The 501,615-nt window shown below is 35.4% G+C and overlaps 2 protein-coding genes and 1 long non-coding RNA gene across 10 annotated transcripts; 1 reads left to right on the top strand and 2 right to left on the bottom strand.

Moving 5' to 3' along the window:
• The first annotated feature begins 193,590 nt into the window (after positions 1-193,590).
• Positions 193,591-472,317, top strand: LOC110372419 (latrophilin Cirl). 8 transcript variants are annotated; one of them, XM_049849399.2, is made up of 26 exons: positions 267,065-267,097; positions 327,655-327,705; positions 341,893-341,944; positions 362,603-362,959; positions 453,708-453,897; positions 456,171-456,277; positions 457,007-457,218; positions 457,627-457,777; positions 458,986-459,114; positions 459,938-460,079; positions 460,517-460,677; positions 461,049-461,153; positions 461,550-461,680; positions 462,079-462,238; positions 462,812-462,979; positions 463,272-463,394; positions 463,764-463,954; positions 464,324-464,451; positions 464,807-465,032; positions 465,496-465,664; positions 466,085-466,299; positions 466,649-466,746; positions 467,062-467,230; positions 467,683-467,898; positions 469,549-469,842; positions 471,006-472,317. In XM_049849399.2, the coding sequence occupies exons 4-26, from the start codon at positions 362,680-362,682 to the stop codon at positions 471,834-471,836; spliced, it is 4,596 nt and encodes a 1,531-aa protein (XP_049705356.2). In that variant the 5' UTR covers positions 267,065-267,097; positions 327,655-327,705; positions 341,893-341,944; positions 362,603-362,679; the 3' UTR covers positions 471,837-472,317. The 8 variants fall into 8 exon arrangements, with proteins under 8 accessions (XP_049705361.2, XP_049705362.2, XP_049705359.2 ...); XM_049849404.2 differs by lacking the exons at positions 267,065-267,097; positions 327,655-327,705; positions 341,893-341,944; positions 469,549-469,842 and adding exons at positions 193,591-194,008; positions 468,642-469,020 and having other exon boundaries at positions 471,006-471,159; XM_049849405.2 differs by lacking the exons at positions 267,065-267,097; positions 327,655-327,705; positions 341,893-341,944; positions 469,549-469,842 and adding exons at positions 193,592-194,008; positions 468,642-469,020 and having other exon boundaries at positions 457,630-457,777; positions 465,499-465,664; positions 471,006-471,159.
• On the bottom strand, positions 287,375-288,651 carry LOC135118837 (uncharacterized). Its single transcript, XR_010277820.1, has 2 exons — positions 288,230-288,651; positions 287,375-288,145 (listed from the first exon to the last, which is right to left on the bottom strand). It is a non-coding gene; the product is annotated as an uncharacterized LOC135118837 (long non-coding RNA).
• Positions 472,318-486,198: 13,881 nt separating the features above from the next.
• On the bottom strand, positions 486,199-497,507 carry LOC110372395 (growth/differentiation factor 8). Its single transcript, XM_021329070.3, has 3 exons — positions 497,337-497,507; positions 489,844-490,914; positions 486,199-488,563 (listed from the first exon to the last, which is right to left on the bottom strand). Exons 2-3 carry the CDS (start codon positions 490,018-490,020, stop codon positions 488,180-488,182), a joined length of 561 nt encoding a protein of 186 aa, XP_021184745.3. The 5' UTR covers positions 490,021-490,914; positions 497,337-497,507; the 3' UTR covers positions 486,199-488,179.
• Between the last annotated feature and the right edge of the window lie 4,108 nt (positions 497,508-501,615).

Below are 501,615 nucleotides of genomic sequence, written 5' to 3'. Positions count from 1 at the left end.
ATGGAGTGCGAACGTTAGACAAACAAGACAAGACGGTGCCAAAACACTTCGTGCGTCTTCGTGACACTACTGACGACAAGAAATTTTGGAACTATTTAAGCCAAAGTTCACCGACAAAATAAACGTCAGTTTTCTTAAAACAACGGCTTACTACGACTTTTGACGTTCAATTTTTAAAGCAGATAGTTGTTTTAAGGAAAAATAACGTTTATGTTGTTGGTGAAAATACGTACTAAGTAACAGCATATAGATGAGCGTAGCATCCTAAGGACTTATTTTGCGGTGCGGACTCTACGCTTTTTATTTATCACTTCTTTTTTTTGATACACACTTCTTGATTTAGTTGCACGTTGTAAATCTAGATAAGATAGATCTAATATAGACAATTAGCGGCAACAAAACTGTTTAATGCGAAACAATAATTTTTCAGAAGTTCACGGTGAGATGTAAGTAGGTACAAGTAAAGAAATAACATATATGCAAAAGCTGCTGTGAAATCCACACTCGCAAATACTGTAAATCAACGCCAAAGTAGACACTCCATGAGCTAATACTCCATGGTATTCACATCGGACGCGCAACCAGAGACAAACCCTTCAAGTTTTATTGTGACGCGAGATGAGCTATAAAATGTAATGCCCTTATTCATGAAGTATAAGTCCTAGAAATAAAAACTGTGCTACAGTTCTCTCGTTTTATTGAAGGGACCACAAACATAAAGTTTATTTGAATTAAGATTTTTTTGAGTACATTATATAATATTTTTTTGCACAGTAAATAAGTTTGCACATAAATACACCTTTTTTATAAGTGCCTAGGTACCTATGTTGCCTCTGCCAAGATACTTACCTAATTGTAAAAGAAAAGTAAATAATCTTAGCTGAAAATATTTAGTATAATATAAGTTGTCCCTTGACTTCTTGCATTTATTATACATAGCTAATTATTTAATATCTGAAGCTAGCTGATGTAACTTTAAATTCATATAAGAGTAATTAGTCTTAACGATAAATACGGCTGAAAAATATGGCATTCTGTTTCGGTATCAATATTGTAGCTGTTCACAGTCAGGTTACCATAAGAAATGTCTTCCTACCCCTGCAAGCAAAAATATCCAAAAACTAAAAAAAACATTCAAGATAAACAACGTGAAAACTTTTAAAAAATTAAACCAAACTTTTCGAGCACCAAAGAATCTTCTTAGCACAAAATCTGTTGTTATTGACAGGTGTTTATGCACATAGCACGTTGTAGCAGGTTGTGAGCAGGCGGAGTCGGGGCGCGGTACACAGCGAGCGAGTCGGCGGTTGCAAATCGACCATTGCGCGGAGTAACTGCTTCGACAACCGCCGTGCTGGGGTGACTAGGCTTGGAGAGTTTGTAAGAAAGTGTCCTAACTATTGGTTATGCATAATATGTAAAACATATTATTTAGATTTTATAATATGGTTAGCGACAATAACGTACACATAAAAAAACTATTTTTTTATGATTCGTGATGGCACAAGTTTTAACCTTTGTGGTTTTTTTGTTGCTTAATATTGTTTAAGTACATGTAGTATATGGTACATATAATTGATATTCCTGTATTCTTTTGTAAATTAAAAAGTTATGATTCTCTCTATTACGCTTCTAATTGTTTTTTATTATAAACAATATGTACCATTCTGATGTTTTGAATATTAGAGATGCATACATAGCTTTCATACGACGTTGTGTGTTCTCAGAATATTAAAAATGAAATTGGTTGTATTACAGTGTATACAGGAAAATTTACTACAAATGACTTATATTTTTGAGCTTTGAGAGCCAATCAGGGCTAAGCACAACCTTGATAATAAGCAGTTTTTGCATAGGTATGTAGGCCGTATTATGAAATAGGTAACTAAAGTTATTTTCTTTATATTTCGTAACAGGAAAGTCTCAAAACCCCCAAAAAGTGTAGCCTCCTATGGCGAGTAGTAACAAAAGCTATTACCTGTCCGGGGCGCGAGTCGCTAACTTGTGCGGAACGACGCCTTACCCGGGATTATCCCGCGTCGCGCCCCGAGTATGCTCGCACGAGTTTGTGAATGGCTGCCATTTTGTTGTGTAAACTTCGCTTATAAAGGCTGGTATTTTTTTTTTGTTAAGAAAAATGTTCAAGTTTTGCTGTTTTCCAGTGTTTTTTGAGAAAAAAGAATTAGAAGAAGAAAATTCAGAAATAATACGTACCTACCTACCTAAACTTACCTTATAAATTAATTCTACATATTAAAATAAACGATAGGTATATCTCCATTATTTTTTGCATAGGTACTACACTCAAAGCAATTGTTTAATTTAAAATTTTCCATAAGTATTATAAATAAATTAAAGCAATCATATATCAAATAAACAATTGTTTATATCAATGATTAATTGAACTGACACAAAATAATTTTATGGCTTCCTTTTAAACCTTTTCAGCACAGATTACTTACTAATTAGTTTTAAGTCTGTATAAAAAAATATTCAATACAAAAATGATTGTTGAATTTGGCATAAAACAATACTTAGCTTTACCGTAATCCGTAATGATGGATGGATTTGCGCACGATATAATACGTGCCCTATTAACGACGTCACTCGATATTTTACACTAGGTTAATATACGGTATTAGCGGTTTTTTTTATCATTGAGAATATTGAAATATGAAATAGGCATTTTTTGTAGTGTTGAACCCACATTTAGTACTCACCTACGTGTAAGTCCCTTTTTGATTGAAAAGGTAATAAGCAATAAAAAAACTGTGTTACTGATAGGCATCATTCCAAAAAGACATCCTAACAAACTCGTAGATTTTAAACCCTTTACTATTTTATACCGTTTTAGTGCATTTTCCCTTGAAAACTGACAGCAGTCAACTATACAAAATATTCAGTACCACTATAAATAGGTAAACTCTATGTAGTTTGTAGTCATAGGTAGAATAACCTTAGACCTATTTTACACATTATCATAATTTGTTCGGCAAACAGTTTCAAAACATAATACAATAAATTCTAACATGCTAGTTATTTATTACATCTATTAGTTACTACTGGATTTAAAGGTTACAGCAATTATTTACTAAAAGGGAGACAAACTCAAAATAATGAGCTTTATTCCGAGTGACCTTATGGAAAATGTTAGTCTAGCCTAAGTTTGTTGCTATCGTGCTATTCTAATAAACTATGCTTTTTCTTCGACTATTAGAATTAGTTACTATAATAATTAACCATACGTTTTTTTTTGCAAGGAAGAGGGTTGAAAATAGAACACCAAACATTTTACTCTTTATCGTTTAGTAATCTTACATTTAACTCTCCTATCAAAATCTGCATGAATCATCCCCAAAATTCAAATCATCAAAATTGTTCTATAACTGACCTTAACATGTTTTATTACTGTTTATTCTAAATAAAAATCACTACAGACACCATTTTATTTTTACAAGTAACCGAAATTGTACGTATGTGATATACACCAGCCATTGTAGAGAATAGCCACCACCCGTTGGATTAATGTCGCGAAAGATTACCGCGGTCGCACGCATGATTTATACAATTTAACAAACCGGCCGCGGATTACCGAATTTACCGTTGTATAGATAATGGACGACACTCATTTAATACTGACAATGCGCGTATTGACCGGCCCAAGGCAAAGTGGGGGATATTGTTCGGGAAATATAGGTAGGTATGTTATGTTATTGTACTTCTATGAGTTGTTTTAATGCAAATGTTTAAATAGCTGTAGCTGTACTAGGCTAGGCTTACAGTATTTTTTTTTAGTTAAACATTACCTTGTCGATATTATTTACTTAGGAGTGCAGTCATATTTGAAGAGCAACTAAATACATTTTTAAGTTCTAAATGATTTAGGTTGTGGTATACTTAAAAAAAACGAAACTTTTCGATTGCAGCTTTAAAAGCTGCCTTCTTGCCAATATCAATAAGGTATACAAACAAAACAAAAAATATAACCTCAATCTCTCTTCGATTATTTATTGCCTTAATTTCTTTTAAGACCGCCAATTAACCTTTCCCTTGCAACTCTAAACACAAATCGACATAAACGTCACAACTGTCAGTGTCAAAGCACTGACAATAGTATAATAGTGAGGCGCACAATGCCGCCAACTCTGTCGGTGACACGACCCGACTAGCGTGATGGTTGCACAGACAATAGACAACTTTGTTAGGAACCAATGAACGTTTTATATTTAGGTGGTGATTTACCAAAAGTCTATAAAGTTTGCGTGTGTTTTTAATTTTTACTAGCTTCTGCCCGTTAAGTTAGGATTTTATGCCTATCGAATTCCTATAAAATCAATGTCATAATTATAAAAAATACGAAACTAACCCTGATTAGGGTTAACCACAAACGCTGAATTGAAGAAGTCAGAATCACACTTACTACATGTAAAAGGAGAAAAGGCTGTGTGTTTGTATTTAACACTACTAAACTTAGGTAGGTCTTTGTGTTTAAAAGGATATTTTTTGATGCAACAAGATTTTGAGGTTTGCTGAAGACCGAACAAAGTCGTGAACCTTGGGGAGGCCTTTGTCCAGCAGACAAAGAAGAATGATGAAGCATGTGTGGAGGTTGCTGATATAGCCTCTTGCAGTAGGTAAAGCTCCCTTGAAAAGTGGAATAAATATTTCTTAAAAAATAACTGAGCAAGTAATAAAAAACCTTGACATACTTATGTACGTATGATACATAACATTTGCCAAACATACCGTCTTGACACCACATCGTGACCATAAGGTCTACCTATTTCCCACAGGTTGCGTCGTCAGAATTGGGTGAAGGAACCCATTGCAGTCGTGGTGTGTCTGTCGAGCCATAGGTCACGACTGCGCATGAGTAATAAGCTGAACAGGTTTCTAGGCGAAAATGCTGTCAAATTTCTAGATTAGGAACAAAAATTTTGGGTTTCTTTTGGATATGTACTAAGTTTGTGGTGATCATTTAAATTCAGTTTAAATAAAGGTACTTATTGCGAAAGTATTTAAGTACTTTGTTTGCTTGTTAAGGCTTGTCGCTATATCGACTATTAATATTCGCAGTATCGATACTACACATACATAAAACAGATTACAGAAATCATTTTAGTACCTTAATAATGTAGGTATATTGTGTACCTTTAAAGTAAACATATCGTAATATAATCTCAAAACTAAAACCAACTCATTATTTTACATAAACTGGCTTAAATAAAATTGAACCAATAAATCCAGGTAAATAAACAATCTAAATAACACTAACCTCAAATATATTATACACCTATTAACAATTAATAAAACTAAACGACTACCGGACACATCAATTTGTTACGATTTCTTACAAGTAAATATTTCAAGAAAATTAAATAACTTTCGATAAATGACTGGCAGTCAGCCAGTAAGTAGTTAAAACTAATAAGTATAAATCGAGGTTGGGGCCTATTATGCTGTCAATTCGTCGGTAGCGACAATTTCTTAATGAGGAGTTAATTCCGAAGATAGAGGAATCCGGCCACCGCTGCCCTTTTCGAGTGATTACTTGCAATGCTCAGGTATGGTAGAGAAATTATAGAATGGTTTGCGAAATAGGGTACCTGCGTAATTTAGAAATAATGTTCGAATTGTTCGATCGTTTGAGTGTCATTACTTGAAATACCTAAATAATTAGGCTATGGATGACTTAATTTGGCATTAAGAACTTTTCTATTTATTTGTTGTCAATATATTTTCTGAGAAAAATCCGTCAAATCCTTTATGGTCTGACCGTTTTTTGATGAACTTCACAATTCCAGCCAGGACAAAAATGAAATTGACAGCTGTCAACTGCTTGAAAAAATCGTCAATACGATCACAATTAAGCCCTTTTTCTAGGGTTTGAATTTTGAAATTATCCGCTGTATATCTTGGGCAAAATTTCCAATATCTTGTACATAATCTATAGCCGTTTGTTTAGTGTTCCAACTAATAAACCGCGGTGATGATTGACCGGAGATGACCGGCGCCATGTTGTGACGTCACGGCGATTCAATTCGCCCTAGTTTACATGGGTTTGGTTGTGTGTGTGTGTGTCAACGTTGCAATTACAGATGACGCGGTGGAAATGACCTGTAGGAGGGGATAACATTGTCATCTTAATGTGATTAGCACGTTAGGAATATAGGTGATACCTAAGTTTCTAGTTTGAGGTATCTTTTTAGTCATTAATCTGTTATACATACCGAAGGATATCGGGTGGCCTACGTAACTGGGTTTGGGAGGTACGCAGTCGCTCCATGTAAAACACTGGTACTCGACTGCACCTGGTGAGACTGTAAGCCAACCCCAGCAAAGCTGAGAAAAGACTACGCAAATGAATTGTTTATATTTATTTCATTTCAAACATGAGAAAAATGGATTCATTTATATCCGCCGTTAATTAGGGTCTTATTAGAGTCTGGAGGTGGCATTTTATACTCACTTCATACTTACTGGTATTTTTTTTTTTAGAACACCAATTCAGACATAATCGCTCGCAATTTGTTACAATTTGAGCGAGTAGACCAGAAGAAACATTTGTGTACGTCACACTACCGCACACCGATGGGTTTACCTTCACATGCCTTATGTACCCCGTCAAAATCACAACAATGATCACTAAAACATGCCATGGCTACTAGTCCTGATAAAAGCTACAGCATATACTCTTAATGTTAACTTAAGTGTAACATCGGTAGCTTATCATCTGCCCACGCGGAGGTAGGTAATAACTGTCTTCAGGTAACTTGGTAATAGATTATTTTGTTAGAGATCTGATAGACATAAACTTGAATATCTGTTGTTAAATATTAGTGTTTTGCCTGTAACTTTGTGTGAATTTTTTAGTCGAGGATTGATTCTGTAGTAGGTCAACTCATTTTCCTTATCACTGTGTTTCTAATGGAGTTTTATTGCCATATGTGGCAAAACACTTAAGTAATCTTAAGTTGGCTAAGTTTACCTACAAGCGTTTCCGTAATCAGTGAATATGGCCCAGCGTAGACCGAGAGGAGATCAGCGGAGAGGATTTTTATAAGACCCTAGAAAATCGGTATTAATGTTATTAGTAGCTCCTAAAATCCTTTCAGCCGTTGATACGTGCCGAAGTAACAAAAAAACATACTCTTACGAATTTTTTCCTTACAATATTAGTTTATGTAATTCCTTCTCTCAGGCAAGATAGATTCCCTAAGTACTTACATACCTACTTTTTTACAAGAAATACCATCAAATTAAATGAAAACAATCTAACTGTCCAACAGTTCAGAAAGTGTGCAACACCGCACCTGCAATGAAGAGATAAATAAAATTAACTACGCCATGCATTCGATACGAACGCGCTCAAGAAATGCACATTAATTGCAATATCTAATTTCAAAAGTCAATCTAAATGTCAACGATCTCCTTATTGGTGTAACAGCTACACACATATTTTCTGCAGTTTCACTTACTTTCCAAGGTAAACTATTTCACTCAGACGGCTAAAAGCATCTAAAAGTATAGGATCTTTAACATCATCCTCCGAGCCTTTTCCCAACTATGTTGGGGTCGGCTTCCAGTCTAACCGGATTCGGCTGAGTACCAGTGCTTTACAAGAAGCGACTGCCTATCTGACCTCCTCAACCCAGTTACCCGGGCAACCCGATACCCCTTGGTTAGACTGGCGTCAGACTTACTGGCTTCTGACTACCCGTAACGACTGCCAAGGATGTTTAATGACAACCAATCTTTAAGGTTTAATTAACAATTATACAGATAAGTGCCGAGTTTGGAGAGGTCTTATAGGTGTCACTAGAACCGGGTTTGGTTCCTGGGTCGTGTCAAAATATGTAACTTTGTGAGTTAACACAAAAGGAGAGTTCTTTAATAATGAAATATTGTGGTAAAAGAGCACTATATAGCATAATAAATAATATCGAATGGTAATCTTTAATAGGATTCAGAAGTGACTGTACCTAGTTTACGTAATCTTAGGGCCCACTTTATTTACCAATACTTGTAAATCGGCGATATATTGCTGTTAATTTATTGTTAATCTCCTTCACAATAATATGCGTGAGTAGGTATTTACTTGTGTGTGTTTGGGCATAGGTTTCCGTTTAGGTAATCTATAAGAAGGCAAGGACCTAATGGTTCTTACTTTTGAGACTTACAGCCAGTTTCTTCAACAAAAGTTAAAGCCAAAGTAAAAGTCAAAGTAATGTCTAAAGTTAAAGTAACGGTCAAATTCAATTTTTCTATTAGTTTTGCTGTCACTTTAGCCTTGAAAAAACGAATTTGACCGTTACTTTTACTTTAGACATTACTTTAACTTTAACTTTTGATGAAGAAACTGGCCGTTAATGGATCTTAGCAGTGCTTTTGTATGTTTTTTTGGAAAAGCTTCAATCTGTGTTTTTATATGATTTTCCATTCCTTCAATGGCGCACCTATCTCTGTACGAATTTTGATTTTTGAACAAAATGTTATTTGCTGAAAAGTGTAGAAATGAAAAGTTGAAACTATGGTAAGATTGTGTCAAAATATTATTAAATTCTAGGCATATAATTTCAATGTAATAAATAATTCTAGCTAATTGTCTTAACAATAATTTTTGGTGAACGTTAACACCCAATGCTCTGTATATTGTAATAGTAATTATTTAGTTCGAATCCCTTCCAATGTAGGTATACCTACTTAGATTTTGTTTGAGGCTATGAGATTCGCGAGTGCCGACGAGATAGTCCCGGCTGTCATTTGATCATCTTTGGCAGTCGTTACTAGTAGTCAGAAGCCAGTAAGTCTGTTAACCTGTCTTACCTATGGGCTTGCCCGGGTACCTGGGTTGAGGAGATCAGATAGGCAGTCGTTCATTGTAAAGCACTGGTACTCAGCTGCATCCGATTAGACTGGAAGCCGACCGCAATAGCTCGAAAAAGGCTAAACATATGATGACTTACCTACATAAAAAAGCCTCGTTACATTACATTAAAATCGCCTATTTTACAGCCCCAAAAATTAAATTCGCAAAAGCCTATCGACCTTTTGTCTGGGTCCGCCTACTTATTGAAATTATTGCCAAAGTTTTGTCCAACTAAACTGTACTAAAGTAATGTATAGTAGGTGCAACGGTCACGGAGACTAGCGTTTGATTTGTGTCTGCGCTTGCGCACTATATGATAATTTTGCACATGAATCCGCTAAATCCATTTGTACACTATAATTTTTGGTCGTTAAATGTTTAATTTTGTTATTTAGTGCTGTTATTTAGTTATGTTAAACTGTTGTGTAAATTGGTGAGGAATGTCTGCCTAGGCGATCTTGCTACAGAATTGGCTTTCAATTTCTTCATAAGCTTGAATCATGAGAATACGAGCATTCGATGTGGTGGAATGAACGTTTAAAAAATTCTTAGTTATCTAGTTTTGAAGTTCCTAAAAGCCATTGTAATCGTGAATTATTTGGCGTAATGAGGTACCTCAAAATATCTCTAAGTTCTAAGGAACAAGGCTGCGGGATTGTTCGAAAGAGTTACAGCGACCCTAGAACATAAGGGCTTAAGAAGGAACATGGTGGGTTTTAATCAGTAAGAGTCTGACACGCCCTCACGCCGCACGCAGCAGTAGGGGTCATTAAATGATTTTCCATAAAAAACACTCTAAAGAACAAATTAATCCAAAAACCCAGTAATTTTGAACATATACAGTTGAGAACCTGCTACATATGGCTCTAAACAATAACTCAACCACAGTGACACCAGAACAATCATGCTACAATGTAAGAAATAATACACGACTTCACTTCACAATACCACATCCCTCAACAACGATTACCCTCACTTAAATTGTTTAAACGCACCATATCTTGCCATATCTTTAGCCGTAATGTTATGAAAGAAAATCCTTACTAATAATTTAAATGTGAAAGTAACTCTGTCTGTGTGTGAATAGTGCTTTCACGCTCAAACTAAGAACTTAAAACTGCTCCCAATACTTGATCTAAAGTTTTGATTAAAAGAATTTGACATTACTTGTGTGGGGGTAATTTCTAAATTCTAACTCTAGTAATCAAACCAAGGGATCATCATCATCAGCCTATAGCAGTCCACTGCTGGACATAGGCCTCTCCAAGTGCACGCCACTGAGATCGATTTTCGGCTGCTCGCATCCAGCTCCTACCAGCCGTCTTGCGCGCAACCAAGGGATATAAGTAAAATATTGGGAACGACCTTTAAGGATTTATTTGAAATTCTGTGAGAACTGAGAAAGGATATAGGTAAGGCTACTTTTTAATCGCATGCGGGAAAATAGTTCCCTTGGGACCCGAGTGTAACTGCAGCAAACACCTAGTATTACATATTCTGTACTTAATGTTCCATCATTAGTCTAAAAGATGTAAAGATTACTTTAATTCGTTCTTCCAAGCGAGAGCCTACTATTAAGGGTTTACGGGCGGCAAGCCGACAGATGTCAATCAGGAATATTTTAGCCACATTTAGCTAACGACTGGTTTTGCATTACAATTGCACCGGTGTCGTACGTATCGCAAATGCGCATCGACTCCTGCTCAGGTTGCATTGCGGCAATGAGAAAAGTTTATCTGCCGTCGCATTCTAACGTGGAGGGATTGGATATGCGTGAGCGAGATAGTGATGTTATTATTTTGCAATGTGCGGATAGACATCAAAATGTCAACACACGATACAGGGCGGGGTACGCATACACTTGAAGACAAAATAACATACCCACATCGAAATTCTAAATTTTACTTAATTTGTTTTAAAAATATTGTATAATACACCTACCTCTTAAATTATATTAATAAGTAGATTGTAATCGACAACTCTATGAAGTTTGTTCTTCACCGCTTCTTCTTTCCAGCCATAACACTAGGAAGTGGCGAAAAAGGGGCGTTTTCGGGGTGCTGTCCTTTTGTAATATTTAGCCTTCGTTAATCAACGATTTTGGCTTTGACTTTATTCGCAACGCAGATTGTTACTTAAATTTTTATTTGTGTATATTTACACAATATACAAAAATGTGCATAGAAAAGGTTCCCTTGAATAGTGATTTCATACTAACTGTATTCCCCGCAAAGTTCCTACGCTCAGGTAACAGAATTTTCTATTATATTAACTAGCACTGAAATACAATTAGGTTAAAAGCATTTTACTTAGAATGCAGTGTTTTTCTCTCAAGTTTAATCTTAGCTTAGTATTTGCAGTGTATGTCACTGGCTTGGAGTATTTCCAGTTGGTTTCGAAGACTTCTCGCGTTAATTTAGACTTTCGACATTGCCAAATGTTCAACACTACTTAGAACGTAATTTCTTAAATAGATCTCTTTTTAAACTAAAATAAATTGCATTATAAATGCGACATTTCATTTCCTCGATACCTCTACTAATTATTTACGAGTACTACAACAAAATGGCGATCTTCGCATAGAATACAATTGACTGTTCCCTTTATTTTACCAGGAAGTGTACAGTTTGATCGGAATTAGATTGCAGCGGGATTATTTCTATATTTGGCACGAAAAGGATTGTTAGGCAACACAAATCGTGGACAGAAATGTTATAATTAAGATATTGTTTTACATAATTAACTGTGGCACCGTTGATTTAGTGTTTCTCGGTTATGGAGAGCGGTGTTCGCTTTCAAGTTAAGTAATTACCTTAGGTTAGTACTAAAGTTTATCTGTTAAAGTATTTGTAAGACATAGTACCGAGTGTTGAGTGCAATACCAATGTGATAAGAAACGAGTATTGAATGCGTTTTGACATTTTCTAATTCCTTAACTAGATAGGTAAATTGGTTTATAGATGTAACGGTTTTGAATATGGCTTTTGTGCCAGCTGTGTGGTCTGTTGTATTTCACAACTTGTTGAACAAAGGGAACTTTGACCATTAGTACCATAAAGTAAATACATAGTCTTTTATTAGTACATACTAGCTGTTCGCGGGGTTTCACCCATGTCCCGAGGGTAAAAAGTAGAATAGTATGTGCTTTCTCAGGCTCTAGGTTATCTGTGTACAGAAAATCAATTAAGTTATAGTTTAAGCAAGGATTGGCTTGTAGTTTACAGTTTAAAAAGTGCATGTTCTTGGGATAAGGCTAAAGAGAAGAGATATAAAGATATAAGTCTGGTATACTTGCAGATAAAAAGCTACATTGTGTTTTATTCGCCAATATAACACGTTACGCCCGTGGCGAAGCTACTTATGATAAATTCAAAAACAGTTCAATAAATCATATTACATTTTGTACATAACACGCTTTTATATAACCAGCACCTTACTAGTGATGTAAATTCACAAAATTAATAGGTAGTACAAATTCCAATAGATCCAACAGCAGTTCTCAGATAATATATTAGTTAAATATATTATAATGGTGACCGTTATTAATAGACGCGTCCAGTTAAAGTTTAATTACTTGTAGGTACTGAGCTCCTCGGAGTTAGGTAACCGGTACAGTGCTGCAGTTAAAGGAGAATGGGCAAAATGTTTGGATGTTGGTCTTCTTTCCCTCTATTAGGGCTGCCATCCGTCCGGGTTTCCCCGGATTTGTCCTCGTTTGGAGGGCGTCCGGGGGCCGTCCGGGCGGCGTTTCAAGAACTGTCCGGGGAAAACCCGGACCATTTTTATGTAAGGAAGCACCTCATCGAATTTAAGTATATGTTAATAGTAAATGGATTACAAATTTAGTATTATTTTGTTTAAAAAAATCGTACTCGTTCCTGGAAAAAATGCGATTTACGCCGGATAAATGTCCGGGTTTTTTTAATGTTTGTCCGGGTTTGGCGAAATTCGAGATGGCAGCCCTACCCTCTATTAATGAGTCGTATATCATTTAAAAGGTCTTTTTAAGCGCTACATTTTATCTTAATACCGTTTACCAATTCTTAGTAGCTTTTAGAAGCTAGAGCTTAATTAAGATTATATTATCGATAGGTGTATTCAAGTGAATAAATCCTTTCTGTTGTAATGAGTCTCATTCGAAAGGATATTCCAAATGCAACATTTCGTAGTAATATAACACCCACTGATTGTCAATACTTTATATAACTTAGAGCAGATTTTAGACGTATTTATTATTTCATTATAACTCCCTCAATACTAACAAATGACAATCGCAGCCATACAAGAAAATACTCTACATAACACAAGCTTTCTATTGATGTATCACTTAATGTTAGAGGAGAGGTAGACCAAAACGCTCATTGTCCTTTAAACCCTATGTATAAGTGAAAGTTGATGGTTATAGGATTGGCTTTCAATTGCACCGGCTTGGTAATGTCTTGGATATAAATCTTAGGTTATTTGAATGGATAAGTATGGTTTAAATGAGGAATTGTGTAGTTCCTTCCTGGTTTGTTATTAATTGAGTTTAAAGTTTCGCAAATTATGTTATAGGTAGATGTTTTATTTCATGTTGGTAGGTGAACCGCATTCTTGTAGGTGATAGGTATTTCAGTGCCTTGATTACTCAGCCACTACTGACCGCTACCATACATACGCGTACAAAGACAATATGCTTGTTCATTGATACAAAAATCGTGCATCAAGCGTGGGCCACCCGCATTTCTGAAATAAAACATTATGTGATAAATAAAAACGAGAAACTATTCAGATTACCTATGAATACATATTTATTATCTCGGCAAATAACTTGATGACTGACACATTCATTTTGACTATGATTTATCTAAGCTAATTTTGGAAGCTCACAACTATTTGACGACAACTGTAAATCTGACCGTCAGATAGGGCAGTTGCTCCTTGTTAAACACTAGAGTTCAGCTGCATCCGCTTAGACTGGAAGCCGACCCCAAAATTGTTGGGAAAAAGCTCGGGAGATGATAGAGATGATGAACTACATACATATACATATACATAGAATTTATTGAATATGGTTAAGGGGGTGGCCTATGTTCGTCCAGTGTGCCTATGTGTGAGCAGTGTCCTATGGCTGAGATGTTGACGATGATGATGAAGGTGTACTAAATATATTAATAATGTACTCAGTATTAGATATGTATTTAGGGAGCAATCAATATTGACATAGAACTAAATAGACAGGTCAGAAGATTCATCGAAACCTGAACACTTGTTACCCCAACAGTACAATACAAGAATGTGCTAACATTTACACGAAGAGGTCAGGATGTCACAACAATATCATTAGAGCGCTCTGCAGATCGGCCGCCGATATTATGTTGGCCAATCCGATCGGATGGGTGTCGCAATCGGAGGTAAAGTGTTCGTGATAACGGGAATTTGCATGTATGTATGTCACTTGTGGAATGTGGCGATTTTATATCTACATACAAACCTACTTACTTATACTCAGTAAAAGCTCTTTATTTTGTGAACCTACATAGGTAGGTTACAAGGTGTTAGTCTATAATGTTGTGTTTCACTATGCCCTGCTCGTAGAGCGTACCGATATAATTAGTTCCTAATACTAGGTAAAATCTATATACTTACTACTAATTTTATAAAGCTTAAGATTTTGTTTGGTTGAATGCGCTGATCTCTGGAATTAGGTACTGGTTCTTTTTGAAAAATTAAATAATAAATAATGTAGCGACACCTTCACACACGATCGGTTATATAGCCCCATGGTAAGGTATTTATTAGCTTGTGTTATGGATGCTAAGACAACTGATATACTAATACATATACTTGAAATATGTACGTATGTGTACTATAAAGACATATTACACAGCCTGCTCGGCACACAAGAAGTAGAATTATGAAATGGCGTTTAAATCTCAAACCTTTATGTTATAGTTTACATAACCTATTCACAGGGTGTTGTAGTAATTAGTACCTAAACACAGGATGTTGTTTCATTCATTTGGTGAAGCGTGACGCGGGCGAAAGGGTTCAATGAAAGTTTTTTGTTTGCTTGTTTAAGGATATCATTAGTTAGGTTTGAAAAAGTGGTTCAAATGTTCAATGGTGTTGATGACCGATTTTTAAAAAATGTAATAAGTTCTTGGTGAGATACCAAGTTAGTAGGTATACATACCTACATAGTTATATAGCGACATTGTGAAGTCAATAGTGATTTAAAGGTTTATTATGAGAAGATCTCTTAGAATTTTATTTTAGAATTTGTCTACTTCATTTTGATACGCATGTAAGTTAGTCTTAAACTATTTAAAGTTTAGCAGTAGTTCAAACATGTTTTATTTTTATGGAACACGTACAAAGTACCTAAAGGTTTTTGTCAAATAAGCTCAAATCAGTACAAATGTCAGACCGCACCTAACATCTGACGCTGACTCTACCAAAGCTATTTCCAGTCAGAAATAATCATACACTTTAAAACCAACCAACAATAGTTTATTATATTGAATACTATCTCATGATTATTCATCTAACATTCTTAGAATGTCTGGTATGCAAAGGTTGCGAGATTTCACAAATGATTGTTTTAACTTCGCAATTCTGTAAAGATAATGAAATTAAAGCGATTCCGTAAACTGATTATTTATTTAGGCCTACACTGTCTAGTCGCATAATGCGACGGCTGAGAACGGGTAGAAATAGCTTTGTGAGTTTTTAAGAAACTTTCACGAAGTATCCCGTAATCTGGAAATTGGTGGTGATTCTGATGATACGGTGTGTCGCACGTTAATATCAGTCTAGCGCCTGATTTTTTTCCGGCAGTAAGTATTCCGATACTGCAATCCGCAAACCATCGATTGAGCTTTGAGACTGAATAGTAGGTACACCTGTATCCTCACAAATCCGTCCTGCGCTTAGCTGATCTCCTATGAAAAGATAGCGACCGTTGCCGAAAATATTAATTAATGAAATAACTAGAGGACAGTTTTTTGTGAAAATGTAATTATTACATAGTTAGGTATTACTAACTATAGGTTTTACTAAAACATAGTAATTTTACTAAAACAAACAAGAGACAAAGTTTAAGATTCGCCCCTGTTAACTAGTGTTACCTAGCAGTAGTTACTTAGTGCTACCAGAATTCTGTAACACAAACTCCCTTAAACATAATCATATATTTTTAACCAACATTATTTAAAAACTTTCATTGACTAATAAGCTTTCCTAATAAACGTTAAGCGTACGGAAGTTGGTACAAGAGAGAACGCGATGCGAGGCTCTTCACAGACGAGGTTCAAAGTTCACGCTCGCAGGTCTAGCCTATTCATAACACAGACTTAGTTTATCGCTAAATTATAGGAAATTAATGCCTACTCGATTATTTATTTTGTAGCGATAAGATTAGGGTTGTTAATGATCTGTATAAGAGTGAAATTGAAACTCAGTGTCTAATGTTTTCTGATTTGAGATCAATTGTGAAATAATACATCATCTGCCTATCCTTATCCCAAATACGATGGGTTCGGCTTTCAGTCTTACCTATGCCGCTGAGTAGGTGCCAATTTTTTACAAGGAGCGACTGCCCAACTGACCACATTAACAAAATCGAAGTCAATCCGATTATTGGTTGTGAAAAAGTAGAATCGTGTTAAATCGACAATGTTCATTATATGTATTTGTACCATTTACTTACTTATGGTAAGTTAAAGTAGTTTATAGGCAGGTAATATATATTTTTTTTAATTTTGACTTTAAAATCAAATTAAATTTTCAAAAAAATCCACTACACGACAACAAAAACTTACACGACTATACTATCCTTATCCTTATTGAAACGCACAGAGCAACAATTTACACAACATTATTAACTACTATTTAAATATTTCAATATGGCGACCAGCTACTGTTGTCTAAATATGGCCGCCGCTAAGGGAACCTAATCCTACTCTTACCATAAACGCAGTTTTATATGGAGAAGTACGCACACGATTGCAGATGCCACGTCAGATACTGCTGAGCCGATTTTGATGTTGTTTTAAGTGCCTGATAGGCGAAGTTCCTGCTATGGGTAACAATGAGATAGTTATCTGGTTGCTGATAAAAGTTGTGCTGTGTTTGTTTGAGTTTGAGGGTTGAAATAATGTGTATTCTGTCTTCCTTGGCTTTATGGTCAGTAAGTGTAAAGTTCTGACCTCTAAAATTCCAAACTTGTGTGCTTTCTTTTGGATATGTCCTACTAACATGAACAATTCAGATCACTCACTGATGATTATACAAATTCTCATCATTTGCCTAGCCTTTTCCCAAAGATGCAGTCGGTTTCCAGGCTAACCGGGTGAGGCTGAGTCCTAATCTTTCATATGGAGTGATGGCCTATCTGACCTCCTCAACCTGGTCAATCCGATAGCTCTTAACGACTGCCAAATATGTTCAAATGACATCCGAGACCCACCTATTTAACCTGACTTCCAATAATTGAGGAACTCAGTCAGCGGAACCAGTCATATTAACATGATTTCCCATCCACCGATCACGCCAATCGTAGCTTAAACTTATAATCAATCGACTCGCGAGGCAGTTACTTAGCCACTAACTTCTAGATACCAGAATCTATTACCAATAAATCTCAAAGCCGCCGTAATTACATAACACGGCAAAATAATTTCACAGCTTATCCGACCCCGGCTTTCTCAAAGGCCTATTTAAACAACAAACATAGCCTGAACTGCAGTTAACCATAACAGTTAATCTTTATATCGTAAAAGTACTAGCATTGATAGAAGTGATCACTGCGCGGGTAAAGGCGGTACGGTTGCCAACTTAGGGGTTTTTCCCAGATTTAGGGGTAAATAAGATGGGATTTTATAATATTATTAACATGTTTATTTAGTTTAACTTGTAACTAACTATGTATGTAAGAAAATCTTGGATCTTAATTTGACCCACTTCTCGGTCTTCAATTTTGCACTCGCTCCAAGTTCTGATAACAATACATCATTAACTAATTAGCGGTATTTTCAAGGCTTTTGATTTCTTGATCTAGCGATTTCTATATATGTTATGGACCAAGTGATAAATTGGGCAGTATACATAATGCCCGGTCATTATGAAAAATGCCCAATATGAGAGTGCAATTTGATAATAATTATTCAAATAATCAAATTGACCGGGCACTATACATATTGCCCGTGACCTTTTGGGCAAAGTAATACAAACATATTTAATTTCACTTTTTTAACATAACACATCCCATATTAATTGATCTAGCATGGAAGTAAGCATGCAACATGCAGCAAGCATCGCTTCTGTCACGGCTCCGGCGCTGCGGGGCTCCGGCGGTCCCATGCGAGCTTATCGTCGCAGATGGTTTTCACGCTCACCACCGCAGCTGCGGCTTGCTGGCCGGCTCTGCCGGCCAGCCTCAGCCGCGGCGGCGAGCGTTTCAACTACCTGCGCCTCACCTCGCAGGCCGCCTCGCCCCTCCGCGCCTACGCGGTTTTGAATTGCACTCTAGGGGTAGGGCAGACAAGACTACGTGGAGTCGGTATTGCAGCCATTCGTTTTCGTCACTAAGTTCAATTTTTAATACAATGTTTTGAATCCAAATTAAATTCGACCATAAAAAAAACGAGCCAAGAAAAATGAGATCAAAAAAAACGAGGCCGAGTAAGTAAATCAGATGTCAATTGCCCAATTAATAATTTTGTGGCTAGACTTGTAATTTTCCATTAAAATAGAACATATAATTTAAAACAATAATCATAAAATATGTAGCAAGTAACAGGATTTATTTATTAGAACAACTGCCACCCTCGCACCGCATAAAATATAGCTTTATTATCAAATTGCCCAACTATCATGTAGCAATATAATAATGCCCGTGCCAAGTGATAAATAATGAAGTTAAGATAGTTATTAATCACTTGGCCCAATAAAGCTAGACATTATGCATAATGCTCGGGCATTATAAATAATGCCCGAATTAATCACATGGTCCATAACATATACATCTAGTACGTTTATAAACTCTCCGTGGTGACTGGCGCCAATAGGTACTAGCGCCACTGGCGGTCACTTTATTATTTGTGAAAAGAAAAAATCGAGTTCTAAAAACAGTCAAAAGCAAAAAAAAATACTCGATAATTAAGGTTTTTAACACAAACTTTAGGGGTATTTTTTTTGAGAGTTGGCAACATTGAAACGCGGTGATAAATTACGTGGCCAGGTCAGCGCAGGCGCATGTACTATGGCTTCTAGTGAATGTTCGAACTGTATGGTAAGTCGTTCTGAAGAGCTAAATTGTTGTATGGAGATAAGTAATGGAGGTTGCATGTGATTTAGTTTTATTTATACGATTTTTATGGTCGATAAAGTGTGAAAGTAAAATTAAATATTTTAAGTATTCGTTGCCTTTTACATTCAGGGATAGTGCATAGAATAGAGTCAGATTGTTTTAGTTGTGATATTAAGTCACACTACACTTACTATTTATAGGTCTCTAAAGAGTTTGAGAATCAACAAGATTGTTTGAAAGCGCTAATCTCAGAAACAACTTGATTGTAAAAATTCTTTCAATGCTCGCTTAACTTTGGAAGCTATTGACTACTTTTAATCCTAGTACGTGAAATAGTTTCCTCGCGATACGGGTGAAGCCGAGGAGTTTTAAATATTTTTTGGCCAACATTTAGGTATTAAAGTCGAAATAACTCCGGAGGAAGTGTCAGAGTCTTGTTGATTAAATCCTATCTGTATTCTTGCACTTGCCCTTTGCGTTACAGCTTCGGACATAAGCGGCGCTTCTTGTATGAATTTAGATAGCGAGATAGCTTGTTTATGTGAACGGACTTTTATTTTAGTATCGTGCGATTGCAGATAGACTTTGTTAGAGATGGTAATGATGCCTGGAATTTGATAGATATGGTGAGGGTATTATGATACATTCTTTTTTTAATCAGTCATTAGTGATCTTGTTTTGCTTGAATAGTAGGCTTTTTTTTTCGTGCTCATATAAATATGAAAAATAGTATATAATCTGCAGATAGGTTTAGCTTTTTAGTGAACTGATGATTTTTTTTTGCGCGCAGATACCTTCTATAAAGATTATTGTGTGTTTTGAGCTTCGTGTCTAAGATGGCTTCGCACTTGCTGTTTTAGATGGATGCAATAAAATATGACGTTATTTTAAGCGCAACTTGTGGCTTGTATGTCTACATTAGTATAAACAAAGTTTATGTAAAAGGCAACTATTACCTACTACCTAGCTTGGAATCTCAGTTTCGTAAGGCGACTGCGGAAAACTTATTATGAAAGTGCCCAGTAGCCGGAGCGATCGATAGTTGCGTATTATGCGATCTTTAGCCTAAGGTACGATGTATCCGTTATCGATAACCACTAGTGTTGGGCTTAAAGATCAATTGCTAACTCAGCTGTTTAGAACGTAAAGTATGCAATATTTCAACGGCTGCAAGAATTATTCTTCGGTGCCTATTGATCTGTCCTGAGGATAGATTTGCAGATATTTGATTGGTTAAATTACAGGCCACGAAAAAAACTTGCTATTTGTGAATGGTTATTTGAAGTCTCAAGCATGCTACGTTGTGTTTTGTCCAAAATTTTGGGTATTGTGTCAGGTAAGTCGGCCAGTGTAAGAAGTCATAATGGCTAACACCGTACTTGCAAAGTTAAGTGGCGCGTGGCGTAAGTAGCTTTGGTTTGGGATGGTGAGAACTATTAAACTAAGTATTGTGTTAATTGAATATATTATAGCTAACTAAAATATTTTTGCTGTCTTTCGAGTATCATAAAAGTGACACAAAACAATTGCTGTTCTTCGTTTCCCTGTCAGATTGTCGTCTTCCCGTCTATGATAAAAGATGGCGTAGACTACACTTACATATGTTTAAGCATGCGGTACATTGATGCAATATAATTAAATTGTCTCCACAATAGAAATTCTATCAAGACAAGTGTGGGATTACGGGAAGTGCGAAACACATTTAAATAAACGTAAAATCCAAAGTGAATTACAGGCAGATTTCCGGCCATTTTCCATTAAATTCCTTAAACGGTTCCTTGTAATCATTATTTTAAATGTTAAATGCCTATCGTTTGCATGGGTCCCTTCCTAGTCGATTGGAAGTAGGCGTAGGTCCCGTGGTGACCCTACCCGTGACGTCAGGTTGTCCCATGTCCCTGATAAGAAGGTACATTCAGTCGAAGCTGCGTGCGCGCAGTCGCGGGGTGTTGTTAGTAAAATGTGGGCGTATAGGATTATTTATTGGTTTTGTGTTTCGTTGTTTTAGTGTGTTGCGTAACGGTTTTGTTGTTATCTGTTGTTGCTCCTACTATGTTTGCCTTTTAGATTCCTGAATAAATGATTCAGTTTTTATCTAACTTAATAATTACTTCTGAGTGCTAAAGATTTGATTTAATGACCAAAAAATTATAGGTATACTTTATAAGGAACAGAGTTTTTTTTTTGTTACAGTATTTTCAAGTACTTTCTTTTCGAGACATGAGGTGCTGAAAAAACTTCAAACAACATGATGACATGAGGATCTATGTATGAATATCCATAGGTCACGTGCCAGTAAACACTTAGAGGTCTCTGCTGCCACTAGCACGTGCCAACAGTAAACAGTTGATAAGAGGCTCCTGTCTATGCGTCTCGTTAACGCTATCGGTCGTCACGTGGTCGTATTAGTGACGCAATCAATTGTATCTAAGACCTTGTAAACCGCCCTTATACACACCTGAAAAAACTGCCTATATCACACGACACACATCAATGTATTTCCGAACATATAGAGTCATTTTGCTCTTTAAAAAAAAAAACTGTTATATTTAAGGTACACGGTCCGTGTGTGAATTCGACAATTGCATGACCCCTCAATATTTCAGTCAAGGGTCTCTACTACAACCGGCACGTGCTCACAGTTGATAAGAGGCTCCTGTCTATGTGTCTCGTTAACGCTATCGGTCGTCACGTGGTCGTCTCGTTGACGTGAGCGATATTGTCTAACTGTTCGCACCCTTAGAATGAAAGTGACCGAATCCAAAAAATGCAATTTGTGGGAAATGAGCAAAATCGTCATCAAAAAATTATATTACTGAATACATCTTAATATATCTCTTCCGTTTTTAATGGCTTACTATTGATTTTTACCAGATTTGTGGATTAGCCTTTTGAGATCACAATGACAATGCAAATTTATGTTTATAGTATTTTTTTATATATATTTTAACATAAAATATAAAGTAGTTTCAAACTAAGTCACTTTATTTCAAAATTATGTTTGCCATTCTATGTTTTTTTAAGAATTAAGTCTGTTTATGACACATATTGGAAATAATTCCGTAGACACATTAAATAATAGGACACTGTCATACTGAAAGTTATTTGGACATAGGGTATTAAATTAAAATGCAATGTTATAAAAATCTGAATGTATTTATTTATTTCAGTCTTAATAACATTTATTCAAGTAACTGATTCGTTATCAGTAATTGAGAAAACAAAATCTACGGGACCTTTGCTTATGTTTGTGAATAAAATAACAGAATGTATCCAAATGAGCAGGCAATGCCTATTAACCTCCTGCTTCTATTGTGGAGCCTTAATGTGGCTATAAGTAGAACAGAGGATCACTTCTGCAATGAAACCTTTAGTGGCAGAAAAGTGATAAATATATCTTTTAAACAGTTCCGTTAAAAAGTCTACAATTAGAGTCTTTATGCAGTTCTAACGCGTACATCAGCGGCAATAGAAACTTTTTAGCAGCTTTAACCCTTAAACATAATTGTTTGAACTCTCTTTTAAAGATGTAGGCTGCAAATGGGTTGTAGAATGATCTCTTGTAAAACCCAGAGTGACATTTGGTTCAGTTACTGCTGCCTTTAGTGATATTTACAGCTATGAGCAGCTACAGAAGCAATAGTAGAACTTAAAGATACTTTCGGAACCCCTAAAGCACTACTGTACAACTAACAGTTGCCAAATAGGCTGCTATTTCCACTAGTGTGCTAGTTGGGATGGTTCTACTAGTTGGTTAGACCACTGCGTAGTGACAGACGCGGCGTGGAACACTGTTAGAGACGCTAGTGTGCTCTATGGCGTGTCTTGGTCGAACCATTTACCTCTAATTATAAAGTGTGATCTTAAGTTATTAAGGCCAAAATTTGCACCTGCGCTTCCTAAATGTAACAAAGTAACATGGGGTGACAGAGCTTTGCAGCAGACTGAGATATATAGCAATTATTGTAATGATCTCTTGAAAAATGTAGACTTTCCCTTAGAATTTACTGAATGTAGTAAAACCAGATGTAGAATTAAGAAACATGAAACTATTTTAGACAATATTTATGCGGAAATTGTGCGTATACTCTGTGAAGATCGCAAGTAACTGTAGGAACGGATTACAGTGCAAAAAGAGTTACATAACGGGCTGGAATAAGCATGTGAAGGACGCACACAGACAGGCTCGGATTTTCAAACCTGGACGTTGTTTGGTAGACCGAAAAATGGTGATTTATATGAAAAAATGGTGGAAAGTAGAAAGGTTTTTAAAAGTAAATTGAAATGGTGCCAAAATAATAAGGACCAAATAAAAATGGACATCATTGCAAGTCATCATGACGCAAAGAATTTTGGAAAGCCACGAACAGGTTGAATCAAAGGTCGGGTCTGCCTGTGAGTATTGATGGCCTTAGTGATCCTGGTGATATCGCCAACCTATTTAGTAGAACCTTTAGGGTTGGGTCTCCCCTGGGTACGTCGTCTGGTGGGCTGGAGGTGGTGAGGGGGTCTGAAGACATGCCTATTAGGTTTACGGCCAGGGAGGTAGCTACTGTCATACGCAACTTAAAGAGAGGCAAGTCGCCGGGTCATGACAGCCTAAGTATAGAGCATTTGCTGCATGCTGGTAAGCACTCACCGCGAGTGCTAGCAATGTTTTTTAGCTTGTGGCTGAGTCACTCGTATCTGCCAGCGGATTTACTTAAAACTATTTTTGTGCCTATTGTTAAGAATAAAACTGGAGATGCGAGTGAAAAGAGCAACTACAGGCCTATATCCCTGGCTACCATCATTGCAAAGGTGTTGGACAGTCTGATTGACCAGGGGCCCGATTCTCCTAATTTTACTTAAGCGCCATTCGATTGACGTTCGACTCGATTCGACTGAGATCCAATCCCGACTCGATTACGATTGAAGCGTATGTGGCATTCCGCTATTTTTTCTTTGAAATAAACATTTTTATCCTTTTCTGTCATTCAATAATGAATCATTTTGTCTGCAAATGATTTACGATTGCAAAATGATTGTAGGTACAGCAAACTACCGTATAGACCAAAATCATCAAAATAGCAGACCAATCGCACACCAATCAAATGTCAATCGAATACGATTGGTCTTTTATTAGTAGCAGAATGCCCGATATGGTTAAAACTGCTATTACGATCATATTGCGATTCGATTTCTATTCGATTTTGACATTATTAACTTAGGAGAATCGGGGCCCAGCAGCTGGATAAGTACTTAATACTTAACGATGCCCAGTTTGGTTTTAAGCCAATCTTATCCACGGAAACAGCTATACTATGCCTCAAACAGACTGTTCAATACTATACAAGTAGGAAAACACCTGTATATGCATGTTTTCTGGACCTCTCCAAGGCTTTCGACCTCGTATCTTACGACTGCCTATGGAGAAAATTATGGTGAAAATGGAGAAAATATCAAGAACTTCCAAAGCGATATCATTAGGATGCTAAAGTATTGGTATAAAAACCAATACAATTATGTTAAGTGGGCGGGTGTCCTGTCGGATGCATACGGGTTGGAGTGCGGTAAAACGGTGTAGGAAAAAAGCCACATCAGGTTAATAAAATCTTATCATAACGTGTTGGAAATTAAGGTGAGAATCGATCAATAAATTGTAGAAATTCACAGATCTGAATACACTGATGTGTGGCTCTGTGTACCTAAATATCTTAACATACCACACAACTTTAATATTATAGGGGCATATTCCAAAAAATTTACAACTTAAATTTTTTAATTTTAGTAATAAACAGGTTCAATATTAAGAATAACAAAAATAATGAATATGCCTTTAGTCATAGACAGGCCTATCATTATAAGTGTCGTTTGTCTTTTATAATTATTTTTTACTAAATAGACCTAATCCTTAAAAGGTCACTGAATACTACCTACATATTTTGTTCTATAAAGACGTATTAATCAAAATGTCACTTTATGACAAAAAATATTGTGTAACTTACCGTGGCAGTATTCGCAATAAACGGACACTTTTTGAGATTCGCCGATATTTTACATGTTCACTCGCAAGCGCATCTGACGTAATACTAGTTCTGGCTCTTTCACACAATATGCGTAAACGAATAGCGGAACGAGTGAAAGAGACCGAAATAAGCGTAGTCTCTGTTATAGTTAGAAATAGGTCTCTTTTTATTTACAGGGTTATAGATTATGCTTTTTAAGGTCAGTTTATTGTAAAAACGAGAATTACAGGAATTTTGAATTAAGTCACTTTCATTCTAAGGGTGCGTGTTGGAAGATGTTTCCTATGCGCACACGCAACTTACTTGTAGATGGTTCTTCATTTTTGTTTGATGTTTATTGACATAAGAAACTGTGACTTTTGAGTTTGTGACGGAGTTTCTTCTCCAAGTAGTCATACAGGAAAAAGTGAAAACTGACTTCTCTGATCTCCCTTTGAAAATTTGACGTATAAAAGTGGTGGTTTTCCACCTATGTACTTGCAAAATATGTATCATTTAATGGTCCTGAAGATTAGTAACTATTAAGTTGTCTGTGTGGCCAAAGCCTCATAGCAGCAAGATGACATTAGGATCTGTTTGTGAATAACCACAGTTCCATCGCATGGCACCTTAATATTTCAGTCTCTACAGCCGCGGGCACGTGCCAACAGTAAACAGTTGATAAGAGTCTCCTGTCTATGCGTCTCGTTAACGCTATCGGTCGTCACGTGGTCGTCTCGTTGACGCGAGCGATACTGTCTAACTGTTGGAGGATGTTTCCTAACTATGCGGACACGCAACTTACTGGTAGATGGGGCGTCGTTTATGCTTTTGAAGATTTAAAAGGAGTTTGACGCTAAGTAAGTAATGGCCGGGTTGCTCGATTAAACATAAGGCAATGTTTAGCTATGTGACAATCTTATAACATCTTTGGTAGTGTACAATTGAGTAGAAGCTAGAAAGTCTGACAAACAGTCTCATGATGACAGGCGGTTGTCTCGTCTGCATCTGTTTAAAATGGGGTTGCCCTACTTTTACCGACTTCCAACTTTCTTTAAGTCTCAAATTAAAAAGACGGTGAGACAACTCATCATCATCATCATATTAGCCTATTGTCATCCACTGCAGAATGTAGTTTTCTCCCAGTGTCCGCCAACCACTCCAGTCTTTGATATTATTTTACACATAGATATTTGTACTTATGTATTCGCGCTTACGATACATGGGTCAAATTCCTAACAGGCATAAGTAGGCATGTCTCACAGCCTGGGAATCAAACTTCACATGCCTCATTACCAAAGGTGCCACATAAAACAAAATGGCGGACGACATCAGAACGGTATGGTCGACCTACAGCACAATCCTACGACCTTTTAGTCCTGAGCACTAGCATTTACGACGCTTAACCCTAAAACGACCATATTTAGAAGATAATGTGGTCTTTACAACAAAGTTAGTGTAACTTTAAGGTTGTGGGCTACAGTTTTGTCGATATTTATTACATTTTAAATAATTCGAGCCTTGTTTTGGTTTTGTTTGAAAAATGCCGTTACATTTTTGCATAGTTTGACTGTTACAAAGTTTAGGTACCTATAGTATTTAAAGTAAGATTGCTTTGTTTTTAGCATGGATCATAGACATGTGACTAATTTATCTATGGTATGGATTCGTGTAGCGTGATGGAAAATAGCCTGATGGTTGCTTATGATGCCATGTAGTCCAATTTTTGTGGGTGAATGACGGGTTTGTCGCACACACATACTTTGTTGTGTCTAATATACTGTTTAGAGAAACATACTTTATAGAGAAAAATAAATTCCTAAAAATCATGCAAACGCAGGAAAAAACGGTAACAGTTTTATCAAAAGCCTTACATATGTGTATACCTACATTTAATTTACTTTTTTCCTAAACATTGGTGGCAACATGTTGGATATTAAAATACGCCACAGAGTAGAAATATGTAGATACACGTACAATGTCGACAGTAGCTTTTTCTGGGAACTCGTAAATACCTACTAGCTTCCCAGTTTAGCTTTCATCGTATTTATTGGAAAACCGTTTTCTATGTTGCCGATGATAAAATGTCAATAACATTAGATTTTCTTTACATTGTATATTTATGTTTTATTGGTTGAATGGTTATTTAATGTTGCGTGATGGTACCTATATTTTTATGGTCTGATAGGTTTTGTTGCTAAGTTTACAGACAAGTTTTCTTCAAACTAGTGGAAATTGTTTTTATAATAACAAGTCTAAGTAAAAATCGTTAATTTAAATGATTAAATTATCATGTTTAGATACACGTCAAAAAAACAAACATCCGAAATGAGAATCTTCTCCTTTACAAAAGGACAGCGCTTTGAAAAAAGCGTTTTGAAAAAAATTCTTATAGACATTATAGCTCTGCTTGTTAGGAGAAAACAATCTGCCGATCAGTCGATGAGCATAACACCAAGAGCAAACTTTAACGATTTTATTAGGTTTCGTTATACTTTCGTAACTAGCTGAGAAAAGTCACGGTGATTATAATGAGAAGGGATTATTTTTTTTGTGTTGTAAACAGCTGTCAATTTTCAAGGCAAAATAGCGGTGTTTGTACTGACTGAGAGCATTTGTCAGCTGCACCACAAATAGCTATCTTTCGACCCCTGTAGGAATGAAATGATTGTAAATTCTTCTAGAAAATCAAACTCAACTCAAAATTTTTATTTCAAATATAGGAATGAAATGATTGTAAATTCTTCTAGAAATACACTTATAGAAAAATATTAATTAAGTTTATATATGTTATTTACTTAGCATTTTACTATGACTTAAACTGCAATAAATAAAAATTATACGCTAACTGAAATATTAAGCTCTCAATCCCTTTTATTACGATTTCACAACGGTTCCAAGTGGATCCGATCTATATTAACATAAACTATAAAATAATATTATTTATTGCTCAATCTTATTAAATAATTAAGATCTTGCATTCCTGTATTATTTGTTTTAGTTTATACTGAGTCTAGTTGTATTAGCGGCTGCACCTGTGCAATAGGGTTTTTTAGACAAATATGATAATGATGCAACAGTGTAACCCGCCCTGGTTGCACCATTTACCATTTATTTATTTACCTTATTTTATTTTATTTTTATTTGTGAAACAAACAGATGATAGACCTTGTTTCAATCATGCGATTTGACAACTGAAAATAGTTCGATTTGACCAATAGGCGACAAGATCACGGCTGGTTGTGGTTTGGTTATCGTTATAGTTAAATGGTACAATTCATTCAATCTAAGTCACAGGGGGTTATAATAGAAGTTAGTCAAACACTTTATTTTACTTTCGATTACTCGGTATTTTTATAGTTTTCGAGTATAACAAACACACACAGACCTTTCTATAAATAAAACTGAAATAGATTAAACATAGACATTTGTGATTTTATTTTCATTAATAAATGAATTGGCAATATTAGCTCTAAATCACCTGTTTATGTGTTATTGCAAATTGAAGTAAAGTAAATGAGATAGGTACTTTACCTAGTTTATTTGTCAATGTGCTTTTGATAAGTTTACTTTAATATGTAGTAAATAATATCTCAATTGATATCGAGATGTCGCTTTTTGGATTAGAAATGTTATCTAATCATAATTTAATGTTATGGATTTATAATTTACTAGCCGTTTTCCCACGGTTTAATATTTTCTGTTATATCAAAATATTTGCACCCAAATTGTTACAGTTTTTTATTTCAGTTTCGGTTTAAAGAATTTAATTCTCCTAAGAACACTACAAAGGTCACTTACAATGAGATACAAAGTATTCTTATATCTAAATTGATTCATTTTGCCTTCTTGTTGGTGAAGTCAAAACAAATAATATAAATGAAAGTTTGTAATTGCTAACATTTAGGTAATAATTATGTGGTATGATTACATTTCATGAACGTAGTTTCTCAGTTCTATTTTGAATTCGTTAATATTATCACAATATATCTTTTACGTCATTTGGTAAGCCGTTAAACATCTGTGCAACTTCAAATAGTATGGTTTTTTTACCGTAGTTTGTCCGAGCTTGTTGTCATTTCTGTTGTAATGTATTTCATTTAGGTATTTTTAAAGATGTTCTTCTAAAAACAGGTGTCAAGTATAACATTTTTTTCATATAACACGTCGAAAGCTAGGTTACTAACTATTTAGTAATCTGTGGCTATGTGCACCAGTTATATTATTTTTAACAATAATAATTCCACCCACCTAATCTTTTCTCAATTAACTATTGACATGGCAGTTACGTTACAAACCGGTTACGTCGGTAAGTTCAAAGCGAATTTAACCAACACTCATAAACTACAATAAACGTTTGTTGAGTACATTATTTATATTCATTACTTACTTTTATTTTAGCCTCGGGGATGAACTAATAAACTTTTGCAAGGCTTGACAACCGTTTTCTAATTAAAAGGACTAGTTTCTTAGCTCTGGTTTTGGTGAGACCCTAAGGGATTTTTTGTATACAGATACCAATAATTGTCCATTAGATTTTAACCTTACTTCATATAGAATTCAAAATTATATCGGTTAAGATGTTTTTTTATTGTTTTAAGACACAACATTCTTTTCTTTTCATCTTTATGATAATTTAGTTTTGATCGCTTTTCACCCGGAAATACCAAGGAAACAACTTCCCGCATTCGGATACTAAAATGCTTATGTCCTTTAATAAACTCTTAATTATCCCGACTGTGGGTGCACCATATGATGGTGTCAGACTTTTACTGATTAAAACCCACCATGTTCCTTTTTAAGCCCTTTATGTACCAGGGCCGCGGTAACTCTTTAAACAATCACGCAGCCCCGGCAGGCATATCTAAAGACCTGTCAGGTTAGTGGGACTTCATTCAATGAGGGTTTTCAAAAATGGCAGCACCGAGTCGTCAGGTCCAGGTAACTGTCAAAGTGCTTATCTTTACTATGAATAGTGAACGATTTTAGTGTTTTTTTTATTTTATAATTAAAGCACTGCATTATTGTTTTACTATTGCGGTTGAGTAAATAAAAAAAACTAAATCATATTGTGTTAACAAATTTTTCAACAAGCTTTTCCTTAGTACCAGTGACTTTTGCACCCTCTCTCTTAGCTCAATTTTTAGTTCGGAAACCTTATTCTGACCGTAGTCCATAATAAAATCAATAACACTTCCAATATAACAGAATTTCAATAAAGAATAAGTTCGGCACCTACAATTCCATACTATTTGACAGCTGTTTGGACCTGACGCATACGAAGCGCCGCCTGGCGGCAGAAAAAATATCGAAAACCCTCATTAGACAATCATTTGACAAGATTCTATCTTACCTCAAATTTTAATACCTTCTCAAAAATGTCAACTATTTCATCAACCACAACTTTCTGAAGCCATAAATAGTTTCCAATAGTTTACGCAATTCCATCTAAACCCTGTAAATGCGTAGATAAGTATCTGCTATCTACCATCTAGTACATTTAGGTGGGTAACGGTTCGTACTCGTTTCTCGCGAATTATACCCCATGTAGCGGGTTCGATGCCGTGTAGGACATTCTTTACTGTTAATTTATAGCACGAGGACTGGAAATAGGGTTAAACTTGTTGGTGATTGCTAATAATTGGTTTAGTGTGGTGATTAGTAGATTATTGTGTTTAATCTCATGCGTTTCGCTTTCAAGATGGTAATTTCTTACCTCTTACGATGCTCTTAGGAGTCTATTTTAGATGGAATGTAGATTATTTAATGCTCAACGTTTATGTAAACGTTTTGAGCTTTAAATGATTTTTTTTACTTTAAAGTAAGTGAAAATTATGGCAAAAATAATTAAATCTGATTATAGTAGGTTCAATTCCCAAAGATTATTTTTTTTTGTCAAACACGGAAAACTGCGCACCCAATCCCAATAAGTAATAAAGCGATTTTTTTGGAATTTTCGGGCACTTGTTTCTTTATTTTTCGTAACTTATTTGTTTCCTTCTTTTAATATCCGCGTATATATATTAAAGAACTAGTATTATAAATCAGATACGCACAAATACCAATGCACTTAACACTTTACCAATACAAAAATGACTGCAAAAATCTTCCTCCCACTTTATATATTCGTTCACAAGCACTCAACACTTATCTCGATACAAAAGTCATGTGCGAAACGCAGTAATAATTCTACGATCCCTTTTAGCGTTAACTACGACCACTAACTAACAGTTAAACTTAGTATATAGCATGTTTAGAAAACAGATTCTACCTAAACGGCTAACGTACTTTTGCAAAAAGCCCTATCTTGAAACATTGTATGTATTTACAACACCCTGTGAAGAAGAGCTATTAGAATCTGCAATTTTGAACCTTAGTTTGTAAAACATAGAATTGAATTTCGATTGTGATGTACAAAAAGTTATAAGACCTTTCAGAGTAAATTCTGCCATTGTAAAAACGACTTTGTTGTAAAAACTTTAAGGTATATTTTTGCCTGTTTTGTATAAGTTTAAAGTTTAGTATACAACAGTGATCTTCTATAAAGAGGTGTTTAGTCTTAAACCAGTCTTATCGGAACAATAAGGTTTGCTGCAATCAGGAGTCAAAGAGCACGTAAGTCGGCCTTTGTAGGCCTTTCTTAAATTAATGTTGTTGCTATTAATTAGAATGAAGTATCTTATTGGTGGACATTAAATTTGGTGGGGAGTCATTTGTCGATTGGTAGTGGATTGGTGCGATGCGTGAAAGGAAATTTCTGTCGGATGGTTACTGTAAAGTAAATAATCGAAACTAAACGGCATATATAAATTACCCATATGGTGACTGTAATTCGCCTTGATATTTGGGCAATGTTTATTTCTTTGATGAATATGCTCAAGCAAATTTTTCAATGAACATCATACTTAATATCAAACAAAATAAGTAATTATCCTTTTTGATATTGAGTGGTTACAATAAAATTAGCTATTTTATATAATTTTTGTACTTTAATAAGCGTTGTAATTACTTCATAATTTGTATCGTTCACATTTTCAATTTAATATAAAAAAATCTGTGTTAATAACTTTCAGTCTTACTTTTCCAATTTAATAAAATACAATAAGCATTTTTGCGCGTTAAACTAAGTAACTAATATGTACAAATAAGTAAGACATATGTTACCACTTATTGCCATTATTCGGCGTCAAGAACACAGGTAATTAGAATGTCTGTGCTATAAGTTATTTCGCAATAAACAGCATTAGATTTAGCTAATGTTGCCTACAACAAATCAAACGCGCCGCACTGTGTTATCTACCGGACAATATTGCTTTACGATAAGGATGGCTATTCAACAAGGGAATATTGTCCATAGATTTTGATATGGTCGGGTAGCTGTGATGAATTAGATTATTCTGACATATATTTATTTATTTATTTAGTATCATAAACACATACATTAAAAAGAGATACGAAACATATAGCAAGTGTTAACACAACAACAATTACAGACGTAATATCCAAACTAATATTATAAATGCGAAAGTAACTCTGTCTGTCTTTCTGTCTGTCTGTCTGTCTTTTCTTCACGCCTAAACTACTGAACCGATTTGTGTGAAATTTGGTACAGACATAGTTTGGAACTTGAGAAAGGACATAAGATAGTTTTTATTTAAAAAAAAATGTAAAAATAAAAAATATTCCGGACATATAGCGCCATCTATTGGTCAAACCAAAAATATGCCGGAAGTCACTATTTCATGCGAACGAAGTCGCGGGCAAAAGCTAGTATAATAATATGGACGTTAAACTAATGAATTCTATGCAAAATACTTCGATTCTTGATGAAAAGCTTGTGCTTTTTTGTCAATCTTCAAAAATTGAAATTGAAAATATTCGGTAAAATGTACAACTTTCACCAAGTTTCTTGAACACATTTTGATGCGATTGTGATACCTGCTAACTTCTTCTAAGCTTGGGTACGCTCCCAGTTGACAGCGATGGGGATGAATTTTTTGACGCCTTTTAGATATAGTGTATAAAATAAATTGATTAGAGAATGAAATATTAAAAAAAAGATATACATATTTGCGTGATAGTGTAAGTAGTGTTAGCTCCTGAAAAAACGGTTTGCACATTTGTGAAAGTATCAATATTATGTATAAACTATATTCCTTTTATTTAAACTATTTTGCACAATTAAATTCATTTTCTTTCTTTTACTTTCCTCCGCCCGCGATTTTACCCGCTTTCCAATGTTGTGTTGTGTTCAACTGTTGTGCTTAGCCGGAGGGTGACAAAAACTACCCTATGCCTTTTCGCGGGTCTAAGCTCTCCATGGATCTCCCCATTAATTTTCAGCTTAAACGGTTGAGTCATTCTTGAGTTTTAAAAATGTGTAACTTTCTTTGAGCACGACTTTATTTTATATGGTAAATAGATAATAGGTATACAGGAAAAATAATTAGAATAACTTCGGCTACTCATCGGTCTTGCTGCTAGGATATCGGTATAGCAAGCAACCACAAATCCATTCAAACTAATAACCTCAGCAGAAAAAAGTGGGAACCTACTAATTCGCTTTAAGTTGGTCGATAAATTGCCGGTCTATGATTCATACAGGGTACCTAATTTATCGAGAAACCAAACCTTACCGACCCGAGTTCAGAGCATGAAATTAGAAATATTGCAAACTAGGTAAATTCTATTAAATAAAGACCTATATCTTTGGCGAAACCTTAATTTATACCTAGGGAAATCTCAGGGTATTTATGCGGTTGTTAGAAGTCTAAAATTCAAAGGGCAAATTAAAGAACATTGATTCAGTAGACGTTTAATACTCTTTTTTTCTCCTGCCAAAGTTGGAGAGCTCAAAATTCTATCCAAAATAGTTCAGTGTTGTCATGAATGGGAATTACATAATAAGCATATAAACACATACTCATACTTATGACCAACTTAGAATAAACATAACATTAATGATTTTAGTAACGCAAGGTAATAAATTAATTTCTTAATTACACACACAATAGAGAAGAAAATTATACATTTTCTCCATTAAATATGAGTTCATTACAATAGCAAAATTCAAATAATCATAATAATATGAATTCTCAACGAAGTTTTATTAAACATATAGTTACAATTACACGAAAGAACGCAATTTCGTTTTCAAACAATAAATTATAATACTTTCTTTGTAATATAAGATGAAATTGCTGCCATTGTTATTTGAATAAAGTATTAAAATGGTTATCAAAATGTTCATTTGTTCTAGACAGATTTACATGTAAAATGAGCACGGAGAAAGAAAGATAGCGGAGATGCCATAACGAAGGTAGGGCCTTCTTGTAGGTCAAGCAATGTACAGTAGGCGTGATCAGTCACTAGAACTAACTAAACGTTTGGATTCCTTGTCAAATCACGACCTGTCAAAGATTTGTCTGCATTGATTGGTGATTTTATTTTGCAAATAACGGGTGGGTTCCATAGAAGGCATGCAAGGGCGGCGCTAGTACGTTAATCGGCCTCCGAACACCCGCATTTTGCGCAACTTTCTTAGGCGATTTTGCACTGTGACATCTCTGCTAGTAATTTTGGTATCCGTGAAAATGAGCGTGGTTTTAAAGAAATAGTCGATATGTGTCGTAGTGTTGTGTCGCGTTGTGAATGGGCATGGTGAACTCCGCGGAAGGAGCGATGTATTCCCGTACGTTGGAATAGGAGCCATGGAGACGCTTCTATTCTTGTAGTAGATTTTAGAATTAAAATAATTGAGTAGGTTCTTAGTTATGGTTTTTGATGGACACATAAACTTGTGGATTTGGAGACGTTAATTTTAATGACAATTAATTATATTCGATTATTGAGGGGACTTATTAGCTACCTAAATTAATTTATAGTCTAAGATTTTTTAAATCATCATTTTTTTATGTGAAATAAAAAAATGCTGTTGGCTATGATAAAAGTGTATGATGTAACTTTTTGTATGTAATTTTTTTTTAAGTATTCACAATCTGCTTTAGCTTATTATATCCCAGAAGAATGAGGTCACTAAGTCACTATGTATGAAAGTCTAACTTAAAGAAAATGTAAAAAACTAAATCAGTATTACTCTTTTCTTGGCTGTTTTGCCAACAGCACACTTTCTAGGTCATGAATCTTTGTCAATCTCAAGATTTCAGTAAACTGAGAATTTTCCCAGCTATTTCATGATATCACTCAAGTTTAGCATTTTACTAGAATATTCTAATTTTATTCATCGTTGTTTCGAAAATATACATAGTTGGTTTGACCGGGAGTTTATGTGCTTGGATGATATGATATAAGAACATACTTATTATGTAATTTCAGTTGTTATTTGAAGATCTTAAACATTTTATCTGTTCAGATAGGCATATACAAAAGCCAAACATAACTTAGAGTAGACCAAAGTTAAAATTATATCATCATCATCCTCCGAGCCTTTTTCCCAAACTATGTTGGGGTCGGCTTCCAGTCTAACCGGATGTAGCTGAGTACCAGTGCTTTACAAGGAAGTTAAAATTATATACCTACGTAAAAAAAACAGAGCCCTATCTGCCTTTTTCTAAAATAACTACTAACTAATCATCTGCAATTTGTAACGCCAAAATGAAATATCCAATAACATTTTTCAACGCAAACTGCAAAATGTTGTTACAAACAATATTATAAAAATATTGCTTATCCTTATTTATTTTCATAGACAAGACAATTAGCTAAGCAAGATGCATATATAAATGATGTACTTAATATCATATTCGCGTATTCTAATAATGACTTCATATCTTATTTTTATTTTTTTTAGGGAACTCTAACTACATGTATAGTAATTTTTGTTTCCCGGGATTTCACCCACGACCTGGAAAACCATTTCTCATAAAAAGTAGCCTATGTCCTCAGGCTCTAAACTATCTGTGTACCAAACATTTTACTCGGTTCAGTAGTTTTGTGAAAGCCTAACAAACGGACCGATTTTTACTGATTAGGTACGAATTACAGAAGTATTGTTTCAGACTTGATTCTTGAAGTTACTCAGCATCCATCATATATTCTATCACTCATCATGTAATAGTCAAGTCCATATTAAAAGAAGATGGAATTTCAGACCTTCGCCATACTTAAAGCCAGCTTTAACGAGCTTCTATAAAGTAAATGTTTCAGCCTGAATTTTAAGACCCGCTTAAATTTTAGTTATCTAGATTTTTTACGATATCTTCGTTCGCGTAATTAAGCTACTTTCTTAAGAGACGCTGTTTAAACTTTATATCCGGTTGTTTTACATTTCACCCGGGTTTTTTCCTTTTGGAAATTGTGCATTTTTCAGCTTCGGAGTTTTTGGTCAAACGATATGTTAGGTTACTTTTAGGAAAATAAACACTCGTGTCTACATCAGGTTTCAATGGAAGCCAACTTCTTCTTCTTCTTAACATTTATCCCGTCTTGTGACGGGGTCTGCTTTCCGTGTCTTCTTCTTCCACTTCGCTCTATCCTGGACATCTTCCTCTTTGAGTTCGCAGATTTCCATGTCTTTCTTTACGACGCTCAACCACCGCAGTTTTGGCCTGCCTCTGCGCCTTGACCGGGTATATCGTGATTGAGTGTCGCATTGCCGATGTACTCAGGTGGAATACTTCAATGGAAGCCAACATAATTCTGAAAACGCTAAGCAGATAATACGAGATAGGCAAACGTCTAATTTTTATTTATTCCAGACTTTAATACCTATTAATTGAATGAATTGTGATAATGAACATAATCCTTTGTTTTCATTATCTCTAACAAGTTTATTAAACATAAATATATCGTCAACATGTAACTGTAGATTCCCAAAGAAATTAAATTTACCATTTATGAGAACCGAATTGCACCGTAGAAATTGTTACCCAATGTCCCAATGTGCATTCGAATATACAATAAGCTACCATCTCGCATAAAAGACCTACCAATGAGTAAATTTAAGAGGTCCCTCAGAAATTGGCTTATTGATAAATGTTTTCATACAGTCAAAGAGTACCTAGAGGAGAAATAGTTTTGTTCCCTCAGAAATTGTAAAATGATTGTAGGTACTTTTTTAGCTATAAGATTATAGAACTTGAAATATTTGCATGACTAATTATAAGTCGAATATAGTGAAACCATATTTTTTTTTATTGTATCGACCATCATATTGTACCTCTGGCAAATAAATAAATGTCATTTCATTTCAAACGGCTCCTCACTTTCCTGTGAGCATCTACAAAACTTATTTATATAATATTCATTACTATAACTCTAAATCGACGCGCGGTAAACCATGGAACGTGACTAGGTTATCTCCCTCGCACACTGTTGCCATCTCACTCATGCATTCTGATCCTGTGATAGATGCGATTGCGCACATTTCGGATCTGTTTCGAGAATGAAATTTGATATTTTTCGATTTCGGATTATTGATTTATTTTGATAGGATTGTTCTTATTTATATGGAATTCTGTTTTTAATATATAATATTGTGTAACATATGTAACGAATATTTGGTCCATTACAGCCTTCGCACACTGTTGACTTTTCGGTCAATAAGTGGCCCAATGGTTAGTTCATACATAGTTTTTCTACAGTATCGTAAGTCGTGAAACCAATTAAGCTTTTAGATGGTCTGAATCCTTGAGGACACCTGATCATTGCAATGTGCGCAATATTCACCTTTGGTTGACCTGCTTAAGTCCCTAACAGTGACCTTAGAAGGTTCAATGGCAACCTGTACCTGTAACAGGGATTGGAGTTCAATCAATGTTCGTCACCGCCCATGGCGTGTAGTTCTCACTGAAACTCATAATATAGGATCCATGGGACGGGCGGACCATACGATCTCTTTATGTTACTTCCTTGTGGAATAATGGATTGTATTTAGGTGTAAAATTTTTGGAAATCATGGTGATGCTTTTGAGTTTAAAAATTGGCATTTTCTTCTAGCCCTATCCTATGGATGTTTCAGGCGAATATTCATTTAATCAAGAATCGATCCACATTCACATTTTATATGAATTACCTAGATAACCGATATAGTTGAGAGTATGTAGGAGTCAATAATCGTATTTATTTTATTCTTTGTGAAAATAAACAGCAAACTGCCGACCTATTAGAAACTAAATATAGCTACGTTGTAGGCTCGCGTCCCATCCTCTATAAATCCGGAAGTACGTAGGACCCCAAACTCCCACTCAAACAAAATCTATAAATACACGTGCGGAAGCCTTCAAAACATAACGAAGAACAACAATAAAACTTTATTATAAATACACACGCCTCCGCCATATTTTATCAACTGTCACCATTTCAAAATAACTGTTCTTCGACGTCAAAGTGACGTCATCGTTCCCGCCAATAAAATGCGTTCGGATACATACCATAAATTGGCGTATAGAGGAGCCTCGAAAGAGTCCGAACGTCGCTTTTAAACCGAGACGAAGAGATATAAGATATATGAAATTAATATCTGAACCCTCCAGATCTGAGATATATCTTTTATGTGTTGAAAGGAGGATTTATCGGAGTTTATTTAAATATTACTTTGTGATCGTAAACGTTCGGTATTCCGTACTGAATGAATTATGGCTGGTGCATTTAGGGTTGCCAGATGAATGTCTTATGTACTCCGCTTATGTACTCTCTTATGTATTCTCTTATGTACTCTCTTATGTACTACTCTTATATATTGAATGTTCCATGGTTTTTGTTGAATCTTTCCGCAATTTTGGAGACTTTTTTGTGTCGGATTTAAGCTTTTATTGAACTTACAACGTACTCATGTATGTCAAATTTCCTGGTGAAATTAGCAAGTCAATTTTGAAAACGATCAAGACATTGGTTCCTTCTATAGTTCTTCATGACTCTTTGTGGTTGACACAAATGGGGGTCAAGATTCAGGAAGTTAGGCATTTACTTACACTTTTAGAGGAAGAAGAAAACAATTCTTCGGGGTTCTGAAGTAGCTAATAACGGATACTTCTATAATTATTCCGGGGTAATGACAAATTCACAAAAACAAGAACAATTTTGGTAATTTTTTCGGGTTCCGTACCCAAAGGGTAAAATGGGACCCTATTGTTTTCGCTCCTCTGTCCGTCCGACCGCCTGTCACCGATTCTGAAAACTAGAATAAAATAGATATTTTTGGGGGGCTCTTCGTGCCCTTCGTGCGCGAGTCCGACTCGCACTTGGCCGGTTCTTAGTAGTTCATTGAGTAGTTCCCTCGGGACGCTTGTAATTGCTAAGTAGTTCTAAATATAGCTCGTCAATTTGTCGGTCATTAGTAATGTTTTACGATGACATTTAATCAAAGAGTCCTTATGATTAATTTTACATTTGATACGGTCGGCTGATGGTATCGGCGTTTTAGTGATTATGGTCGAAGATCTTACTTACCTATCTTTAGATATAGATTCAAAAAAATTGGAAATTTGATAAAAGTATAAGGTTTTATGGTATGGGTATGGTAAAACTTTTTGTGACTTAGAAAGACTTAAATAAACAAATAAACTTAGTTATTCGTAGGCATTTCAACAAAACAAAAAAAAATGGCAGGTCATTATTATTCGTTGTCTATATTTTCTTTATTTGCTTAGCTCTCGATATAATTACATCGATACTAAGTCATTCACAATCCGACATTCGATTGATAAAAGCTTTATTAAATACAGTTATTTAAAAATGTTCAAGTAACACGCTTTACTTTCATTCTTATCAGGCACATCACTAAAGTCTGCATATCGACTATCGATGTTTTACATCGACTGGACCCCCGGGTAGCACCTTTAAATAATTAATTTTAATCGTTGTCTTACTTTTATAGCAACAACAGTTATTACTTTTGTAATGTTAAGTTTTTAATACATAATTGAGACATTATAAGAAAGTGTATGATGATTATAAAAAAAAAAAACATTAATTTGGTAATACATGTTTATTTATTTATTTATTTATTTATTTATTTAATAGTTCATGTACACATTACATTACTTGTTTATTACATTGACTAATAAAAAAATCATGTTTGTTTGTTAAATATAATTGTAATATTGTATAAATAAGCCTTAACTTATAGGTACCTAATACTGTAGCGTAAAATTAAAAAATCGTTGATTGTTTTTAAAATTAATTAATTCAAATAGCGTTATTTCCATTTCGGAGGCACACAAATAAAATCATGAAAAATTTGAACATTGCCTTTTCTTATGACATTTCAAACCACGTCAAAAAAAATATGGTTAATCCTAGAACACTACATTATAGTACTTCTAATACAGTTTCATTACATTTACGATAAACTTGAGAAGTTAATTAGCTAGACCTAAAAGGAAACTTACTAGATAGACGGGAAACTAGCCGTTCTTATGACAGCATGACATGTGACGTCACTATAGTAATTGCCTTCAAACTCGTATACAGGGTGGGCACTTCGCGGTTTTAAAGTAAAATGTGGGGGATAAATGGTGTTACATATTTTTGCTGTCTTTGAAAGGTATTGGTAATATTTAATTCTGTTAATTATAATGACTGTACATCCAGTGTGACTATAAGTTTTTGCAAAGTAAAGTATTATGTCTGTATTGCCATTTTTAATTTATTCTTCTTTTGAAGTTGGTTTTTTCATAAAAATTACGATGATGGGTTCCGACTCCGAATTTGGTCACCTTTTCGTGAAATTCTTATTGAAAAGTTCTACAAGAAGGCAGTGCACTTAATTACTCATTTACAAAAAAGACTGACAAAAGTTTTTTTTTCTATAAATAATATGATTTCGCTAGGCCTGAATTCCGATACAGACATAAGCTATAAGCATCAGTATTATGATTTCGTTTTCACCCAAAGAGATTTCTATTGAGCAAGGCCATACAATTCTATAAATCAGGCTTAGGCCTTTTTTTGTGGACATAAATCAACATGGACGCTGATCGCAGTACATTTTAATCAAATTTTAATATTTATACGTTTAGTAGCGGCCGCCCGAGTGCTTATGTGGATTTATTATTTTTTAATCTGTGCTAGATCTGCGATTTGGGAGAATTTGATCATCGGATCGCTTTTTAGGGAATTAATTTTAAATGTAGTAATGTTATAGATTTAGGTATATTTACTTATATCATATTTGTTCTAATGAAAAGCGGTACTTTAATGTAAATACTGGTTCTAACCTACTCAGCTTTAAATTATCATATCACTAAGGACTAAGAAACCTTTTTGCTAAGACCACTTAAATAACAAACCCAAGAAATCGAACAGCAAAACAAAGAAAATACCATTTTACTAAACGGCTAACTACAGACAGATTTACGAACGATATAACCACTCAATCACTAAAGTAACCTAAATAACACAACCCTAGTTTAGTCGATATCGATAAATAAACTAAAAACACTCGATAAACATCACTAATACATTTTATTGTCTCTGCCAGATGTCGCCAATTATGTCGATCGATATGTATTGCTATACGATTAATACAATATATCGATTTAGTGATGTTTTTGCTTGTAAAGTCCAATTAGGCGATTTCTCAGTCTCTCCTGATATGAATATGAATAAAAGATGGCGTCTGATGAGACAATAAATCTTTGACGAGTGACAGTCAAGTAGAGCTCGTTACTAATGCGTGTGATGGGACATCTATCTTTATCGATAGTTTTATTATTTAAATTGTCATGTCATAGATGTGGCGATTGGTTTAAATAAAAGCCTCATGGATATCTTTATCCAGACATGAAGAGAAATTGCAGTAATAGGTTTTTCTATGAATGTTAGTTTTAGATTTTTTTTTTAATTCTTTGATTTAAGTGGTATTTGTTGACATTATACTTTATATATTACATACAGCCGCCGCTATAAAGTAGGTTAAAAGAAGTGAAGATACTCTTGAAAATGAGCATGGGAATATCGTAAATGAGGTCGGTCCTTTGAGCTTTCTGTTCTCGGATCATAACTTGACTGTATATGAGTAGTGATGGGCCGTTTTTCTTTAGCTAAAGATAATATCATCCAGATATAGTCTCAAGTAATATGAATTGTATCATATGGAGACCTACATAATTTTAAGACCATGTAAATGTAGATTTTTCATTGTTACAGGAAGTGACAGCCATTCCAGCCAGTTCGATGTAATTATCAAGGTAAATCTATGCTTGCGGATTTTTATATGGTTATCCATTTTCAACTTCAAAAAAGTCATTTATTTCTTACAGAAAACAGCCAGTTTTCAAAGTTAGTTGGCTCGTTTGCATCAAGATTATTTCATATTAGCTTACTTTATCGATATGAAAATAATGTATGTGTGTCCCACCACTAGCTACTGCAGGTCCTGTCTAGTGTTCATATTATGTAGATGAATCTGTACAGACGTGGGGAGGATTAATATCCAACTACCCGTTTTATTGCGTTACGATACAAGTTAATTAGGCACTATATGTATATCTATGAGTACATTAATTTTAATATGTTTTACCTAATGAATATTCAATAAACCTAGTGCATATAGAAAATTAATTGAAATCTCTTTTGATCCTAGAAAACTTCATAGTTTAGAGAGTTTAATAGTTTTGGCGCTGAATAATCGGTTTATTTGGTAATTTTTTATATATGTGTGCAATAGGATTGCCTAGGGTGCATGATAAAGCATGTAAAAAGTTAGTATTTATTAACATTAAAAATCCTCTTCCTAAAGGCACGTAGATATTTTTATGAAAAAAATTACAACATTGTGTAAAAATTAATTAAAAACGTACAGTCCATGAATTTTTAGGGTTCGGCTGCAAAGTTGATTACGTTAGTCTAATTTTTGTTACAAAAGTAAAGTTTTGTTCACGCTTGTCCCTAGCGGGGTAAGTATGAATGGTATAAAATGTCAATTATCTCCATCTTTATGCTAATCGTGATAATTGAATTGAGATTTGTTTTGGGAATGAATAATTTTAAGCGCAATGACTGTGGTGTGATGATGTCTTGTCTTGTCATTTTATTGATTTTTTTTTTTTTTTTTTTTTTTTCCAAAGGTCTTTATTTATTTACAAATAACTTTTTACAATAACTTAATAATAAATATATATACAACATACAACTAACTTATTACCTAATATATACACTTACTATAAATAAAAATATTTAAAAAATTGCATCAAAAAACTCCTCATCGCTGCCCACCGGGAGTGTACCCAAGAGGCTGGCAGCATTGCCACGTTGTATGGCAATGCTTACTTTTTGGCCAAAATAAAAACCAGCCCTTGGGTCACCTGAAGTGTCAGCAAGTCGCTTAGCGATATCCTTATATAGGAGATGAGCACTTGGACCCCACGGCCCGAGGGTTTCAACCCCAAACGGCTCAAAGGTATAGTTACCCACCAGGGTACTATATTTGCGCCGTTTGAGGTCCTCTGCAGCCGCAGCAGCGGAACCAGCACATCGCGCCGAGCTAGGAAGGTGAGATGGTGCAAGAGTATCGACACAGGTCGCGTCCCATACTAAAGACCTACCCATCTTCCACGGGAACAACGACATACCGTCTGGTCTCTTGCCATCGTCGCGTACCAGACCACTGGGTTCTAATATGGCTGGAACGCCGACGGCAACAAGAGCGCGACGGATTATGTCATTAATATTCGCATGCCGTGCAAAACGGCCGGCGCTGCGGCTACATGACAAGCCGTGGTGTCCAAGGCTGCTGACAGCTTCACCACATGGGCAGCGGTGAGGAGAGCAGCACGGAGCACCCAAACGCAAGCAAATAGCTAGCCGGAAAGTGGTGTCATCAAACAAGGTGCCTATGTTTGACGACGGAAGTGCCAGAAGCCATAAACCCGACTCCCATTCGCCCACAGCCAGAAGGCGCGCTCGCTCTGCAGAAGAAATTGACGTATTAATCAGATTATTCCGTGTAGCTCTGCAGAGCGGCTCATCCCACTGTCTCTGAGAGGATGGGTTGACGGGTAGATCAATATTCGGGCAGGTGATTTTCCAAGCCTCTACAGCCTCAGCCAGGCATGGTACCTCGCAATTGACCAGTGTGGAAGGGAGAATTTTCCTGGTCAATTTCTCAGTACCACGGACGGAGGATATAAAGGCCGGTAAACTTATACTAGAAATTTTGCGGACGCCAAGCCCTCCCATGCGAATGGGAAGAGTAGCCTGAACCCAGGCTCGGTCGTCTAGGGCCACATTTAAAATTGATGATAATGTGTGTCTGATAATTTTGTCAAGTTGTTCCAAAAGGTTTGTGTGCTTCCATAGAGTGGAAGCGCGCAAATAGTATGTTAATTTTGGGCCAAAACAACAATATCTAATGATTGTAATGGCTGAGTGCATGTTAATTTGGAGCAGCCTTTCCGAAATATGATTGAAATTTTGTATTTTGTCCTGTATAAAATTCGAAAATGAATTTTCATATATTGGGGAACCAAGGAGACAAAGAGAGTCCTTATCAATTAATTTAATATCCGGGGCTATTGCATTGAATTTTGAAAGTGTGTCTTGTCTGTCAGTATTGTCCGGTACAAAAAGTTCGCATTTGGAGTAATTTAGATTTAGACCTATTTCTTGAAATTTGTTTTGGAGAAAAGAAAAATCACCAAGTACTGTATCTACTTTGCCCCCCAAGGTTCCGTCATCAAGGTACCAAACGTTGAATTCGAATTTAGCTGCCGAATTATTGGGTTTATGGCTAAACTGAAAATCACGGGCCCGAGTGGGTCACCCTGCTGACAGCCAACAGAAGATTCCAGAAGGTTGTCCTGATATAGTAATTTAGATGGATGTCTGTAGCATTGCCAAATAAAGCTGTAAATTTGGGGTAACTCTTTTTTCGTTTCTGCCAGCAAGGTGTCCCTATTGACTGAATTAAAGGCATTCTTTATGTCAACCTTCATTATGACCTCTCCTTTGCCACAATTTAAATAGGTCGATAACGCGTGCACGGCAGCCTCGCAGCCCCCTCTTGAGCCGTAACCCAGCTGAAGGGGCTGAAATTTTTCCGAAACACCCTCACTACAAAATTTACAGCAAATCTTGGCTACCGTGCGACGGTAAGTAGTCCCTACGGCAATTGGACGAATGCCGCCATCCCTCTTGCGTAGGGCGCAGAGGTTCGCTCCATACAAGACGTCGATGACGGCCTCGTCCACCTTGCCGGCGAGCATAAGGTTGACCAGGGCTGTAAGCTCCTTCAAGAGCGACTCACCAGCTTCCCCGGCGCTTGGGCAGGTAAGGTCCTTAAGGTGTTGCGGACTCAAGCCGTCGAGGCCGCCTGCGGAACCGCTCCTGAAGGAGCCTATTGCCGTGCTCAATTGTCGACCTGTAATAATGAGGGTATGGGTATCCGGATCAGGGGGGTCGGGAAAAGAAAGGTCATCGGATGGGGCAGGGTGTTTGCTCTCCAAAGCGGAAAGTGTTTCTGGGGAACAAGGTGCCACCACATCACTGCTGAAAAGAATCCTCGCTGCACCACTTATGTCACCTTCACTTAACTTGGATTCTACCAGGTGGGGGATGCTCCTCGAATAGGTAGATCCTGTTGTCGGTGATTTAGTGTCGAAATCTCTGGCCGAAACATTACAGTTATCTTTAATTTGTGTCGTTAAGGACTTTTTGGATGCCAAATTTTTTTGAATATGTAAGATTCTATAAGGGAAGGTGAGTAAGTTCTCCCAAGCACGTTGCGAGTTCTCCCGTGCAGCCAGGCGGACACAACCTGCCAAATGTTGAGCTACTAAAGCCCTGGCGCCTCGGGGAACCCGCTTTAGGATTGGAATTGTGTTTTTGAATTTTGAAAGTCTTTTCCAAAACGGTTCCAAAGGTGTGTCGGTATCTGGGTTTGTCGGGGTTAGTGTGGGAGGAACTGCACTTTGGGATTTATGTGTCTTCCCAATGTGCACGTTCAAACCCCGCTTACCTTTAAAAAAACGTGCTTGGGGGCACAGCGGGCATCTCAGGGCATCCAGAGATGTTGAAGATTGACAAGCACTTACACTCCCATCACCATTACTGTACATCTGGGTGCCTACGCTACTTATTTGTATACACTTACAACTATTAATTTTCCACAAAAGAATATTTACAATAATAAAAGTAACAAATCAAAATAGCACTCAAAAACACAAATAATCAAAATGTCAATTTGACGCAGTCGCGCTGGTTTCGGCATATTTCGGCGCGGGACTCACTGGCCTTTTATTTCATTAATTGCTCTTCTAGGTTAGTTAAACGCGTTGAGAACTAAGTACTCCACGTTACATTGTCATCACCGTCATAATTTCGAACTTCTGCTGAACAAAGAACTGTTTTTATGCAAAAAGTTCTATTGAACTTAGAACTCAGACAGCTATTTCACACACCTTGATAAAGATATCTCTGGTTTCCATTCATGGAATCCTTTCACCATTTTAATTCTGGCCACCTAGACCAAAAACGTAAGTATGTATGTAGGTATTTAATTATTCAAAAAGTACTATATAACAATAGGATATAATTTTTACCATTTATTTTTAAGTCATCATAGCCCTAATACCCAAAGAAATCCATAGTTTCACACCCAAAAATATTCGTTTTAATACGCAAAAATTTTTTACAAATGGCGTCGTCGGTATCTTCCCGCCATTTCATAAGTGTACGTGGGTGGACAAATTTATTGCACGTGGATAAGCATCGCTAACAAAATGCTTGTAATTTTAGTAATTTTTCTTTTTAAGAGGCCCTTGTTTGTTTTGTGAATTGGCCTCGTATTGTTGAATAAATAAACACTTATATCACCTAGTACGGCGAGGATTTGAAGCATTTTCTTTTATTACGTTGCTATGTGCGATTATTTGTGTAATTGTGGTTGTTTTCGTATTTTATTATTGCGGATTAAATGTTTTTAGTTTTTGTTGTGTTTTGTGATAATCTCTTGTGATAAAATACAATAACCCTTACTTGTATTATAGATGCGAAAGTCATTCTATCTGTTCTGTGCACCAAAACTTCTTACTAGGTACATAGATAACCAAGAAGAGTGAGAAAGGACATTAAGTAAATTTTTGTCCACGTACGGGAAGTAGTTACCGCATCGGTTTTTGCAACGGAAAACAACCACTTCAATATATCAAAAAGCCATCACCAAACACATTTTCCGAACGCAAAATAATAACTACAGTCACAAGAAAATCCTTCACTAGTAGGTAATACTTACATACATAATATAATTTATAGTATTTACCGACATTTCCTAACACAACTACATACAAAGTTGAACTTTAGCAACAATCCGAAGCACTAATTGGTTCAAATGAGACGTTGCCGCCATTTTGATTCGAACGCAACCATAGAGGATTAGTAACAGACTCGCATTCTTGAACGCAGCCATAATTGTGATTGCTATCAATGAGTAAGTACTCCTTTGTTTCAATGTGTGCTGTTATTGCAGTTTCTAAGGTGTTATGCTACTGGGCTAAATGGGACAACAGGATTTAAGTTGTAGTTAAGGTTTAGGGTTTGCACTTTCAGCACATAGGTTCTTATTACTATGAAGATAACTTGGCCATAGTGGTAGTCGTTCGTGACGGGTTAAATAGACGATTGTTAAAAGGGTTAAATAGAGAAGAATATTTATTGATTCATTGAAAGAAAAACCAAATCCAAAGTATAAAGGTAGGTATCTATACTAATATTATAAAGAGGAAAACTTTGTTTGTTTGTTTGTTTGGTTGTAATGGGCTATATTTTATCCCGGTGCGGACAGTAGCTCCCACGGGAAGCGGGTGAAACTGCGGGAAAACGGCTAGTCATTCATAAAGTCACGAAAAGCAAACTTTGACATTAATGTGACCTATTCTACTCATTTTAAATATGTATTCTAGATTTAAAAGAAACAATGTTTGTGCCATAAACGAAAAGAATCATATCATCGACGAGCATTCGACATTCAAACGCAATAACTTCAAACGAATGATTCAAAAACAGAACTCCCGAACGCTCCCGATCCGCAACCGAACGCAAATAAAAATTCTGAAGTCGTAACAAATGTCGTCCAATCAAAATTTCACGACTCACATCGTTGGAAACCATAATTAAATTATACATTCATGCATAAAATAGCCGTTACTGTGTTATGGAGGGCCGTATGTGCGATTAACAGATTACACGATCCCATCCCGCCTAAATCTGAGTAGTATTCTGCAATTTAAATGTATTCTTTGCATTAAAACGATGGCAACTTACATCTGTTAAAATCTTTGCAATCATTTCTTATTTTAAATGGTCGCGAAGTTACATTTGTTATAAAGAAGATGGCTACTAATGGCCGTTATTATTTTTGGTTGATTTTGTGTGTATGCACTTTATTTCTTTCAATATTTTAAGCATTTTTGGACATCGTAACCTTTGCTTTCCTTGAGAAAATATCAGATAAGTCGGACACAGAATAAGGCGATGGTCTGATAAACATAATGTGTAATCGCTTTGCAAGACAATAATGTAACTACAATGTTATGTAAATGTTCAACAGAGAAGATGATTAATCAATAATTATGTGCAAAGCCTCATAAAGAGAACATTATGATGCTCCATAAACTATAACAAAGATGTTCCGAGTGTGTCGAATATTTTGTTTTTGATCCAATCTATTAATAATCAGTTCGATGTTCAAAAGGCGGTGCTTGACCTATGGCCGAATCTGCCACAGATAACGCAAGATTAATGACCGACACATGAACGAATTGAACGAATGTTTTATAAGTACAAAACTTTATTGCATTTCCTTTCTCGGGCGGGGCGTGTAACAAAATTACAATTAACATGATTTACAAACTGCATAAATAACACTTCAAATTATAAAATACGACGCCCCGAGACATAACACCAGTTTTACCGTTCGTCTCAGTGTTGCCAGCTCGCGATGCGAGGATTCCCAGATTTTTTGTTTTGATATCTTGTCGTTGGCGATTTTACACATCGATGGGTTTGATCGATATGGATGTTTTATGTATCGTATTAATTACTTGGGTTTTTGCTCTTCGTTTTTTGGGTCAGAACAGGCATTCGTGATTGATTCTTGCAAATAAAATGTCTCCGGACCGTCTTCAGTTCTCCCATACTCGGAGGAAAACGTCGTATTAACTTGGGTCTCCATTAAGCTGTCGCTAAACAGTGTAATTTATATTTTTGCAATATCACACGGCGTGAGTGGGAGTAGGACGTTTTGCGTTGTCTCTCTCTCAAAGTTATTGGTTTGTTAAAGATTATCTCAACAGTGAAGAGTGCATTCGATATTGCTTGTTTTACATCGAATATTAATTCTCTGGGAGTGTAAGAAACCTTGTAAAGCACTACACTACATTATGGTAAAAGAGAAAAAACAGTCACTTAATGATCACGAAGCCGACTACTTTAGACTGTAGTGAGGAATCGGTTTATAGCACAACTTATAAAAAGCACACGTTTTCAAAATTGAGTATCGGTACTCATGAATTTTATCGTTTGTTGTGCTTTTATTTATTGAACACTCATTTAGGATAAGCCTTTAACATGAACGTAAATAAATAAACTATTACAACACATTAACTTTGTGTTCATGTTACATTTTTTTTTGTCTCCGTAGCCAGGTGAAATAACAACTTTATTAGACTTCACATCACAAGCAGTTTACTTGTAACAATCTGTACATTCTCGATTAATTTTGCATTTTAAAACATAATCGGTATCGCGTACGTTGAATCATTAATCGCCCACAGTTTATCGACGGCGCGAAAATGTACACAAATCACACCTCTCGAACGTTGTTTTTTTTTTACTTTTTTATGTGAACCCGACGCACTGAGAACGCGTTCTTCCAGCCTGAGTTTTTTACTTTTTCGCGGCTTTTAATGCTTTTTTTTTCGTGTAGACGAAGTTAATGCCGTTTAGGATGAGGCTGAAGGTAAAATGTCTTAAGTGCAGTGTTATGTTTTCAGGTATTTTGCTTTATCTGTGATTACATATCTATATGTATCAAATATTAATCATATTTTAGACATGTTTTATACATAATTTTAAAGCTAACTTAACATAATACAATTTTAAAGGTGACAAGTATTATTATCTCCCCCAGATTCACTAAATCAATGTCCGATACACTCTTAAAGTTGTTTCAATTTTCAGTCTGCATACATTGAAAGTTTTTGAACTTAGCACAAAAATTACAAGTGTCCCCTAGGCGCAAGGTTTTAAAGAAACAAAAGATGTTACGTTCAGGGGCTGAAAGTCGGCAAACTAGTTTGCATTTTCAATTTTAAGACGGCTTAAGTTTTAAGTTCAGTTTAAGTCGTTGAAGATTCCATTCGGAAAGGATTTATCTTTAAATGGTTCTTTTGTGGGACATTTTCGGGAAGAAATGGTACTTTTTTAAGTTGGTGTTTAATTGATTTTATTATCAAAACTGTTCTTAGGATCGATTGCCACGTTCAGGTAAACTCTCTTGTTTTTAGCTGATTTCTCTTTATCAGAAACCTGGCTCAGAAACTTGCATAAAATGTAATAAAAAAACTACAAACTCAACAGAAAAATTCTAGTATAAGCCCGCTGGTTGATCTGATACTGACATTATGATTCCGCCTGAATATTTGTTTTTGGGTAAGTACAAAAGCTTCGAGACCGTATGATGTCTCTTAATCTATTAATTTAAACATACATTTATTACTTATTTAAGTTTCTCAAAACAAGGTACAAAATACATTAGTAGTACACAAAAACAAATAAACATCACAACCCACCCAATCAGTGTAGGTGTAATCATAAATCTTTAATACTTTAGCGAACCCTATCGAGGGTAGTTTAACACAAAACTGCAGTGTGACATGCAAGATGCGAGTGTCGAGGTGTCAGGAATGTCGTACACTTGCCAATTAGGTGTCTGAATGGACCGGTTGCCGGCTCATGTACTCGAACCACGGAGTAAGGAAAAAGCAGAGATGCAATATTGCTGGTAGGTCAGGCCTTTTTCTAGATCAAATTCGTACGGTGGCATGATTAAAACAGTTACGAGTGAACTAACAAAGCGTTCGGGTTCTTTGAGACATGTGTCAATGATTTTTTGGTATTACAGAAAATGGTCGGGTCCAAAGAAGGCGTATAAGGGCGGAAAGAGTAACGTTCCTCGTCCCCTGCACACTCTCCATTTGGCGCGCTACTTTCTTAGGAGATTTTACCTTATGGCACCTCCACTAGTCATTTTGTTCTCCATAGCCCGAATACTCTGTGATGGACCGAAGATCGAGAGATAAGGCCTTTTAAAGATTTTGAAGTCTGTATGGGAATTCTTGGGGGACTAACTTAGCATGTATCGATACCTAGTATAAAGTTGAAGATTTTGGCTGTAGGTTTGTTTGTTTGAATGCGCTAATCTCAGAAACTACTGGATCGATTCAAACTTACAGTCATGACTCAAATTATTGTTTTTTTCTAATAAGTAGGCTTATTAAACTTTTTTGAAATATCAAGCCAGTTGCAGAAATGCTTTCAGTGTTAAATGAGACCATTCATCGAGCAAAGCTATTGACTACCTTTTATCCTGGTTCTTCTGGGATGCGGGTGAACCCTATGGCAGAAGCCGGTGATGTAATAATTGCAAATGACACTGTAGAGCTACTCTATATTTGAAACTGGCGATCCGATTAAGGAAAATAAAATAAAAAACTTCATTAGTTTTATGTATGCGAACACGCAGAAGCTGCTAAAACCTTAACCATTTTGTGTTCTGTAAGAATAGAACTTTTGACTTGCAATAAACCAGCCAACTGAGCCACTGCACCAACCAACCCATCCCATAAAATATGTTAAAAAGAACACAAAAAGCCATTTTAATTTTAATTACAATCGAATTTATTCCTCAACACTTTTAATAAATAAAATTGCCATCCATAGTTTAATAACAAAAAAGATTAAAAACTCCTTTGAGCCGATGCACCATAGAGTTTTTATGTCAACTAGAAACAGGTTACATTTCCAGTACAACAAGGTTCGGACTTGTCCTTTAATTTCATGTTTAAATAATGAGCGCCTTTTTACTTCATTAGGTAAGTAAATTACAACAATTAGGTACCTTTACAGTGATTCGAAAACGCTAAATAAGTAAAAATACGATTTAAACTAGGCTTTTAGACGTTCTAAGTTGGAAAAAGAACGAATGCTTTCACATTAGGACTAATGATTTTAAGTTGATGTAGAAAATGTGGTTTTTTTTTAGTTTTTCTACCATGCGATCTAAGTATAGACATCGTGTTTACGTCAAAAAAGTCAGAAAGAATTTTTGAGGCTAGATCCGAACATGGAAGAATGAAATTCTATCTTCTCTGACTACCAGTCTTTCATTAGCACGCTCCCAATATTATATCAATCTGTTTATTTGGTTAGAATCGTTCGGTTCCTCGGATCAATTTCAGGCCTTAGGTAATATCTAAATATAGGTAGGTACGCTTTCGCCAAAACATGACATGTATTCTGCTTTTATTCCGAGCAACAAAGTCTGTCTATCAAACTTATTTAATTCTAAACAATCAAAGAATTTGCGGCTTCACGACATTTTAATTTCCCGCGCATTCGACAGCTGTCAAATCCTGATTGACGTTCAAGAAATAACTTTTGCAGGCAAAGGAAAATAATTATAATGCCTAGGCTAGCTTTGATGGAATGTTACATCAAAGAGTATGATGTAAATCGGTACAATGGAATCATCTTTAGAATGAGTAATCATTGCATGATGTAGAACTTTCTATTTCATTTGTCTAATATTTTATTGTTGGCACGAAGTTTCTGCTGGTCAATTTTGTAGCTCAATCATTGTGAATCTTATCACTGCGTGTTTAAGGTTCAAAATGTGAATGTATCTTTAAAGTAAGTGTTGATTAAAAAAGTTTACATGACATTAAGTACTCTCTTGTCAAAATTGTTCTTTCCGTTGTAACAAGTGGTGTTGCGAAACATGCTTTATTAAAAAATGGTTGCAACGACTTTATTAAATTTGTTTTCTCCTGTATCAGTGGATACATTTTTTGTGCTGGCAACAATGTTTAATAATTGCTGGTAATGTTTTAGTTTCACTTTTTAAAACAATTAGAATATTAGTGTTGTTATTATTTCGTTTTACAAAGATGTTTGGAGATGATTATCTTCATTTAATACAACTTTAGACTTATTATTTAATTTCGTTTAGAGAAAGGAGTTCAATTGCGAGTAAACGTTTCTGTTTAAAATTAATAGCTAGTATTATTAAAGCTTCGTGGAAAAGCTTGTCCGAGGAAGTTTTACCACCCATGACGGTTTTAGATATAGTTGGAAATCTGCAAATAACGTAGTATCGAGAAATATAGTTTGTAGAGTATATTGGTGCTGATGTAATACAGGAACATGAGATATTTCACCGTTGTCAATTGGCTAACTTACCTATCTACGTGCTCTTTGTTTTTGCAAATGTTAATGGACTGCCTCGGTGGTCTAGGTGTCGCACGCGTGATTGCTGTGCACTAGTTCTCGGGTTCGATTCCCGGGTCGGGCTGAAATCGCGTTGTGGGTTTTAGAAACTTTCACAAAGCAGCCCGGAGTCTGGAAGTTGGTGATTGATACACCCGCGCATCGGAGAGCACATAAATGTCGGTCCTGCGCCTAACCACGTTCCGGTCGTGTCGGATTGCCGTCCCATCGGGCTATGAGAGTGAAGGAATAGTGAGTGCACCTGTGTCTGCGCAAATGCTTGTGCACTAGAATATAACACAGGCTGATATCATATCTAGGTATATCTGGGTTATTTAATACAACAAGCTTCTCTTTGACTCTTGCTTGTTTACCCAAGCAATTGTTTTTCAGTGGTTTAATTACAATATTTAAATTAATATGATACAGGTAAATGATGTAATGAATACGTACCGTGATATTCAATTGTAATGAAAGTAAACAGTTGCGGCGTAGAACCGATTTAACTTTTAATTAATATCAATACGTTCAATATGCGGTTTTAAATTATTATCGTTATCTGAATTATTTTAGGCTCAGGTTGTACCGTTCATGTAACTTTATTTATCTTCAAAAATATAAAAATTAAACGGTTTCAGCTGCGACTTGACTCATGACATATTTACTTCTATGTAATTTATATTTAAAAAATCTTAATCGAAGACCCGGATGTGGATCAAATTAAGATTCCAAGATTTTCTTACTCAGTACATATATAGTTAGTTACATGTGAAGCTAATACAAGCGTGTTAAAAATATTTCTTTCTAAGAAAAGCCAAACTACTCCACCAAATACTTCGAAAATCGTTTAATTTATTACACTTCTCAAGTTTACAAAAACATTTAAGTTAATGCCAAAATGACCACCCATCCTAATCCCGACCTGAATTGCCGCCTCTTTTGTCAACCGCATTTAAAAGTAATAAATATTACAACGTATTTGATTACAGAACGCGGTGTCATCAATTTTAAATTTCGAATGCAACAAAACGAATTTAAATTTCGATTCGTTGAATAAAGTGCTGGCTTGAATGAGTGTTGCTGTGGGTGAATTAGTTCCGCGATTTAGGGGTAATATTGTAAACTCCCGTGTATATCGAAGATACAAATACTAATACTTAATCAGTATATGGGTATTAAGACCATCTACTTCAAAAATATGCATGTAAAAAGATTTTACGAAATAAAATCTATTTTCATATTAATACGTAAACCTAATTTAAGCAAAGGTACGTTACAAGCATAATACAAGTTACTATAAAACCAAGTTAAACTATTAAAGTTATTTTACTACCTTATGTATGAAACCGTTCCAGAAAGTATATAATTTGCGGAAGTTCCCTTAAAGTGGAATTGATAATTGAATCCTGGCAACACAAAACAAAATGGATGGCCAAGATGACAGCGAATAAAGTGTCGCCAACATCGTTTGTTTAGTATTTGCATATTTTTGCACGGTCCCCTGTTATACGATACTCAAAATATTCCTTGTAAAACATTATTCTCGTTTTCATGTCGATAAATTTTATATTTCGAAAGTGATTTTGATTTGTGGTTATTTTGTATGAAAGTTAGGTCGCGGGACTTTTTAAAATTGTTATTGAATGTAGTAGTAGTCTTTTAAACCTTTTATTAGTTGGGCAATTTTTTTTTCTGGGCTTAATTTGTTTTGCTACCTTGGTTGAGCAGATAATTGATTCGGAGAAAAAAGGTTTTGATATTGTGACCCTTTTGTGTGGGTGCTTATCATAATAGCTCCTGTTTTTCAATCATTGCTTCATTTTGTTACTCGAAGTTTGAAAAAGGCCATGTTAAAAGTTTTGAAGTAAGTTTCTATTTTTACGAACGAGTTTTTTGAACTACGTACTCTATGACACAACTAAGCCATATATAGTTAAATAACTGTTATTCTAGTGCTGTGACAGCGTAAAAACTGTACATACAACCAAAAGTCAGAAGGCTTAAAAAAGGGTAGTCAGAAGCCAGTAAGTCTGATACCAGTCTAACCAAGGGGTATTGGGTTGCTGCGGGTTGTTCGAAAGAGATACCGCGGCCCTGGTACATAAAAGGCCTATGACGGAACACGACGGTTTTTAGTCAGTAAGAGTCTGACACTCCCTCACCGCTGCTAACCCACAGCGGGAGGGATCATTTGATGATTTTTGACGTCGTTAAAAAAAAAAGGGTATTGGGTTGCCCTGGTAACTGGGTTGAGGGGGTCAGATAGGGCAGTCGTTCCTTGTAAAGCACTGGTACTCAGCTACATCCGGTTAGACTGGAAGCTGACCCCAATATAGATGGGAAAAAGGCTCGGAGGATGAGGATGGGATGACAACCAGTAATTATACTATAGGTACTAAGTTATACTCCTATGACAGCTCGAATCGTTATTGAAATACGCACATAATATATGCAAATCATGAAATGGAACACCGTGAACTTTTAAACTAGTCATAAAAACCCGCGATATTTTTCATACTCCAATAAGCGATGAATTTTATACAATTTGTATGTTTGTAATCGCTGTTGCATTCTCGAAAACATGATCAGAGACCAAGTATAAGTTACATTTTAATGTATTCCGTTCAGATAATGTAAATCAATTATAAATCGTTCTTCAATGCAAATGATCGAGTGAAAGAGTGAACTTATCTTGGTAACGTTGGTTTTTTTGGGTTGCTTCGGAATGGGATAAAACCACTTTCAAAATTATTAATGTTTTCATAAATTAAAATTTAATGTAATGCCAATTCCAAAAACAGAAGTAGTTTTACGTGGAAAACAACACGTTATTAAATATGTTTAAATAGTTTTTATTAACAAAAGTACAAGCTAAAAAGTGTTGACTGAACAATGTATAGTTATCGGCACGGATATTGAGCCCTGACCTTCACCTGCGCAGAAGCGATTTATTGGTTTATTGCCTTATGTGTACAGTGCGCAAAGCGATCCCCACCCTTTCGCCGAGAGCTCAATATCCGTGCCGGTAACTTTAGTGTGTTCGGTTTTGTATTTAGTACCTACCTTAAAATGACTTTAGTAATTTAATTAAAATCCTTAGTACTTATATGTATGTGTACTATGAAGATAAAATACGAGTCGGTACTCACTACAGATTTATAGAATGAGTTTAACTTAACGACAAAAGAGAATCGTGTAAAAAGGCTCTATAGGGCTAAGATGACTGGCTACAAGAAAACACATAGCCTTTCACCCACATTCGTTTGTTCCTATAAAAAACCAAAGGACAACACAATTATTAGTACAGTTTTCGCAAAGTTAAAATTGTATACGGAACCCCTTCAAAAAGGCTCAAATCACACCATCCCACGTTGGATAACTTACCATATCTGGTCCCGAATTCTTATCTAAGTCACTTTATTCAACCATCTGTAGAAGTTCCATGTCGAACTCATGTTATATACGCCAATAGTGATTATTTTGGTACTTTAGTGATGTTATAGACTGTAAATTAAAGTTAATAAGGTTCTTTACCTTTTCTTGAGAAGCGAGAAAATTTGAAGTAGCTTATTTTGTATCTGAATCGTTTTTTTTTTAATCTTCTTTGTCTAAGGGATTTTTGTCATTGAACACACTTGGCAGTCGTTACTGGTAGTCAGAAGCCAGTAATTTTACACACGTCAGTCTAACCAAGGAGTATTGGGCATACTCGGAGTACTTATTGGTGTAACATAGTTGGGAAAAAGGCTCGGAGGATAATGATGATAACGATTAAATAATTTGAGGGATTTTTTTGAGTTCACAATAAGTAACGTGTGTGTAAATAAATAAATAAATAAAGGTTACGCTATTTTTTATAAAGGTGCGTTAAGTATTTTCTGTAGGTCGAAATCGCGGGCGGTTGCTAATTGGTAAGTATTGTATAAATTACTTAATTCGTGAAATGCTGTTATAAACTTACACTAATTGATGGCGGAACACGTGTTTTTAGAATTTTATTGGTAAATAATTAATTAATAGACAGCTACCAAATAATCCTTAACGGCTTATAAATATGCATGTTTGTTATTTATTGTATTTATATCGGGTGTGTCGTTCACAATCACATTAAATCATATCGCATACACTTTATTATATTCTATGGCGAATTGTAAAAAAAATAACCTAATCCATTCAGTGGTTTAACCACAGGAGTCGTTTTTCGTTTTTATAATTTACAACATCATGTGTAAAGCAGAGATAAAGTTAGGAGTATCGTATGTTTTGATCAGTTGACAGCCGTCAGTTTTCAAGGGAGAATTTCAGTTGTTTGTAATGACTGACTTCTATATGGTGTTTTAATTTTTGCACATTTTAATTCCATCTACTTTGTTTGAAAAAATCATTTTTTTTATTTTTACGTGTTTTTCTTTTATCTTTGTGTTAATCGACATATATTAACCAGTATATTAACGCATTTAATTTAATGTGATTATGAACGACACACCCGATATACTAAAAAAAAGTTAGGTATATTTGATGAACATAAGGTACAGTTGATACAGAAATCTGTACCTATTTTCAAATAAGGGATGCAATCAAAATATTATTAACCTGAATGAAAAAAAGGTATTCTATTATTTCGGGATTTCTGATCAATTTTAAACTAAAATTAAATAAGAAAGTTAAGTATTTAGTTTGTTTTTAATCAATCTAAAGAAGTTAAGAAATATTAAGAAAATAGCAGATAAGATAAAATATAGCCTACGAAGTTTCCAAATCGGTTTAATAGTTCTCTTAAGAGTACCTACAAACGAACAAAAAATCCTCTTTATTATACACACTAGGAATAAATATCCTACGTAAAAGAACCGCCTAATGTATAATATCTAAAATATGAGGTGCAAATTTATGTACCTACCACAATAAAATAGATACCATAGATAAAATATTTTTCAAATTCGACACCAAACATCCTTTTTTATGACAAATTAATGTACAAAATGTATTAACTGACTTTTTTATACATAATTAATTCCACTTTTATACATAAAAAGTTCGCTAAAAAGGCCCGTAGGCCATAAAATTTTATGTATTCTAGATTTGCAAAAACAATCGTAAAACATATGTTTCCATTAGTGAAATAGATAAAAATACAATTTGGTGCTGGGATTACACGCCATTAAAATATTATCGTGTTATGCGTACGTTTATTGTCTAATTGAAAAACTTGTTTTATGACTGAGAAATAAACTATTTTTGGATATTAAGTAATGGTCATAGGTCTAGCACAAAATAATAAATCATACTATAGTTTCTGTCACGCAAAAAGTAATGAAAGAATATTGATGTAACTTTACAGTAATACAGCGTATCAAGCATAGAGATGGATTATTTTTTAACCAGGTGCAGGGAAGTAGTTATCTAAGAACCCGGATAAACCTTAGGTAAAATCTGAGGAGCTGGTTAATTTGCTTGAACCCGCTAATCCGGAACCACTGGACCAATTTAAACATTCTGTGTGAGTCTCATTTATCGAGGGGTGCGGGATTGTTCGAAAGAGTTACCGCGGCCCTGGTACATAAAAGGCCTACGACGGAACACGACGGTTCTTAGTCAGTAAGAGTCTGACACTCCCTCACCGCTACTTACCTACAGCGGGAGGGGTCATTTGATGATTTTTGACGTCGTTAAAAAAAACGTCTCATTTATCGAGGTAGGCCGGGATCTTCCTACAGGACACGGGTGAAACCGCTGGTGGAAGCTAGTTTACTACAAAGTATTGTAGCATAAACTATGTAAATTGCCACAGTCTAACCTTTGCCTAAGGGAAATATTAAGCGGTCTATATTCTCGTAAACAAAGCAACAGGTCGAATTGTTATTCTATATTCTTTGCTTAGTTTTCTCTTTGGAGAATCATATTTTATCTTATTTCGTAGTTTTGTTTACTAGTTTTATTGTATACCTTACCTAGAGTTCTAAGGAATCCAGGAATTCAGAATAGTAGAAAATATGTATTTTTCTTAATACAATTTCAAATGATTCACACCATATAGTAATGGACTTTTTGCTTCGTAAAAGCACGATATGTTTTAAGTTCCTAAATCTTTGACAGTCGTCATAATATACCTACATAGTCTGGCCAGGTGCAAAAGACTCTAATTCCCTATCATACTTGTATTAGTTTATGTATAAATATTGTATAACCCAAATAATAGGAGTGAACATAAAAATACTCATTAATTATTTTAAAAATATGGCAGGTTATAGAGGCGCCAAACTGGACACAAGTATGTACTTAGATCTTTACAGTATTAAAGAGTATTGTTTTCCAAAGCAACTAAGTCCGTAATAACTGGAAGATTCCAGTCCAAGTTATATCTACAACTAAGTAGGTAAGTATTAGGTAATAATTACCGATTCTTGCTCTTTCAATGGGTATCACATTGAGACATGACACGGCTTTAACTTTCACTAGAAGAGGGCCATTGTTCAGGAACATTGATATGACTCTTATCATAAGAACTGTTTTACGAGGTTTTTTTTCAAATAGTGAGAAATAATATGGGCTTGTGTTTAAACACCACCCAAAAAAGTACCTATTTTACTACCAAAAAAATTCTAAACGGTTACCAAAATGGATAAATAAATAATAAATGGTCACCAAATAACGTTTCCAAAAATATTATTAAATAAAACCATTTTTTCGCATTATTGACTACTAAAAAAATATATGGACGCCTTTAAAATACACTTTAGACCAAATCCAAACTAATATTATAAATGCGAAAGTAACTCTGTCTGTCTGTCTGTCTGTCTTTCTGTCTGTCTGTCTGTCTTTTCTTCACGCCTAAACTACTGAACCGATTTGTGTGAAATTTGGTACAGACATAGTTTGAAACTTGAGAAAGGACATAGGATAGTTTTTATTACAAAAAAAAATTAAAAAAAAAATTATTCCGGACATATAGCGCCATCTATTGGTCAAATCAAAAATCTGCTGGTGGTCACTATTCCACGCGAACGAAGTTGCGGGCAAAAGCTAGTATTATATATTGTCACTACTTAGATGTTACCAATTATGTAATACCATGGACTCCTAATTTGGTCATTTTTGTTAGACTAAAAAAGCTAACGATCGCTAGAATATTTACCAAATACCAATTAATATACTGGGGTTCCCAAACGTTCGTCGCTTATTTATTGTTATATGAATTTGTGTGTAACTCAGTATGTTTAACATGTAAGCACGCAACATGCAGCAAGCATGGCTTCTGTCACGGCTCCGGCGCTGCGGGGCTCCGGCGGTCTCATGCGAGCTTATCGTCGCAGATGGTTTTCACGCTCACCACCGCAGCTTCGGCTTGCGCCTCAGCCGCGGCGGCGAGCCTTAAAACTACCTGCGCCTCAGCTCGCAGGCCGCCTCGCCCCTCCGCGCCTACGCGGTTTTGAATTGCACTCTAGGGGTAGGGCAGACTAGACTACGTGGAGTCGGTTTTGTAGCGATTCGTTTTCGTCACTAACTTTGATTTTTGGTAGTAATATTAATCTTTTAGTCGGATAGAATTTGGTGACCATTAATCCATTTTGGAAACCAAAAATAATATTTGTGCAAGATTTGCGATTTTTCTGATGTTATTTTATTTTTTTTGGATCATAATATTATATACTTTGGTGCCCTTTTAATAAAGTAAATTTATTTTTTTTGGAGTTGTTTATTTTATTTGGTGCTTCAGCTTAGAGTTTTAAAAATATTTTTGGTGACCGCCTAAATTATACCCAATAATATGTACCTACATCTTTCCGGCATCTACTTAAAAAATGCTCCTAAAAGGTATTTAAATAGGTATTGAATAATCAATTTGTTTTAGCTAGACTAATGACGACATTTTGTTAAAAAAACTTTTTTCCTTAAAAGTGTTTTCTTGTCAGTGAAACGTGGGTGTTTAGTGAACTTGAATAAATAATAGTTGGGACATTTCAGCATAAGAACAGTTTTACAGGCGCCCTATAAACTTTTTAAGACTAGGAAAACCTCAACATTCAAAATTCGAATTTACATCGCATGTCTTACAAGCCGACTTTACAATGCCACATCCAGTCTAACCTAGAGGTATTGTATTGCCCGGTTAAAGTTGAGGAGGTCAGATAGGCTGTCACTCCTTGTAAAACACTGGTACTCAGCTGCATCCGGTTAGACTGGAAGCCGACCCCAACATAGTTGGGAAAAAGGCTCGGCAGATTATCCAGTAAAGCTTTATATCGATGTAGACAAAATACTTTTAATGTTAAGACTATGTTACTCTATGGGGGTTCAAATAAATGGTCGATTCACTAAGACGAGTGGGTTCCGACATACACACGTTAAGGCTGATTTACATTGAGTCAGTAACTGACGTCAGTCCACTGACAAGTCAGTGCTGACCCGGCACTGCCATCGTGTAAATTGATTTGAAGTCAGTACAGTACTACTGACGAAACACTGACACTACACTGACTTCGTGTAAATAGCACGCGTCAGTTTTCGGCGCCTACACTGACGTCAGTTACTGACTCAATGTAAATCAGCCTTTAGTGCAGTTAAACTTATCAAATTACGTAAGAAACAGTTAAATTAATATTATTTTCCGATATAGAGTGTAGATTTAAATGATAATGGGCCATTTAAATTGCACGGCACTGTAAATATGATTGTTTATTTGACTTGTAGTACTTACGGTATTTAAAAAAACAAAGTGTGTGTAATTGTTAAGAGTGACATGGAGATACGGGTTTCATTTACGTATCGTACGTATTATATGCTACTTAGGTACGACAATGTAAAAAATATGCATCATAACTTAATTTTTCTTCTTCGGAAAGTACGATGAACTGTAGATCCCGACTGTCATTGAACATCTTTGTCAGAAGTCAAAAAGTCTAATAAACAGTTTTATCAAGTGGTTGCCCGAGTAACTGGATTGAGGAGTTCAGAGAGGCAACTGCTGCATGTAAAATCCTGGAAGTCAAAATGCAGTAAGTCACACTGGAAGCCGACCTCAATATAGTTAGGAAAAAGCTAGGCAGATACGTGAAAATTGTATGTAACGGTTAAAAGTGTGACTGTTACGCACGATGTTATGGTGAGCCTATGTAAAAGATTCTAAACGATTTTGTCTAACTTAAAAAAAAAACCATCATGATTTAATCAAATTACATGTTTCTACAACATATCATACATCTTTATAAGAATGTCTCAAAACTGACAACCATCAAAGAACCCATGATCTTAATACGAATCTTTCTGAGTCACCCTTTTAACAAAAACTTAAAATATTCACCTAACATTACGCATGGCGTGTCCAGCAACACTTTAGCGGCCCAGGAGCGCTAATCTGCTGCATGTGGTATATCGTATTAACTGGTTTCCCTCATTTACTTCAACAATTTGTAACTTGATAAGCTGCTGATATTTTTAGAACTTAGATTTAACTTTATAGGTAAGGTTAAACTATTGAGTGAAGTTTTGAGTTCATGAACTAGGGGATATTTTTGTGTTTCAGTTTACAATATGAATGTGGCTTCGAAGGTCTGAAGATTATTTATTACACTATTCATTATTCAGTTCTCTGCCGTTCCCGACAATACAAATCCCCGCAACCGGTTAAAAGTAGAATACGTCGTTTCTCAGGCTCGCGAACTATCGACTGATTTTCGTGAAAAGCAGACAGATAGAAAGGGTTACTTTCGCAAAATAATATAAGTGCCCATCTAAGGAGAAACATACCTTTTTTTTGGTTTTGAAATGTGCTGAGTTTAAATCAAAATTCCTAAACCAAACCATTAAAAGGAATTTCAATCAGCTTACATTGGTGATCCTAGTTTCTTTCCAATCGCCCTAAAACCTTTGGACCTAACCTTAGGTTCCAGTAATTAGACTTGTAAGGCCTGTAATAGGTTCGAAGGTCAGGAGACGAGGTCATGGATCAGACCCCAGGATGTGCCTGAACGGAATTAGAAACTACATCAATTTAAATCGTTAGACTGTCCTCCGATTTTACTTCAGTTCTCAGAAAACTAGTTGTCGTTTGTAGTTAAAAATTGACCTAAGTTCAAGGGTTCAAGTTGTGTCTTTAAACGGCCGAATACTGAAACACTATTTAATTGTAAAGGACGCGAAGGCAAATTGCTGGAAAAGAAAGAATTTTAAGTAAAGTGACCTTTGATTCTTTTGAGGTAAGTTTCATCTAAATCCTTAGAGCGATTACGATTTGACTCAATTGCATTTAAAAAAAGATTAATTTGGAATATTTTGGTCTGTGTTCGATTCCTATAAACATCAATTGATTCGTTTTGTTAACGTTTTTGAAATTTTCTCCAGTAATAAAATGATTTTGTGTTAGCGTTGAAGAGGCTCCGAAAGAGCCGAACTTTTAACAATTAATTTTAACATATTGTAAAGAGTTACCGCGATTGACAGCTAACAAGTATTTTATACCTAATCCTTATGTAAAAAAAGCATTTAAACCAAAAAACAATCACTTCTTGTTTACACTAACCAGCCTTTACTTAGTAAACAACCGAAAATTCCGCCATCAACTAGACACAAATTTAGATTCCCGTTTCAGGAAAGTTCCAGAGGAAAAACGCTATATATCCGTCCTCAAGGTTAACTCGTATTAACTGGAAGTAGCACGTGTGTGAAAATATCCATTCATTGGAATTACTGGAGTGGTTGAAACCGATCGCATTGCCTCGCTTTCACGGCTGGGAGAGGAAATAAGTTTTATGACACAGCTGGGCCGTGTTCTATATTGTGGAGACTTTGTTTTTATATGTTTAAATTCAATATTTTCTTACTTGATTTTTTTGCTTGAAAAATAGGCGTAGTAAACTGAGGTAATTTGGTAATTCATGCTTAAAGCAAAATGCTAAAAAAGGGGGTTCAACTTTCGGATAGGTTAATTTTATGTATTTATTTATTTAGGATACACAATTACATTTTCATAACTTTACAATAAGAACATTACTGTGTGCTTTTCCAATTATTAATTTACGCACTAGTTAAACTATCTGCTAGTTATATTACCATACTATCTTATTAGAGTAAATCTGTCCACGTGTAAAAGATAACACAAAAAAACAAGGAAACAATATAAAAATCAATTTACACAAACATTCGCGCTAGATCTACGAGATGAACAGATAACATAGGTTTAATTGTGGCCATAAAACAAGCGGGCTCTTGGGCAACGTCTTAAACGCTCATTAAGGGCCATTACGCGAGACTATGGCCCACGGAGCGATAAACTGCGGAGAAGTGGAGAAGACTGGGCAAGAATGGAGAAACTCGAGCGAACAATGGCGGAATGGCCATCGATTCGATTTTCGATTGCGTGATAAAGCGATCGTGTCTGCGCTGTGATTGGGTGAGACAGTTGTGAATGGTGGGCGAGGGAGGGAGGGAGGGGAGGGGGGGTAAGTGGTCAACTTATGGCTGTTTTTATTGATATTATTATTGATTTATGGTTTCAGAACGTCTCGCTTTTGTCTCTGGCGCGGGATGTTTCAATTAATTTCAATTTAGATAAATCTCTTTATTTGGTTCTATGATAGTGAATTGTTTGTTTGACTCTTGATGAATTTCTTACATTATTTGATCTGAAGGAAAACTGAAGTATAGATAATTACTAACCATGCATAAGTTACTTTTTACAATAAATTTATTTTACAGTATTTTAGAATTAGGTAATCCTGATGTACTTGTTTTTTTTATAATTAAGGGAAAAATATTTTTGTTTCCAACATAGTTGGGAAAAGGCTCGTGAGATGAATTTTGATCCCAACGATTAGAAATCGTTTAAAACTTGTAAGATAATCAGGAATGTAGGTACATATTTTGATATAAATAAAAAACATGCAGTAAATATGCAATAACAACAAAATTTATCATTTCTCTCTTAAAACAAGTAAATAACATTTTACCATTCACCGAATCTGATCTCCGAGCCCAACTTTATGATAATTTGTCGCGGGATCTTTTTGATAATTAATTCCTGTCAGAATGGAAAGTTTATACGCCATTTTAAACGGTATATTTTGAAGCAAGAAATAAGTTTGACTGTCGCATTTTTGCTGAATATACAAATGTACTGTCGGGTGGTAAACAGATTGATTTATTTGTTGAAGCGACTTTTCCTTTTAACAAATACGAATGGCTCTGTCACTTTAACATGTTTAATTGATAATACCTAGTTACATATTACTATCGTATTGTGTGAAAATAGGTAAACCACATAGAAAATGGCGTTGTACATAAATGAAGTGCTACTAACATAGATTTAAGTTTTATCTACTAACAAAGAGTAGGTATATAACATATGTGTGTTAGTTAAGCTACATATCAATGGGCCAAAGTTACTTGGTAATAAAAATTTAAGTAAAAATAAGAGGCCTAGCCTGTTGAATTATCTTGGATACATTCACTTTTACTAATTAGAAACGTACCTACCTACTCGACGACCAACCTCGACAACTACAAAAACTGATCTTAATAAAAAATATTCTGATAACAATAAACCAATATTTTTATCAAGAGCCCTTTAAAAACCACAACACTACCTATAAAATCCGACACCAACCGAGCGTCGAACTTAACAATAATTTGTCAGGTCCGTGTAAAATATTTGTGTAAAAATTAATCCCTGTCAGAACAATATTTATAAAGCCAACATAAAAACAGTAGTAAGCAACCCTTACAAAATATCAATTGGGGCCGTCTGTCGTTTTTTATAGCAAAGTCTGTAAAACATTGGTATAGCGTGTGTTAGGGCCTTATGCTCGCTTAGCACGCGATCTACACTTGTAACAAAAAGTGATTTAGGTAATTTTTTCTGGCAGTTACCTATTAACTCGTAATATGTGCCATTTGCCACTAGCCCCAGTTTTATGTTTCCCTTTACATTTAATGTTATGTACTTAAATGGCGAAATGCTTGTTGTATTTTAGGCGACCCCGATATTGTTTTTTTCTTTTTTTTTGTATTTTTTATGAAAATGTTTCCAGTGGTGCTTATATTTCGAGTATAACCATAAAATTTTATATTTTTTCTTTCTGTTGGTACCCAGAAAATTGTGATAATGGTCTATGTTATGGACTAAAATGTTGAGGTCATGTGGCAACCTAATACTTGACATTGGAAGGTCAATGGATTTATTTGCGGTACTTATAATAAAAATGAGTTCCCATACGTTTCTGTCTCAAAACTTCCATTAAAGCCTAGAGCTGTATTCAGAAAATATGACTGTATAAAATATTGTAGGTAGTGGAATCATTAGTTTAGCATTAGTCGAAGGCATTATTTATGGGTAACGTGTTCTAAAGTGGATCATACGCAAGTGTTCACCGCTAATAATGAGAGCTTATTTCTTCAATACACACTTAAGTATAATCCCAAAAAATAATAGAATTTCAACATTATTTCCCATTTTAAAACACTTAATTAACACGAACACTTGTCACCCCGACAGTACTCGTCTTTTATATTTTTTTAAAAGGCAACATTGAGCTCAACCGCAAATGATGGAACGGTCGACTGTTATACATTTAAATTTATCCTGATCAAAAGTGTAGTAATTTGTAAACTAGCATTTGTATGTTGAGTCGAATTAAAGAAGTAATTTTGTAATGTTTTCATGGTTTGTAGGTCAAATATGGGGTTAGTTTTTTTTAAGTTTTCGAGGCCGGTTGTTGCGTGACTGTGGTGCAGTGGAAAAGTTGCTGAAAATAGACTTTTCTGTCTTTTTATGGGTGTTGTATAAAATAGTGTCATTAGGCTAGTGATGACAGTATTAAGAAATAAGAGTATATGCATAATATAGTATCGAAGAATTCTGTAAACATAACTGAGAAATAACTTTTTTCATTTGCTGAACAACCGCTGAAATATTGACGGCTTTATAAAAACTGTGTTGAAAGTAAAAAGGATATGTGGTTGTGTATATAAAACAATGTGTTTGTAGTCAAAAACAGATCGTAGAAAGGGTACACTGTAGTTTTCATTTAGTACCATGGGAAAAGTAAGTTTATGTCTGTTTGAAAAAAAAAAAAAAGTAAAACTTCCATAAATAAAAAGACAGTGTATTATGTACTATAGTTTAACTCCTTAAGAGTGCCAATAAAGCACTTTTATACAAAAACAACGCAAGTACGATCAAGCGTATAATTTCCTTCGTTAATTACTTACAAATTTCTCTGAACCTCACATGCCAATGAGATATAAAAGTTAAAAAGTGCAATTTAACACCGAACCAGTACCTATGTCGTGTTGTGCCAACATAACACGCATTGCAGCCTTTAGAACTAATTATTTTTATTTAATTTTATTTATTGAGAGATCCGACACGCGAGAATCGAACCCGCACGGCGGGAGTCGCTAAACCTGTTACGCGCAAAAGGCAAAAATTTTAATTTATGCACAGTGTACCCCTTCAACCAATCCAAGCAATTTCACACCTTATTTACATTGCCCTAAGTTCTAAAATCCTGTGAACTTTATATGTGTAAGGTAACACATGTGTGCACGACCGTACCTCTATATGAATACACGTATCTAAGAAATGTATTCAGTTTTAATTACTATAGGTTTTTATTGTGAATAAATTTAGTCTTTATGTGTTCGTAGGGAAGTTAGTTATTTTTAGTATGAAATACTGTATTGAAATGGTAGAATTGTCGATATGGTTTATCCTTAGTACTAAGGTTCAAATTCGTGGTATTTTATTGTATTTATGAAGCCAGTCTTGGGATAACAAAATCACGTTATAAGTAGACTAGCTGTACTGTGACTCTACCCGTGTGTCGAAGGAAATACCTACTTTTCGCAGCCGGATAAAACGGAACCTATGTCTTCTCTCAGACTAGTCTGTTGCTGTTTCAAAGTTTATTTGAATCGGCTCTGTAGTTTTATTGTGAAAGCGCGTAAGACAGAGTAAGAACTATAATATTATAGTAAAATTTTGTTTCACCATTCATTGGACAGTGTGATAAATAAGCGTGCTTATTCATAGTCACCTAATAATTTAATTTTATAGGTAAAAAGCTCTGAGTTATCTGTGCAGAAGAAGCCAAGTCAGGGCCTAAGCTTTTATAAGCAGCCTAATAGAGATTAAGAAAGAACCGAAGATGCAGGTCAATAAACTGCATATTAGCAGTCCTTCAGAAACCGGTTTCTTAACACAATGCAATATGCCTTGATAATATTTCGATCAAAAAGTTCTTGAGATCAATTTTCGTGTTCGGGATTTCAAATTCTGCCTTGTTACCTAGTAAGCCACTTATTTTAGATTTTACAGGCAGCGGAAAAATCCTAGGGAGCTGTATTTTTTGTATAAGTACCTATATATATTTTATAGCGACGTGTTGTGAGGATGGCAACAATTGACATTGATATCGGGCCAGCTAAAAAAGTTACAAAGGTCAAAGTTCACGAAAATCAGTTTTCCGCAAATATCTCGAGGTTATTAGAGGTCAACATAAATTGTTTGTTGTGAATTTATCATAACCTTTTTCGGAGTGGAACGCTGAGAAACTGTCTATAATATTTGTGGCCACCTACTTGAAGTTTCAAACTATCTGAATTAGTTCAGCTGTCTTACTGTACAATACTAGCAAAAAAAAAAATATATTGAATATTAGTTACTATTCAAGACTTTAGGAACAGCGGTTCTTCAGATTGTCACACACTAACATACACACACACACATACAAACAACTTTACATTGGACATAAAAGTAAGAAATTCTGATACATTTATCTCCCCACGATCTATATTAGCGTTGTTCTTGGAACCTGGTGAGCGATACCCTCTTTATACATAGGTATATACTAGCTTCCAACCGCGGCTTCGCCCGCGTCGAGTTCGGTTATATCGCGTTTTCTTCAAAAGTCCGGGATAAAAACCGGCCAAGTGCGAGTCGGAATCGCGCACGATGGGTTCCGTACCATTATCACAAAAAAACAACGTTTGTTGTATGGGAGCCCCAAAAATATTTATTTTATTCTAGTTTTCAGTATTTGTTTTTATAGCAGCAACCGAAATACATCATCTGTGAAAATTTCAACTCCCAAACTATCATGGTTCATGAGATACAGCCTGGTGTCAGACGGACGGACGGACAGAGGTGCGAAAACAATAGGGTCACTTTTTACCCTTTTGGGTACGGAACCCTAAAAACTATCTTATATTCTTTCACAAGGTCAACTCTATCTCTGTACCAAATATTATTGAAATCAGTTCACTGGTTTAGACGTGAAAGCGTAACATACAGACAGACAGAGTTACTTTCGCATTTATAATATAAGTAAGGATGTATATAATATGTGGTTGTATGTATGTTTGTGTGTATGTAACGAATCGGAGCCGGCGGCGAGCGCAGTTGAAAAGCGGCTTCCTACAGACCGGGCACCAGTTGCGGAGACCGGTAGAGTTAGGAAGGAATTGAGGAGGCATTTGTGTATTGAACTTTTGGAAGATAATTAAAAAGGCACGTGTTTTGCATTCAATTTCTAGTAATTTTATGATCCAATTGTGTACCTACCCCACGACATTCTCAGTAATCCAGAAAAAACTGTTTTTTTTAATAATTTTAACTAACTTCTATTTCTTCAATATAAGAACTTTATTTTTAAGATCTTAAGGGGATACCAACTTCACACAGACTTTCATAGAATTTTATCTGCGCAACAAATCGGTGCATACAAAGTGCCTTTGATAAGTCTGCACAAATATCTCGTGATTATGTTTCTACTGAGATTTTAGATTTTTACTCAGGCTGAGTTCGTACAGATATTTGTACTAACTTAAAAGTCTGTATCGTGTGGACCCACCATAATAGATGTAGCTACCGTTAATAACACGGTATTCGTAGCTTAATTTGAATCACTTTTCAGAGTTCTCAAGCCTGAATACCATATGCCTTCAACATACCACATCCACTCTTCTCACTCCTTGAACCAGCCACACATTACCAATCGGCTACGCGCGACGCACCGCCAATAATAGCATTAAGCTAATTACGACAATGTCCTGCGAGTGTGCGCTCTATCCCTGTGGGTAGCACACCTTCAGGCGAGAGAGGCTCTTAGAAAATAGTGCAAGTTTAGCGGGTGAAATATTTAAAGTATGCTATTTTTTGTTGCAGGTAAAATGCGGTTCGAAGCATCAATTTCAAATTCAAGGTAATTAAAATGTACCTTTTTATGTAATTCCACTCATTACCGTTCAGGATTTTTACTGTATACTTAAATGCATCATATGACTTTTAGAAAAGCGCATTTTGTCAGACGTTATGAAAGCTTCGGGAAGGTTCAGTTGTTAAAAGGAGGCTCAAGAGTTTTAGTACTTTAAAAGAATTTTAGTAATACTGCGTTGACCTCAATGAATATTGGTACAGTGGCTGCTTCAAAGATGATTTCAAAGTAGATATAGCTGTAATTTTGAATAGAGATCTATCAGACCATTGAGATACCTAGTTATAAATTGTCTTCTATTTGATGTAGTATTACTCACTCAAAGATCCTCACAAACTGCATATTATCATCAGCTTGGGGAAGTATGTAATAGCCGATTAAAAAGTTAATACAATTCACGATAACCTTCAAACTAAACCGTCGGCCTACCTAAGTCAGACAGGTGGCCCATAGTTCAGTCTACGTCAGCTAAGGACGCGGGTGAAACCACAGGAAACACCTAGTACAGTCAACTGCAGGTCTGTGGTAATACTTTTATAGGAAAATCGTACTTATTACTATTGAGTTTAGGTACATGACAGTTACCACTGATGTGCAGTTTACTGTACTTACATATATGTACTTGTCTTAGAAATTTCTATATTATCAATTCTCCGTCCGTCTGTCTGTAGCCGGACGCAGTCCATCAATATGGAGTGCATTATCTATCATTCACATAACGCATATTTACATAGATATAGAGAGGCTGGGAGCCTCTTAGTTTTATGCATAATATCCTGAATAAATAGCTGGTGTTAAGATGTATTGGAGTCTAAATGATGTGACGATATATCTGCTTTTTCTTTATAAAGCTAGCAACTGTTTTACTGCGGTTTATTTATTTTATTAATATGTAGCTTTCCAAAAGTGAAAGGAATTTTCAAATCGGTACAGTAAGTTGTTAAATAAGTGGTACTCTTTAGAATCGATAAGTGGAACGAAAACTATTTCATCATTAGCCTTATTATTAAAAATAAAGAGAAGGAATGAATGTTACTGTGTAACACGTTTGCTCAATATAGGTTTGATGATTTCAGACTTTTAATTCCAGGTCTCGTCACGACATTTTCCATAAGCCGATCCTTCAACATCAATCTAATATTTCATTGCTCGGAAAAAGGCTATTTTTTATTCGGATGCGGGGTGTAATTCTGTAGGTAGATAGATAAATATAGGTATAGACGAAGACACAGGTGATATCTAGTTACATACGCCCTTGCCTGACTGGGGCACTGAACTTCGACAACATTTTAGGCTAACAACAAAACAATTTATTAAGATAAGTGTCTCTCTAGTGCTATCAGTGTTAGAACTACGGTTGTTCACCATAAAACTCATGGTTTACACAATGGCTAGGCCACGGGTCAAGACGGAATGCCTAATTAATTGCTACCACGAACTAAACAATGGGACCCAAAGAAACGAAACGATAGGGTTGCCTTTTTAAAATTAAGAATTAGTATTGGGAGAGTAGGAATAAACCTCATCTATTTATTTAGAGCTAACTATGTACCTATCTTCTGATAGAGATTTCACATGTAGCGGGAGAATCACTTCCCGAAACCGGACAAAAAATAGGCGATTTCCTTCCTTAGGCTCAAGACTATCAGAGTAGGTACCATTCATTTAAATAGGTTGAGTAATTTTGAAGAGAAACCGCCGCAAACAGACAGACATATTAGTAAGAATTCATTCAAAAACTCTCATGTCGACGTGATACACAATCCCTCCAGCTAGGCTGTGTCGAATGTGAGTGGATTTAGAGCCACGGTACCTTAATAATCGGTAATCCTTACGGTAGTCCTTACTGCCTAGAAACGGACTCCCCAAAAAAAACTCTCATGGTGCTAAAGGAACCCTCATTTTGAATATAGATTTTATTATTGGTTCAAAAATATCAAAATTTAACGAGGCTGGCATAACGCAGCAGCGTTAAAGCCTCATACAAATAAATAATTAAAAAAAGAAGTCATGATCTACATCCTCCTGCCCTTATCCCTATGTTTTATTTGGGGTCGGCGCAGCCTGTTTTCTGCTCCCGTAAAGATCTAAGTTTCATAAAAAATCAAAAGAAAAAGAAAAGAAAGGCAAGTGTCAACCCTACAATAATTCACGAAGGGTGTATTGTAATGGGAATTCTAACAAAACTGTGGGTATTAAGTAAATATTTGTAAACATTTCTGACTGGCTGGTGGAAGAATGCGAGACGCTACTCATTAGAATCGAAATGTTTTTGCGAACTAATTCGTTTTGATGTGTTCTGCATGATAATTTTGTTCAAGTTGATGAGATTTTTAAAAGGCTTTTTAATGTTTTGTCGGCTGGTAGGTAGATAGTTTTGAGAATATTTTTAACCCCCGACGCAAAAACGACGGGGTGTTATAAGTTTGACGTGTCTGTGTGTGTGTGTGTGTGTGTGTGTGTGTGTGTGTGTGTGTGTGTGTGTGTGTGTGTGTGTGTGTGTATGTGGCATCGTAGCTCCCAAACGGATGATCCGATTGTAATGCGGTTTTTTTTGTTTAAAAGGTATGTCAGTCGGGAGTGTTCTTAGCTATGTTTGGTGGAAATCGGTTCAGGTCTTCAAGGTCATCAGCTCGTTTGCTAGATGTAATAGGAATGTTACACGCTCAGTTGCAAGTATATGTGGGATCTGAAATTTGAAACACTAATGTCTTTTGGAACCACTGAGCTGGTCTGCCGTTAGGGCACGAAGGTAGGAGACGTAACCCTGAACTGCCTTTTAGTAAACCCATCGAGTTTGGGCTCGTTGAATTTGGCTTGACGAGTTCTCTTCATGTTTCTGATTGACGAGAACCTGATGCTGGAAATGGGATGTGGCGGATGAAACCCTGGAATGCCGGAATGAAACGGATAAACCGATTTATATTTTTGATGAAAATCTAGAATGTCCAAAGGTTAATCTTTATTGTTTCTCAATCTGTGCAATTCTCCCAGAGCCAGTTTGTCATGAGGATTGTTAAACAGGTTCCTTTGGCCGAGATCGCATATAGCGACCCCATCTTAAATTAAATGAAAGAAGGGAAAATTAAGGAGCTCCTTTAAAAAGCATGAAATAAAATTAAATTATAAATTAAAAAAAACCCCCGACCCAAAAAAGTACGCAATAATTATGACAAAAGGTTAAAAACGCTAAACCCTATAAAAAGCAAAAAATAACTTTTAACACTACGTAAACTAAATTTTGACGTGTCGGGGGACCGCTTTTTACCTTCATAAATACTTACATCAATCAAATGATACCTACCTAATTACAACATTTGTTTAAAAAAAAACACGTATCTAGAGTAATGAATTAGAGCGGTCCCCCGACACGACAAAATTTAGTTTACGTAGTGTTAAAAGTTATTTTTTGCTTTTTATAGGGTTTAGCGTTTTTAACCTTTTGTCATAATTATTGCGTACTTTTTTGGGTCGGGGGTTTTTACATTTGTGAGGAAAGGTTTTTTGTTGCTCAGTGTTCAGATTTGACTATACACAAAGTACATACACTGAGCTGCATTTATCATCATCTTCCGAGCCTTTTTCCAACTATGTTGGGGTCGGCTTCCAGTCTAACCGGATGCAGCTGAGTTGCTGAGTTGAGCAGTGTTTTACAAGGAGCGCCTGCCCTATCTGACTGAGCTGCATTTTCTTACTGTATATTATTTCCACTAATATTGTACCCTAAAGGCTCCGTATCTACTGATTTGATTTGAAAAATTCTTTCACTTTTGGGGAGCTAGACTATTCCCGGTAACGTAGGCTATATTTTGTCCGGGTACGGAAAGAAGTTTCCCTGGGACGAGAGTAAAACTGCGGGGAAACAGCTAGAATTTTAATTTTATAAATGTAGTAATTCAAAAAAAAAGTCGTGGTGGCCTAGTGGGCAAAGAACCAACCTCTCGAGTATGAGGGCGCGGGTTCGAATCCAGGTCAGGCAAGTACCAATGCAACTTTTCTAAGTTTGTATGTACTTTCTAAGTATATCTTAGACACCAATGGCTGATAAAAAGGTGAAGGAAAACATCTTGAGGAAACCTGGACTATATAGTCTGAAATCACCAACCCGCATTGAGCAAGCGTGGTGATTAATGCTCAATCCTTCTCCGTGTGAGAGGAGGCCTGTGCCCAGCAGTGGGACGATAAATAGGCTGTAACTAACTAACTAAATGTAGTAATTCAAAGTAGATATTTCCTAAACTGACTGGATTATTTTACTTCTCTATAATAATAATCTAGTTTCAAACAACCAATTAGTTACTAATACTAGTTTAGTTCAAACAACCAATTAAACACGTAATGCAGACAGTTACATCTATAGCCAAAATTACACTCGGTTGCAAACATATCGACCAGTTCCCAGTATTATCTGATTTTGGACATTTGTTGCCTAGGCTCAAGAGCCTGACTGTGGTGAATCCATGGAGAATGAAATGACTAGCGGAGGTGCCATAACGGAAAATCGCCTGAGAAAGTAGCGCGCCAAAATGCGGGTGAGCGGGGACGAGGAACGTTACTGTTTTCACCTTTATACGCCTTCTCTGTACCCGATAACTTTTTATAATGGCAAGAATCGTTGACATATGTCTCAAAGAACCCGAAGCCTCGTGAATTCACTCGTAACTGATCGTTTTGGTCATGTCCACCGTACGTATTTGACCTAGAAGAAAGCGCCTGACCTACCTGCATTATGGCATCTCTGCTCATCTTTGCTTACTCCGTGAGTGTATCCAACTGGAATGCAATCGAAGGTTCAAAGCAAACAGTAATGGACAAAGACTTTGGTGTAGCTTTGATTTGGGAATCTAAGTCTAAGTGCTGTAGTTAATAACTTATTGACATTTGTTAACACATATATCTGTTACGAATAGGGTGTAGCTATCGAAATTGATTCACATGGCCTAATTGAAATGACCGACAGCTTGAATGTCATTATGATGTCAAGATTCCCATCAAAATTATTCACTAACATTTGTTGGCAATCAAAAAATGTGTAAGTACTCGTCAATGCGAGCACGAAGGTTCACGGTCATTTTTTAAATGTTTGCGAGCAAGAGATATACCAGAAGAATTTGTACTGCCGTAACATAGTATCAATTCAATTCAACCCATACTTAACTTCCTCACGAATAAAAATCATTTACACCTGCACATCATCATATCATATTTATTTACAATCCATTGCTACTTTTATATAGAAAACACTCCCCAAAATCGATACGGAGCAGTCAATGAATGATGTATTTTAATTTTGCTATAGAATGCAGAACTTTGAGTTCGCCTTAAGGCGCCATTTGTGCTGTCAAAACTGTCAATTGTCCAGTTTATAGTGCAGTCCCATATTTTATCGACTACTAAGATGAACTGGGTAGCTCTAAGTGAGTTAAATAAAGTGTCGATACATATTTTTATCGATATTACTGTGATAATATTTGTTATCGATTTACAATTGAGAGGTAGTCGTTTTTTTTGTTAATTTTCGTGTGGTAACGTAAATTATTTCGGCTCTTGGATTGATATCAATTATTACTTCTATTATCAACTAGTAATCTGAGACATCTAAAGCTATTATTAAGAATCAATTCTATGCATTGGGACTATTCTATCGGCTATGACATAACAATGTATTTTCACAAATCAGCATGTTGGCAGCGGCTTGGTTTAAAATATCCAAAAATCAATTACTTACTTATTCTTTACTATATATTACTTATTCCATACAACCAGCACATCACTCGCTAACCCTTCAAGGACAGCAACAGGTGGTAAAATACACGTTTTAAGTTCTGCCATCCGAATGATGGATCTGCTAGCCCATCGATCGTTCATAGTGAGCGATCTACGAGTGGTTTGTATGTTTTACTTATCTGTAGTCCTATACTAATAATATAAAAGGGAAACATTTGTTTATTTGTCTGTTTCCTAAGGAATCCGTAACTATGCCACTACCGAAACGATGGGATAAAATATTTATTTATTGGAAAGTTACATTAACCTTAAATAAAAACGTGGGGCCCCTCTGAATCCTACCTATGGCAAAGCATATCTTTATACTTTGGTAGATCGTGAGCTCGGCGTTCGCTGGTGATTTCAGTGGGCCCACGTTTTTATTTTAGTCTAATATAACCGGGACCACCTACGTAGGTTTATAGGTGAGTAACAGTTTTTTTTATTTTCTAGTTTTCAGTGCACATAAGATAAAACCGTTTAACTTAAAAGTTTTTTTACCGATTTTTTTTTCGTAAAAATTTTGGTTATTTAATAAATATCCACATATCTGAAAGAAAACAAAACGAAAATAGGTATAGTCTGCTAAAGAAAAAACCTGTAAAAAAGCTATCGGCCAGCTACATTATCCTGAGAAAATGAAAGTTTTTAATTTAAATAAAAAACTGTCCCAGTTAAGATATAAAGTCATTGAGAAAAATGGATCACTGACCAATCTGATGTGCATTTATTAAATGACCTGACATTTTATGCATAAAAATGTAGGTCCGATATAAAATTCTTATTTATTAATGTTACAAGGCCAGCTGATGAGTATTTTCTGAAGTAATTTCTGACCGAACGACCGAGATAACTCTTGTTATTAATGCTCATTCTAAATACGGAAGTAACTCTGTATGTGACAACTTAACCGATTACATTTTTTTATCCGACTGTGTTGAGTGGTTTTATCCCTCTAAGGTTTACTGTTAGAAAACCTAACTTTGAGTTAGCCTTTGTATTGTGTACCTCTCTGTATTGTGTTTGTATTAAGTATATTAGTGTAAAATAAATAATAATAATTGCTTATTCGTGTATTATGGTCACCATAATGATTATGATTTTTTTTTCAACAATATATTATCGAAAATATGTCAACAGCCTGAAACTTCCGTCATTTACCAGTTATCATTGTGTGGCACTTTTTTTGCACTCAAGTGCAATTCACGCATAGCTGTTCCCTGCCAAATGCACGGCAGTGTACATAAGAGAGAACGGTCAACGCCTAATTAGTACTAAAAATAACTTTGGGATAACTTTGTCTTGTTTGACCGGCTATGGCATTTTGCGCGGTATTAATGGTGTATTTTTTAAATGATGGCTGGTTTTAATGGGTTTTTAAATTGTTGTTAAGGAGTGTGGTAATTTGGTGATGTGTGATTTTTGAGTTAAATAGAAGCGGATATTGTTATCTGTATTTTTATGTCAGCCCGCTATATGTATGAATAAAAGGTGTGTCCTTCTGTATATGTATATAAAACCATTATTTAAGATCAGACATTTAAAAACAATGTACGTACTTACATATTTCTTGTTATTAATTACTGTGGGCAAACGTCATTTTATAAAAAAAGTTCTGGGTGACATAAAATCCATTGAAATATTTATTTGAGAATTCAATTCAAAAACAAATATTTTAACTTTTTCTTCTAATATCGATTTAAAAAATAACAATATAAAACTAAAAAAATATGTAGAGATGGTACAAATTTTGTTCGTTACACTCATAATAAACGCAGCGACGATCTTATGTCTGATTTGAATCTAATTTGGTTCCCTCGCTGCGTCTGTGTAGCTTGATTTCAAGTTAAAGGGGTTTCATACGACAAATTAATATTAAAAGTACATTGCTCTCTATGAATTATAATTAAATCACTACATATATAGGTACAACTAGGCTGATTAGTTTGTTTGAACGCGTAAATCTCAGGAACTGTTGAACCGATTTGAAAAATCCTATACCTAAGTGTTACATAGCCCATTTATCGAGGTGAGATGAGGAAAGGAGGACCTACCCAATCCTGGGTCCAAAATGAATGTGTGTGCAATAAAGATTAAATAAATAAAGAAGGCTATAAGCTACCTACTTCCACTCAGTAACATGTAGGTACAGTCAACTTCAGGTCAGTGGTAACAGTTTTATAGGATAATCGTACTTAATACTATTGAGTTAAAGTGCATGACAGTTACCAGTTACCACTCATGTGCAGTCTACCGTACCTATTTCGGTAATAAATATAGAAAAATCTATTTTTATGGACTGTGTGAACAAAGCTCTTATACCCAAAACCTTTTAGAATACAAAAATGTTAGCAAGCATAGAAGCATTCAGTGAAAATAGTTCAAAAAAGCTTGTATAGTGCATGTTATTCATAGCCACACATTCCCTATAGTCTATAACATATTTACAACTAAATTTTTAAAAATAATCCCAAAAAAAAAAATATACACTTTTAGGAAACTCAATACGAACAAAGGGTAGGAAAAAAGTCAACAGTATTTTATTCCATTTAATACTGAAAAAAAAGTGCCTGTATCCTGTTCGATAGTGAAATATATATATATTTTTACACTGAAACATTTTACCTGGTTGAAAAGGAAAATAATGGTTTTATGGTATACACTCATACATACGATAATTAATCAGTAGAACAGTCGAATTTAATTAAAAACTGCTCCGAATTTGCGGTTTGCCTCATCCGAACTGCGGAAAAATTCCACAATGAACAACTTTTATATGGCTCACTTTATATATTTTATGTACAGTCGTGTCAAACATGGAACAACTACATCCATTGTGTTTTATTATTTAAAGTACACTCGCGTGCAATGGAAGTGGGGTACCAAAAACATAATCTATTTTACACTATGAAGCTGCATTCAAACCAAACTCACACATTTTCACTTTTTTGGGTTCGATTCTAGGTCGGGCAAGTACCAATGCAACTTTTCTAAGTTTGTATGTACTTACTTTCTAAGTATATTTTAGACAACAACGACTTTGTTTCGGATGGCACGTTAAACGGTAGGTCTCGGCTGTCATTGAATATCCTTGGCAGTCGTTACGGGTAGTCAGAAGCCAGTAAGTCTGACACCAGTCTAACCAAAGGGGTATCGGGTTGCCCGGATAGACTGGAAGCCGACCCCAACATAGTTGGGAAAAGGCTAGTCAGATGATGAATTTTATTATTTTCTACTATAGATTACTATTAGCATTTGAAATACTGCATGAACCATATCAAAATTGCCACAATTCTTTAAACCTACAAAAACGCAACTAACAAATCAGTCTGGAAGTGGCTTAAGCACAGACGAAGCTGGGATCGATCAAATTGCACTCTGTAACGTGAGCGTAGTCTCATATCAACTATAGTTATCATACAGCGCTCTGTACATAGCTTGATCTATGCAGACTCGCAATTGTATTACGATCTTATCTAGATATTTTTATATTTGTGTTTTTTTTTGTTCTTGGTGTAAATTAAAATTGTGTCCCAGACAGACATTTATCAGAAATGCATCGTATATAATAAGTTTGGGCTAAGAAATTGCATTGTTCAGTAGTGGGAACTATTGTAGTATCAAGTACCTAGTAGATAAAATTAGCTCGCATTTTTTTTCTTTTAATGCCTATTTCTTTCATAAGTAGGTAGATATTCAGTGTGTGTACATACAAGTAGGTAAGAAATAAAATGAATAATTAAAACTCTGAATCACTTCAAAGTAATATATTCCCTAATTATAGCTTTACAATTAGGTACAAAAATACTTATTTAGGTCCTTCAAAAACTTTAATTCAGATCTACCAAAAGAATTATCCCAAAAAAAAAATCTTGAAATTATTTAAAGCGAAGCCTACATTGTGAAGATTTCTAATTTAACCAAAAGTCCAATAATAATATGATCCATTAGTAATAACGTCATATTCTTAACTAAAAGCTGAGAGACTATTGTCTGGTCGCGTTCACCCCAAAATGGCACTTTTTTGTAATCGTGAAAAGTAAAAAGAAGACTTCCAAGTAAATGCTGAAAAAAATTTTGGTTCCGTAGGTAGTAAAATAGTAATATACTTGAATCCTTCTCCTACGTCTGATACTATGCTGAAAACCGCCTTAAAATCCTTTTTTAAATAGGTCAATCCTTTAAAACAGAGCTTTATGCCATTTTTTTTTAAAGAAAGAAAAACAAAATATAAAAGTATTTTGTTAAAGCAAACACCAAAATCGTAATGTTTCAGACGCACAGATGAAAAAATATTTTATTGAGGTTTTCGGAGGTACCTCATTCATCAATATTTTTAAACGAAAAGTTATAAAATATATAGGTATTTCAAAGAATTACGCATACTGTGTGCATGTGATGTGTTTGATACAATGTTACTTTTTACCACTGAAATATCACGGGTATGCCTTTACCTAGTTTTTTTTAATACTAATTTAACATATATGTCGGAGGCGTCATCAGGATGGCACTATCGTCCAACATCAGTTAGGGTAGTCAAGCAAAGAGATAACTCAAAGAAACTCAAAACTCAAACAAACTAAAAACTCAAACGTTTATTCAAATTAGTCAGAACAAAAGACAGCCCCCAAAACGCCCGCCCTTCGCCACTTCCTATGTGTTTTGGCTGGGAGAAGAAGTGGCGGAACAAACTCCCCAGCAACACATGTCTGTCTGTTAAGTTAGAAGAACCTTTACATTTTAATTTCAAAAGACACTTTACACACTTTACAATATGGATCTACAACGGTACTAGAACACTAGGCAATAACACTAAGTACACTAGACGTGACGTAGGGCAGTTTAGAGATGTGTGCAACACGACGACTCAACGAAGACTGAGCTCCGCGGACACCACGCCGACCACCACGACTCTGCCAAGCGCGCCAAAATGTTGTTTCACCGGAAACGCCACCAGAGGGCGCGCTTGCGTGACGTTTAGTGTCCGTACTAATGACGGTCTCTGACATATATATATTTTATAACTATGTACAAGCTATAACTAAACTAAATAATTGGAATAAATTAATACAAATAAGTATTTCAATGAAAAAACTATAAAGCTTACTTCTTTCCCTTAAGGATCTCTAAAAAGGGAACTTTTCTTTCTTTTACTTTTAAAAGGAATCCTATCTCGCACTTTCTCTTCATTCATTTTGTCAAAGCCAGCAATTTTGTCCAGGAGACAACGTTTTGACCCACTGTGCAATTACAGTTTGAATGGGGCGACGTAAATCAGCGTATGTGCAACCCTTCGAAGTTTATGAAGCTTTCTTGCTTTTGCCCACTGTGCAATGTAGATTCGTTGAATCGGTCTGATGCGACTAAAGTCATTTGTTTGACAAAGTAAAATGTTTTTGTGAAATGCTGTGATTTTTTTGTTTTAAAGGAACTTTTATCTCTATTGAAAATCAGCGAGAATCAATATTCTGTAGCTGATATTGGTCACATATAAACTTTTACTATCGTAGGTACCACAGAAGCTTTTAAACGTCTGTTAAATACTTGTCTAAAAAATCAGATTATGACTTTGAAATAAGGTCCATTTAACAGCCACACCTATATTTAGACAACTACAAGTGTTCAAGTTTTTGTAGTAAGGCTTTATGTCTTTCGACGGTTTGGTGGGGCTCATAAATCAGTAGAGGATCAATTATAGTGCACATATAAAAACGATCAAGGTATTACAGTATCAGACCGAATAAAAGCTCCTACACAAAGGACCAACTATTGGCCGACAGTTTAGTCTGAAATTATTATAGACCCAAAATTATGCCGTGCTTGTGTGAGAGGAGGCCTATACCCAGGATTGGGACGATAAAAAGGCACATATCAATTAAACAAGAAATTCCTACCCAGAAAAACACACCCAACACACAGTAAGAATAAATAAAATAAAATCCTGAAACCCAAAACAATTGAGCTAATGAATTCACTTAAGGATTCATGACACTCATTACCGTACATCTGTAGCCGTCGAAGTGTGAAGTGACCCTTAGGGCCACAGAGTAAGGAAAGATCAGCAGAGATGATATAAGACAGGTAGGTCGGGCGTGTTGTTGTAGGTCAAATACGTACAAAAAGGATCAGTTACGAGTGAACTACTGAGGTGTTCGGGTTCTATGAGACATTTGACAAGGATTTTTGGTACCTATTATAAAAAACCGGCCAAGTGCGAGTCGGACTCGTGCACGAAGGGTTCCGTAAATTACAGTTAAATCAACCTATCTCAAAAACTATAAGAGATACTTTGATCAAACCAAAAATCGTTGAAAGAGTTAATTAGCATGCATCACCTCTATTTTTTTTAGAATTTTATACCCCGTAGTTATAAAAATAGAGGGGGGGGACATACTTTTTACGACTTTGAGAGCTGATATCTCAAAAACCGTTCACTTTAAGAAAAATGTTTTTTAGAAAACTTTATATCATTTTAAAAGACCTTTCCATTGATACCCCACACGGGTATGTACATCGAAAAAAAAAATTTCATCCCTCAGTTACATGTATGGGGGGCCCCACCCCCAATTCTTTTTTTTACTATTTAGTGTCATATTTTTGTAGCGGTTCATACAACACATATTCCCATCAAATTTCATCACTGTAGTACTTATAGTTTCCGAGTAAATCGGCTGTGACAGACGGACAGACGGACAGACGGACAGACGGACATGACGAAACTATAAGGGTTCCGTTTTTGCCATTTTGGCTACGGAACCCTAAAAATGGGAGGGGCCAAAGAAAGCGTATAAGGGCGCATAGATTAACGTTTCTTGTAAGGTGAGCAAGACGATCAGTTACGACTGGACTACCGAAGCGTTCGGGTTTTCAACAGCTGTCTTTGTCTGATTTTTGGTATTACACAAAATGGGCCACTCCCAAAGAAGGCATATAAGACTGGAGTCAGTAAAATTTTCGTCCTTTCTTTCTTAAAAGATTTTCCGTTATGACATCTCTGCTTATTATGTTCTCCATGGCAGTGACCCTTACTATCGAACGTCTAAACACGTTCTTAAGCCATTTAGGCCGATTGATGACGTCACTATGTCCCTTTCGTCGCCACATTTGGCCTACGTGGGATATCGGACTTGTGTACTCGGGGTAGATACATAAATAGAGTACATATGTACACAACTGTGTATGTTTGGGAGAGGAATCTTTTGGGTTATGGAGGCTGTTATATGGGTAAAATATAGGGACTTAAGGGTAAAATAGTATTGTTTTAATTTTGTTTAAAATGGCTGCCCCAGTACAATTGAAATTAGGTAAAGAATGCAAGAAAAGTCGTTTCTTTTCCAGGCTTTATTTTTGTCTCACATTGCGAAAAATAGCTTTCTCAGAAAATATATTTAGATATCTAAGCCCAGCCCAAAAAAACCTATTTTATCACCAACAATTTACTATTATAAATTGTGATTTGAGCAAAATAGGCTACGCAAGCATTTTGCAGCTGAAATTACATCCATTCGTCTTACTCCTAGAAAAGACGAGATGGAAAAAAATGTGTCTGAATTTAAACAGAGCACTATATAGCCAATATAAAGGTTTTTCTCAGAATTGCAGACTCCGAGACATACTCTATTAGATTACTGAAGAATTTATAGTATTATGTCATCCTATTTCAAAATAAAACGTGGTTATATTTTACCATCTGCAGTGACTGGAGTGGTAGGAATTAGGTAGCTTACCTAGGTACGCTGTGTATGTTTTGATTGATTGAATAGTGTTTTCAAACACTTAATTAAATATTAGCTTTTGCGGGATCATTCCAAGAGTTATCGCGGTCCTAGTATATAACGGGCTCCAAGAGATACAAAGGTACCTACATTGAAATCATAGAAGGATTTAATAATTCATCATCCTCCGAGCCTTTTTCCCAATCATGTTGGGGTCGGCTTCCAGTCTAACCGGATTCAGCTGAGTACCAGTGCTTTACAAGAAGCGACTGCCTATCTGACCGCCTCAACCCAGTTTCCCGGGCAACCCGATACCCCTTGGTTAGACTGGTGTCAGACTTACTGGCTTCTGACTACCCGTAACGACTGCCAAGGATGTTCAATGACAGCCGGGACCTACAGTTTAACGTGCCATCCGAAACTTAAAAAGACATCAGCTTTTTTTGCCTTCCGACAGTTTACATCTTCTCCAATATAAAAATAATTCTTGCACATCAAAATAGAAGCGCCTAAAGGCAAACATAATTCTTTTGGAATACAAACCCAAAATAAATATTAAAATAACTTCTGAAAATGAACATACAGTCCAGTTTTAAGATTTTAATATGCAGGTCCTTAACCTTACAGCAACTAATTTAACTCAAAAGCACCATCTAGATGTGGCTAACAAATCGGATGATGACACCGACATAACACTAGAGTATTGTCTGTATAAACACGAACATTTGTGTTTCCACCACAGTGCAGTAATGTGCAGAAGTTTCATTCTGAATGGTATTTTCTGACTTCGTAAGGCTACCTACTATGTTATGGCGGTAGGGCTGCCATCTCGAATTTCGCCAAACCCGGACAAACATTAAAAAAACCCGGCTATTTGGCGTAAATCTCATTTTTTCCCCGAACGAGTACGATTTTTTTTTAAACAAAATAATACCTTATTTGTAATCCATTTACTATTAACATATACTTAAATTCAATAAGGTGCTTCCTTACATGAAAAGTGTCCGGGTTTTCACCGGAAACTTCTCGAAACCCCGCGAGGACGGCCCCCGGATGGCCTCCAAACAAAATGTGCACAGATATTATAATCATACGACTAACTATACGACTTACAGAGCACAGAGATGAAAAATAGTAATTATTTATTTATGATACATGCCTAAACTAAAGCATTGTTTTATTCTTGTTTTCCCGAGAAGGAGCAACCTTCTCGAAGGTTTATGACTGGCAATGCGCCTTCTGCGTTATCCTTCTATATGGCAATTTCTCACGGGGACAAAACGTTCTGTCGTCCAAAACAAACATCTTGCGACGCGTCTATCTTCTCAAAACGAGAAGGAGACACTTTCCCGATGGAATAGCTAAGCTTACGGAGAGACAAGACTGTCAAATTTATCCAGGAAGATATCCGCGTTGCTGTGGAATTATTCTGGAATATTCTTTACGGTAATATGGCTAAATGTATTCTTAATGTTGTAATTAAACATATATGAGTTCGTTTTATTAAGAAAACCTTATGCTGACGAACTTACCTACAAAACTTGTAAAAGTGACAATGGATCTCAGATTTTTTTTTTCATTACGTAAAGTTGCCTTTAGAAAACACCTCAAATAAATGAATATTGATTAACAGTCGAAAAAAAAAATTCACATCTATAATTATCCTGTAAATTGCGTTACGACAGTTAAAAACAAACCTGTAAATTAAATTATCCTCAATATTTTTTCAACCCTCAAATCACTTACTCACTTTTCCAAACCTAAATAAGACATAAGCCCAACTGCCCACCTCCAAAATGGCCGCCACTCATTTCAAACGCGATTTTTCATCGATAGACTGACGGACACAGGCAGTTCCACAGTGACCACTGACGTCATGGGTCTCGGTAATCAAGATAGACGTTATTCCCGTATGGATAGAGAATGGTCACTGAGTAAGGAAAGATGAGAGGAGATGCCATAAGCACAGGTATAGTTATCGGCACGAATCTTGAGCGCTGACCTTCATCTGCGCAGAAGTGATTTATTAGCAAAGAACCAATCCCGAGTGACGGCTATGACGCGATGCGCTGCACCAATCACCGCTTTAGCCTGCCCCCACGCCTCACTTCATACCACAAAAGGGAACCAATAAATTACTTCTGCGCAAGTGAAGGTCAGCGCTCAAGATTCGTGCCGCTGATTATAGGTCAGCGACCTTCTTCTAGGTCAAATTCGTACGGTGGACATGACTAAAACGATCTGTTACGGGTGCGCTAATGAGGCTTTCGGGTTCTTTGAGATATCTGCGGTAATACAAAAAATGGTCGGGTTCAAAGGAGGCGTATAAGGGCGAAAACAGTAACGTTCCTCGTGCCTCGCTGACTCGCATTTTGGCGCGCTACTTTCTTAGGCGATTTTCTGTTATGGCACCTCCGCTAGTCATTTTGTTCTCCATGAGAGTGGTGCACCGAGAGGCACTTTGATTTCGGAATGACAGGCTACCTTTAAATCGCATTTATGATGGCAACGTATATTTTGATGGTTATTTTGGAAAGTGTGGGGGTTAAGAGTATAAGGGTAAGCTATTTTGTAAATGATTTCTATTGTAGCTGCTACTATTATTATAACGATTATCAAATCTAGAAAGCAAAGCAGAAATATATATGAAAAAATCAATACATCGTAAAAATCCAAGCAAATTGATGGTTAGTCAATGACCATCAATTTGCTGACAAACTGCAATACCAGAAGAGTTGCAAGAGCGGTAAAGCAGATAATAATTTTTAAACGGGAAATGAATCGCGATCTAATCAAAGAGCTAATCCTGATGAAAACTGTCCAGTAACCACAGCTGAAAAACCAGCAAGGGACTAACAAAGCCGCATCAAAATCGGTTTGTTCTTTTAAGAGCTACACAGACTCACGTAGCAGTCAAACTTAAAACTCCACTTTTTTGCGTCAAAGGTCAAAAACAAAAAGCTTTTGTTTACTAAAAACCTTTTATTTATTCAAAGTTTACAATACAGTTTTTCTATAAGTTTTATTTAACATTGTTTGCTTTCCCCGGGTATCAAATTGACTGCGTTATAGTTTAAAAGCTAGCAAATAAAATTGTTCCCACTAAGTGCTCTCATTTCCCTATCTCGGGGACTTTTAACATTGAATTTTCTACGGAACCCGCTTGTCTAGTTTATTTTATTTATTTTCCCTTTAAAAATTTAAACGTCATTTGTTCTGGTTTTAGTCTGTTTTTATTCCTTTAAATTATTTTATTTTCATTATCGTTTCACTGAATTAAATTACATTGTTTGTATGTTACATAATATAAAATTCATGGGTTTTCCGACACTAGATGAAAAAAATATTTTCACGTATGAATAAAAATAGGTATTTATCTGAAAAACGTAAGAATACATCTATCTCTCTGAGTTCGAAAATGTCTATCGTTATGTGAATCCAAAAATTATCAAGTTACGTAAAGGTAATAGATAAAACTTACTGGTTAGTTACTTGGTAGATATCATTTAGCCCTTCACTTGACTAAAAAATCTTTCAAAATTATAAATAATTTCAATTCATATTCCACCAGAATTTACATTGTATTTCACAATATGAGACACACGACAAGTTTACCCCTTTCATACCCACTCATATGCAATCTGCAGCATACACAACATTGCTGGAAAAACAACACACCATTTATATGATAAATTCTCCTTCATATATTCTGGAAAACCAAGCTAAAGTTATGAAATACTTGCTGTTTCCCCACGGTTTCACTCGCGTCCCGGGAGAAGGTCTTTCCATCATTATCATCTCCCGAGCCTTTTCCCAACTATGTTGGGGTCGGCTTCCAGTATAACCTGGTGAAGCTGAGTAACAGTGTATTACAAGAAGCGACTGCCTATCTGACATCGTCAACCCAGTAACCCGGGCAACCCAATATCACTTGGTAAGACTTGTGCCTGACTGACTGGCTGTGTAAGTAGGTATCTGGACAATAAATATAGCCTATGCTACTCGAAAAGAGTGTAGCTTTCCGACAGTGAAATAATTTTTCAAATCGGTACCGTAGTTTTGCAGCCTTTTAGGCTACAAACAAAATGTTACCTCTTTGTTACATTAGTATATAGCTAGACATATAAAGTCAAGATTTCAAAGTAAAAGTAAACAAAATTACTTTAAAAAGTGGCCTTCAACAGTAGTTTCATTGTTTGATAGACCCGAGTCGGAAGTCGGTAATTCGTCAGTAAATTGTCAATATTTCTTCATGTAATTGAAGTGAAATTACCTTATTCGGTATTAATAATAGGGAGAGAAGTCCGTCTTTTTATTGTAATGGTCGGTTAATAATGTGCGTTGTTTGTCGTCGTAATAATAATAATTTGGAAGTGAAGTTTTGAAATTATGGACGTTCGAATGTCCCAATGCAGGTGCATCAAAACGTGAAGTGATGATCCACGGAACTTCAATACATTAAAACAAGTCTATATTTACTTATAGTGCAACACGAATTATCAACATCTGTAAATACCTTAATGAGTTAACAAATATTTTGATTTTGAGCTTGCTGGTGATTATGTTAAAAAATATATTCACATAAACTAAAACAAAACAGACTGACATTTGATGTAACTAGCTTGATAAGAAGCAAGTATGCCCATAGAAAAGTCCCCCTATTGCGATTGTACTTATTTCTGCCTTCTCAGTTAATAAGTTAAGTTATTCGTAATTTTAAATAATATAAGTAAATCATAAAACCTTGGTTAAAACCAAGTTGTCCGTTTTATAGAGTACAGTTGGCGAGTTCAGGACCGCAGTCCTCAATTCTTCTGTTTTGTCTAACTAAACAAAAGCAAAAGATTCCGTATCTACTGTTTAATTTGTTTTTCGAGTATGAATATAGAAATAGAGCGATGTATTACCGGTATATGGTAAGTTAGTGTGGCTGTAATTTAGATGGGTAGAGTTAAGGGCCAGTAGTTGAGTTATTTTTTGGATGGAAGAGGCGAGAACAGGTGGTGATTGCAATTTAATTGGTGCCAAATAACAACTTATGTGTAAATGCAATTCAAAGGAAACTACTTCTGGCAGTCTGTTAAATAGTAGCCTCTGTCCCTTTTCAGGTTTTAGACTATTTATGCACCAAATTTTAAGTCAATCGGTGCAGTAGTTTTGGCTTGAAAGCGCAAAAAACAGGCAGAGGCACTTTCGCATTTATAATGTTTAGTAAATATCGACTACTTTGTACTTATGTACTAGAGATGGGTAACTCAGGAGTGATAGATAAAAAAGATATATATATTTCCGTTCTGATCACTCACTCTTTGTATCAGTTCAAATCCGAATGTATCAGTGTATCTTTAACAACTCATTCAATCGTCGTCCGTTTGTATCTGTGTTGCACTCGCACACACAGCGTTGAGCGGCTCGCGTCACGGTTTCTCATCGGAAAGTCCAGTTATCTCTTTCGCACTTCCCTACTCAGAATGTTCTGTCTCACTTTCTCGATACCGAGTATAAGTGTTTGACCATTATTTTTATTTATTTATTCGATTTACACGGCTTTAACAGCCAATTACATAAATCGTAAACTTAAATTTGAAATGAAAAATAAAAACATAAAAATAAACTTAAAAATATTATAAACTGATATACGAATCTATCTATCCTAAACGAATCTATCACTCTTAGTTCGTACTGATTTAGTGATACATTGGATTGAATTGAACGAAGCGAGTCACTCTGAGCAACAGTACAATGTCACTCGCGGATACGAAAGGATATAGAGATACAAAAGAGTGATACATATCCCAGTGATCAAAAGATGCATATCAATCTTTTCTTTTCAATGATACGTTTTTCCCATGTCTATTATGTACCTGCATTGATACCTAGTATAATTCATACTCCAAAACCCACATTCCATTGTTTAGAAGACTATAAGTAATTGTTAAAATTTCACACCGTTAGTCCGCACTTAATTCAAAAAGGACTAAGTAACTAATTCTAAGTTACAACTTTATACGTAAATCTTTTGTTTTGTCCCACTCACTTGTTCGTTGACAGGCGAAACTTTGTATTTGTTTTAAAATTTATTCTCGAGAACGGTGGCATTCTGTTTCCTACAGTCGTTGTTTGAATTCTAAATGGGCAGAAGTTTTCTGTACGACTCCATCTTTTTTGGGCGACGAAAAAACTCCGCAGTAATGGTTTCGGAAATTAAATTTCTGGTGAATTGATATACATAATGAGTTTTTATGAAGAACTGTGTAATTTGGGACTGAAATGGTTCTGATTTTTTCGGAATATTTTGGCTGGCGATTTGTGTTTCGGTGGCGATTTGCTTTATTTTGCAGCTAATAATGAAATGTAGGACAGTTACATATTTTTGCTTTAGACTCTTCCATTAAGAGTGAGTGAGTAGGCGTATTTAACATTTTTTAAGTTATTTTTTACTTGTTTACCAACCTACATGTAAAACTTATTCTACAATATTGACATGGAATAATTTTCCCTCATACAATTTTACTTCACGAGGATCACGTCCGGTAAAAGGGCAGCAAGCAAAGTAACATCCTATTCACTTTCTCAGGCTCTGGTCTACCTGTTTAATAAATAAATATAATTTAAAATCAGTTTAGTAAGTTTTTTCCTTGAAAACGGAACAGACAAAGTTACTTTCTGGTACCACCTATGTACTAAGCAAATAAATGTTTCTTCTTCCTTTCATATAAAAGCATATTGTAAAAATTATTATTCTAAATACATCGTCATGAAAATATTTGAAGCTCTTTATAAGTTTAAAGTTGATGTTCTAGGCCGTCAATCTTTCACTAAATACGTAAGCCTATATCAGCTACTATTTCCACTACCAAAAAAACACTAACTAGTCTTACTATTTTCCCCTGCAGAAAATATGAATTTTACTCTTCATATTTATAGAAAATATGAGAACTCATACGATTAGCAAGTTAGTAAGAGCTTAACGTTGTAGCGTGTCACTCACAAACGCGGATGTGTATTTATTTCGGAAAATCGTAAATGTATTGTAAAAATACATATTATTGTTCTTAGGATTTTTATCGTTGTTGTGTTTGAAATTGAATGTTGTGGCTTAAGATAGGAAAACTATCTTATACAGGTGGGGGAAGTACCTACTCTTAGTTCCGTTGGGACGTAGGTAGGATGACTAGCTTCTGCCTCTGGTTTTACATGCTTTCCGATGAAATAACTTCCGACAGTCGAATACGAAGCAGCCTATATGTTTTTTCTGAAATACCTTTAAGCTAATATAAATATGTAGCTTACAGCCAAATTTCATCAGGATCGATCCAGCCGTTTTTCTGTAAAAAAGGATCACATCCTTACATAAGTTACTTACAATCTTACTACAAGTATTTAAAGGATAGGATAAGGCCAGAAATCATACAGAACATCTATAACACGGGTATCTATTTCCCATTTTCATATTTTTAATCTCCCGCCTTACATTTCTTTTGATCAGCATCTGTCCATCTGCATAGACAGTCGCCGCGACTACAGTTTAGCGGTAAGCATTGTCGTGCGGTACAATCAACGGCTGCTTCATCATGAGAGTAGTTCTGTGCTTACGGAGGGGTATTTTGACGAGCAGAAACAGTTGGATTGTTAGGTATAAATTTTTAATATGAGACAATATTCGTGTGAATAGGGGCGGAAATTGGTGAATTTGTGTGTACGTTTGTTACTTGTTCACGAGCACACGGCTGAACTAATATAGGGCAACTTGGGCTAGACCATATTAACGCTTAACGGTCAAATTGTCAATAATATTTTTAACCCATGCAAAAAGAGCTGTTATTTTGAGGTAAACATGTTTCTTCCTGTCTGTCTGAGGCACTGCAGCTTTTAAGCGGAAGAACCAATTGAGACGTGGATTTTTTAAAGAAATCTGATGTTCCCAGCAGTTCTTACACACGTAACATCACCATCAGCTCAGCTGCTTTTAAAGAAAACTGACAAATTATGACTAACCCTGCCTCACAATTAGTTCAATAGTTTCGCTAAATATTTAAAGTCAAGTTAATATATTACCTTGACAAGTAGGCGGGTAAACTAGACATAAGATATAGTGATATTGCACGTTAAACCCAGCCCGTGTGACCGCCGGTTCACTCTCGATTAAATGTTTATCCGAATTAGGTAAATCGTTGCTATTTATTACTTACTTAAATTATAAGGCAAAAAGACACGGTTAGCTACTCAATGTTTAGACTTTGAATCTGTACACGAAGCGGTTTGTTTTGGTTATAATTTCTCAAGACAAAATCGTCTTAAAATAACCTAATAATGAATGGATAGTCAGAAAGCTTGGCTTGTAGTACTGGAATAGGCAGCTTATTAGAATTTTTAAAAATTAATGTAAATATTATGTAAATACTTCAAATAACAATAAATATAAAGAACATGCTTATTAGAAACCAGTGCATTCAATAATTGCTTCTTGAAAAAGGACTATGTAATTGATAAAATATAAGGCTATGAGACTCGTAAGAACGTCTAGCCTCAATAAATTGCGCGAAAAAGCCCTAAGTATACAATTAAGAGTATATGGAGTCTCCATATACGTCTCGTAAGGTGTTCTGTCTGAACTTCTCCTGAATAAATACTTCTAAACTATTCTTGTAATTACGTTTTTTTGTTGTTGTTGTGTATGTTTTTATATTAATTTTCTTCTAATTAGAATTTTCCCAACTTATTCCCCAACAAAACAGTCTAGTTCTACGCAATATTGCTCCGTATTACCCGTCTCTCGAAGCCCTCATAACTTGGTATTGCGAGCGGAGCCGGGGCATACCTGCTAGTGCATTGTTACCGCGATGCCTTTTTTAAAAGCACAACAAAGCCACAAGGCATGCATCGCAGCCTATGCTGATAGACATGCGTTTTGATATGTACAGGGTGATCACAATAAGACAAGAAATAATTGCTGAATTTTTTCACGGTTATGAACTTGATTTCATGCGGTTTCAATCGGGGCTCATAGGAAATACTAGCCTTAATGGGATAAAATATAGCCTATGTTATTCGGTAAGAGTGTAGCCTTCCATAAGTGTACAAAATATTCAAATCGGTAATATAGTTTCGGTACCTTTAGGGTACAACCAAACTAGCAAACAAAATATGTTTCCTCTTTATTATATTAGTATGCATTACTTATTCGTTTAGTGATCAAGCTTTCATATGCTAATTGACTTTAACTAATGAATGAAAATCATTCAATCATCAATTGAAATACTAATACATTTTTTTCCTATTCAAGGACTGACTATGACTGACTGATGATGCTTTGTCGTCCCACATTTTTCTAAGTTCTTAATAAACATTTCGGTAACAAAAATAATATACTTAGTTCCACTTAGATAAAACGTTATTTTCCTTAAAGGAAACGGCGTGAAAACTAGGCATTAGAGTTTCAAATGATAGGCTATATCTCAAAGACCTAAATGAGGCCACAAAACTCACGGACGATGTGCGATCAATTTTGTTTGTAGCCTTTTATAGGAATTGTTTCAGTATTTTATCAAGAAGAAAAGGATTTAGAAAAATATTGACTTTTGTAGCTAATAACTATTTAAATCCTATTATTTTATTAACAACTTTCTCAGTCATAGTCAGCAGATTTAAAAAATATATATATTTAGGTATTTAATAGATATTTTCCTTCGTTCCACCAGTTTTATGACTAAATGGTGTACTCGCCTTTTCCCCGCGGTTTCACTGGCGGGTTAAAATATGCTATATAATGACTATGTGTCCCGGGATAAAATATAGCTTATGTTAATCGAAAAAAATGTAGCTTTCTAACGGTGAAAGAATTTTTAAAATCTATTCTGTAGTTTTTCAATTTATCCGTTATAAATATATTTTTTTTCATTTTTATTATATTTGTACAAATGTCTTCTAATACATTTTTCTCAAATCCTCTAAAAAGAGATAAGATTACATATTTTTTAAGCTCACAATTTACAAATTACAACTTTCCCACTTGTAAACACCCTGTATACAGCAATAAGGCAGAGTGCAGACAGCTTTGTGTCGCCATACCGATGCACGACGGAGTAGGGGGCTGTTTACGTCATTTGAGTTTAATTATGAAGGGAGTGTAATGGCTACAGTCTATCATAATATTTCACTGATACCTTTTCTTGTACAAATTGATAGTTAAAAGAGTCGGTGTGTGTAGTATAAAACGTATTGTGTTTGATTAGCTGTAAGGGTGAAATGTTTTTAGATATAAAATTGTGTGGGGAATAAGATCTGTCGTCAGTTCGCGCCTTGCCTTGGATTTGTAGAGCAACTTCTTATCCGGAACCTAGCCTGGCTTAAATCACAGCAAATAACTTAAAACGTAGTAGGTATTTAGTCCCAGAAGTACCTATGTACTGACTATAACATAATAAATACATCGCTAAAAAAATCATAGAAATAATGATATGGAGCTATACGAAAGACACAGAATAACCCAAGAATATAACTCAAGACTTCAAGTTCTTCAAGCATTCCTTGCTTCAAGGGTATCTCTCAAAATACCCACAGAAAGACCTAGATTTTAAAGACTTATCTTTCTTAAACTGACTAAAACAGAAGATTAAACAAAAATAGACTACATACAACGACAGTATAGAGTGCCATATTTAACAGTGTTTTCAAGGTGACCCCATTAACTATGGAAACATTACAACCCCTTCACACTCACAGTTTACGACGCTCCGGCTGATACGCACCTGGTGCCTTTTATGTAGCTTAGAGCCCAAGTACACTGGCAATGTAAACGGCCGTTTTCTTAAAACAATTGTTTATTAGAATCATCATCTTCATCTCTTGAGCCTTTTCTCAACTATGTTGGGATCGGCTTCCAGTCTAACGGGATGCTAAGTACCAGTGTTTTAGAAGAACCAACTTCCTATCTGACCTCCTCAACCTGAGGACGCAATACCCCTTAGTAAGCCTGGAGACGAACTTACTGGCTTCTGACTACACGTAACGACTGCCAACTTCATTGACAGCCGGGATCTACAGTTTAACGTGCCTCCCGAATCACAAACTGTTTATTAGTATATTCCAAATAAAAGAAGATTACTGAACAACAGATTTCATCCAATCTTGGCTGGAGTTCCACAGATATCATTCCTGGGACCAGTGCTAAATGAATTTTCACTTTCAATTTTGGTAAACAGTTGGTTTAAGGAACGGACGTTTATGTGGTTGGTGAAAATGGCTCTCATTGTGTGGGTGCAGATAAAGTGTTTGTGTACTAGCATACTAGTTGTTTTCAACGGCTTTATCTCATACACGGAATAGAATAGTTCTCGAGGAGCTCATGTTAAGTTACAGCCACAAGGCGGCCACAAGTGTCTATAGATCTTAGAGTTAAGCGACGCTTGGCGCGGTCGGTCTGTAGATGGGTGACCACTTGCGAAGAGTTCCTCCGTGTTTCGGAAGATACGTTAAATGAAAGATCCCGGCAGTCATTTGCAGGTTTTTGGTCGTTACGTAGTTACGGGTAGTTAGAAGTCAAAGTCTGACCATAAGCCCATGGTTAGCAGGATTGAGAAGGTCGCTCTATTCTTTGGTACAATAGCACCTTTACAAACAGATATCTTTATAAACATACCTACTCTTCCAAAGACCGTCTATTCTCAAGACACTTAAAAGTATTCAAATCCCCAAATACCTACACCTCGCTTCGATTAAATCGTTAAACAAACAAAACAGAATCAAATATGCATTTTAAATCCGGGTAAAAGTGGCCCTTACACCTCCCGATGTTTGCGGATTTTACCCGGGTAACAATGGCTGGCCGATACCTGGGCTTTGTTTTCACTTATCCGGAATACCCGGGACGCTCGTTACTCAAATAGCCGGGTGACTGGGTATTGTAAAGTGTTAAACAGAATTGCGGTAAAAGATTATTATTTTTGTGTGTGATTATATTGTATTGTTAATGCTGAATTGTTGGGGTTAGGGATCGTGATTTATTATTTATTTGGTCTGATTATTTTTGATAAATATTAATGAAATTAATTTATAAAATGAATTCTCTAATGTGTTGTATGTGTCTATCTAACATTCTGTATAGGTATTATCTTCATCACTTCCTGTTTTTTTTTTTTCGATTAGGGAAATAATTAACTTTATTTAGCAGCAGCTATTAGCCATATACTAACCTCTGTAATTCCCTACTGCTAGATTTTACATAGTATAAAGCATTCTTATTTCATCTGTGTTATCTTATTCTACTCTCTATACTACTACTCCCAATTTTCTACCTAAGCTCGTGTCTACAAAACAGCAAAACTAAAACAAAAGAACAGCCAAAAACTTGGATCAATCAACTCCACAGGCAAACAATAAACTTTGCATGTAAAATATTATCGAAAAAATTGACAGTGACATTTAACGACCTGTCACCAGTTGATTGGACATGTTCGAACTAGCTGTACCATTGTCATTCGCTGTTATACACGGAGCAAAGAAAGATAGCGGAGTTGCCAGAATGCAGGTCAGACCCATCATTATAGGTCATAATATATACGAACGGTAGGCACGACTAAAACAATAAGTTATAGTTATTGGCACGGATATTGAGCCCTGACCTTCACCTGCGCAGAAGCGATTTATTAGTTTATTGCCTTTATTATATATTGTTTAGTTTAGTGCGCAAAGCGATCCCCACTCTTCCGCCGAGAGCTCAATATCCGTGCTGATAACTATACGTGTGAAAAAACGGCGTTCGGATTCCTTGAGACGTCTGTCAACCATTTTTGGTATTACAATAAATGGTCAGTTTCAATGAAGGCATACAAGGGCAAAGACAGTAACGTTCCTCCTCTCAGGCTGACCCGCATTTTGGCGCGCTAATTTCTTATTAGATTTTCCGTTATGGCACCTCCGCTACTGTTTTTGTTCTCCATGTTCTTACAGCTCGTCGATAAATTTTACACAGCACTTTCACCGCCGTGTTGCCATGGGTGAATATATTAATAATGATTATGTCATTTTGTGTGCTCGCCACATTGTCGAAGTGAATATATTTTAAGGGGAAATGGCGATAGGTGTTGGTAGGAATCTTTGCGTGTGATATTGAATTATGTATTTTATAGTAGGATCCTTTATTTTTCAAAATAATGAATGTCTATAGCAGCTTTTTAGACAGTCTTGCGATTGGATCAGCCTGAGTTATGTAGGTTTGATTCTTACTTTGGACAAAATATGACTCCTCCCGCTGTGGGTTAGCAGCATGAGGGAGTGTCAGACTCTTACTGACTTAAACAAATCAAGTTTTTTTGTAGGCCTTTTTTTTAGCAGGGCCGCGGTAACTATTTCGAGCAATCCCGTAGCCCCAGATGTGCATATACAACTATATTTACATAATCATGACCATTTATTTCTATAAAGTCTGTAGTGTCCGAGTAAAGTTCCTATCAATTACACAGTTATCAGTTTTATCCAAAATTCTGAATTTACAGCCTAAAATGTGCGTTAGTGGCCCAGGCAATAAAGGACGGACTAGCCTATCTTTTTCAATTTTATACTTCAACGTGGAATTCAATGTTATCTTCACAATTCGCCCACGGTTCACATTCCTATCACATATTTAACATAACCCCGTATAGTTTTAACTGTAATACGTCGATAGCTCGTCAATTTGTCGACGTTAGATCAGTTACTCAATTAACGTTTATATCGATTTTATTGTGGTATCTCGATCTTTATGAGTTGTATAGTTTATACTGATGTGCTGATGTTTATAGATAAGAGCATCTGCTAGAAACTTGTTATGTTTAGCAGTAGAAGTAGTAAAATTGGTGTGATCTTGACCTACTTTTAGGGTTAAATTGGAATATCATAATGATTCTCTGGGTAATCTTCTTCACACTTAATCAATGGGATTTAAATTAAGAAATGTGGTTCATGTAATTCTATATGAGCCAATTTTCTCTTCTACCTATACCTGTTTGTAGTTGTTTTGAAAAACTTTTGCCACTTTTAAGCCAAAATTTGTCGCGTTCGTAGGTTTACTACTTTGTTTTCGGATTCATTTTTTAATTTTTGGATTCATCTACCCAATTTTGGAACACCGAAACTATGACGAGTTTTGTACTATTATTTTTTCAAATAAGATGTTTGAGAAAAAAAAATTCGCGATGTCTCACACATAACCATACTATACATTACTAGGACCACACTTGAACCACAATATAGTAAAACCACATATATCCCATGATCCATTATGTATTACAAGGTCCAGGGCGGCACTTACCTCGCATTCTACAAGCCTCATAAAAACAAATGAGCGTGAAGATAAGATAGGTTCACAATAACAAAGATACAAGAAATGTTAGGGTGCGTCTACACGGTGCAAGTAGCTTGCGCATGTTGAGGCACATGCGCAGGTTACATGCATTTTAAAAACGTGCTGATCCAGCGAATCGCGCATGTCATCATCTCCCGAGTCTTTTCCCAACTATGTTGGGGTCGGCTTACAGTCTAACCGGATTCAGCTGAGTACCAGTGCTTTACAGGGAGAGGAGCGACTGCCTCAACCCAGTTACCCGGGCAATCGAATACCCCTTGGTTAGACTAGTATCAGACTTACTGGCTTCTGGCTACCCGACTGCCAAGGATGTTCAATGACAGCCGGGACCTACAGTGTAACGTGCCATCCGAAACACAGTCATTGGTGTCCAATGTATACTTAGAAAGTACATAAAAACTTAAAGGTTTGCATTGGTACTTGCCTGACCTGGAGTCGAACACACACCCTCATACTCGGGAGGTCGACTCTTTACCCACTAGGCTACCACGACTTTTTCTCGCGCATGTACTAAAGCAAAATACCCACCCGTATGCTCTTGTCACTTGCGCATATTAACTTGCTCCACAGTGGCGGATTTACAAACTTGCCGCTAGTAGGCCATTCAATTTTTGCCGCCTCTAATGATTGTGAACTTAATGATATTTCTGTCAGTTACTAGATTATTTTTGCAACCCTCTATGTACCGAAGAGTTTAGCGACTTTGAAGCGTAAAACCTCTGTAACTTTTAAACGGCTCAATCGATTTTCATCAAACACAAAAAAAAACTAAATTGAAATCGGTTCATTCGTTCGGGTGCTATGATGCAGTGGCGACGTAGCATCGGGTGGCACCCGGGGCGGACTACCTATTGTGCAGCCCCTCCAAAAAAAAAACGACAAATGTAAAAACTTTTCTGTTCCAAAACTCAATAATTTTGTACCAAAACGAGTTAAAAAACCGCCGTAAAGTGAAAAAGTCGCGAGCGAAACGAGCGCGTTTTTTTTTAGTTTTGGTACACAAAATATCTACCCAAACAAGAGTGGAAAAAAGCACTGCAAAGAGAAGAAGCCGCGAGCGTAGCGAGCGCGAAATTTTTGATGTTTGGGACGCAATAATACCTAAAGAAATCAGAAAATAGCCACTGTCAAGTGAAAGGCGCGAGCGCAGCGAGCGCGAAATTTTTTGAGTCTTGGAACACAAAAATACTCAAACAAGTTTGAAAAAAACCAGTGTAAAGTGAAAAAGCTGAGAGCGCAGCTAGCGCGAAATTTTTCGAGTTTTGGGACACAAAAGTCCTCCACCTCATAAACAGCTTAGAAATCGTCAGTTTAGAGCGTCAGTTGTTTTTTCTACTTCGGTGCTTTAACTTTTTGTTAGATTGAGGACTCAAAGAGCGCAGAACAAACCAGGAATGATGGAAAAAGCCGCGAAACCGCGAGCGAAGCGAGCGGATTTTTTATTTTATTTTTATTGAAACGCTATTAGAATATTTTAAAATTCATGATCACGTAAGTACCTAAGTGTATATTACAGTTTATTAATTTTGCGTTTATTAATCGTCTATTTATATATGGATTGTGTACTCATATACTCAATTATAAAAAAACCTGTAAAAAAAATTGCTAAATTTGCCGCCCCTCCAAATCTGCCGCTCTAGGCACTGGCCTACTTGGCCTATTGGTAAATCCGCCACTGTTGCTCCAGCTTGTACATGTACCGTGTAGACGCACCTTAACAAAGATACAAGAAATGTTATGTTAGACATACAGATATTGAAATGTTAGTAGTTTATGTTATTTTTGTTTGAAGGTATGCAGGGATGGGTAAACTATTGTTATGGGTATCGGCCCGCCCTGCCTGTGCCTGAGGTATGTGTGCCTTGCCTAGGTCTTCCTCGTGAGTCACTGAATATATTGGTGGAAAAAGCATGAAAAAAATAGTGCAAAATTTTTTAACTTGTCGCGGTGGAGGACTTTGTTGTAAAATGAAGTGACAAATTTATTTTTTTTGATGTGCTAAAACTAACTGGGCTGAGTGGGCCAGATCGGCAATCGCTCCTAGTAAAGCACTGGTACTCAGCTGCATCCAGTCAGACTGGCAGTCAACCCCAACATAATTGGGAAAAGGCTCGGGAGATGGAAAACATAAAACCCTCTGCGTGCAGTTAGCTACAAAACCCTTCAAAAGATTGGATCCGAAGATAATGTAAAACTGTTATTCTTGTGCTCAACATTTAACTATTTTAGTAACAAAACCAGTTATTTCCAGTAAGTGAAGTCGTTATTATTTGACGCTGTAACACTTATAGCTACTGAATCTTCTTTGATATCGGACAGTGTGCCTTCCTCTGGTTGTTAAATATGGAAAAGGATCATTTTTATAAAGTCTTTAACAGTTTCTTCTTTAAAAAATATTTCTTCATATAAGGAAAACAAACTTGTCTTATTTTGTGCTAGAGTCCCGTGAAAACTACTTCTTGCACCTGGATATAAGTACCCTGCAGCGTTCCTCGATAAATAGGCTATCTAACATTGAAAGAATTGTTCAAGTCAGACTAGTGGTTTCTCAGATTTAGATTAGCCGGTTATAGAAAACAAACTCTTCAGCTGTAACTAATTTTAGTTTGTTTTTCTTACTATTATTGTACAAGTATATTACTTGAACTTGAGTTGAAAAACATGGAACTATTGGTACTTTACTTAAAACGTTACTCATAATATGACGGACACCACCGAGTGTAAGAACTAATTATTTACAAAGTTACTTAGTAGTTATTGTACTACTTTCACATAACTACGTAACTAAGTGTTCTATGAAAAACAATCAGCATAATACAATAAACACTAATGATTAATTACTAATCGTATGGTTACTGCAATAATCTGATTGTTTTTAATTAAACAAATTACGGTCATGCAGCGTTTTAATTAAACTGTCGGCTTTAATTTCCATCATTGAGCGATCGCATCGGGTAATGGGGTATCATTTACACATTTCAGTTTCAAAAACATGATTTTATTTTGTAAATACAGATTATTTATTCTCTATTGAAAATCATGATATTTTTTCATCATTGCAGCTATGGATGTGAAATGAAACCTCATAATAATTGACATATTATTTATTTCAAGACATTTCATGCATTCTTTTTCATTCTAATTCTAGTCTAGTCCAAAAAAATTTTCGTAAATCCTTCCCTTTAAAAATATACACCAACATTTTTTTTATATTTTTCATTTAATATTTCAACAATTTTCAAATAAGTTGCCTTACCAAGGGGTATGGGGTTGCCCGAGTAACTGGGTTGAGGGGGTCAGATAGAAAGGCGATCTTTATACGATATAACCCTGGTGCTGCATCCGGTTAGACTGGTAGCGAAAACCAAGATAGTTGGGAAATGACTCGGGAGATGATGATTTAGGATTTCAACAAGTAAGAAATATGTAAATTGCACAACAAATAAATAACAAATTACACCAAAAGAAAGTCCTCTCCTTAACAACCCAGCCCGTCCACGGGCGTAATTGAAATCGTCTGCCCAGGAAACGCAACGGAGCCATAGGTACAATAGATATTTTACAAATGGAAATATAAGACTGACTGCATCTCTAATTCCTACGTCCTCTGCTAATTCTCTGGCTAAATTGGTTTTTAAATAAAACTCGTGGCAAGGAAAAAAGGGTAAAAAAGCCCGGTTTGTGTTTAGGTGGTAAAGTAATAGGTTTGTAGGAATTGTATCTAGTTGGTTTCTGGGTTTAGTTTGTTAAGAGAAGACTGGCGAATGGAAGGGTTGGATGTCAGTTTGAGGTTTTTTAACTAGTTTGAATTGTTTTTATAGGGATGTTTGATACTGTGATTTTTATCTGGAGGAACGAGTACATAATAAGCGTAATAGGTACCTATCTTCTATGTAGACTTTTGGGAGGTAGCACAGGTCATAAATGTAGGTTTGCTGTAGTTAGACTTTGATTTCGGATGATCTCTCAGACTCTAACTTTTACTAACTAAACACCACCTTTGTCACTTCTGCTCTCTTCTGAACTCTTTCGAACAATTTGTTAGCCTCGGTAGACTGGTATATATGTAGGTACAGATATACTTTATTTTATATTTTTGATGGTATCGGTAGGTATAGGTATAAATATACTTCATTGTATATTGTTGATCTTAGAACTAAATTAAAGTAAGTGACATTTCGGAATAGAGCGTTGCCTAAAACGCAAGCCCAAATGTTCCATCACATTCGAAACTGAACAATCTAAAGAATTCCCACTATTTCAGTCCCACTGACCAAGGTCATGCTTTAATTTCCAAATATCTTGAAGATTGAGAGCTGACCATCACTGGGAAGACTGGGGAGGAATGTTCAAAGTCTCGTTTAAGGTCGTAGCACACATAACTCCCGGATCAACGTATCGTACAGACGCCTGCAGGTCAACCTACCGGCATCTGTCAAACGTTGAAAGTCTAATGTAAAAAAAATGTACAGATTCCTCAATCTGTATTTTTTTTCGATTCCGATTTATGTGCGTTGCAGTAAGAAATTTCATACAAATAAAGGCTCGATTGATACGGTGACGATCCTTCTCCGAGTTGATATCTGTGCTAAGTAAGTAAAGTAGTATACGCAACTTTTATAAGTTTGTATGTAGTAGACTATCATGGACACCAAGGGCTGAAAGGCAAAGGTAAGCATCGTGAGGAAATCTAGTCTATAAAAGTCTGAAACCAACCCGCATTGAGCAACCGTGGTGATTAACGCTCTATCCTTCTCCATGAGAGACGAGGCCTGTGCCCAGCAGTGGGTCGATAAAAAGTCAGATGATGATGATGTGTGCTACGACCCTTATCCGCGTAAGATATCTCATTGAAGACATATTTGAAATGCCATCCTGTCACGTTTTGACCATCATTATGAGTTGTGAAAAATGTCATACCTACTACGTGTTTCGTATTGCATATTTTCAACAGGTATTGTAAGGAAATGAATGCGGATGACGTTTAAATGAGATTCGCGAAAGAATATTTGAGATTTTTTTCAGAGTGAATAACTTGTATTTACTGAATATTATGAAGAGGATTTTTTTTGTGCCTTAAAGCCTCCGAAACTACAAGACCGATATGAAAAAATATTTCACTGTAAGAAAGTTTCAAGTTTGGGTCCTTTAATAAGTGTGAGCTTGTACATAGTGCACTAATTGATAAAAAAAGTGGTCCCTGTTATTGCTTATGCATAATTCTATGGTCATTGACATCATTTATTGGCAATTATGTCTGCTTGAAGTAAAAACTCTTTTTATCTCACGATTCTTGCCAAGTTACGTGTCGGGAACTGTACACTATCTCAGCGTGACTAGGACCATATTTTATCCGGCTACGGGAAATAGGTATCCTTTTAAAGGCACCTGTTATAAACGGTGATTGAATTTTCTAATGTACTTGTAATTGGAGGGAGGCGGTACCTATTTAAATATAAAATTAATAATTCCTTTGCATTTATTTACGCTGAAAAACCGTCTACTTAATAAAAATGCGCTAAGTAAAAATATGTACTAAAAAGAAACAACTTGAAAGGCTAGTATTATGTATAATATACGTTAACATGTATATTTTTATTATACAAGTTTTATAAGGCGATGTAAATGTCGTAGTTACTGTAATCCCGCGGCTAAATTGTTGTTATTTATTACGATTTTACAAGGAAATTGCTTTTTACAAAGAAGAGAACCTTAAGGTGTTGGGCTAATAACTCAATTCAGATTCTAGTGATGGGGTGTTATCGATAGTTGTTGAAATAAGTTTTATACATATAAGCTTGGCCCTAGAGGTCCATTCTTTTCTCGAAGTAAAGGACTTCGAAGGTTCTGTGTAAATGATAATAAACATAGACACATTTGTATTAAATTCATAAATAATCTCACAGGTAGTAAGAAAGTCAAGTACAAATAAAAAAAGGCATACACTTCAAGTAAACATAATTACAAGAATTACCTATCTATCAATCATTTCATTAAAAAGTTTAACATATAAAATAACAACTCTTAAAAGCCTTACTAGGAGTAAAACACTCAACCTAAAATTCACACCAGAAACACTAATATCTACCAACACTTACTACCACTACGTCGTCATAAAGTTCTCATAACATCTCAAGCCTAGAAGACAAATACATACTTAATGAACACACACAGCCGTAAATTATATACGAAGCATTTATGTACAAGCTAGCTTCCATATTATGCTAGAACATCTCTGTGACCTATATCTTTAGCGACGTCTAATAACTTTGGGGATGCTGCACTGTTGTAATTTTCAAGTCTTGGATGAGCTCAGACGGTTCTTTTTGAGATGAGGAATGGAAATGTGTGTACTTGGATTTTATTTAACTTTGTAGATACATACTAAGATACATTTTGAACTTAAATTATATTGTGTCAAGAAGTGACACTTTAAAATTGGAATTTATTTATTTTATGTTTTTGTACACAGTTGCTAAGAAAAAAAAAATTGGTAAATCATTTAAAATACAATAGAAATAATTCTATAAAAATATATGTACCTACAAATAGTTCTTATAATACAGCTTTGATATTAATGTATCTTACTAACCATCAGGAAAGTATGGTGATAATCAGCAAAACTTGCCTTATTCCAGTCGAAATACCCATCGATATCGATAACACCCACCCCCTCACTATCCCGTAAAAATAAAGCTGTTAGTTTTAGGGCGGGGGCTATTTCGCAATCGTAAAGTGTCGAGCCGAACGCGTCGAAAGCTTAGCTCGGTCCTAATGAGCGACAACAATGTAGGTAACGAGCCACTGTTGAGAAATAGCTGTTCTCTCAAAAACCTGCAGTTTTTGCTCAACTGCCTTTTTAGGTTGCGCCTTGTACAGTTTTTTTGAGTAAGGCTAATTTTTCTTGAGGATGTATTAGTACCTATTTCCATTTTTAATGTAAAATTTCTAATGTATTCCGTAATTTAGGCATATGAAGAGGCTGTTAGAAGTGTGCCTTTAAGTGTCACTAAATTATTTTATTAGATATGGTGACTCATAATATTGCAAGGAGTGTTACTTGTGAGATGACGTCAGATGAGAAGGTATGGAATGTACATAATTATTTGGTACATATAAAGGTAGAACCTTCATGGTAACTCCCATGAAACAACCTTGAGCTTTTTGCCAACTTAAAGCAACTTAGAACTGCTTCTCGCATATAGCCTTCATAATCTACAATATCAAGGAATTAAACAAAACCTACGGGAATAACTTTCCATGAAATAAAGATTCGTAATCCCGGAAGACTATATAAAGGCGTTATGGAGGTTCTTGTCGGTTCTCCATGGGACCTACTTTTTGGGACTGCAGAACTAATGTGACTTTTCAAGAGAGTATGTTATGGCCTATTTAAAATATAATCACTTGACTTTGACTTCAACTTTGATCAAAGTGGTTTCATTATACTTACATATTGTAGCTTATAAATTATTTGTAGCTTTATATCGCGTGTACAGATGTTACTTAGCCGTACATGAAGTGCAGGCCCTAGTTAGAAGTTAGTATTAAAAATGTAATGTTTCAATCGTTGTTCTCGGAAACAAGTCTATTGGATCGACGGGGTGTCGGGCCCTACTAAGGGTTTGCTTACAAGAAAAGTGTGTTTTTTTCAGCTACATATTTAAAATCCACAACTTATGAAAAACCTAGGTACTTAAATAAACAATCCATGATATTGAAATATAGATTTTACTATTTGTTCCTCGCGGTTCTACCCACGTCTGAACAAAAATGGCCTATGTCCTTTCTTACACATTAGACTGTCTACCAAATCGGTTCAGTACATTTGACGTGAAAGCGCGACAGACATACACATAAAGGTACTTTCATATTTATAATATTATATATATAAATATAATTAAGAGGATATATTTTTTTGTTTGTAAAGGTACCTAAAGGCCATAAAACTACTGGACCGATTTGAAATGTATATTTTATTCTTAAAGGCAGCAGTTCAGACCGGGTGCGGGTGAAACCACGGGAAAATGACTAATCTTTAGTTAGTACTAAATTGTAGGTACCTTTATATACTTAGTATATACTTAAACTATACTTAGTATATACTTAGTACATAGTATATACTTAGTAGTAGGAACTTGTAGGTATATTGGTGGATTCGTTTAGGCCCGAATTAACGTCACACAATCTCGAGGAATAAAATAGTAGCACCCTTCATAGCGTGACTGAAGCTTACCGCTAGATGGCGTGACTGCACTTAATAGTTTGACACCGCCGCCTTACACAATTCTGATTGCATTCCCTAAACATGCACCTAATGCACTAATACTTGCACAGATCCGAATCTCCGCGAATAGCAGGTCGGATCAAATTGCTGGGAATTTCGAGTATGCTAATAAGGTAGGAAATAATTCAGGTGGTATTGCGTTTTGTAACATTTTGAAGTATTGTTAACTAAATAATGACTGTTTACTATTTTTTATGTACTTAGTAGGTTTTATGGGTGTAGAGTTGCTCAGGTAACCGGGTGGAGAAGGTGAGATAGGCAGTCGCTATATGTAAAACTTTAGTACTCAGAGGTATCTGGTTAGACTGGAAGCTGATCCCATAACTAAAGGCAAGGCAGATGATGATGATGATTTTGATTTTTTTAGATTACCTTGTAAGTACTTTTAAGTAAATGACGAGAGTCTTTCCAGTTCTTAGTTTATACATAGATCTTTACTTGGGAACTTTCAAAATTATTGGAAATAGTCTATTGAAATAAGGATCTAGGAATATGTTCAATTCTAGAAATTAAATAAGGCTTGTGTTTAAACGCCACCCAAAAAAGTACCTATTTTACTACCAAAAAAATTCTAAACGGTTACCAAAATGGATAAATGGTCACCAAATAAAGGCTGATTTACATTGAGTCAGTAACTGACGTCAGTGTAGGCGCCGAAAACTGACGCGTGCTATTTACACGAAGTCAGTGTAGTGTCAGTGTCTCGTCAGTAGTACTGTACTGACTTCAAATCAATTTACACGATGGCAGTGCCGGGTCAGCACTGACTTGTCAGTGGACTGACGTCAGTTACTGACTCAATGTAAATCAGCCATTACGTTTCCAAAAATATTATTAGATAAAACCATTTTTTCGTATTATTGACTACTAAAAAAATATATGGACGCCTTTAAAATACACTTTAGACCAAATATTATATATTGTCACTACTTAGATGTTACCAATTATGTAATACCATGACTCCTAATTTGGTCATTTTTGTTAGACTAAAAAAGCTAACGATCGCTAGAATATTTCCTAAATACCAATTAATATACTGGGGTTCCCAAACGTACGTAAGCACGCAACATGCAGCAAGCATGGCTTCTGTCACGGCTCCGGCGCTGCGGGGCTCCGGCGGTCCCATGCGAGCTTATCGTCGCAGATGGTTTTCACGCTCACCGCCGCAGCTTCGGCTTGCTGGCCGGCTCCGCCGACCAGCCTCAGCCGCGGCGGCGAGCGCTGAAACTACCTGCGCCTCAGCTCGCAGGCCGCCTCGCCCCTCCGCGCCTACGCGGTTTTGAATTGCACTCTAGGGGTAGGGCAGACAAGACTACGTGGAGTCGGTTTTGCAGCGATTCGTTTTCGTCACTAACTTTGATTTTTGGTAGTCATCATCATCATCAGCCTATCGCAGTCCACTGCTGGGCATAGGCCTCTCCAAGTGCACGCCACTGAGATCGATCATTTCGATCGATTTTTGGTAGTAATATTAATCTTTTAGTTGGATAGAATTTGGTGACTATTAATCCATTTTGGGAACCAAAAATAATATTTGTGCGAGATTTGCGATTTTTCTGATGTTATTTTATTTTTTTTGGATCATAATATTATATACTTTAGTGCCCTTTTAATAAAGTCAATTTATTTTTTTTGGAGTTGTTTATTTTATTTGGTGCTTCAGCCTAGAGTCTTAAAAATATTTTTGGTGATCATCTAAATTATACCCATTAAATAAAGCCATACCTATTGAATGTCATTCCTTGAATTAGTTCTCACTTTACTAAAATATTCTTTTAAAATACGTAATTAAAATGTACTTAAAAGAACATAAGTTTTAACCTAACAATTCCTTGTAAAAATAAAAGCAAAGTTTCCAGAAAACCCATTTTCTATTTTACCGTCTTAATCCCCTACATAAATTATAACTTCGCTTGAAAAACCTACAACTACAAGTATTTTATTCCTTTACTACGAATCACTGCTATTAATATAAAATTAAATGAGAGCATAGTTCAAGAATTTTCATAACTTTACAACTATAAAAAACTTTATAAAAATTACGCTTGGTCTTTGAAATATAAAACTTTATTTTAAAGGCTTTCACACAAAAGAGATTATATGCATTTAATTAACTGATCAATCATTTTGTTTTTTCCCTTTTAAATATGCATGACCATAAGAAATCCTTAACTCTTCATTCCGACATGCTTCAAATCGGAATCCTCTCAAACCTCCGAGAAATATTTCACAATAAGCACTTGATTATTTTTATTGGCGAAATGTCTCATTGAGTCTCCATCGGACCTGGTGGTGACGCATAGTCTGCCAACATGCTGTGAGGTCGCTGCGGGTGGTCAGACCACCAGCTCAACTTGACCTCCCGTGCCCTCCGCAAAACACCAGACACACGACGCATGAAACGCAAGACAACCATTAACCAGAGACCAACTTACACTGGTCACGCAAAACTTTTGTTCCTGGCCCATCGAGTGCCATCAGCGGTATTTCGGAAGCAAACTACCAGGCTAAATTAAACCTTAACTCTTTGTAATAAAGATGTTTAGTTTCCTTGCAGTTCTTGGAACGAATTTAGTTAATAATTATTGCATTTAGACCTGCTACTGTCTGTTGATGTGATTTACGAGGATAGTTGGTCCATTTGTCATATTTGGTCTCGCAAACAGGATGGCATTTGTTTTAGCAAGTGATCTGATGGAATATATACGAGTATTGTAGTTTTGAAATGTTATTAAGAGATGGTTCTTGGGTTCTGTGATCTAGTAAAGAAGAGATGGTAGAAAAATATGTGTCAATAAAGTAACTTGACCAAATTACAATTGTAAACTTACCTTTAAAGTGATCTGTGGTTAAGGCCTTTGTAGAGCGATTTAAGCGATTATTCCTGATTTTAACCGCCTTTCCTTCTGTCTGACTCTTGTATCAATATTTTAGTCGAGGATCTTTAGGTAATTTGACCAAATTCGATTATATAATTACTTAATTTTGAAGTTACTGTATCACTAGGTTCTTTATGTTGCATATCGACACTTAAAATATCAACGGAAAAATTATATACTTTGAAAAACTAAAATAGTTGTAATTTAGTCTTCAAATTCTTAAATCGACCACAAAGAACGACACAAAACCACCAAGTAGGTTACCCAATCGATATTGGAAGTTTATTCGACTGCATATCAAATTCTATGCCTACCTTACCATTACCAAGAACTAGTATCAAGTATTCCATCAAAATCGACAGGTTTTATAACTTACAAGTGAAATACAATACTTAGGAAACTACTGAGGTGATTGAGACTAACAACTGTGAATTGGTAGATTAGTTAGGTTAAGCTGTCAGTCAAATGATGGGTGACCATTTTTGATATGCCCTCTTCTGATGCTCTAAGATGTTAAACGAATGTTTTTGCAGAAATTAAGAAATATTAAGAAATTTTATTTCGACAATATTACATTTTATGTTATCATTAGCCCAAAACTAGACAAAGCCTTGTTGCTATCCTTGGACTATCATTGCTATCCTTCTATCCTAGCTATCCTTAGGCGATAATTTAGAGACGGTTTATAAACAAAAACCAGCATATTTTTTAAGAAATCTACATTGGTTGGTACACATCTTCATGCCGAATGTCATCTTGCACAGCCATCTAATCAAGATGGACCTATTATACTTAAGCATTTGCCAAATTGTTTGCCAATATTTTTTATACATTTAGACTGTCTTTGGTTTTAGCCCAGTCGTTTATTTTCTAAGAAACTATTTTATTGTCTGCGATACATTTACGTAATAGTGGTCGTTTGAAAACGTCGTTATTTATTCAGAGAGCTACTTTTCAGTGAAACGATGTGTTTAGAAGTGATATATGTAGGTATCTAGTTTTAGTTGGAATTATTTACATGTATTATTTAACGTAATCGATACCTAAGAAAGAAGAATATTTCACCTTTGTTAAAGACATGGATCATGTTTCGGAGGGTTAATATACTGTTGAGGAGTTCAAATAGGCAGTCGCACCTTGTAAGACATTGGTACTCAGCTGCAACCGGTTAGATTCTAAGCTGACCCCAACGCAATTGAGAAAAGGCTAGGCAGATGATTAAGCCAATCTACAAAACAGCACAATTTCCCAAAAACAAAACACAACGAAACTAAAAATAAAACAAGTGAACAACACGCCAAAAGGGGTATTGTAAGTAAGTACTCACGGAGAAAAAAGCGAAACTATTTGGGCAAAAACACTTTCAACAATAGACATTCTTTCTGGACATAACTAAGTCTTTCTGAAAGGTTTTCTCGAAGGCCATTACACAAAATTCCTGTGACCTTGAGCCAGGAGCGAGGCTTCGGACTGTGAATGATTTAGGGGAATTCGGCCGTTTTATTCCCGTATGAGGGGCTCAAGTTATTCGGGCGTATAGTGTTTATGGACTGACGAAAGTGATTGCGTTAGAAATTTCAGATTTCTGGATTAGGGATCTTGGATGTTTTTGCATGGAACTAGTTTGCTGTGGCATCCATTGTGACGTAAATTCAGCTTAAGTAAACTACTTATATCTTTAGAAATGTTTCTAAAATTAAAAAACACAGGTTAAAAAATCCGGCCTAATGAGGACCACTTCTGTTTGTTATGTATCACTTATGTATTTAGTAGCTTTTGAGTGTGGAAAACAAATATGTAACAGAAATTAAAGATTATAACCAATAGGACTGGTTCTCTATACTGTCTCACTACTGTCCCTGGGCATTCATCTTGTTTCATCAGCAGACCAGTTAGCGTGGAAACTGTTCATGTTATCACCTCTCTAGCGCTTCCTTGGTCTTCCTCTATATCGCCTTTCACTGCATGATGATCTTAGCCTGCGAATATAAACTACCTATTTATTTCTTCGTTGTCTGTATGTTAGTCTATAAATTCACATGTAAGCAAAAGTTCTACCCTTTCTGAAGACGATAAATACTTCGAAACTCAATTTCATAAGATTGTCCGACGACATCACAAAGTTTTACCACATTACTGTTACATACATCATCATTGTTACTTAACAGTTCTTTTATGTAAACGACTTTTTCTACTAAAGATATTTTATATTCTGAGCCTTTTCCCAACTATGTTGAGGTCGGCTTCCAGTCTAATCGGATGCATCTGAGTACCAGTGTGATACAAAGAGTGACTGCCTATCTGACATTCTTAACCCAGTTACCCGGACAACCCAATACCCCTAGTTAAGAATGGTGGCAGACTAACTGGCTTCTGACTACCCGTAAAGAGGATGTTAAATGACAACCGGGACCTACAGTTTAACGTGCCCTCCGATATATCTACAGTCATTGCTATCCAAGATATTCCTCGAAAGTACATAAAAACTTACAAAAGTTGCGTAGGTACTTGCCTGACCTGGAATCGAACCCATATACTCATATTAAATTAAGGGGTTGGTTCTATACCCACTAAGCCACTACTCCTTTTTCTACAATCAACTTTTACTACCCAAGATATTTTATCATGACAATTTCAGCAACTATACCAAATACGACCTTAATATGTCTCTTAAACATTAGGCAGGTAAATAAATTCAATTTCATGTAATTCTCGACCCAATACAAGATATCAGTGGAGTGAAAAAAATGCCTACAACGGAGGGGCAAGCAAATAAATATAATAAACGTCCCATTCTTTACTTGGGGGCTGTAAAACTGTCTGGAACATTTGTGCCCTTGGATAGGAGTTGCCGATTGATGTCAGGCCCTGGGGGTAGTTTCACGGTTGATTTTTGAGGGAGATGACCGGGGACAAAGGTGTGTGGAAGTTTCTTTATGTAAGCATATAGAAATTATAGACACTTTTTGCATGATTAAGACTTCAAGTTACGTATGTTTTGAGGTGTTTTTTTCACAATCTGCACAACTAATATCACGATATAATTTTGTGTAAAAGCTAAACTTTGGAAAGATAGTTCTCGTTTTTATTTTGTATTTTTCTTTGCCTTTAGTGTTCATCATCTCCCAAGCCTTTTCCCTGCTTAATAGAAAAGTAGCAAGTGTTCCACATGTATTTTTTTCTAACTTTCAATCAGCAATATAAACTCTTCAAAAAATCTGACAAATCTCAAAAAAAAAAACATCCATCAACATACAAAAAGATTGACACAAAAGCTACACCTCCCTTATAGAAACATCGACATGATCCGTCTTCCCCAGGGATTCGAACTTGGGAACTTTGACGCTGACCTGCATGGTGGGGTGTCGACGCTAAACGACTGACGAAACCAATCACTCAATTTGTTAAGATTAGCGATTTTTGTTGTAAGTTTGATTTGTAAAGGTAATGTTAGTCTAGTAAAAAGTTGCAGACTTAATCGTATGTGTCCTATTGTTATACGGACATAACGGACGGCCTTTTAGGTAAGATTTAGTACATAGACAGCAGTTGAACTTTGAAATTGTTTTTCTCAATGTGGCTTAGAGCGGCTGCCTAACTGATCACCTCAACCTGCCATTCAAGCAACCCTATACCCCTTGGCTTGACTGGTTGTCAGACTTTCTTGCTTCTGACTACTCGTTACGACTGTCAGAGATATTCAAATCACAGAAGGGAAAGGGACCCACTAATTTAACGTGCCTTCCAAAACATGCAAGCAGACTTTGCTACTCATTTCAATAACATACATAGGTATATGTATGTAGATTTGATTACTAGAGATAGAATTGAGACATTAGCTTCTTGTCAATTTTCTATCTAATTAGCAAATTAATAGATAGATAAAATATTAGACCCGTACAACACTGAAGTGTTTGATATTAGAAGTAAACATGAAATTACATGTCAGAAACAACATAGTTTAACATCATGAAGCTTGAATTCATGATATATTTCAGTGTCACAGCCAGATCCATTGTTATAATAGAATTACCAGTGATGCGACAATTGGCTCGCGATCCCAATTTACATATTAATATCATATTATGTCCACCTTTCATTGGTAATTTATCGATGTTAATATCATTATGTTCATATTGTAATGGGATTTCTTTTATTGTAGTAGCTTTTCACTCGGTTTCACTCGCATTATGTGTTAAAAAGAAATGTAGCCTAAAAAGTTTTCGATTTCCACTCATCGTCATGTCAATCTTATGGGTTCAATTTCAGGTCAGGCAATGTAATAGTGGAACTTCTAAAAGTCTACTTTAAGAGTACTTTCAAGCCTATCGTGGAAACCAATGACTGAGAAAAGGTGAAGGAAAATATCTTGACGAAACCTAGCCTCTAAGATATTTGTATCTTCTCAGTATGAGAAGAAGCCTGTGCCCTATAAAAAGGCTGATGATGATGATGTAACATCTTAATTAAAGTCATAGGTACCCCTTCTTGAAAGCCCATTAAAGTAAAACAATTTAAAATTCTCAACACTCCTACTTACAAAAAACGAATTTCAACCAGTCAAAACTCCATAGAAATTGTATTGTTAGTCAATCAAAATGTTTGTGAACTCTCGTATCACGCTCCGCCGACTACTGAAACCTTTTCAGGGTGTCTGTCAGCTGACTGTGACGTCACCGTGTGCGTTTGACAGCTACGTAATTGCCACAAATGTTGCCCGTTGTAAAAATACAAAGGGTTGCAATGTGTGATTATTATGGAAAGTGGGTTAGTGTTGCTAGTGTTTTGTTTTTGGGTCGTTCGCGGATTGTTTTAGTTTTGTGTGTTGTTTGCAGATTTTTAGTTGCGCTGCAGTTTAGTTAAAACACAGTCAAACCACGGATTTTTTGTACATTTCAGTGTTAGTTAGCCCATTTACTATAGACTACTATTTATCCAGGTACGCATAGTAGTTCTTACAGGGCACGGGTGGAACCGCTGGCGGAAGCTACCTAGATATATATATGATTGCCAAGTTTCATCAGTGCTCAGTAGTTTTGTCGCGAAGATGTAACAAACATACTCACAAACTTCTTCCTAATTTAGTGTGAAATGAAGAGCCTTCATCGAATCATTTAAACCCAAAGCTGAAAGTTAAATTAAAGAAAGAAACCAAAAATTTTGGAATCGCACCAATTAGAATTCCGGTAGAAAGCAAGCTATCTACACCAGGTCAGTAGGCCGAGCACCATAAATAGTAATAAATCCCACCACTTGACTTTGACAAATGATGGTGAAACACCACCAGCCATGGCGGAAGCCGAAGCGAGTAACAATGGAAAATATAATGCTAACCCGACTCCGCTTGTGATTATGTTACATAAATAACTAAAAGCCTTGAAATATGGCCAAGTGGGTGAACTGAAGTGGTGCTGGCCGTGGGATGGTGGGTTTGGGTTTTGGTTCAAATATAACCTTCAAAATGTTATAAAAGATACAGTCGAGGATACAACGACTGTCAAGGTTTAAAAACATCCTTTTTTCGGATATAGAATGATGATCAACAGGAGGATCCTATGGGGGTAACAGGAGAGAGTGTCAGACTAGAACCAACCTCTGCTCTGGTCCTGTAGTTTTTGTTAGAGTCCCTTTATCGAGGGAAGCTAAAGGTTCTTTTTTGTCCCCACGTAGATCCCACGGGATGCATGCAAAACTGGGCGGAATCTAGTCTTAAATAAAACGGCATTGCCAGTAACTCTATGGATAGGTATAATTCCTTCAAGCTCCTCTAATATTTAACCAAATCATCGTTGATAAGTAATTCTCGTTCCTCTTACACCACTAGCCTTAATCACAAGAACCTGCACACCTAAACACGGCAACCAAACATCCATCCACAATGTCATTAGTCCCATCAAATAAACTTTTAGCTAATCAGCTTTTGTTTTAATTGCTTTTATGAATACCGCGATTTGGGGGTCCGTGAATAAGGGACCATTAGAGCCCATTTGTTATTCAGCCGTGCCGGTCGAATTTTAATTATTTTACACGTATAATAGCCGTGTTTTGGGGAAAAATGGGCCAATGGCGTTTCTGATGTTTGGAGCTACTGAAAGATAAGTAATTTAGAATGAATAGATTAGGCAATGCCCTTGTGAAATTGATAAGTATACTACTATTTTACATGCAAAATTACAACTTACATATATTATGTACTTAACTACAGACTAACAATATTTTCAAGGAAGTAGACTACAGACTCAGCCCTCAGGAAAACATAGGACTTTCCATCTGAGTACGCGAAGTAAATACCTTATTCACCCAACATACTCTTCTTCTTTTCCTGCTCATATATTTCACATAGTGGTGCGGTCACCTTACTTTATCATTCTTCTCCACTTCACTCTATTCACGACATCTCTCTCAGATACCCAACAATCCATGCTTTTTGTCACTACATCTAGTGATGGGCCAACCTCTTTGACTCCGACTAGGAATAGACAGATGCAGCGCCCAATATACTCTAATTTAAGTTCCATAGAAGGTTACTTTAACCCACTCTATTTCCCGCAAACAAACATAAATATATTCCGAGTAGGTTTCACATACATACGTAGGCGTTCGTCTTTGTTTAGTCTAGACAAAAGGGTCACATGTCTAAGTCGGAGGCATCCATGGAGAACGAAATGACTAGCGGAGGTGCCATAACGGAAAATCTCCTAAGAAATTAGTGCGCCAAAATGAGGGGGACGAGGAACGTTACTGTTTTCGCCCTTAGACGCCTTCTTTGGATCCGTCCATTTTTCGTAATACCAAAAATCGTTGAAAGATGTCTTATAGAAACCGGGATACCTCGTTAGTTTACTCGTAACTGATCATTTTGGTCATGCCCACCGTACGAATTTGACCTTAAAGAAGGCGCATGACCTACCTGCATTACGGCATCTCCGCTCATCGTTCCTCACTCCGTGGTGAGAGGCATCACACAATACCTTACAATTAAGGCGCACTAGATAACTAAAGCTTTGACGCCTAAAGGTTGAAGGTTCAAATGCTGTTTTAGAATCTACCTCTAACTTGATGACTGGATTCCTTGAAAAGGAAGGCAGTGTTATACCTACGTCATAGAAGCATCTGCCTTTCAAATACGAGTGCAGTTTTGATTCTAGGTCAAGCAAGTACAAATGCACCTTTTCTAAGTTATATGTATTTTCTAAATGTCTCTCGGACCTTAATGGTTGAGTATCGGTGAAGAGTGTGAACGGTGTCAATCTACCAAAAAAGCAAGCGTGGGGATAAATGCTCATTCCTTCTTTTATTAAGAAGAGGATTATGCAGTGGGACAATAAAAAGGCGGATTGATGATGAATAGAACATCCAACTACATACCTAATTATAATATTATAGACATTGAAACACGAACTGAAACTACACAAACAATTAAATATCACAGCAACATAAGCTATTCCTCTATATATTTCTTTACCGTAAACGTACGAGTATTTCAGCTTTCATTCCCATAGACTTCCAATTCACATCGACTTCCAACACAAATGGATTCACCTGTGACCCGATTAGTGGAACGTAAAAACAGTTTGTTGATTTTGTCCGCACAAAGCTCCAAAACGAACTTAACTCGAAAACGTGTGTTTTAACTGTTAAATCAGTGAAAACAAAGCTTGATTGGTTAAATAGTTTACTATTTACGAGTTTTAGTTTCATTTGCAAGTGTTAAATGTTTGTTTGTGCATTTTATTTAGTGCATACGGGATTGTTTTTTAACGAAGTAGAGTAGGATTTTAGTTCTTAATGTAAAATAGATAGTTAAAATTGAGTTATAAAATTCCACCCGAACACACATAGTTACATACATACATTACATTGTTGCAAAACGAATGAAGTGTGATTTTTCTTCTTCAAAACTTGAAATTATAACAACTTGTAAAAAATAAATAGGATCTTTGTTTTATTATATACACTACATTTACAATACTTAAACTACTTTACTAAAAATAAAATACAAAAATAAATAAAAACATATATATAAGAATAATTAAGTAACACATGTACACAGTGAAAATTAATATAACCATTAATTAGAAAAAATAAATGATCATAAATTGGACGCATCTGTTAACTATCTTCATAATGAATTTTAATGATTTGTTTACCCAAACAAAATTCATTTCTAACCTCTAAAACAGAGCATTTACGTAAACGTTCCAAAAAATATCTTGAATACATAATAATATTTATTCCATTAAACGTGGCTATAAAACTGTATAGAAATGGCGTTAAAATTTAACTTTTATTGCGTCAATAAAATATTTATTATTACTCACTTGGGTACTATGTTAAGAAAATAGCCTAATCCTTTATTGCTACTTTAGTAATACTTTTTATTCTGGGCTTTTCGTTATTTTTTTAGGGTCTGATTTCGCCTCTCATTGTGGGTTTAGAGGAGTGTCTGACTTCTGAAATCCACGTCTGTTCTTCTGGAGCTAAGAACCATGGTTTGGCTGGCTTTATCAAGAGAATAGAACTTAGTAGCCGCAAGCACGGCTGCGGGGCACGGGGTCCAAGCTCGATACCTGGATCGAGCTGATGTTGTTTTAATCCACATGTGTTGCTGGGGAGTTTGTTGCGCCACTTCTTCTTCCCAGCAAAAACACATAGGAAGTGGTAAAGGGCATGCGTTTTGGGGCCCGTATTTTGTTTTTGACGTTCGAAAAGTGCCTAATTTGAATAAACGTTTTTTTAAAACTGCGGTGGTTGAGTGTGGTAGAGAAAGACATGGAAATCTGCGAACTCGAAGAGGAAGATGTCCAGGATAGAGCGAAGTGGTAGAAGAACATACGGAAAGCGGACCCCGTCACAAGACGGGATAAACGCTAAGAAGAAGAAGAAGTTTTTTGAAATATTCATCAAGCAGCCCGGAGCATGGAAAATGATAGTGGAACATGTGCAGTGTAGCACGTGGCAGACACAGCTGTTAGTAAAAATTTAAAACCATTTTTCCATCAAAACGATCAATTCAAATGTGAAGTGACATTAAGACGCTTTACCAAATGATTAGCTACGATAAAAGATTTTACTTTTAACTAAAATCAACTACCCAATTATAAACAAACTAAAAACAATGTCAACTGGTACTCTTTGAACAAAAGATGACGTTACAAATGACATCCAAGTCTTAAAGTTTGTCAGGCTTGATGCTGATCAAAGGAGACATGTGACGTCTGTCAACATGTCAACCTGTATGAGACTGAATATACTTTACTTTATAATAGAGGAGAGCTATTTTGTTTAAAAATAAAGGGTACTCAACCGATTTGAAGAAAAATCTTTCACTTGGTTGGAAAGCTACACTATCCGAGGATGATATGTAAGTAAAGAACGCAGGTAAAACCGCGAGAAATAGCTTGTGAATGATATCGTTGTCACAAGTAAAAACTCCGGGAAAATCTGCCGGTCTAAAAGTGCTGTAGCCCAAAGGTTTTCTGGGTTCCTTCAAGTACTCATACAAAAGTATGTAATATAAACACAGAGAGAGCAATAAAAAAAATAAAAAGCCAGAAATGGTCCTATACATAACACAATGCCCTTTATAACTTATAACGAGAGAGATCACTGAAAACTATGTTCTGCATTATGCCTTTAAGTTATTAAAATTAAACGCATCCTAACAGCCAAAGCACATGATTTTCGTTAGCTTACACAAGTAAAATCCTTTCCTTACCAAGTCAAAGCACCTGAGTCCCGGTAGTTCAGGTCACTTATTTTAAATATCCGTAAAAGGAGAGTTTGCGTATTTTTCAAAGCATTCTCTAACAATCTTTCTTTGTCTCCACTATCGGGGACGCTCTCTCAGAACTAAAAAGATATTCCAATAAGGATGTGGATTTATTAGAGATCGAAAAGCGTTTATCGACAACTTAAGAGAACGATTTAGTGGTTCCCGGCTGTAGTTTAAACATACTTGTCTGTCATTTTGGGTAATTTAGTCAGACATGAAGAAGAGAATTAGCTTACCTCGGTAAATAGATTAGTGTCTTCAAGCAAACAAAGAACAGAAACAAACTCATCAGTTTTATTATCACTACTAATTGTAAGTTTATCTTAAACCTAAAAAAATATGTAAGAACTTTCATACTTTATTTTACAAAAGGTAAAGAGAGGTACCTATTGGTAACATGTGCGAAACCGGGACTGGTTGCTAGCATTAGTAATCATTAATAATATAACCTGCTTATTTCAAAGGTTGAAGTTGTCAGAGCCAGACCAATGGTTTAACTGTGTGTATTCAATCATTTAACCTTAATTGTATTTACTAAGAAATCGTGTCTAAACGTCTGTAAAGATCAATCAACACAAGCTTTGTATAGTATTTGTGTTATTGAGACCTAAACCCTCAAGTCTATTAGTATATAATATACCTACATGTCACGATCATAAAGGGCGAAACGATCATAAATATTATTATTAGAAATTAAGTTATTGATCTTCGAAATTCAAAATGGCTGCAGCAATATGTCTGCTAGATACGGGTTAATAAAGTCAAGCTGTACTTAAAAAATAACTAAAGCCTATGTGCAAGAGACTCGGAGCCATGTTTGGCAGTTGTTATGAATAGTCTAAAGGCAGAAAGTCTGACAACTAGTCTTATCAATGGATATCGGGTTGCCCAGGTAACTAGGTTGAGTAGGTCACCATGTAAAAAATTCACTCATATTATGCATCTGATTAGACTGAAAGCCGATTTCAACAGTTAGAAAAGGCTACGTAGATGATGATAATAGTTTTCAAGCCAAAATAATATTGAATTTCTATCTTACATAAAACATATAACTTGTATTATAATATGTAAATACCTATCATCATTAATTGAAGAGCCCAGCTCTTGTCGGTGCAGCTCCTTCCATTTACACCTATCTAGCGCCAACTCCTGAACTTCCTTATACGTCACAACATTCACCTTTTCTTTAATTTGCTTGATGTAGCTATATCTTGTACGACCCCTTCCTCTCTTTCCTTCGACCTTCCCTTCCACGATGTTTTTGATAAAATCGTCGTGACGTATAAGGTGTCCTATCATTTTTCCTCTCCTATTCTCTATATTTTGCAATAGTTGCCTCTTAGTTCCTACTCTGTTTAGTACTTCCTCGTTAGTAACTCTTTCTGTCCAGCTAATTCTCTCCATCCTCCTCCAGCACCACATCTCAAAAGCCTCCAGTCTGCTTATATCCTGCTTAGTTAGCGTCCAAGTTTCACAACCGTATAACGCAATGCTCCAGATGTATGTCCTTATGAAATTTTTGCGAATTTTTTTGTTTATATTAGATCTAAATAAATATTTTTTGCTGTAAAAGGCTTGTTTGGCCATTGCTATTCGGCATCTGATATAAATAAATACCTATAAAAAAATATATTAAAAAATACAAGAAATAACCAAAAAAAATATTTTTTATAAAAATCGCTCCGCTCCACTCATTCTTGTACCTTACATGTCAGCCCGGAGATATCGCTGCAGGATATTTTCTTTAGATTAAACTAAAGACATTATCTTTGCCTGAAACACATAATTTATTTCACTAATTGGTATTAATGTATGTAGTGATAATACTTATGAAGAGTATTTCAACACAAAATCAGTATTAACTAAAATCATAATTATCAGAATTTTTTGTTGTCCCATTGCAAGGCCTTATCCCATAGACAAGGAACCATATGCATTAATCAGCACGCTTGCTCAAATTCAAACTGCAGATTTAAAATATCATCTGATTTAAAATTCTTCAAAATTTAAAATACAGGTTTTCTCTAATTGTTTTCTTTGATGCCCAGATGATGACTTAGAAAAGACAATATGATTTAGATTTACATTGGTACTTATCTCAACTTACCTCAACCTACCTATACCTGTATCTCAGTACTCAACTACCTGAGATACAGGTAATATCTATGCAGTTGAAGCATTTCAGCAATGAATAGGATAAGACATTTCAAGATGACCTTGCTTCGATCCTGGAAACTCATATCAAGACACTCAGCCCTAATCGCCATTCATAAATTGGCAGTTATCAAGACGACCAAAAGATCTAAAGTATTATAGGCCCCATATTATCCAGCAAGTGGTCTACACATAAGATACTATAGCACCAATGCAATCAATAATAAAAGTAAGTCAACCCTAAAATAGTTCACCATTTAGGCATATACCAAGCCAGGTACTAAAATTAAGCGCTCAAACTTACCTAGCTTAAAATCGATAAGTATGACCCTTTCACCAATGACCCGCTTACCCATGATTTGGCACCCCTGACATAGGTACCTATAACAATATTTGGCGCCAACCCCTGCGCTAATAAACCGTGTAATTACACCAATAATTGTTCAGCCTACCAAGAAATAGGTCGGCCTCATTAATTTGTGTTTTTTTTTTGGAATTGGTAGCAGTTAATAAACTAAAAGGAGCTCGGATTTTGCTTTGCATCGTCATAATAAAAGCTTGTGCTAAAATTGAATGATTTTTGAGTAGTTCGAACTTGTGTCTTAATTGTGTATTCTTGTTAAGTGTTTTTAGTGTTTGACTGGCAAAACATATTTAAGGTTTATCTCTCTTCTTTATTGATCTTCGAAATCTCTGTTTAGCTATAAGACCGCCGATTGTAGGTACAGTTCTTTGTGTTTTGGCATTTCCTGTGCTGTTAATTTTCTTGATCTTGATGAATAAAGAATGATCTGTCTAGTCAACGCACCCCTATTTTCAAATAGGTACCTAAATAAAAACGTGACATCACCCAAAAACAATCTATTTAAAACTAAATAACCGTTTAAAGGAGCTTCCCCCTCAATCCCAACTAACCTCCTCGCAAAATTAACTGAACGATGATAAAAAGTGACCAAATTGCAAACCCTTTTGCGCAGAATTGCTTTTTCGACCATCTTCATTACGAAAAATGTCGACGTAAAAAGGATAAAATTTCAGTCCAGGAATGTACTGGAACCTTTAAAAATGGTCCCGTGATTGTGTTTTTAGTTTTAAGTACTAATCTCTTAGATTTTTCGGATATTGTTCTTTGGAAAGGTTTAAACGCTTATAAGTGCTATTTAGAAAGTGGTTATAGCTCTTAGTTTTTCTTTTCCAAGTCGTGTACCACAAGTTATTTTTTCACTGGTGTAGTGGATTAGTAACTTCAAGCATTTTTGATTATCATAAGAACTGGATACATGGAATTTTTGCAACTCTAGCGGTTTCCCAAGGGAACTACTTTCAGAACCAAGACACAATGTAGTTCTGGGTCTTTTCTCAAACTCAAGACTACTTATGTACCGAATTTTATTTTAATCGGGTCCGTAGAGTTGGTATTAAAACGCAGCAAAAAGACAGAGTTAATATCACATTTGTATTAAGTGACGATTGATGATAATAGACACCCTTCTAACATATCGTATCTAAGTACGTACAGCTTGAAATATGGCTCTTAAACAACCTTACTCCACAAATAAAACAAACGAAAAGCTACATAATTAATCTCCATGGTGTTTTGAACAGTCAGCGAATCCTGCAACTAATTAACTAGCTAATCAAGTTCATTTGCTAAAGTAGGTAATCAGCGCTCCCATTGTTTTCGCTATCGTATTACTCATAATATTAATCTGTGAAGGAAAAAACTCGCTATCGAATGATGGATGACTTAACGCGAAAAAAGCGTTAATCGTAGCAAAAAATAATATTACTGGCGCTTATGTTTTTAGCTTTATTATATTATATTATATTATAGTTAGAATGATTGTGTTTTGTTTTGCCTGTGTTCTATTTTTGTATAAAATTTCTGTGTTTTGTTAGGTTTTAAGCTCTTTTTTAAACGGTTTTATTTAGCTCACCCTGTTTGTTTTATTATTTATTCTTGGGTCAAATTTAGTAATTCAAATTTAAGTACCTTCCTGTTATCAGATTGATCTCAAATTTGGTACACACCTTCAATTCCGATGACAGTACAATATAGTAATATGAATAACATTGTAAATCCAAGATGGCCGCCGGTACAAAATGGCGGATAACGTAGGTTTTATCAATCCCGTCAATGTGGGTATCAAATGAAAGGTCTCAACAAGTAGAATACAATTTACTATGCAAAATTGAAATCTAAGATGGCCGCCGCTACCAAATGGCTGATAACAATTTTTAATAAACGGTTTTATTTAGCTCATCCCGTTTGTTTTATTCTTGGGTCAAATTTAGTAATTCAAATTTCACCCTCTTCCTGTCAACCGATTAATCTGAAATTTTGTATACACCTTTTATTCCGATGACAATACAATATAGAAATATCAATAACATTGTAAATCTAATATGGCCGCCGGCACAAAATGGCGGATTACATATTTTTCCACAACCCCCTCAATATGGGTATCAAATGAAAGGGCTACACAAGTAGAATACTGTCAGCAACCCCAGCGGGGCCCAACAGGGCCAAGGCCTGCCTGGGCTGCGGGATTGTTCGAAAGAGTTACCGTGGCCCTGGTACATAAAAGGCCTACGACGAAACATAACTATTTTTAGTCAGTAAGAGTCTGGCACTCCCTTACCGCTGCTGACCCAGGGAGGGGTCCCTTGATGATTTTTGGCGTCGTTAAAAAAATGACTTTTTAAAAAATTAGATTGTAATAAATTATCAGGTAAGAGACCGTGTAATAATGATGCACTAAATGAATTAGATAGAATGAGGAATATTCGGTAGGCATTTTCATTAAATACTAAAAACTAGAAAATAAAAAATCGGTAAAAAAACTTTTAAGTCAAACGGTTTTATCTTATGTGCACTGAAAACTAGAAAATAAAAAAATAGTTACTTACCTGTCAACCTACGTAGGTGGTCTTGGTCATATTAGACTAAAATAAAAACGTGGGGCCCCTCTGAAATCCTACCATGGCAAAGTATATCTTTATACTTTGGTAGATCATGAGCTCGGCGTTCGCTGGTGAAGCCGCTACGGCTGATTATTGATTGTCAAAATCTCCAGTTACGATTATAGTAAGTCGATGCAATCCACACCTATTATACCACTAGAAGAAAGTACTACAGCAACAGTTAATGGGCCCCACGTTTTTATTTTAGTCTAATATGACCAAGACCACCTACGTAGGTTGACAGGTAAGTAACTATTTTTTTATTTTCTAGTTTTCAGTGCACATAAGATAAAACCGTTTGACTTAAAAGTTTTTTTACCGATTTTTTTGTTGTAACGTGAAATATTTTGTATGAGCGTTTTGCACCGACACTACGTGGTGCTTTGTTTCTAAAAATATTTAGGATGCTATCATAGTTTATTGACCGTTTGCATTTGTCATATTTGAATATGAGATGGTAACTTACTTATTGTTATCAGTTTTTTTTTAGGATGTCGATGAAAATTGGAAATAATGCTAATGAAGCTTACACACCAAAACAATACATAGGCTATTTTTGCATTAGGACCCAGGAAGTAGTTCCATAAATAAGTGAGTAAAACTGGTTACAGAATTTGGACATTAATAAACATGAAGTGTCAATTCATTTAGGAAACATTTCAAATAATTAACAATAATTACATTCGTACCCGAAATAAAAAAGGCAATAATTGAAATTGGAAAGAAGGGAAAAAACTCTCACTTGAAAACACAAGCAAAATGTAATACGGTTTCTTAATAAAGTATTATACATTTTGTACTTTCATTTCTGGACGATCTTTTTTATTACAATAGCCCTAGAGGGTAGGAGGGTAAAAGAGTGACCCTTCATAATAAAGGTAGGTAAAAGATATTATCTCGTAAGTACCTTAGTAACAATAAAAATCGCGTTTAAGTGTCGTTTTCGAAATTCCGAGGTATTTACGGTGGTAACTGTAGCGGCTTAGTTTGATATATTTTTTGAAAGCTCATGTATTTTTTGAAAGCTTATGTTTTTACGTTGGCTAGTTTAAGCTAAAGCTACATATACCTATAAATATTGTAACACCCAGACCACGGCCAACAAGCATGCTCATCACACAAATGTCAACCGAGCCGGAAATCAAACCCGGGATCTCAGGTTCGGCAGTCCGACCATTGCGCCATCGAGGTCGTCAAATGTTGCTGTTAAAATATAATTTAAATCAACATTTACAATTGCACATGAATTTTGTTTTACACACAACAGTAAACAGAATGCAATTTAAACTACTATTCTGAATACGAATATAAGTACATACATTTGTTTGTTTCGCTTTCGCAGAAAACAGTTCATAAATTACTTATAGGAGATAGCTTAAGAGAAAGGATAACGAAATAAATTGAATCCTGACATAAAACGAAGAAAAGGCAAGATGATGAGAAACCATAGAAACAGCCCTATGGTATTCTCACAGTCACTAGTATTAACTGACGAACTTGATTATAATCTTCATATTAGAGCACACTGCTAACTAAACAGTCGCCCGACAGTAGCACGATGGTTGGCTACAATATTTTTTTTTAAATTATCTTGATAGAATCATCGGCACGAATCTTGAGCGCTGACCTTCACCTGCGCAGAAGTGATTTATTAGCAAAGAACCAATCCCGAGTGACGGCTATGACGCGATGCGCTGCGGGCCAATCACCGCTTTAGCCCGCCCCCGCGCCTCACTTCATACCACACAAGGGACCCAATAAATTACTTCTGCGCAGGTGAAGGTCAGTGCTCAAGATTCGTGCCGATGATTATACAATCAAATTTTCAGTCTGTCTAAATACTGATCCTGATCTTTGTAATGTGCGCACTACCATTCATCTTCACACTGATTTATGAGCCCAAACAAACTATCGGCCGACTAAAAGTCTGCAGTGAGCTATTCTTATAATTCTTATAGTGTTTTTTGTCACACAGCTTATACGTAATCAAGGCTGGCTATGAATCGTAAACAATTCTGCGAAGTAGGATCAAATCGCTAATCGAGCAAAAAGAGTAATTGGATTTTTCTCTTACGAAATTTTATAAGCCGAGGATCAATGTTTGTTGTTGAGATTTAAGTCTATATGTATTTGTATTTTTTAACATTAGGTTAAAAATTATATTATTAATAACAGCATTTTAGTTCTACGCCTTAATAGGGAGATTAATATAAGTATTTTTATTTCATTTCTTAACTTTTTTAGGCAACGTTTGAACCTCTATTTTACCTAATGGCTAGCGACAATTTGATCAAAGATGCAGCATGTTTGCTTACAGGTAACCTATTTACTCTTACCCTGGCTGCCAGGTTGTAGTTACATATCAGGAAATACAAGTTCAAGCAGGAATTCTCTTCTTCTCTGTACGCATAATAGACGGGTTCCTAAAGTGATTATAAGTTATGTCGGTCGTGCGCCTGATCTCTCTCCGGTCGTTTCGGATTGCCGTCCCATCGGACTATGACAGTAAGGGAATAGAGAGTGCACCTGTGTCAAAGCAAATACTTGTGCACTATAATATGTATTGCACAGCTGGCTAATCTTCTTTAAGGGAGCAGCCATTGTGGCTGATAATAATCGGTCTGGACGCCATTACTATAATTATTTCCACCAGGTACCGATGGCGTTTCGCCGCAATTCTAGTGATCCAATGACGAAACAGGCTAGCACTACCCAAAAATAAAATATTTAACGTAGGTAAATATTATTGCAAATTTTCTGTTCGTCAGCGTGAAAATTGAATTGCAAGGGTTGAAGTAGGGGTGGAAAACAGTCGAATCATTTCATACCAATATCTTGGCGGGATTTTGTTTAAATTTTTAATCCAACAAGGGGCTTGCCTACATTCATTTATATCAGTTTGAAAAGAATTACACTTGTAGGAAACTTTTCGCATACCAAATTGCTATTTATTGTGTAAGTAGTAAGATTGAATTTTGAGAATTTATTAGAAGTTTACCTTATTTACATTGTGCTTGGTAGATGTGATTATTTCTTTCGCTTTGTTTTGTCATTGTATGAAACATTCACTACTCCAAAATAGACCGTATTTTTTCACTATGAGAAGAGGTTAACCAAATCTTTAGTTGCCACGCAAAATACGGATATTTGAAATAAATAAAAATATGTATATAATAAATGAAAAAATAAAAATAAAATAAACTTATATATATATACCTACAACTTAAAACTTATTAGTTTTTTTGATGCACTGTATTCAGTGCATCAAAAAATTGCTCCTCATCGCTGTCACTGGGTAATGTACCCAAAAGACTGGCAGCATTGCCACGTTGGATGGCAATGGATATAATGCATATAATGGACTTAAGTACTATGTCTTCATTAGTCTAAGTAAAAAAGAAACTATTTAATGCAACTGCTATGAATGTGAATAGAAAATCTTACAATCATGGCTAACAATGGTCGTCTAATCTCATAAAAACTCTCCCTTACCGTGCATGTGACTTTATTATTGAAATTACAACCAGTTGTTATCGTTATACTATAGAAAAAATGAAATTAACAAAGCATGTAATTTCTAAAACACTAATAGAATACAACACAACGCCAATACTTTTATATCCATGTATATTAATTGACTTTTTGTACTATGGAGATAAAGAAGATTATTTCCTTAGGTATCGTAGAATTGTCTTGACCGTCGGTTATATTGGGACAGTTTTGCAAACTGTGACTACTCAGAACTATCAGTACGTCTGATATAGGGCACACTAAAACATTCACATTAAACAGCACCCACTAAATTCTTAAATACACAAAAACATTACAATTGCAACTGCTCAAAAACCGGTAGCAATCGCAAATTACAACATAAGCCATACAGTAGCACAATGAGTCAACCGTCGAAAATTTAATTCGTTTCAAAGTTGCCAGCCTAATTCGTTTACCCATTCGGGAAATTAAATAGATGGGTAATATGGCAACCCCATTAGGGGCTCGGCTTAAATTGAGGACCTAGGGCGCAAACTACCGTCAGATTTATGAGAGGGATGTGAATTTATTTCGAAGGTTTGGTAGGCTGTGTTGCCAGGTTCGTTATAGGTGTCTAGCATTGGTATTTTATTAATGTTGCTTTTGTAACGGTCTGATGGTTTGGGGGAAAGTGATGCGGTAATGGTAGCTGGTTGCTGTTTATTCGACCGTATAATGGTTGGTCTGGTTGGAAAATAATCATTGTCGTTCTGGATAGGTCTGGTCTCATACATAGTAGGAGTGAGTTTTTGAATACGAGTGCACTGGGTGAAATAAGGTATCGATTTTAAATCTATCTTATGGGACCTGTTTTAAACAATTGACAACTACCGGTTCAAATTATCACAATGATATCAGGTTTGCAGTAGCTCAAAAGTAGCGCGTAACAATAACAACCAGTAAATAAGCTAATGTAAAAGGGCAAATAAAGGAGTCCGTAACACTATTCGAAAATGAGTCAAAAGTGTCGTTGCAAAGTCCTCGCATTTAAAATGAAAATGTAGTCCGCCACAAAATCTGAAACTACCATGACTAAAACATCCACTTGAACACATAAAAAACTCCATTACCACTAGTGAAAGTAAACAATTCCCAAAACAACTAAAACATTAAACAAATTGCGTATTCAATTATGAGTCTGGCAACACTTGTGTATTATTTGGCGTCTAGACACAATTTGATTTAATCGGCCATTTTGCAAAAGTCCATTTTACAGGATGTGAGCGGCACATAAAATTATTTAACAAGCTTTCCCCCCAACAAAAACATAAAAGAAATCAACCCTTACTATTGGTTTAACCTTACAGTACCTAGTGGAGAACTTTATAGATTTGGTATTTTTAGTAACTCACTAGTATCCGCCAGCGACCTCACCCACGTCCCAAGGAAACTAGGTACTTGGAGCTCCCAGATAAAAAGTATAACCTTGGTAGCCTTCCTAAATAAATGGGTTATCTAATACTGAATCATCATCTGCCTAGGGTCCACTTTCAGATGTAGCTGAGAACCAATTTTACATGAATCGACTGCCTATCGTTTTTTTGATGGGAAATCATCAGATGGCCCCTCTCTCTGTGGGTGCAGCGTGTCAGACTTACTGACTGAAACCCATCATGTTCCTTCATAAGACCTTTATGTACCAGGGCCGCGGTAACTCTTTCGAACAATCCCGCAGAGCGACTGCCTACCTGACCTCCTCAACCCAGTTACCCGTTTCAACAAAATACTGTTGCCGAAATTTTTAATTTTCACTTCGAGTACCAAAAGTAGGCGTTAAACCAAATAGCTACTGGCTTCTAGCCAGGTCCTATTCATCTCCATTAACGTTTCAATGAGTGAGAGGGTTACAAAAAAACTTTATTTGCCAGCAATGTATTTAAAACACGGATGAATCGTATTATAGGGGGGATAACTTAATTTGTTAGTACTCCGGTAGATTGCTTCTATGAAACTGATTCTGCTATAAGCTTTTTGTATGATATAAATATTCATAAAATAATGCAATTGTTTTTTTTTTGGCGATATTTCCTTTGTACGTGAAAGAAAATTCTCATTTATCAATGTACTGGAAAGATTTTATTGTCCAAAGCCTTTGTATATATTTTTCACATGAACTTAGGACTTCCGACACAAATTAAAAAAAACCCTTAGATATGAGAAAAGTCTGAATATTTAATAAAGAACCCTTGACCTTTCAATTTGTATCGGTATTTTTTCTCAAGTTTATATGGTAACTCCAGCCTTACCAGGTTACAAAAAAATAATGACATTTCCATTTTTTTCAATATTAGAACAAAAATCAGGTGTTACAGTCGAAGTATATACCTTGAGCACTGAAACTAACTATACTATACTTTAGGTAGTCCAGTTATTTAGCAGCACCAGTTAAATTAACAATGTTCGTTAAACTAAACCCGGAAAGTTTAACATACGACCCTTGCTATATAAATTACTGGCACCGTCCAGCCAACTCGATTTTGTTTTTATTTTGTACCAATTTGTTATAGTGTGATATAACTGTAAAATATATAGGTTTGTTTTGTTTGTAACACTGTAGTACTAATGAAGAGGTACGCGATGAAAAATCTTCGAAGTTAAGCTTTTATTTGAGGATGGGTGACCAAGACAAGTGAGGTATCTAAGTTTTCTTATATGGGTATAATCATCGGCACGAATCTTGAAGAAGTGCAAAAGTGATTTATTAGCAAAGAACCAATCCCGAGTGACGGCTATGTCGCGATGCGCTACATACAACAAAAGGGACCCAATAAATCACTTCTGCGCAGGTGAAGGTCAGCGCTCACGATCCGTGCCGATGATTATATGTAATAGGATAAGGAAAAATTGTTAAGTGCAGCACAAAAATAAAATGCGTATTTTGAAATCATTATTTATGAGGAAACTGTCGCTGAAAACGAAGAAAGCGGTTTCCCAAGAATCTCATTGGGCCTAGGCAAAAATTAGGTTGAATATCCTTTCTCTCAAGAAGATCCGTCAGCCGCACGCACACACTTCTAAGCAGAAACAAGACATTAACGATCTCTCCAATGCCTCCTGTGAAAGCTATATAAAACCCACCTGGACACTCCATATTTACAATACACTAATATATACTTCATACATGCGTGCCTGTTGCTAGTAGATACCCAGTCTGATCCCATTAAACCCACACACATTATTTTCAAACAAAATTCATGACCAATCTGTATTCACAACCGTTTGTATATTTAATAACAACAACAGAACGGATAGACAAAATACTGACAATGCAATAGTCGGCCATCAAATACTATCATCGGTAGAATTTAATAATTTCGTACAATATTCAACATTCAGTCAGCCATAGTTGAACAGGCAATGGCGATTTATCAGAATTAGCGCTGATTGGCCGAGAGACTGATGACGTCATCAATATGCAACCAACCGGCTGCGAGAGTTTATTGAGTCGCTAAACGATTGCAATTTTTGATTTTCGAATTTGTTGCTTTTTAATGTGTGGTTGTTATGAATTTATGAACAATTTATTTATTTAACTATTTTTTAACCGGCTTCGTCCGCGTCCTAAGAATTCAGTCTCGCACCTAGATAAAAAGCTAATTTCTGTCTTCAGTAATACATGAGTGTTAGGCAGTGTGTCATTCACCTTAAAAACTTTATAAGACTGTAAGGAAATACCTGATATTTTTATTTTTTTTTCGAACATTCCCAGAAACTCCCTTTTCTGTGAAATTATACTTGGAAAAGTTGTTGAAAGGTTATCGGAATCAGTTATTTTTACTCTCGAAAATGTAAAATGACATATTTGTTGGCAATTTTTGTCCTTTATTTGGAAATCACTAATGGTTTCCTGGACTTTCCGTATATTGAGGAAATGACTCCATGTTTAAAAAAAAAAACGACTTTAAAAAATCAGAACGCACATTCTTGGCGCGAATTCCAAATTCAAAAACCGACCGTTACTCAAAGCAATACCACAGACAAACACATACAACCTCTTATTAACATCCTAGCTTCCAGTCGTAACGGACACATTACAAATTTGAATTTGGAACTAATCTAAAACTGAAATCAGTTTAGCGGGCGCGAGCGCGGATTGGCGCGTTGAATGATGACGTCATCAATACTCGTCGCTCGACCAACCGCAGGCCGCCGCAGTGGCTGGTCGGCTGTGGAACTATCATGAGTAATTTGGCAATAATTTGGAGGCCTGAAATGAACAAACTTTGGGTAGAGTGTAGTATGATTTCCTACCGTGGAAACTGTACCTACCTAGCACTATGTCATGTGTTTTGTGCGTTTGTACAGTTGATAACTGAAGTGTAGAATTTTTTTATGAACTTCATTTCTTTACGATTGTCTTTTGCTAGTTATTGTATCCATATCACTTGACGGATTCAACGAAATTCAGCTTCAGAACGGTATTAGAATTCCTAAGATAATTTATCAATACTTCAAACCATTTGTCTTACAATATCATAAGTTTTACACACAGTTTTACACGTAAGTTTTATACATCAATTTTAGAGCATGTAACCAACCGGACGCCCCAAATGTCTATGCGAAAAGTCTACCAAAATAGGAAGACGCGGAGAGCGAGGCATCGCAAGAAACATTGACAACTCAGTTATGCAACATCATCACATCGAGACACACGTACAGAACAAAATTGACAAACACATGCTTAAACTTGACATAACTACATATACACTACTTTCTACTCTGTTGGTGGGTGGGGACGTTTTTAGGCATTGTCCTTTCAATAATTAATAATTACAAACTAAAATACAATACATAGAATTGACCCCTACATTATTTTAATTCTAAAAGTAACAGGGTTTTTGCATATTGGTACTTGAACTCATAGATAATTTCTCCTCTCCTTTAAATTCTTCTCTTTTAACGAGTTATATAATGTCGTACTTAGCTCTCTTACCACCAACTGTTAGGTAAAATACACGAAATAGGTCGTGAATTAATCTATAAAGAAAATAAAAACAAGGAAAGCCACATAATAAAAACAATTGTAAACAAGTAAATATATACCTATAAATATAATATAAGAACCAACATACTATAATATATTTTCAACCACACAATAGCCGAATACAGGGTGATGTAATAACGGAAATGCCTAGCGGTTTTAATAGCTATGTCACTACGTACAAAATAACATTTTATCGTTAGATACCTTTATCTATACCTATTTATTTAAAAATACGATCACTATGAAACTAACGAGGCGTTCAGGTTCCTTCACACATCTGTCAAAGATTGGTTTTGTCGTACCCCGAATATCCGCATTTTGGTGATGCTACTTTCTTAAGAGATTTTACCTTAATGACTTCTTCGGTCATTTTGTTATCCATGGCTATCACACACAGCTTGCAATTAGGACTTCCCACGGAGTAAGGAAAGATGAGCAGAGATACCATAACGCAGGTAGGTCAAGCGCCTTCATCTAGGTCAAATATGTCAAAAAAAATATATACAGTCATGGACACATAATTAAAGACACCATTCACACCATTCACATTCATCTGTATTTCTTTTTTCTGATTGCTACTGGAACTTTATTTTCTATTTTAAAATATTTAAGAGGGCATTGTGAAATATTAAAACTAAAGACTATCTTCAGTGATCCTTCGCGACAAGTTTTTTTTTGCTTTATCCGAATCTCGAGCGGTATGAACCATAACGTGGCCTGGCCATATAATTAAAGACACTCCATTTGCTCAGAGGAAGAAATGCAAATTATTAATATTATTGATGGTACTTTTCTATAACAACATTTCCTACACTGTAACTAAGCATACTAATGAGTACTAATATTTGGTTTATTTCCTTTTACCTCAATGACAGCACGACATCCCTAAGCGTGCAAGCGGTCAGTTTTGTTTTAAGTCGCTACGGGAATTTTCTTCCATGCTTCATAAAAATCTGTATAAAATTGATCAATGTTTCATGTAGACTTATCGCCATTGTGTTTTCTGACCGATCACCAGTTTTTTTTCTATTAAATTTGCGAGGGGCAAACCAAAACCGTCATAAGTTGCTCGATCAAAGAGTCCTTTTTACTACTCTTACAGTGTTTTTCAGAACTTTTCTAATTTGGAAAGCGCTAAGGACCGGTAAATTATGCTTAGCATATAACAAAATGCTATTTCTAAAATATTATAGTACTTGAATTCGCCTATTTTTAATAATATCATTCTAAAAGATCACCACACCAAGTAGTGGAGAGAAGCCCCACACTATTACTTTTTCGCCTCCTATGTTTGAGAACTTTCTTAGTGTATTTTGGTTCCATCTCATGTTTTGGAGGCGACTAATTTCGATACATTATTTTAGAATTATTCGTATCCCTTTGTTTAATGAGAAAAAAAAATACATTTTTGAACACTTGTTAACTGCACCTTTCACATTTGATAGAAATAGCCAACTACAGTATGGACACGCGGTGCTTTTCCAAAAGTAACATCTTCCGATACCCATGCCTTACAGCTTTTCCCGACCCGGTTGTAGTCTAAAAGTTCTGCAGACACAATTTTCGTCTTTTTAGCATCAGATGACTCCCAAAAAAACCAGTACCGAATCTATTTGCCTTAAAGTCTGTTTGCGGACAAGTTTTCCTTGGGGTCGGTTTTGAGTTGTTCTCAAACCATGCCTTTTTTTAGTGCCATTGATAAGAAATCTTTAATAATAAATTTATTACCATGTCCTTACTACAGATCAAGTGGTATGAATAAATCCGTATGTCAAAATATAATATTAAAAAGCCTTAACATTTTACTTACCAGAATTTTTGTTCTAGTCTTATAGATAGGACTAAAATGAAAATTTTTAATGAAATAAACCTAAATTATTACCTAATTCGAGTTTTCATAAGTATTTTACTCACTTCTAAAAAAAAGTATGGCAACTATTTGTATCTTTCGTTTTTTTTTTCTTAACTGGGCTTTAACTGTCTTTAATTAGCTGACCAGCCAAGTATCAGCTACAAAAGTTAGTGTTCATTTCCCATAGAGCTTTATATCTAAAGTATTAAAGAAAGAAAATATTTTTTGTCCTTAATTTAAAGAACACAATGTAATGTTTGTTTTAATAATTATTACACTACAGTTTATACCGTGCTTAGGCTCATGTCAGTACCATAACTATTTATTTCACTTCGAGTCGGGGGGTGTCTTTAATTATGTGTCCATGACTGTATATATGAGTATGGCCTTTCGCAGATTGGAAGGTTCGGTAATGGCGTCTCCGGTAGGTTCAATTATCGAAGACATTCAATGAAAGAAAAATAAATAGGTGCGTAAATCATCTGAATTCTATTGAAATCGACCTAGATTTGAAAATAAATCATAGGTGTTTATCACATGAATATTGTCAATGTTTTTGATATTTCTAGAACGATTTTCTGTATCTAGTAATACTAATTCATGTAGCTGGTTTTAGTTCACCGTAAAATATATCATCTGTCAAGCCTCTTCCCAAAATATGTTGGGGTCGGCTTCCAGTCTAAACGGATCCAGCTGTGTACCAGTGTTTTACAAGGAGCGACTGCCTATCTGATCTCCTCAACCCAGTTAACATCGTAAAAATATGGAATATATAAAACAAAACATTGAATTCTAGCTTTGATGTTAAAATAATGTGGAATTTATGCTTGTGAAAATTGATGCTATGATCGTTTTATATTGAAAAATCAGCTTGGTTAGAATTTATTATTTTATTCATGAAATATTGCTTGTATTTTAAATAATTTTATACATATATTTATGATATACAAAGACTGTTTCTCAATGGTTAAAAACCTGCATTGTATATACGAGTATTATGTACAAAAATATATAAAATGTTAATGTTGTGTATAAAATGTATAAATGAGTTCAAAGCTTTTTTTGGACAAGGCTTATTTATCATCGGTAAACAAAAATATCGTAAACCTTTTTCGAAAAACATTTTAAAAAGATAATAAAATAATAATTTTTATAATTATAACATAAATATCGGAGTATATTATAATGCTTAAGAGTTTGTTTATTTGTGTAAACACTAATCTCAGAAGCTACTAGATCGATTTGAAATTCTTTGAGTGATAGTGTACCAAGGAAATAATTAGGCCACTTTGTTTCTTTTCAAAAACCCTGAAACAAGACACATAACTATCCCAGTATTATAATAAACGTAACTATTAGTTAGCTATTTATAATTAAAAAAAAATATGACCTTGGCCCGTCTAGACGCCTAATACATGTTTTTTTCTGTATTGTATTGTCAATAGGTTAATAAGCATCTTATAAGAGCAATCTTAGTGACTTTGTTATGAATAGATGATTATGCCTTATTTTGGTGAAAATAGAGCGATATTTATATTATATGATTTATCTTAAAGAAAGTATAATATAGACATACGAAACGTGCGTTTTCTTTATTTATTTGAATATTTATCTGAAAATGCTTTTTATCTTGAATTTTCTTGCCGTACTTGCTACCTAAACCAAAAGGATTTCCACCAGAAAAAAATCTTTAACTTCACAATGAATCCGAAAATCAGACCAGAAAATAACTTATACAATTCAGTACCCAAAACAACATACGAGTATTATATACTATTAAGATTATAAAACCATAATTAATGAATAAGTAATTATTAGCCAAATTATTCCTCGAAATAAAATTGATGAATTTTTTGTGCTTTACAAAGAAGCGTTAAAGTAATAAAAACCAGTATTCCTAGGGGATGAAGTTTCAATTAATTTTAATTACATGCAGCTTACTCCTATAGGATATTGATAGCTCGATTCATCAAGGGTGGTTTTTCAATGAGAAATATAACTCAATGCTTGTTTAACGTTTTAATATAAGGAAGAAAGATAATCATCTGCCTAGCCTTTTCCTAACTATGTTGTCGGCTTTCAGTCTAACCTGATGCAGCTGAGTACCAGTGCTTTACAAGGAGCGACTGCCTGTCTGATCTCTTCAACCCAGTTAAACGGGCAACCTAGGTAAGACTAGTTGTCAGACTTACTGGCTTCTGACTAACCGTAATGACTGCTAAAGATGTTCCAATGACAGCCGATTACAATTTATCTTACGAGTAAGTACATTCTGTATAATTAGAAGGTAAATTGTATTAACGGAATATATTTTTTAAGAATTACAATATTAATGTACGTGTGCTATTTATTGTTTCTCGCGATACTAGATTATTTTGTCCCCTTCTATTTTCTGTATCAACATGAAAATCGGTGCAAACGTTATTATCATGAAAGAACCTACCATGAACCTATTTTTTTTTTAGTTTATTAATCTTATGGCGATATAATTATAATTATTAAAACCTGTATGTGCTTATGATAATTGATATTGCCAAAGGCAGTCATTATTATTATCAATACCATTACATTATATGTATTGGTGTTTTCGGGTGAAAAGCACAATTTTAGGCAGATTTATACCGTCTGCGCTCGATCCTGGAAAAGCGATGTGATTCTGTTATCAACTCAATTACTACATGAAAGACATTCCACCTAAAACCAATCTACCACAGAGTAAACAAACTAGACAGTACCTCTAAACCGAATTCTACGAAGAACACTCACGTAACTTTGATCCTATACAAAATTACGTTTTCATAGAATCCGATACATCCATCGTTTGGAGTAATAATTAAATTTCTTTGGATCCTGATCTCAGTATAATCAGATGCAAAATTTTAAATGGCTGCCTATCTGACAACCTGAATCCAGTATATCGGTGGGCACCAAAAAACGAGTGTGAAGTGGTCAGAATGTAGGAAATGGCCTCATCCAGGAACGTAGTCACATTATAAACCCGAAAATCATGTTTAAAAAACAAGCATCGATTTTTGAGGTTCATATAGTCGAATCACTTATTAATTTTGCAGTGACTATCTACAGTTAAGAAATTCCATAAGCATTAAATTATGACCTAAAAATTGAAAATTCAGTCAAGCGCACGTCCAAACACAAAACCCCGTGTAAACTCCCAAAAAAAAAACCTCTATAACGCAACCAACTTAATTCTGGCACACCAACCCCCAGCAAAAAAGATTTATGCAACCAACATACTGTGTACACGAATAAAACACACGCACGATACATCGTCCCTTCCGTAACAGGACCATATAATAAGTAGATCAAAACAAATGATTTCATTTACTACTAAATATATTCCACTCATTTTCACAGAAACGGGTAACGGCCCGGAAAAACTTTCACCCGACATTCGAGCGAAACAGCAATAGCATTTAGCTATAGGAAGAAGTGAAACGGGTATATTTTTGTTGTTTCTCATTCGGAACAAAAGGCTAACCTTGTAGAGAGTGGCTTATTGATGCCATTCATTGTTCTTAAATGCGTGGCAGATGTTTGTGCGTCGGTCTTAATGTTGTAAGCTTATATCGGGAAGATGTTGGATTGTTTTCGAATTTCGTCAATTGTTATAGATAAGTTGTTTTTAATAGTAACGTAATACCGTATAATCTACACTCAAAATAATAAACTAATAGACACGTAAAATGGGAACTTTTCCACTAAACCTTTCTCGATAAATGGACTATCTAACACTGAAATATTTTTTCAAATCGGACCATTAGTTCCTGAGATTAGCGTGTTCAAAGAAACAAACTATTCAGCTCCATAATTTATAGATTCAAATTGTCCAATTCTCTAAGTCTTCTTCTCTCTTTAAGTCTAAGTCCAATTGAAAATTAATCACTAAGCCACTTGGTGGTAAGACTCACATACTTAATGTCTGACCAAAATCCCCTAAGTTAGCACATTACAATCTGACCAAGCGAAAACCCTGTCTAGACTCAACCAACACAAAACAATGGGGACAATTAGAATAACGACCCCATCTTTCAAATTCAATAGTGCAGAAAGAAAAATACAAATCATTTTCCAATAAAGCACAAAAACCACTTAGACTTAACTTAACAATATTAAGTGCAAAGTTTGAAGAAATCTGCAAAAGCTGAGACTTATTAAATAGTCTAGCTATGGTTATACACCCGGGTGCACTCGTGTTTGAAGCGACTCGAATTAATGACGAAGCGCCGAAGTGTCATTGAAATAATGGACATGTTTCCTATAGCAGACTCCTTTGAAAATATTATTGATCCGTCCTTGTCTGTGCTTGTACTTGGAAAGTTTGTGTCATGTAACTTTGCATTTCTGAGGTTAACTCTTTAACTCCTTACGCATTTATGTTGTCGAAAAGCTTTGTTCGTCCGAAATTGGCGTCTCTAGATTTCATAATTGTGAAAAAGATATATAGAGCACAAGCATTTGTTCAGACACAGGTACACTCTCTATTCCTTCACTCTCATAGCCCGATGGAACGGCAATCCTACACGACTCCGATATTCACAGGTCTATCAATTACCAACTTCCAGACCCTGACCTTGAAATTCCCCCTAACCTCTGGCTAACCTGCTTCTCATCATTTGCCTAACATTATCATAACTATGTTGGGTTCGACTTCCAGTCTAACCGAATGCAGCTGAGTACCAGTATTTTACATGGAGCGACTGCCAATAGGACCTCCTCAGCCCAGATCCTCAGGCAACCTAATACCTCTAGGTAAGACTGGTTGTCAGGCTTACTTGTATCTGACTAAACGTAACGACTGCCAAAGATGTTCATATGTTCAATGACAGCTAACCTTTCTCTACTACCTAATCTCCCACTTTGCCGATCGTAAAACATAAGTAATCATTTTCGACGTTTTCTCAGAGTATGGACGTGAGGGTAGGTCGAGTTTTTTCTATCTTTCGCGTCGGGTAACACAGCTGCGCCATTGTTAAGGGCTCACTACATCAATAAGCCATTCTGGGAGGCCGTAAGGGATAGGTCACACTGGGGGTAATATTGAAAGGTTTGATAGTGGACAATGAGAAGTAGGTTTTTGAGAATATTTTTATTGCAAGTAACAGAACAATAATTAAGATCGTCTCAATCAATTTCCAGTAAAACAAACTTCTTAAACTTCTCCTGGATTGTATTTACCACTGTGTTTGCAAGTCAGTCTGTGGCAAGACCTGCAAAATAAAAGTAAAAGAAAAGTAAATTCGGTGTTTTCTTTTCAGTACCTATTTATAGGATACAAACCAGCATGTTTTAAATGTCAAGTTTCTAGTACCTAAAAAAATACATAGACACTAATGAATAACTTAATAAGTACTTTAAAATCAAATCTAACTACACATACACTAGACGAAACATAAGAAAAACTACATGGTTCACACAGCAAAGAACACAACAAAAATTTTCCCGCACAAATCACCAGTCGTTGTGTGCGGTCCCTAAATTCGGCAACGTATGTTTATTTATAGGACATTAGAAAAGACGCATTCACGTTGCTCCGGGATCCTTTTTGTAAGACAGTTAAGTTTCTAAGAAAATGTTCAATTTTCGCACAGTATCGTCTTATTTATCTTTACTAATATAACAGATAAAAAGTGCGTTTGATTGTTTGATACATGCTCACACTTAAACGGCTTAACCGATTGATATTAAAGCCTTAAAGATAGATGATACCCTGAACCCGGTTACAAGTAATTTTTACCCGGGTGCAGGATATAGTCCCCTGGGAAAACAGCTAAATGGTTTTCATTTAACTAGGATAATTTATTTTGACGGGTATGTTGACCTTAATTTGTTTATAATGATTGAACGTAATTGACGGTAATTATTATTTTTACATGTGTTATTCGTGTTTTAAAATTTCATTTATAAACGACCACTGTTTTTTACTGTTTTGGAAAGTTACTCAAGTTTCCTATGATAGTTTAGAACTGTGTGATTAGAATATCAGCGTTTTCACAAAAGCGGGTTTTCCACTCGGTTTTTCCGAGTGAAAAGACTTTATTCGTACGGGCTGTGCCGTGCGTATATCAGCGATTGCAAACAATTGACAACTCATCATCTCCCGAGCCTTTTCCCAACTATGTTGGGGTCGGCTTCCAGTCTAACCGGATTCAGCTGAGTACCAGTGTGTTACAAGGAGCGACAATAAACAATTGACAACTACCAGGTACAAAAAATGACGTTTAAAACGAGCGACAGATATTAGCCACTCAAAATACATCACGCGTTCCTAAACGCTCGGTTTTACTACGAGCGTGAAATCCGGCAGTGCATAAGCTTTGTTAGAGGTTTTTTTTTCTTAGTGACAGTAGTTATAACTTACCTAACTATTTAAGTGAAAATCCATATCTAGCCGACTAGCTTCTGCCAGCGGTTTCACCCGCATCCCGTGGGAACCTCTGCACGAACCCGGATAAAAGGTAGCCTATAGCCTTCCTCGATAAATGGGCTATATGGGCATTCAAATCGGACCAGTAGTTCCTGAGATTAGAGCGTTCAAACAAACAAACAAACTCTTCAGCTTTATAATATTAGTATGGATTACTGCCGGTAATTAGGCAGTAGGGTGATCGTTACGCGAACGCGTTGTAGCAGTTAATTTGCATTTACTTAACCGTTTGTAGTTAATGCTGGCTGCGGTACATTTTTGTAGTTATTGTGGAAGAAGTTAATGTTATAGAAGTAACTTTGGTAGTTCTTAAACTCGAGAATAATTCTAGTAATAAAAATATATATATAAAATAGTTATACATATTCTACATAATGATAATGATTAGGTACTGTTTTGCCATCATGATAAAGAACATACGGGTATCTTGTCTTGATAAACATAATTAATTTACAATAATTTTTTTCTTAATCTGATTTGCAATAATGTAATGGAGTCACAGTCAGATAATCCTAAACGATTGTTTTGATTTTACCAACTTTAATATTCTTGATTTTCATTTCTTAGATTGACTGCGATCAACAAATGTTCACAATTGCCACAAATTCAAACTAACTACACCTTCTTTTCCTTTCCACTCAAACAATATTTCCTAAAAAAACAATTTACAGATTCCCCAATCATCCCCCAAAACACAAGCATACACAATAGATATAAACCTACAATGTCGTAGTGAATCTGTGGCAGCGACCGCGACCGGTATGCGACCGCAACTAGTCGCGATGACCGCGCTCTGATGGAATGTCAACTATTTCCCGCAGTCGGCTATATCGGTACAACGTAGGTGTGTGATGTCACGTCTCAGGAAATGGTAGACAGGAGGATACCCTTCTGGGGTACCGCGGTTCTGGTATATAAAGGGATCCAGAAGGAACATGGTGGGTTTAAGTCAGTAAGAGCCTGACACTCCCTCACGATGCACCCATAGACGAAGGGATTATTTAATGACTTTCAAGCAATAAAAAGGAAGCTTCACTTTACGGGTAAAGTAGAGAGAAAAAGGATATTATGGAAATAGAACTCAAACTATTTCAAAAGCACAGAAAATCCTAAAATCAATCATTATCCTGAAGTTGTCTTCAAGCTACTTTTATCCAGGTGCCAGATATAATTCCGATCCCGAGTGTAATTTCAGGTAACGAGTGAAATAGCCAGTTCGATTATATTTAAACAATATACCTCATTTGTTTTTCGATATTTTATTTCGAATTTATTAAGTTAAAAGTACGATCATATAAATAGACTTGTAGTTACTAGAGGTACCTGCTTAGGTATATGCATTTGCAAATGCATTGTGCATATCAAGTGTTTAATGGCAAAATATCTAGACTGTAAAGCAGGCCAGTCTGTCGAAATGCGATAAAGGTCGGTTATGAACACCTGTAGCAGCAAGGTTGTGGGAATACTAAGCGAGAGGTCGCATATTCGAAGCCCGCCCGTTGCATTGTTGCAATGAACTAATTTCTGGAAGAGTTGGAAGAATTATGTGATGTTTGTGTTCTTTTCTAAGAGAATTTCTAAATACGAGATGAGTTAAAGAAAATGAACTTCCTGAGTAATGTAAACTAGCCGTTTTCCCGCGGTTTCACTTCTGTCCTTAACGTAACGGGATAAAATATAGCCTATGTAGAGAGTGTAGCTTTCCAACAGTAAAAGAATTTGAAAATCAGTTCAGTCATTTCGGAGCTTTTAGGGTACAAACAAAGAAAAAATGATTACTCTTTACTATATTAAATTAGAATACATAGATTGACTGGACACCCTTTAAAGTAGGTACTAAATTAATAAAAACAAACTTTTGATACAAAAGAGGCCAGTCCTGCAAAATGGGCAATTAAGTAACCATATTTTTCCATATTCACCACATTCATTTCGATCCCCCCAAAATCTATCACGAACGGAAGATTCCCAGACACTAGACAGTAGCAAATATTTAATTAGTAAAGTGATTAGGGCTCGGAATTAAACAAGGCACGGGTAGGTACGTCGCGTCGTCCGGACTATCTTAAATAACTGATGATCTCGAACTTCCTAACTTGATCCTGCCGAACTTGGAGTGCTGAGGACTTGGTAGGGGGATCTGGCTTTAAATGGTATCGGGGTTGTATATGTAATGCTGTATTTTTACATGCGTTAGTTTTTTTACTACTCTTTGATATTATTATATAGACACAACATTTCTATCTGAAAATGAAATTAAGTACATGTTAGGGATTATTTATAAAAATTTAAGTCGTATTAATTCCTTCTTAGTTTTCAATAAATGAAATTGTTTTTCTTTCTCGTCCTACAAATATTATTATGAAACGTTGACTTAATACTATTATGCTGATGATATGTTCGTTTCTGTTGATGGATTAATCTTTAGGTTTGAAAAAATATTTCAATGTTATATATCCAATTTATCAAAGAAGCATGTATATAATTTCGCACAGTGTTATTTTATATACACATTGAAGTACTTGTATAGTTACAAAAGAAGCCTTGCGTAACTTAGTGCGTGGTAGCCTAAGATCTCCCTTACACTCGATCTCAAAGTTACCAAACTAATATACCTAAACCGTTGAGACGATTCCGCATCTCAGTGTATAAACAAAATGTTCATGATCTGAATAAAACTAATCCTGAAGAGAATTACTAGTGTTTTTATATGCTACAGAAGTAGGCCTTGGTAACTATAGTTTAGTAGTTTCTAGAACAAATATAGCTGAGAGTGTTTTGTTTAGATTTTTTGTTTGTTTGCTAGTTTTTTTTCTTTTGGCGTCTTTTGATGGAAATAAGGAATGTGAGTTCGTTTATTTGCTTCCATTATTTAATTTATTTAATTTTGAATAAGCCTGAACCGATTAAGGTGAGGGTTAGCTTTCTGAAAACTGATAAAATAAACTATCGGATTTCTAGGAGTAGGAAATATGTAATTTACATCTAGTCAGATTTTTTCCTGGTTAAAGGTATTATAAGTTACAAGTCACTATTAAACATACATACATAGGTATAAAATTTATCAAAGGCATAATGGCATATTTCAATAAACACCACGACTATAAGTAATTCTTTTTTATCTCAAAAGCAATTTATTCGGCCGATCTATAAATATTTAAGAAGTTAAAATTAAAATATCATACATATCATATACCTCGATACTGATTTTATATATTTCAGCAATTTCGTTTATCTCAAAAAAATCTTTATTGCATATGAATAAAAGTACAATGTAAATACACAATATAAATATCAGAATTTTCATAATAAAGCAATATAGGCCTAAAGTCAGGCTAAAACTTAGTAAAGGTCTCATATGCTATTCAAGATAGCTTCAAAAATTGCTTTTCATCGCACGTACTTAGATAGTATTTTTTCCTTTTTATTTATAAACGTGTATTTGTGAATCTTCATGGTGACTTTCACATAAGTATTACGGATTTTTGGTGCTTTTGTTGTTAATAGGTCCAAAACAATCATATTGGGCTGGGATAAATAAAAAAATATCTCGTCATTATCCTGCCCTTATTCCAGTTTCACAGGTCATCGCAACACGTCTTCTTCTTTCATATCTTTCTGTCATGTTTTCAATGTTCTCAAATACCTAATTATATGATTCTATAACTCGTATTTAATCTACCAATCATCCACTCATCCAATCCATCCAATCATCTTGCTACATTGCTACATTTGCTACTTTTTCTTATATAAAATGATGAACGAAATAATAAAACATCGATGACTTTATCTTGCTTAAAATCAACTTTCTGCCAAATCCTATCTCGCTAAAAGCCAAAAAACATAGACAAAAACTTTTCTAATCCTTAAATCCCTTAAAATATTCTTTACATCTATTTAAAAACCATTGATCAACTAAAATCCTTAACTAAAAGCAATAACAAAGTTCTAACATTTTAATTCTGAAACTGCAGTAAGTGCAGTTGCACTCATTGCGGATGTTTTAAACTGAGGCAAACAGCATCCTGACTCACTAGCGTAATTTATCACGTGATAATAGTTGTCTAGGTTTTATCTTCTTTTTGTTTTGTGACGCTGGTACGTCTAGGTTTTGCAGAAGGTTCAGCTTAACGCTATATACTTAAACCACTTCAACACAACTGCCGTGGTAACTATTAGGTAACTAATCTGTGCTACTGCAATATATGGATGTAGTTATACGATACCTACTTGCATTGCTAAATATTTCCTTGAAAAAAAAAACAATACAAAACGGGGAAATTAAGTTCTCCTCAATTTCATACTATAGCCATGTTGTATTTTATTCTCAAATAGCTGTTCCCTATGGTTCCACCCGAATCCCAACCAAGAGAGCTACTTCCCATAATTAGATAAAAAGTAGACTATGTTATTTTAGGTATTAGTAGACTATGTATGTACTAGACATTTAAATCGGCTAAGCAGCTTTTTCGTTATAAGCCAGAAAACCAGTTACGTTCGCATGAATAGTATGGACTGGTCTGGTGGATAGTGATAGAGATAGATGGAAGGCTATGGGTGATGCCTTTGCCTAGGACAGTATAATCTAAAAAAGTACATATAAGTATGGATAATTCTTCTAATACTTTTCTGTCTTACTTGTTGTGTCAGTCTGTAGATCCTAATGAACCTTCTACATTTCCCCTCCATCATGGTATTTCTGTGTAACGTCTCCGTGTTTCTAGGAACTGCATCTGCGAAGCTGATTAACTGCATAAAGCTTCGCGTATATATTATATGTTTGTATATACTTACATATTATTTAAAAGCTTTCACCCCTTCTGCTAGGTTTGTCTTCTAAGGCGACCAATCTGTAATTGCTTAGTTCTGTCTTTTAGTTTGATTACTTTGGATTTATATTGGTTTCTCATAACCATGCTGTAAATTCGATAATTTTATGAAATTATTGAATTTCATGAAAGTGTAGGTATAATCACAATATGATAATCATGTGATTTAGTCAGTTTTATAAATACTGGTCAATAGTGTATTTCTTGCAATGTATCAGTGAATTTACCCCACGAACTTTGATGTAGATAGATAGATAAAACATTTATTCAGACAAACAAAAAGACACCACAAAGATACACAATAAGAAAAATAAAACAAAACAAGAAGTGGGTAGAAAGAGAAACATAAAATATGAAATACAATCAGAGATTAACGGCGCGCTGCAGTGTCTTACGTTTGCACCGAATGGGAGTCATACTCGGCATGTGTCAGGTAGAATACCTGACGCTGGTGTTCTGCTGGATCCCTAAAAATGACGGACGTCGAATAGACTATTGGTGTGTGTGCTGTGTGTATTTGAAGTAAGTGTTTTTGGTTCTGTGTGTGTGTTGTGCTTGAATGTGAACTATGATTAATATTGAAGTGTAGAAATGTGTTACTAGGTAAACTACTAGTACTAGTTCTCTCAGACTACGAGTGAACCGGAATACGGCGACGAAACACCATCACGACAGGTACCTGCTATCGCTATATTATGGACGTGTTTGAGATCGTCATACCAAGTTCTTTTTGTGAGTTAATGAGGAACTTTCGAAGGTGTATTCTAAAAGTACCAAGAGTTTTGGCATTTCTTATTGGCGGGGGAATATTGTTCCAGCATTTGGTAGCAGCGTACCTAAAACTGCCTCTGAAGGCCGCAGTGCTGTTCCGTGGAGAGTTGCTGTGAGCATTGTCTTACCGGGCGTTCTCTCTTACTAGCAATGAAGCTAAGTTTGCTAAACAAATAGGACGGTTCTTTGTACTTTATTACCCCAAAGAGTAGGCAACCCAGGTGTAACTTAATACTTACGTAAATTTTGTATTGTCCAATGCCTCAGGAAACTCAATGTGTTCAAATTGGATCCGTATTATCTACGAAATGTAGTAGGTATATCTACTTCTGAATACTGCCTCCCTTCTTTGTTTCTATGTATGAGTTGAGATAAATCCAAACTAATATTATAAATGCGAAAGTAACTCTGTCTGTCTGTCTGTCTTTTCTTCACGCCTAAACTACTGAACCGATTTGTGTGAAATTTGGTACAGACATAGTTTGAAACTTGAGAAAGGACATAGGATAGTTTTTATTGCAAAAAATTAAAATAAAAAATAAAATTTATTACGGACATATAGCGTCATCTATTGGTCAAATCAAAAATCTGCTGGTTGTCACTATTCCACGCGAACGAAAGTTGCGGGCAAAAGCTAGTACTAATAATAATTCTGACTAACTACAAATAATATACTGACTTCTTCATACGCGAATCTAACATCACCAGCAATTATCAGCGAAAGGCAGCAAGCAGGAGCTAGTTTTTATATATTAATCGAACATAACTACTACAGATGATATAATTAAAGGCTATTTCACACCTCAACTGCAGATTCATTAATTATTAGATTGACCGTGTCGAAACTAACAACTTAATAGGATGTAATCTTCATTAGCTACCACATCTAGGAATCTTGACCACAATATAATAATAATGGTGTCCAGACCAATGTCGGCTTTGGCAGCTGTTCTCTTGAAAGCGATCAGCCAGCTGCGCGGGACATACTATAGTGCACAAGCATTCGCGTAGACACAGGTTCACTCCCTATTCCTTCACTCTCATAGCCCGATGGAACGGCAATCCGACACGACCGGAGAGAGGAGCTCCTACTCTTGCTCCTGTTAGTGCCTCAAAAGCCATGGGTGAATCAGTCACCAACTTCTAAACTCAGGGCTGTATTGTGAAAGTTATACTTCGCCCCGACCTGGGAATCCGAGAAGGGAAGTCCCGGGAAGCGTGACTAGTAAGCCACTACAAATTAGAATCTAAGGCACAATTTCTATAATATTGACATCCATGAGTTTCTCTTTTATTAGGTATATCACATTTAAATTAATCATCTAAGTAGCACCTACATCTTCGCGATTCCGCAATCACATAAAAACCAGTTAAGTTCGATTTTTATAGGCTTTTAGCTATGCAGTCGCTACCCACTTAATACCCGTTTTTAATGAAACTATAAAAACAGATTTGCAATGGTGAACCTCCGTAGATATTCGAATCAATCAGGATTGATTGGAATTCTAATTGTTCGGCCGATTTATTGATTATTTTATTGCAAATTATTTAGTTCGATAGGTAGACTACCTATCACATTTGTATTTATACGTAAATGGTTTTTATGTATGTGGGTGTTTTGTGCGAAACCAGAACTACTGAATCTAAAAATAGTTTGCCTAACTTTTCAGTAGCGACTTAATTAATGAGTTACAAAGCAATATATTCACAGTAAGGTTGTTCCAAAGCATTTTTGAAGACTAATCCTTGCTTATGTTTTAAATGCCTGATTATTTGTTTGTTATATTTTTTATCTAGGTTTATGCATTAGTTCCCTTGGCACGGGGGTAAAATCGCGGGAAACATCATCATGTACAAAATACCTATAGCAAGTTAGTTGAAAAATTCTGAAAAATCCACAGGTCTAAAGTCGAAAGAATCATGTAGGTAAATCATAAAATTAGTCTGTTTATATTTTAAAGAATAATTTAATGCCATTCAATCAACGTACAAATAACACTTATCACTACACCATCACAGATTAATCCCCATTCGTCAGATATTCGCACAAACACCTCAGTATACCGAGATAGGGCTCCCTCCCTCGAGGATATCAGATATTGATTGGAGTTTTCCCGCTCTTTTCAATACTTTATTATCCTTTCCCTGTAGGCATTGCTATTGTTTTTGTTGAGATTGAGCCTCTATAGATGATAAACTTTTGTTTCCTCTGCTGTATTTCCCGCAGTACACTACACTACATTTGAAATTGAGATGCGTATGGTACAAGCATTGATGTTTTGCCATCGTAATTTGAACGGTTTTCCTCTATGTTTCCTTATGTTTTATTTTTACTGACTGCATGGCAAATAATAGATTTTTTCTGTTGATATTTGTGTCTGTTTTATTGCTATCAGTCATATCTTTTTGTGTCATAATCTTGAGTCGTCTCGACGCTTGCAACTCTCAGTAGTTTGTATAAGATAAGTAGATGTATCTGCATGTTTGATTGTAGATAATTTGAAGTGCATATCAATTAACTTTTTTTAGGCGAGATTACAGTGATTTATTTGTATTTTTATCACGATTGATTATTTACTGAGATTTTTGTTGACATGATTGTGCCAGAAACTGCAATTTTGCAGTGTCATGTTATTTGTGATTTCACTGTTATTTTGAAAAGAAACTTACATAGCTGTAGTAACAATCCATCGTTTCTAAAGGATCGACTACGTAAGCTTAAACAATGTGTGGCTAACTTGTCATTCTTCCGTATTTCAGAACGCACATTCTCAATGAAAACAACAGCTTTTCATCTTAACGCCAACCAGCCACATAAAACAAAATTCCTCATCTCACATTACTTCCACTAAAACAAAAGCATGAAGACACAAAACTCCCAATTAGCAATTACAATCACACAGACACACACGTGACGTAGACGGGTAAGGGTGATACCACATTTATCGACGTATGGCTAACACTGGTCAAAAAAGTCTTTATGCATAATAAGGGTGTGCTAATACCATTCTTATCGGCTCGGCTCGGACGACGCGTCGCGACGCTAACGCAACGGTGAAACGAGCAGTTTGTATAGCTGATCGGCGATAAGTCGAGTCACTATGGTGATATGCACTCGGCTTTTATTTTTAGATGGGACATCATCAAATGGTCCCATCCCGCTGTGGGTTAGCAGCATGAGGGAGTGTCAGACTCTTACTGACTAAAACCCATCAGGTTCTCTTTATGTACAGTAGACCGCACATCAGTGGTAACTGTCATGCACCTTAACGCAATAGTAATAAGTACGATTTTCCTATAAAACTGTTACCACTGACCTGAAGTTGACTGTACAAGGGCCGCGGTAACTCTTTCGAACAATCCCACAGCGCGTGGTGATACGCACTCGGTTTAAGCCGTTCCGCGTGGATAAATGTGGGTGCACCCTTACTCGAGAGCTGATGACGGAACATTGGTGGGATTCCTGAGGGCCTCCGAGGTAGAATGTGGTGACAATAATAACAATTAGCAGTGTAGGGTTGTACGCTAATTTCGAGGTCTAATGACCGACATACCGGAGTTAGATGTGGGACGGATTTGGGTGTGTGAATTATTGAGAAATTTAGAAAAAAAAAATACTAATTTCAGTTAGAAAGAGGCCAAATAATTAAAAAAAAAATGTGTTCCAAATCGACATGTTTTCGCTGGAATTGGATACATTTAGAAATAAACAAAGTATGTTTTCATGTTTAACAATGTAAAATGTATTTCAAAAGTGAAAATTTGTTAAAAAAATTAATTCCCTTTTTGAGTAGCAGTTATATTTTTTTCTGCTTAATGCTCTATTTGTAATATTTTTTGGTTAGAACATTATCAATAACTATGTCGCCAAGATACTTGTCATTTTTTTACAACAAAACAACAATAGTATCTACATGTATTGTAAAACAAATAAAAACGCTGTAAAAATACTACTTCTGGAATTGACAGAAATAAAAATGGCGTGCGATTACATTAGTGTACTTTTCCGTGGAAATTGAAAGTTTTACTGAGGGCGGCAAAAGTAAGTTATGGGGCATATTTATCACATTTACCGAAACTAATGTTTTGTAGCCAAAAATAGCAAAAAGTAAAAGATTTTTTGTTCCTGAACTTGTTTCGGGAATAAGATGGATGGGAATTCTGTTTTTTGAAGTAAACCTAGACCACTAGTTATTCTTGGCGATTTCACTTGCGTACCGAATGAATTACTCCGCACATCTGGATAAGAAGTACCTAACTCGACAACGACGACCTGGATGGCGCAATAGTCACCATGCCGGACTGCCGAACCTTAGGTCCCGGGTTCGAATCCCGGTTTGGTCGACATTTGTGTGATGAGTATGCTTGTTAGCCGTGGTCTGGGTGTTACAATATGTATTTTTTAAATATGTATATATGTAGCTATACGTAGCAGTTGTGTTAGCTTTGAAATTCTAACTTTAGAACTTATAATATTAGCCAGATTTACACACCGTTAGTAAGGTGGTTTCCGATATCACTTAGGCAATTATTATAACTCCCCATACCGTTAGGATCATAAGCAACTTGATTCCAAAGAGCATTGCATGCGATGTAGCAGTATGATATATCTGAGCATTACTTTAAGTTATAACTGTGGTAACTAAGGTTCGAATATCCTGACTGCTATGATATATGCGAATATAAATGGTTAACAGTTATGCTTTTATGAAATTCCTGAACAGAATAAGATGAAATTCGATATTAAAGCTATAGAATTGTCAAGTGGTGGGTGAAATCACAGAGAACAGTTATGTTAAAATCCATATTTTGCAGTGTATAATATACCTAGGTACATGTTTAAAATTAAAATATGACCATACCATTAAACTTTATAGGCAACAAGCCACTTCACGGCTTAATATCTGTGATAATTTTAGTGTAGGTATACCAAAAACTTAATCAATGAAATTCATCTTCTAGCGAATATTGTAGGTACATGAAAATCCGTAGAAAAGTTTTGACTTTATCGCGAACAGACATACATACAGATTTCACCGAGAACCATGTGCAATCAACCTTTCTCCTACCCACATAAGTTTACATACCTAACCGTAGGGTTAATGACCCTATCAACACATACCTATATACCAAAGATTCATTTAGCAGAATTAACATAAGGACTCAATCACCAGCAGTATCAAATGCGGGCTCGCTGTGACTCGGCTGTTTTGCCAAATCAACACGTTACAGAACATGGAAAATATAATTACTAGCGGAGATATCAAAAAAGCTACGGGATTATTCGAAAGAGATACCGCGGCCCTGGTACATAAAGGGCTTGAAGGAACATGATAGGTTTTAGTGAGTAAGAGTCTGACACCAGTCTAACCAAGGGATATTTGGTTGCCAGGGGCCAGATAGGGCAGTCGCTCCTTGTAAAGCACTGGTACTGGTAGATCCGCTTAGACTGGAAGCCGACCCCAAAATAGTTGGGAAAAAGGAGGATGATGAGTCTGACACTCCCTCACTCTGCTAACCCACAGCAGGAGGGGTTATTTAATGATTTTCCGTTAAAAAAAACATGTCATAAAACAAAATCTCCTAAGAAAGTAGTGCTCCAATATGCGTGTCTTCAAGGGACGAGGAAAGTTACTGTGGCCGCCCTTATACGCCTTCTTTGGAACCGCCCATGTAATACCAAAAATCATTGACAGTTGTCTCAAAGAACCCGAACCACTCCTTAGTGCAATCGAAACTGAACATGTTGGCCATGCCTACCGTACCGTCTTTGACCTACAGCAAGGCGCCTGACCTACCTGCACTATAGCATCTCTGCTCATTTCGCTACTCTGTGCTTCAGTATCATTGACCCACATACATGTTTGCTCTAGTCATTGATTGAATGCATGGTCCGTGTGTAATCGAGCTGCGGTTGCTTATGCCAGATAATTTCGTTGCTATGTTTTGTTATTACAGGTTGTGCAGGTTTCTAGGCTGTCTCAGATTTTCTGGATCTGCTGGCTTCGATATTTTTGTGACATTTGTAAAGTTGCTGTAATGGTGACACTTTGAAAACATTGGTAACGCACCATCGCGAGTCCATTGCTAGCATCTGTTTGCGCACATAGGTTGCATTCTCGCCTATATTTTAGAATTGTACGCAGAAAATTTGTTAGTATTTGTCAGTCTCGCACACCAGTTTAATCTCGGCGTAGAGTTTTATTTCTTTAATATTAGTTTTAGTTATTAGTATATCAGTTAGTTTTAGCGTGTAAATACCCTTATTGAAAATAAATCCAGTTTTTTTTTCACATGGATCTTACATTATTTTCTGACTCACTGAACAGCCCATAAAAAGCCTGATGTAACAAAGGCTAGTTCTAGCTCACAAAAAAAAAAACAAATGTTCAGACTCAGAACATCAAATAGTTTCAGAATTCTTTTTTTTAAGAAAACTTCTCAGTCTATCAAATTAACGTATAAAATCGTGTCACTAAAAAGTGATAAATGATGCGAGACTGATGTCTTTTAGAAAAATAGGTTTATCTTTCGAAGATTTTTTTGGTTAAAAGCCTGAATAATATGCTTAAAAGAAGCCTAGTGATGATGAGAATTAAAATTGAATAAGTAGTAGAAGAAAAGATGTCTATTAGAAAAGGCTTTTAGGTGGGTGGGAGAAATATCAATAGATGAACTTTAGTAATCGGCATTGACAATTTTCTTTCAAGGTGAGGAAAATGTTGGTTTAAAATTAACTTTTTGTTAAAAATTAAATAGGTATTGCTATTTCTAAGTATACTGTATTTGATGGCATCAATCGAGACAGAAGTAGAAAAGTGTGCATGTTTTTCAAAATGATTGGTCCCTATAACACAACAGTTGTGAGTGACCATCGGTTTTTATTATAACTTGAATATCAGTTCAAAACACTACGTTATTTTCTTAGGATATTATTTTAAGGCACGATAAACTAATATCTGCTTCAAAAAAATCTAACAGCTCATTCACCATCATACGCTTAATAAAAAACCTATTCACCATCAATGTAAAGCCCTAGGTACTTTTAAAATTGATCCCCACCCCAAGTCCGTCCCTGCTAATCATCGCACAGGGCTTCCACCTACATACATTTAATTAATTTAAAATTTACATGTGTAGGTAAGGGTTGAAAAAGATACAAAATTCAAGTTTTTACCCCTGGAATTGTTCTGTGTTTAATTACAATATATTTACATTAAGTGCTTCGGCAGATCGGATTTTAATTACAAGAGTAATTTCGAAAGGATTATGTTGAGAGATTTTTGTTTTTTTTTTTGTGGTTTTCATGCAGCTTGAGTGAAAATTTTGGTAGATAATTACCGTCTTACCACAAAAACTTTTAAACGTCAGTTTATGCCTTGTCTAAAAAAATGTCAAATTATGACGTTGACATATGGTTCATTTTGCAGCCAAAATTTTATTAGACAAGTGTAAAACAGGGTTTAAAGTTTTTGTAGTAAGGCCCTTAATATTTACGTGGATGACAAAATAGTCGACACAAAAAAATAATATGACACATTACCTAGCCTCCGGCTAATCCAAATAACACTTTTTTTACATTTTTGAAAACTTAAGATTCAGGAGTGAACGTGACAAAGGAAACTTTATTTTTTTGAACCGTGTAGTGTAAGAAAATGCATTATAATGGACAATTTACGTAAATGCTACGTGTAGGTAGTACAACTGAAAATCATAATGTAGATAGACCATGTATAATGCAAGCGTAAGGCAGAAACGAGTACCTATATTAATAAAACAAAACAAACCTAACTTAATCAAACTTTACTACCTATCTAAACTTCACATTATTTAACAGAAACACGTAAAACAGTATTAAATTGTAATAAGAAGGGCTGGGCGTTATAAATTAGTGTAAACAAGACATAAAGTTAGATCAATTTTATTGTCTGAGGGTGTCGAGTATATTGACCCCTCGTGTGACAACGTTTTGAGTCGACAAACATGTGATGATCGTAAAATAAGGGATCAGCTTGTTTAGGCAAGATTAATTACGAATAATAGAGGATTAGTGTGTCTACGACTTAATTTTGTTTGTCACAAATGAGATATATACTATCCTTAAATGGTTCTTTACATCAACTTGAATTATATAGTTATAAAAATCTTAGTCCAATCGAACATTTGAGTATATTATAGCATTGCAAGGGTTCCGTACCATCATTTAAAAAATGAGCAAAAAAATCACTACATTCAACTTTCTAACTATCACGGTTCATGAGATACAGCCTGGTGACAGACGAACAGACGTACAGAGGAGCGAAAACAATAGGGTCCCGTTTTACTCTTTGGGTACGGAACCCTAAAAACTATTTGCGCTTATGTGCTTTTTTTTATTTTCTATAGTAACGCTAAGGCGTTAGGAAAAACCGAACGAAAACTCTGCTAGTTTGGAAACGCTATAAGAAACTAAAACGTCAATCATTGATGTACCTACAAATTAAAAAAAACACCAACCCGATTATAAAAAAACAAATAAAAGGTCGAAACATTACGAGCGCACTTAATTAGGGGAGAAATAATTAAATTACAAATTTTATAGTTCAATATAATTTTATCGGTTGATGCAGTCGATTCATTTAACGTTATTAAGATTGCAGTTTTACAATACCTACTTGAACAAGGATTGAATTAAATTTGTTAATTAAAATCATTGGGAAATTGAGCGAGCTAATGAGTGGATTGATTTTTTTTTTATGGAACTTTGTTACGGGTAGTCAGAAGCTAGTAAGACTGACACCAGTCTAACCAAGGGGTATTGGGTTGCCCGGGTAACTGGGTTGAGGGGTCAGATAGGGCAGTCGCTCCTTATAAAGCACTGGTACTCAGCTACATCCGGTTAGACTGGAAGCCGACCCCAACATAGTTGGGAAAAAGGCTCGGGGGATGATGATTTTTATGGAAATTTGTGTTAGTCTAGGATGTGGTAAATATTGTTTTGAACTGATAAGATGATATCATGTCTTTTCTTTTAGCTGTTTCTAGTGACAACTAAGAACTTCCGTACTCAACGAGATACGATAATATTAATAGATTTCATGCAGTCGCTATAGGTGCAGTCGGCAGCTCGCTTCTACTTTGCTTCTTTACAGCGCGCTCAAGCATTTGGATTTTTGACATATTTTGAGTTGCAAAAATTTATCGCTTAGTTTTTAGTATCGTTAATTGTTAATTGCTTGCACCGTCCCGTACAAACCGAGCAACGTCGCTCGGAAAAACCTAGCGGAAAATCCACCTAGTATGAAAATGCTGTTAGATAAATACAGAACATAATATGTGCAAGTACAGAAAGGGACATTATATAGATACAGATGTGCAAGTTCAGAAAATGCTGTTAGAGAGATATAGATATCGTAGCAAAATTAACAGCAAAATTGACAAGGCAATTAACTTACTATCACTACCACCAAATACCATTTTAATTCCCAGATTACAACAAAAAAATCTTACTTGAAGTCCTTATTCATTAAGGCCGTTAGTCCTTCAAGTCATAAAGTGCGCACACGACCCAATGAAGTGCTATTTAAAGCTAACAGAAACAGTTTAACGTAATGAGATGGGACCGAGTGTGCGTGACGTGCCCACTTTATTATAGCTTTAGGTTCGTGCACAGTTCAAGATGGGATAGGGAGATATAGAAGATATAGGTGGCTAGGTATATTGTGTTTTTGATTGGGGTGTAATGATATTGATTTTTCTCTTCTGTTTGATTTGGTTTAAATACCTACATAAAAGATGGTTGTAAAGTGATAAGTGGCGTTGATAAAACGTCAAAAACAACTGTCTCTTTGAAATAGCGGATGTAAAGACTCTTTATTCTATAATTTTTAGCTCGTTAAAACTTCATTTTTGGTCTGTAGTCCACTTACTTCTGGATAATAATAATAATAATAACCCCGCAGGGCATCTGAGGCGGATGACGGGGAGTAGCGACCCCGCGGGGCTATATATCCGAGTGCTCCAGGGAGAGTATACTGTCCCCCATCTCCGGCTTGCCGGAGTGAAGCATGACGGGGGATAGGTCTCCCGCCTCTTGGCTTGCCTTCACCGGCCGGTCAGAGTGGAGTCGCTAGAGCAATGCTCGGAGGGTAGGTGCCTCGTGGTAAGTGGCGAGTGGGCCGGTGATGCTGGACCCACAGGGAGCGCGTGATCTGCGTTTAAAGTCCGCCGAGGTATCCTCACCCTTCTCAGCCGCTCATGTACCTGTTGCCCTCTTGTTGCTTTTCAGTGACTGATTCCCGGGGGCCCAGTAAGTGAGTTGGCGAGTCTCCACCTGCCATTTTTACGTGTATTTATTACATTGTTATCGGCAGGTGCCATAGTTCCCGTAGTTTCCCCATTCCTAGTCCATTAGCATCCCATCACAATAGCCCAAGTAGTTTTCATCCATAGTTAGCAATAGTTTAGCACAGAACCGGGGATTGTCCTTGGGTACATTTCTATAGTGTATACAGGGATAATCGTCGGTTTTGTGTCACCATTTCATTAAAGTTGTCTCAAAAGGGCTTCAGCGTGTTGGCTTCGGCCCCACGTTCGCCTCCCAAAAATCCGGGACTCTATAGTCCCGAGGTCTGGAAGAGACATACATTTATAATAATAAATTTATTTATTACATTGTTATCGGCAGGTGCCATAGTTCCCGTAGTTTCCCCATTCCTAGTCCATTAGCATCCCATCACAATAGCCCAAGTAGTTTTCATCCATAGTTAGCAATAGTTTAGCACAGAACCGGGGATTGTCCTTGGGTACATTTCTATAGTGTATACAGGGATAATCGTCGGTTTTGTGTCGCCATTTCATTAAAGTTGTCTCAAAAGGGCTTCAGCGTGTTGGCTTCGGCCCCACGTTCGCCTCCAAAAAATCCGGGACTCTATAGTCCCGAGGTCTGGTAGAGACATACAAGATAATAATAATAATAATAAGCCCCCTGAAACCTAACCACACGTCCCGATCGAACACCAGATCACGTGGGGGGCGGGCAACGCAAAAATAATATTACTGGGCGGCTAACGTGGCAATAGTAACCCATCGACAAAATGGAGACTAGAGCACAAAGAAAATTACGTATAGGATCGCTGCCCGGGGGCGATCGCCGGGGCGCGCCTGGAGCCGATGCTGGGCGCTCCAGCATACGAACCATCGGTGGTAGTGAGTTGAGTCAGCGGGCTCCTACCGGGTCACCCGAACAAGGTTACAGCAGACCATCTTCTTCCGTATCACTATTTCCTTCACTCCCTTCTTCCCCTCTTTCTTGTTTGAACTTTAATACTTATTCTTCTTCTAATTCCCCACCTAGTTCTATAACTTCTGCAGCCGTGGATGTTGTGCAGGAGGCAGTAGCCGACAATCCTGTGCCCACCACTGGCCAAGCTCGCGCGCGATTGAGATGGACAAGAGAGATGAATGAGTTCATCTGGCGCACTTACCTTCAAGTTACCGATTTAGACACTAAAATCCGCGGTTACTTAGACCCATTATATGTTAAATTCACACAAAAATTTCCCGAGATACCAGTATCAAAACAACGTTTAGGAGATCAGAAACGCGCAATCTTACGAAATAAATTACTTCCTGAAACCACGTTAGAGTCTATAAAAAATGAGGTACGAATTAGTCTACAAAATATCAGTGACACTACACTACCACTTACACAACCTTTCGTAGGTGAACCACAACAACCCATAAACACAACTGGTCGTTTAAGATGGACAGACGATATAAATGAGGCAATAATAACAGAATATTTTAAAATAACCCATTTAGAAACCAATAGAACAGCTTACAGAAAACAACTGCACACAGTCATAACACAAAGATTCTCCTGTATCGCACATGTCTCTGAACAGCGTATTGCGGATCAGCGTAGAGTAATTATAAATAATAGGCTTATCTCTGATGATAGATTAGAAGAAATAAAACGACAAGTTAGGGATTTCCTCAACATTCAGCCCACACAAGATACATATCACGACACAATAACGAGCAACCCAACTATAAACACACAACCTAACAACATTAGTATTAGTAATGGCTTAAATCAAACAGATATCCCAATAACAATTGATAGTGCACTCCCACATTTAGATACAGTAGCCGAAGAAACGATAAGTACTATGTTTGTAGACGAATCCCTAGACACCAAAATAGAAAAACTATTTGAAGAAACCTACAACAAATATTTATTATCAGACCCCACAAATAGACCATTTATACCCAAACAGAAAACATCAAAGAAATTTGCACACATAATTACATATTTAAATAACAATGTTTTACCAAAGTACGCATCTAAAGAAGACAACTTTCTGAAAACCCATACACTTATCTATTGCGCTGCCTATACCGCAGCAATTTGTAATGGAACTAAACTTAGAGAGCAAACAACATCTACACAAACGCCTTCACAAACATCTCCACAACAGCGTAACACAGTAGTAGACCGAAGACCAAAATGGCTGAAAAGACTAGATATAAAAATAGAAAAAATACGCAAAGAAATAGGAAGAATGACACAATATATCAACGGAAATAGGCACACGAGACTGATTACACACATTGATAGAATTAAACATAAATACAGAACACACTCTAGCTACGAAGAACCTAACATAACAAACGAACAATTCATGGATAGTTTAAAACAGAGACTCTCCGCCGTAACAAGTAGGCGCCGCAGATATTTCAACTGCACTAAACGAAAAGACCAAAATACACAATTTACAAACAACGAAAGACAGTTTTACAGAACTCTAACCACAGACACGACAAATACACAAAATAGACAACAAACAGAAGATAGACCCAATCCTAATCCCGAACAGCTACACGCCTATTGGTCAAACATCTGGTCAAATACATCAGAACACAATCAAACCGCTTCATGGATACAAGACGATAAAAGTAATTTAGAAAATATAACAGATATGGAATTTACCGCTATTCCATTAGAGGTCTTCGCTAACGTCATTAATAAAGCGCATAACTGGAAAAGTCCTGGTACTGATCACATTCACAACTATTACTATAAGAAATTAACTTCCCTTCACCCTTTCATCTACAATCACATCAACGATTTTATTAAACATCCACAAAACATCCCAGAATTTATAACACAAGGCCTAACCTACATGCTTCCTAAAGACTCCGACTACACAAACCCAGCCAAATACAGACCTATAACTTGCCTCCAAACTATTTATAAATTAACTACTGGTTGTATTGCAGAAATTATATATAAACACACCGTACAGAACAATATTCTAGCGGAAGAACAAAAAGGGTGTCGTAAACATAGCCAGGGGTGTAAAGAGCAATTAACAATAGACGCCATAGCCATGAAGCATAATGTTAATTTAAAAAACGATATCTGCACCATGTATATAGATTATCAAAAAGCTTTTGATTCTGTTCCCCATAGTTGGCTGCTGTACATATTAAAACACTACAAAATTCATCCCGAAATAATTCATTTTTTGACTCAGTCCATGAAACATTGGAATACTAAACTTAAAGTAGGAAAATCAATAGAAACGGATCCGATACCCATAAAGCGAGGAATTTACCAAGGAGACGCTTTAAGCCCCCTTTGGTTTTGCTTAGCTTTAAACCCCCTATCTAACCTTTTGAACTCTGCCGACAGCGGTCTTACAATAAAAAATAATGAAACACAGGATAGCTTTAAACTGACTCACTTAATGTTTATGGACGATATTAAACTGTACAGCAATACTATATCAGGACTTCACTCACTAGCAGATCTCACTCAAACTTTTTCTGACGATATAAACATGTTATTCGGTATTGACAAATGTAAAACATTCACTTTACGAAATGGAAAGGATGTTGATAGAAACCCATACGTATTAGACTCTGGCCAAGCTATAGATCCCCTATCACAAAACGACACCTACAAATACCTAGGCTTTGAGCAATCACACCAAATTAACCAAAAACACACAAAAAATAAAATAATTACTAAATACAAACATAGACTCAACATGCTAATAAAATCTCAACTGACATCGCGTAATTTGATTAAATCCATAAATTCATTTGCTATTCCCCTATTAACCTACTCTTTCGGCATTATAAATTGGTCCAAAACTGATCTCACTAAACTACAGCGATCTATAAATACTTCTCTAACATCGAATAGAAAGCACCATCCACGATCCTGTGTCCAAAGACTCACGCTGCCGCGAGAAGAAGGGGGCCGCGGTCTTATAGACATAGAAAACTTACATAACAAGCAAATAACTAGCCTAAGAAAGTTTTTCATACAGAAAGCCCTTCAATCACCTCTTCATAAAATAATTACACAAACCGACAAGAAAATTACTCCACTTAATTTACACAGCACTGACCCACAAACCAATGAACATATCACCAACAAAGCAGACAAAATAGCAGCTTGGGAGCGTAAGTCCCTTCACGGAAGACATCGCCTCGACTTGCAGCAACCTCATGTCGATATGAAAGCATCGAACGCGTGGCTGCAGCGAGGGGAACTCTTCCCTGAGACGGAGGGATTTATGATCGCCATTCAAGACCAGGTTATTGACACAGCCAACTACCAGAAGTACATAATCCGCCGACCCAACTACAACGACTCCTGCAGGCGATGTCATGGCGCGTCCGAGACTATCCAGCACATCACGGGTGCGTGTAGAGCCATAGCCCAAACTGACTACAAACACCGCCATGACCAAGTAGCTGCAATAATCCATCAATCACTAGCACTCCAAACAAAGCTTATTACAGATAAAGTACCCTACTACAAATACAAACCACAAGCAGTATTAGAAAACGATAAATTCAAATTGTACTGGGATAGGACTATAATCACTGATAAAACCATCTATAACAATAGACCAGACATAACTATGGTAGATAAACAAAATAAATTTGTGTACATAATAGACATAGCTATATGCAACACCCATAATCTCACTAGCACACACACCGAGAAAATAGCTAAGTACACAGATTTATCCATAGAGCTCAAAACACAGTGGAATATCACACACACCAAAACTATCCCCATCATACTATCCAGCACAGGAGTCATCCCAAAAACGTTACACAACAGTCTTAGTTCATTAAAAATCAGCCCATCTACCTATCTTCTACTCCAAAAGGCAGTTATTCTAAATACTTGCAGATTAACACGCAAATTTTTAAATTCTTAATTTTGTTCAAGCCACCTACCTAAATGCACTTGGCTTCGGCCCGTGCAATCTCAAGCCACACTTAGATGTGAGATATTTTAATAATAACTAGAAATAATAATAATGAAATAACACCTCAACACACACAATAACACACTACACGCTGCATTTACTTGGCACCCGCCCGTAAATGCAGTCAAAACTAGCCAAATGGCTAAGAAACAGAAATGTTTACCCCAAAATAATAATAAATTGTTTATTTGCATAAAACATGGTATACAAGGTGTTAATAATAATAAAATAAGCACAAACATGTTTAGCTAAGATGAACATAGCATGCAAAAATTTTAGGTAAAATAAACCATTTAAGGTATTAACATTTATAATCCATAAATTCTTTTAAACTATAAAAATTATATTCATTCAACCATTTATATAATGCAATCTTCAACAGTCTTATATTTAATACTTTAAAATGACTTGGCATCTTATTATATATCCGCACACATGTTGCAAGACAATTTTTATTATATTTGGTCAGTCTTGGTGGATCACTCTGTACTAATCTAAAAGGATCTCGTCTGATCCGTGAACATATTTCATTTGCAGTTTTAAACAGATGTATGTGCTTAACTACGAATACGCATATTTCGTAAATGTAAATGCATGGGAGCGGTAGCAAGCCAAGTTTTTTAAACATTGGTCGACATGACTCTTCGGGTTTTAGTCCACAAATTGACCTTATGCACTTTTTTTGAGCAACGAATGCTCTATTCGTATCAGTGCTATTGCCCCACATTATTACACCATATCGTAATATCGATTCAACATATGCGTGATATGATATAAGAGCAGTTTTTATATTAGTAACATTTTTTACTTGCTTCAGTGCGTATACGAATTTATTAATTCTAGTGCTAACATTATCTACATGTAATTTCCAATTAATATCTTTATCTATTATTATACCTAGGAACTTTGTATGTGTTACTTCATTGAGCTGATTTATATTAAGTTTAATGTTATTTTTATTATTATTTGCATGGTTGAATTGTATATAGACGGATTTGTTTAGGTTTATCTTTAAATGGTTAGTTTCAAGCCAATGTATTAGTTTATTGATAGTATTATTAATTTCACATTCATGATCTCCAATGGTATTTTGTTTTTTATCAGTTGTTACTACAATGGATATATCATCAGCAAATAGGACGCTTTTATGTTTTGTTATTTCTGTAATGTCATTTATATATATAAGGAATAATACTGGACCAAGCACACTTCCTTGCGGTACGCCGTATTTATTATGTCTATACTCTGAATAGTAAGGTGTCATGTCTCTATTTTTGTTAATTCTATTGATTGTAACGCATTGTTTCCTATTGCTCAAATAGGACTTGATCCACTGTAGAGCGGGTCCCCTTATTCCAATAGCTTCCAATTTTTCTAGCAATATGTCATGCGATACCAGGTCGAAGGCTTTTGATAAATCAAAAAATAGCCCAGTAGTTATCTGATTGTTGTTAACATTAGAAAGTATTGCTTTCATAAGAGAGAATGTAGCTAAAGTTGTAGATTTATTTTTTTGGAATCCAAATTGTTCGTCACTTATAATTCTGAATTTATTGCAAAAATCAATCAGTCTTCTATACATACACCTTTCATAAATTTTTGATAAGATAGGTATTAAAGTTATAGGTCGATAATTATTTATATCATTCTTATCTCCTTTTTTGAACAATGGCTTTATTATGGATAATTTCAATTTATCAGGAAAAGTTCCTTGTAAAAATGACATATTGATTAAGTGAGTTAAGATCTTAGTTAGCTCGTTGCAGCAAACTTTTATTATTTTAGTACTAATTTCATCATATCCCTCAGATCTGGTATTGCGCAAAGACATTATTTCTTGTAGCACCTCATTTTCTAGTAATGGCTTCAGAAACATTGAGTTGTAATATTTATTTCTTCTAAAGTTTCGGTCAGCACTTTGTTGAGTTGGTATTGAAGTTAAGTTTGTGTAATGGTTATTGAATGTAGAGGCTATTTCCAATGGGTCTGTGATTACTGTATCCTTTAGCTTTATGCTTTCTATATTATCTTTGGATTGAGTAGCGTTAATTTCGTTTTTAATAACAGTCCATGTTGCTTTACATTTGTTATCATGCGCATTAATATAATTAATATTTTGGTTTTTTTTTGAGCTATATACACATTTATTTAACAGATAGGAATATTTTTTATATTTGGCCTTATTAGTTGAATTTTTATTTTTATAATACTGATAACGAAGTTTTCTCTTAGTTTTACAACTTTGTCTTAGACCTTTGCTTATCCACTTTTGTGCATTTTTGTTATTACTATTAACCTTAACTCTTACTTTTGGAAAACAAAGATTGTAAAATAAACACAACAAATCATGAAATTCATTAAAAGCGGAATTTGAATCAGTATTTAGACAAATATCGGCCCAAGTCAGGCTTTGCAAGCATTCCTTAAATTTTCGGATATTGTCTATGCTGTAGTCTCTTTTAAAAACATAGTATGCTGCTAATTTTAACGATTTATTTTTGGTAGGGAAGCTCAACATTTGTGCTGTATCATGATCTGAAAGATGTAGAGGTAGGACGGTTGAAGTGGCGTTTGAAATGTTGCTTAGGATATGGTCAATACAGGTAAGTTTACGTGTAGGTACCTTAATGTGTACTTTCAAGTTATAATTATTGGCCAGGCTATGCAATTCGTTAGTTATGTTGCTTTTTCTTAGAGTATTTATATTGAAATCACCGGCTACAACTACATTTAATTTAGATCTATATTTCATCAGCAGATCATGTAAAAGACAATCTAATTTTGTTAAAAACTGATTTGGGTCCGATTGAGGTGTTCTGTAAACAGATATAATTACTAATTTATTACCAACTATCTCTACGCCGCAGGCTTCAAACGTGTTTTGTATTGCATAACCTTTAACAAATGTTAACTCCTTATAATTCAAACCCTTTTTTACTAATATACAAGTGCCACCTCTTTGTTTTTCTCTTGAGAAGTTAGAAGCCATAGTATAGTTATATATTTTGACATAATTTTCGTAACCTTTTTTTATAAATGTTTCAGATAGACATATAACATCCGGATCATTATTTACTTCTTTTAATTCTTGAATCGTTATTTCTAATAGTTCTTTTTTGGATAGGATACTAGCAATATTTTGATGGAGTATTCTAAAATTGTGTTCCTTATTTACTTTGGGCTCGAAAAAATGATTTATTCTTGTTTATAATAGTTTACAGTTGAGGGGTTGTACTTTCCCTGTGGCTATTTTTTTGAAGACAATTAAAGTAGTAGGGAATTGTCCCTTTCCTAGGTTCCTTAAAACTAGTGTTTACATTACAACTTGGCTTGCTAGTCGCTAACCATTTTCGAATTTCACAAGGATTCAAATATTTATCACTGTAATCACAACAATCTATAATATAGTTTACTGAATGACAGATATCGTACAATTTCGTACATTTTTTGTTAATAAAGTGGCATTTTTTATATTGTTTACACATGTTTTTTAAGGAGTAATTCAATTTATTTACATTTAAATATGCGTTATTTAAGACATTTAATACAATTATAGTGTTATTTTTGAACGTATCTAATATAATTTGCAATTGGGATAAGGTTAGGTTTGAGTTATGATCATTTTCCCCTATACATATAACAAGTTTGTCATCGATAGATAACTCACTGTTTCTACAGTTGGCCAAGATTTCGCTGGACGGTGCATTCGGCTTCGTTTCGGCGACAACGCTGTATGTTTCGTACTGTGTGTTTGTTCGCGAACGTGAGATGGCTGCTGCTAGTCCGACACAGCGCTGGGATCCGAAGATGAATATCTTCTTCCCGGGACAGGTATTTGGCACATTTAGAGCAGCTGAGTTGCGATATTTTGCAGTATTATTAGTAGGCTGACTCGTTGCGTGCGTTGGTTCCTGAGTATAGTTTTGACATGAGATATGACTACTCCTCATAAGTTCTTCAATGCGCCCAGTGAGGGTTGAGATCTCCCTTTCTGCGACCACTAATTGTTGTTGTAGAGTGACGATCTCCTGTTTCAACAGTGATATTTTACCGTAGTCGTCGGTATTAATGTTGTGACTGTCTGACGATGGGGAGGTTGATGTTGAATACGTGTTCTGTTGTTGTGGCAAGGCACGGGTTTTCTTCTCTTTGAGCTTAGGACTGTCATAAATCGTAGCAGAATGGCATATAGATTTTAAACTTTGGTTTTCTAAAGTTAATTTGTTTATCTGTTTGTGCAAGTCGTTATTTTCGAGCAACAGATTTCCCAGTTCATTTTCGGTGCTTTCAAGTTTAAGGGTGAGCTGAGCTATAGTGTACTTCATTTCTGAGGTTGAAACTAAATTAGATACTGTTCCGTCAACACTTTTTGATAGTTTGGCAGTATTATATGAGTCATCAGATGTTTCGCATTCTGTAAGTATATGGGAGTCAAATAACAATGTGCTATGTTGTACTGGAGATTGGCGTAATGTTTCGTCACTAATATTTTCATTTATTAGATCAGCTCGTTGAACTTCTTGTTGCGATGGAGATAGCGTTTTTACCGAGGTTTGCTTTTTACGCACCGTAATATTAGATGTACTATCTGTTTGGGCATATTTTTTATTTCTGATGCATGCCTTGCACCTCCATTTCTTTTTGGCTTCTTCATCTTTAAGACGATATGTCGCTTCGGGATAGCCATCGCAATTTAATTCATACCTGTTATTACAAGCAGAGCATAGCGCAGTATTTTTTATATTGACCATTTTTTTACATTTGTAACAAGTTACTAGTGGCGCCATCTTACGAGCACTGTTACTATTTCTTGACAAGTTTGAGTTCATTGTGTTGTACTTTTTCAAATTTATTTATTATTTTTAAATTTTTAAATTTAGGGATTTACGAAAAGTGAAAGTTGCAAGTGGGATTTGAACTCGCGGACATTCGTGTAAGACTGGTTGATCGGCAAAAGTAGAGAGCTTGTGCACTGGGCCAGCCGCACATGGAGAAATTAGTTCAATTTATTGACCACTTGTCGTGAATTTTATTTGTTTATCATAAACAATCGGTAATGGCGGTTGCAATTCAAATTACTGTATGCGTCACTTTTGCACTTATTTTTCAATGTTTCACTGTTATTATTGTTTTATCACTATAATTCACTATAATATTAGTAAATTAGGGGTCTTTATAAAAGTTAAATTTTGTTTTGTTTTGAAAATAGTCACTTTATGTATTGTTTTATCTTTGCTCACAAATTTAAAGTTTTTCTTATATTTCCACTGTTTCTGTACAATACCACTAACACAATTATTGTCACTTAATAACTACTTTAAGTTTCGTGTATGTATCAAGTTTTATACACTTTTATGCACTATTTATATTTTTAAAGAGTTTTTTATTACGGAGCACTTTACTTTACGTTACGCCACGCGCAGCGCCCTCTCGCGACCCTATTACACCATTCTAACGATATGAATCATATTACACCATTCTAACAGAACGAAGATTATATGAATTATTTTTGAACATTGAAAACATTTATTTTGAATACAGTACCGTACTCAAACTCTCTACGTTATCATATTAATCGACTTAAGCTATAATTTACAGCATCGCTTTCACTACTCCACAATCCTAACTACCAGGGCACGTGAACACACGTGGTCACAATATTTACTTCAGGAACGCACTCTGCATATTCGGCTCCTTATTACATCGCTTATTATATTACAGTATAGCTTTCAGTGTGTCACAGCTTGCGACAGATTAATACGAGACATTTTATAGAATTTTAAGATTTGTTTTTGCAGTTTTTCAGGGTTTTAGGTGAATGAGGATGTAAAATAGTTCTTCGTTTACTGTTTTAGCTCTCTTTACATTCACGTGTGTAACAAAATTTCATTTATGTAACAAAAAAAAACTAATAACTTGTTTGTATGTGAACATTTTGATTTATTTTATTTAATGCTTCATCCACACTGTGTACGTACGACGGCGGACTTGAGTTTCAGCTTAAAACTTGCAGCTGCTGATCAGCTTTATGTGATTACAATAAAAAGTATACCAAAATATAACCAAAACCTACTAGACAAATACCTACTAGTAAAATTCCATCTTTGTATCTTATTCTAACTTTTTAAATGTTCATGAAAACCAATTAACTTAGAATTTCTTTACAGATCCTCTACTCGATTATAATATTAAATCTTATACTCCTCATCTAATCTTGATAAAACTAAGCTAAAGAAAATATCCCTATAATGTATTCTAGTTCAATACCTGTATTGTAATGATATTGAATACGTACAAATGCAATACGGTTAATCTGAATCTTACAAGCCGATTAGACTTGGATTAATGTCATTATATTGCGACATTTTGTTTGTAGCGGTTTTTCCTATTGTACCTAACGTATGTATTAGAGTTGTAAAACAGAAATTAAAAGAATCTTGAATACACTTTCATCACTTCATTTCACTTCATTGCACTTCCATCATCTCTCCAAAAAGACTTCTTCCCACACCCAAATAAAAAGTCTCTATCTGTGTAAAAAAAATATCTATTGTAAAAATCTATTTGTGAAAACTTGTAAATGGCCTTCAAGTGTCATATTATTTCTATCATATTGTTTCCTCTAGTTGTAAGTTTTCCGAGAATGTCAAAATAAAATTAAAAAAAAAAACATTTTAATCGGTTCAGTAGTTTTAATAATAATAATAATCATTTATTTCGGATTTCATCCATATAGTGTTAGTGTTACAAAAGACTTACAGCTACGTTAGTACAATTAAAACTCTAAAATAAATATATTAAAATAACACTTCATAGAAATTGATTAAAATTGGAATAAATTACATTAAAAATTATAACTTCATTGAACAGTAATATAAATATCATAAAAATAATCAAAATTATATTCAATTCAAATAAATTTAATTTAAATACCTGTCCTCAGCCCCTAGCCCGCGGCAATGTCTACGTGACCAGTGCATTAGAAAAGGGCAGTCCGGCCTCTCAGCAATAGCCCTCAGGATGCTATTGGAGCTACCACGTATCCTACGCATCAGAGATGCCGTTCTTTTGCGCATAATAGCCTCAAAACTATCTACACCAGCCTGAGCAAACATGTTTGACGCGCTACAGAACCGAGGAAGCCCCAGCAGCATCCGAAACGCGTTATTGTATTGAATACGAAGGGAGTTGTCGGCCTTCTGCGTATATCTGACCCACAGGCTACATGTGTAGAATGTTTGGCAATACGCCCTAAATAGCGTAACTTTTACACTTCTTGTACACCTTGCAAACCTGCGAGCCAGCATATTACATCGTTTTGCGCAAAAGCTCGACAGACATGTTACTTTCACATTTATTTGTATCAAAGACAATAACTATATATGTTAATGGTTGCAAGTGTAAAGATTCTAAAGTTGGATGCATTAATCCTATACCATTCTTTCTTTCTCGCTAACACTACTAAACGAATAAAATTTAAACTTAGCACGCTGGTTAGCTAAATACTAAATTAAAGCGTAGAACACTTGCCACCCCAAAATTGACTCTTAAAAAACACATGCAAAAGACCAATACCAGTCTACAAAAAATTGGTCATCACTACTTTACTGTTTGGTCCCCTCCCCTATCCGGGGGCAGTCGTGATAAGCTCAATAACGTTAATGATAACGATAGGCTAGGTAACCCAATACAATAACAATACGAGCCGGGCCCCCTGTGTAAACTGAAACCGTCTGACGTGCTGAGGCCACTGCAATAGCGGGTAAATTGGACTAAAATGTAACTTCCGAAACAAAAAAATAAATACTTGTTAATTAATTGTAAAAAAATAAAACTTTTATATGTGAGGCTTATAATAAGTAATATGAAATACAGGCTTAGGTTAGAACAATAAAACAGGATTTTTTACTGTCCCAATGCTGGACACAGGCCTCTTTTCATACAGAGAAGGAGCTAAATCAGCATGCTTGCTCTAGGCCGAGTTGTAATTTCAGAATTTAAAGATATTTTCCTTCAAGTTAACACAGTCATTGGTGTCAGTTATTGGTATCCTAATCTAGAATCGAACCCGCATTCTCATACCTGTAAAGTAGAGAGAGCGAGTTATTTTTTATTTTTCAATATACAATAAAAAAATTCTCACTTGTTTAATGGCCCCACACCACTATGTAATACAGTAATGACGACTGAAGGGTCAACGGCCGTTTAGCAACATTCACTTCCTGAATTATTGAGACGTAAGATGTCCTTTTAATAGCACAATTTTCCTATTTAAATAGGTATACGATAGTAGCTTACAGCACTTATTCAATCGGGTATTTATATATGTTGATATTGGTGGACTTTTTTCTCGGTACTTTCGCGCAATGATGTCCTCCCAGCCGATTATCGGCTACGGCGGCTGTTCTCACGTAAGGAGATTAGCCAACTGCGCAGGACATATTACAGTGCACAAGCATTTGCGCAGACACAGGTGCACTCTCTATTCCTTCACTCTCATAGCCCGATGGGACGGTAAACCGACACAACCGCGGTTCGTATCGTACGGGCGATGTCTCGCTGTTTTTAATGTCATTTTAATACTGGCACTTGGCAATTGTTTGAAACAGTATTGTACAAATCGGGCAATATTTCGCTCGACAAATCCCCCAGTGTAAAAATCTATGAGTACGTAAAAATCTCTGCTTATTGCCGAGACAAAAAAATATAAACACAGGAATAAACTTCACGATCAGAGTATTATGAGTGACACTCCCATACCTTTGAAAGACAGGTAGGCATAGTAATGGCATGTCCAGTTGTTTAAATTCTCTTAGAATAATGAATATGGATTTCATTGACCTGACTCTATTGACCCTTTATTTATTAATCACGCCTTTAATACACAAAAGGTTAGACAGATTGTTTCATTTTCATAGTAAACTAGCCATTACCCGCGATTCTACTCAAATTTGAAGGAACTTTGCTTTTCCGGATAAGAAGTAGGTATGTATGTCCTTTCTTAGTTTCTAGAAGTAGGTAACATTTAAATACGTTCAGTAGTTTAATGTGGAAGTCGGAGGTATACACATACATGAAGAGTTACTTTCGCATTTATAATATAACTAAAGGTTTTTTAATAATAAAAACTATGTACTTGATGTTCTGATAATGCTATATAAAAACCTCGTTTTAACGCAAATCACTTTTTCCAAGAATCCATGAAGTTTTTTGCACTCGGTACTTTAGCTAATAAACTTCATAATAATATTTTAGAGCTAATTCTAGGAAAAAACCATAGAACTACTATTTTTGTCACAAATTAAAATGTTAATCTTTTGAAATTAATAATTAATTTAATCAGATTATGAATAAGCTCTTTTTGTCCTTCTAGTTTTAATCAGTTTTTTATTCAAAAATTGTTTGTGAAAACATTTTTAATTACTTTCGATAAATTAATAATTAACGGCGCTTTGTGAAAGTGTTGTACAATCATCACGTATTATATTCATATTGTTTATTGCATTTCATAATGTACATTTGGTGGAAAATATAAAATGATTGTCACAATTAGGTATAGACTCTGATGACAGCAAGACAGAAGAAAGGAAGGCGTTTTATGCAAGATCGTATCTGTATTGTTTAGTTAATACGTTTTTACAGTGTATAAAGTATTCAGAATGTAGTTTATACATAAGTATGTACTGCATAATATTGTGTATATACTTACATACTTATGTATATGTGGGAGCATACATAATATTTATTTTAAATTATTTGGATATACTATGGACAATATGGACATACTATATATTTGGACAGTACATAACGTATCTAACGTTATACGCTGTACTTACTTTGATTTGACTAATACCAAGATGTTTTGAACTATGACTTTATCATCTTTCCTTCTAAAATAACATCCTCACCTCTTACATATGTAACTCATTTCACTATCATATTTCATCCGTTACCGGAACTGTTACACAGATAACAAATAAAATGGCGTATACGTCAATATTCCCAGTCATTAGCAGAGAAACGTCGATCTGCTGCGCCCACGCATCGAAACAGGCAAAGTACTTTAGGGTGCGTCTACACGGTGCAAATTGAGGCACATACGCAGGTTATATGCATTTTAAAAACATGTGCGGATGTCCTCCTAGCCGATTACCGGCTACGGCGGCAGTTCTCATATAAGGAAATTAGCCAACTGCGCAGGACATATAGTGGACAAGTATTTGCACAGACACAGGTGAGAGATCAGGCGCAGGACTCTTTGATGCACGGGTGTATCGATTACCAACTTCCAGGTTTCGGGCTGCCTTGTGAAAGTTTCAAAAACTAACAAAGCTATTTCGGCCCGACTCGGAAATCGAAACCAAGACTGTTCGAAAGAGTTACCGCGGCCCTGGTACATAAAAGGCCTACGACGGAACACAACGGTTTTTAGTCAGCAAGAGACACTTCCTCATCGCTGCTAACCCACAGCGGGAGGGGTCATTTGAAGATTATTGACATCGTTAAAAAAAATACCTCGTGCTAAGCAGCCGCGCTTGAGACAACTAGACCAACGAGAAGCAAAGCAGGCTACCCAATACGTGCTCTGTTAAGTATGTGCGGGTCACTTGCGCATGTTAACTTGCTCCAGCTACATGCGCCGTGTAGACGCACCCTAAGTGCCGTGATTTAAGAACTAACTTTAGTATAGTCTTGCTAGAATAATTAATTGAAATGTAAGATATTAGATATTTTATGGGATGCCAGAGGAATTGTAAATTATATCCTTTGAGAAGATTAAGTTCTTGTATATTTTATGTGGTTTGTAAATGCTAAATTACTTAGATGAGTTATTTCACCAATGATCTTTAGTCCGTCGATCTGTAGGTGCAATCTACTCTTCTATACTAATGTTACAAAGCTGAAAGTTTGTTTTTTCTATGCAAGTTTGTATAAAACGCAAATCTTTAGCACTAGTTATCGGATTTGAAAAAATAATTTATAAATAGCCCATTTATTGAAGAAGGCTTCTTTGTACCCGAGTACATTAAGTATCTCATATTATGCATGGCATCTTTATAATACAAAAAGGCTTCCGAAAACCTCAGTAAGTATATGAGTAATTTGAATTCAAAAATTATTTTATCCGCAGCTAACTTATAAAATACCATTCAAAAACAATACCACTATTCAACAATCGTTTAAAAATATAGTCTCACTTAAAAAACAATCAAATGCCAAGCTTCTAAGTTCGTGATCTTCGAACAAATAATTAAATGGTGAAGCCACGGAGTAAGGAATGAGCGGAGGTACCATAATGCAGGTAGGTCGGGCGCCTTCTTGTAGGTCAAATTCGTACGGTGGGTATGACTAAAACGATCACATACGAGTGAACTAACCAGGCGTTTGGGTTCTTTGGGATTTTTGGTATTACAAGAAATGGTCCCCAAATATAAGGGTGACGACAGTCCTCGTCCTCCTCACGCCTGTATTTTTTCAGATGAGGAATCATCAAATAATTCCTCCCGCAGTGGGGAAGTGTCAGACTCTTACTGACTAAAACCCATCATGGTCTGTTGTAGGCTTTTTATGTACCAGGGCCGCGGTAACTCTTTCGAACAATCCCGCATCTCCGCTAGTCATTTTGTTCTCTATGGGTGAAGTTCTTTGTTGGAGCTGGTCTCCCACGTTGCTCGTGACCGGCTCACTTCGGTCCGTTGATCGTCGCGTGCGCAGATAAATCATCTCCGATCGATATTGAGGACTGACCGGAACTTTATACAGATGTAGGCTCTGTAGAAGCGGCAAACAATTTAAATACGTTTGTTAGTAGTGTGATAATAAAATTATGTTTGGGTCATAAAACATGTAATTTTTTTATTATTATTTCCTTGGGAACCAACCCCCAACTCTCAATAAAATCTTCAGATAATATATTGTTTTTAATATTTACGGAATAAAACTGACCTTAATTACTGAACACTTTGGAAGATAACTAAATATAATTTAAATAATTATCTACTAAATCGCCAAATATGCCAATGATACCTCTAATCCTAAATCTCTAGTAAATCAGCAAGTATGTATGTACACATATAGCAATACGAAACAATTATAAAGCCTTTTTTCTTTCTATCCAACATCTCATTATGTAATGTTATCGTATCTAGTATTTCCACATCATAGTTCACAAGAGAATGACATCACGTCTACAAAGGTGGTTCATTACAAGATGTCCCGCAGAAATTAGCCGCCAACCAACTGAATGTAATTTATCATTTCTGCTCGATATACAAACGATTAAATGTATCATCATTTACTGGACAAACCGGTTTTTTAATAGCTAGGATTTATTTATGATATTTTGTGAGTTATCCTTAATCACCACAGATTACTAAATAGTTACTTCTCTTCTCTATATTAATATATAAAGAAGAAAGATTTGATTGTTTAAATCGAATAGGTTTCGGGACTACTGAACAGATTTGAATAATTCTTTCACTGTTAGGAAACTAATCTTTCTGCGCGGTACATACCCCAGGATGCGGGTGAAACCGCGTGGAACAGCGAGGAATGTCACATAGTTACCCTGTAATGCAAATATAACTCTGTCTATAGCGTTTTCATGCCAAAACTGCATAACTGATTTAAAATTTTGGTACACAGATAGAGTCTAAGAAACGACATAGGCTACTTTTGATCCGATTGCGGGAAATAGCTCCCTCGGAACACAGTTGGAGCGGCGGGAAACCACTAGTCCGCGGCTGAGAATAGCTGGTCCTGAACACATATCGGATGAAAAATACAGAAAGTCAAAGACCCCCGCTTGTCTTCTCTATAATATAGACATTTACTTCTACCCACTTAGAATCAACAGCAAACATTGCCACATAATTCTTTCGCTTTTCCACAATTCTATCTAAAGAGGTATTTTCTTCAATTCCTCGCGAGCCTAAAGATAAACACCGGTTCATTTTTATCTAGAAATCTAGGTTGTAAAGCCTGAGAAGCCTAGTTAGAATTGTTACCTAAGTTCATGGAAAAATAGTCTTTATATCTAGGAGCTTAGAGATCAGTTTCTTTTGTGTTGTAGTGTCGTCTATTTTGATGTATTGAAATAAAGTTTTCACGTGTAAGAGATTATTGAAATTAGGTACATTACCCACTTTGGTATATTTGTAATGTAAATACACAGCTTATTTCTTTAACAAGTTTTTACAATATATTTTAGTGGCCAGAACTACCCAGGAAGCATTTAGTAATGTTTGTATTAGGTCATTCCGCTCTTCCTGGGAACAATGCTCAAAGCTTAGATACTTCACTAGATATGACTTAAACTAGCTTCTGCCAGCGGTTTCACCCGCATCCCGTGGGAACTACTTCCCGTACCGGGATAAAAAGTAGCCTATAGCCTTCCTCAATAAATGGGCTATCTAACTGTTGTTGCAATTTTCAAATCGGACCAGTGTTCCTGAGATTAGCGCGTTCAAACAAACAAACTCTTCAGCTTTATAATATTAGTATAAATAAAATTGGAAAAGCTAGGAAAATATTTTTTTTCAGGCTCAAAAAGTTAAATGTGCTAACGCCGTTGTCTACATGTTTTTATGTAAGAAATACATATAAGATAGAAACGTTACATATGTAATAAGGTAATATAGACCAAACTAGTTATTTACATACATAGGTGTGCCCGCTACTGCCGCTTTCATATTCCTAAATGAGGCCTAGACTCTGGGAACTATGTTATCTAGCCTTTATTGTATGCTAAATAAACTAAATAACAATATACAAATTCTGTAATAACATGTCAAACGTTTAAACTACTGTTTAAAACATTGACATAAACCGTCGTACCACAAAAACTTTTAAACGTCAGTTTAAGACTTGTCTAAAAAATGACAAATTATAACGTTGACATAAGGTCCGTTTTGCAGACACATTTTTTTAGACAAGTGTTCAACAGATGTGTATGTTCTTGTAGTAAGGCCGTATGTCAAAATACTATTAAAATAAATTTCCATATAGGTGCTGCATCTAAAAAACCTTTTTTGCTTACACCATAATACAAAAATACATATGTATTTGTAACTTAATTAACACAAAAAAGTGCTAAAACAATTACCTACACATCCCGGAAGGTGTAACTTAATAACTTAAAAACTTAACCTTCGAAGCATAATTTAATAACACCCACGAACACAAAAAAGTCTATAAAAATTATAAATTCGTGTCTTTAAAATAAAATGCTGTTAAAATCATCACAATGTATGAATGATATAAATCATAGACGAAATATAATAATGGCGGACACAATACTTAATGACGTTGGCAAAAAATAAAATGCTGAATAGTTTGTGATGAGACAAAAACTCGTCGATTTGGTACAGAGTAGTTAGATTTATAGATTGGCTTGGCGATTAAGAACTACGATTTTGTTGAGTCTCTATTTTCGTAGGTAGGGGCGATAACCATTTCACCAGCGTAGGATTTGGATTTAAACACAATGTACAGATGTCACGTAGAAACAATTTTAAGCATTGCAATTACCAATTAACAAACCGGTATCATCCACGAAACATTTCATCATCATCCTCCGAGCCTTTTTCCTTTACAAGAAGCGACATCCACGAAACATTCACAGTTTTCAAATCAGACTTTTCATCCTAAAACCAGCCCTAGTTATAAAAAAGTTCACTAACGCACTACAATACTATTGCTATTTTTTAATCTTAGACAAGAAATCCAACAAAAAATATAACATTAAGTATAGCCAATGCAAAAGATGACTCCACGATTTTGTTATGACTCACAGTTAAGTTGTACTTATGAACCGATTAACCATCCTTTAATCTGTACATTAGTTTACTGTCTGTATTCATCATCCGCCTAGCCATTTCCCAAATCTTGAGATCGGCTTCTTGTCTTACCTCAAGAGTATGTACCAGTTTCTTACTTGGAGCCACTCACCACGTAACTTTGCAATTCAAAAACCCACTTCACGCCTTACGCGAAGGCAAAAATGTTTTCATCATTATTTTTTTTTCACTATTGTGAAATCAATAGTACCTAACTTCGGATAAGCAAAGCTTTTAGACAATATCTGTACAAATAACAGCTAACTCAAATGTCTAACTTCAGAAATGCAAAGATACGTGGTGGAAACTAAAGCCTTTTTTTTTAACAGCGTCAAAAATCATCAAATGACTCCTCCCGCTGTGGGTTAGCAGCGGTGAGGGAGTGTCAGACTCTTACTGACTAAAAACCGTCGTGTTCCGTCGTGGGCCTTTTATGTACCAGGACCGAGGTATCTCTTTCGAACAACCCGCAGAAGTCAATAATACCTAACTTCGGATAACCAAAGCTTTTAGACAATATCTGTACGAATAATAGCGTAAGGAGTCAAAAGTCTAACTTCAGAACTGCAAAGATACGTGGTGGAAACTATACCTGGGCTAAAGTACGTACGACTGGTAGCAGATTTTCTGACTTCCAATATGTAGTAAGGTCTGTTTCTATACATTTTAATTGCCATATTAACATATCGGCAATAAATAAATTATTTGTAAGTACTCTGTTATCATTGCAGACGTGTTTGAATTAATATTAATTTCTGTATCTGAAGACATATTGAGTGCTGATGTCTGGTGGTTATCTAGCTACCTTAAATTATGCGTGTCAAATAGAAAACGGGTTGTTGAGATAAAGATGCTCTGTGAGGTTAATATGTAAATGGTTTATACATAGTGTTTGTATGTTGTGATACTGCTTTAAATAATGTTCTGCACTGATTAAATCTATACTTGTATTATAAAGCTGAAGAGTTTGTTGGTTTGATTGAACGCGCTAATCCCAAAGACTACTGGTCTGATTTGAAATAATATTTCAGTGTTAGATAGCCCATTTACTGAAGAAGGTTATAGGCTACTATTTATCTGGGTTCGTGGAGAAGTTCCCACAGGGTGCGGGTGGAACCACTGACAGAAACTAGAATAACATATCGATAGGCTCCATGTCAAAAATGAAAAGTTAGCGTTTTCAGTAAAAAAAAAGTCCTGGGACGTTACTTTGATGTGTACCTGTACTTTATTATTTACTATCCCTATATAGGAAGTAAATATGGAAGCACATAAGGCAGTACATAAGGAAGGACACAGGGAAGTACATAATAGAGTATATAAAGGAGTAGGTATACATAATTATAGTACACGTACACGGTACAACTACACGGCTTTAGCCGCAATATAGTATAAAATGTAACATAGGTACATAACATTTTGTTTCAAAATATAATAATTTAATAGAGCTTAAACTAAACCGCTCTATAATCCTATTATGTAGCCAGTAGAATAAAATGATGTATTGCAATAAAAAATTAAGCCTTTTGTTAATACGCTGTATGATTTATATTATTCTGATGACTAGTTTAGTATTGAAATTAGTCATCATTTTAGGCAGAGAAACAAGTTTTTTGAGGAGACTTCTATATTATAGATACTTATATTAAAAGTATAAGTTTGTTTTTCTTTGAATGCGCTAATCTCAGGTTTTATACATAAGTCCATTTATTTATCGAGGATGGATATGTTGAATGCGCTAATCTCAGGTTAGAGAAGTCCATTTATCAAGGATGGATATGAACTACTTTTACTTTTTAACCGAGTGCGCAGAGTAGTTCCTTGTCGCCTTTTAATGGATCTAAACTACACTGTAATTTATGTAATGTAGTCTCATTTTTTGGACTTAACTTTTTTATTTGAATAAATAAAAAAATCCATTTGAGAACCTTTATTTATCGGGAAGTCGTTAAAAAATAGGTACTTAATAGCTATTTGAACACTATGAGTAAAATATAACTTATCCCAAATTATATTAAAATATCCGTATCAACTGCTACATACATAAACGTACATATTTTAATAATTCTCCATATCACACTATTATCAGTAATTCCCACGCCTCGTCCAAATATGATAAAATTGTCAACAAACGATAAGAATTAGGTCATGTTTCGTTGTGAGCTTCAAATATTATTTTTATCTCTCAATTGGGCCTTTATTTACTGACTGACGAGTTAAAGTGATTGATTATAATATTATCTAATGAGTGGATTTGTTGATTGAAACCTAAACAGAATGACAACTTATCTATAACATACAAGCCGTTGTCCCCCGGTTTCACTAGCGTCCCTTGGGAACTTCTGCCCATACCGGAATAGAATATAGCCTATGTTACTCGGGAAGAATGTAGCTTTGCAACAGTGAAAGATTTTTTCAACTCGGTTCAGTAGTTTCAGAACCTTTAGGATACAAACAAACAAAGCTTATAGAGAGCAAAGATAGCTTTCACAAGCGGTCTACTTCGCGCATCCGGTTAAAAAACCTTCCTGAGATCTTTCTCACAGTTGTTCGCAGAAACAAGCCAATTGGAAAAATTTAAACCGACCGTTATGGGTAAAATCCGGATTGAAGAACTCTCGCTTTCTGGGAAGTCGGTGACAATAGTGAGAAGTGATTTGAATATTCCACTTATATTAACGAAGTAATCAATACCACCTTAAGGTTCAAATTTCAAATGCATTCCACCTGAGTCATTCTATTAAAGTCAGTTTAACAACCTGCGGTAAGTCCAATCAAAATTGGACCGTATCTACTAGCTGACCTAATTCCTTAGTTTTCTCATACATTCTCAGTAGAGTACCAAGCATTACAAGTGACTTATTTAATTAATTAACTCTATGTCTTACAAGAACAGCGGTCTATAAATACTTCTCTTAGTTATGCGAGAACGGGGAATTTACCAACTAACGAAGTTTGTTTGGTAAAATTGTATGTACTACCGCGGACTTTATCGCTTGACCACTGGTGGTGGACACAAATTTTTGCGTTTAGGATCCTAGGGCGCTATTTAAAGAAAACCCTTAAAAGATCAGATTCTAGGAAAGCATAACAAATAATAGCGTCCTAGGCTATTTCAGCCACGGGCGGCGGCTGTTCTCATACAAGGAGATCAGCCAGCTGTGCAGGACATATTATAGTGCACAAGCATTTGCGCAGACACAGGTGCACTCCCTATTCCTTCACTCTCATACTCTCTTATGTACTCCTCTTATGTACTCTCTTATGTACTCTCTTATATACTCTCTGTTATGTATTCTCTTATATACTCTCTTATGTTCTCTCATGTAGGAACTCTCTTATGAACTATCGTATGTACTCTCTTAAGTACTCTCTTATGTACTCTCTGTTATGTATTCTCTTATGTACATTATGTGTTAATTTACTTAACTATTACCTACATAGGTACATATAGGTAGTTTGGGCTGAGTTCTGTTTTGTATCCTTGTGGACCCCCCCGCAGCCCCCCCCCCCCTGTAAAATCTATAAATACGCCCGTGATCACAGAAAGACCGCGAGAAAAACCTAATAAATAAATTAAACAAATATTCACACCTATTTAAATTCCCGTTACCGAACCAAAACTACTTAAAAGTAGTTTATACAAGTAACATTTAACACTTTGCAACAATGGCGATCCACGCCGGTGGAATGTTCGAGATCAAAGCGCAGTCAAATAAAATGTTGTTGCTTTAGAACAAGCTAACGAGGCATTCAGAATGCAGTTTATGTCAAATAAACTAACACGTGGGGAGACAATAAATAGATCTTTGTCGACTGTTAGGTGAGGGTATGGTGATGAGCGGGGCGTCAGCGATTATTGGTAAGCGCTAATCCTTAATAAATCCATCCACCTTACCTTTTCTGCATAAAATACTCAACCGATTTTAATGTTGGTACACACAAAATATATGCTACTTTTAATCCAGGCTGGAGAAGTATTTCCTTTCGAAAAGGGGCTGGAACCTCAAAGTATTCTGGGGTAGTTTCAGCGTACAAGCGCGACAGAAAGAGTATCTTTCGCATTCATTATACCTGAGTAAAAATAGTAATTTTATAAGTACCCACCCACCGGGATATTGTCATTAATAAACCAATTACAACCAGCACAAATTGTAGTTAAGTAAATATAGGTCACGCATGTCGGCAATCCAAAAGCACCACAAGAATTATTACTACTTACATAAGTAACAAATCAGGTACAGCTTAATATCCATAATGTATCTTTTCGCCACATATCAAAAGAATCAAGGCTAAAGTCATATTTTGTGAAACATAATCTCCTGTGTCTAGACAAGTGGGTAGGCGTCTAGGGGAACATAGGTAGCCTTGACATAATTATGTGTAACTAACTGAATAAGCATCAGGTAAGTATGTTAATCGAGGAAAAAACCAACGGTGATTTATTCTGTAATAATGTTACATGGAGATAAATTGACAGGGATAATCTCTGAAACTACTATTTCAATGTTTTGTTCTTGTTTACTTACTTATATCATATTTTCTTGTTACAGGTAATATTATGACCACGGCTGTTCATCCCATGCAGAGAGAATAAACAAAGATTTAAAACAAGTAATACAGTAATGAATACACAACATATTAAATTATTTTTTCTGTTCAACGGATTTTAAAATGTAGGTACAGAATTTTGTGAGTAAGTAATCTTGGTAAATGAACTATTTCGTAAAGATACGTCTCTTTTCTTTCTATCCTAATCATGAAACACATTGTTTTATACTGTATTTAGAAAAATTAAAACTAAAAAAAACTAGAGTGTATTCCGCTACCCGCTCCGCTTATCACTAACCAACCAACTTTAGTAAGTTAGCGAGCGGTCAACAGCTGCCTCCACGAGTGGATTAAAACAATTGATTAATTCAAGAAACCAGCTGAATGGACTGGATGCTTTCAGACGTACAAGCCCATACAAGCTTGCAGCGAAAACACTGTGATTTGATACAGCATAATGTTGATTTTGCAGTGTATCATGGAGTAAGGAAAGATGGGCGTAGATGCCATAACACAAGTAGGTCAGGCGCCCTCGTCTAGGTCAATATAAGTACGATGATCATCGTTGCCTCGTTGCCCCGATACCTTGACATATCTTTTAAACTTTTTGTGGTTTTCACGGGTTCCATAGAAGGTGTATGAGGGCGTAGCGTAACGCATTTTGGCGACGCTACTTTCTTAGGAGATTTTCCGTTATGTCATCTCTGCTCGTCATTTTGATTTGCATGGAGTGTTTCCTGAAATTTTCCATGAAAATACAAAATATTCAGTCAGGTATAACAAGATATCTTATTTTTCAAATAATATTCCTTATTATGTTCATTGGGGAGAAAAACCTCGCCTAAAACAACCAAGTCCTTGTCAAAATTAATTTGACTGGTTTTACAGACATTATTTTTAGAATATATTTGGATGCAAAAGAATTTCTGATAATATTTACCTACATGGATTAAATACTAATATCTACACACACATTTCTAATTCAATTATGTTCACTCCTTGTTTCATATCTACAAAGGGTCTTTTATCAAATGTGTACTCTCAATAGATGTTCTATCGTAAATAGTAAATTTCCACTAAGCATGAGTCAAATGGTTGATAAATTGCTATCAGCTGCATATTGTAGAGTAGCTATTGAGAATTATAATGATCTGTTTTCTTAGAATTAGAATATCATGTGAAGATAATGAAGAGGATTAACTAATAAAGCTATTCATACAAGTAAAATTGATATTGAGATGGTTGGCGCTCATTGGTGGCACATGTTCAGCAGTGGATGGCAATATTCTGATATGATGATGATGAAATTAGTATAATTTAAATAAGGTAGAACTAGTGTTTAAAAAAAATGTGAGGTCGGACAAAGCATTAACATTCGACTTGTATCTTGTAAGATATCTAAGTAGTTGCATTAGTTGGCAATATAATTTGAGCAGGCTTTAAATAGATGAAAATAAAATACACACTTATTTGCGTAAAGAAATACAAATAATCCACATTAAAAGAAACAAAAGGCAAAATAAAGTATCAGTATTTTAAAACCGATCGGACGAAATACAATTACCAATCAACCGACCAATCAGGGGACAGCGACACACTGTTTAAACCAATCAGAGGAAAGCAGAGTCAATGTTTAAATCAATCAGAGAAGCTTACGGCGTAACGACATGAATCGGATTGGCTCCGATACAGTGGCATTATCTGATTAATTAAGTCAATTAACGAAATGGCTGTCACTGTGGTAGCCGGAATCTTAAATGGTTTTGACGTTAAGCTGTAAGTAGAGTGAAATGTGCATTTATGTTACCTACGTAATTTACCCAGGATATACATATTCTAGGTAATTTACGTTTTAAAGTTCGTAATAAGTATAATATCGAGTAGTGCGAGTACACCAACACCTTTGTAAAATTAAACTTTATAGTTAAATCCTTTAGTTGGATAAAATAAAAAAAAAATATGTATGTACAAAAATGTTATTAAATTAATACCTCGAGGACAATTATAAATATGAGAAACACTATACACCTTTAAATATAAAGCGAATAAATACAGAAAAGGTTTATCTAGCTTGATACAATACAGAAAAGTATAAAAGGCCCACTTGAGACAAGACACATAATGTAAACGAAAATAAATGGAACAACGGAATTTGTTAGTTTTAATAACATAGCGCCCTTTTAGGGTTATAACTAGATTCCACCCGCCGGAACTACTTAGCCAATCGTATAAAAGGTAGCCTATAGCCTTCTTTGATTAATGGGTTATCTATTACTGAAATAACTTTTCAAATCAATCTAGTATTCCCTGAAATAAAATCGCGTACTTGTAAACTCTTCAGCTTCATTTATATGGACACATAGGTAATTATTGAAGAATTTCACAATCAAAACATTGTACTTAGGCTTTTTATTACTCATAACCCTACCTTTCGATTAACAGAATTTTTAATAGTGCTTCTTGAAAAGCAAAATTACAATCATCTTTCTTTACCGGACCTTCTGTCACCCTTGTCTGGTCTGTAGCTACCGAGGGTGGCCTGTCTAAAACCTTAACAGGATTAGGGAAGACAGCTGATATTAAGACCTTCTTAGTCCCTTTAGCTGAACTATAAGAAGTCTACCAACTGGCTATTAGCAATCTATAGCTTCTATTTAGTGTAGTCTTTGTTAGGGTTATTGAATCAATTGAAGTTTTTCGGAATAGATCGTAATAATCTTCTTCGTAGACTGTACTTTATAAGAAAACTTACAGCGACACATTGCAATTTTTCATGAGCGATAGTATAAGAATCAAGATGGAAAAATTACTCTCCGTATTTTTAAAGCGAATTTAAACAAAGGTACGACATTCAGTCATCATAGCCTATCTATGTACTAACATTATATGGATTCTTTGCGGTCTGAAATAAAAAGTATTAATTTGAATAACATAACATATTTTTTGTGAGTTTACACCAAAATACTCAAGGGAGTCACTAAAGAGCCGAATTCGTTCCTTCCCTTAACAAACTTTCCCACCTAATCACCAGAATTACAACCACTAATATAAAATGATTCATACCTATTTATACTGCTTAATATACCAAGTAGTAAAAGTGCGTGATTAATCCATATTTATAACTGCGAAACGTGCCAAAACCATGTCGAAACTATTCTTCGCCATAATATTAAGACTTATGGACCGACAAATATAATTTGACACTTGACGATGGCGCCACTGTCTTCGCAAACGTCAGATTACGTTACGTTTGAATTTTATTCTTTGTTTTACCGTAGGCCAAGATAGAATGGTCGGTGATATCCAAGGTCGATGAATGACAAAAATACAGTGTTTGGTGCCAAAATGCCATGGAAAAGTCACTTAGAGGTTCGGATAACAACTCCGTATTGTGTAGAAATTTTTCACATATGAAAAATGTAGCTGCGACAAAATTATTTATGGAAGAAGTTGTCCAGATTATTTTCTGAAGATCTTTTACTAACCAAACCAAAACCAAAGTACCAATTTGTTAATATAAAGTCAAGGTATATACGTTATTAGAGGTGTGTAGGTTCGGTAGAAAACAGTTCCGTAATGAATTTTCATAGTTAAACCAAACTACGTGCGAAATTGCCAGATTTATCAGTACAATGATTTCGTGGAATTCCTGGGGCTGGCTATCAGAAATTTCCAAGCATACTGAGCATTTATGAAACATGTTTGGTTCAACACTGGCTGAAAAGCCGTCACATTTAGAACTTGGCGTGAAAATCATGGGTTTATTGTGAATCATTTAGGTGGGGAACAATATAGCAGATGTCACTCAGGAATATACGCAATAGGTGCAGTATTCAATTAGAGCACGTGGACGGATAAGCTCGTTGTTAAGACAGAGCTCAAAGGTTAGGCGACGCTTGACGCGGCCATTCAATTAATGAGTGAACATCTTCTCATGACCTCCTTCCTGGGTTCAGTTCCTCGCTGGGTTGGTGGTCCCGTCTGCCATTTGGACATCTTTGACAGTCGTCGGGAAGTTAGAAGACAGAAAGTCTGATCAACTTAACGACCTTGATCAAGACTTGATCAAGGTCGTTAAGAAGCTAGAAGCTAAGAAGTTAACAAGAAGCATCAGGTGGCCCGGGTAACTGCGTTGAGAAGTTTAGACCTCCCCCATATAAAAGACTAGACCGGTTAAATTGGAAGCTAACCCAAAAACAGTTGGAAATGTCTTAGCTAGCAGGTGACAATTATTAAATAATTATAAATCAATAATTCTTAAAATAGGTACAGTCTTTAGTGCCATCTTGAATGCCTGTCTATTCATACATTATTTCTCTCCATAATTCCCAGTATAACACTGAAATTGGTCCAATAGCCCAATAAACAATGCTCTACAGTCTACTGACCTTATCTAGACGACCTAGGTGCCCTATAACGTGCTACCGATAAACTTCGCAAGCATTGTCGCGTGGTTAGATAAATTAGAACCGTAGGTTGTCTAAAGGACATAGAGGTACATTTTGGGTATTATGTATGTTAAAATCTTAGTATGCTAAGACTGTATTGAGATGGGATCTATTCAAACGGTTTTATGGTCTAGTCTATTAATATTTAAGTCTGTGGTACTGACAGATATGTAGCTAGTATACCTAGAGTAAAATAGCTTTAGGTACAGGTGACGAGATTTTCTTATTTCTGTTTTAAAGACATTGTAAATGGCAAAATTGCTTATCACATCATCTCCCGAGGTCCCTATGTTGGGGCCGGCTTCCAATCTAACCGGATGCGGCTGAGTACCAGTGTTACAACGAGCGACTGCCTATCTGACCTCCTCAACCCAGTTACACTGGCAACTCAATACCCCTTGGTAAAAACTCGTGTCAGAGTTGTTGGCTTCTGACTACCCGTAACGCACCTTCATATCTCTGGCTAACTTGGTCTGTAAATATGTATAGGTACATACTCTGTTATCTTAAAATTTAACTCATAACCATGCTGAAGAATTGACAGCTAAAACTTGAAGTCTAAACATGAATCGCAAAATTGAATTCTCAAATCATAATTCTGTTCATTCGCGAAGTTTGGAAGTTTGACAAACGTGTATTTAATATCAATTAACTTGGAAAAGTAGGTGTTAGACAATCTGAGGGTGTTTTAGTGAATAATATTTAATTGAGCGTAGGCAGACATGCAATTGAATTAGCTGTTCCCAAAAAAAAAAATCTAGTTTTTTTTTTCAATATTTTTTTTTATCATCTGCATCCGGTAAGACTGGAAACCGATGCTAACATATTTGCAAAACTGGTAGACAGATGATGATGACTGGGTTTAGGGAGTCAGATAGGGCAGTCCTCCTTGTAAAGCACTGGTACTCAGCTACACCCGGTTAGACTGGAAGCCGACCCCAACATAGTTGGGAAAAAGGCTCGGAGGATGATGATGTAGACAGATGATGATGATGCAAAGTAATAACTTAAACTATCTATCTAAATATCCATTAAAAAGAAAAGACAAAAACTTGCAGGTGATTTGTATTCACAACATTCTAACTAGAGGTACATATTCATACTTGATCTATCTCAACCTTGGAAATTAACTACATACTAGAGTAATATTAATTTATTTATCAAAGTAACTATGCTAATAACTAGAAGGTAACCGCAATAAGATTAAATTATATTGAAACTCATTGACAGACATCTGATTGATGGAATTCTACGTTAAATACGGAAACCTCATGATAACGTTATTATGTTAATAATAATATATTTAATGTTCATGATGCAGGTCAATGTTGGTATAAAAAGATGCAGTTATGTTTATACCATACGTTTCCTTGGCTGAATGTCTTAACTTCTAGGCAAAGACTTATTGTACTTCTAGGTATCCACAGGGATAGTCCGGTTAAGCAGCCTCCTAGGCTGAACTGCGAGATGACATATACAAAAAAAAATGTGCGCATAAAAATGTGACAGATCCAAATGTATCTATTTAAAAACAAACATGTATGTACTTAAATATTTTTTATGCTTAGCAATTATAACGTAAAACATAAGTAATGTAAATAGTACTAAGCTTATGAGTATTTATAAGCTTTTGTTTAAATAACCTTGTTTTTTACAATTAAAATATAACTAATATGGCATTTCATATAAGTAGCTTTTTAAGTCACCACTTAAACAACATCAAAGTTAATAAGAAACTAGAGTTCATTTTGAGTAATTGCTGAAAACGACCAACTGTTTAAGTGTAAAATTAAAGTAATAAAAGTGAAATGACTTTAATAAATTATTTTTATTTTATTACGAAAACTTTAGTTTTATTTTCGCTTTAATTTAGTTCACAAACATGTGCGAATACTTAGATTTGATTTGAAGGCTGCGTGCATTTCATTAACTTTAATAAAGCTCAAAGATGGAATGTATCTGGAACCCCTTGTTCTGTCATACAGTTTTTATTACATTATAAGTGAAAAGTTTTTATTCCACAGATAAACCTATTACAGGTTCTTTCAAGAAGTATAAAACTAGGTGTGTGCACGGTAGGAGCGGATCTAACAGAGAAGAACCGGCAGGAAGCTACACAGAAGCTCTTTCAAAAATTAAGCGTCTACAATGTTTTTCTTATATCATAGGTAAAATACGAGAAAATCCTCATTTATGTCACCTGGTTTCAAACACGTCTTCTTGGGGGAACTATTTCCTACACCAATACTATCTACCACTATTTTATCCAAGTGCGGGATAGTTATGTTCTACGTCGTTATATCACGTGCAAGCAGATATTTTTAGATACCTACTTAATCATGTTGTCAATGCATGATAGTCTTATTATAATTATAGGACTAGATAAACGCATGTGCAATTATGAAGACTTATTAGTTTGTTTGTATGAAGGAAATTGCATGTGCAAGTATGTGACCTATTTCATACTAGGACCAGCATCACGGTATAAAAAACCAGCTAAATGACAGTCGCACACGAAAGTTTGTAGTCCTTTATGAAGGAGTAGAAAGTATTGTAAAATATTTCATATATCGTAGTCTTTAGTGATTTATTGTTATAACGGCAACAATAATACATGATCTGTGAAAATTTCAACTGACTAACTATCACGGTTGACTAGCCTGGTGACAGACGGACAGCGAAGTCTTAGTAAATGATAGGGTCTCGTTTTTCCCTTTGGGTACGTAACCCTAGAAATGGGAATACATATTTACGATTTGCAAACAAACATCAACGAAATCCATATCAAAATTATGTTAAATCTATTTATTAAGTGTGGCAACAAATTTCTACAGTGAAAACTTGTGCTATAAATTAAAATCTCGGTTCCTTTAATAGCAGAAGAAATAATTGTTTATCCAAGCCTAAACCAGGAAGAAAATATGACCCATCTAAGTATAGCATAGGTTCAATAGTTCATAAGTTTATCAGGTTTCCATGCCAACGGGGGGTCTACTAGGTCCAAATCCTCCGTATTAAAGTAATATAGACTTTTTACGATTCGCTTTATTGGTTGATATTGAATTTCATTTTGGTGCAAAAAAAGATTTTTTGCTCAAGTACTTTTCTAGGATTACACCTTTTGAAAACCTTGCTTACTTAAATTTTGTATGACTAGACTTTATTTATATGCGTAGGTATAGGTCATGCATAGAACTTAGTAGAGAAGTTATTTGAGCGCTTTTACTAAAACATCTCTGAAATATATATTTTTTATTTTTTTATCCTCGAAAGTGATATACTTGGATACATATTTTATATCAGATCAATCGTACCAATTTAGTGACTATTTGCAATAGATTTAAAATCATTAAACTATAGTTATAGCACTTAACGCTTTTATAGAGAACTAAATCAATAAAAGCGCCTATAAACTTATAAACGCTGAAGTCTACAAGCACCATTCTTTACGGAAGCCATAACGATAGAAAGCTTCAAACATAAAATATATCAAGATTATATTAACATCATCTTCTAAGAACCCGTTCATCCTTTTTACCCTGAAGAAATATGCCAAAATATCAATGTCATATGTACCCATGGAGAACGAAATGACTAGCGGAGGTGCCATGACGGAAAATCGCCTAACAAAGTAGCGCCAAAATGGGTGACCGGGGGACGAGAAACGTCAATGTTGCGAACCTTTATACGCCTTCTTTGGACCCGATCATTTTTTATTATGCCAAAAATCTTTGATTGGTGTCTCAAAAAACCGGAAAGCTTCGTTAGTTCATTCGTGACTGATCGTTTTGGTCACACCCACCGTACGAATATGACCTAGAAGAACGCGCCGGACCTACCTGCGTTATAGCATCTCTGCCCATCTTTCCTTACTCCGTGTATGTACCCTTTGTTGTTACAAAACATTGTATGGTATTTTTTATGACATTTTTCGGGACACACTGAAAGTTTACGACTAACCAAACGTCCCAAAGTTTTAATTCTGAATAAAGACTTGGAATACTAAAATGAAATTGACTTTCCCAAGTGAAATTATATTAAGTCCCTATTTTATGATTACTGGATGAGCTTTGTTCGTGTCCCTAATTTTGGGACGATTTCTTAGAATAAAACTTAAGTAATGATTTAATAAAAAAAAAGTTTCAGTGAAGTAGATATAATCGGGCGTTACGGTTCATTTAAACTTAAAGTCAACTTTGCTATTATGCAAACTTTAATAATGAAAAATTATTATAATGAGGTTAACAATGTAACGTCGCTGGCTGCTATTATTGAAGACTAGCTTTTCAACGCTGTTTCACCCGCGTCCAGTGGGTCCTGTCTGCACCTGGAAAAAGTAGAGACTCCTATTTTATTTAGGTAAAGGACAATGGGCATATTGGTATACCCCACCAATAGCAATGTCATATATATCATTGGATAGGCCTTTTTATGTAGAACAACATTTACTATGACAGCTTTGCTGAAATGTTTGTCCGTTCTGAGATATAGATCAAAAACTGTGCAAAAGTTAGAACTAAGTAATCTATTGATAACTCAAGTTTTTAAAGGAAAATCTAAGTACTACCAAGTGTAAGTCTTGTAAGTGCTACCTGCTGTGCCCGTTAGGGTCCATAATTGTTACTATTATGTAGCATTTCAACCTTTTATTGTATCAACTGGATTTTGGGCGTAATGAGAAACCGCACCAATAGCAAAGTCATATACTTATATCGTTGGATAGGTCTTTTTAATTGGAACAATATTTACTATGACAGCTTTGTTCTATTGTTTGTCCGTTATAAAAGGTTGAAATGCTACATACCTAATAGTAACAATTATGGACCCTAACGGGCACAGCAGGTAGCACTTACAAGACTTACACTTGGTAGTACTTAGATTTTCCTTTAAAAACTTGAGTTATCAATAGATTATTTAGTTCTAACTTTTGCACAGTTTTTGATCTATATCTCAGAACGGACAAACATTTCAACAAAGCTGTCATAGTAAATATTGTTCTACATAAAAAGACCTATCCAATGGTATATATGACATTCCTATTGGTGGGGTATACCAGGTCCCATATATTTGTGCCCATTGTCCTTTAATTGTAGGTTTGTATTATGTATTGCATGATAGACAACGTAGTGAATCCTAAACTGCAGGGGTGCAGCTACGGTATACTACGATATGGAAATTGAATCAACATTGAAATGTAAACTTACGATTCACCTCTAACATCGAGGGAAGAAGTAGCTACCTACATTGTAGCTCGTAACGGACCATAGAGCATGCAATACATAACCATAAACCATAAAACTGCGTATGCAATAACGAACAAAACTAATAACGAACGAACCAATTCGATTTTCGAGTTTTTGACGAGCCACTCGATGTCGTCTCGACGCGACGACGTCACTTCACCACGCCAGTTGTAATTACACGCCAGGCCGAGGGGCGGCGCTAGTAGCGCGACAACAGCAACACCACGCAACCAACGCTACCTGACCTCCTCGACCCTCACTCACACACCCGCACCGCCGACGCACGGGGCTCCAACTAATCCAGCCGAGAAAGTACGCTCAAATTGTTCACAGTAAACATTTACATACAAACACACTCAGTGAACGCGAGGTATCTCCTGTAACGGTGAACCCAAATCCAGGGATTAACTTCAAAGGGCCACACGGCGATTCAGAAAATGCGTTTTTTATAGAAATACCCGCTTTGACTACAAAGATTTTGTCAGCGGATTGCCGGTGGCAGAATTTCAGCGGATCAGCCGATCTTGTTTCAGGAGGTAGGTCATTTCGACAAATTCATGGGATAAATGTCGTAAAGACGCTTGAAAGAAAGTCATTATCGTAAAGAGCTTTAAAAGATTTCGTAAGCAGATGGGCGTGTGTATCCAATCATTTTATTGTTGGAGAATTCTTTCGTTTGCAAATTGCAGAACGACTTGAAATGGATAACTCCATCAAAGACACAATTTGAAAAGTACAAAGTTACTCGTGAGAACCCTTTGTGAAGTTATAATGAATAATGAAACTGTAATTTACAATAAATAACTCACAAAACAAGATATTGAGAGAAGCGAACTCGAATCGAAACAAAAAGCATTCGCAATAATCAGAATTCAAAACCAATATTTTAATTTAACAACGTGTACAGTGCACCTGCCAGCGAGGGTAGTAATAAATAGCATACGTATGTACATTATTTACATACTTTACGTCGATACAGCGAACACCACAAAGGTGGTACATGAAATAAGGCTTATATCCTGAATGTATCGAATATAACGTCGGTAAACGGTTCACGTTTCAATCATGCCCCAACGCTGTGCCATTGTTAATATTTTATACATAAATTACGTATTTTTCACCAATGTCAATAAATGCAGCTTTATTTTCCGATTGCATTAGACTTGGACATGTAAAAACTTATGCATTTATCGTGTGTTCACCACTCGCTGTTATGCATTCGTTTGAAGGATTTGATCCGGTCGGCGGACCCTATTCTTTTTTCTATTTTGAGCGCCGACCTATTGGAGGCAATTTAAAATGTCGACTAAACGCTGGTCCATAATTCAGAATTACCGCCAAGCGCCATCTTGTCTACTAATAGGGGTTTATTAATATCGTAAAACTCCTAGCTAGCCTTAAGCGGACATTTTGCTTTTAAATTAACGTTCAGCGTATACAATGTTAAACCCGGGCTTGCATGTGGCGTCAGCAAAAATCTTCCATGAGTGAGGATAGTGGATCTTGATTAGAGATTGTAATCCGGCTTGATTGCAGAACCAACGAATCAACTGAAACAACAGAATTATATTGCACTTAATAAACGGATTGTAACTGTATACCAAGTTCTCTTTAACTCCAATATCCCAGATATGGTCATTGTAGTCTAATGACTAAACATTTAGCTTATACAAATACAATTCACATTCTAAATCCAGTTGAGAACGTAAACAAAAATTTATTCATAGGTCCGGTAGAAGCCAATGCCTATTATAGGACAATTACGAAGACAAATAGACAATTCTGAAAGGCTGTCGACGTTATTCCAATAAAACAGAATTGTAAATACTCGCTACAAACAAAACCTAGCCCCGACCTGGCCAGCTAGGGCAATGCTCTGATCAACTGAATTATAGATGCAATATGCTTTGAAAGATACAATAATGAAGGTACGATACGAAACCTAATATCGAACGAGTAGCAATCCGTTGTAAATTTGATTGTAGATAGAAATGCAACGTGCACTAAGCCCGGGTAGTTCAGCCTTTATCGAATAGAAAGCGTAGGAAGAGACAAAGACCTCACATCTCGTGTAGCGGGCAAGCGTGTCCACTACGACACGTTGGGATTTTTACTATCTTTATCTATCGCAGCGTACACTGCACTTCAATCAAAGATCCGAGGCCGCTCTAGGCCGACGCACTCGCCGACATAACACGTGCATTACTCACGAAATATTTTCATAAAACCGAACCAAACGCACCCGTCCACTCCTCCCCGCGACCCCGCGTCCCCAGCAAAACCAGTTCAGTTCGTGCCCGGCTGCCGTGTGCGTCGGTTATCTCGCGGAGAGAGTGTATTCGCCGCGCTGTGTTACGAAAAAACATCTTTTGTACCATAACCAAACCAGTGCTGTGGATTCCTATTATTGTAGTGCTCGTGTGAGATTGTGCCATTTCATATTGTGATGTTGCCTGTTGGAGATGTTATAGTGAAGGATTTCTCTTGAAAACTGTGGAACGGGTTCCGCCTGCCGCCGCCGGACGCCTTTTCTCCGATCTCGGGATATCATTAAGGTATTTATTGTTACACCGGCTCATTGTTGTAAGGAATTCTTTCTACGACCCTCGTGTAGTTAAATCGATAGTCTTGATTCAGTGGGTATGCGAGTGAGGAAGCTCAGGCTTGTAATGCGTCGATATTGAATAGCAGATTGTGGATGGTGTTTGTGGATTTGCATTGTAGATGCGCGCGGCGTGCAATGTGCAGTAAACATTGCAGCCCTGCGAACGGGTTCGAGTCCGGCCGAGGCTCGAGTGGGCGAGTATTAATTAGGCGACTTGGTGTAACGGTACAACTTGATGCTACACGCCACCCGGCTCCACTTAACGATCATTTGATAACTTTTGTTGTTGGATTTTCGACGATTCGATTATAATTGTGTTAATAACAATTTTTTTATGGTCGAATGAACATTATGAATAGTTACTCGGCCAGATTAGGATAGATAAGATTAGTTACGGTGACCGAGCTTTTTAGTCGAAGGAACACGAAAGCTTAATGTCAAAATGATCACATTAATAGTATTGAAGTTCAGTCATTTACATTCTTATGTGTTTGCCTCATGATTTCCTTTCAACAATCTAAATGTAAAACAAATGTTATCCACCTCTGCATAGTATTCCTTCGTGGCAACGCAAACCGAAAGCTTTTATGACTTAGTATTAGAATAGCTTTACTATGAAGAACAGTTACACAAAACAATGAAATCACCTCACAAACTAAGTTAGCTAGTTCAACGAAATATTTTATTATGGTGTAAGCTCACCATTTAATTCACCCGCCCGATAGATGGCGTTACTTATGGCAAAACAATGAGCTGTAACCACGGAAGGTATTACGTTTTACTGGTGAATCTTTACTGCTAATTATACGAAACAACATAATAGATAGCTTTGTTAACCTGATTTTATTGAAACGGTAATCACAAACATTTTGCACACTAATGTTATGCTTCGACATTAAAACGGCACGTAATTTACATCACAAACAACCCATTTAACTTTCCGTGAACAATAATTTATTGTTTAAACAATATTATGCACAAATAAGCATTGATTAAGCACTGATTTTAATCATTTCGATTATATTTCAGTCGGTACACTACACGCTCTGAGGCGGGAATTTTATGACATATGTCATTTCTCTAGAGATGTGACGATAACGAATTAGTGAAGTGCTTAAAAGTTACTAAATCGTGCATAGTGATGATCACGAGAACTTTATCGGTTCGTAGAAGTTTAACAAGCAACAGTGGTTTCATATTCTGTTTTATTATCCAAATTTGAATACTTACATCGGATAACATTATTTTATAGACAATTTAAGGGTTACAATTTACAAGATGAAACCGTTGATTTAGTCGTAAAACGAAGTCGTAAAGGCTGTACCGTGGCGGTCGTATGCAAGATAAAGTGGTCAATATCGAATTATAATAAATATCGGTCTGGAAAACAATAAAAATATGGAAATTGGAATGTGTGAAATGTTATAGCAAGATTGTAAAACGGATTCTGAAATGAATAATGTAAAACTACGATGTTTGCTCATTCATATTATCGGAATAAGTTATAACTTTTGTGTGAGTTATATGTAATTTGCAAATCTATCAAATAAAGATCACTCATATTTAAAAAAAAAAACACCTTTAACATCTTTTTATATAGGTTTTAGGTTTTATCCCTTTCTTAAGCTTACATAGTTTTTGTTACAAAACAAAAGAACACAGTTGCTACTCAGCCATATAATGCACCCAAAGCCAAAAACAATGCACATAGATTTATCACCATTTCATTTTAGGGCGTCAGAAACTCGGAACGCACGTGTCGCGTGGTTTTTCGAGTAAATGCCTTCGGGTGTTCATTTACCACATAAAAAATCTAAGTCCGGAAACGTGCGTGTCACACCGGTACTTGTAAAACAGATGTTGACATATGTCGCCTGGCTCTATGGTGCGTTGCCGATGCCGTGAGCTAATTGACTAGGGAAAAAACGTGAGCTGCGTTCCTAGTCTGCGGTGCCATCCTACGTTTGCGCGGGAATTTTACGATTGACGCGACCTGTCATTTTTTGTCTATGTTCTTTTTTTGTTATATTGGTGTTAGTTTCGGATACATGTTGAATTTTGGAAAGATAATATTAATGTAAATTACCTATATTACCAAAATGCTATCGGACTTGACTTTAATACCTATTTCAAATTGAATCTAAACCTAAAAAAACTCTCGTAAAAATTGAATTTTTCACTCACTAAACTACTTCGACCTAATTTATTAGAAAACATCCAATTTATTTTGAAATTTCGACGTCCACAGAAAAATATTTTGCTATAATTCAAAACTAAATCTTTTCCCTTTTAATCTAATAACGAGATGGTTTTAAAATTTACGACTGTTCAATTGGGGTGCGTTTTTGGATTATAAGAATTTTCTTTTGAAAGTAGGCTGACTGTAAATTACTTTGGCGTCTAGCGGTCGAAAAAGGACGAAATATGTTTTCGTTTTCAACTTAAGAAGTCAAGTTTATGACTCATTTTCAACAAGTAAAAAATAAAATTGCTTTATGTAGTTATTGTATTTGGAATTACTCATTTTCTCTAATTGTATTGCTATTGCCTGTTTTGATATCGTGCCAACGGGAAAAGGAAAATAAAATAAAATGGAGATACCGCCTGCAATTTGCAGATGTTTGTGTTCTGATTCTGAATTTTCATTGAGTAAGTGGGTAGGTGGATTGTAAATCAGGAGACTCTTTACTAGATTAGATTTTGTTTTGTTGTTTATTCATACTTGAATGTATTACCTTCTGTGTAATCTTCCGTGTCTCAGGGAAAACCGACTGTCATTAACTGGTTCTGAAAAATGTCATAATCTTTTTACGAGATAGTTTTTTTTATCTGTTTTAATAAGGAAAAAAATATGTTTTGACCGTTATAGAAATAGATAGGTATTGAACTTATTTCATCATTGACATACTTATCGAGCTTCTAAATTGTTTGATAACAGACCTACATCAATATTTGTAATAATTGACTGTCACAAGTATTGTTGATTGTCGATTTATCTTGTATTAGTTTACTCTTATCGGAAGTTCAATACTGATTATAGAGTATGTACCTACTTACGAAAATAATTCGGGTAAGTACCCAGGTAGGTGCATTATTATTGAAAGCCCCTTTTCATTGAAAAAAAACGATGTGACTCACATTATGGGCAATAATATCTAACTATAGGACCTATCAAGTTGTGATTTTTTTTACCTACAGTTCGAAAATCTTAGATAGATTCTTGCTTGAAAAGGCCTCCTCAGGTAAATAAATATGTAATTTTGAGACCCAAATAATATACCTACATATAGGTAATTTTCTTCTCGAAACCTACTTAATTACATTTACCTTCCGAAAACTTCCATAATGTCTCCCCAACAATAAAATCCCAACAAACGCATGGACACTCAAGTTAAATCTAAATAAACCATCAACTTATCATCGACATTTAACAGTAAAAACATTCTGGACCGACAGTTACCGTTACCGGTCAGTTATGGTAAGTGCGACCACAGATAATAAGACTGTATGTCGCCATCTTGCTTCTCAACGGATTAATTAAAATTGACAAGCCATTGTGACTGATGAAAAACAGTGGTTAATGTTTTAATGTGTTAAGCTTGGTTTAGACTGTGACACACCACATAAATACGTCTTATTTATTTATTACTAGGCAATGAAACTTCCTCCTATATAAAATATATTCTGATGAATTGAATATTCCTCTGTGAAACGACAGAATATTTTATTTAATTGAAACAGAAAAAATTACAATAAAATAAATGGCTGACTTTATTATAAGAAAAAACATGAACCTTTGCTAAAGCACACGTGTTAAGGACGCCAACAGACTAGGTACGATCATACCATAGACAATATCTCCCTGACATTTGTACCACAGTGTAAACTAAGCTTTAAGTAACCAATGAGTCGTCATCTCGCGTCATTTAGCGCGTGTGCTGTGTTTTATGGCTATAGATCAATCAGTCGTGTTAGGAGTCAAGTCTGCTGTCAATTTCGCGTGATCGGAATAGATTGATAGTTTTAAAGACCACATGGTTTATGCGTTCGGTGTTTAGACGTTTTGAATGTACGTTATTAGGGAGCTGTACTGCTGAGAAAAATATACTCATAGGAATATTATTTATAAATAAGATTCGTTTGGTAATGATGAACCATACTATAGACTCTTTTATTCGACTGCGGGAATTAGCTTCTCCTGGATGCAGGTGAAACCTTTTGCCAAAGCTAGTACGTAATAGTAAGCCTAGCAATCGCTCATGAAATGAGATAATTACATCAGTTTGAGACATAGATTAAGTCACCAAGATTAACTTGTCAGTCCAGATATGACACATCTGTCAATGTTTAATGCCTACCAGTTCAGACCGTTAATAGTTTCCTGCTATTAAGTTATCTAGTTATTACAAGAATGCTTTTAAACTTGAATGTGAAACAAATGTTAAAAAGAAACATAAAGAGAGGTCAAAAGTATCGTTAAGAATAGAATAGTTGTTGTAATCGACTTCTACTAGGTAAAAACCTATTTTTTTGTTAACATTAAAGGTACAATATTGAAAAGTCATTACTAAGAATCCATTCTGTTAGAAGTAACGGCGATGCATTGAAGTGCCTGTGTGTAGCTGTTTATGCGATTTTAAACCTTATGAACAAGGCTTTAGGTACGTAATGTTTTCAGTGTGTTTCGAGTGGAGAATGTAGCTTTCTTTAAAATCCTGGCTGTGAGTCATTCAGACGAAGTAAAGTGGCTTTTTGCTACGTATTTAGTCATAAAGGATTCTTAAGAACCTAAATTATGTTCTAGCTTTAAATGAATTCTTTTTTATAATACGAAAATAATTCTAAATTCTTAATATTCCTGACCAATTAAAAGTTTTTGAGTAGGTAGTACTTATTACAAAGGATATAGAGTGGAGTAAGTACTTTAACCTACTTAGACCATAGACTAATTGCTTTTTAAAACTTATCCCATCTGAGCTTAATATAACGATACTTCAGATGTCTCGTGGGAATTTTAGGTGTTTCATAGCTCCTTGCAATTTATTTCAAGACTGTTAATAAAAGGCACTAACGGTATTTTGTAAATTACTTTCCTTTTCAATGGTTGAAATAATATGAAAAGTAAGCACATTTTTTTATGCTTGTCATGACTATTATGTTCTTAAGTACTGAGAATTAGCTTGCAATAGAGCTTTTACGTCTCTACACAAACTCAGAATTACTCAAAAGTATAGAATACCCACCCACTGTGGGTGTCAAGTCTACAGAATTTCATCACAAACGTGTGTCTATAAACACCCATTAAGAAGTCAAGAGCTTGTAATTAAGTAAACTGTTCATTCAAAGCTTTTAGTTTCTTTTTACTACAATCTCCTTTTTGATGTTTGCATCAGTCACCCGTTTTTATTTTCAACATTTTTTTTAATCTCTTCAGAAGTCAGTTTAAAAACCACAACATTAAACTTAATATACCGAAATTCTCTTTTCATGTGGTTTTGAGAAATTAAACAGGCTTCATTTTAACTAAGTCTTCTTGGTTTTATAATAGTTTTCAAACACTAATGACATTCAATAGTGATTCAGAAAAGGTAAAATGGCTTCAGGCTTTGCAAATGGCGACTATTTTAAAATGCAATATCTAATAATTTGTATCTCATTTGAGAACAGGCTGCACGTTTCTGGTGTAGTATTAGCAAATCGCTTAGGATATTACCCTTGATTACTCCAACAATCAATATTATAATAGCAGACTCATTAAATCACTTGGGTGTCCCTTGGAGCGACGGGCAAAGTTGCTCTAAGCCCCGTCAACTATACTTAGCTGCATTACCTAGACTTAAGTAAAGTTATAGGAGTCTGAGCAGCTGTTTATTCTTTTTTCTCCACCTTGGGATGGTACGAACAGCAATCCTGGGAATTTTGCAACATTTCATTGTTTTATTGCAGCCAAGTTCCGTAGGAGCGCGTAAGGAAGTTACGCACTTTACTGGATAGCCCCAAGCCAGAATGGTTATAAGAAAGCTATTTTATTGTCTCGAAGCGAGCCTTGGAAATAATTTTAGATCCCGTTACAACCTCAAGTTGAAAGTTTATTGAGGACCAAATTGTTTCTGAATTAGAGACTTTTGGTAGAACAAATATATTGTCAATCAGACTACCTAACACGGTATGTAATATAGCATGTGGTGTTAAAAGAGTTTAGATATAAAAAAGTTTGCGAAATAGCTAGAATTCGATTGTGTAGGTTGTAAGCTGATGAGATTACAGAGCAAAAAGCGAGGTTTTCAATCTAGCAATCAGCTGAACAAACGATCGATTTATGTTACGGCGCGTTACGAGTTCCTCCCCACCAACATTCTGTGGTAACAAGCCAACGATTGCACACCCAGAAACCTGCAACGTACTGAGTTTTCCCTTTATAAATTCGGCGGGATTTGCGTGTAGAAGGAGAAATGTAACGATAACAGCGACAGGATAGTTCATTTATGTTAGATTACAAAACGGTGGTGAGTCAAGTCTCGGGTTTTACGAGTTTCGTATGACTCCCGAATCGGCTCTGAAGCAGTTTTCCAGAACTCATTTGAGAAGTTTGGCGTCATCAAAAGTGGAAATCCGTGCGTCATACGAGTTATTCCTTTGCTTAGTCGTATTAAACCTATAAAAACTCTAGTTACAAGGAGTCTATTCATGTAACTCGTCAAAAGCGTAATCGCTACTTAGGGTTGTAATTCGATCACATATAAAGTCAAAATATTGACGCAACCTTTATTTTATAGAATAGGCTAGATTCCTAAAAAATAATAATTAGTCCGTCTTGTAGATTGTCCAAAATTAAGCGATACGTATTTTTTCTTTTTTAAATTGGATCAGAACTTGTTAAGATATAGCGTGTTAAAGTTGAGTGTGACGTCACAAGTTGCTACAATTTTCAGGACACTGTGACGTAAAAGGCCCCCACTCCTAATTTTTGAAGTGTATTATCTTTGTCATTTTATGTTTAATTAAAAAAAGAAAAAATACGTATCCAATATTTTTTGATTATCTAAAAAGCGGACTAAATATTATTTCATTATTTCGACCATGGAAACTACCCTATTATCGCACCGTGTAAACGTGAGAAAGTATTTTGAGAGTGGTCGTCATTCATAAATCCTATAAAGCGTCATCAGAGCATAATAACATTAAGGATATTTCAAAAGTGTCGCGCACATTTGCGACCCTTGTAATACCACTGTCAACGCTAGTAATAACATCAGGTAAAAATTGGAGCCCAAACTTGTCCCTTCGAAAGGGAACGGGGATATCGGTTCTCTCTCTCATTAATTGGTTCGAGAGGACAGAATAACTCGAAGCCGAGAAAGCCGAATCAGATGGATCACGAAGCATTTGTCATTTAAAAACGTTCGACTGGAATCCAAACGCTCGGCCCAACGATAAAAATTAGGCGCGCCTAAAATAATTGAACTCTTTTATTTGTGTCGTAACTCCGAACATTTGAGATACTTTGAACGCAATCAGGTTCGCCTTCACTGCTTCGGAGTTAAATTGAGACATTGAATGTTTGCCATTTTCTTTTCCCTCCAATTTCACGCCAATAGCAAAAGTAAAAAGACTCGCCGATACCACCAACATGGTAGGCAATATACGGCCTCGCTGGAGAGAACCATTTCCTTTAATGTTTTCATGAGTCTCGAGAACTAAAGAGCGTGTAACAACGTATCTGTTCGTAGCCTTTTAATAGCCAAAGAGCGAACAAACTGCCAAGTATTAAGTTTTATCAACCATCTGCACGAATGTCACGTCTTTATTACTACATACTTATTCTTTGTCCTCATGAATGCAGCGGCCGAGGGAGCGAGACGGACGGTGTGTGCGTCCCGTTTGCGTCTTGTGGTTTTTGCTGCGCATGAAAAGGTAGGGAAACGAGCGTCCCTTTCGGGCATAGGTGTTCAATTCAATAAAAAATGGCGTACCTGAACCGGTCCCCTGACATGTTTATACATTTTTCTTACTGTTGTGTAGAGGATTTTTTTGTTACGTATTTTTCGATTGAGATTGAATCCAGAGCGTTATTAAAAAAGTTCGTGGCGTAATTCTCGCGGTGATTTTTACTGTGCCGCGGATTTTTAGCGAATTTTCATTTTGTTTTAAAGCTTCGAGAGCCGTGACGTTGATTTATGACCTGAACATGTTTTGGCTCACCGTGTGTTTCAAATGTGATTAGTATTTTAATTAAGTATTAATTACTGCTGTAAAAGAAACGGGTCTCGGCATTGTATTGTTTCACGTGAATTCAAAATGTTTTGAATATCAAATGTAACTTGTAAGTCGACCTGCCGGACTGCTTAAATGGCTTCCATAATAAAAGAGTTTTGACGTACATGGCGATCCGACTAATTTAATTTGTATTCACATTCAATATTAATTGTTAGCTAAAGACGCAAGTACAGTCAACTTCAGATCAGTGGTAACAGTTTTATAGGAAAAACGTACTTATTACTATTGAGTTAAGGTGCATGACAGTTACCACTGATGTGCAGTCTACCGTACTAACCTACTAAATCTTTAAATTGGATTACTAATTTAAATAAATATAGGTAGGTGCTTAAGAAATTTTAATTTACAAAACATTAAATACTTATAAAAAGTGAATAAATAACTTCTTCAGTATCCTCAACAGCTATCATAAACATGAACAAATACCCAGCACATTAAACAAATCTAAATAAGCAACAAACAAGCCATTAACCCGAAGAAAATTCCAAACAACTCCCAAATATCCCAATAGCTAATGCAATAAAAACAAATTGTATCCGAACTCAATCGAATCGTTTGTCTATGCTCGCAGTTTAAAAAATAAAAATCCAATATGGCGGGTGCTAGCACTCACAGCTGAGTCAGCGTACCTTACGATGGCGTCCGACGACGCTTTGTCCCGATGCCTTTTGCTAAGTGTTACGATTCTTACTGCCATTTTATCTTTTGGGAAAGCATTGCCACTGAACGTACTCGTATCTGAAATAAAAATACTTGCATCGAACGAAAACTATACGTCTTTCAGATCGAATTGTTCACTCGATGTTCAGCTGCATCAGCAATTGCAACATTTGTAAATGTCACAGATATTTTTATATCGTAAAACAATTCGTAAAATATGTGGGCAGGTAGCTGATACGTAATCGGTTACGGTGGAGGGTCATCGCTCTGAAAGCTTTTAGGAAAACAAGTATGAATACATAATGAGAACAAAATTAGGTGTCTAAAAATAACGAAATGATGTATCGCAACTATTTTTGGTATGTATGGCGTATCATTTCTTGCTTTTGCGAGGGAAAAAAGGTTCAATATGGATGAATAGAGCAAGCTGCTCCCATCGACAATTAGTTTCGATCTATGCTGCGATCTCCGAACAATTGCACAACTGAATGTATTCTTCTATTCACAAGAGATTTTAAGATAAGTAAGACGTTTTGGGATCTTTTATTATTTGGTTTCGTAAGTGTTGGGTAATAGGTACTCGTCTTGAACATCTTCATAGGTGTTTTAACGCCGTGTAAGATGATTACCAGTGGCATAAAATTAAACTGAACCAAGTTGAAAGCATACCTAATTGTACAGAAACTTTGAATATAGAATGTTCATCGCTCTATGGAATCAATATCGAATGTACTTTTTACCCGACTGCCAAAGAAGGAGGGTAATGTTTTTCGAGTGTATGTAATAAGCAAATGCACCTGTCTATACTTGGGGCTGAATAATGCAAATGGATTATAATTAATCATGATGATTAATAAATGATATGCCTCAGTATATAAAAGCTGTAGGTTTTGTACCTACCTATGTATTAACCCTGGTTCAGAATTAAGAAGAGCTATATTGTCCTATATAATTTTATAGACATACAAATGATTAGACAGCGCTAAAGAACAGACAGACTTTTGAAAAGCGAAAATTTTCCACAATTATAAAGCAGCTTCTTACAAACATTTCAAAATCACATAGGTACATATTAACATACCGAGTTTAATATCTAATAATTTGCCTACAATATTCTTGATTACGTTGATCTTTGACATTGATACTTGACTCCAGTTAAGATGGAGTTTATTATTAAATGCCAAGCTTTCAAATGGGATGCTAAATATGTTATAATGTCAATAATGTGTAATATAACACGTTTATGTGGGTAAATGGCACTTGTTTAACTTGCAAAACTGTTTTAATTGTTACTTGGATGACGAATAATATTTTATAATTGCATCTTAGAAAATGGCTAGCTTAAGAGCGTGTACGTCAACCGCGCGCCATTTGGCCTAAAATGGTACTTTTCAAACCACTGTTTCTCAGTAACTACTTATCCTATAACTATGTTATTTTTTAATAACGCAAGGTAATTTCACTGTCTATATAGTTAATTGAACATAAATTTCAATTTGTGTAGTTTAAATACTTAAAACCCCTATAACGTAACAGATGTTTTATAAAATTCCCGTTCAGCGTCTATTTCGAAGCTTAAATTCATGTGAAAACAGTGGCAAATCTAATCATATTTATTTTTTTACTCATAGACGAAATCCCCATGCCTATAGTTAGTTGAAAACATTTTTTGATTTAGGTCTCTATCTTTCAGAAAAAAATATTTTAACAATGTGAAAAATTGTGAATTTCAAATGCTTTTTTTACCTATCTATCTTACTTAATTTAATATAACAATTATTTACTATAGTAATATAACTCTTTCTTTAAAACATAAACTTTATATTATAATTTAATCTCTCGTTTTATTTTTTATAAATTATTTAAAACTACTATAAAACGCTGCACGCGAGTCAACTCAAACCAGACCGCCGCAAGGCTTCACAGAGAGAGGACGTGTCGCTCCGTCACATCGCGTAGGGTGAATAACCTCTGCCGTGGATACCGAGAATAGAGTACATTTCAAGCGCGACCAACAAATCTTGATACATTACTATTTTATTTAAAGCTCAATTTTGAAGCATATTTTTTTTTATCGATTGAGTTGAAATTTTGTTTGAATGTTCAGTTTTAATGACAATGTATGATTCTATATCCAATATGGCGGTATACCCAAGATGGAGAAAAAAATGTTTTTAATGCATTCCTACGATATGGGTATCAAATGAAAGGGCTTGCTATGAATAACTCGAAAAAAAATGTGTCGCGAGTCTAAATCCAATATGGCGGACTCCTTAGGCTAGAAATCACTTATTGCAGATGTCTGTTACCAATCGAGCTATAATTTTTTTTTTTTCATTTTGGATGTACCTACCCAAATTTTGACTTTTGATCTCGAATAACTTTTGAAGCATATAGTATAGATAACTTAGAACTTTATTTGCAATGGTAAACCCAAGCTCTGCACCAATATTTGGCTTTCCGGCAATTGTTGTTATTTGACCACAATTTTTCGGTCTGGATGGACTGGACCATTCATATAAACAATCAATTTTTCAAATCGGTCCAGGCGTCTTTGAGAAATCGAGAACAATCAAATTGAGAACAATCACAAAACAATCTAATTGAAACCTCCTCCTTTCTTTTTTTGAAATCGGTTAAAATACAGAAACTCTTAACATTGTCATTAATCATCAGTCGACTATTTAGTACTGTTGAAAATTGTATGTAATATACAGAAAGTCCTCAAAACCAAGGTTTTCATAGGTGCCCGATTTTTTTGCAAAAGAGTGTAAGTATTAACGACTTATTTTCATGCTTTTATATTTTAGACATCCATAGACTTACACTATTTTCCCGCTATTAACTATTTACTAAATAATATATTTTTTGTTCTACCAATTTCACTCGAAAGGATCAAAATGGTTTGTGTGACTATACGTGAAGTATGATAGGCACGCACACAGCCGCGACGCTAGTCTGCGCGGTTTTTTGCGTTGAATTACCTAAAGTTGACTTCGCGCGCCGAGCGTACACGCTCTTAAGTGCTCTTGTTTCATTTGTAGAGATAATCTGAATTTCTGTTTTTGATTTAAAAGTGCAAAAGTTGTCGTCAAAGTTGATGTCGTTCCTCAACTAAATTCCGAGCACAAGTCCGCGCATGTGTCCTTTCCGTACCCGGATAAAGTATATGGAATCACTACATAGTAGTCGCTTTTTCTGTCCCTATGTCCCTTTGAACGCTTAAATCTTCAAAACTACGCAACGGATTTTGATGCGGTTTTTTCAATAGATAGAGTGATTAAAGAGGAAGGTTTATATGTATAATAACATACATTAAATGGTGGGGAAATACTGTTACACCGTGCGAAGCTAGTAGGTACAATATTCCTACCCAACAGTGAAGGAATTTTTCAAATCAGTCCAGTGATTTCGGAGCCTTTTTGGTAGAAGCAAAAACAAAGGAAAAAATCCTCTTTATTGTTATGAGTATAGAATATTTGTAGTATTATTAATTTATAAGTAGGTATTGCATGAGTGCATTTTTATAATGAGTACAATAGTCAATTGTGAGTCATATTTAGTTGTCACATTGATATGCGTTGTCCTTCATATTGCATACGTAATGTCTGTTTGTTCTTGAAGATAACCTTCAGAAACCAATACAGACGAACTTGTTCTAGTTATTGGACTGCACATCAGTGGTAACTGTCATGCCCCTTAACTCAATAGTAATAAGTACGATTTTCCTATAAAACTGTTACCACTGACCTGAAGTTGACTGTACAATCATATTTGAGGTGCTAAGGTAGTGAGGTACAAAAAATATTTTTCTATACATATTAACTATGTATAGAAAAATATATGTATTATTATTTGTATTATGTTTCATGTACAATAATCCAATCATGACAGTACATACAATACATGTTAATAAATTCGTCGGGATTTGCCCTCAGATGACTCATATAAGATGATGTCACGTTTATCGTGTATATAAATATATGTATACTTTGTGCTTAGACTTTCCTTGTTATTCATATTATTATTGTCTATGAATGTGCTAGAAGTTAATGGTTGAATATTTTTTACATATCACTAGGTATTTATCGAAAACACGTTTTAAAAAAGTTTGAGGTTACTTGCTGATAATATTATTTACTAGCCGTTTTCCCGCGGTTTCACCCGCGTCCCGTAGAAGTTACTGCCCTCACCGGGATAAAATATACCCTATGTTACTCGCAGATAATATAGCTTTCTATGGTGGAAGAATATTTAAAATCGGTTCAGTAGTTTTTGAGTTTATCCATTACAAACAAACAAACAAAGTGTTCCTCTTTATAATATTAGTATCTTTACCTAGATAGGTAATATAGGTTTTCATAAAATGACAACATACATTTTTTTTAAATAAACAACATTTGTGTTTCTGTTCAAGCAAAAATAAAGATAATTTTTAAGTATTTTATCTTTCTAAACGTGTCCATTAAATATTTAATGTTTATGGATCTTACTCAATCAGAGCTAGGGCTGCCATCCGTCCGGGTTTCCCCGGATTTGTCCTCGTTTGGAGGCCGTCCGGGGGCCGTCCGGGCGGGGTTTCAAGAAGTGTCCGGGGAAAACCCGGACATTTTTCATAGGGCCATCTTAACCTATGGTGCCTGGGTATGCGAATTACCCGGGCGCCTAATAATGCAGAAGTCGAAGTGTCCCAAAACTCCAAAATTTTCGCGCTCGCTTCGCTCGCGGCTTCTTTTCTAAACACATTTTTCTTACGTTTAGCTACTTTAATATCCCAATATTCAAAAAATTTTGCGCTCGCTTCGCTTGCGGCATCTTCACTTTGCGGATTTTTTTATTATACAAGTTTAGGTGCTTTAGTGACCCAAAACTCAAAAATTTTCGCGCTCGCTGCGCTCGCGGCGACTTCACTTTACAGTTGTTTGTATTTTTCAACATTTTTTTGGTCTAACCTATCAAGAAGGTAACTCCTAGTTTCCATATGAGCTTTTACTGACCTTCGAAATACATTAAGTCACAATCATTCAATACTAGGTACGACATGAGCTAGAGACGGCCCTGACTTTTCATGTAAGGAAGGACCTCATTGAATTTAAGTAATATGGTAATATTAAAAATTAGGTCTTGTTTTGTTAAACAAAAAAAATCGGACTCATCCGGGGAAAAAATGCTATTTACGCCAAATGTCCGGGTTTTTTTAAATATTTGTCCGGGTTTGGCGAAATTCGAAATGGCAGCCCTAATCAGAGCGGATGAATTTAGATTCAAATAAAATAACGTTCAGAAGCTGCAAATGTGGGTTAATGTGTAATGCTTTTAAAGTACCATTTTATTAAGGTTAACACTGACATAAAAATTAAATACAGGGAGAAACCTGCCGAGCAGTGTAATTTTACACATAATCTTTAAAATAATTGCAAGCCATTTTATCACAAAAGCAATATAAAAGTAAACAAAGCGAACTAAGACTTGAAAATTATTCTGAATAACATGGAAAAGCAAAATTCGCGTCTATTCCCAAAACAGTTTTAAGTTCCATTAAAGAGTTCGAAACACAACCATTACAATGGCTTCTAACACGCATAAATTCGTATTCGCATACCGAAACTTCCTTATCTACAAGCCACTACAATTATAAACGGCTTTAGCTATTTATTGCTACTCTAGCGTAGATTCCATTCCACACCCCGTGAAATTCCTATAACTTTCACAAAGTTCAAACCAAAGTACTACTAAATAGCGGCCGTCTCGTTCACTCTTCGTTTTATTCGTACGTTAGTAAAGGACAGGTATACGAGCATAATTCACGCAGCTTTTAGTGGTGTGGTCGTAAATCTTCGTAGTCAATTCGCATTGATCGTTTGCGTCGGCGCAAAAAGATACGCCGGTGTCCTTTAGATAAGATAGACGGCAATCGACGGAGACTTGTGAATCATTCTGTCAAAGATATTCCTTTCAAAACTCTGCATTTGAATTAAGAATGGGGTTTGAATACTTTTGAATTTTCTGCAGTCAGATGTTAGACTTAGATATTTGAAATTTGAACGGATTATTGTAACTGGTTGGTTAGAGTGTTCAAAATTCAACATTAGAAAAAAGATTTTTGATTCTAAATCGTGGTCCGTAAAATCCAGCCTGTGTTCTCAGCATATTACGTAATATCATTATCATGCAAATGTACACCTGCTTAAAAAAATAACGTATGTTTTTAATTAGCACAATTTGCAACTGGCTGGTTAGCAGGGCGACCACAGTTTAAGTACCCACCCATCCCATAAGCCTTTAATACCATACAAACCGCCCACATCGGCCGACGGAAGAGGGGAACAATTTTTCCCGGAATGGAAGCGAGCTATTACAAATATGTACGGATCAAATTGAAAGGTGTCGTAATCCTAACATTATCGTAGGCAGATTTAGAAATTAGGTCGGCGGTACGTACCTCGATTTCACGAATCTGCCGTGTACAAGCAAATAAATCTGATAACACTAACTCGTATTAAAGATTTTGCTTATTTATTTATTTATTTATTTACTGAGGTTTGTAAGGCATTGCATTTGAATAATTTTATTGATTTATCGGTTTTAAGGTGTGTTTTGATTCTGTACTCACGAAGGAGTATTAGTTAATGTCCTGCTGTGAATTTGGGAAAAACAATAACTTATCGATTTCTGACACAATTTTGTGGAAATTCGCTATGAAATAAGCTTGTTTCTACATTCTATTTATAACCAACTTTTCCTCAAAAACTTCTTATAGACCCACACAACACAGCTTCTACCAAAATAAAGTTTCAAGCATTTAATCTCATTGAAAGACCGTCTATTTAAACTAAACTATACACGATACTAAGGCTTCTATTTCGTCTTCAAATGGGCCATCCAGGAGCCCTGTTCCCATTTAGTTCCAAACTAGGTCACCCGTTACACCAGTCGGACGTCTTAAAATTGCATTGCACACAAATTCCTTTGCAAAGACGTAGATTAATGATCATGAAGTTAATTATGCAAGTGTATAGAAACTATTCGAGTAGAAAGCAAGAAAACCGGTAATATGTATGTATTGTTGTAATAATAGGGATGTGCAAAAGTTCAGATGTTACGATAAGATTTGTGCTCGTTGCGTAACGTGTGGTGTGGAATGGTGGGTTGTGGTACAAGTTATAGGCTGAAGAAATATATTTTAGTGTTATTTGGTATGTACCTATGGTAAAATCCCGCTTGTAAGTTTATAATTAAAATTAAGACGATGGTTTCAAAAACTATGACGGTACATACAACATGCCACATAAATATCGATAGTTGTGTATTAACCGTATTTTTGACCATAATTAATTTAGTTATAAAATAATCTCGCTGTGGCGGCATATTGGGCTGACATAGTGTAGTCTCAATATATGACATGTCATCGACACGAAAGAAGAAGTTATAAAATTAAAATTAAAAACAGTTCACAGTTTATTACTAAGTTTTAAATTAAGTGCAAGATTTTTTTCTTTCTCATTTTGCTATATTTCATCGTAAAACAACACGATACAGGCGTTTCATAAAACCATTCGTTCATCTCTTAAACCAAACAAAAAAGCATCGAGCATCCAACGCTGCAGTCTAGCGCCTCACTGTTTCGAATCATTAATTTGACACTTGAAATAGCTCAGAAGTGTTACAATGGCAGTACCGACCCGCCCACAAAACGTTTACGGGTTAAAGGTTGGCGATCTTTTTAAATGTGGCTCGGAATGGTTGGGCAACCCTGCTTTTGTTAATGGAAACGTAATGAGTAAGAGTGAAGGTTGGTCGAATGGGCCCCGCCAACGATAATTGGTGTGTTGGATCGGGCCGCGGTTCCGGGTTAGAAATTTAAAAGAACGTGGAGATAAAAACGTTAGATGTACAGTCAACTTCAGGTCAGTGGTAACAGTTTTATAGGAAAATCGTACTTATTGCTATTGAGTTAAGGCACACGACAGTTACCACTGATGTGCAGTCTACTGTACGAGGAGATTTGAAAATAGAACGCGATGCGGTTTTGTTTAAGTTATAAGATGGCCCTTGTGAATTTACGTATTGTTTAGAATGTATGTCACAATAAAAGTATTCTAGAAACGTATTCTATAGTCTGACTGTGCAATCCGCTTTTCTTGTCTTGTTTATGTTTATAAGATTTGTATTTATTTTTATTTAAATTCTTTGATCATGCAATCAGATATCTTTATGATATTCCAAGGGACATTTAGATCACAGTTTCATGGAGAATTTTCCATTTATTTGCTCAATAAAAATGGACTTGTCTTACTTAGACCCTTGACACCTAACAGTGAACCTATGTATAGAAATCATTATAGGTATTTCTTTGGCAGTACTAAACACATCTGTTTGATATTTGCACCTGTAGTAGATGCAATATCTACAAAATCATGAATTATTTACCCCCAATAATGTCCCATTACAAACCCACCTCATGAAATACAATAGCCATACTATATTAAACTCTAGTTATATTTTATTACAATCGACATTATTTTACAGCGATATCCAATACATTGGTTTATAGGAGATATGGTGTCTTTTATGGGTCGTTACATCCTATATGGTCCAGTTATCATCGTATCATGTTTGCTGTTAAGTTCTTGGTCGTTCTATTGTGTTTTGTCTTAGGTAGTCATGGTTTCTTGTCTTGTGTTATGGGTCTTTATTGTATTTTGTAATTACTAAAGCTTCTTAGATAGATAGATAGATAAAACATTTATTCGGACAAACGACAAGACACCATAAAGATACACAATAAGAAATAAAACAAAAAAACAAGAAGTGGGTAGAAAGACAAACATAAAATACAAAAATTAACGGCGTGGTGCAGTGTCTTACGCTTGCACCGAAGGGGAGTCCAGCTCAGCATGTGTCAGGTAGAATACCTGACGCTGGTATTTTGCTGGATCCCGAAAATGACGCTTGGTAAAATATTGTTGAGAAGTTAGTAAAACCAATATGACTCTATAGGAGTATTAACAGAAAGAATAAATATATTATCTTTTTATCTACCCATTGGACTATGAGATAATGAGAGTGAGGGAATATAGAGTGCACCTGTGTCTGCATAAATGCTTGTGCACCATTATGTTCTACGCAGTTGGTTGAAATGAGAATAACCACTGTGGCTGATGATAATGGGTTGGATGGTTACTTTTTCTATAATTTTTGGTAATCCTAAGTATACAATTCAGTAATCAGTTACTTATTTAAGTAGTATAAACAGCTAATGACTAAAGTTTGACGTAAAGAATTGTGGTTGTCTCGACTGACTAACATTATTGTTTTGGGGAAAAACAAAGTTGAGTCTACTAGTCATGACTATACCTACTTATCAAAATGCCTTTCATATTAAGGATAACATGCCTATGCCTATAAAACAATTGATAAAACAGTGTTTCTTTGTAACTAGTGACCACAATTATTCTAATTTCTCACGTAGGTATGTTTCTTTTACATATGTTTATTGTCATACATAAAGGCCTTGCCTAAAATGGAACTCCTTTCTTTTTCCGAACCAACTAAAAAGGTTATACATCCGGCCACAAAACCATATTCAGAAACAAATAGAAACCGAAAGCCTGATCAAAGTTCACTAACCATTACTAAATCCTTAATGAAATGCCCTTCAAGTACCCCTAACCCTAGGCTGAAATCTAAGCCTACCCCACAGTGCAGACTAAACAGTCGGCCGACAGTTGGCCATATGGCTGGATAAAGTATTTTTTAAGAAAATCGTGAATTCAATAACAGTCTTTAGCCGGTCTGATACCGCTCAAATATACCTAGTTACCGGCATGAATCTTGAGCTCTGACCTTCACCTGGGCAGAAGTAATTTATTAGGTCTCTTTTGAACCTTTGACGTTTAACCTTTTGATTTTTATGAAGTGAGGCACGGGAGCGGGCTAAAGCGGTGATTGGCCCGCAGTGCATCGCGTCATAGCCATCGCTCGGGATTGGTTCTTTGCTAATAAATCACTACACACCTATCGGCACGAATCTTGAGCTATACTATACCTGATCTATACCTGATCGTTTTTATGTGCGTACTACCATTAATTTCTAAACTTATCAAGCGCCCGATCAAACTATCGGCCGACTAAAAAGTCTGTAGTTTGCGGGTATTCTAAGGCTATCGGCCGAAGGACTTCGAAGTCGATCAAAGTGGGATTTGCGATGAGACCCGAACGGCAGCCGAAGGGTTGCTTCCGAAATTGAAATTTTGTTTTTGTTTATTCAGATCGTCAGGTGAGATTTGAAGGGTTAGGACATTGTTTGAATTAATTAAAAATATATAGAACCGTTCAGATAAACCGGGTAATGTGATTCAGAGGTAAATAAAACGTGTGTATTTGTTTTACCTTGATATCTTATTTGGTGTTGAATGACAGTTTTCCTCATTCACATGTATTAATTGAATCAGCGATGCCAATCCCAGTTAACATATTGCGAAGAGTTATCGTATCCCTGGTATATAAAGAGCTTAAGAAGGAACATGATGGGGTTTAGTCAGTAAGAGTCTGACACTCCCTCACGCTGCACCCACAGCGGGAGGGGTCATTTAATGACTTCCTACTAAAAAAAGTAAAAAAATTGCAAAAATCTATACGACAGTCATTTATTTACCCTTATTACAAAACCAGAATTACACAAGCAAATCCCAAAATAGCGCCCAAATCTCTTCCAACTTGGATCCTTTCAAACCGAACTTAAAATCATAAGCAGTTGAAACTTACAAGCACAATGTTTTGGCAGCCCTGTCAAGTTAATACACCTCATCTTAGAAGTTTAATCCAGGAGTTGCAGCTCTAATCTTTCACGTCAATGGCTGTAGTACGGAATTAAGCAGGGTTCAGATTTTCCTACTTTCGTGGTCGTTTATGAAACGCCTCGTTTTACTTACGGATGGTAGTTCGTCATCTCTGGCGCAGAAAGAGTGCTAGTTTCACCGTTTTGTGTGTCTGTTTTATGAACCGATTTGGATGCGGTTTCTAAGGTAATGGAGGTAAAAATAATTTGAGAAAATCTGCAAATAAAAGCACCATATTAAATGGAGAACCGTAAGCTATGTTCGTTGCTCTTGGGTTATGGTATCACAATGTAAAGTTAAAAAACATTTCTTATGTAAACGAAGACTTAATTCTTCGCAATCTAAAATTAGTCGTCTATTGTGTATGCTGCCTTACTATTTAACCAGCGTCGCCTTATTTGCATAAGTATTATGTCTAGAACTGGGAGTTCTACCACTGTTTAGCTCTCTTGTTTTGTCTATTGCTTTGTGAGTCTATGTTTATTTGCATGCAAACGTCACATTGGAAGACTATGATATCTGAGAACAAAGGGATTGAAAGTCGGATTTCTTTAACATATCTTTTGATTTGGTTACTAAAGATAGATAAATGAACAGATATGATGTATGTTCTATCTCATGAAGGCCATAGACCCAAAGTTGTGAGTGTGATTGTACATGCACGCTGTCTTTGTGTGATACAACTACTCGGCCAATGGTGAGCGCTCCGGACCCTACGCATACACAGACAACGTGCACGTATATTACACACACAAGTGTATCTCACCCGCTGTCGTGACATAGAACATTTGTACGTATGTGATGGAAATTCGCTTTTAGTGCAATACATGGCTGAATAGAACCATCCTAAAATAAATTGCACTGATGTAATGCCGTAACGAAATACATTCCACAGAATCGGTAGTAGGTAAGCGACTGGAAATTGCTTTCAGGTGCCCTAGTTTAGATCTTCAATTTCGGCAGCAGTCCGGTCCTGAAAGTTCGACGGCAATGCCAATAATCCCCTGTGTAGTATGCTGTATTATTTTGTAGGTATTTTAATGGAATATGTTTGGGATTTAGAAAGTAGAGTGGAAAGAAAGAATGCAGTTCTTTGTGCTGTTTTAGTAAATCGTGCAAGGAACACTTTTTGCATTTAAAGTATCTACAATCTATACTAATATTATAAAGCTGAAGAGTTTGTTTGTTTGAACGCGCTAATCTCAGGAACTACTGGTCCAATTTGAAAAAGTATTTCAGTGTTAGATAGCCCATTTATCGAGGAAGGCTATAGGCTACTTTTTATCCGGGTTCGTGCAGAGGTTTCCACGGGATGCGGGTGAAACCGCTGGCAGAAGCTAGTAAAGAATATTTGTATTTGTACTATCTGCAAATGAAAACATAGATTGAATACGTTCGCCACTAAGTTATACAATCACGGAAAAAGATTATCACAGTCTCAAAAAAGGTTTTCGAGATCTACCAATTTAGCGTGTTTCGAAACGCCTAGGAACTCATCGACAAGAAAGTCACCCATTCACAGACCGATTGCAGCAAGGGTTGCATGAAAGATCCATCCCCGTGGCTAATACCTAGCCTTCTTATGTTGTCTTGGTATCCTTATGCACCTACCAAAGAACCGTTGACAGATTGAGGTTCGACTATTAAAGAAAACAAAAAAAGTATTTTAAGTAGCTACCTCATTGTATCAAAACTTTTGTTTCTCGATCCAGTCTTCTGACTAATTAAGAAGTCCTTTTAAACTTTTAACCAAAATCATTTATAAAGCATACCGTTGTCAAGAATTTATCGTCAAATCGTCTCACGCCGTTTCTAATTAAATAATTAAAAAAACCGGCCAAGTGCGAGTCGGACTCGCGCACGAAGGGTTCTGTACCATTATTTGTAAAATGAGCGAAAAAATCACGTTTGTTGTATGGGAGCCCCCTTAATTATTTATTGTATTCTAGTTTTCAGTATTTATTGTTATAGCGGCAACAAAAATACATCATCTGTGAACATTTCAACTCTCTAACTATCACGGTTCATGAGATACAGCCTGGTGACAGAAGGACGGACGGACGAACGGACAGAGGAGCGAAGACAATAGGGTCCCGTTTTAACCTCTGGGTACGGAACCCTAAAAAACAGTATTTGCTTAACCTTTTCTTTTTTCGTTGACAGGAAAAAACAATTCCAAAGTTGGTCCTAATTTGGTATTCTGTTTAGGAAATGTGAAATAAAATTGGTTGAATTAATGGAATGGTCCATATCTTGATTAAGAATGACCGTTAGGTGTAGGTTTTAGTATCGTGCTAATTAGCCTGTGCTTTGGGTAGGAATGAGACAAGGTTTACGTTGATGTTGCTGATTTGTATCTTTGAAACGGTTCGCTGCAGGTTGATAAGCGAAAAGTGATGTCAAAAAAGTTACTTAAAAAAAGTACATAAAATGGCACATTTTACACCGTGGCGAAGTAATGTGATAACTTCAATTACACAATTACTATTGCAGATATACTCATAAGTTTGTCGAGTAAATTGTAATAATGTTCATAAACAAAATTGCATGTAACTATGTCATACTAAGCTTTATTTATTAGTAACTTCGTTCTATATCCTTTTGATTCTCAGAAGTGAACAATACACTGAAAATTACGGCATATTTAGTGCATTGTCACGAATAAGTGACACTTAATAAATTATTAGCTTGTTCGAAATAAGTGTGAACACTTGTATTTAGTTCCAATTAAATTGTTTTCTATAGAATCTTGATAACAATTTCCGAGTATTTTGTATTAAGGCTTTAATTGGCTGTAGATTATCGAGGTTTTGTTTCACAGGTATGTATTTAATTTATTAAGGTCTAAAGTTTTGTCAAATTGATAGTTTCAAGTCATTTGACACTATAAATCTAATTGATATCAACTTGAATGAAATATTATCGAGTTTATTTTAATTGTTTGCTTAATTTGTGTATACGATTAGTAGGCAAATGTTATCGCCAAATAGACATTAAAAGTAGTAGTAGATGTTTACATTGCTATAACTGTAAAAACTTGCGTCATTCTTTTATAAATACCGATCTATCATAGTTCATTGACCTTTGTGAAGTAATGCGACCTTTTTACGCTGTCAAATGATATTTTAAACTAAGAATACGACGTTAGCTGAGATAAAAAATTGCTTTAAATAGCTCTTAGCATGTTCTGCTATCCTGGTACTTATAGTTTTGATACCCTTTCGTCCTCAATTTGTTATACTTAGATCCGATCCCGTTTTGACACAAAACCTTTTAATGTCTATCAACAGGATGCTCCATAAACAATGCTCTTCATATATTTTGTTAACTAGAACTACCATGTGGTCGCCATCTTGAATGTTTACAATCAAAATTGACGTTTACACCCTTCGCATAAAGTTTAGAATTGTTTGTTCCGACTTGTCAAATTGAATTGTGTTGTTTGCAAAGTTTGTGTTTGCTGTTCGAACGTTGGAATTTAGACTTTATTGCTTTGTTTTAAGGATGTAAAAATATTTTTGAGTGTTATTTTGATGTTGGTTCTAGGAGTTTTGTTTGCATACTGACAGACAAGAAACACCCGAACAGAATAGTTTGGTATAAGATTTTTTCTAAACATGTATATTTTTTTTCATTTGTTATTAATCTATCAGCAGTTTTTGGTAACAAGGTACACGACAGTTGTTTCTGAGACGTTTCGAAAATAAACTTAAATGATGATTGACTTATTGAGAATGAGAACAAGATTGAAGCCAGTTATGAACGGATAAAAATGCAGTTCACATTAATAATAGTTATAATTAAAAACTGAACTTTAATAAGCTTACCTGGAAACCTGTTTATCCCGTATTCTTTGCCGACGAGACTCAAAAGACCATTTATTAAAAGTCTTAAAAACCTTCATTTATAACACCCATTCCTTTTGAAAATACGACACCCAAAAAACACATAATATAAACCTACATTTACATCGCATTTTTGGTGAAAAACTGTATTCCACGACAAAAAGGCACTCACACCACAAGAGGCACTTGAAAAAAAAAAAAAACTCGCGGTATCCTACTGGAAGTCGGGCGGCGGAAGTCACTAGGCTTCCCGGAAGTGCTAGAGGGTACTCGGGAGCGGTCCAAATTGTATTTAATCACAGTAGGTATATTCCAGGCTGAACGGCACGTTTCATGTGCTCATCAAATTATTAAAAATTTAAAGGCCACCCTTCATTTTGTTGGTCGATATTTGTGGCCGTTGGTGTAATGTGGGCCTAATTTTTTATTTATTTTTCTGGCCCATTTTTTTTTTTCCTGGTGTAATTGAGCTCTTAACAATTATATAATACTCCGAAACAGCATTTTTATTATTATCAATATTCTTTAGTCCGTCTAAAATTGATATCCAAATTCATACTTTATTTCATGTAGCCTAAAAATTAAAACGATAAAAAATGTCGACACCATCGCTTAGCGTCTCCAGTCCTTTAGGAATACTTCTAAATACTCGTCCAAATAAAGCTGAGTACATAACAGCGAGATATTAAGTCCTGTAAGTACTTGTCAGAACTAAAGTTGTAAATTGCAAACTTCGCGGGACGCGATGCGTTGACTTCGTTCGTAATGTTTTGATGGTAGTGTTTCGTTTTAAAAAGTCATTTTCTTCATGTTTTTCGTATTTAGCTCGTGTTTTAGGAGTTTAGTTGTGGTTTGAGTTAGGTAAGCTGTTTTGATTAACTTTTCGAGGTTACTGCAGCTAAACTTAATTCTAATTCATGTCGCACATGTTTCTGTACGTTTACGTAACTGTAAAACCTCAATACCCAGTTTTACTCTCGCATCCCTAATGCATTAATTAAGCTGTCAATCTCCTGAGAAAACCCAAAAAATCACGCCAGAAATTGGCAATCAACATAAACGTCGAGTTGTTCCATAAAACCTGTCATTTCTAATCTTACGTGAAACCAATAAAACTGAAGCAATATAAAAGCCAAAATGAAATACACGTAATATATCAAAACATGTTGTAGTGCACGTTTTATTTATTATTTTTGTTTACAACATGTCAAACGCAAGGCGACTCGATCTATCACTAGCGCTCCTGGCGGCGAGCCAAGGAAACTATTTCCAACTATTCGGACAGACCCGTTAATAGTTTTACAGTTGTGGTCCGCTTGTGTGCGCTAAGCTTTGTAATTAATACCCAACTAGGATCTCGAGTTCATTTGGTCGTTGAATTGACGGCTCAGATATATGGTTGTTTTGTTTTGTAATCTGGCCTTATAATTTTAGCCGGCAATTAAAATTTTTGACTCCATACCTACTTTAAAAGTCTTTTAGTATTACTAAGGATCAGTCAGTTTTAGTTTGTGTTTTCTACTGCTCTAATACAATATTCTCCCTCAAAAGTTTCATCTCATTTCAAGTCAATATACTTCTCATAACGACATGAAACAAAATATGATTTCAAAATAAACCGTATGTAGAACGATCAACATAAACATTCAAACGATTTTAAATTTCAAACGCCCATTTTAACGTTGCAGTTGATAGTGGCGCCACTTGCTAAGGAAAAACGTCAATGACCTGTCAAATTTAGTACATTTGAATTTAGTTCCTCATTTTCCCGTCTCATGACATAAGTTGGTCGTGCCGAATGTCGTAAGTTTTTTTTTATAGATGACATGTTTCATATGTTTGACTGGTAACGTTGTTTATGATTTACTGATTTTAAAACTGTTATATAATGTTTAGTGTCGGCCGAACACGGGGAGTTAATTTATAATTCGTAGCGATAGTAAAATGTTATTGCTTGTAAAAGCATTAGGTGAAACTGTGTAGTTTCGTAATTTGTAACGTAAAATCATTCAGTTTCTGTGTAGCTTGTACGCACGCTGTTTATAATTTCGACGAACTAGTCGTTTTTTTTTATAATCGTCTATGAATGATGTCATCACATTCTAAGTTTAAACATACAATTATTAATCTGTACTGCATTTGAATATTCCAAATTCAAACCATCAAAATCTTAACAACATTAGTTCTAAATCCAAAACTTACACCCGAGACTTACACCAATAGGAAAATACGTGACATCTATGACGTCACGGCTAACGCCTAATGAGTGGGGTGAGTGACCTTTGAAGCGGGAATTTTGCAACCGCAGCGGGTCCCAAGTCCTCTTGTATTGAGGGTTGGCAAACCTATTTGTTATTTTTTTTTTACATGCAAAGAGGATTTGTTTTGAAATCCTCCATAGAGTATGGTCTTCTTTTTGTTAGTGGCAGTCCTATTAAAAATACGAACATTTTTGTCTAAAATGTAGGTACAGGTAAATAATTGAGGTGCTAGTTTTTTAAAGCTACCGTTTTCTAAGAATGAATGCAGTATTATATCAAAATGTTCTAAGAACTGTGACTCATTTATTTTTATTGATCGTTTGTCCGTACCTTATACTTTAATTAAGTTTGATTGCCTAGTGAGATCATGTTTAGTCTGAATGTTTTGTATACCTACGTCTTTAAGAAGGTACATAGGTAACTTAAAAGTTATTATACGACTTCCAAATATACTGCTTTTACTGACACTTCAAGATTCAATCAAATAAAAAAAAAATGTTCCATAACATTTTTGAAAAGGAAGACCGAGGCAGACAAAGACCGATCCTTAAAATTAGATTGATCTTTATAACGATAAGACCGCCCATTATGTCCTTTTATTTATTAATTTTAAGAAATGTAAAAATTATGTACCTAATAAAGTATATTATCTATCTATTTATTATACTACCTAATAACTTCCAAACCCATATTTAGCGGAATCTTCAATCCAACCCACATTACTATGCATGATATTCCTTCGTCTTCAGCCATCACAAACGTTTGCAAACCCAAATTAATATGGCGGATTGTTTAGCTGAAATTACCTTGACCTGATTCCAAACCTTGCTTGACATGGGATTCCTACCCTGTTGACAAAACTGCTTATAACTCTATAATGGTTAGGCCGATTTTGATGAATCATATCTAAAAATCACCGTTGGAATACCAGCTTTGATGTTATATAATCTCATTCAAAAGTTATGATGCTAAGAGTTTCAGGAATCTGATCTGAGACTGCAAGGTTTGCCGTCTTTTAAGTAAAGCACAGCTGCATTTGGTCAACTCATGTGGTGATAATATATATATTTTTTAGAGATTTATCTTATTTGTGATATAGAGCGAATATCCTTAACATCTTTTTTTGCTGTACAAAAATTGGATAGACATTCTTTTTAAACAGATTTAAGCTGCGATCGTTAAACTACGAATTTCATCCTGCAGATGGCCGGTTATGTCATATTTATATCGTATTCCGAGGATCCAATTTCGCAAATTTTTAACGGTCTGCCGTACCTTACAATTGAATCCGGTAATCGATATTTCATCCACTTCCACGTAATCAAATTTTGTTGTTTTCACATATTACGCACGTATGTGGTGATGACATTTCAATATTGTGTTAAGTAATTCGAAAAATACGGAAATAACTGTAGTACTTTTAATCACCAAGCGATCTCATATATATAGGTACTTACCTAATAACATAGATGAAATAAGCATATAACACAGGAAGTTACTTTTGGAATGGACAACTAGAATAAAAAAAACATTATTTTTGACGATAAGTGCTCGCAAAAAAAATTAAATAACATGCTTTAACTTTGGTTGATAGAACCCGTTTATAACCTCAACCTTAGCGATTTTATTCTACTACCATCAACAAACAGACTCGCAACAATACCACATAAACAACTGTATCCCACAAATCTAATAATCTTTATGCCATGGTCTATCGTCGGCCCCATCCCATGGGCCCCGTGGGACCTACCACGGCTACCACATGGGACCTGAGACCTCGCTCAGCGAATTGAGGGGGTCATACACCTTTGAGCACCCTGTAGTGAAAGATTGTTTGGTTTACCTTTACTATATGTACTTATAAATAAGCTTTTCTGGATTTTGTCTTAGGTCTGCAGAACTGGACTGATAAATACTATATTAATTTCTGATGAACCGTCTAGGAAATATCCATGAAATGGGTATCGCTTTTTATGTTAGTAATTTTCCAAAAAAAGTCGTTTAATCTTTTTAATGTCAGGGATTTTGCATTATTGTTGACACCTAACAAGAAGCGAATATAAGACAAAAATTATCTAAACTTTATCCAAATCCATTTCAAAGATCTGCCAAAAAAGCATAAATTATATCCGTCGTTCGTCGTTCATCTTGCAATTTTCTAAAATAATCCCGATGTTGACGAAACAAAACAAACGTACGAGTATATTCCCATCAGATAGGATCAAGTGTCAATCAACATAGATAGGCTCAATCTCTAGATAATATCCACTCCAAACTAACCGTAAACAGCTAAAAAACATTCTATTTACTTTTCTCACTAAGTAGCTTTTTGTATCACCTTTTTAAGAACCTCATAACTCCTCAGAGGAAACGTTCACTTTAATTACGTTCATATTGGAACTAAAAATAAAATGCCATTAGGAGCGTTGACAACCCTGTCCTCCAATATCTCGAGAGCTTTCATCGTTCTTACAAATCGCTTACGCCCCTCGCCCCTTCGTTCGAACGTTGAGAACCGCTGCCAACGCGGGTCCCTTGTTTTAAGGCAAAAATTATGGCTTGTACTGTCCTCCGTCGGTTTTTATTTGGCATCCTGCGTGCTTCGGGCTTGGCGCGACACATTTGGATTGCTCAATTCACTGGCAACATTCACAACCGTATGCGGAATGTTTATTGTTAATTTTTCGAATTTCGAACAGTGTCTTTATCACCAGTATCAAAGTTTGAGAATTGCTTACTTTTGGCCTTTTTTGTCGCAAAAACGTAAAGGTGTCGACAGTATTTACAGTTTTTCGGCAAACAAAGATGAATTTTCTATAGGTGACATTATTGTTTGATAAAATCGAATCCACGACAAAGCTGGGTATTCTGTAGGGACAAAGTAATTTGCTAAAGTGGTAATGCCTCCCCTTTACACCCCCAACTCCCCCTGTAGGCGTATGTCGTCGATCTACTAAGGCTTAGATACTTACTGGAGTTCTTTCTACCTCTTCATCTTATTTTCTTGTAAAATATTGAGTGTATTACCGGAATATTTTAATTAAACACTGATAAAATTATTCCCAATTTAGAAATTCCTTCCATACTCAATTTAAAGCAAGCAAACAAAACGCCATAACTCAAAAATTTCAAATTTTAAAATAATTTTGACAACATCGCTGGGGAACGTCGCACATGAAATTCCTTTAAAATTCTATCACATATTAACGTCGAAAAACGTCGTAATTCATCTCTTAGCTTTTAGTAGACGACAGTAGCGTTCGGAAATAAGCTGCTTCTGCCTAAGGGTTGGTACACATTTGTTATATTTCATGTACGCGAGTGTGTACCTACTTTATACTGTTGACGCGTACCTAAGTTTAATTAGTAGGGTTTCTACTTGCTAATTGACTGACGAATTGCAAAGGCAACTTGAACTATCTAGTTTTAAACATCATAACAGTTACTGTATTTATTGTGCTCATTGATACCCTCTAAAAACATACAATAAAACAGAAGCAGATACCATACACATAAAAATTCCTAAATCTGTTCCCTTAAATCTTGGGAAAGGTAATTGACCAATAAACGTCAGTTTTTCTTAAAACAACAGTTTGATATGAATTTTCACGTTTAACACAAACAAACAATTGTTTTAAGAGAACTGACGTTTACATTGTGTACTTGGACCAAAAAGGTTTTACTACCTGCGTTTCCATAAACAAACTACTATTTTTTATCGTACCTAATCGTAGAACCGTGTCTTCGTAGCGGCCATGACCGATTTCTCTAGTTTACACTATGGTTTTATTTGTGTCCTGTCATTGTTTTATTCATCAAAGTGTTTATTTTATCGCAATTATTTATAATTACAATTTGTTTTCCGTAACTGGGGAGTTGACATTCGTAATTATGGGTATTATTTGTTTAATATAATATCATGATTAATGATGCAACTTTTTGTTTTGGGGTTATTTAAAGTAAATACGTACTATTGTGTGAGAGCTCTGTGTATAAAAAACTTATTTTCTGTATGAGAAGAGGAACAGTAAAAAGCTAATGATTATAACCTATCATAATCTCTAGTTTTTCATAAAGATATAACAGTATTGTCTTCAAAACGTATCAATGAGGGTTTTTGAAATTTTTTCTGCCACCGGGTGGCGCCACGTATGCGTCTGGTCCAAACAGCTGTCAAATAGTATGGAATTGTAGGTGCCGAACTTATTGTTTATTGAAATTCTGTTATATTGGAAGTGTTATTGATTTTATTATGGACTACAGTCAGAATAAGGTTTCCGAACTAAAAATTGAGCTAAGAGAGAAGATGCAAAAGTCACTGGTACTAAGGAAAAGCTTGTTGAAAAATTTGTTAACACAATATGATTTAGTTTTTTTTATTTACTCAACCGCAATAGTAAAACAATAATGCAGTGCTTTAATTATAAAATAAAAAAAACACTAAAATCGTTCACTATTCATAGTAAAGATAAGCACTTTGACAGTTATTGGACCTGACGACTCGGTGCTGCCACCTCGTGGATTGCCATTTTAGAAAACCCTCATTAAACAATGACACATTTTCTAACATTGACAAAAAAAAAATACATTTTATGCAACATTTCACACAAACACAACGATAAATTCAATGCGATTCCCGTTTATTCTCGTTCGAGTCAAAGCATTGCTGAAGATGGAGTATCACAAAATTAGGTTAAGGCTTTCCACCCAAATTCCAAAATGAATTCTTCGTTTGAGTGCTTCGTTAGCTGACGGAATGGCGAATAATTATGAAAATTTCTTAATACCCCGTAATTACTTTCAAATCGTTGGGCATATCGATACTTAAGTGCTGTCTCGAGTGTTTTTATCGATTCGAGTGTTGTGTTCAATGCATTTGAGAATCGATGCTAAATAAAGTACGTAATGGTTGGTGCTTACTTTATTCGTGTTTAAAAATTATTTATTGCTTGAGTTTGATGTGCTTTAATTTTTTTTTGTTAATAAAAGGCATTCTATTACTGCAACTGTGTATGTGGGGCTCTATGACGATTTGACGACCTCTATGGCGCAATGGTCACCAAGCCGGACTGCCGAATCTGAGGTCCCGGGTTCGATTCCCGGTTCGGTCGACATTTGTGTGATGAGCATGCTTGTTGATCGTGGTCTGGGTGTTACAATATGTATTTATAAATATGTATATGTGTAGCTATATGTAGTTTATCAGTTGTGTTAGCACCCATAACACAAGTTAATTAATAACTTACCATGGGGCTAACCAACCGTGTGTGAAAAGGTGTCCCGACATTATTTATTTATTTATTTATTTATTTATGAATAATTCTACCTCGCTTTCTTTAACCATGGCATTTATTTATTTGCCAAGAAACAGCAACTTAAAAGTTAAGACAAAAAGCTCATAATACCTGATCCTATTAGAAACTAACCACCAATAAAAATAAGGTAAACAACCCAATGATTCCCTCGTATATTACGAAGTTATCGTTAAAAAAATAAAGGCAGGGTTTACACGAGATGGGGTCAGGTAAGCGCTGAGTGGTGGGTAAACAAAAGTGTTTACCTTCACGATTGGGGGATTATGGCGCTCTTGCCACGTGGGAGGAATGGGGGAAACTGGTATCACGCACTGGACGGGGAATCGAGTGAGTGGGCGATGGGCTTTATGTTTTAAAATGTAGAAAAAGCGGTAGGAAATGAATGAGCAAGAAAAAAATAAAAAAATCTTATTATTCATAATTTGCATATTTAACTAAAATACTGCAATAAAAAAAAATCGTCACAATAAATTGATTTGTAGCGTGATGATACGTGGTTTTCTGCTTTGCTTATTATCTATTATCTTATTTCCAGTGTATTAAAACTGCAATTTTACGCACTATTTGATTTTGAAGTGAAAACATAACATAAAACATACCAACAACAAATTCAACAGCATTTCCTATATCCGTACCGAGAACTTTAAAATGAATACCTGACAATATAATATGGAGTTACGATCCACTTATATGCCGTAATACAATATGATACTCGTCCGTTGGATAGCTTTGTAACGACTATACATTACATTGCCTTCTGAGAAAGGCTATGAACAGAGGGCTATAGGAAACGTTTAGTTATTCAATTTTCATAAAAGTGAATGGGGGGCAGTTGTTTTAAAAGAGGCCACCGTTCTGTTACCATACCTTTTTGAAAAGTAATTGTGTTTAAAATATTACGCACCGTTTGTAATTAAATAATACTATACGTACCTATAATTTATCGTCCCACTGCTGGGCACAGGCCCTCTTTCACCCAGAGAAAGATTGAGCGTTAATCACCACGCTTGCTCAATGCGGGATGGTGATTTCAGCCTTTATAGTCCAGTTTTCTTCGAGATTCCTTCACATTTACTCAGTCTTTAGTGTCCACATATGTCAACATTTATTGTCTCTCACATAAACTTTTTCGTCGTAGACTTCTCACTTATACCTAACTATTAATTAATGACAAAATTGACCAACAACTATCAAGAAAATTTTAAACCATAACGAATCCCACATCAGTAAGGCAGCTAATCTTAAAATCCCATAACTCAGTCCCTATTTCTAACGGGTGCTACTTAACACATAGGGTCCTGACCACCATAGCCCAAGAAGGGTATAGATAAGATACCATGACAGTTGAGGATTAAATGTGACCACACACGGTGTTAACTGGGAGAAGTCTTGTGAAGTTGTGACCCGCGTTGACGAGGTTTTTAGAGATGATTTAAGGCTAGTTTTGAAGATAGGAACTAGTTTTTTAAGGGTTTAGGAATAAGTGCTAAGCTTAGAATGTAGTTAATAAGTACACTTGTTTAATTTGCCAAAAAGGTTGAATGTAAATAGTAGTTGATATTAGAATTAGGTGACATCAAACTATGTTTTAAAAAAGGGGTTTTTAGATCTTTTCGTGATAAGTGTGACTTTTAATGTATGAAAGTTAAGTTAGTTTGAAAAACGCAAGGGATTATTTGAGAAATCAAACCCCAAACATATTTATTACACACAAATATCACTTAAATAATAAAGTTTTATCAACATATTCAATAGCTTGTATTAAAAGACAAGGGTGTTAATATCTGACCCTTTTAACGTATCTCCTTAGTTGACGTAGCCATCACCAAGTTTAATAATAGTAAGCTTTTAGTAAGAAAAGAACATGTTTTTATCTCAAGAGTAAGTGAGGATGAGTCATTGTGTGAAAAATGTTTATAAATATATCATAACAGAAAGTCTGTTTCATATTATATATGAAGGGATGGTAAGACCACCTCTAGTAGTATGTACTTCCCCAAATTATCTAGATTAATATTATACATGCAGACACAGCTGTCTTGTATGGATCAGAGTGCTGGCCCACAAAAGCGACGAATGAAAGACATTTGCATGCGACAGAGATGAGAATGTTAAGAGGTATGTGTGGGGTTACGCGAATGGATAGAGTGAGGAATGAGTTTATAAGAGGAAGTTTGAAAGTGGCGCCGGTATCAGAAAAACTGCGTGGAAACCGGCTGTCGTGGTATGGGCATGTGATGCGGAGGAATGAGAGTCATGTTGTGAGGAAGGTGATGAGTATGAACGTGGACGGATATAGTGGAAGAGGAAGACCAAAAAAACGATGGATGGATTGTGTGAAAGTAGATATGGTAAGAAAGAATGTTACTTGTGAGATGACGGCAGATAGAGGAGTATGGAAGAAGAAAACATGCTGCGCCGACCCCAAATGAAATTGGGATAAGGGCAGGAGGATGATGATGATGACACAGCTAAAGCTTAAGACTTTTTGATTGAAAGCGCTAAACTCAGGGACTTCTGATCTGATTTGAAAAGTCTTTCAGAGTAAGATAGTCTAAAAGAAGGCTATATTTTTATCCATACTTCCAAATGCTATCCAGATACCAAAGTATTGGACACACTCAGAGACGTTTAATGGTTACTTAAGCCGTTCCTTAGTGCAGAATTTCTATGAGAATCTGTCACTAAGGTGTGACTTAAGTAATCATTTACCCCCTTACTTACAAAAATCTCTAATCAACATTTTAACTAATCACTACTTAAAGTCTTAAGTAGTCATTAAATGTTAGTTAAGACATGCTTAAGCAACGTTTATAAGTAAGAATTTTCTTAAACAACCCTTAAGTATTACTTAATATTTTATTCAGGTTTATAAGTAAGGCCGTAATAATGTCTCTGAGTGCTGGGGTATATCGATTAGACACTTTACCAAACAGCTTACTCGATACTTCAGTAATCGATTTATCTAGTTGGTGATCGTGTGAAGTAACCCATTTAGTTGCAGCACTCAACTGATTGTCAGAGCATTGTGACTCGAGTCGCTATCAATTGATTGGGCGAATTGAGACTTGTGACATACTGACTAGGAATTTGGCTAGCAAATGCCCTTTGATTGTATGGGAAAATATGTAGTAGGTATCTGTTTTATTCTAAAGCATTGATTACCGAGGATTCGCTCAGTTAAGGCCGATTTTTTTTTCTTTACATCAATTCACAAAAATGGCGTTTGTGCATTATTTGTGTTGGAATTCGAGGAAAGTATTTGTGTTAGGTAAATATTTTTCCTTCACTCTGGCGTAACATGAGAATATTGTACATCTTAAACCAACTTATTTAAATTACATGTTTTGCTAAATTCCGAAATAACAAAATCGCTAATAACGACAATTTTTGTTCTTATACCAGTTCTAAAAGGTAACTTATGGGTGATACATAATTCAGTAGATGCTGATAAAATCACATTACCAAAACGTTAGATAATGATCAGATAAAATCCTCGATGAAAAAAAATAACATTAATTTAATTAATACACTACTGCAATAATTCTCAATCACAGATTGATTAAGCACTTGGAACCCGTTTTTAATTTGAAAAAGAAATGGTTTTTATATTGTAAAAAGTAGGTCAACTGCTAATCACAGTGTTTGAGTAGACGGTGAAAGAATATTTAATCCCCTAAGGGGGAAGGATTTGTATGAAGGTACGAGACGTTATGATGGGAAGTTTTAATAATCAGCCGGTTAGAAAAATGTTTCCTTTGAAGCGTTTAGATATTGAAGTAATCTAGCGTTAAGTGATGTTTTGTTAGGCTACAATTTTATTTATTTTTAGGCCTTTATAAGCTTGAAGCTGTAATTTCTGTGATCAATTACATAGTAAATGAGAAGCCGAGCTTATTTATAGGTACTGTAAATTAATATTCAATGTCCATGTGTTAGTAAATAAATGCAGATAATTAATTTTATCGCTGTGGGTAAGCAGCGGTGAGGGAGTGTCAGATTTTTACTGACTAAAAACCGTCGTGTTCCGTCGTAATTTTGGCTCTATATTTTGTCGCTATTTTTCTTAAGCTTCTTTTTTGTTTGGGAATTTCTTTGACATTCTTTGCAACTGTGTGTCACATAGGCACATCCGTATTGCAACGTTTAGGCACACATTGAAGGAATTATCCTGATAGTTTGAACTGTCCTGTGCTTAGGACTTAGCATCGTTACTTGATTCTATTGTTTTGTATCTATAAGGTCAAATGCCAAGATTTTGGAGGGTTTTATATACTATTAGGAAAGTTAAAGTTTGAGTCAATTTGCTGCTATGAAGTGTTTTGTACTTATTTGTGTTTTTCTTTTGTTTGCAGGTAAATAAACACGTTTTTGAAGATGCAAGGCAGTAAGCGAGTCGTGAACGAAAGCTTCTTATAGGTAACAACTACAACCTAAAGCACGTTTACAAATTATTTTGAGCTTTTATATAAAGTTTGCGTTCCTAATCAATATAGTTTTAGTTACTATAAAAAATACATAAAAAACTTAAATATATATTTTTTTATGGGCCTTAGATGCCTGATGCAAATAAATAAATAAATAAATCATTACCCAACTCGGGAATCGAACTGACACGCTAGTCGCTCTTGTCAGCACCTGAACTGTCACGCATTTTATCGTCATGTAACACAAATGAAACGTCACAACAAGATGACAATTAACAGATGACAACAAAAAACTCCTATTCACAGAACAATCACTGTAATGTGTCTATTAGTGCGCAGGAGTTCACACGAGATCCGAATTAAAAACACATCAGAAACGTATTACTCTAACTCTTTACCACCCGCGCGGTTCCTTTGTATCAAAAACCAAGCAATATTGAACATTATCATCTAAGCAATAGGGATTAAGAACAACCTGGAATAACTTACTACTTACAATAGGTGTAACACAATTGAAATTAGACCTTAATACCTTTCAGCATAGAGCACAAATTCTAATGTGTTTTACTGAAAACTTACAGTATGTGGTACACAATTGAAATTAGACCTAATACCTTCTAGAATAAAGCTCAAATTTCTGATGCGTGGTCTTCCAGGAAATGTAGGGATGTGGAGGCACGGAAACCTGTTCGGAGCATGTTTTTTTTTTCTGGAGTTCAAAAGTAGAATTACCGTTTTAAAGTGACTGAGTTCCACGAAGGTTTTATGTTCTATGTATTCAGTTTAGTAGGTTTAGTATAATTTTATCGTAACTTTTATGTAAGTAAAATACGAGTTTTACAGTTTCAGTATTACTAATGACAACATATTTCATATACAGTTCGTTTCGACCAGCTTTTTCATTAAACAAAAAATACTATATTATATATTCACACGAATATGAGTTCAAAAAATAGATGATGCTGTGTGCAGAATCTTATGTACGAAAATGTATCTAATGAAGCTTACATTATCTTTTATCTACGGAATCTTTGCGTACGAAACACCCATTGTTAAAAAATACTAATGCATCTAACCATTGGGGTTAAATTATCTCTCAGGCCAACAATATGTAATTATAAAAACAATAGTTTAGTAAATGACGAGTTACAGAGCTTAAAATCAAGCACAAACTTTAAGTGCGATTCACACTGCCCATACTAACGGCCTATTTCAATACTCTATCTATATTTATTTTGCTAACTAAAGATAGGAATTTGACGTTCCTTGTATGGAACTAATGTCAACGTTCTATCTCTAGTAAGCAAAATCAATCGATAGTTTGGATATTGGGACCGGCCGTTAATGCAGTAAACGGTTGTAACGTTTCGTGGACAGTCACGTCATCAATACTGTGACGTAACAGTGCTTTGGATAAATTGGTCTAGAGATGGACTGAGCTAGAATTTGGAAAAGGTTTTTTTTCAAAAGTCGCCATTTCCGCAATGTCACCGACAAAATAGGTTTCTTTTATATGCGTTCTTTTACATGCTTTAAGATCAAAACGTGGTAACCGACTTTTATTGTTAAGTTTAATTTTAATTGCGTAGGTGATTATTATATTTGTAAGTACAAGTGTTAAACAGATTATAAACCTATTTCAAGTTTAAAACGTCATAAACTCAGTGTACAGACATAAGGGCCGGTTGACACGATTAATGTCTAGTAAACTGGCGTAGAACTTTGAAAGATGAAGTGTCGACAAATATTTGTTTTTAGCGCACCAACAACTTTGATGGGACGTTGACTCACGGCGAGTTTGCTTATCAGAGCTGCTCTTCTTTAAACTGTGGTACCCATTATTTTGGTTCTACTGAGACATTAAAAAAAAGACATTGTTCCATTGGGGTCGTGCTGGTTTCGGTTTCGAGTAGGGTAGTTTTTTTTGGGTGGGTAGGTAGCTGGTCAAATCTTTTGTTGATTTCATGCCTTTAGGCTGCCGATGTGCAAAAGTAAGATTGTTACTGTAGAATGTATTTTATGCTGTATGTTAGACTTTGAAATAAGGTTTCGTTTTAAGCAGCTAAACAAATATAGGACTGAGAATAAAAAATTGCAATCGTTTTTCTAGATTGAACTATAGCTGACTAGCATAGTTCTGTGTGAATTAGCTAGCTCAACTGCGTTTAGTTTAGATTCGAATAAAATAGAAAAAAGACGCATACAAAGCTCAAGTTTTCGAAAGCCAAATATTTGGGGGTATAGAGAGAATATTCGGGTTTAGAAGTGGGGTAGATTTATTAGAAAGTTCACCGCTTTCAGGGGTTATTGACCGAGTGCATTTTATTTTTGTTTTTTGACTTTTTGATCGAAATTCGGTTATTGCTAGGTGAATGCTCTGCAACAATAGAAAATAATCAAGCTTATGTGTAATATAAAAAGTTTGCTTACAACTCTGTAGAATCCAATTTTCTGATTATAAAAATAGTTGCTAAAAGTGTTTCTTTTTTATTAAACTTGTATTATAATATAACATTGCCCTCCATTTTGTATTCGTCGCAATACTTTATTGCTTATCAAAAATCCGTATTGGTATTATGATATTTTTCCATTAATACAATATAGGCCAAACTGCTTGCAATTGCGATAAATATGTTAACTGATAAAAAATAATAAAAGCGCAATCGAGTGCACTTTAATCTAAGCCCGACGTATTGCTATTCATTTTCGTACCCCTTCAAATTTTGTTTATTTTGCTAATGCAACTTTGTGTTTTATCTTGAACCTTTATTAAAATTTATATTTTTCCTATGTTGGTACATTGATAATATAGATAAAGGACTGTTTAGTTTATTTTTGGAATATTATGAAATTGTTCACAGTTTTAAGTGATAACACGTCTACCAAAGTGCATATAAGTCTGTATGTCCGTCTCGAAATAACCAAAGACAATAACAACACACAAACAAATTCTAACACAAACTTCAGATAGTCAACTTTGATACAGTAACTACAAAACGTATGGTCACCCTTTTTTTTGTTTCTGCTGAGGAAAATGCCTGACGCATACACACACCGTCCGGGGAGACGGTGAGGTTATGTGGGGCTTGCACCCACTAAAAACCTCAGCGTTTGTGCCGTCTTCTGCCTTTTAGAGAGGGGCCACGAGGACCAAAGACGACTTTCGTGACCTCTCGGCAGTGGCTGGTCGCCTCCGTCTACTGGCGATCCATCTCAGCAGCAGCTCGTGCAATGCAGGTAGCAGGAGTTCCCCGGTCTGCTACCCACTGGCTGCTGCTAGGGCGGCATCTGGGCGGCGTAACGCGTCCGACGCCTGCCCACCCTCCGGCGACGAATTGGGTCCGCATGAGCGTCTGCCTCACGGACCCGCTCCGCCGCCTCCTTCTGCGATATTACTTGTTCGCAGAAGGTATCTACGGCTTTCCAGCCGGCCTCGCTGCCGATCATCACTCTCACCAAATTCGGCAGCGAGAAGTCCTGTCCGGTATAAGCCGCCAACACATTGCGCTGCTCGTCCCAGGCGGGACACAGCTCAATGGTGTGCTGCGCTGTATCCGGGCTACTACCGCACTGGTGGCACACGGGGGTAGGTTCCCGTCTAGCCACCTTATGCAGATAGTACCCGAAGCACCCATGGTTGGTCAAAATTTGGGTGGTACGGAAGGACAGCACTCCGTACCTTCTTCCCACCCACTCTTCGAGAATTGGCCCTATTGCCGCCGCAGTCCAATGACCAGCAGTAGGCGCCGCCAGTCTCTCCTTCCACTCGGACAGGACATCCTCCCGCCTGCTCGCGCCATCTTCTCACAAGCTCGGGCGGAGGACAGTCGCCGCTCGAGCGAGCATTAGCTCTCCGGGAATAAATCTCCGCGAGCACTTGTGCCTCTAGATCCCACGGGGGGGTTCCAGCCAGGGCGCATGCGGCCTCCGCAGAAACGGTCTTATATCCGCGGATGACTCTGTTCGCCATGATCCTCTGTGGCTTACGCAGTAAAGCCCTATTTGAGGGACTCCTCAAAGAATCAGCCCACACCGGTGCTCCATAGAGCGCCATCGACCTAACCACCCCCGTGTAAAGCCGCCGACATATCGCGCTTGGTCCGCCCGAGTTCGGCAACAATCGACCAAGGGAGGACGCTGCATTGATTAACTTTGGCTGAAGCTGTAAAAAGTGCTCGCGAAAGTTCCACAATCGGTCTATTACCAGGCCCAAGTATTTCATTTTGGTTTGAACTCTTACCCTTGTAGTCCCAAGGGCAAGGTGGGCCCCGGCAGGTGGACGACGCCGGGGTCCATGAAATACTAGGGCCTCCGTCTTCCAGAGCAACGCGCAGTCCGAGCGCTTCAATACGGCTGACGACCAGGGACACGCACTGGATTGCCGATTGAGCTGCTTCGTCAAAAGTCTCACCCCGAGCGGTAACGAGGGTGTCATCTGCATAGCAATTGCACCCTGCCCGGCGGTAAAGCCGCCACGCAGGGCCCAATCGTATCCGATGTTCCACAGGAGTGGTCCCAGGACTGACCCCTGCGGAACACCGCACGTAACAGAGCACCGTACCATGCGCCCGTCGCGTCCCTGGTAGCAGACGCTCCGTCCTCTCAGGTAGTCTGCCACTAGCTGCCTCAGGTATGTAGGCACTCCGTGGAATTGGAGCGCTTCACCTATGCAGCTGAATGGCAGACTGTTAAATGCATTGGCGATGTCCAGTGACACCGCCAACAGCACGTTCCCTCCGGCGACCGCTTCCCTCGCCTCTGCTTTCAAGCGCAATATGGCATCCACAGTCGATCGTTCGGCTCGAAAGCCATACTGGGCATCCGACAGGTTGGGGCCGGTCGTATTAAGGTGTCGAGTTATGCGGCTGGCCAGAATCCCTCCAGCATCTTACCCACTTCGTCTAACAGGACAATGGGTCTGTAAGCCGAAGGTGAATCTGGCGGCCGACCCGGCTTTTGCAGAAGCACTAAGCGACCTTCCTTCCAGGCTCAGGGAACTGTCTCGACGTTAAACACGCGTCGAACAGTTCCTTCAGCTGATCATTCATCGCATCGCTCAGTGCCATGGCTAGTACCTTGGAGGGTACGCCATCCGGGCCGGGAGCTTTATTCTTGAGCGCGCCTTCAAAATCACAGTATTCATCTCCGCCTCAGTGATTGGCAGGATCTCCTGTTCATCGTGCTGTTCCTCCTCAGGCGGAGCCATAACTGGAGGTACATGTTCTGCCCGATTGGGAAATAGGGCTTCCACTACTTGGCTAAGGAACTGAGGTTCGAGGGCCTCCGTAAGTGGGGGGCCCTGAGCACGAAGTTTGTTCCTTGCTGAGAGATACGGGCGTCCCCAGGGATCGCGGTTAAGGCCATCCAGCATCTCGCTTCTGCTTTGGTCTTTCGCCCGAATTATCGCCACCCGCAGAGTTTCTCGTGCAACCTGATACGTCTCATAAAGCTCAGCCTCTAAGATGTTAAGGCTGTCGCTGCGCTGGCGTCGCCTGCGGACGCTAGAGTAGCACCTCCGCGCATGAATACAGGCCTGCCGGAGGCCCGCCATTTCCTGAGACCACCAATAGACCTCCTTCTTAGAAGGTCGCCGGCGCACACGAGGCATGGCCGCATCACAGATCGTCGTCATGGCGCTCCGGAAACGATGGGCCCCGACGTTGACGTCGGCCGCTTCTGAGCGTATTGGTGGCAATAGCCACGCCTGAACAATGGCGGCCTCTTCCAGTAATTCCCTATCAAGCTGCTTTTGTGCCCATCGTGGAAACTTTTGGGCATTCGAATGTCGAGCAGCAGCGTCATTGTATGAAGACACAGATACATCCAGACGAATGTATCTGTGGTCGGATAAGGTTTCAGTATCCTGCACAACCCGCCAATCTAGTACGCGCGCGGACAGAGCTGGCGTAGCGAAAGTGAGATCCACTATTGAACCCCCGTTCCACCGCACGCACGTGTTAACTGACCCCCTATTCAAAAGAACGAGTCCAGTTACCGCCGCCCATTCTTCGACAACACGTCCTCGTATGTCAGGTCGGGAGGAGCCCCATGCAGTAGACTTCGCATTGAAGTCCCCCATGATCAAGACCTGGCTTGGTGCCATCCGAAGAACAGAGGCCCCAAGTCTGTCAAGGAAGTCTTCAAACTCGGGAAGGGTCCTATTCGGAGAAAAGTATACGCCGAAGATGATGACCTCACCCCACTTAGCTGCAACGTATCCCGAGCCCCTTTCCTTGAGTGTAGGAGGAGTGCAGTTGGGATCCGCTGAGCCGATTATAGCTACAGACGAGTCCACGTCACCCACCCAGTTAGGGCGAGGAGAGACAAAATATGGTTCTGCAGCTACGGCCACGCCTATCGACCACTCTGCCATGGTTTGCAGAAACAAGTCCTGTGCACCGGCACAGTGATTTAGGTTCGCCTGGAGTATTTTGTGATTACGGACTTGGTCCATTAGAGTCCTCGATAATCATTTCTATCTCCTGTTGCCTTTGGTCTGGCAATACTTCGATATGGGGGGTGGCCTGGATGTTGGCGGCCGTCTTCCCCCTCTTTGGCTTGGCTGGGGCCTTACAGCCCTTTCCTCCTACTGCGTGATTTGCGGGCAGCTTTGCTGCCTCGCAACCCAGGCAATGGGGATCGTCAGTGCAGGTATTTGCCTTATGACCTGGTTTTCCACAACGGAAACAAAGTCCGGCGTAGTCCACGGTAGAAGTGCATAGAGGAAAGGTATGTCCTAACCCCATGCACTTATAGCACCGTATAGGTCTTGTCTCCAGAACCTGAACCTTTGCGGAGCTCCAGCCAACGAGAAGTCGATTGGCTTCGCCTAACATCTTGGCAGAGGCTACGGGGCACCGAATTCTGGCAGAACCGGCTCCTCCAGGACCAACACGAATTGCGCTGACGCGCACCGCCTCCTGGGAGCAGCCCGTCCTGCGCGCAACCGCCTCACATATGTCATCTTCGGTGACAGAATCGTCAAGGCCGACAATGCGCAGTTCGGCACACTTTGTTGGCCTTGAAATCCGGATGCCCTCCGGAAAGATCTGGCGCAGTTGTTCAGCTACACGATCCGCTTCTGCAGAGCCATTGGCTCCCGTGAACTCAAAAAGTCGAGCCCCCGTTGCAGCTCGACGGTATCTGATGTCGGTGATACCGTTCTCTTCATGATTGGCCGCTTGTCTGGCCTTTGTCAGGACATCTTTGTAGGTAAGCCCCTTTTCTGCTGCCTCAGGTTGAAGCGTCAGAACCAGGGCAGCTGACTTCGGTTCGCGAAGCTTTCTGCGTCGATTCCGTGACTTTTTATTTTTCTTCCGTCCTTTGGCTTGTGACGACGAGGGCTTAGCACCGCCTAAGATGGTGGCAGCGGCCTCTTTCGACGTAACCGCTTTCTTTTTATTCTTCCTGTCTTTCTTCCTATTAGAGGCAGTTTGCCACTCTTGCTGTGGTTGCGCAGACGACGGTGCCTCTGAGACTGAGGCTTGAGTTGCCGCGATGACAGTTGCGGTTGCGGACGCCTGGCTTGTACCAGCCGCAGAACTCTGCCGCTGTTTCTGGGCTGCCGTCTTTCGATCGGCTGCTAATGGAGGGCGAAGATTCACCTGTGGTAGAAGGCGATCTTCAATCCCCGCCATACGAGCATCCAACATTTTGCCTACGCGGTCAATAACGCCACGCAGCAGCTCGTCGTCTACTGTGGACTTTTCCGGGGTGGAAGGTATCGACGGCTGCGGTTGCTGACGTGGCAAGTTAACTGAGTGGAGACGCAACGAGAGCATCTCCTCTTTGAGAGCTTCAATCTCCTTGTCCTGGGATCCAACCTGCTGCCTCAGGCGCTGGATTTCCAGCTGGAGGCGGCTAGTCTCCTCTGTGGTACTCCTGGCAGCGAGCATCTCGACGCAGCAGCGCACCTGCTCCGCCGCTTCTCTCATGGTACGTTGACTCGTACCTTTAAGGTTCTTTGATTTCCGGATGGACTCCAGAAGAACCTCCACATTCTGGATGCCTGTCCGCTCCAGTCCTGCCACCGAGCTGTCGGTGCCCGTAGGTGGCAGTAAGGAGCATGCGGCTTCCACGTCCATCGCTTCAGAGACTCGTCTGATGCTTGGTTCAATCGAGGCCTGAGACGTGTCCGTATCGCTTTCGTCACTTAAGCGCGACGTACTTGGCCGCCAAAAGCGTCCCCTTCCATGACGGCCAGACTTTTCCTTGGCCTTCGTCGGCACCTTGGGAGGCGGCAGCAACTTATCGTCACTGGACGCCGCCTCATACTGCCGCTTCTCAATTTTCCTCAGCCTGGAGGACCAAGGTTCCAGTGATGCGGATGTGCCGGGCATAGAACCCAGCGACTCTACATCACAAGGAGTATTTCCATCCTTCTTTTTAAAAACATCATCCAATCGGTTAGTATCAATAATCGGTATCCGGTTTTCGCGCGTTTGGTCGTTGGTAGAATTGTGGCAAATGTTGTCCCCCCCAGAATACGCGGGACAGACAGAGCCGTTAGACGGGTCTGTGGAGGATTCTCCCATTTGGGTACCTCCCTGGGGTACGCTATCTGTTACATGTGCCATTTCCATAAGGTTCCTTTTAAGGGTGAGGTCCCTATCTCCCACATTTTCGTCTCAATATATACATACAGATATATACAGTAATATATTTATCATAATTATAATATTAATACTATATGTATACTATAAAATATAATATATACTCGTATAAGTATAACCCTGACCCGCACCATCCGATGACCATAGCTATGGCCTACAAACGGTGCATTCCCTTCCAAAAATTCTAGCCTGCTTACAGGAGCAGGGCAGATCGTATGTATCACCAAAGGTGTAGGCTAAAACCCCTCAACATTCACAGCCTGATTAGATCAAGGAGCAAATCCCATACCACCCGAGCGGCCCGCCAAGGCAGGAGAGACTGGATGGTACAACTTAGTGATTTTTTATAGAGGTTTTCTTCCTCGCGACCCTGTACACAGAGCCCCCGTTCCGCTCAATGAGGCTTACGGGTTGTCCGACAGTAACCGAAGTCGACGTCTAGCCAGCAGAAGTAGCACTGACTGACCGAACCTGCCGCACGCGATCGCTTTCTCTACTGAGGAGCAATCCCATCACCTGGTTTTGGTCCGCGCCGAGTAAACCCGGTACCGCACATATCTGTGCGGTATTCCCCTATCCGCCACCTGGGGACGCGCCCGGTTGGAGACCAGAAACTCCACCGGGAACGTATGGTCACCCTAACTATGTCCACCGTACGTGCTGCAGACACGATGAATGTATACGACCTCCTTACAAGACTTTACTTTGTATTGTAGCCGATGTCTTCTGAATTCCTCAAGAGTTATGCTCGTCATTATTTTCTGTTTTATGCACCTACCACGTTGTTATAGTCAGCAGTCGTGTGAAACTTTGTAGCTTTAGATTTACTGCGCTAACCATAGATGAATCTAGAACGCGGTTTGAATGTGTTAGTGTTTCTAATCATAACTGTTTTCCTATAAATCTTTTGTATATAAATAAACTAGTGACGACACTAATTAAAAACATGGACGCCCTTATGAAATTCTGTTCGCGTGCTCGAATTTTGCCCGGAATATTTATTTAGTTTTCTGATTTGAAATTCATAAGCATCCTTTTTCGTTTCTCTTATAAAAAAGAGGACTGTTTGATGGTCTGGCTTCGTTGCTTTAATGAATTAATGACTTTAATATGACGAGGACGTTTATTTGTGTGAAGCAAAGCGAACTATTTTTGTCGCCAGTCTTTTTGCATGAGATAAGGATGGAGGAATGTTACATATTATTTTTCTTAAATCTGGTTACTTCGTTATTATGTGCAGGAACCATGGCAAGTCAGGCGTCTGAATATAGTATGTATCGAACTCTATTGGCAAACACTTGTTTTCAATTTTTAATGAAGTAAGAGATACTAATTGAACTTTATTAACACTTTAAGATTTCTATCGACCTAGAAACTGTTAACTTGAACGTGCTTACTCGCTTAGAATGATCAATTAACAATATTTCTCAAAACAAGTTTCAAGCTCCAAGAATCCGAATTTATATCTTAAATATACGTACGTTATGAATTACGAAAAGTACATTTTAAAGATACATGTAAGGTACATCAAATTATACTACCCATGTCTGACATCACCACAATTCACAAAATAAATAATTCAACTTAAAACACTAACTTAAGTGCATAAACCAATGTAGATGTCTCTTTAGCTTACATGTCTAACATTTATACACAAATTAGTGAACACAAGAGTCCAATATTAACATATTTTTGTCATTTCTTATTCGCAACCATTGATGCGACTACCATTTGCCTATAAATAAAAGGCAAGTCGGCCTATAAAACGGTTTTTTATGCAAAATCTAAGGAACTAATTCTGGGCACGTTACTTCGTTGTATATTTTAACAATGTCTTATTTTGTGAGGTTAGATGTACGCTGTGTGGTTGTGTTTGCAAACGTTTTCTTTGTGAATATGACTTTACTTCGCTTGTATGTGAAGGGTTAGTCTTATTAGTAGATATAATTATGCGTTCATGTAAGGGTTGATCTTATTCTTATCGAGTGAGCTGCAGTTTTAAACGGTTTACAAGTGTCTTAGTATCAATAGTTTTTTAAAAGTTTAGAGAAGTTCAATAATAATTTGTTTGAAAGGGTTATCGATTTCATTACTATTCGATGTATAAAGCTGTAGTAAAGTATGTGTCGTATATTTTATTTTAAGACGGTTTGTTACGTTAAACATTCGACAGATTAATTGGAGATTGGACGAGAATCTTGATTGTTCTTATGTTTTCTTTACAGTATTTCCATTTTAGGTCAAGACCACACCCCATTTAACATTTGCATAACAAAAGCACTACTTATAGTCGAACTAAAATCCATTATAGCGAACACATAATTTATATATAACTTTATCTAAGTTATTAACATATTATGTAAAGGATTGAGAGGTTATCTTCTAATGGGTGGACTTATTACCATAATTTATCGAATAACTATATATTTCCTACATTCTCTCGCATTCTTAGATAACTACTTTATGCACGTGGGTAATATACCAGTACTATGCCTAAATGGTTTCCAAGTAAATTAATACTATATAAACTTAATATTAACTAATCAATAGAAGTATAAAAATAGGTTTTCGTATCCGGTCGTGTAAGTGTAAGTATGTAATTAAGAGTTCATAAATCTTTTTGAACGTACTTATCTATAGGCTGTGTAAAAAAAACAGGCAGTCAAAAATATTATAAACTCTTGTTTTGGAGACTAAAAAGTAATTAAAGAGTCTTAAGAGTCTTATATCATAGCTGATACATATGCGGCCCCACACATAATATTCATCGAGTAAGTAGATAAAAACAGACCAATGATAAATATACCGACTGTATAAAATACGAATGCTTTTAGGCATATTTCAATTTATTGGTGGCCTTCTTTCTTATCTCGGTTACAAACCGGTTTGTAAACGCATTAGCTTACAAACTCACTTTTGGTGAACAAAAAACTCTTATTGAGAAATAGATTAATTTTGCAACTTTGTCTTAAAGTGCTTGATAAGGTTAATGTTGATTTATTGGGCCGTGACACATCAGAAATATTAAACTAATTGCAATAATAATTTTATGATAAACCCACCGAGTCACAAACATGCTTTTTCATCTAGTTTTTGTTTTGTCTTAAAGTTTTCGAGATATCTTGATATTGTATTTGTATGGGTAACTACTACAACATACTCAAGGCTACTCAGAAAATCAAACCACTAAAGAACTATTTCCTCAAACAAGAAAAAAAAAACAAAAATCGAAATCACAGGTCGAAACAAAAGGTAATCTAAGATGGCGAAACAAAAAAAAAGGGAACAATACAAAAGCAAACGGAGTCACCTCCCTTCGCGATTTAAATTAATTAAGTACCAAAGCTCCTCGGATTTTGTTCACATTCTTTTGAAACAACCTGGAGCCCGATTCTGCTAAGTTAATAATGTCAAAATTGAATAGACATTGAAACGCAATCGCAGTTTTTACTTTGACCTTAGCATTCTGCTACTAATATAAGACCCATCGTATTCCAATGACAGTCGATTGGTCTGCCATTTGGTCTATACGGTAGTTTGCTCTACAATCATATTGCAATCGTCAATCATTTGCAGATAGTACAATTCATAATTGAATAACAGAGAAGGATAAAAACGTTTATTCAAAAGAAAAAAATGCGGAATGCCATATACGCTTCAATCGTAATTGAGTCGTGATTGGGTCTCAGTCGGATGTGAATCGTATGTCGCTTAAGTAAAGTTAGCAGAATCGCGCCCCTGTATAAACAAAAGTTCAAAGTACCTACATTGCTGGATGTAAATGCTACATTGTACGGAAAGGGACAATCTTAGTACAATTTATTTTGCCCTAGATTTTATTCTGAGCTGCATTTTTCACTCCTGTTAAGGTTTTTTGCAGGATTTGTGAAATTGCATCGCTTTTAAAGGTATCATGATGAAAATTGTGTTCTTTAGGATATTGTGCAATCATGAAATACTTGATTACTATCTACACTAATCATTTTTTGTGTATTATTGTTCTAGTTGGTCCCCGAACTATCTCTTGTGCCTTTGTTAAATTACTTGACTTATTATACTCGACTCTCCTCTCATATTTTAGGATAATTTCCTAAAGAATCCATCTGAATCAGTGCACTCAAACTTTAAAGCGTGAGGTTTTGATTTTAATTTAGTATACATAAGCAGATTTTAGCATGGTTAAGTTAAAGAATAGTTTTTAGTGATCATTGTGTTACAGTCATCGTTCAATATTTTCCATTCACCGAAAGAAGTCTTTAACCACCTTAATAGGCCTTTGTAAGAAAAAGAAACAAATAAAAATGCATAGGTAATATTTTCTCTCAAATGCAGTAGCTGCATTATTCATAGGTTAGCGTCACTGCAACAATGCAACGTTTAAAAGTTTGCAGTGCACGTAAAAGTATATATGTTCCACTTCTGCTGTTTTATTGTAGTTTCTTTTGTAAGCGTGATGATAGTAATAAACTATGCTTTTTGCAATAGTAAGACTTAACATTGACCTGAAGAAAAAAAATATAAAAATTAAAAGACAGTTATTTTATATTTCTTAGTAATTCCTAGGTTTATTTTTCATATTAATAAGTTATAGGTGCCACCAGTTCTAGTGGTGGTGGTTAGACTGGAAGCCGACCCCAACAGAGTTGGGAAAAAGGCTTGGAGGATGATGGAGGTTAGAGTGGTTACTATTACCTGTTTTTATCAATCTGTATACTGCCTATATCCTGCGATATATGCTTAAATTGCGTATATAGATACATAGGTATTAACAAATTCTAGTTATATTCTAGACTTCAGCATTTACAGCAAAATTAGCAATATAACTCTAGCGAATTTCTCCCATTTTTACAAGTCAGCTCAAAATAATGCATTGCCAACTAATGCATTTTTCTTAGTATGTGCAACATTCTTATTTACCACATATCCAGTGGCAAGAAAGATTTCTAGAGTGTAAGTAACTCGGAACACCAGTAAGTGGGGTAATAAATTGTAAAAGTAGAAAAACATCAGTTTCAGTGCTGGGTTTAATTTTAGCTTTCTTTCGACTATTTTTGAAGTTATGTTACATGTTTTTTTCTGATTATAGTCTTGTGTTTTTGACTGGGTTGAGGAGGTCAGATAGCAGTCGCTCCTTGTAAAACACTGATACTCAGCTGCATCCGTCAAGACTGGACGACCTCAATATAGTTGGGAAAAGGCTAGGCAGATGATGTGTGTTGAGTTTTTGATTTGCTTAATTCAGTCTAAAATGTGAGAAGATAATGTAAATGACGGAAATAAACGAAGGCGCTGATAAGCTTAACCTATTACCGAGAACAAAAATATAATTTGCAATAAAAATCCCATCAACATAATCTGTTCCCGAAATAAGTACACTTACGCACACAAGTTTTATGCGTAATATATAATTGATATATTAAAACCGATGGGCGGCTCGTCGCTATTAAATGGTCCCCACACTATAAAAATCCGAACATAAAACTCCCCACAACTTTAGTAGTCAATAAGAATTGATATTAAACCCATTTCGGACCCTTAACGTACCTAATTGAATTTCAATTTACGAGTTTTTCTCACATTCAAAATACCTAATATCATGCTCAAAATATAATATTATAAATTAAAAAAAATTATTATAAGCTATGATTTATTGTCCTGTATAATATTGTCTTTCCTAAAAAATATATACATATATGATATGCTAAAAATTATAATTAAAAAAAAACCTCTAGCATGACTATACTATATTTTATCTACTGTCATTGACTAAAATGTTCTATTATTTAAAGCTCAAACAAACACAATTCACTTGTTGGGTTGTAATAGAATTATCAATAAACCTTTTATGACTTGACATGAAGGCCTATTAGAATTTAGTTATTTCAATTTTCATTGGAAACAGCTTATATTCGGATTGGTATCAGAATTCTGTAAATCACTGGAAAAGGCTTTAATATTCAATAAATCTTTGATATAGTCGTAAATTCTGCAATATTACCCTAACATCGTGGTTTTAGCTTAAACAGCAAAGTAATTACTTAGTTCTAAGTTATGTTATTCGGATTGACTTTTAAGTGAATGAATAACTTAAGTTTTGAAACTAATAAATGTCGCGTTGTAATTGTCTATTCTGATGGTAATAAAGTAATAATTATGTCTTAAACCAACTATTCTTAAGTAGGTCTTATATGTATTTTAGACAGTTATAACAAGTATTTAAGTATCAATTATACTCCACGTAACTGTCCATTTATTAATGTATTTTGTACGGACATTACCTCATGCTATATTTTACTAAAATTATTTATTGGTATAAAGCTAAATTATCCCTTTAATTCACAAGTATTTTCCTATGTAACAACTAAGATGTAAAAAAATAGAAAACGCGAGCGAATCCGGAGTATACAGCTAGTACTTTAATAAAAGTTCTTCTGCAATGGCGTGACTATTGCCAGCTGTGGCCGGTCCTGCCTGTTACTCAATCTTCTTTTATTTTCTATTCTTTTTACAAACACTTTTATGTACTGTGTTTTTTCATATTTTTTTTAGTTTTTTTTTCTGTTTATATAGACTTATATGTTCAATAAACGGATAAATAAATAAATCAAAATCTGATGAAAATACCAAAATTACAAAATAATAAAAAAAAAACGAAACCTCGACACGTTTTCATAATCGAGAAAAAAATATAAAAAAATCGCTCGGCAAACAAACCGTACATTAACATTTTTATGAGTTTAATTTATCAAATTCAATATGAATTATGAATCGGATTTGTCGTGTATCGATTAAATTGCTATTTAATATCGATACGACCTCATGGGAAATCATTCGTTATCATAATAAATGGAATATATTACCGGAAAAATATTTTATTGCCGACGATTTTGAACGTGATTGTACTTTTACTGTCTAATTGCTTTTGTTTGCAAATGATTTTTGTTTTATTAAAAAATGTGTTTTATTTATATTTTTTCAATTCTTAATTATTCAAGAACTGTTTTTAGAGTATTCTAAGAACACTATGTTCTTTTGTTTTTTTTTATTGGAAGGGAAAATTTCGCAAAAAAAAACAAAAGATAAAAAACTTATTTGATGTGTGAAAAAATGGAATCTCTTAGCATAAGAATCATAGTTTGAAATATACTCGTGTGAATAAACACAAGAGAAAAACTAAGCTTTTGAAAGAACGATTCGGATTTGCACACAAAAAAGTCGTATATTGGAAAACTTTTTACTAAGGAATAATAGTTGCCAGCTCCAAGTTCGGCCATAAAACCAACGATAATCTTCAAGATCAGTGTGTAAGCGTTTTTGAAAGTAATAGAATAGTCATTACTTGTTCTTTTACCCGTTCAAATATGCACGTTTCCATCAATAGAAATTCTGAAAATGTCGTTCATATAAAAAAAAACCATTTTCTAATAAATACGTTAATACTGTGTAACTATCACACTGCATTTACATTTTTGTCGCCTGGAAGCTGTTCCCTCAGCGTTTGAAACTGCGCACGCTATCAATAAAATGAAATAAAAGAGCTTTAATTCATCACTACAAGGCAACCTAAAACTAGCATCAATTGAAGCTTTAACTAAGCTATATTACAGACCTAAATGCTTCTAGACTTAATTGATTAAACTTTCAACTTGAATTACTTCTTGGAGCAAGAAATATCTGCGCTGACCTACTTTCTCGACCCGCTGTTTCTTATGGGCCGCTGGTTTCGTGGCCACAGAGGGAAAACATTCAAGCGGGGTAAGGCAAGTTTTACGGGTACCATTCCCAGTAGACGTTGGGCCTACAACCCCATATCCGTTTCCGGGCATTTGGCTAATCGTTTATTGTCAACGGAATCTTCGTTTTTTTGTGTGATATATAGGCTGGTTTTTGTATGGTGAAAGTGGTGAATTTTGGTGTTGTATGGGATTTTTTTTTTTGTTAGCGCAGTGTGTAAGAAAGAGACAGTGTGCATTTAATCTGTTACATGTTATAAAGTCATCATCTATCTAGATTTTCCCAACTATGTTAGGTTTGACTCCCAGTCTAAGAGGAAGTAACTGGGTGGCAGTGTTTTACACGTGAGACTGCCTATCTCAGTCTGTGCAACCTTTTGGTATGCCTTAAGACAGGTTGTAAGACTTCAGACATCACTTACTTTTGCAAGAATACTAACATCATACAAGAAACCATAACTCTTATTCCCGATAGCACAAACCTTAAGCTATTCCCGTGAAAACTGTCAGAATCAACAAAGGATTTAGGGCAATGATAGTGACCTACAATTTGACAACCTCTGTGACCCCCGCCTCATCTAATGGTCATAGACACGACATTCTGGCCTCAATTTCCTTTATAGTAGGTGCAATCCTTACTAATATTATAAATTGGATTGTCAATTTGTGTGTTTGTTACTCTTAGATATTTTGTATAGCGAAACACGTGTACCTGCTTAAGTTAGTCAAAGCCAAATTCATTTAATGAAATAAGGCTTAGGTAAGCACTTTTTCATGTCAAATTAAATTGAATAGCACCACCAAAAATGCCCCCTTTCCATCAGTTCCTAGTGTTATGACTAAAAGAAAAATTAAAGTTAAATGAGAGAGAACCTCTAGACATATATTTTCGAAAAGATATAGCTTTTTATTAGACGATTAAAATTGTGTATAACAAACGATGGGTATATAATGCCAGTCTAAATATTTACAAAATAAAACCCACTTTATTGATACATCGTTGATTACACTTGAATGGATGCCAACAACTAAAATACGAGCTAAAAGGATTTACTAAAACATATCGTTTTACTAATACTCAGAACTCCATTAACACTAAGACGAATTAATTCATTATTCAATTTCAAAAAACTCTAACACAAATTCTTCGAACACTACTTTTAAAGTAGGTACCTGAACACTGCATACTAAACCGAATATTTTTTTTTTTTAGATCTTGATTCCAATCAAAGTTTTCAGTCGGTCAAATACTTGATCTTTGTGATGCGCACTATCATTCATCTTCATATTGACTAGCTGTTTACCCGCGAGTTCACCCACGTCCCGTGGGAACTACTGCCCGTACAGGGTTAAAATATGTTACTTGGGAAGAGTGTAGCTTTTCCAACAGTGAAAGAATTTTTCAAATCGGTCTTGTAGTTTTTGAGTTAATCCATCCATAAACAAACGAACGAAAAAAATAATGATTTTCTCTTTATAATGTAAGTATAGATGAGCCCAAACTAACTATCGGCCAACTAAGAGTCTGCATCATACTCTTAGATCGACAATACCACTAAGTACATTCAACCAATCAATACCAACTTAAGCGCGTCAAACGAAAGATTAAGGCAAAAAGTTAGCTCGCGAAATGTTTGCCTGTTAAGCTTGGGCACAGTGAAACAGCAAAAGAAAACGGATGTTTAAACTGTGTTTAACGACTCTTTAATGTTGTACTGAAGTCGGGGTTTGTGAAGTGGAATAGATTAGACCTTTATGAGAGCTAAACTTGTACTGAAAAAGAGTAAGACTGTGTTGTTTCGTTTTGGTGTACAATTCGTTGGTTTGTGGTTAGGGTGATTTTGACTGGTTTAACTGCTCTTATGTCTCTAATTTTCAAACAAAAGAAAATCAATTGTGTCTCAATGGGTTGATTGTTGTTCGTTAAAACCTTTGTTAATTGAGTTTGTCTTGTACCAGCTACTACTATGAACTTTTACCAGCAGTGTCTCGTGAGAACTATTCCGCGCATACGGACAAAAAGTAACCTATAGCTTGTAGCTTTTAGTGGATAACTATCTACCACTGATATAATTTTTCAACTCGGTCCAGTGGTTTCTAAGATTAGCGCGTCCAAACAATCAAACTCTTCAGCTTCAAAACATCCATCAATGACTTTGAGAAGAGATAGCTTATGTTACTGTATGTAAAAAAATATTAACCTTAGCTCAATTTACACGTTAAAACAAGCAAAACCCAACGAGTGCAAAACAAACATGAAGTTTTATATCCCTATCAATATTTTATTACCGTTCCCTTAAAAAGACAAGTGAAAGCATTTTATAGTAGTGTAGAAATTTTATAAGTCCGCTCTATACGCTATGAAAAGGATATCGTAAAAATTATATATGTGTGCAGTCCTACAGTTTAGATTATGTGCAGACTGCAGACTAAAAAGTCGACCGACTATCGGCCCGGTGATTGGGATTTTTTGTTGCTAGAAAATCGTGAATGCAATCAAAGTCTTAAGTCTTTCTGATACAGGCTAAATATGTACCTGATCGTTGTAACGTGTGTACTTCCATTCATCTTCATACTGATTTTTGAGTCCAAACAAACTATCGGCCGACTAAATCTTTGTAGTATGCGCGTATTCTTAGACTGCTTATCTGATCTGCGACAATGTTGGGGTCGAATGAATAGGCTCGTTGTTGAAGATTTAACCTTGAGATTTTATAACATCACGACTGATTCTGCCAAATGTTGAAGCAGAAAAAGTCTTTTAAATAGAATCATGTTTGAGCTTTAAAAGTAGCAAAACTATTAATATTAGACCATCATGACTTTGGTTTACCTATATCTTCCTTTTAAGCATTTAATCCTTACAATGCCTGATTACTTTATTTAACCTGACTTTAATGGTATGCCTGATGATTCAAAGTCTTATTTCGCTTTCTAGAGATAGCAAATTGACATTGGGGCTTATTTCAAAATTGTATCTCTAGTAACCAAATCAACAGTTAGTTACAATATTGGGAACGGCCACTAAACAAAGGTCTACTCAATCTAGTTTAAAAAATGTCTCAGTACATTTACGTAAGTACGTATTCTGCAGTAATCCATTACATGGAAATGCAGGCAGACTTAGACTCGTTTCAGCGAAAGAATCCTGATGTAAGCACAGCATTATATAATAGGATTTACTTAAGCTCATTATATAGACGACAAACATGTTTCTTTGTTCTGACTAACAGAAAAAGTACAAATACATAGTAGGTACAAATCATGACTTTATTTTACGTAAACTTATTTCTTAAAAAAGATTTTAAAAAGTAGGGAGATTTGGAAAATAAATTCAGTCTAATTCTGAATTTTCGTCCCCTTGATACTTATAATTAATTTAGAAATATCATCTTAGTACTCCTAATACGGCGGAATCACATTATATTATTACGACTAAAATTATTTCGAAAAGGTTTGCTTACACTGTATAGTAATCAAAATGTGGCATTTTAGATCGATATTTAGGCTTTTTTTCTGTCCATCTACGTCTAATTAAAAAGCGAAAACAATGAACCAAAGTATTAATACCTTCTTATTATATTAAGTTTAAGTCCAATTTCGTCTCCATCAAAAACTGTAGCCCTCCGTCAAAATCATTACAGAGAGTCTCTTGGAAAAATACTTGGCAAGGAAATTTACAATTCCTGAAGTCTCACCATTAATGTTAATACAGGGACGGCGGAATTTTGAAGTCTACTTGAAGTCCTCGACTTCCAAAGTGGTGTAATTTAATTATTTCTATCCTATTCCGAATAATTACGCAACTGATTTGAGAATGTCAAATGTTATTGCTAGATTTTTTGTCTTTTTAATGATGGTACTCTATTGTGAAGACTAGCGTTTTTTTTTGCTATTTTTGTATATGGAAGAATACGGTGTAGAGATGCTAAAATATATTTTATAAATGTGGTGCTTACCTATAAGTAATTGTGACCCTAAATTAAGTATTTTATAAGCTTTATATTCCTTAATGTATAGTGTCTACAATCGTTGGTGAGCCAATAAAATAAATAAATAAATGTAAAACTTTCTTTAATTTTGCAAAAATGGCTTTGAAATACTAGACCCTTCAATCTTTCAACATGGAACTTTCCAAACCAAAAATACACACCTTCCAGAGAATTTTGATCCCATTACGAGATAAACCATCAATCTTACCAATTTGGTTCGTTCTACTTAAAAACTAAAAACAGCAGACATTTTATACACTTAAGCTGTGCCCTACATGGCAAGATACTGCGGAGATAAACTATCGGTATGGTATAGCATGTCAATTTGTTTCTTTGAATGCAAATCAAGGTCTATTCAAATCTTAATGCTTTAATACTTACGCATCATTTATGGTGTACACCATTATTTATAGCTTGTCGTCGAGAGAAGAAAAAAACTAAAAGAATTTGTATTAGTAGTTGAGTTTTTGTCAATCATTAAAATGGTACACTAATTTTGTTAACCTGAAGAGTGTGTTAGAAGTAATGCGACAAATAAAAAGATACAGAAAGTTTTGGATAAATATTGCTTTTGTTACTCAGCCCAAGTCCTGAAGATTTGATACCACGACTCAAATGACCAAACACTAAATATGTCGTTACACTGTGGTGGACTAGCGACTGACCGACACACATAGGGGTATTTTGCATTTCTAGCCGGGCGAAACTAGAAAAACAAACTTCAACAGAAAAGAAAAAATTAATGCTTGTTAGAAAGCCAGGTAACTACTGCACAAAATCCGACCATTTTCAGGCTCCTACTCCCGCGCCATCCAGCCACAAACCTCTCGGAACTTGATCATTGTGACATGCACTCGCGTCAGTTTCTGGATACATTAAAAACGTACCGTGTTTGAAACCTCAGAACTTTTTTATTGTCAGCTATTTAACCAAAACTACTATGGATTATCATAATACAGGAAAGAACAGTTTTATTTGTTAGGATTTAATAATGTTTACGTGTATTTTTTAAGGTTCAAAATCAATTCATAAAGTTCAAAATGTTTGAACCGTTTTTTAATGAATATTGTACTTTCCACAGTGAATATAGTTATCTTCCGAGTGCTTCCGGCTAATGATTTCTGTTGTAACGTATTACAAACACTGTCAGATGATAGATATTACACACATTAGGTGCTACTTTTTGCTACTTTTGACAGAACTTAGACGTTACTGCTGGTGTAAACTAAAAACAATTAACCATTATTTTCAAGCAAATTATTAAATGTTTTCTTTTTAACACGCTTATTTATTGTTTTAGGCATACCAGGGAGCTCTAACAACAAACATTTAAGTAGAGAAAACCTGTTCAATATGATTTTTATCTAATGAGTTAGTCAATAAAACCTTCTCCAAATCATGAATATTCCTTTATTTTATCATCGTATCAGCCAATAATACTCACTTTTGAGTTAAGGCCTTTTCAATGGTTTTCTGTAAATATTATTAAGTCCTATCTACTTTACAGCAGAAAAACCCGCACTAATAGTTTCGCCCGGCTAAAAATGCAAAATACCCCTATGTGCGACAGTTGCGTTTGGAAAAGGTGACATAAACCGCTCGCGGTACTACCAGTCAAATTATGTACAACGGCTATCCATTTATAAATAGGAATTTGTATTATAGAGATCTATCCTTTCAAATCTAGTATCATAAATAACTTAAAAAGATATGATTTCGATTAAAATGTCGACAATAATTTATTAGGTCGGCGGAAATCGGTTTTTATTCTAAAGTATTATGAAATCGTAATATTTTTTGTTCAGTTTTTTTGCGTGTTAATCTACAATTTGTGGTTTATCGTGAAATTGACATTTTCTATGCTAATTATACTCGCTAAGAATTATGAAAACCAGTGACCTTATTTGTTGTAAGATTTGTTCTATGAATCATTTTGATAACCGTGAATAAGCTGGCCTGTTAAATTGTTTTTTTAGCTCATAACGTGCTTAATCTGAGCAAAACTTATTTCTATTCGTTATACGCTTTGAGACAAAGCCAATAGTGGTCTTCTATCTATGAGTCGACAGTGGCTCCCACAACTAAATATTCTAAAGATTTTATTTGTTTTTTGAACGAGTTAATCTCAGGCTATGTAATGCTAGATAGCCCATTTATTGAGCAAGGCTATAGATTACTTTTTATCCCGGTGTGTTAAGTAGTTCCCTCGGGATGCGAGAGGAGCCAGGAAGCTAGTTATTCATATACACCACTTTAACATCAGAACTCTTACAAAAAATAAGCCCTAATGATGTTACTTTCAGCACAAAAAACTTGAACAGGTGTAAACAAAAATAATATACACGTTTACAGCCAACCTGATTACTACAATAAACCATTATGAATAAGTAAAAACCTTCGGCGTTCATTTTTAGAGATATTTCCTTCGGCTTGTACGTTACTGCATAATAAATATGTTAAATGGATATATGACGAGGTAGTTTAAGGTTATTGTGTCCGGGGCTATTTTTGGAAATTTGTTACTTTATCAAAATGAGGCGGAAAAGGTAAGGTTTGGGTAAAATTTTCGCATATTTGAGGTAGATTTAGGTAGTTCAACTACTTATAGTTATCGGCACGAATCTTGAGCTCTGATCTACATCTGCGCAGAAGTGATTTATTAGCAAAGAACCAATCCCGAGTGACGGCTACGACGCGATGCACTGCGGGCCAATCACCGCTTTAGTCCGCCCCCGCGCCTCACTTCATACCATAAAAGGGACTCAATAAATTACTTCTGCGATGGTGAAGGTCAGAGCTCATGATTCGTGCCGATAACTATACCCATTTTTAACATTTCCTACTAAATCGGATTTTCTTTTATATCGTATTTTCCAAGCTTAGTTTGTATTACAAAGTATATAAATAAATCAGCTATTTATCTCTCTTGGAAATTGTCCTAAGTAAGATTAAAGGTAGGAACGAAGGTAACGTTATTATTACATTATCTTAAGTTTCCTTCTTAATCGCAAAAAGGTGCTTAAGTTAGTAGACACTTACTCTTATATTGATTTGGATTAAGTTACGTAAAAATAGTACAAAAAATTGTAACTTAGGTCCAAGATTGCGGACTATAGGTATAAAACTCCGTCATTATTAACACAAATGTTAACTTTGAAAATTTAACGTGAAAATTCATTAAAAAAACAGTTGTTTTAAGAAAACTGACGTTTATTTTGTCGATGGACTTGGCCGTTGCTTACTACTACGTATGTTACGGCCAAAGCGGCTATTCTCTTGAACACACTAGTCGCGGTTGCGGACAACTAGACCAACAAGACAGTTATATTGTTACTACCTATTATATTTTCATACTGAATTAGCCAAACAAGGGGAGTATTACTGTTACCCTTTTTCAGCCTGGTTCAGCTTTAAATTCCCTCCAAGGTCAAAAACAATGATAGCATACCATGAATCAATATCAGTCCAAAAATACATTTTTATTCACTGATACCTAGCAATCTTTCTCTCCATTCTCCGACTCACAAAAAAGTGCGAACAGAAACAATTTTCAGTAACAAAATAGACATAAACTGAACTCCTTATAAGCAACATTTCCCAAGGCTAAGAGGATCGCAACTTCAGTCTAGACCTTAATGAATGGTCGTAATGGAACTTCGCCAAAACTTTTTAATGAATACTTTTTGGTGTTAAGTTCTAGACTTTCATTCATTGTCCATCTTCTTTTAAGATCTCCTTTGTAGTGTTTTGAATTGTATTCAAGATTGTTATGGTGATTGTAAATTATTTATTGTTTTATGTTTAATTTTAATGGCTTAAAAAACTATAGGATCAGTCTTAATGGAGGTGTACAAAAAAAAATATAGAGTTATCTTGCTATGAACGTCATAAATTGACAACATGATTCATTTTAATTCAAGCAAAATCTGATAAAGCCAAGTCATCACACAAAACAACGTGTCTTCGCGAAGTTCAAAGCACTGCTAACCTCTAATACCTAACTTTATAGCTCATCAAATTTCGCGCGCAATGAGAACGTATCAATGAAACTATTGATATTATTACCAACAATACTGAATGAAGCAATCAGTATCTATAACATAATGTACCCAATAATCTCGTACTGAGCTATTTCAAAAGATTTGCGGTTAACCAACGATTTTCTCTAATTCTGTTTTAATTTCAATAACAACGAAGCGAGGCGTTTTTTTTTTACAAAATGGCCGACACCTGTTACAACCAAATTATATGGTAGGGCAACGAAAACAGATTAAAAAAGTTGGGCTCGGACATAGACTGCGCTAATGGCCAGTCATATGATTCTGTTTTTAAAAATATAAGTTGATGCATATTCTTATTTCGAAATCAATATTCGCTTATGAAATATGGTTTTAATAATAATTTAAAAAATTGATATAATTTTATTCGAAATTAATATTATGCTTACGTGATTTTTTATTAATTAAGGGGAAAATTATATGTTTTATATTCTACTTTAATCAGCCATATTCGATTACACGGAACAAGCATTATGTTAAAAACAGTGTACTCCCAATAACTTGTTTGCACTTTTTATAAGGGGAACCGTGGCCAGTGGTCCAATTTGTTTACATGTTTGCCTCCAAATTTGGTTTGGTCTTTTGGCCGCTTTTTCGCCAGTGTGCAGGATCGCCGGATGCAAGGGTTTTTTGTCCCCGCTTAAGTGCAACCCAAACATTGGGCGACCATGTTTTCACAGCCACACAATTTTTTTTATTCGTTATTTGGGGATAATTCTGCTGTCACATTTTTGGAAGTATGCGTGGGTAAACGGCCGTAATGATGGTCGAATTGGCTGTGGGAATTTTATGCGGAATTAAAAAGTTTAATTTTGGTGCAATTCTTCCTATTTCATGCAATTATTCATTGCGGACTTAACCGACCATATCAAAAAAAGATTCATACTTTTTTAAATAAAAACAACTAGTAGACAGTTCTTTTGTAACAAAATCTCTAAAAACTATCTAAATGTTGATAAAACATTCAGATTAGCTACAGATGATGTAAAAAGCTTATAAAAACTAATCCCCAATGGTCAGAATCGCGGCTATCGTGGACAAAAACTGAAGAAACTTTACCAAAGGCCTCTAATAGCAGAAATCGTGTTGCCATTCCATTTCGCCTCAATAGATGTTCGTTGTTGCGAAATCGAGGGTTTCCACGACCTTGTGACATTAAAAAAATGTTTAAGACTAAAGTAGATTACTTTCCCTTTCAAGTTTTAAGTGTCTGTTTCGTAACTTGAAGCTATTTGGATTTGTAATTAAAATTAGAAACTTTTTTGTAGGTAGTCCGCTTTAACTTTTCTTTTCGGCAAATGTTTTGGTTTTGTGATGAACTGTTAGCAGTCAGGAGAGAATTGATTTGTTTCGCACGTACAGAAAAAACTGCCGCAATTATTAAGCACTACTTGGTATTAATCTAGGTAACCGTGATTTGATTTTTGACAATAATATGACCTAAATTGTCAAGAAAAACTACAAACAAAACTGACAAACACAGTGGTCTAAATCAAGCCACAATCAATACGAAACACGAGCTAAATGCTTCATTATCCCCCGAACTAAATGCCAAGAGAATAACGGAAAATGATGTTAGTCACGTTTTTTTATCTCATTAATGGCTGAGAGCTATTTATCTCTTCATGTCGTCTGTGTAGCCACCATTAATACATGTCAAAATGGACTTTTCTGTCGCCGCTCTCTGGGGACTTTTGTGTTTCGTTTTGTCTAGTGACGTTTCGATTTCGGTCCACTGTGCATTGTCTTTTTGTAAGGGTTGCTCCTCTACGCTTTTGAGAGGATTTCGGGGATTATAACAATGTTTTGTTTTTCGGGGTGAAATGAATGTTCCTAGTTTATAATTGTTTTCGTATAGATGCTTATTTGTTTTGTTTTTGTTTCAGGTATGTGGCGAAGTTTGGATCTTCGTTTTTAGCATGGAGTAAGTAGTAGATATTATATTCAATGGTATCAAATTTCAGAGCAAAAATTGGGTCTAGTAACCCAATTAAAAATAACAGATCAATATAATACCACAAAATAAAACCGATACAATAAATAAAATATCTATAAAACGGACAACAGCGCCTAGGGACAGTAATTAAAGCGAAGTCTTTATAAAGTACGTGGGTACGTGGGTTCGGCTCGTAACGGTCAGTCTTATCTGCTTTTAAGATCAGTAAGCCCACTCTAACAACCGGATTAGGGTACCTACATGTTACCTGAGTTGCATAGAAGTAGCTGGCTCGGTTTTGCTGTAGGTAAACATTTTTGTTTTTGTGCTAAAATTCACATATTGTGTGGAGGTAAGAATTTCTTTGTCCTTTTAAAGGGACAGACGATTGCAAGTTACGATTTCGCGTTGTTGAAATGGTTGTATTACATGCAATATGACACATTAAGTGTGCAATAAATAATATTAATCATTTAACTTCACCTATGTTATGATAAAATCTGCTGTTGGTATGAAACTTCAGGTTTCAACTCGAAACCCTGAAAATATCGGATGCTAAAAAAGTAGGCTCAACTTTCATGAATATTTAATTTATTGTAATTTAATTACTGGAGACTTTTTGTAAACTATATCTTGAATCTATTAGTTAAAGGTTAACCTTAATTTGAATATTAATTTTATCACGGGAGACTTTATTCCATCTAGCTGAACTGTTTTTATTATATTAGTACTCTTCATCACCCTAAGGTTGACTGGAAAGAATGGCTATGGTATTAAGTCCGCCTATATAATGATTTTGTTGCATAAAGTGTAAATAAATAGTACAAGAGTATAGATTAGTAACTAAACAATTTGGCTTGAGTAAAGTAGGTAGGTACATAAGTACATTTTTTTTTACTTTTAATACTCATAAAACCACGTTGGGAGGTCGTCAAAAGCTGAGAAAACAAAAGAAATTGACAAAACAAAGACATACCCATCTCCGCATCTCATTCACCAGACAATAGTTAAACAATAAAACTATAAAAGCTATCATTAAAACATCAGAAAATCGCATTTGTGATGAGTGCATGCAAATTTTTAGATAGGTACGCGAACACACGAACGTTCGTGGTTGGGAATTTAAAATATGTTCATCTGCATGCCTGACCTTAGATATACGTGTTGAAAATACAAGTATAGTTGTTTAAAGATGACTATATTCAATATTTATTTATTTATTCACCAACCTTATCACTAACATTACAGATAACAATTCAATGCGCTTAGTGAGGCACTTACAGAATTACTTACAAAATAAAATAAAAAACACATAACCCTCCTTGGCATTCGGGTAATAAGAAACACAAGATAAAATTAAAAAAAAATAAACAATAAAATAAAACAATAAATAAATATTGGTTAAAGTTAAATTGCACAGTGGTGCATTTGAACCGGTAATGTAGAAACAAAATTATGTTAATAAACATCAAATCTTATCAAAACTATTGAACTCAAATATCCACATAATATATATTGAGAAAAATTTTCTTTGTCATTTGTTAATTTACCAGAAAATATTCGTAGCCACACCTCAGTTTTTATAACTATTGATAAATCTACACACAGAGGGAACATATTATCTATCATCTATGCACTCCGGTGCATCGTAACGTGACGTATCTAGTTATCTGCCTACACGTGGTGGCGACTCGTGGTCAACACGTTTGCCACGCGATAACATTACTTTAACCCCAGATGTGTTATCTATTATCTTTTGTATTCATATCTTACATATAGAGGGGTCATTGACTGTTATGTGAAAAAAAAGTCCATAATCTCCAGAGCCTTTTCCCAACTATCTTGGGGTCGACTTCCAGTCTAACTGAATGCAGCTGAGTACCAGTTCTTTACAAGGAGCGACTGCCTATCTGACCTCCTCAACCCAGTTACCCGAGCAACCCAATACCCCTTGGTAAGACTGGTGTCAGACTTACTGGCTAGTGACTACCCGTAACGACTGCCAAAAATGTTAAATGACAACCGGTAGAGGGTTCATTGACTGTTACGGGTAAAAAGTTCATCTAAATAAAGTGAAAAAGAAAAAGGGAATAAAAAATCAATAAGCTCAGAAAATGCGACATAAATCACGCTAAGTAAAACAGTTTAAGTTTTTCAACCACTGCAAGCTACGACGTCGCTGCGATAAAATATAGCATCATTAAACACAGAAGTCGTCTATCTATGCACAATGGTTCGCCAGGTGTCACCACCACCCTCGCTATATCTATCATAGCGCTATCAAAGTGCTTCCAATGGCTGTGTAAAAAATTAAGTATGTACACCACTGCTTGATCTATGGTTCTGTACATATTTTTATTAATTTTACAGGTAATAAGTAGGTAACAAATTTTGATGGTGAGGTATGTAGACGTATGTGGCGTGTGTACGATTTGAATACAGGAATGTTCTTTATGTATTGTATGTTAATATTTTAACGTGTGGAATACTTGAATAGTTTAGCAGTAAATATTGTTACAACATAATGTATTGTTGAAGTTTTATTCCAAGAAAATTTTGAACTTAAAATAAAGGATCAACAAATTGTTATAACGTTTATGAAGCGATAACAGAATCTTAAAAACTTAGTCAAATTCATTCAACGTATTTTCGGCTTAAAATACCACTTTTTCCATTTAGAATTTACTACCCCATGAATTATGACGACTCGCCGCAGGGCCCCCTCTTTAAACCTCAATAAAAAACCATAAAGTTTTAAGCAGGAAATAAGCTGCACCCTGAGAGGAACTAGGGGTCCTTCTTACACGGTACCCTAAAAAACCCCTCCTGAGCTATTACAGATAAGAAGATGTAAATTTATCCTAGGGGGTGTTAAAACGAATTTACTGGAGCGATCCTCTTGAACAAAATTGATGCTTTAGCAGCATGATCGAAGATCAGGGTACTCAGGTGTAAGAAGGCGATTTGCTTATCAACGTTTAGTCCAATGAGAACCCAATAAACTTGCTAGGATCCTGGAATTGCTTAATTTTTTTGCGCTGACGAAATTGGGTTAAGTGGAGTTGTTAATGCGAAATATACTGGGTTGAGTTTCGTACTTTAAATAGTTAGATTATAAAATCCATGGTGTATTTCAGAAAATTAAACAGTACATTATTAACTAATTCATTTTCACTTTGCGTATTATTGAAAAGTTATGGTGTAAGTAGCGAGATATATTACTATTAATCAATGTACTAAACAGTTACACATGGTGTTTTGAACTTGAATATTATGCAAAAAAAAAACTTTAATTGTGTTTTATGACAGCACTGAGTTATCAGCATAAATAAATTCCATATAAACACCATAAATAAAATAAAGGATAAGAATTTTGAAACACAGTTTTTTGAGATTTTATCTTTAAAACCAACTCAATATAATTGGTCTTTGGCAATATCAGAATAAATCGAGCCACTTTACTGGACAAATATCAGTACTAAACCGATGCAGGCATTAGTGCGAACTAAGCTATCGATATACAAGCCCCACACTTCGATATATTCGATATATCGACAATGGGCTCTTTGTTCCTTTATCGATTCAACACAGTGGGACACATTGCGCTAGGGTGGACAAAATTGCTGTCCGAGAAGGATGAGATCATTTTGTGTCTATAGATGTATTGGGCTTGGTATATGGGAGGTATTTTGTACCATTTTATAGACCTGGGAAATACACAACAACATTTTCACAAAATTATACCTAACTCCTATAAAAACTGTTGATTACGTGATGAAAATAAAACATAAGGAAGTATGAATAATACCAAAAAAACTATTATTATTTTGTATCTATCAATCATCATTGAGCATAACATTAGAGTCAATTATTAAGTTATTATGTATTGAAGTTATTAATTGTACACCGCAGCAGTATATACCTACTAATTTCTACAAATTACATGCTCTCTAATTTGGCTCGAACGTCTGATATCATTATTGACTCAGGTTTCTATAATTCAATTGCACAGTGGTCCGAACCATTAGCTATGTGTAGACAAAATAATTTCGCGTCTGTGGTGTTGGTAATTTGGGGGTCGAAGTTGCCTCAGTACACAGGTTTACCTAAGGCACTCTAACTAAATTACTTTGGCTACTCTGTACGAAATTTATTTGGAAACTTCTACACGTTACACGGTGAATGATTAAACAAGTGAACAACTTGCGTTAATAAAACTGCTTGTTCTGAATTGTTCGAGTTCGCTCAACAAAGTTTCTTAAGAATTTTCAGCTTAGTAGATAAAATAAACGGTATACCCAAACGTTAGCCGTTAATGTACGCCGAGTTTTAATTATATTTGAATAATGTCACTTTGAGAAGAAAATGCAGGCGCCCGATAAAGTAACAAAGGCGGACTTGCAATGGTCTGGGACACCTGATTATATAACAAAGGATCTATAGAAATAATTGGACTCAAGGTGCGATTTTAATGAACGGGAGATTGAATTGATTTCAGAAAAAAACTTATTATTATACTTTATACTTTCAGACACGATATTTTTGCCAAGCCAAGAGCGTTTTCATTCTACCAGCAATATTTTTACCCAAAAATCGAGTCAATAAACGACAAGTGGATCTGGAAACGTCTAAATATATGTCTCCGTGCTACCGGGCGCACTGTGGGTGCAAACAGCCGATAGCGCGGACAAAAAGATTCCTCTGCATTGTGGCCGAGACACAATGGCACGCCGCGAGAAAGGAGAACTTGTAATTACTATTTTCCTACGGGCGCCTTTTCAGGAGGTTTATATTTCAGAAAAATGGAATATACGTGAGGCGCGGGACTTCTTTGTTGAGCCATCTCATATCATCGGCATACATCACAGGCTGACACCAATGAGACTCTCACTAAAGACTAATCTTACTTGCCACATTTATTATATTTAGACCTAAATACCGCTTTGTTTAAATTGCTGCAATATTTAAAGCTGAAATGGCAACAATTTTAAGCGGAAATACGGAATATAGATGTGACATTAACTGCCTAATTAAGTAAACATAACGACCTGCCTGACAAATAAGTTTAATATGTTGTCAACTCATAACATTTTGTTAAACAAATAATTCATGATTTCTAGATATGTTAATCGTAATTTATTAACGGATAAAACTAGATTGTATGATAAAGACATTAAATTATGTAACCCCAGTTCGTATGATGTAAAGCAATCGAAATCTTCTCCGAAGCCGTATTATTACAGAAATTGCTAGGTATAAGCTATTAGCATCGAACATAATGGTCATTGGTTGGTGTAATCTCATAAAAGGATCTACCACAAACGTAGCCGGCGAGCCCCTCAATATTTACTGGAATAAAGTGTTCTTCAAAGAGCAAATGACAGGAATGAGGCGATGTTAGGAGCGAGTGAGAGGCAACTCAGGCTATTTACCTCGATGGCACATCTGTAATTACTGTATAGCGTATACGAGAGTTAAAATATCCCGTCGCTTTACTTGGAATTTTGTCCGCGCCACTCGAGCATAAGTGCCACTGGGCGACGAGCGATTATCAACTGTATTCTCTTTAATGAACCGCGTCCGAGCACACTGGGCTGTTAAGAAACTTTTCATAGTTTCATAGTTACACTAACTAGTCTGAGGAGATAATGAAATACGAAGCATTGAAACGAAACCTTTGAGGTTTCCAACGACCTTTTGTTTCTATGAATGATGGAGGTCAACAGACATTGTGTCGAGCCTACAGGTCGCGTAGAAAAAACTTTGGGCAGGCTACTTATTACCAATAAAATTTTGAGAGAACTCCTAAGTGGCATTTAAGTGTCAGTCAACTGGTGTTTAGGCCGTTTTGCGTTTGGAGGTGTGCGACCGGCCCGAGGCGGACTGGTTTGAACCGAAGCCGGTTGGACAAAGTGTAGCGACTTAGTAAGTCGGTATGGATACTCCTTTGTGGGCGCATTCCGATAGATACGGGCCCCGCCAGACTGAAATGCGGATAATGAAGAGCGCTTATTGTGATTTGTGAGGCATCCGAGTTGGGAACTAGATATCCAGTTGGTCCTGTTTAGTATCATGAGATCGGTAGATTTATGCTTTCATACACGTCTTTAGCATCGCTGATGCGAATAAATACGACTTTGAAACCTTTAAATTGCAGTTGCGTTTAAAAGAAACGTTACAACCTTATTTTGAGGGGAAAACATTGCGAAAGTAAATGCTGGATGTTTTTTGGTGTCTTTTTTAAGATGTTGGTGTGGAATGAATCTCAAGTTATTTCAGCTTTAAAAAGGTCCGAACACGCGAGGTTACGGCCAAATTCGGCAGTTTTACGACCTCGAGATAGGGTTATTTATACCGGGAGTCTTATTTAATAACGTTATCGGAATCGGTGTGTCGTTAAATCCATTAATGCTTGTCTTACTTGTATATTTCGAATGTTTTAAGAGATATATGATTTGGATTTTGTTTTATATTTCTTTTTAAGTTCTTTAATGGTTTAATATACCAATGTTTTAGTGAACATTAAAACAATGTTGTTTCGTTTTTGTTTCTGTATTTTATTACAAAATCCAAGCATAAAAAGCATCATGCAACTTCATAAAATAAAACAAATATCAAATGAAGTAAATCTATCTGATTCTGTACGCTACCCATCCGTTTTTATTATATCGTATAACCAATCGACATGTTTGTAAGTCTGTCAAGTCAGTGCCCACATAACACATCATAATATCTCATATCCTGTTATTCCGACTTCCTCGTATGTCGTAATACAATTTACTGTAATCACATTAGCCTCTAATGACATCAACACACTGATCCATTTAACCATACTTTTGTTTTGTGCATTTGTTTCTACCCTAATATTATTTCTGGACGTGTGTTGATGTGCAGTTATTTTTGCCCTAATAATAGGTAACCTGGTTTCCGATTCCATGTTTAGCTTTCCCAAAACCCAGTTTGACATATTTGCAAAAGAAAATGTAGCCTGTTTTTGCGGAACAATTTGGTTGGAGCTTATTGGCAGTACCGAGAAAAGTTTTGAGTAGGCAGCTCGGAATTGAACACCTAAAATTGGAACATCAAAAACGAACTCGGCGGTCGAACTAATTTTAGGAATTGTGTACTGTTGAAAGTTGCCTCGAAAAACCTCGAAAAGCCTCGAAAGTTAGTAACAACACCTCTTGTTCTGCAGCCAAAATATTTAAATAAGTTGCACACATCGCGAGATCTTACAACAAAATCTTAGAAAAGGAATTCATATGCAAGTTTTCAACATCTTTATCTGCAATCTACGTATAAAATATCCTTACACTTATCTTGTATCTAAATACCCACCATTTATCTCAAAAAAGCAGGCCAAATCTCCGAAACAATGGGTCAATGACCTCCTTAACATACTGAGCGCGTAAGGCAAAAATTTTTCACCCACTATAAAACCATGGCATCTCATTGCACGGTGTTTAAAACCAGTACACGTTGCCACTCATATGCCATTGTGATTTTATTAAAAATTCAAGAGACAATTTTATTTTGTCCATAAAATTTTGTTGAAATGGCCACTGTGTATGGTATAATCGGATTAGTGAAGTACACGCGTACTGTTACTATGGATATACTGCTGTTATTTTTAATATAATATTTTCACCTTAATTTGAACGCCAAAAAATATGTTTTGGACACAATTCTTCCTAATAAATACGGCCATTAGAATAAAATATATACCATGTAAAAAAACATAACACATTTTTATAACGTTACCATTCTGGCATTAGCCCTATCAACACAAATTCGCTTACAACCGTTTAAACTAAGTAGGTAGATATAACTTCACCCAAATAGGACACGAAGCGCATAAATAAAGCCAAGAGTTCTATTTAACTGCATTATTATAGTCGGATATATTTTGTTTAACAGGCTCCAGTTAAAATTATGAGCAACATAAACTATAAATAATCTAGTTAACAGCTAATGCCGAATAATGGGCTGTGACAACTACATGGTAGTTTTAATGTTCGTGTAAATTGTCATACCGTTCAGTTTCTGAACATTTGAGATGTTCTACGTTGACAGAATTGTCTGTTTCGTTACAAAATAATATAGATCTAAAAGTTTTTTTAACCTGTACTTAATGAAATCATGTTGCATCGACCCCAAATAAAATTGATGACGAACTTGCACTGTCTCATGCTGGGCAAAAGCCTCCCCATTTTGTCTCCACACTTGTCGATCTTGCGAGAGTTCCCACCAATCAAGGCTGACGGCCTCCGATCTAAATGAATGCGATTTTCTAAAACATTCCAATATGCGAAATAAAAACATGCAAAGAAGACTGGGAGAGTCTTCATAGTTAATTGCTTCAATCTAAACTAGTTAAAAAAACCTTATCGATTCATTCCCACGTATCTTAACTCCATCAGACAGGCTTCTAATACTTCTGACATTTGTACTAACCACACATTGTTTCAACAACTGTATTTTACAACTCCTTTATTGAACATGTTATAATACAGTTCGACATGGCCATTAAAATTGTAAGAAACCACCACGCTTGTCTCTCTTACTCGCGTGCAACAAAAAGAGATTGCAATACTTTATTGGTTGGTGATCGCGAGACGAGATCGGTGCAGCCAAAAAACATTTATTACACGCCATCAATTTTTTAAAACCCATGTAACGTGACACCGTAGCTACAAATGTATGTACAAGACAACCGAAATGCGTGTCTGACCGCACAGTGGGCCGAATAGCGATGTTACATGGCCATAACATATTTTTTTTCACCGCTAACCACAGATTTATTCATTCGTTATAGTTTTTTTATGTATCAAAACATAAAACGATCGTAAAATAAATTACGAGGTATTAATTGAGAATCATTAATTTTTGTAGTAAAAATGCTAAAATAGAAGCGGGACCGGTTGTGGACGTCGTTTTTTGCAATTTTACCCCTTCTCTGGCTGTTAACGCTAGGAATTTAATGAAAGACTGTAATAAACTGACATTATAATAGTTCTCTTAATAATAATGGCGACAAGAAAATGGTCGTAAGTTTAAGGTATTCCTTCGCAGAGAGAAAATTTTAAGGAGTGAAGAAATTCGAGCACAAACGTTTGAGCACTAAGTCCTTATTTGTTGGTAAGGAAACAGATGTCTTCATGAAGTTAATTTCAAAATTGAATACGCAGTTATTGCCTAACATATTAAGAGGAAAGCTTTAACTTATGCAGCTGCGAATAAACACGTCACAATCGTAAACATTCCGTATAAGTCATTGGAATAGCTAGAGAGCCTAGTAAAAGCTGCGTTTAAGGCAGCTAGCTATTCATTTCCCACAAGTAAGCGCTTATACATCCTTACAATTCGATGCCAGTTCAGTAAAGCCGCGACTTGGTCAGTCATAAAATTTGAGCATAAAAGCGTAATGGTGCAATTACAGGCTTAATTAGTGAAGCTGAGGCGTTTGTCAGACGAAGTTTTACGATATACGTGACTGAATTCGATAGCGACGCGTTGTCAGACTATCTTGGTCACGTGGTGTATTTATTTTTGGGGCGAGGGCACAGAATTAATTACGAAAAGGGATTACGTTAGATATTTTTCCGGAAAACGGATAGAAAAAGTGGAACAGCTGTTGGGGTCAGTGGACTTTGTTCTATTGGTCATTGATTAATGATTTATGATTGTTTCGTGTTATTATTTAGCCTCAATAACGGTATGTAAAAAGTTCGGGGATCAAATGGTTTATTGTCCCAAATCGATTAAACAATATTCACAGTTTTTTATTTGATTGGCTATTGAAAATTGGAAATTATATTGACAGATTAGATGAAAGACTATTTGGATAAAAGCAAAGATAAGGTTGATAGACCTGAAGAAGTACTAAACAATTTCAAGACTAGACTAAAATTAGCCCCAACTTTGTGCACATCAATCATTTGTTGGTGAAACTTAGACACGTTTTCTTAAACACTAATTACCACATAAAGTAGACAGAATGTGTTAAATTGACAAAGTTAACAGCAAAACATTCAAAGTAATCATTAAGTTGTGACAAACTCAACTTAAAACAAACTTAGCATACGCATAAACTTAAACTTTAACCATGTCAAATAACAACTAAATTCAAGAATAATTTTGCAATCAAACTAAATTAGTGTTTGTACAGTTTCTGTGAAATAATTTCTTCAGAACTGGGACTTGGTGAGACTTTTTAATTAACTCAAGTAGGGGAAAGACGTGAGGAGTCATTTCTTGTCATTATGAGAGACGTGGACTTGTGTGAAGGACTAAAAACCTTCGTTTTTCTTCTTAAACTCGTTAACTTGCTAGATTTAGAACCGTAGTCAAAGTGACGTAAGTTTTGTGAAAAAATAATTTTGTCGGGGTGAGTTTTAATTTGTAATACTGTGCGTTTGGTGACTTGTCATTTTCTATTGTATATGAAAAAGTATAAAAGAGCATAATATTTAATAACCTTTTCTGTAGTGGAATGTAATTATTAAAGTAAATAAGTATGCACTATGGAACATTGTATACGACAGAGAAGCTTTTACCTGCTCATTTTATATTTTCCTAGGAAAAGTAACTTTACATTATATTCATTATTTAATAGAATTCCTTTTACGTCTTTATTATATGTTAACAATGCGTTTTTTATTATTTTTGAATGATTCTTTTTTTTGTGATAAAATAGCCAATATTTGCCACCAGTACTTATTATATTACTTGTGTTAATGTAAAACTATATATATACATATATATTTAGTAAAACCATTTTTAGGATGTGGTTTGATTGTAGTTTTTGCGCGTGATTTGATAAGCCTAATAAAACTAGGCCGAAAAAAATAATAAAATTTTGGTATCAGCAATCTTTTAGCAAAATGGTTGACTACAGGATGTAGTGTTCACTGTAGATAATTATTTGGCAAGCTTAGATAGCATATTATCATTTTTTTTTACCAGATTTATTTTTTGGCTGAAAAAGGAGCGATTTTAACCACAGTTGGTTTCCTGACGTCGCTGTGTTAAGTCTTCTTAACTACCAGTTGACAAAGGAGTGTCTAATCCTGAATTGATCAAGTAAGTTTTTTTTTTAAATAATTTAGTTAGACCATATATTTAAAAACCAATTGTTCCTTAACTAGAGCTCAAATTAAATATAATTTGAAATTAAAATAACGTAACTTACAAAAGCATTTTTTTCTTCTATCAATACATAACACCATCATTTATTTTATTCTTACCATTACATATACCATTTAATTTATAAATACGTGGTATATTGTGTGCTTATGTGCTTTACGAATTAACGTAAACCTTATTTTAAGGCAGTAGTTCATGAAAGCGAAGATACTAAGATACCCAGACACTTTTACATGTAACAGCCATCTACGTAACTACAAAATAAAATTTCTTTTATAACTTTTCAAAAAAAAAACTCCCGATTGCACAGTGCGCACATTGATTAGACTCGGGGATAAAACTTAGCACAATTTGCTGCAATCGATTCGCTTCACTTTAGCCACGGTGTGGGGCACAGGCCTTATGTGACGTCACTTGTCGAAGCTACGCTATAAATTGTTCTGAGTAGAGCTCTCAACAAAACGAAATGTCTTCTACATAAGGAAAAATCTAATCAAAGTGAGGGATTTCAATGTAAAATTGTCAATTGTCTGTCTGTCACTTGTTTGCTTCGGTTACCACACTCAAATACCGGCTTTTCTCTCGTCTATGTTCATGGTTTTATGACACAGGAAACCATAAGTTTACGCAAGTCTTACCTTTGTATCGTAAAACATGTTAGCATTAATAGTTTTCGTACAAGACCTAGCGTTTTTTACCTTGAATTGAAATGTTTTTTCAAATTGAATTACGGATGTGAACATTTGGAATCAAGCGCAAACTTATCATTAAGATTAAATCTCAATTTAGTTCTTAATTTAACTTTTAATTAACTTTTCGTATCGTATTGTTATATTTTGCTGTAATAGTACCTATAAAGATACAAAATGTAACAACGTAAGCTGGTTGTGTTAGGCATTTAGTCAATTATTTTTGCGCTTTTTATCAATTTTTGTCCGTCTGTTGGCTCCGGTTCTGACATGTTTGAAGTCCCTTGTGAAATCACAGGGCAGTTTAGCGTTCCTTATGATAACAATAAAGTATCTAATATTAAAAACATCCCTTCTTGGCACTATCCCTTTATAGCAAATCGACATGACTGACGGATTAAGATTGAAGCCTGAACCGAAATTGCAGCATCTTGGGCTAACTGTCCCGTATTGTATGGCATCACCCCGCCTGTCTCTGGCCATCCTATTAATTACTCCTATCTCAGAGGCCGTGCATAGCCAATTGGAGGCAATTATACGTGGAAGGAGCACCGGTTAAGGAGGCCAGGACTGGTCAGGATTATAGACGGATGAAGGAGCTCCTTGATTTGGCCGGGTTATGGATGTGAGGACTTCATTTCGGTGAACAGATTAAATTGATTGAGTGATGAGTGGTGGCTCGTATTTGGAACGATCGCTGCCGTTGATATGGCTTGAGTGTCTTTTATAAATGCACTGTACCTTAATGTGTGTGAGATGTTCCATATTTACCATACTTTGGTCATCAGCATGAGAATTACTTACATATGTTGACGCCATTATCTAGGAAAATAATTATATTTTCGTTAAAACTGTGCTATCGAAAATAGAAATTAAACCTTTCGTATTTTGATTGTTGATCTCAGACCTTTTAGCAATTTACAAAAATAGCAAGTATATCCAATCAACAAAATACATACCACTTATTTAAACTAATTACCAAAATCATATCGCCCCCCATCAAAAATGACCGCACTTGGTTAAAATCGAATCATGTGCTCACCACAAGCGCTCCACTGTTTCGACCACAGTTGGTTCGAAACAATTGAATCCAAAGTGCTAGTTGAGGCTTGAGGCCCTCGGAGATTTATCACAGATAGCTACTGCGACTGAAGTTACGATGACAACCTGCTAACGTGGTCGTCCTGTGACATTAGTTTATGTTACAGGTGGAACAATGCCTTTATTTAGTGTTGAACATCTGCACTGTGGAGTTAACGGCGGAAAAAATGTTGCAGTTTGTAATTAAGTTGTTTTTGTTAAGAAGTGTTTATTTCTGAGAGGTTGTTGCTGCTTTATTTTATGGCCAGTGCTTTTTTCTATGATCTAGTTAATGAAGACTTTACAGTAATTGACTCGATTACCGCACCTAAATTAAGAGGATTGATTTTCCGTTTGTAAAGTAACAAAACAAACTTTCAAAGTTGATTGTTATTTTGATAATCACAAAAACTTCGTGACAAGTATAGAAGCTTCAAATTATGTAACCAAAACACCAACTGAACACTTTGTTTTCCAAATATCGGGTCTCGAACAATGTTCCAGCTTAAATCACTTGCCCAACAATAGCCAATCACAAAATTGATTCTAAACCTTATACCTCCCTAAAAACAATATAATTTATATTCAAAACCTCATCCGGAAACGTTTAGTGTTTTTGTTAAAGCTATTTTTCATTATAATTACTTGTAAAATATTTATGGGCCATTGTAAAACGTTTTTATGCTGCTCCCGAGGCAAGAGGTTTGAAGAAATAATTGTATAATTTATGTGTTGTAATTTTGTCCAGAGCACTTAGAGATTTATACCACAGTGCAGTGAACGTATGATTTGTAACTGTGTGTTTGAAGGCTATTTAAACTAACGGTTGACGGAATCGTGTCTGTTGTTTTGTATACTAAAGTGATTTAGTGTTTAATTGTTTGTAGTTAACTAATAGAATTCCTTCGGAATGTTTGAACGTTTATTTCGAAATGTTGTAAGTTTTAGTTTATATTGCTTGTTTTAGCGGCGACGGCTGAACTTTAGTGTTCTCAAGCTGTAAGAGACAGGCGCAAATAAGTTAGTTCAATTTATTGGCCGTAGTAAGTCATCATAGATATACAAATGGCCAGTCCTGTTCTCTCGAAATCCGAGTATTATAAGTAGAGTAACACAAAACTCTTCCGAGCCTTTTCCCAACTATGATTGAGTCTAATCGGATGCAGCGAAGAGCATAAATTTTACATGAAGCGATTCCCTATCTGACCTCCTCAAACCTGTGCAACCCGATCTTCCGCGATAAGACTAGTAGTCAGACTTTCTGGCTTCTGACCACCTGTAACGACTGCCAAGAATGTTCAAATGACATCAGGGACCAACTTTCAGCTGCCTTCCGAAACACGAGGGACTATACATACTAAACTAATAAATAATTCTAATAAATAATAAGATAAACGACCAACTATCAGTCTAACGGTACACCCTTTAAAAAAGGTTGATCGGTAAAAATTCAGCACCGAACGAATCGGTCAACTAAGCGTGTAAACCATTTTTTAAATATTGAACAAAAAAACTTGGTCATCGAATCGAAAGTATGCAAAATCAATGACCATGACTAGAATTGACAGAGGAAGCTATAAATAGTGAATTAGAGTCAGTTCAATTCAAATTAGGATATAATTTTCCCATAATACAAATTGGTATTCCTTTTATGTGAAGCAAAGTACACTAGCCTAGGATAATTTTGTTTATTGAATAATCTAACGGTGTTATTAAGATATCAAGTAGCAAACTTATCTATGGAAATGCTTTTGTAGTAGTACTTATGCATTTTGCGATTTATATCTTTTTTATATCTTTAGTCTTTTTTACATGAGAGGTACAATATCCACAAATACATATGTTCTCATATCAATGTATGAAAACCAGGTCTTAAATATAGCATATAGAAAATAAAGCAATATTCCATACAGAACCCTTATATTCCTATCGATTACAGAAAATCTTAAGGTAAATATAGAAATGTTTACTACAGAACCTTAATGTTCTCATAACCTATTAAAACAATAAATTGCGTGTCTCATAGAAAATGTTTTTCCTTTTCTTTGTTTCTCGCAATCGCATACACAGGGTGTAAGCTAATTTGTTTAACAAACGTCAAAGAATACTATTAGCAGTTATAAATAAAGGAATTTCCTGTACATTTGTAATGTTAAAATAACCACGCTAGTCGTACACGCAAGTAATATTAATTATTTTCTTACGTTAATCTGTCCAATTATTATCAAGATTCTGAGTAACGTTTGAACGTGAAATGCCAAACACGCTGTACCTATAACATGATTTGTTTTATTAGTATTAAAAGTTTAACTAATAAGCTAGGATTAGGTACACCAGGGAGCAAATAATTGGGGTTGTGTGCGCTTTGTATGTAGGTAAGCGTAAAGCGATTCAATAATTATTTGTAATAGTTTGTACCTTCTGTAATATAGCACCTTGTATACGAGTATCATCCGATATTTAGATGTTTTAAGGTTCTGATTAGATGTTTCAAGATACTTATTACACTTATACTTACCCAAAAATGGCTGCCATGGCTAACATTAGTATAGTATTTAACCATCCACATAATTACAAATGTTAGTAGGTACTAAAATGGCAGTTACTAAAACTTAGTATTATTCGGTTACTAAGTATAGGTAATGTGTTTGTATCAATGATAGTTAAGGTTGGTTCGCACTGTCGAGGCAATCTTTTTGAACTAGCTTTTGTTAGCAGCTGTCCCCTTTTTGTAGCGTTCTATAGAACTTCCTAAAGTGTACCTATTACATGATACTAACATACTTCAGGATAATGGACATGAAAAATAGGTTCTTTCAATGTTACATGTATCATAGATATTAATAAAAAGCTACTGACCTTTTTATTCACATAAAATGCATTGAAATTCTACGAAAAGTTCGAAATGAATCCTGAATTCGTGGAAAGATATATAAAAATACTTTATGTACTTTCGAGAACACTTTTTGCATCAATAACTTTTTATTACACAGACTAAAAATAAAATTCATAAGAGGTCATGCATTTTACATTTTTTTTTTATTAAAATATTATTTTAATATTGTGCACCAACCTTTATAAGGCTAATTTTAGTACTAGGCTAATTACGCACCCTACAGGAAGTCGTGTTCTGTTGTACTTACAAATTATGTACTCTTTAGTATTAATTTTTAAAGGGCTAGCTTATAAGGGGTGACGGTTCATGGGGCACCATTCTATAGTAAAACATGCGAACTATTTGACATAAAAAAATATGTATGACGTATAACTTTTGGATGATTCCTCGAGTCGTCCAATTTCGCAACGGGAATTATAGGGAACTTCCCTTTATCGGATAAAAAGTAGCCTAAAAGCGGTTATTTTGGTATTACAAACAAATACTAGAAATTTATTTATTTGGACTTTCTAAATAAAAAAAAATAAGTAGTTGACATTATGTTTTCTAATTAATTAAATTCTAGAGAAAAATAATTTTGAAAAGTTTTTAATAAAGAGTTAACTTACAATGAGATACTGCCTTAAATAGCTTATTAAAAAAACAGACATCTCTTCGTCATGTAGCATAATCTTTTATTACAAATGCAAGGTTAAATACTCATGAATAATCACATCAATACTTTTGAATATTTAATACGCAACTTTATACCTATAACTTTGCAATTCAAATAGCGTAGCTGTACTTTAAGTCTTATTTTAATATTGTAAAACTAGTCAGGTATTTGGACGTTAAATCTTAGGGTTTAGACTTTTAAGCTTGACTAGATAATTTAAGCTAAGTAAAACATCAATTTTGAAATTGAAAATATTTTTACAGACATTATTAAAATTATCAATGTGAAAGTCTGTCATACAAATGAGTCAAGCAAACTACTGAACATGCTAGATAACCCGTGATATTAACTCATAAAACATAAAATTGTCATGAAAACGATAATTCCTTATGGGTAACAGATAAAACCGCGTGAAAACATTAGCATCACTTATTAAACCATATCCCTTCGTATTGTCTAACGTCTTTTCCTTACCACCGAATAACATTTACATGAACAAAACGGCTTCATAATACAATGTTTGTAAGACTCCGTGCGAAGGAACTAAAAATACATTATTTATAGGAGCAAGACATACATACGTCAACCTGTGATTTCACCCGTGTCTAAATTGGTATTATGAAATTGTGGTACAAAGTAGAAGCGATAGCGGGAACGTTACAAATAACAATTGACAGTTGCTCTTGAATTTTAAAGATGGCCGAATACGTGGTGTTCAAACATCATCATTGTCTTTGTAATGCTTACGTAAATTGAAGAAAAACTTGAAGTTAAGCGTTTGCGTATCTAAGAGTATGTTACAGTGTAGATATTGATACTGTTACATTCTTCTTCTCATCTAGTGAACTGCATGTTTAGTAGTAGTAACAAGCCCTAGTGTCCGAATTATCTCAAATCTGCCTGCCTGACGAACTCTGACATGGAATTGTAACAACGACTGACACTGAGTAGTATTCGGGGACACCACTTGTTTATATTTCAGATGTAGATAGACGATATTTGACATCGTAAGAGGGGTTTTCTATTCCAAAAATTAGGACTAATATTAAGAGAAAGAAGATTCGTAATCTTATAACTTGGACCGTGGTGCAATTGAGTCCGTCATGAGAAAGGAGTCACTAACGTAAATACAACGACATTGGACGGAATGCTAATAATAATGATTACATTACTGATTACACCAGCACAAGTAATTTTATCTTCTGATATAATGCACCTAAATGTATTTCATACATCAGACTAGAAACTAGAAATTGCACTGATTTCATTCATCATTAACACGTTCGCGTGAGCAATCTCATTTTTAAATGTTGGTACTGTGGCGCACCTTTTTCGCACACAAAATTAAACCAAGTCTTAAGACGTCCCGCCGTTATACGTAGTCTTATAATCTGTGTTATGTGGCGCAACGTTATTTCACGTCCGACGTCTATAAACGTTGTCGCCACCACATAGGTCTGACATGGTTCGTCAAAATAAATATGACAATCTAGAGGCCGTCGTACGACGTTGGGCCTTTTCATACTTATATCAATACGACGTTGTAAGACGTTGCTTACGCGAACGTGTTAAATATACGAAACTACTTGATGAAAATGCTTGTGTTAATTTATTATGACTTATTTAGGTTTTCTAAATAAAAAATACGTGCAATACAGAGCTTTTTTTATAAAGCTCTACATATGAATTTACGTAGGTACATACATTTTTATGTTAAAGTGAACAAAGCTAATTTAGTTCACTCAAAGCTCTCAACAACATATTCCTTTTTAACCTACATTTTATACAAAAATACACTAGACTAGACTTTATTTATAGCCAAGCCTGTAACGCGAAAGTAATTTCATAATACGCTTATAACAATGTGCACGAAGCGCAAAGTGCGTGCAACGTTGAACGACATCAAAGTGAATGAACGAATGGACGAGCTGTGAACGAGTGACCGGGTGAATGATTCCGTACGCTTCGCTGGAAGTGACCGGGAATAAGTGCGGTCATTTGAACTTACGATGTTTAAACATACGATTAGTCTCTGAGTTTATACTGGATGATGTAGAATATTTATAACTTTACTGTGTCATCTGCGTTTTATGCTTAGGAAATAAACAATTTGAAAGTGAAAAGCATGATGAAATAACGATGCCAAATTATTTTAATAATTTCCCTGTCCATGCAAGAGTCATAATATAATACACACCTATTGTGTCTGCATCGTGGACAGTGAAGTGGTTATTTTTTTATATGACTCATCATCATCATCATCATCATCATCATCTCAGCTATAGGACGTCCACTGCTGAACATAGGCCTCCCCCTTTGATCTTTATATGACTAACAAAAACTAATTAATTAAAATAACATACCTCCTTTTATATGAAGTGAGTTATTAAGATATAAAGCAACACAAAACTCTTCACTCAACAACAAATTAAAAACAAAATCAGCTTGAACGCTAATTTAAAAATAAACTATGTAACAGGTCAGTGTTCACAGGCCAAGTAATCCGTGAACGAATGAGTGAATGAACGAGTGAACGGCTGATTTATTTGCTAGAGCCGATCCCTGGAATGGCAGCCAATTGAGGGTAGAACAAAGCATTCAATGAGCACTTATTTGGTATGCTTAAATAGATGTTAGAGGTAAAAGTAGGTAGTTTGTTTTTGAAGGTGTGTTTTTTGGTGTTGCTTTAGGAGATAAGTACATTTTAATTGTCTGCAAGTATTGTGTTATTAGGTGGTAAAATAAAATGTGTTTTTTGTACAGAAATATGTCAATTTTTTTTAATATCCTATAACAAATGCCACTGTGTATAAACAGGTATTTTAGCTGATACACCTACGTTTAAAGGTCTATTTAGGCTATTATTATTTAAATAAACATAATATTGAACGCAGAAAAAGCTACAATTTATTTATTTATCCGAATAAAAGTGAATTTAACTAAAAGCACTACCACGTCATTTTTATATAAGTAATAAACGCCCAAAGACCACACAACACGACTCCCTCCAAACAACGAACACTATCTACACATTAACAGCAAAATATTAGACCAATTATTCCGAACCTACCACAAGTACAATACAAAAAAAACTACGTTTACTACCTCTGATCAAAGTAACGGTGTCAATCTTAAAATCACTCGATATAAAAAAAGTCGAGCGCTCGCATTACCGCGGTAAAATTGTACGGTGCACAAAAAAAGGTATATTTACCCTTGGAACTCGCGTCTCAATAGGTATTACACTCGAAATGTTCCTTACAAAAGAATCTTTTTCTCTTCCATGTTAAGTAGACGAGGTTTTTAGATATGTAGCGTCAGCAAGTAAGGTTTTGGATTAGGTATGTCGCTTTTTCTTGGATTCTTTCTAATAATGTTTTCGTTTTTGTTGCAGGTAAGGAGAATTTTTGATACATTGTGACATAAGTTACCTACATATCCGTAAGTACATCAGTCTTAATTTTTTAGGTAAAAAGGCACTATCAATTTAACTCACTTTCTTTAACACTCAATGAAAAATAGCAGTGTTTATAATTAAAATTCAATTAATTCTTAGTTCTAGTCCACATATCCTTTGCTATAACATCTAAAATAAACCCTTCATACCCAAAACACTTCAAAGCCACGCTACAGTTCCCAAAAACTACAAACGCACAAACCACCCAATTTATTCTTCTAACCGTACCACCATTCGTCTCAGGGCTGGCTGCTGAACAAAGGTAGCAGAAACCAATTTGTTACGTGATAATATGCCCCCTCTCCCCTCCCCCCTCTCCCTGAACGGAATGAGCACAGCCTACTCTTTGACAATACCTCTAAAACAAATGTTTACTTGTTTTGGATAAAAATGTTTTTTTTTTCACCCATGTGTTTAATGTTAGGTATTTGAGGATATAAGGACTGTAATTCGTATTATAGAGAACGTGGGTTTTCACATAACAAAAACTGAAATCAAACTAAAAATAAGAATTGACATAAGACCAACATGTAGTGCAATCATGGTTCACATTTTTATATCATATCAATATATAGAGAAAACGCGATATAAAAGTATTCTATTTACATATTTATAACATAGACTATTTTCCATCAGAATATTACATTTCTAAATAATGAAAGAGATGATATAATATATAGGCTAGGGTTTGTTTTTACATTTATTAAGGTCTTTCTTCACCTACATTGGCAGACAGTGAGTCTTCTATTACCAAATTGAAGCCACAATCAATTCACAGAAAAACCATTCTCGCCAAAATTCACAATACCATCAGAATAAACCCCCAAGATTTTCACGAATACCTTTACAGTAACATCAAAATTCAACTCCCACGAATTCCAATAAAACGCTAAACCTTCGATATTACCAATATAAGGTTGGTCCAATATTTGTCAAAGCCAAAATCACCTCACCTAGCATGTAGGGCGGGGCTTCTTTCAAAGGCGTCTTACACTAAGACGCCCAGACGTAATAATTTCAATATAGTACTAGAGACGAGAGATTATGCGTAAACTTAGCATAAATTCTTTGATTTTGGTCTTGTTTTACTTTGTCAAAGAATGGATTAGCATACTGCGCATGATTTGAAATTGGTTTAATTTATAACAGAGTATTTGATATTGGTCGAAATGTGATTGTGATTTTGTGAAAATCAAAAGAGTATTTCGTTATTTGAGATTCTTTATTTAAAACAAGTTTAAAACTACCGAAAAATAAGAAAAAAAAATGGTGTTTCTATTGTACCCATGACATTAATTGTAATGAGATAATAACCTTATGAAACAATACCACTAAAAGAACGAATAAATCTTTTCAAGCAAGGATTTCTAGATTAAATTACACACAGTTGCCATTCAAAAACCCCAATGTATGTAGGTACTGTGGCTAGCCATTCTATAATAAAATTATTAATTAAGCGTACGGTAAAAATATTATTTAAATTGTACGAGGGGCTGTCAATAAATGCCTCTCTATGGAATTTATTTTGAAATATCTGCTCACCCCTATAATCTCTTGTACACGTTGATATTAATATACTAGAAGAGACATTTATCTATACTAATATTATAAAGCTAAAGACTTTGTTTGTTTGAACGCGCTAATCTCGGGAATTACTGGTCCGATTTGAAAAATTCTTTCAGTGTTAGATAGCCCATTTATCGAGGAAGGCTATAGGCTACTTTTTATCCGGGTTCGTGCAGAGGTTTCCACGGGATGCGGGTGAAACCGCTGGCAGAAGCTAGTAACACATAAATAAAATATTTGGTTATCATTTAACATCCTTGGCAGTCGTTACGGGTAGTCAGAAGCCAGTAAGTCTGACATCAGTCCTACCAAGGGGTATTGGCTTGCCCGGGTAGCTGGGTTGAGGAGGTCAGATAGGCATTCGCTTCTTGTAAAGCACTAGTTCTCAGTTGCATCCGGATAGACTGGAAGCCGACCCAACATAGTTTGGAAAAGGCTCGGGAGATGATGATGATTTTTATACAAAGCATACTTCGGAAAAGTAGTGCGTAATTTCTAGTTCGTAATAAATATGATTCTCTCTTCTATGTATTTCTCTTATGTAAAACAAAACAAAGATAAGACTTTTAACAGGAAACATAGACGGTTAAATATTGTAAGATAACTTAATCAACCGTGATGTTTTAAGTATAATTACCGCATCATAATAATAGGATACTAAACTTAATTATATATTTAATGTAATAGATTGAGCTTTAGAGGGCAAACCTACTAATTTTTCCAACTTTTTAAAATAACATTAATTTAGACGCCATTTTGTGACTTAATACACACAGTTGCACTAAAAAATGTATGTTTTCAATAGGCTGACTACAATAGGATTTGAATAATTTACATGAACCAAAACAATTTCTAACTATATATTAATATTTTTTTTACCTAAAACGCTTTACACAATTTTACAAAAATGTCATATCCAGCAAAACTTGAACATCACGTATTTAGTATCGGGATATATATTAAATTCGTCGCGAGTGGCACCCTTCCGTGTTCTAACGATGTCTGTCCGTTCGTCCCCCGGCCGGACTCCGGCCTAAACTTGTTTGGATTACGTGCCCAATTTAGACGTATTTATATCTATTTTTTATATTTCTCTCGGACGGTAATAGGCGATGCCTTTTGTCGGAATTTCAGTGTTTTTTGTATGCTTAATCTGTCTGTTTTAGATACTCTTTGCAAAGAAGTTGAGATTTACATATGTTGCGATTGGGTAAATAGAGTGATTCCTATGTATTTGAGTTGTACGAAGGAATTTCCTAGCTTGCTAAAGGGATCAATTGAAACAACTTTAATCCCATAACAAAAATATATTTTTGCCCTAAGGAGTCTACTTATACACGTAGTACAAATGTCTGATCTTTCTCTATCTTAGTTTTATTTAAATCGGTTGTTTAATTGTAGCGTGAAAGGTTTACATACATACTGACCTATTACAAGTCCAGTTGAAAACGAATCATCCAATAGTACCTATGTCGACTTTTTAGTTTTTTTAAATCCCCTCTGTTTTGAAAACAAACATGAAACCAGTTATTAAAGAAGTGTGTTCACGAATTTTGTGAAGATTTCGTTGACAAAGACCAATTTTCTTCTAATTGAGGGTGTGGAAGCAAGCTTTTTTAGATACTGTGTCATTACAGAGCTTTTTTGTTTTTTTAACCGTCGTAATTTACATGGGTATTCAGATATTTCCGTCAGTAGAAAACAAAGATACATATTTATTTACTTATGTAATATGAAAGACTTACAGCAAAAATAACTAGGAATAACACAAGTTTAGTTAACAGGGAGCCAATGACAAGTCTTCACTTTATGTTTGTATTTAATATGATAGAAGCTGTTTTATTGTTCTGGAATTTTCTTAGTGGAACTTTTTTAAGGTAAACAGTATTTGTATTGAATTTATTCCTTACTCTGTGTAAGCTATAAGGTCACCGAATATTTGCCGTCAGCCACTCGTCTTCGGGCCGATTAAAAATAATATACCTACATATTCACAACGTATTTCTTTTGTAAATAAGATAATACGTGATGTGATCCAATTAAGGTCCCTGCAACATACTAATACTTTTAAACACTAATCTATCCAGGTTTTTTTGCACTCTCGGTGTTAAGTCTAACCAGATGCTACCCACAATATGGGCGGTATTAAAAATTGATGAGCTTTCGTCGAAAAAAATGATACCTACTACATCATTTTTCATGTCAATTTAGCTTTGTATGAAAATATTGATAGTAGGTATATTGTACATCCCCACTAATATTATAAATGCGAAAGTAACTCTGTCTGTCTGTTACGCTTTCACGTCTAAACCACTGAACTAATTTTAATAAAATTTGGTACAAAGATAGAATTGACTTTGGGAAAGAACATAGGATATTTTTTATCCCGGACTTTTGAAGAATTCTCTTGGAAACACGATATAACCGAACTCTACGCGGGCGAAGCTGCGGGCGGAAGCTAGTCGAAAATAATTGTACCTTGTTATTTGGGCCACTTCAGCAAAAGCTAGCGACATTAAAGCTGCTTAAATGTGCATAACTTATCACGGCATTCATGTGCAAATACGACCCATTTTCACAACGATCAAATACATAAGTTATCGATTCAGCCGAGCTTACTTCCAATGATTTAATGTAGCGATCCAAAAATTTACATAAGTCACATTTTTTTATGAATAATTTCTAGTTTAAAAGTCGTTACCACAAAATGACTTTACGGCGCTACTCTTAATGAAAATGAGAGTCCGAACAAGTTTATTTTCGCCTAACCCTCCGATTAGCCGCAGACGAAGCAACGGGGAATCGTAGTTAAGCAAATACTAGCCATGTGTGTGCAAATATTGTGGGCTTTTACCCTCCGGAGGATCGTTCATTGTTTGGGCAAAGAACCTCAGGTCTTTTGGTTAAATACTACGTATTTTTGTACTGTTCGTCCGTTGTTTTAGCTTGCTATCTTTACCCTTCAGTATATTTTACCCTAGAGGGTAAAAGTGCTGTCTAGTTTAGTACTTGTATTTGGCTCTCGGTAAGTTGGGTGTTACGTTAATTAAGTGCTGTTTCGCTGATAATATTCAAATGTTTTTATTCATCTCCGTTTCTGCGGGTTGAGGGTCAAAATCTTACGAAATATAATTGCGATTGTCGTACATGTCTATCTTGCAATTTGAAAGTGTTGTCATAATATGTTTATGTTGGTTTTATATAGAAGCCATAGAAATGTGTTACGACTCTTTTGGGCTTGTTTTAGCCACTAATGTTGATATAACCGACATTACACAATATTATAATATTTATATTTTTAATAACCTCTTGTAGTTAGATTTTCCTAACTTAGACGTGACATTTCTATGAATTACTGTTTAGGGATTACTATTATAATCCAAAATTGTCTTTAGCTAAGTATCTAAACCAACATGGCCTTTAAACCTTAAGTCTTAAGACCTTAGGATCCAGTCTTCAAATCCCAATTCTTGTTTAATCCTCAGATTATAGTAGGTAATCAAGATATATTTTTGGAATAACCTCGTCTTTTCTTTAATTGGAATATTATTAAGAAACCCGGGAAATTGTAAGTCACTAATATTAAATATTGCTCTGCATTTCATTTCGGGAAATGAGTTTTCCTATTGTGATGCCATCTAAGTTCTAAAATTAATCAAGACAATTGAATTTATTCTTTTCTTTAGGTTTATTTATTAGGTATTAATAATGAGATTTTTGTTAGCAATTTCCTGGGGTTGTTTATTCTATATTTGTTGTGAATATCCTTTGTCTTTAATTTCATATTTCTATTTTAATCAGAATTATTGTTGATGATTTAATAAAGCATTTATCTTATTGCTAATTAAGTTTTAAATGTAATCTTAAGTAAAGAAAATGTATATTTAAAAAAGGGTTTAATAAAATAGTTTCAAGCAGGAAAAAAGAATTACTACCTTAATAGTTTTCCTTGAAACCCCGATTTTGGTCCGAATCGAAACTATATCCAATAAATAGTATATTCCTTTCGTAATTTTTTATATTTTGTTCCCCGAAACAGGGATCGGGGGACCGTAAAGCAAACTAGCTACATTTACAGTCAGATAACGTCTTCACACCCGACAAATACATACAAACAGAATGGTTTAGGAATCTGCATGAGTGATTTTGATATTTTTTCTCCTTGTAGACACCTGTAAAATACATATTTCATGTTGAGAAGAAAAGGAATGCTTAAGTTTTTATAAAAAAAAAAAAAACATTGTAGCTCGTACTTATCCTTAAAAACTTTTGCATTTATAATAGAACTAGGATAGTGTTGAAAAAACTAAAATCTGATCCTAAGGTCCACGATATTACTTTTTCTATTCCTACAGAGATGGTACAAAAATCCCTAAATTCCAGTCCTATTTTTGTATCAACGGTATGAATACTTTTTGTCGAAAAAAAAATGGTCCTTTCCCTTAAACATTCGACCTATTTAAAAAATAATATCAATTTAGAACAAGGACAGAGGGACCAAAGGTACGGACCAGCCAATGATTTCGAGATAGGATGCTGTGAAAAGTTAACTTGTTTCGCAACCCAACCGCAAAAAACAGTGTTCACCAAAATAATATACCGAAAATATCTAGCTAAACAACACTGGAAATATCTTTACCTTTTATTAGGTAGCACGAGGTAAAAACCTTGACCTGTTTTGTGGGTACTATTATTAATTTGAATTTAGACTACTTAAGATTTTTAGAAACGGCTTATTTCAATTTAAGAGTCTATACAAGACTTTTAAATGCGGCGTTAGTGTTTATGCTATTACTTAGTAATATTACATACAAAAATAAATACATATGTACCTCTATGTTACCTAGTTCCAAAATTTTCCACTTCTTGAATAAAATCTGTCATGTCAAACAAACGAAAATCGGATTCATTTCAGTATTTGAAAAATACGTCAGAAAATAACTTCTTTTGCTGTTGTTAGAAATATTTTATGATCCACAAACACTAAAAGAATGTAGACCTGAAAAGAATATCAGTCTATTTCAGTCAAAGTCACAGATTTGATACGTTTAAAGAATCTTGTATCTTCTACCTATTTTGCTTCCCTAGAGAAACTTTAGCAACGTCTAAATCAGTAACGCTAATAAAACTCGTCAGATGTCGCAGTAAACATAGAAACCAGACAATTCTGCAAGCCACTAATTCGGTCTTCCCTTTTTACATTATCTCCAATCAGTGTCACACACGTGGCGACCACGTGTTTACATTATTAGCCACAAGTGCGCCCAATTTATAAAGACCCCTGAGTTTTGATAGCTCCGTAGTTTTTTTTCTTTTGTTTATTGTACTTAAGAGGGGTCGGGAGTTAGAGTTATACTGGATTTTGCACCCCAAGCTGTTAGGTGTCATATGCCATACTACGCTTACACAGCAGTTTTGTTAACAATGGCATATTATGTTTCTTATATCGTAATATCTTTCAGGTGTTATCTGTAGATGGTGAAGCTACTCGAATCAATGTATTCGTTGCGTCCATGGAGGACAAAAAAAACTTGATAGTGCATTAACTAACCATGAAATGAGGAGAAACATTCAGTAACGAGTTATCGTGAAGTCGTGAGTTCATGAGTATCAAGTTTTTTTACCAACATTATTCAATACATCACACTCGAAAAGGAATACAAAACATTGTTAAAATACCCTTACAAACAACAACATAAAGAGTTCTTTGTTACATAAACAGGAAAGATTTGTTTGATGGCCTAGAAAGATACCGAAGTTTTTACGAATCCTTCACAAAAGAATTTAGGAGCTTTTCTAAATAACGACTCATTCAATCGTCGAAAAAAAAACACAAATTCGGACTCAAGTTGCAGCACAATGCAAAAATGAGTGAAACATCAAACGTTCTAACAGAATTTTTCGAAGGCTTAATTCCGAAAGTTCGAAAATGCCATTTCACGTGTACTAGGTATATTTTCGTCTTCAAAAACATTCAAAGCTTTGACCTGAAAACTGTAAAAGCCTATCACCAGTTAGGAGTCAGGTTCAGTTGCCCATGGGCGTGTCCTATGTGGAAATTGCATTTCACTACCCTTTGTCGGAGCGTTTTTTGTTTGCCTCAAGTGTTGATTCAGCTCACAACACGACTGTGTGATAGTAATCCCAGTTAATTAAATTACCGTTGATTGTCGTCGCTAATAATTAAGCCACTGATTCGGCTAAACGGGCGGAATCAATATGTTGTTCGTTTAGAGACTTATAGCGATATAAATCAGGCCTCTGTCGATATCGACAATATTTGTTTACTCACGGATATCGTACCTATTCATTACTCTATTTGGAGTTCTGTGGCCTAAATATTGGCTATAGTGAAATCTATTCTTTTATTTGGAACCTGTTGACTGTACTATTGTTTTATCTTGTCCACAAACAGAAAAAACAAGTCTACAGCCAAAGTTATATCGATAAACCGAAAACGGACAAAGCCGATCCGTAGTAGGACAACAGAAAACAAATGCATATCGATATCAAAGAAACGCATCCCTACAAGATAAAACAAAAATAAAATCCTATGTTCTTGTATAGAGTAGAGAGTATGCAATGGAGCGTGGAACGTGGACGCCAATTATTGGCCGCTGGATTTACGTCGCGTCACTTTTCTGGCCGGTGATTGACTGACGGCGGCCATCTTTCTTTTTTCATTTTGTTAAACAACTAGCACTCTACCCGTACAGGAGAACCAGCTATTTTAAATAGACCTAGACATGTCTTTCTGTAATGATTTATACCGTGATTTGTTACTACGATTCCCATTTAATTACAAGTAGTAATTTGGTCCTTTGATCCTCAAACGGTACACATTATTTGTGTCCCTACAAAGACCGTATCATCAAAAGAAAAAGGGATACTATTTTACATAACCAAGTCTTTTCATCTCAATCGATTTATCTGCCCTTGATACCGATTGACAAAAAGGCTTTCTCTAATAGGGTTTCCTTTCGTACCCTAAAATAATACCTATCCTTTCGTCGTTCCCTTTAGTAAAGTGGCGTGAATATATTCCATGGCAGTATTCACCAGACACGTCTCAATCCTCGACGGTAAGACGGAAATCATTTACGCCAATAACCCCCCTCCCCCCTCCTATCTTCTAGGGTGATTTAAAGAGGGGCGAAGTACTTCAGTAAATATCGATTTTCTTAGGTAAATATTTACGCCGTTTATTCCCTTTTTTGTCATCGTTATGAAATTGTTATTGAGGCATAAAAGTTGAGTTAAGACGAGCCGTTTTAATGCCTATATAAAGGTGAAATTGAGAGACCTTTTTGGGCTTCATATTTTATAATAACGTTTTCATCATTTTGTAACGTTGTTTCTTAAAATTTAGATCGCATACACATTACATGTGGTAAATAGGTTAGATTGTCACATTACAATAATGACTTCGACCTTTAAGCAACCTTTACACATTCATTTGCAAAAAAAATCTTATCTTACATTTATACTCCCAGGGCTATATTTTGAGAAAAAAAATCGTTCTCAAAGGGCATGAAACGGAAATAGACGCACAAAGCGGCGATGTAACGAGTGGGCTAGCTCATTACAACTGTTACAAAGATGTACAATTTTATGCGGAAATGACGCGGATGGCTATTGGGACTTTCACCCCTCGAAACTTACAAGGGTCGGCAGAACTCACTTTATTAAAGTGTTCTTGATAGTGTAGGACTCCGTTTTAATAGGAATTCGTCTGCATAGAGTGTATAGCTTTTATTTTGTGCCATGCTTGCTTCTGAGATCAATGTAGCTTTATTTTCTGACGTTAAATCTGCTTATGTAGTCCTTTTGAGAATTAAGAATGTAATCAACTTTAAGTTACTGCTTAGAATTCCTTCTATTACACCAAACGAAAATTGTTCAAGGACTTCTTCTTCTTCTTTCGTGTCGATGATGTCTTATAGTGAGAATACACTTTGTCAGCCCAATATGCCGCCACAGCGAGAGCACGTATATGACTTTATTGTAGTTCATTGTATGAATTTCGGCCCTCAATCCTTACCCGAGCAAAATTTTTCGTAAAATTTTCATTATAGGTACACTAAATTCTTCATTACTCCTCTCAGCCCTTAAACTACATGCAATCTACCACACAAGCATATACTATTGCTTCTACCAAGTAAAGCCGGGTGTTCAAATATCTTATGATCTTAGTGAACGTACCCAAATAGGCACGCCAGACGTGACACAGCACACACCTGTCGCTCCGACCATTCTCCTTTGAATACCGATGTTGTAAGCTTAAAGTTATCAGTTTATAAGTAATGCTGATTATGTTTATGTAGGGTGTTTATTTGCTAATTAGATGCTGAATTTAGTTTTTGGCATTCTTGGTTAAAAGTGATTTTTGGTGACTTCGCATCGAAGGACAAAAATTTGTTTGTCTCTTTTTCGGTGAGAGAAATGTTTGATTAGAAGCTTTTTTAATGGATATGATATGATAATCCCCGTTCAATGTTAAACGTCATTTAGGTACTTATCTGCACCACGTATCCAGTATTTTCGTTTAAATATGGCAACAGAATGTCACCAATAAGACAATTTTTCCAAGAACCGATGCAAATTGGAGCACATTTCTTTTATTTGGCTCTTAGGAATCAAAAACGACTTGACTGTCGTATGTTAATTGATATTGATTCTGATACGAATTATGAAAGATAATATACTTAGAATTACTCACGATAAAAAGTAACATTAAACTTAATACATTCGAAGACGCGTTCGAGACATTTTAGCCCATACATGCGATTGCTTTCGGCCTTCTATAATTCCTACTTTTCACAAGAAACATAACATAAATTCCGGACTAGTCCAGGTAGCCCCTCAGTATCTCGTAAACTTTTTTAATGGAATCTGAGAACGAACCCAAAAGTTTTTCGAAAAAATTTTGACGAACAAAAAGTTGGCATATGTATCATAAAAATTGTATATCTTAATATGGATTCGTATTGCCGAAAGTATGATACGTTTTTCATGTTCGAATTTATTTTTGTTTTTGTTTATAACTATTGAGAAACATGTTTCTGATAATGTTGGCTTGTTTATGTAGTATTTTCTTATTATTTTTGTTACGCGATAGAGTGCTTTAACGTCTCGTTTCTTTTAGAAAAGTTTTATTACGTTTAGTCGATATTAATATTTGGTTTGTATGTTTTTTAAGTGTCAAGTTTACTTGAAGTTTCTACTTTAATAAAACCTATCTTAAAAAGTATTGATTAGTTAACTTTACATACGAATATTACGAGACCTAAGCTATAGATATTTCCGAATAACTTTTTTAAAGACTTAAATAAATCAGGTATGTCGCTGCATACGTAAGCATGTATATTAGGGTGGAGCGAAAATGTATGGAGCAAAAAAAAAATCGTTTTTTCTCAACGGAATAGGGATGAAAAGTTGTCTTATAATATTCAAAACAAGTGTACAAAATTTGACTTACCAGTCGCAATATTTTGAGGTGCCCCAGAGGAGATGAAAATAAAAAATATAAAAAAATCCAATTTTTCTATTTATTGCAAAAATTAAACATTAAAAAAGCAAACTTAAATATCAAACTGTTTTTTCGTATTAAAAATAGGCATTCGTTTACGCGAAAGCAGTCTCGCTCTAATGAAACCGTCTCTTTTATTATCTCCACAAACTGCATTTGATGCTTCTGTCACCAACTTGATGCAGCGCTCTACTGCTTGAGTGTGACATGGAAAATCAATAATCTGACACATGCTGAGACCGTTCTTGACCACATTTTTCAAGGTTTCAATAATGCCAACATCTTTCAAGACAGAAGAAGCTATAATAGCAGCGGCTCTATGCGAAACTCCAGTACGATCGCATGCAAGAGCTAATGAGGTTAAATTCAATCGTTTTTTTTTTTATTAGGTGGCGAAGTTTTATGTTTTACCTGTTCTGGGTTTTTATACTGAGGACTAGTAGATGGCACAAGCAAACTATCGCATGAGCTGCTGCTTTCTGTTACCAAATCATCAGTCAATGAACGAGAACAACAAGGTTTATCAAAATAGTTTACCTCTCTACTGCGATATAAAGCTTTTTCTTTTCTTTCTTGTTTTTTTTTATTTTTGCCGCTGTAGCCACATCGACACCGCCTATCATCATTTTTCTGGTCGTTCTTTGATCCAATAAAAAAACAACTTCCTCCTTGGGAATGCGACATTCTTTAGGACAGTTACAATCCGATATAACTTTGCATTTGCAGCTACAAATATCAAAGAAATTATGAGAGTCTGATATGAATTTATTATTTTTTTCTTGGTATTTAATATCCGTTTGACGGCCTCGATATGGTTTCATTAAGCATCTGTATTTGTCATGATAAACGCGAATCAATTGTAGGATTCTTTTGAAACTTACAGTTGGCAGCGACGATTTTTGCCATATTTATAAAACTTCTTGAGCCAGCCTTTCAGATATTTCATGAACTGTTGGCTCTTTTGTTGCTATATCAGGCTTCAATTCATTTTTGATAAATAAATAATATTTCATAATGTCGTTGTAAGTTGGTAACTGGGAAACAGGCAACTTTTCTGGCAAACCAGAGGCAGGACAGCTTGACATTTGTCGTGTTTTAACTTGCAACATATTTCTGTAATTAAGACAAAGAATACTTTTAATAGTACTACGGTTATAACCGAAACTGCAAGTTTTGAATGTGAAAAATATTACTTACAATATATGTATTTGTTCCCAGCCGTCAGATTCGATGTGTCAAGTACCTAAGTGCACGACAAACAAGTGAGCTCGTGTACGCGCGCGAGTTGGCTAATGCCATTTCTTTGATGAGAGGGAGTGAAATAAAAAATACCCCTTCCCCGCACCCCATTACCTACCGATCAGAACAAACACGTTTCCAGTTCAATCTTGTTTAGTTTACACTAATAAAGCATCGCTAAGAATATAATTCCGAGTTTATACAATGTTTGCGATTTTATTGAATTTGCGCAAATTTTCAAAACTTTACGATGATGGGGGCACCTCTAAACTTGACGTAAACAAACTGAGCTTTCTCGTATTTAGTAATGACCTAAAATAGCAACTTTATACAGGTATGCCGAAGCAAAAATTCCAAAAAAATAAAATCGCTCCACCCTAATGTATATGTCGTTGTAAAAATCCGTGACAAAAGAAGATCTTAAATATATTGGTTTCAGTTTAGCAGTTTGTCAAATAATCCCGTTTCCAATATGATTTTATTTTATAAAATTTGAGCCTAAGCAGATCGCAGTAAATACGAAATTTGAGCACATGTCGAGCATTGGTTGAACACGTCTCAGGATTTGAGTCTCCTAGATTGAAACGTAGGGTTGCCAGAGACGTAAACAAAAAATAAATTAGCATTTTTTTCTTGCAATACTAGCTATAATTGGAAAAAAGTTATGAGTTAAATAAATAAACATAAAATAGCACGATGCATAAATAATTTCTCTCGTAATAATTATATTTTGTTATTTCTTATATACCAACAATTGTGGCCAACAAATAGTAGTCTACGAAACTGTATCAATAGTGCGATTTATTTATTTTCAATTTTTTTTTCAAATTTACAAAGCGACAAAGAGCAAAACACGTTTCATAATTTTAATATTGAATACATTTCTGTTATTCGTGTGGCTACGGCGAATTCGCTATTTATTTTGTGTATGCTTTACCGCACTCGCATATTTTTTATTTGTTAACGTTTGCCATAGAATGATTCAATTTTTACCAGTTTTCATTCTATACATTTCATAGCAGGATTACATGAAATATTTATACTCCTTTTTGTGTGTGAAAAAGTTATGTTTTGCAAAAAAATCGGGGTTCATAAATATAAAACATGTTTGTCTGTTATTTTAACAATTTTGATAGTGACAAATCACCACTACATATTTTTCGACCGAAATAAAAATTTGCTGATTTTTTACAAAAGGCTTAATATTTTTTTTTACATTTATTTTATGTTTTTGGACAGCCCTATCCACGTTATCTTCTAGGCAGTCTACGCTTGACGGGACTCCGTCAATAGGCAAGGGGTCTATAGCTTCTTACTTATGTGTGTGTAAACATATCTATGTGTTAGTGCAAGGACAACGTATACCTACACTTATTGGTACGATTGAATAAACGGCTACTCATCAGATTTGGGAACAATTTGAATTGAACATTTTAATACGAAGGTCAGATATTTTGAAATTGGGTAGGTTGAGTTACGAAACTGGGTTTTCATGTTTACATGAGATTGTGATAAAATCTTTAAAGATGCAGTAAGTAACTCACTTACTTTAATAAATACTTATGTCGTGGATTGATAAACACAATTATCGTTTTTAGGACCTTACAAAAAGAAAATTATTGGTGCTTCATGAAGCCGACATTCAGGGAAGAAAACTACTTTTATAAATGTCGGTATTTGCGAACAAAACTATCAATTAGCTCTAAAAACTATGCATACATCGATGCCTGCTATATTTATTCTATATTCAGCTTTAAAAAACAAGCTAAACAGTATTCCCAAAATATCAAACATATTACGCGTACTATCAGTTTCGCACAACGGTTCCTATACAAAATTACCTACTGAACATCAATTTCCAACCAGACTATTTGACAAAATATACCCAAAAATATATTCTACAAAAATATACTTATAATATATTGATATTTACACTCATTTCATAAGGGTGAGCTCTCACCTTCGTCGGAGAAAATTTCATACGCTCTATGATAGGGAATTTATATCTTCAAGTAAAATCGATCGGGTTCGTCTATAATACATTATTCAGACCAGATTTTCGAAGGCAGTGAACGAGTGAACACCCGCCCTTATTGTGGTTTGCTGTATTTTGTGTAGAACTAGCTTCTGTACGCGGTTTTACCTGCGTTGCGAAATTATTAAAAGAACATGGTTGAAAAGAAGCTAATATATTATCTAATAATAAGCTACATTATGGCTAAGTTTCATCAAAACAATATGTGAATGAGTGACAGACATACATACATACAAGTCGCGTCTATAATATTAGTACGGAGTAAGGTTAGATGGTTATTTTCGTCGTCTTACTTGAAAAATGAAAGTAATTATTTCCCTGGTGACTAGCCGGGAAAATATTCTTATTTTGCTGCGGAAAATTATGAATCTACTAATTAAAATATGTACCGTTGGAATTAATAAACGTGTAACTCATAAAAAAACAAGTTAACTTACCTATTTATCACCATTAAACTACATATATTTTTACATCCCCGAAATGTATCTTGACGCAAACACATACATGTATTCTACAGTACATATATTTTTATTTAACATTCATCAAAACAACCATACTTGAACCCCATATCAATCCTATTAATACTATGCTTAATGCTTATCACATAAAACAATACACATGACACGAACATCGATTTACATAAATACATACGCTAATGTACAATATACATCCGTCTCAGGATACACATGTACATAAACCGGGAATATACATGTATATTGTATATTCCCGGATACCGACAAGCTCAGGTGATTAAGTTCCGTTCTGCCAGCGTTGAGATAAATGACAAATACCTAATCAGTAAGCTGTTATGGTTGATGCTGGGTACATCGTTGTGTATGGTAAGCAGAGATGTAGGGTAAAGATTGGTGAGGTAACCAGTTAACTGGCTGTTCATTGACTGATAATTTTAACTGGGTAATCATAAATTAGTAGGTAAACAGTTAAGGGTACGTATGAAAGGACCAATAAATAGGAAAGTTTTGAGAAAGAAAAACTTCACTATTGTTATAAAGGTGAAAAATGTTTGTTCCTCTTTCAAGCAAAAAATACTAGATGGATTTTTATGAAACTTACAAGTAGTATAGCTTATATAATGTAAGATTAACACATGAGCTATTTTTATCTGGGTGCAGGTTGTAGTTTGACCAGGAAGGTGGTAAAACCGCAGGCGACAGCTATTTTCAAAAATACACAAATGTATCATCAAGCTACACAAAAAGGGGGTAAATTACGACAACAGTAGAAATAGATGCTCACACTGAGACATCCAGTAAAATTGCTCCTAGACTGTCATGAATAAGAATAAAAAAGGCTTTTTCAAAAAACCTACTGAAGCATAGCCCCCACTTCAGATTAAACGTACATTCAGCAATATTTTTCACAAAAGGATACCTTAATCCCTAACAAGTGGGGGTAAGCCTTTATACCCCGATTTTCATAAACGCTCGCTCTTGGAAATTGAAATTGCAGCTTTGGTATAGAGGTGGGATTGGTTTTCGTAAAATAAAAGCTGAATTCAACATTTTAATGCTATGTATCATTTTTTACAAAGATTTATTTATATATTTTTTATCTACTTATATCACTGAATTTTACAAATATATATTTATTTATTTAACAGTTAATGTACCTACACACACAGGATACAGACAAGAAGAAAAATAGAACAGATAGTACAAAAGCACAGCTTATTTCATAAGAAATCTCTTCCAGCTGGCCCGATACCATAAACTGTAGCAGAGTATTTCGTTTTATTTGCAAAATAAAAAATCGTTTCTTAAAACCACAAATCAATAAAAAAAACCTTAGCCATCTCATTTAAATAACATCCAATCTCTAATCAGTAGAACCATCAACACATTTCCGTGTTCCAACTTCAAACTTTAACACAAACGTCAAATATTTACACGAAAAAGGAGTAAAGTAAAAACCACCTGGATTTCGATACCGCTCGCTATATTTCGCGTGCGATAAGTATCCGGTATGTTGACAATAGGCCCCGTAAGCTTTCATTCCGATATTAATATTGCGGACTTTCAACTCGTCGATGGAAGCTATCGTTTTTTTTTTATTATTGAAAACTTTTTCTGGCATCAATGGTGTGTCTGGTCACTGAACTTTGATTACAATGTTATGGTGAAATTGAAATATGTTCTTTTGTTATAGTTTTGCAGGTATTTCAATAGAGATCAGTAAATCTCCCCATCCTACAAAATTATTGGTCCCCAAAAAGGATCAGTAATAATTTGATAGCTAGTTTACATTATAAAATTGTAATAGGTACAAAACATGAATATAAAGTCAGAAATAATAACTTTCAAAATCGTAATATTTTACCAAGAATAATTATGAATTGTTAGAAATATTACAGTGTTACCTAAAAGGACCAAACTCTATTCAAAGAAGGGGAAGTTTTATTTTTAGACTTGAAACAATGGGCAATTAAGTTTGGCTCGCTTTTAGGCGTTTTAAGTGTAAAGTTAATCTATTGTGAATGGTAATTAGTGAGTTTAAAGTAGTAAACGATACTTTTATGGTTCAGTACGCGACTGTAGAATATACTTTTATTTCAGCTAAAATAGAACGCAAGTGGCTTAGTCTGGAAATAGATATGGTAAATAATTTATTGGTTTTCTTTGGAAAAAAATCGCAATTGGCAAAATTTGACGAAAATCTTGGTCGCTTTGCCTAGCAAAGTCTTGTGCCTAAAACATTTCAGCTTTCCGAGTTCAACACACTAACAACCTTGTTTAATAAAAAAACAATTAGCGTTTTTAAAACATTAGCCGACGACACAAAGAGTGAAAAAAAATACACAAAATAATTTGCCCTTTCACTAAGTGTCAGGGGTCGAAAGTGATTACGCCTGAACACCATAATTTAGGATGAAAGTTAGAAAGATTCCGTTCAAAGAATTAAGGACAAAAGACCTTTTTCGGGCGGTTTACATAATAAAACAATGGGAACCAACGGAACCTCGTTCGGGGCTAGGGTTGTCACAACTAAAGAAAGAAAAAGGACCAACTTTACAAAAAAGGATTCGGAATTCAAATTAATTTAAAACTACCGGTAGACATTACTTTTTTTTAAAGCAGAGACAAAAACCGGAATTATGTATTGGTCTTTTGAGCCATTAAGACCCAGGTAGCCGCATTTTTACGAGCGCCGATTCGAATATTTTGCATCGAAAGATGATCTCAGTCTGATGTGGTGAGCATACGTAATTAATACCGGAGATTAAATTAAGGCCATTGACCATGAGTCACAGTGGAAATGAGCATAACTATTAATAATTTTGGGACCTGTTTTTGTTGAAATATCCGGAGATTGTTTGTGGTGATAATAAGATATTTATGTCATCATTTGAGTCTCCTTTTTTAGTTTGTACAAATTAGCTTAGATTTTCCTTGCCTACAAGTAGATATGGCTAATTCCACGGCTTTGCAAAAACTTATTAGCTAGATATATGTTCATACCATATGCATCCGATTAGACTTGGCAGTTGATCCCAACATATTTGGAAAAAGGCTGGGTATGATGATTTTCATTAATGTATTTTACTCTAATTATAACTTAATTATTTTTCAGATAACTCCCAATAGCAGCTTTTAAAAGCGTTGCTAGTGTCAACCCTACCATGTATACCGAATAATAATGCGTTATTTGACGTGAATTATGTGAATTATTCGCGTTAAAGCAACTCCAACCGCGAAATTTTAATAATGAATTAAAACATCCTTTCAAAATGTAAATTTTTAATTAGTATTACAGGGTATCCCTTCGGTGTTTTGCTCAGACGCTTATTGTGTTAGCTTGTTTGTTCGAAATGCTCAGCTTTGTTAAATAGAGGAGCTAATAGGACACTGAAAACTATTTATTTATGAAAATCTGTATCCAGCTTCATGTACGTACCATGTAATTTCTTTCTTCATACAAGTATGAGTGTGTTCTTCAGTCAGAATGTACTCTCTACGATTATTTTTAATCTGTGTTTTAAAGTACCATCTAAAACGGGTCAGTAACTGCCCTTTGAAAAATTAGCGTTTACGAGTAAAGGATTTTAACAGCGCTTTATGTATGACAAAATACACAATTAAAATACTCGTTAAATAGTACAAAAGCCATTAAAAATGGACAGTAATTTACCAGGGTTTAAACAAGGAATTTCATACTAAAGCGTTAATGTTAACCCTCTGTCAACTAGGATACGTTAAAACGACTCAAATACGGGAGTAAAATTGTCGCATAATTCAAATAGAAGCGCAAAATTTAGGTATTTAACTTCTCTTTAATCTGCAACCTACTGTTTTAAACCTGTTATTTTTCTGTCACGAACAGAAACACAGCCCTTTAAAAATTTATTTCTGCCAACTTCATTCACTCAAACAATTATAATTGCAATAAATACCGCGGTGTCACTTCAAAACACCCAGACACTCCGATTAGGGGACTTTCTCCCCCATCAAATAACTCTTTGATCATCTGCAGTCCCGATATTAAGCATTTAATAATCGAAAATCTAAACAACGGTATAATGTGTCAACAAAAACCTTCAAACAAGTTAAAAGCAAAATTTTATTCCCTCTTTCCCCCAATTGGTCCTTTGTCTATTTAGAATCGATCCCCCGTCACTTAATAATATTACTATAAGAAAATCACCCTTCTCCAATATCTATTCACAACACCATTTTGGGCTCATTGTCTTAAAGTACAGTCAGCTCCGAAGTTTTCTTAATTAAATTTTAACATTCAATTAAATATACATTTTTGCACACTTCACAAAATGATAGGCACCAAAGAGCAAGATTATGAATGTTAGTATCCACAAAAATGACTCCAACATCGTAAAAGTCTTATAAAAAAATAAATGAAACATTTATGATAATGTAATTAGTCTATTAAGGTTTTGGAACTGCGGAATAATTTGGCTCGAATCGGTTTTTAATAATATAATATTCACCGTATAAATATATAACTTATTTGTATATAACTTGTAGGAATGCTAATGTGCTGTATAACCTCTTATGTCTTGTAATGTTCATGTTTGAATACATTTTCTGTTCGCGTTTTGTCTTTTATTTTAAGTCTGCATATATTAACTTAAGCTTGTTTTGTTGGTAAAATTATGTGTCTCTTTATGTTGAGCAAAGAAATAAAACATAGTATTTCATTATGAGGATTGAAACAAAACATGAATTTTGCATTTGTCAAAAGCGTGGGCAGAAAATTATTTAAATGACTGTTCTGGGCATGTAAACGATATTGATGGTCTTGAATTTTCATTGTTAAAACATAATTGTTGGTATAAAAGCTTGAAAGCAAAGCCAAACTCATTAGAAAGATATTTATATTTCAATAGACCGGACAAATGAAAAAGAGGAGGCACTCATAAAAAGACTGATAAAATTGCGAATGAAACTTCAAAAAATAAACGGCGACCAATTTTTCTCAACTCAATAAAAATCTTATCAAAATTTCAGCCGTCAATAAAGTCGTCCCCCGCACAATTATTAGTATTATAATGAAACATTATGATGGAGCCAAAGTTCCGAGATAAGGGGGAGAACACACCGAACATAAATATATTATTCGAACACTTTAAACTGTCCTCCCAATGGGCAACTTGCTTAAATATTGCAGATTTATGCTAAACGTTAGCGTGGACTCCGGGTTTTTTATTACCGCATAAAAACTTAATTCGAATTAACTCCCGTTGTAAGACTTGCTTTCCCTTTACCCTTTTGGGGGAACTTGAAAATGTTTTTCGAGTTTTACGTCATTAATGTGAATCTTTAAAACCTAATTAGAATCTTTAAAGTTAAAAAAGATAAGCGAAATCTTAAAGAAGCTATTTATTCCTAAGATTAATGGTTTTCTCAAGATTATCAAGATAGCAATAAAATGTCAGCAATTTCTATGACATTTATCATCGGCCATTTTTCTTTTCATCAAAAATCAGACCAATGAACAGTAATAACAGTTAGGTCATTTCTCAAAAAAATAAATAATTCAGTCTTTTGTACATTTCAACTGTTCAGACATTATTTTCATTCGTTGTTTAATTAATGGGTTTTCTAGAAATCGTATATTAGTAAGAATATTAGTTGAAGCTAAAGAACTTTTTCTTTGAATTTGAGGTGTAAACGAAAAAGTATTGCAATGTAGACAAAAGTAACAAATATTTAATCCAAAATTCTTAGTTTTAAGTAACGAATCACATATAAGCACTTTACCAAGTCTGATAAAAAATACATTTCACAAACGTGGTTATAAAATTCGTATTTAATCTCCTTGATATTTTGTTTGACAATCTAAAAAGCGACCGAAATTACTTCTACTATGGAATCTACGTCATACCACAAGAAGATGACTTATAAGCCCTTACTTTATATTAAAACACTGCATTGAAATGCTTTTATACAGCTTCGATACTTGTCTCACCTAATCCCTGTCGACCTTAAGGCCACACACTGAAAGATCAAAGGACCAAATAATCTGAGTTGACTAAACGCGTCCACAAAAACCAATAGTCGACACTTAAGTCTCTCGTCTCTGTTTAAATGCCTTGATTGAAATCCGAAGACTGAACTCGAACGAAGTTATCAACGCAAATTGGACTTAATTTCCACCGCTATAAAGTTGAAAGTTGCTGTTAAAAGTTAAGATTTTCGTCTACCCTCGTCCTATGAATAATTCAAGTGGTTCCTAATAACTAGTACAGTGGTGGTGAATGTATAGATTTTGTCCTTTTTCGTATTTTTTTTCGATTAGATGGGGGAATGATCGATGTTGTCATCATTCGATCTCGTTTTGACATGTTTGAACATTTATAGGTTAATAAAAATCAATATGATTCAACTTTTTTTAGCAAATGCCATCTATTGTATCTCTTGTCATGCATGTTCACAAATTGTTTAAAAATGAGCTGTTTAGGGATTGATCTTAATGAAAATCGGGTATATTGATCGATTTTACTCGATTTTGAAGCAAATAATCTACATCGTTGGTTTTCAGGCCAAGACCTAAGTCAAGCGGTGGGGTATGATTATCTAGGTAGACCGATTAAGTCGGCGCGAACGCCTTAATTGATACCCTGCTCAACTTACTAATTGAATGGCTGAATACTATCAAAGTATAAGACGAATACTTGTATAGTAACGTGGTTTTGTCTGTAAGATTGTGAACCTTATTCATTTTTTACATACCTACATACATATGTTTATGCGAAAGTCATTCTGGCTATCGCGCAGTCATGACAAAACTACTGAATCTATTTAAATGGCATTTGATATATTATAAAGATATTGTAGAGCCGAAGAAAGGACATAAATAATACGTGTTAGTGGTAGTTCCGTAGTACTTATTTATTTTTAAGAAACATGATTTTAAATCAAATCTTTTTTTCTTCCAGGTATGTACTCATCCAAAGTTTACTCTGAGCGATAATTTAACGGGACCAGCAAAAGAAAACTAGCGCCAACTACAGTAGGTATTTCTTAGTTATTTCAAAATGTTACCACAGAGAATGTACATAAAAAAAATCGGTAAAAAAACTTTTAAGTAAAACGGTTTTATCTTATGTGCACTGAAAACTAGAAAATAAAAAAAACTGTTACTTACCTATAAACCTACATAGGTGGTCCCGGTCATATTAGACTAAAATAAAAACGTGGGCCCATTACCTAACTATTGCTGTAATACTTTCTTCTAGAGGTATAATAGGTGTGGATTTCTACTTACTATAATCGTAACTGGAGATTTTGACAATCAATAATCAGCCGTAGCGGCTTCACCAGCGAACGCCGAGCTCACGATCTACCAAAGTATAAAGATATGCTTTGCCATAGGTAGGATTTCAGAGGGCCCCACGTTTTTATTTTAGTCTAATATGACCGGGACCACCTATGTAGGTTTATAGGTAAGTAACAGTTTTTTTTATTTTCTAGTTTTCAGTGCACATAAGATAAAACCGTTTTACTTAAAAGTTTTTTTACCGATTTTTTATTTTCTAGTTTTTAGTATTTAATGAAAATGCCTACCGAATATTCCTCATTCTATATTTGGGTCAGCAGCGGTGAGGGAGTGCCAGACTCTTTCTGACTAAAAACCGTTGTGTTTCGTCGTAGGCCTTTTATGTACCAGGACAATCTCGCAGCCCAGGCAGGCCTTGGCCCTGTTGGGTCCCGCTGGGGTTGCTGACAGTATTCTACTTGAGTTGCCCTTTCATTTGATACCCATATTGAGGGGGAAAAAATATGTAATCCGCCATTTTGTACCGGCGGCCATCTTGGATTTACAATGTTATTGATATTAGTATATTGTATTGTCATCGGAATTAAAGGTGTGTACCAAATTTCAGATCAATCTGACAACAGCAAGGTACTTAAATTTGAATTACTAAATTTGACCCAAGAAAGAATAAATAATAAAACAAACAGGGTAAGCTAAATAAAACCGTTTAAAAATATATGTATGATTGTCATCATCTCTCGAGCCTTCTCCCAACTATGTTGGGGTCGACTACCAGTACCTATCACCGTATGCAACTGAGTACCAGAGTTCTGCAAGGAGCGACTGCCCTATCTGACCGTCTCACTCAGTTACCCGGGCAACCCAAAACCCATTGGTAAGACTGGCTTCTGACAACCCGTAACGACTGTCAAGGATGTTCATTCAATGACAGCTGGGACCTAATAAAAATTACCTAGAAATTGATTATAATATCCCTAAATTCAATTTCTACTTAGATACCAATTACCAATATTTTTTTACTTTTAAGTATTTACTTTGGTCCCTTCGATCCGAAACCAGGTTTCTAATATGTCAAGATATCTCAGCGTCTGAGTTCGCCGACGACATTAATTTATAGCCAGTTGAATGACGTGATTTGTTGATCTGTGGTTACGAGACATCTGGCTTATATACCTCTAAGTGAAGGGATAACACATATTTTATTAATTGACTTTTAATTAATTTAATGTCGCAAAGACATTTATTTATTTAGTGAAGAAGAATTAGGTGACTTTAAAAATGTAGGTTCCAATCAGATTAATGAATCTTTCTATCTGCTTAGATATCTATGTATTTATCGATAAATATGTAATTTAATTTCAAGTTACAGCGACTCATAGTTGTTAGTACGTGTTAGTATGGCTTAACCATCTTTATAAAAGGATCTGATTAAAAAAAGTAATAGCAATGAAACACTAATTTTAAAATTAAGCTTTGTAAAAAAAGCTTAAAAAATAAACCATAAAGTGCAATTTTACGACAATGCCCTCTAAAATTATTGCCCTATAAACCTAAAGAATAAATATACTTTTTGAATGGCAACACTGAGCTGTCAAATGCATATTCAGTCGTAAATCAATAGTAGTACCAGTTGGAACATTGGCTTTGTTTTATAAACATGGGTCTATGTGTTACGGAGTTAGCCGTAATAATATAAACAGAAATGGGAACGTGACTAATGTATTAGTTTCTGCAATATTGATGGCAAACAATTCTTTGCTTGGATGCCGTAATGAGAGAACGTGCTATTGCTGTATTAGATATATGCTAAAGGTTGTATGTGCGGTTTGTTCTTCATTTGCGCAAAAACTGCTGAATGGATTTTGATGAAACTAACAGTAATATTGCTTATACATCTGAGTAACATATTAACTACTTTTTACCCAAGAGAGGGAAGTAGTTCCCTTAGAAAGCGGAAACCTTGATGAAGCTGGCAGAATTAAGTCTTTATGTATTTAGATTTTTAGGTTTTCTAGTAATATGTTGTGGATAAATTAATGATAGAACATAATTATAGCTCAGCATAAATCATATGAGTGACTAGCAAAACTCAGCATTACGTTTTCTATAAAAGAAGATAAAAAACCTTTGGCTCTTCTTATTCTTTTTTGCAAAATAAAACTTAAAAGCACAAAATACGAAATTCCATGCAACGTTTACTGCAGTAATGGCAGAAGTATGAAATCCTCTATATTATTTCACAACGTACATTTAGTCAGATGGTAATAATACACAATTATTATTTATACCTTTTTAAAATACCCCACACACTGGAGACCAAACAATCGGCCGAGAGTTAGCCCGATTGTTATAAAAAATAGAAGGTAAAAAATATTTTCCACTTATAGCTATTTACATATTTACAATACATATAGAAACAATCTTAGTAACACAAAGAAAATAACACTATAACTAAAACGTGTCAAAAAATTCATCCCCATCGCTGTCAACTGGGAGCGTACCCAAGAGGCTGGCAGCATTACCTCGTTGGATGGCCATGCTGATCCTTTGTCCGAGGTAATAGCCAGCCTTTTGGTCATTACAGCTTAAGTTGATCTGATACGGGCTAAATACCTGATCTTTGTTATGTGCGTACTACCATTCATCTTCATACTGATTTCTGAGCCCAAACAAACTATCGGCCGACTAAAAGTTTGCAGTGTGAGGGTCTAAATTTCATACCTGTACATATAGCGTTACTGTGTTCATAATGCAAATGAAACTTCATATGTCCGTTCCTTAATCTAGGATACTTGAATATACGAGCATGATACTAAAATACTAATTAGTTTTCTAAACTAAAATTGGGTTAAACTATTTGTTTAGTTAGCAAATAGTGGTCTTTTTGGAGTTAGTGCATATGGCTGAACTATATGGTCGGATAAAGCTAAGAGGCTTAAAACTCTTTTATGATACTTAACTCCATTATTTAGCTTTTGATGTTCTTATGCATAAGTAAAGCATCGCGTCCAAGACCGATTTCGGCCACGTCGGCTGTTCTCATGTAAGGAGATTAGCCAACTGCGCAGGACATAGTATAGTGCACAAGCATTTGCGCAGTCACAGGTGCACTCACTATTCCTACACTCTCATAGCCCGATAGGATGGCAATCTGACACGACCAGATGAATTACTAAAAATATAGAAATAATAAAAAAGTCATCTAGGTCTACTTTTAAAGTTATCGTTAATATAAATAGCGTAATATTATGTGAAGAGCCGCATAATTCAACTTACCCTCCCAAAAAACGCGACTGCAAAAGGCAGAGGAAACTATATGAATGTGCAAATAAAAACTATATTTGCACAAACAAGGATTGTTAATAAAAACCTTCCCGGTAATAGGGTTCTATTGTTTTGGTTGGTTCCCTTTCGTTTAACGTTGCAGAATTGGGTCATAGTTGGCGCATAGTGCATAGAATACGCTTGTACGAAATTAATGTTCGTAATTGACTTTAGTTTAGTTAACTATTAGATAAATTACATTATAAAGCTCTAGTTTAGTATTTTAGTTTTGTTTTTGGCCCAGTTTTTGAAGGTATTAGACCACAGGAATTGTTTTTATGCGTTGGTTTTTGGTGCTCTAAAATCGAGATTGTTCCCAAATAATATTAGTAGTGGTTACAAAAAGTATGCAATATGACCTATATGCATTTGGATGCAAAATCTAGCACTAAATAACCTACCCTTAACTCCACTTAACCTATTTAAACAAACCCCCATTTTGAAAAGCTTTAGCATATCTCACATTACACCATGACTTTTTTTAAAAAAGCCCATTGTGCGAAACGTATGCACTGACACAGCCACTCTAGAAAATATGACTTCTCTACTGCCACAATGGCTAGAAACTGGGTCAGGAAGCGAACCTACACCCACCATGAGAAGGTAGCTAACTTTGTTTTTATTCACGATTTTTGCAAACTGCTTTGGCTTACGCCACTTTATTTTTTAGGTTAATTGGATTGTACGGAAAGTGGGATTTATTTTAGAATGTTTTTTGCATTGGTTGAGCTGTTCATTTGATGTGGTTATCTGCTTTTTATTACTAGAAATACTTAGATATCTTTCTGTTGAAAATCGGTGCTTTAATGAAAGGTGCTCCAGCTATTTAGTTTGTTACCTATTTACAAGGAGAAAAATTAGATGTATAGATGTTTGTTATTTTTTGCGTATATAACGGATTGCAATGAAACTTAGCTGGATCAAAATATCACATTGGATACTTTTTCCCTAATATGATTGTTATAGTTTATCGAAGGATAGTTCTCATAAATCAAACAGCGGCTTAAAAGTCAATTTCCCCTTTCCTTTATTTACTAAAATTACTCTATAAAATACAACGTTTACGTCATTACATTTACTCGGAAAGCAGAACAACTCTATTTGTTTCTTCCTCATTATGTTGCTTAGCGGCACAGGCAGGACACAGCTTTGTAACGCCACAATACTTCAGATGTGGCAAAACTTATTTACCTAGTATTTTTCTTTGTGACAAGTATTTCTTTTTGGTTTTGTGTTTTTCTACAATTGCTGGACGTTTATTTTTTTGTTTTAGTGAGTTTTATTTCACTGTATTTTGATATAATATACCTAACATAGTTTTTGTAATGTAAGTCTCATAGGTTTAGTCGAAAAATATGTATTTTGATAAGTAAATGGTTGAAACGACTATTATAATGTTCTATGATTTATTGAACTACTTAAAACTCGCAAAAGTTTTCCCTTTAATAACATAAAACTTAATTGTTAGGGCATTCATAGAATACAAATAATAAACCATACAAAGAATAGTGTTCTTAGCACAAACAAATTCAAATACTAACAAAAATCATACTTTTACTCCATTTATTTCTAAGCCATTACTGTCGCGACTTATAAATGAAAGTCTCGAATCACGAAAAAAGTATATTAATATATGACAGTCTAAGCACATATTCAATAGGTGCCCTAATAACTAAAACAAGGTCACACAGTACAAAAGTACACAAAATAACAAAAGCCCGCTAAAACACGCCAGAACCATATATTAACTAGAAAATAAAATGACAGAAGGTACTTTTATAGCACTCAATACAATACGAGTAGGTATAAAAGAATAAACCGGCCAAGTGTGAGTTGGACTCGCGCACGAAGGGATCCGTACCATTATTTAAAAAACGGACAAAAAAATCACGTCCTTTGGAGTCCCTAATATATTTATTTAATTCTAGTATTCAGTATTTGTTGTTATAGCGGCAACAAAAATACATAATCTGTGAAAATTTCAGCTCTCTAACTATCACGGTTCATGAGATACAGCCTGGTGACAGACTTACGGACGGACGGACGGACAGAGGAGCGAAAACAAGGGTCCCGTTTTACACTTTGGGTACGGAACCCTAATAAAAATAATAATCACAGAAGGCCATTAATCATTGTACTTTTTCTGCAGTTGTGTCATCAAATCCGATAATCTCTGTTTTTTAATATATATTTTTTATGATGCTACAGCCCTTGAGCCACCCACTGGGCTTCTAATGTTGTGATATTAATCCATTTAATCACGTAAGTGGAACTTTTTACCTAATGTCGCGTCTGTGATTTCATTATTTATCGATTCTTTGTTTGTTGTGTGATTTCATTGGCGATATACGCTCTGTGTTTGATACAATATTGATTAGTATAATTTCAATTTAATGTCAATAGTATTAAGTGGTTCTTGACGCAGTTTTCCAAGTTGCATTTAGATAATTGTCTTCTACAATGTCAAATGACGTTATAGAAAATTACGAAGAAAATTGACTTTAATAGTTTAAAATTACTGCAGCCCTGGGACTCGGTAAATTGTTATTGAATGTTGCCAATTAAATCATCGATACAGTTTACTCAATAAGCATTTGTTACAAGGCTGAAGCTTGGTCTAAAAACGCAAATTATTATGGTATCGAGAAACTGAGATATCGAACTTGAAGGCTACATTCAACTATGATTTTCTATTGTTTTTAAGCTCAATTATCATGACGCAAGAATACAGTACCTGATATAAAATAGGTTAAGACATTCAGAAAGTGCATTAAAACAAAAGAACGAACATACAACATTCTTTTATTAAAAACAAAAGTTCAAACTCAAAGTAACATTTAGACTACGCCTCCTGCAAACTAAATAGTCGGCCGACTGTTGCTAAAACGGTTGTTTTTGTTTTCTTCTGAAAATCGTGAATTCAACCAGTTTTCTATCTAATTTTACTATCTAATACCTGATCGCTGTTACGTGTGTACTTCCACACATCTTCACATAGGTTTATAAGCCGAAACTATCGGCCGACTAAAAGTTTGTAGTGAGCGCTAACCCAATTCCCAACGCTGCACCCTTAAAGTGATCCAAAGTTAATATTTGAGCTACCCACGAAAAAAAACGCATGGAAAGTTGGTAGTTTCACCAGCAGTCGTTAATGGCGCTCGTTGTAACTGCACGCACGCGACACGGCTCTGAGGTCCCCTTGGATTTATAATAGAGAGAAATAAAATGTTCTATCGATCCGATAGGGGACATGTGTAGGGTTGTGCTGAAGTGTAAATAAATTGTAATATTTACCTAGCTTTTTTTTATCATATTTGGATTATTCCTTTGTTATTTTCTAAAGCAAAAACCACTTCATCAGCTTTTTTATCGTCTCACTGCTGGGCAAAGGCCTCCTCTCAGAGAGAAGATTTGAGCGATAATCAGATCAGAGCGAAATACCAATTTACAAGCACTTTTTGCTTAATTTTTTGTAATATGTTTACAAAAATATGTACATCAAAGAAAAATAGCAAAATTGAATCTAATTCATATTTTTGGAAGTCTAGTTATAATGTTACTGATCATATTTCTAAAAAGTTGTCATACAGATTTTATAGCTTGTCATAAAAACAAAGCAATATTTGTCATAATAACTCAGAAACCAATAAAATAATCCTAAAATAATAAAGACGGTGCGACATAAAGAAACGGCCGCCATCTTAATATAAATCTAATATGCATAATTAATAACCAATTATTTTAATTCGCCTCATTAGTTTAAAGAAAGACATAACAATAATTTTCGTATAATTGCCGTGGCCATTTTTATGAATTAATTGGGAATCGAACGTCGTTAAGAATAAGTTGGAAAACTTGTATTTTTGGATATAATGTAGATAATTATTGGACAAAGTTTTGTGAATTCTTATGTATTCTTTTCATATAGTTGATGGTTATATCTCGGACATAAAAGTAATAATTGAGACTTTATAACATGCGTTTTTTACTAATTTATTTATATGAGGCTTGAACACCGCGGCGTTACATACATTTTTCAAAAAGAGGCGTTACATATATTATATATAGTATGTTTATAGATATAAAAGTCATACATATTCGATACATATATATTTATAAATCTTCTGAACAATTGCGATAAAAATATTTTTAAATAAAATTCAACAAAATATTTAATTAATTAAAATGAAACTAATTTTTGTTAGTGGCAACCCTGGCACGCGACGCATGATCATATAGTTCTCACAGCCTGTTTATATTACCAACGACAATTGCCATTTTTTCTAAGCGTTAGACCCATTGAATCAGAACTCAATATAATGAGAGTAATCGCCTGGATCCGTTTATTTTTCTATTAGATTATTTTAAGTGATGGGACATTAAATATTATGGTTACGGTTGAGAGTTTGTTTTTAGTATTTATTCCATAGTTTGTAGGTTATTGAAGTACAGACCATTGAAAGCCTAACTGTTTTTTTTGCAAAATGATATAACGGATATAGTAGGTTTATTGCTCTCAGACCACAACCACAACCAAAAGATATTTAAACTAACACAGGTAGTCTTTCATTTAGTTGTTAATTACATTAGTCAGAATCTATTTGCAATTACCGCATTTGCATACATGTAGAAACAACAACAAAATATGTAAGCATAGCATATTTGATGTAACTCACTCGATTCACCCACAAAACTCGAATCATCAATGTAAAACAATAAGTGCGCAGATGCGAATCATATACGCCAAGAAACAATCCCACAGGGGATAGCCTATACCATCCCTTAATAACGGCCCTATTGTCCTCCCCCTGTATTTATTTCAGAGATAGATAATCTTTTATTATACCTAGTCACAATTTATGGTTGGCCGTCGAATTTCATTTGTCATTGACAAGCATTGTGAACGATCTTTTGTGCTCGATTCTAGTAACGTAATCGATAAGACTATATTGATGTGATGCATGGAGTAAGGAAAAATGAGTGGAGATGACATAATGCAGGTAGGTCGGGCCTTCTTCTAGGTCAAATTCGTACGGTGGCATGACCTATAGATTAGGAACGAGTGTTGAGGCGTTTGGGTTCTTTGAGACATCTGTCAACGATTTTTTGTATTACAAAAAATGATCGGGTCCACAGAAGGCGTATAAGAGCGATGACAGTAACGTTCCTCGTCCACCGTACACCCGCATTTTGGCGCGCTACTTTCTTAAGCGATTTTTCGTTATGACACCTCCGCTAGTAATTTCGTTCTCCATGATAGATATAATCGATTTGCTAGTTTCGTAATTTTTCGAGGTTTTTGTTAGAAGCGTGAATAATTGTAATGTCAATGCTTCTTGGGTGTCGCGGTGCTATGAAATTAGTTTACAAGTTGTGTATAATTATTTTAATTTCTTATGATTACTAACGGTAGTTGCTAAAGTTGAGAAAAACTTGAACGTGTTAGGAATTTTATAACTAGTTAGTAGTGTAGTCTGTTAAAAAATAAGTTTTGCCTTCAGCGTACCTTTTACTGATATCATAACATTTTCGCACATAAACATGACATAAACTGACTTTCCTGTTAGCATTTTTTTTACAGATTATATAGAACTTTACCATATTGACAGTTCATTAATTTGACAAGTCGTCAACTACCGTATTGAATACCACACAACATGGTATTTAGGCGCAAAATCACACTTAAAAACCAGCATTTTATAACTGTAGGAAGTGTTTCTCTTAATAGATATTAATTTATTTTCTGAGCTAACTGTCACAGGTAGATTAACTACAAGCAAATCAACGGTTCATTTCTTAAGTGTACGTTTAGTTTACGAGTCGAAAACGTTTTTTATCGATAAACCTGTTGTTATGTTATCGATGTATCGGTAAAGTTTAGTCGGATAGAAAAGTGGTTTGCTTTGATTAATTTAATTGGAATCTAGTAATTGATTTTGCGTAGTCAACGGGATTTACATATGTAGGTAGATTTATTGTGAGAGGTAATATGATTAGTGAGTAAGTGCAATTCATTTGATTAAATGATAATATATACGAGGTATATTATTTTTATAATAATCAGATCTGTTCTCCTGAATAATGCTTGTTCCCACAAAAGTGTGAGTAGAAGAGTCGATCCTATTACGTACTAGACTCAAAAGTTTGATAAGATAGACTGTCAGCTAACAGTTTACGACCATTCCCAATACTCTATCTGCTGTGCTTACTAGAGATAGGAATTTAAAATTACCTTTATGGCGAAAATTATATCTCTTGTAAGCAAATTAACACATAGGCAAAATATTATTAATGGATGTTAGTCTGCAATATGCAGGGATCATATTGTATAAGTAGGTAAGTAGCACAGAATAAGTATCATCATCATCATCTCAGCCATAGGACGTCCACTGTTGAACATAGGCCTCCCCCTTAGATCTCCACAGATACCTGTTGGAGGCGACCTGCATCCAGCGTCTTCCGGCGACCTTTATAAGGTCGTCTGTCCGCCTTGTTGGTGGACGGCCTATGCTGCGCTTAGTATAGATATGTGTAGATATATTAATACTTTTCTATGCGTCTGTACGTATAATTTTACGATTTCAAAGGCTATAATTGATTTCGCAATCATGGTCTCGAGTTAAACCGTTACTGTGCGACATAATCAATTTATTTAACTGATAACCAATAGCCTAGTTTAACTGCTTTCTTTAAAGTACGGAAATGATGACCATAATTAGCAAAATGTAAAAATTTTGTTTTTTTTTTGCAAGAACATTATATTTTTGTTGTTTGGCAACTTCTGTACTTAAATTGAAACTATTTTGGCATCAGTTGCTGTCTGCAAAATGGACATATTTGCTACAATTTCATGTTTTTTATAATTAGTTTATTTGCCTTTATGCTTTTCATAATTATAAGTAGGGATCTTGTCATCAATCTTATTATTCGACTCTTAATAACTGCTTACATATCGCTAATTATAAAACAAAAGAAAATCAATTGTGTCTCGCGTATATCTGCGTCCCGACATACAATGGGCTAAGCACCGAAAAATAGGATGATGATGAAACTTAATAAATATTATTCTTCCTAACTACAGAACCCAAACTAACAAACAAACATACTTCACCTCCAAGTCATTGTAAATTAAAAATCCTAATTCAATGGAAACAACAATAGGTGTTTAATCAACTATTGTTAATAGCTATTTATTGCTCATTAAAGCTTTTCTTATGAAGTATGGACCATTCACGAAGCCCATAAATACATGGTACGATAGCCAATTAGACCGGGACCATAAGCCTGGTCCGAATGTTCCTAAGAAAATTATTTCCCATTTTGTAGTACTAAAATCGCTCATTTTATAGTCTTAGAAGCTGGAAGTTGTTAAGTGTTTAGCAAAAGCCTTTCTTCGTTCTTAATGGCTGGATGCAGGAAATAGGCGTTGATTTAGGTCTCATTTTACAAAACTAGTATTACCTCTAGTATTCAGGTTTTTAAGTAGTAAGTAGTTGAGTGGCTCAGCCACAAGCTACTCAAATATTGCCAAAATAAGGTATTAGAAATCACCTGCCGGGGCTGCGGGATTGTTCGAAAGAGTTACCGCGGCCCTGATACATAAAGGGCTTAAGAAGGAACATGATGGGTTTTAGTCAGTAAGAGTCTCACACTCCCTCACGCTGCTAACCCAAAGCGGGAGGGGTCACTTAATGATTTGAGGAGATCAGATAGGCATTCGCTTCTTGTAAAACATTAGTACTCAGCTGCATCTAGTTAGACTGGAAGCTGACTCCAACATAGTTGGGAAAAGGCTACGCAGATGAAGGCATTAGAAACCGAATCTGAAATGAAACAACTATAACTAAACAACATTGGCTTTGACTATAAAGCCGAGCATACTATTCTAACACAAATGAAGGCTTATATGCGGCTTAAATCGATACTGCTAATACCATCGTAACGACAAATACCATTGAAATAGTTTGAATTTCTCGAACATTCGATATGTACGCCATATTTGTTACGTACCCAATCGATTGTAGCTTGATTGTATTTAATTACGAATATTGAAAAGGATTTCTGTAGCTAATCTAATATGGCGTATAGTTCAAATTGTTTTGGATTGTGGTTTGCCATTTCAATTGTTTTATTGTGTATTCTATGGCTTTGATTTATCGAATTATTACTAATTAATAATGATTCATTACACTTTACTATGAAATTAGTGAATAAAACAATATGCATTGATTTCAAGCTTAATCTACATGCTGATGTTAGAAAAATATATTTAAATAATATAAGTCCCGAGGTAACTATTTTGCCCTTCCGCGGCCTTAACCCGTCCTCAATAAAGGGCTGAGAGCTATATAAAACTGAGAGAATTTCTCACAGCTTAATAGTAGTTCCCGAGATTAGTAAGATAAAGCTAACAAACTTCAGCCTTATAATACTATAATTATACATTTTTACAAGAAATAAAATAAAAAGTCAAAATCAAATAAGTTATTTCATTTAGATCAAAAATATAAATAAGTTTGATTGCAGTTGCCCATTTCAAAGGTAGTTTCCTATGCCTGGCTTCCATAGTATGGTCACATACCAAGTCAAGTTCAAAAGCCAAACGAAAGACAAAAACTGCACACATATACCGTATCATTGTAATAGCAATATTTCATAACATTATCGCTAATGTAAGCCGCGTGGGTTCGTTTGTTCGCCCTCTTTCGCTTCCTAGCATTGTGTAGACGCTACACTCCACTGCCTTTGCTCCTATAAGCTTCTGCGTTTCTTGTAGGGCTACCAACAAACAATTTCTTACAAAAAAAAACTAATTTTTACCTTCGAAAAAAAACAACAGCCTGTATATGAAAAAAAAAAACATTCGTGATATACGAAGATAGAATAACAACACGCTGTATATCAGACAACTTTTTTTCTAGGATAAAGCAAAATGGAAAAAATCTGTTGTATGCGTAACAATGCTAGCTATTTATTCGATGCTGTACTTTTTCTGATATCATTTTCTTATTAATGATTGGAATAAAAATTGTATTTCACAATTATTCTACCTTCTATTGTTTTTTCCACGAGTCATTAGGGATACCGTGTTTAATTATACAGCTACTTGATAGCAATAGACTCACGAATTTACTACCTTTTTATTACCACTTAGACACGCTTCCACAACCAATATACCTTTTAATTACTGCTGTTACTAGATAAACCAGTGCATTACGGTACAAAGAGCCTTATCATCCACGAAGCCAGCTGCCCAAAAAACCGGTATTACTCTCACAATACTAAAAACACATCTAGCGTACACAAAAAAGGAAAGTGACAACCCTAGCTCCGCGTATGTTGTTTCGCACATAAATCCAGGGCTACCACGCGGGTCGGCTAGGTGTTTGATTTAGTACGCCGCGAGAATAATATTGCATTCCCCTGTTTTACCTGTATTCTGCTTACATATGATTTATAAAAACGTTTTTTGGGTGTGAATGGATGCCGTAAATATGATTTTCTGGAGTTTATGCGCCTTTATTTGGGGTAAAATGGTAGGATCGCTAAGTTTGTGAGCTCGTGTTTAACATAATATAGCGATAAGTTTCTGAAGTGTGACTAACGCGATTACACGTACTTTAAATTGATGACTTAATTAGATACTGTTTAATATGTTAAGTTTTGGTAAGATAGGGTAAGGTGGCTTGTCATGTATTTAGTAAGACGTATATTTTAATGAAGGGTCAAAATACATGTAGAGAGAACTTTTCTTTTATCGTAACCGCTTATTACAAGGCTTTATACATTGACAGCATTATCTGTGCTAATGCTCTTCTTTTCTGTTATCGACTATCATTTTGAGAATTAAGATTGGAGAATATTGCCAAATTCGATACACTTGGCAATCAGCTTGTATCTCCTTGTGGCTCCTCAACACATATGTATAGGTATTCAATCATTTCTTGGGACAACATTTACGATACCTTTGTTATTGCTAATGTTCATTACTGCTTATAATCTGTTGTTACACATAACCAGTAATAATTAGCGATAAAAATGCAGAGGTGTATTAAAACAATAAGATATATCACACCCACAAGAAAATCAACACCCAAACCATAACGCCTTCATAATTCCGTGTACCCATTATAAAAGTAATCAGATACCAACTAATACAATGGGTGGTCCATAACAACATTGTTTTAATTACGAAACGGCTAATGATTCTTCATAATACTGAATCAGTCAGATTTCTTTCTAAGAAACGCCAACAAAGTCCAACCTAACTTGATCCGTGGTAAAATTCGGAACTAAATAAAATGGTTGAAGATTTTGACAGCTGTCATCGACAGTGGCGCCATTTTAGTCGGCCATCTTGCAATGGTTGGTTGGTAATTCGGTGTCCCATTTCTCGGCTATGTGGATTATTTCGTGTTAGTAAACAAGTGTTTGGTTGCCTTTCTTGTTCGTATCAGTTTCATTTGCTTATTTATTTTGTACTTGAGCTTGAGAGGCTGGTTGTTAAACTGCGGTTGGTATGCTATCAAGTTTCAAGGTAAAGTTAGATGTGAATTGAAGGATATGCCAAAAGGTATTTTATGCTTTGGTTTGAGTTAATTATGATGATTGTTGTTCACACCAACATGGTTTCGGTAGCGACAACGCTTTCTAAGAATAACACTAAGTATATCTGTCGTCATCATCTGCATAGTCTTTTCCTAACTATGTTGGGGTCGGCTTGCAGTCTAACCAGATGCAGTTGAGTACCAGTGTTTTACGTGAAGCGACTGCCTATCTGACCTCCTCAACCCAGTTACCCGAGCAACCCATTGTCTGTTGGTGAGACTGGTTTTCAGACTTTCTGACTACCTGTACTTGGTGACTATCTGTGAAAGTATTTTTATAGCCAAGCTTTTCATAAATTACACTTTAAACAAGACCCAAAAACAAAAGCAATGACTGCATGAATTATAAAACTTAATTATAATTTTAACATTAACATTTTACTCCACATTTTAATATTAATTCTCGACTTGATTTATGTTGTAAGCTCCCCAACTATAATATACGCTACATGTACCTTTACATAAATTACAGCCGGCTCTTAGACTATTGCGTACTAGCACCTCATTTTATGAAAATTATGGTTTTTATATACGAAGCATTGTCTGGATCTCAATGAATTATTTTTATTTCCAATGAAATCTTTATTATAATTGATCTGTTGAGTACTGAACGGAACTTTTAATTATGACTTAAGTATTATGAATATAGTTATTAATTATGTGATTCTAGTACATACTATAATTAGGCATTGTGTTTCTCAGTTCTTCAATAGGAATTAAGAATTCATCGGTATTACAGGTTATTAAAAACTTGGAAGTTTCGTAGAAGTAAAGCTTTAGAAACTCTTCCATCGAATTTTATTATTTCATATTCCGATTAATCTTCAAAACTTTCATCCGTAGGTAATATTTTTTTACAACGACTTATGTTCTAGAAGCTTAAAAAACTTAATATTTTGTTCCTAACATACTACTAGCTTATATCCGCGGCTTCGCTCACAATCCCGTAGGTGCTGTACTTATTTCCGGGATAAGCTATTCACTCAAGATAGCGTAACTTTCTTAAAGCAAAAGTATTTTCAAAAAATCACTGCACTAGCGTCAAAATTTTCTTACTTCTTTAAAATCTGTAAAACAAGTTATTAAAACACTACTTATATCTTTTAGAAACTTAAGTAAGTAAATTAAGTAGCATACAGTTCGTCAAAGTTTCTTCAACATAAAAAATGCTATAAAAATATTATAAACATTTGTAGTATCTCGTCTAAAATATCAAACTATTCCTCGGCTGTCGATGTGTAATAATTAAATTCCATACATTGTTCTGGAATTGGCGATTTACCTGTGAATTCATTTGGTTACGACACGAACATTCTAGCTTGTCTTTCATAGGGCTGTCGCTTCTGATTTTCGATAATCATTTTGTGATTGGTTTTGAAGCTTATGGGTGCTCTTGTAATTAAATGGGGTGAAACTATGGCTTTGTTTTTAGATGACAATGTGTCTGTGGACACGTGTTATTGTTGTCTATGTTTAGGGGGTTTACAGATTACTCCTAAGCTTCAGCCTTTTTGTATGTAAACTGAAGCCGCTGCCGATGCGTAGTGTGTAAGGCCATATACATATACAGGAAGAAAGCTGGTAGCTAGTCCTATCTACCACAATTTATAAATTCTGGTCTATTCTGGTATACATAAGTACATTGACTTTAAGTAACTTTAACAAAATTAACTGTTATTAATATACCAACACCGATAGGCGCTGATAGATCGGTACCAGCTACCAGCTTTCCTTCTGTATACGGCTGGCTTTATAGAAAGTCCAAAAAACAGCCGATTTGAGGCCCACCCCTCTTTGTTAAGTCGGTTGAAAAAGAGCGGCAATATAATTCCAGAAATCTTCATTACTTACGGTATTTATTAAGATATCTAAAGCACTATAGGTACCTTATTTACTTGAAATTCCGTTATATTCTCTTTCCTAAAAGCTGCTTACAAAACCACGTTCAAATGCGCGTCGTGTTTGTTATCAAAATGGTTATGTTAAACAAATTAGTCGCTTTGTATTCGACTTTTTATTGGACCTACGGGACTTTATATCGTATTAGCAATTTTATTCCATGTAACAATTTAGAATTTATGATTAATTTCTCAGAAAATTAAATAGACCGATACTCATAGAGCGGAGTTATAGATATGGTTTTAAAGGGTGCCTATTTTCTTTGCATTGAATATGTTTTTATCAAATAGTAGACAAAATAATATTTGTATGTCTTTCTACTGTTAGACGGTGTAGACATATAAAATAGGAAATTGGCAAATGTTTAAGAGAATATCTCTGAACTAAGGGACTGTAAAAGTTTTAAGACGTACATAATATAACTACTTAAATACCACAGAAATTATATAGGTAAATAATCGACAAAAATATTTTATAATGGACCTAGTCCATTTTATATTTTTTTTAAGACTTCGCATGTTGCTAAACATTACATTTATTGGAATCAAAATCCAAAAGACGTATCAAATACAAAACAAGTCAAAGCGCATATAAAACCCAAACAAATGACCGCTCTCAACACGAAAAATTCCAACCAATTAGACATCAACTTAATCGAAGCGTACTAATTAATTTTTTAACTGTAGCAACACTGTAACAGTGTGTACGACTCCCCAGGGTTGTCAACTTCCACAATTTAGCGGACAAGTTGTTAGTCTGAACGCATAACATATTTACTGTTCCGAAATATTAATCCCGTCTGTAACGAACCGGCGATAGTTTGGCCGACAGCCGACATAGATTATGTGGTCGGACACGACACTTCTCTGACCCGGTTTAATGTGACCTATTAAGTGTTTAGTTGTGTTGTTCAATTCAATTTTGGGGGCATTATGTTGCAATTTTAAACTAATGATTAGTCAATTCCATTGCGTACTAATATAAAAGGAAAAAAAATTGTTTGTAATAGATAAACTTAAAAACTACTCAACCGATTTGAAAAAATATTCCACTATTGGAAAGCTACACGCTTCCCGAGTAAAATAGGCTTTTTATCCCGGTACGGTCAGTACCTACCTAGTCCCTACAGGACGCGAGTAAACCCGCGGGAAAACAGCAAGTGATCCAAACTAATATTATAAATGCGAAAGTAACTCTGTCTGTCTGTCTGTCTGTCTGTCTGTCTGTCTTTCTGTCTGTCTGTCTGTCTTTTCTTCACGCCTAAACTACTGAACCGATTTGTGTGAAATTTGGTACAGACATAGTTTGAAACTTGAAAAAGGACATAGGATAGTTTTTATTATAAAAAATAAAATAAAAATAAAATTATTCTGGACATATAGCGCCATCTATTGGTCAAAACAAAAATCTGCTGGTAGTCACTATTCCACGCGAACGAAGTTGCGGGCAAAAGCTAGTAAATAAGTATAATACAGTTCCAACAATAAGCTCATTAGATTCTAGAAAAACGCTACGATAAATGAGACCTCACCATATATCAATATAGTAATAAATCTATAAAAATAAGTGGTGAATAGACACTAAACCGAATAGCTATTTAATTAGGCACTTCTAAAAAGGTCGTGTAAAATGCAAAATAAGTCATAAAGTTTTTGTATTCACGTCTCAAATGTGCGAAGAACATTGTTTGATAGATTGGGTATGAATATAAGCTATAGAGCGCACCTGAGGACCTTTTTTTTAATAGTGTTCCGTCATAGGCCTTTTATGTACCAGGGCCGCGGTATCTCTTTCGAACAACCCGCAGCCCCGGCAGGCCTTGGCCCTACTGGGCCCCGCTGGGGGCACCTGAGGACCTAAAGTCAACGGGAACGCATTTTCGAAATATGCATCAATTAATTACACGATGTATAATAATGCAGTGCATAAAAAAACTCTTTACAAATGAAGAGAAATAACCTATCTATGTAGGTACTTACTGCAGTTATTATTTATTTAGACTCATTAGCAACATCATTCTTTTCAAACATGTCAATGTTACTACCACAATAAGCAATATAATTTAACTAAAGATACATCACTGTTAATTTTATCTACCAATAAACAGCTCCAAAACCCTTGTTTCACACCTTATCTAATTCTTTCTCGGTTACAAATAAATATTTCAGTGTTGCCCTTTCGCCTCACTAAATTAGTATTTTATTGACCGAGCTCGTTTTCAATTTTTATTGCTCTTTGCCAAATAGAAACGTATAAATCTTTTTGCTTTGATTTGCAGTTTATTGGTGTGTTGATAATTTAACTGGTTTTTAGTAGTTTTGGTTGCTAATAAGCTTTGAACAATCGGATTTTACCTATTTTGTTTTCAATGGATTATAATGATAACATTCGGCATTAATAGATCGAGTTCACAATAAGCACAGCATCTTATATAATTAACTAGCTTCTACCCGCGGTTACACCCGCGGCCCGGATGGTGTCAAAAACTATAGTGTCTTTCTCTCGGGTCTAAGCTACTTGCTCTCTAATTTCCTTAAGCGCTGATCCATTCTTGAGTTATAAAATGTGTTCCTAACACGACTTTTATATAGATACATGGATTAATTTCAAAATATTACATCGCTAATTTCGAAGTCGCGAAAACTATTCCATACTTAGCCATGCAAGGAAAAGGCCACTTCTGCTCTAAATAACCAAATCTTTGCCTTGAACAGGCTAGTATCACAGCAAAAGTTCATTTTACGCGTTCAAACTTAACCAAAATCACTATCTATTACACAGAGAGAGTAATCAAATTAAAATTTAACGCCACCAGCCTACAATTTGCGTAAAATTTAATTGGATCGACACTAGACATGTCATTCATGAAGTTCGTATTGTCAACTTTGGTTTATAGCATGTTTTGTATTGTTTGAAGTCTCTATTGCAGTTTTAATTATAGGTTTACGGAAAGGACTAATAAATTAGACTTATTTGTTTTTAGCGAGAATCTTGAAGCGCATTTTACAAGAGCTTCGAAAGAGATTGACTATTTGCGGATTACAATATCCTATCCGCTTTCTTCGATTGGTTATTGAAATTTGGCGTTAGCTTCATATAAAAGGGAGTGAAAAAAACACCTAAAGAAAAGTAAGATCAACTCAACTCAGAAGCCAAAAGTCCCATTTGTAATCACGGTAAACGAGCGTAACAGACAGTAAATTAAATGCACATAAAAATTAAATACTCTCACAGTCAAACTACATAATAATAGAGTTTTACCATACCATAACATTTTGGCACAGTACAATGAGAAAAATATTAAACGGTACATCTTTCGCACCTTTAAAAACCATAAAAATTTCCCACAACGTACAATTACGAAACGGGTAATATTTTTGCTTATGGCAACTCTAATTGCTGGTAAGAACTTTGAAAAATTGGCAACACTCGTTATTGGTAACTTATGACTTGGAATTATATGATGAAAGATTTGCTGTAATTGTAACTAATTTTAGTTTAAGACCAGTTTTTTAAATGAAGTGCTTTTGTTTAGCATAAAAATTTATCTCGTTTCTTTTTTGTTTGCAGCAGCTTAAACGTACCTGTTTAAGCTGCTGCTATTTCCACGTATTGAACAAGTAAGAAATACTCTCCCTTAAGTTTTTATTAATATGGATCAGAAATGTATTAGGCATACAAATTAAATACATAGAAGAAAACTGTAAAGATGTATATCAAAAGACATCATCGTCCGAGCCTTTTCCCAACCATGTTGGGGTCGGCTTCCAGTCTAACTGGATTTAGCTGAGTACCAGTGCTACCGTGTATATTAAAAACACAACCGTACTCAAAAATCCCAGTTCCCTTTATACTTATAATTTAAATATTAAAAGGTTATGCAACATTTAATTTCTTACCATAGGTTTTATAACCCATTGAAATCTCGTCTATGAAATATAACCGCGAAACTAAGCCATCACATAATGAACTTCACAAAATAACCCGTAACGGATTCAAATTCAATTACAATTTAACTTGTGACAATTCTACTGCAACTAATTCGATATTCTAAGTTATTGCCAAGTTATTGTTGTAGATGTTTTGCTTCGTCAAGCCAATCTAAGTTGCGTTGACAACAATTATAAGTTTCACCGCTTCCTGTCATTTTGTTTTAATGTCTGTTTAACTTAGACGTAACTTTGTATTCCGAGTTACATTCCGGCATTTTGTTTCTCTCAAGTATGTCACTTAACCCACTGGGGCTTTAAAACGATTCACTTGAAGTCCAACATCGCCTGATCTAGGTCAACAATTGTTTTCTCCGCATCCATCAACTTTTTTCATTACGTCAAAGTGCACAGTGGGCTGAACCACAGGTAACCTCGAAGCAAAAACTTGGTGTAAAATATTTCCATTTAAACGAGAACCAACAACACGTACGCGAAACTGCAAAGTGGTACAAAGGAGTAACGACTCTCGACAAAAGTTCAAACTAAAGAAATCACGTCTCGCGTAGTACTATTGTCACCTGCGTCCACTACCAAAAGTGCATTTCGAAGAAACTACCCTCGAAGCGTCGAGGGACTTAGCTTTAGCTTTATCTCAAACCTAAGGTAACTACGAATAGCCTTTCTTGCAAACAAATACACACCCGACCGTAAAAACTAAATTAAATTACCTTTACTTTGTCAAAAACAGAATATTACGTTGTCCACAAAAGTTGGCGAACAAAAATATCTTTCTGTTTATTGCTGTACCAAAAAATGTTCAAGTAGAACAATGTTTCAACCTGACAAACGTTTTTATGATTCAACAAGAGCATGCAGCTTAGCTTGCAGTCTCAGCGTTTTCTCCGTCGGAAAAACTTCAGCTAGAGATGGAATAGTAAATCTGGGCAGTCAGAGAGAGACAGCAGATGTCTGGAATAGAACAAGTTCGAAAATTTACGGGCTGACCGGACCGTCAGTTTTTTGGCCAACTACTATAGTGCTTTGCCACACTGGGCGTGTAAAATTCATGTAATTTAAAACTTTTGTTGAATTAGTGAGTTTTTGTACACCCGTGTGATTAATGTTACCTTCATACGGAAGGTAGAGGAGGGGGGCGGTGGAGGGAGAAAACTTTTGCTATTACTTTGAATGGATGTTTAAATTTCTCAATAAAAGTTCCTTGGCGGTTGTTTGGACTTGCATTGTGTATTTGATATTTTGACAGAGCATTTGGATCGAACTTTGTGTTTGGGAAGTTTTCGAAACCGCTTAATAAACGTCTGTGGAGCTTCGAATATATATGTAAAGTTCATACGTGAAACTTATTTATTGGTAGGCAACGCTTTATTTTGGGATTTATATTGTCTTTTGTTTGTGTAAGTTTGATTAGATCAGAGGTTTGTAGGCGTAAAGGTCGCGTGAACAATTGTTTATGAAATAAACAAAGGAGGATTTGGTATAATCTAAGTTACCAGTTTTGGAATTTACTTGATTTGGTGCGGAAAAATGTTGTTTAGCCGTTCACAAAAGTTCAAAAAAGCACAGTGGTTAAATATTACAAAATTTTACAAAAAAATTGAGTCACGTTCACGTTTATAATATTATTTAAAGGTTATAAACGACGACGTAAGGTTATTCGTGAATAAAATAAACATAATTTATCATACACTGCTGGCCAAAATTACATACCCACTGAGCCGCGGATTACATACCATTCAAAAAACAAAAGAGCTACCATATTTTGAACAATACATCTTACTTGACATTATTTAGGAGATAAATGGTGCTATCTGATAGCTATAGTCGCATGAGCAACGTTGCGATGTCCAGTTTTATCTCAACGACAAAGATGCAGCATCCCAGGCCATTTGTCAAGCTGACAACCTGGATACGTTGGTACGATCATTATGGATCTCGGCACGTGTATTTTGCACTGTAGTTTTAGAACTGTGACGTTTTTATTGCACTAGTGTGTAATATGTTCGCTTTAAAACGGTTATGCCATATTTTTTTTCGAAAATTTCTTTCATAACGCTTATCTTTTGGAGCGCAGCTGGGTTTTATTGAAACATATTTTCTTTGTTCTAACGGCATAATTTTATATCAAACATTTTTTGGAACAAAAGCTTAGAAAAATTCTTAAGATGACATTCCGAGCGATATTGATAAAAATGCCTATTTAATAAGAAAAAGACAATGCTTTTGTATAAATTTCTGAAAATCTTTAGTTCATTCAATAATTACTTAACTTTGAATTAACTTTGAGGTCAATTTGTAGACTTAAACATTAGCGAAGTATAAATTAGAATTCAGCTAATTGATATTTAACAAGTTTCACCCCCCTGTGTAATGTCACATTATACAGGCTGACTTTAAAAAGAACATGGATTAAATAATAATGAGTTACCTACATAAGACATACCTACTCGGAATTTGATATATGTATAATAAGTAATTCATTAAATTGCTAAAGATGAAGACAATATGTATTTGATTTTTAAGCACCGGTATTAATAAAGGCTTGATACGATATTTTAGTCAGAAATATCCACTTGTCTTCCAAAAAAATATGAGTCAACCTTTTAACAGAACTTAAGCAAACATATAAAAGATATTAGACGATAATACAGGGTGATGTACAGAGGCATATATTAAGTGCGGTTGGGTTTCCACCTGGGACGACTATGCTGGCTTCGAGCTCGTATTATATAATATTATATACCTACATGATAGTCTGTCGCTTAACAGTTTGTTACATACTTTATTATTTTATGTTGGACATGACACGGTATTGATGTTTTTCTTTCCATACTGTATTTTTTTATAAAGTTGTAGTTTTTTTGCAATGAAGTGTAAAGAAAAGTAAAGCGATACTAAAGGCAGTTTGCAATACTCTATCAGTCTGTTAATTTGATTGCTAGAGATAGAGTTTTGACTTTAACCCCATAGAAGTTATGTCAAATTAGTAGATAAATTAGTAGGTACGCAAAAAAAGGTAGAATATTGAGGGCAACCGTAAGTATACTTATCCTTTCATTTGTAATTTCTTAGTGGGATTTGGGGCATACCTTATTTATACAAAAATATTTTTTGTCTTATGTCACTTACTACATTATCCACATATGTATCTGTCTTATCATCTTAAAAATCCCAAACGACAAACACCTACTTACAACACGACATTATACCCTTCTACCCTTATTTTTGACCACTTTTACCGACCATACCAGTGACCAAAAGAGGGTACTCTATTAAATATTCTTATACGTTAGTAACGTTGTCCTGAGAGCTTACATAATTAAGGTCGGCCATTTTGTGTCATTAGTGTGCTTATAATGTTGCTACCTTTATTTTTATGTCTCTGTGTGAGAGGAGAATGGGTGTATGTTGTATGTTTTTGTGAGCAGCGGTTGGTAAATGTATGTGTATATTTTGATGTCTTGTTAGGTATGTTGGTATTTTTATGTAACAAGAATCTTATAAAGCTGAAGAGTTTATTGCTTTATTTGCTTGAACCAAGGAACTACTAGTCTCCATCATCTCTCGAGCCCTTTCCCATCTATGTAGTGTTCAGCTTTCAGTCTAACCGGCTGCAGCTGAGTACCAGTGTTTTACAAGGAGCGACTGCCTATCTGACCTCCTCAATCCAGTTACCCGGGAAACCCAATACCCCTTGGTAAGACTGGTTGTCAGACTCACCGGCTTCTGACTTAACGACTGCGAAAGATGTTCAATGACAGCTGGGACCTACATGGGACGAAACCGCTGGTTGAAGCTAGTACATATTAACACATCATTGTAGATTTTCTATACGTAATAATGCCAATTTAAACCACACCTGCAAAGCTTTTGTACCAAAGAATTTAATCACAAAGGTACTTAACTGAGGAATTTTCTAAAAGAAAATAATATTCTAATTTCCTAGCCATATCATTAGATTGTCAGATTAGTACAGTCATGCACAAAATAGCCGAGTCAGAACTGTGAATAGATGCAAGTTAATAATTGTCAATTATATGTCTATGGATATAATAAGACATAATTATTGTAAAATATCGGCTCTATGGCGAGATGAATCTATCTTTTAATTATGATATTGTATGGGATTGTTTAAGGGTATGGATTTCTTGTCGGATTTTTTTTTCTCGAGGTATGAATATGAGGGATAGGCCAAGGAAGAGATGGCGGGACGACATGGATGCCTACAACCCTGATTGGTGGGAGCACTCCAAAGATTGAGAGGTGTAGAGATAAAATGGAGAGGCTTTTGTCCAGCAGTGGGATAATTCAGGCTAAAAAAAAGTGTATACTTATTGGATTTTGATTGTCATCAATGTTTCTGTGGGTCAGATATATGGCCAGAATACATCCTTTACAAATTTCGAATGACTCGAATTGCATAAAAAAAGCATTAACAAAAGTTTGTAGATTTAAAAAAACATAAGCTTCAAACTTTGCCTTAACAAATAAAATGCAACGTAACGCACCATTGTATAACTAGTAAATTAGTTAACTATTAACTGTACAATATCGTTAGAAAAACAACTATTTGATATTAATTTTATTCTCACAAAAGTGATAGGTTTTAGGTGAATTGAAGAGTGATTGAAAAAACAGTTAACCGACAAGATGTGATTGACTTTTCAAATTGAGAAATAGCATATTAGATTTCGCGTTATTATACCGATAAGTACCTTTATGAGTACCGAAATAATTTATTTCTAAAAAAAAATCATCATCATCTGCCTAGCCTTTTCCCAACTATGTTGGGGTCGATTTCCAGTCTAACCTGATGCAATTGAGTACCAGTGTTTTACAAGGAGTGACATCAAAAGTGATCTTGTTAAAAATATAACTGGTCAACTGTAAAACGGATACCTACAGCATAATCTCCTTTTTTTTCAAAGTCGGCTAATGTCCTGGTCTGCATCACTAAGTAACAAAGACTGTAATCATACGGTAATTAAATGTCGACTGCGGATGCATGCTAGCATAAATCTTCAGGAATTACGTTAGGTGCAAGCGAAATGTAACTTTGAAATATGGCCGCGTTGTTAGTTGTAAAGTGTAGATAGCTCTGTGGAATTAGTTTAGGATTATTTAGCGTATGTTCTGGGGTTCGGGGTTGGGCGTGAACTTCTTTTAGACCATTTGGTGTTGGTTACATAAGTTAGTAAGTATCCTCATGCGTCATTAACTTATATCCTATACACAGTAGGTACAGTACCAAATATTTATTTTTGTATAAAAAACTTATGTAACCAAATATACTCAGTACAGTGTATAGGATATAAGTTAATAACGCATGAGGATACTGAAGTTGATTTTCATGATTGGAAGGAAAACTAAGAGACATTTTACCTATTACAACAAATATTGTCAAAAATTACCTTTTCTTAAGAAAAAAAGAGAAAGCAAAGCTATCCCTAGTACAGTCAGCAACAGCATACAACAAAAATAACCACACAATTCAACTTCAACAATTCAGCACATTACAGTCGTCGATATACATATACACTTTGGAAAACGTACCTTAGCGCATTACCCCCTCCCCTCCCCCCTCCGATTACGTTCAGGAACACTACCAATGATGGATAGCCGGAACTTTCCGGTGCTCCAACATTGCTGTAGCCGACTGTACCTAGGGCTGCCTGTTGAAATCATTAGACCGGAGCGCGGTATTGGAATGCACCTTTAGTATTAAATGAATGGGGCGTTTGTGAATTATATTGGTGAAGTATTTTGATGTGGATGTGTGGGTATGTGTTTATTATGTGTAAGGACAGACAAATGTTAGTATCTTTTGTATAATTGTGACATAGAGATATTTATTAGGCTTAACCTCCAAAAATATTAGGCCAAATCTTAAAAGTCTTCAATAGATAAAATCCTTGTCGATATGTTAGTTCGCCGTATATCACTGATGTAATACATATAGTATGCTGTAGGTATAATATATACGGTCGTGTTTATTGCAAAATATTTTTTGTCAATAAACAAACACATACAACATCAAACATAAAAGAGCGGGATCTAAAAAATGCTATTGAAATTTTAATGGAGAGTGCATGAATAGAATTCAAATATTTTTGTTGTTTGAAGCGTAGCATGTGAAATTATATGAATTCATTGTTTTTATTAACTTACTCGTAGGTATTTTTCAGATAAAAAGTAACCTTAGCCTCCCTAGAGAATTGATCCCTAACTCTGAAATATTTTTTCAAATCTGAACAGAAAGTTCCTGAAATAAGTGCGTTCATGCAAACATACAACTTTTTTTGTCATTAGGAAGGAATACCAAAATTGACCTAATTTATGTTAATAACAACTAACAGAATTAAAATAATTCCTGTAACTTAAAAACAAAAAAAAAGATTATTTTCATGAAAAAATACCCATTAAAAAAATTCTTACAATTCTCAGAAAATACTCTAGCATGGTAACCCTAATAACAGGTAGCTTCTTTGTACTTAAAATACGAGCGTTGTCGCTTATTGACGTTTTTCATATCCGTTTTGTAAATTTGCTGAAGATAATATGTTTTTTTTTCACTCTGTTTGCTCAATGAAAGTAGTTTTTCAGTGTTGCAGCTTTGTTTATGGGGAAATGGTGATTTATGCCTTTTTTGTGATTTACTTATATGTTATAAATAATAATATGGTTATAGTCAAGGTTAGGCGATGTAAGTACCCCTATTTTTTTTAAGTAGTTTTAGATTCAGAAATGTGGTAATGGAAATTAGTCAGTTTTAGAATCGCCAGTCAGTATCGAGTCGAGAGTATTTCCCTATGTTTTCTTGAAAACAATTTACTCAATTTATCACTACTTAAGGCTCAAATCTGTTGATACAATCAGATAGCGTCCTGTCAAGTTTCATCTGAATCCATTCAGCTATTTGCGATAGTCGCACCAAAAATCTTCAAGTACTTGCATAAGCCTGAGAAGGTCATTAATTCAAATTATTTTACCACGATTTAATAAAAAACAAGCCATTATGTAATCCAAAAAGCAAGTATTAAAAATAAACTAAGTGATTGCTTTAACTTAGGTAAAGTTACGCTGTTAACGCCCACGCCTTGTCCAAACTTTTTCACATGAAAAGTGTTTATTATCAAGAAATAAATTTTACCCGTATCCTCAATTATTTATAATTTTATACCTTAACCTTTGGGGTAATTAACTAAACTCGAAACACTCTGAAATCGTGACCTGACTTTAAGCTATATTCAAACGTACCTATTTCTGTGGCAAAAAAGTGTGACAGAAATTGAGTCGCGTTTCAGTCACTACTCGGCTGTTAATTAGTTTCTTCCATATTTTTTTATGTCTTTGTCTATTTACTTAAACATGATATCTTTACATTCCGTTCGCCATTTTGTCTGCGTGAATCTCAAAATTAATTCTAAATATAGGTTGAAAAACTACTCTACAGTACATTATGATAAGATTTTTAACAGCATTGATGCTGAAATATAAATTATACTTGAACAATATAACTTAAAATCGTTTCAAGCTCATCATTCAAACAAAGGAATTAATATAACGTAGATTCCCAAACAATTAAAAGGAATTCACCAGGCTTCATCCTTCAGACTTGCAAGAAATATGTCATAATTAAAATTCACGAGAAATCACTTGGAGCACCTGTAAAGTGCAATTCAAACAATTCGCATTCATCAGATCTACTATCTATATATAAAGGTAAAGAGTATATTTGTTTGTCTGTGTTCTGCAAATAAGCATTTCAATAAAACTACGCTTATTGGAAAATATCTTAAGTCACTATCCTATTAATCATCACCATAAGAACCTTAGTAGGGATGTTTGTTCCTCTTTCATGCAAAAAATACTAGATGGATTTCAATAAAATTCTGCAGTTATATACTGAATAATAGTACTCTCATGATTCAGGTTAAACCGATGGTGGAAGCTAGTATACTGTTACAGTATTTTTATCGTCCCACTGCTTTGCACAGGCCTCCTCTCACACGGAGAAGGATTGAGCATTAATCACCACACTGGCTCAATGTGGGTTGGTGATTTCAGACTATATAGTCCACGTCTCCTCAAGATGTTTTCCTTCACCTTTTTGTCAGCCATTGGTGTCCAAGATATCCCACCCAAAACAAAAATGTGAAAGACTGCCAAGTTCGATAATATGGGAACGCTTCGCCTATAAAAGAAGTGAGATCTGAATAAGTACCAAGTTCCATACACGCACCTCAGTTAAAAATAGTTACTTTTTAGTGATGTTACTTGGCAAGTTTTCACACACCTTGTTTAGACCTACTAAACGCAATGAATCAAGTATTTAATTCTTATAAAACTTGCCAAGTCACATCACTAAAAAGTAACTATTTTTAACTGAGGTGCGTGTATGGAACTTGGTACTTATTCAGATCTCACTTCTTTTATAGGCGAAGCGTTCCCATATTATCGAACTTGGCAGTCTTTCACATTTTTGTTTTGGGTGGGATTTCATTTATTTTTGTAAGGTTGTTTATTTTATTTTTTTTCTTATTATTAAGTTAGTTAAGGAAATGTCTCATTTATACTATCTTTCAGATTTTTGAATATGCACTATGTTTCTTACAAAGAAATGAACTAGATTAACTAAATGGACTAGATTTACCAACTGACTGACACGACATGTTATCATATATTATGTTCGTGGATCAAAGTTACACATTCGTTATTTTCGAAAGTGACTCACATTTGGCCGTTTTCAGATTTTTACTTTACTTTGACTAAATACAAACCTTTGTAATGAATTTTAGATCGGTACGACCATTCGAAGATATATTATATAAAATAAATTTAGTTCGTTTTAGTTCCTTAGGGGTATAAATTTACACCTTCATTATTTTGAAACCGACTCACACTTGGCCATTTTCAGATTTTTCCCTTTACCTTGACATAAAGACCTACCTCCATGCCAAATTTCAAGTCAATACGACCATTGGAAGTGGTCTAGGTTTTTGATGAGTGAGTCAGTCAGTCAGTCAGTCAGTGTATAGTAAAAATAGCGATTTTCTGACGTCAATATCTCAAGACCTACAATAGGTACATTCATGAAATTTTGTATTTTAGATAAGTGAGAGGGTCTCAACAGATATTAGAAATTTGATATGCGTAAATAAAATAGATTTTGAGTTATAGGGGGGTCGAATTTGGCCCGAAATGGTTCGTGTAATATAACCCACGGCCGGTGTGTCGCTTTTTTTGCTCGAACTTGGCGGACACACTGCCGTGTGTCTAGATACTTAGAAAGTACTTGTATAGGCATAACAATTTTCTATAACCGAGCCTAAAGCAAAAAAGTGTCGCTTTAAGTATCGTGAGTAAAGCGGGTAAAACCCGGAGTCGAAGTTAGTAGTTAATTAGTTGCGTAATAACATAATCGTGGCATGATTACAATGCATTAGCTCTCAGATGGCCGATTGGAAAAATTGTAACACATAATGTTTTAATAACGTAATTGTGTGCACGTTGCAACGTGTAGCATGCATTTCCTTGCAGTTTCTATTGTATGAATAACTGACTTATTTAGGTACTTACACACTACTTCCCACACATGGATAAGAAGTAGCTTGTATGGTATTCTGATATGTAAGCTATATGGCTGGCAAGTTTTGTCATCGTGGTTCAGATAAATTGTCAAAAATGCAATATGTACGAGTATGTTCTATCTCCGTGTTTGTGCATAATTTTAGTGGATTCTTCCATTTTTGTTTTATTTATCACTAACAAAGTTGTTTGTCAAATGTTTAATCATAGATTTTTTTTGTCTTTCAGGTAACTGTCAACAATACCTACTTCTATAAACATCGTCTCGGACAAGAAATTGTAAGTCATATGTTTATATGTAAATTAAATACTTGTAACATTAAGCTGAAGATTTTGCTTGAACACGCTAATCTCAAACTACTGGACCCTGGAGCCCATTTACAGAAAGCGGTTATAAGCTCTTGATCTAGTTCTAAGAGTGGTCTTTGTCGTTTTAGTGAAAAATAATTGTAAACATCTTTTCATATAGTATCAGAAAATCAATTTCCCATTGAAAATTGATTGTCACATTCCCATGAAAAGTACGACAGACGAAAAACAAATTTAAAACACGCAATTGACTGAAATGCCCCGGGTTCCGTGAAATGTTATCGGAAATGGTACGACTCCATTGGACGTCCCAAAGTAGACTGACATCTATAATACTCAAGTTTATTATATGAATTTCGTGTTGCCATCAAAAATATAGTCATCATTGTAAGTGTTTTTTCCGAAAATATCTGACAATATTTTTTGTTGCTGCTTTTTAATTTTAAAAGCATTTTTTTTAGTGTACCTATGTGTATTGAACTCCATTTAAAAGGCTTTTGACAATAAATAAATTCATATTTATTTTTATTACTTTTTCATGACAAAAAATAAACACAAAATACGAGGGTGACCTACTTATAGAATTATATCAGGACAAAAAATATTCGCCAACACATATACACCACAATTCCTTGAAAATATAAATAGATGATGGCTCCTATTATAATGGGGCGAGCCCTAAAAAGCCATGGTGCCATTTGTAACAATTACCATTGATTCGTCTCGCCTATGGCTATATTTCTCAATCATGGTGCTATTGAGGCACGGAGGTCGTTTCATACTTTTGTACAATGGACTGTTAATGTAAGTTGGCTGTGATTGAAGATATGTCTTTCTATGTATGTATATGTTATTAGATGCGTAGATAGATTTTAATGTAAGTTATCTTATAAAAATATCTGAGTGATTGTTAACCTAAAAATCGGTGTTCCTTAGTAGCTAATGAATACTAACTTCACTTATTTAGGGTGTACTATTCAATAAAATTTTGACTAAGTTAGAAAAAAAAAAAAATTAAGATTTTTTTTATCCAGAACTATACACAATAAATGTGGCATATACTCACTTCCTACCTTATGGTCTTCAAAATACAACTTTTATTCAAGCTACCCAATTTCACTGCAACGAAGTGTAAAACAGACCAAAATATGAATAGCGAATCAAATTCAAGCGACTTGAAGATCATTGTACTAGACAGGATGACATCTGTCTTCAACATCCTCAGCTTTTAATGAAGAGCTCTCAAATTAGTTCTACTTGTACCGAATTTTGATATAGTCGTGAAGAATCTGTTTCACGCCCTCATGTTAGGATTAATCTTAATTTTGGGTGACTCGGTTTTTTTGGCGTGATGTGTAATGCCCGCATTTTTTACGTCAGTAGTTAATTTAATAATTAATTAAGCATTTTTTATAGTGGTAGTGAGAGGTAACTAGAAATGTTATTGTTTAGAGTGATCCGTTTTTTCGTCAATTTAGTGTTTAGAAATATATTACAATAAATAAAAGATTTATGTTTACGATAAGACAAAAGATTCCCGTAAAGCATGTCTTAATATGCATCAAATAAATTAGCCTTGACGTACTTTCGCCGACCAAAAAGTTAATTATAAACAGAGACCTACAATCCGTCTTTAAATATTTCATTCCCCCTCATTACTTCTGGCAAAATATAGATTGTCAGGAAAATAACCGCAAAAAAAAAACAAAACAGACCCATATGTCAATCTTTTTGAGCGTAACCATCAAGGAAATTAGAACTCTATGCTCTACAAAATAGGGTCGCAATTCCCTTGAGTTGTAAAATCAATGGTGTATGTAAGTTTGTGCCGTTACGAGTCTCGGCCAATTTATTTGACGTATAAAGAAAAAAAGGACTGTAATTGCTAGGACATGCGTCTGTTTCAAACGGTTGTTTTTAAACAAAACGTATGAAAAAACTACAGTTCTGATTATCTTCTTAGTTTGTAATAAGTGGGTGAACAATTTTGATTTTTATGTCTTGTATTTAAGTGTCATATTTCGTTCGTGCTAGAAAGTTACGGGACATTTAATTTTTCATGGGAAATAACGTTTTATCGTTTTAGAACAGTTAGCTACTATTCGTATGACAGATGACAAAAGTACCGTTTTTTCAGACGTAGCTACAATTTGTCTTTTACAATGGAAATTACTGTAAAACTGCAAAACAGAGTGTTGGGTTCTTTCAAATAACACTTTTTGTTATCGTTGCAGCTACCTTGCAACTATTGACACGAAATATCCAATTTGAAATAACCCTAAAAACATCTTGGTCAGCCAATAGCTGTCACATCATTTATTATCCCAAAGTTAACCTAACTTTAGACGAATTCAAATAAAAATTCGCTGCAATGCAACTCAGTAGTTGCCCAATCAATCGAATACGAGCAAATAAACGTATTTGAATAAATAACGCGTAGGGTGGCAACCCTAGCCCGATCAATTGGCGTCAAATTCAGCGCTCGGCGAAACATCAAAGCGCACCGACATGTCGGTAGGGTTGCCACGTTATTGAATTGTGTTTGATACGTGTGTATTGTAAAAAAGCAAAACAAGTTTTCCAGGAAAAAGATACATAAAAGAAAGATTTTGTGAAATTATATGCATCATCTGCCTAGCCTTTTCGGAACTATGTAGATGTCGGAGTCTTGTCTAACCATTTGCAGCTTACTAGCAGTGCTTTACATGGAGCGACTGCCAATCTGACTAGCAGAACGAAGTTACACGGGACCGACTATTGGTAGGAATAGCTATCAACTAAGTATATAATTTTAGGCTTCTGACTACATGTAGCTAATATATACCTACAAGTTGTTTTTAATTAATTAGGTAGTTACAAATTACATTTTTACGCTTCTTTTTATCAGATTTTGGGAAGGAAGTAGTTCCCTTATTATGCGGGTGGCATTGTAGGAAACAGCTAGTTCTTACTAAATTAAGATTTATAGGGCTACATAATAACCACTAGCGTCACAAACGCTCTCAAATAATTCACATTGCAGATTCAAAAAAACTTCATGAACAAGCGGAGCTAACACAAATTCCCAAACACACACATACACACCCAAACACACACACACAGCTATCCAGGCATCCGATACATGTAACAGGGCTGTCACAGAATTCCTCAGCCCGATATGCAATGGCCAATGGAATGTTTACATGCTTTCTGTTCGTAATTTGTGCCTGAATAGCTCGGAAACATTTCTAAACGTCGTGTGGTCTCAATTAGGTAGCAATCATGCTTTTCAGGCTTGTTTTGTGATGAAATACCTTGTTTAACAGATTGAAATGCAATCAAATACCTTGTTCAGTTGTTTAGCCGATTGTGAATGGTAGAATAATGAAAGGACTTTTTAGTTATCTATGCTTCATTTTGGAGCTTTAGGTATATTGCGGAATAAATCAAACCCTTATAATGTAAACCCAGCATTTAGTTTTGATTTATTTTGCCAAGTTAGTAAGTTAAGGTAACAAGTTTGGCCAGCACTGTTATCGAACAAAAACTTATGATGTATCCAAAATCAATCAGTTTCAAACTACCAACGTTAAAAAACAGTTAACTTACTAAAAACAAACGGTAAAAGGAACACCCGTCGGCTTCTCTAAGCCTTCACAAAGGTTACAAACATAACCAAAAACAACATAAAAGCCAATGTTCCCATGCTAGGAAGGCACTAAAATAGCTTATTTCATTTGATTCCCGCGACATGTGAACATTTACAAACATTTACTATCAGTTGTAAGAGATAACGGATTAATTTAAGATCGTAGTACCTAAGTACACTTTAGGTTTGCAAAGTTATGTGGCAAAATACTGCTTAAACTAGTGCTGAAAAGTCGTTTAACTTTTTACAATGATACATCAAGTTTTGTTATGTAAAAAAACAACGATATAAGTATAAGTTATACATTTGTACTCTATAGTAATTTAAAAAAAAATACGATGTAAAGACTTTTTTAATCGGTCCTGTAGTTCCTGAGATTGTCGCGTTGAAAAGTATAAAGCAAACTATACAGTACAGATATATATTTTTGTTAAAAACTAAAAACCAATCTTAAAACAAGAAGCATAAAGTTCAATCAAGAACAAGCAACTTGCTTAGGATATACCAAAGCAAGGGCCCAGACAAACCTAATTTAATATTCAAAACAGTAATACATAACATCGTGAAACTATTCTGTATCCATAAGCGATATTATCATTGACCTCAGTGAGGTCAGTGTGAGAGGAAATTTGCCTCTGATATACGTAATTGCACCCCCGGGCATCGAACCGGCTACCGTACGGTATTACTGCTTAGTGTGCAATGGATATATCAATATTCTGGATTATAGAGGATGTTTGTGCATTGCAGTGTGTTCATTTCAATTATTTTAGACTAGTTGATTTCTCGCGGTTTGACCTGTGTCATATAAGAAATGTATTTTTTTTAGTGGCATAAAAATAAATCATATTATGTTCCGTTGATAGCTGGTGTATTTGTCCCCACGTAAAATTTCATCAAAATAAGTTAAATTAATATAGACACATTAACTTATTACTATGTAATCAATCAGTCATTTTATAAAAGTGAAAGAGTGTGTGTATATTTGTACCTTCAGCACGTGTAAACGGCTGAACTAGTTTTGATGAAACTTAGCAGTAATTCAGAATAACAATGGCGACTTTTGAGCTGAGTGCAGTAATTCTCTAATTCAAGATGTAACTTTTTAAGAATATTTCTTGTAATAAAGGAAACGTTATAACGAAATGGATTGATGTTCTATTCCTATTTTATCTCTTTGAGAGCTAAAAATATTTGCTAAGGAAGTAAGTAATCTTAGAAATTACACGCCCACGTATTCCGTTCTTATAAAATAAATTCTTGTATTGATATAATGCTAAAAATATCATTTCCAAGTGATATGTACACACATACATGTGTAAGTATATTAAAGGTTCAATAACCCCTTTGCTAAGACATATTGACGTACAGAAATGTTTCAGAAATCATTTTTATGTATTAGGTTATTAAGACTGCTACATTCGTAGCTTTTTTCCAAGTCGGTTTCATAGGACTTTTCCCAGAACTGTTCAGTTATGTAATGCAAACATTAGTAGTTACCGAGAAGAGCGGTTATAGAAGACATAAATAAAATATCTATACTCTACAAATAAAATAATGTTCATAAGAAAAAGTAACAATTTGCATGTAATTACTAATCATTGGCTTATTCACAAATCTCCCCTACGACTGATTTCTGAGCTATATATATATTTCTTGTTGCAAAGAATACACGAAAAAGTTTGTCTTGAGAAGCAGAATCACGTATTTTGCGTACACAAGTGGTTTCTGGAGACAAAAATACTGTGTGACTGTTTATTGATCATAATTCCTTCCTGAAAGTCATATTCATCATAATATTAAATATTTTGATCTTCCGAAAGCGGTTGAGCCATAAATGTGTGTCTAAGTGTAAACGCACGTGGTCTTTGTATGCATAAGATCAGGAGCTCTCAGTATTGACCGAATCGCCGTTTCACACAAAGATCATATACATGTACATTGACACACACAAGCATAGCTCACCCATCATCCTCCGAGCCTTTTCCCAAACTATGTTGGGGTTGGCTTCCAGTCTAACCGGATTCAGCTGCGTACCAGTGCTTTACAAGAAGCGACTGCCTATCTGACCTCCTCAACCCAGTTACCCGGGCAACCCGATACCCCTTGGTTAGACTGGTGTCAGACTTACTGGCCTCTGACTACCCGTAACGACTGCCAAGGATGTTCAATGACAGCCGGGACCTACAGTTTAACGTGCCATCCGAAACACAGTCATTGGTGTCAAAGATATACTTAGAAAGTACATACAAACTTAGCATAGCAAGCAACACACAAGCAACAAGCATAGCTCACCCGTCTAAGATAAATCTACAATTGAAACTAAGATATTCTCTTACCAGGAATGCATTCCAGTTATAATAATTACCAGACTAATCAATATGACTATCTACACAATATAATTTTAACACCCGATAGTAAGCCCCGAAACAATAGATTCACACCCTTATACAAGGGAGGGGGTTCAACGACCTACCATTGTTAAAACCACCAGTCAAAATTGCACCTTAAAACAACGTGGTAAAGTTAAATTTTCCTTGAATAGTTTTGTCAATTTTGATTATCATTTTAACCAAAACTCTCATAGGCTTGAGGTGTAACTAATATTTGAAATTTATTGTGTCGATTCTTTAGTATTCATTTGTAAGGGTCGGGAATGAACCTTGGACCTTTGGTTTCGTGATTAATGGTTGTCTTTGTGAAGTGGACTATAGTGTTTATAAAGTTTCGTGTAAATAGAACTAAGTTTACTAGAAGTTTATTAGTGATTGTGATTTCAAATAATATAGTGTGAATTCATTAATTGGCGAGTTTTACCGTATAATCTTAATAACTTTTTATAGTTTTAAATCTCATTATCTTTTTATATAAGGTATGTTTAGTGTACATGGAAATAATAACTTAATAATATCGTTGACTTCTCGGCTTATTTATTACTTTCAATAAAATAATTTTCGTAAATAAACTATCCACATTATAATAGAAATAAAGATTTTGAGAATTTTTCGTCCGTAGTAAAAATAATTATCACATCAACTTGCTTATTCAATGAGCAGCAACGCTTAACACAGACATAAGGATATGCGCAGACAATTCACAAAACGGCGCATCTGTCATTTGTATGCAGAATGTTAAGTCGAGGGTGTGCCCCGGCCCTTAGGGACCAAAAGTTTTCCTAGTTTTGAGTGTTCATGTCGCGTTTGTATGCATGTGATTTTAACCCTTAGCCACTTGGAGCCCCCGCGTGGGGTGGCTAAGGCACACGTGGCTCGTTTTATTAAGTGTTTTAAACGGATTTATATAATTTATAAAGCACTTGAAATTGGTGGGAGCTTTTTTGAATATTTATTTTTTTATCGCAGTCTGTCAAAAACCGATGTCATTATAAAAGCTTTAAAAAATTAACAGATGTAAATGTGTAATGAAGTGGTCCCATATTCACAAATCTCTCTTGTCCTGACTATCTGTTCAAGCAAATAGAGTTCTTTATTTATTTATTACACTATATATTTACATAAATTATGTATTTAAACTAGTTACAAATTAAAAAGGAATCATCAAAACTATGTATCAAAAAATTCATCCGCATCGCTGTCAGCGGGGATCGTGCCCAAAAGGCTGGCTGCATTGCCACGCTGGTTGGATCCTAGCTGACCGAAGTACAGACCAGCCCTTTGATCACGAGTGGATTCTACTAAACATAGTTTTTCCCAGCTCAATTCTTCAAGAAAAATCTCTCAATAAAATTCTTCAAGGAGAAAAATCCTCTAAAAATTACCACTAACATAGCAACCCCCATCAATTCAGCAATCTTATCACAGTAAAACGTGCTTATGCACTTTAGCTGAATAAATCCGTCGTTTCTCCCTCTATTTGTTGCAAGTCTGAATCTACGTGAATGTCTAGAACAATCTAGAAAGATTGATCCACACATTAGCATAGTGTTAGGAGATAGTGTTTTGGTTGCATCGCGAATTTCTAGACTTTCGTCTGTTTTTTTTTGTGATCTGTGATAAGTCGTTGATGCAGTTGTGAATGAATGAGTGTTCCCTTTGAAATACCTATTGGTAAAATATATCCTGACTCATTACTTGTCAAATGTACTATAGACCAAAAAACTAGTAGACTAGGCTATTTAAGCTAGCAATGTAAGCACATTATATTTATAATTTTATTTTAGACGCATTTAATAACTGTAACTCCCTACGTTTATTGCATTGCACATTTAATATTTATAATTTTCACTTACTTACTTTTAAATTATGTAAAAATCTAAACTTTATATTGGACAATCCATACAGGTACATAACATTTTACCTATCAAAGTATCATCAACGCTATATTTTACAAACACAACAACATAACCTGAAAACTGAAAGAAATCTAAAAATGGTTTTCCACGCATCACAAATCAGCAGGTATGTTTGTTCACTGAACATAAAAACAAAACGCTTGACAGCTACCCCGGAGGGATCAAATATAATCCGCGGATCTGAAGACTGAGATGGGCGCCATCTTGGCGATAAAAATGTAAGCTACCCTCATACATAAAACTATTACATCGCCTCGCTTTTGGTGTGACGTATATTTTTTTGGGTCAGCGGTGCCTTAAAATGCAATTTCGAAAATTGTTACCCTCCTTTTGGGACGGTCGGGTAAAAAAGGGACAAGTCTTTATTATGTGTTTTGTAAATCTGTTATGATTTTTCATATGCTCTAAACATTTGGTACCTATCGTTATATAAAATTAAATATTACATACCAATATTACATAGGTATCAAGTACTGATAAGATATGTTTTCTTTAAAAAATATATACGTATAATAAATATATGGGTACATGACAAAAATATGACCACAGATGATGATTTAGAAAACTAGAAGAGTTTCTATTATTCCAAATCCATTTCTGCCCGCTTCAAAATTCAAACTTCGAATCGAACCCACACAAACAACCAAACACCCAATCACAGCTCGTATAATTTCGACGCCATCTTACTTGTCAAATTTTGCTATTCGAATGAGCAATTTATAACGGTTACGTACCGGAAACGGATTCAAGTGAATTCACGTGCGTAGTTTAACTGGTGAAACATGGCTTTCGGAAAGGCCGTAGGATCTACGGATAAACCTACCCTTTGTACTTTGTACCCCTTATTATGCGAAATTCAAAAACGCGGTACTTTAAGGAAATGGATACGTGATATATGAGTTTTGAGGGATTTTAATCGTGTGGTTAAATGTTTTAGGAAAGATAGGAGTTATTTTTGGGTGATAAAAATGTTTGGATGTTTCCGACCTATGGGAAAATAAAAGAGGAAAGTACATTACCATTTGTCAAGACATTGTGACTTGCAGTGATTGGATTAAAAAACAAATGATTTTAAATGATTGACATTTGAATTTCGAACCTACACAGTTTCCAAATTCAAACTTACCACACAAATGGCAAACCTCTTTCATGTCTAGATCAAAATGACTGGAAATTCATCATGTTCTAGGCAGAAAACAATTCTGTGTGACCTTTTCAAATAGTAAAGCGTCATATAATAAAACTTCTACTTTGTTTGATTAGACTTGACCCTTTAATTTAAGAAGAAGTTTTATCTATGCAGTTCATAATCCAATATAATATTCCCACAACACAATTTATTAGATAAAACCCCAACTTAATAAGATTATAACAAATCAAATTAATTACCACTATCTGCGAGCGTGTATAACATAAATATTCGAGCGGAATCTTAAAGGGACTGAACTGTAAACACCCCGAACCCACTGTCACAAGTGACTTCTCTGCTAATATTATCTAATCTATGTCCCTTTACATTGTCACACGAAAATGCACCTTATGCCTATCGCAATAAGGGTTATATGAACTGCAAAAGTGTTTTGCAATAATTAGTATTCCGTAGCTGTATATTTTGTCTGATTGGTCGACGGGAGGAGGGGGGGTTGTCATAAGATTGCCTTTATCTTTCACAAATGAATGGATACAAAACGGGTATTTTCAAAGATTTAAAATATTATTATAATGTAAATTGATTAAATGCAGTAATCGTTTAATGGTTTGGTACATCATTTGAATGTTTTGTTTAAAGGACAATTTCAAAAGGCAATGAAGTTCCTTAGATTAAATGGAATTATGGATAAAGAGAATAACCATTCAAATTATAAGCTTTATTACTGCCAAGTTTCATTGAAATCCATTCGGTTCTTACTTACTATACTGATGTGTTAGTAAGTGTCTACAAACACATCCTACAGAGAGTACCTTAATTGATATGTTCCGGTATTCTCTTGGTAGCGGTAGTACTGAGTTTTAATTGGTTTAGTATATACTACAGAAACTGTACAGTAATCCTTACTAATCTATATAATATAAATCCTTCATGTCTTACCATTACTAAAGTATATTTTAAAACGTTTAATTTTTGGTCTAAAGACGAATATTATTGAACTTCTCTCTCAATCTTTTATTTGAAATTACTATTTCTAATTATTATTAAAATTAATATACTATACATAATTCAAAACAACTTCAAAGAAATCATTTAAAAATATAATAAAGACATTAAATAACTACTCAATCAAATTGACATTGTTAAGCTCATGTGAAACCAAAGTAATATTCAAACGAACTATAAATTCTCAAAATCTATAAACCACTGTGGTCGGCTTCTATCAACTCTAAAGTCAAAGGTTTAAACCATCCATTGATACCCACCAAGTTATTATGATTAATTACTTACCCTTCATTTATATGCGACCAACTTCTAACGATGGATTTCTATAACCTATCCGTGGTTTGCGATTAGAGATTGAATTTCGACAATAGCTCCATATAATTGACGTCGAGTTTCAATCTCAGATAGCAAAAGAAGAGATAGATAGGTTATCGGAATCCTCAGGAAATCGTATGAATAGACAATCGCTTGATTACATTTGTTCATACTTGGAAATAGATTAATGTGCTGAAATAAATAACGATAGCCAAGACAAATCGTTTTTCCTTTGTTTTCATTCAGTCGTAGTTTTAATTACATTTTACAGGTTTATGCGAAATTATTAAATTATTAATCCGGACTTGCTCAGGTATTCGGACGCGTGCGAAATATTTTTTTATTAAATTTTCGGTGCAAAATCATTTTCGTCCCGTGAAAAGATTTTTTGTACATAGTTTATTTTGAAGGATACTTATTTAAGTAAAACTCATCGAATCCTTTTTGTTAAGAGCTTTATTTTTACCTCAATAAATCCGGCCAAAGGTGTATAATTCTTTTTCGGTTTCGTGAATAAAAAATAATAAAAGTTTTAATCTTTTTTAAGTAAAAATCTTTTAAAATATTTCCTTTGGACATTTTTAAAAGCATTTTGCACTCGTTAATTTTTATAGACTACTCGTGTTTTAACGGCAATATTTATTCTAGGAACTACTTTATACATTTAACATATTATTAATAAATAAGTTCGTTTGAGTTTTTATTTTATACTTTAAACTTGCCACGCTATCACAATTATCATATCTCCTGTATTTGTCAAACACAAAATTTTATCGAATCGAAATTTCCTTTGTTACAGTAATATTTATTAGAAATTTTCCTTTCACCTCAAAACAAATTTCTACCACAGTTAAATACTTATTTTTCTCACAAAAAATACAATAAAATATTACCAATTCCATTGTCTTATTATATTATTTTATCGAAGAGTTCTAATGGTGCAGAAACAGAAACATTAGCCGCCATGACACAAAGGTATCTTGGGCTGTCAAACGGTATGTCAAATTAATGAATGCCTGGTCCTGAGGTAATGACATCGGAGGTCACTCGTTTGGAACTGATAGTAGACCTACGGAATTGAGGTAGGGGTCTTGAAACAGCGATTTTGAGTAGGAGCAATTTGGAATATTTTAATCTTGGTATGATTGTCAAAACATTTTTCAGTAACTAATTGCCTCCCAAGAAAGGTTGTCTTTGTATGAAAATAACAACAATATAATTTACAGCAGTCTATACTTAAATCATTCATAGCATTTTTATGTTGTAAAACAATACGCACTGTTTCGTATGGATTCACCTGCATTCTGACTATTTCATTTAAATCGATTCAGTAGATAAATCATAACAGACATAGTTTCGTATTTATAATATGTGCAAGGGTTTGCCAAAAAGGCAATGTGATTCGAACATACCTTCCCGCATTTTTCAAGGCCCCAACGCCAAAAACAAAACACAAATACCAGATCTACTCCATTGTAATAAGGACTAAATTCGCTTACACCACAAGAGTATCCAGTAGCTTTCAATTGATTTGCCCAGAAGCAATCTCTCCTGATTCTTTTAGAACATTTCTTACTAGCCAAGTATTTGCATTAACTCTGTGTAAGTATACAAAAAGGGGGAATTCTCTTACGTTTGTTAGAATTTGAATGAGATCGTAGGAGATAGAAACATATTGATTGTTTTTTTTTTCTAAAGAGGTTGTTTATTGAAGCGGTAGTAATTAAAAATGTTTGCTGTTTTTCTTGTTCCTTTTTAACGTTTTTTTTTTCTTTTTGTATTTGGTATTCTCTTGTTCATTATTCGTAGTGGTCTAGTAGATAAAGCGCTCGCTTTTCAAGTATAAGTATAGGCATTAGATTCCAGTGTATCGGGTTGCCTGGGTAACTGGGATGAGGTGATCAGATAGACAGTCGTTCCATGAAAATAGTACTCAGCTGCATCCAGTTGGATTGGAAAAGGCTTGGTAGATGATCTTTCATTTAAGGTTAATTAATTATCAGAATGACAAATGCCATTATTATTAATACAATAATATGCGTAATTACGCTTAATTAGTTGTCACATAATTCATAGAGGCAGCGAGGCTTTTCATTATATCAATATGTCGTCCATATACTAAGATAGTCGTTGTGTAGACAATGAATTGGCCTTTAGATTTAGTATTATTATATTACTGTGGGAAATTCCAATAAATATATATTTAACTAGGTTCAGTTCGCGGTCTCACCCGTGTCCAAAGGTTTTTCCATCATCCACATAAAAAGGTCTATATACGACACCAGGGTACCTAAATATAACACCAACTTCTAAATAGGTATCTTAACTTTTTGTCATTGAAAATAACTCATCATGTAGCTCAATTGCCTTTCAGCTACGTGAAATGAAAACTTGTTTAATTCAGGTCTGACTTTTCAGGTTATCTAAAAAAATTAGACAACCTTAAATTTATTTCTTGAAATCTGATAAAACATCTAATTTCCTTACCCATCAAACATTTCGAGACGTTTAAAAATAAAATTTTCGTTCGTACCATCAAGAAAATATGACCCAAAAAAATTACAACTCAATTTACCAATAGAAACGTCAGAACTTCGTGTTTACGTTCATCATAAATAGATTGAATTTTATACCAGGGACGGAACAATAAAAATAAATTGCTTTTCTGTCCGTCAATACGCTGCAAATAAAACGGCAATATAGCCACCCCAGCAACAGACACGATACTATTGTCTGATAATCGGTTACAGAAAGCAACAGAATAATTCTGATCCGTCAGAAGTTCCCCCGTAATCGTAATCGGGAATAAATAGTTGGCTTCCCCATCTGTCGCGAAACTAGTAAATATACAAACGTCAGTCACCGATTCAGTGAGAAATCGCGGCTCACTACCAACCCCTAACTTGTACAGTGAACAGCAAAACGATAGCAACTTTAAAATAAAGTGCTAGAGTCGATTTTTATTCGCACGCAACAATGAATAAATTTAAATATTTGTTAACTTAAAATGTAACCCATGTTACCGGAAATACAGTCTAAATTGCACGGGTGAACATTTGTTTCTTCAATTGTGTTTAGGACACGCAAAAGGGAACCTTAATTTTGAAGTTTAGGGTTCAAAATAAGATGTCGTTGTTCGTTATTCTTGTCAACCTTACGCAGGGGTTATTTAACTTTGAAGTCGTTCAAAAGACCCGCGATTTGGGATTCTGGTGGATTTCTTTTTGGATTAAAGACCCCATGAATATAATGATAATGTATTCGAGGGTTATTACAGTACGATTCTGTCACGCGTCAGCATTTGTATAAGGTCTCTTTTTTATTTAAAATAATCTTGTACAGTCAGATCAAATAGGAAGTTGTAATGACGTGATACTTTATAACGAAATAAGGTTTATGAATGAAAAATAATGGTAATAATTTCCATAATTTAAACCGTTCAATAAAATAATGTCCCGTTTTTTTTCAGGTTTACTTTTTGCTCAGTTTTACACATGTATAATTTAGTACAGCATTAGTAATAACAGATAAAACTATACTAATATTATAATGTCAACAGTAGATTCGCAAATAAAGCCCTTTGAAGTGACGAGTAATGGTGTTTATTTTGCAAAAAACAGTTTTAATTACAAATGTGTGTTCAAATGTTTGGTTGGTTGGCGGCCAATATTTGCCTTTATGGTCGATTGGTGTTTGTGTAAGCGTATGTTTATTTTTATTTACATTTTCTCTTTTTTTCTGTTGCAGGTATACAGCTGACTGTTTGACTGATCGACAGCCGGCTTTTTGCATTTTGTTGGTGAGATAGAAATTTTATTTTGTAACTTTTTTACACGTATTTTCAAAATAGCTACATATCACATGAAAACTAGGTTAAATATTCATTTTCAAAATACAAAACGTACAGAATAAAGCATCTAAAGACAGATTACCACAATCTTAATACAACTTCAAGCAACACGTAGGTACTTTTGGTTCAACTATTTTGCGGCGGCGGAGAGAATTTCTGCAGATAATTTAAATGTAAAATTTATGTAAATCACATTCACACCTTGAGTGTTTTGTGAACCACGGTTACTGGCCTGTTACTCTGTGTAGATAGAAGAGTAACTTTCAGCTTTATTGTTACTGACTGATGCAGCTGACTGTACTTTTTAGTTGCTTGAATTTCTGACGTTTTAACATACTTTTGTTTGCATTTTTAATAAGTAAATTAAGTAACCACTGTTTGTTTAAATGTGTGTTTAAATTATGTGTCAAAATGTCGTACGTTTTAGAAGTCCTTACTAATATAATAAATGCGAAAGTAACTCTGTCTATCTGTCGCGCTTTCACGCTAAAACTGCCGACCCGATTTAAATGATTTTTGGATCACAGATAATCTTGAGTTTGAGAAATGACATAAGCCAGTTTTTACGCAAATATAAGAAGTGATTTTTCCGGGACTTACTTAGGTACAAAATAACTTCGGCCTATTACCTTACACTATACAAGCATCTAATATAAATTAGCATACGGAACCGAACCTACACCAGAAATTCAACACCTCTTTAGGCAAAATCGTGGTGAAGATAACACTCCCATGAAAGTCTAGATAAATACCCATTGTACTACGATTATCTTATCTAAATATATTTATGGTACTAAAAGCGCGCACACTAAGAACTTTTAGTCGGCCGATAGTTCATCATCCTCTTACCAATTTTCCCAACTATGTTGGTGGCTTCCAGTATAACCGAATGTAGCTGAGTACCAGTGCTTTACAAGGAGCGACTGCCCTATCTGACCCCAGCTACCCAGACAACCCAATACCCCTTGGTTAGACAGGTGTCAGAGTTACTGGCTTCTGACTACCCGTAACGACTGCCATGGATGTTCTATGACAGTCGGCCGATGGTTGATTTTGGCTCAAAAATCAGTAAAAAGATGAATGGAAGAACACACGTAATAGCGATCAGCTATTCGTTCGGTATTTTACCGACTAAAAACTTTGATTGAATAAATGATTTTCTAAAAAAAAAACCTACCAACGAACCGACAGTCGGCCGACTAAAAGTTTGTACTGTGCGCGCGCTCTAATAGTACTAAATCCTAGGTCTTCTGGGTTACCTAGATTTTAGAACGAAAAGGCTTTCGTTGTAGGTCTCAAAGTTACGATATTGTTCCCTAAAGAGCTTTAGGTTTCAAATGCCTGTATATTTATGTAGATAAATGTATTATATGGGTCTTATATGTTAGGGTGAGATAAGGTTTCTTCGGGTTATCTATTTCTAGATCTATGTATGTGGTTCTTTTCCTGAATTGAAGATCTGGGTCTTGGATTGAGTAAAATTATTCAGTAGAAAAAAGTTTATTTAGGGAAATTGATAATGTGATATGGATGTATAATATAAGCCTAGACTGGTAACTTAAGGTCTGTTTGTGTATTTTTTATTGGGAATCAAAAATATCGAAAGGTCTTATAAACATGAGCTACGCATTCTTGAGAAAAGTTAAGATTATGTACCTTGTGTATATAGTCAAAATGGAAACAAATCATGTCTGCCAAAGATTATGAACGATAAAAAATACCCTTAGCATAAACCTAGTCCTACGTATACTTAAACCATTATTCCATACTTATAATAACTATAACCCAAACTTGAATAACCCACACGCTGCAACTAAGTTGTTTCAGTCAAATAGTCTGTTATATCTGTGATATAACTTTAAGTTACCATCATCGTAGGGCTAAGTAAATCTTATATTATATGCAAATTTGGTATCTTACAGTTTTGGCTCAAGTCTGAGGAGATTAGAGGGTCGAAAGTAGTTTACTTGAATTTATATTAGATTTGGGAAGATATGAGCGGAGATTGGTGAAGGATAAATCATCGTTTAGGATGATTAGTTGTAAGTGCCGGGTCCCCTTGGTTAAGAGGACTTTTGGTGTGCCAGGTTCGAATCCTGATTCGAGATATTTTCTTTGAGTTTAATTTCATAATATTTAAAGCTTTTTAGATGACGTCATTTAGAAAGAGAAGTGTGGATGAAGCAGACATGCTGCGTCGATTCCAAGTAAAATTGGGATTAGGGCAGGAAGATGATGAATTAAGGCTATGAGTATCTAGTAGGAAGATAGGATAATATACTCATTATAAAATTGTGACGCACTTATTCCACCGTACCAGATATTTCTAACTAAAAATCTACTTAAGATATCTAATTTGGAATTAACGATATTTCCTCATTCATTAACAACTTTAAAATTCTACAAAAATCGCCTTACCTTTCTCCCTTACTATCTTATCCATAGACTGATGATATAGCACTTGTCAAAAACGGCTCGCTAGGCAGCCGCATAAGCGTTTTTGGAAGCAAATAGAAAACTATTTGACCAGTGTGCAAACATTAGTACATTTGTGTAGACAAGTGGCTTGATATTAGAATAAACTTTATTAGCATAACCGTGGGAATTTGTATGGGGACATTCAGAATTGGCTTTTTAAGCTGTGTTAATATTTGTTGGGAGAGGGACTCTCGACTGACTCTAGAAGTTTCGTCTTGCTGGCTTGCTTTTTCAGACAGTCTCTGCAAAAATCCTCTTTTTCCGCCATTCTATTTTGCAATAATGTTGAATATGTACATAGAGGAGTGGAAGTAGCTCTTCGTTTAATAAATGTACTGTAAGTGGATTTCTTAGTACAATGGAAAGACTAAATTAATTTATTGTATGTTCATGGAAAGCTCCCTCATAGACACACTCATAAGAAACTTTGCACTTAAATTTTCCGGGATTTGTCAAATACAAATCAAGTAAGTTCTTCCTAAGAATAATCGCTTTCAATCAATCATAATTGCTTAAAATTCAACTTTGGCCCAAATAATGAGAATGATCAAAAGTTCAGACGCGGATCAATCAAAATTTTAAACGAATTAGGTATTAACTCAAGTTCACCTTGGCGTTAACTTTTTCAAATAACAACCCCTAGATAATTAACTGGCAGTTTAAAATTTAACTTTTCACTTAAACTAAGTTTTGGGCGTTAATTGCTTATATCGCGGGTCTCTTCGTGTTTGGCGGTATTTCGATGATTAAACATAAATATTAGCTTTTATTTATGCAGTTTATCTTTCGAAGTTATCTTTTACGATCCTTTCTGAAATGCGATCAAATATTTACTTAGATTGTTTTCTTTTGAAATATTTTTAAGGCTTTGTTGACTGCCTTTAAAAATACAAAAAAAAAAAAATACATAGGTATATGTTTCTTACATAAAATTTTAGAGGTCATCAAATTATATTTGGAGTCGTTGGTACTAAGACCCTGCTTACTTTATATTGTTCTAACAATCCATCAATTTTATAGCTAACCTAAACCTATGCATAAACCCAAAATTTTCTACCACCAATAAAAACCATCAAACTAAAATATAAACCTGAACCAGTAATAACATACTAACTGAACAATTGTTAGCAGTTATTGTGAACCATTTGTTATACAGTCCTAATTTTCTTCTTTGATTCTTTTGTCTGACTTCACCCTTGACCCATCGTTCGTTACTGTTAGCTAAGGGATCTTTAAACTTCAAAAAATATTATGTCACTCACACGCACATTCCAAACTCAACCTTATGTTTTACCCCATAAGTTCTTCTTTAAGAAATCAGTGTCTTGCACATGGGATGTTTCAGTTTAGAAGCCAGTGTTGCCTACCTTATATAAATGCTAACAAAATGTCGGGTTCGCGTGATATACACTACTTATCGTACTTTTACTATTTTGCATATATTAGGTCGGTATGCATATTCTGATGTCGGTGACTGTACCAATTTCATGTTTTCGCTTGCTCCACTAATTTAATCAATTTTAGGCTTCAGATTTTCATCGATGGGAAAATATTACGGTATAATGTTGTTATGTAAGAATTTTGGATGTAATAGAAGAAGGTTGTCTAGGAAAATAGGCTATTGAAAAGGCTTTTATATCGAGCCCAGGAAGGTTGCTAAAACATGGCTTTATAGAGCTTTTGTCCAAGCATGACTAAGGGTATATATTTTCGGTTATTTCTAAAGGGATGTAGGCTGGGGGTGAAAAACTCGGTACCTGCTTGGCAAGTTGTAAAACTTTTGGTGAGGGGAGCCGTTGCTATGGGGCGTATAGGCTTTTACTTGACTACCTGTCAACCATTTTGATTGTATATTGTTTATGGTGTAGTATTGAGTTCATTTCTGTTGGTCCAAAGGTGGAAAGCACACAGTCTTGGATACGATTCTCGGGTGAAGACAAGCCTGAGACTTAGAAGTATATTTCCACTTGTAAATATTTCTTGTCAAAAATAAAACTATATCCTCGCTAAGATGTTAACGTAATTTTATTCGGTAAAACGGTCGATTGCTTGATCATTGATAAGTAACACCGTGTGAAACTTGTGGAACGCAATAAATGATATGAATATGACTAATAAGTTGCCAATTTACGTCCCAAAAATATCATACGCACATGATAAGATATTTGATACTCAACACCCAAAACATTAACAACTTAATCAAGTTACTAAAAACACTTCAAAACTTAAAGTTCCAACTTTACCTGGGTACTGCAAATCCTGGTGCCTGCGTAAGCTGCGAGGAGCTTCCAAGGGTCCATATTATCATAAGTTTGTGAAGGTTTAGCCCTAAATCCTTCGTCTAATCCTTGATCAACGCAGGGTCTCGCTTTAGAGGTTGGGACCTTATATTACTGTGATCGATTGAAGTTGAGGTAAACTGGTTATGTGTAACGCATTTTTTTTTATAAGAGGTTGAATGAAAATTGGAAATGTGATTTTATGGATTTGATAACATGATTTTTGGTGAAGAAACAAAGGTATCTTAACGATTTGTTTATTGGAATATTTAAGGTTCATTGTTATAAGCGACAAGTTTGGTATTTTCCTGAATTCTTCGCCATAACAAAATACCTGACGCTTAGCCTCGCAAAAATTCCCAAAAAAAAATTGCTCTCAAGAAATTTTATTCAAAAATTTTTTGCTGGAAGATCTTCGAATTTTTAAACTTCACGAATCTCAAGTTCTTGACTCAAAATTGTGAATAAAGTCAAGAAAGCTCCATTGTTCAAGCAGCAGTATCCGAATCTACTTACGTACCCGACTTGGAGGCATCCAATGCAATCACTCGAGACCTCCCAGGACCTCCCTGAAACCCCCTGCGAAGGGATGAGACATTAGCATTTTTATCGATAGAGAAAATTGTAAGACGTTATTGACTGATCATTATCGATATTGCGATTATGTTTTACTGTGTAATGTTAGCTTTGAAGTGTGTTTTTTTGGGTTTATGAAAGATGTTGTTTTTTATGGCTTAATAATTCGGGGCAATAAGTGCCATTTGGTTTAATTTCACATCTTTATAAGAAGCCTCTGTTAGATGAACGTTTACATAAATGACATAAAAAAAAAATTCCACATAATTTCAAAGCATTATATAAGTGAAACTGTAACTCACAGTGCCATTGCAGCTGTAATTAAAACAGCTATACTTACATCGATTCATTCTCGATTGATGGCTAGGGTTGGCATCGACTATCGATGTCCGTCCCGGGATACGTCTAAACGCACCCGGTGCGCCGAATTTCCATACGTACACAGAGCCAAATCCAACTGAAGTTATTGGCCATCCCGCGGGACTTCAATATATTCGACTATTTTTATTTACTTGAAAGGAAAAGCTTTCGCGCGTTCACTACGATGGGTGTACCGTCTCGCGGACGCAAAACGGCCGTGGAATACGTTATTTTTCGTCACATCTCTATTACTTATGTTCTTATTTTAAAAATATATTATCATCAGATAAATGCTGGTCTTATTTAAAAATGGAATGCAACTTCAAGTATTCGAATTACGGTTCAAAAATCGAACTTGAGCCATTCAAATTTCGAACGTAAAAAATAAATTCTATTTCTGACATAAAACTGTTTTGTGCCAGATATAGTACAGTTAATACAGCCTATAAATCTTTAACATTACTTTGACAAAGAAACTAATTTCGTAGTTTTAAACGTTTGCCATTAGAAGTTTACTTAATAGTGTAATAACCAACATAATGCGATATAGACCACCCACGAGTATTATGTTCCCACAAGATGGCGACATGACTAGGCTATAAAAAAAACTTTAAACTTTAGAGAAGATTATAATAATAGGCAATTTATTAATAGGTATGTTTCGTCAGCGTTGTTGTCAAAAGTAATCGTGCTTAGAGTGGAGGTTACCATAGTTTCAATGCTATTCTGCCACAAGCTAGGTATTTGTACTGCTACAAAGATCTTAAATATATATTTCTTCATGATAGTCCATTTAGAGAAGAGACACAACTATTTAATTTTCTCACTGAGCGTCCAATATAAAGAACGTGAATTGAGCGACACCTAAAAAAAACCCAAAAATTAAAAACATTATAAACAAAAAAAGTTGTCAGCCAGTAAAATCTACGGCGCACACATTAAGATAACTCCACGAACAATAATTGTGGCAAAAGTGAAAAAGCGCGGGAGTTTTTAATTAATAAAATGGCGGCTGGAATTTCTGCAATTCAAACATGGCGGGGACAGCCAATGAGCGACTCTTTATGTACATATGCTAATGAGTGACAACCCTGGGCGAATGGAATTGTCATGTTAGGGCTGTCATTACGGTATTCTATGAAGTTACAGGGATGAAACGCGAATGTTATTTTTGTATTTCAATGTTTCTTGTCAGCTTTGTTTGACGCCATTTTTCGTTATGTTTTTGTTTTATGCTTGAAAGTGGCTAAAGTTTAGCATAGAAAATAATTCAGTGGAAATAATAATGATACCTAATCGTGGGTATTTGTGATTATATGAACCGTAAAATATATCAACATTTTATCTACCACCAATCTAAATATTTTCACCTATTTATAACACACCTAGCCCTATTAAAAAGGGATCTTTATGAGTTCATAAATATAAGCATAGAATGTATGTATATTTGACAAGGGGTGTGTAACCCTTTCAGTCTTAACAAAATGGCGAATAAGGATTAATGTCACCTGCACACTCTTCATAACTTTTCATTGTTTCGACTTTAACACACATTTTGTATAACTTTAGTGATGTGACAGGTACGTTGATTTATAATCGATAGTATCGATAAAAATCGAAACTCTGTTTCATTAATATAAGGTGAAAATTCAAAGAATAATTTCCTGCCCTTAAAATGTACTTGCTTTGAATAAAATCAAAGTAATTGCTCTGCTAATATAGTGCGATTTAATAGTATCTGACATGATGCGACTATCGTCTCCTAAAATCTACGAAATGTAGCAATATTAAATAGTTATGTATAAAAATGTTTCTAAATAGAATTAGTAACTTTACCAAGATCGATCAAACCGTGCCATTCGAACTCAAAAATTGCCTAACAGACTTCGAAGAAAGATTTTTATAATAATAATTGCAAAGTTTATTTTGTAAGTAAACTTTGTAGCGATAAAAACTGCACGTTACGTTATTAAACGACTTGTGTAAGTAAAAGTTTGCCATCAGGGGATCGCTTTATGAAACATTTCAAAGAATTAATGAATTTTGCAAATTTTTAAGTAGGTGAGGTATGGTAGAACTTGTTACCGATTATAATAGAAAATAAATGAAAGTTTTGTTGCGAAATAATCTTTGTTAGCTGAAGTGTGAGTTTATCCTTACTGAGACTAAAACAATGATTCATGATCGATCATTCTTTTGTCGATTCGATAATCCGATAATCGACTAACGACCAAAGAGCACATCACTAATTTATCGACTGATCACAACTACTGAAGTGCTACTCAAAGAGCGAATTCATGCTTTTTAAACGCCATATTCTGAACACAAAACGTTATTCGCGAAGTACCGAATGAACTTTTATATTCGCGTAAAAATTTTCGAACACTGTCGAGGGTGTTACAAATCGTTTATTTTACCTTTTTTTTCTTCTATAAAGCAACCGTTGCTTACGTTGAACGTGAGACGTTAACGCAGAATTTATTACCCTACGTTGGCTCTTAAAGGTGAGTTTTGCTTGAAAACTAAATCGGTTTTGTTGGTACTTACCTTTCTAATTTACGCGGCGCTGCGAGGTACTTTGTTCCTTATTTGACTTGAGACAGTCGTGAACACAAGTGCTTGATCGTGACGTGTGAAGATTGCCTATTACTTATTGAGTTTGTTAATGTTGTATTAGCTTTATACCGCTCTAAATCGTGTTAATTTAGCTGCGAGTTTATTTTAATAATTCTTGCGAGTAACAGATGTCTGTTGATATTGTATTCTGAGAACTGGGGCGGCTGTACTCGTGTTAAGTTTTAAACAGCACTTGTGCACGAATGTACACGCAATCTCCTGATAAATATAGGTTCCTATATATAAAGTTGTTTCGTAATATGAACCTAAGTTGACTTGGAATCAACGACTAAAGCGCCTATCTTAGGAACCGTATCAAAAAATGACTCAAAAACTAAATTGGTCTATCCCAAATTGAAAACAAACTGCAAACCGATTGAAACAAAGCGGCATAATTTGCGCACCCAACAAAATCGTACAAAGATCGTAATGAATACTGAACGTAAATTACTTGCTCGGAAATACCAGTTTTAGGAGCCTTACCTGCAAACGATTCTCAATAAATAAAAGCAAACTGAAATAAATTCCTAGTGCAACTGGGATGCGAATACATTACACTCAGATAACGCGAGTGTGCTCAGTTTTCAAGAAATACTGGAAAAGAACGTACCTCTACCTATATATGTTCAGTTTTCAAAGAATATAGGTACTGCAAAAGTTTAGCGAGAGAATTTCAATTGTAGCTCCTAAATAAGAATGCTGGTTGAATTTTTGGTTAGTGATTTGTGAGTCGTATTGAAATGGTTAACAAAAGGTTTAAAAAGAGAAGTTCAGTTGTGTTTGGTTTGTTGTGTATTCGAGGAAGTTTTTTTAGTAAACTATAGTTTTAACTTTTGGTTGATTTCTCATACTATAGTATTGTTTTAAGTAAGAAGTAAGTTATAGCTTTGAGTAAGTATCGTTTTCAGACTTAATAAGAATACGATTATTCTTGCATAGTGTAAGCAGGGTTACGTGAGAAAGTCTATTTATATTTATTAAAATAGCATTTTGATCTATTTCATCAAAATCGTAAATAAATATTATTCTTAACTTAAGCTTCTTGATCAGCATCAGACTTGTCTTAAAAAAACACTCAGTTTAATCCTTATAATAAAGATTTAGGCTTAAAATTCTGAATTAATATGTCTGGCACTTATTCTCAGATGCAGCTTTTTGAATTAGGCCCGTTAAGATAAAGCTGTAACTCAAAAATTTACATCTTTGCTAGACTTACAGTAGCCACACACTGCAGACGAAACAGTCGGCCCGATGATTGGCAATTGTTTTATAAAGAATACCTTTCCTGATTCCAATCAATGTCTTCAATGTATCTTAAACATATAAATACCTGATCTTGCGTAGGACCATTCGTCTAACCACGATGTATTGGGTTGCCCGGGTAACTGGGTTGAGGAGTTCAGATAGGGCAATCGCTCCTTGTAAAGCACTGGTACTCAGCTACACCCGGTTAGACTGGAAGCCGACCCCAACATAGTCGGGAAAAAGGTTCGGAGGATGATGAACCTGCGTAGAACCATTCATCTTCATACTGATTTATGAGCTCAAACAAACTATCGGCCGACTAAAAGTTTGCAGTGTGTTGTTACTCGTATTCTTTGACGAATATAAAAACGTGTTAAGAGTGTAAATTAGGTCTCAGGCTTTATTATCCTAAGTCTTATTTGAACATTTGTCCTTTTCGAGGGCGTTTTTAATTCGGCCATTGGTCTTCATTAAATATAATGCTTAGGAGTCGAATAAATTGCTTACGTAATGTTTTGGCACTATTCTTGTTAATTATAAAAAGTTTCTCAGAATCTAAAAATATTATATTTATTTACATCTACAATTACCGTCGAAATACGAATCTTGTAAAATTCTATGTAAATTCAGAAAAGTCGTGTGTAATTCATTTAACCATATCGCTCTCATATGCAACGATTTTATTAACACTGTTCAACAAATATACCAACAGACAAACATCGTGTAGAAAAAAACAAACTTAATATACATACAAACGTACCTATTCAATGCTTTATGTGTGTCTCCGAAAGCGCAAACAGACATGTTTTAGGGTTCCGTACCCAAAGGGTAAAGCGGGACCTTATTTTTTTTGCTCCTCTGTCCGTCCGTCCGTCCATCCGTCCGTCTGTCCGTCTGTCCGTCTGCCCGTCTGCCCGTCTGTCCGTCCGTCCGTCCGTCCGTCCGTCCGTCCGTCCGTCCGTCCGTCCGTCCGTCCGTCCGTCCGTCCGTCCGTCGGTCCGTCCGTCCGTCTGTCCGTCGGTCTGTCAGCAGGCTATATCTTATGGACCGTAATAGTAAGAGAGTTGAAATTTTCACAGATGATGTATTTCTGTTGCCGCTATACCAACAAATACTGAAAACTAGAATCAAATAAATATTTTGTGGGACTCCCACACAGCAAACGTGATTTTTTTGCTCATTTTATAAATAATGGTACGGAACCCTTCGTGCGATTCCGACTCGCAGTTGGCCGGTTTTTCAATATAAAAGCATACATAACTTCAGTTTACTTGTATGTTCGTGGAACTGTTTGTTTTCACCTTTGCTGAATCGTTTCTACGCTTTTTTTCATGTTTAATCTAACGGCGGTTTCCTATTTTCTATCTATCTTTTGATTTGATAACTGGAGATAGGATTTTATATTAAGCTCCGTACTAGCAATGTTATATTGCTATCTTTAGTAACCAAATCGACAGAGTATATTGGAAACGGTCTTAAGTACGGTGTATTCTAAGCGCTTTTCATACAAAAATAACTTACGTAATTGCGTTGAAGTATATAACGTCTTTAACTACAATAACATGATTTCGTAACTGTAAAAGATCAAACATACCACCAATATAATATTAGATACAAAACTTGTTACCTTCAAAACGCCTACATCATCATTTCACAAGATCCTCACATACCCTTAGCTTTTCTCCGAACAATTTCCTGCAAAACCAATAAACGGAAGAAAATGTATGTCGCCATTTTTGTTCGTAACAAAAAAAAAAAAATAATGTACCTACCAACCTACCTAAATTATTTCTTTTATCCTTCACCCAATAGAAGTGAATTGTTAGAAAATTTGTCGTTCTGTTCGATAAAATCTCTTTGATGAGTACATAAGCTTATTTGCCTATAAAGCTTACGATAGAAGTTTGTCGTTTGTCCCATCAATATTGGTTGATTGTAAAACTTGGGGATTTACTTATAAGTAAGTATTTGGTTACTGATCATATTTTGAGGGTGGGCTGTCTTTTTCAGTTGATGATTGTACACGTTACATGTACTTGTTAATGTCGCGAATAATATTACGATTTTATAAAGGGGCTCTAATCAAGAATTTGTCACTAAAAATGATAATTAGTAGCTTTTAAAACAATAAAAAAAAAACACAATGTTTAAATTTTGTAATCCGGATGGTGTCAATAGAAAAAAGTTAAACAGATGTTTGACACGTGTTTAAGATACGTCTATTTGCCTTTTTTATAATAACGTCATGATTGTTTAATATCTAAATCCTGATCATTAGAATCCTCCATAACAACATTTTCTAAATTCGTCCTTCTACCAAAAACTCATACCACAACAGCATCAAAAATAACCTTTTTCCAAAATCAAATGTTTTTCAACCGTCCCGCGGTCCTATAGTCCCGCAAAATATCGACTGTACCCGCGTAATGCTTTCACCCAAGAAAATGATACCCGTTTGATGTGGCAGCTTTATACATATTTAAATGAATCAAATATTTCTCTAGAAAGAAGTTCCTATATATATAATATTTTTTTTTTCGTAAGTCATAGATATTATATTGTATGGTTTCGGTTTTGCCCACGTAGACGTTTTATGATTTAAGAAGATTTTTGGTCCCTTTTCCGGCAATGTTATTAAGTTTACTGTAGTTCTGCGAAGTCATTTTTGTTTTCTTGTAAATGGGATTCATTTAGCTGGGGCTATTCATAAAGTAATAATTAATTAATGTTACTTCGCTGTTAAAAATTAAATGATCATTTAAAACTATTGCGTTACTATTACATACATATATCGTAGGTATGTGTGGCATGTATGTATGAATACCACAATATTCAATATTTTAATTATAACTAAAAAACAATTAAAAAAACAATCTAGCATCACAAAAACACTACTAAGGTAAAAGTCCCAATTGCCATCCGCACTAAATACGTCGATTATATTTTCACAAATCCCATTTCCGTCAACGTTCCTCAAATGACCAACAGCGCTAAGGTAAACGGCACAATTGTTGTCCGTCCAGCCCCAGGTGTGTTTCACCCGAGCACCGCATTTCTCCACGTCACACCGAACCAGTTTTTACTATACGAACAATTTATTGTTTATGTTTATTTGTATGTTCGTGTAGCATAAAGTTTTAGTACAACTGCGGTTTAGTGTGATGCAGAAATATGAATTTTAGTTTTTATCACAGTGCCATGAAATTTTTCGTGGTTTACGGCTTGCCGTTGTGATGTTATTTTTTAGTTTTAGTTTCGTGTGATATTTGTTATGTTTTCTGTTATGGTTTGTTGACTCATCTAAGCAAGCATACGTGCTAACGCGAACTAGCGATGAAGAAATAAAAGCATAACTAAATTAAATTTTATGCCCAAAAGACTCTACTATAGTTCCATGTGACAACATACTTAGATGACTTCTTCAACAGAAATGTCCAGCTAGACAAAATCTACGTTCCCTTAGCTTAAAAATATCACCACTTTTACATACATGTAACAACACAACATGATTCACTCTTCACACAACCCTAATGACTAAACTAAAACACAGTTCATTCAATAACCAAAACAAAAGAAAATCATCAATTGTCATCACGCAAGTCTAGTCAGGTGTTCCATTTTACAATTCACTTGCCACCGACAGAGGGCGTTGTTATAAATCATGCACTATTATATAGCTCAGGGATTGTTGGCGTTTTTGCTCGCTTTCCCATCAAAACCTATTAGTTTTGCGACCGTTAATGAGTCTAGCTTTTATTTTCTCTTCGTTTGTTCGTAGTTAATGTTGAATTTGTTAAGGTTAAAAAGGTTTGTTTTAATGTGGGCATTATGAGTGCCGTTAGTGTTTTGTTTGTGGAAATTTGTAAGGATAAGTTTAATTATGCTTTTTTCGGTATTCATTAGCTTAGAATTCGGTCAACTGCCTAACCTAATTAATGTTTTTGTGGTCTTCAAAGGTGATATCATACTTAGTTCTTATGTAATCTTTACTTACTAAATAATGAATGGATTTCAAGTCTAACTATTTGGGTAATAAATAATACTATCTGGATCTAAAACAAATTTTAATGATACAATAAAACAAGGGTCAAACACAATATAGATAAAAACTACTTAAAGTCGCTCTAAAATTAGATTGATGAATACACTAACGATAATATTTCAAAGACGGTTATAAATCAAGCATATGCGAGTACTAGATGCAGTATAAAAATTGGAAAGTAAAATGCAAGTAACACAAATGTCAACTTTAAAGCTATGTCATGTGAGTCCACTTTATAATGAACTGAAGCTGTTGAAAAGGTAATAAAAGAAGTTTAAATGCAGTGGAATCTGCACTTAGTGTGAAGGAATTAAGGTCTGTATTCGTAAAGCAGGTTGAGGCCATATTTAAAGCGGCTGATGTATAATGCTTATCATCCACGGTAACTGTAAGCGGAGAACCTTACACTCTAGGACTGTCATTAATCTACCCGGTCCGATTCATTCCGTTTTAATCTCGATAACGTCCCGGTAAAATTCATTTCAATGAGAAAAAATAATTTATAGTACCGATTTCATTTGATATTCGGATTTAATGGCACATTTACGAATTATAATGTTTTGATTTATTTGGACTTTGTGGAAGCATTTTACTGCATATATCATAATTCTCTATCTAGATAAACAGATTTAGATGCTGTCAGAAACCACTTGAGAGCTTTATAAATGGGAGTTCTGAAATTACTGCATATTCTCTGAAGGCTTTAGTCGATATACGAACACTAGAAATGCATTCAGCTGAGATGAATAAACTACGTCTGTCTGTGCTAATTAAAGATACCGCACTGGCTTCTGAAGATAAGCTTCAACATAAGACGAGATTAGAAATTTTGAAGGAGACTTATATATTAAGAAGCCTCCTTTGAAATTAGGAATACTTCCAATTTGTTAAAAAATATAAGATAAGAAATTTCTAAACCTGTTGACGGCGACGCAACTTAAAATTTTGATGCCAAAGGAAACAATTTTGGATTACAACTAGATCTTAAGCTCAACTTAATCCTAAGACAATCAATAACTTCGAAAGTTTATAAGCCACTCTTAAACTTATGACCTTTTATGCTAAGAGGGATTTAAGGCCAACGTGTGGCAGAGTTTCCTTAACGAGACACCACGCGAACAGGCACTTAGCGTATGAAATTTTCACAGCGCCTTCAATAGTTGAACGGCGATTTAGTGGTGAATGCATTCGCCAAATTGTAGTCGACGTGGAGTTACGAGGCCGACAACTGGGGGTCTCACCTTACTGAATAGTTCGATGAATATCATTCAGTACGTTTTAGGCTTTTAAATATTTCATTATAGACGTCTCTGGTAGTTCTAGGGATATCTTTGATAATCAAATTATTCCCAATTTTTTTGTAACGTACTCCATAGCCTTAATATGCCAACAGCATCATAATGTATCACATTTAATAGGTCCAATTACGCTAATGAGCCATGCCTACTATAATCGTGCAGGTCCATTATTAATATGCCTATTATTATACCTACTACATACAGTAACAATAATTTACCGACATACATCATTGGTCTTGGTCTGAGTCTGAGATCTGCATTGATCCTGATCATTCCTCATTTTCGTCAGCAGCTTGATACTTCTAACTTAGGAAATAAGCGTGATGTTATCTTAGCATTATATCATGAAACCGAATATAATACTCAAACCACGGTAGTCTATTTCCTTCGTAGCTCCGATGTACAGAAATGGACGGGAAATGGTCTAGATTCTAGATCCTTATCGCACTTAGGGAAATCGGGAGTATGCCACCGAACGCTTAATATTGCCAACTTGAATATGCCAATATTTCTAACGAAATTGTTCCATTGCTATTTGATTTTGTTGCTGTCTGTTTAATGTAAAATATAAGAGAAGGTTTTGCAATATGACATTTATTTAATCCGCAGATACAGGTTTGAAATTTTCATATAATGAGAACTATGTATGTACATAAGCGAATCTTGGTTATCACTCACATAAATACCAATAATATATTTCAACATCAAATCGATAAAGAAAAAACAGACGATAAAATATTACATGAAACCATTTCTCTAACACCAGTTGTGCAATAATAACTTCCTCTTTAAATAGACAATTTCTTTTAAGCACTTGTGCCTACTAAGCTTAAACAGGATAGGAGTAGGCCCGACCTGTTTAAGGCTATGAAATTTTAACCCCGCCTGCAATGGAACGCTGGTTAGATCGGGTGTGGTTTAAAGACTTCGCTGATGCGATCTTTTAAAATAGATCGTCGATAGAGAGATACTTGACCTAAAAGGTTTGATGGTGTGAATACTAATGGTAGTGAATGAAAATTGCTGTGGTTGAATTTTAGATTTATGATACAGTTTTTTTAGGTTTACTATTATTCGTTTATTAATGTTGTCAAGCCTTCCCTTTATTGCAGTATTTGTTTTAGATTGTTAGAAACATACCTATTTTGCCTCTCTTACTTTATATTTCTCATTATCTTCATGACCAGAGCCTTTAAAATGACTGGGATCTATCATATAATCTCGCTTGTCTCTAGAAGCTTCGACCGCTACACCTAGGAATGCACTGACCATACCACTCAGGCCATTTCTAAATTTAGATGGGACATAACCAACGTTCCTTTTAAAGAATAACTGACCATCTAGACTGTTATTAAATACGTTTAATTGCATGCGTGAAAAATGAGCAGCCATATTCTTTATGCTGTTTTTAATATTCGTTTTTATGTGAAGACCGTTTCCTATTGCTATATTAGTTTCTTGTTATTTATAGTGTTTTTAGTTCTTGAGCTAGTTTATCTTTAAAATTAATCTTTGACGCAAAAAGTTGTGTAAAGTCTTACTCTATATTTAGTTTCCGCCTCAGGTTCCAACAAGGTTGTGTGCCGGACTTACAAATGCCTTGCATTGTTGCAGCTCGCATTAAGCCACTTAACAACGATAACAAGCAAAACAACACCAAAACCGTCCAACAGTGTTTCTAACAACCACTAAACAATTTCCACAATCCTTAACAGAGACATCTTAGCAACACTTACACCAAAATTGATGACCCGTTGAGTTTTTAGTCCCGACTCCGCTGCAACTGCAAATTCCTTTACAAAACAAACTGTGAAACCGGGAATGGCAAAACAAACAATCAGTCAAGAGGGGGCAGCATTCACCCCCGCACCTGAGCTCGACCTCCCTCCAGAGGGCTAAAGAGGAATGGACCTCAGGATTGTTACGATAAATGACTGTTTATATTTCTTCTCAGCGTTTCAGACCTGTCTGAAGCCACTTATTCAAATTTAATTCGATCCGCAACAACCTCGTTGAGCTGGATTTAAAATTTTTGCATTGTATTTTAATTTAATTAAAGTTGAGAAAAATGTGATGATTTTAAATTCAAACGAGCTAACAAACCCAGATGGTGGAGTACAGAATTATGAAAATATATTTTTCACCAACTTTATTGGCTGGAATGAAAAAGTTGTGTAACATGTTCATTATATTTTTAATTAAAACACTGTAAAATGTACACCAACATTATTAATATTGCAAAAAAATCATCCTAATAGTTTAATTCTGCAAGGAAAAAATAAACAAAGGCAATTGATAAACTCGTAGTAACTTCCCAAGAGCATCGAAGAAAACTCGTACCGAAACCAATAAAATTCTCTTTTCTAATAAAACGTGTACAATTGGACAATAACTCATGATAGCACCTGTGAAAGATCTCAGGGTGGGTCCACCTGAACTTTTAGCTTGTCCCGGGGGGCTAAAACAATTTTCAGTTACGATCTACGGACCTCTCCTGTCGGACAAGTCCGAACGAATTTCCTCCCGTCGTTAAGCATAGAAATATCGTTGAGACGTGAGAATTATTCTCGTCTCTGCCTCATTGATCCCGTGATCGGCTATTCCCTTTATTTTGCTGTAATGGTGTGTAATGATGACATTAACCCTTATTCCAACCCTTTTGTAGTTATTATCCTTTTTAATATACTTTTTTATTTGATGTTTGGAAATACTTTTTGGCAAATATTTGTTCAATCTTCCTAATAAGATATTCTAATAAGCTTAAGTGATAAGAACATTTTTGTAAGTAGATGAAGATCAGTTGTCATTATTATCACGCTCGTTTTATTTACCGACTGAACGGCAAAGCCAGCGGCGGATTTGAGTTGGCAATATCTTAAATAGCCCAGCGATAATTTGTTGGCTTTCAATTCTGTAACATTGAAAGCAATGATAATAACTTCGCTTAGGGGCATCATAGTTTCACTTACCATAACTTATGCAGGATATTAAGACTCAGATTCTAAATATACGACCGACAGATCTAGTATTTCTGCTTCATTATCTAGACTAGATTAATGATCTTTTCCAGGAGTTTTACTACTAGTATTTGCTTCATCTTGGATACCTGTTTTATCGTCTACAATTTCTAATGGATATTTTTCGCCAATTCCAATCATGGCTTCCAAAATTTTCGAATACCTTCCGAGCCGTAGTATTCCATTATCCGTTACCGCAGGACTGGCTAGGCAAGGGCAAGGAAGATTAATGAGGTAGCTTTGAACCAGGATTGGCACACCTGAGCCGGCTTGCAGTTCGGCTGTGCATTGTTTTGTGTGTAAACAGTTCGGAATTTCACGTTTTACTGGCCGAGAGATATATGGACGATAGTTATTTAAGTATGGAAGGGGAGCTGTTTGTTTTGTGGTCGGTTCTGTTATGGTCTAACTTTAGAATGAAACCAGCTTAGTTGGTGTTAGTGTTGTAATAATTTATGTATTTTTTGACATAATTTCACATGTGTTACTGACTATAATCATGCAAAATCTCAATGAATGTAAATATATATGCATTTGAATCTGAAACGTCAGAGTTTTATAGTAAAATTATAGTAAACGTTTCGAGTGTTCGAAACGTTTACAGGCGGCGGCATTCAATTTCCGTATTAGAGGACATATTGAACTTAAAAGGCACATTTACAGCTTTAGAAAACATGGTACTAAATCATTGAATACCATATAAGTACAAACACCTCGACACTCTCTTTCGTGAACATAGGAAAGGGCAATAAATCTCAAGACTTCACTTAGAAACTTCTCAGACGCAAATTTTCCACTAAGTAAGCACGTTGTAACTAAGCAATAACAGAATCTTATCCAATTTAGTACCTCCTGAAACGTGTTCAAGAGTTCAACTGAGACGTGAAAAAAAATAATCCCTTCGTTATCGAAAAACTTGACAAAGAGAAAACCCACTCATTAGGAAGACTAGACTTGTCCAGTTGCTAATCCGGCTTTAAGAAACAAGTTCATCTTGCTCAGACTTTATCTTCGTCATTGGGCCGCAGGTGGCTGCACTGCATACGCCCCCTGGCTCCATCCTGCCCCTCACCAGGCTTACGTCGTGCGATAACACATACTGTCACATCCCTTGATGAATTGCTTATTAGATTGTCAGCAACATTCCCGTTTCGTGCTTATTTTCGTCCCAATAATTCTGTCCTGTTTTTATTTTGTGTAAGAAATTTATTGGCGGCCGATTGTTGGTGCGTTTACCCTATTAAGTTGTTAGTGTTTTTGTTTAGGTGTTTGTGAACTGTTTACGTGTGGGTGTTTCCATGTTGCTTTGGAAAATGGCGGCCTATAAAAAATAATGGATCACCAATCATCGCGCCTTCGTCTAATAGTCTTGCAGGCCATATTTTATGAAGTTTCTGCTATAATAGATGTGTTAAATTGAACATAAAAATAGTGCTGCATTTTCTTAATATAATAAAGATTTTATTATAGGTACATATATGGGTTTTGTGCGAAAGCTTTTAAATTTGTACTAAAGTGCTTTATAATATATTTTTATGCTATCCATCATAGGTTTTATGCTAGTTGACTTGAGCTTAACCGTGTGTCTTTTGTTAAAATTTCTCATTATCTTCTTTATTATTGATGAGTAGGTAAACGTGAGTCACCGTGGTTTCCTTTTTGATGAGTCATCTAGCGAAATTTCATTTCTGCAAACCCTAGTAAGCCTTTCTTTATTCAGCGGTTAGATTTCATGGCCACTACATATGTATATGTTACTGTTAAGTAGACTAGCAGTCCCTGCGGTTTTGCCTACGTCCCGGGAGAACCACTTCTCTCAACCGGGTAAAAAGTACCTAGCCTACTTATGTATTTATTTATGTTCTCAGGCTCTAGACTAGACAGTTCAGTAGTTTTGGCGTGAAAGTGCGAAAGACAGAGTTACTTTCAAGCAGGCAATTAGTATACTTTTGCATTTAAAAGTATTAGGTATTAGTAAGGAGTGTATAAAAGATACATAACTGTTCAGATCAATTCAAAAACAAACTCAAAAGAATTAATTGGGTTCTTACCAATAATAACTTAGTCAAAGGAATGTTAAGGTAAATCGTTAATCCTGAAAGAATCTCATGCAAAGCTGTGTGCAAGATAATAATGTACTTGATGAGCGCACATAAAGTATTAAATTAACACATGGATGTAACTTTCAACGCGTGGTCTTGCAATTAATGTTTTTTACTATCCACACGCAGCAATGTGTAAGTTTATTTTATGATGCAGATTTTATGTTTTTTCTTTCTTAACATAAATAGTTATTATTTTATGCAATTTTGCTGTACAAGCTATGTATGTAAGAACAAGACCATGTTTTTGGTATGTGAGATATATCATAAAAATGTCCGCTGATTCACATCGTTCCTTCTAGAGCACTTCATGTATCAGGTCACGGTAACTCTTTCGAAAAATCCTGTCGCTTTTAAATAGCATGTTGCTAATAAAGCTAGCTAGGTGATTAAAACCAAGCTCACTTAATAAGAGCAAGAAGACTTGTCAAACTTTGAGATAATCTTTCTTCCCAAATAAGTAACAAATAGACGAGACTACATCATTTAACTAAATATCTACAAAGAGAATCTCCTTGTATTTTTATTATCTATGTTAAATCTTAACTTAAGCTCTAATAAACTTTACTAATAACACCCTTTTCTTTGTTACAGATGCAAACCCAAGATGAACCCGGAATTTGACCACAATCAACAACAATTACTGTAAAAACAACCAACCACACCCAACCATGTTTGATCATCCAAACCTGGACCCGATACCAGAACCCTCTGGAAACCCGATCACTACAAAAAAGAAGAGTCTACAAGACCTCAAATATCTTCTAGAAGACAGAGGATATAAAAGAAGAGGGTTAAAAGGGAGGATTAGCAGTAATAGTTATGACAATAATAGGAAAAGAATTAGTGTAGTGAGTGAAAGTTTACGTGGTTGGTGCTTTAGTAGGATTAAAACTATCATTTTGTTAATAGTGTTTGTGGTTGTTGATAATGTACACGCCAGGAGTTCAGGTGAGTTCCATTTTGTTTCTTTACTTTTTCATCATCATTTTAAGAGCCCAGCTCTTGTCGGTGCAGCTCCTTCCATTTACACCTATCTAGCACCGTTGTTTTCAATAGTATACACTCGTGAAGAATAATAAGTATGTAACTTTAGAAGAAGTTTTTCCACCATAATATCGCAGACGCGCCAATTGGATATTATGAATTAAGATCATCTTAATTCCGAGCGTATGAGCGTATGATCATGACAAAAATCAAACAACAAAAACAGCAAAATTATAGATAAATTAATATATAAAAACACCAAAAAGAAACCAATAAAATGATATTTCATAATGGAAGCATTAGCGTCAATGACACATACCATAGTCTAAAATCATATACATTAAAAAACTTATTAGAAGCGTGCCTACCTCCTATAGCGAATCAAATTACTGTATCAAAATCGATCAATTGACAATAAAGGCAAACTACTATAAATACGCACTTCGGTTTTTTCAATAGAATTAACGTAAAAAGATGTTTTGTTCGCGCAAGGAAAACGAAGTATTTTTGGGTGCAAAAATCAGTTTTTTTTGCGAGTCATTTGTGTAATGTAATTCTAATCCTATGGGAGTTACAGCCGGTAAGAAAGATGTCCCTATATACCAGAATCTATGGAACTGATATACATCAGCTTAATAATCTAGGAAAATAGGATAGATGATAATAGTACCTAATAACGTAGTAATAAGGCTTACTTTACATTACAATTGTTCATCAACAGAACCCAGAATCCCAGGTACGATTTACATGGAAAGTCAAAATAAAGACAACAATAAAAATACCGCAACTTAACCTTTTAAACCACAAATTCTGACAATTAACATGAACTACAAACATTGACTAACATCCTTAGTCATATACAAGTGCAAATGAAATTAAAACCAAAGAAAAGAAATGAGTAATTCAGCACGTAGAAAAAAACCCGACTTCACTCACTTAGGAAACAAAAGATTTACCTCATATGACTAAGTCATAATTAACATGTTTAGACAATACTAATTACTGAATTCTCGGAAAAACGGCTAAGCGGGGTTTTTGGTTTCTGAATATTCGTATACGCACTATTAATTATTAGGTAGGAACATAAAGTAAATATACCAGCAAAACTATGGACTTTGATTGGCGCAGCACATTTTAGGAGAAAAGAAAACATGGTACCTTACAATAATTTAAATATTTGAAACATCATCATCTCATCATCTGCCTAGCCTTTTCTCAACTACGTTGGAGTCAGGCTCTATCTTCAGGAGTGACTGCCTATCTGACCTTCTCAACCTAGTTACCCAGGTATCCCAGTACCGTAGGTAGACTGGATGTCTAACTTACTAGCTTCTGACTACCCGTAACGACTGCCAAAGATGTTCAAATGACAAATATTTAAAACATAATTGAAATGAAAGGCATGAAACCGTTCCTCAGCTTACCCAGCTAACTCTAAGAAACAATAACAATATAGTTCCTAATATAACAACATGTCGATAGTTAGAAACTGCTCTCTACTAAGTATATAGAAAACATTTGCTAACTAGAACAAGTTTATTGTCTTAGTTTAGCTAAGTTAAGGTCCTTCTATGATATTTTAACGCTATCTAAATGACTAACTGAGAAGAGAATAGGTCCATATCTCGATTCACCAAACAGTAAAAATGTGGAATTCGGAAAACGTCGCAGTGATAAATACATTATTAAAATTGTATCCAAATACAAAAATATTAACAACCCTTTCAAAATTCGGAACGTTCATTCCACTAATCGATTCGTTGGCAAAGCCGATCGGATACAAAAAAAATACGAAGCAAATTGGATTAGCTGCAGACATCGCCTAAAAAAAATTAAATTGTTATTTTCCCTAATTGCTCGCCACGATTCAAAGGGACGAATAAAAAAGGTCCCATTGCGTCGGAACACGTTTAATACTCTATAGAAACCAATCTACAGGCGGATTGTGGAAAAAAGACTTGCAAAATATCTGCAGGTAAGCCGAGTGGTCCAATCATACCATAATCCATTAAGATTTCGCTTCGCTTCGACGCACACACTTCCAAACTCCCGCGAGGTAAATATTTCAACCTCCCCTCCAGCTTTCTCTAGTATAATGTATTCTACACCCCCCAGACCTCATCTTTCCATCCCTATTTTGCATGAAGGGGGAATTTAAATTGTGTAATCTAACTTTCAATTCATTCATACATTCAACGCCATCTCTCGGTGATAAATTGAAACTGGGATGGATTCTTACAGTCATTTAGCTTTGGGAGTAGTCGCGGGCGGTCGTGTCGCCAAACGTCGCAGGATTGATATGGAAATGCGGTTCCCACGATGTTTTCACTGCGTTTAAGTAGTTATGAAACTTCAGTGGGTCAACTTTGCCAGTTCATATCTAGGGCACATAAAATTTACTAACTTTGTTACTTCGTGTAATGAAGTAGTTTTAGCATGGCACCAATGAGACTACCAACGAGTCTTGCAATAATTAAACGTATAAATGTTTTGAAAATAAATTCCTTAGAGATTAGCTACATAATAATCTTGTTATCTTCTCTCAAGTTTCTATAGTTATTTTTGCTCTTTGCACTTAGTTTAACAAGTTGAAAGAATTCTCGAGAAAAATAACTTTCTTTTGTACTTCGAAAATCTTTCTTTTTCACACAAAAAAGCTTTCAATAACTTGACCTAACGAAGGTCCAAATACCTAACGCTTTCGGCTACTATATTGGTAAGAAGATCAGAATTATGAACTTCGCTCTAAGCCAACACAAAGCCTGCTTTTATTAGGAAAAAAAAACGCGGAGCAAATCTGGGTGGCGACTGGCGTTGTCCAATATCATTTTTGTCACTTTTCACAGGCTTGCTTTTATACAATTCGCGTTGAATCCCTTTCGTCTTCATTTAGGAAACCATTTTTCTTGTTTACCCCGTATCCGTTTAGAAAAAAAAACAATATCTGTTTTATGAGCTAAGTTTTCATTTTCCAAATGTGCCTTTAACGAGATTATGTGTCGATACAATGAGTTCTCTCACTGTAATGGGATGTTTTCTCTTACATTTTTCCTTTCCTATCGATTTTCGAGTTCCATTCGATTATGCAGAAAATGTGGATTTTAATGTTCCTTATTTGCCACGCATATTTAATCAGCTTACCGCGGTTCGGGTTGGAGATATCAAAATGCGATTTTAAGTAATTCTATTTCTATTCTTGGAAGTAAATGGAAAACGTTAATAAAGACAGCCGGGTTTCATGTGTTGGCATAATATTTGCGAGTAAGACTGAGGATCCAGCCTGACATAGCAAATATTGCTCTCAAAGATGAGTTTCGGAAACCAATCTCGAGAGCACTGGATGTAAACATGTTTTGGTTACGCCAAAATTGTGAGCAAAATCAGTTACTAGAAATAATAAAGATTTTGTTATTAAAAACCTTCGAAATAAAGATGGGACTTGGACTTCTAATTATTTAAGATGTTTGTCAATCAAACTGCAAGAAAAGATTTTATATGTGAATATCATCTCTTATTAAGTTAGATTTAATAATCAATATGTGTACAAATACAATATTGTTACAAAGTTTAAATTCTTCTTCGAAGATTATAAACCTCAATCATAACTTCTGCTTTATGATCCATACATACATATTAGGAAGGAAGCGACACTTTTTTTAAAAGTCTAATAAAAATAGAAGCAAAGAAAATCCTGATTCGTCCGTACAATCAACGCTAATGAAAGAGCCCTCTGTTCGTTTATCACTGAATTATCACAGCTCTGCCCGTCTACACGTTTCTACCTCCGGAATTACTGAACCGTTTTCCGAGGTGAAAACCCAGACTGTATAATGTGATTTTCATGTCTAGCTGCGAATTAATTCTGCTGATTTTAATCTCTTTGAGTTTGTATTTCATGTTGATTTCAGATGAAATCTTTTTATTGTGACTACTGTTACTGTTACAGCCTTTTTATCGTCACACTGCTGGGCTGCGGCCTCCTCTCACATGGAGAAGAAATGAGCATTAATCACCACGCTTGCTCAAAGCGGGTTGGTGATTTCAGACTATATAGTCCAGGTTTCCTTAAGATGTTTTCCTTCACCTTTTTATCAGCCATTGATATACCAAGCCAAGATATACTTAGACTTAGACTTTTATTGTGACTAAGCTTTGTTTAAATATTTAGCGGAAACGAGCTTGTCCATTTAGCAGTATTTTTCACTTCATTACTTTTGAGAGTAAGTTGAACAAGAAATAGGCGAACGATTTTTGCCGAAGAAAAACTCAATCGTAAAATTAAATGGTGCAAACACATAGTTATATAACTGGGGCATTCAGAAAGCATTACTTACAGATTTTTTCGTATATATTGAGGATAAAAAAATAGTGAAAATAATATATAAATATCGTAATGTTCATCTTTCCGTGGGAGTCGTAAAAATCAACTGAGAGGAACGCCTTGCTTTATGTGCTGACAAAAGAAAACTATGAACTTTATAGTACAGTTATATCGTAAAAATAATGTAGATTTTTAGGTTAGAACTAGTAACTTTTGTTACGCGATTAGGGTTATGAAAAGCTTGCTTAGTGACAGCTGTCATCATAGGGTTAAGCTAGGTACTCTTGGCAAGGTGACCACCTTATAATCATCGGCACGAATCTTGAGCGCTGACCTTCAACTGCGCAGAAGTAATTTATTGCGTACCTTTTGTGGTATGAAGTGAGGCGCGGGGGCGGAGTAAAGCGGTGATTGGCCCGCAGTGCATCGCGTTATAGCCGTCACTCGGGATTGGCTTTTTGCTAATAAATCACTTCTGCGCAGATGTAGGTTAGAGCTCAAGATTCGTGCCGATAACTATACCATGACGAGTTCCTCCGCATTTCGGTAGGAACGCTAAATTACGTAGCATCTATCTGCATACAAAACATATAAATTAGTTCAGATTTTCAACCACTTGAACAAAACAGACAAACAAATTGTAGTTTCATCATCATCATTTATGGGGATTTCAAATTTTCTTTTGTATTTTTCTATTCACATAGTATTACGGATAATGGCCGTACAGCATATCGCAACGTCCGTTTTCAAAATTCATTCGTCTGTCCCTAACAGATGGTCAACGGAGTCAACTATTGCATAGTGACCCCATTCTATTTCCATGCTTTTTTTACGTTTTTTGTTTTTACTATTTGCATGACAATTGCCACAATAATAGGAGGGACATTGTGAAATATTACACCTGTTTTGAAATTTCGCTCTTTTTTTGTTGTTTGAAAAAAACGGTCTATTGTTTTCGATGTGGTTGCGCGGGTCAGGTTTTGATGACGTCATATATGATATGGCTAACATTTTTTTAAGGCTTTTCAACTTTCTATAGACTATCTTGTTTGAATTTTTAGTGTTTCAAGTTACTTTGCCACTCTCATTGTTTTACTAAGAATTTGTTAAAATTGTTTGTTCTTGAGAATTGTAGTGAAAGCATCTTGTCAACTTTGCAGTGTAAATGCTTTTACATTTGCAAATATTGATTGAAAGGAGAGACATATAATTTGCAATAACATACATAATGTTTTTGTAGTTAAAGAAAAGGAGAAGACGCTGAATGGAATATTGGTTATAACAGCAGAGAGAAAAAAATCTCAGAAAATCCCTCATCACGTTACAATATGAACAAAGATTTAATAAACAAGAACAAACAAGAATATAAAGTAGCTAACAATCTATCCAAGGAATCCGTACCTACAAATAAAAACAAACATTACAAAAAAGCATAATTATTAAGGACAGTAAAAAAATACTTTCTTGATACAATCACATTACGATACTCCACAATCAAGTTTGAAGCTTAATGGCTAAGCTTTAGGAGTCATTCTCGTTTAAACTCAACAAGTAATTGTGGAAGAAAAATTTCTTAAACTAGGACATAATTTTTGTGAAGAAAATTCCTCTGGCATTCATTGTGATAACATTCAATTATGAAAAAAAAACCGGCCAAGTGCGAGTCGGAATCGCACACGAAGGGTTCCGTACCATTATTTAGAAAATGAACAAAAAATCACGTTTGTTGTATAGGAGCCCTCCAAAATATTTATTTTATTCTAGTTTTTAGTATTTGTTGTTATTGCAGAAATACATTATCTGTGAAAATTTCAGCTTTCTAACTATCATGGTTCATGAGATACAGCCTGGTGACAGATGGACGGACGGACAGAGAAGCGAAAACAATAGGGTCCCGTTTTACCCTTTGGGTACGGAACCCTAAAAACGCAAATTAGGAGTTTGAGTAGCATTAGTAATAGGAGCTAAAGTGAATTTTCATTGTGAGATCTTTTCGGTACATTGGATATGAACGAATTCTCGGCTCACTGGTTCTTATATATTAACGGTCATCGGTATTCAGAAGGCTTTTTAATGAATTTTCCGATTTTTATGAACGAATTAAATGTTTTTTGGCGGTTTCATGACCGCGAGGTTTGTTTTCTCTGATTGGGAAATTATGCGGTCACATTTTGTCGGTTATTGAATTATAATGGCGTCCACGGCTGATTTCGACCACGGCGGCTGTTCTCATTTAAGGAGATCGGCTCCCTATTCCTTCGCTCTCATAACCCGATGGGACGGCAATCCGACACGACCGGGTAAAGATCAGGCGCAGGACCGACATTTACGTGCTCTCCGATGCACTTTGTGAAAGTTTAAGAAAACCCACAAAGCTATTTCGGCCCGACCCGGGAATCGAACCCGAGATCTCCTGCACAGCAGCCGCGTTTGCGACCACTAGACCAACGAGGCAGTCCGGTTACTGAAGTATCTCTTATATGTCGAATATAGGGTGATCTTTCACTAATTGCTGCAATAGGATCTATTATATCTGCGTTGTCTGGATTACCTTCAAGCTTAATTGCTTCATTAACAAAATAGTAGTTTCGTTATATATTATCGTCTTTAGCATTAAAATCTATTAACTTAGTTGGTAGTCTTAATTTTACTTGGAAGAGAATTGTGAGGGTGAATCTTGCTATCATAACCGAGTTGAGAAAAAGACATTTATTGATTTACTTATTTATTTATCAACCTTATCACTAACATTACAGATACAATATAATGCGTTAGTGAGGCACTTGTCTAACTTCTTACAAATATAAAATAAAAACACATAACCCTTTTTGACATTCGGGCAATGAAAAACACAAGATACATGATAATAAAACATAAGATACATAATAAAATTGAAACTGGACATGATAACTATGGACTCCTTCAAACGGCCATATGAATATGAAAGTCATCTAAAAATAACACATTTGTCCGAATTTAGAAAAGCATTTCACACTCTAAAATGTCATCAATTTTTTAGGTACTTACTTCTTTTTTTACTTTTCTTCTCTCCATATACTAGCGTGTCTGTGGTCAGTTCTATACATATAGGTATGTTCCCATTTCGCACAATTCTCATTTCCCCCCGATACGCTGTTTCTTGCAACGACCCCGTCGGGAGCGATCGCTGCCTTTTTCAACAACGTTTGTTGTCCACTTCACACCGTTCACGTGGACGGGAGCTTTGGCTTTTTCCATTTGTTTATTTTTCTTTCGTAATTGGTAATATGTTTGAGTGTTGGTTTTGGCGTTTTTGGGGTTCTTTTTGGTTAGGTATTGAACATTTTGCTACGGATAATTTGAGTTAAGCGGTTTAGTTAGAAACAGCTGTTAACCGGGAGTTAGTCAGCACTTAAATGTGGCTGCTGTCCATATGGATATAATGTAGCCTACTACTTTTCAAAATGATTCTTAATGTTCAACCCTCGACTATCATCTAATTGAATTTCCAATTCAACACCTCTAAACTCAAAAAAGGAGCATAACGATTTCTCGCCACGTGCCCAATTAAAAAAATTACTAACCGCAATAAATTAAACACAAAACTTGTGCCATAATCGTAAAGCAGGAGTTACCCCATACAATCTATGGTTACCCCACTCGCGGGTACTTTTGTACCCAACCGATCTCGGACGATACGGGAATCACCCTCAGGGGAGGGTTAGTACCTAAAACTAAATTTTTTAGCCGCGGCACCGGGAGGGTTATGAGAATATTGGTCAAAAGTTTTATGTTCATTTAAATAGTCCTATTGGTACTTTTGGTAATGCTAGTGTTACTTACTATAATACTTATTCATTATAGCTTAGGTATAGGTACTAAATGTATGCCAAGTCCTTTCGCATAACTAAGTACATATTTTCAAATGCAGAATTGGGTAGATTATTTATCAAAGTACATAAGTAAGTAAATAGATAGCGTCGAAAAGTAAATTATAGTGGTTGAAATAATCATACTATTACATATGTTAATACCAAGTGTTTCAGCCTAAAGCCCATGAAGAGTTGAAAACCAATGTACCTAGATTTTATCCTTTAAACAATGAAACTCACGCTCCATTCAATACTCCCCAAACCTATCATTTTTCACGCCGGTAAAAACGATTCTAATTAAAATCCTCCTGATTAATCACGCTCAGATTATAATTAAACATAAATGGAGTACATTAGTGGTATCAAAGGTTTAATTCGTTTTGTGTCGAGTTCGCGCCGTGTGTTAGTTCACACGGTGCCGTATTATCAACATTATTGGGATACACACATTTTATTTGGGAGTGCACAGACTAATGTATTTCAGAGGTGGCAGTGAAGGTGGTGAAAAAATTTCGCGTGGTTAGAAAATGTGTCTTAATTAATGTCAGAGTAATTTATAGACGTCGGATTTAAAAAAAAAATGGGACAGAATTTTAACTAATGGCACAAAATAACAAAGTAACTGGATATATTATTTTGAGTTTCTACATATATGTGCCTAGTGAATTATTTCAATATCCTTCAATACTTAAAAATACAGTACTGGAGACACAAACAATATTTTAAATCACTTTTAACTCTACAAATAGCAACACAAAATCAATTGAATAATACACGAAACCTCTGTCTGTCAACTACTCTGTGCTTGCGCCAGAACACGTTGGTACGATCGTAATGGATCGGTCGAAAATGCCAAACTTTTACAATGTTTAGGCGTTTCCAGTAACCGGCTTGTTATTGTTCACCGTATCGTGTTGGTTATTGTTAAATAGTTAGTTTTAACTTCAACGCCATTATTTCCTATGGATTTAGATTCTCTGCGAAATTTTTGCGAGTTTCGAAATTTTCGAAGTTGAATTGATTCGTTTTGTTTGAGTTCGCTATTGATCCTTTGTTATTTAAATGAAAGATCGGAGAAGTGTTAATTTGGTGTTGAAGGACTGATTTTCGATGACACTCTGTTTGTTGGTTGGTATAAGTGTTTTTTGAAATAATTGACTGACTTGTTATGTGTTGAAAGGACCAATGCCAAACATAATCTGTCAATCGAGAACAAAATCGAAGTGCCTTATTTCATACTAGCTTCTGCCAGCGGTTTCACCCGCATCCCGTGGAAACCTCTGCACGAACCCGGATAAAAGTAGCCTATAGCCTTCCTCGATAAATTTGCTATCTAACACTGAAAGAATTTTTCAAATCGGATCAGTAGTTCCTGACATTAGCGCGTTCAAACAAACAAACAAACAATCTCTTCAGCTTTATAATATTAGTATAAATAACCAGTAGGATAGAAGAGATATTTATACCACAGCAAACTAGACAATGTAAATAACTAACACTTTCTTTCTTCACCAACAAATAGCCAACCATATTACAAATCATATATGATCACCTACGACCAAAAATAACTTCTTCAATAAAACATTACACGTACTTCTCGACGAACCAACGTCAGACTGTAGGTCTCGTCTGAAATAGCATACACGTTTCAGCTCTTAAGCCTAATATCTCATCTTAAACTTCAGTTAGATATTTGACAGGTAACGGGTATTAATTATGAAGATTTTTCTCGATAATTCAGTACCACTGAACTGTAGGAGTTATAATAGGATCTTAATTAGGTGGTTAAATGACGTATAGAGAGATACTCAATTAAGTTGATTTTAAAGCATTCGTGGAATAGATTTTTTTCTTATCAAGTATTAAGTTAAAATCTTTGCTAATGTAAGAAGAGAAGGAGTAGCTGGGAACAAACTGACTGATTGGTCCATTCGTCAATTCTAGCTTTAGTCACTGTTCTCACGTCCACGTTCTCTGGGGAACTATTCTGCACACCTAGATAAAAAAACAGTTTGTAACCTTACTCGATAAATGAGCTACCTAAAACAAACATACTCTTCAGCTAACTATAATTATGTAGGTTGGAGATAGTAGACGACAAACATTTCTAGACACGAGAGCTTATTATGTGCTACTTCATCTCAATATGCACATATCACCATTTCACTTTTCACTTAATAAATAAACGAACATCATAAATTAAAAACCACCAAAAAACAAAATCGAATGAACCACAAAAAAAAACATATGACTACGACATTCCAAAAAGGCGTGAAACAAAAAAAAAAACAACAAAAAAATGATGACAAAGCGAATCCCCCACGTTTGTGCTTTAATATGAAATTAATCAATGGTAGACCACACACATTATTTAATATGAAGAGTCTCTCCGTCTCATTTTACTACGGTCTTGTAACATCATAATCTAACTCATTAGTGTAGTATTTAATTTATTGGTGACAACGATTTGTGAGAAAGCCTTTGGATGCGGTATTGTAGGAGGAAATTATTTTCTGGTTTGTTTTATATCAACCTTTTTAATTATTTTTATGTGTTTTATGGGACCAGAGAAAACAAGTCCATTATTTTGTCTAGACTATATTTTATATGAGTTTCTAGAGCCTAATTGCCGAAAGAGGCCTTTTGTAATTATTCTCACATACGTTAAAAACCTGTAATGTCAATCCAATCTTAATTATTTTGGCACACAAAAACTTCTAACCTTTAAAAATCAGGACTTTTTTAAAACGATCCTCAATAAATGGACAATCTAACATTGAAAGTATATTTCGAATCGGTTCAGTAGTTCCTAAGCAATCTCTTCAGCTTTAGAAATTATTTTATTACATTGCCTTATCCAAAAAAATCTAAATTCGTTGTAAAACAAAATATAATTTCATAAAACGCGATCAATCTACACCCGCACATGTGTCACGATCTTTATAATATCTATTACGACGCCATTTTGGATTCAAAATCTCTAATTCCAACTGATGACTTAATTTTGTGATATATCGGTACTTTAATGTCGCTTATGATATTAATGGCTGATATTTATTATAACTGTTATTTCGTAAATGTGATTTAATTGTTTACATAATGGATTATATGTTAGATAATTCATCGTTGGTCGTAGGTTGAGCTGTATTTAATTAATATACATACATATTTTTTGGTGGCAGCCTAAATTGTAAAGTATGTAAAAAAAAGTCAGGCTAGTGCCATTGCAACTTTTCTAAGTTTGTGTGTACTTTCTAAAGTATATCTTGGAAACCAATTGAAGGTGAAGGAAAACATCTCGAGGAAACCTGGACTATGTACCTAGTCTGTAATCACCAACCCGCATTGAGCAAGCGTGGTGATTAACGCTCAATCCTTCTCCGTGTGAGAGGTGGCCGCAGCCCAGCAGTGGGACGATAAAAAACACTGAAGATTATGAAATGTCTCTATTTTTTCTAGCTTTTAAGAAAAAAAGATGATTGCATTGAGAGCACATTCAATTTATAAAACGCAATAAATCAGTATAATGCTAAGTGATAATGGAAACGACTTTAAAATTAATTGATATTACACATAAGAAAACATATTGCTTACAATTAAATTGAATAACCGTTATTAATTCAATTATTCCCTTTAAGTGACTTTCGAACGGCAATAGAGTTTTACGATATTCATAATTGCATATTTTATAATTCAATTAAATGTTATTTATTAAAAGTAAAGTATCAATTAAGTAACATTAGGCTTGTTTATTAAGTTCAATTAGCGAATGAGAAATAATGGGATATCAAAGAAAGATAATTAATTTTGTAAGGTCCTCTGTGTGTAGTCGTTGATAATATTGTGTTCTATTTAGAAATTAGTTTTATTTGTTGCCTTGTGTTATCCAGTTTCTATATTAATTAAAGAATAAAATAATGGAGGAGCTCGTCTATTATACCTCTGAAGAAAAACACAATATAATAGTGTGTTTTATAATATCATACACGTAAAAGTTTTTATGTGTGCATGGTTGTTAGGTACTTTTCCATGTACTACTACTGATCGGATTTTTATGAAACTTCGATGTAATGTAGTTTCATACTTCGGAATAATACATAAAGTAATAATACATAACTGTAACAAACAAAAAAAATAAAACCCAATCAACGAAACAAAATAAATTGATTGTACTCAATATAAAATTGATCTTCTAAAAATAGGATTCCAATATCCAGGAGCAATTTTAATCGTCCGTCATTAAGGCATCGCGGCGTAACCACCGGATTTAATGGCCGCCATCTTGAATTAAATACGTCAACAAAATGGCTACCGGGGTAACGGTGCGGACAGTAAAATTTTTATTAATGGCGTCTTGAAGGCGCGAATTATTTTACCGCGCTATAATTATTATTTTATTAATATTCGATTTTGATTTTTATTCTCCTTGATTGTGGGTTCAGTTTGTTTTATTGCCAATTTTATTGGAGTGATCCATTTTGAAATTAAGGATAATTTAATGCTCAATTTATTGGTGATCGTCGATTTTTTTAATTGTGACTTGAGTAGCTTTATAAGTCGTACTTATTATTTTCATTTTATAATATGACTTAATCTCTCGAAGATCTGAAAGGTCACACAGGTGAAAGGTTTGCATATGTAAGTATACGATGTCATTTTCAAACTCGCATGATCAAACGATGACACATAAACCGCGCATACGTTTTTTTGTCGCTCGGAATAATGTGTCGTACGTGAAAAAAACGGGCGGGAAAACCGCCGGTTTGAAAGCACTATTACAAATAAGCTTACTATAGAACCAAGAAGGGTAACTAAATGACATTTAATCCAGCCTGTTAGACAGAAAAAGTACTGTACAAGACATTAACAATTGTTTTTTATTCGTAAAGCAATCACTGTCAGGAACACCCGTTATTCTAGGTCTGATGTTTAATATTTAACTAAAAGTCTACGGCCATTTTCTTTTTTTTTGGTCCAAGTTATGAGAATTACTTTTAACCGTCAAATCCGTAGCGGACCCCAATCGGGGTCTAAACATCAATGTCACCGTAAGCTCGGTTTAGACCCCAATTGGGGTCTGCGAATCAGTCATACACTTTCCTAATTATTTACGCTCATATTTATTTTCTTTCCAATCAAACCACATTTGTGAGTACTAAATAAAATAACTAAATAAATTTAAATTATTTTTACTCATTCAAACCTTTCATATTTAGCATCCCGTTAGAAATATACCTTTTTAAAATCCAATCGTAATTACCGGGAATTCTGATCGAACTCGCCATGTTTGTTTACATTTTAGTTGTTTTTTTAAATTTGAAGACGCATAGACAAGATGGCGACGGTGATAGAAGTTTTGCATCGAATGATCCGATTCGTTAAAATAAAGAATCGATTTAATAATTTTATATTATAATATTACTAAATTGCACTTTTGTATAGGTACTTACCATTATCTGAAAATAAATTAGGAAAAGTAAAATGACTTAATTTATTTTGAAAAAAATGCTAGAAAATCAGTGGTAGAAAATACGTTGTAGCCGGAATAAAAAAAATCTTCGGTTTTTAGGGTTTCTAAAGACGGCAAATGAAGACTTATTTATTTCTTCGGGTGTTTTATGTGCAGGATTCCTGTAGATCTGCCAAACTTAATGGCGATTCGTTACTTCCAACTTTTTAACTGAGCGGCAAAGCTATTTGACGAGAGCCGTAGTTAGGTGTAGTTATCGCAAAATTTTATGACGATTTCATTGTTTGAAAGGGCAAATAGTTCGCTGTTCATCGAAAGCTGGTCCAAGATGGAAAGATGGCCGCCGCCGACTTATTTTTAACCGACTTCCCAAAAGCGGAGGTTCTCAATTCGACCGTTTTTGTATGTTTGTTACGCGATTACTCAGCCATTTATTTATCGATTTTAATGATTCTTTTTTTGTTTGATAGCGTATACTTCCGAGGTGGTCCCGTTATCATCAGGTCAGGATCTGATGATGGAACCTTGAGAAATCGAGGGCGACTTTCGAAAGTTGCAGAAATACATAGGTTGAAATCTTATCACTCAGGTGTTTGCCTGGTAGCACTATTCAACAGTGAAGGTTTTGAGCTGAACTGATGATGGAGACCAGTGAACTTCGAGGGAACTCGACAACTGAATATTTAAACTTTCTCGTGTTTGTGCTTATATTATTCGTATTTACGAGGCCTCTGCAACAGTGAAGGAGATGGAGACGAGAGAAGTTCGGTTGTCCAGATCCCTCGACCTTCTCTGGTCTCCATCATCAGGTCAGCTCCAAACCTTTACTGTTTCATAGTGTTATCAGACATACATCTGAGTGTCAAGTTATAACCTTATCTATGCTTACAATTTTCGAGAGTTGCCCTCGATTTCTCAAGGTTTCCATCATCAGATCCTGGACCTAATAACAAATATGGGGAATATACCCTTTCGACCAAAAACAAACATCCAAATTGAGAACCACCTCCTTTTTGGGATTCGGTTAAAAATATTTGGTGACTTTAAAATCAATCAATTATTATTATTGTTTCTCATCATCAAATAAGTACATTACTTTGGTAGTTACAAATTGCATTATATTTCAGAACACCAGGCTTACCCTCATCATCATCATCATCATCATCAGCCTATCGCAGTCCACTGCTGGACATAGGCCTCTCCAAGTGCACGCCACTGAGATCGATTGAAGTAGGCTAAATACCTCTATGAGCAGGCTTACCCTCCGCCGAAACAAAAATCTTAGAATTGTTCAGAAATAATATAAGAATAAATTAAAATTCCGTAATAGGTAATAAAAATTCAATTAAAGTTAAAAATTATTACGAATGACGCAACACCAAAATAAATAATACATATAAAAATTTAATGCTAAAAACTTTCATAAAACTTAAATATCTTTTTTCTTAACAACAAAAACATATTGAACCTATAATTTAAAATTAATAAATAAAATTGAAATAAGTTGCTATTAAAAAAAATATATAAAATTGGTATTCGATTATTTATAATAAATATGCGATTTAGGTATCGAATGCACACCGATGATTGAAAAAAAAACTCTATTCCAAACTCTACTTGTCTGTGACTTTGATCTTGTAAATATTGTTCATTTTTATTGTGTATTTTATGTGCTGATTTTTTAGTTATTGAACATAAATAAGTGCACGAAATATATTGAAATGGATTGAAAATGTTATAAATATGACGTTTGTGTTGTGTTTGAGAAAGTGATGCGATTATTTATTGGTAAGTTTTCACCAAATTTGAAATGCCTAACTTTTCGATAGACTTAAAAACACCGTAATTATTATATTTTTCTGAATTAACTGACCCCATTTGACCTTTGCACGTTGTTGTCAAATAAGTGAGCTCTAAAGTTATAGGTAAAATACTTCTAATCAGGCATTACGGACTTAGAATTCATGTGTTGAAAGTTAGAACAAATTTTTGACTTCCATGTCGCGATTCAAAATATCCCGCCGAATCAACGGTATAGTCATATGTCAAAATCTTGTCGAGCAGAGGGGTTAAAGTAGCGGGCAAGCGATTTATAGCGCCACCTATACTGGTCTAAGTAAGATGACACGTAAACGTATTTACCCAAAAATCGTCACAATAACTCTATTGTCAAAGCAGTTTGTAGGCCGAATGCCGAAAGTTCAATTTATATGTCGCAGGGATATGATAAAAAAGGGGATTTGATCAAATATCTTAGGGAATTGATCAAATCACGGAGGATGTTAAAATAACAACACGATTTTATCTTTTCCCTAAACAAATCTAGTGAATTGAACAAATCCCTAAATTGGCTCAGTGAAATGACAAAAATAATTTTGCTTTGATATTTTAATGGTTTATTTGTTAAGATATACCTACATAATAGAGAAATGATTAACTCGTGTTGTTATTTTAACATCCTCCGTGATTTGATCAAATCCCTAAGATATTTGATCAAATCCCCTTTTTTATCATATCCCTGCGACATATTCCCTTAGGGAATTGATCAAATCCCCGTTTTTATCATATCCCTGCGACATATAGACTGCTCAAACATCATAACTTCTGTGACAGAAATACTTTTAAGTAGAACTTCAACGTTTGAGTAGTAACGTTTGAGTATTTCGTGGTTAGAATCACAATTGGTGCATTTTTCCATACACATAACATCATAGGAGTTTTTTCCCATAAATGTTCACCTATTTCTGACTTACAATAAAGAGGGACCTCCCCATATTGTATAAAAATCTTATTTTTTTGTCTATTTTACTCGCTGTCGCTTGTGCCTTTTACTATACGCTTATAAAGCATTCATAGAACAACCACTAACACGGGCTACGGTACCTTACTATTAAAACGTCTATGTGCTCATGTAAATATCGTGTTTTATTACGTTTTGTTTCTGCTGCGTTTATGAGCCAATATGTTTGATGTTTCATTATGCTAGGGACTGCTTAAGTATGCTTGTTTTTATGTAATGTAGTTATAAATTAATATGGTTTGGACTTCTAAGTGCATTTATTTTTTCTTGCTAATGTATTGGCACGGAGACTTGGATTTCCTATCGTCGAGAACGGTAGGACCACTTGAAGTATTAGTGTAGAGACAAAACGAGGAGACCTTTGTCCAGGAGTAGTAGGATCAGAAATATTTATTTGTCCTCCATAAATGGGCTATTTAACAATGAACCTATTTTTCAAATCAGTCCTGAAGGTTCTCTGAATAGCGCTTTCAAGCAAATAAGCTCTTCAGTTTTATAACATTAGAATATGTAAATAGAGATATGTTTTGTCGGCCTGATAAGATTTCTTCCAGGTTTTGACCCAGGATTCATTGTAGCATCTTCTTAGGAAACGCTTCATTGAAGTGTTAATTTTTTATTTTCCCAATATAAACCAGGCTTTTAATAATTTACAAGGCCCATTATTTTGCTCGAAAAAATATACAAAATAAAACATCGATACCAAATAGATTTGATATTATAAGTAGGAACGTCAGCTTGCTTTCTTCCCACGATACCTATTGGTTGTATTCAATAGGTAAATGTGTTGGTGGATCGACTGAAAGCCAAATAGCGACTTGGAGGCTTTAAAATAAATATCGGTGTTAAAAATATATAAGCTGTTGAATTGAGAACCACCTTTCTTTAGGGAGTCCGTTAAAAATATTGACTGTATTGTAAATATGGATTATTTTTATTCAGCAAGTTAAGTTGTAATATTTGGGCTAAGAAGACTGGATTTGAATAGTTTTGTCATTTTGAAATTCTTTGCATTGTGGTCACACTAACTTTAGCGACCTTTTCTACTTAAGGGTTTCATATTCAAATAATTTTTATACGACAAAACGTTAGCAAACATATTTCAACGCTTTTAATATTCGAATGTTAAGATGCAAGGTTTTCCATCAACTTTATCGCTAACCAAAACTGAAAAGAATTTAATTATTACCAACTCATGAGAAATGTCATAAAAACCATAGGAATATCTCATTACTTGACAGTTATGTAAAGGGAGATAATAAACAATTTGTAAGCAGACGCCATAGACACTCGAGGAGTCTAGGCGCCATTTTAATTGGAATAATGATGGCCGACATTTTGAGGTCGTATAGACAACTAGATTATGTTGCAATTTTTAATTAAGTAGGTAGATTTGTAGGTGCTATTTTACTTTTGAAGTTAATGGGCTTATTAGTCATTTTTATATGATGAATTTTCTTTAAGTAAAAAATAAAAATGTCTACAAAAAAATGTTGGGCCATTATACTTATATAATGAGTATATCTATATAAGTATCCGTCTCTGAAATCCATAAATAAGTGACGTTTAAAACTACATTAATAAGTTGACATAGTTACTTGCATTGCAAGAATATGAAATATGTACCTACTTAATAATTTAAAACAATATAAACATATGAATTAAGAAAAAAAATCTTTTAGCAAGTTTGTTAAATAGCAACACCAACATTGAACAGTTTGCAAATCTCCAAATACTTTAACTACTATAAAAGTTTCCACATGAAAACTTCAGGAACTTCACTAAAAGAGCAGCAACCCACAAAAACAAAATCAAAAGTGAAAAACGACACTTTTAATATACAGTTTCCACCCTAACCTTAACAACTATATTATATCAAGACAAGAAAATATATCTCACAATATATTTTATATATTACTGCTTACGGCACGTTGGGGATTCGCTGAAAAAATGCTGAAATACAAAGAAACACGACTTAAATGTAACGACCTGGAAATGTGTATACTTAAGATTATATAACTATGATTTACTTTTGGCTTTGTCTGCATTTAATGTATTGTGGAGAACTTTTTTGAAAGGAGGAAATTTTCTAAGTATCTCGTCTAACAACTGAAGATTTTCTGTAAAATGTGACGTCATTCATTTCTCATTCATCATCAGTCTTTTCCCAACTATGTTGGAGTCGGGTTCCAGTCTAACCGGACGCAGCTGAGTACCAGAGCTTTACAAGGAGCGACTGCCTATCTGATCTCCTCAACCCAGTTACCCGGGCAACCCAATACTCTTATGATTATTTCTTATTTGTGCGTTTTCTTTTTGTAATATTTTTAAATAACCATATTTAATTGTGTTTAATTTTCTTTCCAGGTAAGCACAATTTATAATCTCGCGATCTTTAAGCGGAGGGTGAGTCGATCATAAATATAATTAAGCTCATTAAACTGTAGCACATAATGTATATTAATGTTTTACGTCATAAATCTACTGGCAACAGTACTGGGAAGACGATGATTCTGCAGGATTCTCAGTTTAACGTCGAGACGAGGTATCTTTTAATCAAATAAAGTTAACATATGATACATACTGCTCTTAAGATCGACATGCATAAGTATGTATATGGCACAAAAAAGTTCGCATATAAAATATTCGAATGTCAAAACTATAAGTCGAATGGCGTATCGTATTCAAATTTTCGAAGTTCCAATTTCAAATTTTGTCATTCAATATTATGCAAAATAGTTCTGAAGTACATGAATTGGGTATTTATTCATAGTGTACTTTACTATGAATATAGAATACAAATTGGTATTAAATTACGTTTACACAATTTACTTGATAGAGAAAAGAACATTTTATTGAATTTGTATTCAATGCTTAATTATGTTTTTATTATACTCGACCAATATTCCAATCTAATGGCCATTTTTAGATAAATAATATCGAATTGATATTCTTTGTGAATCTGTCTTTCTGTTAGAATTACTTAAACTTAATTGAATTTGAACCTTTGGAAACTGAGTTGCTCTTAATTACCTGCTTACGTAGAAACTGATGTTATGAAAAAAATTCTTAGTAGTATAATTGAAGTATATTTTTTCAATGCGCCATACTGTAAATTTCCAATTAAAAATAATAGATCACATCTTGGAAGCCGGATAAACAGGTCTTTCTAACAACTAGGAACACGAAGAGACTTTTTTACTTGATAAAATATTCTAATACAGACAATGAATGACTGGGCGAAAAAAACAATCCTCAGTACAATACAGTTTTCCCAACTAAAACACTGATACTCAGCTGCATCCGATACTAGGCAACATAATTGGGAAAAGGCTTGGCAGGTAATGAACTGACAAAGTTCACTGACAAGCTCGCTCAACTTCCCACCCGTATGTCTCAAGTACCAAACCACGCATTCTAAGATTTTAATTTGGCCACGAGTGAAGCCTAGTCGTTTTAATCAGGCCTGCAAGTACCGAGGGCCTTGTTTAAATTTTCTATTAAATCCGTGAGACGAATAAGGGGAGACAAAAGCGACGTATCTGCTATCTATTAATAAGGCTGTTTAATTTGGAAAACCCGGTACAGTCAACGTAAAAGGAAATCATTGTTTTAATGAAAATTGAGAGTTTTTGTGTGCGAAAATTTTGTGTTATATCGCGCTTGAACAGGTCCTGTTTAATTTTGGTTGAATAGTCTTTCTTCTAGATAATAGTCCTGTGTTAATATTATATTCTCGATACTTATTACTATACTTTTGTTAAACTAAGACCTTTGTGCACGAAAATTAACGCACGAAAAGTCTTTTCAAAGCATAATGAATGAGCACAAAAGTTGTTTTAAGCTCCAATATGTTTTCTAAAGAAAGTGTGTGGTATAAAATATGAAAATTGACAATAAGGACAAAGTAACTAAGTAACTAAAGAAGAGATAGAACAATGCGTAAATAAGACCTTAAAAGCTTATAAACCAACCAAAAAAAAAAACACGTTTCATGTTATTTCAAGTATGATAACTAATGAGAAATATTTGGGAATTTATTTTTGATGTGGGTATTGTATTTTTTCGGCAAATTTGTCCTTCACAAACATTTTGTTATGACTGAGTGCCTTCTTATAGTCCTCTTAAATGTCTCAACGAGTACTTGAAAATAAGAAATATTTTTCTTGTATTTGTGTAATGAAAATATACTTCATAAGTGATGTTCTGATTGTTAACGTTTCTTTGTTTCTTGATTAGATATTTGACATTGCTGTTTACCTGAAAATAAAACATATTTTTTTGCAAAAAGAAACACTATTTACATCAGTATTCTTTGTGTTGTTACTCAAATCTAAGAAAAAAAAACAAAAAAAAGTAAAAAAAAATGTTTTTTTCTTTTTTTTTACAATTTTAATGAAGTTCTTCCTTAATGTTTTCGCTAACCGTACCTCTCGCTGTGACAGGCTCGTATACGAGCTAGATTAATGGCTATATTTAAATTCCCGTGTACTTTATTCTGGTTTTTACTGTATTTCAGACAATTTCTTCATTCAGCGTTTTTCTGCAATTGTATTTTTTATTTTTTTTCATCTACTGCACTTGATGATTCAATTATACTGGACGTTAGGATTTTTTTTTCGAAATATTTTAAAGGATAACTGAGATATTATAAAAGGGCATTAAGCTAAAGTTGAATTTATATTTCAGTAATAAATAATATCTAAACTCCAACATTAATAAATCTTATTGCATAAAAAATATTTCTCAAAACTCCACTTAATTGTGTACTAATTTAAAAACCAGTATAATTTATACAAAATTAAGTCCTAAAAGCGAAGAAAGTTCACAACTTCAAAAACTAAAACGAAGGCAAACAAAATGTCTCAAAGCCACAATAAGCACACCAAACCAAATCACAAAAAAATACCAATAATCGGAAAAAAAAAAAACATTTTTGTTTCCGACCTCCAACCAAATTCGTCGTCATCTATTTTCAAAATCACTTTCAAAAGGTTCAGAAATCCTTTCAAACTTCCTCCTTTTCTAAATAGAAAAGCTCTTTGTGTACTCAAATCACACCTTTGATTTTCATCGAAAGCAACCTCGTGGTTGTCGAAGATAATTAATTTTAATTACAACTTCCCCTTGTCGGGTAGACGGTGACATCGTATTGTACCAATTGGGATTTGAACCTGCTTGTTTGTGTTCAGTAAATTGGCTTTCAATCGATATTTTGTATATGTGTATGCTTTTGATATTAATGTTTAGATGGTTTTCTTTCTATGTATGTCATTGGTTACACGAGACATGAATTTAGAGGTAAAACGAAGATAAACACACTATTTATACCTATTTATACGTATAGCGAGGAACAGCTATTTCTTATGTACCTCTAGGTATAAAATAAGTATCAAAATCCCCCCGTGCATACAACGAGTAGCTATTTCTTATGTAACTAAAAAAATAAGCATTAAAAACCCAAAATAATAGTAAAATATTAGCATAAACACCACCGCGATAAAACAAAAAAATTACTCACTTTGACCGCTAATATCAACATTACCCGGTCATTTCGGACATTAGCCGAAAACCTACAATAAATCTAATCTGCGTCGCAAGTCGCAATCGCCTGTTGTAGGCAATCTAAGTTACCATAAATCACTGGTTTCTTTAAGTTTTATATATATACTGTTTATGTATAAGTGTGTAAGTTGTGCTTAATCTCTGTTTAAGCGAGCAGGTAACACGCCAAAGGCACATTAATATTAGAACTTAGTAAAGTATAATTGAGTTTGGTTTAGTTTAGAGGCGGTAGCGATTTTGAAGTGCGTTGATGTGGAAGACCCACTTTTCTATAAATCAACTTTCAGAGGGCTTTCGTCTTCAAAAAACATAACGACAGGACAACAAGGAATTGATCAATGCATCTTCGAAGTTGCCTTAAGACTTAACTCGGGTTTCTGTTGATTTTTTCATCTAATTCATAATCATCATTTGCTTAGTCTTCTCCAACTATGTTGGTAATTTCTTTTTCTTTATTTACTGTATTTCATCGCCATCTTGGAAGTAACGTTCTAACAAAATAATCTTGAATTCTAAAAAAGTCCGCTAATATTCTTTAACTTAAAACTAGGCCTAATAACGATTTTGTAAGAAACAACTGAAAAACTAAATCGATGTATAGACGATAGTAAAACCTAATTTATGCGAAATGTAATTTTCATTTCTAGTTTTTCTCAGAATAATTTGTTTTACGTAATCACCATTCAAAATAAATGGCAGTAAGCTTGTAAATTGTACTTAGTACTGGTAAAAAGGCTTTTATTTTCAAAATGATTATTGCAATATATTTTTGCTTGTTTTTGGTATAAGCTTGTGTTTTTACTGCATACACGTTTTTTTTTGTTATATTTAGGATTAACAACGTCAAAGTTGATATTTTTCAATATCATAGCATTAAAACTTTTATATTCCTAATGAAATGTTTGCTTTTAAAACAAGATTTCAATCCATTAAAACAAACACAGGTGAACGTCGATATCTAAACCGTTACACAAACTACACATTTGATCGCATCCTAAATTAGAACGAACTTTACAAAATATCCTAAAACTCGACCCTTTTAAATTAGCATTACATACCTAAATGTAAGCGTTTGTATGTGTCCGGAAATTATGAATTCAAACCTTTTACCCCGGGATTCTAACTAAATACATTAGCTATTTAGTAGCCGACTTAACCCTTGCACCGGCTAGCTGTCTGGTTAATTTGGCATGAAAACACGCAAACAGGCCCTACGCGGAGAGTTGAGTCACTAGATGAGCTTTGGACAGAGTAAGACGGCCATTATGAGCGCAGTTATAGGAGAACACTAAAAAAGTCGTTGACTATATTTTCATTATGTTATGAATAAGTTAGGTAGTCTAGTTCTAAAGATAGAATATCTTTTTTTATGAGTCAAAGGTCACATTATTTCCTGAGTCAAATTAGTGTCAATATCTGTCAAATACGTTGGTCACACAAACAATGAAGCATCATTAATAAAATAACTATTCCAGCCACAAAATCATCAACATAAAAACCTAAGAAAGAATCAGAATCAGGAATACTTTTTCCTTTACTTGTAGTTAGGTACTTGTAGTACGTAACCTTTTTCCATAAGGAAAAATCTTGCTCAGATAAGGCGCCCTGCATAATATGGCGACGTATCTTACTCGCAATGCCGTTTCTAGTGGACCATAATTCTTCGGGGAACCACTAAATATGTTGATTCGGCTATTTATTCCCTCTTGTTTCCACCATCTGCTTTTGTTTTACTAACGAGAAACCTCTCTGTGTACTACTATTAAAGATAATTATAAGCATACGTCGCTTTCAATATTCTATCTGTTTTGCTTACTAGAGATAAAGTTTTGACATTAGCCCCGTACCATCATCATCATCATCATCCTCCTGCCCTTATCCCAATCCTATTTGGGGTCGGCACAGCATGTTTTCTCCTTCCATACTCTTCTATCTGCCGTCATCTCACAAGTAACATTCTTTCTTACCGTATCTACTTTCACACAATCCATCCATCGTTTCTTTGGTCTTCCTCTTTCACTATATCCGTCCACATTCATACTCATTATCTTCCTCACAACATGACTTTCGGTCCTCCGCATCACATGCCCATACCATGACAGCCGGTTTCCACGCAGTTTTTCTGTTACCGGCGCCACTTTCAAACTTCCTTTTATATACTCATTCCTCACTCTATCCATTCGCGTAACACCGCACATTCCTCTTAACATTCTCCCCGTTTAAATTACAAATTCCTATCTCTTGTAAGTAAAATCACAGATCGATCGAATATTGGAACGGCCGCTTGAAAGTATATAGTTCTGAATTGCTAATTAGGCTTGAATAAACCTATTTTGATTTGTAAATGTAATATATTTTGTACAAATGTCGTATTTAGGTCACGTCTGTTTGTACGTAGGTTGTATTTTACATTTGCGAAATTATAGAGATATTTCTGTTCAAGTGAATTAGTCATTCTCTTTAGTTTTTGACTGAAAGCCTTCAGGAAAACCTTATTACGAAAAAAAACTTATCTTGTTACTTTTTCTTATATCGCACTCTTTAAGGAACTGTAATAATTTAACCGAGCGCTTCAAGTCAGCATCATCTTTTTAGTCTTATAATACCTTCCCGTTAAAATACCCCTGTATTAATAAACACCCCGAATCTTTAATTTACAATCCCCCAAAATCCATATCACAATAACATTTATCATTTTAATTCACCATTTGACTATAAAACGGGTTGATTTCGAAACACCATTAACAATGTGAAATAGTTCTCGATACAGACGTTACAAACTCCGGTATTGATGGCCGCTATTAATATTAAAATTTTTGGTTAACACAGTACGAACATTGTTGTTAATAAAACTGATATGATTTTGAATAATTCCGTTTGTATTGGTTTGTGGGTTTCTCTTTTTGAGGATGGTTTAAATTTCGTTACCGGTTTTTCATTTCAAGTTTGTAGTATGAGATTTTTTGTCAGTCTTTGGGAGGTTTTCGCAATTTTTTTCATGATTCTTACCTACCTTTATTTACATATATTATAAAGTATTTCAGCACTACTATTTATTCATATTCCTTTGCAACGTCATAAATAAAAAAAGCCAAATATCAAGCAAGATAATAAATCTACAGCCATCCACAAACCAACGGTAGCCAAGGAAAATCCATTAGCAAAACCATGAATACAAATCAGTTTTCTTTGCTAACACATGTCCTCAAATTAAATCTTGGTTCACACGTGGGTAGGGTAACTTAGGACGCGTCTACACGGTGCATGTAGCTGGAGCAAGTTACCATGCGCAAATGACCCGCGCGCACGCTACAGAGCACGCGGGTGGGTATTTTGCTTTGGTACATGCTCGAGTCGCTAGATCCGCGCGTTTTTTAAAACCTGCGCATGTGCCTCAACATGCGCAAGCTACTTGCACCGTGTAGACGCACCTTAGAAACCCACGCGAGGTCTATAAATTGTTACTTAGCATAACAGGCGCCACTTGACATATCATGAACTACTCGTAAGTCTACGTGTAACTGGTAGTTAGAGGATTGGTGATTAGCATGCTGGTCCTGACTTATTTCTTGCTTACCCGGAAGGCAAAGGTGATGCTTATATTAGAGGTTTAAGTTACTGCTTGAATAATACTGTAATATTTGAATAATAAGAATTTAAAATGAATGTGTTAAAGTGTAGGATAGTAACACAAAGATACTATAAATAAAACCAACAATTTCATAAAACAACAATAACTTCAGATAACGAAATGTAAAAATTCATACTGACATCAGAAAAATCAGCAATAGTCATCTTTGCAAGATACTATACCAGTTACATTCTAAAACAAATAAGAACACCAGAGATTATTTCAGACATTCCAAAAGCGGAAAATAAAGTATTCCACGTTCTACATTGTATGCCGAATCCAAAGAAAAATTTGATCTAAAAATAGCAGAGCTCACCGGCAACGCCAAAAGGCGAAAATAGCCAATTGAATTTCACATATCCAAATCGTATAATGTCATTATATTACCGACGCTAACTCCTAACTCGAGAAATTCAAGTCTATATTTGCCCGTATTGAATTTACTTGCAATTCACACAGTAGCAATGTGAAGTGCACTTTGATTTACTAAAATAATACCCATGGAGCTGGCGTTTCTTGTATTGTTTTTGAAATTTTAGCTAGCTTTTGAAACACACTATGCTTCTATAGTCTTATGCCCGTTTTCACCAACAAACACCTAAATTTAGGGAGCATTTACGGAACACTTAATAAGAATTTCATTTTCACCAAAGCTTAGGTGTCAATTATAACGTCAAAATTTCACTTAAACTTGGGAGCCCGATTGATGCCTGCTTAAACGACCCCTATCATTATCATGACAGAATCAAAACATATTTCGAATCGTTTCTAGCAATGTTAAGTGAATAAACGAATGTTTTTAGAAAGTTTAGAAGCTGTGGAGTTTGTGGATATGTTAAATAATAAGTATTAGAAGACCACGTATCTAACGTGTAAGAGCAGATGACTGAGAAATACGACGATCATGACTTTTTTATAAGATACTAGCTTTCGCCTAAAACCGGGTTCTCCCGGGTCTAAGTTACCTCCCCTCTAATTTTCAGTCAAATCGGTCAAGCCGTTTTCATGTTATGTCGTGACAACGGAAACCGGGTTTCATTTTTATACATATAGATAAGTTATCAGTTGCTATCAATGCACTTGCTAGGTCGTGATGTCGTTGAATTATTCAAAAATAGGAAGTCCTGCATGTCCATAAATACACAGACCATAACAGATGCAAATCTGGTAATCACTGATGTAGTTTCGCGGTGGCCGGGACACGATTCATCTATATACCAAAACAGCAGAGACCAATGATTCGAAAATGGTGAACATGGAAGAGCCTGTCTCCTGGGTGATAGTGGATACCCTCTGAAGGTAAGAAGTAGACTAACATTGAACACTAGCTTCTGCCAGTGGTTTCACCCGCATCCCTTGGGAACTACTTCCCGTACCGGGATAAAAAGCCTTCCTCGATAAATGGGCTATCTAACACTGAAAGAAATTTTCAAATCGGACCAGTAGTTCCTGAGATTAGCGCGTTTAAACAAACAAACTCATCAGCTTTATAATATTAGTATAGATAATAAATTATGTAAATTAAAACAAGGATAGTAAACAAATATTTTAATAATAGTCCTCATGTCATGTACCAAACATTATCATCATCCTCCTGCCCCATCTTAATTAGGGGTCGGCGCAGCATGTTTTTACACGTCTTTCCAATTTCTCGCACCACCTGAAACGAAATAAACATTATAAATTTATAATCTTAACTCCATCAACTCAACTTGAACGGCAATATCTTAACACACTATATTATTCCACACAGATATTATTCACATTTACCTGAATACGTTTCCTGTCGCATTAAAACTATGAGAGTGGATCCAAGCTTTGTTTAGGGCTTCGTTCGTGGTCCCATTCGGTTTTTGTTTAATATTGTTTCTCTATGGGACGTCAGCAGTTTCACTAGCTTGTCTTTTTCTTCTGTAAGAAAGGTTTATCCTCGTTTTCTCTTCTCTGCCAAAATAAACTCATCTTTTCAACAATAATAAACCCAAAATTAACCTCACTCAATGTACACATCATACACATCAGTCAATTTGACAAACGCGCGAATGACATAGGTAAAAATTCACCTGTAGAAAACCTCTTTACTGTTTTATTGCATAAAACATAGCGTAATGTAGATTAAGTTAAATTAAAATAACATCACAAGAACAAAAACTCACAGGCTTCAGTAATATACACTCGATAGACGTTTATTTCTTAAGAAGTACAGAAAAATCATTTTATCGATAAAATATCGACTTTGCATTATCGTTTGTAGAACTAGTAATCTGTCACTTACTTAAGGGATCCATGTACAAGTGTGGTGAAAATGAATTTAGGTAGGTGTCAAATTGGGAGGGGTCCTTGTTAAAAGTAGCATTTAGATAGGGAAACGGTAAGAGGTTGTTGGTGAAAACGGGCATTATTGTGATATCATTTTAGGGAGAATTTAATGATAACATCGTAAAAAATACCGTTAATTTGATTGCTTCAATTTGCAAAACAAAATTTATTCTTTTTAACGTTCTAATGATAATAAAATATCGAATGATCCTCATTTATTCCGTCCACATTGACAACGACGTTACCAAAATACTAAATGAGCCAAAACCTCTCCCAATCCGTGTAATAGATTACAAAAGATTTGATATCCAAATCGAATTTGGTTTCCATTCGAAAATTTCGACCGCCTTATCCATCATCCGAGATTTATTTTAAGTGGTAGGGTTCAAATGTCTTACCTATTGATTTTGTGGAAATAGCGGCACGTCTGTACGATTCACGGGCTCTGCCGGGGGAATACCGCTTCGTTCCGAAAGAGATGCCTTGGCGCGACTTGCCCTGTCTTCTTATTCTTAACATGTCAAGATCTATGTTAGTGTCTAATGTTTTTCGGATTTGTGTTTGTGTGACGCATTTTTGTAATACGCGTGTAGATGTCAAGATATAACAGCTTTGTGAATTTTCATGTGTGTATTCAAATATGTACTTAGTTCGTTGATGCGTAAATATGTCAATATCAATTCAAACAATTCCTAGTAAACAAAACAATCTAAAACTAGACAGCTATCTAGGAATTTGTTGGGTACGGCATAAAAGACTCGAAATGATCTCTTCTCTGAAATATTTTCTCTCGGAACCCTCTCAATGTCGGCAGAATTTACCAATTCAAAACTCGATACGACTGTGTGTAGAAACAGAGCCTCTATTTTATTTTTACTGCCTTGTGTATCGGCTGAAGCTTTACTAAGAACTATATTTTAGTTTCTACTGCTCAATTTCCCTATATATGAGTTCCTGTTGCATTTTACAAAGGTTTCCCTATGTTTTATTTAAATGTTGCAATATTGTAGGCAGGCTTTTATTAACATTCTCATAAACAAGTGCTTCCTTATCTTTATCATGTTTGCCTTTTATGTGCTTGTGAATATATTCCTATGGCCGTCTGCGGTTTATCTCGGAGCTACTTAAGTATTATTTCGAGAAAATTGGCGCAGGAATTAGTATCGGCCATAAAATTAATGAAAGTACTATTGTCAGCAGCAGTTTATGGCAATAATTCTTTATTGTTATTTGTGTAAAAGGTCCGCTTCAGCATTGAACTTTTACGACCCCATATGATATGCATACGATTAACCTAGAATCCAATTTTATAGTGCCGAGTGCACTAGAGCTCAGATTATTAGATTTTCGCAGCAGAACGATAAAAAATGCGAGTTTTAGAGAGGAGTCGCAGACAAAAGCCAGTGGTTTAATAAAAATGTTGCCAGCTCGATGGCATGTGAAAAATTTTGTTGTATGTAAAATTCGCCACGACTCTTGTTTTGAACTGGTGACCTAGTTCCGACGTTGTCTGTTCCGACCATCATAGTTAGTTGCTTTTTTGTCTGGGCTGTACAAATGGTGTTACATTGTACCGCCTGGAAATTGGATGAGTTTGCGGCTTCTATAAATCATATATAGATCCAAAAGCTAACACAGCCGTAACCTGAATATCCAAATGAGTGGCCACTAAACTTACACTCATAATTCATTTAAATACACATAATCTTGGAACTCATAACAAGAATGAAACGGAGCAGAAAATTGTAAACTTGCAAGTCTTGAAGACAATACTAATAACCCGATTCCCAGGCTATAAACTTGTTTCCAAGAATATCAGACGTCAGCTCGTAGACAGATCAACGCACTCGGCTCCGGTCCCCTGGGGTACACCCGCATTCTATCACTCGACGAATTAACTTGCTTTGTGAGTTCCAAGTATTTGATTGTATTAAGGACTTCTGTTGTTTTAAGCTTTGCGTTCTTCCTGTGTTGGTGTAAAATATTGTGTATTTTGCTCTGTTACATTATGATCTTTTTTAGACTTCAATCACAATATTTCATCAACTCTTAATAATACCAGCTTTACACATAAAGTTATGTAGGTATCTAAACCTTATTATTCCATCACTGAATGTTTTGTAAAAACTGCTTGATCCGTTCAGTAGTTTTTGATTTTATATGAAATAGAAGAACGTTGTGACGTACTTAGTTTTACAACAATGAAGAGATTTTCATTTTTATTAAAAGAAGTATATACATTGCACCTGATTAAAATTTTCTAAGCAACAATTGCAACAATAACATCAAAATCTAAACGTCAATCTCATCCAGTAACCCTATCTCTATAATCACCGCAAGGATATTTCTAGGGTCAGTTAACAATAGGGCAAGGGGCTTCAATGACGTTTTGTTGGGACCCGCATCAGCACTAGGGGGATTTGCAACCACAGTTTGCGTTACGGGCTTAGATACCGTCGAAAACTCAGATTAAATTGACGACCCGTCTTTGTAACCATTCAGCTATATTTGAAGGGGTTAAAAGCGAGTCTGTATTCTGCAATTGCTTTTTACTTGTCCGTAAATGACCATTCAGAACTCCAATCAATTTTGCTATGATTCCATTAATGTGTAATATATTATTTGGTGTGTAAGTAGGTTAATAATCTATCAAATAATAATCGATCATCTGGATTTCTGTCACAACTTGAACATTACGTCGTTACTGGAATTGATGGGGATCTGTAATTAATGTACGCACTTAAATGATAACTTTAATGATGTTTATAGTATCATCGGTAATGGATTTTGTATTTTCATTTTGATTGGCACTTCTTGCTGGTTCGTAATTTATTTCATTGTGAGTATTAAGAAGATTATAAAGTTGTAACCTCCATTTATGTACTTTGTAACTTTTGCTTATTACTAGTAGTTTAAGCGTAATATATTCAACAAACCCAAAAGGAGCGAGTCAGGAATCGCACAGTAAATTTGAATTGACTACTTTAAAATATGATAAAGAAATTACTTGAGATTTCGACATAAATTATCTCGGTATAGCTTATATTTCTCCAAAGGGTCGTAAAAGTAAGGGTTATTAGGCTGCCGTTAGGCAAAACGAGTATCTAAGTCTATATTACGAGACAGAAATTGCCACGATAGGATATATATTTAATTTTATATTATGTCGCTCTTAAACCCTTTATTGCCGATTATACCTTTTCAGGATTCGGTTTTATTAGTCTTATTACTTCGTCCTGATAGTATTTTTAAATAATGTAGGGAATTGTATCTTATACAGATCGGGACCAAAAATTGTCATCACTATGTACTTATTACTTTTATATAACTTATACTAACGTATTACAATTTCTTTCACTAAATTCCTTGTTAGGAATATCAAACTGTGCCTTTCTAGGACCACTTAAACGCAAAAATGTTTGTACTCAAATGTGTACAGTATATCTAATAGTGAACTCGGTAACAAACTCCATATATTCAAAGAAGAATTCCACCACATATGAAACCTACACAGTGCGTGCTATCGGCTCGTTGAAAATTATAAGGTACAACCAATTAGATCGGCGCTTCCATTAGAACATAAAGTTGCTGAGATTGTGGTTCAAGTTAATAGCTTTAAGTATAAGGGATCGCAGCCATTGAACGGACTGGACGGGAATTACACTAATATTAACAACTCCTTAACTTGCTTAGATCAGTTTACTGCACCATAATAAGACTGTTTAGCAAAAATTGCTTGGAAACCTTATCCTGTAAGGATGTTACACCATTAAATGTAGCCTTGAGTTTCTCGCTTTACTCTGAAATGATTATTGTATTAAATACGTTCTACATTCGCAAATAGGTTCACTAGGATCACAGTCTAAATATGGGTTACAGTTTACCACATAAACTAAACTCACAAAATGGTTTCGGAGCCATCTTAATACCTTTTAATGAGGGAACCGATATAAACAACTATTAGCATCTGTTAAATGAAACCGTTTATCAGAATTTACTGTTTCCCGATACACGCAAGCCCCTAAATGTTTGGCTATTTCAAATCAGATATAACCGACTCGAACCAGTTCAGGGCGGACCAAACTGGATCACAACCGGGACGGACTGGTCGAAACCAGATTAATCCGCCGAAGTTCCTCGCATGGTTTCGCTGATTTAGAAACTTGTTTGTTCCTTGAGACGGCCGCAGAGGGTCCTATAGAGTTTCTCTACAAGTTTAATGGAAACTAATTCTAGATAACATCGTCCTTTTGTATCTAGTTTTATCAGATGTCTGTCTGTAGGTAAATATTTGGTTGAGTTCGGAATTTCTTGAGCAGTTTCATTTGAGTATTGTGACTGTTTGTGTCGAAAGCTTTGTTATGTCTGAAAATGTTAACAGTTCTGTAGGACATTGCAAGGTAAAAATCTGAAAATCGGTTACTTTTGATGATGTCACTAGATTTGAACCACAAACACCACAAGAATTTCGCTATGTAGTCCAAATCTCATATTTACCGGGCGGTCCCAACGTTCACAAACATCGCAACTTCCAGAGGTATAAACTCAGAAATATTTTGAAATAAACTGAAATATACAAAGTTGTGCTGTATGAAAACAGGATCTCCTACTGAATGGACAGTAAACATCCGTCGACTACTTCAAAAGACTTTGCGGGTACAGTCGGGATAATAAACAAGTGAAATTATGTACCTACCCGCAACTTTGGTCCGTAACTTATTTATCTGTCTTAGTTCCTTTTAAACTTCATACAGTCGCTTTTAAATTATATATTTATGTGTTTAAAACTACTGGTCGGGTTGCGTGATCAGTAGCCTTTTATTGATTGTATGGAACTTTGTAGTATTTAATTTGTGTCGTGTCAGATTATTTGTGTTCGTTCAGATGTTTTCAATTTGTGTCATGGCGATCGCAGAATGAAAGGAAGCCATTAGTTCGAACGGTTTAGATTGTTAATCATAAATGCGATTTAATCGCAGGATACGTACAGGTATTAATTATGTTGTCCATTTACAGGGAATTGGTATCGTAATTTTTATAAATTGTTTTTGTAATGACACTTGTGGCATAATATGAGACAATGACATATTGTCTGGCAAATGAATTTGTTCAATTTTCAATTTTTTTAATGATGTGGTCATGAAAAAGTTTTTGAACCCAACTGTACTTGAGCATGTACAAAATTTCTCAGTGCGCAAACATAACCAGTACACTTAGTTTCAGTTTGTCTTGTCCGTGGTTCTAGTATTTTATAACCCCACACACTTTTAATGTCTCAACCTTACAAACTTTTCAGTGCGAAGTTATATTCATCTTTTCTATTTTGGAGGTTAGAATTACGCAATTCCATCTGATACATCATGTACTTTTATTGCAACACATAAATTGGGAATGATAATGATTAAATCATCGACAGAATTTTCTAGTACATAATCAACTGCACCATTTATCACAACTCTATTAAGTACCTTATTTGTAGTGTTAACTTTACTACTATCTTCTCAAACTCCACTACTCAAAAACAGTGACTTTTAAACATTATTCAGACTTAACCTTCTATGCACCTGAATGCCGCTGGGACTTACAAACAATGATATCCATCATGTCTGCTTCACCACTTGAAAGGTTAATTCTCTTCTGCGATTGTGAATCTAAGACAAACAGTCCAAACTTAGGTTTAACTATAGAGTTAACAGTTAAAACTTTCAGAATCCAAAGTCTAAGAAATGCATGGTAGCTCTTTCCTGCGATTTCTCTCGTGTGTCGAGTGAACTACCTCTCGCATCCAGGTAAAAGGAACATCTGAATTGAAAACCTCATCCTTTTTGGGAAGTCAGTTGAAAGGCCTAGAAGCTCCATGTATCCCAACCAACACCAAATTTCCTCGGCAAACAGCAAATAATCGGCTTTTGCAGGCTACAGTCGAAGTATAACAAACAGACTCATTTTCTCATTTATAACGTTAAGTAAGTACTCAAAATCAACAAGAGTTATACACTTGAACTCACTTGCAGGCTAGAGGAGTCGCCCACCCGTGAATTAATACATCAGGTTGCACTAATTAGCTGTGTAATCTTCAAAGGGGCCGCCTATGTACATAGGTTTGTGTACACAAATTGTTGGCAGAGGCACGGTTAGATGACAGATTTGGTTTAAATTGCAAGTGAGATTTGTAGGTGTTCTAGACTTTATGAGTTCATTTTCAGGTAGCCACGTAACAGACATTTAATACTAATTTACAGCAAAACTTTACAAAAGAAGTACTGGGAGAAATACACAATTCTTAATCCCTTATTAACTTGCCGTTTCCCCGCGGTTTCACCCGTGTCCCGTGAGAAATACTAACCTTATCCAATGTTACTCGGGGATAGTCTAGCTATCCAATAGTGGAACAATGTTTCAAATCGGTTCTGTAGTTTCAGAGCCTTTAAGGTTCAAAGAAACAAACAAAAAATCCTTCCTTTATTCCTTACATTAGTAATATAGACATGTAATGTAAGTTGAATAACAATAGAACATAACCCTTTAAAATATAATTAAGTAGGTACAGAACAACAAAACACGAAGCAATAGTAATCAACGAGCCCAATACTTCTCAACTGACAACTTGATGTTTAATTAAATATCCCCGGCTGCAATATTAATGAAAGCAAATTGAAGAGTAAATAATATTTTGCCAAAGCGCACTGAATTCACTTTGATATCATTGCCTTCAATTGAATTGAATTTAAGCCAAACATTTAATTTACCAGTACATATTTTAAAATTCAACTTAGCTTTAGTTAAGATTCCTTTTCTTACACTACTTTGAACTGTCAACAGTACTATGTATAACAAGAGTTCCATAACAATATTATATAATGTTTGTTTTCTCAAATAAAAATAAAAACAGTGGCAAAAAATATAACAAAAGCATAAAAAATCACTTGCACCTGTTATCCATACCAACCCACTTGTAAACATCTTTTAAACACACATTACGCTTTAAATTAAACCAAATTATATATAACTGGGCCCAGAATGCCTCCCTGCGAGACACCCACAAACCGCGACCCGTGCTCCCCCCTCCTGACTTCCGTTTCCACTGCGGTTGTAAGAAACATTCCCCTGGAATTGGATTACAGTCGCCAGAGGAATACACTTGGTGTAGAAAAGCCACCAACTAACGTATAACATTAATGACAATATCATTTGCATGTGTTAAAACTTTAACAAAGTTATTTGTTGTAAGGAACTGTGTGAACAAAGATTTCAAGTAAGAAAACGCAATGATTACAAGCAATTTATTCGTCTAACACTGATGAAAATATCAACGCTTTCAACACATTTAAATAACATGTATTTCCCTGATATCTATCAATATAATTGCAATATGATTAATGCTGTATCAATATTTGTAATAATTCCTTATTGCTTGATTTATTGCGATTACAACTTCACAACTACTCGTTACATTTAGACGCTTTGATTTATTTCTAATAACTTTAACAAGAGCTGGTGTTGAAACATTTATACCAAGAATAATATTTGTAGTCCTAGGTTCAACTATGTCAGTGGCATTTTCAATAGAAATTTCGTTATTACTAATGCCAAGTTTATTTATTATATTGAAAGTTTTTGTATACTTATCCACTAGTTATGCTTAACCTTTGGAATTATACGTCTGTATATTTTAGTCAACTAAACTTACTGCGGCTTATGCGGTCGAATTATGGAATTTAACCAAGACTAGATTCGGTTCGGGACCAACGGATACGAATATCAAAAGTTTATGAACAACTTTCTCAGAAGTTTCTAAGTCTGAAACTCTCCGGACCAGTGTGGTTGGCTATTTGAAAAATGAATTGTCTGCACTCCAAATATATGGTTTTAGTTGTGGAGTTGTTCAAAATATGGGAAAGTTAGGGAAATTCTGTTATTACCTTTTTTATTTTGGATTTGAAGCGTGATTTACGGTTTGCCTTTGCCGGCTATGGTAAATTTTTAAAGCCATTTTTGGTACTTCTTTTTAACGCTTTTGTATTCGTGGCAACCATTTAAGTTTGTAAACTTTATTTAATTAATTTCTTTCATATTAACAATAAGTATTTAACCTGTTAATTACTAACCTACTTTAAAGTGATCTTCAACCTATTTAACCTTTTTCTTTTTTTCATTTTCATTTTCTTCTCAAATTGCTCCATAATCATCACTGTCAAAGTGTTTACCTTATCACCACCATTTTCTTCGTAAACCTTGACATAATATGTCATTACAGATTCTATTATTCTCTGATGTTAAGTTAACTCCACATATTCAAGGTGTCTGTTAATGACATTGAAATATGAGGCGATTGAAACAAAAGAACAAAGGGCAACAGGTCAATCGATTGGTTTCAAGACTGGGTAAACAATAGAAATTAACGTGATCAAATATTGTATGTACATTGTAGAGGTACATACCTATAGAAATATGTCTGTCCTTTAGTCGAATGTATAGGTTACCTACTAATATTATGAAGCTGAAGAGTTTGTTTGCTTGCACGCGCTAATCTCGGAGCTACTGGTCCGATTTGAATTTCTTTTAGCATCAGATAGCCAAGTTATTGAGGAACGTTATCGGCTACATTTTATCCGGGTGCGGGAAAGAGTTCCATCGGGAGTTGGATAAAGTTGTTCGTTTAGGGCTAGTGTATTTTTACTCAGAGATAAACCAGGACGTTAATCGGTCAAAGAAAACAAAACAAAGTTTAACCGACCTTCACCTCTACGGATTTGGATACAAAGGATAATATTTTTGTAATAAAATCTTTTCATTTATGTAACTAAAGCACATACTACTTAACGTAATGATTGAGGAATTTTCCACTCTTTGGTAGAAAAAGTAGGTACATATTACATACATTATTACCGCCTACGCACGCGCTAAGTCAATCCTTGAAAAAAGTATTATTAGCTATCTATTTAAGTATATTATACTTATGACACTATTACAAGTCCATACCATGACACCCACTCCTTCTAACTTTATAAGTAAAACTATAAAAAACAAAAGAAAAATCTAATTTTAGCCCATCTGATCATGTTCTTTATAACATGCCATGATACCATGACACCCACTCCTTCTAACTTTACAAGTATAACTATAAAAAAACAAAAGAAAAATCTAATTTTAGCCTATCAATCTTTTCAGACGTCTTTCATAACACATCCAAAACGTTGTTTATACTAAGAAAACTAGAAGTAAAGTAGGTACTATGCGAAATAGGACGCAACTGGAGATGTGGGTAGAATTTATTATCAAAGTTACGTGTGGGCTGCCCAGACTTAAAATTATAGTCGGTACGCATGCTTAACTCATATTGTTATGTATGTTACATGTTACGAGTTATGCTACTGAAAAATAAGGCTTGTGTCGTAATGGACGTGAGCTACATGCAGCTGCGAATGAGCGGTGTGTAAGATGGTTTATGTCACGACAGCGGGTGAGCTAAACTTGTGTGTGTCAATCACTACATAGTATAAAACAAAATCGCTTTTTCTGTCCCTATGTCCCTTTGTACGCGTAAATCTTCAAAACTACGCAACGGATTTTGATGCGGTTTGTTTCAATAGATAGAGTGATTAAAGAGGAAGGTTTATATGAATAATCACATACATGAAATAGTGGGGAAATACTGTTATCCCGTGCGAAGCCGGAGTGGGTAGTGGAGCTAGGTAGCGTTGGGCTGCGGGATTGTTCCAAAGAGTGACCGCAGCCCTAGTACAGAAAGGGCTTCAGGAACATGGTCGGTTTTCGTCAGTAAGAGCGAGTCATCGGGGGGTAATTTGATGATTTCCCACCAGAAAATAAAAATACTTGGGGGCTCATTAGAGGTCAAGTTACCGAGTCATATAATTTGCAGGTACATTTATACACACATGTATGAGTGGCCCGCTTTCATGATATAAAACATGTAGGTATACAAAGTCATTATATCTCCTTGTAGCTATTCCCGGTTACATTAAAGCGACTAATTCTGTATAGCCTTTATACAACATTGAATGCATTTAAATGCCATCTCCTATCTTTTATGTAAAAGAAAAATGTTTCTGGTGTAATTAGACGACATTATAGTTGCAGCTTTTACTTTTCATATAACTGCATAATGCGATTCCTTGAAGATGTCGATAAAATTGCAAGAAATTGCTAATGAATTGCCATAACAAAACCTATGTTATGTTCTGCATTACCATAATAACCCCATGCCACGGAGGGTAAAGAAAGATGAGCGGAGAAGCCATAAGGCAGGTAGGTCAGGCGCCTTCTTGTAGGTTAAGTAACGTATAGAAGGCTTGACCACAACGATCAGTTACTAAGAAACTATGGGTTCCTTGAAACAGCTATCTAAGATTGGTCTAAAAAGAAGGCGTATGAAGGCGAAGACGATAGCATTCCTCGTGCACCGAACACCCGCATTTTAGCGGCATTACTTTCTTAGGAGATTTTCCATCATGACATCTCTGATCGTCATTTTTTTCTCCATACTCTATGAATGCTACATCTAGTCATGTAAAATGTTCTACAGTCTACACAATAGAGAATCATATAAATTCGTAGGTTGCATGTCTTATTATTGACCGAGTAATGCAGGATATAATCGCATGCAAACTGAACATTATGTATGCAGCTCGCATCCAGTTAGTACGCTACACGTGAGCAGCGATAGGCATGGTGCTTGAGCAGTTTCTGCGTACGGCTGTAAAGGATTAGACTCAGAAGTTCTATCAACTCATGCATGGAATATTATTAAGCCTATTGTTATATGCATGGGTTGTAAGCTTTCTGATTAATTGTTAGCTTTTGACGATATCTGAGTAAACAAAGGTGAAGGAAGACGTCTTGCGAAAACCTGGACTTTATGTCTCAATTCGTCAATCAACATTGAGCAAGCGTTCTGATTCTGATTGATGATAACTAGCTTCCACCAGCGTTTCGTGGAGACTAATCCGCGCAATTGGATAAAAAGCTTATGGCCTTCCTTGTTAAATAGGCTATCAAACACTTATAGATTGTTTTAAAATCGGTGCAACAATTCCTGAGATAAGCGTGTTCAAGCATGTATTTTAACAAATTCTTCAGCTTTTTTAATATAAGTGCAACTTGGTAGTATGTTTCAAACCTTCTACCTTTATCTACATTGTCCAAATACAATCACATTCTTGGAATTGTTGGTTCATATTGAGAATAGATATTGTCAATTATTAAGTACTAGAATTCGTAATTTTATGTTGATACAATATTATTTGAGGATGACCAGAATTATAAGTTTCCACTTAGTTAATAAAGTCATATGGTGTGTTTTACATTTATGTATGAGAAATGTGACATGAATTGATAAATATTTATGTCTAGACTTAAGTTCTTCCGTGTTTATAAGAATATTGTAGTCTAAGGGTTTTTGTCATTAGACATTACATAACCTTAGAGTAATTGAGTTATTTTCTTGAAATATTCCAATCTCTCTGCATCCCTTGTAAAAATACTCACGCAAAAATCAATCACCATTCAAAATGAAAAAAAAAAACACAAAGCATGGTGTGTACCGTAACTTCAGCGGGACTTCGTTACGAAACCAGAAAACTGAAAAAAAGCCAATTCCCTAATCGATGTAAAATCCAAAACAGGAAGCTAGACAGAAAAAAAGCCTATTTCGAGCAAACCGACCTCTGTCCAACCCGGTAATCGAACAGGCGATCAATCAAACACTGTCTCCCAACATTTATCTTCGAAACGAATATTAAAAGGAAAAACTGGATACATCCAGCTCTAACCGGAATTATTCATGTACCGATATGGGGAATTTTGGGTACTGAGGTTCCGTAGAAGATTTTTATTAGAAATCTTTGTTTTTGGAACTGGATTGTACGGGATGACATTTTTTTTTCAGTTTAATATAAATAACTTCTGTAAAAAAATGCAAAATAACTTATTTACCACATAAATTTTGTGGTAATGGTCATAGTTCGAAGCTTTGATTTTTCTTCCAAAAAGTACTGAAAACTCTCTATGAAAATGTTTATTTTTATGAAGACAAGAAGGAATCTTACACGACCTATATGAAAACTATTTTGCAGAATCCTATTAAATATGCATTATAAACTTACTTATGTTTTCATTATAATAAATAAATAGGTGAAGAACTTTCTGCATCTCTTATGTAAATACTTACTTTAGAACTATGATGTAATTTAGATGCTTTAGAAACTTCATTAAAAGTAAAATAATATAGGAAAATGGTAATAGTTTGACGCTTGCGGAACCCTAAAAAATCCTTGTTATGGTCCATCGAGTAACAGATTCATAGTGCAAAAATAAATATTGCTTTTGGAATTCCGACTTGATTTATTATGTGGGCTATTATTTTCACACTAATGTGTGTAAAAGTAAAAAATCTTCAACCTGAAAAAATACAAAAAAAATATTAATATCAAATTAACTTGCAGCAAACCCATTAAGTACACTCAACGTCATAAATAACACAACATTGTGAAAATTCACAATTTCCGAGTTCCCGCTCAATTTATTTGGTGAAATAAAAAAACATAAAAAAGGGAAATAAATTGGATTTATTTATGCGTCCCCCGTTCCCACCATATCCGTTAAGGGTAGACAAAAAAACGAACAATGTAATACAGAATTGAACTTTGGTTTGTGACAGTGTGGTTTCAGTTTTAAAAGGCTCTATTCGGCTATCAATCTACGGTAAAGCCTATTTACATTTTTATCTTCGCCTTAAATTGTTTTATGGGGTTTTGGAGATTAGGGTTACCCTTATCATACGTATATTATAAACCTATATGTGTGCATTTATTGCAATATTATTTTTAAAATGACGCACAATGTTTTGCCTTCAACTTCATACAAAAACTACGTGGATGAAAAATGCACCTTTACAGGATTCATCCTGTCTCAATACCAAATTCCATCTAAATCGGTTCAGAAGTGATTAAGTAGAGCACTAACTAAAGCAGACTGAATTATTTGTTAATTTACAATATCTGTAAGAAATAAACGTTTGAACTAAATAAATATAAAATAATCACCGATCACTCAATAATAAATAAATCAATTATTATTATACTATAATCAAAACGCAATTACGAAAAATTGATTTTGAACGAAAAGGCTCTGGAAACGAAAGCATAGAATAGCAATAGAAAAGCAATTTATTGAGGGTAACGAATATTAGTTTTTCATAGATATTCCAACAGCTGAGACTTTAACTGTTATTTCATTACTACTATTAATTTGAGGCTTAGCAATTTCAAAAGTTTAGGTCATCTTTCAGAATATAATTAATGCTTTCTTGTTTGAAATATTCGTACGTATTAACTGATCACCAAGGTTAGAAGGGCTGGATTTTATTTCGCCCAACGTTTTAGCATTGGCATTCAACGTGGCAATGCAGCCAGCCTTTTGGGTACATTACCGGGTGACAGCGATGAGGACCAATTTTTCGACGCCCTTTATTAGTTTAAGATTATTTTTTATGTAAATAATATAGATTGAATTTACTGTAATATAATGTGTATTTTTAAATACTTGAAAGATATTAGAATTTCTAGTCTAAAAATCTTTAAAACCACGACCATTTGTAAAGCTATGAAGGCCTGGTCCTCCGAGACAGGGGTCTTAGTAATGACAATTATTGATTCTTTTGTAATGACAGATCAAACCAATATCTTTTAGTCCCCCATTGCTTTTATCTTCAAAGACAACATTAAGAACGCATCTCAATATTTAAGCTTCTTTTACTCTCCCTTTTTCTGTCATTGTTCTCATTTTCTTGAATAATTTGCATTCGGAATTATAGTGTGGCCCGTGCCTAATTTAGTTGGCGCGATGTCTTTTGAGACGATTTTTTTTTCTTTTTAATGAACTTGCCAGGTGTGTTTGTTTGAACTGCTTGCTTTTGAAATTCGAACACTTAATTTAAACTTTTTATAAGTAAGTAACCTTTTTTACGTTTAAATACATTTTAACTAATAACTAAATCTAGTTTTAAATTAATGGTTGAAATCATATTAATCGTATTAGACGCAGTAAGGTTTATTATTGTGCAGAATTCTAATTAAACAGCAAAATCGTGTTCGACAAAGTTGTCTATCTGCAGAAGAATGTTTGACATTTAATTTCCTGGGAAAAATATGCCTTGAACTGTGAACAGATATCGTTATATTTAGCTTCGATTGGTATGACTTACTTATGTAAATATAGGTTGGTCCTTACTCATAAACAACTCATAGGATGGTTTTTCTAAATAATCAAACTACTTATTTTGAATACACCACTCTAAAATGGGCTTCACTTCAAACAGTTATATTTGTTTCTCAGCAAAATAATTTAAAACCCATCTCAAATCTCTAACACAAAAATAGTTCCGCAAAAATATTCTTTCATAATTTTCACACGTCACTGAAAAATTTTTCAGCAACAATATCCTAAAAGCTTCATAATTTGATGGATAAATTAACGTGGAGAATTTTATTATGCATATTTTAAGAGTGGCGAACAACGAAATTTTTACTCGGCACAAAATTTAGGATATGTACGTAGGAATATCTAAAATTTCTCCGTCCTGTTTTCCGTGGATAGTCGGCAACAAAAATAACTGAAATTTTAGAACGCATATTTTACTGAGCATAAGTGACAACATTTTTTATTCATAAATCCTCGGAGTTCCAATGTACCGGAAAGTTGTAAGATTTATTTTTATATTTTCACTGAACACTTGGTTTATAAATTTAGGACAAAAAGGTTGCTTTCCAGGTAAAAGCTACATTTTTATAAAGTCATATAGGAACGTCAGACTAATTTGTTTCCATGGAACAAACTCCCGGACATCGCTACCATACTATACATAAAATATATGAAATTGTACGTGCTGTCATAAATGTCGTTGTAGCATTAAAAATTCACTGAAAATGCAGCCGAGACAGCTAATATAGGGCGTGACGTAGTTAGTGGCAGACCCATGGAGAACTGAATGACTAGTGGAGGTGCCATAACGGAAAATCTCCTAAGAATGTAGCGCGTCAAAACGCGGGTCTGCGTGGGATTAGGATCGTTACTGTTTCCGCCCTTATATGCCTTCTTTGGAATATCAAAAATCGTTGTCAGGTGTCTCAAAGACCCTGAACGCCTCGTTAGTTCTGACTGTTTAGTTGAGTCCACCGTACATATTTGACCTAGAGGAAAGCGCATGACCTACCTGCATTATGGCATCTCCACTCATCTTTGCTTACTCCGTGTCAAAACCCGTACAGTCAGGTACGTAAGTGTCAACTGTAAAATTGACGTTTAAAATTTCTATTAAAGAGAACATTTCGAAGGAAAAGCCTTAGAGGTGTTATTATCGAATGAATTTTATATTTGTAACGCCTTTTTTAATGGCCGCGTTACGTTTCTTTGTTTTTAAGAAATAGAAAACTAATAATAGGATTACGGTGTTGTTGCTATAATTTCTAGTTAAAAGTTTTTTTAGTTTTAAATAAAAGTGTGAAAGGTGTTGGTGTTTTTTTTCTTAATTTAATTTTTTTGATCGATATAAGTGTAGTTGTTTACTTTGAGCAAAAGAAAATAAGTGAAATATTAATTTGTCATTTTTGTTTAAGTTTGGATCGATGCACACAATGTTAGTTTAAGGGAGTGCGTTAATAAACAAAACAGGCTAAGCAACTTAAAATGTATTCTTTACTTAGCTTAAGAGTTATCTCAAGTAACAAGAGTCTTAAAATGTTATCCACACGTAAAATTAATTCTATATATTCAGTAGCAAATATATCGTTGAATTTATTAGTACTTATCGCTCTACACATCAGTTTCGTGATAATATTCGTAATCGGGAGATTATAGAACCCCTCTCTTTGAAAAATATTTAATTTCGGGCCGTACATCAATTAACATGGCTTTCTGTACTTAAACATGTTTTATTAAAGAATTTCATGGATTTTCTTACTTTATTTTATGCGTGTTTTATCTTTAAATTTGTTGTTTAAGAAGTTTAAGTGTTTTCTGCGATTTTATGTTGCGGCATTTTAACAGCGTAAGTCTTGTGTAATTTAAAGATATTATATCTAATTTTTGAGGCTAACATTTTCATTTACCGTACATAGATTATGATGAAAATCTGAGATTAGTATATTACATACATGAAGAGACAAAAAATCCATATACGGAAAAGGCTAGGCATATGATGAAGATACCAAAACATTAGTGCCTAAAACACATTTTTTTTCTTGTTTTTGTTTTTTTAACGACGGCAAAAATCATCAAATGACTCCTCCCGCTGTGGGTTAGCAGCAGTGAGGGAGTGTCAGACTTTTACTGACTAAAACCCGTCGTGTTCCATCGTAGGCCTTTTATGTACCAGGGCCGCGGTAACTCTTTCGAACAATCCCGCAGCCCCGGCAGGTGCCTAATGCACTCAAGATGAAAACATCTGACATAGACAACAACTTCTCTATCAAAGCACATATTCTATGCAAAACACCCAAAGATATACTAACATACAAACAAAGGTACCGATTTGAATATTACGAAAGATCTTATCCCTTATAGACATATAACGTTAGACATTACAATTTCTAAGTAGTGTCATAAATACGAAATATCATGTTAATGTTCGCAGATATTTTCCTTTAACTACGCCAACTGTTTAGCTACATTAATATAATTTATATTGCGTCTAATTACGATAACAATTCGAGCCTTCCTGGTTCTTGTTACAAGGGAATAAGGTTCATTTTGCTTTGTTTTTTTGAGGGTTTTAGGTACGAATGCGAGCGATTCGATTCGGGTATTATGTGGATTATAGTCGCATGTGTTTAGATTTTGACAATTTTCGTCGCATATGCTAAGATATTTGATGGTGAATCATGCTTGTTATTGAGTTAACTAGCTTTTGGTTTTAATGTGATTCTAGTTCGTAGGGTGCAGTGATTGTGGTGTGCAATTGTTATTGCTTGGACATATTGTGTTAATGATCATAACTGGATTCCTTGTTTAACAAATCCTTTGGCTAGGCTAAGTAGTTATACTAGTATTTTGTTACCAGAACTGTTAAATAATTGAGATATAGTAATTGAAATGTACTATTTAGGTACATACATATATGGTTCTGTATTAAAGGTAAAATTGAAAAGTACAGTTCAGGTGTAAAATTACCTTCCACCCAAACCTTTGAAAGTAAGACTTTACAAAGGTTTTTAGAGATTTTTTTCTCATTCTAATTAGCAGTAAAAATAAATGACTAACTATTAAAAACCAGTAAAACTAAAATGATTCACAGCGAACTCGCCTGCATTTTTACATCTTCACAATACCGCAGATATCGAGTTCCGAACTCGTAGGATTTCGGTATTTCCAACCGATACCTGGTATTTGTTTTTTTTAGTTTTACTTTCAAATATGTATATTTGGTTATTAATTCTTGTTCAAGTTTCAGTCATATTAATCTATACAGAGCTACTGAATTACATAAGCGAAGACTCAGAAAATTATAATGTTATTACAAAAAAACTTAAATAGACGTGTTTTTTTTCTTCTTTCTGTGTACATACCTATTAAATAAATACTCAATGTTAAACTTTTTCACATAAATAATACTAACAGTGTGTTTAATGTGACTTTTTTACCTAAAAATACTGTTAAATAGCTTTTACGCGTTTATTTAATTTCAAAATACTTACAGCAAACTATAGTACATAGTTACATAGCACGTTGTATGGAACACAGGTAGCCGCTCAATGGAGCGCGACTTGCAACAGATAATTAAAATAGATATAAAATAGAATATTCGATGCTACCCGCCAATATCCGGTGCAGCCGGACGCGACGCCATTTTGTTTTGCTAGGTTATGCTAGTTCGTTTTTTAAAACTTGAATTTGGAATTTAAGGGTTCATATTAAGAGCTTATTTATGATTTTTTATGGAATAATGTCTAATAATTGTGTGTTTCTTTTGTTTCAGGTATGTTAACTTCAAGTTACTTCTTACCTACTAAAATAACCCATCAAAGGTATTTTTTAATCGACAGCATATCTAAATGACGTGTAAGTTGCTTATAATCAATTATTATAATATTTTTAATATCGTCTCGACTAGGAATGGCAAAAGGAAGGTAGTATAGAAGCTCCTCTCAATACTGAACTCGGGAATCTTCGGATATGGCAGATTCGGCTTAATTCGGCATAATGCGCATACACATAAATCAGATACAATTTGGACTACACTGACACTGATTGGAGAACCAGTTAACTATCATAGGGGGTTTAACATTCTCGTTATTTCTGTTCAAAAGGGTAATACGTGTTATTACCCTTTGAAGGGGTAAATGGTATCAACACGTGTTTAATTTTGGAACATTTGTAGTAATTGTCGATAATGAGGGTAGTTTAGTTTGTTAGTCTTTGTAAATTGAAGCGTTTAATTCTATGAAACAGAATTTGTATAACATCGATATTCATCGTATTTTTTTATGAAATCGTCTACATAATGGAAGTGAAGCTTATGTACTGCCACATACACAAGTTTCTCTACTAGAATATAATAATATCAAACTCGAAATAATATGATTCATACTAGGACTAGATAACAATACCTATCGGCCGAGTAAAATTTTGCAGTGTACTCAAGTATTTTTTGGAATAACTCACCCGATTTTCACCATCTACATTTGCCGAAACATGAGCGCCCTTTCCTTACATGTGCATAAAACGCAAGCAACTCCATAATTAAAGACCAAAGTATCACATACCCCACAATTCCAGATTCCTAATGTCAAGGTATAAAATACGGGCAACCATCTGCTTCTAACATTAATAACCAGTTCCAGATCGAGGGGTAAAGCGATTTCGCCTTTATAATTAAGGAAATTTGAAAACCGACATCAAAACACGGGCGAGTCGGGGTTATGATCTGATAGCGAGGGTGAGAGGGGTGAAGGGGGGGGGGGCTATTCATTAATCAAGCAAGTGACAGATCTGTTCCATGTGCTCAGTGTAGATTATGGCGTTTCTGGGTGTTTGGTCATTGTTTTGTTTGATTGTGTGCGTTAAGACCGAGGGGGTCTTACGGCCGAATGCGACGCTCGATTTTAAAGACTTGTGTGACAGATTTGTGCCATTATATTTTTGTTTTGTGGAACAGAAATATTTTTGAGCACTTAAAAGTAAAAGTTAAGCAACGTTTGAGTATTCCGAAGTAAGTGTAGCTGTGTTAAGGAGCTTTATAGCTAAGCGAGGACTACCAAAGAATCGATGGATGGGTTGTACTTAAAGACAATAGGTATAGCTGCAAATGATGTTACTTTGAAAATAGATATGAAGAAGAAGATATGCTGCGCCAACACCAGATAATAAATTGGTATAAAAACAGAGAAATGATGATAAATATAGATTCCTCTAACTAGACGTGAAACAGCAAGGTACAGCTAAGAAAATACACCAAACAAGTTCCAATGTATTGTTGAAAGCCGTCAAGGTCTTGTTATACTAATAAACCTAAGCAAACAGGGTCCATTAATTGAATCCGAACGAACAATGGCGATGTTGTAATTATACGTGTGATGTACCTTTTTGTGGAAGACCTTCGAAACTAGGAGTTTGTAAGACTTTGTTAAGGTTGTGTTTTGATGTTGATGAGACTGGGAAAATAGATGAAAGTAGCGTTTTACGGAGGTTTTAACAAAGAGTATAGGACGTGGTCTATGATCTATACTAAAAATAATATAAGGCCAAAGAATACGCTTATGTTTGCGGGGTTTGAGCGTTTGGGGGTATTAATGGAACTGCTTAACCCATTTGCAACATTATTTCAATTTTACTTATCGAGAAAGAGTAATTTCCACTAGTCACAGGTGAAAACTGGCGATCGCTGGCGGAAACTAGTTTCATTATAAAACATGATCTATGCATTACAAGTTTCATCTAAATCGTTTATAATATTACACTTACCAATCTTATTTTCATCATCTTCGATCATAGAAAACTACGCATGTATTCGATTCATGTACGTTTTATTTATCACTATGTCTTCTAAAATCTTCTTAACCCTCATGAACAGTAATTCCAATTTAAATACGAAACCTCTTTCAACAGACTCAAGTATTCAACCATGAAAGCGAAAATCACATTACAGGTTCTGCTTATAATTCTGTGTAGGCTTTAAACCTAGGAAACACAACGTATTTGAATAGGCCCGTGGGTGTTCAGATCGTATTTTGTCACCTCCCACACATTTGTTATCTTTAAGACAATATTAATTGAGCTATGAAGTTTAGTACTAATTCTTTGGGTTAGGTTTTATGTAGACAGGGCTATTTTTGATGTATTATTTGTATATTTGCCTTTTTCTTTAGTTTCCGTGTTTCTACTTCTTGTTTTGTGTTGTCGTAGAAACAATATTATTGACTGTTTAAGTCTGTTATAATTATTAATGAGTCCTTCTGGATGTACAAGGTTAATTTTAGAACCTTTGTTGCATTTTAAGCAGTTTTCTTTACATCACTCATAACCTAATATTGTCTTTCAATAGCTGTGTGGATAGTCCTAGAAATCTATCCTGAGCATGTCGGCTTCTCTTTTCTATTATTTCCATAAAAAAACATTGCATTTACTTCTAGCATTTTGTAACTCGGATAAAATAACGATTATTACAACACAACCACACCCTAACCAACAAACTTCTTACATAAACATTAAACTTCGATATCCACTAGAATTCTAAATGCTATCAATATTTCAATCTTTACCTGTTTCGGAAGACTAAAATAACAATATGTTTTAACTAACCTATGACTAAGATAAGGGACCAATAAAATTTTATACGACCATAATTCAGGCTCTATTTCAGAAACTGTAATTAGCAAAGTTAGCATGTGAACGAACTTAAACCTTGGAATGAATTATATGTAAAACGTCTTTGATAAAGTCGCGAACTAAATCAAAGTCAAACGTATGAAGAATATGTATTTAAAACTCGTGATAATGATTTGGAATCTGGTTTATTTTTAACTTAACAATTTACCCTTGATTTAGTTGATAGCTTATGTAAAACATCGAACAATGAGCATTCGATCCAAATAAAATTGGGAAAAGGGTAGGAGGATGATGATATAAAAAGCTTAGAAAATTAAGCTTAAGTCAAAACAATCACAAAATGATAAAAACCAAGCTGTAATGCTGTGGGTCAAAAGACAAACATCAAAACACCCCTTCCCGCAACTAGCCAAAACCATTTAGCAAATAATCATAATGAACCAACCGCAAACTTTAGATCTAGTTACAATATCCCAATTGAAACGGCTAAAACACTTATTACTAACGAAAGCCTGGTCATTGGATCGTGTGGAGGGGTGGCATAAAACGTCCATTAGCACTCAAATGCATTTATATTCACTACTAATTATAGGGGGTGAGTGCACGACATAGATTTAGGGGAAACTGTGATGGCTCCTTTTGTTGTTGCCACCAACTGCGCTTTGTAAGGCACGGGGCCATGGAGAACAAAATGACTAGCGGAGTTGCCATAACGGCAAATGTCATAAGAAAGTAGCGCGCACAAAATGTAGGTGTGCGGAGGACGAGGAACGTTACTGTCTCCGTCGTGATTCCTGATACCCCTTCTTTGGGCCCAAACCATTTTTTTTACTACCCAAATTGATAATTGAATAACCAGAAATCCTAGTTAATTCACTCGGTCATGCCCGTTCTGCGTATTTGGCCTAGACGAAAGCGCCTGGCCTACCTATATAATGGCATCTCCGTTCATTTCTGACTCCTTGCACGGTATTGAGTGGGGTACTTGGTTGATTTTCGTTGAATGCTAGCACGGTTCATTTAGATTTTATAGTGGTTGATAAGCTTAAGAGTAATGATAGTGTACTCTTAGTTGTAACCACAGACCCAATCAGTTTAAATGTTACATTGTGTGAATTTGTAAGAGAACAAGTTAGTAATGGCAGAGTTACACGAATTGAAGTGTTTATAATTGTAAGAGCAGCGTCTACGTTTGGTGGATTATATATTTCTAAATTGTTAACGATATCGTTTTGAATAAAGTGTAGCTTACCATCAAAGAAGCATAGATCGCTTCCATTGCCATTAAGGAAGCTTTTATTTAAAATATTCGCAAATCACCACTTACAGCTATCATTGTATCAAATCACCGAATTAAAGAAGAAAGGGCGTACATTAACCAACCGCGCGGAGAGCATTTGGTAATAATGCGTTTTGTACTAATCTAGACGGTGATTTGTGTGATCGATTGGCCTGAATTTGGTTTTGTTGGTGATTAATATTAATTTATACGGTTTTTAATGTCATTAGTGCGTATGGCGCTCTTGTTAGTTTTCTTACCAACTGGAGAATTAAGAGCAATAATAATTCTATGTCTATTTTTGTCTTTCATAAGTTCATTATTTATTCTATATATTGTGCAGTAAATAGAGTCAATATCATTGACAATATTATGATTATTTCTGTCTATTTAAATATGAAGAGAAGCAGAGTAAAATATTCCGTTCGTAGAGAAATCTTTGAACACCTTTGAGGGGATTTCAATTTCCATTAAAGTAACTATAACTGAGTTTCTAGGAATCTGTAAATCCAACCGATGTTTGTGAAGAGTATTCTTAATGCAACATTTAATTACATGTAGATATAAATATAATATATTCCCCGTTTTCATCTCTATTATTTATAAGGATATATTCTTGGTAATATTTAACAGAAATTTTATAATTTAATTACGTATTTTTGACGTCTATAGTATGTAGTTTAAAAATCGCCACAAAACAAGAAACCTCATTTACCGAAGAAGTATTCAGCCTTTTTATCCGCGTGAAATAAACTCGGGCGAAACCGCTGGCAGAAGCTAGTATTTAACGACCGTCAAAATATCCACGTATAACAATCTTCATACAAAACAAGAACCATCACATACATATAACAAACTCGTTATTATTTCGCACCAAAAATCCTCATCTTACGCTCCTACCTGAAATAATTCAGAAACAAAAGCCCCGTAAGAATAACTTTTTCTATTACCAAACACACTTGGTTCAAAGTTGGTGCGATAAACACCATCGGTGGGTTCTCATACATATTAATACATTTTGCGACGCCGAATGACTCTCAGCGGGACCCTGGTACGCTCTGCTGTTTATTTAGCCAACTGAATGCAGCTACAAAGAATTATTGTTTTAATAATTGCGAGCAATTTCTTTTTGGATCTCCCTGGAGATGGTGGTTTGAGGTTGTAAGGACGTAAGGTAGATTAATACAACGGTTTTAGTTGATTATGTCTTTGAAATGGGCAATGGAATCGTAATGGATATCACAGCTTGATGTTTTAAGCTTTCTTTCTTGATGTTTTGAACTTTCATTTGAAGGTGTCAATGATTAGATAAGTTAAACTGCTTTCAATAATAAAGAAATTAGTGGAACCATATTCCTGCTAAATCCCTGGCAAATGATTGTTTATGTATACAGAGACCCTTAAAGTTACAGGCTCTTTACTGAGCCTTTCAGCCTCGTACGTCCAAATCATAATTCCCAGCACATATGAAGAGCTTATCATAATCCGTAATAAACGAATGAACATCACAACCAAGTCTTGACACTAAACAATATTCTTGGCAAAAAATGGGAATTAATTTCCTGCAAACCTCTATATTTCCCGCGTCTAAATATAAATAAGAGGCTCGAAGGCTTAGTGGCTGTCGGCAGCCGTGTCCTTGCTTCATAATGTCGCTACGTTGTTGACATCGCAGGATCCATTCGCCCGCCATTTTCGTCGCCATTTTGGACGCGCCAAAAGCGCGGGAATCTTGCTGTCATGGCGGGAAAAATAATTAGATTTCGTCGGCGCACTTCTTCTCGGTTCATTTCTGTATGTTTTGTTAATTATTTCTTCGTGAATGTCACGCCGAGTCTTAGTGTCTCCTTTTTTTTTTGTTTTCCCCAAGGTGAATCTTTTGTTCCGCTAAATATCGCTAAAAAGCGAGGTGTAGACAGTCAACGTACCTTTTTAATTTTTAATACGAACGCTTTCGACTGTTTTGTCTACAGACTTTTTTATTTTAGATTTCACTTTTGGAGTTACATTGTGTCTTTGCTTTGAATAAATTACCCATTCTGTACAAAATCCCCCCCAAATGTACAAATTGATATTAATTGTGTTAGAAGCCCTAACGCTGTTACCCCATGTGTTTTTCTTAACAATCAAGTGGTTGCACAATCCTTTGCTGTTAACCAAGTGATAAATAGTGCGATATTGGACTTTATCGCGCAGATAATAGTAACGCAATCGAATCTATCCGAGCAGAAAATTAAGTTAGATAGTCTGTCTCTCACTATTTCTAAATTCAATTTGTGTTCGAAATACAAATTGTGGCGGCTAAATCCCACGCGTCGGCCATATTTGAATTAATTTAGTTTTTAACTAACGCGGGAAAGCTCTTTATAGGGGTGTCACCTTGTGAAAAGTGGTTTTATAGTGCATTTGGGAATTTTAACCATACGAGAGTTGAGACGAGTATTGCTCCTCTAAATTAGGTGTAATTACTGTGAGAATATTTTATAAGGGTAATGCTGTGTAATGCGCTTGAATTTTTCATTACTACCAATGCCAGTTTAAAGTTAGTGGTACCTTGAAAGAGTTTTTAATTTTAACTTTGTTAATGGATGTTGCGCAGCTTAAACACGATGTTTAAGTAGACTACTATACTAATAAAAATAAACGTAATTATACTATACAATATATATTATATATAAGTTACTAATTATATATACATAATTAGTAACTTGAGTTAACCTTATAATTGCAGATAAAATATAACGCCTGTTTCGATTACAAGGTGACTCCTGATTCATACCAACTGACCATTTCAATCAGGGCTGCAAAATTGGCAAACTGGGAATTAAACTCACTTGCTCAACTACGCAATATCTAATCTAACAAACCTTAATAAAAGACGAATTAATCACAAAGCAAGAAGTTTCAACATTAAGCCTTGTTCACACCTACACAAGTAAGCATTTATCAAACTATATTACCCGGGTAATGGTAATAAATTTTGGTAAATGGGTAACATTCACCAACTGTTTTGAGTGTTAACACTAGTTACCACGTGAGAAAGTTTGTTCCCTTTTTTTCTGTACCTATCATCAAACTATAGTAATTGGGAAAGTTTGCTCATTATATTTTTCTGCTGACGTTTTTTTTCGGATCGTGTACTGAGTTTTTATATACATAGCTTGTATTCAGTCACAATTATTTTTATTTCGGGAAATGTAATGGAGGTTATTTTTATAGTTGCTGAATATCACCTCTAAGTTGCCAAAAGATGTCAACAACCTCTATAGGTAATGTCATTAACTAAGAGTTATTGCAATACTATTTGGATGGAAATTTTAGCTTCCTAACTGGATGCTCATACAAAACGTCTGGTTATCTAACGGTTAATGTGGGTTTAACGATATTTTACAATTTCTTGCTCCGACGAACCTCAAAAACTTTAGTTCAACAAAATAATACCCATATGGAACCAACGACTTTACATTTTTCCAAAGCAAAATCACGAAGTCTCGCTCCAGGCTCCGTGCCTCAGACATTTTTGATTGTTACCCATCCAAGTAGCAACCGCGTTAAGCAGCCCAACCTTAAATTGGTCAGTATTGCTCTAATATAGCCACTAGCTCTTAAAATACACAAAGTGGATACAATATTGACCTAAATATACTTGCATATTATCACAATTTATAGGGCCTTTGCAAATATCACGACATTTTTAGACTGGCATATGTGAACCGACATTTTGATAAAGGTCGCTGCACAATAGCTTTGTATGGTGATTCAGGCAGTTAAAGGTTCCTAAAAAGAGTATTTTTAGGGAAAATGTTTGTTTTTGTTTATGATACTTTTGTATGAAAGAGCTGAATTCTCTTCTATGATAGGTAACCCATCTGAAAGGTGATACGGTACCTACTATAATCATCTACCCAGCCTTTTCACAACTATGTTGGGGCCGGCTTCCAATCCCACTGGATGCAACTAAGTACCAGTGGTTTACATACAGCGAGTGCCTGTCTGACCTCCATAACCCAGTTACCCGGGCAACCCGCTACCCTTTAATAAGATATGACTTATATATCTTATTATATATAGGTACTTTTATGACAATATCTTCAAGATACAAAGATGTACCTGTAAGATAGGTACTCAACTATCCCTCAAATGACAACCAACAATGAACAATCGAAATCGAATACCAAACATTGTCACCTTAGAAAACCGTTAACTATAAATACTATCAAAACCGCCATAGAATCATTAAAGCATACAAATATCACTACACTTAATTAATAGGTAGTAGTACGGAGACGGTTTGAAAGCCTATCCGATTCGGTAATCAAAGATACGTTAGTCACCAGTTTACGTGACCCCTCAACTTCGAAGCTTGGTTGGGGAGTATGAATTATGTATAGAGCACTGGATTGTGAAGCTGGGGATGTAACTGTGTCGCTGGAAATATTGCGGGCACTGGTTATTTTTAGGTATTTTTTAAAGTGTCATCTATAGGTACTAATATTATAAAATTGAATGGTTTGTTAATTGCTTGAACGCGCAAATCTCAGGAATTGCTGGCAAGATCTGATAAACTTTCAGTGTTAGACAGCCCATTTTACGAAGAAGGTATAGGCTACTTTTTATTCGGATGAATAGAGAGTTTCCTGCGAGACGTGAGTGCAACTACTGGTTAATATAAATAACACAAACTATAAGCTAGTTAGTGTCATAAAAACAAATTTTGACATGACTTTTAAACTAATTGTGCTGGTGGATCTGTTCTATCCTTAAAATCAGACTTGTGTCAACTTATAGCTCAATTTTAGGCAAAGTTGCGAGGATTTAACATTTGCGATTTAAGACATATTTTTTTGTTTCACCACGTAACTCCTTGTTCTCATGTAACTTCTCTACTTACCTTGTAAAATCCATACTCTTCAATCAAAGCAAATGTAATGAAGAGGGCAGATGAATGTGTAGTCGCGGATCCAGTTTATTTGGCCTGTTATATTTCCGAGTCGTCAGTCGGGAGGAAAATGTTGTGGCCTAAGTTATAAGTGTGAGCGTTTCATCATCAAAATATCCTGTGAAATTGGGAGAGATATTAGTCGTAATTTGACTAGACTTTTCCCAACTATATTGGGGTTGGCTTCCAGTCGAATTGGAGCCAGCTGAGTACCTGTGTTTTATATGGAGCGACCGCCTCTGATCTCCGCAACCCTTCTACTTGGGCATCTAAATACCCTTGGTAAGACTGGTTGTCAGGCTTTCTGGCTTCTGTCTATGTTGTACGTTGTAGACTACCTGTAACGACTGCTAAAGATGTTCAGTATTGTCATTATATACCTATGTAATGAATATGTGAAACATTGGGTCTCCAAAATCTAAATTCGTTTACCATCCACTCGCCAAGAAAAGAAGTGTAGCCTATTGTCAGTGCTGTAGATACCTAGTATATAATACCTACATTACACGACTTCTGTGATTCGAATATTTTTCATCAAACACCGCTCCATCCTATGCCTCGTTCGCATTCAAGTAGTAGCCGTCACTGGAACGAGTCGGCGACTCCGATTGTGGGCGAGCTACTCGCGCTAATTACTCGCCCGGGAACTGGGTGAAGTTACTGCCTTACGACTCAGTGTGTAAGATATGTTAGCTGAGATGTGTGGTTCCTTTACATGGGAAGGAATGGAGAAAATATATGGGAGTTCCTATTTTAAGGTACTGTTTGCTGTAGTTTATACTAATGTTGTAAAAAGGATGAGGCTAAAGCATTTTGTTGTCTATAGGCTGTAAATGAAAATGAACACGCAATTTCTTGGCAATTTTTTTTTCTTAGCTGGTATTTTCCCACTGCTGGGCAAAGGCCTCCCCATTTTGTCTCCACACCTCTCGATCTTTTAAGTCTTCCCACCAATCAGGGTTGTAGGCATCCAGGTCATCCCGCCATCTCTTACGGGGCCTACCCCGCCTTCGATAGGCTAAATAAATAAATAGATTTTTAATCTTCTTGCAAATAAGGGTCAGTATGGGTGGAAAAGAGGATGGTGCGGTAAATAAAAAGGAACTTTTAAAAATACAAATTATAAAATAGCCAATAAAACTTTTAAATACAATGATATAAACATTAATAAAATAAAAAACAAATCCCCTTCGTGTCCACATAAAACAAACGCGACCATCCTTTACACTAAAACGTCCATAATTTTTCCATAAAAACACTATGTAGGTCCATTTCTGTAATTATTTCACGCCTCAACATAAAACTCTTCATGGAATACTATAATTTCTACTGGAAACGCTAAATTATAATATATTGGTTTGTGACACTAATATGACGTGTTTCTAAGAATGGTTATATCCGTTTGTAAGTAGAGACCACACATTACTTGGGTAAGCTGTATTTATCTTGTCTAAGCCAGATCTTGGTCCTAATTACTTCTTTTTTATTATGTGTTTACTAACTGGTTCCTGTGGTTTCACCCGAGCTTCAAAAGCATTACATCAAACACTCGACTAAAAAGCAGTGTAAATTCTTTCTCAGGTTCCTGACTTTATGTGCCAAATTTCATTCACGGCACGACAAGTAGAATTACTTTAGCATTTATAATATGGTAAAAATATAGTGTTAACAGATATTTGGTACTTTTAGTAATTAAGTAAAGTCAAAATAGGGAATTAAGTAAATTGTTTATAGTTTTTTCTATGAACCTAATTATCAGTTTATACAATGAATTTTCCCACAATTTGTTATTTTCCCACAAAAATCAAACTTTCATTAGCCAGATTGTTAGCACAAAACAGATGATTTTCACGAAGCCACATAACCACTCAACACGGATTAAAATTCTAAATAGCAGTAATTCGAGCCACACATTAAACATGCATAAATCATGTACTAATTAGTATGATTAAATTAGTACTCATTATGTCACAGCTAAACTAAAACGCGATTAACTGGTATAGACTGATAACGGATAGTTATTTATTAGGTTAAACGTTCGGCACTGGGAGTTAGTTGGTATTATATTGTTTGGGGTTAAACTAGTAACTATTATAGTAATCTATGGTTAAACCTCAATAATAATCAGTAAAAAGTGACAAATTTTATCTAAAAATCAACGACTTTTTAAAATAAGTAAAATAACTTTTTCCAAGAATGACATGTGTGGGTATAATTGCTATATTACAACGTTAAAACTACTCGATGGATTTTGATGAAACTTGGCACTAATTTTCAGATGTGATGATTTCAGTGACATATGTCATAGAGCTACTTTTTATCCATGTTCGGAAAATAGTTCTATCGAGACCGCCGAAGGAAGCTTGTAAGGTTCAGGTTAAGACAGTTTGTATATGACTAAAGAATCAATTTATTCTTCCTAAACATCAAAACAACCCTGCAAAGGACACAAAAAATCTTCTAAATACAAAACCACGATTTTTCCACTATCGTAATAAACAACCGGTCCGTTGGCGTCCGGTTTTAATAGTCACTTGTGTTAATTGCGTTACCTACTGGATCGTGCCGTCGTGCGCCACTTAAACCGGACCGGTTAAAAAACGTCCGGCTAAAAATTGATATTTTGCGTTATATTTTACACGGGAGTATGGGAGACATCTGGCGGTGACATTCTGTTTTAGATGGGAGTTTAATTTGATTAATTTATTTTGTTTTTTCGTTTTTATGGGTTGGTCGGTTGCTTGGGGTTTGAGTGTAATGTTTGGGCATGTTTAGGTGAAAATAAATACATATATATACTTATATCTAGTAGGATTTACTTTTGGCCTTGCCTGAGGCATTGTCAATCACAATATCTGTACTTAACTTCGTCTTTAGATTTTTTATTAAAAACAATCAATTCTGCGATCCAGTACCTATAAGTGCAATATACATATGTACCATATATAATTATCCCTTAAAATAATAAATTTTCTATATATTTACTCTTCGCAAAAATCTTCACGAATCTTTACTAGAAAATCCCCACAAAAGAAGTCCACTAACCGTCTAAAACCCGATAATTAGGCCGCTATCCGTTAACTACCGTCCGTAACCATTTCAGACCTTCATTCAGTAAAAATTACTGGCCCTTAGAGCCTCTAATTGACCCGTACATAATACATACTTCTAATACGTTAGGACCCGTAAATCTTTCACACCTGGACAATCGCGTGCGTTCGGAAATGTTCGGGAATTGTCGGATATTCTCGGCAGCTTACCCGAAGATAAATCACTGAAGGGATAACGGGTGCAGGAAGATTAAAAATATCTCTTGTTTTACACGGGAAATAGAACGTATGGTGGGGAGATGGGACCTATCTATACTGGCAACATTAATCTTAAAATGATGTGATATATTGGTTGGTTGTAACTAATGTATCGATTTTGAGAGGGCTCCGTCTAAGAATATGTGACCAGTGACCGTCTATAACATGACGAGTTCCTCCGTGTTTTTATAAGACCCGGCTGTCATTTGTACACCTTGTCAAAACAAGTGTTCAGAAGCCAGATAGCCTGCCAACCAGACTTACACATCAGTAGCCGACGCCAATTTGGTCGGAAAAAAGCACACCACGTATTTGACTGCTCTCAATTTAAATAGTCCATTTAAATGCGATGAAACAGTTGAAAATCTATCTACACTCTACAGAGTCAAAATATGCAGTCAGGATTACAACTAGATAAACTTCCCGCCCATTAAAACTGTAATACTGAACACTGAAACAGCCACGCAAAATAATATTATAGATACGAGTTGAAATAATGCAAATACTGATGGTGCACAAAACAACCATTATCCCAAATCAAGCATAAGCATTATCCTTAATTACTGCAATGTTACCAAAACGTATCCGAAATGTTACCGAAATGTTACTGGAATCACTGTAAGCTATCGATCAATTGTTTTGCGTCACATCATTATGGAGGGGTGACCAAATGACGTAACGAATTGCATCGAACCAGTAATTAATCCCAAATCTGCGGAACCAACAAGTCTTAAGGGTGAACGACCTCATTTAGGGTTCCTTACGAAGGGGCCCGTTGATTGATTGGAAGAAGTTTCTTCACAATATTTGTCAAAATATTTCACGGTTCGAGAGCTATGGTTTGAAACGTTTTATTAATTTGTGTTGGGGTTGAAAGTGCTTGTTCTTGTTACTGCTGAAAGCAGATGTCATCGTTACTGGATATAAATCAAAGCAAAATGCAATTAATGAAATTAATTTGGAAGCCTGTGAATTTTTTGTGTCCTATTTTATTTATTACTTTTTTTACCTCGGTTTTCTCACCCGTGGTATTTTCTCCAATGATGATTAGCCAATATAAAACCGAAATATCCATTTTTCAATTTAAACATTTTCAAATGTGTTCAGTGCCTATGCCTAAATGAGTTTGCAAATACAAAATGCATTTCAGCTCTATAATATAAGTATCAAAAAACTATAAAGGCTCAGTCTCAAAACCATCAATCATCCAACCAACCAAACCAAAAAAAAACACCAACTTATACCACTCAATATCTAACAAAGTCCATCCTCCGAGCCTTTTCCCAATCTATGTTGGGGTCGGCTTCCAGTCTAACCGGATTCAGCTGAGTACCAGTGCTTTACAAGAAGCGACTGCCTATCTGACCTCCTCAACCCAGTTACCCGGGCAACCCGATACCCCTTGATTAGACTGGTGTCAGACTTACTGGCTTCTGACTACCCGTAACGACTGCCAAGGATGTTCAATGACAGAAGGGACCTACAGTTTAACGTGCCATCCGAAACACAGTCATTGGCGTCTAAGATTTACTTAGAAAGTACATACAAACTTAGAAAAGTTGCATTGGTACTTGCCTGACCTGGAATCGAACCCGCGCCCTCATACTCGAGAGGTTGGTTCTTTGCCCACTAGGCCACCACGACTTTAAATATATCAATATCTCAATATCTAACAAAGTACAATACCTAACTAGAATCGCTTATTTATTCTAATGATTGGGTTCCACCAATTATTTTCAGACCTCATTAGGGGACTCATAAAATAAATTGCAGACGCCCCGAAATAACACCGTCTTTTGTTTCTTAGTTATAGAGAAAGAGTTGGAAAGTACAGTAGACCGCATATCAGTGGTAACTGTCATGCACCTTAACTCAATAGTAATAAGTACGATTTTCCTATAAAACTGTTACCATTGACCTGAAGTTGACTGTACCAAGAAGGTTTTGGGAGGAAAAACTCGTTGATCCTTCGACTGATAATGAAAGAATGACCTTTGCCTTATCTGTAAGAGATTCCGAGGAAAATTGTTTCGCAGACTCCAAGTAGCGTCCTGCATAGGAACTAGTTTTGTAAATAAAGGACTTAATTTAGTTTCAGTTTTCAGACGTGTAAATAAAAGTAATCTAGATTTGAGACTATTACCTTCTGGATTGCATTTCATGAGAACTACTCCGCCCACCTGGATAAAAAGTAGTTCATAGCCTTCCTCAATAAATGGGCTATTCAATACTGAAAGATTTTGTTGAAATCGGACCATTAGTTACTAAGACGCGCGTCCAAGCAAACAAACAAATTTTTTATAACATTATTAGATATACCTATTTTAATTTTTTTTACCATAATTCTTTTAATGTTTTTAACTAGGTATATTCTACAACAAAATCTTCAGCTTCTAAACTAAACCACATATATTCCATACACACACGTATGCATCTGTTAATAAAACCATATTGGCAGCTTCCCAAAAATCTCTCGTAACACCAAGTTATTGTGTTTCTATTAGGCTTACAAGTCAACAGGATATAAATTCAAGAGACTAGAAAAGTGTTTTGGCAAAAGAAGGCCATGTTTTGGGAACAGCGTATGTTTTTGTTTTGGTATCTTCGAAAAGTGAGAGGTATGAAAAACTGAGTGGCTTGACATGTTGTGTACCGATAAATATAAATAAATCATAGTTTAAGCTGATTAGGCAATGTATGTCATCACTGGCTTTTGTTTTATCCTTTTTTTAGATCTAGACTTATGTGCATACGATTAATTTAAATCAGTTTAGTCGTTTTGACTTGAAAGGGTGACAGACAGGAGGTACCCCTAATTTCGCATTTATAAAATTTGTGTGGATTTAAGCATTTTTTCTTACCGAATATAATTTGAGGCCATCAATATTCATATATATACTGTATATCAATATACAGATGTGAACAATGTGTGCTACTTTAAAAAATACCTGAACAGGCATCTATTACACCTGTAAGGCCCTACAAAGTCTCAAGGCCCTTTAAATCAAGCAGCACTTAGTGGCACATACCCAGCCCATTGAAGACAACTTTGGATCCCATCACCTTCCCAAACAAAAGGCAAACTACGACACCCAGCGTCACCTACCAAAAACTGAATAGATAAGACGATTAATTTCATTAATTACACATAATGGTGGCACCAACTCACCCAACTTCGCAGGTGTAAAGGACGTTAACGAAGAAATTAATTATCAAACAATAGGTAGTATTCATTACCTTCCCTTATCAGATCCCAATTCACTTTTAGAATGGAAAGTTTTCAACAAAGACGATGAATGGTAGTGGCAAGAGGGATTTATGGGAGGACCACACAAAGGGAGGATTGAAGGTCGGGAATTAAATGGAGGATTGTGAGAAAAACTATTTCGTGAAGGTATGATTGTGAGCTAGAATGATGTAAGGCGTTCCTTGTAATTCAAGGACATTGCTGTATAGTATGAATCGATATTGGTATTAAGGGATATTGTTTTGGGATGAAACCCTGTTCATTGTTTCAGTTATAGATACTTAAAGGTATCTGACTTATAAGCACCTCTAGTAATTTTGAAAAGTCCAGCCTGTGGTACATTATAAGCACCGATATGAACAGTTTTGGTGTGCAAATTACCCTTTATAATAAGATAAAACAAAACTTATTTCTAGCCGATTCCCACTAGTTTAATTGGTCCTCTATTCGCTATTAGTATTTCGCCATACCTTGAATGAAAAATTTCGACTTTACAAATCTAATATATTCTAACATATTCACAAACTCAACATCATATTTAATAACACTGTACTATAACAAGTAAGGCCCGATATCTCAGCCGATCCCACTCGGGAAGTTAACATACAATAGAACAACAATGTATTCTCAATAACGTACAGTCGAACAAACTGATGGTGTACATAGATATTGATGGGAATAAGGTGTAATGGTGTTTGCAATGGTTTTTGATGATACATTTTAGATATTGTTGCAACATTTATTTTTATTTGTTTTGGCAGTATGTGAGGTGTTCTGAATGTATTTGCTTTCAGCATGATACTATTCATTCAAAACAGATTAGGAATTTGTCTTATAATTTTGGACTAATATGTTAACATTACGGCATAATTCCTTAAGACTCTTAAATCATTGTCGCATCTCCTTAATTCATTAAATTAAATAATCTACGATAACTTATCAAGGGTTTAAACCTACTTCTCTTACTTATCCATATTCCTGGGTTCTTTACATTAAGTCATAAATTTTAACAATATCAAATAAGCGATTTCACCCGGGTAACTGGTTTTAGGAGGTTAGTTAGTTCCTCAACATAGTTGGGAAAAGGCTAGGCAGATGATGATAAAGTTACTTCACCCACGTTGACATAACAAAAGACTGTAGAGGTAGTAATGTAGAGACAATTAAGTTCAATCCAACATTAAGTTTCAAGTTGCAACCTTCAAAAACACTCAAGAACAACATTATCTTGTAAATGATGCTTCTACTTCTAATATATCTAGTATCTGGTGTTGACTGTACGTACAAGTATCCATGACAAAGCTTAGAGGGTCATTAAACTTGGCTTAAATATCCCACACACTGGCGGTAAGGATGTCAAACGCTGATGCTAGTATTTTATGTGGGAGTTCGCAAATGTCGAGATATTTTGTTTACTATTCAGTACATAGCTAATTGCTTTATATAACATTGTAATTTTTTTAAATTGAAAGAGAATGTTTCGTTCAGAGATCCCTTTATAGTAATATTGTCTTTATCGAAAAAAAAAAACGTTCAAAAATAAAAGACATGAATGAAATTAATTTACCATAATAATTTTATTTCAATCGTCAAAACTTTTCTTTAACATTGTTATTTTAGAAAACAGAAATATTATTCTTAGTTATTACTCTTGTCTGTACAAAATAACCATAATCTCAGTTAGAACTTTAAATCCCATTTCCCTCCAACAACCCAACATATTCCCCAACAAGTTGGCTCATCTTACCATCAGTATTACCCTTAAACTATGCGAGCCGGTTTAACAGTAGTAAATCAGTGCGGTTACCGTGGTCCCCACCATCAGTCATGGTAAACTCTAAGGTTTAAACCATATGATCTATGGTGTAAAACTTGTGAGATGACTTTAACTAAATTTTGAGGTTAAAGAGTGATATGTCTTGGTAAGCTGTGTGTATTGTTTTGGGTATGCAAATATTTGCTGTTTAGTATATTTTGGTTGGAGTAAGGCCCTAGATAAATAATGGTGTCTTAAGCCTATTTATTACTGTAAGGTTCATTTGATATGAATTTTTGAGACCATAAAAAATACATACAACACAAAATAATTTTGAAAGTAGGTATTATTTTTTAAGATAGAATTGCTTCATACATATTATGTTAATGAAATAAAATTGTTTCTATCTGTTCAAAAAAAAAACTAACTTTTCAAGTGCCATAAATTCAATGAACTAAATTGATATTCGTCTTCACTTATAGAAATTCAATTTTAATCAATAGACAATTTTCTCACTAATCGAATTGAACTTATGACCTCACCTACGACGACTATATTTCGCCATAAACCCGTCAAAATAATCTATAACGTTATTCACTTAATTATGATAGATAGCCACATTAAAAGTTACGATTTAAATATCTCTATGGTCACCGGTCAATGACCTTAGCCGATCTAATCTATCATCTCATAAAAACGTGTAGGAGAGTACACAATATATATTTTATCTGTGGTCATAGAAAAAACAATTGACGACCAAGATTAATTGTCACCTTAGCCAACATGGTTACCGTTTTCAAGATGGCGACGAAAATTGAATTTGTAATGGTAATGTGGTAGAATATAACTCACATTCTATCATGGTGACTAAAAAAACAGTAAACAAACTAATACGTACATATTATAAACATGAAAGAAACTCTGTCTTTTTTCACAATAAGACTGAACTGATTTTGATAAACTTATCGCATAACCCGTGATGTTTTTCAGAAAGGATATTGTCGGAACTAACAGCAATGAGAAACAGCAAAAAAATTATTAAAACTTAATCAAGGATATCACTGCTTAAAACTGAAATCCAAAAACCAAGCATTTTTCCTATAATTCAATAAACAAAACCCAATATTCGCACGCCAATAATAATTTGCATAAAAATGGAGCCTCCCTTTAAGTTACGCATGGTATAACACAATGTTCTAAGGTAGGGGGGGAAGGGGGTAGAATTTCCCGCTCTATTTAGCCCGGACATCGAACCGGCACTACAGAAGGGTTAGGCCAGGTCGCCTGTAAAATGTCCCAAACGTATCCATACCCTTTCGAGTTATTTTTGGCATTTTTTTGAGCGAAAATTCCTGGTAGACTTAAATTAGGCATTTCTGGTTGAACAATGGAGTCATTGGTTTTGTAAATGAAGGTATTCATAGGAACATTGTTTATGGTCCTATAAACAAATGTACCTAATATGGCGCCTTTCACAAAGCGTTGGTTACTACAAAGTCATTATCTGCCTAGCCTTTTCCCAACTATGTTGGGGTCGGCTTTCAGTCCGATCAGATGTAACTTAGTACCAGTGTCTTACATGGAGCGACTGCCTAACTGACCGCCTCAACCCAAGTCAAAGGTGAAGCTATTGATTAGCTTGTATTACGTACGGTAACACAACCGACAAACTATAAGTACCTAAACATTAAATTAATCAACACCCAGTTGTGATACTTCAAGCTGTACCGAACCTTTCAAAGCTGCGTAGCTTAAGAACCAACAGACAAGACAAAAAAATATGATACCATAATAACTTCATACTAAAATTCAATCATAATCCGGTCCAAGTTTAGCCATCGTACTCTGAACTGTAACGATCCGGCTACGTCGATAGCCGCTCCAATTTGGCTAAAAGCTAAAACATCAAAATACACAATTCATAGATTTATGAATTAATAGAGAATACTGGATGAGGTCAGATTTTTATTACAGCGTAATGCTTTGATATTACTCTGGTGTACCTACTAGTCTAACATGATTTCAAAAGGCTTGAATGTAAATGTATAAATATCGAAATAGTCAGAGTTAATAAAACTAATAAGTAAATATAGAGGCAAAGAGCAACAATACAATGTGCATAAAAAAACACATAAAAGTTAACTTAGCTAAGTTAATTTAGTATATTTTTTGTTAATATATCAATTTGGTAATCCTATACGCTGTGAGAGCTTTCATCCATATTTTTTCCAAAATCCATGCTGCTACTATTAAATTCTTGCCACTTCTATCGACAACAAAGATCTATGTGTAGTTCCCAAACTAATTGAAGTACGACGTTTGGTGAACTACCCGCCATAACGAGTTAGGCCATCTTACCATGAATTTATAATGTCGCCCTTACTTTACGGACACAGTTCAGGACCTACATATATGTACAATGTACATAGTTAGAAAAACCTTTAAATGTTCATTATTTACTACATTTAATATAGTATTGTTCACGTAATATATACTTAGAGATTTTATCCAGCAGCGAAACAATATAATTAATATGTATTTTATATTTTACTTCCACCTCTGCCAAAATTTCAGTGATATATGGCCAACTAATCACATTTCCCAACAATTTATAAGAAGTTGAATAAAGTAAAACTTCTTTAAGCTATAATGTACTTCTTTCAACCTTAAACACCACCAAGGTCTAGCATTTGAAATACACACAGCACAATATAATTTACGTTCCATACCATAAAACTGGACTAGCCAAAATACGGCCACATTATCCAATTAGCCTCGAAAACGTTCGCACTAAAACCAGGTGAGAAACAGCTAAATAATTACGACAACACTAAAGCAAAGAAACCGCTTATTTCTGCCGTAAAACAAAGAATTTTCACCTTCCACGTTGGTACCTATATTGGGTCGAACTAAACCGAACAGCCAATAAATATGAACAAAAGAAATTACCAGAGTAACTATCTCATAACTGTAACTATTATTATTAATAACAAAATTCAAGATGGCGGAGAATTCTTTATTTATTGCGCACAACCTTCATTAATGTACGTATTTGCTTTTGACGTCATGTTAGTGTTGGGTGATTATGGTTCTTGGTTTTATCGATATTATAGAACAATTTTGATAGGTATTATTTTTTAATACAAGTGCTTTGTCAATATTTAATAAGACCCATCAAAAACTGGGCTGCAGGATTGTCGAAAGAGTTACCGCGGCCCTTGTACATAAAAGGCCTAGGAAGGAACATGATGCATTTTAGTCTGACACTCCCTCAAGATGCTAACCCACAGCGAGAGACATTTGATGTTTTCCAATAAAAAAAGGCCCATCTAGAAACCTGTCACTCCCCATTTCACAAACCCATTAACTAACAAAATCCTAATAGATAAAGCTCCTCAACTTGTTTGCGTGTAAACAAACTACAGTTTGTTACTAATGCAGAAACATCTTATCCAAATTAATGTTGCAAGGGACAAAGTCCATCAAATATACATAAAACCCTCTATCATGACAATCCGAACTAAACTAAAGTACACACATGTCCAGAGTTTTAGATACTCGCACATTTTGTCACGATCACGGATTCACGACCCTAGTGTCCGAAACTTGGTGAAATTCGCCTACTAGGTCGAGAGCTAGTGACTGCCAGACCTATGTTATTTTATAAAGGTTGGAACTCTTTGTGTGCGTTATAGTGTCTACCTTACAGTGGGTATGAACGATGGATAACTACGAAGTTGAAAGAAAAATGGTCTGTATTGATATAATCTTTAATAAGAAATAGGATGCGAATCAAAAAAATATAATTATTGAGTTAAGCAAATATTCTTGCAGATGCACACACAAAACAGCATTTGTAAAATAACTAGCGACCCGCCAACCCCCGAGATACCAGTATTTCTCCACGATTATGTATGTATGTTATTATACATATTTTTTCCTTAATTTGTATATGATGTTGACTCTGTATTATTAATTTTTGTGTGTATGTTATTGTGAAATCTCGTGACAATTTTTTATCTTTCGCTAATCAAATTTATTGTAATAAGTATGGACTGTGTCTGAAATAAATGATTTATATATATATATATATATATATATAAACCTTCCTCTTTAATCACTCTATTTATAAAAAACCGCATAAAAATCGGTTCCGTAGTTTTGAAGATTTAAGCGTACAAAGGGACCTCGGGACAGAAAAAGCGACTTTGTTTTATACTATGTAGTGAAGTAGGTCTGGCTCTTGGCCTATACAGGAGCAACTTGGTCATCATGCCCCATTCCTGTCTTTCTCACAAGTAAAACCATCTGTTATCTCAGTCACCCTTTTTGTAATTAATAATGTATGAAACCCGCAGACGCTATGCATCATTATGACATACGGCCAAGCTCTTAGCCCTTCGTACCGGTGACAAAGAAAAAAGTATTTAATTAATACAAGCTGATTTATTGTGGCTAGGTGAATTTTAAGTGGTGCTTTTAGCTTGTCATTTTGTTTATTATAATATTTGTGGTGGATATCTTCATAGTTGTTGCGGTGTTTTGTAGTATGTAGTTTTATAAGTGCAAGTGTGGAGACACGTTCTGAGAACATTCATGGGGAATAAATATGTTAAACCGGCCAAGTGCGAGTCGGATTTTCTTCTCAATACTTAAAATTATACTGTCTAAAAACCCTTTGATTCAAAAGTGTCCCAATTTAAAATGATGTTAATATAATATTCTATTTTGACCGTTTTTTCTGCTGACTTTACCTAAGTACCAACGTGAAAGAGTTTCTAGTAATTTATTAATATAGTTATCTCACGTTTTAAGTATGTATGTCACACGAAAGCTTACTAAGTGGTTGCGACATACAAATTGGAAGTGATGATCAAGTTATTTAGATTATAAAACTCTAATTGAAAAACTACATTCTTGACAAAGATTAAGAGCCACACCGCAAACTTTTAGTCGGCCGATATTTTGATCGGGCGACACTTGAGTGTGCAGTTTGAGAGTACTTAAACTCCGTACTAAATTAAATAAATGGATAGGTACTATATGATATTTGTAACTAATATTTTTTACATTACTCAATGTGTTCTAATATTCCTTTTTTTTTTGTTTTCAGGTAAGACATTTTTATTCTCAATACTAGACGATATCAACGCCTTTACAACATAAATAGATTAAGATAAGTATAAAACAAAGTATACCACAAAACCTATACAAATCACTTTCCAAAATTATCATGGAAGCATAACTTCTAAACATTGTACAGCTTCCTCAATCATCTCCATCATACTTAAACGCCCACCCATCCAATTCTTGGCCTTGCATTACTCAACAGCCACCACAAAAATCTACTATGACATAACTGAACCATTTCTTTGGTCACCTGTTGACCACACACAATTTTAAACCTTATATTCCACAACTATAAAGCTTCAAATCAATTGCCGGTGTGCCATGTCAACGTGTGATTAAGATGTACAGGAATTTGAACTGTATAGCTTTAGCGATAGGGTATAAAATCGTGTGTATGAAGTTTCAATATTAATACAGAGTAGATAAATCCCGTATTAAAATGCGATGGTCCATACGTTATCCGACATGGTTACATGGGAATCGTTTTAACTGTGCCACGGTTTGGTTTTGGATATAAATTATTATTGAATATTTATTTCGATAGTAGATGTATGGTTCGAGTGGATTTTGGTTATTTTTTGTACTGTATCTATTACTTTATAAGGAATCTAAAACTGTCTATTTTTTGGCGGAAAGTAAATTCAGAATCATTGAAAAGAATGAAAATAATTTACGTTAAAATTGGCTTTTTCTGGAAACCATCTTCTTTCTAGAAATCGGCTAACTAAGTAGGCATAAGACAGTGTTAAGTACAGTAAAAATCATATTAAAGTAAAACCTCATTCCTCTCAAATAATAAACTCATCAAAAAACATCCTGAAATCTATCAAATTAATCTTTTAAGTCTATATTAATCTTTCTCTTAACATTCCACATGATATCTTCATTTCATCAAACGCAACACATCATAATTTTTTGTCAGCCTCCAGTTTTCAGCGGTTTCAGCCGAAAATCCCGGCTGTCAAGCTAGTCTGAAAACTTCTACGTACAAATTATTTCAGGGTACAATTGTTTACAAAACCCCTACCATATAACACCGTTATATTTATGACTTTATCAGTAAATTTCAGTCGAGAGAAAACAGGTGTTTAGATAAGGGCCAACCTGGGTTGTTTTAGGCTTTAAATTTCAAGTTACAACTTAATATTCTTAAGTTACGTGGACTTATAAAATAAGTATAAGAATAGAAACTCATTTCATTCATTTAAAATCATAATGGATTTGATTAATTTTGTGTTTTAAAATTGTAATAATATTCTATAGAAATTATTAAGTAAAAACATTTTAATGAAAAGTTATGAATCTTAACAAATAGTTAATAATAAAAATAAACAGACTTAATGCATCTGGTAATAAGTAACGACGTATTATATAAATGATTAGTAAATAATATAGGTATAAAAAAATCAGTTTTTGCATACCTAGTAGGGGTAAAAAGCCTCACAAAGTATCTGAGGCCTTTCAACAAAGAAGACATGTACTCATGAACTTGTCATTAACAAGTCTACAACACTACTCGGCTCGTGTATGGTTCAATAATAATGTTGTACATTGCATCGCGCTTTTATTTAGATGCTTGCCGTAATCCCGTGATTTCAACCGTGTTGCCAGAAAACTACTTCCCGCACCCGGATAAAAAGTAAGCCTGCTGTTTAAGCTATGTTACTGCCAAGTTTCATCAAAATCCAATCTGTAGTTTTCGCGTGAAAGAGTAAGAAACGTACATATATCTTCTGATTATATGCATATTTTTTTCGCATTTATAATAAGTAAATAATAGGAAGTATTCAAAATTAATGGCTACAGATTACACGATGAAAAAAAGCTGTTTATTGAAAAATTTAATCCTACTTACCTCCAAAAAACAAGTACCTAAACACCACTAAAACAGTAATAATCAAGCCCTCAAGTGCCTATCTGTATCCTTTTGCAAAGCCATCAGCTTAAGCCAGGAACGGCAAAACATACTGTCCAGAAGCGTATTATTAAGTCACGCCAAAATTCACCCGAAATATAGCAAAACGGGAGCAAATTTTGGACGAAAACCGTCCTACGTCCATCCCCCGGGCAGTTAAAATCACAGATTTCCCTTATGAAAGGAAAACAACGACGGTTTTCAAGCATTTTAGGTCTTAACAAGAAGTTATTAATAGACAAAGAAATTCGATGTGAAATCCTTGCTAATATTGTTAATTTGAAAGTGAATTTGTTTGATATGTCTTTAGGAGAAAACGGCTCAAGTTATTTGGATGAAATTTTACACAGGGGTGAAGATGAGATGGTAACTTGGAGACGGCGATAAACTACTTTTGCCGCAAATGATATCTAGTATTTTAACGAGATAATATCTCATTTTTGCAAAAAAGTCATAAAACGACTACTTGTGCCTGTATAATATTCATTTAATATCATAATGATAAAACAATTAACAAAGTTAAATGGAAAACGTATTTTCATTTCTGAAATACGTGAATTCGAATATTCGTTACATCATTAGGTACTTGCTCACCGTCCAAAATCTTTAATGATGGCAAATAATTTTAGTTCGTGTATTGGATTTAAATTAATGTTTTACTATAACTGAACAATAATACCAGTTTAATTGCATGATACACAGCATAATATTACGATGTGAAGATCCGTATTTTAATTCACATACATTCCTGTCATTTATATCCAAAAGACAAAAAAATCTCTACTGTAAAAAAAACTTCTTTCGTACAATCAAATTTTAAACAAGAACCATTATCATACCCCTGCAATTGAACCTGTAACCACAACATTATCCATATCCTTTTATCCCTCATATGACCCCTAAAATCCAAGCATTATAACACCACAATCACCCTACTGCCTAAACCAGAAACAAAAGAATCTTCAAAAGCGACCAAAACCTAACCCTATCATCCAAAGCTCCTATAAATCAATTATCAGTATGCAACATTTGTCAACCTAACCCTAAAATGCCGCACTGGTACACCTGAACGCAGCTACCACCTGCAAATGTCGTCTAGAGTTAAGCTGATAATTACGGGATTATTCCCCCTCAGTCTGAATCCCCTTTCCTGTCTCGCCCCCCCACTTCACTCCCCCCCACTCCACTTTGCTTCAATGCACCGCAGTATGTGAGCTAATGGTTTTTAGGGGTATAATTTTTCGTCTGATGGCGTTTTTTTCGTGAATAATTTCCAGTGAAATTATTTTCTAGTGCACTTTTTGTCTGAGTGTTTCTGTTTCTCGATTGTTTGATGTAAGGTGTATAATGGCGTCTTATGTACAATTTTTAATGGGTTTGTAAGAATTTTAATTGTTTTTGGAAACTTTTTGATGTGGTAAAAAAAATGGTACACGCAATTGAGTTGATATTGAAGACATTAAACATCGTATTTTTGTTAAATGGTGTAATATTTTTTACACTATTAATAAAAAATAATACACCGTAATTTACGTAATAAAATTAAGGTCTACACATACCAAAATCGTCTTCAGAACCTCTCAACGCAACACCAATACAAGTTCAACTGATTAAATACAAGTGTTTGCGAACTCAATTAAATTAACGATAATCTTACATTCCACACGACCTTTACGAGTGGGGAGCCAATGAAATCTCTAGACATCTTATTAGAAGTTTGGATTGGTTTGTAATTTATTACAGTTATTGCAAGTTTGGGACATAAAGTCCCACCGCGGTAGTAGCAGGGTTGACCAAACTAAAGGAAATTAATTTCTGTACAAAACAATCATTGTAGATATATTTTGTGTTGGTTTTAGCTAATCAAATTAATTATATTTTGTTTGAAGGATTGGAATATGGAGTTCAATAATGTATTAATTCTAATTACGTACATGTTCAGTTTAATTTGCTTTATGAGCATAATTATTTTGACTAATATTAAATTCTTGTTGTGTTGTCAAGCTATTGAACGGTATTGTTAATCATTTGCGAGTAATCCAATATAATTCTAAATTCTGGCTAATATAATAAAAGCTTTTATTATTTTGAAACCCGTGTAATGAAACCATTTAATCTACTTACAAACGCTGGAAAACTAGCTTCTAACTGACATAAACTACATCTGATCATCCAATTAACAGCTACGGTACCATAGACAAACATATAGCTGTCAAAGTTATAACAAACCTCTTTTTGCATCGAGGGATAAAAATGAGAATGGAAAGATGTTAAACATCTACTGCCGTAGCACATAAACTTTTAAACGTCTGTTCAACATTTGTCCACACAAAGAAGGTCCGTTTCGCAGCCACACTTTTTTTAGAAAAGTGTTCAACAGATGTTTAAGTTTTTGTAGTGAGGGAGCCACTGTTTTATCGAATTTTCGCCACAATCCTGATATAACTATAATAACAGATAAAAATCTAATCTTTTTAAGTTCCTATGGTTTTCCTACATAATATTGTAGCTACACTATTTGGACTGAAGGCTATCATCATGCGTGTAATGGCGTTAGGCGGGCTGCACGCTGGGCGATCAAATTGCTGGAAAATACCACTTACGTAGTGAACTGCTTCCGAGTCGCCTCGGCCTAAGGTTCGGTGTACGCGATGTTTTGAAATAAAAAAAGAACATATTATCAAGGAAGGGTATTTTAAGATCTAGTCAAATTTTTACTACTCTGTATTTAAAGCTCCTTTATTTACACGCTCTTATCAAGTGGAACCACTGTAAGTTACAACTCGACATTATTTGCGATACATAACTCATGAATTGAAAACAAAAAACTGGACGTTAGCAGAAAGTTTCATAGTTAATTTTGGAATGTACAAAACGCGCGAAGGTATTCCGTTTAATTAACTAGAATCTAATCTTGTAACTACAAAGGGCATCCCACGCTAAACAAACGCATCGAACTGACTCCTAACACAAAACAGAAACAGTCACAAAAGGGAGTTTTAACTATAAACAGTAAACGTAACGGAAATACTAACGTTTGTTTGTTCTTGAAAACGGTGAAAGTGTAAAACATCGATTTACTAAGCAAACGCCCTTTGATTAAAAGACTGCGAGTTTTAATTGGAAACCAAACCGATACTTAAATTGATTAATCTGAATACTTCGTTAGTTAACGCGTCTATAAAAAACGTTAAACTGACTGTCTTCCGTTAATAAATCTCTCATAATAGAGTCCATGAAAATCTGAGCACAACAGTCAAAAATTGCGACAGAAAGTTATTGCAGAAAAATACTTGTATAGACAATTGCAAGGTATTAAGTGTAAACAACCTTATACGTTTCAAAAGCAATCAAAGCCTGTCCTACATACTACTACATGTATGTACTTGTGTTGTGTAGTGTAGTATCCACAATATGCAAATATCACTAGATCTAGTGCGCCGGGGTTAATCGAGTGACGTACAAGAAGGGTGGTAGGAAACACAATTATTTTTATGGCAACACAATTTTCCTCGGCTCATTACATACATGCCGTGGTTATACGTACTGGCAACATTAACATGCCGGGTGGGGCTCTGTAATGCCCCGTGGGCACGCGAACCCGTTTTTGATTATTTCCCCAAAATTATATCGTATTTTCACACCAAAAGACCCTTAGCGTGTGCACGATTCGAGCTTATGATGTTCGTGACCAGAGACAAAATGTTGAGAGTCACGGCTCCGGGAGAATCGCCGCCATTTTGGGTTTTTGTTCTTTTTTCAATCTTCCCGCCTCCGGACGGTAATTATGGCAACTCGAACCTTTCGCGTGAACTGTGTTAAATTGATTATTGTGAAAATAAGTACGTTGCACCAAGTGTTACTTGAACGATTATCGTAATATTGTATACTTATGTGTAATAAGGTTTCAAAATGAGGTTGTTACACTTCATAATATATTCTGATTTAAATATTTTGGCTCTCCAAACCTTTTTGCCTGGCTTATTAAGCGTTCAAGATATTATATTGAACATTGAAAAAATAAACATAAAAGCAATTTCTTCTTGACCTTCAAAACTTAATGAAGATATCAGTCATCAAGTACAACTGAAACGAATCCAAAAATACTCGGTGTCACGCATTAACGTTCTGAAATCGCAGACTGGCTTATCGGTCGGTTCAAATCGCATGGCGGTCCAAAACGCGCAATAACTTACATAATCTACCAAAACGAGTTCAATAAAATGGCGAAATTTACGTTAAAATGGCGGGAAAATCCAATAGGAAAAGTCGTCAGACGGATTGGACGTTTTTAGGCTAGTTAGGTAACCTAGCGGGAAAGGCCTAATAGCTTGTTTCCCTAATATATAGTTTTGTTTTTCTCTCTCACAAGATTTTTTCGGGCCTAAAGAACTCTGAATGAGGTCCAATTTTTCCCTTTTTTGTAAATCGTGCTAATAAAATCCTTGTAACAGATGCGTGTATTTTGCTCGTCATCTTGGAAATATTTTGCCAAAGTATATAATACTAAGTTTACGGGTGATTTGAGCAGGTAATGATGACGGAAGTATCGGAAAATGTAATCTCCCATATATCGTTTCGTTTTCATCGAATACATTAGAATTTTCATTTGTATTTACGTTAAGTCGCATTAGCGTTCTCCCTTGTAAATCGAAATGTGATGGGTTCATATCTTTATTGTTTTTCGATCGACTTTGAGGACGAAAATAGAAATAAAGCCAGTGTTCTTTCATGGTTGGAAAGTAACCTCAAAAATGCTCACTCATATTAAAAAAAATTACAACAAAAATATTTGAAATAAGAACGGCCGTTCAAAATCCGAAATTAGTGTTGTCGTGTCCGGATTCCCGTGAAAAAATTTGTCCTCCTTGTTTATGGTCCGATTTAGATAAAGATATTAAGAGTTAAGTGCGCCACTGTATCAAATTCGCTCGGCGGTGTATTTTTTTTTTATTTAGGCGAGTCACGCGAACCAGTTACATGAGTCAGGAATGCTGTTATCGCTCCGATTGCACAAAGCAGATTTTTTCAACGCTTTATTTTGATCCACGCAACTTTTTACATGAGCCTTGTTCTGGACGGCTTGTGTGACGTCACTTGACATGTATTTTTGATAACATAAAGAGTACATTTATTTTGTTATGGACGTAATCAGTTTATGTACACGCATTTTACATGAAATTTTTAAGGGTTGATTGTTTGACAAATGATTTAATCATCAAAGTAAGTGTATTCATCAAAGTAAAATCAATGTATACGTTACATAATGATAATATCTATATAATGATATTACATTTAACTTAAATATTAAACCATCTCTACACGACGACCCGATTATGAATGTCGAGGAATCGAACGAAAACGTTTCAAAAGTGACACATCCCTAGAGAGACGTTCGAATTCAAGCGTTTTGGCGGGAATGCGGTGTCAAGATGGCCGCCGCAGGACGACAGCGCGCGATATCGCACCAATTCTTTTGTGCAAACTCCACGGATATATCTTCTTGGATTCGTATTCCGATCCGATTTGAAAGGACAAGCTAATCTTGCTATCATTGTACAGAATTGTACTATAAATTTTGCTTTCTGCATTTACAGTTGGACTTTTAAATTTTCTTAGGTTTTCTAGTTGCTCTTATTTTTTGTGTTAAGTTTGTGAATGTATCTGCAACAGTGTGTTAAATATTTGAAAAACATAATCCCATATATGCAAGACTAACGTCAAAAATGTGCCCTCTCCGTAATCTCAGCTTAAATTTTATAGATACTCAACTAATGACTGTTTTTAACTTTATGCTCAGATTTTGTTAGATAACATAAAATATTTATAGTGAAAAAGAAACGTGTAATTCAAACCTACATAAAAAACAAAGTTAAAAAATGCAATCGGATTTATAAACAACTATAAAAATAGGGTTGTTTTTAGTATAACGGTCGGTCACGCCCACTGAGTAATATAGTGGTCACCATTAAAACATAACGAGTTCTTTCACTATAAATAACCTACAGCCATTATAATTATAGCGAACGAAATTCCTCTTATCACGCTCATATTTCACCAAACAGTCTAGCATTAGGCATAAACACAAAATGGCGTGGCCTCAAAAAAATATTTCGGAGAACAACGCTGCAAACAAATTACTTTCTTTCACCTCGATTAAGTGATCATTACAGTACCAAATATCATTTATAATGGCGTCGGGACAGGGACGGCGGGCTCGCGAAAAATAAAAGCCCAGGAAATTGCGTGTGCGGTTAAAAAGAAGGTTCCTACGTAAGCCTCGAGAAGTGGCGGGAAACAAGCGCCCTTTTGACGTGACATGTCGCCATCTTAGAAATCATCTTTTGTCAAGTGTAACGAAATGTCGATTGAGTCACGTATTTCCGTTTCCTTAAACAAATCTTGGTTGTGAATAAATTGTCCTCGTAGATTTGATGTTTTTTGTGTTTCATTGGACAAATAATAACGTGTGTTTGTTGGTTTATTTGAGTAGTTGTGACACGTGTAGGAACTACTTAAATTAAATCATCACACAAATGTTACCATTTTTGGTAGATTTTTTTATTGTTTCTAACCCGGCAGTGTGCCTGGTGGTTAGTGGCTACAGTTGCTGCAAGACATTTGTTATGCCAGAGACATCGCAGAAATGCGTTGCCTTTCCATAGACAAAGCTAAAATGTCTCAGTCTGTAATTAAACTGGCATAGATACTGATCAAACTGGAACAGAGGAGCGTTGCTTTGCGACTGAAAGCGTTCGTAGCTAATTCCCTAAACAATGTTCTGCCAAAGAAATAGTATTACTGAAACTGTAGTAAAAATAATAAAAAAGTAATAAAACCTCAGTAATTTTCATATCAAAAGCAATAACAATTTTTTCTTTAAAAAAATATTACAAACAAACCAAGTATTGGCTGTCCACAATTTGATTAGTCCACAATAATTGTACAATATGGAATGATTGGCGAAATAAAAGAAGGTTCGTTTTAAACAAGGTTTAAGTGAGTTACGATTCGAAAACACCGGAACCGGTGTTCCAGCACTAAATAGCGAAGAACCGGAACGTACCGATACGTAATCGAGTTTGCCGTATCGATTCGCTGAAGAAACTTTTACGGTTTTCGTGGCGGGAAGGCAATTATTTGGAATTCGGTTTTGTCTTGTTGTTCTATGAATACTGTATTTCTTTGTTAGTAAAATTTTAAATCTGCAAAGGTGGTGATTATTATCTTTTATTGAAAGGCTTTTAGAATATTCAGTGATTATTTCAGTAACCTTTAATTAGGCGTACGTCTAACAAAAGCAAGGTTATTTCTACTCAATTAGGCTGCTCGCCGAACTATTAAGGGAATATTTTAGCTCACATTATTTTGAATAGGCAAGTAATTTAGGGTTTCACATTTTTTTTACCATTTTAATTTTATCTTCTTAGTAAAAAAAGCTCTAAAGTTGCCATAAGTTATCAAAAATTCAACAAAAAATACCTTATTTTTTCATTTCACTTTCGTATCTACAAATCGAAAACATATGTATAATTCTACCTCGACATATGTATGATTGCCAAGAAATAAACAAAATCTCAAGAGAGAGAAAAAAAGAAAAATAAGGCATTGTTGTCAACCATCAGGAATTCACGAGTTGCGTACTAATGTGTGAAATAATATTTTCTTCCCTCTAATAAAAGCCTTCGGGCAAGTGTGACGAACATGCAGACTGAGGTACATAGCTGGGCATTGAGAATAAAATGACTAGCGGAGGTGCCATAACGGAAAATCGCCTAAGAAAGTAACGCGCGGTGAGAGACGAGGAACTGTACTGTTTTCGCCCTTATACGCCTTCTTTGGGCCATTTTTTTAAATAATCGTTGACAGATGTCTCAAAGAATCTGAAACTGATTGTTTTGGTCATGCCCACCGTACGAATTTGACCTAGAAGAAGGCACCTGACCTACCATCTATGGCATCTCCGACTTTCCTTACTCCGTGGCCGAAGGTAATTCAATCCACAGTCCTTGGGGTGTTGTGTTAGCTAGAAATGTAACGATTTGCGGTGTAGACGAAGACGCGACAATGATAACGTGCGATCCGAGCGATTATCGATTTGGTATCGATACTTCGTTATTATAGGTATCGATATTGTGAGTAGTTGTCAAAGCTTAATTTGAAGACGCATAAACTGCTGGATACAATTATTTTGCTTGGTCTGAATTTCTGTGTTTTTATTTTACTTGTATCTTAGCAACACAAAGCTATATTAACATTCAAATACTAAAACACCATTTCTTAGGCCCAGACTTAACCAAAGCGGAGCGAAAAAGTTTTTTGACAATCGATTCAATTTTTCCTTAAATAGTGGATATTTCACCAACATGTTATTGGTTGGTAAAAAAACGCTCTCTTTTTGTGGAGTATAAGCCTTAGAATAAATAAGGAACTAATGACAACCTACAAAAAGGCCGATATGTTTTGATAGCCAGACAGTTTGATATACCTTAATGAGTCCTTAAAATAGCCCAACCTTTATTGATATTTGAGTTAGACTTCTTTCATCAATGACTTATGAAAACGTCTAATAACCTACAAGGGCTACAGACATTCTAGCTAATTTCATAAATTCGATAAATTGTATGTTACTTTATTTTAAAAAAATATTACGCTTTCCTAGAACCGCTAAACACAGTGAGATGAATTACATAATGCTAAAAAGTTTTGATGACGCTTTCACGACGAAACGGCTGAACCAATTGAGTTGAAATTTTATATGGACACAGGAGGAGGAGTACCTTGAAGACAGTTGTAGGCTTATTTTTATCTGGCTGAGTGAAGTAGTTCCCTCGGGAGGCGAGGGAAACCGCGGAGAACAGCCAGTAGGTACAAAGTATCGATAAGTACCTAGGTAGTGTTGTCATGCTGCATTTTTCCATGATCTTTCTAAAGGTATCAAGTGTCGTGTGGTCGTAATTTTATACCAGTGGTCAGTAATATAGTCTGTCCGGAATTATGCGGTCGTGTGTACTAGGGTATCTGAATGTTTCTGTATTATCACGGTGAGGTCTTAGAGGGGTGGGCAGTGAAATGGGATAGGGTGTGAAAGTTGATTGGGGTCGATTTTGCATCTCTTGTGTGTGATAAGAACTTTTGAATTGACGTGAGACATTCACGAACTAAAAAAAGAGTGAGATTTTATATGCTCAATAAAAGGAAATAATGTGAAGTAGATACGTAAATCCTAACATAACACAAATTACATTGCTAACAAAAATTGATCATGAAAATAAAATATTACCACTCTAAAAATAACTAGAAGCCTTACAATTCAATACCAAACACGACTAGGTAGGAACAATATCACTAGTTGGAAATTTCGAACCCGATACTAGATTGGATAGGAATTCAATAACGGAAAAAAACCGTTTAAACTCGTCGGTCGAACTATAAACAAGCTCACGAGGTTAGTAAAAAATCTAAACCTTTTTTGTACAACAGCTATGCCAGTTAACACCTATGGAAAATGAGAAAAATCTATCGGATTTTTTTGGAACATGTCTTCGGAAAATTTTGGAAAAAGATGTAGATAACTATGTATCTATATTTTAGACGTCACTAAATTTGCTTGTGAATGGTTTAGGCAGTTCAAATGTTCTTCAAGCTAATGTATTAAAAATCTGTACGGTAACCTTGGAATGTAATAACTATTGTACAGAAATTACAAAATGGAAAATTGATAAGAAATAAAATAGAGGTACATTCCTTATTTATGTAAAACTTAATGATGTACGATTAATAAATACTTCTCAATTTACAACTAATGTGAACAAAACCAGGTGAAAAGGGAAGGGAAATATAAACGAAAAAAATATCCAGTATAACGTATATTCAAGGGTTCCTGTAGTTTTTTTCTGTTGAAGCTTTTTTCGCACGCACTAAGAGAATGTAGGAATATGATATGTTGCTAAAAGCGCTTATAGTCGCGGTTGGCAAACTTATTTGGCTTCATACATACCGGTAGATATTTCAATGTGAGACTTTTACTGGTATTATAAGTTTATTTAGCATACATTGCGTTGGAAGGTAGTTTTTGTTAAATTATTATAATTCGATTAAAGCTGGAAAGCTTTGATAAAAGATGAAGTATAGACTGGTTATTTATGCTTTTAATATTGTCATTCATATAGACCGGATTACACTTTTAAAGGAAACGTTTAGGGCATCTTATGTACAATTTCTTGCTTTGGTCCTTGATAGTCTCACTTACTTATGTCCTACTTTAAAATATAAAATACCTCTGTGAATAAACCTAGTGATACTTTTTAAATATATTTTTATTACGTTACAAGTCATGTGGACGTTTCGCTAACGATGTTTGCAAAAAGTTTAGTCAATCCAGATTTTTGGATGTTAGATTTTTTGCGTACCTATATCGCATTGCAATTTTTGCTAAACTGTGTATGTACTAAATCTATTACTAAAAGTTTAACCACGGCTGAATTCCACTGAAGCCAGCAATTTTCACGGCTTGACTCGCATCTGGCGCAACTCGAGGTGGAACTTGGGAAGATTAGGTGGCACATATTAGGGTTATGTGAAGTTCGAAGAGAGGGGGAGGACACCATAACCCTCGAATCAGGTCACCTAATGTACTTCCGAGAGGGAGACCAACAATCCCAAGGTGGCGTTGGGTTTCTGGTTAATAAGTCCCTAGCTGATAACGTTGTGGAGGTGTCTAGTGTGTCGAACAGGGTAGCGTACCTTATCATAAAGCTCACCGACAGGTATAGCCTCAAGGTAGTGCAAGTGTACGCACCGACCTCGACACATTCAGACGATGAAGTGGAGGATATGTTTGATGATATATCAAGGGCCCTCCACTTCACTACAAAGACCCATTACACCGTTGTCATGGGGGACTTTAACGCTAAAGTGGGAGTACAGACTTGCGGCGAATCGGCAGTAGGATCCCATGGATTTGGAAGCAGGAATCATAGGGGGCAAATGCTCGTCAACTTCCTCGAACGCGAGGGGCTCTTTTTGATGAACTCCTTTTTCAAAAAGCAGCCCCAAAGGAAGTGGACGTGGCAAAGCCCCGACACTATGACTAAAAATGAGATTGACTTCATCATGACGAACAAGAAGCACATATTCAGAGACGTCTCCGTGATCAATAGGTTTAATACCGGTAGCGATCACCGACTTGTCCGAGGCTCTCTGAATATCAACTTCAAGGCCGAACGTTTCCGTCTGATGAAGGCCAGGCTCCGACCAACACTGCTCCAAACCATGACAGGATCCGAAACGTTCCAGTCAAATTTGGAGAACCGATTTGCCGCCGTGGAAACCACAACAGACGTTAACCAGAACCACGAATATATGGTTCGGATCCTATTGAAAGAGCAATTGAGCTGAATCGGGGGTCAAAGGTGTTCGTACAATCTCTTGGAAGAAGCCACTTGACGAAGCTGACCACAACAAGTGGAGAAGTCGTTTCTTCGGTGCCGGCAGTCCTTTCGGAAGTGGAAAATTTCTATGGCCGGTTATACGCATCGCATGCATCTCGACCTGATCCCGGAAATGAGGATTCTAGAGCCACATTAACACGCCATTTCACCGAAGACCTGCCAGAAGTCAGCAGTGGCGAAATCGAGATCGCTCTGAGACAGCTCAAAAATGGAAAAGCCCCTGGCGAGGATGGCATTACAACAGAGCTTTTAAAAGCAGGAGGTAAGCCCGTACTGGGGGAGCTCCAGAAGCTTTTTAATGCCGTCCTGTTTGAAGGGAGAACTCCAGAGGCGTGGAGTAGGAGTGTTGTCGTCCTGTTCTTCAAAAAGGGAGACAAAACCCAGCTGAAGAACTATCGACCCATTTCCCTCCTAAGCCACGTCTATAAGCTGTTCTCAAGAGTGATCACGAACCGACTTGCGCGAAGACTCGACGAATTCCAACCACCGGAGCAGGCTGGGTTTCGAGCGGATACGGCACCATAGACCACATCCACACAGTGCGGCAGATTATACAGAAGACCGAAGAGTATAATCAGCCCCTGTGTCTAGCATTTGTGGACTATGAGAAGGCCTTTGACTCGGTTGAAATCTGGTCTGTTCTGGAGTCCCTGCAGCGTTGTCAAGTAGATTGGCGATACATCCAAGTGATGAGATGTCTCTACGAAGCCGCTACAATGTCCGTCCAAGTACAGAATCAGCAAACAAGGCCCATACCGTTGCATCGAGGAGTGAGACAAGGGGATGTTATTTCCCGAAACTGTTCACTAATGCAATGGAGGATATGTTCAAGACGCTGAACTGGAAAGGACGCGGCATCAACATCAATGGCGAACACATCTCTCACTTGAGATTTGCTGACGATATCGTCATCATGGCGGAAACGCTGCAGGACCTACAACAGATGCTTAACGACCTGGCTGAATCTTCTCTACGCATCGGCCTACGGATGAACTTGGACAAAACCAAGGTCATGTTCAATGAACATGTTCTACCGGAACCGATTGCGATACACGGCGCCGTTCTCGAAGTTGTTCGGAAATATGTATACCTCGGGCAGACATTGCAGTTAGGTAGAAACAACTTTGAGGACGAGGTGAATAGGAGAATTCAGTTGGGTTGGGCTGCATTTGGGAAGCTACGTCGAGTCCTAACATCGTCGATTCCACAGTGCCTAAAGACAAAAGTCTTCAATCAGTGCGTCCTACCTGTCATGACTTACGGAGCCGAAACGTGGACACTGACGGTACGGCTGGTCCACAAGTTTAAAGTCGCTCAGCGGGCTATGGAAAGAGCTATGCTCGGCGTTTCTCTGAGGGATCGCATCAGAAATGAGGTAATCCGTCAGAGAACCAAGGTCATCGACATAGCCTACCGAATCAGCAAGCTGAAGTGGCAGTGGGCTGGCCATATTAGCCGAAGAACCGATAACCGTTGGGGTAAACGAGTTCTAGAGTGGAGACCGCGCCTCGGCAAACGTAGTGTAGGACGTCCTCAGACACGGTGGAGTGATGACTTGCGCAAGACGGCTGGCAGGAGCTGGATGCGAGAAGCCGAAAATCGATCTCAGTGGCGTGCACTTGGAGAGGCCTATGTCCAGCAGTGGACTGCGATAGGCTGATGATGATGATGATGATGATCAGCAATTTTCTAAATTCTTTGATTTGCTACGTAGATAGAATATTTGATGTAAACATTTACCTTTTTTGGATATTTACCTCAATTTACGGATATATCAATTTATCTATCCGCATTTTTGGGATAACATTCGAAACCCAAAATACCTCGTTCTGTCTATTTTTAAAACGTTTACGAAGTAACCTTTTTTATATAGCCTTTTTAAAAACTCCATAAGTACATAAAAATGCAATTCCAACACTTTTGCTGACAATAGACTCGGAGGGCAGGCCCCTAAACTAAGGGTCCTTACAACCCGCTTAGAATTTAGTGCACCACATTGTATATCGCAAAAGTCGGCTTTATTTATCGTTTTTGCAGGGGATTGCGCGAAACCTTTAACATGTACACGCATAAATTCACGCTTTCTGTCCCACGGGGGTAGGTAGAAAGTTGGTATAGAACGTCACCTAGCATCTTGCGTACTTCTTTTGTTTCATCTACGAATGTTTGTCCATCTTAATAACCCAAAGACTACATACAACCACCCTGTACTTTTAACGGCCATTCCCAATAATCTATCTATGGATAGAATCTAATCTAGAATTTTGCCATGGACGCCATACAAGTAATAAGCAAAACAATAGATAGAAAAAATAATGGGAACGGGCGTTGAATGGTAGGTATATCTACAATAAGGATATTTGGTTTCTCTCTATAACCAGTCTTACGTCATCAATTGAATCGTCTTTTACGGCACTTAAAATTCTTTTCAAAGAAGCTTTATCCGTAAAAATAAATAATCCTCCCAGATATAATTTTGGCATGTAGGATACGACTCGTAGTGGAAAAATTTCCTACATTTTACCAGGCCGGTAGAGTTTATTTTTTAGAGGTTTTATGCGGTAGACTAGTGTCACAGAAATATTTTGTTGCTGCTATGAGAGTATTTTCTAGGAAACGTGTTGGTATAACTTCATGTTTCTGGGATACAAAATACAAATAGAAAATATTTTTGTAGATATTTAGAAGTAGGTAACATTTATTTTCGGATATTCATAACGTATGCAAAAGATATACAATTTTAACGATATATTTTTTATGTATTGTGGTTTAATAGAACAATGAGTTAGCTCCAAAAAAAATTGAAAATATCGAATGATAAACCACGTATGGTACACCTATTTTTTTACATAGGTGCAAAAACTCGTTGCTACACTTACTGCAAATGGTGCTTCCTCACAAATTGTATAACCGGACCCTCTTGCCCAGGGGTTAGATTGAGGAAAAAATCTTATTTGCCAATGACAACCCCCTTTGCACCTCCCTTAGTAGGTGTGAAGTAACCCAGTCATGTGCAATGGCGGTATTGTGTGGAGTACACTTTATTTATAATGGTTTTATGAGATTAAGTTGAGAAAAAAATTGAAGATTTTTTTTCCAAGATGGCGTGCCATGTTTGTATGAAAATGTGGTTCTGAATTTTTTTTTGACAACAGCAAAAGTTTGTAAAACTTAAATAATTGTTTTCGTAAAGTTTCGTAACAAACAATTGTTATACGTAGTGTTTTAAAATACTATATTAATTACATTGATTGTAAAATTAGTTAGGCTGTTAAAAAATAGTCGAAAAACTTTTTAATGGCATCCATTCTCTTTTCAAAATTTCGTATTCAGCCATTGTCCTTCAGATTATTTAGGGTGGTCCCTTCCCATGGTCTCGCGCTATCATGAAATGAAGTCATGCTTGCAGAGACAGGCGGATTCAGGAAATACGATTATACCAGACGAATGACCAACCATTCTTTCCTTCTCCACCCAAACAAACGAATAAAAAAAAAGAAAAGAAAAATGAAACCGTTCATACAGGAAGCAACTTCATACGAGACGTGATCAGGGGTGCATAATATCTGAGGAGCTGTTAAAAAAGCCCTAAGGGTTTACTACCTCTGTCCCCCCTAGAACACCGTCGCAATAGTTTGCCAACGATTTACTGAAATCAAATTTTCCTCTTTTCTACCTACATACAATTTTACACCTTAAATCTAACATCGCAGGTAGCATTTTTGAACTGCAGCTGCTTTTAAAATTGTTTTATACGATTATGGATTTTATTTCAAGGATTTTAAAGATGAATTTTGTTGGGGACAGATAGGGATATGAAAATAGGGTGTATGGATGTCTCAATTAGGTTATGATGTCCAGTCAGACGGTATAATCTTGTTTGACAATGAAATAATATTGAGAATAAGTTGTTTTGAGAGGCCACTTTAGGTTTTGAGATGGAAAAATCCCTGATGCATAAGTTTATAAAAGTATTTATTGAGACAACAACTTTAGAATAACCATATTAGTGTCAGAACTTGGCTTAATAGTTTATGAACCTTAAAAAGTCTCGCTTTGTTCGTAATACAAGAAAAGCTGACAAACTCAGCATTTTACGGCAACATGAACATAAGAATAACGCTGATACCCACCTCATATCTAACTCGCCACAAAATCGTACGTAAACCTAAAACCTGCAAGCATTCTCATTCACTATGTGTTGCTTGAAGATCCTGTAACAAATCTCAGGGGCTTTATTTTTATCAGAACACAGCAAGTTACGTTCCTATTTCCTTATGTTGCCGCCGAATCGGGCCGCGATTTTGTAACTCGTAAAACAAGTAGTAAAACGTCTCCTCCGGTTTGAGAATCGATCGGCCGGGACGTCAGCCAGGCTCTGTTCGACGCTCCACTCCGCCATTTTACTGTCGAACGGTAAAATCTTTTAAATTTCGAATGGTAGCCGTTCGATTTTTGTTTTTACAACTTCAGTTCGTCTTGAAGTGTGCAGGTGAGCGGTTGTGCCGACAGATTTATTTTGAATTCTTTGTTGGTAAATAAAATAAGTAGCTCTATTGTGTAAAGTTAAGTTCAATGACATGTCATAAATATTTTCAAAAAATATATTCTCGTCACATACACGATTTAGGAGCTTCAAAATCAAACTTTTACAAAACTCGTAAAATTGAACATTAACGAAATCAAAAGCAAGGGTAAAATGTCCAGTTACTGACCGTGGGTACCTACCCGGGTTTGGTAGAAAATATGCAAATATCTGTAATTAAATCCGCGGACCGTATTTGACGTTCAAAACTGTTAACAATTTTATTTCCGTTTCGATGTAATACTGTTACTTTATCGCTTTGATAGGAGAGTTTAGGAACATATAACATATACACATAAACCCAAAAACTTTAGAAAATATGAGAAAAAAAAACTATTTAAAAAAGTTGTATTTTTGATTTACTTCTATGCTAGTCTCAAAAATAAAGCGCATATCTAAACTCCAACATTCTAAATTCTAAACAAAGTGTCGGTAACAAAGTTTCCTTTCTATTGGCAATATAAATAAAATAACGTGCTTTCGCAGTCACCTTCCACTAAAATAGCGATAGGAAAATTCGCTGAAATATATGAAAACGCCGCATCCTTAGGGATCTCGTAAAATATACTATAAAAAAGCCCTTTTCAATTTGTCACCACGCTTCCCACGGCGTATCACGTCGCGAAATTATAATTACGTTATATTCCGATAAAAATATTTATAAAATAACGAAGAAAATTCACGTCTTGTATTTTTATAAGACCTCCATTTGATGGCATAAAATTTAACTAAAAAGAAAAGACACTTACTCCTTCCTGTTTTATTTATTATTAACAATTAATTTAGCTAACGAGCTACAATAAAAATACACAGTAAAAAACACATACGGCCTAAGCCATTACTATTAAAATTCTACCCCAAAATCTATCAGCATTAATTATTTTCACCCTAAACCGGCTTCCGACCAGGAATTCTGTTAATAAAATTCCGTATAATCCCAGCAAAATAACCAGCACTGATCTCGATTAATGACGTAGTGAATTAAATGTACTAGGAAACCAATACTGTTGCATGTGGCGAAATATTAATTATTTTGAGCTTACTTCTGTGGAAATAGTGAATATTTTTGCTTAAAAATTGAGGAGCGTTCGTTTCGGGCGCCCGTCGTGTGTGACGGTTGGGTATCGAATGACTTTAATGATGGGAATCATGTGGTACTCAATTTGAATTAAGTTTTTAAAATTAAAAAAAAATATATGCACATTGTTAACCCTAAAATTACATTAAAAAGCAAAACTTACATAAAGCTAACAAGGGCTTAAAAAATTGCTGGGCGATAAAAAAACCAGCCATTAATTTGTATGGATTAAACCTAAACAAAAATATAAATAAAGGTGCGACGTTTGTTGTAGTATTTACTAAAATAGCTGTCCTATTTAAAAATAAATGCTTGAATGAAACATCGCTTGTTTGTCAATTAATCTCTTGTAATATTAAAAAATATGCTTATACACGCAACTTGAACACGAAAACCTGCCACTCCTGGTACTTTCGCACATACTCGATACATACGTAAGTAGAAAGAAATTCAATCGACTCGACTTCACATCACTATCAAATGACACTCACGATTCCCAACAAGGCTCCATAAAACCAAACCATTATCCTCTACAACTTAATTATACAACTTTAAACCTTAATGCGACTGAATAAGACGCTCATAGAGTGATAATTATAAGTTTGCGCAACCAACCCGGGTAATTACAGGCTTTGAAAAAGGAATTGTAATGTAGCAATGTAATTATAACGTCTTTGTGTGCGTGGGGTGTGCATGTGTGGGAATTAAGGGTGTTTGCACAATAGAGGAGGTGAATACAAAAGAGTATTTGTGTTATAGTTATAAAGCCGGTGTACACAAAGTTAATTATATGCTGAAAATTAAATTACGGCGCAGCGTTTCCACGAGCGGAATATTATTAAAACTGATTTTTTTTAACGTGTTATTAAAATTGGAATTCAATTTTGCTGGCTTGGTGCTTGTAGTTCTTGATGATTGTGCTAATAATGGTCACATTAATTATGCAGAAACTAGGTACTTACCTACCTGTTATGTATGCCTTTTACTGCTGCTTTAATTCGTAAATCAGTTTGATTAATTGATAAATGAGACATGACATGACAGCTCACAGAAAACTAGTTTAACGACAAAAAAACTACTCAGACCTTACTTCAGATCCTATCTACCGAAGGAATAGTTGTAAATTGTTTTCAACCCCTAACAGGGTTGCTGGACATCTCAAATAAATCATTTTTATTATACACCCCTCTAGCCTGCCATTAGAGGGCTGACTAGCGATTCTGCCACGATAAAACCCGCTATTTTCTACTGATTTAAAATACTTGCTGATATATCTAGTTCTATCGATATTAAGTGCAGTTTCGCGTGTACAGCACTAGTGTCGATAAATAAACATCGATTTTTGGTACAGCACTATGAGGTGCCAATTACTGTGAGAGCAGAAAAATAAATTGATTGTGAAATATAAGACCTTTTTTGCTATGTATTTTGGTAATTTAATATTTGAAATTTATAGACGACTTTGGCTCACTGAAACTCGCAAAGAAATATTATATCTAGTTTTCTTTATCGATAGCCCAATATCCTTCAGTTAAAGACCCATTGATTAATAAAAAAATTGAACAAATATTCTATGTAAGTACTACCACCGGACGTCAAAAATGTCTGAAATCGCTTAAAACTCAACAAACACTTCTATTATTGTCATTGTATCGTCAATTAAATTCATCAAAGTAGTACTCAACAATTCTAAAAGGCCATAATTAACGCTACATCCCTCTTTAATTTATAATTCGATACATCGAGACATTTTGTTTTGTCGATAATAAATGCCCATCATTATTCGAGACGTTTATTTTCGTAATAAGAACGCGGACGGTTCGAATTTCAAAATAGATCCGATTTTAATCGTTTGTAATTAATCGATGTTAAAGAGAATGATGCTTTAAGTATATCGATATGTTCAAGTGGTAATCGAAGATTTTAATGAACTTATGTGATTTAATTAAATCCGTAAAAAATAATAGAAGATTTATCTATCTGGTCCATTGATATTAAAAACTTCTAATGTTAGATAGATACAAGGTACATATAGTATAACATAGGTATAGAAACTAATTTAAATGATCAATAACGCTAGCTAACAATTGTTTATTCAATTCACGAAATTGCTTTGAAAAACAGCAATATCCAATAATACTTACCGCAAATTAATTCACAAAACAAAACAAAAGCCAACAATCCAATGACGGGAAAACAAATCTAATTGAAATAATCAAACATTTTCAAAATGGCGGCATCGAAAACATTCGTTCGTAAATAAAACCAATTAGACCAATCAAGGATATTGTGACCGGATCGTTACGCAAACCCATTTATCTAAAACACCTAGGAAAAACAAAAATTGTCGACTCAACATTTCATAATCAATTTCGGATTCCATTTTAGCAGTGCGAATAACGCCCCTTCACTATTACTCTCAAACTACATTGCCACAATTCTTCTTCTTATTATAGTTCTATACTAATATTATAAAGAGGAATAATTTTGTATTTTTGTTTGTAAGGGATAAACTCAAAAAAAACTGGGTCTATGTTAAAAATACTTTCACCATTAGAAAGCTACATCATCTGCGAGTAACATAGGCTATATTTTATCCCGGTAAGGACAGTTTTTGCGGGTGGAACCGCGGGAAAACGTCTAGTCTAGAATATTCTTCGAATTAAATCCTCTATGGATGTTGCATGAGTTTCGTTTAGGGTTGCCATATTGTTGGGATCTCGTATAATAAATCTGGATAAATTAATGGCAACACTGACAGATCGTTTACTTATTTTCGCCGACTCATAGTCCAAAATGAGCGTCTGTGTATGATGGAGCGGGGGCCCTGTTTCACGTTGTTTTATTCCGGCTTTTTTAATCGGGTTCCGCTTACTTTATTAGTTATGTTTTTGGTAATTTAGGAGTAAACGAAGGTTACACATAATACACATATGTACGTTTTGAGCGAAATTAGAAATCAACTAACAAAAAAATGGTTTTGAGAGTTTTTGAAACCAATTTAATCTAAAGTCAAATAAGGGGGTAGTGAATATTTAAGAACACACAATATGGCCTTAAAAATACATTTATTTTACATCGTTAAGTGTCTTTAGCAGGTCTAGTTGAATTTACGCATCAAGCCAAATATGAAAACATTACATTTTCAACACACATTTTTTTACTACATCTCCTAAAAGCTGCTACATAAACCTATACTTAATTTGATCTCCATTTTCCCACAGAACCAAGGTACGAGACAGCATACGCCTGCGAAGGCAAGACCTTGAAGATCGGCTGCAGAGAAGGCTCGGTCATTCACCTCATCAGAGCTAACTATGGAAGGTTCTCCATCACGATATGCAATGACCATGGCAACACTGATTGGAGTGTCAACTGTATGTCTACGAAGAGTTTGCGGGTTTTACATAGCAGGTAAGATTTTGTACTGAGCTATTTTTTAAGTTATGTTGTCTAAAGAGAAGGCTTGTCATGTATAGCTAGGGTTACCATATCTCAGGATTTGTCCTGAGATTTCAGGATTTTTCGACTCTTCTCAGGATTCCGGCCGGATTTAGCAAATCTAGTGCTAGCTCAGGATTTTGAATAAAACACAGGTTACATTTTAAAGATCTCTCTTATTAAACTACTAAAAATAATCTTCTTTCGGTAACAATTGTAGTTAAAATCAATACTTACCTATGTATTAATTTAAAACAAACTTAGAATAATCTTCTTTTGGTAACAATTGAATGAAAACGCGCAAGATCCGCAGTGTATACAACGATAATAATACGTTTTTGAGAGAAAATTCTCAGCTGTAGAAAATCTCAGGACTTTTCCATGGAAATCAGGCCTTTTCTCCGGACTTTTGATTTTTTCATCTGGTAACCCTATGTATAGCTTACTAGTTGTAGTCTGTGTTCGGAGAGAAGGTCTTCCCATACCGGGATAGAAAGAAGCATTTTTACAGATTATAGACTCTGAATACCAAATTATATTCATATCGGTTGTGTAATTTGGTCTGAAAGCGGGATAGGCAGAATTAACTAACGCGGCTTTCTATTGACAAGGTGTTGAAAAAAACTTCGGTTACAAAAATAATATTATTTAGGTAAGTTTTTGATTTATTAAATTCTACTGGCCAAAAGACTCCCAAATATGTGTTTGCATTTGCTACTGATTTCAAATTCCAGTATAAATGCTAGCTATTTCAAATATAGAACGTTTTAAGCTATTGTCATTATTAAAATCCAATATGGCGGAGTGAAATAGTTGTGGCTGTTTTTGATAATCTGAGCTCTGATATAATCTCAAATAAATGCTAAATTATTGACTAAGTATATGGTTTACATAACGTTGTGGTATTATTTAAAATGGTTAGAGGTAAAAAAACTTTAGGGTTTAAGATTTCATAGAATTAGAAATCAGTATCAAATATGCCATAGAGTGTACCTAATTTCAATAAATATGTGATTTAAATCATCACTTCTCAATTTCAAATATTTATAGTTTATATCCAGTTCTTCTCGAGAAATTTTATAGACAAAGCCTATTTTTGGTTTACCAAAAGAATATTTTTCTTCTAACAAAACAAATTTGGAGCTCGTCAATTCCTTCTCATTAGAGCCAAGTAATTCTATACTCAATAAGAAAAAACGAATAATTTATTTCATCGAAACTTAATCCAAATTACGTTTTCACTAACAGCCTATTAAATATCAAATTTGTTAGGTTTTATGTAATTTTTACGATTTCAACCTTTTTTTATATCGTATTATTTTTTTATTTCGTTTTTTATTACTTATTAACCAATTATAGGTTTATTTATTTTTACTAAAAATTCGTGAGTCTATAAAGGAGACATTGATTTCAGAATTTTGTTATAAATAATGCTAATCGATATTCATTACAAGCGAATGAACATAAATGGTAGCTAATATGATTACCATAATGAGAAATTAAGTTTTATGTGTACAAAGATATTTTTCGACTAATCGGGTTATATTATGAAATATTATTTTAGGTCCTTATTTTTTTAATGTAAGTATAAATTAGACTTATTATTTTTTTTTTCAATTTCATTATGGCGGAATGCTAATTATTTCTGCCTAAGTACGTACATAAAAATGTATAATAACTTACAAAATGATAACGAAGAAATTAAAACTTTCAAACGCCATAATTTAACTAAAACAACTCGATTTAAACATAAACACTGGATAATAACAAATCGTTAACCCGAGGCCGTCCGGAAACGCCCGAGTATTGCCGAAAATTGCCGAAAATTAAATAGTCCGTAAGTTGATAACGTTACGCCGCGAGATTGCCAATAAACTGGCAGTCCTTCCCCTAACTCATGTAAATGACATCTAAATTGATTGAAGGATACGTTATACTTGTATTTTTGTACTAACAAGTATATTACAAACTTAATCAGTATGTAATTTTTGCGAAATAACGTTTTATAATAACGTCACGTAACTTTAACTCCCAATTTCTTCAGTCTTGGCACATTTACTAAACTTTTTTGTCGTCACAAAAAAATCGATACTCTGTAATTAATTTATCCTTTAGTAGAATAATTCGATTAAGTAATTATTCGATATCTCTTTTTCATTACCAACATTCATACATAGCCGTCTTATAGACATAGGGTAGTTTCTATGTATCGTCCAAATCTAAATCGTTCTGTTCTCTTTTTGCAGATGTAGTATGCACCAAAACTGCAGTATACTAGCCAGCACGAATATGTTTGGTGACCCGTGTCCTAACACCCTCAAATATCTGGAAGCCCACTACCAATGCGTACCAGGTAAGTTTAATCTCCCGAACCTTTTCCCAATTATGTTGGGGTCGGCTTCCAGTCTCACCGTATGCAACTAAGTACCAGTGTTTCACAAGGAACGATTGCCTATCTGACCTCCTCAACCCAGTTACCCGGGCAAACCTTTACCTTTGGTAAGACTGGTGTCAGACTGGCTTCTGATTACCCGTAACAACTGCCACGGATGTTAAATGACAGCCAGTATCAGGTAAGTTTGACGTAAATAAACGTCACTTTACGTCAAAAATAAACTGTTTACGTCATATTCTGACGGAAGATCAGCCCACGTTGACAGGATTTTATTTTTAACTTGGGAAATTGTCAGGATGTTTTGAACGTGTTGTTTTGAACGTTAAATATAACGACACTTTATTTCGAGCTGTATACAGGGGTTAATTACTACTTTCTTGTGTTATAAATAACATGTCATTAAGTACCTAAATGCCGTTTCAGTTATCAAATTACTTGTAAATAGCAACCATAGAGTTTTCCAAGATCAAAAACATCCTTAGGATTTACTACAGGCCGTATCTAAAGCTTATCATCAACCGTTCGTGTGAACAGTGACCAAAGTTTACAAACACGAACAGAACAATGACAAAAAAAATAAAGTTTAAATTCTTAGCTGTCGAAATAGGGTAAACCCTGTAATTGAAGGTGTTTTTAAATAAATAAATAAACAAAAATGTACAAACTCTTTCTTACTTCCAATTTCAGCCTCAACAACCAGCACAACAAACCGGCCATCCCCTCCATGGCTCATCACATCCCAGCCGACAGTCTGGCGGTCTACCCAGCCGCCCATCCCCAAGAGTCCAGTCCAAACGCAGCAGAACGAGAGGAAGAAGCCCACAGTCATCACCCCTCCGACCTTCAGGCCACATATCACGCTACCCCCTGAGGTGAAGCTTGGTGATGTCGCTTCTAAGGTGATTGAGTTCTTTTTTAATCGACTTTCTAAGAAGGAGTATTTTTATGTGCAACGTGTGGTGATGGTAAGGTGCAATTGTGTGACGTGATGTATGCCTCGTGTGCTCACAAATTACCTGTTTGTGTGAGTATAGTACTCCTGTACTTATTATTGGCGTATCTTCCGACTTTTGATATTTGCGAGGTGTCCAGTGAACAATTATCTGTAAGAACAGTACATATTTCGTATACCCTTCAGCATGAAAGTTTTCTTAGTTCAACTTTAACATAAAATCAATTACAAAGAAACGAATCTCAAATTCCGTATTCGACCATAGCCTGCTTACTTTCTCTTTACATTCATTCGAAAGAATCTATTCATAACCATATCCTACTTCCCAACTATTCATAACACCCCTGTCTTTCAGAAGACCACGACGAGACAGCCGGACTCCTCATCCGAAAGGGAACCTCCGCAGAGTTCCAGGGAAAACATTCCAGAAGTTAAAGAAGAACCGAAAGCTGTAGAACCTGATCATAGCCAGAAGAACGATAAGGCTGCTAAAGAAGATGAACCAGGTAAGGATAGATTTAAGCCGTTAGTGTTAAAGGGTACAGACTACTCAACACGGAACCAGTTAGGCACATCAAGCTATTCCAATCAGTAACATTTTCTCAATCAACATAAAACTTTATTTAGTGGAAATCTACTGCTACTGCTATACCTCTCAGTCTAGCCTAGACTTTAAAGGGGAATGACGAGTCTAGGCCCAGAATTGCACAAGAGATTCGTTTTACAAAAAAAATATGTTGGTAGTTTTCAAATGTCTTCCACGTATTCATTAGTCTGTGTATGTCAGTAACATTTTTTCATAAATATTAAACATTATAACGACTAAACTAATGGAACTTGAACATAACTTGAGTTTCAAATGTTGCCTTTACAAAAAAAATGTTAACAGGTAACTAATCAGAATAATAAGCTTTCGTTTATTATTAAAAACCGTTCATTTTCTTCCCAGTAAACATACATTACATCTAATTCCTAAAAATATCTTTTAATAATTATTATTATACCAATTATTAATGAAAGAATATATCTATAAATCGACCTTTTCGCAAAATATATCTATAAAAAATGGCAACTTTCTATTGTTATGTCAAAGTTTTACTTGTCACTGTCAGTTGCCGAAAAACATAAATGTCAAAATCATTGCTTATAGCAATTCCATTGCGGTTACTTGTTTATGTTTATTGCGGTTTAAATTGAATACTTTTCGCTAAATTCGAATATTTACTCTGACGATTCTCCTATACCTGACGACCACGGCCTGATTATGGATTCTGTTCCCGCTACTCATGACGACACTGGCGAACATGAACAGTATTGATGGAATATAAGAATCTTAAATAACTTTGAAATGCTAAGTTTTTTGTAAACCATTTCTTTTACTAATTAATTGTAAGAATTGCTCCCTACTATTATCATTATTTTATATTCGTGTGCACAGAGGGCCTAAATTACTATGGCGACTTGGCATTCCCCTTTCAGGATAGCTAGCTCAAAATAATAATTTCCCAAAGTTTATACCTATATATTGATAAATCTATTTTTATTCAACCCGTCCCTTCTCCGTTTGTAAAAAAATCTTTCTTGGTTTTTATTCAGACAAAAGAAAATAATTAAACGAATTAAATGTTCACATGCTGATCGCTGCTCGGTGTTACCACTTCAAACCTTCTATCCCCTTAGTATAATATTTCTAATCATATAATTTGTTCGTCAGCTGTGACAGAAGGCACGATGGAGTGGCCAGCTAAGGACGAAGACTCGGAGCCGACACCAGCGGTGCACCCGCCTCCGAAGGACAGCAGACCAGGCACCGATATCTTGGACGAATTTGAAAGAACTTTTTGTAAGTTATCGTCACTCATCGTCTTTCATATATTTATTTGTCTTAATTTATAAAGTTCGTGTTCGTAAATGACTAACTGAGCCTTTCCTCTAAAAAAGTAAACAAGAACATAAACAGAATTGCTCCAGGATTTTTTGTAATTTAATTTTTATGTATTTTGCCAATAGATATGTGTATTGTCTATGTAAAATAGTTTAAGATAAATATGTTCCATATCGTCATCTGATGATATGTATTGGGACTAATTTCTTGAAAATTTTCAAACCATTTCTGTGTGCTGATAAAAAAGCAGCCTATGTGGTAATCCAGGGTATCCACCTATCTACATACCAAATTGCAACCGAACAAACATACATAAAAAGAATTTCAAACATACATCCATGCATTCTCACAAACTTCCACATTTATAATGAGATTATTTATGAGTAGGATAAATAAGTTTATTTATAAGTTTTTTTTAAAGTTATTACTTTTAAGTGTCATGTAAATACTCTTAAAAGACAGATCAGAAGGGGTAGACAAACATTAAAAACACATAATTCATAGACATACAACTGTGCAAGTTTTATTGCTTACAAACATTACTTTTATAAATGATTTAACGATATCTAAACGAAGTTATTAAAAATACAGCATTCAAGATAATTTGGAAATCATGTCAATTCTAAAGGTCTGTCATCGCAGTCGACGTCTTAACTTCTTCTTGCCAGCCTGCTCGGTGCAGGATGGGCGCAAGGAGGATTGACATCTAAAAATACATATATGCATGTACATTTGAGTAGGATAATTTACAAAAACCTTAACCTGTAAATTCCTTCCCCAGCAACGATAGCAACCCCCAACATCGGTCGGCGAGTATTCTGCCCACAAGTCAGCGCGCGAGGGTTGAACTGGAACTGGACTATGGCGGGCACGTATGCCGTGCAGCCGTGTCCTGGTGGAGCCACGGGGTTGGCTAGGTGGAAGTGAGTATAGACTTTATTGTTTAAGTGATGAGGTTGGATTTTTACTGTGTATTTTGAGTGCGGCTATAGAATTCTGAGGAAATTGACACAAACTTTAATGAATGGACTTTTGTTTCATCACAGTTTTTTAATCGACTTCTTGTTTTTGACTTTTTGTGGCAGTTTTTTCAGTAACGTTCTCGAAAGTTTCATAATTCATATTACACCCATGTTTAATTCTTTGGTAATATTTTATGTAATGGTAAAATAACCCCTAATTGAGCCATTCCCATTTTAAGTAAGTAAGAGTGAACAAAATGTGACAAATCATACTTAAAATTTCTCTATCTATACTCCAACCTCTATATACTAATACTTAATTTAGTATCTTCTATATCCCCAAATTTCTTTGATAGTACCTATCTACAAATATATCTAACCCTCTTCATCCCCACCAGATGCACGCTAACTCCTCACCAGTTCACTGAGGAAGAGCGTCCTCGACGCCGCGGCACCGGTCTACCTTCAGGCGAGAACTTCCATGACCTTGGCCTGGACCAGCCCAGTGATCGGCAGATGGAACTCCTCAGGAGACTTGGCTCCGAAGCTTTGTTGAAAGGTAGGATGGACTGGCAGTTTTTACACAAATTAGAAAATTTAATCAAGGAATAACTAATATTAATGTCTTACCTTCGGTATTTGTGTATTACTTACCCATATTTACAAAACAGCTACTTCCACACCACGCGCCCGGATAAAAAGTAGTCTATAAGTTAATCTTCTGCCAAGTTTCATCAAAATCCACCCAGTAGTTTTTGTGCAAAAGGAACAAACTTTGGCATTCTTAATAATATACATACATACTGATAAACCAAAATATTTTAAGAAGATTCATTTATAATTTCATCTTTATTGTTTATCGTCAATTTTCATTCCCTATGTCTTTACCAGAACCGTATTTGTACTAAATCCTGTATTATCTACGTCCAGGTCGTGACGGTGACTCTCCCGAACATATCATAGACTACAGAGGAAACACTGGTCTGGTTGAAACAGCTGGCAACATCGCCCAAGTGGCCAACGATTTGATATACAGTAAGTAGAAGATTCTTTTACAAGAACTAACCGTGATTAGAATTGAGAACTTTCTGTTAAAGAAATGCTTAAAAGGCTGATTATTAGTATCAAGGATAGTAAAGACTAGCTTCCTAGTTCTGAGCACCAAATTTTAATTCACACCTTCTTGTAGTGCTCTTCTTTTGGAGCTGGGAAATGCCCACAAGATGACCCCTCAGTGACGGAGTGTTTAACTTTACTGAATAATACCCGCCTCTGTTCTTTTTGAAGCCCTCTTTGCACCAGGGCCCATGTAAATTTTTTAACAATCATGCAGCTTCGTCCTTCTTTTGGCAATGATAATACCTCTTCACAGAACAAAACTTACATTATATTTCAAACCGAATATTCTTATTTATTATGTTATTTCCACAGCTGATGCAATACCAGAATGGCACGGCGCTACCCCTGACCTGAGCGAGTGTCGCTCCGTGTGGCTGAACAGCCTCGAGGCTCGAGTGAGGGAAGGAGAGTCACTGTTGAGCATCAGCAATGATTTGGCACAGGTATTTGTAATTATATTTTAGAAAGCCAATACCTAAAAGGCTCAGTTCAGTGACATTATAAACATCAGTTTTGTTATAACAACTGTTTACTATATTTTTTTTATTCAATTCATAAAGCTATGATGTCGGTGAAATGGGCATAAGTTTTATTTTGTTCGAAAGATAATAAAATAAAGTACTATTTTATTCTTAGCTTCAAGGTCTATATTTCATGCACACCGAGATAGAATTTTCTTTAAAAAAAAAACATAACAATTCTACAAATGAATCAGTTTGATGTCCTCTTTGTTATTCTTAAAGATAATCTGAAAAATCATTGGAACATAATACACAATCAATTTCACACCCATATCCATAAACAAACAAAGTTCTTAATCGAAACCTGAACTTTCCATCAGGTCACATCATCAAAGACACTATACGGTGGCGATATGATGACCACAACCAGTATTATGAAGAAGCTCGCTCAACGAATGTCGCAGAACGTACAAACCTTCCCCGACCCGAGACAAAGAGAGGCGATAGTCACTGATATGCTACTTGGAGTTATTAAAACTGGTAAGTTAGCAATAACAATAAGCTTTTTTCTAAGTTTTAAATTGACCAGCTTGAAATTTCCTGAGTCTATGTAAAAGTTTTTGGAACCAACCAAAACTTGTATGTGTAAATGTACATGTAAATTGTCTTTGCAAGACTCGGAAATCCGGCTTGTGTGTGTGTGAGCGCTGCCGAGATACGCATACAAAGACAATATGCACACACAAGTATCTCATCATCTGCTTTCTCGTAAAAACACAATTACCTGTACTTGCTTTTGATGCTGTCTGACTATTTTACCTTACGCTTCTCTGTACTTTATTATATACTTATTTACTTTATTATATTATTTATTTATGCTGCTTGCCTAAATTGAAGCTCAATTCTTAAAAAAAACTTCCAAGTAAAACTTGTATTACTCCTGTAAGAATAAAAACCGACCCAAGCATAGTTTCGAAAAGGCTAGGCACATAATTTAAAAATCAAAATACTGAGAAAGAATTGAGCTTCATCTTAACCCTTAACCTGCTTTTCTGCTTACCCTCACTGCAGGATCCAGCCTCCTTAACTTCAACCCAATATCTTCTCCACCAGGGTCCAATCTCCTGGAAGAAGCCCAGAGGTCTTCGTGGGCAGACCTCAGTTCTGAAGCCCAGAGCAGGGCAGCCAGTGCCCTGTTGACACAACTTGAGGAAAATGCATTTTTGTTAGCCGATGCTGTTACAAAAGAGAAAACTATACTACAGATTGTGAAGAATATTTGTAAGTATCATTTACTGTTAAATAAGTTACAGAATTTTTAAATTAAGTAAAAGACGCCAATCAATTTATAATAATAAGTGTATTGTACCAAAACTATAGCTACTATTAATTAGTTCCACAATCCAAAAATAGTTTTAAAAAGTTAAGGTTCTTTCTTTTCTTTATTTGCCTTTGATTTCCATAGATTTTTAGCCAAATCGGTTCAGTTAATCTTGTGTTTTAAAAGGTGTATCTTTCTTTTAAATATGTGTATAGAGAAAGTATATAATAAATATCGAATCTTCGTCTACAGGTCTCTCAGTGAGGGTTTTGGAAGTAAAGAATGTGGAAGACGAGACGTTCCCGTCACCCATCGCGCAGGAGCAGTGGAAAGGCTCTGAGGACACCATCACCATACCCAAAGCAGCTTTACTTGGTAAGTTCCTCTTTCCTTCCCGTACAAAGCATAGTACATTATTTACTGTAGTTTTTCTAGTAGTCTCCCTCGCAACTACTACGCATGGGTTCTCGGGATCTAGTCCCGGGTCGGACAGAATTCGCTATGTGTATTTTGAGAAACTGTCAAAAGTAGACCAGAGTCTGGAAGTTGATGATTGATACACCAGTGGATCGGAGAGCACGTATATGTCGGTCCTGCGCCTGATCTCTGTCAGGTCGTATCGCATAGCCGTTCCATCTGGCTATGAGAGTGAATTGATCCCGTAGTTTAAGAAATAAGCGCATTCTTACAGTATTTGTTTCGATGTAATTACCTATTTTCTGATAAAGTCATTCTTCTTTTCAGACAACCGTCAGAACGATCTAGTCCGCATCGTCTTCTTCGCCTTCGACCGGTTAGAACAGATCTTACCACCGACCTTCGGCAAGACTCCTCGGTTCCTCTCCAGCTTCCAAGCTGACAGCGGTACCTCTTCATCTACCAGTATCAACTCTGAAAAGGAGAAGAGGAATGTTACTAGAGTACTGAATTCTAAGGTAAGAAGTGCAAAAATGTTTTAACGTAGCTGGAAGTCAAGGAGCAATTGTTCGATATAAATTGATCCGTTTAGGGACGATTTTTTTTAAATATTGGACTCCTGTGGCTTCTTTGAAAGTTAAACCCAGTGTTTGCTGTAATTAGTAGAATAATTTTGTTCTTTAAAGGCAAAGGTAGTTAAACAGCCAGTTTTACTAAGAGTTAAGTTACGTAACGTATATGTTGCTGTAACACCACAGAAGTAAAAGACAAATTCTTCAGACAAACACATCCCTCGACTGGAAACTATAAAATCAAGTTTCAAAAGCCGTTTCTAAGAAGTTCCCTAGTTGAAGAACTCGGAATTTATTGATATATTCTGTTAACAGGTGATATCAGCAAGCTTAGGCAACGGACGCCACATCCAGCTCTCTCAGATGGTGCAGATCACGATGAAGCATATCAAGGTTGAGAACGTTACCAACCCCGCTTGTGTCTTCTGGGATTATACGTTGCAGTAAGTTTATAATTTCATTGAAGATTTAGAGTAATCACAAAAATCGTATAAATAAAACAGTAACTTAATTCTATTCATAACAAGCTTCTGCAAGTGGTTGCACCTGCTTGCAAAAGGAATTACTTCCCGCACCTGGTAAAAAGTAGCTTCAATGATTTTTCGATGTGTAAGCTATGATATTGCCAAGTTCCATTATAAACCATTTAGTCGTTTGCGTGTGAAGAAGTAACAAACACACATATGAGTTTCGCCTTTAAAAGATAGTGTGATATGATGCACAATACAAAATTTTATTTAAAGTCCTACTATCAACTAACGATGACTTACCATAAATTTTATCCCTTCTCTTCCACAGCGGCTGGTCTCCCGAAGGTTGCCAAGTGGAATGGTCCAACGCGACCCACACAGGCTGTTCCTGCTCCCATCTGACAAACTTCGCGATTCTCATGGATGTCCACGGCGTGCCTCTCAGTGCTGCGCACGAGTTGGCTTTGCAGACCCTCACGTACATCGGCTGTGGGATATCCACTGTGGCGCTGGCAGCAGCCATTATTGTGTTTACATGCTTCAGGAATGGGAAGGTAGGTTTTGGCGGTTTCTATGGTATTATATAAATAAGAAGAATCTGTTACTGCTGTAAAGTACATATTTCAAGTTATGATAGTTGGTATGGCCGATCACGTGTCACCAGTTTTTCACCTTCAATAGCTTTCCTTAAAGTATGGCAAATATTAATTATGTAAGGGCAAGTCTGCAGAAAATAAACAGGCTAAAGCTACCAGAAAAAGTAACACACATATGTTATGTTTATACCTGATAGACCAAAAAAAATATCGAATCTGTTCACCAAGATAAAGCATAGAAACTATTTATGTAAAACCCCTTTGTAAACCTGATTGACAAACAATCTGATTGATAGAAGCCATTACAACCCCTGTTATTGCTACTTGTCTAAGTCTCAATTTACAATTATTTAGACATTTCTTAAGCCCCTATTTAAAAAATAACAATCTTCGACTTTGACTCACTCCCTCCTCTGTCTAGCAGTCAGACCGCGCACTAATCCACAAGAACCTCTGCGCCTGTCTCCTGGTTGCTGAAGTGGTGTTCCTCGCTGGCATCGACAAGACTGACAACAGGATCTTCTGTGGAGTCGTCGCTGGGTTGCTGCATTACTTCTTCCTTGCTGCTTTCGCGTGGATGTTCCTCGAAGGTAAGTGAATTTGGATCTTGAGTAAAGTTTAGGCAAAGTATTTGTGGACTATCAGAACTATTTTTGATCTTGGGACATAATGATAGATGGTTGACCATGAGGCATTTAATTTACAATTATTTGTTAATGGATTTTTAATAAACAAATAAATAATATTAGTTATGGTCCACAAAAAAAGCGAGGATGTTTTACGAAAATGGGTTTTGATTTTTAAAAGAATGTCAACACTTTGTTTTCTGCCAAGGGTAACTTGTTATTCCATTTCATGGGTCTGAAGATGGAGCAGCAATATGCGCCTAAAATCACCTCGGAACTTTACACGTAGAATTTGAAACATGTCAGATAAAATGTCTACCATACACATACCCTTTGAAAACTACAACTATGGTCAAAATTTAACAAAAATACCAAATCTTCCAGGTTTCCACCTCTACGCGATGCTAGTGGAAGTCTTCGAACCAGAACACCCTCGAGCCCGCTGGTACTGCACCTGCGCCTACCTGGTGCCGGCGCTGATAGTCCTGGTGTCTGCTGCTGTGTACCCTGGGGGGTATGGCACTGACAGGCATTGCTGGTTGACCACTGATCGGTGGTTCATGATGAGCTTTGTTGGACCTGTGATTTTGGTGCTGGTGGTGAGTTTTTTTTAGAAGTTTTTTAGAATTTGTTTAGAAGTTTAAAAGATTTAATTCGAAAACGAAATAAAATTGTGTGATATGGAGTATTGCCAATTGCCGTCTACGGAACTCAAACCCCAAAGAACGCCAGTATGGAGGTTTAATTTAAGAAAAATTTTGAATGTTGAGACATCCGAATTAAGAACCTCTTTCGTTTTGTAAAATCGGTTCAAAATGAAAATTAGGAGGCAATGTTTAAGGCCTATTTTCATGTTAAAAATAATCTCGGTGGTCATTTGTTTTGTATTATTTTATACTGTCCTTCTACTAGGAATTATCAACTAATGAAGTTATTGTACTTTTTCAGGCGAATTGGATATGCCTGATCATGGTGATCTACATGATGTGCACACATTCTACCGTCTCCCTGAAAGCTAAGGACGACGCTAAACTATATAAGATGAAGTAAGTACAATAAGCCATATCTATCATACTTTTTAATGTATTTTAAACAGCATGAAATAAGCACCATTAAGAGTTTGGTACACCAGGAGCACCAGATTGGATACCAGTATATTACATGGATTGCCTAGCCGACGTCTATAACCTGGAAAACTCAAAACCCCTTAGAAATACTGGTTGTCAGGCATTCTGAATTTCCACTACCCATAACGACTGCCCAAGAAGCTCAACTGACGACCGGGACCCACCTATTTAACACACAAAAACAATATGAGATCCAGGCCAATATGTCTAATTAAACCCTTGTTTAACTTCCAGGGTATGGCTGAAAAGCTCGCTAGTGCTGGCCTTCCTACTCGGCTTGACCTGGACCTTCGGGCTGCTGTACTTGAGCGAGCAGACGGTTGCCATGGCATATGCCTTCACGATCCTCAACTCGCTGCAGGGTCTCGTCATCTTCATCTTCCACTGTCTGCAGAATGATAAGGTGAGCATAGATAACTAGTAATTATGGCAATAAAAAAATATATTAAAAACATGGATCACATGAGTAATTAAACTGGCTCAGATGTTGAGGTAAAAAAACAGTGGGTGAGACATATCAATAGCTTTCCAATAGATTTCACTCGTGTCGCATTGGAGACTGACTACTCTGAGCAACCTCATAAAAAAAAGCCTTTGGCCTCTCAATACCGCGCATCTACATAAAAAGTATCCTATAGCTTTCTTCGATAAATGGGCTATCTAACACCTTAAGAATTTATCAGATCGCTCCAGTATATCACAAGATTAGCAATTTCAAACGTATAAGGTTCAAATATTACTAATATAGAAAAGAAGAATGACCTTCTATCTACCTCAGCTATATTTTATCTGCCTTAGCTAGATTCATTAACATATGTATCTACATACTAATCTTACATCTCCACCACTCCCCAGTTCCGCAACGAATGCGCCCGCATCGGCCGTCGTCACCGCTGGTTATCCTGCTGCCTCCACTTCACGGGCCAACCCTCAGAGACTCTTCAGCATAACAACGGTCCCACAGCCTCCTCCTCCAACCATATGGACACCCGCCAGGGTTCTGTGAAGAGTAGGAGGTACCATCAGAGCGCGGCTGATGTCGATGATGTTGTCGACCCTAGGGATGTGACGGTATGTCGATAGTTTGGTTATATTTTTGGGATAAAATAGAGGGCGTTGTAAAAGAGCCTGATTATGTAACATATAAATGGTAATCTAAAGTTCTTTAATAAATTAAAATATGGGAAATTGCATTGATAAACAAAGGAATGAGATTATGTTACGTAATAAGGTTGCAGTTTTTGTATTTAGAAGTTTATTGTTTATGAAATAGAGTTCTAAATACAAAGCTGGTTGTAATAATGACGGGTAATGGGCATCTATATGTCAATTTTATAAGTGCGTTAATGGTAGATTTGTCGAACTTTATAAACGAAATCAGTTTTGAAGATCATATCTTTTTTGGATAGATCTCCTAATGTTAATTTTCAATTATGAAACAGTCACGATTGCAAAAAGTTTGACAAATATAATAAAATGCATTAATCTTTGGGTATTAAATATAGGGAACATCGAAACCGCTGCTTAAAGCTGATACGCAACGGGTTTATGTTAAGGACGAAGCTAATATTTTTCAAAGTATATTTGCATAACAAATTGTCTACTCCAAAAAATTGTAACTATTCCAAAAAATTGCATGATAATTGGTGGTGGCATACTTGGTTAATTTATAGAAACGAACTGACCTCAATTTTTAACTTTATCGATATCGATAAAAGTTACACAGTAGCTGCACTATTAAACCAACTTACATACACTATAGATATTATATTTATTAAAGTATACCCCAAGTAAATGTCTATTACAACTTATAGCAAAGCACAGCCAGCACGTCGGGACTCCCCGCAGCGTCAGCGTCAACAACAAACAACTTGATCATCAAAACATTAAACGTTGTTGTCAACAACAATAATCATAACAACAATAATGTTGTCAACAACGCCGCTGTCGCATCCCTAGCTGCTGCAGCTGCAGCACATAGCTACCATTCCAACAGAAATAGACGCACGTCCCAAGAAAATCAAAATTTTGGACCTTCGTCGAATTTTGGACCTAGTTTAAATGCGACAGCGGCCAATTTTGGCCATAATATGCCTGAGAGAGAGCCCCCGGCACCCATGACGCAGCTTAGGAGCAATATCAACCCTGGTAGCGGAAGATACCCTCATGGATACCGACAAAATGGCCAGCAAGGTGCGTACGCATTCAGAGATAGGGTATTTCCAAAATTTTGATCTAAAATAAAATAAAATTGATACCACCAGACACCACGGCTTTTGTCACTAATTGGTTAAAGACAGCTCAATCGTTTTTTTTTTGTTTTAACATGTTTATTTTTGTGTTGTAAATATGTCACTAACATTTTTGTCTTTCAATGTTTTGTATGTTTCGTTTTACGGTAAGTCCAATTTGTTTTTTTTTTATTTCTGTCTCTTAAAAGCCTTCTATCACTAATGCTTCACTAATAATAATTTCTTTGAATATTAACATTGTTTCTTTAGTGGTGTGGTGGTTATAGTAAATACTGACAGCATCACTGGATGGCATACAATATTTCTGACTAACAGTCCAAAATATTATACCATTCAGTTTGGAAATACAAATTGAATCCTATCTCTAAATGCGTATCGCATACATTAGTCATTCTGTCGTCTATCCTACATAGTATATATGTATTTAAGTATCATTTATATGTGTAATATATGATAATTCTTTATATAGAGTTACAACTTGCAACCTGAGGCTGCGCGGTGGAATATACGTCCTACGGCCCCGATATACGTTCCGAGTGAGGACGCAAGATCGATGCGAGTGCCTACTCCTCAAAATATTCCTCATTCTACGTCTCACACTCAGAGTATAGCTTCAATGCATAGCTATAGGAACAATATCGAAGTTCCCAATGAGTACCAGAACTTGAGATCTCGGTCGCCATCTTGTTTTTCGAACAAAATGGCGGCGTCGATTGGCGCGAACGAATGGGCGGTGATGGCGAATTCTGCTAACGTATGGAAGGTGAGGGGAGGGGCTGTAAAAACGCTTGTCGCTGTTAAATAGAAGTTTCATGTATTTGTTTTAGTTTTCTTTTGCGTTTTGGTAAGATCTAAGAAGTAAATACGGGGATTCTAAAGTTTTGTGATGATTTCAACTTTAATTAGGTACCTACTTACTTATGTCTACAAAGTTGTAATTACTTTTTATTAAATTAGTGTTCTCAATAGTTTGTAGTCTCTAGTTCAGGCTGACCCTAAACTTTTTAAATTACCTAATACAAATTAGATTTTAAATCTATACCTAGAAATTAGATAATGTAGTAAGTAATTATTTACTTCAATAGCCTAGCGACGAGCATTTTCAATTTATTTTTATTTTCAGGTTTCTACTACATATACTATATTTCAAACATTTCTGTAAATAAAAACATCTTTTAGTTAACATTGGTGACGGGGCACAGATCTTACTAAATCGTGGAAGGATCACCTAACATACTGCATGTGGATAACCTTAGAGGACATTGCATGACGTCACTTCACTTGCATAGCCCTACCCATCTCCTTCCAAATACCTCCTGTACACAGTCGCCCATCATGGCCATTTAATGTTCATTCTACATACAAATTCATCCATGTAACAGTTTTGAATGACACGGAGTAGTAAGCAAATGGATTTTTCACTCAAAAATAATTTGTAGACAAGGAATTCGTTAAGAGGCAAGCAATAGCCATTTTTATATTCTACATATTATGTTCTTCTTGATGTCCTTAAATATGGGAATTGGGTATAGCTATCCCAGATTTGCGATATTTACTGTTTAATTAATGCAATTGCACAAAAACAAGATGGCGGATGTATTTACAAGTCATGATAATCCATTTGATAACTAACTCGTGTTTCATCGAATATAAAAACCAAATACATATTCGCTGTGTGTACAGGAGAAATAACACTTCATAGCACTTTAGTCTAGCTAAGATTAGCACTACTATACTAACTGTCATTAGTGAGTTTGAACTAATTAAATAAAAGTTACAGGAAATTAAGACCACTGTAAATAAACATTCAAAAAATCTAGTGAAAAAAAATATCCTGGAAAACTTAGAGAAAAAAAAAACAAACAAAATTGAGCTGTCTTTCAACCAGCCTCAACCTCCATTCTAATATTAATCCTTGTCTTACAGAACACTTCTTCTAAGCATCACCCAGTGAACTCGTCGACGCTCCCTCATCACGACACCCTGTCGCGTCAGCTCGCGCAGCAGAACCACATGCACAGCCCCTACGAGTGCGACGCCTCCCTCGCGCCCCCCTCCCCGCGACACAAGGACGAGGAGAGCCCCCTCCACCACCCACAGGGGTACAACACAACCCGCAGCTACAACCATGACTTCAGGAACCCCCACGTCTACATGTCCCAGCACTCGCCAGGCAGCCAAGAAATGATCTTCCGAAAACACTACAAAGACGACCGCAGGAAACATCATCATCATCATGGCAGCCAGAACATCAACCATACTTACTCCGAAATCGCAAATCAGCAAGGCAGGATGTATAGACGAGGATCCGAACAAGAGTTCCGCGTCATCCAAGACGATCCCGTCTATGAGGAAATCGAAAGGAACGAGACACTTATGTCAGATATGTCGGATGACAACTCAGGTCCGGACAACTGCCGCCAGAATCCTGGACACCACGGCTCTTCAAGCTCAAAGTTTTTTGGGGATCACCGCCCACTTATTTCGTACAGCCCCGGGGAACGGCACCACCATGAGCAAGAGCATTACGGGAAGTATGGGAAGTGGGATACCCTGGAGCGTTACGACCAGAGACACTACGAGAGCGGCCGGCTGATGCACCCGTACCACCCGCCGCAGGAGAGCAACATGCGAGCCCTGGCCGCAGTCCTCAACGGGGAGAACAACGTGGTGTGCCACCTGGAGCCGCACAACTCCTACGACGTGTACCAGCCGCAGAGTGCCAACCCCAGGACTGTCTCCCAGCCCAGTTTCTAAACAGTGCAATTGAACATGTGATTAGACTGTGAACGTTCGTCTTAGCGACTTCGCGTGTGTACAGAAATTTAGAACGGAAAATTTTTCTATGGACGTAGACTTAGAAGTCTTTGCAACACTTAAGATTTATTTAGAAAAACTTGCCATAACGTGGACATTAATATTTATAGTATAGTGACTTAAATTTAAATCACTTTTTTCACTGTGATCCTATTTAAATATAATGGCTCAAGATTCTATATCGCGACCAGGTACTTTGCGAATTGGATAGTAATTTTGTATATATGGTTAGCGTTTAGTACTAGATATTTAGTACTTCCAGTGTGACCTTACTATCGTTACTACTTGGGTTACAATCATGGCATTCTGTCGCATTACATGTTTTCTTACTGTAGGAATGATATCTGTGATGTCTCACTTCGTCGTTGTGTTTAGCGAGGTGACTCTTGGAACCGCTTCCTAGCTAGGGGCGACTTTAGGTGTTTATTGCCCATTTTCACCAACAATCTCTTAATCTAAGTGCCACTTAGAATAAGGGCTCTCCCAATTTTGACATAAATAACTATGGATAAGGGATACCTAAACTTTGGTGAAAACTAAATTCTTATTAAGTGTTCCGTAAATGCTCTTAGGGGATCCCTTAATTTAGGTATTTGTTGGTGAAAATGGGCATATGACTCTAGGCAATGCAACCATGACAAAATACTTTTATGACATAATACTTAAATTAAACTTATTAATACTCTTATTTTCAATGCAATCACAAAATGACAATGCAATTTTAAACCCAGTGTAGATTTTTGTAAAGCACACACTTTTAAAGTGCACAAATGTAGAAAATACAAAATTGAAATATTTTTAATTTCATTAAACACAACGACGAATTGTTATCTTTAGTTTAAGTTCGCTTTTAGCCATTATTGTATCACTGCCATATAGTACCGTTTCGTATGCTTTTATACAAATTTAAAGCTTAACTGTAACAATATACGGTTGATTTTAATTTGAAATATCAGTACATGTTGGTATTTTAAACACTCCTTCGAAAATTACACTGTAGTTACTTTTAAAGACTGGTATAGGTACTTTGTCTTATGGTTATCTTAATGATTTTATAACCGTTTTTATCTTTCTATAATATATTTATAAAATGTATCCTACCAGCACAAACACGTGAACATTCCTACTAGTTATTTTAAGATCCTACTCTACTCAAATAAATAAAATAAATCAATTTTGCACAAAAGACAAATTTTTACCACTGCCAAAAGGAGTATTTAAAATACCTTCATAAGGGTTAGCACACATTATATCGAGCTGCATAACATAACTGAACAGTCTCAAACGCATATTTACTAGTATCAAGATATTTATGTCACTTACGGCCAGTTTCTTCATCAAAAGTTAAAGTTATGGCTAAAGTAATGTCTTAAGTAAAAGTAACGGTTAAATTAAATTTTTCTTTTAGTTTTGCTGTCACTTTAGCCTTGAAAAAACGAATTTGACCGTTAATTTTACTTAAGACATTACTTTAACTTTAACTTTTGATGAAGAAACTGGCCGTTAATTACTAATATTCGTTCGTGGTAACTTAAGCTACTTTATGAACTAAACACAAGTTGCCGAACAAAGTCACAAATTTTGGTAACAAACAAGGTCACTTATATTTTTGTTTCTTGTGTTATAGAAGGCTCAAAGTGCCTTGATACTTGAGTGATTTAAAAGATCATCAGGCAAAGAGTTTGCGTAACTTTTCGGGCGCCTGATTTTTCTTTTATGATTTTATGAATACTGTTTTTTATTAATAGGTACTATGTTACTATGTAGCTCCAAATAATGTGTGCATCCTACCGCAGCTTCGTAAAAAACTATAATTTGTCAATATTTCAAAAAATCCATCCATCCAAACCTATTATAGACTGACACCATTTGATGTTGTGCACTTTCTGTACATTAGAACTTAGCGTAAATAACTCGTTTAATAAAATAAATGATAAAAAAAAATGACAAAAAATATTATTTCTACGTAATGTAGATTTTTAATGCCATGGATATACCTGTTACTTTATTAGGTAGGCTCGTTGTATTTGACGTTCTAAGTTAAATCTTGATCTAATTTTAAACAATATCTTTTTAATCGTTTGTAACAAAGCAGAACTCTCAATCGGTTTCGCAACTACTTTTTAACTGTAGATTAACTGTTGTAACATTTAACTAGAAACGTCAAATAAAGCTCAGCCTCTTATGATAAGGAATTGTTTGATTAGAATTGATAAAAGTACAATAACTGCATTGATTTCCATGTATATTTTAAATGTAAAGCAATATATATTAGACTGAAGTATTTGATAAATTTTCCGCCATTTTTTACTATAATACAATTAATTTATAAACATTTATACATGTAGGCGAAAATTTATAAAATACTTTTTTGAAATGGGAAAATAAATGATAAAAATTTTCTTGGGGAATGATTATTTTTTCTAATTGGGTATACTAGTCCATCTATTTTTCCCATTCGTCTGAACTAATGTAAGTGTACATTTCTCATGTATTTCTGTTATATATTATTATTATTTTTGTTTTTGTAATGTATTTTAAAAACGTTAACGTCATAAATGTAAAGTAGAAAAAAGGAAAATGTGTAAATAAATTAAAATTTATAAAAATAAAGAGTGGCCGTTCTGTGAGGACGGCGCATATGAATTTTGTGATTTTATTTTCTTTTTACCTGCATCCATTCTTACCTTTGGAATTCAACATTATCATGACGAAAGAGACGAGAAGACTTGCAAATGAAATAGTGGCAAATTTAACGGTAGCATAAACGTAGTCATAGTCATAGTAAATAGCAAAGTATGTGGTGAGGCGTGTAAACAGCCTCACCAAAAAAATTAAAGAAGAAGAATGAAGAAATGTGTGAGCGGAGATTTGAAAAATAGCGGGCGGCGAGCTGGAGGGGAAACATAAGGGGAGTACATAATCCTAACTAATATCATAAATGTGAAAGTAACTCTGTCTGTCTGCCTGTCTTTCTGTCTGTCTGTCTTTTCTTCACGCCTAAACTAATGGACTGATTTGTGTGAAATTTGGTACAGACATAGTCTGGAACTTGTTTTTTTTCCAAAGAAATACAAAAATAAAATTTATTCCGGACATATACCGCCATCTATTGGTCAAACCATAAATCTGCCGCAAGTCACTATTCCACGCGAACGAAGTCGCGGGCAAAAGCTAGTAAAGTATATAAGGAAGTACAAAAGAGGAGTACATAATACAGTATATAAGGAAGTTCATAAGGTAAGTAAATAAGGGGTGGACATAAGGTGAGTACATAATAAATTATATAAAGAGAGTACATACGGAAGTACATAAGGGGACTACGTAAGGAAGTTTATAGATTAGAGAAAATAAGGGATTACAATATAGGAGTACATAAAGGGAGGTCATAATACGTAAACTTAAACGCGTTATGTGTAAGTTTACCTCTAGTCGTGGTGGCCTAGTGGGTAAAGGACCGACCTCTCAAGTATGAGGGCGCAGGTTCGATCCCATCCCAGGAATCATCAACAATACATTTTTTTTTTTTTTATTTACACACAACCTTACATCTACCCTTACAGGCTTGCCTAATGCGGCAGATGGGTTCTTATTAATTTATTCTAAACTAAACTAAAAAACACATACATAACAAAACAATACAAACACATACATCACAAATCAACATATACAAACTTAACTAGATTCGTAGCACACCACCCTATAAGCGACTACAGTGAAGTCATTCAGCGAGCACGTAAATAAATCCAGCCGGTTGGCTATGGCATTAAGCGTGCGAACGGCGCGCGTCAGCGGCGCTCGCTGCAGCGGTTTGTTCCCACTAGTTCTACTGCTTAGTTCTACCGTAGAACTAATGGGAACTTTTTTTCCCACTAGTTCTACTATTTGAGGTGTAACAAAATAGTAGAACTAGTGGGAATTATGGTTTTTATTGGTATTCCCACTAGTTCCACTGAACATTTGCAGTAGAACTAATGGGACATTTTGTTCTACTAGACAGAAGAAGTACAGTCGACGGACTGGGGGACATCTGGCCGTGTCCGTGGCCCGTGGTTATCTGTAGTTGTGATTTTTATCAGAGCTCAAAATCGATAGCAGTCAGAATAACTTAGATTTTTTTCATGAATTTCAACAAAAATTAAATGTTTTTCTTTGTAAAAGTACTAGGACAGCAGAAATGAAGAGGAGCTGGGTGGTGTTTAAAATCAGACATTGATATTCATCTACAACACTACTAATTAAAAGACATTGTTTATAATAATACACATTGAATAGGAATGTAAGTATACAATAACGCAAAAATAACTTTGAAGAGACTGGCTATTTGAACTGCAGCCCTATGATTTAGGCAAAAAAATATCAAATGAAAATAATCGTTTAAAAAAAAAAGGTTAAAAAATTACAAAATAATTCGGACATTTACCGTCGTACCACAAAAATAGTCTTTTAATAGTCTGTTGAACACTTGTCTAAAAAATTCAAACGACGCGCGTTGAACTAAGATCCCTTTTGTAGCCACACTATTTTTAGACAAATGTTCAACAGATGTTTAAGTTTTAGTTCCAAACATAACACTCACATCAAACTAACAAAATCAAAATCAAAAATCATTTATTCAAACTTGGCTGCAAGACAGCACTTTTTGAACGTCAGGAATTTACAATAGACAGCCCCCAAAACGCCCACCCTTCACCACTTCCTATGTGTTTTTGCTGGAATGAAGAAGTGGCGCAACAAACTCCCCAGCAACACATGTCTGTCTGTCTGTAGGTTAGAAGAACCTTTTAACTAAACTAACTTTAGTGTGTTTTTTTTTTAATCAATGTGTCAAGCACCACCACAATGGTGGTGTTTAAAAATCAAAAGAACAAAAAGATTAACTAGCTCCTCTTCATTTCTGGTATCCTAGTACTTTCCTAAAGAAAAATATTAGATTTTTGTTGAAAGTAATGAAAAAAATCTAAGTTATTCTGACTGCTATCGATTTTGAGCTCTAAAAAAAATCACAACTATCGGCCGTCGACTGTACTTCTTCTGTCTAGTAGAACAAAGGAGATCATTCAAGTCTCGAACATTATGTACCCAAAAATGAAAGTGCCGGCCAGAAGAAAAAAATAGTAGATTCTTGTAGAGAATAATGCCCTGAACATTTTTTACTACTACAAGAATTGTCTACAATTAACCCCCAGGCTGCTATTTGACTTTGAAAATAGCAAAAAAACCCACAATATTTGGAGCATTATATTACGGCCCTAAACTGGAGAAGGTAGCCGCTGCCTACAAAGGACTCCTGCCCAACCTGGGAAGTCATCAAACGACCCCCCTCCCGCTGTGGGGAAGTCAGATTCTTACCGACTAAAACCCATCAAGGGGAAACCAGGGCCGCGGTAATGCTTTCGAACAATCCCGCAGCCCCGATAGGCTTTGTCCCCGCTAAAAATATCGTAGGATTCTTGTCGAGGATGCCCTGACGATTTTTTACTTTTATAAGGAACGTCTTCGTTAACCCCCAGACTGCTATTTGAGTTTAAAGTGAATATAAAATCCATACTTGAATGTTACGACAAATACGTCCACAATATTTTTTTAACTAATTGAACGTCTACGATATGCCCTCCCCCCCCCCCTGCTGCACACCGAGGAGACTTACTGATTTAAACCCATCATGTTCCTTCTGATAATGTACCAGGGCCGCGGTAACTCTTTCGAACAATCCCGCAGCTCTGGCGGGCCCCACTGGGGTTTGCTGACTGTCTGAGGAGGGCTTGGGTCAACGCTCGCCGCCGACACAGGCCTGTTGTTTCCAAGGAGGCGGAGGGACGATGAGCCTCCCTAAACTCACCGCCCACAGACCGACATCTATGGTGCCGGGACTCTTCTCGACAAACGATGCGCGTGGTGTCTTCCACGTCCACGGCAGCGGCTGGGATGAGATGCGCGAACCCTCAGTTATTCCACCGCCTCCTTCTCTGGCATGCTTCACAGAAGGAGACGAAGGCATTCCATTCCCCCTCGCCCTTATAGAATTTCGAGTGGGTCATAGTCCCTCTGTCTCCTTGGAGACAACATGTGTCGTCGGCATGCATTGTTTACGCCCCCCTCAGAGAGCTAGCAAACCCCAGGTGGCCCACCAGGGCCAAAACCTGCCGGGGCTGCGGGATTGTTCGAAAGAGTTATCGCGGCCTGGCTACATGGTCAGAAGGAACATGGTGGGTTTAAATCAGTAAGAGGCTAATCGGAGCTAATCAGTGTAGCAGGGGCCGTAATCGTAGACGTTCGGTCAGTTAACAAAAAAATAAAACCGACTCCCAAAAACACTGAAATGCTAAAAAAAATACTATTCTTAGGTGCATCGGCCTAGAAGTCGGTGGCGTATAAACTCAGGAACATCCATTAGACACTGTGTTTTTTTTGTAAAAAGTTTTTTATTTTTGGCTTTTCAGTGACAAGCATAGTTGTCACTATCCACATTTGAGGAAAGTTCTTTGATACGACTAATATAAGCCCAAACACGAGGTAGTTTACATATTCAGTTGTCGAGTTCCCTCGACCTTCTCCGGTCTCCATCATCAGGTCAGCTCCAAACCTTTACAGTTGCAAAGGTCTCGTCAATACAAATAATATAAGCCCAAACACGAGGTAGTTTACATATTTAGATGTCGAGTTCCCTCCACCTTCTCTCGTCTCTATCATCAGGTCAGCTCCAAACCTTCACTGTTGCATAGTGTTATCAGACGTACACCTCATTGTCAAGTTTTTAACCTATGCACGCCTACAATTTTCGAAAGTTGCCCTCGATTTCTCAGGGTTTCCATCATCAGATCCTGACCCGGTGATTATGGGACTACCTGGAAGGAATACCCTATCAAAAAAAAAAACAAAATTGCAAAGAAAGAATTACCCCGGCCCTGGTTTCCCCATGATGGGTTTTAGTCAGTAAGAGTCTGACTTCCCCCCAGCGGGAGGGGGGTCGTTTGATGACTTCCCAGGTTGGGCAGGAGTCCTTTGAAGGCAGCAGCTTTCTTCCTCAGTTTGGGGCCGTAATGTAATGCTCCAAACATTGTGGGATTTTTTGGTATTTTCAAAGTCAAATAGCAGCCGGGGGGTTAATTGTAGACGATTCTTGTAATAGTAAAAAATGTTCAGGGCATTATTCTCTACAAGAATCAAGTATTTTTTTACTCTGGCCGGCACTTTCAGTTTTGGGTACGAAATGAATGATCTCCTTATGTCCCATTAGTTCTACTGCCAATGTTCAGTGGAACTAGTGGGAATACCAATAAAAACCATAATTCCCACTAGTTCTACTATTTTGTTACACCTCAAATAGTAGAACTAGTGGGAAAAAAGTTCCCATTAGTTCTACGGTAGAACTAAGCAGTAGAACTAGTGGGAACAAACCGCTGCAGCAGGTTGGTGCGCGCACGCGGCACCTCCAGCATCGGCGGCCTTCGCCGTCGCCCCACGTATTCATCCGGTACACACAAACGAATTTCACCCAAGATATCAGGATTACATATTTTACCACGTAACACCTTAAATAGATATGAGGCCAGCGCCACTTCTCGCCTCGTCTCCAGTTTACAATATCCTACCATGCCTAACACAAAAAGTGTCGGGTATAGTAACGGATAACCTGGATACACCCGATAAAGCTTTAAGTAGAGAAATCTTGCGAACTTATTTTGGATTCTCTCTAACATGAATTTGTACTTAGCCTCACTAGGTCCCCAAACGGCTGCACAGTATTCTAAGTGACTTCTAACCAGAGCATCATAAAGAACTGTTAAAGCCTTCATGTTGTTGAAATCATGCGCTTGTCGTAAAATAAAACCTAAATTTCTATATGCCCTGCTACATATGGTCACTACATGCTTCCTAAAATTTAGATCAGTTGAAAAACAAACTCCCAGGTCTCTAACTTCCTCGACTCTTTTTAACGGCTCCCCCTCCATTTCATACCGATGATGTCGTGGGTTTCGGGCACGAGTGAATGACATCACTGAACACTTGGAGATATTGAAGTAAAGTTTATTTTCCTTGCTCCATTTGGTTACTTTATCTATATTCTCCTGGAGCACTTCATGATCAGTGACGTCCCTCACCACGCGGGACAGTTTCAGATCATCAGCAAAAAGCAGACAACATGAATCCTGCACCGCCGCCGGCAAATCATCGATCATCACTATGAAGAGTAGGGGCCCTAAATTACTGCCCTGACTTACGCCCGACCTAGTATAATACGGCTCAGAAAGCTGTCCGCCACAGTCGACAAACTGACGTCTGTCCCTCAAGTAACTGGCAAAGAACTTAAGGGTATGTAGTGTACAACCCTTACCAGCTAACTTCAAGAGCAGAACATCGTTGTCGACTGTGTCGAAAGCCTTCCGAAAGTCGAAATAGGCAACGTCCACCTGTAGTCCTGCATCTACCGCCGGAACTAAATTAGACATAAGATGCAGAAGATTACCTGATGTTCCACGACCTGGCCTGAAACCGTGTTGAGCGTCTGTTAGGTGAGCCTTTAGTTGTTCGTACAAAGTGTTATGTACCGCAGCCTCGAATACTTTTGCTGGCGAAGATAGGACAGCAACAGGTCTGTAGTCACTAGCCTCCGTTCCACCACCACCTTTAGGTACGGGTACCACCCGAGTAAGTTTCCACGGTTCTGGGAATGTTGCCGTTTCAATGCATTTATTAAATATATGTACCAGTGGCTCAAACAAAACGTAATTATGAAATTATATTTGAAGATGCCGGAAAATTAAATAATTAATTTAACTTATTATGTAACAAATATTTGAATTGAGAAAAGGCATTGACGATTCACCAGCCCCTATTAAGATTTTCACAGCAATTGCTTGTACCTAAGTTTCTTTTCGTTTTCTATTAGATTTCCATTGCAAGTTATCACTACATAGTATAAAACAAATTACACGTCATGTCGTTTGGATCGGAACTAATGGGGTAGAGTGGCCTTGAGTTTAAGATGGCCTCTATTTGAACAAAGAGAGTTCTAAGTTCCTCAAAAGTCAGAACCTGATCACCCACGACCCGGAGCAAGTGAGATTTTGCAGCCTTGATCTGAATTTCCCAGACACCGCCGGAATGCGGTGCACCGGGGGGGTTGAATTTAAATTCGATTTTTTCCGCATTCGATGACTGTTCCATTAAGGTTGAGAGCTGGTTCTTAGCTCCAACGAAATTAGTGCCACAGTCCGCGTGAATGACGTTACACCGACCGCGCCTTCCGATAAAACGGCGTAACGCAGCAATGATCCAGAATCGTTGAAGTAGTAGAAAATGTGTAGTATCAATATCTGGGTGTAAATAACTGCGATGAATGAAGTCGATGACCAAGTAAGTAAAAGGATGGTCAGAAGGTAAGAAGGCGGGGTGCTTTTGCTTATATTCGAGATCTGATCGAGAGATCCTACCGCCCACCCTGAGTCGCGGTAATGTTCGTGTGTTAAAGGAAATGCCTTGATAACAAGCAGCGCGTCGCCGCTCAGTGACGAGACGAGGTAGTGAAACTTCTCAGTGTCGGTTAACGATGTTGAGTTATGCATTAAGGCGTTAAACGTATCGTAAAACTCAGGCCATTTTTTTATGTCGCCGCTAAAGTTAGGAAGCACAATTTTCGGTAACCGAATATTCGACGAAGAAGTGCTACAAGACTGAGTTGATTCAGTTTTAGATAAAGCTCAAGGGATTGATAACACTCTGTAATACATCTCGTCGAAACTTTCTTGAATGTCATTATCTTCATTTTCAGGGTCATCGAGAATCTCCTGGATCGTAAAATGCGCATCCTCAAAACTAGCAACATGTCGCTTAACGTCTTGAAAATGTGATAAGAACAAATTTAGTTGAGACGAATCGTTCTCGGCCAAAATACCTATCTCCAACGCTTTGTTTAAACGGTTATAAGAAATAGTTCGTTTCCTACGTAAAGACGGCAAATCTTGAGTCGAATATTCGAGTACCTACACTTGATTTAGATTTTGTTAATGTACCCCTGCGGGTAGATTTCCCGAGAAGCGGCATTTTATTTTAAATGTTTATTAAGTAGGTGTAGGGCTGCCATTTCGAATTCCGCCAAACCCGGACAAATATTTAAAAAAACCCGGACATTTGGCGTAAATAGCATTTTTTTCCCGGACGAGTCCGATTTTTTTTGTTTAACAAAACAAAACCTAATTTTTAATATTACCATATTACTTAAATTCAATGAGGTCCTTCCTTACATCAAAAGTCAGGGCCGTCTCTAGCTCGTGTAGTACCTAGTATTGAAAGATTGTGACTTAATGTATTTCGGAGGTCATAATTAAGAAAGCTCATATGGAAACTAGGAGTTACCTTCTTGATTGGTTAGACAAAAAAATTACGAAAAATACAAACAACCGTAAAGTGAAGTCGCCGCGAGCGCACAGCGAGCGCGAAAATTTTTGAGTTTTGGGTCACTAAAGCACCTAAACTTGTATAATAGAAAAATCCGCAAAGTGAAGAAGCCGCAAGCGAAGCGAGCGCAAAATTGTTTGAATATTGGGATATTAAAGTAGCTAAACGTAAAAAAAATGTTTTAAGAAAAGAAGCCGCGAGCGAAGCGAGCGCGAAAATTTTGGAGTTTTGGGACACTTCGACTTCTGCATTATTAGGCGCCCGGGTAATTCGCATACCCAGGCACCATAGGTTAAGATGGCCCTATGATAAATGTCCGGGTTTTCCCCGGACACTTCTTGAAACCCCGCCCGGACGGCCCCCGGACGGCCTCCAAACGAGGACAAATCCGGGGAAACCCGGACGGATGGCAGCCCTAAGTAGGTGCAAACACAACGATACGATAATTTTCTGTTAGTGTGTGAAGAACTTCGATACAGCGATAAGACTTACGAATAATAATTAATTACAAGTAAATCATCATCCTCCGAGCCTTTTCCCAAACTATGTTGGGGTCGGCTTCCAGTCTAACCGGATTCAGCTGAGTACCAGTGCTTTACAAGAAGCGACTGCCTATCTGACCTCCTCAACCCAGTTACCCGGGCAACCCGATACCCCTTAGTTAGACTGGTGTCAGACTTACTGGCTTCTGACTACCCGTAACGACTGCCAAGGATGTTCAATGACAGCCGGGACCTACAGTTTAATTACAAGTAAATGCACGTAAGTAGGTAATTCACGCAAGTATTATATCCACCTACCCAAACGCACACCGAAATTCGGCGCGCTGGAACTACCCAAGTACTTTACCCGACGCGTGGGTATCTTTATCGCCACGGACTAACAAATCTCATTGCATAGGTATAGGTACCCACCGGTATGTATTCGGTTCGATCACTGTGTAGATACAATGTACCTACTACAACAGATGGTTACCTCGTTTTTGTATCGTTGCTGGGGAGTTTGTTGCGCCACTTCTTCTTCCCAGCAAAAACACATAGGAAGTGGTGAAGAGCGGGCTTTTTTGGGGGCTGTCTTTTGTTTTTGACGTTCGAAAAGTGCTGATTTATCAGCCTAATTTGAATAAACGATTTTGAGTTGAGTTTTGAGTTTATTTGTAAGTAGGTATTTATTCTGATAATAGCGGTTGACGATATTTCGATTTACCTAGACAGTGAATAATAATACTGTAGGCGCGTTTATACGAATGAAAGTAGGTAAGTTTAACAAACAAATTGTTACTTAACAAAAACGACTGCAATAAAAATTGTTAATCTGCTTAAATATTAATTAGGTACGTTATTTGTTATGGTAGGTCACTATGGACACAAAATACATAGGTACAGAAGTCAATCTACATACAAAGCGCGTTCGAGTCACGCAGACAAAGGTGTCTATGTGTGCGTGTTCACAGACGCGCTGTCTCAAAACAACTCAAAACAGTGCGAGCGCGGCTGCCGCTTTCTTGAGATAAGCGCGTCACACAAAGGTAGATAAATGTGCACGCGTTGTGATACCTACCTAACTGTAATTTGACTGTAATATTTTTAATTTTAATAACAAAAGAAAAAGTAATAATGGAGCAACAAAATTCGTATTATAATTGAACAAGTTGACGGTTGTTTTATACAACAATAAACAGTGAATTGTCGTTTTTTTAGCCTGCCGTATTACCTATAGTATGTACCTACTTATTTTCTCATATTTCGATGGTTCGTTTAATAAACGCAGTAGGTAGGTACAGTTAGGTGGGTAGGTAAGCGCCCCGGCGCGGCGGCCTCTGGCCCAATGCCGTAATAAGTTTTGCTAGTGTCGACCCAGGCGAACCTGCCTACCTACCCTCAAAGATTATTGCTAGTAGGAGTTGATAATTTTTGTGATCATGGCGAGACTATGTTGTAAGGTAGACGAAATAAAACTCGCACATCAAGTTTTCTGTAGGTAGAAGCAAGCTTAGATCAGGGACTGTACCAACCCATTAAATACAAAAATATTTTTTTCACAAGTAAAGAGTAGGGTAAGTATATATGTATGAATAACAAAATTATAAATTGCGGTTTCTGAAAAACGGTATCTCGTTCAAACGAATTTCCGTTGAAAGTGTTTATTAACCTCTTGTATGCCACATTAAATATTTTATTATTATTGGTTTATATTTCATTTTTCCTGTTTTATTCTCAACAATACATCAAATAATTAGATACGAGTACCACTACCACGTTAGTTTTATGCGCATAAAACAGTTGACAACCCTAGCGCGACGGCCGAGTTTAGGCATGAAAAGTGAAGTACATACATCAGATTGACTTCTGTACCTATGTATTTTGTGCTATGGATGAGTATTCACGAGCCGATTATTCGTTTATTAGGTACTTAATGCGAGTTGTAAGTGTGCACCGATAAATTGTTAAAAGTGATTGCACAATTCTACTTCACCACAATAATTACTTAAACTAGCAAGCAGGAATACCTATGCAGTACGTTATTTGTAGTTAGATCGGTATAGGTACCCACACGCTCCGGAATTGTTAGAAGTTTTTGTTCGATAACGAATTGGCGATAGCTCGTAAACGTGACACTCGTGAATGAAATTAATGTTAATGGAATGATACGATAGTTCTGATGGAATAACTAGGAATGCGATAATAATTGTTAGATTGTATGTTTTGTTAAAACAATCGATCGGTCAAGATAATGAGGGTTTTTGAAATTTTTTCTGCCACCGGGTGGCGCCACGTATGCGTCTGGTCCAAACAGCTGTCAAATAGTATGGAATTGTAGGTGCCGAACTTATTGTTTATTGAAATTCTGTTATATTGGAAGTGTTATTGATTTTATTATGGACTACGGTCAGAATAAGGTTTCCGAACTAAAACTTGAGCTAAGAGAGAGGGTGCAAAAGTCACTGGTAGTTGAAAAATTTGTTAACACAATATGATTTAGTTTTTTTTATTTACTCAACCTCAATAGTAAAACAATAATGCAGTGCTTTAATTATAAAATAAAAAAACCACTAAAATCGTTCACTATTCATAGTAAAGATAAGCACTTTGACAGTTACCTGGACCTGACGACTCAGTGCGCCACCTGGTGGACGCCATTTTAGAAAACCCTCATTCCAAGTTACGTTTTTTCAACCAGAAAACCAATATGGCGGTAAGAATGAAATGGAAGCTCCCGGGTTTCGGCACCAATTACGGTGCGTGGTACTACTCTGGGGAGACCAGATCTTGGTCTTACGATAAACACTTGTTGTTCGAGTAATTCCTGGACAGGTAACAGCAAAGATACAATGCACGCACATACCTTGCGAATCCGGGCTGCGACCTGCACTGGCCGTTGAGCTTCCACTCCGTTTGATCCCGGGATGCTTTGGTCTGCTGGTTGAGATGATTTCACACCAAAAACTAGGAGTTGCAGTCGGTTTTGTTGGTTTAAGTTGATGAGCAGCGATATTGTCGTGTTCGCGCGCGTGATTTCGTTTTCTCAACGACTAACTGAACGCTTGCCGGCATTGGTGACTCGAACGAGCTTCGCGCGAGTCATACCCGATTCTGATTGGTCAATGTGCGTACATGAACAACCAACAGATTGGCGTTTCGATACTGCTCCCGCAGGATACCAGAACAACAAGTATGAAACTAAATTGATTTTGTTAAATTACGTTTTGTTTTCTTTATGGAAACGAAACAGAGACTCTTGATGAAAGTTGAAGGTGTTTATTGTTTGATGAATTATATTTGTATATTGTATTTGCATGTTGTTGTGGATGGTGAGTAGTTTGTAAATAAATCACACAAAATAGTTTTCGGAGACATATATATTTCTTAAAGAGTTTACACCCACAAAATAATACGAAACGTAAAGAATTGAAAATTTATTTTATAAAAACTTATCAACATGAAAATGTTAGTTTTTGACAATAAACAAGTTACGTCGAATAGATTCTAACACAAAATTCTTAACCCTACAATGTTTATAAAAAACATTTTATTTTCTTTATTTTGTTATTATCCAAACGTTTTGGGAGATCTTTATAAAGGCACTCAATAGAACTGTTGCCTTAAAATGAGATCTAATTTTTGAAAATTCTACGCCCGTTATAATTTTTCTAAAAAAAACTTACATTACGAAAAAAATATCTAAAAAATTTGATCACGCCAAAATAATACGTCATATTACAAGGGTAGGTACTGATACAATAATATTTAGTATGTTTTATAAATAAAGCAACTATCGTTTAAGCACCACCCGCTAGAATCTTAAAAGAAACTATGAAATTTTTATTATAAAAATATAATTTTGATCGAGATCCAAACAATATCAAAAGAGAAATTCCAAAAGTACGTATTACATTACATCGAATTACATAGAGCTACCTACTTATAATTAAATTTTGATGGTAAAATGGAGCATGACTACGCTAATATGAAAAATACGTGAAGACAAGACAGAAATGCATTCCACGGGCAACTTACATTAAGTAGATAAAAATAAAACAGAACCGACAGTAGGTATTCTTAATCAGAATAATATTAAATTAAAAGCACTACTTCCTTGACATTTTCAGAGTAAATTAAGATCATTAAATTAGGTCACACATGTTCTGAAGAGAATTCTATATGTCATTATCGTGAATTCACCAAATACCTAAAGTGCATTCCTAGAATTAAATGCATTGTTATCATCGTATCTTAGCCCGTGTACTATTAAATGCGATACTGAACAAGTCTAAATAAGACTTAAAATAGAAAAAAATAAATGCCATTTTGAGACGCAAGTCAAAGAATTACTTGATAACTCGTTGCTACATATAAAAAATAAAACGATAAAAATGTATTATCGCTCGAACCTTTACACTATTATCTTTGTCCAATAAAAAAGTCAGGGGTCACTTGGTTGGAAAAAATAGCAATTATTGATTTAAAATAATTAATTAAATTGATAATCACCAGTTTTAGAAGTTAATTGAAAATGGCGACAAGCGTTCTAGATAACTGAGTGTATAGGTATCTAACACTATGTTGTTTAGTAAATAAAATTGTAATGTCGTATGATGATGGACATTTAAATCGAAATGGGTGAAACCTACTTACAAGTGAAGTTATAAGTATATAACAATATGATTCCAACGAGGCTAGGCCGAAAACTTCTAGACGGCTCTCATCTCAGTTTATATTATAAAGAAATTAATCAAGCAAAGAAAATAAATAAAAACTGAGAGACTGTATTATCGCTATTAATGCTGCTACTCTGTACTCTGTAGGTACAGTAACAATCTCTAAAAGTTATGTTATCAACTGGTAAGTTTAATAATAACCAGTTAAGATATTCGCTAGCCTCGTTTGAACCAGACGTTACAGGTTGAGTAATTTATACTAGACGTAGGTACAAACGTAAAATAAAAATGTACATATTTCACACTCACGACACACAACACAAAAAGGTTTGCAGTCTTCAACCGAATATCACATAGCTATAGACTCCACACTAAAGGCTCCAAGCATTTATTGCAATTAAAAGGAAAATTACACATTTAAATAAGCTACTAAAAATGCCAAAAAATACATCAAGAAAAATTACAAAAATAAAAAACTTTATAATATAATCCACGTGCATTTGCGGGTTAAGTTCGTTCTAAGTCACGATTGACGTAAATCAATGAATGACTGAACTCATGAATTAAATGTTATCAAAACTTAGATAAAACAATATTCAAAATTAGGCAACTAGGTGGGAGATTCTTTCAAGAGTAGGCACAACAAAACATCTAGCAAGATAAATCGTAAAAAAAAATCTCGAACGTTTGACAATGCTTGGAGCCACACTATACTAAAACGTTGCTATGAGCATCCACAGCTTTCTACAACCATCCCGGGGATAGTCCCGTAAATAATATTGTAGTCATGGTCGAAATACAGCATGGTGATGCTACTCATCTTTCTGGGGGCACAGCAAGGGCCCCCACTTCCTTGAGGAGCTGCTAGATGAACAAGATGAGTATGGGGGTATTTTTGAAGGAAACTGTAAGGGCATTCCCCACTGCAGTAGTTGGCGTCGTAGACTTTGGGAGCGATGATCCAGTCCCAGCCGAACTCTTCGAAGTTCACGACGAGGGGGTACCGACAACATCGGGCCTCCTTGGAGTTCTCGGTGCAATCCATGCCGATGGTACGGCGCGTGCGCTTGTGCGAATTGTCTCTTAGACTTACTTCTATGTATGGCATCTGAAAGACAGAGAATAAAGAGTTATTTTAGGAAATATTAATAATCCGAATTATTAAAGACAAGCTATTTGAGAGAGACAAAGTATTTTTTTTCCTATTTGTTCTCTAGATGTTTAGGATCGGTGCAATATGTTTTCCGCTTCCAGTCCTCTCTGTCAGTCATCATACTAACGTCTTTTGCGTGCCATCTTTCAACCAATCAGTCTAGCCAAAGATATAGGGATCGAAAATGTACAATTTTCAAAAATGTCTGTCTGTTTTTTTCACGGGTTTTTTAACCCTGTAAAAATTATGCGAATTGAGTACCTCCTTTTTTTGGGAAGTCAGTTAAATAATACAACAGATTAAACTAAGACAGAAGATAACATTTTAATAACACGGAATATCCGCAAAGTTGCATCATACAGAAATTATATAAAAATGGATCCCCGATAACTTTTCAGCCTAATTGGGCAATAAACTTAAATAACATTGTCATTAAACTTAATTATATAACATTGAATTCTGTAGACATTTATACATATATCATTTATTTCTTTAGGCTACCTAAATAGCACGTGCAATACAAGTCTCGATAATCTATATAAATAAAAATGAATTGTTGTTCGTTAGTCTGATTAAAACTTGAGAACGGCTGGGCCGATTGAGCTGATTTTGGTTTTAAAATGTTTGTCGTAGTCCAGGGTAGGTCTAAACGATGAGCAAATAAGGAAAAGGCGGTACGAAGTTCGCCGGGTCAGCTAGTATGAGATAAAGGTTGTAAGATTATACCGAGTAATCTTAAAAATACAGACCGGGAAGCACCGATTGCACTTGATTCTATAAATCTGTCTTTATTATTATAGATATTTTCCTTTTTTGTCTCTATTGGACTATTTTAAAGTATTTCTATGTGCACGGCTACGCAAAAACCAGTGATAAAAAATAACCAAATCGGTTCATCCAATTAAGACCTGCGGCTATTTATAACACCCCTCTTCTTGCGTTGGGCTTAAAAAGGACACTGTATTAATTATTACTTAAAACGTTATATGAAAGTAAAGTAACAAACTAACTTTGAAATGTTAAAGGCTTTGTGACTTATCTATATTTATAAAAATGAAACCCGCTTGCCATTGTCACGATAACATGAAAACGGCTTGACCGATTTGGCTGAAAATTAGAGGGGAGGTAACTTAGACCCGGGAGAAGGTTTTTGTCATCATGCGGCTACGGGACGCGGGTGAAACCGTGGGCGAAAGCTTGATAAATTACAAAATTACCAAAGTGAGGTAACTCACCAAAGCATTATTTGATTCTGAGCTCGGATGCGGCACAACCAAACTCATTCTATTCTTCGAGTCTTGTACTCTCACAACTATGGCTAAATTCTCCCTCGGCAGTCTGCAGAACTCAGCAACCATCGTGGTTATGTTCACCTTCAACCACTTTCCCGTTCTCAATTCTTTTCTCGTCATCTTGACCGAGTTGTCGGTGTAAGGTACGGATGCTTTGCTCCCCTGGTTGTTCCTCGTCACCCTACTGACTTGCAAGGTTATGGTGAACGGTTCGTCAGGGTCGATGGTGGTGTTCCTCGTCTCCAAGTCCTGGATGTGCAGGTTGAGGACTGCCTCATCCAGCTCGTTTTGCAGTACCTTGTTGGTGAATCTGAAGTTGATCACTTTTAGACCTTTGAAGTGACTGTGCCGACGGGTGTCTGTTGAGTTGAAAAGTTTGCGTTATTAATTTAATTAATAAAAAAGTAAGCAGTACCAAAACTTAGAAGTCTATACTAATTTTCTATTTTTTTAAATAACTAAGTTCGTGCCCAAGTTTATGATAGAAGCTTATCTAAATATCCAAAGAAAATCTTAATCAAAGATCGCGTTGGATAATTTTACGATTTTATATTATCCATCCTATAATTTTATAATTTTACGTTCCTACCTAAGTTCTACGTTCTATGTTCCTACGTTTTGAATTCTTTAGTCCGCAAACTATTAGTAAATTAGGCATAACGTTTGCAAGATTTAAAAACATTAACAAACTCTTTCACAAAACCCTCGCATGTGGTTTTTCCATGAAATATAATAAACTAAAGCCGCCACTTTAGCAACTATATACACGAAATTACCAGATCATACATCACCATTTATAAATATTGTTAATGTTAATAAATAATGTAGGGGTTATACCCAATTTCGATACCGTATAAAAATTTTCATTTTTTTATATTTATTTTATGATTAGGTTTACTTATTCGGATTTCATTAAGTGTTTTTTAGTTATCAAACATAATTAATATAAATGCTGGCTTTTGGATGCTGGATATTTCCTGTGCCGACACCCGAAGACGTCTGTAGACGTGGCATCTGAAAATAAAAGAAAAACTAATTTTAGAATAACATTTTAGAGTCAGAATTTGCGATCTAAACATCTTATTGATAATCACATAATCTTATATATCGGACACGAAATAAAATAATAAATACCCGCAGGAAACTAAAAAAAGATACGAAAAAGTCTATCTAAGATTTTTTATCATTACAAGGAGGATATGTGATCAGAAATGAATCAACAGCTTTTTATGCATAGACGCATGGCCTTTTACAGCGGTTTCAGTATAATTGAAGATATCTTCTTACAAAGCTTCTGTGCGATACCACAGTGATTTCGAACTTAACAGTTATCGTCAAATAAGATAGCTTAGAATGTCATAACTAAGCAAAGCAACAAAAGGATACGCTATGCTTATTCATTAGGTCATTACAAACGGATACGTCGTAGTTTATCATGTTAATTGTTCGATCGGATCTACGGATGTATTTAATCACACAAAGCAAGAACCCATTTATTCTCTAACAATTCATAGCCATTAAGGAAAACTCAATACATTTGTTTTAAGTAAAAGCGGTTAAAAATCGCACGATTTTTCTAACTCAAATAATACTCGCACTTTGCACCTAAAGAACGCGGCGTTTAAGCATTTTTCAGCCCAAAATAAAGCTTCATCTATACAAGATTATTATGAAAACTTTGTACACGTGCAAGCCCATATGGGCGTGTTAACATAAACTTATTTACGTCTTAACTGAATGAACTGACCTACACCTGAACTTGCATGGCAAATATCTTTCACAACTACCAAGGTTGAACTTGTTGCAAATTCCTACAAAAAGTACAAAAATATTTACGCTGTGAAAAGTTAGCGAGGCTAATGCAAAATAAATAGAACTTATTTAAAAACGCAGTTTGAATAAGCAGGTAAGTGAACTTTATCGGAAACACGTAATACCTAAAAAGGAAGTATAAAAAATAAATTACTTAAATAATGTTATACCTAATCACCAATTAAGTACAAGTAACATATAACGTATAGGGGTATAGGTAACATGGAAAATAATTTAAATAAAAAGATAAGATTTAAAATAAAAAATCGCAAATTAAAATCCACCAAAATAAAAGCTCCAAAAATATTTTAAGATACCAATACCCGAATACCCAAAATCTGACTTAATTTTAAACTTAGCTCAAACAAACTGGAGGCCCACTGTCACATAGCTTCCCAGCTAACCGACCGAAAATTCTAAGTCTCACCTCTTTTTTGAGTATTCGAGTTTCACCTACCAACACCCCACGGCAAACACAACCAAACTACACTTAAAAAACTCGCAAAATGTACAGGTGTTAAAGAAATATCTAAAAATAAAGAGTTCGTTCATCCAGATAAGAAGGCCATACTCCCACTACGTTTAAGATCATCGCGATATTTTAACTAAAACTAAATATATATATTTTAACTACAGCTAAAATATGTGCAGTTTTGACAGGCTGTGTATAAATCCGTCGTCGGGTGTTTACAATTAAGTTTTTTCGGTTTGTCGATGGAAAACAGATTTGGTTCTTGGTAATGTCAGATGTAAATGCCTGGATTTTCGGGATTCCGTAGGTTTTTGGGAAGTATGTGAAAATGTTCTTCTTAGTCAGTGAAAACTTATAGATTCCGTACTATGTTACTGTTACAGCCTTTTTATCGTCCCACTGCTGGGCACAGGCCACTCACACGGAGAAGGATTGAGCATTAATCATCACGATTGCTCAATACGGGTTGGTGACTATCACTATATTCTTTGTAATTTATGAGCCGATCAAAAACTACATAATATTTGCACGTTAAGCAAATTAACCAACAGTTGAAAAAAATCTAAAATGATTACACGGAATGCTGAAGCTTTTAAGGAAACACATTGAATTATTGAAAGTCCGTACTGTCGTCAATGAGTTGTGCTGACACATCCATCTAAGGAATATAGAATTCATTAACATAGAACGCAATTACCTACATATTAAAAAATATTTTCAAAATCATTTAACCCAAAAAACTGCAACTCACACTTGGCAAATCAAATCACCACTCAAAACCGCGAACATAAAACATTTAAGCGCACCGATCTATTTAATCCACAACGCGCCTAGAAACCGAAACGCGTAGTTTTATATAAATTAATCAAAATCCAAGAAGAGATGTTAGCTAAACATATCTTAATTTATATCTGTGAAAGCGTTCTCGAATGTAGTACACGGTAGATTTTCTGATAATTTATTAGTTTTACAATTCGGTCGGTTTGCACGTGGTTTTCTAATCGGGAAACAGAGACGCAGTAACTCAATAGTTTGAGTTGACCAATCATTGGGCTTTTGTAGTAACTAATGCTCAGCCCCTGTACATGAGCCCTCTACCAGGGCTAGGGCTGCCATTTCGAATTTCGCCAAACCCGGACAAATATTAAAAAAAACCCGGACATTTGGCGTAAATCGCATTTTTTCCCCGGACGAGTCCGATTTTTTTTGTTTAACAAAACAAGACCTAATTTTTTATATCACCATATTACTTAAATTCAATGAGGTCCTTCCTTACATGAAAAGTCAGGGCCGTCTCTAGCTCATGTAGTACCTAGTATTGAAAGATTGTGACTTCATGTATTTCGAAGGTCATAATTAAGAAAGCTCATATGGAAACTAGGAGTTACCTTCTTGATAGGTTAGACAAAAAAATGTTGAAAAATACAAACAACTGTAAACTGAAGTCGCCGCGAGCGCGAAAATTTTTGAGTTTTGGGTCACTAAAGCACCTAAACTTGTATAATAAAAAAATCCGCAAAGTGAAGAAGCCGCAAGCGAAACGAGAGCAAAATTTTTTGAATATTGGGATATTAAAGTAGCTAAACGTAAAAAAAAGTGTGTTAAGAAAAGAAGCGGCGAGCGAAGCCAGCGCGAAAATTTTGAAGTTTTGGGACACTTCGACTTCTGCATTATTAGGCGCCCGGGTAATTCGCATACCCAGGCACCATAGGCTAAGATGGCCCTATGAAAAATGTCCGGGTTTTCCCCGGACACTTCTTGAAACCCCGCCCGGACGGCCCCCGGACGGCCTCCAAACGAGGACAAATCCGGGGAAACCCGGACGGATGGCAGCCCTAACCAGGGCCTACCTACCAAGAATTAGGTAAACTAATCGAAGAATTGATCATAAGACATTCTCAACCTTTGGACTATCAACTAATTTCTTTGGAATAAAGTAAAACGAAGCGTCAAGGAAGCATTTTCACATTTTTATTTCTTGTGGATTTTCCGAGCAGAAAAATCGAGCAACTTCACCCAGTTCGTACGTTCGACAGCAAACTATTGACAACAATGACGTACAAAATTGACGTTAAGAACCGCGCTATGTTGCTCGGAAAATCGGCTGCTATGAAAAACGCTGTTAGAAGTATTCAAATGCCATTAAACCCTTATAAGCGGCTGATACTGAAATTAAATTGATGAAATACATTTTGCACCACCGCAAAAATATAAAGGAAGATAAAAGTTTTCTCTTGATGTAGCTATACTTGAACAATTATTACAATATTCAATTATAATAATTACTTTATCAGTACCACATTTTAATGACCATATTTAATAAATTCTTTATCAAAACTACTGCGTATTTCGAAACGTATACGCCCATTGCTGCTATTGGTCCAACGTTTTAAAAAAACCATTGATGCTTGTAATTTTCGTTGGCAATCAAATATTAGGTAGCCACGCCTACACGTTGCGCAGGAGTATTATATAATATATACAAAGATACATACATAGTTGTATTAAAAAAAGACAATTTAATTTACATTATGTTTGCAGACTTACTGCCAACTTTTAGTCTGCTAATAACTTGATCAGGGTCTCAAGCTGTTTGGATATGATCTGATCTCCAGAACCCAGCCAGTTGGTTACTCATCCCTTAGTATGACTGGTTGTCCAATTTTGTGGCTTCTCTACCACTTATAACGAAGGTTTGTTTATTGGCAGAGATTTTTTAAGGCTACTTTCTTTTCTATCTTTTCTAGATGCGAGGTTGAAACCGCGGTTATATCGGACTTTAGAAGCAATCTGTGTTAATGTAAACATACAAAAATCAAGTTTAAGTGAGGGAAGTTCTATTTACACCATGTTAGATATACTACTATCCACCAGTATATGTATAGTATAGTAGTGCTGCTGTCACAAGTGTGCAAGTGTGTGTAAGCACGAGATCTAAGGTTCGAAGGAACGAAAAAGCTTTGTGGGTTTTAGAAACTTTCAGAGTTATCATGAAGTTAAAGGTGTTGCACCCTCGCGCCTGTGAAAGCACGTAAAGCCGGCGTTACCGAATGCTACTTTGTGTCAAAGGCCGTCTGGCGGATTTGAGAAAACTGAACTGAGACTAATAAGTCTTAGACATCTCACTTGATAAGAAGAAGATATGAGTTAAGTAATACAGTGACATCATAATCAGTAATTTAATTAAGTAACTATATGTATCTCTAGTACTGAAGCTTCCACAATAGTTTACGTTTTAGTGCATAGGTACTCGATGAGCGAAGCAGTACCTAGCTAAAAAATATTTGATAAGAATACATTATTTCGAGATAATTCTGAACGGATGCCGGATATCGGTGGCAACAGATATTAAACAAAAGCCTAGAAATTGCCGGAAATATCCTTGAACTAATTTATATAAAAATAATCTGCATTTTGAGGAAACTCTTCGAACTATTTTAATTGAACTACTAAATGATAGTCAACAAAATATTTAACATTCCTTGAGCAATTTATAATTATTTCGTGTGCCAAATTTTGATTAGATCTGTTTAATAGTTTTAGAGAGATTGCATGTTAATGCAAAGAGTACAGAGATTTTCTTGTACACAAGTAATTTAAGAATAGGTAAGTATCATCACCAAGGCATTAAGAATTATATAGGTACTATTATTATGGTGTACTCGTGTGAACTCGTCCTGAAGGAACCACTTCCCGCACATGGATAAAAAAAAGTTCTGCTATGGATTCGAATGCTAAAGTTGTGTATGTTGGTTGCGCTTTCGCGCTTAAACTACTGAACAGATACGGATGAAGCTTGTCAGCGTTTAGCTTACACAACAGACTAACAAATTGAGAATTCTTATTCGGGTTCTGGAAGTGGCTTCTTCAGGAAGCTAGTGAAGCCGCTGGCGGCAGCTTCTTAGTAAATAGATAAAATTAATAACTTCTGCCTACAACACATCTCGCCTGTCCATCTTGCCGACGGGATTCCAATACTACGAATGTACCAGATTTTAGAAGTATCAAAATCTGAAACCTAGTTGATTCTAAACTAGCTAAAGATACTTTAGCTAGTTTACTGACATTGGAGTCTAAGAAGTCTTTGAGTCGTGGGGCCTCTAGCTAGCTTTAGTTATCCATGGAATATTATCTTTCGGCATTCTATTCATAAGAGACAAGTTCTTTGGTACTTTAGAGTTAAAGTTATTTGTCGGGACTGCGGGATTGTTAGAACATGATGGGTTTTAGTCAGTAAGAATCTGTCACTCCCTCTCACTGCACTTACACCGGGAGGGGTCGTTTGATGATTTTCCACAATAAAACCGCAAAAAAGAGTTACAACAATGTGACGGGTGAACTAGCCGCTATGAAGCGACTGCCTATCAGACCTCCTCAATGCAGTTACCTGGGCAACCCGATACCCATTGGGTCTGGACTGGTTGTCAGACATTCTGACTTCTGAATATCCGTAACAACTACCAATTATATTCAAAGACTATAACATGCCTTCCGAAACAACGTCAAAAATGGTCACCCATCCATGGGCCGTCGGCATCGTTGCTTAACCTGATCGATTCGATCGACCTGTTCGATTGACCTGTTACTTAGTCACCTATCTATGTAATTCGCTAATTTTCACCTAAGTAGAGTTGTGCCACCATAACACCTACGTACATTTCACAAATTTTTATGAAGTCCCATAAGTAAAAAGGGGCCAGATTGTCATGACTATAAATACACGGGGATGTTAGGTAGGTATATTCATTAATTATAGTTTTTTATTTTATATTTTGTTTAGAAGGCTATAATGTACAATCTAGAGGTATGTTTATTATTGTGTATATGACATGTGTGAGTTCCTAAGACAAAGGATTTGCAAGCATGTTGCGCAGGATTCGAAGCTAATTAATTGCTATTCGGAGAAAAGTGATAATTGTTGCCTACTAGCGATTATTTCTGTTAAATATTGTGTAGGAATCTGAGACATTTAATTTTATTCATTTGCCTGGATACTATAAAATAGAATTAGAAGTTAATATAATCAGGTTCCAAAAGTAATAACAAATGTCCTAAAGAATTATTTTCATGATTGATCTGCAATAAATGTCAATAAAATTAAATATTTTTGACATGTGAAAAACATGAGTATTTTTCTAGAAATGGTACTCACCATTCATCGCCTGCTCTCATAGAACCGGTACAACTATCAACCATCACCACACGCAATGTATCGCGAACGAAACATGTTCGAAATTCGATTCGAAAAATTCGAAAACCGCGAATTCCATATTTGAAAATTGGGACGCGCGCGCATGTTAGCGGCCAGTATGAGACTGATGCCTGCAGAACACAAACCCGACCCGTAGTGAACAAAAATGCGTGGGTTCACTACAAAATTGAATCATGAACATTTAATTTCACAATCGCATTTCCAACTCTATTTTTTGAACCACAAGGTCGAATTTCAGTTTAGCACACAATAAATTTTACCTTTTTAATTTTTCAATTTGTTTTAATTGTACGATACGATCAAGCAGTGAAAAGTTTTTCTTTCAATGCTAAATATGGTGGAGATGGCTGAAATTGGTTGGAATTAATTTGTGTGTCTGCGCAATTAGATGTCTTAATGAGATTCGTGGAATGGCCTAAGCTAGATGCGTTGGACATGTTCAAAAGTGACTTCATAGATTTAAATAATTATGAGGAATCCAAGGACCAAAACAGGAAAAGTGTAAAATGGAAAAAAGGTAAGTGAGAGAGAAAAAATTATGATTTCAATAGTGACAGAAATGAACACCCTTTCTTTTGCAAAAACTCAGCTGTTTCCCAAAAAATATACTTACTAGTTATTTCCAAATTCTATATACCTAGTTGATGATACTTTAAACCAGTAGAATGATAACCCAATATAATATAAAGCGAATTGTTTTCCGATCTTTGACACAGATTAAACCCGGGTTTGTTATGCATACCAGTACCTGTTCTACGTACATTTTTATCTGTCAATGTGACCGCTAATATAAACAGCAAAATAACAAAATATAAATATTACTCAGAATATAGTTTAATTGGGCCAATCAACTAACAATCTAGTTGAAAGTTTGTAATTGTAGTTGTGTTCGGTCCTTCCGTACGCTAAAAGGTAAAAGGACCAAAGACTTTTTTTTGTGCAAAAGGATCCATTTTATTCTCCTTCATTATAAAGAATACTTTTTGAAAAAAAATTTTATTTACATAATTTTCTTTTCTTAAATTATTATTATTCTTCATCTGATGATGATCATAATATCAACCAAGTACCGTCCACTGCTGAACGTTGGTAATAATAATAGCGAATTTTTATTCTTAATTAATATATCTTCTTCTTTATTAATATATCTAGCACTGTAAATATTTCCATGTTATGTCCTGCTATATTTTTATTTTTAATCATTATATTGAATATTTTTTTTTAATTTAACGTCTATCAGCTCCTCTTCTCTGATCATAAATAACATTTTTTTTAATCCGCATCCCTTTTCTGTGGACGCTACAGTCCACGCGTCGTACGGTCTCGCTACGCACCTCAGTTGCTTGCGCCGGCGCACGTTATGTCTACAAGTTGCAATGCGCGGTCGTTCACTACGCCAAGCTGTGCGACAATGACCCTTTGTCAGATTTCTCGCTTGATTGTGTAGGATTCAATGAGTTAGTTACATTTTTTAGGCCCTTTACTTTAGCATAAAAATACTAAAAAGCGGAGATTTGATGTGGTTATAGGTAAAAGGACCAAAACTTCTGAACTAGTGCAGCATGGAGCTTCGAAATTTTAATATTGCCCGGCCGTTGTCGTGTAATTGCAAATGGTTGAAAATTGACCCCGTGATGAAATCGGGGTGATGATGATCGAAATAGTTACACAATGAATTTTAAAATACAATATTATTAAAAGCTTAATATGCTACAGATTTTAGACTTACGTATGGAAATGTATCCGTCTCCAAAAAAGACAATCAAAACTTTCCCCCAGACATCGTTTTACGATCTGCGCAGGAGAATTAGCAATACATTCTAAGTTTAACCTTCATCAACAGTTGAACAGTTGTTCTCAAGTTCATGTTTGCACGTAATGTAAGGATATTGATAAAGTCAAGGCTACTTTTACTGGATAAACTCCCGGTCCTTGTGTACTTACTGAAGGTCAAAGGGCACAGCGAAAATAGTAGCTATAGTAAGAATCTTCTTATCTCAGTAGGTATTGTTGACTAAAGAAATGTTTACATGATATACAAAGTGACTTTTTAAGGAATATTTGTCGGGTTCTATTTATATAACAAATGGTTTGTTTGTTGGGTTATAAATAGATTCTTAATTCTGGTAGGATTTATTATGGAATTTGGGACACTGATAAACTATGAGCGTAGTTATATTTACGAAGCCTAGTAGGTAATCCATTTAGAAAAGACCCTCAGAGTTTTCAAATAGACCTTGATGGCCTATGTTACCTCAAGATACCTACTCTACTTTCAAAATTGAACCTTCGGTATAGGCAATCTTAGATAGGATAATTGCGTAATTAACCCAAAATCATCTTTCGAATTAATACGGGTTAGAGCAATCAAGCTAGCAAGGTAGTTTATGCTATAATTTAATGCAGAATTGTTTTTAAACCATTAGGTTACTTTCACACATTATATCCTTATTTTTTGAAGAATTCTCTACCTAAGGGTTTTACCTATGTAAAACTCTATCAAGCCCCAGGCTGAAGCTAGCACACAAAGGGTTCCAGGAAGAATAAAAGTGGGATTAAATCAGTAAAAGCCTGACACCCGTTGTACCCAAAGCGGGAGGGGTCATTTGATAATTTCTCATCTCCTAAAAAGGTCCTTAGGTATCTACGCAATAACCCTGATCTCTTACCGGTCGTGTCGGATTGCCGTCCCATCGGGTTATGAGAGTGAAGGAATAGGGAGTGCACCTGTGTCTGCGCAAATGCTCGTGCACTATAATATGTCCTGCGTAGTTGGCTAATCTCCTTAGGTACATGAGAACAGCCGCCGTAGCCGATAATCGGCTAGGAGGACATCAATAAGAAGAAAAGTTCCAAACTCGCCAATGAAATGACGCAGTGCCGAATATCTAACCTAGACACAATAAAGGTCGTACCCATCAAAACAGTTACGTGGACGGTTCCGTATAATATAAATCAATTATCCTTCACTTTGTTGTGATACATTTATTTAGAAGTTACAATCGTTTGAGCGGTTATTTAGACAGGTTTAACTTATTTAAGTGTAGTCTATTGTCGATTGTTAACTCCTTTATCGGAATAATAACTGGTTATTTATTTTTATGTTGCATAATGCTATTTATCAGCTGCTTGTAAAGGACTGGTATTATAATGCACACAGGTGCCTCAATGTCCTGCATAATTATATTTTATTTAAACCTAAATGATTTGGGTGTGCTATCGCACTATCAAAATATTTTACGTGAAAGTGTTCAAAAAATCAAATTTTTCTTTGATTTGGATGCTTGTGGCATTATTAAAAAAAACTGGAATGAACCAAATGGAGAAAGTCATTGGTAAGTTGACTGATGGTATATTTCAAATAATTAGTAGCCTCCTAATACTTAAGAGAAATAAAAAAAATATCAAAAAAATAATACAGAGAAGGGTCTCGTGGAGAATGATGAGCTCCTACAAAATCTATACTGACCTTTCTTTTTTTCTCCCGATTTCTAGCTGCAAACAATTGCATAAGCAATTCGTAGTCACACTTTTTTCGCCAACGCACAAAAATGTACTGTACAGATTGACCTCATATCTTATCTCACTGCGGAGATCTTTCGTTTTACGTCAACTAAAAAAGCCGAGGCCGTCAAAATTATTAGTTTTTGGATAGTGAGCCTTTTTAGGGTTCCGTAGCCAAAATGGCAAAAACGGAACCCTTATAGTTTCGTCATGTCCGTCTGTCCGTCTGTCCGTCTGTCCGTCTGTCCGTCTGTCCGTCTGTCACAGCCGATTTACTCGGAAACTATAAGTACTACAGTGATGAAATTTGATGGGAATATGTGTTGTATGAACCGCTACAAAAATATGACACTAAATAGTAAAAAAAAGAATTGGGGGTGGGGCCCCCCATACATGTAACTGAGGGATGAAATTTTTTTTTTCGATGTACATACCCGTGTGGGGTATCAATGGAAAGGTCTTTTAAAATGATATAAAGTTTTCTAAAAAACATTTTTCTTAAAGTGAACGGTTTTTGAGATATCAGCTCTCAAAGTCGTAAAAAGTATGTCCCCCCCCCTCTATTTTTATAACTACGGGGTATAAAATTCTAAAAAAAATAGAGGTGATGCATGCTAATTAACTCTTTCAACGATTTTTGGTTTGATCAAAGTATCTCTTATAGTTTTTGAGATAGGTTGATTTAACTGTAATTTACGGAACCCTTCGTGCACGA

This window comes from Helicoverpa armigera, chromosome 26 (assembly GCF_030705265.1).
Source record: "Helicoverpa armigera isolate CAAS_96S chromosome 26, ASM3070526v1, whole genome shotgun sequence".
Taxonomy (NCBI): Eukaryota; Metazoa; Arthropoda; class Insecta; order Lepidoptera; family Noctuidae; genus Helicoverpa; species Helicoverpa armigera.
The sequence above is the reverse complement of the archived record's forward strand: the minus strand, read 5'-3'. Positions and strand labels throughout refer to the sequence as shown.

What these genes read in the sequence shown, in the direction of transcription:
- LOC110372419 (XM_049849397.2), top strand. Translation starts at nt 362,680, where the DNA reads ATGTTTGATCATCCAAACCTGGACCCGATACCAGAACCCTCTGGAAAC. An exon ending in ACTTGGAGTTATTAAAACTG is followed by an intron (nt 462,239 to 462,811) that starts GTAAGTTAGCAA and finishes CTTCTCCACCAG; the next exon opens with GGTCCAATCTCCTGGAAGAA. An exon ending in CATGCTTCAGGAATGGGAAG is followed by an intron (nt 465,033 to 465,495) that starts GTAGGTTTTGGC and finishes TCCTCTGTCTAG; the next exon opens with CAGTCAGACCGCGCACTAAT.
- LOC110372395 (XM_021329070.3), bottom strand. Translation starts at nt 490,020, where the DNA reads ATGACGAGAAAAGAATTGAGAACGGGAAAGTGGTTGAAGGTGAACATA. An exon ending in CAGAATCAAATAATGCTTTG is followed by an intron (nt 488,564 to 489,843) that starts GTGAGTTACCTC and finishes TCTGTCTTTCAG; the next exon opens with ATGCCATACATAGAAGTAAG.